Source organism: Harpia harpyja, chromosome 5, assembly GCF_026419915.1.
Source record: "Harpia harpyja isolate bHarHar1 chromosome 5, bHarHar1 primary haplotype, whole genome shotgun sequence".
Lineage (NCBI taxonomy): Eukaryota > Metazoa > Chordata > Aves > Accipitriformes > Accipitridae > Harpia > Harpia harpyja.
This window is the reverse complement of record NC_068944.1, coordinates 4,263,418-4,764,059: the sequence shown is the minus strand read 5'-3', so window position 1 is coordinate 4,764,059 and position 500,642 is coordinate 4,263,418. Positions and strand designations below refer to the sequence as shown.

Genomic DNA, 500,642 nt, shown 5'->3' with positions numbered 1-500,642 from the left:
GCCCGTGGAAAGGACCCACGCTGGAGCAGTTCGTGAAGGACTGCAGCCCGTGGGAAGGATCCATGCTGGAGAAGTTGGTGAAGGACTGCCTCCTGGGGGAGGGACCCCACGGCGGAGCAGGGGCCGAGTGAGGAGGAGTCCTCCTCCCCCTGAGGAGGAAGGAGCGGCAGAGACAAGGGGTGAGGAACTGACCCCAGCCTCCATTCCCCGTCCCCCTGCGCTACGCTGGGGAGAAGGTAGAGAATTTGGGAGTGGAGTTGAGGCTGGGAAGAAGGGAGGGGTGGGGGGATGGTGTTTTAAGATTTGGGTTTAGTTCTCATTATCCTTGTTTCGATTTGACTGGTAGTAAATTAAACTGATTTTGGTTTTTTCCCCAAGTTGAGTCTGGTTTTTGCCCATGACCATAACTGGTGAGTGATCCCTCCCTGTCCTTGTCTTGACCCACGAGCTTTTCTTTATATTTTCTCCTCCTCATCCCACCGGAGGGGGAGGAGTGAGTGAGCGGCTTCATGGTGCTTTGCTGCTGGCTGGGCTTAAACCACGCACCAAGCAAGGTTGCTTAAGCACCGGTGAAAATGGATGTAAAACATATCTTTGCCATAAATGTCCAGTAGGTAGTGCTCAGAGAACGTCTGTCTGTGTTGAAGGAGAATGGAAGCAAAAAACCCTGAGGGCATGCTTCTGAATTCTGTAGGAGTTGTCCATTTAACTTGCTATTTCCAGAACATCTGCTTAGTAGGTTCCTGAACGGGTTAGAACTTAATGAAAAGCAGATGCTGCTCTTCAAATAACAGCCATTTCTCTGAAAAGCAGTGGCATCGTAGCATTGGCTGTGTAGTACACCCCATTTTCAGCAGTAGATCTATTTTCACGGAAGAGTGAACCATCTTAAAGCGGGGTGAGATTGCACAGTTAAAAATGAAATTCCTAATGAAGATCTACTTGGCAGCTTACGTAACAGAAACTTGTCAAGACCTTCATGTTTAGCAGGTTCTGATGCTGCTGTTGGCAGCTGCACTGATGACCATGTTCTTTCTAGGAGCTGCAGTTCTCTGGAAAAGACAATCGTCTTGCAAAGACTTTTGATGTTTCAAAATGAAGTTTTAATTAAAACAGGAAGTGAAACCGTAGGAAAACAGCACAAAGTGAAAATGCAAAAATTTCCCACCAGAAGTGGCAAACTAAAAATGTGTTTTTCCTGAAAACTAAATTTAGAGTTGCTTTTATCTGTCATTGACCAAGTTTCAGAAACTTTTTTTTTTTTCCAAGCTGAATACTGAAGCAATGTTTGTGTTGAACCTATAATTAGCACTTGACTATTCCTCACCAGTTATCCAAAATGTTTGCTGGGAATTGTCACATTCCTATAGGGAAAAAAAATCAGTTAAGCTTCTGAGAGGGGGATTACTACCTATACAAAATTTTTGGTTGTCCCAAGTTTAGAGGATATGGAAGAAAAACCAAAGTCGTCCAGCAGAGAAAAATGTACTGCTGGCATGTTGTGGGGCACACCAGATTAAAATATAAATTTTGTCTTATCGTCAGCAACAGACAAAAGCTGTGGAAGAATGTTTCTTAGTAAGCTTCTTGTTTCCTGCAGCGGAAACTCAGAACTCTCATTGATTCTGCTCTGAGAAGTCCTTTCTGATAAGGAAGATCCTAGGGATTATTCTGGCTCTGTTGATCTTCAGGGTATCTTCTTTGTGTGTCCTTATGATGACTCCATTAGGGGAATGTTCCTGTAAGCTCAGGGAACAGCACCAATGCCAGCCCCAGGCAGTTTTACTGTGTATTGCTATAGTGGCCGTTCACCATGGGGGAGATGCTCTGCATACAGCTTCCTACTTAAATGACAGCCTAAAGCAGATTCTGAGGAAAGAAAGAAGTTTCAAGACTTTACGCTTGCTTTATTCCACCTTGATCATTTTGACCTAGACTAATACTGTGTGGCCAAGTACAGAAAGAGTTTAAATATGCTAGTCTGGAATGTAGTGAGCAGTAAGGAGGAATACCTATGTACTATGAACCAACAAATTCATTCAAGACTACCTTCCCTTTCAGACCAGCCTGGAACAGTAGCTAAAATAAGTTTTTAGGCAAACTGTAAAAAAAACCTAAAAAACAAAAAAAACAACCTAGAAATCAAATATGATTAGTTACGTGTGTTACATGGAGTTACTGGTAAGCAAAGGTTGTAGGCACAGCATACGATTAGTGCAATGGTTGATATGAAATAGTGTAATATGATTGGTTACAGAAATGTGTATTTGAGAAATATGCACAGACTTCAGTAAATAGAGGGATACAAGTGACGTTGTGAGAATTATCTTAAGGCTTGTGTTTAATGTGCACAGTCCTTACTGCTAGTCAATATTATCACTTTCTGATAATGTTAATCAAAGGCTACCTTAGTTTGTAGTTGTGGTACGTTTTTCTCCTTAACAGAACGGTGCTGCTGGGGAAACCAACGTCGTCTTGGAAGCAAAAAGATACTAGATCAGCAAAGCAACAAATAGGCTTTGAACTTTGTAAACGGAAGTTTTTTTGCATAAAGGCATTGCTACCGATCCTATCCTTAGCTTACAAATAGATTTGAAAAAAAATGGATTTGAATATACTGTTTGTTGTAGTAGTTTACCAAGCAGGGAATTTCGAAGTCTACTATATAATTAACATACTTCTTTAATCCAAAAGCTTTTGTAAAATAGGGACTCAGCAGTGACCTTAGAAAATAAAGGTAGTTCCTTTGGTTCAGGAGAAGTGTGGTTTGCAAAACTGGTCTGTCTGCATTGTTAGAACAAACAGTAACTCCCAAGGAAAAGATCCTGACTTGAAGTGAGTTTATCTAATTACTCGCTGCGGTGTGAGAAACTGTATTATCTTTCTAATGTGTACTGTAAATACCTTGGGAGAGATGTGTTGCATTTGCATATATTACAGTTTTATCTCATTGACACTTGATAAATAATAACAATCTCATGATCTTCAGTGTTAGCAAATTGTTTCATCCTGTGAACAGCTGAGTATCCTATACTCATCAGGTGCAATTACTGGCTAACTCTTAAGCCAACAGTATTGGAGAAACTGCTACTTCCAGTGGATTATTTCAGAATTTAGTATGCAGTGCTGTCAGCAGACTTATGCTGATGTAAAGTAAGGCTGTTATTTCTCGGGGAAAGTACCTATATTGATTTGCTTTATCTTAGCAGGAACTTGGAAGACTGTGTTGTCTGATGCGTAATTAACACCTGAAGGTAAAGGTCACTTAAAAGCTTTAGCATTTAACAGATAATGCTGGCATGCAGTTGGGTCATTTTTTATTTCTTGTCTCAAAAAAGAATATTTTTAAAATCTAAACTATGGCTTTCACATACGTAATGGAGCTGGCAGCTGTTCAGTCTACTCTTATACATCTTTTCATATAGACACATATATTCCCTTGGCAGCTGAACATTTCTACCCCAAGTTGTACATTTTTCATAGAAAATGTGACACCGCTGCCAGTTTCATTCTTAAGTCTGTCAAAGAAAGGGTACTTAACTGTTTTCATTGGATTTTCAGCTGTTGCTGTAACTTTTTACTGCTCTGGTTTGTACTGTGTGTCTTGTCTTTGGCCAAAAGAAAGGAAGAGACATAAAGGAGAGAAGACATGAACTGCTTGGTAGGCGTTTTTGAAACAGTATAGGAAAATTTCCTTTTGAGTAGTATACTATCCAGTTACCTTTGGAGAGCTTAGCTGTGTCCTGAGGAAGACAAGGTAGGAATCCAGAGACTATAGATGGCCCTGTAAGGAAAATAAGTCAGAGCAAGATTGTACCCGTCTAAATGTGATTTAGCTGGATTTATAACAAGGAAATATAAAAGACGACATTGACTGCGCATTTATACGTATCCTTGAAGAAAGGTCCGCTTGAGACGAGGAAGGGTGTTCTTCAACCGTTACTTTTCCTAAGCCTGAGCAGAGTCCTAGCCTATGCTTGAGCCTGGCGGTGGGGGAGAAGTTCTTGTGCAGGTAGGTAGTGCTTGAGACGCAGGCTACAGATTTCTGCTTTTGTCTCTAACAGTTAATTTAAGCGGTAGAGAAATTCTGTAGCCACAGAGACCCCAGCCTGTTTGATGACGGGGGTTTAGGGGGAGGGCAGGGATAGAGATATTTGCCTTTTTCCTCAGTCTCTGAATCCAGTTAACATGGAGTTGTCTGATAGTCGCACTGTCAAGGCCAAGCATTCGGGATTGGGACTGAGTTATGGCATTTCTGCGTGTGTCCGTGTGTGCTCTTAGCCCCGGGGCAAATGCAAGGGAAGTTGATTTAATAAAAGGTGTTTCAGCAGAGTTGCCTTACCTTGCATTTTCTCTGGTATTAGAGCATGCCCATCAGCTATTTTTAGTGCTCATAGGACCCATGGTGACTTGGTTGCGTGTCTGAGCCCTAAGGTGTCACCTCTGGAAAAGACAGGGGAAAAATATATTTTGCATGCATAGCGAAGCACAGAAATATAAATGTTTTATGCTGTAACTGTGCATTATAATTTCTGTTTTAACAGTAATAAAGGGGAAAAGTTAAGAAACCACTGGATTTACTTTGTAATAGTTAGATTTTAAAAGTGTAAAACTTAGAAAAGTCAGAATTTTTAAAATACTGTTTGCAATGTTCCCCGTGAAGTCGAAATGCTGTTATTTAGAAACTGTGTGGTGTGCCCTGTGAGACTTGACTTGGAGCTGGTAACATATATCATTTGTGTACAATAATCCTGAGGTCTCAGTAATGCTTTCAGAAAAGACAGATTTCAGCCTTCAGCAAAGGAGTGTCCTGAGGTGCAGAAGAAAGGGGAACCCAATTGAATTATATGTTAAATTGTCTTGGTTTCCTCTTGCCTTGTTATGCTACTGCAAGAGATCTAAGGACAACAGGGATCAGATGTTTGGGGGTTTTTTTTGGCATTCTTTGCAGTGAAATAAGAAAACATTTTTTAAATATCAAGTATGTTTATCCAAAATAATAAAGTAATTTTTTGTATTGGATGAGCAAACAGCTGGAGGGCAGCGTCCAAGGAGTATCATAGCTGTTGTGTATTTGTGCCTGCATTGCAGAGAGGGTAAAGAATTTCTTCAGCTTTAGCTGAAAAATCTGAAGTGATAATTACATCTGTGTGTTTATCAAACATCTGCAAATTTTTCCATTTCGGTGAATGCAGCTAGTGCCTACAACTGGTTATTTGTAATCATCCCTTTGAATCAGTGTAATGAAGAGCGTAGATTTTTAGAGTGTAAGTATGCAGTTTGCTGTCGTCGAGCTAATCGAGTTACATGCTGCCTGACGAAATGTCAGCCAAAAGGTACTTCAGTCCTGCTCTTTCTCTGTGGGGGGAAATCATCCCACAATCACTCCAGAATTTTTTCCCCTTCCTTGGGAGCTTCACTTTTGGTATAAGGAACTGTGTTTTTTGCAATCAGGGTCTTTGTTATTTTGTTTTAACCTATTTACTGGATAGCCTGACTCTTCATTTAGAACAGGTTTTAAAGTGAAGAAGTAGATCAATGCATTTGAAGAAGGATTTGTTCCTAATTTTAAGTTATTGAAGTTGCATCTAGATAATGAAATTTGTGTTGAGATTTTCTATGTAAAGATTTTAGTTCTGAGAAAATTTTATGGGTGAGTTACAAATACCCTTCACTAGAGATTATATAATGGAACTGATAGAAATGGAAAAATGGTAGAAATTCCCCTAATTTATACTTTTGTGTTGTTTTTTTTTCCCCACTATGCTGTAAATTTTCAAAACTTTTATGTCATGAATATGTCTCAAATGTCTTTTCTCTTCCCTCAGCTGATTTGATTTCCATTAGGATGAGCTGTTGAGTGCCAAGCTGCCTGTCATCTAGCTGTGATATAAGTGATCCTTTCACAGTAATTTACCAGCACTGTGTCAGAACAGAACTTAAAAATTCCTTTCCTTCTAAAATGAGGGTCAGCAGCTTTCAGTTTTAAGGAGAGGGAGGAATTCAAGGTGCAATCAATGAATTAAGGGAGTTTTTGGTTAGTGATGAAATTAGTAATTATTGCCTGATGCAAAAAGCTTCAGTGCAGGTTAGCTGCTGTGTAAATGCTGTCTGCAGTATGCTCCAGTCAAAGGCTTGTGGAGCATGGGAGATGAAGCTGGTATGGATTTCTTAAGATGAACCTTGCTCGCGAGGGAAATAAAGCTAGCAAACTATGGTTCTGAGTCCATGAAGTGCAGTAAATCATCAGGCACACAAATAGACTTCTCTCGGCTTCCCTCTTGCTCTGTCTGAAAAATTGTGCGAAAGCAGAACTGTAGCAAATCAAAAAAGTATCCGAAAACATTTCATGCTCCGCTTTTGTGAATGGATTGAATGGATTTTCGAGGAGGTGCTGTGGAAGAAAACCAAATCACTGTTCAGTATGTCTTTCATGAAGAGTTAAACTTGCTCTAGAGATTGGGTTTTTTATACAAGTGCCAAGTATAGTTAAGGTTATACAAATACACTAGATCTATATTCTTATTTAAAGAAATTTTTTCTCTTAGTATAAAAGATGGGTTTTGCCTAATTAGATGCAGTGCAATTACTATTTCATATTGATTTTAAAATGTTCAGTAAAATTTAAATAAGGAATATGCAAGAAGAATTTGAGAGATTTAAGTAACAAAAACCCTAAACAAACAAAACGCTACCACAAACCTCACCATAAAACGTAAGGATGTGAAATTCTGCAAATTTTAGCTGAGTTAGAAATTCCATTGTGGCAGCATCTGTGATACATGGTGAACATATTCCACAGCTGGAATGTTTCATCCGGAATGGATTATCAGATTCCTTAATCTTAAAACTTCAATTTCTTTTACATGAGGACTTGTCAGACGGGAATTTGTATAAAGATTGAAGTAAATAAGTCATCTACCATTTAAGAACAACTTAGCAAGTTTTGAAAGGTTAAAACCAGATAGGAGTCCGTCAATTTAAATACGTTCAGCTCACCAGACAACTTCAGTTTCCCAGAATAGATAGGTGAAGTGAGGTTAATTGCTTTTATACCGTCTTTAAGCCTTGATTTTTCTATACATTGTGAAGGAGGAGGTATATATGAGGGTGGAAATAAGGTTTGATTTTGATAAGGTTTTCTTTGGAATCAATTAAAGCTGATAGATTTAAGAAATACAGAGAGAAACACCCCAAGCCTGTCTACACTTCTAAGAGTCTGTAAGTGCAAGTTAAGTCCTTCATGTGTATTTTGACACTCTGGGCCTAACTGTTTGTTGTGAGGCACAGGCTTTGCATTTTTTGCATAGTTAGCCGCTTTTTTTTTTTTTTCCCCTCGGACTTACGTATGTGACAGCTGAGATGTGGTCTCTCCCTGGTCAAGTGAGCCTTAAGAACCAAAATTTTAAAAAGTCTTCAGAAGTACCTAACTCCAGTGACCATCCGTTTGTACATCCTAGAATTAGACGGGGTTGTGCCTTGGTTCAGTCATGAGAGGCTTTCTGCAGAAACATCTTTGCCTGGGATACGCGATGCAGAGGGCTGTGAGCTAAATGCAGCATGGTGGCCCTTTCGTAACCAACAGGCTGCCCTGTCATCCAGCCTGCTTTTTTGCCTTTGACTGTGGGAGAAAGGATGCAGTAGAGTCACAAGAAATGAAAAAACTCTTCATGCGTACTTTTAGTTTTAGCAGTATGTATTCGTGCGTATAGCTTAATGCAGTTTTCCTAGCTATAGAGTGGCCTCAGCGTGAGCTTGCCTGCATGTAGCTAGTCTTTGATGCCTTGTTGCACATGCATTTGTGTTTGCTAAAATCTTTTATGCAGCAGTAGATCTCAGTTCTGTGAACTTTTAAGCACCTGCAACCGGGGGAGTTCAGTAGCAGCCAGGAGTTTTTAGCATTCAGGAGGTCAAGCCCTCTGTGGCTAGTTCACTGGTGAGGGAAGATGCACAAATGTGTGAACACAGCTTACATATGATGTGAAACTATTTAAGACTTAGGTATTAGTCATATTGTGTATTATTAACATAAGTGTGCAGAGTTAATAGACATACTAATTTGGGGAGCGGAGGCACTGTAACTTCTTATAAAACTTGGGTTTGTTTTTGAGAAAATGTAGGCACAAATCCAGTTTGTTAGGTAAACAGAAGGTTACAAAGAAAATAAGTGAGCATTTTCATAAACCTGAGGTATTTCTTCATTTGGAATGTGGAAAAAATGTGATATTTAACTTATGTAAAGTGTTTGTGACTTTATTCTCTATTCTGAATGCTTCATGATGATCCAATAGGCACTGTGGATGATTTGCTCGTGCTAACATCTCCAGAGTAGATAGGACTCTCAGGGTGATGGTAAGGTTAGGTGGAAGAAGCCTAATGCTTTCAGTTACTAATAAAAAAATTCCCTGCCACAAACAGTGACAATCTAGTGACGCCTTCTAGAAGCTGGTACAGAATGTTCTGATGGAAAATAAATTCACTAGCCAGGGCACACAGACTCTTGCAAATGAATCACCACTGAAAGCATGTGTGTTTAACAGAGTAGCTATCCAAGTTGATGTTAATAGTGAACATCAAGGCCTTTAAAATTCTTAAATCCACTTCAGTGGATATTGATTTGGGTAATAAGAAATATTTCCTTAGGGAAACATTTGATAAAAGAGCTTAAGGCAAGGGGAAGTGATTCTGCACTGCAGTGAATGTGAAGAAAGTGTTTAACCAAAGAGCTATCTCTGTGATCAGCTGTGTTTCTAATTTTTTTTATGCTGCAGCATCTGAAGTGTTTGAGTACCTCCCCTGGAGTCTGCAAGCACTGCTGTCATCAGGGTGATTCTGCCCTTGACAGGAGAAAGGCTGCTGCTGTTTCAGGTGTGACTGCAAATTCAGCTTCCCGAGCTCAGCTGGGAGAAATGGGCAGAGCATGTCAGCCCGCGTATAAACACAAGGCTGTAAGATCTGTTTTTCAGAAAAGGCTCTACCTCTGTGAGCAGGGGCTGCGAGGGCACTGAGAGTGTGGTTCTGCAAGGGAGTGACATGCCCAAAGGCAGAGCTGTGTGCCAGGTTCTTCCAGCACCCCCAGACCTTCGGGTCTGGAGGTCCGGTCTGCCGCTGCTCTGACGATGTGTGGCAAAAATTAGGAATCGTTATGGAGGGACCTTGCCTCAAGTTTAGACTGCCTTTTTCAGCAGACAAGTGATCAGTGACAGATTTTCTTACGAAGAAGAGTGACTTCTCAGTTTATCATGCATGTGTATTTGGACTTGTGTGTTAGTTTGGTCTTAAGATACTTAAATTAGAGCTAAACAAAAGTACATCCTTTTCTGTCAACTCTCACCTTCTATTGCACTGTAGATCTGCTTGATGTTTTTCAGATGCAAGATGAGCGCTGCCCCTGAGGCCTCTTCAGTCCATTTTGTGCAGTTGGAACAAGGCAACGATTTATTTCAGAAGGGTGAGGACAGTGTTACTGAAAGCAGAGATAGAGGTAAACTCAGGAGGAAGCATTTCTTTCGTTCACCCCCTTTCAGTGTTCATTGGCTGTTACTCAGTGGCCTGAGCATGGGCTTTTTTGTTTAACACCCCCCATTTGATTTGCATTCCGAGCCTATTGATCTGCCAGGTGTTGTGATGGCCCCTATTCAGATCAAGATGACTTAAAAGAGTCTGAGTATGTGGGATCTGAGGGAAGGTGGACTGAAGCTTGGTGGGAGCACTGCCCAAGGGTGCAGCAGGGGAGACCTCATGGAGCTGTGACTGAAAGGGGTGAGTAAAATGTCAACGTAGTGGAGTGTAAAAAGATTTCTGCAACATCAGTTTTGGTACGCTTCTGGTGTAACTGGAGAGCCTCAACTGTGTGGTTAAGGCTGGGCATGTTGCAAAAAAATCCCTCTATTATTTGATAATAGAGTTAAGAGATAAAGTGATGTGGCAGCAGTGGCAGGGGGCAATATGTGATTATTTTCAGCATGTCGGCCAGATGAGAGAGAAGTGGAACAGGTGTGGAGATCAGAAAGGAGGAAACAGATACAGAGCAAGAGACAAACTGTGGTGGGTTGACCCTGGCTGGAGGTCAGGTGCCCACCAAACCTGCTCTATCAGTGCCCTCCTCAGCTGGACAGGGGAGGGAAAATAGAACAAAGGGCTTGTGGGTCGAGATAAGGATGGGGAGAGATCACTCACCAATTACTGTCAGGGGCAAAACAGACTTGACTTAGGGAAAATTAACTGAATTTATTGCCAATCAAACCAGAGTAGGGTAATAAGAAATAAAACCAAATCTTAAAACACCTTTCCCCCACCCCTCCCTCCTTCCCCGGCTCAACTCCACTCCCGAATTCTCCACCTCCTCCCCACCAGCAGCACAGGGGGACAGGGAATGGGGGTTGGGGTCAGTTCATCACACGTGTTCTCTGCCGCTCCTTCCCCCTCAGGGGAAGGACTCCTCACTCTTCTCCTGCTCCAGCGTGGGGTCCCTCCCATGGGAGACAGTCCTTCATGAACTCCTCTAACGTCAGTCCTTCCCACGGGTTGCAGTTCTTTACAAAATTCTTCAGCATGGGTCCCTTCCCATGGGCTGCAGTCCTTCAGGCACAGACTGCTCCAGCGTGGGTCCTCCACAGGGTCACAAGTCCTGCCAGCAAACCTGCTCCAGCATGGGCTCCTCTCTCCACGGGGCTGCAGGTCCTGCCAGGAGCCTGCTCCAGCGCGGGCTTCCCACGGGGACACAGCCTCCTTCGGGCATCCCCCTGCTCCGGCGTGGGGTCCTCTCTCCCTGGGCTGCAGGTGGAGATCTGCTCCCCCGTGGACCTCCCTGGGCTGCAGGCGGACAGCCTGCCTCACCATGGTCTTCCTCATGGGCTGCAGGGGAATCTGGAGCACCTCCTCCCCCTCCGTCTTCACTGACCTGGGGGTCTGCAGGGCTGGTTCTCTCACATGTTCTCACTCCTCTCTCCCAGCTGCAGTTTTTGTTGCACAGCAACCTTTTCCCCTTCTTAAATCTGTTCTCCCAGAGGCACTATCACCGTCACTGATGGGCTCAGCCTTGGCCAGCGGTGGGTCCGTCTTGGAGCCGGCTGGCATTGGCTCTGTCAGACACAGGGGAAGCTTCCAGCAGCTTCTCACAGAAGCCACCCCTGTATGCTCCCCCCCCCCAAAAAAAAACCAACAAACCCTTGCCACTCAAACCCAATACACAAATAAAGGATTTAGAAGTGGAAAAATGGAAAAGGGGTGGATTTTGTAATACCAGACCCTTTTTGATTTATCCTTAGAATTTAAGAGCAGAGGCAAAGTTTGTGGGATATTTTATATCCTTCAGAATAAAATGTTTATTTTTTTAAGATGTATGTGAGATGCAGATGTTTTTTGAGTGAAGTGAAATCCAGGTTTTGTATACAGCAAGTTTCAGTGTGGTGAATCTCTAAACTTCAAGGTTCCTGAATTTTTCAGGAGGAGGGTTGAGGAAAGGGGAAGACTGACGCTATGTTTAGAATCAGTTAACTCTGATATGTTTTAAAGAGGGAGAGAAAGAAGAAAAGTCAATAAACTTCAAATAAGAGTCAAGAATTAATAGTTTACAGGATGCATCTAGGGTAGTCATATATGCCAATCTTATTAGGGGAGCAGCTGCCTCGTATCTCTGGCAACAGCATAAACTGACCATCACCTTGCGAAGAAGAACCTGGCTTTTGTAATTCTCTGTTTTATACGGTAGGGAAAAACGGTTTTTTGTTACAGGCTACAGGAGTTAGGACCATCAGGAATGCTTGGCTTTGAGCTTTCTGGAACCAGTATTGAACCTCAAGCAAAAATTGTCATCAGTTGTGGTATCTCTTTGTGTTGTAGTACCAAATACAATATTTAAGTGCATTTCAGTAAGCATAGAGGGCTGGACGCAGCTATGTTGCTGCTGTGAACAGGAGGGGAGGGAAGGTGGTGTAAATCCGTGTAGCAGCTACTGTATCCTATGACTCAGAATATATAAACGTTGCTGATGGGAGAAGGAGGTGTGAGTTTGGGTTAGTCCTTGCCTGCAGGATTGTATCCGCAATAGAGAGTGATTGGTGCTTCAGTGTTCCACTTCAGCACAAGAGGAAGACTTGGATGCCTCGAGGAATGCTATGAGATGGCATTTGATATACTTCTTCAAAGGCAACAGTAGCTTGGGATGGGTAAGGCCTTTGAGGGTTTGTGAGACTGCTCTTTGAGGTCACAGGAGCAGATTGATTTTGTGACCTCATAATAAAAAAATCTGGTATGTACAAAATCTCTGTAATAGAGTTGACAGAAATAGAGATAGTCATGGAAGTAGAATGTAACAGATACAAGGTAAAAAAAAAAAAAAAAAGTCAGTAAGAAAAGATCCAGCCCAAGCAATAGCATTTCTTCCATTCCTAAGGTGGGCATTGTTACCCATTCTTGTGATTGTAATGTCACAGTGGTTGTCGGGGTTTTGGTTTTGGTTTGTTGTTTTTCTTTTTTTAAATATCAGCAGCTGAAAACAAAAAAATAAGGTTTGAGAGTATGCTTGAAAGTGACCTAGGGAACCTAGATAATGGCAGTTGTAAATTGAATCCAGCTTTGGGGTAAGGAATGGAAAATCATTCTACATTAGTTTAATGATGTTTTAAAGCACTTGAAGTTGGCAGTGTGACATACATCTTTGTGTCTGCTGTGTTGGTTACTAAGATTCCTCCAACTTGAATTTAATTTCCATTTCTGCCATTGCCTTGCCAGGTGATGCTGGTGAAACAATTTCATGTGTAGGGTTTGGGGGTTTTTTTCCACCTGCAAAATAGGAATAATGATACTTATCTTGCGTTGCAGTGCTTAATGGCCTACTGATGAAAAGGAGTGTAGGTGTGAGTGGGAGAATGGAATGAGTATTGGTTGTAATTTTTCCACAAGTGTAGAAGTAGCCTGACTTGAATCCCTATTGGTATTGAAAACTCCCTCTGCTTTTGGTAGAACATTATGGTAATATGTATAGTAAATGCCCTGTACCTTTGTAGCAGTTGACTAAGGGGATCTGGGTAATTTAGGCACCTGTGTTAGGTGATGAGCTTCCTCTCTGTATGTTTGTAAATATGCCATGCAATCTACTTTTGCCTTCGCGTTTGATCTATACCCGGGGTAATATGCATAGCGTAATGGCTGCTTCCAGTTGACTACAAAGAGCATCTTCAAGCACAGTTCTGTGTATCTTCCTTTCCCAGGCAGTGATGATAATGAGAATTTACAAGCAACATTACAATTAATAAAATACAGGCATTATAATGAGCAGTCCTTAAATTAATCAGCGTATTTCAATGTGTATATGGCTCATGCTTTTCCATGGATCGGTTAGGCTTTCCTGTGAGAGCAACGTTGCTTCTCTTTGCTTACAGGTTCGCAAGATCTGGCTGTTGCTTGTTTGAGACCTTTCTGAGTCTTAGAGCCCTTTATCTTTCGTCTTGGGTTGTCACCTGATTCTCCAGACATGTCCCTTTTTGATGACAACTTTACAGGGTACCTCTAGTGGTCTGGCTTTTTTTTGTAACTGCTGTTTCCTCTGCAAGTTGTGCTCAGTATTACTTACCTGACTTGGTGGCAGCTCATGGGACTCCAAATTACAGTGACTTGCTTTTCTCTTGCTTGTCTCTCATCTTGAATGTTTGTAGAGCCCTAATGTGTTTCTCACAACACATTCTTATTTCCTGTTGAACAAAATGCCAGCAGCTCCCAATACAAGCATCATTCCTGCTGTTCAGACCTTAGAGGCTGCTTTTTCTGCTGACAGACTTCCTCAGACTTCTTTCCTTTATTTGTTTATTCACCATCTAGGTACGAACGTGTTCTAATCCAGTCTAGAAGTGTTAAAAATGGTACTTGTTCACCTGTGCTATTTACTCGCATGTTTTATCTCACTCTTCTAGTGAGGGTTAGCTCACTATTACAAACCCTACGAACATTTCTTGTGACATCCTTTTCATTGCTCATGTCACTGTTTCTGATACTGCATTGGTTGTGCACTTACCCAATTTAAGCATCCCAGTTGCTTTCAGAGTAAAGTTGTGTTCATCTGTTGCTGCAAAGTTGTCCACGGTTCTCACTGCTATCACAGTCATGTCTTGAAGATTGTCAGAAAATTCCAAGTGCATTAACATGTGTGAGAAGGGTGCTTGTTCTTTGCTAGTGTCTGATTACTATAAATGTATAAAAAAAGCAAACTTTCTGTCACTTTCCTGCTCAGTTCTTTAATACTAAGTGTTTTTTTTCCAAAGCTTCTTACAGTGCTTAACAACTAGAAAAACATTGATGTCACCCAAAAACTTAATTCGGTGTTTTTTGTGATTCACTAATAACTATATGAATTACCTCTTGTCTCTGCAACCATCCTGGTGTGCCTTGCTGTTGACTTTGCTCAAGTTCAAGAAGTTGTCTGTTTATCTGTTTGGTTTCTGTTACTCTCCTGCTTTTGTCCCATACTGTGAGCTAATGAGAGGAGGCTTGACTGACTGACTTTTCCAAATAAAGCTTCTGTGAGGATTTTATCAAAAGCTTTCAGAAACTCCAAATAAATTCTTCTCGATGTCACCTTCAGAAACATCACTCTTGTGTATTTTGTTACATGGTGGATAACTCAGAAGCTGTTTATTCATTTCTTCGCACTTTATTTGAATTAGGGAAGTATTTTATTTAGCCAAAAATTTTGGCATGATCAGGGAAGATTTTGTTTCGACTTTCTCTGAGCAGTTCAACTTAAATGTTCTGGTTTTCTCCTTTTAAAAAAAGAAAAAAATTGCTCGACAAGGAAGTTGCTTACACACATTTATGTAAGGCTGAATTGCCATAAAAATAATGCTCTGTGACACTACTGGCTTCCTCTCAAGGTCAGAATGAGGGACATAGATTATTGTCTTATACATATATTTAAAGAGGTGTGCAAAAGTATTTATTTCTGAGACTTGGCAAATTTGACAGGTGAGGCCTCAATTTTCGGAAACGCTCTCTGTAGGTATTTTTGTACTATTTCTAAAGGTATTTGTGACACTTCTGGAGAGGACTGACAGGTTGATAACTATGTGGCTGTTAAAAAGTGCGTGCATGAGTGCTGTATCTGGTTGTGATGGAAATACCTGTATTGCATGACCATCTTTTTCTATAATATGCTTTGGGTTTACAGTCGTATTTTCCCACTGTCACAATAGCAAAGAGATGTTTCAAGGCTAATTACATTAAATTGATTTGGTCAGAACGTTGCAAGTTTCACTTCTCTCTGTCCTTTGATGGAAAGAAGATACTGAGCTAAAATCAATATTGTTTACTTTCTCAATTATCGTGTGTAAATTTGAGTTAAGTCTGAGTTTTTGCAATTTAACTACAACAACGCTTAGCAAACCACCAACCAAGCATCCATTGAGGTATGCTGATTTTTCTCACATACTTCCCTTTAGTTGAAGGGAAGTGAGAGAATGAACTTCGTGTCTAAATCACGCTTGCCTGAGAGCAGTTGTGAATGTACTGGAAGTGTTGAGACATCTTTAAGCAATTTGTACCTGCAAGTAGAAATGTAACTTCTCTGTTTTCATAGCCACCTTGCAGCTTAATTGATAGATTAAAAACTAAATACAGAACAACAACCATATATTCCTGGAGGCTTTGGAGTATTTCAGGCTGAATAAAGATAACTGGTGGGATGGCAGGTAGTCTGACTTGTGATTAGGGACCGTAGAAATAAATTAGGTTAGAACATGGTGGTTCTTAGAGATTTTCTTTACAATCTACAGTTTCTTTTTTTTAATTACATCTAACTTTCTGGAGAGGAAGATTAACATATTTGCAATGCCGTGACCTGTCTTTTGTTGATCTTATGAAAGAAACAAAGCCTGACATGGGTCAGGTTTTTTTGTGGGCCAAACTTTATTTTTTAAAAAGCTGTCTGCAATGATTTTACCGGTAAGGTGAACCTGCAACTCCGGCATATATCTTTACTAGGTGATGTATTTTCTGACCTTTGTATCCTCTTATGGCCTCTCTTTTGTGGTTCTGGCTGATCAGATCCCATCAGAACTTCTCTGAAGCTGCTTGGGGAGACCTAGAAAACTCTTGGGGACCTCTTTATTTAACTGCAAGCCCCAGAATAATACTCCTGGAGTAATTTGGCTGCCAGCTACTATGCAGCTCTGCGTGTGAAACGGTATAAAAATAAGAAGCTAATACCCTTCTTGCGCTAGTGATAATTTTCTCACACACCACCAGTCATCCCTTTTTATTTAATAGAGTGGATGTAATGCTGGTAAGAGATGTCCTCTTGACAGCACTGTGGAAGATGATTAACTAGAAAAAGTGACTGTCATACATAAATGTGCAAGCATGCCTTTTGGGATGGGGAAGCTGAAGGAATTTTCTTAGGAGCAGTAATTAGTTTAATCTCCATGGTCCATGTAGGTTTGGTCTCTTCTGCTCAGTGTGCTAATTACTGGCAAGTGCAATGATGAGCTAGTTTTGAGACAGATAAAATACATTGCATTCACCTGCCACCACCTGGCCTGAATGGAAATAGAATTTAATCCTGACCAACAGGTTAAAGCACAGACAGTTGGCTCCGAGGTGATTAGCTGTGCCCTTGGGACAATACCAGTAACTTTTCAAAAAACATTGAAATTGTGTAGTTGAACGCTGTGAATGCAAAAGAAAAGGTTACTTGTGTAATCCCTATACAAACACGGATCAACTTGCATAGTCACAGCCCTTAGTTTTAGGAAAACATACCATGTTTTCCGCAATACAGCTGTCCTAGGCTTCTATCACTTGAGCTAACGTAACTATGGTAACAGATCAGGGTTTCTCTCTCGTGTGGGGTGCCTGTAGAGGATGTATCTCTAAACTTTGGCTCTAAGTTTAGGGATTCTGGTAGCCAGCTTATTTCCAAACACTGTATCATGAACAGTAGCTTCGCTTTCTGGCAAGGTGTAGCGTGGTGGCTGGAGCAGTGCTTACACACAGACTTGCAGCATATGCAGGTCTGTAGGCTTGGCTTGTTTGTTCTGAAAGTAATGTGGCAAAAGTAATTAGATTTGAGTCTCATTTGTCTCCAGTATGCCTGGAGTGCCTATGGGCAACATCTCACTTGTCTGAGTGGGAAAATCAGCGAGACACCATTGCAGAGAGAGATACAAGCCCTCCTTCATCTAAGTGCCGTGAGCTGTGCAGAGGCTTTTATACGGGTCTGTAGTGTACACTGGGTAAGAATACAGAGCTTCCTCCCTAGGATGGAGGCAGTTATTTGGGGAGAAAATTTCAAAATTTTCCGAAAAACGGTGTTTTCTTCCATCAAGTGTTATGACTACTGAACCCTGTAAACAAGTACCAATGAGGAGAGAACATCCAGGGTGAGGTCTTAAATGGCGATCTTTCAACTGAAAGTGAGACGCTCCGGCATGTCATTATTGTCGTGACATTATCTCTTTAACTGGTTGTCTCTTGCTTCTCAGAGGCTGAATAGTGTGTTGTGGTGACACATTCTTCTCTGTGCTTTATTTTCTTCTCTGAACCCACATAAGAAAATATTTCTCGCGTATCGTTTGGCAGAAGGTTGAATTCCTGTGGCTTGTCCTGCCTTGGAAAGACATGTATCGTTGTCCTGGAGTGCTGGTCCCATTGCTGGGTTGCCAGTAGTGAACTCCCAAGATTCTTTGCTGTGACCCTGTGACTCCTAAAAGGAAGAGGAAGCTAATGATTTTCTAAACGTCTTTCTCTCCACCACTTAGATGCACTTCCACAAAAAACAATCCCTACAGCCCATTTCATAACCTTTTATAAATTGCAGGATTCAACCATGTTCCCTCTGTGCCAGAGAGATGCGGGGATGGGGGGTGGGAAGGAAAGGGTAGAGTAGACATCTAGGGAAGCAAAGATCCATTCTAGATTTTGCACAGCAATTAGCATAGCTATGAGTAAAGAATCCAACAGGGTGGGCTGAAAGAAAATTGAATATCAGCTCTCCATGGAGTTGGATGGTTGTTAAGCTGTAGGAGCAATTTCTGCACTACAGCCACAAATACCAATACAGGCTGTGAGTGCCTGTAGCAAAAAGGTAGTGAGAATATTACGTGCCTTCTTGTTTTATTGGTTATAGAATGAAAACTTGGCCAAGTGTGGTTTTGTTTTTGGTTTTGTTTTAAAAACACACACAAAACAAAACCCCTGGTATTAGGGCTGCTCAGCTTGAGGAATTAATACATTATAACTGGCATGCATGTTCTTAGCTGCCAGCTAATTTCTGTTCAGTGTGAGCATTTCTGCAGAAAACTGGAAAGCAACAGTGCTGTGGGTGGATGTACTGGCTATTGCTGCACCAGGGCACTGTCACCTTGCAATATCATTTTCTGCTGAAGGAAAGATGTGAAAAATTAAGAGTGATTGCCCTAGGAATCTGAAATACCACCTCTGTAACCCTCTGTAACTCTGTGCGGGAATTGGGTGGTATCCCTCAGCTGTGAGAACTTCCTCTAGCAGCTCTCCAGTCTCCTGGGGAAGCCACCCGATCCCAAAAGAAATAGTATGGGAATGTAACCGGGCCTTGCGTGATCACATACGGGCAGAAAACAGGATCGCTTACAACCGTCTATACACGTGCAGTTTCCTTGTTGCCTTAATCGTCGACGCAACTGAGTTGAGCCTAATGACAGCCCGTGAGGTGTTTTGCGACTACCTCACTTTTATTTATAACGGATGACTAGTTAGGCTGGAGTTTTCCCATTCAAAATTTCCTGCCTCCTACTTGGTATTTTTCTGATATTTGAATTTTAATTTGTTTAGTTGGGTTTTTTATTAGGAAAACTTCCTCTGTACTGTGTGTAAATCTAGATAAGGGTGAGATTTGAATGTCTGCCATTTACATCTCCTTGAAAGTGGTCTGTTCTCATTGTATTTGGAGGCTGTCCCTTGATAAGATATAGATGACTGAATCTGGTGGGCTCTGGGCGTGAAGGTGAACGTGACAGGGTGGTGTGTCTTGTGCTGCTTTGGGGAGCAGGACGGTGGAGGTGCTGAGGAATTCCTCGGCAGTGCACAAGAGGGGGAAGGCTGGAGGTTGGAATGAGCTGCTGGTTTTAACCACCTGTCTTAACTGCTCCTGAACTCTAGCCCAATGTAGCTGGTCTCTCACTAATAGCAAGCACTTTTCTGTTGGGCAGCTTAGCAAGGAGGAGGGAAAGTCATTCACTCTCTAATTCTGTGATTTCTTTGCTACTGTCCATAATACAGACCATCAAGTGCTGGAAAGAATCACTGTACCAGATCACCTGGTAGCTGCTGTAGTAGAGGCATGAGTTTTAGCCGTATATAAGGCACGAGAATTGGGTCTCCGAGCAGATCATTCTCGTACTTGTATCCTGATCGTAATACTGGCTCTTCAAAGAGTTGAGCCAATCCTGTTCAGTGCCTCGGTTTTGTTGCTTTTAAAATAGGTGGGAGTTTATTGAAATATGGAAGATTATAATGGCTTCACACTCAGATGATTGTTATGGCATGCTTGGTTCTCCTGCGTACACTTCAAGAATGACATTGAAAAAGTGGAGAAAGGGTTGCAAAGCATGACTGGAAAACTGTAAGATACATCTTCCAGTGAAGGACTTCCAGAACTCCATTTGTTAACTTTATTGCACAGAGAGGTGACTGGATGAGTGAATTTCACAAGTACTTTAATGAGAAGAAAATGCTGGGCTCTTAAAAGGCCCTTTAATCTTGCAGAGAGAAGCATAACAAGAAGCAAAGGCAGGAATTTAAAGCCAGACAAACTCCGTCTGAGAGAAACGGTTGAATTTGGGAAACAGTGCACGTGTTTTTAACAGGGAGAGTGATTAACTACTGGGATAAACTGACAGGCTCTTGAAGTTTTCAAGAATGGATGTGATGCCCTGTTGCAAGATGTACAATAGCAAAATATAAGTTGTTGGGTTGAAGCAGGCTTGACAGGCTTTTATTGTATAGCAGATTGAAGTAAATGATCTAGTAGTCATTTCTGGTTTTAAAATACAAGAGCTCTATGCACATAACAGGTCCCTTCATCCATATGTATGCATGTAGTAACTTTAAAATAGTAAATATTGAACTATGTGAGTAGGTTATACTTCTACAATAATTAAAATTTTTCCAAAATACAGTATGGAGCAGACACATGCAATTTTTATTGATTTAATTTGCATATGCAGTAAAAATTCACTTTGGGGTATAAAGGTAATTGTCAAAACGGAAATGCGGTATTGCTCAAAACCACCCGTGTTTCCAGCATCTGTAGTTGCTTTCATTGATTTTTTTTTTTTTCCCCGTAATTTTCCTTTCTTGTAACTTAGGTTTCTCATGATAATGTAAAAAACCAAAAACAAGCAAAAAAATAATCACAGGTCAAATCATGTGTTTGAATTTGAAGAAAGGGCAACCTTCCAAGGATCCTTCTAGTGTCTCAAGACTGAGATTCTGAAGGGCACTGTGTTCATTTTGGATTATGTCTGCTTTTTTCCTTTCCATATCAAAACACAATATGAAAGCGTAACAAACAAAAGAATTAGTCACATGAGCCCTGTAGTTTTATGACTTTGAGGAAAATCTTCCTCTGATTCACTTGTGTTTTTAATTGATGTGGCAGTGATTTTACTGTGTTGTCTTTTTTTAAGGGCTCAAGATGGGGCACTCAGAGTTCATTTGTAGATCTTTGGTTTAAGCTGAGAAAATATGAAGATTAGAACTACAATAACCTTGGTTCTATTTTTGTTGTTAATAATATATACTGATAGGAGTGCTTTTACCTATGGCCTGAAGGTTTCCCCGCCAGATCCGCGCTGCAGATGTTCACCACCTTCCTGCCAACAGCCAGCTGACACCCCCCCCCCCCCCCCCCATAGTGAATGCAATATAAATACCCCAACTATTGGAAGTGCACTCTACAGAGCTGCTCTGTTCTTCACCCTGGCTGCATTTCAGGGGAATACCCTGAGCACAGATATTTTTGGACGTCCTGAATGATGCAGACTGCATGTATGGAGTATTTCACAAACACAAACAAGGTCCTTGCATGGATGTTGCTTTGGATGTTTAGAATTTGAGGGAGGATTTTGTGATTATGTGTCATCCAGAATGTGCTAGGTTGTGTGTATCATGAAAAATTTGGGAGGTGGCTGGTACTCTTAACTTTTCATGTCAGCTTTGTTACCTCCTTTATAATAGAAAAATAGCAAAGATCTCTCTCCATTAGCAGCAGCTTGCATGGCAATTGCAAACTAAGACATAAATGTATGGAGGAAAGGGAGAGAGAATTGGCTATGAATAAACAGAAATTGAAGAACTGATGCTTGTATGTGCATGTATGTGCACATGTCCATGCACACACACAGAGTTTAGTACAGTTGACAGCTCCTGCAAAATAATGTTTTGCAATTGCAAAAGCAAAGAATGCTGGCACATGGAAGGAAGCCAGAGGTGAAAACAAAACGTATTTTTCACTGTTAATGCAGAGCATTTTGAAGAATGAGCAGCAGGGAGGGTTTTGGCTTTGCAAGCAGGCATAGAAATGTCTGTCAGCCCATAATGAACCTGCTTTTGCCTTGCTTTCCGCCTGAGTTGTCAGTGTTTGTGTTTCCCTTTTTCCTTCCTAGCTGAACTTCTTTCTTGATCAAAGCTCCTATTTTATTTTTAAAGTTCTTATTCCTGTAAATGATTGGAAGCTTGCCAGCAGAGCTCTGCTAAAGCCAGAGGGGACTGGAAGCAAAGAGCGAGGACAGACCCGAGGACAAATTACAGACAGTGGGGGGACACTCCTTTAAAGCAGCAAGATGCAACTCCCCTTCCTCTCCTTCCATTTTAGCTCTTCCCAGTCCTTTCTAAGGAGCAGAGAATTTCGTCCTACATCCCAATGCAGGAAGAGATGTCAAGGAGACAGGGAAAGACCTTGGCAGGGCAAATAGCTTAGATGTTTTTAAAGGATGTGAATACTTATTTTTGGAAAGTTAAAATAGACCATTCATTCTGAAGTAGGCAGCTGCACGTAAGATTTAGACTGGAATGACAGATTTGAATGCAAAAACATCAGGACTCGGCCAAAGGGCACCATCACCTGAACAGTTTATGCCCAAATAACCGAGGATAGTATCTCAATATTTACCTGGCAAGAAGTAACAGGCAACGGTAGCCTTCCTGCTCTGTGTGACTGGATGCAAAGAAAGGCGATGTGCCCTGTATCAGATTCAGGCCCCTCTTTGCCCTTACCTGTGGCGTGGAGTGTACCAGGCAGGTGGAGAACAGAGTGAGGACACAAGGTGTTTAGGTTGTTCACATTGCTGATGCTGGCCTTGCATGACCTATCTGTCTCAGTTTCTTCCTCTGTGAAAGATCCATGGATGAAGGATGAATGCAATAATGCCATCGCTAGTGATGATGGCGGTAAACTAAGAGAGTCTGTTAACATTACAGCAGCATAAAGGTACTCCCCGGAAAGTTTCTCATTGGCCATATTTAAACAGCAGCTGTATCTCAGTAACTTGATCTCCCTAATCAGTCATATTCTCGCTAGTTCTTAAGCCACTTTTTTTTTTTTAGCAGTTTCCCTGTTGACCTGCTGAACTATCTCCATTTAAAGAATGATATTACCAGTATTACTGCCATTGTATTGGCAAGAGAAGAGGAGACATTCATACTGATGCTAGCTGGAAAGCAGCTCCTTTTCATCATATTAGTGAGATCCGCCTTCAAGGTGTGGTCCAGCTTTTGGATGGCTCTCCATTTCTGTATCAGCTTTGTAAAGGGATCTGATGACCTTCTCAAAGACTACCAAAGTCAAGCTAGTCCTGGTATGAAGGAGAAGTTCATATATTTATAGGAATGTTGAAGTTTATTAGACTGTAGAATTACCTAGTTTTAACTTAAGGAGACATTGTCAGCTTAAATCTCAGCCATCGTTAACATCTTGTATAAATAAGCTGTAAAAAATACTAAGCCTGATAGAGGAAAAAAATCTTCTCATTTTAAAATAAACAAAACATGCAGGCATTTCCCTGGACTGTGTGAAAACCCAAATCCCAAAGCACTGACCTTATGTTGAGAGTAAGTGTAAACAGAAGTGAGATGAATTTTCTGTGTCTGTGCTGAAAGAAATGCAGTTAGTTTAAAAAGAAGAAGAAAAAAAAAAAAAAAAGAAAATACTCCCCTTTGGAGAGTAACAGGCCTTGAACACCACTGCTACCCTGCAGTAGCGTCACTGTCTGGGTGTCAGGGAATGTGGGATATGGCAGCTTATAGAATAAAAACCTGTCTCCTATGAACTGTCCGATCAGTGGTGTAGACCTCTCCCATGCTCCATGTGGTTTGGATGAGCCAGATGCTGTGCATGAGCATCATCATCCCACAGTCAGCCCTGGTCTTGTTTTATCCTGCTGCAAGGTCAACAGCAGCGCGATAGCCCGGCTCTGTGCTAGTTGCTGTTTGATCTATGTTTTGCTGAGCAGCAGTGCCTGGTCATGGGACGAGGAATGGACCACAGGGCAGCAGTAGGACTAGGGAGCAGTCTCTCCACTCCAAGATCCAGGCTTAAGGAAATCCTTTGAGGCTACAATATGTGCCTTAGTCACCACCTGGTAACGTGGCTCTTCTACCATCTTGTGACCTCACACTTACCTGAGGGTCTCTTCCCCTAGCACGTTGTCCCATGTCTTTTAGGTGACTGAAGCTTTGAAAGACATCAAGGCTGTAGTTTCCTGTTTCAAAGAGCTGAGAGATTTGGTAATGGTACTAGATCTATATTGTTACTGCAAGCGATGGCTATTTTGGTATTCTGGTGCTGCTACCCTTTGTTTCATTTCTCCATTCATCAGTGTCTGCCTTCACCCCCAAGTAATACTCTAAAGAAAATCTCTCTTCCTTGACTACAGAGGGGACTAGCCTTGTAACTTTTCTGTCAGCTTTGTGATCCTTCCTTGACATTCCATACATAGAAAAGGACTTCAGGCTTTCCTACCAAGAAACGCACTCCCTCGTGTTGCTGCTCAAATATACATGTAACTCTTGGCTTCATCATGTAGGATATTTGAGCTATGCTATAGGTTCTGTGAATTATTTTCCAACAGTGCTGCTGTTCTTTGGCAAATTGAACGTACTTGGTGTCTTCAGAGCAGGATTGGTGAGTATATCACAGTGTGATCATAAACCAGCCAAGAAGTACTTCCTGAAGGGAAGAATTTGGAGGTTTTGGAGCTCCTCTGTAGCTAGAATGCCTAAGGCTGCTGTTACCTTGACAACTGTAGACAGGACATGATTTGTCCTGGCCTGGATCTGAATCTTATTGTAATTCCTGGCATAGATTGGTCTATCAAATCTACATCAGTGAAACACCTGTTCTTCACTAAGAGTTAGAAAAATGAATGTTCTGGGTTTTCCCTCAACAGGCAAAAGATATTTTTATGCCCACAGTTCAGTTCTCAGCCCTGACACAGACATTTTGTGCATGATCCTGGGCAGATGCTTAGCTATATCTCCTTGCCTGTGAAATACAGATAATGATCCTGTCTGTTGTCCAAAAAGTACTATGGAGCTAAAGCAACTGTAGCTATTCAACAACAAAGCAACATATATAAATTATAAAAACATATACAGCATATATAGTGCGTATATAGATCTGTGTATATATTTCTAGAGAGAGAGCGCAACAGGGCTATTCAACTCTTAAGTAAGAGGTTTCATTTTGCTGCACCCATGACATTTTTGAAGGAAGCAGCCGTTCTTCCAGTGGGAAATGATGCATACTCATACCTGAAAAGTGTATGTAAATACCCCTTATTAAGTAGCTCATCCCTTTGGTTAGCCTAGACCACTGGTGTTGAAAACTAGTGACAGATGGGAATATACTGATATTACTTTACAAAGCTCTCCTTATGCCTTTCACAAGATACAGATCTGTCCTCTCAGTGAACAAGTACAACAGAAGGACGTACAAGGTCTATTCTTTCAGTCCTGATTTGCACATCAGATAAGCTGTTTCCTCAAAAGCCTTGTGGCAGATCACGTTTTAAAATTTAATTTTATTCTTCTCTTCCCAAAATGAGAAGCCCCTGTGACCCATATGCTGGTCAGACAGCTGATGGCCATTTGTGCAGCACTTAGCAAAGCTTGGGGTCAAATTCTAATGGTCCTGTAGGAACCCCACAGCTGCCAACTATGAGACTTGGCAGTGTGGTGTTCAGCAGGGTTTGCCAGCAGACATCTGAGTTCCCTATAGAGATCAAGAAGGAGGAGAAGGTTTTGAAGAGGCCAGGTGGGTTGGCTTCTTAATAGACTCCCAAGAATTTCTTCAGGGTATGTTCCTTGTTGGGCTTCACCATTTTATGTTCAGATCTGTGTGCAAATTCGTTTTTCTCCATTTGAAAGCAATCTTCTCTATTCCCAGCAAACAGCCTGTCCTACGTTGAAAGGGATCAGAGATGCCCAAAGTTCACGGTAAAATACAATCTAAAAATGTGCCCTTTTCCTTACGGATAAGTTCTCATTAGATGAATGACGTATAAATATTGTATGTGGTTGTGTTCCCTAGACATCCCTTGCTGTATGTCTTGGTTTCTAAGTAGGTGATTTAGACAGGAACAAGTCTACTGTTATTTTTCCAGGTTTCCCTTAGGTGCAGACAGTGTAAAATTTGAAAGCTAATGCTGGAATACTTTTGCTGTTGTGTGGTACATGTTCAGAGTGACTACTCCAAGAGGCTTTTTTTTTTTCCCTGTAACTGCAAATTCTTTGAACATCTAATTTGTATATTGTTTTCCTTAAGGGAAACATACGAAAGTGAAATGACTGTATGCTGGCGTTTTCCGTACAGTCACCTTTTATAATGGTTACTTGTGTTTATCACATTCCTTCCTCTTCAAATTTGCTGTTTAAATTATACCATTGCATACTTACTTTCCCTTCCTAGCCTCTTTCTGCTAATGAAGGAGAAGAGAAGCCATCAGGTTGTTCCAGAGAGGATGAGCATGAATTCTAATTTAATTCTAGCATAGCTGGCTTCCTACGTGTCAGTGCGTTTTTATTATTACAGTGTGACCTCTCCCCTCTGAATGCAAGGATTAGAGAAATCGGAGGTATTTTGCCACTCAGGCTGTCTGAGAGCTTCCCGTGCTCTGCAGCAATGTGGAAAAACATGCCAAGAACAGAATTACAGCCAGAAAAGTCAAATGTATATTTTAAATCCTGTATTTTAGCAGAAATAGAAGTAGCCTAGATCTTAACACATTAAAGGTTCATCTCTGAAGGCATGACTGATTTCAGAGTGTCAGTAACATGGAAAGCACAAAACCTTGCTGGGAGGCAAAACCAGAACCATTCTGAACAAGTTTTTGTCTATGCTGTGATTTCTTAAAGTTGCTACGGAAACTGAGCTCAGAATGTACTTCTTCCCCTCTGCCAAAACTATTTCCCATATTCAACAGCAGCTCTTTAAAACCATTTTTTCCTCCTCTTCTAAATAGCACTTTTGGGGTTAAAAAACCCAAACGGACAAAATCTGTATGGCAAAGACGACGAATGCATACTAAACACTGTTGCGTGCTGCAGCCTGAAATGGCTGGTGGATTGCCGCAGTCAGTGTCTGGCTGTTGAATCTGATGGTATAAATTTCTATATTGTCTGCTATTCTGGCAGAAACATGTAGTTGATCCCAAATGACTTCTTTCACAAGTGCAGAGCCTTCAAATTCTTTCTTATTTCCTCTCTCCCACTTCAGTGATGTAGCTGTCACATGTCCATGTACACAAACCTCTGGAAAAATCATACAGCACTTAAATAAGTTGGGTTTTTTGTTGTTGTTTTGTTGTTGTTGTTGCTTGGTTTGTTGTGATTTTTTTAAAAAAAAAAAAAAAAAAGAAGTCCATCACACTACTACCACCTCAGCAAAATAATGTTCTGGAGTTTTTGTCACAGGTTGTTCTTAGTTTCATCCCATTAAGTTCCTAAGTTTATGAACTGGTTCTGCCGTAGTATGTATAATCTGTTCTGCCACTGTAGTGCTAAAATCAAAGATTTCCAGGAACTCCTTGCTTTACCATAGCCTGCCTGTCTAATTCTTCCTTCAGTGCTGAGTTTCATCTCCTTGATGTAAATTCTTTGGGAGCCTATGTGAGCCTACATAATACAGAGTTGTGAGAGCTGGTAATGCCTATGGCATACACCTATACTTTCTCACTACCTACTACACCTTCAGTGCTCTACACTATGGTCCCACACCTCTTCTGGCAACACCACTGGCTTTTTTGGACTTGGCATATGTATCGATGTTGTATCCCTTTAACCCTTACACTTGAAATGCCTTAAATAGCATTTTAACCAGTTTGCTGTGAACAACCAGTGTGAATAAAATGCAGAAACAAGCTAGGCTAGGTAATTTCCTTGTCCTGTGGGAAAGCTGGTGTCGGCTGATTTCTTGTGTCCTTAATGATAATTGTTCTCCTTCAGTTTCTGTCGAGGCTGACATTTTAACATCTTCTAGCAAGGTAGATTGTTTCACTTCCTGTGGTTTTCCTGGTCACATACAGTTTTTTTGGTATCATGCCCTGGACATTTTGCACATATCCTGTTGTTGAGGAGTGATTTTCCCACTGTTGCCTTCACTGTTTGTTATATTTGGCGGAAGGCCCCGGTGGTACTTTATTTCAGCTGAGATTTTTTCCACCTTGTTCATGAAACCTCAGAAGCATAGCACAGACTTGATGACTCGCCTGTCTCAGGCATTTAATGAATTCTCCTTTACCCCTATATTTAATTTTTATGATTTGGTCTGTCCTCTACCAACACATTGAACAGGGTTGGGTTTTTTTTCTGGTTTGCACTGAACCTCTCTGCTTTTGTTTTGAGTAATCATATTTATAGCTTCTAATGATAGCTGGATATTTGTAAGAGATGTAGTTAGTCATGGGAGAAAGTCCTCTCTTTCCATTTCCGTATGCTTTTCTTCTCCCTGGTGATCCCATTGTAAACTGTTGCCAGAAGCCCCCGTAGGTGTACAGCTCTGCATTCCAATTTCTTGCCAGAGTATAATCTGGTAGATAATCATAACCACCTTGCAAGATGAAAGTCAACTGTCTGTATGATAAGCAGGTCAGGGTGTCTGTGTGCTGTGTTTTCTGAGGCTGCTGGTTACAAAAAGGAAATAATTTGTGAGATGGGGTCCATCTGTTTTAATTTTGGCAAGCAGTGTTTCAGCCCCCCGTGTTCTTAAGCATAGCTAGAATTCATGCAGTGACTCTTGTCATGTGCTAGGACAGGGTGTGATGGGTTAACCCTGGCTGGACGCCAGGTGCCCACCAGAGCCGTTCTATCACTCCCCCTCCTTCTCAGCTGGACAGGGGAGAGAAAATATAACAAAGAGCTTGTGGGTCGAGATAAGGACAGGAGAGATCACTCACCAATTACCGTCACGGGCAAAACAGACTCAGTTTGGGGAAAAATTAACTTGATTTATTACAAATCAACCGGAGTAGGGTAATGAGAAATAAAACCAAATCTCAGAACACCTTCCCTCCACCCCTCCCTTCTTCCCGGGCACAACTTCACTCCCGGATTCTCTACCACCCCCCCAGCGGCACAGGGGGACAGGGATGGGGTTTACAGTCAGTTCATCACACGTTATTTTCTGCCGCTTCATCCTCCTCAGGGGGAGGACTCATCACACTCTTCCCCTGCTCCAGCGTGGGGTCCCACCCACAGGAGACAGTCCTCCACTAACTTCTCCAACGTGGGTCCTTCCCACGGGCTGCAGTTCTTCACAAACTGCTCCAGCATGGGTCCTTTCCACAGTGTGCAGTCCTTCAGGCACAGACTGCTCCAGCGTGGGCCCCCCACGGGGTCACAAGTCCTGCCAGAAAACCTGCTCCGTGGGCTCCTCTCTCCACAGATCCGCAGGTCCTGCCAGGAGCCTGCTCCAGCGCGGGGTTCCCACGGGGTCACAGCCTCCTTCGGGCATCCCCCTGCTCCGGCGTGGGGTCCTCTCTCCCCGGGCTGCAGGTGGAGATCTGCTCCCCCGTGGACCTCCATGGACTGCAGGGGGACAGCCTGCCTCACCATGGTCTTCCCCACGGGCTGCAGGGGAATCTCTGCTCCGGCGCCTGGAGCATCTCCTCCCCTCCTTCTTCACTGAGCTTGGTGTCCGCAGGGTTGTTTCTCTTACATGTTCTCACTCCTCTCTCCGGCTGCCGAATACCGCCGTCCCAACTTTTTTCCTTCTTAAAAATGTTATCACAGAGGCGTTACCACTATCGCTGATTGGCTCGGCCTTGGCCGGCGGCGGGTCCGTCTTAGAGCCGGCTGGTATGGGCGCTCTCGAACACAGGGGAAGCTTCCAGCAGCTTCTTACAGAAGCCACCCCTGTAACCCCCCCCCCCGCTACCAAAACCTTGCCACACAAAACCAATACACAGGGACTACTGAACAATTCATTTGTGATGATATGAAAGAGCCAGTGTCGTGAAAAGTGAGGAATTAACTCTCATTTGTCTGATAAAAAATGATCAATGTGAAGTCCCCTTCCCTATGTCATTGTCATTTCTTATGACTGGATGTGCTGCTGCTTTAGGACAGCTTCTTCTATCAGACATCTTGCTTTTTATTTCCCCTCTTCTTCTTTTTTTTTTTTTCTTTCTTCTTTTTTTTTTAACTAGTGAAGAGCTGACAGCAAGAACAGTTTGTGGCCCAAATGATTGAATACAGTTGGGGTCATGAAAGCAGAACTGAAGGTAACCTAGCTGAGGTAGCCATGGGCGATAACTATGTCATTAAACTTTCATTTTTATTTTTCAGCCATGTCATTCTAATTGAATATTTAGCTTGGAAACCTTTTTGAAGTGATTTAAAGAGAGGATTGAGACATGCCAGATAGTAGATTAGAGACAATATCTTTGGAATGACTGAAAAGAACATGGGATAGAAAGAGAAACCCACCCCAGTAGGAAAAAAAACTAGTAAAATTTCTGTAATGAGAAAGTTCTTTCTTAAAACCATAAGACAGATTAAAAAAAGAGAGAGAGAGAGAAATTATAACGGGCCAAAAGTATCCTGTCCCACGTTAGCAAGGAACAAAATCAGCTCAACAATTGTGTGCTTTAATTAAGATACAAAGCAGTGATATTTGACATCAGTTGAAAATGGGGGGGGGGGGGGGGGGGGAATTCAACTGTTCCAAGCAGTGAAGCAGGAGGAAAAGAAACCCCATGCTGAGAGTCATTAAGACCCAAAAGTAATTCATCACAGGCACAACTAGCCTTATTACAGGAAAGTTGCATTGTCTTCGTGGTGCAGGCGTTGATTTCAAGCTAGGAAATGAACATGAAGGCACCTTTAGCAGTAAAAGCAAAAATATTAAATTGCTCCTGAAAATTGTAGCTGTGCTGTTTACTCCATCAAGGAAAGATAATGAGACTGTTTAGGGAAGTCCAGCCAGCCAGCATAAGGAATGTATTCCGTTAAATTTTAATTAAAGACTAATTTCTGCTGAATACTGTCCAAGCAGTGAATTTATTAAAAAGAGGAAGCCCAGGAAAAAAGCAAAAAGCCAAGACATTCCTCTTTAGCTGTTTGGAAGCCACCTGAAATTTTAGTGAGTTACTGTCCAGGTTAACTCTTTAGTTACCATAACTGCTTGCCTACTAGCATGAGAGGGAGCTCTTCATTCTTTCTGCGTGGGCTGTCTGGTTTGTGTGTTAGCTAAGGGCCTCATCCAGCACCATGTATAAGCTAGTGGGTCTTGCTCGAAAACGGAGAAGTTAAGTAGCCTGGGGCAGAGACATCACTGCGGCTTGTGGAGATAGTCCAGGTCTGAGAGGGTCAAACTCTGCTGAATCCAAGCTGGCTTTGTGTACAGCCACTGTAGTGCCCGCACCATGTTTTACAGCACCCGGGCTCTCCAGGTATTTTTGCTATCTTTGATATCCATATACTACTTCCTGAACCGATGCGTAGTAGACTGCAATTGCATGAAAAGATAACCTGAAGTGAGGCAGAACTAGAAACATCATCATTTATCCCAGTTCTGACCGTGAATTGGCAGTTTAGTTCACAAGGAACTTGGCCTTGGTTTGTTAGACCATGGCACGTGTGAACCTACTGGGTAGTTTAAACTAAATTCTTCTGCGGAGAACAGCAGCCATTCCAAGTAAAATCATGACAAATACACAGACAACAGAGCCTCAGCAAACCTTGAGTTGGCTGTGACGTTCCTTTAAAACATAGGTGGAAAAAATACGGGGAACTCTGTGTTGAGATTGGATGGTGAGTATGGAGGAGAATAAGTGAGATTTCCAGATGAACAGAGATGAAGGAGCAGCTCAGGGAGCAAAGGGAGTGTGCTAGGTGCCCTTCAGGATTCTGGTAGATCTAAATAGTTGGGATGCTCTTGTTAAAACTTTATTTGATTCAGAAGGTGAGGGTGGTACAAGTCTGGGATTTCCTTACATACCTAAGTGGAGAGCTCTCCCCTTCTGCCGCAGGCTGAAGTGGTGGGATGAAGTCACTTTGAAAGCCAGTAGGCATGTTAGACATACTGTCCTGGACTGTCTTCTGCAGGGTGAATATGGTTGAACATAGATCCCTAAGCACCCTGCGTGGGATCAGGGGAGAGATCTTGGAGTGCATGTGGCTCCTTCCTTGCTTATGCCACTGAGCTCCTTCTAAGGATGCCAGGGAGCGGGAAGGAAGGATGTGCATCCTGGTCTCATCCTGATGTGCTATGTGGATGTGGGCAGAGAAGGCAGCTGTGGAAGGCAAAAACTGCTGGAAATACCAAAGGAATGCCCCTCTCCCACAATTTAGGGTCAATCATTTAAAAGTCACTGGCAATTCTGCGTGCCTAAAAGCCTGATCTCTAAAGAAGGTGTTTTTGTGGTTGATAAGGTTGAAATGGCTTTGATTAAAGTGGAGGGTTGCATGAGGAGACTGGTATTACTGTGAAGACCTTGAGCCCGCTGCCTATACTGGCATCATTAAGAAATACTGCAGACAAGGGCCTTCTAGCTCAGTGTCAGAGCTCCGACTGCTTCTGGGATACGTAGCAGACTACTTAAAAAGTGTGGGCTTCCTCTGTGTCTAGGGACAGGCCTGCCTGCAATTAGACTCTTTAAAGCCTGGTCAATGGGATATAATTAGGGGAGAAGCGTTTTAATGAAGTGCTAAGACTGGCCTAGTAGCAACTTGCAGATGTTGAGGGAAAGTCTAGGGTCAGGCCTGCTGCTGAATTATCCAAACGTTCCAAGTTTTCATCGGTTGTTCTTTCCTTTGAATAAGAGAGCTGTTTGCTTAACCCTGGGATTCTTTGCATGCAGGTGGGCGTACTGCTTACCATGAATGCTCGCGTGGTGTAATTTAATTTCTGAATGAGGACTATGCATTTTTTCCAAAAGAGTTCCAAAAGAACTTTGGAAGTCAAACTGCCTGGCAGAAAGGTTAGTGCATGACAGACAAGAAAGCTGATAAACAATCACTACACTTGTATAAAGCTGCAAGCAAGTTGGTTGATAAACCGGTCAAAGAAGTTAAGCTGTGTTTTTTCAGCTTGAAAACTGAACAGGATCATCCAGTTCAGTGCTGGAGAAGCACAGATCACAACGGTCAATTCCTTTTCAAAAGCACAGCCCATCAGAGCTGAGAGTTTAAGCAGCTTTCCCTACAGGTAGCTCCCCATTGATGTGGCAGTTTCAGGGACCTAGCGTTGCTTTTGAACTTTGCTCTCCCCAAGCTGGATCTGTTAGAACCAAGGTCCCCTGAGTGTAATAAACGTTCAGAAAATGGGCTTAATCAGATCAAATAGATTTCAGTTAATACCTGCTTACAGAGAATCTTTCACAAGAAGCAGATTTGACCACATCCTTTCCAAAGCTGTGAGAGTGGTGTGGCAGTCCACCTACACATCTTTTGTATTACAGCCTAATTGGCTCGAACACGTACTGAGAGAGTATGTGACCAGGATAAATTACTTCCTCAGCCTGAAGGAGTTTTAACTTTCGTTACTCTCCTACCAGAGTAGAGGAAGCGCTAAGTGGAAGCTGTTTTCCCAGCCTGAATCGGGCTGCCTTCCCTTAAAAATGGCTAGTATACAACTGAGAATATAAGAGTTTGATCAAAACAGGGAGCACAAGGGGAGCGTTACTGTAGTCATTGGGCCATTCAGCTGGGAGAAAAATGCTAAACTCTGTGCTTTGGACTATACTTCTGTTTGCTTCAGTGACTTTACACGAGGTAGAAGCAGAACTTGTGATCACCAGCAAGACTTAACAGGCTGATTAGTGCATGCTCCTCTGCGCTGTGGCCCAGAAAGTTTCCCCCATTTAGCCATACATAGCAAGTGGGTAAGGTATGCCTTGAGGAGGCAGAAAATATAAATTTGAATCCCGCCAGGCTCAGTTAAGCATTGACCTCAGGTCTCCTATTTGCTGGCTTATGGCTTCAAGAAGGAGGTGATTAAAGGTAGCCTACTATGACACATTTCTCTCTTGTTTCTCCAAAGAAGACAGCAAGCCTTGCTCAGTATTCTTTTTTTTTTCTCAGTGTGTAGCTGTATCTCATTTGCAGGAGAGGATTTGCGAGTCTAGATTAAGGAGAGAGATGCTTGCTCACAGCTCTTAATCCTGTTGCCTAATTTTATTCTAATTAATATATTAAATTATATTAACTAATTATTTCAATTAATTACATTTTATTTCTGTTTCCCAAAGGTGTCTTTATTTTTTTTTTTCATAATTATGGGTAAACTAGTTCTTTTTAGCTCTTTGCACAAACTGTAGGATTTGGGGAAGAGGGCTGGTAAATTTGGAAAGCATTGGGGGATGAGGAGGCAGTTGATTTTTGGTGTTGTGGTGGGTTAGCATTGCTGGTAGCCAAATGCCCACCCAGCTGCTCACTCACTGGTTGGAGGAGAAAATAGGATGAGAAAGCCAATGGGATGAGGAGAAAATATAAAGGCAGGCTTGTGGGTCAAGACAAGGACAGGGAGGGATCACTCCCCACTTACAGTCACAGGCAAAAGACAGGCTCAACTTGGGGAAGAAACAAAATCAATTTAATTTACTACCAATCAAATCTAAACAAGGATAATGAGAAGTAAAACCAAATCTTAAAACACCTTCCCCCCACCCCTCCTTCCTTCCTGGCTCAGCTCCGCTCCTGGTTCTCTCCACCTCCTCCCCCTCAGCGGGGCAGGGGGACGGGGAATGGGGGTTGTTCATCACATGTTGTCTCTGCTGATTTATCCTCTTCACTCCTCACTCTTCCTGCTCCAGTGTGGGTTCCCTCCTATGGGCTGCAGTCCTTCAGGCACAGGCTGCTCCAGCGTGGGCTTTCCCATGGAGTCCTGGCCATCCTGGGGGGCCTCTGCTCCCCTCCGTGGGCTGGGGGGACACAGCCTGCTGTCTCACCACGGGCTGCAGGGGCATCCCCTCCTCCCCCTCCTTCCTCACTGACCTCGGTATCTGCAGAGGGGTTCCTCTCACACTCCAATCCCCCTACTCACTGCAGGTTCCCCTTCTTAAATCTACTGCCTTCACTAATGGCCTTGGCCAGTGGTGGGTCCCACTTGGAGCCAGGGAAGCTTCTAGCAGCTTCTCACAGGAGCCAGCCCTGCAGCCCCTTCCCCCACTACCAAAACCCCACCACACAAACCCAAACCAGGTGTTTTCTGCTTTTCCTTAAATATGTTTTCCCAGCACCACACCTGTGGCTGATGGGCTCAGCTTCGGCCAGCAGCGAGGCCAAAATCATGCTACCTACCCCCAATACAGGTGTTCAGACTATGTTGCCATAGAAGTCCTTGTCAGGGCCTTAAGGGCACCACCAGGTGTTAATTACCCTGACCAGCCTCACCTGGGACCTCCACCCAAGAGCTCCATTTAAGCTCAGGCTTGGGCTTTCACTCTTGTATTGAGCTGCGTTGTGGGTATATCTGGCTGTGGACTGGTCTCTGCCTCTTTTTTTTTTTTTTTTTTTTTTTTTTTTTTGCTTTTGGCTGGATCCCTGGACAGACCGTCATCTGGGTTGCTCCTGCACCGTGTCTGGGGCTGTAAGCGGAGCCTGTTCGGTACCTGGCTCTGCCTGTTGTGTTCAGATGCCATCAAACTGTGGCCCTGGTTGGTGAGGATGCTGCCTGAGCTGGGGTCACCCTTAGAGAGCAGTCAGCCTTTGCTGCTCCCTGACACTTCTCTTCTGGTAGGTTTTTGCTTCCTTCCTTCTATCGGTGTAGTCAGTAATATTGATGTTTGGGCAGCAGCGTCGTCTCCCTGTTTGGACTGGAAATCAGATGAGAGGTGGTGGTGGGAATGCATTTTTATGTGACTGTGGTCACAAGTTCACTAATTCTTTCATGAGATGGGGTAGGAATAGTGAAGGCATGACTGTGTAGAGGAGAAGCTCTGGAAGGGTGGTAGAGGGGCAGCCTGTTGTGCAGCATTGTGATCTCAGATTGCTGTAAGTCCATTGTCAAGTTGCGTCCTGCTCTCATTTCCACTTTGGGAGCCAGGGACTAGAAGTTAGAGATTGCAACCTCTAGTCAATGCACACCCAAACCCTTTATCAGATCCGGCCCTCAGACTATTGATGTGTATATCTTTTCTGTATTAGGTTCCAAAATGTTTTTCTCCTTGTCAACATCATCTGTCCTCAGCCAGCACTCTGATTGAGAATCTAATTATGGCCAGCTGAGGGTAAATTTGATCAGAGATGTTGCTGTGCCTCTGAGCCTCCAAAGGTGTGCCTTGCTGCTGGAGCACTGTAAATGCTGTGGTGTTTTTCAGGCCCCCAGGAATCCCTCTGTCTTACAACATTTCTGTGTCTTTGCTAAACAATGTAACACTCTACAGACTCACAATTACTGTCTTGGTCTCATTTGTAGTCATCAGCAATTTGGTTTCGTAGGGATTTTCCAAGTTTCAGGAGGAGATTATCTGATTTATTTCCCTGGCTTGTGCAGCCTCACATTTACTCAGTTTAAGTTCTCTAGGGCTTTTCTTTCCTTTGGCACATCAGAACAACACATTAAAAACAGTCCCTGCAGTTTGCTTTGGAGGACTTGGAGAAGGTACATTGATTGAAAACTCTCTAGTACCCGCTTAATTCAGGTCCTACAGCAATTCCTCAACCGGATCTCATAAAAATCTGCCTAGTCTAAAGAAAAAGTGGACTGGCTTATGTATTGCCTTCATTATACCTGATGTGGCAAAATCTTTGGTTTGTGCTTCTCCTGTCTCTAGCTAAAGTTGCTGCTTCATATTCAGGCCATGAGAGCATGCAAATGACTGAAGAACCCGTGTCTGCTCCAAAAGTGCTTTTGAAAATTTTACTGATAATTTCCTGTTGTTCTAGCTGCCCGACCTGTGTTTGAGCTGTGTAAATCCACCACTCTGTTCACCCTGGCTTGTTTTTATCTGACCTCGCTCAGTCATCATTTGGCTACCAAGCCAGATTCAGTTTTATTTTACTTTCCATAGCTAGGGGGAGTATTTCTGCTGCAATCATTCATTTTTTTAGTGTTAATGTGTCTCTCAATCTAGTAAACACTTTATCTTTTACATCCATCCTGTAGAAAAAAAAAGTTTAAAAAATGTCTACATCATGATTCACATCTGCAGACTTTCCTTGCCAGCCTGTCTAGATAGGCCTTTTGGTTCCTACGTATCAGAACCAAGTAGCATCTGGCACTTTGAGTTTGCTTTGTTTCTTGGGCATTTTTGCATTACAACAACCTTTGTTTTAAGAAACATGTTGTTGCTTAAATACATTTTGAGAGTTTTTTGGTTTTTTTTCCTGTTTGTGAAGACTTTCTGTTTGCTGTTAAAGGAGGTGAGGGTGAACAGCTTAAACTTGCATATCTAACTTTTAATTGGTCACGTGTTTAACTTCTGCTCAGTGTGGGCACCTAAAAAAGATGGGGACAGATAGATCCAACATAAAAGTATTTGAAGTGTAATTGGGAAGCAGAACAAAGCAGAATACTATGAGAAAAGAGAAGTACCACCCCATTGTCTGTTCATTTGCCAACGTGGGGAAAGCGGGTTTTCAAAGTTAATCATGTACGTTTGAGCTGCTTGCTCTCACCTTTTTTTAGAGTAAATGAAAATAAAAGGCAATTTCCAGGGTGAAATTCATCTCAGTCAAAGGCATGTGCCTATTCCCACCCTCCTCCTTAGCAGTCGTGAAGTTTTAACAGGTATGGGTAACATCCTTCTTATGTGGGTGCTCTGGAACCTGATGGAGTTTCCTGACTGGCTGTCAGTGAAATTTAGCCAGCAGCAGAAATAGTGCCTGCTCGAGAGAGTTCTTTTCCTCATAGATACAAGGTGACATTGCTGAAAAAATAGCCCTACTGAAAATAAACAAAAAATAACAATGCTAATTTTCGGTCAGGTCAGCTTCTGGCCACAGACCCTGAAAACTGAAGTGCTGGCACTAGACTGTGGGGGGCACGTGCATCGATCTGGGGTAGGACAGGGCTGCTGCTCCTGGGGCTGCTGTGGTCTCGGATCAGTTTGACTGTTTAGAGTTTATATAAGTTCAATCAGGGTATTTAAAGGTGCTTTGCTCGATGTGAATTGACTTAAAGCCAAAATATTCATGATGTTTTAGAAGGAGCCACGTTTTGAGTGACTTTTTCTAGCAGCTTGATGCCTCCGACATCTACACGCAAACACACTGCATAATTTCTGGAAGCCCTTTCTTGTTATGGGCAGTAGTATGGGGGACTTTGCCCTCGACAACCTTATTTGACACCAGTACTTGTGTTGAGGAAAAACTTTGAAGTGCTGAGAGCACTATCTCCAGTTCTGTCAGTTGCTTTTTCAGAAATATTGGTTTGGTTAATTGTTTTTATTTGCCTTGTTCCATTGATCGCTTCAGAAGCTGTTTAATAAAGTGATGGTAGGAGATTGAATTTCATTTCCTAGTCCCTAAGCCCCTGGCTTTTTTGAGTTTATGAAAGGATAATACTGATGTGTATTGGGGACTAATGTTGGCTGGTTTCAGTAGCTGTTTTGACAGTGCAATTATTGTCAAAGTCATTACAACAAATAGCCATTGTAAACTTTAAAACATGCATGTAGCAGGCTTAAGTTCTCGCGCTGGTTAAGTATTCCAGGAACTTTGCTGCATCACGGAGATCTGCAGAATTTAGCAAGTTAGTTTTAAAAAACCCCACAATCTCTAAATATGTTTTATGGGACTTGAATATTTGAAAGGGTTTACCTTATGTTTTTATTATATAATTGCTTTGGAATGCCAGGACCTAATGAAGCTCGCTATTCTGCCATCAATGAGTATCAACCAGTAGCAATAATCCCTGCTTGAATGGAGAGGTTGATTGCTGCTCTCTTGTACATAAACTACTGTTTTGTGATGGCAGAAAGGGCTTTGTGCAGTGGCAGTCTACATAAAATTGCACCATGAATGGTTGGCGTTTCTGAACTTCTGCCCCTACTTCATAACATGTAGGCTGTCATCTCTCAGATGTATTGTATGGCCTGTCCTTTCACTTTACTAAAAAAATAAATGGATTCTGAGATCAAATAAAGACACGAGAAACCATAATTTTCTCTGTTGCCAGAGCAGGGGGTCACTGGGGATTTGTATGGCACCACAACTGCAAAATGCTGCTTTAAGTGCATATGTAACCAGTGGCAACTACGATTCCAGTGAGTTGCAGAATTTTAAAACTCTCGTGCTGAACGAGCTTGGCTGCTTACAGCTACAAAGAACATCTCTTACTAATGTCAGCTTACGCTGCTGAAAAAACAGTCTCCTCTATAGATTTTTGTGCCTCTCTCCAGCTTTTCTGGGCCTTCACTCTCTTTCAAAAGGTAGCGGCTAGCAGAGGCTTTTTGTATAGGCACTGGCTTGCTGGTCACTGTTGCAGTAAAAGGAAGATGTGGGAGTACAAAGCTCTGTTTTCACATCTCTGTGTTTAGCTATTTAAACGTAGTACTCTCAGGACAAAGTGCTTTTGCATCACTGTAAAAATGCATAGTTAATATTCAGTTGTTGGAGAATATCGTCTGTCTGGTTTGGGTTTTTTGTTTTGTTTTTTAAAGTTCTTATTGCAGCCAGTGGAGAAAGAAAACAGGGAGGAGAGGGGAAGTTTTTAGGAAAAAACAGTCAGTTCTCACTGATTCTTGTAAGTGGGAGCATTTGCTCTTAGTGTGACAGTTTCACAACATTATGCCTAATTTGCTTTAGCTTTTTCAATTTTTTTGTCTTGCATGGATATAGCCATAATAGTTGCAGTGTCCTGCTGTATGCTCTTTGAAGTAGCAATTATAAATTGATCTAGGTGCCTGTGAGCAGACCTGTTGTTCATTGTGTTGTAAAACTACTTCAGCACCTTGAAAGGTAGTGTTATAAATTTTTAACGTGGCCTGTAGGCGACGGAGGAAAAAAAACAGAGGTATCATCATTTTTTCACATGTTCCTCCTAAACCACATCCAATTTAGAGTCTACTCTTTCTGTGGATCCTCTGACTGGGATTTCAAGCTCTCACTACTAGTCAGATTGAGTTCTCAGTCTTGGAGCAGCTTTCGTTTTAGAGCAGATCTGGAGAGCCACTAGACAGAGCACTGACTAGATGCCCTGGGGACTTTGCACAGATTTGTGGTATGACTTTAGACAACTCACTTCATTTTTTGCTGTAAGCATATCAAAATCTCTAACCATTTTCTCTAGGATTATGAAAAAATTTTATACTCACAAACATGTACAAGCTCTGAATCCACATTTTCCAGGCCTCTGTAGCCATGAATTAAGATGCGATTCTCTTGTAATTGTCAGAATACTGAAGCTAGTAGGGAGGGTGGCTTAAAAATACCTGAAAAACATCATGAGAGCTAGCAGTGCTATTTAATCTGCCTTGTTACTTCAGTTCTTTAGCTGAAGAATGGGAATGGTACAGGTAGAAGGTAAGATTTTTCTAGGTAGAGAAAATGTGGTAGACATTGTCAGGACCTGCTTAGTCCCATTAAAACGTTGTGGTAAAATTAGAAATGGTTTGATCTCAAGATTCTCTGTTAGCATCAGATGCCCTGCTTTGTTGCTTTGTTTCTCTGAAATCGAAGTTACTGGATTTTTTTTTTTTTTTTTTTTTTTTTACTCTCAGTTGGGTTGGAGTTGGCAAAGGAAGGTCAGTGCGCTGTTAAGCAGATTTAGTAACATATACTTTGTGTAACTGCTGAATGTGCTGTGGAGGGACAATAAGAAAACAAGTATTCTAAAGGAATTGCATGCAGTACTGATGTACCACATTCTTTACATCTGTTACTGGTTTTGAAATATTTTGAAAGTCATTAAACGATATTGTGAATAAAGAGAAATCATCTTTATAGCAAAGTGCAAGTTAAGGAAATTTTTTTTTTTCTTACAAGTCTTTCCTTTGAGACTAAAGTATGCTTGGACTTGTGCTCTAGTGAATAAGAGTAAATAATCTAGTGATAAGAGTTAAAGAACAGTTTCTCTAACTGTTAAAGTTTCTATTTAAAAGGGCCAGTTATTGCTTGAATGTTTTCAGCTGAGCGTTCTTATTTCTCCTCCTTCCCCTGGACTCTGAAGCACTTTCTGTAAAAATATTTTAAAAGAAACGGCCTTATGAAACTAATTTGCAGCATGATAAAATAAATAGGATTTTCTTTAAGCAACTGGCCACTGTCCTCACAGTGGAGGCCTTGAAGCAGAGTTGGAAAAAAATAGTTAAGGAAATCTTTGAGATGCTGTGAAGTAGCAGCACTTGCAGGAAGAAGCCTTCTGTTCAGGCTCTTTGTTTCTGGGTGGTGCCGCCACTGTCTGATCATTCAGTGGATGTTCTCAGAAGTTCTATGGTTTTCTTTCAGACACTTAGGGTAGTATTCATATCTTCTGACTTCAGATAGCTGTGCAGTACACGTCTGCATCTAAGTGACTGTCTACCCTAGTCTGCATTTACTGTCATTGGAGAGAAACTGGCACCTCCAGAGAGGTGTTCTGATTTGCTTTAGAAACCAGTTTGAGGATGAAATTACTTTCCTTCTTCAGGTGCTTTTTTTGTCTCCTTTGACTGTAAAGGGTGGCTTGGAAAGATCTTTTAGCTGCCTGGGGTAGATGGAGTGAATCCCTCTTTCTGCCTCAGGAGGAGCTGAATTACTCCCCAAATGCGGAGTTGGTGGTTTTTTTTTTCTTCTCCCCCCTCCCCTGAGGGAGCTCACCATTTCCTCCCAGCAAGGGTGGGTTAAGAAAAGGCTTAGCAGAGTGAAGTGCTGTGCTTGTAAAACTCTCACAGCTGTGATGACAACAGAGATAATTCTGATTTGGAACAGCTTGGCTTCTAGATCATAAATTGGGCTGATTTATGTCACAGTGCTGTCTCTGAGTAATGTCATTCTTCATTACTTAATAAACATTAAAAGCCTGTTTCTAACCTCCACAAAACACCAGGAATGGGAAATATGGTGCTCTGGAATTATTCTGCTTTAGCAGCAGAGACCAAACCCAACTTGTGCCATTACTAAGACCCATGTTACAAAGCAGGGCATCTATAGCTAGGGGATAAAATTAACTTCAGTTTGCCAGCACAAAGCAGTCCTTAAAGTACAATGTTACTGCTTTTGTGCTGTGCTGAAAACCCCACTGCTAATGTTCAATCTGAGCTTTGCTTTCAAGAAAAAAGTAAGTGTGTGCTAATCCATTGGATTATTCACTTGTCTTTGTGATTTGGGGGGGGGCTTTGGGGCTAGTTTCTAAACAGGAATTCCTTTCTACGTTTTCTATGTATGATAGTTATCTAAGAAATGAGTCCTGTTTCACTTTGAAAATGCGCGTCTGAGTTGGTTAATAGTTCAGCAGTTTGCACCCAGAACAAGTTGTGTGCCAGAGTAGAGATGCCCAAGATCCTCTGAAGTGTGAAGAGGTGCAATGAAGACACACAGTGGTTGCAAAGCATACTTAAGCAAGGGAATGTCAGTTATGAACAACGTGAAAAACTTAGGGATTATTACTAACATGTTGGTTTAGATGAGTTTAACTTCATGCCTAAATTTATTTGGCTCTTTTTTGTTTGTTTTTGTTTTGGTTTTTTTTTTTTAATATGCGGAATGCTGCAACTTTATTGACAAAAGACATTAGCACTAATAAAAGGAGCTGAATTGATTTGCTTGGAAATCAGTCTTTGCCCAGCCAAGTAGTGATCACATAGATGGAGCTCTGTTTCTGGATGGCAGCAAATCCTCAGAACAGCACGCAGGCTGCATGGGGAATCCGCAGCATGCACGTAGTGTTTGTGACTAAATGGGGACCAATGTGGATTTTGCTTCTGCTATTGCTTGCTCAACTAATTTCTCCATCCTTTTGCCTCTTTTGTTCTAAAACACTGTTCTGATTAAGGCGTGAAAGGGTTTACCATCAGTTTCTCCCCCCCCCCCCTCTATTTTTCATTGTGTGTGAATCCTTTTACACACAAAAGCAATGGTGATTGTATTGGAGCTGGGTGTCTGCTCTCAGTCTTTACTCTGGATTTATTATTGCATTTTCATCAGCTTTTGCCTTGCTTTCCACTTCACTGGTTTTGATGATCTTTAGTGAAATCCATTAGTTTAAGGAGGTGGCTTTCTTAATGACTTATACACCATCTGTTATTTTATTTTCTTTTCACTTTATTGTAGCTGTTATTTATGATTTAGCAAGTTCTGCAGATATCTGCTGCTTTAATTATAGTGAAATATGTACTGCCTTTACAATCATGTCGTCAAACCGGGGGTTGGTTAGTACCCTAAAATATCTTGATTTTTGTCATGTAGTGGTGCACGAGTAAGACTAGAGGATGGTAACAGTCCCTTTCCAACTTCAAAAATCTCTGAATTTCCGTCTGTTGTTTTGTGTTTCAGTTACCTTATAATGCTGCTGCTCATGGATGCTGTATTTTTGTTTACAGCACACTAACACATTAGTTTGAAACACTGCAACATGAAGTACTGCAAACTTAAAATTTTGCAAGTCCTGTTGAGCCACCTGGCTTTTAGAATGTCTTATTGTGCATAAAATACTAGATAGCCTGCATGTGACGAGAGAGATCTAATTAGTGCTTTCTCAAATAATCGTTCTCAAAGTGGAACGTGTATTAAATGTGCAATAACTTTTCTCTCATACTACACACAGGAACAAACAAGTTGTAGACTTTCATTTACTTTCCCTGGCTGTACTGTCATGACGTATGGTAGAAATAATTTTTGCCAGAAACACTTCCCGTGAGATTTGGTTTTGAAGTGGCTTTCCATTTCCCTGATTTGTTTGAGGCTGAATCCCAGAATCACAATGTGTATTTAAGAAGTGTCCATCCTGCCTCCTTTCAGTTGTGTAACATTGCCAGTGACAGAGAGGGCACTGCTTATGCTAACATGAATTATTTAGCTGTTTACCCTGCTGACTTATGAAGGTATTATGCTTAGTGCATAATTGGCAAAAACTTTTAGACTCTAAGATAGAAGCTGTTGAGATGTGCAAGGTATTTATGCAGTTTTGTTTGTTGTATTTTCAGGTGTCACTGACCTCAAGTCTTCTTGAGTCATTCCAGTAAAGAAACATGAACTTGTCTGTCTTGGTTCTCCGCTAGGTTCCTTCAAATGCATCAGTGCACAGCAGTTCAGCTCTTAAAGAGATAATTACCTCAAGCAGAAAATCCCACCTAAATTGAATTTGATCCATTTTTTCTGAACTGAGCTGCCTAATTACTATTTTCTCGCAGGCACAAATCAAACCACTTCTTTTCCACCTGTGATACAGTGAAGGTTCTGAGATATGAAAACCAACCAACCAGACAGAAAGGCCCACCTCTTGCAGCAGACAAGAACTGGATGCTCTTTCTGGCTGGAACTCAGGAAAAAAAAGAGAGTTTATGACATTTGGAAGAAGGCGTAGGCAGCTCGGGAGGACTGCAAAGATGATGTTGAGGTTATGCAGGGAGAAAATTAGAAGGACCAAAGCCCAACTAGAACTTAATCTGGCTAGTGCCATAAAAGACAATAAAAAAAATGTTTCTATAAATACATGAGCAACAAAAGGAGGGCTAAGGAGAATCTCCATCCTTTACTGGATGCAGGGGGGAACACAGTGACAAAGGATGAGCAAAAGGCTGAGGTACTTAATGCCACCTTTGCCTCAGTCTTTAATAGTAAGACCAGTTGTTCTGCAGGTTTCCAGCCCCTTGAGCTGGAAGGCAGGGACGGGGAGCAGAATGAAGCCCCCATAATCCAAGGGGAAATGGTTAGTGACCTGCTACACCACTTGGACATACAGAAGTCTATGGGGCTGGGTGGGATCCACCCAAGGGTACTGAGGGAGCTGGTGGAAGTGCTCACCAAGCCGCTTTCCATCATTTATCAGCGGTCCTGGCTAACAGGGGAGGTCCCAGTTGACTGGAGGTTGGCAAACGTGACGCTCATCTACAAGGAAGGCTGGAAGGAGGATCTGGGCAACTACAGATCTGCCAGTATGACCTTGGTGCCGGGGAAGGTTATGGAGCAGATGGTCTTGAGTGCCGTCACACGGCACGTACAGGACAAGCGTGTGATCGGGCCCAGCCAGCATGGGTTGATGAAAGGCAGGTCCTGCTTGACCAACCTGATCTCCTTCTGTGACAAGGTGACCTGCCTAGTGGATGAGCGAAAGGCTGTGGATGTTACCTGCCTAGATTTTAGTAAGCCTTTGACACCATTTCCCACAGCGTTCTCCTGGAGAAACTGGCTGCTCGTGGCTTGGACGGGTGTACTGGCTGGATGGCCAGACCCAAAGAGTTGTGGCAAATGGAGTTAAATCCAGTTGGTGGCTGGTCACAAGTGGTGTTCCCCAGGGCTCAGTTTTGGGGCCGGTTCTGTTTAATATCTTTATCAATGATCTGGATGAGGGGATTGAGCACACCCTCAGCAAGTTTGCAGGCAACACCAAGTTGGGAGGGAGGGTTGATCTGTGTGAGGGTAGGAAGGCTCTACAGAGGGATCTGGACAGGCTGGATCGATGGGCTGAGGCCAATCGTGTGAAGTTTAACAAGGCCAAGTGCCGGGTCCTGCACTTGGGTCACGGCAACCCCACGCAGCGCTACAGGCTTGGGGAAGAGTGGCTGGAAAGCTGCCCGGCAGAGAAAGACCTGGGGGTGCTGGTTGACAGCCGGCTGAATATGAGCCAGCAGTGTGCCCAGGTGGCCAAGAAGGCCAGCGGCATCCTGGCCTGTATCAGGAACAGTGTGGCCAGCAGGAGCAGGGAGGTGGTTGTTCCCCTGTACTGGGCACTGGTGAGGCCGCACCTCGAGTCCTGTGTTCAGTGTTGGGCCCCTCACTGCAGGAAAGACGTTGAATTGCTGGAGCGTGTCCAGAGAAGGGCAACCAAGTTGGTGAGGGGCCTGGAGCACAAGTCTTATGAGGAGCGGCTGAAGGATCTGGGGTTGTTCAGCCTGGAGAAAAGGAGGCTGAGGGGAGACCTTATCGCTCCCTACAACTACCTGAAAGGGGGTTGTAGTGAGGTGGGTGCTGGTCTCTTCTGTCAGGTGGCTGGTGAAAGGATGAGAAGAAATGGCCTCAAGTTGTGCCAGGGGAGGTTTAGATTGGATGTTAGGAAAAATTTCTTCACCAAAAGGGTTATCAAGCTTTGGAACAGGCTGCCCAGGGAAGTGTTGGGTCACCATCCCTGGAGGTATTTAAAAGGCGTGTAGATGTGCGCTTAGGGACATGGTTTAGCGGTGGACTTAGCAGTGCTAGGTTAATGGTTGGACCTGATGATCTTAAAGGTCTTTTCCAACCTAAATGATTCTATGATTCATTCTTAGCATTTACTGTGTTTGATAAATCGGAGCATCACATGCGTGTTTGGCAAGCCAAGCCTGGACCAGAGGTTGCACGCAGATTTGGATCTTAGGCTATGGATGCCGAGGCTGGTACCTTTCAGAGGCTGTGCTCTTGTGCTAGAAAGGTGACAGCAACGATCTCTGGCTTTTATGCAAGTTCACTGCTGTTTGTGGGCAAGTTGCCAGCGTAGGTCCTTCAGTTGAAGTGGGTTGCCAATAACAGCACCCTTGTTAGAATACGTGGTGAATTGGTTTATTCTAGTCAGTAATGTGCATAATTAGGGTGGAAATGAGAGTAATAAATACACTTAAGTGTTTGGAAATGGTTTGCTTCCTGATGACTTTTCAGAGGGTGAAAACCAGGATTAATTCTAGAGGAGGAGAATTGACCTTAAAAGCCCCATTAGAATTGACCTTAAAGCCACCATTCTTTTCAATAACTGAGAAACGTTTGCTAAAATTTTAATTGAAAAGATCACTGAAACCTGACCCAGGTTATAACAATATTGCTACTGCGTTTTGCTCATGATTTCTCTTCATTTATATCAATGTGTTATACCCAGAACAATGTCACTTCTGTAATGGAGAGTGGTGAAGTCCAAGAGGCCAAATTTGTGTGAAAGATGTGTATTAGTATTTACTGTTTCTTTTTTCCATTTCATATTTCCTTATTTCACTTGTCTAAAAAACTCGGAATGGCATGCTGATTTAGAGGTACAAAGCACAATGAATCCCTTTCCTGTTATGTCAAAATTGTAGGAAGTCCTACTTATGCAGGTTTAGTATTTTTAAGTGCTTTACTACATCTTTTTTTTTTTTTATCAGATCAAATAAGATATCATAATTAGCCTTTGAGTGACTCAAAATCTTGAAAGCTTGTTCATCATACAGCAATTCAAATTAGGTGTAATCTCCTCTTGATGTTGGTAATCTTTTTTTATTGTTTGGATCCCCACTAAACTATGTCCTACGTATCATTTACTTCTTGCACAGGTACTGAAAACCTTTTGCCTTAAGTGTTTCTCATGTAGAAAGTTTCCCTACAGTAAGAAATTTATTAAACAGGATTCAACATAAAACATAATTTAAATCTGTATCCATTTCAGCTGCATTAAAGCTCAGTCTGGCTGTCTTATTTTGGTGCTCTTAGGCATCTACAGCGTAGGAAAATGATGCCTTAAATAATGTCAACTTGTCTTCTCCCATGGCAAAATAAAGGCCAGTGCATGCTTTTGCTGTACAGGTGAACTAAGAATAGCTGAAAACTAGAAGATCCATTGTCAAACCCTATATCCCCAAAAAATCAGAACTGTACTGGGAGAGCAGGGAAGGTTTGTGTGTTGGCCTGTTCTGGTTGAGCAAAATGCTTCCCTTGCTGCAGCCCATTTCTTTCGTTGCCTGAGAAGGCTCTTTCCCAACTTCATCCCCCCAAAAGTATTTTTAAAGTGTACTTTAATTCTAGGTCTGTAACATCACAAGCAGCAGCAGCTGCTGAAACAAGTCTCTGTGCAAGTTCTTTAAGCTTGTTGACTGCTGGAAGCGATGGACTGCGGGCCAGGCTTCCTGCCGGGTCTCCCAGGCTCCACTCTAGGGCTTTTGCTCTGCACCCATTTTGCTGGAAACAGACAGTAATCAGGAAGTTTTGTTAAAGCTGATGTGGTGCCCTTTGCTCGGGATTTCATGTAGAAGTCATAGACTCTTTGGTGTGACAAGAGTTCACACACATGTTTTAGTGGCTTACTACCAGAGACTGTTAACCCCTTGGTTACGAGTGTTAGTTATGGTCCAATATTTATTCTGTTAATAGCAGTGCCAGCTCTGTGTTTCAAAGAGTTGATAATTCTGTCTTTGATAGATTTTTGTAGCTTTTTCCCATTTACAATTTTACAACATATAGATTGCATATGTGTATCTGCCTGTGTATATACTCACACATGCAGGCATGCACCCCAAAATCCAGCAGTGTTTATTCACAGGAATTCATGTCTTGGTTAACAGATGCCTTATCTTTGGAGGAAATAGTAATGTATAGTAGTGTGTAATGTATGGTAATGGATAAAGGCATTTCACAGATAACACTGATACTCAGTTGCTTTCAGAGTACACCATAACAGCTCTTTAACAGCAAACAACAACAGTTAAGGACAGGAAATGAAAAAGGCAGCAAAAGACACTTGAAAATATTGGAGGGTGTATGTGAAGAGGTTGCTAGTTGGTAATTATACTGGAGTCTGGACAAGTCAGCTAGTTGCACTCTCAAGTTTGGGGAAATGGCAGCAAACTCTTCTGTCTGTAATTTTTGAGGTTACAGAAAAGCACTTCAAATGTAAATTTTTCTTCAGTCCTTTATTAAATTCTTCATATACTTTCAGTTTTGCTTAATGGATCTGTGGAAGTACAGTGCTCCTAAACTTAAGTGTTTGTTTTGCTATTCTTCCAGACAGACAGGAAAGGTGGTTTGGGGCTCACATATACAGGAATGAGCATGGGCTCTAGAGTGCAATATATGGCATACAAATTAATCTGTTATAAGCCCTAGTACAGATTCTTCTGGAGTCTGGATAGATGTCCCCAAACTACCTCTGGATGCACCTGGTCTTCTAATATATTCCTCTTTGTGATCTTCCCAGCTTACAGTACAAGCCTTCATAAATGATACTTTGAACAGAATCGGTCCTTAAATTTGGGAGGGTATTACATGGTTGAACTGTCCCAGTTCTGAAACCAGAAATCTCTGTGCGGGCATAGTGGCTTCTAAAATGCCTTTTGTAAATGGATCACTAATACCTAATGGTTTCCCAGTAAAATTTTTTGATCCAAGTCTTGGAAAGGCTTTGCAGAAGGCTGGAGGAGAGTTGTCGTTAATTCAGTGGCTGACAACATTAACTCTAACTCTAAAAGCGTAGGTGAGAGAGCTGCCCAGAGCCTCGCCTGGGGCCCACCAGTTGTCTCTGGAACCACCAAGGGCTCATCTGAAGGAAGCAGGTGCTTGTTGTAAGCAGCCCTGGGAAAAGTGGGGGAAGATTGAGGAGCCCTTGGGGTGAGGGTAGGTGAATGAGGAGAGGGGCTCAGTATCCCAGCCTGCCTGGGGCAGGGAGGAGACTCTGCTTTATGGAGGCTGAAAGGGTAATTGAAGGGAAAGGCATGATGGAAGCCCTTCTGCTTGGCTGAGGGAGGGCACTGCAAGTGGAGGTGTTACAGTTCTGTAAATAAACCGTTCGGTCGGACTTCCTTATTATTTGTAAGACCTAAGTCTTAATTGGCATGGTTTCCTTATTCTTTGTAAGACCTAACTCTTAATTGGCATGGTTTCAGGCACTGCTGCCCTGCAGTGCTGTGGATCAGGAGGTACAGAATGGGCAAAAAATTCAGCAGGCTCTTTGTTTAACCTAGTAAATAATCTTGATGATCCATGCACCAGAAGCGATATATGGTCTCCATCTGCTGCAGTTCCCTCTGTTGTGGCTTAAGGTGCCTTACATTCCACTTGCCGCTTCACCGCTGCCAACAATTGTCATGCAAGGTGGCATGCACTCTGGGAGAAGCTAAGAAACCGGGAGCTGTTCATATCCAGCTACTTCACAGGTTTTGGCCATGCTTGAGAAGAGGTGGTCATAGCGTGGGACTTGGCACTGGGCTTACGCAACTATGCTGTTTTGTCCATTTTTAGAAGCAGCAATAGAAGTGTCAGAAATGTGCTTTGTTGGTATAGTGAGGGACCAGACTGGAATGCCAGCTTAAGATGCTCAGCAAGCTGGCTCTAATTCCAGCTGCTGAAGAACAAGAAGATACTAGCGGTAATAAGTTATCCTAACCCTGCTCAAATCAAACCAAAATTGTTCCCTCTTTGTAAGTTTAAGCTCTGCTGCTTCAGTCTCTGAACTTCAGTGGTATAACATGTAGCCTATCCTCTAACATGCTTTTTCTTCCCTCATTTTTCCCACGAGGGAAGCACAGGCTTCTTTTTTAAAAAAAAAAAAAAAAAGGGGGTATGTTTTCCTGACTGCTGCCAAATCATGATATTCATACTGGTGCAAGCAAAACATAGATAGGAGGGATGCATGTAATGCATGAATAGTAACCTTAACAGTCAGTGTTGCTAAGTCTTCTGTATAGCGTGATGTCCTGTTTGGGACTCTGAGCCCAAAGAAAAACGTGGAGAACTGAGAGCATAACCAGCAAGGGAGACCTGAGAGATTTTGCTTTCAGGAGCAAACTTAGTCAGGAGAAGACTGGAATATGAAAAAGGCGATGAGAAAGAAGAAAAGAACAGTCTGTTTTCTATGGCTGTGGTGGGCAGGGCAAGAAATAATGAGACCATATTGTAGCTTGAGAGATTTGTCTAGGCTTGGGTGAATAAAATAGCCAGAAAGATAGCTCAGTGCTGGATTAGGTTGCCTAGGAAAGCTGTGAGTGCCTCATTGGAGGTTGATAAGAACAGGTGAGACAAATCTGTCATGAATGGTTTGTGTCTAGCTGGTCTTCCCTGAGGCAGGGGGATAGGCTTGGGCAAGGTCCCGGACTTTTTTTTGTGATTCTCTGAATATTCAACAAGTCCTGTGTCGTTCTAATGTCTACTGGGAGAAAAGCAGCTGACAAGCTGTCAGATCAGTAAAAGCAAAGTAGGTTAGAGGATTGATGCATTCATAGCCGGTGGGAGAGATGGGAGCAGGGAGTTCTGATATCGCTGCTGCACAACACTGTCTGCACACCCTTTGTTTCTTTGATTCATGGAACCATGCTGGTATTACATCTGGGGCAGTAGCTCAGCAGCCCTCAACACAGAGAGAGAGAGAGAGAGAGAGAAGGATAGGAAGGGCAATGAGAAGAAGCAAATAAGCTATCGTTTATACTCTGCTGCTTCCTCTGTACCCACAGGCAAATAGACACCAGAAGTAATCAGATGTATGCAAAGCTAATTGTTACAATATTTACCAACTTTGTGTAGCGTGTCCCCAGTTGGTATGGTTCCCTCTCAGGAATAGATTGAAAGATTAAAAAGAAAACAACCAAACAACCCACTAATTCCATTGCTTTTTCTAGTGAAAGCTTCTGTAATTTATATTACTGAGATTAATTTCTGTTAAGTTCCTCCATAAACTGGAATCTGGCAGACTTTGCAAAAATTTCATAATACACGTACTTTTCCCACTGCTCTGTTCCGCTTGATATTGAGTGCATCCGAAAAAACATCTCTGGGAAGTTCTTATCATTTGACAGGGCAAGAGGAGGAGTTGCACAGAAATGGAAGAAAAGGTAATGATAGACCAGAGAAGCTGCTTATTTAAAGCTTGTTCATGTGCAGAAATGGATGTCAGAGTTGTTCAACGGATGAAAGTGTACTAGTGTTGAAGGAACTGAGTGCACTAGCAGATATCACCCCCCTGCAACAATCTTTGGCAAGTCTGTGGTACCTGAAAATACTCCTAATTCTGTCGAGTGAGGCTCTGTTGCAAACATTGTACATAAGGGCAGAGCAACACAATATGTGGATGGGGATTGTAATGGTTCCCTAAATAAATGGAGGTGTGAAGACATAATTTATCAGTTTATTGCCTACTGTAAGCAGTCGTCAGTGCCCTAACATGATTGAAGTTCTGAACTTTCCTGGGATGTGGCTAATGCTTGGGAAGCAGTGCAATATGGATGCACCTGATGTAGCTAAATTGAGTACTTTAATTGCTTAATCAGTTGTGCATGAAGCTCAGCACAGGTGTGTCATCCAAGTCCCTCCCTACCTCCTGAGGTGGGCTTGTAGGATTGTTTTGAGCTCTAGGCCAATCTGGTCGGTGTAAGCTTTCTCAGATACACCATGTGGTATTACTGGCACAATAAGATTGTCAGTGTATTGTAAACCAGTTTATATATCTGTAATGCAAGCTGTCTTTTTTTGAGGTTGATCTGGATCTTAGTACTCTGGGGAATATTACTGCTGTGGGGGGAGATGTTTTTTAGCCACTTTTGGGGATCTTTGAGCACCGAAGCTTTATCCTAAGGTTTTGTGTTTGGAAACAATAAGGACTTAATGACAATTATACTGGAAACTTTTGTTGGCATAGTGTTGGTGACTGTAAGTATTTGAAAACCTTGGACTCAATAGACTGGGCTAGAAATCACAAGATTTTAATAACACCAGGTTCTTTTTATTTGCCTTTTTTGTTTGTTTTGAATGTTGATAATGTATCTTGGTCATGTCTTTGAGCATTTATCAGTATGAGGTTCAGCAATATTTATTTAATTACTTGAAACAGAAGGAAATAAAGCTTCTCTTGTTAATGTGTGAACTTAGAAGTTGTGATTTGGAGCAAGTTAAACCTGGTGTCACAGAGAAGTTGCTGGTTGGTGTCATGCACAGGCATTGCAAAGTGCTTGAGAGGGGCCGAGGGCTGTTGCACGCGCAGGTGATACGCTTCTAATTTAGTGTTCCTGCAATGTCCCAAGAGCAATATGGATCTGGCTTTTTTACTTTCTGTGTGGTGGCTAGACCTAATTAAGAGCAAGACTGCTTTTACATGTTTGTTGATTAAAGAATGACTTTAAAACTTTTGTAGGTGAGGGCATAGGTGTTCCTGTCCTCCTTCAGTTGTGTCCCTTCTCAAGTCTTTAAGGCAGCACTGTGGCTTCTTTCAAGCTCTCCTAAACTTGTGCGGAGTGAGTGTGAGGTTTAGAAAGTTGGGCAGAAATTGCTGTCCTGGGAATGTGGGTAGTGCCAGCACCATAGCAAGTTTAACTGAAGATGAGGGACTTGCCTTACCCCTTGGTGCCGGGAGCTGAACAGCAAGCAGCCATACTGTGAAGTTCATCCTATAGCGACAGAAGCGCAGCTCCAGGTGTCAGGCTGGGTTTGGAGTTCTTCATGCCGGTAGGCTCAGTATCTATACCCTCATTTTAGTAGCCAAGTATCTTACTGTACCCCTTACTGCTTCCCAGGCTGTGGGATTTTTCTTGAAGTGTAGAGGAGGGCAAACCATCCATAGCTGTCATGCCATTTCCTGGAATAGCTGTCATATTTTGTATCTCTATTGATTTTTCTTTTTAAAGGGAGTGATTTGTGTGCAAGCCTTCTACTATCAGCATCAGGAGGCTGTTTTACTTTGTCTATTAGTCTTAACAGATCTTATGTTCTGTCCGAAGTCAAAGGACTTGTTGGCTTAGCTCTCAGGTCACATGAGCCCTTCCACTGTGTGGCCAGTTCTCAAAAGGATTAAAAGAAAAAGAAAAAGTTGATTTTTAAAACAATATATAAATAAATCTCCCCCCTCACCCTCCAAAAGAAGATAACCTTTATCACTATATTTCTACTTCCCTACTGAAACCCAGTCCCTCACTTTGGGACTTGGGTATACTCTGAATATTGTCAGGAAAATCCACCTGGTTTTTAGTTCTATTGACTATTCCAGTATAACCTATTCCTACTCTACCAAGTTTAAGAAAGCTTGCTATAGTAAAATGAATTGCAGGTTCTGCTTCTTCCTGCCTTATCCGTTGACAGGTGTGCCATTAGCACATGTATAACATTGTTGTTTTGGAATCAATTATCAAGGTAATATTAGTACCATTTTTATGATAGCGCTTTGGAATTCAGAGCATCCTAGCTGGAATGTGGGGCTCGGTATATTGGTAATTCATGTATCCAGTGCTAACAGTGGGGCTCAGTGAAAAATAGCAGCACTCTTGGAAAATTTTCCCAGGATTTTTAGAAAACTTTGAACTGATTTTTAATCAGGAAAAATATCTAGAGACAGTCTTGTTTTTTGAGGAGAAAGAAGTGAAAATGGAAGGAGTTAAGCCAAAAAAATTTTGCGCTGGAAATGCTGCTGTGGTGCCTCCTTATTAGCTGGGGTTGCTTATGCTTGTATTAGGCATTGACTAGGCTTCCTGGTGGGGCTAAGCATCCCATGGTGTACCGCAGTCCTGCAGCTTGCTTTCTTGATTTCCTTATTAACTTAACCCATGGAGTGGGTGGACATGGGAACACCCACGGCATCTACTCTGACAATCTCTATGTAGTACAACTTGCATTCAAAGAGCAGCAAAAAAAACTTACTACAGTAAATGACTGTGATTACACAGGTGGTCCCTATGTAGGAGGAGGATAGTTTGCACTGTATTACAGGTATGTAATTTTGTTTTCAAGATTTCTGTGTATGTAAACTCTTGGTGTGAGTATGTTGCATGCTCCTGCGTATGTTTCATCTGCAGAGGTTATGCTGAGAGACTGCTTAGGAAATCTTTCACTAGTTTGTCAACTAGGATAGCGGCAATGGGAGGAATACTTTGTGATAGGCAGGAGGATGGACGTTATCATCATCGGTAGTCCTCTGCGTGTGCATGTGCACCCACATAGCTCTCTTGAGGGGGATTTGAAAAGTCCTAAGGTGCTCTTCAGAAACCAAGCAGTGGCTTTCAGTTCAGCCAGTTGTTTCCAGCAGATGTGATTGCAAGGCTGTGTTGAAAACACGGTCGTTCCAGTCTGTGTGGCTGACAGATGTTGTGGAATGGGTTGTTAAGGTTGTTCTTCGGGGAGCAACTGAAGATGCGTTACAGCCTGGATAAAATACTCAACCAGATTCTCATGACAGGAGGTAATAATGCAATATAAATGCAGGCAAAACCCTCTACCATGAACTGGAATGATGTCAGCTGTCTTATGTCTGCTGTATCATGAATTGTGGTAGTTGCATGCCTTGTTTCCAGATCTGATGTTTTTGAACTAGTACAGGCATGTAACAAAAATTTTAGGAGATAAGAGGTGGTGAATTCCCATTTAAATACAGAGTGGTCAATAGCTGCATTTTTTGGGGAATCTGAGAATAATTGGAGCAGTAGCAAAAATGCTTTCAGGGCTCTTGCGTGGAAGAAGTTTTTCTTTTTTATTTTCAGACCATGTAAGTTCCTTGACTTTAGTCAGAGGGAAAGTGATTCCTGCTTGAGGCTTTGGGTCAGGTGTGATGCTTTTCAATATGTAAAGGTGACTGCCTTTCCTTCCTGCTTTACTTACCATTTAAAGAAAGCTGCAGAATTACACTAAGTTGTGAAGGTTTTTTTGTCCTTGGATTTTTATTTCCAAGGTTGCATGTTCCACCTTTAGAAGTAGGAGGATGCCTGAAGTTCAGAAGAACATCACAGAGCAGCTGAAGGTCAAATAAAAAAGTGGTGTGACAAGATGGTCATATATATATACATACCAGAGCAGTAATCAAGATTTATTTATTTGTTTAGTGCTCTGAGCCACCTAACATTTTTCTAACATTTTTCTCATCTAAATCTGGGGCTATAAGAAGGTACTTAGTACTGTACTTCAGAAACTGCTTTGTCAGCAACATATGGCATCAAGTCATGTATGGCTTACTAAAGCTCAAGAAATGCTTGTAGCTCTCTCTTCCTGACCTCATAGGTAGTGCCACCTGGCAGTCCTGCCTGTGGAGAATACAGAGTGAGGACTCCAGAAAATGTTTGTTAATTGTAATTCTTACTTAATAGTGAAAAAAGTTAAAAGGAAACAATCTGTTCTCTGTTGTGTTGTTCTGTAGTAAGTATGTAAAATGTATTTATTTCAAGTAAGAATTAGCAACTGGCTGACAAGGGAGTGAGAACTCTTGAGTCCTTTTAATCTTTTCTGTCTTTCTGTCCCTTAAAAGCTGTTCTTCTAGATCTGTTTTGAATCCTGATCCCTGCTGTTCTGGGCAAAGCCTCATATGCAATACTTTCATTCTGTTTTGTTTAGTAAGCTAAAGTAAATCAATGAAAAGCCTCATCATTAATAGGATTCATAGTTACAAGAAATATATCAAGTCTGTTTAGGTGACCTCTGAATGCCACTGACTGGTAGAAGGCATGGGGTAGAGGAGGAGAAAGTTATACACTTATGTATTTCTCTTAATTTTTAGAGCACAGAAAAAAGCTGCGAGCTCTTCCAAAAATGTGCAAGCGTTATCTATAAATCAGGTTAACTATTTATCTGTCTTAATCTGAGCATATTGGGTTGTGTGTGTGTGTATGCCTGTAATGACTTTGCTGAGGGAAAAGTAAGGCTGAAAGAAAGATTATTCCTATGGAGACTGAGTGCGGGTAGCTCCTTACCATTTCTTTAGTCTAAAGCCAACTCCATTCTTTCCCTTGTTATCAGCTTCTTTGTGCTCTTGATGTGTGGTTGCTTTGAAGATAGTTACAGATAGTAAGGGTGAGTATCCTCTAAGGTCAGACTAAATCTTGTAGCATAGTATAATATGGTGCTTCCTGAGCAGATTTATGTATTCATGCAGCTCATCGCAGTTCTCTGCAGAGATAACACATGAGGTCTTAGAAGCAATTTGGTGTTGTAAGCACAGCATTACTCTGAGCTAATAAACTTTGCCTCTCGGCAAAGCTAATTGCCTCAGATAAAGCAGCATTTCATGGTCTCTGTTGCCTGGGCAAGCCTGGTCACTGTTAATGTTAGTAGCTGTACTTCTAGTGTAGCGCAGTTAATACAGGAATAACATCTATGCAGGACACTTAACATCTAGCATTCCCTGGTTCTCAGCTGAATAAATACACTTGAGTGCTGAAATGAAAAGCTTAATGGCTCTCTTGTCAAGAGGGTGTTTTGTTTTGTACCCACCAGCGTTTCCTAAAGATGCCTGGTTTTCTTGCTCGCTGTGGCTCCGAAATCCAAGGCGAGAAATGTCTGGCTGAACCTACCGAATGTATTGAGGAGCTCTACAGGCTAAAGAATATTTATTTATATCTATAGATCTGTTTAAATGTGCAGAAGCCCTTTGGAGGTCAAAATGATTCCAGAGCTGCTGATTTGTTTAACAACTGAAGATAATTTATCTTTAGTGCTAGAGTTTGCTATAAAATAGGTTAATTCATTTGCACTGTTAGGAGCAAATATTTGGTCGTGTACTGGTTCTTGTTGTCGTGCAACAACAGGAAAATGATGGTGTTTTGTTTTACTAGGCCTTTTTAGATGGGTGCACTAAGAGTGTTTGTTGCTGTCTCATCTTGCAGTGGCTCACCTGCCTTGACAGCTAGAGATGTTTAGTGGTATCTAGTTTGTAGTTATGCTTTTCCTTAAAAGAACTTCACCAGCTTCAGTGCCCACTGCAGTTTGGGAAGGGTGCTCTGTTGTCAGCTTGTCTCTTGTGCTGTTCTCTGATATATGATTCTAGTCAGTGTGGCCATCCGTATAAAACATCTGACTTGCTTCCTTCAGTGTTTGTAATTTCTGTGGCTTCTTCATGGTGTTTCCTTTTGTTGAGAATGACTCAAGAACCTTTTGATGTTGATTGTCCCTTTGTCTGCTGTGGGATGAGTGAATAGAATCCCCTTTTCCAACCCATTCATCAGTCACGCAAATGTGTTTCAAGTAAATATCACAATTCTCTGATTCAGCAAACAGGAAAGTCCCAATCTTTGTCATTGACCAGCATTTTAACCCATTCTGCTATCTGAATTGAATATCATGCCTCAGGTGCAACAATCAAATTGTGGTAGGGATAACAATATTCATGTTATGCCTTTGCCTGTGCCCACATAGCCCGCTATTTTTTTTGGCCAGCTGTAATGGCCAGGAATAAATGTAATTCATTTTGCATCACCAAATGTCATCTGGTTCTCCTTTATTCACTAATTTATTGATGAGTTTATAGCACTATTATAGACTGATCAAGCGCAACTGTCCTTGTTAGAGGTTGGCCTTGGTTAAATCCCATCTTGCTGTAACCTAACTACGCTAGTGTAAAAGTTGCAGAAGGCATTGGAGAGAGACGTAACCGGATCTTTTTGAATGAGGTGTTTATCTTCCAGGAAGGTCGGTCGGTCTGAGAGGAAGATGCTTAGGCAGAGGAAATTGAAGAGGTTGCTTTTTTAAAAAAAAAAAAAAAAAAAAAAAAAAAAAAATCTATTTTCAGGAATTATTTGTGTCGCTTCCTTTTTTACTTTTAATTACAAGTATTCCATTCTGAAACTTATGACATTTGTTAACTCAGTTTCTGCTCTCCTGGCTAATTGCTGAATGGGGTTTAGGTACAAGTTCTTACTAATCAGACTTGTTTTCTCTGATGGAGAAAAAAGAAGAATATGTTGCTTGATATTTTTTTTTCTTTTTTTTTTTTTTTTCCCCAGAGCCGGTTTGTCCTTGTGATCCATCAAAGAGGATCCAGAAAGATATTAGCAGTGGTAGAGTTCTATCCACTATATGCTGTGATATTCAGATGATTTCAATTTAGATAATAGGGCAAAATTAACTTCCTTCCTCTGACATTTGTAGTTTCACAAGAAAGAATTATTCACGAATCTTCATGAATCCTCATGGATGTTTTTTTTTTCCTCTGTGCTTCATACAGTTGAGAAAACAGTGCTTTCTTTAAAGCTGTATGCATATATTAGTATTTAACTCTTTCCTATTAAATGCATGACTTGTAGCAACCTCTGCTAGCAGTAAATAGTTTTATTTATTTATTTTTTTTTTAAGCAAGGAGAGTAGGAAGTCTTAATTTTCAACTCATTACTACATGTATTAAAAACAATTTACTGGTAATTATATGCCAAATAAAAAAACCTGCTATCAGTCAGCACCTCTAACACTGACTTTCAAGTATTCTGAAACCAAATTGGAGTACAGATAGTATGCTTAAAAAAACCCTATTTGATTTCAATTTGAGGAGTTCCGTCATATTGCTGTGTTCTGAGCACTTGAAGAATATCAAAGGTCTTATTTCTTTGTATATCTTTGTGTGACAGCTTTCAAAGAGAAGCATTTTAAGACCCTGGAATACTACTGAAACAAGTTTTGTGAGGAGCTGGGAACCAACAGCCTCTGGAGCTGTGTGTGCAGAGCTGTGATCTTACTCTATTTTGGAGAGAACCTCAAGAGTCCCGGGTAAGTTTTCATTTTCTTTCTTCCCCACCTTCTTGCTAGTCACTTAGCAGATGAACAGAATCTTTACTATCCCCTCCACATTTTTCCTTGCTGTTTGTTTATCTTTGGGACTAGGCTGAACTTTTTCCTTCTCCCTCGAAGTACTGCCAGGCACTTCTCTCTTTCTTCTGTCTTGCGATGGTTTGAATTTGACCTCCTTCCGTCCTCTGCGTAGGTGGCAAATAGCTTTATAGGCTGTTGTTTCCAAGCCATTTTAGTGGGCCTTCGTATGTTTTTGTGGACATTTGTAGAAACAGCTTGTATGCAAGGCAAACTAGCTATCCCTGAGCAGCTGGGTATTTATGACCCATTAACATGTGCTGAGTTTTGAGGCTTTCTCAAATGATGTTACAGAGCTTGAGTACTGATCATGAGGGAGGTATTTGCTGCCTCGGTGCTTAGCACTTCAATGCAATTTTTATGCTTTGATGTTATATTTAGTGATGAATTGGGAAGTGCTTTGTGCTTTACAGAATCGGGCTCTTTGCTGTGTGTCTTGTGCTGCTATTACTTGTAGTATCTCTGGCTGGAAACACTGTTCTTTGCCTTAGCAGCTTCTCCATCAAAGAAAACTTGAGACTATTTTTTTTTTATGTTTCAGAAAGCTAGCCAATGATAGCTACGTAACTTAGGATAACCGTATGTAACCGGAGCTTTTGACAGCTTGATGTTCTAGTCTGCACTGCTACAAAACAGAGAGGGAGGAAAAAAGGGTACATCAACTGCAGATTGAGAAACTGAAGGGGTAGAGTCGCTCATGCGACTTTTCCAAGGGTAGAAAGCTGATCAATGAAGAGGTGATCTAATGCCAACACAGACATTACCTCTTATCTAAACTGGTAAAGTCAAAATATTATTTTCTTTGGTACTGATGCTTTTCTAAACTTTTTTTGCTTTAACTGACAATTATTCTCTGTGTTACGAGCTCACCTGCAAAGTCACCATGCTTATTTTGTGCTGACCTCCACAGTGTCGATTTTTTTCTTAAAACAAGTATTTAAAAATACTGTTTGGGGTTGAGGAGGTGGGCCGCGGAAGAATGTATTCATCAAACATCTTTCTAATTTTAAGAAAGTAGAATTGCATTTGTTTTAAATGACAGATCTGCAGGATCTCGCTTCTTTCTTTTACCTGTCAAATTTGGATGAATTCTCATTTAGCCAGGGTGCAACTTCTGGCAGACAAAACAGGCTAGTAGTTGGGAGTTATTTAAATTAGGAGCTGAGAAAGGCAGACAGGTGTTGAGGAGCATTTAGGTCAGACAGACACATTAATAAACCAGAGATGCTTTTCAGCCTAGTAAGGAAGAGGACAGGGATACGCAGCTGAACTGGAGGAGGAACAGATGGAGATCATGGAGTTAAAATGTCAGAGCACAAAGGTAAAGTGAGTGTGTCAGACTGGAAGCTAAAAGAAGATGACTGCCATTGTCTGTACACCTGTGTGAGAAGCTAGAAAGCAAGAAGAGATTAACTCCTTTGCCTGTCGCTACTGAGGCATGGCAGAATGACAGGAGTTGACGGGCATCTGAGATTCCTGACCGCTGACCCCACGTAGGACACATTAGGTCGTAGATCTGAGGGGAAGCTGTTCTGTGCTTCTGTAGAACCAGGAACGGAGATGTATGACAGGCATACTGGTCTGACTGCGTTTTGATGCTCTCTCGTATGGTTATTCTGCCTTGTAATGTATGCGTTCAAAGAAGCAGGGTTAAGTTTATAGATCCAGCGTTAGGTTTTGCACCTCTGGAATATTGCAGTGCTGGCTTAATGTTCGGTTAACACAGGACTGCTGTTTTTCAGTGGGATTGTAATAAATGTACTGTGCAGCAGGCTATGTGGGAAAGCCTGAGCAAGAGTGCAGGAATGCAAGATTTTCTGCTCTTGTGTGGGTAATCTGTTCTGTTGTGTAATCAGGTTGCTGACAGTTTTCTTAATCGGTATTTCATTTTTACAGAGAGCTACTCTGCCTCTGCCATGGAGCTTAATAAAGATGTTTTTATTGTGAGACTTTTGTCATCCTAGCAGGACAGTGTTTTCCTTTTACTGGATGAATTTGGAAAAAGTAGTTATGGTGAAAGATACCCCAGGGCAGGAGATGCTAATTGTGCAATTAAGAGGAGATGCTGTCTTGTACAAAGTATTTTTTTCAGAGGCATTGCATATTCCATATTAGAAAATAATACAAAAAGAGTTGATTTATCCTCCTGTTGCATGGGGTGTTCTGTAAGCACTGTTTTCCTCTTTCACAGCAGGTTGAAAACCCTTGCCGTAAGAAACACAGTAAACAGGAAAAAGAATCTGATCCCTCCAGATGCTTGAGAAAACTATATTATGCTGTTTTCCCCTGATACATGAGGCTGGTGGTTTCTTAGTGCTAATTAACATTCATGTCTTCAGTCCTTAAAAACAAACAACAACAAAAAAACTCCAAGTCCCAAAATAACGCTTGGCTGGAACTGTAGATAAGACTGTCCATCGCTGCCTGAGACAGTCCGGTATCCTCTCAGACATCCGAATAGTTTCCAAACACTGTTACTGCACACTGCCGAAAGCCTGTGCTGTGTAATATCACTCCTTGTTTATGTCTCCAAGTATAGTTCAAGTATATTCTGTAGCTAACCTAGCAGCTGTATTTCTAGCATGTTTCTGGCAGAGTGGGGAGGGAAGCCTGACTTTAAATAATTGAAAAGCTGTGGAACCGGAATGGTGCTTGTCAGATAGCTGTTGCCTATTGCTTTCCTAAGACTGAGTGGAAAAATGGGAGTCATGGGATCTAAATCACTGAAGTAGCAGGAGATTACTGGAGCAATTACTTGGTGTCAGTCTTGTAGTGCCACAACTTCCTCACAGTGTGTGACAGGGAAGGACAAGAGTAATTCTTCTGGCAATCAGAAGAAGTGCAAATAAAGGTACAGTGTATTTGGAGGCTGCAGAAAATGCATTATGGCCTATTTAGTTGGGGGAGAGGAGGTTGAGCCTTCACTCCCCATGGATTCCTCAATGAAACAAATTGAAATACAGCAGTGGGAGCAGCAGATGGGGAGGAGAGAAAAGAAAGCAAGAAGTTATTGTCTGTCCCAGGATTATCCATGCCATCTAAGAATATGTATTCTTGGAATTAAAAGCCAAATGGGAATTAGTATGGGATTGTGCTGGGCAGCTCATGAAGAGAACCAGATGCACTTTCAAAGCCCTGTATGTAGAGACAGTGGGTCCTGCAGAGAAGGTTCATGCAAAGCTTGGTACAGCAAAGGTAGCGTGCAGCAGCCTCTTCCTAAACACTCAGTAATAAACAGTAAGAAACACAGGAAAATGTCATTATTGATGCTTGTGTGGTATTTGAGATCTTACTGGCATGAGTTCTGAACTCTGCTGTAAGGTGGTCTTTCCTCCGTGTGCCCATGTGAAAATGGGGCAGCTATACGAGCAGCATACAGCATGCTGGATTCTTTCTTACTCTCTGGAAAATTCAGAGAGAGATGGAGTGTTGATGGCAAAAAAAGAAGCAAAACCAGGTAACCTTTTATTCTTTCATTAGTCATATACACATTAAACAATAAAGGGTAATTTGCTGAACACATAGTCTCGATTTTGGGGTAATGTGTAAGTAGTGCAACAGCTGCAGGCAAGTAGGTTGATGCCTCCAGCTAGCTATTCAAACATGAAATGTTACCTTGAAAGGTTTGGGTTTTTTTAATTGTAATTGAAGCATCATTTTCTAAATAGCTTTTCATTTGAACATGAGCAAGAATGTTTGAAATCAAGTGGGATCTTCTTGGATATTAAGCAGTCCTGGTAGCAATATTAATACTAAATAACACTGAGCAAACTAATCTGTTTTGATGTGTCCATAAGAAAACAAAAGCAGTAATAACTTCTAATTGCTGTTTTTACACAGTGATGATGGTTATAAAACTCATGTAGCTTTAAAGAAAACCTGTTAGGTACTAATGCAGTTTTCCTAGCTTCAAATCCCAGAGAAATCCTTTGCATTGGTAGTGCAAGTGAGGGTATTTTTCATGCATATCCTTGTGCATGACTCTAAATGAATTTTAAAAAAAAGTATAGTATAGTGTTGTTGCAAGTCTGTACAGTATACGGGGCAGTCAGCTCCTGAGATTGTGAAAGGAAATACAGGCAAGAAACTGCCCTTTCTTCTGAAACTGACTGATTTTTGCCACACAGTAAGAGATAATCATGCTTCTGTGGCTACCTGAGAAAAACTTGTGCACAGTGAATTCATGCCTTTGGGAAGGTGGATGTGATGGGTGCCTGTGTGTGAAAGGAAGGAAGGATAATTTTGCGTCGTGTGTAAAGGGTGCAGAATGGATCCTCAAGAGAGGGAAATAGTCCACATTTATCCAAGAAGAAGAGCAAGGAGCAGTATATACATTATGGAAAAGATAGGAGTAGCATGTCACAGGCAGAGCTTGTGTGTTGCTAGGGACCTGTCAGGATAGCAGCCTCAGATCCTGAGGAAAAGCAATGGAAAACTCAGCAGTTTTCATGTATGAGTCATTGCAGCAGGGTCACGCTCTGTTTAAATCAGAGACACATTAAAAGTCTGTTTCATGAAAATCAAGGCAAATGTTAGACTTCCTTGCGGTTTTGGGGGATTTTTTGGTTTTTTTTTTACTAAGAGCCTAGGCAAGTTCAGGGCCAGGACTACCAGTGCTGTCAAAGGAGCAATACTTTGCAACATCAGTTGAGGTTTTCAAGCTGTATGCCCAAGTGAAGTAGAGGAGTAGAGCTAGACAGGGTGAAGTGAAAGTTTCTGGTGAGACCAGTTGAAGAAGACCCAGTTTGGTGGCTAGTAACTAGAATGGGAGCTTTTGGATTCATTTTCCTAGCTGGCAGAAAACAGTACTCTGGGGCCAGCAGTGTGAATCATCAGGTCAGGGAGTTTAAGGGTGATGCGACTGCAAGATGTGAATTTGACTTGCAGAGGTTCAACAGGACAAGGGGTAATGGCTTTAAACGGAGAGAGGCTAGATTTAGATGAGATGTAAGGAAGAAGGTCTTCACCGTGGGGGTGGTGAGGCACTGGCACAGATTGTCCAGAGAGGTTGTGGATGCCCCATCCCTGGCAGTGTTCAAGGCCAGGTTGGATGGGGCTTTGAGCAACCTGGTCTGGCGGAAGGTGTCCCTGCCCATGGCAGGGGGGTTGGAACTAGGTGATCTAAAGATCACTTTAAAAGGTCCCTTCCAACCCAAACCATTCTATGATTCTATGAATAAATCTCCCAAATCTATAGGTAACAAGTTCCTCTGTACACTAACTACTCATAGAATGAATAGCATCAAATTCTTAAAGTTGCTTTATCTTATCTGTGGGGGAGCTAGACCAGATAATTTTTTTTTTTGGGGGGGGGGGGGGGGATGAAGAAATGGGAGTCCCTATATACTATTACTTGTGTCTAGAGTAAATGCACTAGTAGCTTCTCTTTGTAGTTCTATAGAAAAAAATATAGTTAAGATTTTTCTCTAATTGGTCTCATTTTTATTTTCCTGCTGATCTGCAGAGGATTCGGGATTTTTAAATACACTATCAGAAATATTTTTAGGCATTACAACAATGAACAGATGAATTTTCAAGGATCCATGTGTCCTGCAAGAAATCTTGCAGGAAACTTCAGGAACAACAACAACAAAAATCAGAGCATCAGCTTCTTTTTTTCTTGCACTTGCCTTTAATGTTTGCGCTTCATGCATGTCAATGTGTGATATCAGATAATGTAATTTAGTATCTGTTTTAGTGTATCTGTTATTATTCAGAAGTGGACTATTCACTTGAGGATGTTACGAAAGTTCCTGAGGGAGGTTTTTTAAGTAGGCCCTTAAGCAGATCAGTTTTGATTCACATAAATTTTTTGGTAGTCCCAGGCGACCTATACTTGAAAGGAAGGCTCTGTGGCAGGGAGCAAAAAAAGTCTGCCACTAGCAATGCCGTTTCCCCTCTTAAGGCCGGCGCAGGTTAGAAAAAACTCAGAGTGGAAGTCCATTATCTTCCTGTTTCAGTGAACAGCGGACGGACAGCCGCCTCCGGGTGTGCTCTGTTTGGACCAGCGCGGTGACCAAAAGGTTGAAATTAAGCTGTAGTCGTTGTCCTGTTTTCTATACTCTGCCATGGTGTGCGCTCCGCAATTTCTAATCTAACGGAAGAGAGGAGGAGGAAGGGTGTGGGCAGTGCTGATATGTGCCTGCAATTACTTTTGCATGTTAAATCCCATCTGGAATTTGATTAATTTGCCCCTTCTAGTGTGGGGTGCAATGGGGCTTGTTCATAGCGTTATCTTTTCACACTGTTTTTCGTTCACGTGTTGTATCTGACTTGAACAACCGGGATGTTTTAATGACAGATCCCTGAACACATATGCAGAGAGAGGCTATTTCAAATAGAGCGTAGCAAGCATGAAATTAATTTTGAAATTTTATAGCAGAAAACTTTTTTTTTAAATGTGTAGTATAGTGTTTGGGGAGAGGGACTGATGTTGGGTTTGGCGGGGTTTTGTTTGTTTGTTTCCCTTTTTTCTTGGACAGACATATTAGTAGCTTTTTTGTGATATTTGAAGAGACGGGGAACACATTTATGGTCTATAAAGCAGCTTCTAAAATAACTATCACAACTAACAAGAATAACTTTTCCAAGCTAAAATTTTCTTTACTCTTAGGTAAGTATAACCTAACAAAATAAGGGAATTGAAGTGCCCTAATACTTTGATTCAGTGAAGCCTGGTAATATATCCTGTGTTGAATAAATTGGCTGACTGGATTCCACAGGAGAGCATGGTATCAGGATTAGAGTGATTGCCAAAAACTGGCGACTTGAGTTTTGGCTTGAATTGGTGATTAAAGGGAAAAGTTAAGATATTTGGGTAGCCGTGGGAGAGGATAATGCAGGGAAGTCCACAGTGTTCAGAAATGTTGAAATGTGGTTTTGGTAAGTGCCTGAGACTTGAGATATCTGTTTGTGTGTTTAACTGTGCATCTCTTTATTTGATACCTGCCCACCAATAGCTTGTCCTCTGACATTTAGAAATGCATCGCTACAAGAAGAACAAAACTTAAATATTTCTGTTTTCTGTGCAGATGAATTTCTCACTTCCGTGAAATTGTGTACCAGTACCTAGAATGCAATACTTTCCATTTATATAACCATGTGTTTGTGCTTGCTGACTTGTGTTGCCACAGTCATGGTCTCAGGGTTTTATTGTGAGTTAGCTATACTGTTAGCTGCGGGTTCTTGTGGAGAGTTGCCTTCAGTGTATATACTCTCTCCCAGTGTATATTCTCACTCTCTATATTTCCAGATAGTGAAAAGAAATAACCTTGAGCCACACAACACAGCAGTTGCTGAGGGACACTGGCTGTCAGCTAAGCTGGGCAGAGAAGACTCTGCCTGTGTGAGTGTTGCCTGGTGCTCTACAGCGAGTATGACCTGTAGTGGTTTCAGGGGAATAGGACATTAGGTTTTGGTTTTTTCTTTTTTTTTTTTTTCTTTCTGCTCCCCCCACCCCAGGAGGAGGAAGCCCTGAAGCACGCTCACTGCTGCTGTACAACTTTTTCTCTCAGCTGCTCTGCTGTAAATTAACTGTAATCCTGGGCATGAGAGAGCACATTTAATCAACACAAAACGCAAGTTCACTGTTGTTTTCTGTAGCGGGAAGGGAAGATGGATTTTTTTTTTTGTCCAAAATCCTTGTTTAAAAACAAGTTTGGGAGCTGGTATCATCAGAGGCACTCTGATGATTTTTTTTCTTTACTTTTGTTTTTTGGAATCTATGCCTTTCTGTCGATGCTGAATGTACTTTCAAAACTATTTTCTTGATTTTAGCAGCCCTCTAGCTCTCACTATTTGACAGGTTGTTTAAACTGTTTTGCTGCAGTTTATTCTAGGTGTTCCTTAAGTGTAATATAATGTATTCTTCCTGTATATTTGGAGCGTGTGCTTCCTTGGTTGTGAATCTTTTTGCCAGTACTTACTTTATGAGCAATGAAAGCTTTTTGCATCCGGCTCTAGAAGCATGAGAGAACTATAGTGTGAAGGCTAGGCACCGTACTGTTGGAGAGCTTGCATTCAGTTCTGTCTTCAGGCATGAGGCATTCAGACCCGCCACAGATCGATGCCTCCTTGTGATACGTCAGTGTGCAAGTTGTTCAAGGCTATTCAGCGCTTGGTTTAAGATGGTTTTAATGAATATTGTTAAATGCAGAAGTAGTAGCTTTTTCTAGAGAATGCGTTTGGCTCCTTTTGCCTCTCAGCCTCTTGGGTTTCTTTAATCGTGAGTGAGGGCTTCCTCACCCCTTTGTGGGAAGGCAGTTTTGATGTCAGTGCAGTTCGGAGGTGCGCGTGTGTATATTTGAGCAGTGTCGCTAATAGGCTTTTACTGCTTCCATCAGCAGAGGCTGAGGCACTTGACTAACAAACTCGGGGAGATGTGTTAGTTCCTCTGCTGTAGTAGGGCTGTTTGTGTATAGACTTTGTTTTTCAGAGGTGGTTGCCTGTCATTTTCTGAGGGCTGAACTAATGAATTAGTACATTGCCCTTCTTGGACTGTAGCTGGTTGTCAGTTTATGCCCAGGTGCTTTGGGATTGGCAATATGTCTAGAATTGCTGACCTGGTCAGTCTAAATGCAGTTTTTGTTTTAGTGCTTGATTATTAAAAGGACGTTTTCATTCTCTGTCTCCTATTTTGATACCTCAGCTTTCTGGACAATGCCATGAGATTTTATTTTAATCAATAACCACAGATTCTATAAAGGTGCTGCTTGTCAATCGTTTGCCATTCTGGGTGAGAGATACATCAGCAGATGATGCTGATCCCTGTACAGCGGGGCCAGCAAATCAAATTTCTCTTTGAATTTATAACAAAAACCTAAATCTGTAAAGCTATCACGCAGCTGCAATCCTGATGAACTTACTTCACAAGTACTAGCCGAAAATGCTTCCTTGGAGTCTTCAGTGGCTTCTGAGCCTCCTTGCAAACCCAGCTGCCATTTTTTCTCAAGCTGTCAACTTGCCCTAATCTAAGGCGATGCTTAGGTAGCTGGGATCACAACCATAAGTGCAGACCATTGTCGCTGAATGTCAAGAGGGCTTCTCGAGAACATGAGAGTGCTACGGCTTCTAACGGACTACATTCTTGGTTTTGTTCTTAGCAGAAATAAAACATACCGTACCCTGCCCGCCTTGCACAACAAGTGAACTGTTTTGGCTAAAATTTTCTGTTAAAATAAAAATCAGTCTAAGGCAGAACTCTTAGCATGGAAAACTTCAGCTTGAGCAGTTTGACAAAGCTGCAAGTAACTGAAAACAGGGCTTCCTCATGGAAATGCCTGGCAACTTTTATATTTGGCAGCACCGGCAGTCACACCTATTGTAACAGCAATATTGTCAAGTGCTTCCCGATTTATTACGTGCCATTGGGATGATGACCTGTTTAGCCAAACATTTTAATAAATCACTCTTGGGCAACTGACACAGATGACCAGTACTGTGACATTTTTGAACACTTCTGAACAACAGATTTATGGTGAAACAGGGCTGGTGCTTATGTGGGTAATAGAACAGAAAAAGTACATATTGATGGATTGTGTTCAAACCACATTTCAGGGAGTGCTCTTGGGCTCAGCGCTCCAACACATTTTATTTGCTTTGACCTTTGCATAGATCTTAGAAATGTTGACTAACCACCTCGTGCTGACAATGTCATTAGGTATTTTGGGGAGACTTTTGTGCAAATGCAGAGGTATTCTTACAGTATTCAAAATGTCTTAAGTGCTGCAGGCTTTCATGGAATATCAACGTGGTGACCTTTGCTTCGTGGCTCTGATAGCTAAGGAAATCTCATTATAGATGCTGCAGTGTAACTTTGGTTTGACTCGGTGTTGTGTTTCTTACTAAAAAAAAACAAACCAAAAAACAAACACCCCCCCCAAAAAACCCCAACAACAAACCTGCTCAAAATGTAATTCAGCCCATAAGGCTAAGGTGTTTTATCCTATGGTTTAATGATAGTTTTCTTACTGCTGTGTGAAGTGTGTTTCAGAGAATAGTAGAAAGCATTTGTAACAGCTTTTGGAAAGAGGACTAGAAATACTTGCAGTTCCATAAGCATCCTCTGTGTTCCCTGTGTGGTTGGTCATTGCTAACCTAACATAGATGATGCACCAGAAAGCATAATTAGTCACCTTCACTGCCTGCAAAAACCTTCTCAGAAGAAATGATGGGATAGCTTGTTCTGATGTTATGCCCTGGGTCATGGCTGTGCAAGCCATTTAGGAGGGCTTCTGTAGTTGTAAGGGCACTGTTTGAATGAGACATTACATTGACTCCTTATCTGGGTATTTGACCTGCTCTGTAATTTTTCAAAATTATCACCAGCCACGTAAAAATATCTAAGGGTTTCAGTCTCTGGTTTTATTCTGGACTACAATAAAGGATGTTTGATTGCGGAGCTGAAATCTGGGTTCAGTCTGTGAGCACCACCACCGTTTTGGAACAGCTTACTTTTCAGCCACTGAGAATCCTGTAGTGTTGAAGTCTGGACTGAGGAGCTGGCCTGTGGGTTGTGTTGCTTGTAGCCCCAGAACGCGCGGTTGAGATTGTGGCCTCAATTCCTAGCGCTTCCGTCACAGGCCACATCTGAAAAGGCACCGTGGGACATGAGTCACAAGAGTCCCTTCATTTTCTCCCTGTTCTCTTTGACTTTGTGTGCTGCTGGGGGAGAAAAATTGACAGAAATGCAGGAAAACCAAAAATACAGGCTGTCTTTTCCAGCTACCCAACCTTTTTTCTTTGAACCTGAACCAGCACCCAAGTAGAGTGCATTCTGTCCTGTACCCACCACTGCAAGGGCTCTTCTGTTACTGCCCTTTGAAACCTGCTGGGGTGGTTCAGATACTCTGAAATAACAAATACAGCTGGAGCACCAATAGACTATTATTTTGATAATACTTTATCACTTCCCAGTAATTGTTTCATAGTTCACTGCGCCAGCCAAGAGCTGACTTGCTTCTTGCCATAAACATTTGTGTTTTTAAACAATATGCAGCTCTGTCATGACTACAAGAGAGGTGTCTGTTATGCTGGGAAGGAAGGAAGGGACTAACCTGGGAGAGCTGTAAGGATTATTTGGGAGACGGATTAAGAATTAAATGACCTTTTAAGTTAAGATCCCTTTGAATGGATTTGATGCGTTTGACAAAAAAACTTGAACTCTCTAACATTTTGGAAGGCTATTTAGGCATTTGTTATTATTCCCATCCTTGTGTTCTGTTTAGATCACTTGTAATTCTGAGAAAGGACAGCTTGGAAAGCAGTCATACCACGTAGATGTGTCTGGGAGCCAGGTGAAACTCTATTGTCTCACAGACTGACCTGTTACCCTGCTCTCTGAGAGACTTCTGGTTTCCTCTTGTACCCTGAGGTTAAATTCCATTTTGAAATAAATGGATGCAATTTGAATAGGTTGTAAACCGCATTCTGTTTTTCTTGCTTCTCCACAGCAGTCAAGCAGGAATGATAGTCTGCTTCCTGATAGCTGTTGTTGGGAGAGCTACAGGAATTTGCAGCTCTGCAAGGAAGTGTATTTGTTCTGCTGATGTCCCCTATAGCGGGGAGGAATACCTCATGGCCCGCCTCAGAAGTCTGAGGCAGTCCGGAGGAGGAGTATTTGGATTTTTGCAGCTAATTTTTGCCTTTTTGTGGGCAAAGCAAACTGTATGAATACCAGAAAGCCTAATTAGGTGTCTTCATGCCCTTTAGACCTGCTTAAATGAGGAAAAAATGGAATAACTTATTTTAGTAGCTACCACTGAGAGGAATATCTTTTGAAGATGTTTGAAAGTATATGGAGAACTTAGTTTATAAAATGGTTTCCCTTTAACATTTATGTAAGCACTGATTAACAGTTGCTGAGACCAAGCTGAAACTCATCTGTTTTGCTTTGTTTCTTCTCTCTCAGAAAAGACCCGGCAGAACAGGCAGATCTTAAACTCTGCCAGACAGGTCGGTGGATTTTTGGCCTTTGGGTGAATTGGCTAGGAAAAAAACCCAAAACAATTTGAGTGGAGGGAGGGGGGAGATTAGTGCTGAGTTGCAGGAAGCAGCTGCGATGATCACTGTTACTGGCTCATATGGTATGGCCTGACTGCTTTAAAGTCATGTCTCAGGAGCTTTTGGTATCTTGCAAGCTGCTGCTGTTGATTCTTTAACCTGCAAAGAAGATGGGGAGTGACACACTTTTGCTGTCAGGACTGGCAGTGCTCGGATATTTTGTTGTCTTGTCTCAGAAGCCAAATGGCTGCCAACCTGTACTGTGTTACTGCTTAGCTGCTCTGCACCTAAGGGCAATAGGAAGACTTTTGTCCTCTTCCTCCTCGTTTTTCTCATCATAGTAATTTTAGTACCTCCAAGGAGCTATAGATTGATGGTCCTTTACCTCCCTCTTACTCTCGCTGATTGCACTTCTGTGCAGCCCTGACCTACAGAAGTCTTCTCAGAAAAGAAAAATGGCCCTTTTTTCTCTCCGTGTTCAGTTCTTGATCTCTGTGAGCAGAGAACCAAATGAAAAATAGTATTACTTGCTGCAATAACAGTGATCTTGAAGAGAGTTAACAAAGTATTTCTACTGGACTGGCTTAACAGTAAATGACATTTTCAAATTTAGTTCTCTGATACACAGACATTTATGTAGCACCCAGTGAGGGCCCTAAACTACCATTACTGCTTATCCTGAGTTTTGAGCCCATAATTGTGTTTTAATGGAAATAACCTCTCGCTATAAAATAGTGTTTTAAGGGTATTGAAAAAACCTTAGCTCTGAGCACGGAGGTTGTAATCGTGCGGATGTTTTTTTGGATCAAGATGGAGGAGGAGGGTAGTTGGGTATGGTCACCTGTTACTGGCCGTTGGTTCTCCAAAACATTGCCTGAGTGAGTTCTTGTGCAAAGTCAGGGTTATGCATGAGTGTGGGCAGAGGCCAAGGAATGCTGTGAGAAGATACTGTGACACCCTGGGACTCTGGGTGGGCACAACTTAAAATGCGGTTGATATGTGTGAAGCTGTTAATCTGAAATGCTTCTGTGTATACTGCTGGGCTGACAAGTTTGTTAACACATACACACCAAACCAGAGACAATGGGAAGCACTGAACTTTTGCAATTATGTTTTGAGAAACAAAATGGTGAGTAGAACTGGAGGAACTATGTTTTGCCCTCTGTTTTCAGTGAGAGGGACGTAGGAAATACACATTTCTCGGGGAGAATGAAAGAGTAGAGGTGGTAAGAAGGGAATAAAAAGACCCTTGAGAGAGACAAAAAAGGTTGACCTTGCCTGGGGCAGGCAAAGACAACAGGAGGAGACAAGCGAGTTGTTAGAGCAGTGTGGCTGCTTGGCCACACTGTGGAAACCCACCAGGTCAGACAATGTGAATGAGCTGGAAAGACCTCAGGAGACAAATTGTAATCTGCCCAGAGAATCCTGGGCTACAATCAGAAGGGACTTGCCACAAGCCCAGATTTAGCTCCAAATGGGCAAAAAAGTGAGAGAGGTGAATATGCAAGGAATGTATTTTCTTTCTTCTTGACCTGTATTTCTCATGTTAACTGAAGACCAGTCTTAGTTATGGAACTACTGAGTAGAGTCAGCTTGAATAAATACTGATACATAACTCTGTAGGGTTTCGTTGTAGTACAGTGTACCTGGATAATAGAACGTATATATAAGCTGCTAGATGGAAGAGATAGCGCTTGTCTTGCAGGGTCAAGGCAGTTGGGCTTCTCTCCACTCCCCGCCTCCCCAATAGGAAGAAACCAAGTGCCACAGTCTGCGAAGACTTGGAGTAGCTAAAGGGGTCCAAACATTGCAGTCTGACTCATGCTACATGACTGGCTAGGATGTTTTGTTAATCAAAATGTCTCAGCTTTTGTTTTTCATGTAAAAACATTTTTTGGGGAAAAAAAAAAGCCTGAGTACAAAACAGTTAAAAGTTTATTCAAAGAAAATATTTTTTTAAATCCTTCAAGAAAAACGGTATGTCTGTCAAAATGAAGGGAGTAAAAGAGCAAAATACAACTAGTTTCTCCAGGCCAACTGTACATTTTCAAACTCTCAGTTGAGTAATTCTGCATTTTCTGTGTTCAAGATGTCTCTTTATCTGACTGGGCTGAAGGTCTTTGAATTCATTCAGGTAAATGGTAATTTGATAAGTATTGTCATAAACTAGCAGCAGAGCATATTTGACAGTGGAGCTGTTTTATGCTGGAAGCAGATTTGTTTGGAAAATGCAAGTTCATTTAAGCTTACTGTCAGCAGTAAGAGGTTTTTGTAAAGGAGCTTTGTCAGGAAAGTTTCTTCATTCCTGAGTTAAATTTCTTGTCAAAAAAAGTTTTGTGAAAGAGAAAAGGTTTTTCAGAAAGAAAGAGTCTTCTGTTTATAATATTGGAACAGGAATCTGAAAGATGAGTTTTATTTCCAGTTCTGCCACTGACATTCTCTGTGGTCTTGGACAAATCACAAATGCCTTGTTGTTCAGAACTATCCATAAAATCTAAGCAGTTTGATTTTGGGGGGCAGTTGTTTAAGGGTGGTAGACCTGTGCTGTTCAGTGCTTTAAAACTGGATGATTGACCCTAGGTTTCATATGTGAAGTAGTTAAGAGACAAATTAATGGATACTTAAAGCAAATACATAGCCCAATTCATTGCTTGTTTTCTTGCTATGAAATGTGAACAAATGCTGGTTTGGACCTAGAATTAGCAATTTGTGAGAAGTTCTGGGATCTGGAAAGAGAAGCTGAAGTTTGGAACTAAATACAAACTTTAAAAAAATTGAGACTGTAGAAGCTTTGAAATGTTTCATTTTAATCTCTTACACTGTTAATGTTTTACTGGAAAAGGCTTGGCCAATAAGAAAGACTATTTAGGTCCAGCCTAAACATTCTGCCATTTTGCTCTTGCTCTAATGACGGTTCTTGGGGTCTTTTATTAAGTGATAATGTGCGGAGGCAAGTCCAAGAATTCACTTGTCAGGAAGCTTCTCGGTTTCAAAAGAACTGAGGGTTAGGAGAGCAGAACTGGCTTGTAGTCCCTCAGTTGTTCTTGCTTGCAGGAAAAGGATAGATGGCTGCAGCTCTTCCGAACGGATAGCTATGACTGAAGTATCAAATGAACCTGATGTTATTAATGACCTCCACTGAATTACCATCTGTTAGCTCATCACTGCCAAAATGGTACAATACTGGTCTGGCTGAATGTAAGGAGGCAGGACATCAAGTATTTTGTTACAGCATGCAAAGGCTGGTAACACTGACATTGGGAGTGACCCAGCTCGGGTGTATTACTTTGCAGAGTTGTATAGCTTTAATGTTAAAGTGTCTTCTGCTATCAATAGCGCTATTAGATCAGCCCCTATAAGGACTAGTAAGATTTACAGGAATCACTGTGATGTCCCAGTTCTAAAGTTGTTTACACCTTTGCTAATGCAACTGATGAAGTAAGTAGAAAAGTAAATGTTACTCCAGAGAATTAAACAAACAAACATAGCTTAGTTTGTTTCTTCAGCACTGAAAATGAAGGAGTGGGAAATTTACAAGTTTCACAATGCTAGTGCTAACAAGAACTGTAAGTTTCTTTAAATGAAATTCATTGTTCTATAATCTAAATGTGTCTTTCATTTCCCCTATTGGCTGGAGACTTGCTTTCATAATTTTTCTAGGAGTTTCTCTTAACTAGGCTCTTCCCTTTCTTTTCAAGAGAATGGTGCTTCAGGCCAGAAATTAGTTTTGGTAGCCTGTGCCTGCTTCTATGGGAGAAGCTTTTTGTGTGTGGATAGTATGGGCTGGGGTGTCAGTCACCTGAAAGGCTGCCCCTGGCAGGCCAAAAGTTATTCCAGTGGATTACGGTCAAAGTCACAAAAGATTTTACTTGCCTATTTATTCAGTATGGAACAAGTGGAGAGAGCAGGGTGTTGGAGAAATATGCTCTCTCTGTCAAGTGGGGAAACAGCAAAGTTTGCTGTCACCTTGAGTCATCATTATTCCTTGATTCATAGGTAATTCCTTGGTAATTCATAGGTGAATTGATATTAGAGTTACAAAGAAGCATCTCTTTAGATGGTGGTATAGCCTTCTGGCTAGCCAGAGGTGGTCACAGCATGGTCAATTCAGCTCGTTCGTCATGCTCGTGACACTGTAAACTTCAGAGATACCACTCCCCAATTCCTCTCTCAGCCTCTAGCGTCTCCCTGTAAAGCACTTGCCCCCTGGATCCTCTCCTCGATCATTTAATTGCCAAGAGGCAATGGGCATAAGTTGAAACATATGAGCTTCCATCTGATGCAAGATAATACTTTTTTGCTGTGAAGGTTGTGAAAACTGGAACAGGTTGCCCAGAGAGATTGGGCAGTCTCCATTTGTGGAGACATTTAAAACTCAACCAGACATGGTCCTGGGCAACCTGCTGTAGCTGAGCCTGCTCGAGCAGGGGAGTAGGACTAGATGATCTCAAGAGGCCCCTTCCAACATCAACAGTTCTGTGATTCTCTCTCTGACTCAACCACATCCTTCTTGAGAGGAGAACTGCATGCAGTACACAAGATGTGGGCACACAGAGATGTTACAGAGTGGAAGAATATCTTCTTATGTCTTGTTCTCACTGCAGCTTTCTCACCTGCCAGTTTTTTTGTCTGCTCACTTGGTTCTGTGAGCTCCTTTTGAAGTTCCTTGCCATCAGCATAGCATTTGACTGCTTGAAAGTGTTCAGTAGCATGCACAAATTCAGAGGTTTAACTGTTCATTCCCCTCTCTAGGTCACTGATGAAGATATTGAGTAAAACCAGTCTCAACTCTGATTCCCGAAAGATCCCAGTGCTTACTCATCTTCATCCTGAGAAGTGATTGTTAGGCTTGAAGGCTTATCCTTTCCTCCTTATCATTTTAACCATTTTTCGTATGTGAAAGAGCCTTTATTATCAAGTCCTATGGCATCTTAATTTTGTGTGGAAGCTTGCTCAAGGCTTTTTGAAAATCTAGATAAATTTTATCTGCAGAATCCCCTTTATCTGCTTGCTTACTGACACCCCTGTAGAAGTCCAGGCAGTTGATGAAGCAGGACTGCCGTTTGCAGAAGCCGTGGTGACTCTCTGACACAATTTCCCTGCGTGCTCACTGCTGTTCTTGTTTATTATAGACTGTACATATCATACTGCTGCTGGAAACCACTCTCCAGTTGTTCCCACGATGCCCTTTGGAGCCCTTTTTGTAAACGGGAGTCAACTGGCAGTCCTCTGGCATAGCAGCTCTTTGTGGTTATCAGCTGCAAACCTTGGCCGGCGGTTCTGCAGCTCCACATTTGGGTTTCTTCAGAGCTCTCAGGTGAATGCCATCCACGCCTGGTGATGTACTAACCTCCAATTTGTCTAATTGGTTTAATACTTCCTCTGTACTTACTTTAAACTGATCTAGCTCCTCCGAGCTATCTGCTGCGATGAATACGTAAGGTGTGGGATGTCTCCAGTACCTTCTATGATAACAACTGACCAAAAGAGCGCACTGAGCTTCTTGGCTGTGGCCTTATCATTCCTCAGTGCCCATTTTATAACACAGTCATCACGTAGTCCTACCAGCTCCCTTGCTGGCCTCCTACTGTAGTTGAGAGACTTTTTACTGTTTAGTCTTGAGTACTTACAAGGCACTCTTCACGTTCTTTTTCAGCCACTTTATTTTCTGTGATATTTCATGGGCTTTTCTGTTCTCCTAGTTTGGATAAACTTTATATTTTTTTTTGCTTTGTACCTTAATTTGAAATTATGCCCTACAAAAATCTCTTGTTTATTGTTACAATCATGGACAATAAGGTTTGTTGCAATCCTGGGCCACTCAGAATCAGGTGAGATCCTTTTTGGCATTTCCCCAACACATACTTTGTGTTATTATTGCCTTTGATTTGGGTAGCTAAAGTGCCAGTGCTCAGCGTGCCACTTGGGTGCAGCATGTCTGTGCTGGCTCTGGAATGAACAGCTGTTACTGTTGTGGTTGGTTAGAAAATGAGCTTGTTATAATGAAAAGGCTGAAAGCAGTTATGTTCACAGCATACAATAAAAGAGGAATCCCTGGGAGCTGGGAAGCAGAGAAAATCTGAAAGCATAGGATTGAAAAGTATTTCAGATTAATTTTGTGTAAGGCCTGGACATCAAGTTGATGTATCACACCTGCCTTTCACTCTCTTTAGTTTCATGGGCCCAAGTGGGCTAAAAGCACCACCTGGTAAAACTGGAGTCTTTTGTGCGTCAACAGTGATGGCTCCATAAGAAAACTTAGGGTCAGCATATATGTAGAATCATTAAGTGTCCAAATCCTGACTTTTTGAGGGAGCCTTCTGGATTTTATCTGCAGTGGTGAGCCCTGACTTCCCCAGTGTAGTGACTGAGAATGTATGAAGCGAAGATGAAAACTCTGATGTTCTATGGGAGGAAGAAATCTAAATGCGTTGGGTCAGAATCTGTGTGAGAAGAGAGCTGTGATAGAAAGCAAAGCTATGCTTTAAGCAGAATAGCTGTTGACCAAATGGAGGCATTAAGTTAGTCTTCAATTTTTTTCTTTTAGTTTCTAGCTGAGTTTTTTATCTGTGCTCCATTACTTAAACTTACATGTCTAACACTTAGTGTTCTCTTATGTATATGCACTATTTTGAACAGAAATGTTGAGAGTAAAATACATGCGTTGACTCCAGAGGCAGATTAGATCAATTTTTCTGGACAGTAATTCAGCTGGCACAATTGAAGTAGGCTGACTCCTCCCTCACAAGATAGGCCAGGACCTAACCTCACGAGGGGGACTAAACACTGCTGGATGCTTATCTTGAATGCTTAGCATCTCAAGGTGTTCTTGAGGAAATTCAGTATCAAACTAAAGAGTAGTTTTGGATCTGGCTCTGGTTCTGACTTTGTGTGGTAACTAGTGAACTTGCCCCAGTTTTGTGGACCACTGTTGCTATTTGGTGGCATTTTGTAATCCTCCTCGGTTTCAGTGAACAGTTTTTAAAGAAAACCTTGGCTGGATGTGTTGTAGCCCATCCAGATATTCTTCAGTGGTTGAAGCGTACGTGTGTGCCAAGTGTAACTAACTTTGGAGTAGTGCTCAGTGGCAGCAACTCTGGGTGCTGATCGATTAAGCAGTAGCCATCTGGGTCCACCTGAGGTCAATTCCTTCCCACGTTATCTTCCTGAGGAGGTGAGGACTGCATTGATTCACCCGGCATCTTTGCCAGGAAAAACTGACGCTTACAGCCCCTCTTCCAGGGGTACGTAGCCTGTGAGAGATGGGGAGTGGGGTGGAGAAGTTTAAAAACCTTTTTAGACTCTGAAATCCAGTGTGGGTGAGGAGGCAGGGGTTGGCTGGTTGTGGTCTTTTTTTTTTTTTAATCTGCCAGGTGTGTATACATTGCAGAATAAAGCCTGCATCTTTCCTGGACGTGAAATCGGGGAAACAGCTTTTATCAGACCTTACATCTGTTGGTGCCCCAGGACATACAGACAGTAATTAATGCCAGGAAGCCCAGAATGTGACAAAATACTGGCAAACTGTGTTTTATGCAATTTGTTTGTTTGACACTGTGGTAGGAGTATCAATTAACAGAATGACTGTATTCTAGCCAAATGAAGGCAAAATTACGGTAAGCCGATGTCTGCAACTCTCTTTGCTCCTTTGAATGTTTCTGCCCTGCAGTAAGGTGGTATGTCTGTTTAGCATGTAACATTTTAGATCCTTATGCCTGTTCCTTACAGCATGAGGCAGGCATCTGTTTCTCCCCAAATAGCAAATGGAAAAAATACTCTAGGCTGTTGGTACGTAACCGTCACGCGTTGCATAGCCCCCAGTTGTTTCTGAAGAGCTCAGAAACAGCGACGAAGTTGCTCTAAACTTAGGGCTGTGATCTGCTTCACAAAAAAGTGGAACCCTGCATTACGAATATGTCACCCCTCAAAAGGAGTTTTTTCCTGCAAATCCTCTGCTTTGCTACCATGCGTAGGTGGTGTGTGGACTAGTTAGAGGGGAGGGGACTGACCTTTGAGATTTTTTTTTTTTTCATCAAACTTTTGGAACTGGCTGTTTTAGAAACGAAAACATTGTTAAGGATGTAGAAATGCTACTTACAATTCAATTGAAACAGTGCAGAGAGAATCAGGTAGAGAGATGTGCATTGTGGCGGATAAAGCAGTGGGTACTGGACTTAAAGCTTCTTATTCTGAAACAATGAAATAAAATTAACTCCCAAATCCCATTAGTTATTCTGTCTTTATGGCAGCTGAGGAATGTATGGCATGAAAAATTAATGTTGGTTTGGGGTTTTTTTTCATGATATAATAAAATACCTCAGAAGCCTCTTCTATATTTGTTAGTCAAACACTGTTTTTAATAATACTTACTTTTTGCCTGACAGATACATCCCCTCTATCCCAAGATTCCCCTATCTTCACTTTGCTTTCTGGAATGAACAGAAAACTCTTGTACTTGTCGAGTGGGGTATTGAGGTTGACAGCCTCAAGAAAGAGCTTTGAAAAATGGGTATCTTATTCAGAAAGATCTTTGTTACTTGGTATACTCATTACTGCAGTCAAAACTCTTGATCTTGGAATAGGTGTTGTCAGCTAAAGCCAGAATAACTGATTAAGTGTTAAACTTTAAAAAACCAACCCACCCTTGTGGGTTCTAGTTGGGTGGTAACATGCTTTAGCTTTTTATTTGTTAGGGAGTGGTTACTGATTGGTCATTAGCATAAGAGACTGCAGGAAAACACGTGTCCTTTTTCAGTCAACAGAGACAATTATTTTGTCCCCTGACTGAGGGAAGGAAGGAAGGATTCTGCAAAGCTTACCTTGAAGGTTAGGTGAGGGTCTGCAAGAGTGAGGTAGAGGATGCAACAGCCAGCTGTAAGGATTTGGAGGTTTCACAGTTCACCCACATCAGTGATGAAGGAACTGATCTACTTGGGCATTCTAGGAAAAGGAGACATGTATTTGATAGACTTTGTACAAACTCTCTGCTTGATCGCTTTGTGTCACTTTTGGCCATAAAAATGACAGGTAGTTATATCTTCTCTGTAGAGAGTTCAGCTGACCCACCGTTTTATTGTAAAAGACAGAGAAACCTGATTGCATCCCCTAGAAAGGTTAAGGTTTGCCCCTTTTTCTGTCTAAATATTCCTGTTCTGTGAGAGACAAAATCATCTACCTTCTCTCCCATCCTCACTCAAGGGCTGTTGAAGATGAAGACAAGCCTACTACTTTCTCTAGAGTTTTGAGCTGTGTTTTGTTTCCACGCTTTGCCCCCTTTCCCCAGTGGGGGAATGCACAGATGTCATCCTCGCTACTGCAAATCCTGCAGTCAGGTTTCCTGCATTTGGGGACAGTAAGTATAAAGGAAACGGGTCGAGCACAGGTAGGGTATGTGTATCTGTTGCCTGTGACAAGACAGGGTTAGAAAAGCCTAATTATGGACAGCTATCAGATTGTCTTTCTGCCTCTGTAGCACATAGCGTTTTCCTTCCAACTAGGAAAGAGTCATAGCCATGCCCAAGTCTCTTAGCCCTGCTAGCTTCCTCAGCCTTAAAATACAGAAACATCCATATATTTAAAAAAAAAAAAAAAGTGAAGTGCAAGAAAAAACCACTAACCAATAATTACATACCTGCAAAATAATATGGGTGTCACTTGCCAAAGAATGGCCTTGCAGTAGTTAGGGTCAGCCTGTTGTTTCTGGGCTGTTTGTCCTCTGCCAGGACGATGCACGTGGTTTCTTCCTGGCTACCAATGTTTTCAAACGTACAATTTTACCAAAGGTATAACTTGTAGTTCATACACTCCACTTCTGCAAAAAGTCTGACCTACTGCACAGGTGTAGACTAACTGTACAGTGCATGTACTGTGGCTTTTGTGATGGGAACGGAGCTATGTGATCTGCCAAACTGGAAATTTTGGACACTGACCCCTGGAGCAGTTTACCATTCTCACAGCAGAAGCAGCAGTAAGTTCTAGATTGTGTTTCCAGGAGATGGAAGTTCACAGTATTTTTATTTGGGAGTTGCAGGATGTGGTAGCTGTAGCGTAGTAGAGGGACACGGCCAAATACTTAAAAATCGGCAGTGCAGGCATGAAGGTTTAATGTATGTCTTGTCACTTTTCCTGTTAAGTGACAGTAAATGAGAGAAAGTCATCCTCTCTGTGTTGCTTGAGAATCTGAATGGCTTTAGGAGGAAATGGGCATTCAAAAGTTTCACAGCATATTTTAGGATGTGATAATTTAAAACCAGATAAAAATCAATGACTTGTGTAGGAAGGCAAATAGAGCAAAGAAAGACCTTTAGAAAAAGTCATCAGGAAAAGAAGCAGTGCTAGTCATCTTTTAAAATGTATCTGTATATCTATGTGTTTTCTTTCTCATTTTTTGCAGGGTCCCATTTATTATAATAAAACTTCTCCCACGTGAATAGAAAAATCTGGAATTAATGACCATTTAAACATAAAATTAAATTAAAGTTTGTGTTCTCAAAGAGGAGACTAAATTGTCTGCCATCTGTCATTTGAGGAGGGAAAGCAAAGTATTACATTACGGGAAGGGAGTATATCTTTGTTACTTAGATTCTTTTACAAATCTTTTTTTATTGATTTATCCTTTCCTGACAGAGATTTAATGGTAGGACTCCTTATGTTGTAACTGGTGGATATTTAATTGAAGGAATTCTCTAGATAGTTTATGGGCATGGGCATACATTAATCATGCTCTTTTACTTAAAGGTATTTTAATTGTATGTTGTCAAAACATAACTTAGATCAAAGCCCATAGAAAAAGCGTGGTCAGATATGAAGCTTTTGCCTAATGCCAGGAAAAAGAGGAAAGGAATTGATGGGAAAAGATTAAATTTGCTCGGAGCCAAAGCAATCAGTCAGTGTACAAGTTTTCTTCTCTAGTGGCTGGACTAATCTGCTTTTGCCAGAATCATGTTTTCATGTTTTATCTTGAAGAGACTAGTGAAACTGAAAAAAAACCCATGGAAATTCAGTTTAGATGGCTGTTCAGAGTTTGAAGAAGTTACTTGGTCTAGATCAGTCTAGAGAGCGAAGAACTGCTGCTGACAGATTCAGCTGTAGCGGGAGCCTCATTTATATTACAGATGGGTGTTTTCCATGTTTTAGGGCAGGTTAGTCTGTAACTAATGTTAGTGAGAGGCAGGACTTCAGTGTCTGGTGGGAGAGAGACCTCAGTCCAGGAGAGAACCCCAGCATGTCAACGTAGTGGGTCCAGCTATGAGGTGCCCAGTCCTGGACTGGGCTGGGGGTCTCCTCTGCCGTTCCTCAGGTGCTCCTGAGGGTCTCATCTGGACCTCTCCTGCAGTGACTGCAGGCCCCCCCTCGCTTTTGGGGTCAGGTAGCAAATACCCAAGCCTGACTCTTCTAGGTTCCCACGGCACCTGGCCATTGACTGTCGCTATCACTGGTGCTCATCCTCTGCTGCTCTGGAAGGCTCGCTGTAGCGCTGGCGGTGAGGGACAGGCTATTTCCCTGTTCTGGAAACCAGGTCTGTCCTGTCCTCGCTGCCACAGGGTCAATCTCCTTTCATGTTGGCTTGAAACTGGCCCGTGGGTTTGCGGTTTATTGGGCCGAAGGGAGGTGGGTGGGGTGGGAATGACAACAGCCAGCCTGGCTTGCATGGTCGCAAGGAAAGCAATAGTTCTGTTAAATGTCATTTTGACCTTGTGTTATACATTTTCAAATATAAATGTGTTCAGACAATAGGATCCTTTATGGAAAGAGAATGAAAACTGAGTGAATTGAGAGGCAGCTGCTCTTCAGGCACTGTATTTCCTCATGTTCGGTAAATAGTGGTGATGACGATGATGTCTGCTCTTTACGGACAAAGCAATGCTCTAAGCAAGAGGGAAAATTCTTAACAGACCAGCAGGCTGTCATAATTTTTTGATGGTAGCTTATACTAAAAGCCTTATAATTGTATGCTAGGGAACAATCCCAACCAGTGCTGGCCTGCTGAAATTTATCTTCAGGTTCCTATTGGTGATACATTTGTTGTAATGATATTGTCCTTCCACTTCTAATACAAATGCAGGAGGAATGGCACAAAACAGGAATTCTCCAGGTTTTCTCATTGTCCAACCACCACATCACGTCAGTTTTGGGCCCAAAAGCTCTATCTGGTCCACTCTCACACTGGCAGCTAATTAGCTGGGGGCTAGCAATGACTAAAAGTGGGTAGGTGGGTTGATAGGTTTCTCAGAGTTCAAATCCACTCTACTGTGCTGGCTGAGCTTCAAAATGTCTTTGCCCAAAGCAGGTGTGCCCTGGCTGCTGCAGGGAATTTTTACTGAAGATGGCAGCACTTTCTTGTATTTTCCCATTGACACTGTTATTTAAAAAAAAGAATAAAAACTAAAAGGCATTTCCTAAATGTGAACAAAACTGTAATTCTCTTTAAAGTGGTAGAGCACATGTGTAGGCATCTGAGTGACTCTATTGTTTCCCTTGGAAGAGGTAGTATTGCCCAAGGTCTCATTTAAAGTATTATTCTGGGAAACTTGCACCAGAAATAATCTAGTAGCTCCTCTAGTTTTGCGTTCTTTGAAAATCCCACAACTTGAACTCCCACAGAAAAAAAAAAGGAAATCTTGATTCTTTCTCTTCTATATTGCTTTTTCTAAATCCGTATTGAATGTAGGTAGGATTGAGGCCTTGCTTTGAAATTTGCAAGTGGAATTTGTGATGGGAGTTCTTTTGAAGGAGAGGATTTTCAGTAGTGTGTTTTTTTTTTTTTTTTTAAACCTGAAGTCAAATTATTGCAATACTAAATTACTTTGAAGTTTTATCAGTTTAATAATTCTAGTTTTCTGAAAGTGGTATTCAACACATCTAGTGTGCTTTTTCAGCCAATGGCTAACTCTCATGGTTGTCCTTTGAGACAGTCGGATAATCACTGTTATTTATTTCATGGATAGAGAAGAGAAAGCTGAACATCAAAGATTTGCTCTTACAGGTAGTGAACCCATGTCTTTTGGGTTTGTTTGAGGGTTTGGTTTTTTTACACAGACTGCTTGCCAAGCAGGGGCCTTAAGATGCTGCTGTTTTTCCCTGTTGCTTTAATCCAGGACAGTTCTACTTTTTTGAGGCGTAACAACACTTTTTAGAATATGAGAAATTATAGAACGTAAGAAAAACAGCCATTCAGCATCTGAGTGATTTCTCCATTGTTGTATGCTCAATATAAGGTACCTGTGACAAATTGTCTGGATCTTGGGCATGTGGAGTAAGTACTGACGTTTACTCCATCTAGGGTCCTATCATCTGTAGTGGCCAGTATTTGATCGCCACTGGCTTCGTCAGCCAGTGCTGCAGCAGGCAGCTGGAATACACTTCATCTTTCCAACTGCAAAAGGAATAGAAAATTAATCAGTGAGTACCTGGGTAAGTTTTGCATGCAATTGAAATTCAAATAAATTTTGGAGTTCTAGATTTTGATTTTTTTTGCAGTTACAAACATTCATGATTGTGTGTTTTAATGGATGGTGCAGCCAGATGTTTGGGCTTTGTCTTAATGCTGGATGAGCAGATCTAGAATCAGAGATCCCATCTTCTGTTCAGCTCCATCTGTCTTTCTCAGTCTTCTTACTGGATAAGGCCAAGCCAGATGAGTCTTGGCTGGTGAGTTGCTTGCTCAAAGCTCTCTTGGCTTCTGAAACGCTGAGATTTGGGCTAGCCTGTGTTTGAGTTTTTCCAGCTACCTCTTAATTTTCCTGCCAACACTTTTTGTACAGGCAGGTGTTGTGGATGATAGATATTTCACTGACACAGAGGAAGCCTGGCCAGAGCAGCTGCATGTTTGCATGGTGGTGTTGTAGACCTACCCTCTTTTGCTCCGTTGCAAAAACATACAGATTTCTGTCCAGGAAATCTGAAGATAGTCTTACAGTCTAAAGACAGATGATCTGTCTAGTGCTTTGCTATCTTTGCTTGTTCAAATCTGAATTTGCAATTTAATCCTATTACTTATGTCATGGATATAACCAATTGGGTACCGGGAACAGAGGATTCCCTTGCTCTTTGAAGCAGCCATTGATGAACATGAAAAGCATTACTATGTTGTCCAGCAAGGAAAGTTGTCGTCTGCTCCTGTGTAGTAACAGACTGTCTTTAAAACCATTTTCACATCCACACTTCTCTTTCTTGCAAATCTAAGGCATAAATATCTTGTCTCTTGCAGCTGAAAAACTAAAATAAGAAATGCTCAAGGAAGATCTCTTTCACTGACAAAAGTGGGATCTACTGTATTAATTGCGTGACATATCTTTAAGATTAACATTTAAAAGAGTTCAGTAGTAGTTGAATGTTGCATGGTTATATCACCAAATGGGTAGGGGAGGACCATGCATACATGGTCTCTTCCCTTGAGATAATTTTTAAAAGTTTGAGGTGTCTTCTGGAGAAGCAAAGCAGCTGCCACCATTTTCATCTCTGCAGGAATTAAGGTGGGTTTTCTCCCTTTTCTTTTGGAACAGGAACAGTCTTCTCAACTTCAACTTTTTTTTCTTTCAAGATAAGAAAGTCAGTTGTCATTGACTTCATGGTAGTTCCAGTGTGAGGGACAGTATATCTTCCTTGTGAGACTGAACCCTTCTCTGTGATACCAGTAACAAAAGGTTGTATTTTCCTGTGTCTGAAAGAGAGAAAATTTGTAGAGGATCATGAAGTTCTCCTTCAGAGTTATACAGATAAGCACCTCCGTAGTTTCTCTCAGCTTATGGAGAGAAGCGTGTGTCAAGCCTGATTGTATGCACACATCGGTTGTCTGTCTAAATAGGTTTGTGAATCCTGTGACATTGTCCGTGTGTACAGGCAAGTGGCCTGGTGGCCAGGTATATCTCCTAAAGCCAGTAGGAAGCCAATCGCCCTTCTAAACCTAGTGCCGGCTTCCCATAATTAAGGGCTATTGGAAAATGCTTTGCAGTGTTGTGTGAGATGCAATTGATAAAGGTTTTATTGCTGGTTTTATGTATTTCCTGTGTTAAAGCTTTACAGGGTAAAACTAAAACCAAGCATAATGAAAAGCTGAAACAAGCAAAATAAATTACTCCCTTTCCTATACCTCAAGAGGTACGTTTTGTTTGTTTTAGTATATCAGTATTATTGGTCAGTTTTCTATCATGGATATTACAGAAACAGCCTAAGGACATATTTTCTGCTGTTATGTGTTCTGCAACCTCACTGACATCAGTGCAAATGTATATATATTTATCTGAGAATGAATCAGACAGAAATAAGAAGTGAAATTCTTCTAATACATTATTTATTCAGATAATTCACTCTGTGTGAAAGAACCACATATGCAATTTATCTTTGACAGCCCTGAAAAGCCTGCCAAACATCTCTGTATAAATCCCAACAACCTACTATATTTTCATGATATTTATTGAAAAAAACGAGAGAAGGTGTTTCATCTTCTGAATGGGGTATATGGATTAACTCCTGGGAGCAATGAATATTCCAGAGGAAAATATGTGACAAGTGGTTTTGTCTATTTCCACGCAGACCATCTTCATTGTATAGGGGTGCCTTTCTTTGACAAGGACTGAGACAGTGTTGTGAGCCCACAGTAACCTCCAGAACGAATCATGGAAGCCCCATCACTGGTCACAGTTGGGTCAACTGGTAGAAAGTATTTGAGAGCAGATGGTTGAAAGCGCAGCGAGAACTCGGGTCAGAGAAATGTGGTTCCCCAAAAGTGAAATTTGGCCAAGGAAACAATATGAAATGACTGGTTCTGTAAAAGATATGCAGGCTTTTTAAGCTCAGGTAAGCCAAATACCATTCATCCTTCAGAGTCAAAGCATCCAAACCTGAAGGAAGTTCAGGAGTGACTCATAGAAGACACCATCGCCTCCATGTGATCACCAGCTCACCAGTTGGGTCACCTCATTTTCTGAGAGGCCTCTGAGCCAGACCCTGCCTAGCTTGTGACATTTGGCAAAATTTCAGAAGGGACTGTGCTGCATTTTGAAAGGTACAAATGTTCCTGTTAGTGTCGTTTGTGTCCCAAAGAGACACTGGATCTGCTTTTGGATCAAGGGGGTTGCACGCTACAGTGTGGTCTTGCGCCATGGAATTATCTTCTGTTCAACAGGCTTTTCTAGCACTCAAGGTCTTTATCCATACACTTGCTCCTTCCTTGCAATTTGTTTCTTTGCATTCTTCCTCCTCCTTGCAAAGTTGCTCTGCTGTCTCTTTTCTACCTCCTGCTGCTCCTCACACTCACTCATCTCACCAGTGTTTTTATACTGCAGGTATGTTCCCAGCATCTGTCCCATGCTTCCAGTTGGTTTTTGATTTCCCCTGTGGATCAGGGCTTTTTACCCCCTTTAAGTTACTTCTCTAGCCATTCCCACCTGAACTACAAAATCACGTCAAGAAAGGAAAGAATTTAAATGCTCGCTCTCTGTGGTAGGAAATCTTTGTCCTGGCATTATTGGCTTTCTGCTAGGGGCAGAAGATTGTTTGGTTTTGTATTTATTTTTATTTACCATGTTTTTAATGAGAAGGGGAAATAGGCCTTTTCAGAGGAAGTGCAAGGTGATGAAAACCATGCGCTAGCTATTGCTGAACTACACAGAAAAAATCTTGGGGCCACATACCATGTGTGTAACTCTCTTTCTCGCGCTCTCCCCCCAATACAGCATTGAATTCAGATCTACAGCAGATCTGGCTAAAATAATATTGGGGAACTCCCCTTGCTGCCCTCCCCTTTCCTCCTGGTTACACTGAGCAAGTTGAATTCGGTCTGAGGGAGAGAAAAAATAATCCTGTTGCTTTCCTTGTACTGGCTTTTACACATCATCAGATTGAATCCATAACTGATATAATGGAGCACATCGATGACATTACCTGCGTGTATGTTGCCTGCAGTGAATTTGGTTGACAGGTTGTCACTGGACATTTATGACTCAGTAGCACAAGCTGACCAGTAAAGTCAAGCAAAAAAATTGGTATGGAGCTTTGTTGCCAAAAGATGCAGTTTCAAGTCAGCAAAACCACCTATGGATTCTGGTGAAGCTTAGAAACAGTCTCATCTGGAGTCAAAATGATGAGAACAGTAAGGAAATGAGAATGCTTTTTTTTTCCTAAACAATATTTTTTGTAGAAAGAAAGCTGTAGTAAACATAATTTGGGGAAAAGCATTCCCAAAGGAAACAAAGTGTCATGTTTCAACCCAAACCAAAATATTTTCAGTTTGTCAGCTGAAAGTGAAAAACATTTGTTTTGGGTCATCCTGAAACTGATTTCCCTGCCCCACACCCTCTTGTTTCAACTACTGAACCAAGAAGTCAGTTTGTTCTGTAGCTCTAGTTCTGAGTACCCTGAAATACACTTGCTTTGATTAATTCAAGGATTAGACCTTTTAAAACACACTTTTGAAATATTATTGCATGTAGTTTTAGTAAGTGTTCTTTGTGAAAGAACTTCAGATTGTTATAGTACTCTGGCTGGCTAAAATCTTTCTACTGGCACAGAAAAATAAAAGTAAGTTGCTTTTGATTTTTTTTTTTTTTTTTTAGTGAAACCACGTTCAGTTTGTATATACGGAGACTGTTGTAAGCTTGATTGGCTATACATATTTATGAATTTTTGCATGCTCTTGAGACTATTGAATTATGTTCTGGATGTTCAGTGCGTCGGGTCTGCGGTTGGCTTAGAGTGCTAAGATGGCAGTGCGGCGTCTACCCCTAAGACATTACAGACTTGGTGGTATGTCTGCTGGAGCACAGGTCACCCAACACGGTAAAATTACTGACTAGGATGTTTGGGAGTCAAGAACTCTGAGTGTTGTTTGTATCACTAATCTTAATTATACGAACGTCTTCCTGGATAAGAAATAAATCAATGCAGCTTTGTAGTCTTTAAGCGCATGTTTTTGTGAAACAAAGCACCTTGTCTTATTTCTGCTGTTGTAATTGATTCTGAAGAGATCATGACTCCTAACAAGATGATAGAAATCATATCCCTAGGAGTTAGCTTTTTAGACTTCTGTTTAATAAGGGGGGGTGTGTGTGCGTGGGACGGACAGACGGATGACAGACAGACACATATTTTTTGCTTTTTTCAAACCATTTGCTTTTTTTTTTTTTTTGGTGTCAGGAATCAAGCTGACAAAACTCTATGTGTACCACTGAAATCTAGAGTGACAGAATGAGGACATAGGGATACTACTTTCTTAGGAGTATGAGACTGGAGTCGTACAAGTTGCCAAATTAATAAGTGGCTTGTGTAGACTTGATCTGAATCTTGCTGATTTGGTACCTTGTTACTTGAGAGCTACCATGTTTAAATTCACACTGTAGCTTCATCCTTAAACGTTGGTGCTTTAGGTTGTAGCCTTTTGTGCTTAAGCCCTTTGTTAAATAAAGACTATTAAGTTTCTGTTAAAAGAGTTGCTCTGAAAGCTGTAATGAGCAAATGTATTGTCAGTGATCGTCTGTACATATTTTTCTATCTGCTTGGAGCCCCTTGATCCTATGATTTTACAAGGTGCTGGGGTAGAACTGAGTGAAAACCACTGTGTGAAGAATCGTTGCTGGGAGAAGCAATTTCATGGGATTGGTTTATTTTTTTTCCATTTTTCATGGCAAAGGTCACAGCACAAAACAAAACCTCTGCCCTTTGTGAAAATAGCAAGCTCCAAATCACTGCTTGTAGTACCCAGATCAATGTTAACTTTCTTATGCTGGATAGCATTAATATTGATTATAAGAATGAAATATTAATAATTTAAAGCTAGGTTTAAAGCTAATAATAAAACTGTGAAGCCTTGTCTTTGCATCTAGGAAAGGGCAGACAGGCAAGATAAGAAAGGGAACAGTGTAAACAAGAAGAAAGACCTGAGAAAGGGAATGGCAAAGAGCAGGGCCTGGGTAACGAGCTGCCGAAGCGTCAACCATTCCAAGACACGATCGCACATTTCTTCATACTCACGTTTTCAGGGTTGTTGTGAAACATGACCATTCCCCAAGGAGGAACATCAGAGAGGCTTTGTGATTATGGCTGCCTTTGTGAATATGTGTCTTATAAGGCCCCAGTTCATGGAGTAGATGCTGATTGCGTGTTTCTTGATGGACAAATGATTGCTAAAGACCTAATTAACCTTACTCTAGTGCCAGCTGCTTTTCCTGTATGTCTACCTGAGGATATTACTACCGCATGTTCAGCAGTTTTTTATCTTTACTGTTGTATCAGCGTGTGTTTATGGAGGCTTTGCCACGTTTAATACATTCAAGGTAGAAATAATTCTTGAATTTAATATAGCTGTCTAATAGAAGTATCTCGGGTGGTGCATTGCCTATTGTGAAGCCTGTGAAGCACTTTCCATTACGCTACCCTGCATCTTAGTAATATCTTCAAGATGCAGCGAATCCTTTTTTGATTTAGAAGGAATGTGTGGTTGATATTGGTGAGAAGAGCTGGTGGAACATTTCTGCTGTATCCTGTGGTTCAGTGCATAAAATATTGATATTGGCACATTCTGCTGGATTTTTTTTTTTTCTCCTTCTGCAATTAGGATTTCTACTTCTGTAACTGATGGCTTTTATGCTTGTGTACACTTGGCATTTGGACATTGACGGTGGACCGCATATATAATTAGACTCTTTCCAACTAGTCTATATAGTCTTCTTCTGAGTTCTGGTGATTATTTAGCTAATTGTGCAGAGTTTAGATAAAACTTTAGAGATCAAATGAATTTACTCTTCCTCGTACATTTTTTGTACAATGTAAATTTTATGTTCTGGACTGATTCCAATGTGAAGAGTAAGAAGGATAAAATTGATGCTAGCGAGCTCTAGAGGCTTGATTATGCTTCTGACATCCCATGATGCACGGCATAGTGTGATCTCTCTTCTTCCTATAGTACAGAGCAATGCAGTGATATGGAGAAAGGCAGTAAAAATGTTTCCCATGTGCCCGATTCTGGAGTCCACTGAAGGAAGTTGATATAAATACCACAGAAGGATGCTGAGAAACCTATATAAAGTGCCTTTATGAACCTGGGACTGTCACGTTATAAGGCTGCCTGCATGTTTATGTGATGGGGAGGCTACCTTGAGCCTTTTAGCTCTCTGTGGTAATTATGAAAATGGATGTGACTGCGTCATGCTGTCCCCTGAACTGAGGAAATCCTGCTTGGACCAATTATAGTAGCTTCAGGGCACCTTTGCACTAAGAATGCTTCTTCTGCACTTACTGTGCTTTATTGTCTCCATGTATAAAGTCAAACTGGGAAAGGACTTCTAGACTACTGGGAGCAGTGGTGGTCCATTGAGAGTCTTGAGTATTCAGCAGCTTTGATCTTCTTCTAAGTAATGACATGGGGTTGGGGTCTGAAAATAGCTTCTGCTGTTGGATGAAGCTCCAGTCCAAACAAGCTTGAGAACTGCTGGTCTAAAAGCATTTGCTGGATTTCCATATAAAGTAATTTTTTTTTTTTTTTAAGTGTTGTATCAAGTTCTGACTTTTCAGCAGTCTCTGTTCTCAAATTGTTCAATTTTCAAACTGGAAGTACTGAACCTTTTAGGGTTTTGGGTTTTTTGGTTTTTTTTTTTGCCCTGATGCCTGCAGTAATTTTTTTCTCTTCCCTGGTTTTAGGCTATCTCTGCTTGTTGTTACTTTTTATTGCACTTATATGTTATCTCCTTCAATTTTCTTCTATCTCTTTGAAGCATGCTGAATTTTAATGAGTATGCAAATTAACATTAGCCTTCCCCATCTACTTGCTGGCCTGCTGCAGTTCTCCTCATGCCCTCTCGACATTTTAAGCTTTACATCCAGATGGTGCTGACTAGAAAAGAGAATTTCTCTCCCATGCAATTTTCATGGGGAGGAAAATAGTCTCCCTAGCTGGTGGGGGGGGGGGGGGGGTAGGGGTTGGAAGAAGGAATTATTTTGGTACCAAACTGGACCAAATGCTTATAAAAATAATATTTTTAATGTAGTTTAAATATTTGTGAGGAGAAACCCAGTGAAATGGTTCCATTGAAAGAAAAACAATTTTTTGTTTTAAGCTATTCCCTAGGCAGCAGGCTTCCTAGGCGATCAGGGTGTTCAAGGTTACGGCCACTGAGGGAAGCTGGTTTCCAGCTTTGTACACAGCTGGCAGAATGCAGGTTTTCCCCAAATGTTAAGTCAGCTTTACTTACAGTAAATGCATAGTAATGGTTTTGCCTGTTTAAAATAGTGGTGGCTTTAGGGCTCAATGCTCTAAATTACCCATAGATCAGGGTAAAGAATACTGATACAGGAAGAGTTCTGTCAGGAGGCCTGTCCTATTTTTCTGGTAAAACGATGCCCACCCTTAAATTTTCTACCTAACTTTTTTTCTGTACTAGACATACCTGGAGGGTGGCTTAGCTTAGCTCTGTCTTACAAGAGAAAGCTTTGTCTTGCAACAGTGAGGAGACTACCATGAAAATTATGAAGCATCAGTACGCATTTCCTGTGAACAAACTTGCCAAAAAGTTTAATATTATAACTGTAATAATTAATGATTTTATATTTACAAAAGAAAGACATAGCAGGCCCATGAAGTCTCAAATCAAGCAGACAACCTTTTGTTGGGAGGTCAAAGATCCTGCAAACTTCCTGAGAGATACCGAGCATCCCTGCGTGCCACCAAAGCAGATCCTGCCCTTTCCTTTGGTATTTAGCAAACATTGGTACTTTCAAAACTCCTTCATGCCCAGCAATACGGAAGGCTGGCTTTGAAGCGGCTCTTACCGGTGCTGCTAGCAGAGAAACTACAGCAGTACGCTGCTCAGTTGGCAGAACACCTCAAGTCATTTGCACATATGTAGCAAACACCACTAGAGATAACTAGGGGCTGTACCCCACAATATGTGTGTATGCTGAGCTTTGACAGAGCGTATCCTGTGTGTCTAAAAGCTGCAAAAGACTACAGTTATGGTGAATTCCCCTTACAGACTGGAAGTAGTTTGTACTTGCTTTTTTTTTTTTTTTTTCCCTCCAGCAGTCCAGTGAATTCATGAAACAGACTTCATACAGAAAGGAAATTTTACCACTTCTTCACCTGAACACTTTGCCCATGTTGTCTTACGTTTCCTCTATTCGCATATACGGTTATCCTTTTATCCCTTTTTTCCTTGACTTTCTTCTGTGTTTGCACCCTTTTTCCTCACTTTTCCCAGCATTATTCAGGAGTTGGGAACTGAAGGATATGGCTTAGACCAAACATCAAATCGTAAGCTTCCAACAGCCTGCCAGGTTTGGGCAGCATGTATGAGATCCTTATAAATTTAGCAAGCACTAGCTTCACTGCCAGTATGAGTACCTTGACTCTGTTGCAATAATTGTACTGTAGTTTTGTCACAAACATTAAATAAAATTATAAGAACCACTGTGTTAGGCTGTTAGATGACAGCTACTTTCTGCTTATTTATACATAAGGACAAATACTTCTGAAAATATTAAGGTATTTAACCAAATAAGATTTTGTGCACTTTGAAAGCAGCACTTGTTTTCTTCCTCCAAGGTGAATTTAAAAATACTTGTAGAAAATCCTTTTATTGTCAGAGTTGAAAAAAGAAGGGAGTGTGTAGCTACAAACTGATTAAGACCCCAAGTCCAAAGACAAGTTTGGTGTCATTAATTTCTACTAAATGTCTAGATAACTTGGCCATTTCAAAATGTTAGTTCCATGCTGTGAGTGGAATTGTTTTGCTTGCCTTGTTGCAAATGCCAGAGACTTGACTTTACTGACATCATTTAGTAATGTATTAGCAGGCTAACACAAAACATTAAAGCAAAATACCACTAGAAATGCTTTTTATATCTAAATGCTAAGCCCCTTTAGGAAATACTGAACATGGAAGCGTTTTCCTAAAACAAAATAATTTTAGCTACTACAAACTAACTTCATAAATCTTTACCGGTTTTGTTACAGAGTTAAGTCCATTGATGCCTCATCAGTTAACATAATTTTGTGACAAACCTACTGGAAATCTGAAAGAAACAAAAAGTCTGCTGGAGGGAGCTGAATTTCCAAATGTCTAGTGAACCAGAAAGGCTTCCTCCTCTCTAGCGATAACGTGTAACACAACCTGAGACAAGTGTACGAGGCTTTTGATGAGCACAAACCAACTAGTGCATCACTAGAAGTGCCGTTTCAGGATTTTGAGAGTACAAAGCACGCACAACTTGAGGTGAAATCACGGGTTGGGGTGTGCGGTAGTTACTGTCCTCAGTATTCAACAGGGCAATTGGGGACCACAGCATTTTTGGCGAGCGGGTTTCTGCCACAGGCCAGCGTGCTGGGGAGGGCTGCCAAGGCTGCAGGGAGCACTGCGGACCTAGAGACTGACTGGCAGGTGCATTTTTACAGGTGAAGTGTTCGTTTCTGCCTTGTGGGAAGTGAGACTGCTTAATTTTCCACGAGTAGGCACGTTCTGGGGTTTACGGACTAACCTTTTCATCAGATTAAACGTGGATGACGTTTCCCTTTGCTAATGAAACTGGTGTTTGGGGAAAGAATAGTTAATATTTTTGAAGAGAATTTTGACACACGTTAAAGTCTCTTGTCCGTTTCTCTAGATGCTAATGCAAAAATCTGGGGTGCCAGCAGTGGGTGGGTTAAGGTGAAAGAAACCGTGTCCAGAAAGAGGGTTTGCTGCTACAGTGCAGCAGACTTAAACTTAAGACTTCTTTGCTTTCATTTTTAGAGCTGGGCAACAAACACAGAAACATAGGCGCTGCTGTGCAGCGCTGCCGTTGAGGATATGTCCCTGAAAAGCACAGTGGTTAGCAGCTTGATGGATAACAAGCAATTTTATCTCACAAGAATTAATGCGAGAGAGGTGGGCATCCCTGCAAAGACTTAAGAAATGCACAGTTTAAATACACGAACAGAATACGTACAGCATGAAGGATGGATGCGCAGGAGCAGACTGATGAAAATCAGCAGCTGGAAGATATACTAGCTTCTCTGAACAGATATTTGCTCCAAAAGATCTGTCACGCCAGCGATGAGACTGAGCAGCCAAGTGCACTTTGTTAGTGTCAGTTGGTGTGGGTAGTCAGTTAGCATCTTTTTGAATGGTTAAGTTCTTATTGCCAACATAATCTTCTTCAGATTAATCAAGGTCAATGAAGGATGGATGGAAAACCAGGGCAAAGCTGCTGGTTAGTGGAGCACAATATTAAATGTTTGGTGGTATTGCTCCTAAACAGCTCTAGTTAGAGACAGATAAAGAAGCAACGGGCGTTGCTGCCTCTACAATGCTCATGATTTGTCAAGAGCCAAATACGAAGGACCTGTCAACATTTAATCACCAACAGAGAAAGTCGGTGGAAACTTTTCACGTTGCAAATTCCAAAAGGTGGGACTTCTAAAGGGATGTGTTCACTAACGCTGGGGATATCTACAAAGCGCAGGACCAGATGACTACTTTGAAGTCCATTGAAGACAAGGGTCTTATATATGTAGCCTGTTGCTTTGCTGGGGCAGAGAATGATGCTTTCAAATCACTGTGATGCTAGGGCATTGTATTTAGGTGTAGAATAGGTGCACGTTAAACACAGATCATCCTTGTTTATTGCAGCACTTGCTGGAATATGAAAAGGCATGGCAAGCTCTGGGTTTTTTTGGCTTTGTTTTTCCAGGGAGCTCTTTGTCTTTCTGAACTCTCCTTAAGGATCATTGGCATAGCTCTAACTAGTTCTCTGGATCTCCCTGTTCATTTTCTTGCCATCCTAAAGTAGAGTCTGCCTTCAAAGCACTCACCAGCGGAGCATGACAAGCCCTTCCCAGTGGCTGCATTTAGATTTTAGTCTCCAAATAATATCTCACTGCATCTTCAAGTTTTGCCAGTTCATTCTAAAAATATAGATCCCTTTGGAACAGTTCAGTCTCTGAAATTCTTTCTTCTTTCTTAAGAGTCCATATTATTTCCTTTTGTCCTTATAAATTATTATTTTTTAATTATTCTCTAACTTCTAAGTAGTTTCTGGTCCTGTTCAAGATGTAAGTGAACCCTAATGTATTTTTTTATTGTGCTGCACATGGCTTCAACTTTGTTTACAAAAACAAGATAAGGCCGATAGTATTTTGTTGGGAAACTTTCACGTTAGAAGTGCAGGGTTAACAGTGAGGATGAACTTGTGCAAAAGTGAAGTTCCTAGGGCAATCTTTTCTCCACCTGCTTTTATCTGTTATAAAAGTGTTCTTCATTTTGACACTTAAGTAAATGGGGGAGGGGAATATAGCCTATCTTATAATCCAACATAATGTATGAAGGAGAGTTGCTCTGTTTGGCAAGTAGAGGTATATTTTCAGCATCTAATAATCTTTTTAACTTTGCAAAGAATACGATCATATAAAAAAAAAAATCATCAGTCTTTTGCAATGTTTGCTTTTAACAGTAGAGGCTGTTCTTTTGAAAGATGGCACATAAGGCCCACCTGCAAAATATGCGCATATGGCTGGCTCCATGCAGGTGGCTAATTCCCCAAGGGGAATTACGGAGCTTTTCCATGCAAAACCAGAGTTTACCCTGTGTTTGCCAGCATTTCACCAAAGGTATTGAAATTACTGTATAAACTAAGGATTACTGCCAGCTGCCCTGTGGCAGGTGACCAGCCTGGAAAGCTGATCCCACTGGTTGGGTTGTGTTCTTCTCATGTTCCCTGTGGTGAAAAGGAGAACTGCAATTACTTAGGTGCTGCCTTTCATTATCATCTAGCTTCATTTGTCCTACTATACACCACACGCTCCTGTGGAGAGCCAGGCATAACTCTAGCAAGAATATTTACAGTGCTTGCAAATCTTCTGTTCATCTTCACTTTGCATAGCAGAGCCATGGCAGGTTTGTTGATGCTGAGGCTCAGTAATTGCACCTTCAGACTGGGTTCTGTCTGTGTAGGTGCAGCACTGAGCATATTGCTGTGTTGTGAGTGGTTTGCAAAAACACATATACATGTGAAGTTTGAGATTTTCTTTTTTTTTTTTTTTTAAATTCTTTTAAATTCTCTACTTCAGTGTTATTTCATGAGGGGGGCTCATCACTGCAATAAATTACAAAACTATTTAGATAAGTGGTTTGTGATACCGATGAGATACCCTCAATATGCAAATGTTTTCTGTATAAACAAACGTGTGTGTGTGTGTGTGTGTTCAAACTTTTGTTTAGCTGGATATGCAATACACAAGGGGTTATGCCAATTCCTCTCATGAATTGGGAAATAAAAATCTTTGAATATTCTTCTCATCTGGGTTGACTGATAGCTCAGACTGTTATCGTCAATGAATAAATGAAGGAAGCGGTAAGTATGTGAAACTTGTACACGATGGCAGTGAAGTATTCAGTATGTGGATCATTTTGTCATGACTTTGAAGCATGTAATCTGATTGGATAATGTACTAGGTAATGTAGCAAAGTAAAAAACAAAAACAAAAACAAAAAAAACCCCCCAAACCAAACAAAAAACCGCTCTCAAAGAACATTTCCTTCTTCATCCACAGAAAAAGGCAGATGAGGTATAAATGGTGGCACCCTGAGTCTCAAAAGCTGAAGAAATGCAAACAACTGGTGGGTGGTCTGACATCAGCTTGAGGTGAACAACAAAGGAAAATGCTGGAACAGTCAGCCTAGGCTGAGAAATGCAGAGTAAAAATGTCAGAAGTTGTGAAGACATCTGATTCCCACTGTCAAATGCAAGTTTTGGTGAATTTTAATATGCATGGTGCTTCTGAAGTGGAGTTTTGTGACTTTGTCACTTTCTTAAATCCCCTTACTGCTTTTGTGAAGTAGCAGTCTCTCAATAATTAAGGCAGTAGTCAGCTTTTCTTTATGAACTGTTTTTCTTTTTTCTCCCCTCGATGTATAGTGCTCAGAAATGGTTCTGTCAGCTTCAGCTGTAAATCTCAAGTCCATGACAATGGAAGTGATTTTGGGAAACAAATGTTAGTGTGAAAGATATGATGTTGACCATTAAAAAAACCCAAACTGTGGCTAGAGTTCAGGTGTCAGAAATCTTAGTGAATGTAGAAATAGGGAGGAAAAAAAGTCATGCGATATTACCTATGTGTCTTTTATTTTTGGTCTTATAAGTATGTACAAAAATAGTTGTAGGTCTGTGGCAAATACAAGAAGCTGTTGTGTGTTTTGGATACAAACCTTGTTAATACCAAGAGACCTGAATATTTGAAGGTTTCCTGTTGTTCTTTGATAGCTGGGCTTAATTGTATCTGTGGCTGGGTAAACACTGGAATCCTAAAATGGTTCATGCAGAGGCTTCAGTCACAAGGGAGGCTGTTCATTGTAAACAGTAAGAGGGTTGTTGTCATGGTCAAATAGCTAGCAATGGGAAGAAGGTGACTTTTCTAGTATGTTTGTCCTCTCTGTCATTCTCATCTACCCAATAACTTCTAATGGAAGCGTTCCTCTTTACCATCTTTGCTGTTACGTATGAGCTCCTTCCTTGAACTTACCCAGAAGAGCACAATACTTCTATTCCTATTTGCTAACGAGGAGTTGAGAGAAATGTGTCCAGTTTATCTGTTGAACACAGCTTGCTCTGACTGTGTTAAGGAGCTCTGGTCTAGGCAGAAGGAAAGAAATGGGAGAGGTTCCTGCCTTCTGTAGGAGTCTACAGTTAAGACTGGTGAAGTCCTGCATGTGCCGCTGCCGTTCTGGGGAGCTGCAACGCTTGAGAGGCTGTGAGGAGCCTGATGAACTTGGGCAGCATCTGAGTGATAAGTGGGATCAAGCTAATATACAAGTGGCTCTTGAAATTTGGAAGGTTTCTTTCCAGGAGGCAACAGGCGTGCAGATGGAGAATGTCCCCACCCAGCCTCGGAGGTGCGATAATGTCCCCAGGAGGTAATAGATTCCCCAGAAGCAGCGCATTTGTCAGCGGCAAGGGCAGAGACCTTTCTAAAACTTTGGCTTTCTCCCAGTCTGAACAATACTGATCTGTAACTGGAGCACAGGAGGCACTTGCTGCTTACCTCTGCAGCTCTGAGAAGTGGACTGAATTTGTGGCTGTGGACAAAGAACCTAGAGATCTTGGCTTGCCTGCTGCAGTTGAAATATTGCTTTCGGTTTTCCCATTTCCCGTTGTCTTCTTCCTTCTCAGTTCCCACTGAAGTTCTCCTGTGTTTACACTCATCCCTTGGATTCATTCGCTGCCTGTAAGCAGAGAAATACTGCTGATAAGCCCCACCCTGTCTGTACATTTAGGTTTCCAGTTTTCTAGACCAGAGGAAGCTTGAGGCAATGTTTGTCGGTTGAAACGCCTAGAAGATGAACTCGACCGTTCTACTTTATAAGCAGTGCCTGACAGATAAATGTATGTAGGCAAAAAACTCCCCCACCAGCACACACAGAAGTGGTGGTGGTGGGGCAATAATGCAGAAGAATGGAAGTTTGCAACTTCCATTGCAAGGAAGGACCAGGAGGAGGAAGATACTTCCCCTGAAGCCTCAGGTGTCCTTGCAGAACCGCTTCACCGCTCTGCACGCTGAAGAGGAAAGACCCATCACATCGGGAGAGATGCTGGGGCTGAGTAAGGCAGTGCGGATCTCCCCCCTGTATAGCAACCAGTGACACGAAGAAAAGGTGGTGGGTGATAGTGGTAGGCGACTCTCTTCTTCCGAGAGATACGGAGGAACCCATTTACTGACCTGACGCGCTCTCTAGAGAGGTGTGCTGCTTACCGGGGACTCGTATTGGGGATGTCACCAAGACACTACCAAGCCTCGTACAGTCTGCTATTACCTGCTGCTGTTTTTTTCACGTGGGCACCAGTGACACAGCCGGGAGCAGTCTGAGGGGTATCGAGAAGGATTACAGAGCCCTCGGAGCGGCTGTAAGGGACTCTGGAGCACAGGTAGTTTTTTCATCAATCCTTCTGGTCAAAGGCAAGGGGTTTGAAAGGGCCAGTTGAATCTGGTGAATGGACAAACGGTTGATTTTTTGATACAGGACTGGTGCTACAGCCAGGGGTCAGCTACGTAGACCACGGGACTTGCTTTGAGAAACCTGACCGAGCGCCTATGGGTCAGGATTAAAGGAAGGGCAGGGACAAATGACATGCATTTTTGTCACCAATATATAACACTTACTGATCGTGTTTCTTCTCAGTCTGTGTTGGAAGACGGGTTAAGGTAAATGGCAAAAACGAGCAGTTGTGTAGAATCCTATTACAGCATTTCTATACTTTCCAGAATTTGTGTTTTTGTAAAGGTTTTCCTTACCATAACCTTTACTTTCCGGTAGTCTCTTTCGCTTTCTTTTAAAATAATAATTAAAATGTTGTTGTCCCTAATGCTAGAGATATTTGGTTCCACCTTAACTGTTACTTAATGGTTTTATTTTAGTCTGGAGATAAAATGAGTGCGGAAAAACTTTTACTGGATCATTGAAGCTGTCTGGATATTCACAGAGATGATAATAAGATAAGCTTTCTCCTAATTATAACCAAAGGGAAAATCGATGAGTGACCATGGCACATTTTCCTTAGGTAGGGAAAATCAATGAAATATGCAAATACATTTTTCACTAACATGACCTGAAACCATGTGTACAGGAATGTGGGCCTAGAGGACATGCTGAGAAAGTGAAGGGCAAGTTTTTGGACCATATATATTGATAGTTGTCTGTGTTGCAGCAGATGCAATACCAAGGGCATCAACAAAATAACAATAAGGAAAAAAAAAAAAGCAATGAACAGACAAAAGATAGAAATGCAGTTATTGCCAAAGGTTAAACTGTAAATATCACTATAGTTTTTTGAGCAGAAAGAATTAAGGTGGTGCATTAAAAATGTAGTTGTCAAACAACATGCATATACGTACACACAGATGAAGTAGTGCGGTAGCCAGAAAGAAAAGGTTCTTACCAGGAGACTTTCTAGTCCTTTGGGCCTCTCAAATTCACATACACTAGAAATTGTGTAAAAGGTTTGAATTAATTACAACATTCTCTTGGTAAGCTCCTATCGCTATATTCCTCTGGTATGAATGTGCATGATTCCAAATTCTACCCAGATATTTTGTTGATGGAGGCAGACTTTTGCCTCTGGCTTACCTGTGACTGTATACCTAATTAGCAACACCATATTAAATAGTGTTGTTTGGGATGTGTGTATACTGGTATGATTTCCCTTTCTCTAGTGTTCTTTGTCAGAAAATTTCTAGGCAGTTCTGAAATTTCCCGTCAGTTACAAAGAGCTGTGCCTAAATTGACCCCAGTTCTTTTTTGCAAGGTACATAGCATTACCAGTCTCAAGGCTATGAATTTACATATAGCTGCTCAGTGAGGAACAGTTTATATGATGTGAGGTTTCATGCGAGTGTTTTCTTCTGTGAGGTGCTTTCCTATCGCTTGAGGGAAATGCATCTCTCTCCTGTCTGCTGTTACAAGGCAAATCGGATTCTGCTCTCGTTTAGAAACGATGAGATTTTGTGAGTGCAGTTTGTTCAGATACGGATTAAGGATTTATCACCAGATAGAATTTGATTTAGTTCTGTATTTCTAAAAATGGGTTCATTTGGTACAGCTGGTACTCTTACCTGTTGTCAGTGCCTCCACGGTGGTCACGAAGCATTGGAGGTGAGAAGGTATCCTTACAGGGGAAGGAGACAAGTCCTTCCACAGTTTCTTCTTGTTTAGGCAATGCAGTAGACTTTTATTCCTTGCAGTAGCGAGCCTAGCTCAAGCACAGGCTTATCATGGGGCCAGCACAGGGAAGGAAGATCTCTTAACCGCAGTTAATGTGCAGTGACTTAATGTCGGAAGCTTACTTGTGAGCTGTGAAGGGCACGTGTCTTCCAGATTTTCTAGGACAGTAAAACCTCTCCTGAAGTGTTTTTATGGGTGGTTGTTTATGTGCAGCTGCTTTCTGCAGGACTAGCTCGCTTCTCCTGCCTCCGAGGTGGTATATGTTCCTGGACATAGTGGTGCGGAGGTCAGTTTCTGAGGCAGCATAGCATTGCTGGCAGCTGGAAATCAGATTTTCTGGGCATGTATTTCTTGTATCCATGGATCATCATAATGTTTTTTTCACAGACAGGCCTTCACTCATCAGACATGCCTTGCAAAGCAAGCAGAATCCCTATCATCAGTCGTAGGGAGAATCTGCTCAGAAATATTTGTTTTATAAATGGTTTTGAAAATATGACTGGGTTTAAAATGAGCAGTACAAAAATCTGTGACATTTGTAATTAGTTTGAAAGCTGACCTTTTAATGAAAGCTGGGATAAAGGATTTATTTCTAATCTCTGTGTCTGTGACTCCTATTTGCCATTGGATCTAACTACCAGAGAGCTGACTTAAAACTCTCCTTTGATGAGGCAAAAATAAGTACAGCAGGTAAGTGGCAAAACAGGATGGCAAAGGATGGGAGCAGCTGTTTTCAGGAAAAACTTTGCAGAAGAGGCAAGGCTGGCAGGTAGCAAGACTAAAAGAGGGAAGGGGATTTTTTTCAGGTAGGAAGAAAGTCTTTTGGAGCTTCTGCTAATGAAGCTGAGTTAGTGCAGAGACAGCTGCAAGAAGCTAACGTAGGAGGAAATGTGCAATGTTTTTTTCACAGATACATCATAAGACTGTTGATAGCACACCTCAAATTTTGTATTAAAAGATGACTATTCCCTGAGGCATTAAACCGGGAAGTATAGTGTCCTTACTTAAATGCTTTCATAAGTAGAGTGTAAGCATCAGTGGTCTGACCTATTGAAATATGCAAATGGCTCCTTACAGCCAAGGTGATCTGATGTTAGTCTGAAGTGATAACTTCTAATTTTTTTTTTTTCTTTCATTCTAACATCCAGTGGTTCTTGGAAAGGATGCTTCTGCAGGGGTTTGTGTTGCAGTTTCAGCTTGCCTTCTCATGTAAGACATTCACACTGGTGAATTCACTAACTGTTTTCATCCTTAATTGATTTTACAGTGATTTGATGCTGTTCATGAAGTCTAGTGTTCGCTGAGCAGAGTCTTGGGTGCAGCTGTGAGAGCACTAGGGGAATCAAGGTATTTTTGTTTTCCTCAACTGATATTTCTTTTGGCATGGGTGTCCTGCCTTGTAATTGTTTCACATCTAAAATTTTAGTTTAATTATTGTTTTGGCGAAGTGTAGTCATAAGTAAGAGTTTTTTCCTCTAAAAGCTGTTTGTGTTCAGCAAATAGCTTTGTGTCTGAGAAAAATTATCAAGAACTTGTAAAATGTCTTTTCATCTTGCCAGGCTTGTGAAATGAAAAATGTATATGTTTTTCAGCTTTCTGTAAGAGTAAGTGAGGCAGAGACAGAGGGAGAGGTTACCACACTGTAGATTTTCTCTAGACTGCAGAAAGAGCACAGCTGGAATAGGTGCCAGAACAGATTCTCTTTATATAGTTCTGTTGCGTAGTGCAAAGTGGAGAATGAGGATATTATGTTCTTATGTTTAAAGCAAGCATTGCCTTCATCTCAGGTAGAGATGCCTTTATCCATTTAAAAAAAAAACCAAAACAAAGGTCTGTACGTGGGTAAATCGGTTCATGCAGAACAGCCCAACTATGTGTTAATACCTGTCTAAACTTCAGATTATTTTGGTGGCGGGAGTGTGGAATGATTAAAATGGAAGCACCAAAATGCTTTCCTGCATGGGAAATTTTCATAGAAATGAAGAAACTTGTACATACTATGAATACCAATGAAAGGTCTAAGCATTCATCGCCTCATGATGAGTATGTCGAGACTGGCCTCGTTTTAATTCTAAGGGCTAGCAATATCCGAGTAACAATTCTGGCCTTTGGGACTCAGCTGTTATTCCAGAATGCCTGTTGGGAACTAACTGGTTAAGGTCTGAATCAAACCCTATCTGAACATGATCCTTATTTTCATTAAAAAAATATAAAAGTGCAGCTAATCATAGAATCGTAGAATCCCAGGTTGGAAGGGACCTCAAGGATCATCTGGTCCAACCTTTCCTGGCAAAAGCACAGTCTAGACAAGATGGCCCAGCACCTTGTCCAGCCGAATCTTAAAAGTGACCAAAGTTGGGGAATCTACCTCTTCCCTGGGGAGATTATTCCAATAGCTGATTGTTCTCATTGTGAAAAATTTTCCTCTTGTGTCCAATCGGAATCTCCCTATTCCATTACCCCTCGTCTTTTCCGTGTGACTCTTTGTAAAAAAGGAGTCTCCTTTTTCTTTGTAGCCACCCTTTAAGTACTGGAACATGGTGATAAGGTCTCCCCTAAGCTGCCTTTTCCCAAGGCTGAACAAACCCAGTTCTCTCAGCTTTTCCTCCTATGGCAGGCTTCCCAGTCCTTTGATCATCTTTGTGGCCCTTCTCTGGACCCCCTCCAGCCTGCCCACATCTTTCCTGCAAGCCTAATATTTAGGGGTAACCAGAACAGGGCTTCCTTGAGAAGGGGAGATTTAAACCATTACAATAGCATGGGGACATATTAGGAAGTCCCTTTTTCAGAGCTGAATGAGTTCTTTGAGCTAACGCTAGTGTGTTGTGCCCATGGAGCCGAGGACTCTCGCAGGACAGTGGATGTGCTCCGTGGGGAGAGGGAGGTGGGAGGGAGGCTTGAGACTGAAGGGTAGTTTGTACATGAGGACAGGGCATCTGCAGGCTGTCAGCAGCATCTGCCAGGAGGTGACTTTGGAATGGTGTGGCGGGTAATAACGGGCAGAAAAGCAGGACGGGGGAGGAAATCTAAGATACTGTCTCTCAAGTGTCTCATTTTAAAAGCTAACAGCATGTTTTACATTACAGTTAGAATTAAGGCTTATCATTATGGCAGTTCAGTTTTCTCAACGTGATGTATCTCAACAGACTACTCGGTATGGCCCTCATTTCTTGAGCGCCCGGGGTTGTAGTCCCACAGCGTGTTGTTTTGGGTGGCAGACTGGCGTAAATTTTGCCATCCTTCATGGCAGATAGTCTTACCCTTCTGTCTTAAAGTGCCCTTTCAGCTATAGTGTGGCCACGTTGTGAACCTGGAAACTGGTCATTCTTAAAAGCGATCTGTCAGAAGTACAGAGATGTTTTAAAGCCAGATCGGCTCACGACAGAACCGCACAAATGTCATCCACAGGCAGCTAGCTTAGTTGTGGGAATGAGCAACGAGGGGTGGATGGGGGGAAGGATTCTGGCAATACCTGAAGCCAGGATTGTTGCAAGAAGCTTTGTAATGCAATATTGTGGCTGCAGAGAAAGCAGTGTTTTGTATATGGAAACTGAAGCAAAGTGGGGCTAAGGACTCTTGAACACTAGATTTTTTTTGGTGAATAGAACTGTGTTAAAACAGTTTTGTGTCAACAGTCTTGAAGACAGTTTTAATTCAGGAACCATTATAAGCTGTACTACAACCATAAGCTCTAGTATAACTATATCCACACTCGCACATTTATCAAGGTAACTGGAAATCCTCCCTGGCAGCTCACCCCCCTAGCAGCACTGTTTCACACCCACAACCCTTACGGGGAGGGTCCAAACAGGCTGAAGATCAGATAGGAGGGCAGGGAGGGGTTAGGCAGGCACTGACCCTTGCTTTCCAGATTCACAAGAAAGCACTAACCATTGACCTGTTACCCTTAGCTCTTAGGAAAATAATTTGCAAAAAACAGTAATGGAGAGATTTTTTTAAGAGCAAGACCATTGATCACATGTTCAAGCCCATTCAAAGGCTGGGAAAGTTAGGATACAGACTAAATTTAAAGTGCGGTGGCAGTTTTCAAATAACTCCTTATGCAGGAAAGCCTTCTCGGGGTTTTGTGCCTTTGAAAAGTTCTCCTTCAAATCTCAGTGTTTAAAAAGATAAACAACCAAGGAAATTATATATAATTTCTGTCAGCAACATAAATACAGTTAACTTTTCTGTAATCACGGCTTTGTGATTCCAAATATCTAATCTAGGTAAGTTACAGCTATAAAAATTATGAAGCAACACAAGGTTTAGGTAGGATTAAGGTTAAATTAGGCCTGAGTGAAAAACATTCCCCTTGACCAAGGGCAGTCACACTATTCTGTAACCTCTTAACAGTCTCTGACTGCAAGAAACTGCCAGTATTGAAGAAACATATGTTTACTATTAAAGCATATAAAATATAAACAGGAAAGATCTTTTTTGATTGAGCGGCTATAAAAACAGGACAGAAATTAGTGTGTGCGCTCCCTATGTGGGAGACTCTCTTTGTCAGTGTTAAATGGTGTCATTGGATCAACAAGACAGTTGCCAGAAAAACCTGGGGATGGCGGGTATTTTAGCAGCTTTCCTTTGGAGCAGGCCTGGAGTGCAGCGGCTGGAAAGCGGCGCAGGTCCTCGCGAGCCTGCACTCGATCTCTCGGCTGCCTCGTGGTCCCCGCTAGCTCTTACCTGCTCAGACACGGATCACCCTCTTTTCCAGAAAAGTGGTGTGTTGTCAGATCCTTAGCCCAGGCTAACAGAAGCCGTTTAAAAATAGCAGTAGTTAATCAGTTTCGTGGGAAATGAAGTGCCTTTACTGTGAGATGGGTACTTCTTAGCATTTGGACTACATGGAATGGGAGACTAAAATTGAGATGCTTACCGTACTAACAGCTCTGGACCTTGCCTTTTAGCTTCCCTCTATTGTATGTTCGGTGCAAGAAGCTGAGAAAACTCAGGATCTGAATCATGAGCAGCTGCAAAAGAGAATACTGTTTTTATTAAGAGCTCTTCAGTCTATGTTTTAAAGCTAAGAGTGCCTGAGCCTACTTAACTTTTGGTTTGAAAGCTTCAATATATGTTTTTTTGCGTACTGCATTGGTATTAAAATAGATCTAGTGCAGAAATGAGGAACATATGATTATACCCTCACTGTGTTCCTATGAATTCACATAAAATGAACCTGCAATAGAGGCAAAATGGTTTTGAATAGCGTGGGGCAGATGTCTAAACAGCAAATACCCACAGCACGGGTATAGTCTCAGCAAAAAACTTTGAAGACGCTTTTAGTCGTGGATCTTGTGAACCGTGGTCTTGGAGTACACGCACGTGGCTGAATGAAGGTCAGGGAGGAAGAGTTCATAAGGAGAGACAAGTCCTTCACCATTAAGGGATCTAACAAGCTTGCAGGATGGCATAAAAGCAGGCAATGTAATCACGGCTGTTCCAGTCACTGAGCAGGAATGCTGCTGCGCACCGCGCTGGCTGCAGTAGCAGAGAGGCCTGCTGAGCAGTCTGGCCAAAACAGAATTGTAAGAAATGAAAAAGGATAAGCTACTGGGTTTTCACTTTACAAGCAACTCTTCCCATAGTGCCTGTATTATAAGAGCATTTAAAAACCTTTTGAGATATCAAAGTCACTGTGACGGTTCCAAAACTATTGCTGTTGATGATCAATAATCTACATTTTCAAAGCATCTTTATTACCTATTTTTTTAATGCAGCATAGAGGGTAGCGAGGGACAGAACCGGTTGTTGAAAACATATGGTAGATTGCTGGATGTGTATTTGTAACAAGAAAAGTGCGATTTGAATAGTGTAAGAGGAGATAGCTTATCTTACTGAATCCAATCTCTTTAAGTCCCTTTGTGTTAAGAAGGTTAGATGTCACCTCTTCAAAAGTCCTGCATATTCTGTGGGAAGCTTACCTTTGGTACGGTGACCACGGTATCTGTAACATCCAAGAGGAGCTCAGCAGCAGTCTGAAAAACGTATGGCATCATCAGATAAAACATTAAATGGAGGATTGTACTGGAAGAGATATAAAACTAATGTGTAAAAGGGCAGTTTCTCCACTCTTTGCACTGAAATGAAGTCCCACTTCCTTGATCCTTGTCTAAATCTTCAGTAGCCGTCTCCGCCACCAAAAAGAAGTTGAAGTCCTTTGTGAATCATATTGGGTCTGGCTCCCAGCATAGCAAAGTGTAGCTATATCACTCCACTTGTTTTGCATCTAGAATGTTTTCTTCTAAATAAGAGCTAGAAGGATGCTGTTTAATTTATTTAAGTGTATTGGATTTTGTTGCCTAGCTATGCAAGAGAAGAATGGCTATTTGAATTCACTTCGTGGAAAATTCACGAGGTGTCATTTCACATTCCTTTAAAAAGCACACAACTGAGGCAGCACTCACGTTTTGTATTCCAGATCTGAATTTTGCTCAGCGTATGAGTCCAAGTTCAGAATTTCCCTGAGTTCATGGCAATTCATCTAGATTTTAGAATTTTTAAAAGGAATAAAACTTTTCTTTTTTTTCTAGGGTTATACTTGTAAAACCCTTTGTTCCCTTTTTAATGCCCATTTGAGAGAAAAAGCGCAATGATTTGCAAAATGCCGTGTGATCTTTTCTCCATTGCCAAGTGCTTAGGAAAAAAAATGCGTATTAGACAGCTAGGTTTGGATATTGAGCTGATCCTGTAATGCTCCTTCAATGGCATATAGTTTTTTGTTCCAGGATAAAATTAACCCTGCTGCTTTTTTATGAGAGGGGAGGAATAATTACCATGCTTTGTTCTTTCTCATCAGCATGTTGGCCCGCTGCCTTGGCTTTTAGTACCAGGTGCTACAGGCAACAGTAACTTTGTTTTGTTTCCTGCTACCTTGTCCTTCAGCAATCAGTGTTTTGCATGGTCATTTCACCTTGTGTGTTAATGGCCCTGCTTTCTAAAACCCAGCTATCTTACTTCCACTGTGGTGGTGTGTGCTGATGTTATACCATTAATCATTTTCACTTCTCCCGCTAGTTGGGTATTCACCAGACGTCTTGAAGCTTGCTTTATGTTGCTCTTTTCTTTGTGCTGTTTTATCTCCGATTCTTCGAGGACCCTTATACAAATATTAGCAGATTGCTATCAAACCAGTTGCAATGAAATGGTGAGCTTATGCTTTGACCAAGAGAAGTACAAATGTATTCTTTTGCCTTGTGGGACAGCTTAAAATGTTTTTTTTATCAAGTGAAGCGTTCTCGCTTCTGTGTAGTATTAATGCGGTTAAGGTGCAGTGATAGTTACTTTCTGTAGGTAGCCATCATTCCTAAATGCAGAGACATAAAATTCAATGGGCTGATGCAGTGAAATATCATGATGAGATATTGCACTAAATAGAACAGTTCATTCATTTGAACTCATAGAAAATATCTGGGCAGTCCACGTTTTGGCTAGATCTGGCAGGTTCCTACTGGTGGAATTAGTACACGGGTTTTTAAAAAGGATTTAGGGGTTAAGCGTGGCGCTCATGATCAATGTGAGCAGAAGGATGCTAGACTTTTTTTAATTGCTTTATGGGAAATGATTTGACAGCCTCTCTTATATCTGTCAGCTGGCTGGAAAGTAGGCATCAGGATCCCTTCAACTGTCACCCAGCTAAAGAGACCCCCTTTCCCTGCGTAGGAGAGAGAGGAGATAGATATTGGCACATCTTACTAGGATTTCAGCATCGGTCTTTGAAGGAGAGCTCTGTGGGTGTGAAGCTGAGCTCTGGCAAGTGTGTGCTGCCCTGGCACAGATGATCAGAAAGGTTTCTTTCTGGTTTACAACGAGCACAGCTAAACATTTTTACTTGGGGAAACTGCTGCTTGTGGTGACCCTGCCCAGACTGAGTTACGTCTGGTTGTAAAATGGTGATTTATTATTTGAGTTATGGGGCTTTTTGGGAAGGAGTGAAAATTGCAGTAGGATGTGGGGTGGATAACCACAGTGGAACCCACAGGAAAATAGTGGAGACAACACCTCAACGCTCACTACCAGGCCACATTGTTCCTGTTTATATCAAGTAAAGGACCCAGAAAGGGTCTAGCTGTTCAGATGCATGAGCTCTGGCAGGCTGTTGATGGCCGGTGCCAGCCCAGAGCTCCTCATTGCACCATGGCGCTTCAGGCTGGTGCTGAGACACACGTTCCTTTATTCTTCTTGGTCTCTCCAGCCTTCGCAATACCCCCAAAATACCAATGCCTTTAAAATATCGTAAGCACAAAAATATTTTAATGGATTACTAGGAGGTACTGGTCTGGCATGTTACACTGTAGGACTGCCAAAGCAAATGTTGAGAAATATTTTTTTTATTATTATTATTTTTTTAAACAGGGTCTGAGAATGTTGTCTGTCTTCAATTTTTTTTTTTCTTTTGCATGTTTTAGTAAGCTTTCACCACAAAATCCTGATGTATTTCTTTTGATTTATGGTGTGCTGCAGAAGTATATCAAAGGGCTCTATTCCAGTGCAAAAAAAAAAAAAAAACCAAACCAACCCCAAACCGTAACAGCTAGACATGTTTTATGGCTGTAGGCCCTTGATGAAGCATAGGCCTGATTCAGACCTCCCTTCAGCACTGCATCTCACAATGTCCCTTTCCTGAGGTTTAGCCAAACCATGCTCCCTCGCCCAAGACACTGTTACAAGTTAGGCGGTAATCATGATCTATTGCGTAGCTGACTATGGGGCCCAAAATAGAAATCCTGTGATGACCTATCACCCTAAAAGAATCATATTTCTTCTTAATGGGTTGTCCTCTACTGTTCTGCTGAGACGCCTGTCCACAGTCTGGCTCTTAAAATTCATGACCAGCACTGTCAACCTGTTCTGTCCACGGTCTCGCTGTGACTAATTCTGTGTGCCTGTGGCATCTTTATCCTATACAGGACAAGGGGAGGAATCTCGCATTTTGTCTCATCGGGTCAGTGGAGGACCCTGGAGATCTGCTTGCATCATTTTCGTGTTTGAATATCGGTCACTCATGTTTCCTGAACTGAACCAACAGTTTCCCTGTCCGTGTCTGGCTCTCCCCTGAGTATAAACTCCTCTGTAGCTGTTTTGTAGCTCCCAAGTTTGCACATTCCTTTCTATTTTGGTGCCTCTGTGCCTTATTTATTCAGTAAAGTAGCTAATTAAAAAGAAAAATCTCGATTTAATTGTGATTTGATTTTTTTTTTTTCCCTTTTTCTTTCCTTCCTGTATTTTGCTCCAGACCTTGGTTTATGGCCTGAAGCTCAACAGCAAGGAGGGAGCTTGCTGCTTGCATTTGTTGGTGAGCAGGGAGGGGAAGGACCCAGAGCAGCTTTGCAGCTCCAGTGAGACCCATCCCTGGAGAGGGAGGGAAAGGAATAATCTCTGGCGCCTGTGAATGTGTGCAGGGGAGAGAAACTATGTACGTTAGACTACTGCACTCGGTTCAGATACAGTTACGCTGTCAAGGCTGCGGGAATGTATTCCTCCTCGTTGAGGTAGCAGTGCTGTCCTGTGCGTGCTCAGAGTAAGGCATTGAAAAGCAGAATACGACGTGCCCATAACAGCAGAACTGTGAGAGGGTTTTGGTTCCCTAGTTTCCTGTTCTGCGGCTATAATCTTTAGTCGGCACGGGTAAGAGCTTCTTCCTCTGTGGATTTTCTGGTGTCTTAAATAGTACAAGTTTCCATTGCATTGTTTCCCTTGCTTGTAGGGCTTATAGGCTCTTTGTCCTCTATGTGGGTGTCTTTTTTTTTTTTCCCCTTCCTTTTTTTTCCCCTTCCTTTTTTTTCCCCTTCCTTTTTTTTCCCCTTCCTTTTTTTTCCCCTTCCTTTTTTTTCCCCTTCCTTTTTTTTCCCCTTCCTTTTTTTTCCCCTTCCTTTTTTTTCCCCTTCCTTTTTTTTCCCCTTCCTTTTTTTTCCCCTTCCTTTTTTTTCCCCTTCCTTTTTTTTCCCCTTCCTTTTTTTTCCCCTTCCTTTTTTTTCCCCTTCCTTTTTTTTCCCCTTCCTTTTTTTTCCCCTTCCTTTTTTTTCCCCTTCCTTTTTTTTCCCCTTCCTTTTTTTTCCCCTTCCTTTTTTTTCCCCTTCCTTTTTTTTCCCCTTCCTTTTTTTTCCCCTTCCTTTTTTTTCCCCTTCCTTTTTTTTCCCCTTCCTTTTTTTTCCCCTTCCTTTTTTTTCCCCTTCCTTTTTTTTCCCCTTCCTTTTTTTTCCCCTTCCTTTTTTTTCCCCTTCCTTTTTTTTCCCCTTCCTTTTTTTTCCCCTTTTTTCTTTTTTTTAAATGAAATCTGTAGGAACCTCAGAGACCTCTACTGTGCTGAAACCCCTCTTTTAGGTTCAGGAGTTACTGGGGGTAGAGAAAAGAGCAAGGAGAGAAGTAAGAAGCTTAGAAGAAGAGAGACAAAAGCAAAGATTGCATCAGCCTCTTTTCCGTGGCAAGGCAGGTTAAGTGAAGAAAAAAATAGCCGCTCTTGATTTTTTCACCCGGGGTCTGCATCACTGTTAGAAAGAGCTCTTTAATTGTTTTCATGCACCTGTTGTTTCCTCCTTGGAGATTCAGCACCGAGTCTCCGTGGCTTTGAGGGGGCTGGTGGGAAATAGATCTCTTGTGCTGAAGCTCTGGAAGGCAGTGATTGAATCAAGAGGCAGCCTCCAGTGAGGGACTCCTGTTTTTACTTATCAGCAACTAAAAGCATGTGCACTGCAGCTGAGATAACCTTAACTAGTGCCTTCAGAGCCATTCATCTCTTAGTGCCCAGAGCTGAACTGGAACAGCAAACTGCAACTGTGACAGCAGAGAATGAGGGATATGGCTCACGCTAGTACTGAAATGTTGGTTCAATAGCCACTCACAGCTGTGAGAGAAAGGCTGAAGTTAGACGTATTGCCAAGAGATCCGGGGGGTGGGAGTGCCATGCCTAGAAGATATTACTGATTTATCACTCATTGGCTTTCCCAAGTTTATTTTGTTTCCCACTCAGCTCCTTTCTCCTCTGCCTAAAACATGTTTTTGCTTTCTTCCCTTGGAATTGAGGGAGTGTTGCTGGTAAAGACTCTTAATGAAAGTAGGTAATTCTCTCCAGGTGTCTGCATGGGACTCAGACCATCACTGCTCAAATCATAAGAGGAACCCTTAGATATGTGAAATTGGCCCCTCATGCTGCTGACGGCCCTTGGCTAAGAGTTCCTTTTTTATTCTTAGCAAATTCAGCTTACCAAGAAATTTGGAAATTAGTATTTTTAAAACTCGGTGTCTTTCAGTACTGAGAATCAGATAGGTCCCAAACAGCTTTTTCTTTTAGAACTTTCTTTTTAAAGAACGTCATAAATTAGATCCCCAGATTTGCTTCTGCATGGTGAAGTTACATGGTAGATGCCTTACTGCACCTCACTAGCAGCTACTCTCTTGTCTTTGTTTCTAGGGCATGCTTTTTTAATGCTTAGAGGAAATTTTGGTAAAGGAGAAATGGCATTTAGAGAAACTAGGAGGAGGAGGGAGCAATAAATTATCTTCAGCAAAACATGTCAGCAGTGAGAGAAATGATTATCTGTACTCCTTTAAAGGGAAGAGAGGTACATTGGCCTGCTCCATCCCCTATGGCTCTGCTGTGCCTGGGTAAATGCTGGAGCAGACCAGGAGAGCAGAGCACAGTGATTCCAAATGTGGAAGTGCATCTTTGTTTTGTTAGACACAGAAGGGCTTGTGTTGCTTCTGTCACCATTTGAAGGACACATTTCAGGGACTTCAGTAGACACGTCTGGAGCTCAAGTCTGCTGCCCATCCTCTTTTTTTTTTAAGCAGTGCTTTGTTGTTTGTTTTTTTCTTCTGTAGTTCTGCATGTCTGCTGGTGGCAGGGATCTTGTCTCCATACAGTTCCTACTGGCAGGATTTTTCTGTTACAGTGCAACATTCAACCAGCACTAGCATTTCCCTGACGAATGCTGTAGTAAAATCTTTGGACACAACCCAACCTGCATAGGGTATTTGTCATCTTTTGCATGTATTGTTTTGCGGCACATAAAGTGCCAACAGGTGCCATTTAAGATGCTGCTCTCTCTGACAATGCTTTTTTAATGGCTGCAGAATGATCCCTGCTGCCCTCGTACAGCCAAGCCAGCTGTCTGTATCTATCCCAGGGCTGTGACTCCACCAGCAACTTTTAATCTAAAACCCCCAAACTGGTGTAAGTTCACAGAAGGGTAAAGCACTGAGTGTAGGGGCTGCTATCAAGGGGCAAGGTTGGAACACAGGTTTTTGTTTTGGTTTTGGTTTTTTTTTTTTTCAGCCAGTTCCTGAGGGCCTGTTGTTCCTTGGCCAATTTGTTGTTACAGCCTGAGAGCGGGCACCCTGCCATTCTTGCAGATGGACAGAAGAGCAGGCTGGAGAGAGATTGGCATGTCAGATGTTTCTGTTAGTGGATTTTGCAACCTGGGATCTTCAAATAAAAGTTAGCACTTACACCAATGGCCTGTAGTTGTATGCTAGTTATGGTGTAGGTGACCATGTTATGAAAAGCTGAGACAAATGTTTATTCTAATGTGGTACCCAGATTTAATAAACCCTGACATACAGCCAAGATACAGGATGCTCTGAAACTGTATACCAAAGATCTGGGGTTACTGTATTACTGCAGAGAATTTCTCCGATATGAATCTCTTCTCCACACACACTCTTCCTCCTTCAATGCCCCCCCAGGGATAAACTCAAAGGCAAGCAGCACTTAAAAGGCTGTTTAGTTGAGAATTGCATTTGTGAGACACATTTTTATGTGGAGGGCCTATAGCATTTCAGTGAAATAAAATGCCAAGTTAATAAAAGTGTGAAAAGGATGAATCTGCCGTGATTGAAAAAGCTGGGCTATATTTTCTTTAAGTGCACTACAATCCAGAAAATTAGTCTGCTCTGGAATAGATGTTCCTGGCCATAATGAGATTTGGGATGGATTTTTAAGATGTTCAGGTTCCTCTTCTAGCTTTTCACCCTCCTATTGTACAAACCCTGTCACAACTCATGTCCTGGAAGGGCTTCATTATGTTTTCTTCAGCCCCAATTGCTTCACTTACACCCCATTATGGGAGTGGATTGCAGGTCCCTCCAATCAACTCTTTATCTCTCTTAGCATAAAAACAATCTTTGGGGAGGGAGGGGAAAAGTGACCTGTTTTGTTTGCATCAAAGGCCGTTGGGCTGTGTTTGATCCAGCCCTTTGTGCTGTGAATGGCACCAGAACTGTTTGGGTGATGCCGTGTTTTTCTGGCAGAACTTGACCTAACGAGAACAAACACTCTTCTGACTGTAATTTGCCCTTTGTGAACTGATAACTGGGCTGCTTCGCTGAGTCTGCAGAAAAATAGAGATTAGACCTCCCCATGAGTTGTCGATCTTAATTAGGCATTGACTCTGACGCCTAATTTTCTCTGAAATGCTTATTACTTAAAGGCACTATCCTGTAGGTTTGGAGAACTTTGACTAAGTTTTGGTGCAGTACTAAAAAAGTAGCAGACTTTTTTTTAATGATGAGATCAGTCTTCTTACTGTTCCTGCACCTACGACCCCCAGGCCCACCCACCCATTTCCCCAAGGTTCTGGAAGCACAAACCGGCCGTGACACCTAATTAGCCTAATGAGTTCGAGTGCCTGCTTGAAGGCAGGGCAAGGAGAGGCTGAAAGGACACAAACTGAAGCCCCAGGTGTGTGTGCCCACTGGGACTGGACCCCTTGGCTGACTGGACCAACGCTGGATCCAGGACTGGTGAAATCTTTCTCTTCTCTCTTTTTCTCTTTCCTTTTCCATAATCTCTACACCTCATCCCTTTAGACATAAACCATTGACCAAGTCTGGGACTAGGAGCGGATCCAGCCCACTCGGGCTCTTCTCTGAGAAGGATTCTAGAAAGCAAGGGGGTCTGCTCTGAACCTCCTCACCCAACGGCAGGGATCTCCTTATTTTCTTCTCTGAATCAATCCCCAAATAAGCAAGGCCCGTAGTATATGTTTGGTGATGTATGGTTAGCATGCTACACAGTTTACTGATGTAGTTTCATACCAGTTTTTGTTGTGAGCATACCAATTTTTGTGGTGAGCGTGCCAATTCTTGTTGTGAGCAACTAAAAGTTGAGTATTGTGAGTTGAAGGATCCCTGGTGTCGTTTCACCTTAATCCTGACCTGGGAATCGGCAAACCTGAGTCATCGTCCTGAGAAATCGGGACGTGACACCTCTCTGTAGCATTAATTAGATATTTGTGCGGTCGGAACACTGTGGACGTTCCTGCGCTGGGAGCTTTGTGCAGGCTGATCTGAACGAGCTGGCTTTGAAGTGAGAAGCAGGGGGTGGTGGGACAGTACCCGTGTGGATGGTGTTCCACCTGGAACCTGCCCAGTTTAGGGAGTTTTAGGCTTGTGCTGTTTGTATCTTGTGGACGTGTCCTCTGCCACTTCTAGTCTCCGAGCAGCTGCAGAAGAAGCAGCAGCAAGATCTAGGATATCCCGCTGTGGTTTAACCCCAGCCGGCAACTAAGCACCACGCTCACTCACTCGCTCCCCCCTGCAGTGGGATGGGGGAGAGAATCAGAAATGTAAAAGTGAGAAAACTCGTGGGCTGAGATAAAGACAGCTTAATAGGTAAAGCAAAAGCTGCACGTGCAAACAAAGCAAAACCGGGAATTTATTCCCCGCTTCCCGTGGGCAGGCAGGTGTTCAGCCATCTCCAGGACAGCAGGGCTCCATCACGCCTGACGGTGACTTGGGAAGACAAACACCATCACTCTGAACGTCCCCCCTTCCTTCTTCTTCCCCCAGCTTTATATGCTGAGCATTTTCTAGGATATCCCTCGGGTCAGTCGGGATCAGCTGTCCCAGCTGTGTCCCCTCCCGACTCCTTGTGCCCCCCCAGCCGCCTCGCTGGTGGGGTGGGGTGAGAAGAAGAACAGCCCTTGGCTCGGTGTAAGCACTGCCCAGCAGTAACCAAAACATCCCTGTGTTATCAACCCTGTTTTCAGCACAAATCCAAAACACAGCCCCATGCTGGCTACTATGAAGAAAATTAACTCCATCCCAGCCAAAACCAGTGCATTCTCCGCCCCTTATTCCATACCATTTATGTCATGCCCAGTATATAAACTGGGGGGAATTGGCCAGGGGACACTGTGGCTCGGGGATTGGCTGGGCATCAGTCAGCAGGTGGTGAGCAATTGTATGGTGCATCACTTGTTTTATATATTCTTCTATTATTGTTGTTGTTGTTATTATCATTATTATTTTCCCTTCCTTTTCTGTCCTATTAAACTGTCTTTATCTCAAGCCACAGGTTTGACTTTTTTTTCTTTGATTCTCTCCCCCATCCCACCGGCAGTGGGGCAGGGGGGAGCGAGTGGGCAGCTGTGTGGTGCTTAACTGCTGTCCATGACACCCATGTTTTGGGAATGCAAAGAGGTGGGCAGAGTTAAAGTAACCATTTGGGGACCTTTGGGACCAAAGCTCTGGGGATCTTGCCCTGATTATTTGAAGCATCTGCTTATTGGGAATAAGGAGACCAGTTGGCTTGGTCCTTCTTACCATTGCTTCCCTGGTGGCTGTGCTATGCTGTGGGTTTCGGGTTATGGGTTGCCTGGGTGTGTTTCAGATGCCTGTATATGTGACACTGAGAAACATTTATTGCTTCCCAGCGTGAGTTGCAATCTGTGCTCTACGCTGCCCAGATGCTTGTTGGAAAAGCAATGGAATTACGTGCTCCTAGTGCCTGGCAGCACTGCAAGTGTGAATTCCTCAAGTAAGTTTCTTTGTGCCACAGCTGTTGGCAGTCACAGTGTGTGTAGACTGAACATGGGGATGTACCACTCTGGCGTTCCTCGTGGTTCAGTGCTGTGGGTTCGGTATGAGTCCTGGAGGTACAGTCCTGACCAAGCCCTGCTGCAGTTTGACTCTTGTTGAGGTGCGTTCCCCCCATTGCTTCCTAAGAGTCATGTCTCTGTTTAAGTGCCTGGATCTCACTGGTAATTACTGGATGTATATTTGTAAAAGAATGAAATCTCCAAACTGCTTTCTACTCCTTCACTTTTGCCTCTTAAAATGCTGCCTTTACAACAGAGTAATTTAATGGCATTTTGAGGCAATTACAAGTTCAGAAATTGAACTGCTAGAGGTGATCTTTTTTTGACTTTACTATTAAATAGATTTACCAGTGTTATATCCTAGGCTCTGCTGAATAGCTTTGCTGTATAGTCATTTCCCAGAGGAGAAGGTTCCAGCTGAACTTTCACAGGGGTCAGGCAGGGTCCTGGTGGGTCTCAGCACACCAGATGAGCATGTTTGCTGCTCCAAGCCTACATAAACCCTACAATTCTATTTTCCCAGGCTTTCTGCAGATAGCAGTGTATCTCATAACTCCTTTGGTGAATATGCTAGCTCCTGAGTTCAGTACAATGTGGAAGAGGAGACAAAAAAAAGCTCTGTGAAGGTTCCCAAACCATGCAGTTTGTACCTGAGCTACTGCAAGAACTGTGCAGTTGTGCGCAAAGCAATAAAAAACGCTGCCTCAGCCTCCCTTTCATTGAGGAACAGTAACTGACATTAGGCACAAGTTTTACAGGATTCAGATTCCTTTTTGTGTGGCTTCTTGTCTGAATTGCACCTTTGAGTGTCTGCTGACAGCTCCTTTCTTCCTCACCTGCTGTTGTAGGCAAACAGTCGCCTCTCCATTTTTCCCGTGTTGCTCAGCTTTCCGTTGTTCGTTCAAGAATTGGCCCCCTCCCTGCCCCCCCAACTCTTTTAAGCTCTGTGGTCTCCCAACCAGACACCTGAGCCTTTGTTCTGCTTCTGTGGAAATGGGATTCTTTCAGCTCCCTCCAGAGAAGTTAGGGAAAACCAGCTTTATCAAGGACATTGCTACTCTTTTGTTCTCCCCAGATAGGATTGGTTCAGGTACTGATGATCTTTAATAATTAGCCTGTTTTGAGACAGATCTTTCAACACCCTTCCCCCTTCTCCAAAGTACGTGGAGTAGCAGACAGAACACAGTAAAAGGTTTAAGAATAGAAAATGGTTCATAAAATCAAATTGAAATTTGTGCATCATACATAAGTAGATTCCTCAAACTTTCACACACGTTAATTATGGAAAAAAATGGGCATACTTATACACACAGTGTCTCTCCATAAGTAACAAGTTTCCATCATAATGAACTGTTAAAGTTGGTTATATTTCCAGGTATTACTATTCTGATAAAGTTAATAGTCAAAAAAAAAAAAAAATCATTTACAGTTGACTGATCTCAAGACATTTAAAAGGATGCTTTTAATAATGTCATGTAATTTGTTACCCTGTGGTTCCCTAGAGCTATACAATTATGTCTGCGGAAAGAAATATATAGTCTTATTAACAATAGTTAGAAAAAATGAAAATCCTCTATGCTTATTAAGTCTTTTAGCTCAAGACCAAATCTCACAGAAATAAAACCTCAGGAGAGCTGGATTATAATTTGAAATTTTATGCAAATGGAACAACCACAGTTAGAAATGGAAGAAACACAAAAATGCTAAAGCAACAAAAACACATTATATACATGACCAATTGTAATTCAAGTAGAAGTTGCAGAAAAAGAATTAGTCACAACGAATCAGAGCAATGCAAAGAGTAATTAATAACACGGACTATGAAGATTTTTTGGTAAGAAGCGCTTTCCAAAGCTCAAGGTTTGGTTTATTATGCTCTACACCGCGCGTAACTCAAAATGTAGTTGGGAGGGAGACTAATACCCTGAGCCAGGTATATTTCCATGCAAGGGAGCATTCATTTTGTCAGATGAGGAACGGAGCAGAATGGGAAGGCCCCCCTCTTGCAGTTCTCCAAGACACGCAGGTACTAATGTGAGATTTATGTGCAATTCACAAAGTACGTGGCGTTGCCAGCGGTGGGATCTACTGGATGAATAAAAAGTGGTAGAAATCTTGTCGCTGGTTGCGTGCTAGAGCTAGTTTCAGGCCGATAACTGGTGGCAATAATACAGGGGAGCAGTCATGAGTGAGGAGGGAGAATGAGGGAGAAAATTGGACCAAAGGTACCTTTCATTTTTCTAGAATCTGTAATTTTTCAGATAAATAAAGTGATTTTGCAGGTAAACATGGTCACAGAGACTTAGAGAGCAATGGAAAATTAATTCCTGAGGGAGTAGGAAAAAATCAGTAATACAGGTTTTTCAGCTTGAAATACTGATTTTAATGGCAAATTGTTGGATTAGTACGCTGCCATCGTATGTTTCTGGTACTAATCCAAAACTTCTGTGTGTTTGGTGTTATCAATGGTTAACCGACTAAGTCTGAAGCTGGAAGCACCTGGGATAGGTCCATTTTTAAGGAACGCTACGGAGATTAGAAAAGAATCTTTGGCACTTGTCCTCATCCCTCTCTGTGCACATCCCTGGGTCAGTCGCTGCGTACAAACGTCGCTCTTCCTCCTCTCCAGTTCTGTTCTCTGCCTCTCCTCAGAAATCCTTGGCTCACCCTTCAACCTCTTCAGATCCCTCGCTGCTCTGGACCTGGGGAGCTTTCCTGGCTTCCCCCTGGAGCCTGGCTTTGGCTGAGTGCTCCTTCTTTCCTTCCATTAGCTAGACTGGCTGCCCTGGGGGAACCCACAGGGATCATTTCTCTCATCTGTGCTGCCTCGAGGTGCCCCGTAGCACTCCTGACCTCTTGAACTTGGAAAACATTAGGATGGTAAGGATGAGGATTTTTTAATTCAGCTCTGCAAAATGTTAATAGCAGGTCATTTTTTTTCATTGCAACTTAGTCTTCACAAAGCTCAGCCAAAAAGATTTCAATTCTAAAGTGTTGTTGGCTGTGGGGACATAGCGAAGAAGTAAATTCCTAAATCATTTTGGTATGTGCAACTATGGGTTTACACCTTGTGAATGGGGAAGATTATTCTTTCAGCATTTTTTTGTGTGCTTTAGAATAAGCAATGAGAAAAAGCTCCTAGCCGGCGTTTGTGTCGTGCTTCTGAACAGGTTTACTGTTGCTTCATGTTGGGGGTTCGCTCCCATCCTTTCACACTCATTTGTCTCCATTTTGCTCCATGGCTTTGAAATTCCTTTTCAGAAAGGAATCGGTGTTACTGCAGTGGCTCAGTCAGTATATGGGGAGCCCTTTGCCTATGACAGCAAAACAGGTGAAAGGTTGCTTCTCCCTTCCCCCTTCTTTTCTCGCTAGTTATACGGTCTGTTAAGGAGACCTCAGCACTACCCTTCTTTGAAATGAGGGACCAAAGAGCAGACAGTCATGTGGATCCCAGATGTCTCTTCACCAAAGAGACATGGAAGTTGTTACCCTCAGGAGCCATGCTGAGCTTATTCCGGGTCCCATCACCTCTGAAGTGATATTTCATAATAGGGATGTGATCACGTGTATCGCTAGGCAATGTTTTTTTATTTGACAAGTTTTCTGATTGTAAGGGACTCTGAGCTCATTAATAGGGGATTCTGGAGAAACAAAAGGGAAAGGAAGGAGGTTTCTCATAAAGGAATTCAGGCAAATTGCTGTAGGCCTCAGACTTACCAGTGGACTGTCTAGTCAATGTTTTAAAATTTTTAATTTATTATTATTTTTATATAATACTTGCTTTAAAGAAAACCATAGTAGCCATTTCCTTGTCAGCAGCACCAGCCGTATTCACCTTTCCAAAGCCAACAATAGGCAGTCAGACCTACTTTGCTGCTTTTCCTTTTATCACCTCCAGCAGATATCTGTTCTTGAAAACTGCCTACTTTGCCTATGTCTACAGATGACCCTGATCTGAAAGTAGATACACAAATGGTACTGTGTGTACATGCACATGTGTGTGTATGTGAGTGCACACCCACACACCATTTGTGCTCAGAATTTTATGCACACGGGTATGCAGGACCAGGGAATTTGAGAGTCTGCAGTCACAGACCCCACTGTGAATACTGTTCAGATTGATACCCGCTTTTGAAAAGTTAGCTCTTAGGCTTTGGAATTTTACAGGAATATGAAATAATGATTTATGACAGTCCTGGTTTCTGGTGTTCTAGCTTATTTCTTAGACTTACTTAACTCTTGATGCTTATTGCAAAATACAATATTTATTTTCTTTCACAGTTTAATATGTTTTGTTTTCTCAACTTTCAGTAGCAAAAAAATAGCTGTGATTTTCTGGTTTCTCTATAGTTATCCTCTGTTTTTATTTTCTCTTCTATGGCTGTCTTACTACACTGTTTTTACCTGGTAGGGATGCAAAGCCAGGAACCCTGTTAGCCTTTGTTGCCTCAGCAATTAAAAAGCATTAGGTCATGCTCCAGCCTTAGTCCCCTTGGGTCTTCTCTGCAGTGGAGAGTTGTTTCCAAATGTAGTGGATAATCGTCCCGTGTTGAGAGATGGATTCATTGTGACAGCCTTGTGCTTACTTCTTAATAATGAGTAGATTTTAAATAATTCATGGACAAAAACATGCTCCCTTGAAATTTCTGGCTGTACTTGTCTCCTTGACGTCTTAATGAACTTTTGATTACTTGTGGACATGTTAACTGTGAGCCAGGAAACGTTGGAGTGAAAAATCAGGAGGGAGAAAGAGAACAATATTGCATCACTGAATAAGGCATTTAACTGCTTTACTTCTCCCGGTGTCTGCAGGAAGCAAAGCTAGTGTATAGCCTTGTTTGGGGTGTGCATGCAGGGTAAGACAACCCTTTCCTGCTGTTTTGCACCAAATCCTTATCCTGTGCACCTACCTGCAGTGGCAGAAGCAATAGAATTGAATTTTATGGGTTGCTTGCACAAACATTTGCTCTATCTGACAGTCGTGGATCTAAATCCTGTTGTTCCTGCCTGAAAACTCAGACACCTGCATAAACAGATGTTCTTTTGAAAATTTAGTTCTAAAAAGCTCTCTGGGATGACTTTTCCCTGGTATATAAAACTTCTCTAGCATTAAATTCAATTAAAGTCCGCTATACAGTCTCCCTGTTGTGAGACAGTCCCAGGATTGCCTTTATCAGCTCTGTATGATCATACAAGACTGAGAATATCATTACTTTTAGGCATCCACTGTGCTTTTGGTGAATGCCTGACATCCTCTGAGGTTTTCTGGGAGTAGATCACTGGTTGCCTTTTGTGTTGATGGTTTTGCCTTTTTACTGTACCTTCTTGGGAAAGAGAATTTGATACGATTATAGGGAATGTCCTAATGGGACCTACTGGTGAAATAATGAAACGGAGAATGATTTTCTAGAGATGACATCATCAAAAGATGAAAGTTATGTACAGTGTAGATAACTTGCCTTGATAGTGCACAAAGGATATGGTCACAAACTTCTATGCAAATGTCCGGCTAAGTGTTGTCCCACAAACGGGGTTCATTTACGTGGTGTGCACACCAATAACACACAGAATCGAGGTATTTTCAAATTATTTTCATTGATGCGCATGAATGGGTGCCTGTCTCAAAAATCCTCACATTTATACACTTAACTAATACCTATTCATTGTTACTTTCCTTAATGATTGATTCTTTTTTCTTTGCCTCTCATGTAAATTAGTGCTCAGACTCTGTCTTCTTCCTTTATTGTCTTCTTTTGAGTAGGTGGTCAATGAGTTGGTGGTTGCAATGGAATTACCTCTTACCTGCTTCTTCCCTAATCTTGGCAGTTCCAAGTGGTTCTTCAAGGTTTATTGACCAGACCACAATCCATTACCTTTTCTGACATAAAGCCCCATTGTCTAGTAGTTAGTTCCTAAACCTTAAATCATGTCTAGTTATTGTTTCCCTGTTTTAAATATTAACTGATGGGGGCTGTACGCAGGACTTTAGCAGCTCCCTGGTTATTTCAGTCATATTATACATATTAATTGATAACATGTGTCCAAAAATGAGAGATCCACTATAAAAATCAAGAGACATATCTCTCTCAGCAAATCTTTTATTTCTTTTTAGAAACGATCAAGTAGTAGACCTGATGAACCAGCCTGTTCCTGCCAAGTTTCAAGGCTACTCTGCCATGTTAAAGAAATGGAACTTTGACACTTCAGAACTTGTGGGTTTTTTCGCTCTGAGTCAGTCCAAAGTGATTACTTTTCAGAAATTCATGTTTCAAAACTTTTCTTTTGGAAACACCAGCAAATCTGAAATTGTCTGATGGTGTCTGGCTGCTTGAGAAGGCAAGAAGCTTGTAAGGCAAGAAGCTGGTCCCAGTATCAGTTCTCTGAGAAAAGCTATCCAGGATTATACCCCAGGATTTCTGAACTGTGCAGCATGTAGGCTAAGAGGCCTGGTTTGAGCCATAACTTTGGGGCTTTCTTCATTCTGACTTTGGAGTCAGGACTCCCAGAGCTGAAAACTGGTCTGGGACAGTGAAGGTACTGAAACTTTGTCAGATCCACAAAGTCCTGGGAGTTCCCAGGCATTACCTGAACGAAGGAAAATGAGTTGCTAGTGTAATCAAAAGTATTTTGGAATGCCAGCTTCCCTTTCAGGGCATCTTATCATCCACTGAATTTTTCTTTATGACTTTTCCTTATGGCTAAACTAGTATTTTTCTGAAAAAATACTTTGTTGTCAGTTAAGACATGGTTTTTTGTTCCCTTGTGGGAAGGTTGTCATCACCCGAAACATTATAGTAATTTCACTTTTGCTGTTTAGATCTGGTCAGTCAAGAATTCTTGCACTGTGCAGGTATGTTGCAGGGAGATAGAGCAGTCGGCAGACAGAAGCATTACAGTCTGCTCAAGATCTTCTCAAATTCCTCATGGAGACACAGGTCGTTTCAAGCTATCTTTGTCCCCAGAGCTGACCAAGTCACTTGAAGGATATACTTTATTCTTCTTAGTGTCGTTGCTGAATAATGTCAGTGAATTGTATCGTGACCCCATGCTGCCCAGCACGCTTCATGCAGGATTTGGATTTGTTTCTCATTAGTCCTTGGGACAGCCAAGGGTGCTGGTGCTTTCATAAATGTTTGCTGTCATTGGTGACCTGCACAAGTTGGTTTCTTAAATGAGAGACTTGATATTCTTAGAGAAGAGAGAAACGAGCTGGCTTTTCTTTTGTCCACCTTCATGTGAAATGTTTGCAGTGAAAAGCCCAGACCCTGCTCACACAGATGGAGAGATACCAACTTAATGTGCGTTAAGCAATTAAGCTGAGAGTAAGAACCAATATGAGTACTTATACTTGTTTAAATGTTAGCTAGCTCAGCTTAAAGGTCACTTCTTCCCTCCTGTTTTGCTTAACAAGGTGTTAGAGATACACACAGCTTCTTGAAATGGAAAGTAGTGACTCTTTCCTCATTGTGCGCTTCTAATCTATACCGCCCTCAGAGATCTCAGGCTTGCTTTATCTTGATTTCTAGCTCTAAAGTGCAGTTCAGTAGTACAAAGATGAACGAAGAAGCTGCTCACACTCAAGTAAGGAGGTTTTGGGCATTAAGCCTGCGGAGCTTTTAAGAGGAGGGGAAGAAGAAACGCTGGACACCCTTCCTCAGAATGTCTTTCACTAGGGGTTTAAGTATCTCAAAATACATTGCATCTCAAGGCCATGCTCCACGCCAGAGAAGTAAGGCTGTGGTAAGGAGCATGACAGAGAGACTTCAGTTTCTTTCCTTTCAGTCCTCTCTGGTACTGCTTCTGCTAACTTGCCACCTTTCAGGCTGCTGTCTCTAGGGCTTATGTTTGTCAGAGTCTGCCACAACCTACAGCCAGTTGTAGATGTTTTCTTTACACATGTAGACCCAAAAGTTTGTGCCAGAAATGGGAGTGCTTATTTTTCAACTTTAGAATAGCTTTGCCATTTGGTATCAAAATGCAACAGTTCTCTAGAATACCTTCCTTAGGTTTTTTTTTTTCCAGAAACATTGTGATGTCAAGTTGTCTGTATTTGCTCACATGGGATCATTGTTTCACAGCTGACTAAGGTTCTCTTGACCTCAAATGCAGGGTAAAGAAGCCTATAATCCCGCATAGGCTTAGGTGAAGTGTCTTGCCACTTTTTAAATGTAATATGGATCACTCCCAGCCAACTAAATTAGATTCCGGTGAATATCTCTGGTCAATAAAATGGAATACGGAGACGTGAGGTATTTCTGCAAAAACAAGGTGCTAGATGTCTGATTCTCTCAGCTATTTCTGTTGGTGATCTGCAGTATACTTCTGATGACAAAGCCACTCCACTGTTCTTTTTGCAGACTTGTATTCAGCTGTTGTCTTTGAGAAAGAGGGCTGCACTGTATCTTTAGATCCAGTCTCTTTCCCATGGCAGGGAAAGGGTGAGCCCTTAGCACAAGGATATGAACACTAAGGGATGCTGTCTTTAATTATGAAAATGCACATTCTGATTTTCTTTGTAGGAGGTTGGTTTGTACAGGGAGCCATGGGATGGGTGCTGGAGCATCCCAAACTATTATGAACTTAGAGCTTTGAAAAGAAAGGTGTGTCTCTATGTTTTGTGAGTATCTGCCATGTAGACTTTCACGGTGAGTAGCTATTCTACTATAGAAACCAAAAATAACAAACCGTTTTCTCTTTTGAACAGCATCTTTGAGCATACACTGCTTCAGTATCTTGCTAACATTTATTGTCTTCAAAAGCAACAGTATAACATGGGGAGGCAAGTAGATCCTTTTGACATTTTGCGAATGTTACAGGAGTGCAGCAGCAAGGTGATGTTTGCGACATTTTAAAGCCTTATTTGTTCTTCAGTATGTATTTGTCTCGTGCCTTTGAGCAAAGAGGCAATGTCAAGGGAAAAAAAAAAGCCTTTAAATATTTTAAAGTGCCCATTTAGGATTCATTTCTCAGAGAACTGAATCCTAAATGTCAGACAGTGTTTGATAGTTCTCTGTAAAATCATCATTAAGAATTAGCCTCCTTTGACATTTTTAAGCACTTAGACCTATCCAAAGAAAGTCAAGTGAAGAATTATCTAGATTTCATGTTTTGTAAGTTTATCTCTATCTGTAAAAAATGTCAAGTGAAGCATTATGCCATTGCTGAATGCCTTTATGGAGGCTGCACTGAATGTTAGTATAGCCAAAGCACACACAAGCTCTACCTTGACTGCTTTTTTTTGAATGTTTTAGGAAACTTCCCGTTATTATACCATATCACTAAAACTCTGCTGCTGGTCTCAGTAGTGACCAACCAGCCTAAGCAAGTTACTGGTGTCTTAGACCAGGGTATGTCTGCAGTGTGCTATGAGGCATAGAGCAGAGAACCACGTAGGTAAATTTTCTGTCTCTGCTGGGTTCCTGCATCATGGGTTGGCTTTTACAGAGGTGCATTTGGGAAAGTCATCTCCGGCCGTGCCTGTGTGTACAGCAGCGAGACTCAGTTCTCCTTCAAGGCACTGTCCTTGCAGGTGTCTGTGGTCAATACAGGGAATTTGAACAGGAACTTCCAGAGATTAAAAAAGAACACCTACTAACGGTCCCCCCCCAAACCAAAATCCTCCCACCCCCGCCAACTTTCTGCAGCTCAAATAACGAAGCTACATATCCTAGTGTGTGACATTTCACGTGCTCTGGGCATTGTGTACACAAGTGCATTAATTAATTAATACTCTCCTATGGATGGGCTGTGCTGTGTTCAGCTCTGCAGACAATGGATGTAGCACAAAAAATTGGCAAAGGTAGTGCTTGGTCCAGTCACATTGCTCAAGGAACTGTGAGGAGGAGGAGATAATAAAAAAAATTTTGGTCTCTGCCTTTCCTTTTTTTTCCGTTCTCATTTTTAAAACAAGCAGTGTAATTGTGGAGGCACCTGTTTTTGTTGTATTACAGAACAACTTCATTTTGCGCAAGGATTTCATTTCAGAGTGGTTTAAGTCTTCGTGTTATGGTGGTTATGAGTACATGCTGAGATAGGATGACTGGTTAGTGATATTATTGTTTGGTATAACTCTTTCCATCAGAGGTCGTAGACGTGGAGGTGTTTTGTTTGGTTAGTTGGTTTGGAGTTTTGTTTTATTTTAGTCTGTGGTTAGCAGCGGTTTTTAGCAGTGAAGTGTCTTCAAGAGACCCAATTCCTATTTCCTTCTGCAGTGATTAGGAGTAAAAAGATTTGGCAATCTGTCATTGTCCTCTTCTCTGACAGTGGTTTTGTTCCTTGAAGGAAGTGCTTTGCAAATAATATCAACTGTAAATTGAGCGGAGAAGGTCCCTTGGTTCTAGCTCAGTATGATTTTTCGAAATCCTCCATGTGAAAAACTTGTATTACTCTGACAATTTCAGAGAGTAATGAGTAAAGATGGATGTCCCTGGGCAGTTAATCAAATTTATTTTGGCAACTCTCTCTGTCAGTATTCAAGGCTGTCATTTTAGTTATTTCTGAAGCCAGGTGAAGGAGGATCATAGCCATGGACTCCCTTGTGCTAAATGTTGTAAAACTTGGTGACAGTAGTATGTACCCATATGAGAAGAGGTGGACTTTTGAAGTACAGTCAGGGTTTATATCTCCTTCCAGTACCGTGGCTGACAGATGTATAGTGAAGGTGCCTTGTTTGATACTGGCATGTGGTATGTTCTCACTTTGCTCAGAATTAATGCCAAACTGCTGAGGTGGGAGAGGAAAAGGCATCCCTGAGTTCCCAACTTCTTGTTGGATCTAGCTCTGAGGTTTTGTTTTTTTTTTTTTTAACCTGTAAAACATGTCTGTTTTCCTCTTTTAATGGGAATCAGCTTGCTTCCAGCTATGTCAGAACGAGGTTTGCAAATGGCTTCTGCTGGTGCAGAATTGGGTTGTAGTCCAGGTGCAATTGCTAGCTGCAGCTGGAAAAAATGCAGGCTAAGGTAACCATAACCTAAAATTCTCGCTACTTGTGCTCTTCATTTCAGAACACATCTGCACAAGCTCAGTTCTGTGTTTCCACTCTGTATGCCTCCTTGAACATGCAGTAGTCCTGCTGCCCCACTGGCACGAGTGGAGGAGAGAGCTCAAACTTTTGCCTGGCCCTGAACTTGTTTGGATCTTTCTTTTCATTCTTTTAAAGTGGACAGCTGACCTTGGAGGCAGTAACAGAGATCTAAAGCAGTGGTGCAGTAACTCGGCCGGTTCTGCCAGGCAGCTTCCTTCATTAGAAAACCTGACAAATCTTACTGCCAGGATTCAGGATTAGTCTCTGAAAGCTCCTGTCCAGCAGCAGTGCACAAGGGATGCACGCAGCCTTTGCTTTGTATCAAAGCAGGACTGCAAGCAAGCAGGACAGTTCGTGCTCCTCGGTTTTCCTACATGCTACAAGTACCCTGCTGTTCAATTCTATATGCACACGAACACGTGCATGTATATGGGCATGCACGCATATGTATATATATGCTCAGAAAGGAAGAGAGAATTAAAAACTCTCCCGGAGGTGAAGAGCATGACATAGTGAGAATGCCAAGTATCATCTCTGGTACACAGTCATTTAAAACACAGTTTATACTGTACAGCTTTGTATACTTCTTGTGTTTATGCATGCTTGTGTGTGTGGGTGCGTACATATATTTTTATCTATATATGTTGCTTCACTCGCTTCAACTTGAGCTGTGATATTGAAAAATTTATGGCTGAAAATGGCAGAGGAAACGGAAGTATCAAGAGGAAAAAGGCAGCAGATACACAAGCTACAAGAAGCTCTCAGGAAACATGGAAAGGCACAGGCTGCTTCATGGAAGAGGAAGGTAGCTTTCTTTCACCGCTCAGCACCTGATCTGTCCTAATAGCCCAATGCCTATCTGTGTGCTAGCAGTAATCTAGAAATCTGTCTGAAACACTGGGAAATCAGAGTTCTTGCGTTTGTGCTCAGCTATACCCTGCAATCCTGTTAAAATCGATTTGAAGACAGAAGTTAGCCCTAAAAAAAGAGGTGGTAAGAGGCAAATCTGGCTAGGTGGTTTGTTGTGGGATAAAGCATGATTATGCGATTGAACTTCTTTTGTTGTTGGCATTCAGAGCCACATGGGCAGGCATAGATTTTTTCATGAATGTAGTTACCATTCTAAGTGGATTTCACCCTACATGTTCTGGGTGTACGTGTCTCTGATGAGTTATGTTAACTGCATTGCATTGGGTCTGCACCCTGAAAGGAGAATGGGGTAGGTGTCAAGTCAGTATGTTGCTATGTTTAGTTTTTGTTCCCTCCAAATGAAGAAATGCTCTCAGAAACCATTCAAGAGTTCATTTTTAAGGCTTTAATCTTCTCAAGAAAGAGGATTTCAGTGTATAAGCAGAAAAGCAAAACCAAACATTCTCCCTTTTCCAAGATACAAACATTGACACCCTCTTTTTCTTGCAGACTGAATGTTTTTCTTCTGTCACATTTCTTTGGTTCTTTCTTGCTCTTTACATCTAGCAGCTGAGCCCTCAACTTAAGGTTGCAATATCACAGTAAAAATGTTTAACTTCATACACTGAAAGCTTTATGTGTTTTATGGACAACTGAAGCTGACAGAGTAAGTCAGAGAGTGTAAAGTGTGCAACTCCTAACAGGGTCAGAGAAAGCACCAGATGTCTTATCAGACATTTAATCACAGAAGTTTGATTTCACTCATGAAAGAGTCTGGCCAAGAACCTAGTTTCTTTCACTGAACCTTTCTGTCCTGAAGCCAACATGACAGTCCCCAGGCTTTGGACCATGGTGTGGGATGAGCACTTCGCTAATGTCAGTGCATGAAGAGTCAGCGAGGGAAGAAACTTGAAGACAGCTTGGTGCTTGGAAACAGCGAGTCTTTTAGCTGGACCACTTTGAGCTTGAGGCTCTGCCAGCAGATATGTTCCTTCTGCAGCTTGGTGTGATGGTATCTCGCTGGCCTGGGACCAGGGATGCCAAGCGTAGACAGAACTGCAAAGAAGCTGTGATACTGAGCAGTGAATGAAAGCCATTCCAGCAGAGATGCGTGTGATAGATGCCAGAGAGCTGAGTCTCCAGCTTGGGCTAATAGGTAGATATAAGTGATCTGCATTTTGTGTGACTTCCCAAGACTGGACAGATGGTGAAGTGCTTGTGTAATGAAGAGTCATCCGTGACACATTTGTTCAGAAAAGGGGAATAAAAGTTTTCGAGCTAACATTCCTTTGAAAAGCAAACCATTCTCTTTGCAGACTTCAGTTACCTCCTTTATGAGTCTGTCTCTATAACAATTCTTTTCAAGGAATGGACCATACACGGTGGGTGAGCTCTATATCTAAAAGGAAAACCACAATCCTTTAAAAAAACGAACATAAACCAACCCACCACCACCACCAAAAAAGAACTGCAATATCAGTGGAATTAATATAGTAGCAAGGAGAGGAAGCAATCTCTTGAAAATTGAGAGTTGGATAGGTGTGTGTTAAAATAACTATAATGAACTGGATTCATTGCTGCTGTTAAAAGACTGAAAGTTTTTCAAAGTTAGGTTCCACAGACAAAATGTCCTTCAAAGTGCTTGGCTCCAAAGGAAGGGAAGAAGCCTCCAAAGTTTGCAAAGAAGTGTGAAAGAAAAATATTTCCCCTAGTTTGGAATGTAGTTGAAAAGGAATGAACCTTATCACCAAAGGATAAGGAGCAAGTTAAAAAACACCTTCAATCCTTGTCTGCTGCAGATGACCCTGATTGACTTTGAGACAGTAACAAAAGCTTAATCTTGTTTGCAGTATATTGAGAGATGGCTGGGGAAGATTGACTGTGAAAGGGTAGTCTCTGAGCTGAGCTCAGAACGAGGTAAATTGTTTTAAAAGTTCCAAATACCATTACATTTTCCCTTGTAACTTTGCTTAAACCTTTTAAATTCTTGTCTGCCCCACAAAGGCACAAAGCAAATGCTATCACTTTTGCACCCCGAGGAAAATTCCAGGAGTCCCACTGGGTAGATTTATGTGGGTGGGGGAAGGAGTGAAGACTTCAGCCAGAGCGAGCAAGGCTTCTATCATTGATATAATGAAAAAATGGTTAAAAACTAAAAGCACCTACAGACAACAGGTATTTACTGTCATTACCAAGTTGGATCTTAATTGCTAACTAGTCCAGCATCCAAGCTCATTTCTAGAAGAGACTTTTAAGAGATTTGGACAAATTTTGTCAGGCCCAGGGGAGCAGAGAGTGAGGTTTCCTCACCCAAGGAAGAGGTTGTTGGAAGCTGCTGTTAGTTGTCCTTCTGCAAGGGAAGAGAGAAAAGCTAGCTGCGGTGGCTTAGCAGTGTTGCTGCTTAGGATGGGGTTTGTGATCTCCTAACTAACTAAAACACAGGCTTAACGAAAAAGAAAAAAGTGATTCCTCTTTCTTCTGTTGACATTGAATTGCAGCCTTGCAGCTAGGAAGGTAGACACAGCATGGAGTTCAAGGAGCCTGGCCAAAATCTGGCAGACTTGTACTGGTGGTAGCCTATGGTAGAATACTGCTCTTAGCCGAGCTTTGTAGCTGGTCTTACGGCAGTGCTGTGGAAGCTGCAGTCTTGGCCAACTGAGTGAGGACAGATTTTTATGTGTGGAGAGGAGAGTGGGGAAGTGAATACCCAGCAGAGTCATTGCTCTGTCTGATCTGGGACATTGAGTCTATGGCAGATTTACAGGTAGCCTGACAATCTCCACACTACGCTGAGCTGTGTAGGAAAATTTCCTTTTGTACCTTAGGATGTTTACCCCTGCACTCGGTGTCCGTTGTACCTCTATATCTCCAATGTCGCATCTCTCTTTGGGGGAAAAAATCTAACCGTCCTAATCAGTGTCTGCTTTTAGAGTTCCTACTTAACATCCTGCTAACGTGCCTTGCAACAAGGCATAATTATTTCCCTTTAAACTTTTCTTGCAACTTCCCCTCTTTTCTTTTTCAGAGGTGTTTTATTTATCAGAGCATGAATTTGTACATCTGAGATCAGAGTACTTCATGCTTTGCTTCAACGCAGATCCCTAGCAATTAGAAACGATATGAAAGGCAAATATAATTGAATTCTTGTCCTTGCAGTCTGCTAGCTTTGTGGTTCACCCTTTGATTCAGAGCTCCTATATTTTATCTATTCCTTTCACAGTTTTTTAATTTTTCTCTCAGAATTTGTTACTTCTCTTGGAAAGGCAGTACCCCCACCTTTTTTTTTTTTTTTTTTTTTTTTTTTTTTTTTTTTTTTTTTGTAGGGGAAGGTGAGGGAACTGCATGACCTCGTTTCCTTCCCCTTTGCAGCAGGGAGGAAGAGGAAGGATAACACTAAAGGTGGAGGCAGGCACGTGGTTGAAGGAAGGGGCGGCTGATTGTCTGAGCCGCTTGGGAACTGCTGTGAGATTTAGGAGATGTGTGTGTTTGCACACACCCGTGTCTCTCCTTTCCACACGCACACACGCGTGGAAGCGTACACAGACAATCACTGTCCCTCTCACCATCTTCTTCTGTCACAAAGCCCAAGCTGGAGCCCACTGAGGTCACTGGAAAAAGTGACCTCCACTAATGTGAACTGGATACTTCACCGCTATAGCTCACGCAAGTGACCCATTCTGATTTTACTTCGGATTGCACAACAGCCGTGCTGTCACTCTGGGTTGCCAGTTACATCCATCCTCTGGATAGTATTTCAGCATCATTTGCGTTTGCGTTGCAGCTTTCATCTGTGATCTTTCAAAGGTAAAGAGGGAAGTAATATTATCAGTCTGTAGAAAACCTCCAGAGCTTCTGTCGATATTTTAGACTGCGTTACGTTTTTTAAATGGTAGTTTTTGGTGAATGCAGAAGTATTTATTGTGTTGATTTAAACACAGCAAGCAATGTATCTGTTGTTTAGATCTCACTATTCTCTCTTCCATTTAATGCTTATTACAGAACAAGCCTTTTACTATACATTTCATATCTGTGCTAGTTCCCTGCTGCAATCATCTAATACCTTCACTTCTTCAGAAACAAGCAAACCCTTCAGGAATCACATGTTCTGATTCTGGAGAGTGGTTAGGTATGGCTAGGCTTAAAACACTCAAGAAAGCAAGTCAGGGGTTCCAGAGAGCTGATGATTACCAATTTTTTTCACTTGAAGAGTTTTCTTTCCTTTGATTTTTAGGACTAAAATTACAATTGTGTAAATACAGCCCTCGGAAAGTTGCGGTATATAAACTGCATAACCTTGTGAGTATGATCAGGGAAACGTTTTATTTAATGTATGGAGTTTCCTCCTCTTCCCCTTTGTTTATAATTGCTACAAATAATATCCCCCCTTATCTTCTTCCCTGTTGTATGATGACCTCACTGCCCCCAGGCTCCCGTAGGTACGATGCACCATCACCGTTTCCTTCCCATCGCCTTCCTGGGGCCCCCTTCCGTGTGGTTTCCCTGTCTTCCAGTGAGGACTGGCACCTTTGGACAGCTGAGATAAGTTCGCTTCAACAAATTGTTTCTTCGTTCACACGCACGCGCATGCGCACGCTTCGTGTTTTGGGCATGCTGTCACCACCACGCACGTACACGCTTCTCTTTTTGGGGAGTGCTACTTACCTGAGAAATACTGGAGTAGCATGAGACTGAGTGCAGAGCAGTACGGATTTGGGGAGGAGAGGAAAGAAGATGTCTTAAGCGTACAGTGGCCTCAGCTCAGTGTTCCTTTTTTTCAGAACATGGACTTTGTGGATTGTTATGACTAGTGGCATTCTATCAGAAAGGCTAACTTCAAATCCTTGATATTTCAGTGGTTTAAAAACGGCACATCTAGAAAACATTGTCCCTTTGACTTTTCAAAGTACGTTTGGAGCCCAAACTCCAAGCTTAACCATGTTTTTGTTTGAGAATTTTAAAATTCTGTAGTGCATTTCTATACAACAACGCTTTGTTATTGTAGGAACATATGATTTAGACAAGTCTTATGTGTTCACTAGAAATAAATCTTTTTCTTTCTTTCTTTTTTACAATAACACCTACAAATTTAGATACCAAAGGGAAAAACAAATTTAAATTACCAAAGGAGAAAAGAAATTGCTAAGTCATCATGCTACTGGAATCTATATTTTTAAATTATTTTTTAGCAAAAGGCTTCATATTTTTAGGTGTTCGCTAATGCAAAATGATCTGTCAAAGGACCAGCATATCGGTAATAAACTTGTTAAACCTAAATTGCATAGCCTGTCCTTTTTGTTTCAGATTCAGTTAAGTTTGAGGTCCTCAGAAAGTTTTCTAGAAAACCCTCCAGGCAGCTGACTAAATTAAAGAGGGGAATTACTCGCAGGCTTAGAAGACAAGTAGGGACATCAGGAATGAAGGATAAGTGTTAAGCTGTCTCTCTCTGCATAATAATTTTATTGATGTATCATAACGTTGGAGATGTATTACCCAAAGTAAGTAATACAGTGCACCATTGAACACATTATGTTGTAAATAATTAAGATGCGTAATGTTAAAACTTTGGGTAGAATGTAATTACTGTACTCCATGGAAAATCAATGGCTATTCCAGCAACATAAGTAAACATTAAAAACAGTGTTTCACGAACACACACAGTTGGCAACTGTTTTATGAATGTATTTTATAGGCCGTTTTTGGTTTTGGTCAGATGAGATGGAGGAGCTCACGTGCAGAAATTAATTTTCCAAAATTGTCTGCCTTGAAGATTTGCTTTTCGCTTGAGTAATAAGGGATGTTTCCTCCTTCAGTCAGCAGCAGCAGAATGCAGAGATCCACACTAAAGTCAAATGCACAGTGCTTGACAGGACTGAGTGCTTTTGGGTACTTGGCAGGACTGAGCATGCTTTGCAGCCTGCGCCCTATGGCTCTCTTTTGCTAGTTTAAAGCATAAGGTAGGCTTATTCCTGCAATTAAAAAATAGACGTATCTTGCACTTACACTGGTGGGAAGGTATGAGCACAGGTGGGGAATGAATCCCTTACAATTTTTATTCTGCTCTGAAGAACTGGGAGCTCAAGCAAGGAAATCTGCAGATAGCTGTCAAGATCATTCAGTTGAACCAAACAAGGTGATAGAATTGAAATATGAATTTAACGTGTAGTCCTACCTGAATCTTCAGTCAGAGTTATGCTAGGAATTTGCATGACTGCATTACATATAGGCCCTGTCTAGAAATATTTGTAAAAGGCACCTCGCACACATATATCAAACAACAGGTTTGTCAAAGGTGAAATTCTGGCTTTCCAATTACTTTTGATGAGACAAATGTTTCACTTGCAGTTTCCGTAGCGGATCTGTTAGATTTGTCTTTCAAAGAGTTTAAAAACAGAAGAGGCAAGTAGAGCCAACGTGCTGACCTGTACATCAACTTAGCATTTTGCTTGCAAGCACTTCTTGGGTCCCAGGGGAGCGTTCGGAGGACGCAGAAGATAGTGCAGGTAGCTCATCCTTGAACACTACTCTCTGATGTTTCGTCTTTGAAGGAAGTTGTGTGGGCATAGCTCACAAGCTTGTGGCTGAGGCTGAAGAATTCCTTTAGAGTACCATAAAACCTTGAACAGCCCACCAATGCACTGAGAAAATGAAGAATTCCACATGCAGTGCTTCGTGGCGTTCGGGAGAGTTACTCTAGATCCCATGCTGGTATGAGATCAGAACCAGTCGCCTTAGATGACTTGCAGCAGGATGGTCTCTTTTCAAGGCTTCATACTTGGGGAATTGCATTGCCTAGGCAGCCCATCAATGCTTGGTGACAGAGATTTTCAGGACAGGCTGGAAGGCTCTCCTCATCTGCTTGCCATTTGATTCAGATGTTTTACTTTGGTTTTAATTATGTTTTTTTTCCAGCTTTGTTGCTTGCAGATTTACATTACTGTCTTTAATAAAGAGCCATGGCAACAGGTGTTGTAGAGATTAATCAGATAAATAAATGATGTGTTTAGCGTTCATTCTTATGCACAAGTCCATTAAAATGAATAACTCTAATAAGCACTTGGCAGGCATGTTTCAGTGTTTGGGTAATATGCCAGAAGTACAATGTTCTGGTAGAGGGTAGCATATTTCAAGCCCAGGTGATTAATTCTTTTTTTTTCACTCTTTGAAAGAATTAACTGTTGCCCTGCCATTTGTCATTTAAAAGCCTCCGAAAAACAGACTTTAAATGTGGTTTTGCATAAGTTCTTCCGCAGCCTTTCCCGCAATAATTTGAGTACCTTGCAGTTGTCCGTTAAAAGGATGCGACTCAGGGCTGTCAGGGGAGATTCAACCTCTCTTGCACCCAGTTCACTTCAGGAGAAGGAAGTGCACAGTGTGGATTTTGCCTGGGTTTAGATAAATACTTCTTTTTTTAATAGAAGGTATTTTCACAAGAGTGTCCATCTGTGTTGCCAAGGCACGGTGGAAGTAGTGCTTTGCTCTCTAGTAGTTAGGGGTCGAGTTTATGGTCAGATGGTTGCATCAGCTAGCTTCTTCGGATGGTCTCATTGAAGGTGGGCTGCAGGCAGTCCTGATTTGCCTATACAGCTGAGCATTTTTACTTTTTGAGGCTTCAGTATTAAGTCCTCTATTTTTTGTTCTGTCTGCAGACAGGTGATTAACATAGAGTTCTATTTTCCTTAATAAATATTTATTGAAGAAAGAATATCTGTTGCCAACATCCCCATAATAAAAAATATTGTTGTAGCCTCTCTTCTCTATTTTATGCCTGTACTACCATGAGTGGTGTCCCCCTTCTCCCGTTGATACTCATTTTATTTGGCATGGCTAAAGAAATGAGGATTGACATTGATGGTTCTTCATATAATTATTCTGTGATTACTGCAACTCTGAAGGAGGGATGGCAGCTCATGTCAATGTACTTTATAGCTTTATTTCATAGCATATAATACCATAACCTTGATGTTAATATTCAGCCAGCGCTTTGTAGCACCCAAGCTTTCAAGTTGCTCGCAACAGAATTACTTTGATTTCATTTAACAAAGGCAAACATATCTTTCGTTAGCCTTTGAGGTACGTGGGTTTGTGGTCTGTTTTTCTGAAATCATTGAGTTTTGTGACTTTCTGGTCCTTTTATTTTTTATTTATTAATTGTTATTGACATAAAGATTGATTGAGTTTATTTCAAAAAGTTTCTTATTGTGAGTCCTACGCTCACTCTAGAGCAAGGAAGAAACAGTTTTTCTAACATTTGACATTCTGAGGTCATTTGGAAGACATTTGATTCTCAATGTGTGTGTGTATGTGCATGCATGCATCAACACTCCGTTTGAACTGCATTATTAACTGAAATCATCAGTTTATCCTGAACTTAGAAATAAGCTTTTTAGAACATGCAGATCTTGCTCAAGTACAGCATTGTATTTGGGTGCAGAAAAGCTATTTCTTGTATGCTAGGTTCCTGGTAGTGATCTGGTGGTCTGAACCTAAGATTCTTAAGGAGGAAAGAGGAAAATATGACCAGGTTTAAAAAAAAAAAAAAAAAGAAAAAGAAAAAAAGAAAAAGAAAAAAAAGCCTGTGTTGTATTTGTCAGGGATGTGCATCTTTTCATGACAATTTCCTTTCGGTACAGTTAATGTTAATTAGATGTTTCATATAGGTATTTTTGGTAATGTTATGCATTCTACAGAATTTAAGTAGGGTCCTTCTTTCACCCTGACCCCTGAAGCCTGGCAGACTGTGGGGGGGTCTCCTCCTTTGTTTCCCTCCAAAGGGGTAATGGGCAATACGGTCACTGGAGAGAGAAAGGGAACAATATGCTTGCCTGTGGGAAGGAAATACTTCTAAATGGATATCTTCGTGTCTCTTCCCACCTCTTGCCTGTCTTCGCTGTTTAGGATGGGGACTCTTTGAGGAAGAGGCTACTGCCTGTTCTATGTGTGGGTGTCACCTTGCGCAACCAAAGGCTCGTTCCTCATAGCTCCCAGGCACAGATGGGATCTTAATACAGCAAAACTTCATTGCTGTTTTTTCAAGTGTTTGACAAAAATGGGAAGCTATCAAAAGAGACTGTTCAATTCAGTGCTCGCAGCAGACCTGCTGTCTGAAACCATTAAAAAAGAAAAAAAAAGAAAGAAAAAGTTTTTCTGTTTCAGGTGCTCAAACTCTACGATGTGGTTAAAGAATTAATTTTTTGGTAGGGAGGGTAACTAAGCTTTGGAACAAATTGTCATGGGAGATTAAGTTTTAAAGTCAAGACTTGGTATCTGAGTAGAAAATACTTTCATTTTCAGATATTGGTTAAGATGCTGGGTCGGAAATTTGGGAAGAATATGTCGTGGACTGAAGAACTGGCAAGTCACACACAGGCATGCATAGTGCCACTATCAGTACACATGGGTAAAGCTGGTGGTGGTTTGTGGAAGAGGCTTATTTGAGATTTCCACAGCTTGCGCTTCCCACCACACTTTGGCCATAAATCCAAAACGCTCCAATGAAACTCAGAAGTCCCAGGAAGCTTGTGACAGCCATTTAATAAAACAATACTTTTTTAGTTCCTTTTACGCAGGTGCAGCCTGTGGTGCAGTATTTTGTTATGAATAGATCACAACGAAGTGCTCCTTTCTGTAACACTGTGTGAATTTGGGATGAGTTTGGGGTTGGTTTTGTTTCATTTAGTTATTACAGCTGGCAGGGGAGAAGGCTATTCCTGTAGGTCTCTGTAGCCAAGAATGTTATGTGAAATACAGCCTGTTGATAATATTTGTGTTTGGAGAATCTAGCCGTAGGAGGTCACTGAACATAAAAAAATGTTGGTTTTCAGCCCAGTTTGGTAACTTAACCTTTAATACACAGAGCCAAAGACCTACGGGTCAGCCTAACTTAGAGGGGAGTTGCATGTTTCTGTCGGTTCAGATGCTTTTATTCATGCAAGCTAGGGCGGCTTTTGGTACGTTTTGATTGCGTAACTGGAAATGTTTGTAAATAGGCGTGCTGTTGGAGTGAGCGGCTAACGAGGTGAAAATAAATTCTGACCAAATTTTCATGTATTAATTTATTTTCTGCTTGCAGCTAAATGCTCTACATCTATTCCTTATTATTTATAAAACCTACCCATGTCTTAAGCAGCTCAATGAAGAGTAAAGTGCTGTAGAGGCACAGGCTATGCAACTGATAATATAAATTGGCAGAGGATATGTCATATCATGACATGGTTGTTATGGGATACGGGGCTTGACTTAATTTACATAGAAGTCATAAGTATCTACGAATTTGCTGAAGGCTAGGATTAGGGGCTGCAATGTGCCTTAGAGCTGTGGGGATTTGAGAGCTTTTTGGGTAGTGTTAATAAACTGCGTCTCTTGGGGGAGAGTGTTTGAATGCAGTGGAACGCTTTCCTTAATGGTGGCAATTCTGAGCATTACAAGATGTTGGAAAGCCTCATGTCTCTAAGTAAACTGCAAAAGTCATTCCTGTTAAAAGCACGTCTTATTGCTAAGTATAATATATTGTGGAAATGGAAATCTGTATGTGGATTAGACAGCTGATCGGTACAATGCAATGAATCCATTGGAGAATTTAGAGAGGATTTCATGCTCTTTGCAGAATATGAAAGGTATTTGATGGAATTTGGCTCTGATTTCTATAGTTCTTACAATTATTGGTATGTTAAGCACAGTGGTCTTTCTCTAGTGCAATATAACCTGTTTTTTAAATGTTTAGTTGCATATACTTGTATCTCTTGCATATAACTTCCTCTCCTTTCTTGCCTAGCAAAATTAATTCATTTGAACTAAAGGAAATATACTGCAGATTATTCTTCTAGTACATGATTCATGCTATTTTTAAGGGAAACATAATTTTTCTCACACCCTTACAAAAACACTTCAAAATAAAAAAAAAAAGAAAAAGATGGAAAGCACTTCCCAGCCAAGCAGTGACAAGCATTGATTCATTTAGCTGCAGCCAGCCTCTGCAGGTTATATGGTACTATTGATGCCACTTCCAAACTGTATCAGAGGTGAGCTTGGTAACCTGTCTTTCTAGAATATATTTTTAATTGCAAAACCTTTCTGCCTACCAGATACTGTTCAGGCTAAACCTAAGACAGCCAAACATTTTGGCATCTTCTGATATACCCGGATACAGCCATGTGTTGGTGGCGTACCCTTTATAATAGTCATTTGCCAACATTGAACGAGTTAATATGTTGTAGAGCCCTTTTTTGAGGCAGCAAGTAGGCCTCTGAGAAACCAGTTTTCATTGAAACTGGGGAATGCAGAACAAGTGTATTTCAGGAAGAGGAGAGAATTATTTTTTTGGTCTGAATTTGCAGTCAAAAATATGCATTGTAGTGAAGCCCTGGTCAGAGGCATATTGCTGGCTCAAGGGAGTGTTAAGGTTCAAAAATACACACGTTTTCAAATGGCGGTGCTCTTCCCCCACAAATATTAGCAGCCGGGGAGGTAAGAAGATAAAGAAGCTGATTTGTGTTTATTTTTCTGTCAAAAATTGCTAGAAGTCTTCCCTCTATTCTTACAGATCAGGAAAGATTTAGGAGCAGAATTGATATGAAAACTGCATATGTCACCTTCCAACCCCCCCAGCGATTATCTATATCTTCATTATTTTATTTTAAATTGTTTTTGCTGTTTACATAATGCTCCAGTTACTCAATCTTAGGTGCAATAAGTATTTAAAAGCCTGAACCATGAATTCTCAGTGTCTCACGAGCCAGAGTCTTCTAGGGATTTTATAGTGAAACAACCTTGTAGTTACAGCTAAATTGATTAGATCAGAATGGACTTATGGGCAATAGGGTTACAGCAAACTGCTTGCTGAGTCACCCTGTGGTCTCCTTATAAAGGAGACATGGAAAGCATGCTCTAAAGGCGAATAAAAATTGCAGCGAGAACATTGCAAGCACAGAATGAATGACTTCATAAACAGGTTTATAGCGTAACTGGAGTTTCCAGGCCATATAATCAACACTTAGCAAACCTTTTTTGAACTTGTAGATGTGTTTCACTGTGCAAACACCTTAGGTAGAGTATCATGGCATAAAATTATATTTTCTTCTGAAGCTACTCATCCTACAAATCATTTTAGTACCAAAATGAGCAGTCTCCATCAATCTTGCTACCCTTTTTCACAGGATAATTTACTTTCACTGTTCACTTTTCGTTTAGAAGTCCCCAGAGTTGCTCAGTTCCGCTGGCTTGGCTGGTGCTAATGAGATGTACCACAAAGGAAAAGGTAGAAATGAGTTTGTGAAAACTGAATTTAAGGAAATTGTACTGCACAGTGTGGGAAAATGCAGGTAATTTGGCAGTACGATTGCCTTGTTTGTGTCTTATAAGAGCACCTCGCATGCCATCAGCCAGTGCTGTAACTTGTTGAATCCTCTCAGCAGCAATGATGTCAGTAGTAGAACACAGGGGGAAGTATAAATCTTTCTGCAGAGCTTGAGTCCTGTCTCCCTTTTTGAAGGACTTAACTAGAGACAAGGAAAAAAAAGGAAAATTTGTAATTCTGCGATTTTGAGCCGTTTATAATTGGTATGTCAGTGAAGGTATTTGGAGTAGAGCAGAGGATGTGAAGAAGTAAGAACATAACTAGCAATATTTTGATACCTAGCACTGTTAGAGATGTGGCAAGACATTGATGGGTATTATAGTGCTCGGCTACAGAAGTCAAAGAATGGGATTTATTAACATCATACAGCAAGAAATAGTAAGAGCTGGAGCACGGGGTGCACAAGCGAGGACCCTGAGGAAGGAGAGCCATGGAGTAGGCAACGCACAGAAGGGTGACTTGTTGGCGCAAGGGGGAAATGGAAATGGTGAGAAGTTGTTCTTTGAGCCTGAGCTGGGCTGAGGGCTTGAGGGGTGTGTAGATGGGAAGAGGAGGATGGAATGTGAGGCTGAGGGCTGGAAGTTTAGAGACGGGTTTAGCTCTAAGGGAGGTGCAAAAATCGCAAGTAGTGCGAGGAAGACAGATGGTTTAGGAGAAAGATGATGACTGGAAAAGGGCACGGAAGAGTAGCTGCTGAAGGAAATTATGCACTGGTGTTTTTCCTGGCTTTGAGTGGATTTGGCTTGTAAATAGTAGAACTTCTGCCAACCACACTTTTCAGATCTTCCTCCCTATAGGAAGCACAATGCAAAAGTTTGTGACAGACCTGTAGCTTTTGTATCCTTACTTGAAAGTCAGTAACTTTAAAAACCAACCAAACAAAAACCCTCAAAAAAAAAAAAAAACCCAACAAACCCAAGCTTTTAGGTAAAAATCAGTTGCTGCCTTCTAAGACAAAACATAAAACCCGGTAGTGGCCTTTTGAGGAAAAAATACCTCTTATAAATGCAGAGAAGAGACTTGGCTTGTCATGAGGCTGAGTTTTGGTGATTGGTTAGAAACTTGCTGACCCATAAATGGTCAAGTCCAAGCATCTAGCTCAACAGAGTCATGAGAACTAAATTTCCCTCAGTGAGTGCCCTGTTACAAACACATTCAGCATTTTTAATCCCCTTTTTCTAACAGAGGCTCATCATTTCTTGCTTCCCCCAACTAAGAGTAGAATCATTCAGGGAAGGAAAATCTAGTGTCTACTGAACGAAGGAAAATTTATTTATATTATTAAATCTCTGGGACAGTTGAAATGTTTTGATTTGGCTAAGCAGGTCTCATGGAATTTTCTTGGACTCATCTGTCTCATATGGTCTTCCAAATTACTAATGATAATTATCTAAATATCTTCACTTGTTTCTAATGCAGTTACACTACCCTGATGGAGAGATGTTGTACTTGTGCAAGAACAAAATGTTTCATTTTCTTCTAGTTATTTTATTGTTACAGTGCACACAGATAGGATGCTGTTTTCATAGCTTTTGGATTAATTCGCTCTCAAATTCCTGGTGTCATCAGTATAAAGCTGCTTGTAGTGAATAATAATGAATCATTAGATTTGGCTGGCCATATTATCATTTGCAGTGGATCATGGTAATGTTGCATGTTAGGTCTATCACGTAATTGCTTTAGTAACTCTTTGTCACAGGATCAGAAGCATTTGCTATCAATAACAGTGTCAAGTCAGTTGTTTGACTTCAATTAAGAGAGACAACTGATCTCTAGATCTTAGTGATTTGAAAAAGGCTTGATTGCTAGACTGAAGCTTTGGTTACTATTGGGGCTCTTTTATTCATCTGCGGAATCTCTTTCCAAACCCCGGCTTATGGCATGTATGAAAAACAAAGTCCTACTGAGTACTTCTCAGTGATGATTAGACATCCGATCACTTTAAAATTAAATTTAAATGTTTTCAGTAAAGTGTATTTGACGAATAAGGATTCTGTAATTGTTGTTTTGAATATCTCATTTCTAAATTCCTAATTTTGACAGGAATAAGATTAATTAGGTAAAGCAAATTCAAACTTCACTGCCAATATTTTTGTTAGTATTTTGCGCATAGTATGAATCAGTGAAATAAGCTCATAATTGTTGCCATTTCCTATATCTGTTCTTGGCTTCCAAATAAAGATATCTAATAACATTCCTAAGAGGTCCTGGCAAATTATCATTCATGGAGACAGTACTGTGTAGTGTAGTGCGTAGAAGATTTAAGCCAAATTATTTTTACTTTTAACCTGAGTTAATGTTGGTCACTGTAGCATAAGTTAATACCATTAAATTCTAACAGGCTGATTAAGAAATGCCGGTGTTTTACCAATCTAAGCATAAGTTACTGCTAGGGCTTCCGCTATATCAACTGACCTTTCAGAAATTCCCTTTTATGTAGTGTTTGGGAAAGCCCTCTAGTAGAAATGCTGTCCATCAGGATACCTCTAGGAAGATTAATTACTGCACAGCACAGCTATGTTAACGGCAGACATTAATTACTAATAGACAAAATATTAACTCTTTTGCTATTTAAAACATATTAAAATAGTCATCCCAACTTCCTGTATTTTGAGGGTTTTTTTAATATGATGATGAATTCCACCGTCACCATGTGAATAAGCACTAGCTGAATACTCTCAGTTTCTGCTTTTAGAGTAATACACGTTTGAAGCAGAAGTATCTCTTCTTGACATCATCAGAGAACGTCAATTAACAGTAACAAAAGCACTTTTGTGAAGACTTGCAACAAGAAATCCTTGAGAGGTGAAGATGTGTTCACACAGGTGACGATAAAACTCACCCTAAGTATGTATCTACACATCAGTTGCCCGATGTAATGCTACTGTCCCTTTAGCTTCAGTGCTCAGCCAGTACCTGGGACTTCTGAAGATTGTTTCCCTCAGAGAAAAAGTCGTGAGTGCAAGCTAGTCGTCAGCTTAACAGGCATTCTTTTTTGTTTTCTTAATAAGTACTTATTTTTCTCCACCAGGACACAGAAGGGAACAATAGCAGGCAGTCTGCAAGGCCCACGAATCTTATGTTTCTATAGCGGGTGTCTCAATTTTGTCTGAGCATCATGATAGTTCTTCATGGCTCCCTGGTAACTTGGTTTCTGACACAAGTGCAAGCTAGAACAAACTTTCACATCTTGCAGTTAGGTTCCTTATTTCTCACCCGGGTCCACCATGTGGTAGGCACATGTTACGGAGTGGGGGTGGTAACCCCCTTTTCTCCAAGTCACCCAAATGTATGCATTTAAACAATTTTTTGGTTCTTACTCAGTATAACTTCTGAGGATGAGGATCATTTCATCTAACTGCACCTGAGCTGGTCAGTTGGACTGCCTTTTTACAAGCTGTGGAGAGAAGTGCCCGCTTGTCTCCACCGACTACAGAGAGGTTACGCAGCTATGTCAGTAGTTGCCTGTGATGTAGAACTCTAAAACCAGCTGTTGTAGCCTCATCCCCACAATACTGCAAAGGTCTGTGATTATCTTGGCTTAGAGTCACTAGATGGCAGGCATTGCCATCTTCCAACATAACTCCGAGTGCTAAAATCGTGCTGCTCTAGACTCTTTCCTCACTCCTTTCCAGTAGTGACGGCAGCATCCCTATCCCAGGAAGCTCTCTGCCTCTAGCACTGGGTCAAGCTTCACACCAGCCAGCTTCAGTCCTTTCTGATTCTGGATTCTACCAGGGCTGAACCAAACAGTGTCACCTGCTTGTCCCTGCACTGTTTTCAACCTCTTGGCCGCTTCATCAACGTGTGCAGATTCATATGTGTCGGAGGCATTTCCCCTGAATGCTTTTTAAGCTTTGGGTCAATGGAGCATGTTGCTGGTTGCACTTTATGGCTAGGCATAATCCCTAACGCTACATGCTATTTTTTTTTTTTTTAATATTGCCTATGTTGTAAATCAGTGCATTTAGGTCAAAACAGTCAAAAGCTCCAAATGACGTGAATTTCTAGATGCGGATGCCAGTAGCTGCTGATGTAGAGATAAAACATGCGGATCTGGTGCATCTATCTAGCTGTCTAGTATTCAGCATGGTAATAAAACCTTCTTCATATTCATTATCTTCAACCATGACTACCACACAGTCTCAGAGTTGTATTCGTCTCTACTATCTCCCAACCTTTGTGTGCTTGCTTTCTTTTTCATATTCACCACGTCCTGCAATTCTGTTTCTATCATTTCAGCACAGTACTCTTTAGAGAAGTTTTCTAGCAAATCCATCTAACATCATAGTGTTTCAGTAGGTCTTCATCTTTGCGTCTTGCTGACTCACCACGGTATTTGACACAGCTACTGAAAATGTAATTTATCGCATGCCATTGGAGTGGAGCTGATGCAAGACAGGGTGCCATTTTTTCAGACAGAGTACAGTCTAGGCCTTGCCTGGTGATTGAAATACTGTCACAACAAATGTTTTGACTTGTAGACAATATTGATGATCTCAGAGATGTGTGTGTCTTTTGAACAACATTTCTCAAAGAGACAAAAATGTTCAATGCGTATATATTTTCCTATCTAGCCTTTTCCTATTGATGTTTCCTGTGATGTTTTAGTGTGCACCACTTTGGAGAATAGCAAACGCTCCGGGTTGCTAGCAGCTGAGTGCTATGATTGGACTTTTAGCATATAAATGCAACATATACTTGAAGGTCTTTTTTCCTTTGGGGTGCGAGTGAGCAAACTGTATGGAGCTGCAGGTTTTTTGCAGTGTGGGCAGGGTATCACACAACAACCATAGTAGCAAAATACACAAATTTGCGTGCGATGCTAAGCTGACCAACTCCTTGACAGTCTGTCTACATTAGCCCTTCCTAATGTTTGGTCCGTATAGGCAAAATGCTAGACTGGCAAAAATTGCAGCCATATCACCTTCTGAGGTAACCTTAAAACACTTACTTGACAGCCTGCTTTATTATTCATTGAATTCAGATAAGGATTTTATATTTGTGTTGATTGGTAGAAAAGGCCCTAAAGTCTACAGCATTGTTTTTTTGGTTCTTTTGGGGCGCAGGGTGTCGGGCAGGGAATGTGGCTGAAAGGGGTTGGATAGCAGCGTGCTACTTAGTATTTTAGCTCATTTTGGGTAAATGTTTTGCAAAGAGGAAGTTTAAGGTTATTACAATACCAAGCAGGTGGTTGAACGCATCTTATCTGATAGACTGCAGAATTGCGCTGTCTGAGCTGCTGGGTTTGTATTATTCTTGGGAAAAGAGGAGGAGGGATTAGAGGTACTCTGCCTGTACTTTGCAGATGCCATTCTTGCTGCTTCCTTGTGTCTCGTGAAAGAAATGGATCCTAAAACTGCTGGTTTGTTACCAATAACATGACTGATGCACCCTATATTTTCTGCTGTTTTCCTAATCTGTAGCCTGATTGAATGACTAAGCAAAAGGTAGGTTTTTTTCTTTTCATTCATGAGTACTGTAATTTTAGGAGGACCAACGCATTTCTGTGTCAGAAGTGGTGGTGGATCTCAGGTCTCTGGAGGAATAGTATTTCATGGACCATGTGGTTTGCAAAACAGCTGCCAGTAAAGGCCCTGTTGTTTGTATGCGACCCACACATGTAACAGGAGACTCTGTCACACAACATTTTCAGCCCAAACAGATAAAGGACAGGAGAAGAAACAGAGGTACAAAGTGTATTATATGACCAAAATCTTCCGGAGTCTCTGGAAGAGCCATGCCATCTAGGTTCCAGATTATTATCCTGTCTGTGAAATGTTCCTGTAGTTGCAGAAAAATCCTTAGAAAAAAACCAAAAATCTATGTGAGTCACAAACACGACTTGCCTGGCAATTGCAGCTCTTGTTCTGGTACAGAAAAGATAGGATGGCTTGAGTTCAGAAGGAGCTTTGTTGGCAGTGCCCTTTGTGGATTAACCTTAGATGGCTGTGATGCTGTTGTTATAAGTGGGGACCCTGTGTGTGAAGAAGTGATGTCTGCTTTGTATATTGCTTTGTTAAACCCTTGGTGACATCCAAAGGGAAAACAGAAAAGTGATAGAAATGGTAAGGTGCCACCAGTTAAATATAATGCTTCTGTAGCACAATAAAACCATAAGGGAAAGGTGTTAAAATGAGGTGGAATCTCCTGAGGTTATTTCATCCTTATCTCTGAAGCAATCTTCACTATATCATTTCCCTAATTGCTTCTTTTCACGGAAGATGACAGCCTTTGTGTATTCTAGTTCAAGGAGATTTTCTGTCCTCAGTAGGGGTCTAGGTTTTATTTCTTTTCAACTCCACAGACTCCCAAAGGAAAATGAGATTGGACATAATTTTTGCTATCAGCCCTTTGTTATTGGCAAAGAGAAGGAATGGTGTGTTCCAGCACATTATGGTTGGCTGAAGACTGGAAAGGTGAGTAGCTTTTCTCTAGCAGAAATAAAAATGCTCTGTGCCTTGTGTGTTTATGCCAGCAGTAACTGCTGAGTCTGCAAGCATCAGTTCCTCATTGCCAAGCATAACATAATTACCAAACTGAGCAAGAATTAGGTGGTCTGGCCCTTATTGCAGCAAATGATTTTGCAATTTAGTTCGATCCCTTATTTAGGAATTGCTGCTTTTCAAAAATGTAGCATAATTTTATGCAGTTAAGATTCCTTCCAGAGTAGGAAGCTACTGTCTTTGAGAGGACAGCATCCAGTGACTAACCTAAAGGAAGCAACAGTGGTCTCTCGTGAAGTTAGCAGCTGACACCAAAATCGGGGAACGGTTGTGATTGACGATGGGGCTGCCATTCGGAACAAGCCAGACAGGTTGGAGGCTGGTGTGAACCTTACAACATTCAACTAAAACAAATTCAAAGTCCTGCTCCTGGGAAGGAAGAACATCCTGCAACAGCGCAGGCTGGAAGCAGCTCCGATGTCAACAACCTGGGAGTCGTAGGTAGACAGAAAGCTGAGCGTGAGCCAGCAGACTGCCCTAGCAGCCAGGAAGGCCAACAGCATCTGGGGCTGTATGAACAGAAGCATGGCCAGTAGGTTGAAGGAAGGGATTATTCCCCCTTTACTGAGCTCGTTAGGCCACATCTAGATTACCAGTATCCAGCTTTGGGCCCTCCAGCACAAGCAAGATGCTGGCAAACTGGAGGAAGCTCAGCGGAGGACCATCAGAGAGTCAGGGGGCTGGAGGACGTGCACTGTCAGGAGAGGCTCAGTGAATTGGTGGTATTTAGCCTGAAGAAGAGGGCTTTGGGGAGACCTAATAGTAGCCTTCCTCAATATCTAGGAGGAGATGATTGAGAACATGGAGCCTGGCTCTTCTTAGTGGTGCACAGCAGGAGATTGAGAGGCAAGAGAAATAAACTGAAGCAGGAGAGGGTCCAGCTGGATGGAGGGAAATGTTCTTTCATCGTGAGGATGATTAACAGTGGACCAGGCTGCCTGATGAGGTGCACTCTCTACCTTATGAGGTTGTCAAGACCTGACTGGCTAGAGCTCTAAGCAGCCTTGTCTGATCTCATAGCTGGCCCTGCTCGGAGCAGCAGGTTGGACTGAATGACCTCCTTAGGTCCCTTCCAACCTAAATTATTCTGCGATTCCGTTATATATTTCAGCATTGACCTTATTGGAAAAAACTGTCCACGTACTTGAAACATCCTCAACAGGAAATGGAGTCAGGGTTTCTAGCACTGATGAATGGGACATTACTTGGAAAAGAGGAGTGCACAGTACCTTCTGCAGCTGGTTCTCTGAATGTGAATCATCTTGGTGTAAGCTTTTCACTTGAATGGGATCCAAATGGGGTGAAATACTGTTTGGCATTTTTTCTTATTAGGCCTGCTAGGTTTTGAAAACCTACTTGAGAAAAAACAAACCTATTACTAAATATCACATCATCATCTCTAATTTTAAGAAATGAAAAGCTTTTGGGAGAGTGAATGCAAGACTCAGAAATGATTGCTAAAAGGATTCCCATTTGTCATAAAATGAGGTGCGTATTGATAGCAGAACTCCATCAAGCCTGAGAGATAATAGAATGTAACAGAGAAGGTCTAAGTTGATTACACTAGATGATAAGGCTTAATCAGGAAGTGCATGCTGATACCAGCAGGCATGACTAGAGCACATGACAAACTCATATCCAGCTGGAGGGGGAAAAATAATAATAATAAACCCCCCCCCCCCAAACCAACAACAACAACAAAAAACCCAAACAAAACTAGGGGGTACTCATATTCCAACCAACTGGACCTTAGATTTCATGATGTGCAAACGTTTCCTCCGTTATGGAGAAAATTCTTTTCCAAGATTTACATTGGACAGCTGATCGTCTTTGAGGAGAGACAGCTGTACTGAGAGAAACACGATTTGTGTCTTTTCATTTTGGATCTGATTTTAGTCCTGAGAAGAATCGTGTGGATTTCAGGGCAAGGTCAGGAAGTGGGGTAAGTGAACAGAGGCATGTGCAACACTGAGAAAGATACGGTACCTCATGTAATTATCTCAGTATAATATTTGTAATTTTAACATCTTCAAGAATTATTATCTTAATTTAAGCAAATATATGCAATGACTATTCTTCATCCTAACTAGTTTTTAGATGGAGGAAAGTAAGTTTCAAAACATGTTAGCTAGTTTTTGTTACAAGATCAGTACATCCTCTTTTTTTAACAAGATGTTACATGGCTGCTGGGCAAATGCCTTTTTAAAATTCATTTGTGTGACTTCGGAGTCATTAGACTTACTTTATTTGCATTGAAAGTAGAAAAAAAAATGGTTCTTGGAATCCAGAAAGACATAGGGTAGCTAGAGCTGCATTTTAATCATTTTCTTAAGTGCTGGGTTTCAAATGCGTCCTGGATGCATTTAGTTTAGAATAGTTTGACTTTCTCTCAATGCCAGCTGAGTGAGATTTAAATCATTCTATTTTCTATTTATATCCATGGAAACATAGCATAACATGGCAAAAGAGCTTTCCCCAACATGTCCCCTTCCAAGCTAGATGGGAATATTTTGATAAATGGTAGCATGGACGACAGTTCTGTACAGTCTTAGTTTTTGTCTCATCAGTGAGTTCTCACTCTTATCAGGGGAAAAATAGGAAGATACACCACAGCTTTTACACATTTGAAGTTCTCCTCTAAAGCCTGTTGAAGGCATTGATGGACTTTGTGGTAATTTAAATGCCTGTATATCAGACCAAAATTTGTGTTTCTCAGAATGAGGTGTCATAATCTAAGGTAGCTGCATGAAATGGAGTTGTTTGTTGTGTTGAGAAGTTTAATCAACTATTTACTCTCTAAACCAAGAGCGGAGCTGATTGAGAAGTCGGAAGTTTTCCCCAGAAGAAAGTTTGAATGAAAAAGCTGGGTTTCAGGTTTCGCCAGGAAAGCATTGACATGATTCAGCACAGAAACAGTTAATGTCACCTTAAACTGTGAATTCAAAACTGAGGAGCAAAATTAAAATAAAAAAAAGAAGCAGAATGAAGTACAAGTGTTATGGTAACAAGAATTACGTTTTCAGACGGGAAAACTCTTTTTGCAGAAGGATGTGGACAAGTCTGACAAATATACGTGCTTCTGACTTGCCATATTTTGTTACTTAAGAACTAATTAACTAGTAAAAGAAAATATTGATGGTTTAAAATATTTTGTGGCATATCATGGAACTGCCTGTTCTCCTGTAGGTCTGTGGTATGCTGCTGCTGTTACAAGCGGAGCAGTCCTTACGGGCTGAGTTCCAGCAGAGGTGCGCTGTGGTCTGAAAATGGAGCAGGGAAAGAAAGAAAAAGGTTGACCTGTCTGTGACAGGCTGAAAACAGGAGCCAAACCTGCAATTCTGTCTTTGGAGTCACCTCAGGTTCACAGCAGTACTTGTACAGATACTGGTGTATTCACTTATTCACATCGCCTGACATGTTTTAAGCACTGCAGTGCCGGGGACGTAGGCATCAGTGAAACCAGTGTGAACGCACTAACCCGTGACACTTGAGAATAGAGAGAGGGATAGATTAAAGAACTTTCTAACTTTCAGCTATGCTCATCAACAAAAGACCTGAGTGCAAAGGCCAGCTGCCATGAAAGAGCCCGTATCTATGCTGATAAACAGTCTGCTAATATAGATATTCATCTTCATAGGCGCTGCTTATTTAAAACATTGTCTGTGATCCTTTTCTCTCATTCCATTGTGACTATTGACTAAGCTGAATGCTGAGGCCAAATCCTCTGTCATTTCGTACTCCTATTTGTCTGGTTTTAGTTAGGGTTACACCAGGATTTATTTTCTCATAGTGGCGGTAGTTTTCAGGGAAATTTGTTGCATTGTGTTACTGTGTGACAATGCCGTTCAAATAGTGTTGACTTTTATTCAATGCTGCTTCGTCTTCTCTCTCCAACAGTAATGAATTTAAGGGTGGCAGGGATCCCTGTAGGAGAATCGTTAATGTTTATAACTTACAGAGGAAAAATAGGAAGGGACAAAATGAGTCTTCCACAACTGATTAAAGAGATTGTTTTCCTGTGGCTTCCCTGTTTATTCCTTTTCCTATGTTGTGGGCTTTTTTTTTTTTTTTTAATATGAGTTGTTTAATCTGATCAAGTTAGATTCTCTGCATGTTTTGTTTGGAATAATTAAAAGTTACTACCACATTTTTTCCTTAAAAGTACCAGTAATTTAGGAATCTTCTGTCTATGGCCACTGGTAGAGTTTTCTAGCTGCCAAGTGATTTTTTCAGATGCAAGGAATTTTTCTGACCTGGTTCTGCAAGTGAGAAATCACCTTGAAAATACAAGTAGCATAACGAACTGTTTAAGAGATGTGGTTGAAAACGTGTTGATAGCCTGTTATAAATATTAATGGGTACTGAAAATTTAACCACAGATCTAACTTCTGAGGTAAACAGTAAGGGTGGATTTTGTACAAGGTCACTATAATGAATTCCTGTTTGTTTATATGTCCAGTGTTAGATTACATCAGAATAAAATACATAGTAACTCTAAGAAAGCTGAAAGAGTGGAGTGATTTCAGGCTACAGCGGTGTAGCTTTAGAACAGAATTAAGGGTTCCAGGGCATCATTTGAAGCGGCACAGAGCTGGGTGCATTGAGAATTTGGGTGCATAGGTCTAGACCGCCTGAAGCCCCTGTGTGACCTGTTGCAGCTGTGGAAAAGAAAACTCCTGCTGTACTTCTTCCTCCTAAATCATCACCTTTGTCTTCATCTTGCCTGCAGTCTGTGCTTTCAGATTCCGTGAAGCGCAAAGCGACATGCACCCAAGAATATGCCTACGGAAAGGTGATTTACAGCCCCCAAAGAGTTTGAGCGTGTTCCCTGAGCATTGGTGCGTGCATCAGAAGGAGGTTAAGAATCAGGCTAATTGGGTACTCTGCCTCCCCGTCTTCCCACTGATGGGTAGCTCAGTTGTAGCAGTACGAACAAATGAAAAGGCTTTGAATTGTTGCCTTGAGTAGCAGAGGTGGTGTTGGTTACCTGTTCAGTTACAGCTTTAGGAAGAGTCAGACCTTCACCTGGCTAGACACCGAGAGAGTCACAGCCTGGACCCCAAGCCGCATAGGAAAATTTCTGAGCTTTTATTTTCTGAGTACATAATTGTCCCTCCAGCCCTCATAAACTGTCTCAAATTGCTTTTTACTCCCCAGGTCTCAGCAATGTAATCCCTGGAGAACGAGTTACTTGTCTGCTGGAGAGAAATAGTCAGTAGGCTGTGCTGTTAGATGATTTTAGCATATAACTGTGCCAAGCATGGTAAAAAAGAAAAGATGAAGACTGCGCAGGAGTATAGTGCTTTATATGTGGTGTCTCCTCCAGGGAAATCTATCTTTCCGTGCCCATTTTCCTTCATAAACCTGAATTAGATGGATGTAGAACAACACAACTGCATTCCAGACTTCTTCAACTCTATGAATTCTGGGTTGGAAAAAAGGGAGAACAACGCTTCTTAATCATGCTGAATGGTGTTTGGCCTGTTTGTGTCTGTCCTACGTGGGAGTGAAGTCCCACGCCTTTTCACTGGGTATGAAAAGATAACAGCAGTAAGTGGAGGTGGAATCCTCTGCGGAGTGAAGTGGGAGACCACCCGAGGGTGAGCAGAGCAGGGGTGGATGTGCCATCTCCCATAGAAACTGCAAAGGCTTTTTCAGGATAAAGTCTAAAGAGTGTGGGATGGAGACTGTCCCGTGCAACATTTGTCAGCTACCCAGTGTAGAGACCTAACCTTAAAAGCAGCACACGTACCCTAAGAATTAGGGACTTGCTTGACATCAATTTCAGAGAGGATACTGGTCACACTTGGTATGTTTAAACCAGGAGCGTTTCCCAAGTGCGGCTGTTAGTCTTGAACATTCATAAATGCTGAGACAAGAGCTCTGCACACAGCATTTTCTGACGTGCCTGGCTTTTTTTAGGGTTTTTGATACAGACATCTGGAGGACCAAAACCGTGGGACACATTCACAAAAGGATGGGAAAGCAGTTTCCATAGAGGAATGGGATGGGAAAAGGAAAAAGCCTGCCTTTTCAAGGAAAACAACATAGGTATGGGGAGGGATAAAGATTGTTTCTGGAGGAGAATAGACTCTAAGCTCCTTAGAGGGAGGAGCTGGGAATGTGTCAGTCAACCTGAAATGTAAAGAATCTCCAGCTGTGAAACGTACTGCAGTAGGATGCTCTCCAAGAAACCTTTTCTTAGGTTATTTAATCAAATTTGAGAAATGGTAATAAACTAGATGAGAGGAGACAGCCTGCCCTGGTAGGGAGATGTACTGGCAGGTCTTAGCAACGCTTTCTAAATTGAGTCATTCTGCTTTGATGCCTGAAGTAGGAGTTTAGGCTATCCCGTCAGTGGAGCTGGAGTGGTCTGTGTGGTTCAAGGAACCCCCTGTACTGTTAACTGGTAACCCATTTCCCTGTAAGTCTATCAGGATTGACAGCACTGCCTCTGCTACAAGGTACATTCCCCATCTTCAGGATGTTCCTCTTTGTTCCTCCCAAGGATAGGTCCTAGACCCAGGGAGGTAAACCCAGAACGCATGGGGAGGCTGAAGAGGAACTGAAAAGGGACCAGCTGGCTGGGGTGGTAAAAGACAGACAGGAGGAACGGTGCCTCTGATGGAAGCTGGTGGGACTGGGAGTCAGAGGTGGTGTGGAATCAAATAGGTGTTGGAGTGTTAGTTCTGTGAGGATTTAAAGCTTCACGCTGCTGAAAAGTTGTTCACCCAATTTTTTTTCCTATTGGATTTGTCAGTTGTGATTACTAGCCAAAACAGACAGACCTATTCTGAATCCGGTTTCCTTGACCAGAAAGTCTAAATTTATCACCCAGCCACCTAAGCTGGATGTGTGAACATAAACAGTGTGAATTTTCCCTGCAGACAGCGGTAACTGTATAAAGGTGCAAATAGCAACACTTGTAAGAAGTTATATTAGTTGTCTCATCACCCCACCCCTCCAATTTCCCCCCTTGGAGAGCTTTGGCTGAACACTTCCATATGGGAGGTGGATATTACACAAATCCAGCAGGGCTGTTTCCTGTGACCTTTTAAGTGTGAAATGCTGTCTTCAGGCCGTGTCCTAGCTGTGAAATCTAGGTTTCCTCAGTTAGCTGTGGGAATGTCGGCGTCTCTGGTACACAGACGCAGAGAGCTAATAGCAGGCCACATCACAGCCCCTGTGGCGTGGATTTCTCTTAATGAAAATTGGGAACAACCTACACCACAGCGTGCATGGGAGGGGGAGACAAGAGAAACTGCCAAATCTCCCACGCATCTCTGTTCTTTCACGTGCCAAACGTACACATCGTTTTTTGCCTGTGAATGGTAGATATTGAAGTGAAACCACAAGCCTCCTGCAACATCTGTTCTGTCATGCTAATGATTATTATTCATCACCACTCTATCACCACCTCCATCAGCTGTAAGGCCACTAGTATCACTTCCCTTTCTCTTGCTAGCAGGTATGTGACATGGTACTGAGAACCAGCTGCAACATGTTCATTTTGGGCTGCTTACAATATCTGGAAGTTAGGCCAGCTTACTTCTGTGGTGGTACCCACCTTACTGTGTCATCAGGACAAAAAAACTTCCAAGTTTTCTTTTGGTTTTTTGAGTACTGAGCAATTTAAACATGATCCTGACAGCAAATTCAGATAATACAACCTAAAATTTATGCTATTACCTTTCACGTGTTTAGGACTGTTATCCATTTACTTGAAAAACCGTTTCGTTTCCATCAAATGGCCTTACTAAAGAAAAACTAGCATATGGAAAACCTATGGCATTTTACCAGGTTGGAACTGTGCAGGAAAATTAAATCTACTCTTGTAAAACATCTCTTACTTGCGTTTAAAAGAGAAAATGTGCTGAACTGGGTCTAAGAGAAACACTTGGTGCTTAGGTGCTCTTAATCTCAAAGCTAATTTGTTTAAACGTGCAGGATGCTTGCAAAGTAGGCAATACATCCTTTTCATAGGTGAGTATGTTGAGTTTTGCCGAGGTGCAATGAATTGCGTGTTTTGAACTCCTGTGCAGCAGCTGAATTGCTGATTAGATCAGTATTCAGCAGTCTCTGATCTGAGTTTCCTGGCTCTGATCACTAAACGACTTAATTTACTGATTTGTTAGCATGACAGATTCGGAGTTGCAGAGAATAATTTATAAATACCATGTGCTGAACAAGTTTTTGTTTGCCGCACATAATATTAATTAGCTAACGGTTTTGCCAGGAAATACGTTCAGGATAGCATCCATTTATCCTGATATTCATGTCTTCTGACAAACAACAAAGACAGATTCAGCCATCGATGGACTGTGGATGGCAAATATTCTCCAGGATGGTTTGGCTGCCCTGGCTATGACTGAGGGAAGCCAAGGAGTCTTGGAGGGTTTCAAAGACCTAGCACTTTTCGGAAAAGGTCAGGCAAAGGGGAGGCTGTGGTAGAGCCTCACAGGGAGCAGTTTCCAGTGGCTTCAGTGGATGGGGAAGGGCGCAAGGAAGGGTCAGCCTAACTGAGCCTTTGGGTAAAACAGATAAAAACACACTCTTCTGTGGATTCAAAACTTCTCCTGCTCTGTTGGTTGTTGTTATACTAATACATTGTGTTTTATGTGGGATAGTTCATATCAAGACGTAGGATGCCATGCTATGAGAGGCTAGGCTGGTCTAATAGCTCTTAGTCGCCAAGAGAGATGGACCTGATACTTGTTCTTCCCAGCATGCTTCCCTGCCTCACACCAATTGGCAGAAAACTCTCCACTTTTAGTTTTGCATTTGTTCCCTGAGCTCTTTTGACCTCACAGTGAGATGATTCATTGCCAGACCTTGTCCAAGGGAAGGGTGGGGACGTATGACTTGGAATGGGACTGGTCCTTTCCATACTAGCAAGCCACCAGCTCCCGTCAGCCATCCCATGAAACCCGCTGTGATTCCCAGGGCTATTCACCGGCTGAAGCCGTTCAAGGCTGAGGTCAGGCATTCATTCCCAGGCAGTGCCCACAGGGGTTTCTGTCCACGCGAGCTTGCGCTCTTGTTGGACAGCTCAGGTCGTTCGGGCTGAACTGGGTTCTGCAAGGCTGTGCCAGCATGTCAGAGAAGGAAATAACATTTATTAGGAGGAAGAGAAAGCAGGCTAGGGTGGATGATGAAGAGCAGCTGAGTACCGCCTGGGTTTGCTGATGTTATAATCTGAGCTACAACTAGAGGACCACGTTTGAGCACAGCCAACGTCAAGCTGGCTGGTTTTACTTACAGCCGAGTACAAATCGCTCACGTGATTCCTTCTGTTGGCTAAGCAGTCGTGGTAGGAATCTGGTGTAGACAATGATGTGCAGCTGTGAAAAGGATCGATGGAATATGTTTTCAGTCATCACAGCTTGCTCTGGCTTCGCTAGTGGTGCGACCTTTTTACTTAAGGATGGGATTATAAAAACTTATGGTGGAATAATGAAAATTTGGAACACTTTTTAAATTGTTTTCTATTTCATAGCTGTCCTGTGGAAGAACAACAAAAAAGGTATTATTGTAATATTGAGCACTAAATGGGTGCCTACATGTGGAGCCATTTGTATTGTGAGAATGACGATATTGGTCTACACCTATATTTTCCAACCAGACATCTTGCTCATTCCCTGTGGCGTGGATGGAGTACCGTTTGCAATGTGGAGTTCGTAGTTGGCACTGTTTTTCATCTTACACTGGAAAAATATGAATGAATGTCCTGGTTTCAGCTGGGATAGAGTTCATTTTCTTTCTAGTAGCTGGTATACTGTTATGGTTTGGATTTAGTATGAGAATAATGTTTTTTATTATTATTGTCATTTTATTATTATCATTATTATTTTCTTCCTTTCTGTCCTATAAAATTGTCTTTAACTCAACCCATAAGTTTTACTTTTTTTCGATTCTCTCCCCCGTCCCACTGCGGGGGGCAGGGAGTGAGCGAGCTCCTGCGTGGTGCTTAGTTGCTGGCTGGGGTTAAACCACAACAATGAAGGAGTGCTTCTAAGTCAGTCTGTATTTTTTATTACATTGGCGGCTATCTGCTGGCTGCTTGCTTACTTTTACTCTAGCATTTATCTTCCCTGTAAAGAAACTCTATCATACCTTCTAGCGAGAGTTGTAAAAACAAATTCAGATGGTCTTCTTCTCCACTAGACTTCTCACGGCAAGGAGATATGAAAGAACCTCAACCTGTGTCTGTTGCTGAACATGCCAGCTAATTTCCTGAGTAGATGTTAATGTCATGGCTGCCCCTGGAATCAGAGGAGCCAGGAACAGGGAAGCGCAAAATACAAAGCTGAGAACTGATCTTTTCTTTCAGTTTAATTTCTGTTATGGAGGGAATACCCTTATGGAGGCAAGACTTAATTTCTATGTACATCGTCAAGACTTATTAGCAATACTTTCACAAGGCATTGAAGACTACAACCGAATTTCTTTGTAACTGAGGGTTTTTTATCTTCTGCAAGAGTTGGCAGACAGATCTGGTCTACGGCTTCTCAGAAGCTTAGGCAAAATTGTAGGAAACAGCCTGGATTTTCAGTGCTCTGAAGAATAGACAGCTTAGGTACACAGCTCGGCTACAGCCCCCGTGCCACTACTGGCACTTTGCCTGGTTGTGAATCTAGGTTGGCACTAGTCAATAATAAATTAATAAATTTGGTGTTTGTGTTGCCATGCACAATCATCCTGCACCAAAACCAATCATGTACTTTTGGTATAGAATCACGAAATATTAAACAGTTTGGAATTTCCCACCTCCTCTTCCAGGTATGGCCAAATTCTCCACAAATGTAAGATATAAAAAAAGCACTGTTTTATTTTTAAATGAAAGGTACTGTTCCCACTTGATGCTGCTCTCTAGAAGCTGGGTATTAAAACCACCCAAATTCTCAAGACCTGAGACAAAAATCATAAACACCTGGTGGTGGAGTTTGACAAAATATGAAAGAACTGCCAATTTTCATGTCTCATGAGCCACTTCAGGACTTTTGTCGTGTACATCTTACATCACCACTACAGCTGTTAGGGTAGGAGGCAGTGTTTATATCCCACTAGCAGGGTAAATGGGGGGAGGCAGAATAAATCTGAGTGCTTAGTCTGAAACACAGCATGCATTTAGGAAATTCTTAGCTGAGGCTCCTGAAAAATAACATTAAAGTGACACAGTGTTGCAGAGTCTGCAGGTTTTTGGTGAGTGAGGAAGAGAGGAGGCATTTTCCTGGTCTGAAACAAATTCTATTCCTCTGTTTCCAATTAGCATACAGGTGAATCTGATTTTTGATGCTCTTACACTGGCATATGCTAGAGAAGGCTTTCAAATAGGCTATTCTATCTGTATCTCTGGAGCAGAGGGAGTAAAAGAGCAAACTTGAAGGAGTAAAAACATTACAAAACTTCAAGTGGGACTTTTAAAAATCAGTGAAGACTTTCCAAATGTTTGATTTATGCAAACGCTGGTCAGAGAAGGCAAGAGATACTTGGACACAGACTTACTATGTGGCTCAGATTAGCTCAGTCATGGCCTTTCTTTAAGGATGAGACTAAAGTTTTCGTATGCAGATTTATTTGTTCCTTTTTATATTGTCCCCTTTGGAATGAACTGATTGTTTTGTGTGAAAAATTTGAAGGTCTCTTTATTCTGTTTTGGTACAGAAATCTGAATTCCTTTCCAGGAAGAAAGAGTTGGTACTTGGTTCTCTCAATCTTGTTCTTGGAAAAATGCCTAACCAAAAAGTGGACACCATTTTATTTGTTGCCAGTGGGCAGCTATTGCAGTTGTGATGTAGTGCAGGGTTGTCTGGCCATTTAAGGAAGCTGACTTTATACGCTTTTTTTAGCCGTCCTCCTCCTGCAGCCCAATTTCCCCTTCTGCCTGTGCTGCTGTAGTGGTCTTCCCAAATACATAAAAAGGAGTCTGCTGGGTTTGCTGAGAGAAAGGAAGATATTATGGTGTGAAAGTGCAAGTAGAGGAGGAAAAAAAACCCTATTTCTACTTAGTGATGTTATTTGCAAAAGGCTTGGGGAAAATACTGCACCATATGATTTGGAGTGGGACAGGTGAGCCCGTGGAGGAATTAAAAACTTGAAGTTGAATAAGAGTCAGAAAATCATAGAATCATAGAATTGTTTAGGTTGGAAAAGACCTTTAAGATCATCAAGTCCACCACTAAACCATGTCCCTAAGCACCACCTCTACACGTCTTTTAAATACCTCCAGGGATGGTGACTCAACCGCTTCCCTGGGCAGCTTGTTCCAATTCTTGACAACCATTTACATGAAGAAATTTTTCCTAATATACAATCTAAACCTCCCCTGGCACAAGTTGAGGCTGTTTCCTCTTGTCCTATCACTTGTTACTTGGGAGAAGAGACCGACACCTACTTTGCTACAACCTCCTTTCAGGTAGTTGTAGAGAGCGATAAGGTCTCCCTCAGCCTCCTTTTCTCCAGACTAAACAACTCCAGTTCCCTCAGCCGCTCCTCACAGGACTTGTTCTGTAGACCCTTCACCAGCTTTTTTTCCGTGGCAGTGCTAGTTGTAGAAAAACCTAGGAAATAAGAAACTGAGGCAACAGCAAAAACTGGTGTTGAATCACGTAAGATTTATTTTATACAGGATATATTTAACTATGACTTGACCTGCTTTTATTTGAGACCTTGTGATAAGCTAACCTGGTCCTTCTCCATTGTAATCAGTGATCTTGGAAGGAACTGCCACAGAAAGGGTGAATGAACGCCCACAGCCAACCCTATTTGTAGAAATTACATTGATCCATGTTTATTCAGAAAAGCCTCCTCCTTAAATGCAGACACCACCAATTTAAAAAACTGGGTCCTTTTGGAGCTGAGGGATGTAAGTACTTCTGGATTTTACTGGCAGTCTGAATGCAAAGGTTTTGGATTCCAAGTAGAAGTAGAGGGGTGACTGAAATGAAAACAACTTAAAAAATGCTACTTAAGCTGTATCTAGCTGTCTCATTTACAGAAGTTCATAGGTGTGACATATGGAGAAACTGGGAGAAACAAAATGACATACGTACTTTGCTTGGGCCAAAGTCCCAGAAATAAAAGCCTGATATGAGCTGGTTTATGTGATACATGGAAGGCTAGGAATAGAGTTGCCACCTTTGCTGTAACTGTTATCTTCCAAATAACTTTTTTCCATACTTCAAAGTGAAACTAAAGTATCTTAAAATGAATTGCTTTTCCTCTTTTTTTGTGTGGGGATTGACACTGCGGGGAATCTCAGTGTTCCAATGATTAAAGACAGCCATCTGGAAATGACTGAAGCAGCCTGATATAAATACCTAATATATAAATTAAATGAGTTTAATTCATTATGGTCAAATATCATCTGTTTTTTAGAGGACAGAGGATATAAAGATTCCAAGGGGACTGACATTTAAATTATACCCTACATTTATGAGAAGGAACAGTTGTGCTGGTACAGTGAAGAAAGGATATTTTTTGTGCTCTTGACTATTTTGGGTTGTATAGGGGTTTTCACGTTTTCCTTTAAAGTCTGAACAGCAGAAAGATATTGATGGGTGCCATACTAAGTCAGATTAATACTGTAGCAAAAATTCTACTTTTGCATACTTCAAAAACCTGAATTGGATTGTACTGCTTTGTAATGTCTTTCTCCTGAAACTGCTGAATAGTACTCCTTCCACACTTGAATTTCACAGAACTCAAGCTGCCGTTTTAAAATATGTTGTATTATGAAAAATTATTATGTAGGCTTTGTCTGAGGTTACTTGTGCAAAAAATTGAGGAAGGACTTGAACCCGTGAATCCCATTTCTTAGGTTAGAGCTCTAACAACTCATGTTCTGGTTCAATGGCAGTCTTTCATGCCTTACCTCTTCTATGAACTCTCTCTCAAAAAAGCTGTAATCTGGTGGGACGTGGACGGTGTTGAGGAATATCCAGTGAGCTCTGAGATTTGTGACAAGACTGAGCACTCAAGGACTTGGGCAAAAGAATGTCTTGTTTCTCATTTGTGTTGATGCATAAACGATAGTCCAAGATGCTCAGTCTATTTGAAACTTTTTTGATACTTTCATGCATGTGCAGAAATAACTCTCAAGCATCTAAATATTGTCAGGGCTTGCAGAGTTCTTGCGTATCTGCAATCCTGGGTGTCAGCTGAGCAAAGGATTTTAGAATCCCAATTTACTGACTCAGGTCTCTGTAAGTAGAACTGGTGGTGGTCACCAGTGTTGCAATAAGCTTCTGTGCCGTTCCTTTCACGCAAGTGTCTCCACTACAACACCGTGTATGTATAACATGATCATCCACACAAGCAGCAAAACCCCCTCACCAGTCCTATTCTACGTTGTTTCCTCAAAAAATCAGTCTCTGAGGACAGAAAAAAACCCCAAAAAACAAAAAACCAAACTTAATCTTCTGTTGCTGGGCCATGTGTCTTCCTTACCCACACCTTTTTCTTTTTAGATAATTTCTCTAAAGGAACACTATTGTTAACTTTGTGGAAAAAACCTCCAGAAGCTCAGTGAGTTAAACATGAAGGATAGAACACATTCTTGCAGCATTATAGTGAGTGTCCCTCTTTCTTTTTTTTGGCCAGGAATCTTTCCTCTTGGAGATAAAATCAGATCGTGGATCTAATCTGAAGATACCTAGTGCTCTTCAGTAATGAGTTCTAAGTTGTAGGTTTTTTCCTCAAATGTGAAAATGTTTTCCTGAAGTACTGAGGTAGGTAGAGGCGTTGATCAGAACTGGGAAGTGTGTGATTGGGCACAGAGCCTTTCCTGTGCATGTTAAATCAGAACAGGAGTTTCTAGAAAGCAAGGTATAAGCTGTCCAAGTTGTACTGTAAGCCCAAAATAATCTTTGTGTGCCTGCTTGTTTTAGCAATTTTAGGCTTTGGGGGTTTGTTTTTTTCGAAAAACCAGTCTACTGTTGTTGTGTTTTGGAAATACGTGTTATTCAGAAGGAAACTTTGAAATCAAATAATATGTTGTCCCCAGAACTTAGCTAGTTATTTAACCAGCTTTGGGAGAGCAGTGACCCCCAAAATGTTCAGGCAAAACTGTTGTTGAACAATTCCGGTAAGGCTGCTGTTGCAGAGTGTGTGTCTAGAGAATAAAAATTTGACCACGCCTATCTTGCGGTATATCCCAGTTTCTTGAAAGGAAAAGGGCAGCAAAGCAACTGATGTGGAATTAATATAATGTTTCTAAACCAACGTGGAGCCATGGGGCCTGAAACTTTTCTAGTTGCAGGAACCTGCCAGTATTTTACTAAAAGTCTGACTCATCAGAGCCCAAAAGCCAACTGTTCGCCTCGTTAATCGCAGCTTGATCTGTGCATGTTCTAATATTTACATGTACATAAGCGTGGAGGTGAAAAATATTGCATACATGATGCCTGCCCTGTTTTGAAGTGAGAAGAGCCATGCTGGAAAAAGCAGTCCAGCTTTGGCATTTTTTTTGATCATTATTACTTGGGAAGCAGATAGTAGAGATGAGGCCATGGGTTGCATCATACCAAAGAGAGTAGGGATGCAAGCTAGGGGGAAATCAAGCTCTATTTTTTCTTGATACAAGACATTTCTTGTTCTGAACACCAAAACTAGTGACAGTGAAGTGTATGTGAGAGATAAAAAGGATGATTTTCTACATGGCGTTGGGTGAGGAAAACAATTTCAACATCTGGAAGATCAGTATAGGAAGAGTTATTTAAAATAGCAGTTCTGTAGGACATATCTTACTCTGTTTGCAGTCTGGCCAGAAATAATAGAGGACTTCCAATGAAATCCCTGTATTGTTCCTTTAAAAAAAAATACATTTTTGTAATGAAAGAGACATCAGACATTAATCACGAGCTGGTACGATTGCTGTGCATATGACTAGGGGTACTGTTGGTAAAAAAAATTTTTGCAAATATCCTGAAGTGGGAGAAAATAAGGTGCAGCTGTTGTGACATTACAGCAGTTTTGAAGGAGTTGAAGAGAAGCAAAGGGCTACCTGCTGTAACCCAGAAGATTAAATGCTCTCTCTCCCTTTGAAAAGAAATGTATTTGTCCAAGTCGGAAGGGAGGCAAAATGCCAGCAGTATATACAAGGTGGTGAGAGTCATCAGGATTAAGAAACCAGACCTATAAACTGTGGAATAATGCTTTCCCTCAATTCCCAGGAGTAAGGTGTGCCCTCCTCGTTCCTAAGCCTCTATCGTGCTTTAATCCCAGCCAGCAACTAAGCACGACGCAGCCACTCACTCACTCCTCCCCCCACCAAAATGGGATGGGGAGGAGAATCATGAAAAAAAAAAAGTAAAATTTGTGGGTTGAGATAAGAAAAGTTTAATAACTAAAATAAAAATACAATAATAACAATACTACTACTACTACTACTAATAATAATTGTAATGTAAAGGAATATAAGAAAAAGAGAGAAATTAGACCAAAGACAAGTGATGCACAATGCAATTGCTCACCACCCGCTGACCTATGCCCCATCAGTGATCCACCCCTCCTGGCCAACACCCTCCAGTTTATATACTGAGCATGATGTCCTATGGTATGGAATATCCCTTTGGGTAGTTCAGGTCAGCGGTCCTGGCCATGCTCCCTCCCAGCGACTTGTGCATCTGCTCGCTGGCAGAGCATGGGAAACTGAAAAATCCTTACCTTAGGATAAACGCTACTTAGCAACAACTAAAACATCAGTGCGTTATCAACATTATGCTCACCCTAAATCCAAAACACACTTTAGGAATAAAATTATCCCAGCTGAAACCAGGATAGCCTACCAGCAGAGTCTGTGGTATGAAGCAGTGCCTACAGAAGATAGTTTGAGGAGGTGACTGTCGTAGCAGGATAAGGGGAGAGCAGTGATTGCCCTTTACCCTGACCTTAGCAAGGCCCATGACCACGGCATCCAGACGGCTGAGGCGCGGAGAGGAGGAGGGAACTCCCGTATGGCGTGAGGACCGCTGCCTCGTGCTCGGCAGGACAAATCCCACGCGTGGGGAGCTGCTAGGGTCGGTGTGCCTCAGGTCGGTGGTGGGGCTGATGCTAGGGATCGTCTGAAGTACGGGCCTGGGTGGTAGCGGGACAGGCCACCTTCCACAAGGTTGTGGGTGTCCCTTGCCACCCGGGGAAGGCAGCAGCTCGATGGAAGCCAGGCCCTCTCCTCCCCTCTCGCTCGGGGCTCGGTGCGGAAGAGGTGGCAGCTCTTCACGAGGGGCGGTGGTGGGGATGGGGAAGAAGGGCCCAGGCAACCCTTGAGGGCAAAAGAACTGTTTAGTGGTGGGAGATGCTGCAGGTGAGCTTGCGGGAAGTCCGCGGAGTTTGTTTTCAGTTAAACAGGACTTTCCCCTTGTGAGCCTGTGTTGGCTATGACCAATGACTGCATTGTCTCTCAAGTGTTTTTCGGTAACTTCCAGAATGACATCCATAACTTTAGCTGGCACTGAGGTGAGACCGATAGTTTGGAAACGAGAAATTCCTAGGGTTCGGTGCCTTTAATTATGACAATTTTACTCCATTTAGAAGACTAGTATCAATTTTTTGATGTTACAGCCTAAAAAACCCCAGAATGTAAGGCACCGCCAAAGCGCGCGGGTGGGCATGGAAACAGAAAGTTTCCAGAAAGAGCCTCCTACTCAAAGACAGAGAGCGTGAGGTGTGACAGGAGTGCAGACGCAGTTGCCTGAGTGCTAAATAAGAGAGGACACAAGCTTTTTTTACTCTTTTGTTATTGTTTATTGTCGAGTCAAGAAGGTGCAGAGGCTGGGCCGCCAGCAGGGAGCTGGCCGGGTGCTCCTGCGACGGTGTTGGCAGCGTGTGTGGCAAAGGAGCCTGGGTGGCTGGGGTGCAGCCAGGTGACCCCTGTGGCAGGTGCACCCACTGCCTTCGGTGGTTCTCATTGAGGTGGATCCACCTCCATGGGCTCCACGTCGTCCTTTGGTGGGCTGCCACGCCTGGGCCTCCCACCGTGCCTCAGCAGATAGGTACGCCGGGGCCCCATGCTGTTCCCCGACGTGCCCACAGCTGCGCACTGGACGACGATGGTAGCGTGAGCGAGGGCCATCGCTCTCCTGGCACGAGGAGGGATGCTGTTCCTCCTCCTCCTCCGCCGCCTGTCGTCCCTCAGGCTCCTGGGAGGTGCCTTCCTCTCTGACGGTCGCAGGAACCGTCTGCGTGCTGTCCCACGCCGAGGTGGGCAGCCACGCGCCTCGCTGCTCCGGCTCCTCTTCCTTCCAAGCATGCTTGGCGTCTGAGGGCGTGGAAGCTCGGCGATCTGTGGGCCGGCTGCAGGGCCCCTGCTTATATAGGGTCGGCGGCATCGGCAGGCCCTTGTGATGGCAACCGCGGCTGATGCGTGCGGCCAGTTATGACGGGTTTGGGCACGGTGGGCCTGTGGCCCGCAAGACGCCCAAATGTGGGAGGGGGAGGAGGAGGAGGAGGAGGAGGGTGGTGGGGGCTGAGGGCCCCTTCCCTGGGTCTCGCTCCCGCCTGCCATGTTGCTTGCGCAAGAGGAAGGCTGCCCCTTGGGCGCAGGGACCGCTCTGCACCTCCCCTGATGAGCCCTGGGCTCTTCACGAGGGGCGGTGGTGGGCGATGGGCAAGAAGGGCCCAGGCAACCCTTGAGGGCAAAAGAACTGTTTAGTGGTGGGAGATGCCGCAGGCGAGCCTACGGAAAGTCTACGGAGTTTGTCTTCTCGCAGCTAACGCTGGGCGCAGAGGCTGGGCTGCGGATAGGGATCCAGCCAGGCGTTCCCGGGACGCCGTTGCTGCTATCTCACGGAAGGAGCCGGGGTGTGGTGGTGGAGCGCCGGGTCATCCCTGTGTCGTGTGGACCCTCTTCCGTGAGTAGTTGTTCATCCTGAGGTGGACCCACGTCTGTCGGTTCTTTATCGTCTTGAGGTGCCAAGCCTTGCCAGTGAAAAGCCAGCACGCTTCCAGTGCTTTTTATTATTTCTGTGCACGCTTTAGTTTTCTTTCCATGGTGTAGCTATATGTTTGCCCTTTTTTTCATGTTGTAGACCACCTCTTAGTATCTCACAGGCTACTTACCTTCCACAGACCTTGCTTCGCTAGGCGAGTACTTACTACTTAAGACAGGTTTGATCTCTGTCGGGGGTTCTCCAGGGGAGTGTTTAAGGTGGAGGGACGCAAGTGCCTGCATACCTCTGTGCCGGTGGGTAATTCCCATGTACCTCATGCATTATAAATGCTCTTCAGAGCATAACATCAGCTGAAGAGTAAAGGGATGGGTTTCTCTTGCTTCTGTGCGGTGACTGAATTACAATCTGTTAAAAAAGAAGTCTTGCTGGCTGCTGTTGAGACGAGGTGAACCAGGGCTGCTGAGAAGGTGTGAGTGGTGCACCTGCGTTCCCATAGTGTCGGTAGGTCCCCGGGTGCCCCTTTCTCCTGTGTGGCTCCGTTCCTTGCTCTCATGATTCATACTGAAACAGAAGCTAATACCCATTGGTAAGCTGTCCACCGGCCTAATGAGGAAAGGTTTCATTTCTCAGCTATTTAATAGCTTCTTTTCTCTCTATGGCTCATGATTTTTTTTCAAGGTCGCTGTGCAGGCCACATCCTTAGAGGATTTTTTGTCATTTCTTTGGGTTATATTTTGACTGGCTTTTAGGTGACAGAGAGAGAGGTGGGGCGGAGGAGCTGATGAGCACTGTCATCTTCATGCCATGAAAACCATTCTGGATGATGGGGATCTCAGGAAATCTTTTCCATATTCATACCGTACCTCTTGTCATGATGCCACGTGACCAGGAATAAAACATGAGCTAGGTTTAGCTAGCAACGGTCAGAGGGCAGATTGTCTCTAGGACTTTTCCTTGGCGTGATTTGATAGGCAGGTTATCTTTATGAGGAAATGTTCTCCTGTAATTATGCTTGTGAATACTTAGCTTGTTCCAGCTGTGAGTCTCTGGGGAAGATTAACTGAAGGGTGTGCGGTGGGGCTGTCAGCACACTTTTTACGTATCTTGAATTAGATGGCCCGCTGACAGGAGAACGTTCTGTATAAAGGTGAGAGGTGCTGTGTGGTTTCTGTGGCTGGTGCTCCCAAAGTGAGCAGTTAGAAAGATTGTATACTACTTTTTGCTTAATAGAACAGTTGAAATTGCAGAAAAAGTTATTTAGTTTTGCTCAAGAGTTGTGTTGCAGTGTTCTGGGGAAAAAAAATGAAACATTTTTGTAACCAAACTGCTTTCCTATTGAAATAAAGGTCAAGTACAGTGTTGCTGCTGCTGCTGTGGCTAGCAGGGCTGTTATGACTGATTTCATTCATCTTTTTATGGTATTAGAAGCACTGACTGCAATGCAAGAACAAAATGAAAAAGAGAGCAACAAAGATGCAGCACCAGAAGAGAGAAAGCTTCAGCGTGAGAGAGAAAGTAATCAACCCTCAGTTTTGTTGCCTGTTACGGGAAAGTCATTTTACTGCTTGAGAGAGAAGGATTTGTCACAGCCCTGCTTTCAAAAATGAGAATAGAAAGGGGGCAGCCACTGGGACTGTGGGTCTGATGTGTTGTGCAAGGACAGAGCAAGAGTACAAGCCACCTCATTTATGTATCTTATGCCAATGGCTAGGTATCTAGGGGTTGTTACGCTAGATTCCAGGCCTTACGGAGCAGGTAGTTGCCAGAGAGCTGGAACAAAAGAGCCTGAGGTTTTTAAAAGTGCATTGCTGGTTGCTTGTAGAGCTGAGCAGAAGAGAAAGTTAGCCATTTGACAATCCTGTGCTAGCTTCAAAAGAGCACAGAAGGATTACAAACACAAGCTGTGACAGCAGGTTAACTATGGACACAGCTGTAGCTGTAGAAGTATGTTTCCAGGCAAATTATTTGCCAAGTGATTGGTATATCAACAACGCAGCTGGAGGGATTCATGGCGCAAAGAGCAGAAGATGCAAAGTTACAGAAAGGGATCTTTAATTTACAGCATGAGCAGTCCTGTGGTTAATGTAAGTAGCACAATCCATTCCAGGGTGATCTAGCATTAGAGGGAAAAATAACACTGCAGAAGGCAGGCAGCCCTGATTTTTGGCAGCAGCAAGTGCTAGAGAATTCATTAGCCTCTGAGTTAGAGCTGGATTTGGGTTTGCAAGTTTTCTTGGACTAGGCAGGAGCTAACAGATGCTTGCCTCAAAGGAGCTGTCAAGTGTGCTAGCCCTGGGAGGGAGAACCCACTGGAGGCTGGGACGCTGTTTTGCCAAACTGTCTTCATCCTTACGATCTCTGCCTCTGCTGTTTCCCGCAGACCCTCCCTCTCACGCCAGCGGGATGGGGGTAACAGGAGGCGGTAGGGACACCCGGTTCCCGGGTCCCTAATCTTCATTGATGCTCGATTCTGGTACCGCAGTGCCGTGGGAGCACTAAGCGGGCTGTTAGCTTGTCGGTAGGCATTGCAGTTACTGCTGTCCGTCTAGATGCAGTCCGGGGGCAGGAGCCTGCACCTCTTTCTCTTGCTGAGCAGTGGAAAGGGGAGCATGGGAGGAGAAGCTGGTGGAGCGCTGAGCGCATTTTGCATTTTTGCATAGGTGTTTTGGTTGTGTTACGTGGCAAAATTAGTTTATGGACGTTTCCTGCAGATGTAACTACTGGGAATACGTTTTTTATTATTATACTCTTGTAGCTCCAACCCCAATTGTGTTGCATTAATAGAGGTGTTCAGAGAGCAGTAGGAGGCAAAATATTTTGACAGAGTAGTCGGTTCGCTTATATGACTGAAGGAGTGGAAACAGTGCACTGGAAAGAAAATGTCAAAACCCTCCCATTTCTGAGACAAAGTAGCAGCTGGGTTATGTGATACTGTGAACAAAAATGGAAGTTTTTACAGATGAAGTTGGAGATGTGTTGTGAAAACAGAATGGGTCGTCAGTACGAGCCAGGGTGGCGTATGCCCTGCTTTCATGTTCTCAGGGCTTATATCAGAGACGTAGGCAAGAAGTCATGATAAAAATTGCACTCTGATAGTTGGGTAGCAATGAAAAAATGCCACTAGCTCTGAGAAAGAGGGAATAAGTTTTCAAGAACTGAAGCAGTCACAATAGTGGAAAAATAACGAATATGGCTGGGATGGGAGAGGTATTGTTAATGCTTCTACCAGAACAGTGACATTAACAGCTGCAGTGAAACTCTTAAATGCACCTTGTATATCAGAAGAAACTCCATTTCCTGATTTTGTTATGTAGCGGTCCAGATCTATTTGGTAAAGTTTAGGTTTCCATTTTGCACAAGGATTTAGGGCTGATACCTCGTCTGAGTAAGGTCACATTTAATCAACAGCTTTTTCTCTCTCTGCCCCCATTGGGGACGTATCTTTTAAAGAGCTTGGATTCTTATCTCTGGCTTCACTCTTTGCTGAATGTTAGTGACCTTGTGGAGGTTGCTTAATCTTTCCTTTCTTGGTTTCTTTCTGTGGAGACTCTGACAGTACCAAGGATATGTTGATGATTCAGAATCTGACAATATGGATCTTCGTTCTCTGTTTTCCTGCAAAGAAACTAGGAATGTAATAGGTGATATGAAGAGCAAGCTACCTTGATAACATGCCACTGTATTATTATTTCTTCCTGTTGCATAAAGGTCAAACACAACTCTTTTCTGTTGCTGTAGCTAACAGGAGTTCTGACTGATCACTAATCTTTACAATGACCTTTTAAGAGCCTTGATCTAGCCAGCTGCTGCTTGCCTAATAGTGTTGAGGGGCTGATAGTTCCCTGGCTGGATGAAAGATCCAGCAGCAGCTGACCCTAAGAACCGATGTGGCTTTGTAGGGAGAGGTTTTAATGCAACCGTGACATCTTTCTGATAGAAGAGGGAGCAGTGTGTAGCTGAGCGATATAGGTTTAATAGAATAGTAGGGTGGCTGCAATGAGGGATGGGATTTAGATATCAGATTTCAAGTGTAGAGCACATACTTAATAAAAACCTGCAGAAAGTGAGAGGGGGAAGGGAAGAGGTGAGGGGGGTATTGAATATTTCCTAAGATATGCACAGAGAACCAGAGATAAAATGGTACACAGAGGGTATGCTCTCAGCTGTACATCCATCACAGTGTTGGCACTTTTATTTTTATGGAACAACCGTTGTCTCATCACAGGATGAAAATTGCATAGCCCTCATCTTTTCAACACTGGTAGAGTTATGACTCTACCAGTCATGTGGTCTAAGAAAAAAATCACAGCTTTAGTCAGACTAAAGGAGTATTTGACACTGTATAACGTTGAACTCTGTATCACTTGCATTTTCTTTAAGCCCGGATCTGGGAGACCAGTAGATTCTACAGAGACGGTCATCTACTTGCTTACAAGAATTTGTTCTCTGAAAAGGAGAAAATTATGAAAGGAATGGTATTGAGGGATACTGACATCCCAGCAGAAAACTGAGGTGTCTGATTGAGGAACCTTTTTTCTCTTTTTAGAGCATGCTAGTACCTGCAAGGCGTTCTGGGTCTCTTGACCCATTTCTGGTATGTGTCATGGTTTAACCCAGCCAGCAACTAAGTACCACACAGCTGCTTACTCACTCCCCCCCAGTGGGATAGGGGAGAAAATCGGATGAGTAAAAATAAGAAAACTTGTGGGCTGAGATAAAGACAGTTTAATAGGTAAAGCAAAAGCTGCACGTGCAAACAAAGCAAAACCAGGAATTCATTCCCCACTGCCCATGGGCAGGCAGGTGCTCAGCCATCTCCAGGACAGCAGGGCTCCATCACGCCTGACGGTGACTTGGGAAGACAAACACCATCACTCCAAATGTCCCCCCTTCCTTCTTCTTCCCCCAGCTTTATGTGCTGAGCACGATGTCCTATGGTCTGGGATACCCCTTGGGTCAGTCGGGGTCAGCTGTCCCGGCTGTGTCCCCTCCCGACTCCTTGTGCCCCCCCCAGCCTCCTCACTGGTGGGGTGGGGGAGAAGCAGAACAGCCCTTGGCTCTGGGTAAGCACTGCCCAGCAGTAACCAAAACATCCCTGAATTATCAACCCTGTTTTCAGCACAAATCCAAAACATAGCCCCATGCTAGCTACTATGAAGGAAATTAACTCTATCCCAGCCAAAACCAGCACAGTAGATTAGAAATCCTCTATACAAAGGTGGATTTCCAGCAAAGTCATTTTTTAAACATACTTTCTGTGAGCACTCAGAAAGAAAACTTCTGCTTTCCTGTTTTACTGAGGGCTATATGTGACTATCAGTTTGTGTATCACTAAATCCAGAATGTTGTATTTGGGAGGTCAGCCCTGTAAGGGGAGCAGCAGCAGTGCCAGCCTGATGTTTCTATTGGATATGTTGAAATGGGGTAATGCTGAGAGAAATGTACCTGGAGCTTCACTCTCTCTGGGGATCTGATCCTTTTGAGTACATGAACTGCATGAGAATGGACAGGGGAAGACCCAATAGGTCACACACAGAGGGAGAAGAAAAAAGTTTTTAGGGTCCTCCATTGCAAGGGAACAGGAGAAGGGAAACGGGAAGTCTCAATTTAATTGTCTTTTTCGGTGCAACTTTTAAGTTGTGTGTATTTTAGATAACAATAGGTTAGCATGCTATTCAAATTTCAGTCTAAACTATGAACTTATAGTGGATTTGAGGCAAAGTCCATAGGTGTGGAAATAAAGTAAGGCAGAGGAGCATCTATGAATTACTTTACTGCTGTCGTGCTATTACGTGAGAGTCATCATACATGTAGGCCTCTTTAAAGGAAATATAGGTAACAATCATACTGCATTGTAATGTAATAATGCAACATATACTGATGCAGTTGCCAAGCAGATAAAGGTAGAAGTGATTAGTTCCACCCTGTGACAAGTCACATGAAAATAAGCACAGAACGTCTCGGCTTGCTCAGTAGAAACAAAATGGGACACAAATTGACTCGTCAAATGCAGAGAAGCAGAGTAACGATGCTAACACAAAGCACAACGTGTTAGCAGGTCTGCTATTTTATCACACTTTTATGTTCCTGGACTTGGCAGGAGTGAGTGAATGACAGGTATAGATGATCACGGATTGGGTGGGGGATTGGCGTGGAAAGGAGAAGGGGAAAACGCCAAAAAGCTATACCTCTGCCTTTTTTTTTTTAACTTCCTAAATAATCTAATTTATACACAGGTTTTAAAAATTGCCTGGTCATTTACCTCCATGGCATATTTAGGGTATCTTATTCTGTTTGCAAGTTCCCTTGCATCACTGCGGCCCTGGCACTGTTGCCTGGGCTATCGCATGATGCTTGTAAAGTAATGATACTATCTGATCAACATGTGTGATGCCAAGCTGTGCGCACTCTGTTCTGTCAGCCTAGTTCTTTGTACGGCTTTATTGCCCAATAGACACAAAACAAGTGCCGCCTTCTGTGCTAAAAGGAGAGCGTTGAATGTACTAACTAGCCCACAACTCAATTTGTTGCCTAGCCAACTACTTAAATTATTAGTTTCTCCAAGGATTTAATTCCTTTTTTTTTTTTTAATTCACAGAAAACCTCAATATTGTCAACAGTGTCTTGAAAAGCAGCCACTAAAGAACTCTTGCAATGCTATGTAGAAGAAATTGGTCAGTAAATATGAGCAGCACCTGGCTTTTTGGTAGTTAATGCCATTGATTACATTAAAGACTCCAGCCTTCAGTGAATATGCTGAAATAGTTCAGCTTTTTGGAGTCCACATTTTTCTGAAAATAGTGTGTGTATATTCTCTACAGAAAGCAAATGAAATAGATGATCTCCCATGTGCATTCCAGGCTTATTTTGGCATTCTCTCAGCTGATGCCAGGTGGCTAAGACAGGTGTCCAAAAGGAGAGGAATGAGGGAACTGAAGAAAGGGGGCAAGAAAAGGGAGATTGAACTTTTCACTGTCCTAATGTTATTGGGGGCTGTGGGAAGTTCAGCTCTTCACCTCTTTCAACTTTTGTTCTCATTTTCACTTGCAAGAAAACTTGCTAAGCTTCTGAATATTTTCCCAACTGATGCCCCACTGCCCTAAATGCACTGATGCACTGCCCTAAATGAAGATGATGTTTCTGTTATGTGGAGACCCATAGCCGAGGGTGGGTGTGGGTGTTGCTGGAAACGCAGCGTGCTTTCTCCACATCCATTGCAGAAAACAGGTTGCTTGCCTGGGTTGCTTGTGTGACTAAAGTAAGTTCTCAAAATATTTAGATCTAGCAGCCTAGAACCATTACATGTCTGGAGGTTGCTCTTCCCACTAATTTCTCCTATGCTTGTGATACCTGGCTTTTCCCTTACAATAGAATACAATTCTACAGTTCTCTACAATTTTAGCTGTACAAAGTCATTAGTTTGACATTGTTAGGGACTCCTATGTGAATTAAGACCCTGCTTAAACAATTTAGTCACAGTCTGGTCTAGCCCACAAAGAATTTTAAAACAATTAACTACAGGCTGAATTAGAAGGCTTTTATAATTCGTTGCCATATTGCATCTTCAATCTGCACCTCTTAAATTACCTAAACCTTCAGCCAGTCCCACCAGACCACCACCTCTACTCTTCTGGAGTTTTGGGTTTTTTTCTTTCCCCTTGGATTTGATCTGGTCTCTCACTCTGCCACAAATGCTACAGGTAACATCACTATGTAAGAAAACCATTCCCTGGTTTAGCTGCCGTTCATGTGGGTTCTCATCCTTGTGGTTCAGTTTAGACCTGAGCTTTTCTGATACTGTATTCTCTCAAAGCACAATGGAATAAGACATCATAGGATCCCTTCTCTTTCTCATGTCGTACGTGACCATGTCATATCTGAGGGGGGGACTACGGAGGGACACCTGTATGGATATGCCAGTGCGAGGAAGAAGGAGGAGAATGGAAGAGAGATTATTTTTCCTCTAGTTTTCTATGTGGATTTCAAAGCAGCAAGGCTGGTTTAGCGTAGCTAGCAAAAGTTCTTGAAGATTCTGGCTGTAAATGGAGAGAGGAGGAGGGTGGGATTTCCCTCTCTCACTTTTCTGTAAAGCCACCTATGGTTTTAGTTGCAAAAGGGGACAGGTGTGTGAGTGCTCAAACAAATAATTGTTGTGCATGCTCTGAAGAGGCATGGAGTGGGAAAGCAGATAGAACTCCCTTTTCTATTTGTGCGGTGGCCGAGATGACTACTGCTTACCCTCCGTTGTGCTTGAGATTGGAAGGGGTAATATTCTCCTTCTACTTAGCAATGGTGCGTGTGTCAGGCACTTTCCACTTTTTTATTTAATGGAGGAATTGCTGATATAGCTTGATACGGTTGAATTTCTTGCTTACTGATAGTGTAATTATAAAATCCTTTTTTCCAGTCCAATACACTTCTGTCCTCAATGTGGGCTGCTCACAGCTGTTGGGCAGGCAGCACTCTTGTGCTGAAATGTCAGACCAGAGATTTATTCCTGGTCCCTAGGAGGGGCAGATCTGTTCAAAAGTCTGCTATTCAGACTTTCCTCTGCATTTGTCACTTGAGGGAACTCCTGGTCCAGGAATGCTCAACAGCATGGGCTGGAAAACAGATCTGGGTATCCCAGTTCACCTGCTCAGCAATGCAAAGGAAATTCAGAGATCTAATGGGCATGCAAAGATAGGAAGCCAGCCAAACACAGCAGCTATTGCTGAATATATTAACTCTTCCTAGACACACTGACTCCTGAAGCTGTGATCCATCATCTCTTTCACAGCAGATGGTGATAAGCAGCTGATGTACTGTTATTACTGTACGTGCAAAGTTGCAATTAGCTGCAGTGTCCAACTGGCTTGAGAAAGAAAGAAATAAGCAGCCAAAAGGCGTAACAGAAATTTTGCAGTTTTTCCACGGGAAACACTGAAAAATGTGCGTATGAACTCTTTAAAGGAGAAATGTTCTTTGGGATCCCAGCAGCTTTTGACTAAAACAGACAGTTTCTTTGATAATTTCAGTGCTGCTCTTCTCTAAACTCAGGGGTAACACAAGACTGGTACAGCTGTGATGGCAGCAATGAGACTAGGAATTATTCTGAGTTCAGACAGATGCTGCTATCTGGATTCTCAAAACCATTTTTATTTGGAAAAACAACCCCACAGCTCTCTGTATTTACAAAATTAAATTACTATCTTAGTGATTTTTCATATAATTATTTTAGGTTTTGAGGATTTTTGTATTTGCCTTTTAACATTCTTTGGTGACAATTTGATTTTTATTTTAATTCAAAACTGTTGCGGGATGGACGTTTGGTTTATGGAGTGAGCTTTGCTTTCACTGAAGGAACAAACTGACCGTGCTGGTTTATGTGAGTAGTGAAGTGCAAACAACCACGGTCTGGAGAGGCCATTTCGGGAACTGTAGCTGCATCTGAAGGCTCCTTTGTCTCTGCACAAGTGGAGGGAGCACTGTATTTGTAAACACATTTAGTTGTTGTGTAATGAGAAGTGTCTTCGCTTGATAAATACTCCAGTGAGGACATGTGCAGCTGGTACTGTTTGGTTTAATTCCCAGACTGCTGTGCCTTGTGCTCGTGCAGTGGCCAGAGAATTGAGGAGTATAAGCCTGACATTCCAGCATAACTTTTTAGGAAGACAAAGTGTATTATCTAGTGTAAGGTAATAGAAGAAATGTTACAGGATAGTTTTAAGAGGAAAGAACTATATGAGTGGCAGCTTAAAAAATGGGAATAATAACAGTAGACAGCATATGCCCAGTTTAGTTTTAGTTTTGCTAGTAGGAAATGGGATGACTGGAAAATGCTGGAGGAAAGAACGTGAAGAAATGAGGCAAAACTCTCCTTGGACAGAAGTCAGGAATCGAGTCGCAAACCAGCTAATAAATGTATTTGTTACCAGGTAGAAGAACAAAAGTCAATTTATCTACTGCTGACTGTTACCTTACCCAGTTACCCTGTGTAGACTGAGATAACTTTGGTTTAGGGATAATTAAAAAAAAAAAAATCCTGTTCCTCTTGGTAGTGCACTTGTATTCTTACAGAGGTCCCCATCTGCAGGTGTCCTAAAACTTTCTTCAGTTTTAAACTAAAAGTTTAAAATTGAAGAACATGGAGTCTGAATTTAGGAAGACTTCTTTTCCCTTAGCTACCTGCTAGTATTCTTCAAATAAACATTTTTGTTTAAAAATAGAAATCTATTTTCTTCAATACTTTTTTCCCCTCACCTTAAAATCACAAATCTTGTTCATTCAATGTCCCTGTAATACACGAATCTCTTGCATCCTATTTTTTTGCGTTTTTTATTTCATGTATTGTATGCTAAAATTTTAATTGACATTCTCTTTCATCGGTAATGAGAGCCTTGTTTCTGTAGGGCTATTTCATGAACAGTCTGTTCATGTCCCTACTCATATCTGGGGTGAAAAAGGATCCATAATCGACACCACAACCAGATTTGTGCTCTTCTGCTCAGGGTAATTGCACACAACTGGCCCTTTACTTGGTAATTTTCTACCCATCTTGTGACGGGGCGTATCTTTCCAGATTGAGTCAGAGTTACAGTCAGTACAGTCTGTAGAGGGTCTAGGAAGAGAAATGTATGTTCTTATTATGCAGTAGGGTCCTGGTGAGGATACTTTTTTTCCTCGTTAGGGAAGTGGAAGTGGCTCTACCTAACCAGGTAGGGCCCGCTGGACGTCCCCGCTGGTGAGCCGTGGCGTGGGGACTCCTCCTGTGGCCGAGGCAGGCTGTGTAATTCCACAGCAGATCCCTCCGTGTAACTGCAGCTGCCTGCTGTTGCACCTGCCTTTTGTACGGCCTTTTGTTTCTAATTACTTAAGCAGCAAGCGCTGCACTCTTGTGGGAAAGCGTTGTGTCCACTACTCGCAGCGCTACTGCACTGCAAAATGCCGGCGTGCTGTAATCCCCTCCTTCTTCCCTAGTGTTTCAGGTGCTCCCTCTCCAGCGGGCAGCTCTGTATGTCTCTGCGTTTCCCTTGCCCCCAAAACCCACCGCTGTTTCGCCTTCAAGACGGCAGCTTTCTGTGGCTCTGTTGCAAGGTGGGTGCCCTTCATTGTGCGCCTGTAGTTGTGGTCATCTGGTGGGCACCAAGGTCATCCTCCGCTCATATCGCAGGGTGAGACCTAGGTACGCATCACCCCCTCGCGTGGCCATGCTTCTTTCTGAAGCAAAAGTGAGCAGGAGGGAACCCACAGCACACACGGCCGCTGTCCTTAGTGGCAGATTGGCAAAGCAGGCCTGCGAGGCGTGTCCCAAAGCTTGCTTAGCTGCCTTCAGAGTGGACATAACCCTCTGTCTGTCCTCTTTTGTGCGCTGTGGGAGACTGTCTCCTCTGCTAGCTGGTGTCCCCATGACCTGCGTGGGAGGGATGTTGCAGGACACGTGGTGGAGCACAATATACGAGGAAGCTAGTTTGGCTTTGGATGGACTTACTATTAACTGCGAGGTGGCAGATTTCTGCTCCTGTTCTCTACTGCTCCCATTTTCAAGTGACTCCTCAGGCCTGGTGCTGAACGCTCAGCTTCAGATCTCTTACTGTGCTGGCTCCATCTGGAGCAACGGAGTCACTATATGTTCCTGCTCCTTACAACCCTGGGCAGACATGCCTGAGCTAGCTCAGCGTGGAGCTAGTGCGGATCCAGCACGGGTTTTTAACTCTCTACCCCTGTCACGTGGAAGGTGCTATACTGTTTCTCACCAGAGCTGGTTCCAAGAGTAGTGCAGGCATGCTCACGTGGGTGCTGAATTTGGCAGCCAGCAACCTGTCAGACCAAGGCTGGCTTGCGTTGGAGTCCCGGCCGATGGAACGGTGGATATCGGAGAGTTGGTCTGAGTATCGCCACATCAGTTTCTCTGCCATGCTGGCCCGTGGGTGTTAGTGAGAGTATTGGAAAGCTCGCTCTCTAGCTTACTGCCGATGCGATCAGTGCTGCTGCATTTCTAGCCAAATTCAAAGGCTCTGTGCTCACACCTTTTAGTTTTCTGACTAATTTTCCTTGCTGTCGTAAGGGCCTGAAATGAAAGATTTCCCGTCGTATTACAACTGATTGGAGTTGTCATTGAAAGCCCTATCATGTCCCAGAAAGAGAAAAGTTGTCTGTTTAAATAAAATCAGCGTTGGCCTTTGGCGCTACTGAGCACTCCCTTGTTCAGTCCTGCCCTGTGGCTTCTGGGACATATGTAGTAAAATGCCATTCCATTTCAGCTTTGGGTCTCTGAACTCGGGAAGTCGAGGCTCGTGCTTTAATATTCATATTGGAGTCTCAGCCAATGCCCTATGAAGAGGTGAAGCATTAAACACAATGCAACACAATGGGAATGGTGTGCACTAGATAGTTTCTGACTTGAATGTTTACCCTCTAAGAGGCTGGATTGCAAGAGGACAGGACTGAGGGACTATTTGACTGTTCTTGGTTTTATTTCCTTGAGGGCACGCGTCATTTAAGAGAAACAGGAGTGCAGCATAACATGGTGGACTGGGTTTGGGAAGAGTGTTCTTTGTATGTAGGATGGTGCAGAAGAAGCCAGAATGAATGGGCATCGAAGCTGAAAATGTTACCAATACAAAGAATGAACGAGAAATGAGGCCAAAAATGTTTTGTGAAGAGTTTTGAAGGCATGAGTCTTGTATTTGATTCGTATGCACTGGAGAATGTTAATAAGGGTCGGAATACTGGAGAAGGAAATCCAGGGATGTACTTTGCTCTGCTGAAGAGGGATCACATCCAGGGAAAACTTCAGGAAAGAGTAATATTGAAAGCAGAGAAGAGTAATGTTGCAAACAGAAGTTCACATTCTTGTTCACTGCTCCTTAGCGTATCACTGCATTTTAGGATATTGCTGATCTAAGGTGCAGCCACCCCCAGTTTAGGAGAAAAGTTGCTGTGATTTACCTAGGAATAATAAGCCTGCTCTGAGGACCACACAAAATGGCACAACGCCACTGCTGAATATTCTTTAACTGTTCTTTTAGCTCTTTGTTTAATTTGTTAATTACATCTTTTCTGTTCCTTTCCAGTTTTAGAAACACACCTGTGAAAGCTGTGCCTCTCTGCTGCGTTTCAGATAATGGTCAGTGATGCTGAAAGAAATATATGCAGGAGAAAGCAAGCAAGGGCTGCTGAGGTAGGTACATTGAGAATGTGTGTTTATATATACAGAATCTTTTCACTAATTAGTCAAAACAGAAAGCAAAGCGAGGACAGTGCTTGCCTGAACCAGTGCTATCTGCTCCACTTTGAAAGAGTAAGTTATGATTTCTAATGGTAGAGTCTGTCCTTCCACCCCCTGCTTAGATATTGGCATGTTCTCTACCATAATCTGTTTTATCCCTGCATGGGACTGAACTGACTCAGGGTGAGTTTTAACCTATAATAAAGCCTGAAACCCAGAGATTTCTGTTTTATGATGGTTGCGTTTCTTAAGTAGCGGCAGCTTGGGAGGAGAGAAGCACAAAAGGAAATTTTACAAGGCTTTAATCATAACATATTTTGGGGAGGGGAAACCCTGCCTAGGCCAAGCTAGCCACACAGCTGGTTTACTGCTGAAGAGTTACTTATTCTGAGCAGGCACATTGTCCTGCTGCTGACCGTTAGGCTGGGTTCAGCTTGGCGCATCGTAGATCGCATGGGTTTCGGTCAGAGCGAGAGAGTTTTAAAGTTACCGTACAACAAGGATGCCATCTGAGGGCTCTGAGTGAGAGTTTTGAATGGCATAACCTGAGGTAACTGTAGTAGTTCTTGCCTTCAGCTGTCTTTGCTACTCTGGAGAAGTTCCCACTTGCATAGGATGGCTCCTATGGTTGTGAGATTCCTGAGCCTCTGTAGTTCGGGGCTCTGTGGAAGTGAAATGAAACCCAAGCAGGGTTATCTAAATATGCCCAGCTGTAAATTGGTCCTCAGTGACAACACAGGCAGCTTGAGGTGTTCCTTAATGAGAAATGGAAAACTGAGAGAAAGGTGAAATAGGAAGAAGACAAGACCTCTTGCAGCTACCCAACGGTGATTCCCAGTTCTAACTTCCCTCTTGCTCATTTCAATCTGTTTTGTAGGTGTGGGGGTATTTTTTTCCTCGCTACTTGCTTTCCAAGCTAGTTACAGCCCACGAAGTGATTTTGGGTGATTCTGAGCTCAGCTGCAGTAGTGCATATCTAAACTACCTTCCCTAGGACCTGTGGCAACCAGTCCTCCCTGAGGATGACGGGGATATCCAGCATTGTACCATCCTGACATGTTCTTAGGCAATGAGACACATTTCAGATGTGAATTGCAGTGGTAACTTGCTCTGTCCCCTGAGATTCTTCGATGGTAGCGTGCAGTCACTAGAAACTTGCTCCACTGTGCTGGCAGATCTCAGCGTAAGCTGCAGACACCGATTTCTGGGATCTATCTTGCCAGAGGTCTTGGTCTCTAGATTTCCAGCAGGCAAGGGAGCTGCTGCTTTGTCCCAGGTACATAAAAGTCATTGCCAGCTCCAATTGTTTCAACCTGACTAAGCTCGCGGTGATGAATTAGAGATAGCTTACGCGACGAGCATTTCTCTTTCCTTTTTACTGACAGCTGATTTTACTGGGGCTAATATTGTAAGTTCTTATTACCATTTTTAAATTGTTACTGCAATATGAAATTTGTCCCATTACACATATAAATAATATACTTGAGCAGAGACACATTGAGGGGAAAAATGTTGGTTATCTTGGCAGTTCATCCTGTTACAGTCTGTCACTTCAGTTTCACTGGCTAAAGGAAATGTGTGATGGTGGATAATTTGTTACATAGTTTTCAGCTTTGCAAAGTTCCCTGTATGATTGATGTTAGTGTCCATCCTCATTATGGGCCCACCAAAGAAACCAAAGTTTCCTGGAATACTTAGCTTTTAAGAGTATTTTACTTGCCTTTACATGACTATAGATAGTGAATAGATTCTACGACTATTGTAAGTAAATAGTTCCTGTATTCACCTATAGGAAGGCTTGTGTTTAAATAGACCCAAGTCTAAAAAATTTTTGCAAGTGTGGTTTTGATACTAATAACAATTTCTGTCACCAGAGTGAACGGAGAACAACTTGGCAGAAGTTCCTTGCTAGGAGGCATTCTTGAGTCGTATGTCCTCATATAAACTGAGCGTGTCATTAGATTCATGTGGTTTTGGCACCAGGGTAGGGATCCTTTGCATCTTGAGCCAGGCTTAATGTGCATCCTCTGCAACTGCTTTCAATTTTGGCCTCATCACTTTATTAGCTGCTTTCCCATAGTGTTCTTAGTACTTTCTAGAGTGATAATTTTTAGCTCAGTACTCTCAGACAGTTATTGATGGGAACTTTTTAGAGCCCATAAGCCTATTTATTGGCTGTCACATTCCTCTTCCTCAATCTTCCTCTCACTTGTCACATTCCTTTTCCTCAGTCTACCTCTCAGTTTGACCTATTAATTTACTATTTTTTTAAACTTAAATACATAAATGATGAACTGAAGCCAACCGAGGAGTACCCAGAAAAGATTTGAGGAAGGTTTTTGGGGGTTATCTTGCTTTGTTCACATAAGAGTAATTTCTAATACAGCTACTTTTTTATCTGCTGCATCTGTTTCTGGGTGAATTGTTCTTTTACTAACTTGGCAATGCATGGGGAGAAAAAACACATATCAGCTATTTTTCACTTTTTTAATGTGCAGTAGGATTAATCTGTATTTGCCTAGTTGTAATACCTGCTATTTGTGGGAACTCATGGGCCTTAAATTAGGTGTGATAGCTTCTTCTTGCTCCAAAGCTGTAATAGATTTTAATGTTAAACACTGCAAAGAATGAAACAAAGACATCAAGAACAAATAAGAGTGATTTTGAGTTCATAATACCTTCCATATGACTGCCAAATTGCTTGAAGATTAAACTTGAAACTGTCAGCTCAATCCTTCATTACCTTCCTTTTCATTTTGTGAGTTACATGTAATGGAAGTGATGGTAAATTGCTGCCGCTAGCGTAACTGCGTGGGGAATTTTCATCTGGGGCCATGTCTGACCTGCACGAAGTTTCTGGAAATGACAGAGTGCACTGCAGGGTGGAAGAGAACTGGGCATGGTGTGCTCTGTCTTACTGCTGCAGAAAACAAGGGTTTCCAGTTTTTCTCTCCTTACTTTATTTATGCTATTTCTGATGAGATTCATTTTGATCTGTAAAAGGGCCCCAAGATGGAGAAGTGACCACACTTGCCAGAAAGACACTAGAATACTTTAGGGATTTTTTTTCTGGATTGTTTTTAAAATAATTTCTCTTGTGCAGGCAAAATGCAAGTTTTTTTTTTAAAAAGCAGAAGTGGGCTGTTCTCTCTTCTCACAGCTTTTGATAGGGGTGTATGCACTTCTTTGGACACACATTTCTGGGTTGGGATTCAAAGGTTTGGGGAAGGGGTGGTGGTGGTATTTTTGGCAGCTTTCTGTTCTAGAGGAGGTTTCCATGAAACAACAAACAAAAGCTGGACAAGCTGGTGGACTGAGATTGTGTTTTGCCTGCTTGATTTTACTGTTTGTTTTCCCTCCTTAGTCCATTCGCTTTTTATTACTCTCTGCAGTGTGTCCCTTGGGCTCTGTTCCTTATAGTAACTGTGTGGGTTTAGGAGCTGTTATGCTATATTTCCCTGTGGTACCCAGTGTTTCATGAAGGTTATGATTTAGCTCAGTGCTTTGGACACTGGCTCTTTTTCCTGCAGAAATGGAGATGGTCCTGGCAAACCTAAATCACATAGGTTTACTACTGATCCAGTTTTGGGATGGGGGACTTATGCCCTTTTCTTATCTGTCTTTGAACACCAAATTTTCTGACTCCTGGGAGGGAAACATTGGGATGGGAACTAGTCAGCAGATTCTCATAGCAGCTTAAACTTCTGCGGCTGTATAAAACTGTCAGCACAGGAACCGAGTCCTCACAGCTGATGAACTTGCAATGAATCCCACCGCACCTCTAAGGACATGTGGCTAAAAGGATAGAAAAAGCACTTGAACCTGCCAAAGGGAGAAGAAACAGAGAATGAATGGCAGCAGGGGGGGTTGTTAGAGAAGTGAACTCCGGGTCAGGGTGACCAGCGAGCCTGGACAGAGCACAGCAGATATGACTTCAGGGGAAATGACACTGGCAACTCAAAAACTAGCACTGGGATCTGCTAACAGTGTACGTGAGACGTGATGCCAGGAGAAAGGCCACCGTACGACTGTTAGGCCATTCTTTTGGAGTGAACGTTGCAGTGCTGGTGGATTTTAAATGGATGAGAATTTTTGTCTTCTGACCACAGTGCAGCTACAATAGGAGGAAGTGTGTGTGTCTGGAAACTTGCTTCCCATTCCAGTTTCAAAAAACCAGCTAAATAGGAGGGGGAGAAATGGCCAATGGATTAAAATTTCAAGGTTATTTATCAACACTGGCTTAAGCAACAGCTTCTGCATAGGAAGCTGAAATTAAATCTTATTCTGTCATTCTTGTTCTTCACCCTTTCTTAAAAAAAAAAAAAAAAAAAAGAGTGCTCTACTGTTTCTGGATACTTTCACCCAGTTACTTCAAAGCTTTCAATGTTAGAAGCAGATCTGGAATAGCTGTTCCACAGTAGGTTCTTCTGCCTTCTGAAATAAGTATAAAATCACCTAACATTTCCCCAAAACATCATTGGCATTATAAGCCCTTGGGTAATGGTTATCTGGAAGGTATCCAGGGAGGTAAAGCCCACCATTACCCTCAGTTTTTTATTTTGGGATGCTACTGTTGGCTCCTTAGTCTCCCTGCCTTACTCTTCTGGGTAGGTGGTCCACCTCAAAGCATTGTACTTGGTCATCTACCTATTTAAGGTCATTCGGAAAATCAGTCTTTCATCACTTTGCAACCGTTTGAGCAAGTTTCTTTCTGTTCTGTTTTGCTTCTCTCCTCCTTTTTTTCTTTCTTTCTTAGATACAATATACCACCCTTGCCTTTTTGATTTCCTTCTATACCCATACTTCTATGCAGCTATTTACCCCACGAAGTCCCACAGTTACAGCTGTGATTGTGTACAGAATTATTATGCTTTCCTGGGTTATTCACCATGTTCCTGGTATTTGTGTGCAATCTTTAAAGGCTTTCATCAAATTGTCCAATTATTCTCCTGCGTATCTCCTTCACCCTATTGTAGTTTATCTTTCCTCACTCTTACCTCTGATTCCAGTGTTTTATCAGGATCATGTTACCATTTTAACTCCTCTGTAGGCTTTTGTTCCTGACCTCCAACAAATATTCAAGTTAATTCTTTTGCTAATCACAGAGGAAATTGAGGCAACGAATCAAAAAAAGAGTTCCTTTAAGGGTTAACATTTTACTGGGAAAGGAATGGGGTGAAAGTTATACAAGTACATTTCTGGCATAAGTTTCTTAAAATAGAGGGGAACTTGCCAGGGGAAGATGTATACATATTAATGTATAATCAACCAATGGATACAACAAGAATTTTTTTTTCTTTCACTTTCTTGAAAAGCGACCAGCAGACTTCAGCTAGCTAAGACAGCTTGCTTTGATAAATCTTTGGGAATTGCGATATTTTTTTGTCTCAGTTGCTTTCTCTCGCAAGCACACAAAAGAGATGTCCCCTCTAGCACCCAGCAGCTCAGCTTGCATTTTGTATGTGGATACGATTCTCCTTTCTGAATCTGCAAAACCTCTAAAATCTCCATTAAAATGCACTGTAAACCTCCTCTCTTTGGGAGTACTATGGAGCTGTGAAAAGACGACCATGAAAGTGAAGCCAGAATAAATAAACCTTACTCCAAATGCGTGAGCATTGGCAAGCATAAGAATCATTAGTTTTGCCCTAGTGAAAAAGGAGGAAGATGGAAATCCACGGGAGAGAATTAGGTTGGTTCAAGCAATGCACCAGCACTGTAACCCTACTCTAGATCTGTGTGCAATGCACCCGGAGGGAAATAAGGCTCTACAGCATGAAGATTTTATCAACCTGCATTTCTGTGACAGTCGGAGTGCTTGTGAGTGGATGAAGGCAGCAGGAATTACTTGTTTTGTTCCAAACGAGTGTCACTAAGATCTTTCTGCCATACCTATCCAGCCTCTACGTGCTACATACAAAAATGTGTATCTGCGAAAGAGGTGTCTGTATTTTGGTTTTGAAACCTTCCGCTAGCAAAGCTGGACTCCAGAGCACCATGACTCCTGTCACAAGCATTGCAGTGAGAGAAACAAAAATTAAAAGCTAGGTTTGGCTGTTTTCGCCCCACCCATAAAAAGCAAACTGTGTCCATGCTCCTTTCTTACTGTCGGTGCTTGGTCCTGATATGGGTAGGGGAGGCAAAGAGAAGGAGGGGGCTCTTATTAGAACTCCAGGGATCTGTATTTATTGATTTTATTTACTTAGCATTTAACTGAAATACCTGTTCAGTGGGGCTGGAGCAGTGCTGGATGAGAACATGAATTGTTTGGTTTGGAAAGAACTGAGAATCCGGTGGTAAATCAGTGCTATCTGAAGTAAAGTCCCGAGGACTGGTCTGTCAGTAGGCAAGAGACGGCTGCGTGGAGACTTGGACTCCACAGCCTGTCACAAGGGACCCGGTGCTTCTCTACGCTTGCAGCGGCAGCTGAGGGCTGGGCAGGACAGACTACGTTCCCGCAAGGCAGAAAAACCTGTTGGAGTTTCCTGCTCTTCACGCGAGTCCTGCCATTTTTGGTTATGTCTAGTTGGTAGCCAAACAGGTTTATAAATTTCAAATGTGCTCGCTTTTGCAAAGACGATGAGACCTTGAATTAGAAAATCTCAGGACTCTCCTTAACCAAAATCATGTTTTGCTTTTCCCAGGAGAAAGCTGAAAGTTTCTCTCTCCCATTACTCTAAGCTTCCACTCCCACTCTTGAATGAAACTGAAATTCAAGACTGTGGGTGGTTGTAGGTCCAGGAAAAACTGTTTCCTGGTCTTGGCTTCTGGCTAGTGGAGCAGTCTGTTTGCTTGTTTAATCAAATAGGCAGTAGATTTACTGGGAAGATTTGTATTTAGTCAAAAGTTCTTGATAAACGGATCTTCTAATGTGTTTCTGTAGGAGAGCAAGTTGCATTTAGCCTCGTAAGGGACCCAGAATTTCTGCTCTAGCCTTCTCTGTCTCAGATTCAGGTCACTGTAATGTGCATGGCACAGTTAGTCTTTCTCATTCTGAGAGTCAGTTTTTGAAGGGTCTTTATTTATCAGCCTCGAAAAACCAAATCCTGTCTACAGATCACTCTGGGATCTCATCTTCTATACTGCTCAACAGATGACCATAAGCAATACTTGTGTGTGTGCAAAGCAGTGATTAAAGGAGGAGCGAAATTAGAAATGCATTTGGGACTCTGGGGAAGCAGGAGAATCCCTGCATCTGTTTCCTAATGATGTTTCTTTGTTTGACTCTCATTGACTTCAGTGAGATGCTGCTTGTTATTTTTTACAGTCTACAGTCTCTAGTCTGTCTTAAAAATACTGGTGGTATAGTATTTCTTTTCTCATGTGATTTTAAATACATTATTTAAAATTTTTAATAGAACTTTTTTTTGTTCTTAATCCGGTGCAGTTGAGAAATTAAATTCCCCAAGCGTTTCACTTTCTGTATTTTTCTTACAATGATTTTTTTTTTTTTTAACATACCATCTGTAAGGACCAGAAAAAAAAAAAAAAAGAAATGTCCCTTCTCAATTTGAAAACTCTTACTTCTGTTTGGTTTCTGAAAAGCTGTTGTTCCTTAAAAATCCAATCTTTTGCTTTCTGGTATGGTGTGATTAAGTGCTTTGAAGTCTAAAATTAATGAAACAATAATAGATTTTTTCCTAAATTGGTGTTTAATATATAATACAACTTACATATTATTAATAATATTAAATAATTTTTGGTCTGGTTTTTAGCAGGTATGAATCATGTCAGTTGTATTTTATCACCTGTGAAAAAAGCGAGCTGTAGTGGCTTCCCACAGAAATATATGGGAGGGGGAAATATGCATTCAGTCTTCTTTCCTATTGGAAAGCACTCCTCCAAACTTGGCCCCAAGATATGTCTATAGTAGGGCAAAGAACTTGGAAACTGGGGTTTGTGTCGTGCTGAAGAAATAGCCCTCAGACTCAGATACCTATTACAGGCCTTGCCCGTATCTCCGAGATGAAAACTCGTTGGCCGTGTAGTGCGAGGCATCAAGGTTGCCTTGTGTACCTGCTGATAGAGGTGCAGGTTGATGTGCACCTCGCTCTTACCAGGGTGATCAGAAAAGTTGTCTCAGGACACCCATTCTACCAGGAGTTGGGGGGAGGCTTTGCGCAAGCGTGGAAATGCTGTTCGCAACAGGCCGTTAGTCTGACGGGCTAACCGGGAGCACGATTTGCGGATAGTCCTCTCTGACAGCAAGCCCTGATGCCAAAAAATTACTGTTCCTGGCCAGCGCTGAGGAGCACCAAGGTAGTGATTCGCAAAGATGATACTTAAATATGTGCGTAGGGGAAGCTGATGAGCTGAAGCAGAGTCTGCAGACGGTGCCGAGCTCTTTCCTCCCATCTTTTACCAGGTCAGCAATTTCTAGATGTGTATTTTGTTTGAGGCCTAGACCATTTGGCAGTCTTATTTCTGCTTAATTAGCTTCATGATTTAAAACTATTTGTGGCCTCCTAATGAACTGGGAAAAACCCAGCAGTTGTTAGCAGCTGGCTGGGATTTTAACAGCAGCCATGTGCGTTCAGCAGAACAGCAATAAAGTAGTGAGAAGAAATGTCTGGCAGTACTGCCAGGGGTCAGGACACGCGAGGGGTATCCTCAGTCCTGTTAATGATCACCATTAGCACAGTACAGAATTTCAGCTAGACATAAACAGCCTTGTTAAGTGACGGTGACAACGAAGGCTTTGACAGAAGGCTTGGGTTCGCGCAAAGCCCCGTGTCCTGTGAAGGACGATTTGAACTAAGGTGCTGGGCATGGACCAGAGCGGCTGAGGAACGAGGGCATGTTCCCATTGGACTTTCAACAACTTCCCAGCCCTGCCGAGATTTGCCAGGGAAAATCTGCCAAAACCCTTAGGCACTTAGTTGCCCAGCTCTATTACCCAGCCCTGCGGGGCTTCACTGCGAGATGGACGTGACCATTGCTGGGTGGTGGTAAATCTACCGGTTCTGGTTGTGCCTGTGCCTTGGGGCTCAACCCTCTGAGCCTCTTACGCGATCACCAGTTTGATGCTTTCTCAGGCAAAGCAGCTGAGCCTGTATTCTGATTTCCCTGTCACCTGGAGAAGGTGTCCCCCAATCTTTAACAGTATGTGACCATCCAGGTGACAATCTCCCATGACTACAGTCTATTTCTTCCGATATTCCTCCTTCTTACAGTGGTTCTCAGTTATTTCTGTGATGCAGATTTTCACGGAATTATTTTGGCTGTTCCTGAAACCCCAGATCACAAATCTGCTCCACCTCTCGTCCATATTTCCAGCACGACTCTGGACAAAGGATGTAACATATCCTTATAGTTAAGACAGGTATATTGAGATGTAGTCTATAACACTTAACGCTCCATTTTTGCCAGTCTGCAATTTAACAAAACTAAATATGGATCGCAGTCTCAGCATGCATACTCTTCATAGCTGCGTCTCCTGTTTTGATTATATTTTCCTAAGTTTAGAGATAATGGAGAGCAGTTACAATATTGCTGAACTTGCGCTTCAGTGATAACTACTTCAGGAAAAGAAGCAGTACGTATGAAAGAAACTATATGTTGTCTGGTGAAAATGCTGTTCAGATGCATAAAATACTTGGCTAGCTGATGTACCTGTAGGAAGGCTGGCACCAGGGCCTAAAAGCATTCTTTTAGATCATTCCAACCCTTCAAGAAGCCTGCCCCATCTTTGTTCTGGAGAAAGATTTTTTTTTTTTTTTCCTGTTTCACAAACATGATTTCTTTCCTGAGAGTCAGATTACATTTTGGATGTATGTGATAAAATGTAGAGAGTTTCCTTAATGTCTGTCAGTACACCTTTGAGGCCAGCATGAAGTATGGCTGGCTCTGGTTTTAGGTTTTTCAATCCATAAATGATCCTCGCACGTCCTCTTAACCTGTATTTGCGGGACATTTTGGTGCCTTTGAACAAAATTCTCTCTGGAGATCTGTGCACACTTCCTTTTGCTATCTCAGGTGCTAATTATATTATGTGGAGCCGCCTCTCAGGATTAGCTCTGATGTTTTATTTTATGGTTGGATGGATTTCTTCTATTTTGTTTTAATAAGGTTGATATGCACATAATACAGTGACCTTTACTTTACTGCAGTTTTTGTCGAGTGCTCTGAAAAATATGTCTGCAGCCACTAAATAATGCCGTGGTGTGGTTTTGTTATGAAAACGGTACCTAGCGGAAACAGAAATAGCAAAGAGTAACCGCATCACTGTGGGTTAAGTATCTATTCTGGGTAGGGTTTCATAGTTCAGGCCAGGATTTCTTAGATCTGCTTCCTCGAGTTATCTTCCAGGATTTGAGATCAGCAGAGCCCCTTGCTAAACCGAGGAAGGTATCGTAAGAAAACACAGCAGCTGAGAATTTTAGTCGGTCCCTTTGATTTCCTGACAATGTGATTGGGGATGCACCTCCCACCCTGAAGGTCTCTCAGGTGACGGAGATGTAATCTTTTCTGCAAAACTGAGATTGCTTCTTCTGAGCACCTCCTCTTTCCCACCACAGTTTGCTGTTCTTGAAGGATGACAGCCCCCATGACCTCCAGCTGGAACAGCGGCTGCTGCTTTTTTGGTGTGGGAGTCACAGAAGATTTGTATCGTAATATCAAAACTAAGACACTTAGAATCTGCTTTTTCCTCACTGCAACCAGAAATGCTCTTGGCTGAAGTAGTTGCCTATCTTCCATTCATCAGGGTCCTTGAGTCCTGAGAGGCGCTCCAGGAAATCTGCCCTGAAACTCCTAACCTCTTTCAGATGTCCACTTAGTATTGCTAAACAGCCCTGCTAAAAGGCTTGACAAATTCTTCATGTACTTGAGGGTTTTCCTCCTCTTCTGCTGCCACAGTTTGTATCTTTCCCCATTTATTTATCTGGCTGGTTTGGAAACAGACTTCTTTAATGAGGGGAAAACTTCACCGCTAGACGATCTCTGTTTTACTTCTCCACCTTTTATTGCCTGTGGTTTTGTTTTTCTTTTTCCTGCCCTCGCCCACCCCTCATGCTGTACTATACATCTTTCTGACAGTTCTTGACTTGGATATCTACATTTTGAAAGTAAGTTGAACTTTAAGAAATGTCTTTTGGCTTTCAGTGATGATAGTCTAATCGATCTTGGCTGCAGTTTTCGCCATTGTCCCTTCAAGTCCGTCGTGTTGTCTTTATCTTTATATCCATGGTGCGTACTTCTAGTTTTTGCAAAGTGATAGTATTCTTTGCACATCTTCATCCTTTTCAGAATATTGGCATCTGCCAATCAATCTGACCGAGCCACTTCTGGGAGAGACAACAGCAATGGAGAGGATATCTTATGGAAAGGGCTTTTCACAGCCATTTCTGTTGAACTGGGATAAACCATCTAAAGCAAAAGCTTTTTCCTTCTGGAGTCTGAGTGTCTTCCCCACCTCCTTCTGGAGCCCTTCCTTCGTGAAGTGGTTCTTTGGCCTGACTTTGGCCAAAAGTGTAGCCCAACTTCCCCCCCCCCCCCCCACTTTTTTCCTGTGTTTTCCTTCTAGAGAGAACTCTCATATACTGTCACAGATTTCCTTTTTTTTTTATGGAGTGCAAGGCTCCTCAGCTTTCTGTAATGCAGCTTCATAGTCAGTCTCTGAGGAAGCTGAAAACAGTTTTAAAAGCCCTCCTACAAGTGCTGTTGTCAAAAATTACCTTATCTTCAAACAACTCCATGTGTGTGTTTGTATCATCCCTTACAAATCCAAAGTGTCTGTTTTTAAATCCCTGTATTCCCCACTTTGAGAGTATTTCAGCTCTGTTGGGACTTTGAACCACTCTGTTTTTCTTAGTTCACTTTAGTCTTAACTATTTTGTGGCAGTCTGTAATCTCTCAAAGTCTGAGAGAGGCCTGCTGCATTTCTGCACAGTACAGCAGCTAACTCCAACTGGCATTTATGTCAGCCTTCCGAAATACGGATCCTCACAAATGTTACTTTTTGCTCTTTTATTTTTACTTGCCTGACAGTGAAGTCACCCTAACAGCTCTTCTTTCCTGAAAATCACAGATATAAATGAGATTTTTAAACATAGTTAATATCTGTCCTGAGGGTGTCTTTCATCTATTGCCGATAGACATTCCTAGTTGTTAAGGCTGGGGGACCATTGCAGCTCCGGGGTGTGACTTAATAATTCCTATATCAATCTCAATAACTTGTGGTGGGATGCAGATATATTACTGTGGGCCAGCTTAATTCTTTTTGTAACCAGTAGGTGAACTGCTGTCCTTTTTTAATATTCACAAGTATAATGAGCAGTGGATCTTCTTCATTGAACAAAACTGTTGAAACTGTAACAGCTTCCATACAAAGCACAAGCATATGTCATTGCTTGTGAAAATGCATACGCACTTATATTTGTGTGTCTCACCATGAAAAAGAAGCAATTATAACTCCAGACCACTGGAGAGAAAACAAGCAAGAAGTCGAGCAAAACAAGCATTGTGTGAAAACCCTGAGGGATGGATGGGAACTTAACAAAGAGAGGTTTTTGAGTTCAGTGTCAGCTAGGTGGAAGTTGAGCACTGTGAGCAAATAAGCTATCTCCTACTGTGTTTAGGGAAATAGATTTTCGTGTCCGCTCGTTGTAAATAGCAAGACCATGTGAGAGATGTGCATCCTCTGTATCAACTTCTGTTTTAGAATAAAATGACACTTTGACCCTGAATTTCTGCTAACTTCCTGGGTCAGAAAGGAGTAACAGTATTTCTGCTTAAACAATCTGGTCCTGATCTTAAACATATTTACTGCTGGAAAATCTGACACCTTGTAATAAACTGTTCAAATCATTACGTATCCCCACTGTTTAAAAACATGTCCTGTAGTTTTAGAATTTCAAAAGGAATTGGGAATGGCCTGAGGGAAGAGCTGATGAGAAGTCTGTAGTTAGCTGCATTTTGAAATAAATGAAACTTTGGAAGCCTTTTGCTGGTACTGTTTGCCTTTTATGCATGGTTTTTTTTTTTTTTAAGGTTGTAATTTTTTTTTCTTGGAAAACCTCATCTCTTTATTTAACAGGCTGCCCCCTCACCCACCTTCCCCCAAAAGTCAACCAGTTACACTTTCTCCTTCATTCTTACTTGTAGCCAAAAATGTTTGGATTAAGCTTTTGACAGTAGTCAAGAAATTTTGAAGATGGCAGACACTTTCTGTGAAAACAGTTATTTCTGTAAACCTGTTTATTTCAGTCTAAGTCTTGCTGAGTAGTATCAGAATTCATTTTCATCACTGCCAAAATCTAAAGTCTGGAGGTGTCACTAAGCAGATCTCTTATTGCAGTTTTATTTCCATGCTATTTGATTTCTTAAGTTATTCCAAACACATTAAGATGGGGAAAGAACAAGTTGGAAAGGTATAAACAGAGCAAGGAGAGCAAAATCGACAGAGAAGGGAAAAAAATGCTTTCTGTAAAATAGTAGAAACATGGTGAATTGGTTTATCTGCAGAATGATAGATTTGCTTTGGTTTGTGGTTGGTAAAAGGCTACTCCCCCCTTTTTTCATAATGTTTCTCTTTTGTATTTTAAAATTCTTTTCTTGCCACACCTTTTATGCTCATTTGCTTACTTTTCATTCCCTGTCTCTCCTTCTTTCTTGGGAGGTAATTTGCAGTTCTTCACTGCTGGCTTGCCAGACTCTTAGCCCTTTGGCAAGTTCTTCAAAGTCAAATATATGTTTACAGTGAGTAATACAGTGCTGGTGGGGGGGTCGCCGGGTTTTTAGCTTCCAAATTACAGGTGCAGTTTGTGCCTGTACTTTCCAAACTCACAGTTCATTTGTAGTTGTAAATCAGTGTGTATTAGTTGATTTGTGCTGGTAATTACTCTATTCATTCTCCATTCTCTACAGATTTGAAATTGGAAAGAGTTGTCCCCAATTTTCATCTTGGCTAATGGAGTCTCTCATTGCCGATGAATAGCTGAAATGTTCCATGAAAGCTTTAAGTTACATCTTTATGAGAGGACATGCTAATGACTTTATGTGGAGTGGAAGGAGTTCACACATTTTCTAGGCCACGCTCACTATCAGTACCAGGGGTTTCTTTTATTAGTTCTGTTTCCCCTTCTCAGTTCCCCATGTGCTTTTTGCTCATCTTTGTCCCTTCCTCGGGCTCTCTGCCATTCCCCAGTCTGTGCCAGAATCTCTGTGTTATCATGTCATCATGTTTGCTAATCTTTTCTTCTCAGCCATCTGGAAGATGGGGGGTTTTTTGCTGAGTGTCTAAACAAAACAGTCTCCTCCTCCTGCTGTCCCATCAGTGACACATCTCAAGTGAAATCCTTTATTGGTCTGTCTTGGGCCTGATCCTCCAGAGTCTTTTTTTTTTTTTTCATGACTTTGGATAATAGAACAGAAAATGCACTGAAGTTTTTGTGATGGTTTGCTTTATTAAAAAAAAAAAAAAAAAAAAGCAGGGGAGAGCAAACTTTCTTCAAGGGTGGTACGGTCAGAGATTACTCGCCCCTTTCCAGTGAGATCCCAGTTGCAGTACTGTGCTCAGCTTTTCGCAGCACTGTGACAAAGATGTAGATAAATCAGAGGCGGTCCAGAGGGCAACAGTAGGAACGACAAGAGATTTAAAGAAAGTGACCTATGAGGAAAACATGAGGAACTTTTTTTTCCCCCCTCCCCGCCAAAAAAAGAGAAGATGCTCTACACTAATGGCCTCCAGGATAGCAAGGTGTCTTATGAAGAGGGGAAAAACGGCTTGTTCTCCAGGTTCGTTGATCGTAGGGAAAAAATAAGCAGCGAGTCTGTGGCAGAGATTAGGTCCTATAATAGAAAAACTGTATTTAGAAGGGTAGCAAAGTGGTGGAACAGGCTGGCTAGGAAGACTGTGAACCTGTCTCAGGAAGGATGGGTGTAAGACAGGCTTGTCACAGATACCCTAGGCACTGTTTTGCCTGCTTTGTGTCAGGGGACCTCTTCCAGCTCTGCAGTTCTGTGGGGAGGGGAGGGTGGTTACGCTAGAGGCAGCGTGCTAGTGGTTGCCGTCAGCCAGTTCTTTCATCTGCAGGCAATTCCTGTCCTGGCTGAAGCTGATGGCATTACTGACAAGTTGCCCTGAGCTCTGAGCGGCCTCATTTCCCACACCACCATTAACAGGCTGCTGGTCTCTCCTGCCTGGAGTATCTCCTTACATTCTGTGTTGTTCAAATGCGGCCGCGTTACCGCTAAGCAGACAAAGAAGTGCTGTTAGGGTGAAGCGAAGACTTAGTTTTGTTCCCCCTCTAGCAGTTAGTAGTCATCATCATTGTCACAGGACTTGATGTCAACATGTAGCTCAGTCAATGAGGAACACTGAAATACGTTCTGGCCCGGATTCAGATGGGCGAAATGCTACCTTGGTCCCAGAGCCAACCAGTAGGATAGAAGGACAGTGGTGGCATTCAGGCTGTCTGACTCCGTGCTCCTGTGTCTCTGCCAAAGATATTCTGATATCTTGACTTTAGCAAGTATTGTGAAGTCCTAGAATTACTGATTCAGTAAGCTTTCTCTATGAATAAAAATGCCTGTCTCTCCCTAGGGTTCATTTCTTCTAATTATTTTTTCTTTTCCTGTCTCTGCTTGAAGGGTAGGATTGCAGAAAGATTTTCATTGGAAAAAGTGCTGAGTCAAGTACTGCTCTTTCGTAATAAGCAGTGAGTGCTCAGGATTTATACCCTACTGGCGTGGTCTCTCCAGTTATTGAACATTTGCCCTCTGCTCTTTAACACTGCTTTGCTTAGGAATGGTGCTGTTTGGATCCTGTTCCCCCTTGGTTTGCTACTATTAAAACTATGCTTCTAATGAAAGTAAGATTTTGCTATCCGCAGGCCTGAGATGCTAATGTTTTACCTCTTTATTTTTCCCATAGAAGGGATTGATGTGCGTGTTTTAGTCCTTGGCATTCATTACAAAGCCTGTGCCTGTGCTTTTTCCAGCTTCTGCTGCTACACAGTTGGGCAGGATTGCTTTATGGTCCCTTTCCCTCAACGGACCCCACCAACCAGAATGGGAAAGTGTAGGAGAGAGTCCGACACCTTACCTAGGGACCCTTGCGGACCAACAGACAGCCCGCTGGCTACCTACTTGGTATCTACATTACTGTGCCTGTGATCGTATGATCCTGGTTGGCGTGCAGAAGAGCTGATCCGTTTGCCTTATCTGCAGGCAGGAGTGAGATCTTCCCGCAGAGCTGTGAAACCTCGCAGGAGGAACTGCCATCAGCCCTCCCAAAGAGTCCTCCCTGTCACATCGCTCAGTGAGGCGTTTTTCATTGGGAGAAGCAGGGAAAATGTGTCGCCCTGGTTTTGCAGCTGCTGCTTGTAGAGCGTGACTTCCATGATCATCCGTGACTGATGAGCACGAGGAGACAGTCCCAGCCTTGCTTTCCACGTCAGAAACGCAGGTATCAGAGGGAGACAAAGCGAGACTTAAGGTTGGTGGAGAGGAGCAGCAGAGAGGACAAGTGAATTAACAGAGTTGGGGGGAAGTGGTGTAAGCATCTGTGGGAAAGGGAAGGCGGCAGAGATGCTTGTGAGAGAAAGAGAACTAAGAGAAGAACGTGAGGGAAAGCCAGAGAGGTAAGGAGGAAAAAAAAATAGGGGACTGACTGACAGCTAGCAACTGTGTACCTGGTACACTCCCAAATAAATTTAACTATCAATATGTTGTTGAAGTGCTATGTTTCCGATTTGCCTACCCTGATATTTTCTGGGTGTAAACTCAACTTTTAGGAGTTTTCTTCAGGAAAAGGAGTAAAATATGTGACCAACAATTAAGTCATGTTTTCAGAAGGAAAAAATCATCAGCCTTCTATAGCCTCTTTCACAGGTGAAAATATTTAGAAGAAAGCATATTTTTCATTTGTCTTTTTAGATGCCTTGTTCACCTTAGGCTCCTTCTTTGAAAGTGGATTTCCAGCCAAAGGTTACCAGCTTCCCTAGCCTTCTTCCCAGCATTTCCAAGCCCTGGCACTTTTCCAGTTCGTTTCTTGCATTTTAAAAAGTTACTTCTGTTGTTACATATGCAGAAAAGTAATCTTTCTGATACCAAACAGCAAACTGTTTTGAGGGGAGGCTGTTTAACTGCTTAAAAAGCAACAGCCCAAGTTTCACCATCACTTAAAAAAAAAAAAAAGTTTTGTAAGCAGGTCTTCATGGTTGTTATTTTTGGAACAATCTAGAACACGATCATTTGTATATTTGTCTTTCTCTTTGCTGATTCTTTGAGTAGGTATAAAGTTTACAAAACCCACATTAAAAAGTTTAGCTAATGAAATGGTGAAAAAGCAAGACTGCGAGGGTAAAAAGCTGAGCAGGTGAGCTGAGAGGCCAAGAAACTGGCTGGTTTGGCAAAGTAGTTTGATGGCTGGAAATTTCAAGACAAATTTGTAGAAGCTCTGGGATCTAGACATGCAGTCTGTACAGAGTATCTTTGTCTCCTCTTCTCCCACCCCGCAGATGAGTAATCTCTAGTGATGTCAGTGGGCGTTATCCCCATGTCCTGAGGGTAATAGATTGGGCCCCCGTGGTGTAAGTAATGCCTCATTTTCTCTTGAGCTGGAAAATCATCTGAGTTTCCCTTAAATGTTTCACAAGGGAGCTGAGAGGGAGGAAGAGAGGTATAATATTCCTTTCTAGTTGCATCACTTGCATGTTTCGCAGCTGAACTGCGCAGTACAAACCCAGATTTGGAATTGTTTAAATGACAACAGAGTTATTGCTTGGCTTCTCAAATATTTTGGCTGCTCGCATACTCGGTCGAGCTACGGTACTCCCCCCAACAAATGCACTCATGGGAGAGCAAATGGCAAAGAACATGAACAGCCCGAAGTTGAGTGTCAGTGCTTTTGGCGGGGAGGTGCCAGCTGTCATTGGAAACAAGTTCAGAATTTGCTGTGAGGATTTTTCTAAGGAAAGCGAGTCTTCAGAAAGGTTATAAAAGGAATGAAGCCCAGGGCAGCAAGCAATTCAGCGGTGTTTACTAACGATGTTTGTGCTATTTTATATTGTGAAAAAGGTTAGTTCAAAACCTACTTCTGATAAAGAAGTTCGTTGTTCTATATAAAGATACAGACAATTTCGGAGAAAGAAAAGTTGTCCTGATTCTTTAGGTTCATGAGCCTTGAGTGAATTTAATTAAAAAGAAGGAAAAAAACACAGCTTCTGCTCAGAGAACATGAAAGCCTAAACATGTGAAACTTTTATGAGTTATGAACATGGGAGCCGTGCTGTAGGAAACATCCAAGGAATTTCTGTAGCTTTCTAGTGAAAAATCTAGTACAGAGCTATTTCAGATGTTTAAAGGCCTGTCCTCTCTTCAAGGAAATGCTTGCTTTCATTTTAAAAGGAAGAAAGGGCAGGCTGGGAAAGATGGGGAGAAATTACTAGAACAAATGTTGACTTTGCAGATCCCAAGTGGAAGCAACCCAGATAGGGAGTAATTTCAGAGCTGGCTTTTCCAGGAGCTGCCCTGTGCTAGACAGAGAGGCTGAGTGTCAGCCCTGGCACTTGCAGCGTGACGTGCCAGCTGGTAATGAAATTAGGGAGGGCTCAGGGCAGCCCATTGCTCCCCCTTTTTCATTGAATGACCTCTTTCGACAGCAGAAGGCCCCATGTTAAACTTGACTCTGTCCTAACTGTCCTACAGTTTGGGGTTGAGTTTACCAGAGTTGACTCTTAAGTAAGAGTATTTCTCTTCAGTGTGAATAAAGCAGATCCATAGCCCGTGCATACTGAGGTCTAATAAAATACATCCTTTATTCATAACTGTCTTTCCAGCATTGCTGCAGCAGTTCAGATTTAATTTTGGGGTAGGAACGATTTGCATGCAAAGAACAAGTACTTCAAAGTATGTGAAGATAAGGGACTTACGTAAAAACTAAGCAGTCCGCAGGATAACTGTGGTAGCTTTTTCTTCCCGGTCAGAAACTTCAGAGAAGTACCAGAATGAGAGAGCGCTCCAATTGGAACAGCACAAAACAAGTCTTTAATGAAAGCAATTGGAATAACGCTGAATAAACTGTTTTAATGGAGCTCCAAAGAGATATGTAAAAGCTGCTAGTAAAGTCAATTGAAGGCCTGTCACAGTGCCTCAGAAGTCCCTTCACAGCCCTCCTGCTGGCAGCAGTTCAAGTCTCTTCACAGTACATTAGAGGTAAGCCCAGCAGTATTATACCAAGCCCTTTGAAAAACTAATACAAATGTTCTCCCTGTGAGAGAAGCCCACTGCTGCTAGGAGAGGAACTGTGTGCCCTCCGGTCTGGGAGTCATTTGTTTCTTCAGCTGCCACAAAGGAGGGTCTTTAGTAATTTGCAAAGCCGTTGTTAATAGTTGTATTCCCTGCACTTGTCTCCTAGTAGCGAGACAGCCATTAAAATGTGCTGCTCAGAACCAGGTCTAAATAATACAGTTCAGTGCCCCAAAAGTCCTTCTTCAAATTCTGGCCTGCATTGGGTAGATTAAACCGTAGCTTATGCCGTGTAGCAGCACCTTCCTGGGAGACTGTGCTCAGAAGTTCTCATGCAGAACGCCTTTTTGCTTGGGCGATGGTCTCTTGCTCTGTGAGGACGTGAACACGGGTGTAAGCGTACGAGGTGAAGCTCTGGTCCTTTTTTTGTCGGCACCAAACCCGTCCCATAGGAAGGCTTCTATGGAAATGCAACGTGCTGAGACGCAGGGAGCAGTGTCTTTCCTCTATGGTGACGGCTCACCTGGGAGAGCATAGTTTCTGTAGCACCTGTGGACCAGAATTTCTCTTGATGGGTGGCCACCTTAAAAATTAACGGTAGATTGCCCCTGCTAAGGAAACTGCTGTTCTCCCTTGCCATGTGCCGTGGACCTAGACCCGTAGGAAACTTATCCAAGAGGATTTTTGCCAAGGCCCGCAAAACCAACAAAGCAGCATTAAGTCTTCTTTCCCCCAGGTGTACCGGAACCAGGTTCTGTAACTGCAGAGAAGATGACCCCAGAGCAAGTGTGAATTCAAAAGCTGTTAAAAGTGCACCTGTGTACTGAGATTGCGTTATGTATTGTTATGTTGTACATAGAATATGAGAAGATTCATGGTGTCATCATAAGAGAAATTTTGAACTAACAAATAGAGTTTGCACAGAGGACAAAAAGCCCGATTCTGAGACTATCTTAAGTAAATATTCTGAAAAAGGATTTGCTTATTAATTTCATTTTCACTTTATCATGTGTATTTTAAATTTCATTTTGATTTTACTATTCTGACATTTTATAACGCAAAATATTTTTACCTACCATAATAAAGTATTTGATAATTTCCTTCCAAAACCAAAAAGGAATTAATATTTTCTGCTAAATGTTCTAATTCCTATCAGAGCAGCATTTTTTTTGTATGAACTTGTTCAGACAGGAAGATTTCAGGTGGCCTGCTTGACAGTCATTTGGAATGGGGACTTTACCAAAAAGTGAAAGAGCTTTGGAAGAATTATCCCGGTCATCTTAAATAAGGTCCAAAAAATCCTTTATGCCATAGTCACTGCGTTCTGTACGTGTCACGTATTTTAGAAAGAAGTTATTTAAGATACAGTTCAGAGGCTTTTTAGAGAATCATTTTTAAATCCCTCCCTGTAAATCTATGCTCTGCTTAATACCATAAGCATAGCTGCATAACCTTAACAGGAAGGAGGATATTAAACGAGCTGATTCTAAGCTTGTCAAAGTTGAATTATTTTCAACAGAAAAGAAGTTTGAAGATGCTAGACATTAGGCCAAGCTAAAAGCAAGGATACTTGGGTATGTAATGAGATGTGGGGCATGGGAAGTGGACGCTGGTCCGTAATTATTCTGTGTAATGTCTGACCTGTGCCTGATGGCAGGGGATTAGTGCTTGCGATTCCTGTAAAAAGGTTTATCTTCTAGTGGGGAAAGAGAGACAATGAGGTGGCCAAAAGGATGGCAGGCTTTGGAATGCCCAGAGCCCTGCGTGACCACAGAATAATTTTCTCACAGGCACTGGATTAGCAGGATTGTGCTGAGAAGAGTGAAATAATCGGTGCCTACAGTGGGTGCATTCATCTCATGGCTGTTGCTGGTTTTATTCTGAATTTGTATGCACACACGATTCTGTTTAGTTCCAGACAGATGGAGAAAACTTCTAGCTATCATTTTTGCTACATTTTAGACAATCAAAGTATCTCCCTGTGGCCTCTTCTGCTGCACCCAGCCTAGGATATGGATCACTAGTGACACATAAAGATACACGCCTATGCTGCGTGATTCTGTATCTTTGTTTTACTATCTGCCATAAGCAGTAACAAAGAGGTTTGTGCAGATGCCTATCAACAGTTGCTGGAAAGAGAAAGAGAGAGAAGCCCCAAAGTATTAATAAAACCAGTATCTTCCCTAGCAGGCTGGCTGAGTTTGAGCTGCGATCTCTTTTCCTGTTCTCTGAGCGCACAACGCGTAAGCTGATTAACGGAGCGGGTGGCATTGCCATGGCCTCCCAAAGCCTCCACGTTTTATGTTCACAACGGCTCCTCTCGCTAGAAACGGGGGGTAAGAAAGTACTAGTAGACATCTGTTGTTTGTGTTTTGTAATGTCTCGGGTGGGGAAGTCGTGCTCCCTTCGCTTTTGCAGTGATGCATAATCATCCATTTGATTGTATTATGATGTACTGCCGCAGAGAAAAGAGGCACGAGGTATCTGCACATTTGGAAAATGGAGGATTAAATCATGGGAATAGTTTAAGGATCTACACCTACAGACCTGTTGATGCTGCCTACTGCTTTTGGGCTGCATGTGTTGGCATGTCGGGATCTATATTTCATTGTGATCTTAAAAAGGGCAAGAGGACCTTAAAAGCTGTATGTGTTGAAGAAAATGTCCGTAGTAGTGACGCAACAGTTCAGCAAATGCCTCAGATGACTTTTTTTGCCTGTGTTTATCTCAGCATTCGAGATGAAAGCAGGACAGCATTGAGCTAAAAATTGACAGAGGGACTGAGAGCGAGCAGATTTGGACTGGGCTTTGGAGGTCATTCTTCGGTTTTTCGCGGCTGGGGTGTAGGATACTGCCGTTGCGCTGGCTGGCACCTGGTGGTGACGTGTGTCGCAGATGGATACAAGCGCATTACCCTTGTGGTTTGCTAGCAAATGCTAGGTGCCTCTCTGCTGCGCTACTGCAAAAGCCTTGTGCTCTGGCAACCGTTCTTCCATGAGAAATACTTATGAGCTTCTCAGAATAATTGGGTGGGAGGATTACATGTTTAAGATGAACTTGGATTTGTTCCATTTGAACTGTAAATGCAGTGGATATTTAATGGTCCTATGTTGAAAAGGACTTATTACCTTGTAGCTATTGTACAGGCAAGCCCCTACAAGATAAAATACAAGAGAACCGAAGGAAAGCTTAGATGATTCATAGGCTCAGGTGATTAATAAGGTGAATAGTTAAAAACAATATAAATGTTATTTGGAAAACTCATTCTCAAATGCACCCTTTGAATGTCTGATCCTGGCAAAGTAGATGTGAGAGTTATTCTTCCTGCTGTGCTTCCCTTTTCCCTTTGATTTTTCCAGCCTCCCTTTCCTCACGAAGTCTTGACAGGCTAAAGGCTGATGTCCTTCCTGCTTGGCTCTTTTGATGCTGATTTCCCTCACACCATTGCTTTGGTCATTTCAAACTTGAATCGTTCCTAAACAGATGCTAAATGCCATGGAAACAAACTCAGCTCTCATGTAATGGGCTTGACCGCTAGCCTCTTGTCTTAGTGACTTCTCAGCAGAAGGAATTGAGAACTTGAGCCATCCCAAGACAGAAAGGAGGAAAGGACACATACTGAAGGTACTTTTAAATGCTGTTCTGCTGACAATAAACACAATAAAGAATAAAGGAAAAAGGTCTTTATCAGCTCAACTGAGGATATACCAGAAATGCCAGGTTAGTTGAATCCTGCTTGCTGCTTTCAAAACAGTTTTTTCCCCTCGGGAAAGGGTTTTTTTATTCCTCCAGAAATGCTTTTCTTTTCCTTTTTTTTTTTTTCCTTTTACTTTGTCCTGGGCCATCAGATATACATGAGCAGCCACATCAGTTCTCCTGCAATCCCACTGAGTCCCTGTTCACAACTGAGTATAACTGCTCATTTTGGCCCTATAGCAGTGCTGAATTAAACCCTCCAGAACAAAGTTTAAAAACTTATTTACTAGTGTACTGTATGAAAAAAACATGTATGTAGTAAGTATAGTTAAAGCTGTAAGTGCTTGAAGGTTAGTAACAATCATTAAAGAAGGGATTTGGAGAGGAGTCGTATAGTTTGGGGTTTGTGTGGTGGGGTTTTGATAGCAGGGGAGGGGGCTGCAGGGGTGGCTCCTGTGAGAAGTTGCTAGAAGCTTCCCCGGTTCCAAGTCGGACCTGTCTCTAGCCCAGGCCAAGCCCATCAGTGACGGCGGTAGATTTAAGAAGGGGAACCTGCAGTGAGTAATGGGATTGGAATGTGAGAGGAACCCCTGTGCCGTGGTGAGACAGCAGGCTGTCCCCCCCCAGCCCATGGAGGGGAGCTGGGGAGCAGATGCCCCCCAAGATGGCCGGGACTCCATGGGAAAGCCCGCGCTGGAGCGGTCTGTGCCTGAAGGACTGCAGCCCGTGGGAGGGAGCCACGCTGGAGCAGTTCGTGAAGATCTGCAGCCCATGGGAGGGACTTACGTTGGAGAAGTTCATGGAGAACTGTCTCCCGTGGGAGGGACCCCACGCTGGAGCAGGGGAAGAGCGAGGAGGACGGAGCGGCAGAGACAAGGTGTGACGAACTGACCCCAGCCCCCATTCCCCGTCCCCCTGCGCCGCTGTGGAGGGGGTAGGTAGGGAATCCGGGCACAGCTTCACTCCCGGGAAGGAGGGAGGGGTGGGGAGAAGGTGTTTTAAGATTTGGTTTTACTTCCCATTATCCTTGTTTTGATTTGATTGGTAGTAAATTGATTTTGGTTTTTCCCCAAGTTGAGCCTGTCTTTTGCCCATGACCATAAGTGGTCAGTGATCCCTCCCTGTCCTCGTCTCCACCCACAAGTGTTTCTTTATATTTTCTCCTCCTCGTCCCACCGGGGCCAGGCGGGGAGGAGTGAGCAAGTGGCTCCGTGGTGCTTTGTTGCCGGCTGGGCTTAAGCCACAACATATGGGTAACCTAAGGTTTACAATCCATAATAAAGACCACAGATGGTGAATGGGAACTTGCGCTGTAGTATACATACTTAGTTTCTTAGAATACTTGACAGACTTTTGCTAAATTGATCAAGTTGATCGACAAAGACTAGTGCCCTTTTGGATTACAGGTTAGATCATGAATCCATCTTTCAGAAACCAAAGCTCTGTTCTTTGTCTCTGCATAGCTTCCTGCCCCCTTTTTCAGTCTTCACCTGACATTTCTCCTTTTTATGTATATTTCATCTGTGAGTGCATTGCAGGTGCTCTGGTTTTTAACCCCTGTCCTTGTTCTTTGTGCAAGAACAAGAATTTAATCATCTTCTCCCTTCAGGGGAAAAATACTTTGAAGGCAGAAACATCTTCTAGTTCTGCAGGAGTCAAACAAGTCTTGCAAAAGATACTCTCCATCCAGTCCAGAAGTGATTTTCTATCTAAAAACTGATTAAAACAAAGACGTACTGAATTTTCATTAGAAGTGACACACACGTCTCTGTGTACTTCAGATCAGTAGTGCGGTGGAGTAAGTTGTCCTCTAAGTAAACACCTCAAAGGAAAGGAAAGGCCATTGTAGGGCCTGCTTTCACAGCTGCTGTGAAGTCTGTGGGTTGTCTACCTAGATGATTGCCGTGTGGGTTGTCTAAGTAGCCACATACATGTGCATACTTAGTGGGTCACAGAAATAAGCCTCTGTGGTGCAATTCCTTTGTCTTGTTGGACGCTGGATTAATTGGCATCAGTGCATGTTTAACTCTGGAGAGTAGGATGCAGAATCCAACTTTTTGGATCAGGTTATGAGGCTTCAGCCTCTCCCAGGCCCTTATTTCATCCTATTAATGAAACCACAGATTTTGAAGCCACTCTTCTAAATAGCTTTCCTACATCCCAAAGTAGTATCTGATCTAGTCTACAGCATGTGGCCCATATAGCCATGCTGTGTTTTCATCACTGATCCATGATCGCTAAATATTGACTGGCAACTCAGCAGGCAGGATGGTAAGGAACATTTCTTCTATCTCTTGGCAGAACCCCTCGATGCAAAGAGGATATAAAAGCCTGCGTAGTTTACTGCCTGATATGTCTCCTCTGGAAATACTTAAATTTCTAGAGACATGCCGCTCAGGAGTAGAAATCTCTAATTTTGATAATTTAGCATTTTGCTCAGTTATGAGCCACATTTTAATGCAGCGGCTATTGTTTCACATTGTTCTAATAGAAATTTAGCTGAGGAATTCTGTCAGTTGTGACACAGTTAAAATCACTCGTTTGGCTTTTTGCCAACAAGATAAAAAGAATAAGCGTAGGAAATAAGTTTATACACTTAAAAAATTTTATATAAAGCACAAGGGCAACATATCATGTAATGGTTCTACTTTATTGAAATGAATGCTGGTTAAAAATTTTGTATGATAGCAGCAAGTACGTGCATGCCACGCGGGGAATTGATATTTGGAACTTACACAGCATTTTTCACTGGTATCTTATTTCACACTTTTCAACAAATACGGCTTCAACATACAGATGGGAAACAGAGCAATAGAATTGAGGGTTATAACACTTCCTTTAAAGTGTGCCCTGAGAAGAGATACTTTCTTAATAAATACCCTGCGTGAGTACTTTCAGCTTCCACTAGGCACAAATACACAAGTACTCTGCCACTTCACTTTGTCTGTTTTTAGGTTATTTTGATGTGTACCTTAGTGCTCACGTAACTCACTCTTTTAGAGTCCCATCTCATTGCTGTTTGGACTGGGAGCAACTCTTGGTTGTTTTCCTGCACTAAACCTACTGTAGTGGAAATAATGTGATGTGGGAAGATGAGAAGCATGAGCATCCCCTGCTCTCTGTACAGTATACTTGGAGAGGAAAGAGGAACATGTCTGGGAAGGTACAGAATTAAGCAAGACTACAGAGCTGGCAAATGATGTAAAAACCCACCAATTTTTAAATGCATTAAAAATAAGTATTCTTTCATGTAGCATATAATCAAGTCATGGGATTTTCTGTCACAGGATGTTACTGAGGCAAATAGTTAGCAAGATTCAAAAAAAGGATTAGGCATTTGTATAAATAGTAGTAGCACTTGAGGCTTTATTGGTAGACCAAAGAGTTATGACAGTCGTGGCAAGTCTTTCTTTTCAGGGCATAAACTGAGAAGAAAGGATTTTCTGCTTCATTATGTAGCATAGGTTGTAGAGTTAGCCAGAGGCACAGGAATTTGTTCTAGTCCAAAGACCCAATCCTCTGAAGCACCAGCAGAGATCAATGTCACAGACCAGACCATGAACTGGTTGGGCTACTTGCTTGCTTAAGTATACATCATTCCATTTTCCTCTCAGAAGCAGTTTTGTGACAGAGGGCCATGGGATGGATTGAAAGTGTAGGGGCTGGTGGTGGATCAGCCAGAATTTCTGAGAATTTCCGTCATTCGGTATTCTTAAATTGACTGCAGTTTTTACTCAGTATCTTTTTGTTGGTTGTCGGTGATCATCTGAATACCTAGCAAGCAGTAGTTGCTGTGTAAATGAGCTGGGTGAAGATGATCTACTACAAGCATGACATGAACCTAAACTCTCTGTGGTTCTGTTTTGATGTCACGTTCTAGATTGCAGAAACTTCCAAAGTCCTGATCAGATTTGAGCCAGGGTAAATTCATTGTTCCCATCTGACTTTGCTGTTTCACTTTGTGAGGGGAAGCAGAGTGTGTACACATCAGTGAGAGCTTTGAGGCGGATCTATCTGTACCTTTTCTTCAAGGTAAGATCACCAAAGACTATCAAGAAAAAGAGAAACTGGGTCTCTTTAGAATGTCTTTTTTTTAGGAAGAACTTAAAACTTCTAAGAATTTCTCAAACTCAGAGTAACTAAGACAGATGGCGTAGAAATTAGAAACACAATTTCTAAATAACCTTTTCCCCCTGCCCACTGTGGTCTTGCAGCCAGGTCTCAGCTCCCAGCATTTATTTTAGTCAATTCAGTGACTTTTTTGAGTTGCTTCAAAAGATGCCAAGTCCTTTCTGATCCATAGGAAGGTCTTTCCATTGCTTCTGAGGCCTCTTGTCTTCTCTGCTCCTCCCAGCAGTTTCTCGGTCTCCTCTGTAACTGCAGGTTCCCATTTTGGTGCTGCAGCTCTTTCCTCCCCAGTCACCCTGCAGTCTATGGTCTTCTCTCCCCTTCGCACGCTCCGTTAATCATCACAAGGGAAGGAGTAATCCTACTGTCCTTTCAGGGCAGTCCGCTGCTCTTAAGTGAACATAACACTCAAACAGAGGGGGGAAAAAACCCAACAAATTAAACAGATAACAACTTTCATGAACGTGTAGAAGATTCTTAGTTTCTTGCCTTTTTCTCCAAATCACACTGTAGCATTGGTGATCTCTGAGGGCACGTGTCAGTTCTAGGCAGCGAGATACAGAAAAGAGATGCCTGACCTGCATGGTCTTGCCCAGGCTTGGGAGTGGAGATAGAAGAGCTGCATCAGATGGTGGCATAAAGAGCTCAGGCCTTTGCCTTGTTAAGAGGCCAGGCTTGCTAGCTTGAGCGCGGCGCAAAAGCCATTACAAAGTCATCCCAGGTAAGCCAGTATGTCTACGTTGCACCCACCGTACAGACAAACCGGTTCAGCAGCTTTTACTGAGAAGGGGGTTATCTCTATACCCCTGCCTACGGTGGGCTGGGTTAGAAATAAGAATGGATGTACCTTAGTCCAGGTTGCATTTTCAGATGGGTGAAAACGGTGTTGTCTATAGCTCATGTTTGTAGCACGTACGAGGAAGACATGAATTCTTTTTTGGGGGTAGTAAACCGGGCTAGAAATGAAAGTAGTGGCTGGATCATGACCAGCTTGAATTTTCCACAGTAATTCCTAGATTAGCCAACTCTTCATAGCAAGACACCTTGAATCTAGAGGGACCAATGTTCCCTTAGTATATTGCTGTATGTGTAACTCATAGATTTATGGGGAGCTTGAACAAGCAGATTTTAAAGTGGTCTCCAGAAAGAGCCACACATTAACAACCTGATGATAAAATTCAAAATTTTTCATAACAGAATGTTCAGGCCAGCACAGCTCACTTTAGATGCATTTATATTGGCATTCCTTTATTTGAGCAGAGCAGAAACATGAAGCTGGTAAAGTAACGGAGATGAACTCTTTAGAAAGTGTGATCTGGGGTGCACGTGAACAAGGATGGCCAGGTTGTACCTTAACATAGTTTCATGCTTTTATGGCCAAGTTGTACCTTAAGTGGAGTCATATGCCAAAGGTTAGTTTGGCAGTGCCACGCCAAATAAGTGCAAACTAAGCTTAGGTTAGTTGTGACCAGAAACAAACAGAAGAATCTTGGTGTGTTTGTCTGTATGATGGAAATTCCAATTTCACTGCCTCCCCATCTTGTCTCCATCACTTCTTCAAACCTAATTAGGAGTTGTTGGAAAAGAGGGATGAACCATTCTCTGGTTACTTGTTTAGTTTGCTGTAACTTTATGCTTATGAAGAACTAAAGGATTACACCTAAATACGAGCCTGGCTGGTGCACAGCTTTCCTTTGTTTCTCTTTGTATGCAGAGGTGAGCTTGCAGGTGTTGTGAGAAGTTCTGAGATAATGTGCTTGTCTCCTCGAGTGCAGTTACCTACTTCCAGAAGAAGAGTTGAATTACTTGAATATTTGAAGAATTGCTTAACTGCATATTTAAAGCTGACTGTCGGGGTCCTTACGGTATGAGAATCATGTCAACCATTCCTGATAGCAGAGAGCCTTGGGCCTGGCGGACTGGGGAGAATAGCTTGGAAAGGTGGCGAGATACAGTTCAAAGTCACCTCCTCAGACTGCACGTGTAATCTGCTGCAAAGGTGTGGAAATGCAAACATAAATCATTCCCGTTGTTTCTTGTCTCAGAGGAACGTGAGTGCTGTACAAAGAACAAATAACATGCTTGTAAATGAACGCTTTATATTATGTATGCTCTCATCTAATACGTTCACAGTATGCACATTGTGTATTTAACATTATACAGATTTCTATATAATGATTTATGAGAAACCTGTGTCTTTAGAGAACTGCTATTATTTTACTGTGACGTGTTGCCATACATTCAAAACTAAAGTATGATGTATATCATGATGATACTAATTTTGTTGTTGTTCACTTGCAACAACTATTCATTATACAGCTGTGGACACATACGAACTGAAACAAACCCATCTGCAAATTCACAGCAAATTTGAAGCAAATCAGACAAAGCATTTACGTTGTATGAAAAAGCTGTATGGAAGTTTGAAAATTACCTCATTTTTCAGTGTTTCCCTTTCTTTTTGGTTCATTATAACTATGGACTGGCTTGTCCTAGAACTTTAAACTTATTTAATCTGTTGGTTTTGGCAAAGGCTGATGTCTTGACTAGTTGCAGAGGCCTTGTTGGCAGAATTAATTAGCACTAATAGCATTAATAACATGGTTTCTGCATACCTCACGGGCTTCACAGTGCTGATGAATTCCACATGGTCCTAAAAAAGGAATTAAGCACTGGAGCAAATAGAAAGAGGGTATACAGTCTTATTCTTGCTTATCATTGACATACATTCTTGAAAGCCAAAATCATAAACGGTTTTCTAGAGCATAGCTCACTGGGAAATTTCTGCTGACAAAATAGCTTTAATGCATTTAAGGTGGCTATTCAGCTATGGTGAACAAATGAACTGAGCATTAGTGGGACAGGAGCAGAGTCAAGGATGCAGAAACAACCTTAATCGTGTCTCTTCTTGACTCATAGTATTTGAGTTCATGAGTAAGTGTGCGGATGAATGTTTGCTTTTAAGATTGCTACATTTTTCTAAATATTTTCCCTTGAACAATATTTAAATTTTCTGACATTTTAAGTAGCTTTTTCTCTGCATTTATCCACATACAGGTGAAACAGAAGACAGACTAGCTGTTAGAATGATATTTAGTCTCGCTGTGTAACCCAGGGCGTGCCCATTTGCTTTTCTATGCATCTGTTTATTCCTTTCCTAACTTGCTTTACGATTTGGTTGTGAGGATTTATTCACCCACATTTTGATGTTTCTTCAATATTCTGAACACCAGGGTACTGAAGCAGAGCAGCACAATGCAGCTTTTTTAACATATTTCCTTTAGTATTTCTGCGACAGAGCTTTAAGCTAATGCAATTCTACGAAGACCTTAAAAAGGGGAAAGACTAGTTAACGGTGCTGTGCAACTCGGGTAGTAAGTTTGAAGTGTGACATGAGCAATTAGATGGTGCACTAACAAGTAGGGTGTCTCTGGTTTAGCGAAGGGTTATTAAAGGTCTACACAAGGTGCCAGGACAGTTACGTAGATTGGGAATGTCTAAGAACAGCATTAAAAGGAAAAACTGTGAATCAATCTGATAGTCTTGCTAACGACTGGGGCTTGTGCTCAGTATGCACGTGAAGTAACTTCTCAATTAGAAGCTCGTGGTAGAGGATAACTGCTGCGCTATGTGTTGTGTAAGGAACCGATGAAATATTTATAAGGGACAGTAGGAGATGGAAATACTTGAATTCTAGCTGCAGGACCATATAGACCCTACTACATGCAGTTTGACTGCTGGCATGCATGGCTGATCCAGTGTCGAGCCTAGTCGTGTGGCTGAGTGAGCTGACTGAGATTGGTTCCTGAAGGCAAGAGAACAGAAAACAGGCTCTGGAGCAGTCAGTTACGGTGTGTGGATCAGCTGTAATCTGACGTGCCATTACGGGTTAGTGGAAAGGTCAAAGAGAGACCCTGGAAGATGTAGCGAATGATAGGGATTGACAGAACATGTCTAATACATATGTTTTTGCAGTACCATCCAGGTTTGGGTAGAAGTGAGAGAAAGAATGGTCTCCTGATGTGCTTCGATGTGTGTTTCGTGTTAAAGGAAGAAGCATTACTGCCTTTCCTGTAAGTGTCTGGCCAGCTCAGATGCTAACTACTATGTGGGCTAGAAGGGCTAATATTTAAGTTCCAAAAAGGAAATTCTTAAGTTTAATGGGCTACAGAACTGCACTTGTGCAAAATCAGATCTGAAGTAGAAATTCTTTCATTTCACATTAACAAATATCTTGATTTTTCTGATGCTAATTGAGGCGTTTCAGATAGAAGCTTCTAAAGAACCGCACACAAAGTATAATTCGATCCATGCCCAAGAAAGTTTTGCAAGAAGGGGCTTTGCATCTTGTTTTGAGCCCAGGGCCAAATGTAAAACCTGAAATGCCAAGTGTACAATAGTTTGCCTTGACAATCAAACTATCTCTTAATTATGAGATGTGGTGGTGACCTGATGAACTATGGGAAAGAATTTTCACAGAAGACCTCCAGAATATGCTGTTGTAGCCTGTGGGTCACTAAGCTCCAGCTATGCACAGTTGGAGGAAATTAATAGTCGTCTTTACGGAAAGAACTGAAGCCTGTTTATACTATTTATTGTTGCTTCGCAGGGATGCGTGTTTATTATCTGGCAATGATCCTAGCTCTTGCTCAACTCGCTCTACTAATAGTATTTTTCCTACCTGCCCGTGCGGTGAACTCAGTGCTGGAGTCAGACAGTAAAACTGTTGTTTCTACCTCAGGCATCATCCCAAGTAACAAAAGAGAGGGCTTCCAGCAAAGTAAGCTGGTCAAAAGTGTCACCATCTGGGAAGGCGATATACAAAATACATCCACAGCACAAAGTCTCCAATTGTCTAACTATCTCTGCACAAGCATCACAGAAAGAGTATTGGAGAAAAGCAGTGAGGTGGAGAGTGACCTTCTTACACTGGCTGAGAGCTGAGCCCAGTCTTTTTTTGTCATAACGTTGTCAGCAATGCACTTCAGTGCCTTTTATCATGATTGATTAGTCAGGTTCTAAGAAAAATGATGTTAAGCCAGCAGGTTTTTTTTAGTATTGTTATTTTAATCTATGTCCTCTATAGGCTTTCATTGATGAAAACAGCTTTCATATAGTGGTGAAAACATAAGTGTATCATAAGACTATTTGTAGGTATCAAATGAACAGCACGTTTTCTTCTGGCAGCATCCTCAGAAGCTTTTAATCCATGCTGGCTGCTTTTCTGCATATCAGCTGTTACCGAGCGGGAGAGACCAGCTCCTGTTCCAAAGCACTGGGAGCAGTGTCCCCGGCCGTGGCTCTTGCTGGGAGTTCTTGGGCAGTGCTGGAGGTGGAGGCAGTCAGATGGGGCCGTATCCTTCCCATTCAAAGATTATACTTTGTGCAAGTGCACCAAGCTCACGCCGGCATTCCCAGTACTAGTCTGGGGAGCTGGTGAGGGAAGAGTCGACAACGCTCTCTGCTATCCTTGAAAGACCTTCTCTCTGCTTTTTGGCATTTTTATAAAGATGTGTTTCGCAAGGGATAATTAATTATCCTCCTAAGCCACAGATCTGTCACTAAGGTGGGATCTTCCGCTGCTTGTGAAAAAATGGGATGAGACTGGTGGGAATAGAGTAAAAAAGGAGCAAAAATTCAGAGATCTGAATGCAGTCAGACCTTTGCCAGCTGAGGAATGATCTCCTTGAAAAGCTTTTATTTCAACAGGATGACAGATCCGGAGAAGACAAAAGATTTGTTCATTTTTTTCTAAGCAGTTATAGCTGTTTTCCTCTATTTTTCCCATGATTCCCCTCCCTGTCCCCCACCACTGGCCTATATAATTAACCAGGAAATCAGCAAGTCAGGAGATGGGAAATGTGGTATAGTTTCTGTAAATACCACAGATTAGAAGTTGAGGTTGAGGGAGCAGTGTCAGCAAGCTTTTGTGACAACTTACAGCCTTAATGACTGATTTTGGTGGATTTTTTCATTTTCAGGATTAATTGTAAGGATAAAGGCCAGCAACTTTTTATTTTGAAGAAAATAGGGGTTAACGTTTTAATTTTGCCTAAAGTAGGCTGACCCATCACCTGCCAGGCCTCCGTGTTTACCTGTGTGTTTCCATGACTCCATCACCAACAGCCGTGAAGGAACCACTTTTCCTGCTCGAGGATTCCAAAAGTCTGCATGCTATGCTACACTTTGGTCTTCAACTATTACTTCCCTAGCATTAAATGAAAACAAAATGCTTTTAAAATTCAAGATTCCAGTCTTTTTTTTGAAGCCACCAAATGTTGTTTGGTTTGGGTTTTTTTCCCCTTTTTCCCTCATCATAATCTAACAATAAAGCAACAATACAACAGTAAGTAAGGAAGAGTTTCTCTTCCTTCTTGCAGGATTTTCCCCTGGTTTGAGTGCCTAAGGAATTGCTTTCTCCTTCCTGCCCCCCCCAGCAACTTTAGTAGTAAGCGTCATGGATACGCAATCTCTATGCAGAGGTCTTTGCCAAGAGGTCTTTGAAAGACCACCATAGCAAAGGGTGAAAACCGCTTCTTAATTACTTTCTGCCCACTGGCCGATATTGTAAAGTCAAAAAATCGTACCAATCACCATTGCATTTCTTTCATAGGTTTCTTGTACCTTCAGCTGCTGTTCTGCCATTTATATTCACATCTGTAGCAATGCAGATGTTGGATTATTGTGAAAGTAAAATGGGACAATAAGTTTTCTTGCTCAATGTATGTTAAAATACTGTCTGGAATTTGTGAGTGTCTCTGTCTAGATGGTTGTATCAAAAATCAGGGGGAAAAAGAAGTATATTCTCATTCTTGAGCAGTCATTCTATCAGGGGTTATTGTGGTATTTTCACAGATTAGTAGAATAGTCCTGGTTTTACTGTTTCCACCCTTTTGTTACTGACTGTACTTGAATATTTTAGAAAATTGACAGTGGTAGAGTTGGACTGTCAGATCAGAGCTCAGTTCTGCTGTTTATATTCCAGTTCAGATTCAAGAGCTCCTTAACTGAGTTTTGGGTCCGAAGTCGAGTCTAAACCTAGTATCTATGTACATTGCTTAATGTAGCTCTAGTCTGAGTAGATTTATTGATCGTTTCCAGAAAGGAGACATTTATGAGGTGCAGTAGATAAACAGTAGATCATAGCTTTGTAAAATTGTATCTTCTTGGGTTTCAGTGATAGGCAACATGTAACTTCAGACTTGGTTTTGCTCATGTCAAAGTGAGCAGGAATTTTGCCATTGATTTAAATTAGTAAAATCAGGTCAGAAAAAGTAGTTTTGTTGTTGTAAGACCTGTACAGATCAGGGTATTAATTTTCCCACGTGGAACATGGTTAAGTTGCGGACATGGAAATGTAAATAGAAAACATGTCAGTGTGACTGAAATAGTGACACTAACGTCCTTGCTAAATTACTCACATTGGGCTGAAGCCTACTGTTTTCATTTTAATTCATAGCCAAAGGTTTTAAGAAAAATTCACTACTACCCAATTTCTAAATCTTTTTGCTGCATTGCTAATCTATTAACTGCTCAGGTTTATGAAAGTCGTCTGAGCAGAACTGGTGTGTCTCTCTAGGTGGTGAGCAGAAGGTACAGGTACTAGAATTCACATTGGGATGGTACTGTTGTGAGATCTGGGATGGTGTTCTTCTCCTCTTCCCAGACCGATCATGTTCACTAGTGCTAGTGCATGAATCATGTCACTTAACAACTGCGTGCTCTTGGTAGATATCTTGCATCAATTCTTATGCTTTGGGTTATGTTGAATACCAAACATTTATTACTGTATGGTGCACTTGCAATAGCACTAATCCATATGGATATGAAATCCAGAAGAGAAGGTGCTTTCAGAAATGGTATTAATGACTGTAGCATTTATTCTTCATCAGACCCTTGATGTAGTTTGACAAACTGCTCTTGCTTTAATGATGACTCAGTACTGTGCCGGTTTTGTGGCTCCTTGTAGCAGTTGGTGTACCGACTGGCTAAGCATGTGCCCAAAGGCAGCAGAGCACACACAGAGTACACAAGCCTCAGGTCATTTGGGGCCAGGTTTCTAAAGGTTTCCATCAATTTAAATGGGAGCCAGGCACCTAAGGCCTTAGAAAAAAAAATCTAGTCGTTGCTTCTTAGTGTACCAATCACATATAGCAAACATTCATTTTCCCTGAATCCTGAAAGCACAAGACAAGCTCTGTGGATAAAACAATGCTAGTGATGTGCTTGGAAGAAAAATAATTTACAACTGGCATTTAAACCACTGCTGGCAATGACCATCTAATTGAAGGGACCTCATTTGTTACACAAGCCACACAGGAGCTCATTGCCACAGACTGTAAACTAATTGCTACCCTTGTGTAAAAATTAGGGGAATAATTAGGGCTTTGATTTATTTTGGATGCTTCTACTTTTTGTACCCAATTTGAGAGGGACTGCCATGAGAAGGTCAAAATATTGAGGGAGAAGCACAGACTTGGATGGAGCAATCTGCCCTCTAAACTACAGACATGCTGGCGTAAAAGGATCTTGCTGAAGTCTTAGATAATATGAGCAGGAATCCACAGTCGTGTGGTTGAAATTTTTTTTTTTTTCCTGTTGTGCTGAGCACTCTCTGTTGCATTTGAAATATATTATGTCTTCAACAGAACGGTTGGGGTTCCCTGCATGAAAGAACAAAGTGTAGCTAGGTGAGCCTTGTAGATTGCATGTTTTTATGGTTCTTGCCCTAGAACTGAAATTCCATCTCAGGGAAGAGAAGAGTCAGGGCCTGAAACCGCAGCGGTGTGCATTCAAACCAGACCAAAAATAGGGACAGGGGTTCAGCTCCCTCTATCTCATGACAGGTTGCTTGATGCCAGGGTGCCTTGAGGATGATAGCAATTGCCCCTGCTGCCGCATTCATCTTGGACAGTCTCGTGTTTAAACACATTCTAGGCAGTTGTTTTGCTAAAAGGGAGATCTGGGCTTCGTGTCTGGATAAAAACTTGTCGTTCTTCTCCAGGATTCCTTTTTCTGGCTAAATGACATAGGCTGAGGCCCAGCTGGGCAAGCTAGTTGTTTTGCTGAGTAGGTGGGAAGAAGAAGACAACAAACTTCTCTGAGGTACTGGTCGTTATCCAGGAAAAAGGGTGATGCTGCTGCAGGCTGGCTTTTTCACTCAGGCTTTCTCCAGCCCCCTCAGAGTTGGGACCAGCCCAATTCAGCAGTACCACTGTCATTTTGCTTACTACGGCTCAGTGCTGAGGTGCGCCTGACAACTTTTCACATTTGCCCTCTGGAAGGTCTGGTAATGCTCGCTAAGGTGGTGAAAGTTGGTTTCGAGCCTGGGACAGTCCAATTAAAATGGGAAGCCTGTTTCAAATATGTGTTTCTGCTTTTTGTCAGAGTTGCTTTGGTACTGAGGAACTGAAATCCTTCCCCAGTTTAAAAAAAATCAATAAAATTTCCCTTGGAAGTATTTTTCATGGGCACTGCCGTGATTAAATTATTCAGCCATATCCTTTGGTCTGGAATCAGAGAGCTTCTCAGCCCCTTAGCGTTCTGGATACAAGAATAGATGTAGGGAGTGTTGCTCTGTGCTACAGCACAGGTACCCTTGTTACTAATCTGTAATTACATAAGCAACACTTGGCAAAGACAGCTCTTATTTCTGGTCATTACACAGTAATTACACTCAGCTGATTCCAAATAAAAAAATTTTAATTGTTCTTTGCAACACTAATGAAAAAGTTAATAGTAATATTCTGTAATTTACTCGTGATGAGAGTGTACACTGAGGGTCAGTTAGTGCTGCTGCTCACTTGGGTTTTGGCTCATAAAATGAAATGATATGACTATATTAAGTCTCATCTGGCTTTTAGGATTCATTGCGCTGGAATCTGGTTTCGTTTCTCTTAAAATAATTACTGGGGATTACACAGAGTGATGGCGTTAGGATTTATGCTGATGTAACTGAGATCAGTTTCAGGCTCAAAGGTTTGCAATTACAGTGGGAAAGGATGTAGAAATATTTGTGGGCTGATTACTTACTACACGGTTTGTTGTTGGCCTCTCCTTGTAGGCTGACAGTGACAGATTGCACTGTCAGACACAAGCTTGAGACTGAGTGAGTCAAAGAGCCTGGGCTTGCAGTGCTGGATTTCTCAAGCAAAAGGCTGGGTGGTAATGGTAAGGTTGCTGAGCACTATTTCAATATACATTCCGATCAGGGAGGAGAGGCCAAGAGACACTAACTGAAATACAAACCACATTAAATACATGAAGTTTCCTTGACTGTAACGCTGGCTAATTTTGCATATGATGGAACATTTTGAGGACACTTTTTGTTTGCTTTACAACTGGTGAGAGCTTTGGCAGGAATTATATTCTCCTTGTGTATACTTCTAAGCAAAGATATGGCAGAATGTCAGCATCCCAACGGGATACTGTCTGAACACAACAGAAAAGCAGTGTCTGGAAGGGACTGGGAGGAGAAAAAGAGGCTGAATGCAATTAAATTATAATAAGATGGTGATTAAAATTCCCCTGGCTTCTGAAATGGGTATATAACTTGGTCTTAACCGAAGGCATGTGTCCATCTTTTAAGACGGTAGCTTTTTAAGACAGCTGAGTGAAAATGGCCATTCATATCTCTGACTAGCCTTGCAGACGTGTATACCTGTGAGTGCTAGTGAATCTTCTGTCACGTTCCCATTTAGAAAAAAAACATAAAAACAACAATACCAAAATACCACCTGTATTATCAGTTCAGAGGTTCATTGTTCTCTTTTTACTCTGGTATAAATCTGTAAAGTAGAAATAAGTATGGTTGTCAACATAAAAAAGAGAAATCTAACTCTCTGCAGAAGGATTAAGCTGTAAGACACAACAGGAGATTGTATGTCTGACAATACAGTAGACCTGCATTTCTTCTCCAATACATTCTTTTATATTAATTTTGTTGGGGAAAAAAATAAATTTTAGTTAAAAATAAGGCATTCTATTTCATGCAGTAAAGCAAGTGAGAAAAGGTTTCGCAGTGCTACAGCAATTTCTGATTTAGAGCCCATAATACTGTGAGACATCTGGATACTTTTTTTCTCTAAATAGGTTGACCCTTCTGCATTTCTCTTGAGTGAAATCCTGGCTTCATTAAAATCAAAAGCAAAGTTCTTATTGACTTCTGTGGGCCAGGATTTTGTCTTGGCACACTTTCTATAAGAACCTTTCCTCTTTCAGACCATGGCTCAGTGGAGCACTTAAACATATGGTTACCTCTCAGAATGTCTATTTGTTAGCAAAAAAATGCTCTTGAAAATATGTTCATCATCAAGATAGGTAATACTAGCACCACTCAGAGACATCAGCTGAGAGAAAATACATTTTGGAAGAAATGTGCCAGTTTTATTCATTTTATCCTGTGAACGTTTAGCCTGCTTGTAAGAATCCAATGGGTGCACTTTTCCTTAGATTTGCCTAGTAACTTTTCATCCCTGGCTTCCATAGAAGCTTTGATGAATATTGCTGTGGAGATAATTAATTCCAGTATTTCACGAACTGTATATTAAAAGTAGAAGAAAGAAGGGAGGCTAAAGAATCAGAAAGTGGAGTAGCCAGTTTAAAAGCACGTGGCTCGTAAAAAGGTTGTGCTGTTCCTGTTGTTCTTCCCAGGAAGAATTTAATTAGTTGCCTGTTTGCTACTTGCCTTTTTATGCTGTTCAGGTTTATAAGACAAAAAAGGTGAAAATATTTCTATTTGGTTATACTTTGAACATTCTGCCAAAAAAAGGAACACTTAGGTCAAAGTGTATTGTTCTGCGGAAGAAAGGGAATTGCAAAACGCTGGGAGCATCTCATTAGCATCAGTATCTGCTTCTCTGAATGAGTGGCAATACGTGGATGTCACGGCTGAAGAACAAATGAGATCATACTGCACCTCAAATGAATTGTCCCAAATATCGCCTTCCCTGGCTGCAGCTTTTTACCTCTGGTTAAAACCCAGTGGCTAGTGATTTCTGGAACTTTCTGACAACTTGCAGGCCATTGCTTTGCAGCCCTTGCAAAGGGATGTTCAAGGAGAATTCAACATGATGCAAAACCAAGGGCAGTCACAGGCCTTGCTACTAGAGACGCAGAGATCGCTAGACACTGCTCAGCTCTGTAAGTGGTTGGGAAAAAATTGTCAGTGGCACGTACCTGGCTGGGGAATACAGTTAGAGTTGACCCCAGGGAGCTGCTGTGGAGAAAGCCACTTAATACCATCAAAGATCTACCACTTGTCACTAAGTTTTTAATTAAAAGATATGTATATGTGAGTATAGTCAAAGTCACAAGCAAAATTTGCATTGTGCATCTCTTGGAAGAAACGTGAATATTTTTTTTAAACCAACAAAATCTGCAGCTCCCATTTGGAAACAACTCCACATATCCCTTCTGCACATGCAGGCCTTTGCATTGAGAAGGCTGTGGTAGAAGGAATGGCTGCTGTAATTTGCATTCATCTCATTAGTTTGTTTATAGAATGCCCTAAAGAGAGACTTTTTTGTGTGAGTCAGTATGAGCAGATGGAAATAAGAGACCTAGTAATAAAATGTGTGCTTAAGAAAGGCATAAAACTTTACATGAAGGCAGAGCAAATTGAACATGGATCCCAGGCACTTTTAAGACAGGAACAGTTGTACCAGCGTGAACAAGGGAAGAATTTGGCCCGGTGGATATTGCTAATTTGGTTTTATGTACAAATACAGAGATGCTGGAGCGTACAGTATTGATATAATTAGGGCTTCAGGGTACTGGATATACTACATACCTCCTTAGAGCTATGGAGTGCTGTATTGGGTTTGTGCGGCAAGGTTTTGGTAGCTGGGGGCTACAGGGTTGGCTTCTGTGAGAAGCTGCTAGAAACTTCCCCTATGCCCCATGGAGCCAATGCCAGCCGGCTCCAAGACGGACCCACCACTGGCCAAGGCTGAGCCCATCAGCGATGGTGGTAGTGCCTCTGGGAGAACAGATTTAAGAAGGGAAAAAAGTTGCTGTGGAACAGCAACTGCAGCTGGGAGAGAGGAGTGAGAACATGTGAGAGAACCGGCACCGGAGCAGAGATTCCCCTGCAGCCCGTGGGGAAGACCACGGTGAGGCAGGCTGTCCCCCTGCAGCCCAGGGAGGTCCACGGGGGAGCAGATCTCCACCTGCAGCCCAGGGAGAGAGGACCCCACGCCGGAGCAGGGGGATGCCCGAAGGAGGCTGTGATTCCATGGGAAGCCCGCGCTGGAGCAGGCTCCTGGCAGGACCTGCGGCCCCGTGGAGAGAGGAGCCCACGCTGGAGCAGGTTTGCTGGCAGGACTGGTGACCCTGTGGGGGACCCACGCTGGAGCAGTCTGTGCCTGAAGGACTGCAGCCCATGGGAAGGGACCCATGCTGGAGAAGTTTGTGAAGAACTGCAGCCCGTGGGAAGGACCGACGTTAGAGGAGTTCATGAAGGACTGTCTCCCATGGGAGGGACCCCACGCTGGAGCAGGAGAAGAGTGAGGAGTCCTCCCCCGAGGGGGAAGGAGCGGCAGAGACAAGGTGTGATGAACTGACCCCAACCCCCATTCCCTGTCCCCCTGCACCGCCGGAGTGGGTAGGTAGAGAATTCGGGAGTGAAGCTGTGCCCAAGAAGAAAGGAGGGACGAGGGGAAGGTGTTTTGAGATTTGGTTTTATTTCTCATTACCCTACTCTGGTCAATTGGTAATAAATTAAGTTAATTTTCCCCAAGTCAAGTCTGGTTTTGCCCCTGACAGTAATTGGTTGAGTGATGTCTCCCTGTCCTTATCTCAACACACGAGCCTTTTGTTCTATTTTCTCTCCCCTGTCCAGCTGAGGAGGGGAGTGATAGAGAGGTCTTGGTGGGCATCTGGTGCCCAGCCAGGGTCAACCGACCACAAATGCATACATGTTGCAACCAAAAATTAAAACAATACAAGCAGTGAGAAAATATATGCAATCTTTTTTTTTCCCCAATTTCCTGTAATAACATGCCATTTAAATTCTAAGAAGACACTCCCCTGATATTTCCATTAACTGAACCCAGAGTCCCAGGAGATGAAAGGGAGGAGAATGGGTGTTCACTTTTCCTGTCTACAAGTGAAGCATTTTCTCATACCTATGACTAAGGAGGGAATTTTGCAGCTGAGGCTGTTTTTCATTTCTGTCTGCTACGTTTCTTAATACAGTGATAGGAGAAAACAGTGCTTAACTTTGGTCACTTGACCGGGGAGAAAAGGGGGAAGGAAAGCTGTGCATGTTGACCCAGTGCCTGGTGCAGGTGTGACGGGCAAACTTATGACCCTGCAAAATTTGCCCAGGGAGACTCAACCTGGTTTGGGGTCCTTCTGTATTCACTCTGACTTTTAACTTCCTTTCAGAGCAGTGATTGTGCAAGAACTTTGTTGTATCTTGGTCTCCCGCTCATCCTTTTCCTGTGGTCCTGAGTTAGCGCAGTCTGTGGCAACCGGCTGCTGGTTATTTCAGTGCCTCCTTGGCTGCTGCACTTCTCCTAGACCTGTCCTGGGATCTTCCCGAGTCTTTCCTACTGCCTGTACTCCCCGTACCTGCATGCAGAGCCCTGATAGAATGAGTATGGGCCCCTCAAATGCTCAACTGCTTTTGAGAAGCTCTTTGCACCGGTTGAAGGGACCTGTCTCGGATCTTCCCTGATGCCAGAAGTAATGGACCTCTCAGTCTCAAGCCAGTGTAGTGCTCAGATTGTCTTGGTCGATCCTAATGGTGGCATAGTAACTCTAGTGAACTCTACATCGGATATAGGCTGTTTGAACACAAACTTGAAGGATGTGTCTGTATAAGAAGACAAACAGAAGAAAGCAAGCTTTTGAAATGTGGCAAACCTTAAACATTGCCACTTACAGGCCTCAGACTGTATTTAGATCTTGAGCTTTTGAATCTGAACTGGGACAGGTTGCCCAGCATGGCGAAGTATCTGCCCTTTGGTATAAGCAGATTAGCTATTATACAGCCCGATATAAAAAGAGGTAACATAGTCTGTTCTTAGTGATGGCATCACCTTTAAGAGTAAGAAAAATCCTTAACGGTTCATAAGCAACCAAACAAGATTTGCTTACATGTGCAAGATTTGCTTACGTGTGGCTCACAGCGCAGCTCATATCTTAATAGACGAATTGTGTCCTGGAGACTTCACAACCCATTCAAGATTATTTATATCCTCTCCCACATGAGATTACAACATTTCCCTGATGGCAATTACAGCAATGGCCTACCTGGAATAGCAGTATGAAAGAGTCTCTGATCTTTCAATTCACAGGCAGCAGCCACAGACAAAGAGCAGAGCCAGCTAGCTGGTCCAAGGGATCTGTCTCCACTTGGTCCACAGAGCCTGCTTTGAGAGGTTCTGTTTCGCACAGTGGTCTCCTGAACTGTGCACACAAGCGTGAGGGAGGCAAACCTGTTTGCTGTCACACTTGCAGCACAGGGAAATAGGCAGACTTGAAAGAAATTGTACCTTCTGGTGAGTTTAAGAAAGATAAATATTGCATAAACCTGCTGGCTACCTTCGTTACTTACGAACTCACAGAAGAGTTTAGTTCCTGAAGCAGGAAGGACTCAAACCTCAAAGCTTTCCATACCTGAGCCCTGTCACTTAAGGTCATTGAATAATTGACATATAGATATTTTCCTTTGACTGCAGAACATACATGCAAAATTCTGGAAGTCTTATCAGGGAGGACTTGTAGATATGGTGTATGTGACTGGGTATTAAGCACACTTATAAATACTGCTGGTGTCAGGCAAGCTTGTTTATATCAATTGTAGTTTAATGTCAGCTACAAATTTTGTCTGAACAAATAAGAATGATACTCAGGTTCTGACTACTTTATGTAATGGCCAAACTATAAATGTGCCCTTTAGGTCATTAAAACTGTTTTGAACTCTCGGCTTCCTGAGACATTTCAGAACTGGGAATTTTACATTGTCTGCTCCAGCTATGGTTAGTCTTGAAGAAAAAAATGTCTTCTAAGGGCCTGTAACTCAGAGTCAGAAATGGTGAAGCAGGCAAAGTAAAATTATTTGAAAATCTACCAAGAACCATTTCAGGCATAAAACTGAATGTCACATTCAAGAATCTTGTTTAACCAAAAGACCAGCTCTTCCATATGTTTTAAATAATTCTGAAAAGTCCTTTTTAGAAACTAACTTCAGACTATTCTGCTTACTCTCTGGAATTCTTCATACAAAATTCGTTTCAAAAATATTGCTGTTTACAGAGAGAACCATATGGAAAGAGTTTCACATAATTTTTTTCTGTATCATAGCTGGGATTGATTAGTGTGGCTCAGGTTCTCAAAAAAAAAAACCCAAAACCCCAGGCAAAAAACCCAGCTCCTTTACAGTAGTAGTTGCTTCCAAATGAATGGATCTGATTTCCTTTCTAATATTTGCAGGGCAAGAAATGACTGTTCAGTTTGTTTTAAGAATCTTCCCTCCTGTTGAAGTTTATTAGGTTTTGTCATTCCAAAAATAGTGTTTCTAGTTCCTTGAGTTACAACTCCTTATTGAACTTTTTAGTAGGGGTAATAGATTTTTATTCTGCTTTCCACATTGTGCTTTTATCAGCTCTCAGTTCGGAGCTGTAACTTCTGTTCTGCGAGGTCTTGCCCTTTTATTAGCCTTCAAGGAGGCACGAGGAGCAGGAGCATGACCATCTAAACCCTCAGCTTATGTCTCACAGTATTGTAACACATGACTTCGTTATTCTTTCATATGTATACACTGCTGTTATCAGAGCTTGACCTCAGGCTGACTTTCAAGTTTACAGTATTTATATCTAAAGAAAGCTGAATCAAAGTAGGATCGAAGCATAAAAGTAGACAAGCTGCCGTAACCTAGAAGGACTTCTAAATACGCTGACTTACTAAGCACCCCATTAAGAACAACTGAGTAGATTTTTGTTGTTCTTGAGTCTGCCTTAGAAAACCTTTTCAGAGGTTGTTTTCCTTAAATTCTGTCTTCACAGTCAAGCTCTGTACTGTAGTGACTTAAAAAAAGACCCAACCTTCAAACTTGGCCAGAAGAGATATAAAGTTATCCCTTTTCTCTCCTTAAAATACAAAGCTTTGGAATATAATAAGCCAAACATTTTAAGCCAGCAAGCAATACCACTTGTAAAGTACACTAAATTTAGACTTTATAATAAAGCTGTTCATAAAAGCAAATAAAAAAAATTTTTAAAATAAACACACCCCACCCCCCAAACCCCAAATCACTCTACCAGTGTATATATCAGGAGTTCCTCAACTGTTGCCCCCATCCTGCTAGTCTGAGAAGTGCTTTTGTTGTGGTGTGGGAATTGCTGGGCTGGTCCCTGTGCAAAACTTTGTGACTTTCTCTAGCATCCGTCTTTGCTCCGCCGCAATGGCTGCACGGAGCCATTGGTGCAGAATCCTAATGGAGATGCCCGGCATTGACTTGTTCACACGCACCAGTCCAGACCTTATTAAGCGGCTCACTGGTTTGGGTCATTTGTTTTCAGTGCATTGCTTTTGCGAAGCAAAGATGTAGGAGGTGAGGGTAAGCTGAATGACAAAGAAACCCGGTAATGGCAGCCTTAGTTTAGAAAGTTTAGCTATTTATTGTTGCCACGTTCCTGAGTTGTCCTTTAAGGAACATTTTGTGGCAGCAGGTAGCAGACCTTCACTGCAGTCAAAGGTTCAATTAGGAATGGGGAAGTCTGAGCTTAATGTAACTCTCAGCCTATCTATTTCTATTAGCTGAGCAGTTTTTAAGTCTCATTATTACATTGTGCATTTAGACAGATTTCCTGGATCTTGGTGAGATTTCATACTTCAATTTAGATGGTGCAGGAGATGTCTGAGATGTAACTACTGAACTCGTGAGAAAACAGTTTTTAAAATTGAAAGCATTTAAGTCAAACAGAGTTAGTGATATGATAAGTGAAAGGCAGTATGTTGCCAAAACCGTATCAGTGACTGAGGATTTCAACCGCTGTTTAAAAATTATAGTCCTGGTGCTTACACTGTAAGTGTATATTATAGACATGCCCTGTATAGAGTAATATATACTTAGAAGCAGGATGTAAGTACTTCAGTAATGTAGAATGAAAATGTGCCAGTTGAAACTGCTTCACTTGTCATCCCTGGGCTGATGTATGCCTCTGTAATAAAAACTGCATACAAAGAGGTTCAGCATACAGCTTGCCTTGTAGTCCAAGCTTGGCAGCTGACAGCAGATTAGATTTTTCAGAAAACTAGAGGAAAAGTTGGGTTTAGGCAAAGGAATATCAGGAGATATCTAACTCATGAGTATGACTTAGAACTCTTTGGTCAGCAGCAGAGGAGGAGAACGGTTCAGAAGGAAATTCAAAATGAATGAGCAGCCGAACTGGTGAGGGAGGCTAAGGAGGGAAGCAATTTAAATAGATCAGGAGGATTATGTCAAAGCGAGGAAGGTATCCTTTAGACAGCAAACCCTTTTTTTCCCCCCCATTAGTCTTCTGCATTATGGTATCCATTGTCAACTAGTGAGGGAAGGAGGAGGTGGTAATAAGAATAGCTATTTCAGATTTTTTTTTCTCTTTAGGTTTTTGATTCCTGTAGCATTGCCTGGCTCATGGAAGTTGGTACTGAAAGGCTGAGCAACACTGAGGGAACAGGAGTTAATCTCTTGACTGACCTCTTAACTCAGGCATTGCCAATATAGACATTAATTAGAGGTCTTTCAAGTAATTGAGATCCATTACTATTACTTAATAGACCACAGTGCACAGAAATCCTTCATTCTTTCTTGAACTAATAAAGTATGTGTTCCTATGAATCATTTATAAGGCACCATAAAGAATCACTTATATGGCACCATAAATACAAGCTCCACGTGCCAAACGGCTCTGGCTCAGGTGCCAGCGGTGTTCTCCCAGGGAGGTGGGAGCCTGCAGGGACCCGGCGGAGGCGATGGGAGCTGCCCTCCTGCCTGCGGGCAGCGTGGCACTGGGGAGGCATGGCTTTCGGTAAAGGACTGCCTACGTAGCCATAAAAAAGCAGTAGGTATGGGATGCGACCCTGCCTTTGACTACGTTAGCTAGCCACGGCAGTTGCCCCTGCGTAACTGCCCCTGAGGCTAGTGTGCTGGAAGACAGGCATTGCAAGCTGCCTCCTCCTGCGTGTGTGTTTTCTGCCTTGGAGATTTTAGCAACTGTATAAATGACGATGTTTAACAGTTAGACAGCACTTTCTACCCTCCAAGCTTTGTATGAACGTTAAGTAGTAAACATGTTACCATAAACATGACAAATGGAGATGGAAATAGCACAGTTTGGGTGAAATTGATAAGTGACTCAGCTAGAAACTTTCGTGAGCGGGGAGATGATCCGAGCTCAAGCTGTGCTGACTGAGAAAGACGCAAAATGGGATCTGTAAGAAAGAGCAGACTGCTACTCTGCCGTTGGATGGTTTCTAATTCAGTGTCAAACTTTGCTCTCGAACGTGCCACCGGTAGCTGGGGAGGACGGGATGGGAATTTAGCTCTTGGTCCTTGCTCATTAAGTGCTTGAGGACAACAGTGTTAGCAGATCACTCTTGCTCCTTGTTATGTCAATGTGGGACTTCCACCACTATGGAGTGTGCCCCAGTAGGAAATCTGTGATTCTTCACCAATTTTTGGTAGGAGTAAGCTGTTGGAGACAAGAACTGTATTTGCAGTCAGTATAACTGCAGCACAGTGCCCACTGACGTGAGCTGTGATCTGGAAGCAGTGTCCCTGTGGCACCGTAGAGCTTCAAAGGAGCTGCAAACTCACTGGGGAAGCTCTGCGAATAATCGAATGGTCAGCCCAGGCTGTGGCTGGACTTCTGTCAGCACCTACACTAGCGGGTTTAAAGTGGGCTCTGAAATGTTTGCGTTGCATTGCATTCCCATCTCAGGGAAGTGTTTCATAGCAGACCTGGAGAATTTGATGAAGGTGGTTGTAAATGCCCAGAGCTTCCACGGGTTTCAAGTGAACTTGGTGAATACTTGAAAGACTATTCCACTTTAAACCTTTTGGGGATTAAAAAGTAGACAGACCACATTAGGTTCAGGAAATCTGCTGAACTAGTAAGAGCTGAAAGCTGGGAAAACACTCAAGGAAAAGGAGCGTATATGCCTATCCCGGTCTTTTCCTTCCCTTGGTGGCCACCTGTGGCCATAAGTGTCAGAGTTAGGATGCTGGGTTAAACGGACTCTTGGCCTGTACTCTTATGGCCATTCTTTTGCTTTGGTGTCAAGGGAAGCCCCTAGCAGTGAAATTACCTGTCAGAGGGCCTGGCTAGTCGTAAAGTGTCAGCAACGGAGCTATTTGGGGCTTTTCAGCCATTTTCAATTGCCAAAGGTGAGGAATGAGAATTCCGCGTCTCCCCAAACCTAGCAACCTTTCTTTTTTTTACCCCAAGGACTCCTCCTTTCCAAAGGAGCATTAGAGATGTTGTTTTCAAATAATTTGCAAAGCCTTTGTCTATTACTGGCTTCTGTACGTGTCTGGCACGATTGCTTATGTGCCTCTCGAGCAATTAAACTGTAAGCCAGAAGGGTGAGATTCAGAAAGATAATATATTTCCAGAAGAGACAGCGATGCACCTGAGGGACCAGAACCGGGGTGTTTGTGTTAGTTCCAGCTTTCAAGGGTTTGCCTAAAATACCGACTGTCTCCCTAAGATTTCAGAGGGGATCCAGTAGCTGGCTGTTCTGGCAATGATTCGGTGGCTGTTAACAAGTGGTGTACAGCCAGATTTGGGGGTTTGTTTGGGTTTTTTTCCACAGATAGCACTCCCATGTTTCTCCAGATCATTCATAAAACACATTAAAAAACATACATCCAAGAGCGAAGCTGTGCAGAATCCCCTCTGACATGGCTCTGGCTCATGGTTCTGTTTCCAGCTGGCTCTTGAGAACTTTACTTAGTCAGGCTTTAATCAAAGTAGCATGTTAATTTTTCTGGTTTGTCCTTCAGTGTGCTTAACTCAGCTATCAAACTTACTGATAAAAGACCATTAGGACTGGATTTATCAGATCTTAGGGTTTATCACTGGCATCCTGGAGTTTAGGAAGTTTACCTTGGGAAGGTAGACATTTTTGGTTCAAAGCCATATTTTGCCATAGGCGAAGTAGATTTATATTTGTTTCCCATCTCTTAATAGCAAGTCCTTAATAATCAGGAAATAAGTACTTCAAGACTTCCTTCCTTCAGTCTCTATTGATGGAGCTGGTCCGGGCTGTTTTGCCTTGTATGAAATTTCTAAATAGTCACGGAGACAGAAAGCAACGGAGTAGGGATGGCTTTGTAGCCTGGAGTTGAGACATTCCCTTGAGTAAGAAAGGATGTGGGTTGAAGCTCTCCATAGCAAAGGGGAGATATCCCCAAACAGTTGATATGTTAGAAAAGAGATAAGGAGAACAATTAATAAATTAATATCACCGGAAAAATCTTTCTCTCAAGATTGAAAGTATTTGGCAGTGTCAACCCAAATGCATAATTTTGAAACAGCTTTTTTTTCCCCAGCAAATTTTCTAGGTTCAGGTTTTTTGCTTTTTTTGCATGGTTCTAATGTGCAAATTGATGTAGATGCTGAGTGAGTGGGAAGTTCTTGTTACTACCATTAGCATTTGATTTGTACATTTCTAAATAAGTACTGCACTCTTACAACTGATTCAGACTAATTAGCAGACAGGGAGTTTGAAAAGCAGATGTTATTTACAAAAGGCGATAGACAGGAACTTATGGAGAATAGTTTGGAGCAGAAGAATAGAAGCAGAGACCAGCAAACAATCTGGGGTTTTTTATTTCTCCTCCTACTAAATTTAGAAGGCAAAGCTGCATTTTTTCCAGTGCTGTCAAAAGTGAAGTGCCTTATAAAATGGAAGAGATTTAAAGTAACTCACAAATAAATAGCTGCTGTAGCTAGAGGGAAGGAATAGCTTAGAAAAGGAAGAAAAAGAAATCCTCCAGTCTGAAAGAGACTTAGCTGAGTCTAAATATGAACTTTAATGTCACTGAGACTTTTTTTCCCTGAAATTGTACATCTGACCCTGTGGAAGCCAGAAAAGGGAAATTCACTCCAAATCCACAATGTAGTGAAGGTGTTCCTTTAGCATTTTAATTGAATCTTGATCATCATCAGTAGCAAATCAAGTTCAGTAAATCAGTCTTCTGCTATGAACAGAAGTGTTGAGTGATATGCTTCAATCTTTCTCATTAAAAATTAAAACATCTTTGAAAGATCTTTGCAGGAAAGCATGTAGACTGGATTTCAGAGTTGCCATTTCCTTATCTGCCACAAGCATTGAAATCATTATTCTTTATTTAGGTATTTTTTAATCATGGAATTTTAAACTGTGACTTTTATTCCCCACATCTTTCAAGGTCTCAAAATTAGGAAGATGCAAGGCTAGCAGAGTAGTCATTATCACGGATGCATCTGCCATAACAAAGCCAGGGACAGAACCAAAAAGATATGAGGCTTTCTGAGCAAGGAAGTGTGCAGATGCCTGATGAGAAAGGGCTTGACTAGCTTAGAATTCGCCAGGCAGGAGAAAAAACATAGCTCTTGCAGTGGACCAAAACAGATTATCCCAAAAATGAGGGTTTTCCTTATGCTATGAAAAAGCATCGCTCAAGTTTTACAGCGCCGTGAAAATCCCCTTGACCCATTGAAATTACGTTTCTTTCTGTCTTTCCACAGAATTCAAAGTTTAAACTTAATAAGGTGGAAGCGAGCCTGCATTTTCCCCTGTTGATTGAAATGGGAGTATGAGTGGACCTTCACTTTGCAGTTCAGACAAGTGTGGACTAATTGAAGCTACAGACATACCCATTTATAGCAAAGGTCAGAGGCTGAATTGTTAATACTCACCCATAATTAAAGAATCTGAGTTAAATTTGGCAAGGAAATCTCATCTCCTACCTTGCTGCAGGAGCTAAGCTTTGTTGAAAAGCCTGATGTATTTTATACCGTTACTGAGAATTATAGCTTGAAGTTTTGATTCAGGTCTCGAGCTTAGTTTGAAATTGTCAATCCTTACATAATGTACTGCAAATCTTTCTAATAAACCCACAGAGTTTGTTTTTTGTTGAAAACATTGGGTTGATAGAAGGCTGTTTCCCTCGATGCTAGCGCTTTTACAAGCTGCGTATGCCGTAAAAATGTTGTTAATGTGACAAAATTGTTTACTCGCTCATTAAGGAACCGCACACTAATGACTGGGAGAACCAGCGGTGTTAGAGTTGAGTCAACAACAGGGCCCAGAATGTGAAAGCGGTTGGTTTACAGTACATCAGGCTAAAGAAAGGCTGCTTTCATGGATTTCTGTAGTGAGTGGGTAGTTAAGATAAAAAGAGGTGAGTACGACAGAGCACTACTGGTGCTGGCTTGTAGGTCCATACCAAGCTACTGGAAGGAGAGGCGTTCTGTAATTTTACGGCTCTTCTAAAGGCAAATTGAAGTACAAACAGGCTGGCTGAGAACATGCCTGAGTGGAAGACCTGAGAATTTTTGTAGGGCCCCAGCTCCTTCCCTCTGTAAGAAGAAGGAAAGCTTGTTCAGGCACTGATATCTACCATGGTGGGGATTACAATTTCTGCTGACTTCTTAAGAGAACCTGTGCGTCTGTCCCACGTCCCTGCCTGTCTGTGGCAGGAGAGTTTTCCTCTCAGATTGCAGAAGCAGCATTGTGAAATTGGGTTTGATATCAGGGTTGTACCCTTGAAACCTCATCTCCTATCTTCAGCTACATCACTGTCTAGTAAGGTACTACCTCTCCTTGCAAACCTTCCTTCTGTGAAATCCAGGTCATAGTCATTATCCTGATAACACTGAAGGGAGAAAGGCTCCAGTGAGCAAATTATCAGAAAGACAAAATCTGTTTTGGCAAGTCTCCCTTGAAATTTGTGGATTCCTTAAACTGGCTCTGGCAAGAGTATTTGAAGCAAATACTATCCAAGCAAAAAAATATTTTACCTCCAATTTATCATTCTGTAATAATTCCAATCGACTTCAGTGACAGCATAATAGTGAAAGTGATTAACGTTTCACTCTCTACCAAACAAAAACATAAATTCCTCTGACTGGCAGGAAAGAATAGTACTATTAATAGCTGGGAAAATGGATCTGGTGCAGTTGTAGGATTTTAGGTGGCCTGAAAACTGCACACTGTGTGTACTAGGGTAACCACGCAAAGGTATCAGAAAAGGGCCATTTCCTGGGCCCCTGAAAACAAAAGGACCTTTTGCAGTCACCGACATTTGGTCAAAGTGGACTGACTCACCATTCTGCTTTTGTAGTGTTTCCTACCAGTTTTACACTTTTGCAGGTCCTCAGCTTAAGGAAGCCTTTTTTTTCCCAGTGATTTGCCCTACTGCTTTTACTTCAGACCCTACCAGGAAAGAAAGTGGGAAGTTCTCATGTGTGCCCCTGGCACTAGGGGACAGTTATACCAACATGTTGTTTGTCCTGGATGGATGCCTGCTCAAGCCACAGAGACACCAGCTGACCAAGTAGTTGGCCTGTGAATGAAGTGCATAGGATATAACACTACAGATAGCACAATCCAGATGTTTGGTCGCTTAATGCCACTCAGCTATGCTTTGATAACAGGAGTGTGTCAGAAATAACAATAACACGTGGAGAACGAACAGGGTTTCTGTCACCTCATGAAGTGGATCTCCATGAAGCTTGATGTGCTATAGGTTTGTGTCCTGAGTATCATACAACCCTCTGCCCCCCAGAGTAACCTCTGCTCACCCTTGGGGCTTCATGGCCATCTCTCACTGCTACAGTTTGTAGCCTTCAGAGTCCTGAATGCCACTTTCCGCAATACCCCTTTTTTCCATCTTACCCATTAATCTCTTTTCCTCCAGACCTTCTGTGCAGGTACACGTGCAAACAGTAGTCCTTTCCCACGTTCCCTACATGTTTTACTGTATGAATCTGTGTATGTTGATTAATTCTGTAAAGTGCTGAATTTTGCCAGTCTTTTACTTATTAGGGACAGAAATACCTCTGAGTTTCACAGAACTTGCAGAGTTTTCACATCTTCAGGAACTTGCTTGTCTTTCCAATCTGACTGATATTGACCAGTGGGCTAAAAAAATTGTTAGGACAAGGGGCTTACAAACAAGGTGACTGAAGAAACTTTTTTCCTCAGGAAAGCAGGCTAAAAAGCAGATAGACAAAAGGTTTTGAGATGGCTCTTGAGTAACAAAGGTGCACACAGCATTCTGGGATAGTCAGCCAAAAAAGCGTAAGGACCGTCTGATAGTTTTCACTAAGTATCGAAAATGAACTTATGAAATAAATATGAAAAAACATTAGAAGACATCCTCATTTTCCATTTACCTGTCAACTTTGTGAGCAGGGAGTGCTGGCAAGACCCTGCAGCCCTGACTGCACCTGTGTGGTTTGAATAGTATCAGTTACAACCTGGATCTTAAAAATATAGGGTTGTGTGCATTTGTAGATTGATGGACCTGAGAGTAGGGGACTGTGGGATGTTGGGCTTGGGGATTTTTTTCACCCCGTATGAGTTTATGTTTTAAGTTTAAGCTTGGGAATGAAGAGGAAGGGAGGAAAGAAAGATAAGCCAAGCCTTTCAAAGCAGCAAAGCCTCAGCTATATCAAAAAATGAATAACAGTCTATGTGCTCCTGGAAGAACTTCCCACCACTGGGGATGGATGGAGTGAACCACAAAAGCTAGGAGGAATTTCATGAGAGCTGAGGACCAAGCATTCCCTGTCAGCAAGCCTCCAGAGGTGGTGAGGCACATTGATTTTGATGTCCATCGCAACAAAAAAATACTTGTTTCATCCATTTTGGGGAAACAGTATAAAACTCACACACAGAAACAACATTAGTAAGGCTTTATTATGCAGTGGAGGTGAAAGCCTGGCATAGTGAAGAAACAGTACGTATTAGGTAAGGTGAAAAATGGAGTCACACCTCCAAGAAGCCCCAGGTTCTTATGTGGTCTTTAAGCTTTTTTCATGTCAAAGGGAGAAATGAAGCTTTTTAAAATTATTTTTGCTCTGTAAGTTTCAGTTTTCATGAAGCCAAATTGAGATAAATCTGAAAATTTATATAACTTTAAAAGAGCACTTTACTAAAATGTTCCTGTCATTCACAGTAATATAGAGTGAGTCAATTTGTTCCACACAGTGACCTTAACTTTTTTCATATTCCAGCAAATTTTGTACAATCCCGTGAGTGTAGGTGCAGTTCTGTGTATCGTTGTCGTTCTTCCCCACCACTCCGATTTCTGGCAAAGTAATACTTTCTGAATACTGTGTCTGCTAATTCTTTCTTTGTGTAAGAGGTAGACGCATGTATTGTCTAGTTTGTTGCAGAAAATCAGTGAAGTATAGTTTTATTTGTACTTTCAGAGACAACAAAATCAAAGAAGATAGCAGCTTGGTGACTCCAGCTGAGATAGTAATTGTCCTGGTTTCAGCTGGGATAGAGTTAACTGTCTTCCTAGTAGCTGGTACAGTGCTATGTTTTGAGTTCAGAGCGAAGAATGTTGATAACACTGATGTTTTCAGTTGTTGCTCAGTAGTGTTTAGACTAATGTCAAGGATTTTTCAGCTTCTCATGCCCAGCCAGTGAGAAAGCTGGAGGGGCACAAGAAGTTGGCACAGGACACAGCCAGGGCACCTGACCCAAACTGGCCAACGGTGTATTCCATACCATGGGACGTCCCATCCAGTATAGGAACGGGGAAGTGGGGGCGGGGAATCGCCGCTCGGGGACTGGCTGGGTGTCGGTCGGCGGGTGGTGAGCAATTGCACTGCGCATCATTTGTACATTCCAATCCTTTCATTATTGCTGTTGTCATTTTATTAGTGTTATCATTATCATTATTAGTTTCTTCTTTTCTGTTCTATTAAACCGTTCTTATCTCAACCCACGGGTTTTGCTTCTTCTCCCGATTTTCTCCCCCATCCCACTGGGTGGGGGGGAGTGAGTGAGCGGCTGCGTGGTGTTTAGTTGCTGGCTGGGGTTAAACCACGACAGATAAAACAGTGATGTTTCTAGCATATTTTAAGAAGCCTGGAGGAATTAGCATAACTTGCAGGAAACTCTGGGCTGGAAAGAGATATTCTTTAAGAGTTAACATGAAAATACTGTCTTTTTACAAAGTATGATGGAGAGCTGATATGTCTCTCTTGTGTTTGGGTAGGTAAGTGGGGTGGGTGAGTTAAGAGGAGCTGCAAATAGAGTTTGCAGGGCAGCTGGGAAATGAATGAGATCATTTAATCTCTTTTCCAAACAAGCATTTTTAAAAATCTCGTATTTCTGTTGTTATTCAAAATTTTTAACACATCCCTTTATTTTAACTAGTTCAGATTTATGGATAGCAGCTAACTATAAAAAGAAGTAATAGCCTGAAGTGTCCTTGGAGCCATTAACTGTACCTTTCTGTCTATTCCCTAAGAAGATGCCCTGGATTTAAAGACGATGTGTATTAAAGCAAGTAAGAGAAGAAACAGCTTCTTTTCTGACGCTTGCACCCTCCCTTCCTTCAGCTTGTGCAGAAGGCTGACAGCCTATCTCATTCCCACCAGTGGTATCCCACCAGCTTCCCTAGAAGTGGAGCACTGTATTTGGCCTTATTCTACTGGTCTTCCTGAGCCCCTCATTTCTGAGCTGCGAAACCACCATCCACGAGAAGTCAGGTAGGAGCTGAAGGCATTTGACATTGCTAAGTATCGAGCCTCGGTTGTCAGTTCTAGCCATTTGTCCTCCAGGTGTTTGTTTTGCTGGATGATGGTTTAATTTGGGGGTTTGTAATATGGGCTTGGTAGAGGTTATATTAAGCTGCCAGTGGAATAGTAGAAAAGTAGGTACCCTCCTTCCTGCAGAGAAGCTGTGCTGGTTTTAGCTGATGTTTGCATATTTTAGCTATCACTCTGTGGTTGTTAATCAGCGGTATGGGGCATTTTGAGATTCTCACGCTCACACATGAGCTGAGCCTTCTGCGAGCGGATCCAAATTAGGGGCCAAGCTGTGCCTTTTTTATTACCTAGAATGTGCTATTTGTGCATCTCGTATGTATTTTGTCCATTAACCGACCTCTTACATTGTGTCACCCCGTTAACACCAGCTGTAGTACCCAGCACCACCTCGGGGCTGCATGGAAAACTGACAGAAGGGAGCGGAGCTGCTGAGGAACAGGCATTTTGTGGCTAAGAAGCAATTTCCTTGTTATTTGAAAAAGCCTGCTTGAAATGGCTATGGGAGAGCTTACAGCCAAAACGGTTGTGCCCTGTGATAATTGCTGCCGAGGAGGCCTTGGGGTCAGTGATTTGCTTTCCTCCTGCCCACACGGTTGTTTCACAGGCAGGCTGTGGGAAGTCCACAGAAACATGCCCCAGCAGCACGTTAAGCCTCTGGGTGCTGTCAGCTACGTGATACTGGAAACGTTCTGGAGGGCAGTGCCTGAAGGGTCTTGTTGCAGGCTCATTAGATGGGAAGAGCGATGTCTGGTTTCAGACCAGAGAGATACAAGACACAATTGGCGGGTTAATTCCCTCCCGCTATCCCCCTCCCCACCCCTTACCCCCAGTTTGATACCAGTTTGACCCAGAGGAGTGAAAGTGAGTGTAAAAAGCTGCACCAAAATGTTTTATTTGACAAGATGAATAAATTGTGAGATTGCAGAAGAAACACAGTACCTCATCAACAGGGCCCAAGGACACGGCATCCATTACTGTAGCTGCTGCAAGTCTGATTCCCGAGTCTCGCCGAAGAAATGTTTGCTCAAAGGGTGGATGGGTTACTGTTACTGGAAGTTACACTTTCTGGTCTGGATCGTGTATTTGTACCTCTGAGGTCTCACTGGGCAATCAGGTGTGAAAAGCCACTGATGCATGAGCAACAGTAGGAAATCACGGGATCGCAAAACTCTGACCCATTTAGAGAAAATGAACTGCTTATAGCTAAAATAGGCCACCCTGAAAACAAAATGTGAGACTAAACCACCAGAATAAACGGTATGCCTCAAACTAATTATTCAGACTCTTCTAGCAAGTCGCTCCAGCTCCCGTTCATGTTAGCTTGCCCCTAATATGATTCTTATAGTCCTTCGCTCTCTACAGCTTCCCGAGGAGGGGAAGTGGAGAGGGAGGTGTTGATCTCTTCTCCCTGGGATCCAGCGATAGGATGCGTGGGAATGGTTCAAAGCTGCACCAGGGGAGGTTTAGACTGGACATCAGGAAGCCTTTCTTTACCGAGAGGGTGGTCAAACACTGGAACAGGCTTCCTACGGAGGTGGCCGGTGCGCCAAGCCTGTTGGTGTCTAAGAGGCATTTGGACAACGCCCTTAATAACATGCTTTAACTTTTGGTCAGCCCTGAATTGGTCAGGCAGTAGGACTAGATGATCACTGTAGGTCCCTTCCACCTGAATATTCTATTCTGTTCTGTTCTATTCTATTCTACTCTATTCTGTTCTTTGTCTGTTAGCAGTAACACAGTTTTATGTGGAAAATGGGCATGAACCAGAATTTTAGACATATTGTTGGGTTGTTAGATCATTCAGAAGAGATGTGGAAAACATTTCCCTGCTTATCCCAGCCTCTCATCTTCATAATAGACGGCATCAAGTCCCTTTGGCTTTGAGCACTCTGATGTAAGAGTTGATGTAGGCCTACGATCTGGACTTTGTGACCTATTCAAGAGTAGTCAGGGGTGTGAGAAACTACATAAATCAGAGCAAGGGAGCATCCTTGTATTTAAGTGGCAGCTGAGCAGTACCATTTGCCCAGTGAGCAAAGGGTCTTCTGAGGTGATGAAAATCTTTGGCAGCCCAACTTTCCAGTTGAAAGCATCCACTCCCCAGGAAGCTTGTAGTGAGATGTTGAATATCGTTCGTCGTTATCTGAAATGTGGTCTGCAACCATCCAGAGCCCTGGAACAGGGCAGCAGGAATACTGAAGGAGTTGTGATGAAGTCTCAGAAGTACTGAGAAGAGGCTAAGTCAGCCAGAGCTGCAAACCTCTAGGGACTGGAGTGGAGAGGAGTGGCAGCAATAAGAAAATCATGACGACAACCCCTGAAGCACGCTGCAGCACAGAGAGGCTGTGTCAGAGAGGCTGTTGCCATGACATTTCTTTGGATAAACATCTGGAGTCCTTGGACTTACGGAGGTGGTGCTGCTCCAAGAGCCAAAAACTCCGTCGCTACTTTAATTGAAACCCTATTGCTTCAAGAGCATTTAGCACCATCTCAGCTGTGAAACTACTGAGTGTAGTGTCTCCAAGAGGAGACATGCTTCTATGAGATACAGTTACGTGTAGAAAAGAAACATGGTCTCGTGGCTTAATCCGAAATGAGGATCCTTGCCCTTGGCTTCTAGAGACTGTAATTTTGTCCTCTGGCAGGTCACTTTGGAACAAGCTGATTTTAGTGGCACATAACCAAAACAACTGCCTTGGCCCCCAGGCTGTGGGTGTGGGTAAGAAGCAGAACATGTTATGCAGGACACAGAGGGAAGAACACAAGATTACCTTTCTCTGCTGGGGACTCCATGAACCTGCCTTTTATTTTGCTTTGCACCCTAGGTTAAAAAACAAACAAACAAAACAAAACAACAAAACAAAGCGTCCGTTGATTTCAGCTCCAGCCTGCAGGAGCATATGACCTGTTTTTCTGGGTCGTTTAGCTCTCAGAACACCAGCTCTAAAATGACCTGTGCCAACTTTGCAAGTGCTTGACATCCCTGAAAACTGTGTTCTGGGGATCTGGAGTCAAATAGTGATGCGGATTTGAGAGGAGGCACCTAATCTTGGGCTTAAAGGGTGTTATGAGGCTGAATTAAATGCTGCTAGTTAGAGCCCATTAATATCCTTAGTGGTGTGTACCATACAAGTATTAATAGGGCTTTCTGGGAAGCGCACGGCGCTCTCAGTGCCACATGTGAACTGCAATTCAGAGCTGCTTGTAGTTTTGTGCCATTGGTGTTCAAAGAAGAGGAGAGCTTTGTGTGTGCTCTAAGTGGATTTAATGCAGGTGTATTGAAGAAAAAGCTGAAGAGTAGAAAAGACCATCCACTGTTAGGAGAGCAGTTTATCTTTTTCCTGAAATGCCTTCTTTATTCAAAAGTACTTTCACACAAAGGGTTCTGTGTTTCCATTACACCTTTGGTATGTGTCTTTGATTTTATCAGCTTGCCTCTAATTTCTCTGTCAGGGTTTTGGTAAACTGTGGACTGTTCATTTAACTCAGCAGCTTTGAAAATCATTTTGACTATTGTGTATGAGTCACTGTACCGAAGGGAAAAGGATGAAAAGGAGCGAGTGTGGAAGAGAAAAAACAGAGTTGTTAAATGTGAAAGGGGAGGCGGACGCACCCATATACGTGCAGCAACCCAGGGGCTCCTGGGACAGGACACCAGTGCTCAGGGTGTCTGCAAAAATAGAGGCCAGTAGAGTCCGCTTTGTCATCTCCGGGTCCAACAAGGTCACTTATGGGAGCATCTGGACTTGGCAGAAGGCTTCTTGTCACTAAAGAAAATTGGTCTGATCCCTGACTTGACTTTCAAGAAAAGGAAGAAGGCAGCTTCCCTGACAGCCAGCAAGTCTTGCTCACAGGCTCCCACAACCGCAGTGTTCAGAAACTGGGGAACCCAGTAGGGCCAGCTGGAGCTTATCAGGGTTCATGCTCATATCCCTGCGAGAAGATAAACCAGAGTACTCCAAATTCCCTTTTCCTAGGGCAAAGCCTGCTCTAAAGTTCCTAGTGAGGGTTTCCTCATCTTTGAAGAAGATGTAGTGTATTTTGTCCGAAGTTGGGTAACCACTGCACGTTGCCGGCTATCTTGCATGCTGACCAATGTGGCCGAAGTGTGTCTCTGCCTTTCTAGCCTACTACACGTCCCCTTGTTCATGCTTTGATTAACCTCCTCCAGCTCCCTTCCTTCCGGCCTCACCACCAAAATTTTTGTCGTCTTTAACCGAAAGGATTTTTTTATATGCATCCACCGGTCAGCCATGTTCTTCTCTTTGCAATGCTGGCTCTCTCCAGATTCTGCCTCTTTCCTTCCAGCCTTTTCATTTTCATTTTGCTGTGCTACTGGATGTACATAAGGCGTGTTTATCTTCTATAATACCCACATTGCTGTAAGCCGCCCCTTTACTCTAGGGGGCAAAGTTTGTGGGCTAGAAGGGAGCATCCTGCAGGGCAGTTTTCTGGATCTATCCCAACCCAAACATGGATTCAGAAGTAAACTCAGGCAGCAGAAAGCAGCCCAGCTTGTGCTGCAAGGGAGTTAAATCAGCTGATCACAGTGGCCCTTTCTGGTTCTTTTAGCCTCTTAGATTTCACGTATCTGTACAAGGTGTATCAATGTGTTTTTCCAGTTGCAAAATGTCTCCGATCTCCCAGCCTGATAAAAAATTCCACTCTAACTTCTAAGCTCATAAGTAAAGAATTTTTCTTAGTTACGGTAAAGAGACGGATACTGCTACCACACAAGAAGTATTAACGTGTGTCTGAGGCAGAAGGATTGCACTTGTTTCCGTGGACCTCTAGGTACAAGAGAGATCAATGGGAAAAGGAAGTTTAAAGACAGATGATGTGACTAAAGAAAAGCTAATTGCCTGAAGCAGTTAAACAAGGTTAAAGAAGTCCGTTGTTGAAATTCTCATCCCAAGGAGATTTTACCCAAGGGAAACCTTTGTCCTTAGTACGCTGTTAAGAAGGGGAGAAATCTCAAGGGAGGAGTTCACAGAACAACTTGGGAATCTTAATTCTAGTGAACTGCCAGGACCAGATGGTGTTCATCTCAAGCTGTGCGAGATCTCAGCTCCAAAACTGGAAAGCTTCTGACAAACATGCAATATATCCCTTAAAATAGGAGTTCTTCCTGGTTGCTGTAAAAGTGTCACCAGGGAGTGCCACTTCCAAAACGCAACGAAGAGTGACCTTGGGAGTTGCAGGTGAATGCGCAATATCCTACATAGAGGGGAAGCATTTCACAGTAGTCAGAATGGAAACATATACTTAGAAAAACAGAATTACATCATCTGAGCAACAGCACAGTTTCTGCTTAAAGTCCTCAGCTGGTCTTTGAAGTTATTTGAAGACTTTTATTTAAACTATTGGGAAGGAAAATCTGGCATCTATCATCCAGGTTTTTAAGAGGTTTTGATGATGTTTGTAAGAAAAAGGGACTTTATGATATGCTAGACAGGTAAATTTTTGTCCCTAATTAAATACTGGCTATGCATCAAATATTTTAAGTACTGGCTGTTTTTCAAATTGTAAGTGACCTAACAGTGGCATGCAAAGATCTGTGCTGGGATTGCTCTTGTACAGTTTTGTTGGTGATTTTAAGACTGAGTTGAAGATGTGGTCATTACATATCACTATCCATGTTAGGAAAAACTAGAGGAGCACACAAAATCTAGAAAGACTTACTTCAGTGAACCAAATCGTAGGTACAATTTAACTTGTATACACACAGACTCATGTACAATAGGAAGAAAAATCTATTCTTTTCACAGAGGGTAATGAATCTAAACAAGGAAATTTTCCTTCAGAAGCAGAGATCTAGGAGTGGTTATTGACAGCAGTTCAGCCTGCTTCATCCAGGCAAACAGAGCAATGAGAAAGTCCTGCTTTCGGTTCCAAGAAGATGAAAGCTATAGTCACAGCAATTTAAATATCCTTAAAATAAATGAAAGGAAATAATTCTGCAGAATTCAGTGCTAACAGCATGTCATAAAAAGTAAAGTTTGCAAGATCTAAAGGATTAGATCATTCTGCTACCATTAACAGCTTTACAGCAGACAAATTATATGACTAATATCAAACATCAAATTCTGGGTTATAAACTTCACTTCTGGGAAGGAAAATGAAGAAAAATACCTTCCATGCAACTGTACAATAAGAGAGGCGTAATTTTAGTTGGACGGAGGTTACCTTCCTCTTACACAGAAGAGTGACCTGAACTGGTGAATTAATATGCAACTTTGCTGTTGAATTCTGATGACCCATCTTAGGCTTTCATATTTCTGAGGGAGAGAATGCCTGTCTGTGGATTTGCATCAATTGCATGTGTTTCCTCAGTAGACATTAGTATTTTATGGAGAATGGAAGTTCAAATGAAGTCAAACAAAATTGTTGGCAATTTGAAATGTTGGCCACCTCCTTTGCCCTTTTTATATTATGTAATGTGGTAAAGAAAAAAAAAAAAAGGAAATTGTATTTTATGCTTTATAGCAATTATTTCCAAAGTAAATGTAGCCCGCTCTGCTAAGTGTTTTCATTGAAGTCCCTAAAGTCAGGTGTAGTTACTTTAGAGTCTGAAGGTCAACCTCAGTCTCATAGTTACAAAATTTTCCAAGACACTGAATAATATATTGATATGTAATAAAAAAGTAAAAGTATAGAAAATGTTTTTAAAATGAAACTGGGGGAAAAAAGAGAATAATTTGTTTCAACCACAAAGTCATTGATGTAACTGCTATTTGCTGTTGGGAGTCTGATTGCCCTTTTACTCAGTGTATTCCCACTAGATTTGAAGAAATAGGTCTTTTCTTCTCTTTCCTTCTTTTTTTTTCTTTTTTGCCTTCTTTTTTTTTTTTCTTTTCTTTTATTCCTTGAGGGAGAATTATAAGACATTTCACAGCAGAATAGACTATTGATGTAATAACACATGTAGTGCTTAGTTAACACACATTTACAGACATGCAGCAATTACTAACATTTTTCTGGTATGAAGTTATAACTGCGGAAATCTGATAAAGCCCTACCGAAGCCAAATCTTTAGACACCAGATAAAATTACTGAAAGCACTTAAGGGGTTTATAAACATGTGATGTATCATTCTTCAAATGTTGTTTGGCATTTAGCCTTAGTTTGAAGTCACCTTTAAGAACTCAGACTTGGGCTAAAATTTTCAGATGCAGCAACATCTCTGTGTGTTTATATATACGTGTGTGTATGCCTATTGTATATACATATATATACACGTATATGTATGTGGCAAATATACATTGTAAATACCACTGCACATGGTTTAAAGAAGGGACTAGCAGGGGAGCTTAGCTTTGGGATTTTAGTCAGATTTTTGAAGGAGGAATTCAAGGAAAATTCCTTGCATCAGCGACATGTATATTCCGAACCTATACATCCAGTCTCTTCTCTCTCTCAGGAAGTGTCATTTCCCCATAAAAACTGTGGAAGACAAAAAAGTCCACGACAAACTTGCAAACCATTATTTACAAATTAGGTGATTATACATGAACAGCTCCTGAATTGTTCTGTCTGGATAGGTAGGAACACAGTGGTACTAGGCAGCAGGAGTCCCTGATATGATCGTATATTAGCAGAAATCTCTTGATGCCTGGGTAGAATAGCAAAGTAGTGAACAGAGACTTGATTGTCACCGATTTCCCCCCCCCCCCCCCCCCCAAAGCTTTACCTTCTAGAAATTAAAATTGCTTTCTCTAGGCTGGCCTATCACTGTAAGATATCCTTGATATTCAGTCTCAGTAACTAACTTGTCTCAGTGGCTAAATTAGAAAGCACTGCAAATAAATCATGCACTATGTTTAAAGCACTTCTGTCTGTCATGATCAAAAGCGTTGTGATAAAGGTAATGGATTACTCCTCTTCACTCAGCGTAATCACTGCGAGCATCAGCAGCCGCAGCCCCTGATGCGACCAGCAGAAATGCGAGGCCTGATGTAATCAGTCGTGACTCTGCGAGGCTGGTTTTCAGGCTGTGAGGAACAGTCTGCGTGGAGCAGTTGGTCCGAGATCCTTGCTGTGTTTTGAAATTCACTCCGAAGCCCTCAGCATAGCTGACAAACCAGCTCATTTTCTGGGTGTGGTTTCCCCGGGTTTGGGAAGGAGAACTGCAAAGTTCTCGGGGAAAGCGTTTTTAGTGCGCTGAATATCGATGAGCTGGTAAATTGTTTTGACTAGTTTGTTGGTGCCGAGGGTGCTTTTGAATGATGCGCAGCCATAGTCGAGAAAGAACTCTCTTGCCATGAATGAGAATGCCGTGAGTGGTTTTTGTCCAAGATTTGCTCTGGGAGTCAGTGGGGCATTATTGCTCCACTTTACCCTTCCCTCTGGATCTCCGTCAGTTGTGGGGAGAGAAGCAGCAAAAAAAAAAAAAGAGAAAGGACAAGCAGGAATCCAAGAAACCAGTCAGGTAGTTAAAACACAACCAAGTTTACACCAGGAAAAGGGAGAGAGCCAAGACACATACGTACGGCTCTGGATTCCTTCCAGAGGTTTCTGAAGACCAGGAATGCTGTTGCTGTTCACCGACACAGCTGACCTGGGCCTCTGCCAGGGAAGGGGGCAGGCAGAGGAGGGGGGCTGTATGTTTGTCTTTCCCTCCTCAGCATGAAATACGTTGTCTTTCCTCTGCCATTGGCACTGCCTGCGACCGTGGCTGTTTGCAAAATCGCCGTCTCCCCTGTGGAATGATGAGGTTGTCCGAATCCCAAGTTTGAAGGGATGGGCTGCAGCGTAACATTTATTTTTGGTTTGCTTTGCGTTTTGTTAAGGTTTTGCTTTTCGGTACCTATGAGGAAGTGTTCTAAGTACGTCTTTTGTTTCTGTAATGGCAATGTCTGAAACGTCCCCTTCTGATTTTCATTTGTGTATGGCTATAGAGTATTTTCAATTTCCTCTATTTGGTAGCTTTTAGCTGGGTCTGATTTGCACTAGGGGACTAAAAACCTTTTGAAAATGTTGTGTCATCCTACAAATAGTCCCTAGTAGGTCTAGTACCTATTTAAAACAAAATGGTTTACAGTACGTTTAATAACTTATGAAAAGTAACTGGTTCATTTTGAACTGATTTACCGCTGTTATGGCCACAGACAGGATTTATAAGGACAGGTTAAATGTGTGTGTGTATACATATATATAATATCTAGATACAAATATACATGCTTCTGTATTAATTTTAAAGCACTGAAAGCATTTAAAGCATTTGGAAAAAAACCAGGCTTTTTGATGGACGAAGCCTTCTTCAGACAAGCCGATACTGGTGAAATTACCTTTTCACTGCTCCCCGGGGCTCTTTCAGTCCTCTTGGAGTTCAGGGCACAGGGACAGTGGCCCACAAACGGTGAGACACAGGCAGGGAAGCCTTGTTTCAATGAGCGCTTGCGTGTCACACCTTACGCCAAATCCGCTGGCGAAGGGACAATTTTTTGCTTCTAACAGTTCGCCGCGCGCAGCTCGAAACGGCGCGGCTTCCACTGCCGTCCCGTGCAAGGCGAGCTCGAACGTAGCCGGTGCCAGACCTCGCCTCTAACTCACGTATATGTTCTTCTCATCACTCGTCACCCGTGGGCTGGATTAAGCCACCTAAGGACAGGCGTGGACAGGCAGCGGTGTGGTGGCTGGCTGGGCTCCAGGGACCGTTGTTCCTCGGAGGGAGCAGGGCTTCGTCAGGCTCTCCTCTGCCTCTCGGGAACACGCGTGTTGGGGAGTGTTGTTGAGTCTGGTTCCGTCTCCGGTCCCAGTCCCCTCTGTGACTCTGTGCCGTGAGGAAGAAGGCAGGACGTACCTTCTGCCTTGCCTTCTGCCTCTTCTCAGGTACCAACCCAATGCTCAGAAAACAGGAGCAAATACTTCTATTAATATCACTGTGGAACTGCATCGTCCCTTGGGCAGAACCGCCTCACTTACAGTACGGGCTAGCGAAGCCCAGAATAGGTTCAAGGTTGCCTAGGAATACACAATTTCAGGGGAACCGGACTCGGTGAACTACGTTGACGCTTTGCGGTGGCCAAAAAGGGAATTTGGATCTGTCTGCACGGTATCTCTTTGTGAGAAAATCATTCCGGGTGAAGTAGCATTATTGCTCTCGCCCAGACCCAGTCAGCAGGGCTCAGAAAGGCCGGCTTGCTGCTTTTCTCCCTATTACACCCGGTAAGAAGAACCACTTTCTTCTTCAATAGCAGTTATCTGTAAGGGTGGTGCACACAGCGTTCCTTACTCGTTCCTATCTGTTTAGCTAACGAGGAGGAGCAGTCCGTCTCTGAATGGTCTTAATACACACACACTAGGAGCAAAAACAAAGCTAATGCTAGTGACAACGCTACGTTGAATGGAGATCTAAGCTGCTGTAGGTCACTCGATCGAAAGCAAGCTGAACTTCGTGCATTGAAATGTGCCTGAAAAGCTCTGCAGAGACCCTTCTAGAGTCTTTGTTTTAGCAAATGGGGGAGAGATGGCTTAGATTACTAATGCCACTAGTGCCAGCAAAATTTTTCTGGCCAGACTGCACCACAGAAACTGTTGTCCCACTCGTTGCTGCTCAAGTAACTGATTTGACATTCAGCAGTTCTTTGCAAGGAGGCGAGCTTAGAAGTGTCGATTCCTAACGTGAGCTAAGCAGGATGATGAACGGCGCTACCAGATATGTGAAAATCACCAGGAGAATTGTTTTCATGACTATTTAGACCTCTGAGAAGGACTCCCATAGACGCGCTCTGTTCCACGTGCTGACCTTGCTAGAAGCTCTATTGGAGGCACACCTGGTTCCATCAGCTCCATGGCATGGGCCCAGCTGTGACTTGGAAGCACTGTTCTTCTGTGAGCAGGGACAGCTGCTTCTGCTATCAGCTACACCTGGTCATTAGTGAGCATTTTTGTAGCTGTAACCATAAGGCACTGAAATTTATTTAGTGACAGCAACGTTTAATTTCATGGAGGATTGCTTCAGAGTTGGAAGTTCAGCGGCACTGGCGGGAACAGGGGTGATACAGGTATTCTTGTGTTTCCAGAGAGGAGCGCCCAGTGTGACACTAGAGTGTTAAAGGCGTAGAAGAAAGGGGAATTAGGAGAGGAGAGAATTGGGAGGAAGAAAAGCACTTTGAGTTTATTCCCTGTATTACAGGCAACGTTCATAAAATATCCAGCACTTGAACTCTGAGTATGTGGTCAGAATTTCCTCTCACTTCTGAATGACCTACTCCGCAAACATTGACTTGTTGACATATAATAGCTGCCTTCAAACAGGATATTATTCAGCACTCTAAAATAATCTAAAACTCATTTGAAATAGCCAGGTTAATCCCTGTCACCTGTGAGTGAGGAATAAAAAATAAATTATTCACAACCCATTACTTCCCTAGTAAAGTGCCACAGATTTTTGCAACTGTTAATGTGGTTGGGATCAATTAAACTGCTGTGCCATTCTTTGAGAGTCTTAAAGTATTTAACTTTTCAGTTTGGGCTTAAACATGGACAGTGGCATACTTTTTCCAGTATGAATTCACAGCACTGTGAGGGCTGTGTTTTAAGGTGGTTTGGACCAATAAAGACTTGTCTAGAAAATAAACCCATTAAAAGCAGAAAGGAAAAAATATTTCCATTTAAAGAAGAGGGCTTGGTTACCTGGGGTTTGATTTTGGCTTAAATAGTACCAAGTGAGCTGGTATGAACGATGAGATGTGGATAGATGCACAAAGCTTACTGGAAAGAAACAATTGCATGCGGTTACTTTATATGAGATAAAAGCAAGATAGTCATACTTGTACAATACCAAAATCCTTCTGACGTGAAGCTATATTAATTGGACCTATTTCAGTTAAAAATTTAATTCTTTACCTTTAAAGAAATGGCAAACAGAAATGTGTTACTGAGCAAAACAGCCACACCTGGTATTCCCCCTGCACTGTCACGGGGCCAGGTCACCCACAGCCAGGTTTTCCACCTGCCAACAATTAAGTGCCTCTTCTTGTAAACTGCATAAAGCCTTTGGAAAGACATGTCCTCATAACCTGTTTTTCAGCTTTTTTTGGTGTGTGTTGGAGGGAGGTAGGAGACAGGGGTGTGCTAGGAAAACATCTGCCTGAATAGGGAGGGCTGAAGGGTCAGTCGTTTCTCCAAAAGAGCAGGGGGGAACAGTTTTTGCTTTGTAGTTAGAGGCAACAGAAGTTCACGCAATTTTTTTCTTTGAGATTTTCCCTCCTCTTTGGAGGTGACTGCGCAAGCTAACTGACCTCTCTGGCATGACACGTGCTGGAGAACAGGCATACTTAGCAGTTTCAAGCCTTCTCTTGGGCACGTTCACGAGCAAGGTGGACTTCATGGTTACCGAGAAGGTCTCTGCTAAACCATCCTTTTGTCATGAGAGGAAAATACTTCACAGGCAGCCCTCTGAGGCTTCTAGGTCTACTACTGGCATTTCTCCACCATTCCTGACCTCCCTGCTTCCATCTGTTCTCCAAAATGTGCTTTTGAGAGGTGAAAGGGGATACTTTTGTCTGTGTATTTTGCTGTCAGTGATCACAATAACAGCTTAATCCCACAGCATTTAAAACATGATGATGCCAGTTGTACATTTAACAGCCTTCAAAGCCACTATTAGGACATTTCTTTTGCCAACGAAAAGAATATAAATGTTTGTCAGACAGCTTTGGAGTCAGGTGTGTAACGTGCTGGATCTGAAATGAAAGCGTTTCATTATCAGCCCTGTCAGCCAACAAAGCCCTGCTGAGCTTTTCCAGTCCTTCATAACCCAGAAGGGTATTACACAGAGCTAGCGACTGGCCTTGGAGAAGGCAGGAGTGAAACCCAAGAGCAGAGACTGACACTTTGCACGACCCTGGCTCAAGGGAGCGGCTGGCACGCATCACCTCTGCCAACAGCTGCAAATGGGTTCCTCCGGAGCCAGCCTCTTTTTTCATGTATCACATAAAGTTATAACCATAACTAAACTAAACTTCAACAAGTTAGGATTTTTGGAAACGCTTTTGATTCTTTCTTTTAACCTACAAAACCCTATTGCTGTTACTGCTGGAGAGAATCCAGCAGTTGTCCGAGCGAGAGTTCTTGCTCGTTTTCTAATTTATCCCTCATCAGCTTGGTTTCCTTCAGTTTGTTTTGAGAGGGGAGAGGAAAGTAATGCCCACAGGCATCAAAGCACCTCAGTTTCTGGAGGGCCAAATCATTTCCATGACTCCTGTTACTCCTCTTGGAGGAGCACGAACGAGGAGGATTTCTGTGGGGAGAGAGGTTCTGGCCAGGTAGCCCATGTGCTACCAGAATAGACAGCGGACAGCAAAAGGGCAAGAGAGAGCAGTGGGCAGCTGTCCTCAACGTTGGCCTTCTATGAGGGAGAGTGGTGAGTGGACTGAAAGGGAAGAGCAGCGTGGTTTGTGGCGGTGGGAGAGGGAGGATACAGATGAACTTAGATGTGGGAGCTTGGGGTAAGCAAGGGAAAGGAATGGGAGGCAGGATCGTCCGGTCAAGAAAAGGTGGCTTTCATTGGAGTTCTTTGTCTTTCAGTGCTGTTAGAGCCAAGTCACTTTAGTCGGTTTTCTCCTCAAAATTTCAAACCTTCTCCGTTACAGTTCCCCAAGAAAGCTATCTCACAGAGACACCAAGGCTTCCTGAGTAGTGACACTCACCTGCCAGAACTCCTACCTTCTGTAGGCTTTCACTCAGTGTGCTGGTCCGCTTATCCTGTGGTCCTTACTTCAGAAAGTCTTGAGCCTTTTGAAAGCGTCAAGCAAACACTTGTAGATTTGGTAATCAGTTATTGATCCCCCCAAATTCGTATTGTTCACACGTTTTTTCTGTAATGCATTGCGGTGTTGCCCATAATATAAAACTGAAAAAGCGGGTGTTGGTCTCTCAAGGTCTTGGCTCAGTCACTTTGCCCCGAATAGTCCTTCTCGCATTAGTCCGTGCTGATGGCTTCCATGCAGGGCAAGTCCCTTCATCAAATACAGCGAGTGCAGAAGCTGGGCGTTAGCTCCTGTCTCTCGCTAACGGACCACGGCTAGAAGAAGGGCACAGAGTGTTGGGTCTGTGCGCAGCGGAGCTATAAGCAGTGTAAATGATAAGTCATGCAGATAGATTAAAGTGATGTTTGCCCTCATCTTATGGTGCAGCGCTCAAACACGGCGTAGCTAGATCATGGGCTGCCTGCCTGGGTTCTCACAGCTTCTGCTTCAGGGTCCTCCAGCACCTCAGCCCTGTTTGTACCGCTTCTGCCTGGGCTTTATAAACAAAACTGTTCCGTGACCTCTTCGGTTTTGGCACCTTTTTGAAAATTTCTTTTAACTTTACATTCCTAACAGATTAGTGTTGCCATTGTTTTTAACCGTACTTCCTGAAGGTAAAAATTCTGCTTTTATTAGGGCAAATGCCAGGACGACAACATCTTGACAACTTGAAAGCTCATCCGTTTGTTACGGGTTCTCGTAGCACAAAGTCGTTTTAACGAGGGGGGAGGCTGGCGAGAATAGCTGTCTCTAATTTTCTGTCAGCTGCAGAATCCCATTGCAAAGATGTGGTAACAGATAAGGGCAACAAGGGAGGGAAGTCCTGGGTAGGGTTTTAACTGTTTCCAGACACCGTATAACTGGCAATTCCAGATACTGTTCGCAGCGACTGCTTAGAGTGACAGCTACGATGCCACCATGGTGAATGAAAGCAGATGCATCTAATCATAAAGCCGCTATGTCTGCTCCAGGAGGGTGACCACAAACAGTAGGACTTCTTTCTAAGCATGGTATACTAGTCACAGACATTTAATAAGTTTTTTTTACTTAATTCAAAACCAGGCATTATCAGTTAACAGCCATTTTACGAGATTTGTTTTAAGGGGTTTTTTATTTCAACATGTTCTTCCTATGCCTATGTAGCTGAAGAGGAGAATGTAATGGACTTGACTTTCTAGCATATTTTAGACTGAAAAACACAGTGGGTGGAAGAAGCATGTGTACGTGCTTGTACCTGGAAACTAGAGAGGCCATTTCTCAGCTGGATCTGGTTAATAACTAAACCCAATAAAATGTTAGGGACAGGGGTATATTGTGAACAACCTCCTCCTGACTGGAGGTCGCTTTTTCTGCTCCGTATACGTTCATCAATGAAGTCACGTTGCACATTGAAAGACCTGTGTTTGTGTGAGTTTGGGGAGGTCAACGCTGGCGTGGATTACAGATTTTTAAACACAGCCATCCCTACAAATAAGCAAACTGAAAATTTTATTTAGAGACAACTCACTTGATGATAGGTATGGTACCAAATCTCTGTTATAAGGACGCTGAAATTCATTCACATGATCAACAAGTAAGGAATCTTGTTTAAATGAATAAAATAAGCATGTTTTTAAAACTACACACAAGGTGCTTCTGAATGCTGCCACTAAGACTACAGACTGTGAGTCAGGCAACCTCTGATTGTTCATTAAAATGTCAAGAAAGGAAGAAGAGGGATGGTAAGACAAGAAAAAGCTGGTCCACGGTTGCTTTGCTTAGCCCTTGGGATGCAAACTCTTTAGTGTGTTGTTCTGAAAAAGCTTTCAAGGGAAGAGTTGACCTCATTTGTGACCTCTGTGACCCTCAGTGATAGTCACAGGGGTCTGTTCCTTCAGTCCGCTTAAAGGGTAGCAAAGGCTTGTTGTTGTAAGAGCCCAGGACAAAAACTTTTTTTTTTTTTTTTTTCTGCAAAACAACACAAATGGTGATGTGTCGCTCTGTGGAGGATGAGGTGTTGATACAAACACCTATCTACATCACTGGGTGGTGGAGTGGTAAGAGAGTTGAGATCATATTCTCATGTTTAAAACAGGAACTTGGTCTTACGCGGAGCCAAAAACATACATTTTGCCTTCCATAGTTCTTTGGTCTTAAAATTAAGCATGGCTTGCAATTTATAATTTATGGCCGTGTGCCAGTGAACAGTTTGCATTATTTAATCTAAAAAAAGGCATTAACAAGAATATTAAAAGGGAGGAGGGAGGCTTATAATTATTATTGCAGTGTTAGCTTTCATTATAGTAACACAGCTAGAGTTACGGTGCTAACAATAATAAAACAGGTAAGCAATCAGAAAAAAAATCATGCCAGCATTGCCTGTCCTGGGGTTATAGATATGTATGTTTCTGGTGGGTTGACCTTAATTCTACTTTTGACCTTTTACAAACTCAAAAATTTGCTCATCCAGATATCCCCCAAAGGCCAGGATTTCCAAAAAGTTAAAGCTACAGTCTCTCTGAGTGACTGCAGCTGACCCTATCTTCGTTATGGGAAAAAGCGATCAATAGCCAAACACCTACAGAGCAAGCTCCATGAGCTGAGAGAAGGCTTTACGGCGTCAAAACCACTCTTTCAGGAGCTCGTATTCTGGAGGGTGCTCTCACTATCATATTCAGAATGACAGTGATAACCAACACATCTGCTCCCTAGGCTGACCTCTGTAGAGCTAAGATTTTATAAACCTTTATTAAAGTGAGCGCATCATTCTGAACGTGGTGTCCCCCTCTTTTGCTTTTACTCCGTTGCAGTTATGTGGGTGAGACTTGGCTACTGTAAACTGCAGGTTGCTTCCCATAGTCTGAGGACAATTTAGTCATTTACTGGTGTAACGGAGCTTAAACAGAGAATTCAGTCTTTTAAAGTTGAAGCTTGGTAGCACTGAGCACTTTCATTTCCTCCTTTCAAACATACAATCACTGCTCAAAAGCACTTTGTGGGAAATTCTTCATCCCTTTTTATGGGACCCTAGTAAGAAGATCCTGGCCTGAGTCTATCATCAAGTTAATATATGAGAGATGTGATTTCACCTACAGAATTTGTGTGCCTGCAAGAAGTCGTTTTCCTAGGAGTACCAGAGGCAGTTCTAGGCAGCCATACCTTAAGGCCTGTGCTTTCTAAAGATAAAGAAAAAAGGCAGTTGGTGGCACGTTGTGCCTTAAAGCTTGTACTTCAAAGGACAGACAGAAACCTTTAGTGTCCTAAGTCTCTCAGGACTCATCCCTTTGTGTAATATCATGTGTTTGTTCTTGAAATACATTTTACTTTGTAGGTATAAATATATGTAAGTTTGTACACGTATATTTGCACCAAAGGAAGGTCTGTGGACTTCAGATAATGAAACTGTAAAGAGACCATAATACCTAGCATTCACATTATCACCACCTCAAAGTCAAAAATATGTTAAGGAAAACAAACCAAAAAAGCTGCAAATTTCTCTTAGTCTTAGCTCAAAAACTAGCTCTGGAGTTTTTCAGAGGCTTCTATTAATAAAAAGTTTATGTAGCTTTTTCTTCTTCTAGTAAGTTCTCATTTCTTAATGGTGTTATCTTAAGAGGTAACTCTTAGAGAGCCTCCACCACCCTCATCCTCTGGGAAAAGACATCACCGCAACCTGAACTTCCAGCCTCATATTGTTACCAACCGCTAGGCGTTGTGAAATGAGCCGAGTGCCTTTACGGAGCTCTTGAAGGGTGCGCAAATAGAAACGAAATAGCTGAGCGATTTCAGAGAAACAGCCCTGCTAAAGCGAACCCCTGCCCCAGTCTTGATACAGTCCTGCTGGCACGTGGGGCTGGAACAAGGGGAGCCTGGGCTGGGCAGGACCCCATCACCGCATGAGGTTGTTGCTGCTCTTCTGCGGCAAAAGCACTCCAGTCTCCCTTTCGCAGTAAGCGTAACGCACGGATTAGCCTTAACCTACCCAGCTTAGTATTTGCAGCAATCCAGCCGTTCAGACCTTGGCTGCCAGAGCTCCATGAGGAATTAGCTAGGTTGGGTGTGATGCTTGAGCTGGCTTGCTTGCCTGTGACCCATATAAACTGCAGTCTCAGCATTCCTGCAGCACACAAAGCTAGAAATCACTGTATCTGCTTCTAATGAATATAGGCTCTGTCCACAGTTGGCAGGTTTCTTCAGCTCGGCCGGTTAGACTAATAAAAGATACTATCTCTCTCTATGAGTTTTACCTTCCTTATATCTTGAGATTATCCCAGCTCTGCCACTTGGAGGTCGGACGGAGTAACTCTGTGAGATTAGGTAAAGCTGTGGTGATACCAGAAACAACAACTTGAGAATTATGCTCTTAAGCCAGTTCAAAGTTTAAGACCAGGGAGCGGGCAGTTGACGGGGCTTTGCAGTCCCCAAGCGTGCTCCGTTTTCATTTCGTGACACGACGCGCTGCCAGAGGTTTCCTACCAGTGAACTCCTTTGGCATCACGCCACGCGGTGTTTCTTCTTGGGGTGCGTGCTCTGCCCGGGCTTGGGCAGGGGCACTCGCTGCTTTTACAAAAACCTGCCTATTTTTGCTGGACTTTGAAGCAAGCCGGTCTTCTTAGAACGATACCAGCATGAGCTCTTGAAAGCAATTCTGTGGACTGAGTGGGATTTTGAAAGCTATTGTGTGCGTTCGTTGCATGGATTTTACCACTCTCCACTTCTTACTTCCTAAATCATAACAAATCGAGGATTGTGTTTCATACTCTTTACTGCCTCGGTCATATTTTCAAAAGCTATTTATTTTTAGTATAAACAAATGAAACAACCTGCCTTGCCTTTTCATATCTACAAACCCCCTTCCCCCCGCTCCCCATGTTTGCAAAACACTGCAGCAGCCTAACAAAATACAGTGTGTGGTGTTTCCTGCTGTGACCCGAAATACTCACTCACGCGCTCTAGCCCAGCCGTGACACTTTGCTGCTTTTGGCTATGAGCGGTGGATGCTTTATGGCAGTTAACTATTATATTCCACATACACACATTAGCCTATCCACATTCCCTGCCAAGGCAGTTTCCTCTTGCAAAACTTCCTTCATCATTTTCCCACATCTTTTCCATGGTTTTTTTTTTTGTTGTTTCCTCTTATCCAGCACCATTATCCGGTGTTTTGAAAAGCAAAAACAACCCATTGCTTGTAAACCTTTCTTTCTTTTTCTCTTCTGGTGCACCTCTGTTGGATTTAATATTTGTAAGTCCTCATTTCCTATGTTTTATTTGCCATATTTCATTTCTGAAATACCCATGGTTCATGTCTCTTCCAGATGCCATGTGCTATTTGTCTTATTTTTACATTGCAGTCTCGTTCAATACATCTTCCACTTCTGTCTTTGTCCACTTGATCTTTAGTAAGAGACAGTGGTTTGCAAGCATTACAGTAAAGATTCAGCTAAATGCCTGGTATTATCTGACTAAGAAATGGTTGGATTTCCAGGCATTGTCTTCCATTAGGCAGTATGTCTCAATATTCTGGTAAAAGTCTTTATAGTACAATACGTCATATAAATGGCGTGCTGCTTTTCCATTCCATGCTCGTATTTGTTGTCCATTAAAAAGAAACAAAAACAACAACACAAAAAACTCCAAAGGAAATCAAAACCAGCTCTCAGTGAGTTTAATGCAAGGGAGCAGTAGTCGAACCTCATACGGTGCAACAACTTGTAATGTCTGCTGTAGGATATGAAGTTTTTTGCAGGAGTGCTTTCCTTTGAATTGAGTTAGGCAAGAAAAAGGGATTTGGTGGCTGAAATCATTGGCCCTGTTATGGTGAGTTGCAGAGGTCTAAGCCATGTTCAGCATCCTCTGCATGGGGAAGGGTGCGGGAGGACTGTCCATACTGGACTGGGAGTTGCCAAAGTGGAGTGGCACGCTCTCTTGGGGTAGTCAGACATCAGGTTTCATTGGTGTCTCTCCAATCCTCTCCATTTCTTTACGTTCATTGATATAGTTCTTTGAGTTACCAGAACAAAACCCATGCCTCAAACTTTTTATATGTGTTACAAAGATGCTGGAGTATGCAGAGTCTATCAAGCATGCATAATAAGTAAGGGGAGGGGGAGAGAAGAAAAGGGAGGGATGTGTCATCACAAATTCAATCTAACTTTGTCCATTAATACAGACAATATTTTGAGAGGGTTGCAATAAGTGTGCAGATAGAAAAGTCAAATCGACTCATTAGAAAAACTTTGGAATATTTTGTAAAATATTTATGAGCTTGAGTTTGTAAGTTGTAGGAAAGTTAATTTCATACCAGCTTGCAATTGATTGCAGAGCAATGGTGTTACAAAGTCTGTAGATGTAAGTCAACAGGAATAATATGGACGTTGCACTTGCCAGAACTCTTTTACTAACGAATTGTGAGCAGAAAACAGATCGTTTTGTAACACACAAGCCCTCTGCAACTTTAGTTAAGCAGTAAAACCAGAGGTCAGCGAAAGGAATGACTGAGTCCCAGCTACCTTGCATCCTGCGTCATTTGCACTGGTGCTAAACCAGAATGAAAATGTCACAGTTTGGATTATCTGTCCACTTCTCAGGGCTGCAGCAGCTAACACAGGGTGTGATACACCGGCAGTTTCGACACCAGACATTCAGATTCATTACATGTTGCCTGTGAACTGTGCTTAATCTTGGAAATGGGATCCCTGATTCTGGATCCCTATTTCCAGAGAGGTGAGGTGCCCTGGGAAATAAAATTAGAGTTCCCTGTTCATCAGCTTTGTCCCATTCAGTTATGGGGACCAAGAGAAGGCAAAGTGAAGTGGTTCTCTTTTGGTTTATGCTGTATAGCCCAACCAGACGTGCAAGGAGATCGAAGCCCCGCCACTAGCAAAACCCTTGCTGGCCTTACTGGCAGAAGGGGCAGAAGAGAGGCACGCCGTGCAAGCGGCATCGCACCGACCTCAGCGAGACCTGGGGTCGCTGGAGAAATTTGCAGAACAAGGCTGAAAGTCAGCACATCCTCCCCCCCCACCGTACTGTGGGGCTTCTGGGGGGGGGTGACGGTGGCTATATGTACAGGCTGATACGCTAAGTTTTCTTGCCAGGTATCTAAGGTTTTTGTAAAACTTCAAGGCTTCTGGGTTTCCTTCCAAATTACCTTTCGCGTATCTCAGGGCACAATTTGCATTTATCGACAGGCTTTTCTTGGGAGAGCTGAGCAGAAACTGGAAGTGACTCACGAGGACAAGAGCAGTTTCTCCTTGCCAGAGCCCAGGTCACGGCCAAGGCAGCGGGAGACGCAAGGGGCCGCAGTCCGAGCGGTCCTGCCCGCTCCCGAGCGACCAGGCAGCCGGCCTCCGGCTCTGTCCCGGCGGCTCTTTCCTCCTTCATCACGCCGCGCTTCCACGGAAAAATAATTTCATACAAATTTTAGAGGGACATCCAGTTAATCAAAACACAGCAGGCTGCCAGCGCAGCCTGAGCAGAACGGTGCTATCACACACCATGGCACTTTCAATTCTGCTGCTTCATTCTCTTGACAGAGATATTAACAAAAAGAGGAAACGGGCTATTACCGTGACAAAGGCTTTGACAGCACAGGGAAAATGGCACGTTAACTCGTCATCGGGCAGGCTGAAGCTGGCTGGTAATAACTATGCTCCCAGCTCTGTACAACTCACGGCACTTGAAACCTTCCTCACCATTGCGTGGGTTTGTCTGCTGTGGAGCAGGGCACGTTTTTCCGTGCAGCGATACCCACCTGAGTACTTAGGCATCGCAGCCAAGAGCCCCGCTTTTAATAGCACAGGCTATTAAAAGATCATCTTCGGTCTGTTTTGTTTCAGATCTCAAACCCTCCAAGTTACATCCACTGTTGTACATATCAAGCAAGTGAAAAGTTACACTCTATTTAATGGACAGGGGAGTGCTTTTATTTTAACGGGGAGTCAGCTTGCACTGTACGTGTCGAAGCACTGTCATCTGCTTTTATTGCGAGCAGATGTCGGAGCGTGTTTGACTCGGAAAAACCCACGAGATTCGGAATTAGCTACATTAATAGAGGTCATTTGGTAAACTGGGTATATTTTAGTTATTTCAAGATCCAATTCAGATTGCGACAAATAAGGATCGGTTTTCCCTGGGGCTCTAAGCAAGCTCTGGAAGAATGGCCATTCCTCTGTTCATTTCTCCCTGTTTGAGACCCACTAACGATCGGTGTTTGGGAGGCCGCTGTGTTCGGGCTCTGCCATTTCCATGCCGTGGGTCGTGTGCTGTCGCAGTAGCACGCCATAGCTAGCCCTGACGTAGTGCGTTTAGCTAAAGGTGCCCTGGGCAGCACCTCTCCGCCCGTGATCCGTCTGTCGAACCTCTATCGTTAAACTAGCCAAAAGATGAGCAATTACAGCTTTGGATGGTACTCTGGCCGTTTTTTACTTATGGCTTTAATTGCTGTTGCTGTTCTCTGGAGTTTGATATCCAGAATAATTTTCCTGACCTCCTCTCTCCCAGTCTATTTAGGTCCTGAATCCCTTAAGCCAGGAACTGCCTTTCAGCCCATGGGCATAACCGGGCTCGCCGTGTTCTTCATCAGTGTGAATAGTAACACAGAGACCACTTTTATATGAAGGTGTAGCATCTTCTGTTGCATCAGGTGATGCGAATGGAAAAGGTAGACAAGCCTTGGGATGTTTATCTGGTTTGACAAAGCAACAGCAAGAAAACCCCAGAAGGTTTGTAAGTTCATGTTCATGGGAGGGTGTCCGGCTACCCCATCTTTTTAAGTGATTTTTCTGGAGAACAGAATAAATGTGAGCAACCGGTAAGTCTCTTTTTTATTCTTTTCCCTTAGTAATTGAAGTTGGTTTGATTAAGTCAATCCAAGCCCAGGCTGCTGGCCAGGCCCTCTTCCCCCCCACCTCGTATTCCTGCTTCCTCTGCTGTGCAGGCACTGGTGCAGAGACAGAAATCCTGAGACCTGCTTCAAGGAGCTGATCTCTCTCGAAACAAATCACCGGCCCCCAGCTGCTTGTTCCTGACCCCAGGCTAGCCCCGTGCTAATGCTAGCAGAAGTACTTCAGTGGCCATCCAGCGGACCCAGTTGGGAAACCGATCCAGCTGAAAAATAACCAGGAAAACATACTGCGTTTTTCTCCCAGCTGAACCGGTTTCCAAATCTGATGCGCCGAGCTGCTGCGAAAATACAGTGACAGGCAGAACGCGGCGCGGGGGCAAGAACGAGATCACTGGAGAAGAGGACAAAGTGAATGTGAAGGCATGCGGGTTGAGCTGCGTCCTTGGAGCTAGAAGCAGATCTAGGCCAGGGGAGAAAGTAGGGCATTGCGACAGCTCTGGCTCATCCCGGGACGAGAGGGGACTCTCCCGCAGCAGCTCTGCGAGCAGACGCAGATCTCGTTGGGAAACCCAATAATAGCTACGCGTTCGGACGCGAGGTCTTCTTAGCAGCTGTGGATACGAAGGGAGAGGCGGCGATCGCAATTAGGGTCTCTAAATAACATCTCCTTGTCTCCGCCTGGGACTCGCAGCTGTGGGCTGGGGGAATTAGATGTATTAGGACTCCTGCGAGGGAGGAGGCCGTGCCGTGGCTCCCGGCCGTGGCCGGCCAGCGGCTTTTTTGCTGGGGAGCTGCTGTTTCTTGCTGGGGCACGCAGCTTGTTGGTTTCGGTGTGTTTTCTTAGGCTGCGAAACAGGAGAGAGGGGGAAGATGGTCAGAGAAAGGGTTTGAAAATGTAAGGAAGGAATAGGAACGGCCTTTGCTACAGGTGGGAGCAAACGCTTCCACCTGGGGAGGAGTTTGTCTCTGGCCTTAAGGTCTGATGGGGTGCCACCTCCCCTCTGCCCCCAGTGCTCTGCCAGTGCTGGCTGCCAGTGTCGTCCTCTTAATATCACCCTACCCCAACCCGGCACAACATCCAACCCAATAATCAGGAAGCTCCAGCTCCATGTTTTGTAAAAAAAAAAAAAAAACCCCAAAATCAACAGAAAAGATAGAGCTAAGGCTTGGCTTTTAAAGTTTTTTTTTAATGTCACTCCCAAGAAGAAGAGGAAGTTTAACTCAGAGGTAGATAATGATTGTACAATTACATGAATAACAAAGCAGGAGCCCGTAAGATGTATTATAATGTGAGTGTTTATCTGGAAAGTATGTCAGGATCTTACAGGAAATCTGTCTATGACAGAGTATTTTCCCAGACTGGTAAAATTCAAGAGATAACTAATAGCGTTTTCTTTTTGTCTGGTGTTTACTTATACTATGAAAATAAAATATAGCACAGACACTATTGACCGTTCAGAAATATAGCTACAGCCATCAATATAGGAAGAAAGATGCATCGGAAACTTCTCCTTTCTTCAGTGTGAGCTTTGAGTGGCTGCAAAATATTTAACGATGTTGACACTCAGATGGTCACAGTGAAGCTTCAGCGTGAATGTCTTCTGGAGATGAATGAAGCTGTTTATGATTCAGAAATATTATTTCAGCATATGATGGGTGCTGTTTTCAGACACCACATCAATTACACCCTTTCTCACGATAAAGATTTTCCTCACAAGCAAAAGCATAAAGACTACAGAAACCATCAACCAAAAAAACCATCCTTATATTCCAAAAAAGAAATAACAGTGTCAAATGAAGGGGGAAAAAAAAAAAAGTTTACTGAGGAGTTTTATTTTACTCTGGGTGAAAGTTTTGGTTAGCTATAATAAATGCCCTGCTAGCAAGTATATTCTCTCTGCTTTCCTGCTGACACTGTCTCCCCTATTTTACTTCTCTGACCCTCAACCTAAAACTTTGTCTGTACGCTTTTGCCTTGTTCTGTAGCTTCTCCAGGTTGTTGCAGAAACCGTGTGTCTGCCTGTTTCTGGTTAGTAATCCTGTGCCGTCTGGAGCACGTTCACTGTTTATATTTTGCATTTCTTATTGTCCGTTTCTTTATAAAAAACAATTTACAAGTTAGTCATACAAAACATAAACTTATGTGAAGCTGTTGAAGGAAACTGCCCTGACAGCAGCCAGTATGCATCGTCCTGCCCCACTGACTCAGGGCTGCTCACCAGCGCAGGAGGGTGTGAGGTTCTGGGAAGAAAAGGTGACCTCCACCCCAGCAGCCACCGCCGGAGGGTTTCGAGATGCTCGTTCCAGGCCTGTGGAGGAAAGTTAGACTCCTAATGGCTATGAGACACTGTAAACGTGGCGCGAATATGGCCGCGTCGCAATGGGAAAGTATCTCTCCTTAGGATAGTTTGCCAAGGAGGAAAGCGGTGTACAGCGTTGCCGGAGCTGGCGTCCACAAGAAATGTCTCTTCGAGGTATGCCATGAAAACCTGAACTGAGCAGCTAGCCCGTCTGCATATCAGAGAATAAGCAATTAAGGTGCGTTTTGTTTTGATTTGTCTTTTTCTGGATATTCTGTTTGGGGTTGTTTTACGCAATCGGTGCATCTACAAGGGATTGTATGCTGATGGTCGATGAAGCTGTATTTACGTGATTACTGAAATTACGTATTCAACAGGAAGGCGACCTAACCAATTCATCATTGTTTAAATTTTAATTCAGTGAAAACGTAACCTCAGGAAAACACTGTTCGCATCTATAATTAATAGGTTGTTATGCAGTGTAGTCTACAATTTTATATACTTTCCTCAAACTCTGTGAAGAAGTGTTTCACGTGGTCTCTTTCTGAATTCACAACAGACGAAAATGGCCTGCTTGGTTTCGTACAAGGAGGTTCATTTGCAGGGAGATGCAGATCCAGTTTGCTGTTTGCTGTCTAATACAATTCAGGCAGAGCGGCGCAGCGCTCCCTTTTTCTCCTGACAGTGATTCTCCCTCCAAAATGAGGTTCTGGCAGTCTGCTTTCGTACAAAGTAGACACAAATGTAATTATGCTGCTATGACAACTTAGTCTTATAACACTCACAGTCCTCTTTCTTCTCATCTCTGTAGTGCTGCTATGGGTAGAAACCGATTCTGTTTTTTCTTTGTCCAGTATAAATAGGAATGCACGTCAATGAATTCTAAGTTGTACTGGTATAAGGTCACAGTCAACCCTGGTATATTAAACAGTTCTCTCAAAAACAAGGGACTGAAAAGAAGGAAAAAACGTAAGGTGCTCAGTCCCCCAGCCCTCACTTACTGCGAGCTGTGTTAACCACCCCTATCCACCCATCTGCATGGGGAAGGAAACCTTCTCTGTTTGAATCTCCACGCTCACGTAGGAAGAGAGCAGCCGTGGCCACATCTCTCCCCTCCTCGCCATTACGTCAGGAATAAGCCGCGTCATTTCTTCAGAGCCCCTCCGCGCAGCGTTTAGTCCTTGCCAAGGGGTCCCGCGCCCGCTCTCGCCCAGGCTGCTCCTGGGGCTGGGGTGGCTCGAGGCACGAGAGCGAGTTATTGCCGTGCCCGTGTTGAAGGAAAACAAAACCCGAACGAACTTTTCTGGCCGCCGCACGCTGCTTCTGAAGGAAGGCAGACCGAGGGGCTGGCTTCATACGGGACGAGCCGGTGAGGGGAATCTGGCTGGAAGGACTGTGCTGGTCACCCAGCTTGCTGGAGGGGTTAGCTGCTCCGGTGGGAGAACATGACGGGAAACGTTCGATAGCTGAGGAGTGTTTTATGCAGAATGGGAACCAGCTTTCTGTTGCCTACTGCCTGTGCCTAGTCCTTGGATGGGGTCTGAGCCTGCTGTCTCCTGCTATAAAAGCAGAACCCCTGTTGCAACAGGTTTAACTTCCCCTTGGATCTTCTCGTCCAGCCTTTGAGGCAGGCAGTAGAAAGTGACTTTCGAGGGGCACTTCAAAATTCGGAACCTGGTGCAGGCATGCTAACAGAGAACGCCTAGGGCCAGCCTTGCGGGAACATGCGGTTTTGTCATCAAGACGTCTCTGTTAATTGCTACCAAAGCCAGAGGTTTTCCGTGTGTTTACCTTTGATGAGTTATGTTCAGCAAAAAATTGTAAGCGTAGCCAACATAACTTAATTCGCAGTGACACCCAGGGAGCTGTGGAGAGGTGCCAGAGGTGTGATAGAGAGCATTTTAGTTTCACGTGGCTTCCTGAAGCTCCCCAGAGCACACTGAAAAGAGTCCTGCCATTTTTTTAAATTTTTTTTTTAGGCAAAAAATATTCCCTTTCCAGCTGTGAAAGCAACTGCATAGGCCAGAACAGAAGGTGTTTGCGGTAAAACGACACACAGGCTTAGCCAGACTATTTTGATCTTTTTTTTTTTTTTTCCTTCCTGAATTCTCCAGGGAGGAGAGGAGCCGGCATCAGATGGCAGGGGAAAGACCCAGGGCTCCTACTGTCCTACTGGACTTCTTCTGACACCCTCCCCTACCCCGAGGGCTTGATTCTGGGTGATGCTGGGTGCTGCAGCCCCTGTGCCTCCTTTCCCTGGCTTCACCCTTCGGCAAGGTCTGTCGGCGTGAGCATCACCGACAGCCAAGGGTGGCCCGGAGCCCTGTGAGTCTGGTAACACCGGACACGAAAAAGCCGCTTTCAAAATGGCATCTGGCAACCCCTTCTGTTCCCCTCTGCCCCTGCCTCAGAAACAGAGAACAGACACCGCTGCGGGTGTTTTCCCTGCGTCGCTTTGACGTCTTTGAAGCGGCAGCCTCAGAGAGGGGTCTTTTCTGTGAAGAAACACCTCCTTTTCCGCTTGCTCCTTGACATCTCCGTGGATGAACTCAGAAGTTTACTTTAATCAAGTAATGCAGATTTCAGGTACAGGCTGGTCACCCTGGAGCTCACTACGGCGTATGAGAGATTTCTTGTCTGAAACAGAGACCTAAACCCGGCGCTGACTTCCCAAACGCTGTTTCAGTCTCAAGCCCCACGTTCGCTTGCGCTCGTGTTTCTGGCCAGCCGTGATGCCGCCTGCTGAGCACCTCCCGGCCGAGACCTCACGTTTTCTCTGGTGGGGGGCTCTGCCGCCGTCTTGCTGGGTAGACTTCTTGTGTCCTGCAGACGAAGAGTTTGTCTGAGACTCTCACGAAAGCCGAGGCAGATCCCTGGCAAAGTAATGGGATCTGGGGGATCCCCGTGGTGGGACTTGTCTGTAGCTGAGTGAGATGAAACTGGAAGGGGAACTTGCTGTGTTTCCATTGACCTACTGGTAAGACGGTTGCCAGCTGCGGCCTTCCTGCCGTAGAGGTTCCTGAGGGACTTTTCCTGGGGGAAAGTCTTAATGCATCTCCATGTGCGTGGCAGCTGTTCTCCTCTAGGCAATCGGAGTGTTCCTGAGCTAATTTTCTATCGTGTCCACATTCCACCCAACCCCTCTCCCCTCTGGCACATACTGCTCCCGACACATCCCCATTCCCAAAGGACGGCCTGCCGAACACCAGCCCGCTTTACCGCTCATCCAGTTTGTCCTCAGCTCTGAAGGGTGCTTGTCCTGTTGCGCACTAGGTCTCCCAACTCGGGATCCGTGTTCTCCTCCGGTTCTTTCCTCAGAAGTCAAAACCCCGCTCCTGCTTCTGTCTGATCTCCGAATACCTGAGCATGTTCATTACTAAAAGTAAGCCACGTTCGCAAGAAAAAAAGGCGTATAAAAGCTTTATGTTCTCACGGTCTTGATTCTTCCGCAGTAAACTGTCTCGTACCATCAATCATATCCCTGCAGAGAGTGCAAAGCAATGCCCAGTGCTGTCTCTTGTGTTTGCTTTGTGAAGATGTTAATGACTGTGGGACCAAAATGAAGTGGGTCTTCCCTGAGGAGATAATACCAGTTTGTTCTGAGAGGCAGGTCATAACAGATGGGATGTATGCGCACTTACTTTCTTTTGTGTGCTTCTCCTTTCTTCTTTCCTGTTTTCTTACAGAAGCGAAGTTAAGAGTCACTCACGCCAATTGATTGTTGTCGGCAAGACAAATATTCTCTGTTTTGAGGGTTTCGTAAGAGAAGAAATGGGAATCGCACTCTTCCCTTCCTCTCTGTAGCTCACATCACAGCCTCTCAAGAAGTGGTGGCTGTCTCCCAGGTGACGCTTATACTTAATCTTAACAATAGCAATTTGTGATCGATAAATTAGAAGTCGAGTGATTCGGCACCATAAAAAAAGCTTGGAGCTCATTGGGATCCTTGTTTCCTTTCCTTTGTTGGCTTATATAGTAGTTGGACAAACAACGTTTCCTGGTTCTGATTCTGTATTAGATTCCGTGGCTCTGTATTTCACAGCTACCATAAAAGCAGGTACAGCAGTGATGGGAGCCGTGTAAGTACCTAGATAGATGATAAAAATATTGTCGCTGAGGCCTTCAGGGAGTGCTTTGTGAGAGAACACACTTAATCTAAAGGATAAGGGATTGTTAACTTTTATTATATAGCATATGCAATACTAGAATTTATTAGTCTATTGTTCAATACGGTAACTGATGTGCTGTTGAAGTGGGGTTTTTTAAAATCTGTGAGATAAAAGAAGTTCCCAAGCTTCCTGCCTCACTTTTCCTGTTTGCAATATGTGAATGCTGGTGATACTAAGTGAAAGTGCAGTAAATTAAACACCAGCGTACATACGTAGCACACGGGTGGAGCATGATTCACATGTGTCCTTGAAAGGGTTTGGTTTTTCCCTGGGTCAATAAAGGATTGATTTCTGGTTTAGCTACAGCAACATAACTGCGTACAGCGGACACCATTTACAACACTCGATGCTTGCTGCATTTGAGAGCGTGCAGGAGAGCTGGTCAGGGTTATAGGCACTGTGGCACTCTTCAAGCTGTCTGTAACAAATAGTTAATAAAACACTGTTGTGTGGGTGTCCAGAGCTGTCCCCAACAAAATAACCCGCATGAAGGATTAACACAATCTTTTTTTGGGTTTACACCGGCCCTCAGGCAGGCTAGACCTCGTGCACTGCCAGGTGTTGTCGCTGCCGCGGGGAGCTCGCTGCTGCGTGTACAGTGCAATGATGAGGGGCAACAAATAGAAAAAAAAAGATAAAGAAAAGAAGCATAAAGGAAAGAAGGTGGTGCTACCACAAAGACGATTCAGCAATGCAGTCTCAGAGAGCTGTGCATTCCTTATTTGCCATATATAATAGTAATTAGTAGAAAGTATTGCCAACCTTTTTTTTTCGTGTATGTCATCCAGCACATTTTTGTATTTTTGCATTTACATTCCGTTTCTTTTTCAAACTGAGTACGAATTGGCAGGTTTAGCCCATAGCTGCTTTCAGCACGCTGGGAGGGGAGAGTGCCATTTCTTTACCTTTCTGCCATTTGAGGGAAAAGCAGTCATTCTTTATGCAAAATCTACATCAGTGGCAGTTTTTAAAGACTTCCTTGCTTGCTGTTTGAATTTAGTTTTAAAAATTTTGAAGTGCCAGCTTTTTCTGCATAAAAGCTGCTTATCCCTCAATTGCAAGAACTTCAAACAGTTTGCTGACAGCATCTAGACAGCCCCAACTGAAATAACGTGAGATGGTTACAGCTTCTCTTGGCAAGCGGGGAAGATTAAGAGCAAAATCCTACGGTGACGAAGATCGTTACGCTGAAGTCTCTCTCCGCTGTCGATCTCCACACATCTTCAGGCACGATCGCCACTTTCCACGTTTCCCTGCCTTGCGGTAAGCGTACGTTGCCGCTGTGCAGATCCATCTGCAGGAGCAGCCTGTCCCTCTGTGCTCTCTTGACGTTGGGCCTCGGCTCTGCCAAGAGCCAGCGTGTGCTCCGCAGTGGTGCTTGCACGTGGCTGGTGGGTGTCTCACGCTGCTTCACGCTAGATTGCAAAGCCAAAGCGGCTACTTCACCCGTTTCAGTGTCTGACATCGATTCATCCCTCCTCCATGCCTCCAGAGTAGTAGAGGAGCACAGTGCATTTATGCTTTGTTAGGTCTGCACGACAGGCAGTGAGATGCATTTCAATTATTTTCACCTGGATACGTGCAGCATAGAGGGACAGTGGATCGATTTTTCTGTTTATTTTCCCATCTCTGAATGAATAAATATTTTTCTCTCAGCAGCTGCAGGCTCACCGATATTTGTTCTTTCAGTTGACTCTTCCCTCCAGCTTCCACTTACCTGTTGCACACCTTGGAGATCTACCTTTACACGGCACTCAGAGACGTAAAATTAAGATATACGTTGATACCAGCCCCCTGTTTGCTGGGGTCTGAAAGGAGAAAGCTACTACAGGAATAGGGGCCCCCAGCAGTGAGGAAGCTGACCCCTGTGACCGCAGCATGTACAAAATGCCCGAGTGCCTTTGGGAATATGAACCTGGTGTCTGTTTGAATGGTCTGCTGCAATACCAGTACCAGGGTCTACGGCATCTCTGCCTGTCCATCCGTGCCCAGTTTTTACTGGAATAAGCAGAGGCTACACAGGTCAGTGGATCTGGGCAAGGAATTTTTCACCGAGGGCTTTTGGAGGCAGCTTTTGGATGCAGAGCTCCACATATTAGAAGAGAACAGGGCCTGAACTGACGTAACACAATTTCAAGCCGCAGGTGCCGTGATCCTTCTGCGTCTTACCGTCCTTTTGGCGGCTCAACTCCACATGCACGCACAGGCAGTGGGTATCAAACAAACATTGCGGGCTCCTGGCGAGCTGTCCCCTTTTCAACATAGTGCAAGCACTGTATGTCTAAGGAAATAGAAACTCCTTTCCAGTAACTGTTTCAGTCTAAAAATGCTGTTCGTACAGATCCCCATTTTAGGAACCGTATTTTCACCTGGCTCGCAGGGAGGGCTGCTTTACCACTGCAGGTGGAATCAAGACAGGCAGCTTCACAAACATCACGAAATTTTACTTAGCAGGCAGACCAAGGCTATCACTGAACACAGAAAATATTTTTCTGAAAGGAGTAAAAACATATCTTCTGGTTTTTGTGCTCAAGATGATAGTCTAGGCTGAGACTAGCTGATGACTCCTGCAGCCTTGCTGCAAGCTGTTGCTTTAAACCTGGAGAAAACGAGCACCTGCAGCCTTTTGGGGCTTATTTGTAACAGCTGCTGTTTACTGGGGCTCTTGCTCTTCCAACTTGCAAGTGTTCCTTTCCTTTTTTCCCCCCTGAGGTTACTTTGAACTCCTTTCTTCCTCTCTTTTCATGCCCTCTGCAATTTAAAAGAACTGGTCATGAGAAAAGTTGGGTGGAAGACTCCAGCAACTTTCTTCCCAGCACCTCTTTGTGTGGCAGCATCCTGGGAAACCTTTGTGAAGCCCTTTAGCCCTGTCGGGAGGTAAAGATTCGTAAAGCACCAAATCCTACCGTGCTCCTCTGCCTTATCTTCCTCCGCCCTACGCCTGCCACGGGGCCATCGGTACGAAGGTTGGCCCACGAGCAAAACCTCCTTCCCCTTCCCAGCTCTCTGCCGGCAGCCCCACGTGCAGACATCCCCAGGCACGGCCGTGCCAGTGCCACCGCAGGGGAAATCTCTGCGCTGGCAGAAGATGCTTCAGCAGCGGCTTTCCTTGCCAAGCCCCTAAGCGTGCCAGTCACCGGTGGAAGCGAGGTTTTGATTTGCTTTTTCCTCTCTTTCTGCCAACTCAACGTACGAGATGGTGGTACTTTTTGTGATATTTTCGTAGTTAACAAACATTATGTGCGTGCTGTGAGAAAAATCCTACACTGCCGTGAGATAGTGTGTAAAGTATGCCTGCCTTTACAGTACCTTTTAAATGATTTTTCTTTTTTTAAGAAGCCTGTGGGGCTGGAGCATAACAGAGGAAGACGGGACGAGCTGAGAAAAAACAACAGAGAGGAAAATCTTGGAGTTTCTGGCCATCAGAGCAAAAAGGTAGGAGTGCATCTGTGCGGTTGTTAATCTTCCACCCGCTTGCGCTGGTTGTAAGGTAGCTGTCGGCTCAGTTTTTGCCGCTGCCTGTATACTGTCGTTGGACCCTCACTTTCTAAAGGTGGAAAGGGACATCAGGGAGATGGGAGCTAGATTAAGGCAGACTTTAGCAGGCTTGTATTGCAAATGGCTTGGCTCCAGGGTTGTACCGCTCCGCGTATGAGTTGGCCCTCACAGCCCCTTTCCCCCAGCCCAAAGTGTCACTGCCTCTTTGAGACCAGCCCAATTTCACCACCGCCTCACATACAAACACATGAAAAAGAGCGAACCCTGGGTTTATTTGCTGAAGCAGCTACCTGCTTAGTGTTTAAAACTGTGGTTTCATTTCCATAACATTATATGGCAGCATCATAACCTTTAACAGCCCATGAATCAAAAGTTGTCAGCTTTTCCCCTTTTGCCATGAACCTTGTGATTCCTGCCGCGTGCTTTAGTTTCTCGTGGTTAGCTGAAGCTGGCTTGCAAATTTTTCCGGTTTAGAAAAGTCCATCGTTTCCTGCGCTCTTTATCAACAGAGGAATGCCAGCCAAGGCAGGCAGCCTTTCCGCGCAGCTCCTCGCTCGTACGCACCGAGGGTGCTCTCGGTAAACGGGGTCACTGCCTCTCCCTGCCTTGCAGCAGACCGCAGCGAGGCTCCGCTTTTTGCCTTTCTCCTGGCGGGAGCGGGGATTGGGAGACTAGAGGGGAAAACTGGCCGGAAAATGTCAAAACCCAAACCGCTGAAGAGAACCCCACAACTGTTTCACCGGTCGTTGAAAAAAAGCCTTATATGCTTATGTGGAAATTTTCCTATTATTGTTATTATTTCAGCTTGTAGTTGGCCATGGGAACGTTTCCAAAGAAACCAGTAGTCTGGGAAATCTTTTGTTTTCCAGAAAGGCTGTTACTCAAAAGCAATTAACATAAAAACATTAAAACGGTCTAACTTCAGAGGCAGAAGAACGGAGGAAGGAAACGGGAGAGCGTGTGTGTGTGCACGCAGGAGGGAATACTGGGGTCTGGGGTATCGTAAGAGGCAGAAGGGGGAGAGCAGGGGGCTCGGGTGGGCGCGCGGACGGGCGCGATTGCCGAGGAGGGTCGGGATGGGGAGACCACGTCCGTGGGGAATGCAGGAGCAGGGAGGACGACTGGGGAATGCTGTCACCTTGGAGGGTAGGACGAGCCAAGGAGAGGCGGTGGGTCCAGGGCAGTGGGAGTCCCAGGAGCGAGGGTGGAGATGCCCAAGTGTCTCTCCGTTCTTCAGGCTGGGGACGAAATTTGCGTTCTGTGCTTTGGCAGCTCTGAGTGCCCGTCGTGATGAGGTGCGGCTGTGGTTTCGAGACCAGGCTCGTGCTCTGGGAGCCCGGGGCAATGCTCTCGAATCGTCTCGCTTCCCACCGTCAGCGCTGGGCGAGGGCACCGGCAGCTGCTACGGCGTTGGCGGTTTTATTTTACATAGGTACGGTGCAAGTTTTCCCCGCCGTTTCTCCAGTGGGTTTTGAACCAGCTGGCTGATTTCAGTCTCGCTAGAGAGGGCAGAGGGTCGCTAGATATTAAGGTACTGCCTAGTTGTGTGGAAATGGAGGTCGACCAGAGGGAGTTTCCAGCCGCCCCGAGGCAGATCTCTCTGCCTTTCTCGAAAGAGCACAGCTGCTTTAAAGTCTGAACTGCACCGTATGCAGCCTAAAGTAAGGCACTTTGTTTTGCAAGGGGGGTGCAACAGCTATAAATTTACAGATTATCTCTTTAGGCCTCTCGACCTTTCTATCTGTCTTTCCTCCCTGATTTTTCTCTTACCCTGCTCGCGTCCACACGCATCGCCCTCAGCCAGCCAGAAATGTGGAAGAGAGCTCGGTCCTCCTCGGTGGGGGGGGACCTGGGGACTTGGGAGGCAGCCAGAGGTAATGTTGCAGGCAGGAGACCCATGGAAAGGAGAAGTGGCAGTGAATACTGTGACGGCTGAGATCACCGGGGACGGGAGAGATGAACTGGAGTCACTGGGGTGGCAGGGAGGGACGCAGAAGTTGACTAAGTATCCCAAACCAGCCAGGATTCCCAAGATCAGCGACACTTGGAAGAACCTACCCGTGTCCCAGAAGCTTGTTTGAAACAGAACTCCACAAAGACCTTTGCTTAAATAAAAGCCTGAAACGCGAAAGCTTGTTCTAAACTAGACAGTGGTCTCGCGCTCCGAAAAAGCCGAGAAACGGAGCAAGAAGCATTGCATAAAAAGACAAAAGGTGTGTGAACAGCAGGGCCGGCAGAGCTGAAAGCAGCTCCAAAAAGGTTCGGGGGAGCACAGCGTGCCAGTGGCGTGGGAGGGGGGGTCTGGGACTGTTCTGCTGCTGCTGCAGAAGGAGGCTTTGCAGGTTTTTGGGGCAGTGTTTCTGTGCTGGTGTTCTCCTGCAAGCCTTCCCTTCCGTTCAAAGTGCAGCGTAAACTTTTAATAGATCATCAGTAGCTGGTACCACAGGGTCCCCCCCACTTCCATCCTTCTGTCTTTTTTCAAGATCAAATTTTAATTGAAACAAGATGTGGCAGACAGGATGGGTTTCTACAAATAGGTTCTAAAATGTCATCTTAAGAGGAATGTACGTGACCCGGTTCAAACACCAATATGAAGGAAAAAAGTGTTAAACACATAGCCCCATTAGACACAGGAAGGTCTCCTTGTAAATTGTTTTATTCTTTGGCAGATATTTATTTGGGCTGGTTCCAGTAAATGATAACATATTTTCTGCTTTGGTGCCCAGTAAACATATTTTGCTAATAGTTTCCATTCATATTACACTTCGTATTGTCATTGAATTTGTTGCACAGATAATGTGCAGTCTTACTAGTTTCTTCTTTCACAACTTTTAAAGAGTTTAATTTATGTAATCTATTACCCGATATGCAGAAGCGATTTTGTTTGGGTTTTTAACCAAATCCTTATTTAAAATGTGTAATTTTTCATGATACAATATTCTAGGATGTCCATATGATTTATCTGAGAAACAATTTAGAACATTGCAGAGGTTGTGATGGAGGGTTTGAAACCCACGTAGGTTATTTAAACTTCCAGTTGCGTTTCTGTAACACAGTATTTAAGTCATCTGAGCCCCCCCCAGCAGAAGATTACCTGTATAAGTAGCAGAGGCAGCCAGGATTCAGCTTTTGTTATTCAATCTCTTTTCAACATATGAAGTTCTCTCAAACAGCTGGTTACGTAAGTCGAGGTTTGGCGAGGTTATGTTTTTCAGTACTTGACTCTGCGCTGCGTATTTTCTCATTTGTTTTTCATTTGCCTCGCTTTCTGAGGGGTTGCATGTATCATCCTTATTGCTGAAGTGCTGCAGCAGCACGTACGTTTTGAGGGAAATATACATTAGAAGTGTAAATGTGTTTTCACTATAAAAAATATAAAGCTAAGAGTGGCTAAAATAAGAGCCCAATATACATTTCTTAAGCATGCTTATGCAAGTTTAAAGAAATGAAACATAGACTTTTAAACATTATCTGTACTCACTGAGCTTGACACAGTATTACTGTAGATAGTCAGCACTCAGAGCCAACTACCATTTAAAGACCAGTAACAACAGTACTGTGTTTCTAGGGGTTATATTAAAATGAACCGCTCCTTATCTGTTCCGTGAAGTTAACGAAAACTTTACCCAATATAGCAGTGCTCGCTGTTTATGTACATGCTGCAGAACTTTTCAAGTATTTTGAAACCTGTGTTATATCTCTGTGAAAGCCAAATGGTTATATTACATCAAGGTTAAGAAACAACGCATTCACCAGTCATAAATGCAGAGGGCAGGCCTTAACATTCAAAAGACAGGTGCTTTTTTTTCTTCTTTTTTTCTTTTCTTTTTTTTTTTTTTAAGTTGACTGGTGGATTTGGACATAACACTTATACTAATGGAAGCTGTGCGTTTAAATATCCTAGGCAGTCTCTAGCATGAGAAGTCACAGAGCTTATATTACAAAATGAAATATAAAGTTGCCTCAAGCCACAGGCAGCAAGCAGTTTGTTTTGATAAGGTTTTGGGGGCGGGCTGACAGTTTAGTTCATTGACATTGCTATTGCTTGAATCTGGGCATTAATCTTGCTATCTAGTGGATACAGCTTAAAACGTGGTTTAAAACTTGTTAGCCTGAGTACCAGGGTGTACAAAAGCAGCATAAGGGGTTGTGGCCGTAGAGGAGAAAAAGAGAGGTTCTCTGCCTAAAAGCACATGGTATGTCTCCTCTCCCTCGAGCATTAAACACACGTTCTTCAGTAGCAAAACACCGAGGACAGAAACCTCAGGAGAAAACAGCGTGCCTGGCACAGGTCCCCTGTTTGGCTTTCTCACCAGTTTGGAGACTTCTCCCTGGGCACAACATCAGAGGCCCTCGATCGCTTCCATCTCGTCGTGGCTCTTTCTGGTGGCAAAAAGTGGGTGATGGAGGAGGACTTCTAGGGAGGTGAGGCCTGAAGTTCCCAGGAACCTAGAAGATCCACAGGCTCCTGGACCCTCTTGTGCCCTTTACACACTGGAGCGCTGTACTGAACCGCGACATAAAGCAGACGTGACCCATTCGTAGAACCAGTACGTATGTGAAATAATACGAGGTACGTGCCGTATGAAAGTAAGCATCTCTGTGAACCTTCAAGTTGGCATTTAGATTTGAAAGCGGTAAACTGAGCCAAACCGAGACCTGTCCGCACCTTTTGCAATAAAAAACTCAAAGCATACGTGCGCAAGGCAGGGCTTGGAGTAGACGTGCTGAGTAAAACACCATCTAGACAGGTATATGTGCAAGTGGAGAAAGAACGCGGGTATTTTAAAGTCTGAACTGCACATGTACAGCCTAATAGTAGGTACTTTCTTTTGGAAGAGGGAAAATATGGCTGAATTTTCTAAATTTGCCTCTCTCCCTATATCCCCTTTCAATGCCGCCTTGATTTTTTCCAGATAGTCCTGGCCTCTGTAAGAATCTGGTTAGGGAATAGAAACCGTATTGTTTAACGTGGGTGACCAGTCACACAGCATATTTGAATCCTGAACAAAAATGCTTGGAGATAGTGGTACCGTTCAGCAACCCATAGGCAAAAATTGCTTTTCTTGAACCTCTTCACTACGTGGTTATAAGAAAAGACTGTAAAAAAATGTTATCCATTTGTGCTCAGAAGAAGTATCAAGTACAACAAATTACTCTTACTGAATACTTCAGTAACTGTACTTGGCAGTGAATTTGCTTTAACTCCAAAAGAGCACTGCAGATGAAATCTTTAGCAGAGATGCGAACCAATTGTGCAATACTGGGCTTTCCGTTCCTCACGCCGTAGTCCTGCTCCCAGTCCCAGATTCACTATGCTAACCAAGAAATATATTCTATTGAGGCAGCAGAAAATTTAAGCAGCTCCTAACTGCAGAAGCCAGCATAGCAGCTGAGCTATTTGGGATGAAAGCACCACGAGACAACTGCGGTTCCAGCAGGATTTGGCTCAGGGATCGTGTGGGAAGCCTTTCCACCGCCAGACCAGTGATGAAAAAGAGAGGGGGTGAGGAGGACACGAGCTCCAAGTTGTGAATCACCACTCGTGTTGGCCAAGGAGTCCGCAGACGGAAAGGGGAGGGAAGCGACCGCTGAAGCTGAGCTCTGCACCCTCACCTCCCCTGCTCCCTGCTAGGAAGAACTGCGTTTTTTTGTTGCCCTCTCTGAGGTACGCCTTCTCATACGGCGTTCGCCATCGTTAATTGGAGCATCTCCCTCCTGCATCCTAATCAAACGGTGCTGTCACGGCAGAGTCAGTGTTAAGAGCGACGTGCTGGCCAAGTCGGCCAGTGGATTGCTTGCCTCGGGCCTGGCGGGTAGAGGTCTACATCTAATTTTATTCAGGATAAAACGATTAACGGTAATGAAGCGTGTGTAGGCTGTCCAGAAAAGGAGCCCCTATCATTGAGAGAGAGCTTGACTCTTGGTCTTTCTTTTTCCTTCAAGTATATTTAAAATATTGACCCTTTCCCCCACTGGAGCAAAACACCCCCAGGTAAAAGACGGCAGCAAACACATTAAAATGGCTGTTACAGCAAAAATCAACAAGAGGTGAAAAAAACAGCGGAGGAAGAGGAGTTTAAAAATCAAAACTGCGCACAACCCGAGGTGTCCCTTATCCTAGCGAGTGCATCTTTTGGCCAGCTACTTCGGAAGCGACTTCCTACAGCAGAGGACAGGTACCCGTCCAGCTCTGCACCAAACCCAAAGGTCCCGCAACTGGAGTTGGCCGGGAGTGGGATTTTGGCCAAGCCTGCGGTGGAAACGCATGTCAGCCGCAAAGCGGCTTCCAAGTCTGGGTCGTAATTTTTCCCCAAATAGGGTACAGAAGTGAGATTTTCGCAACTCTCCCCGTTGTCGGGGCCTGGGCTGATTTATCAAGAAATGCCACGGTGCTGCGCAGGTACTCACGGAGTGAACTTTAATATAATTGAATTCCAGCCAGGGGCCTGCTTTTCATCCCGTTTCCTGGTCCCTAGGGAAAGAACGAGGGGAAAGCAGGACCCTTTGCAGCAGGCTTGACCCCTGTGTCGCAAAAGATGGAGCCACCTGTGTCCGTGTCCCCGTGCCCTCGTCCAAATCAAACAGCTCGTTTCCTGGAGTCCCGGCCGGAGGGGAATGTCGCGGTGCGTCACGGCTTGGAGCGGAAAGCGGAGAACGCCGTGGAGAGCGCACGCTGCGACCGGCTCGGATGTAGGCATTGCTCCTAATGGCAGCAGATGGCTCGTTCCTTGACTTGATGGGAGGAGAGAGAGGCATGGAAGCGTGGGGGGGGGGGGACACACACGACAACACAGGTTGGTTTTTTTTTTTTTCCCGGAAACCTATGCGTCTGGCAGATATCAAGCCCAGCATCTGTGCGCCCTGGGAAGATGTGTTACACCGCTGATTCGGCCCCTGGGCTCCCCAGCTGCTTGGCTTGGGGTGAGTTTGGCGGAAAGTTCTGCGTGAGCCTGTTGCAAAAGTTAAAAAGTTATTTTCTCAGCTCTTCCCCCTTCCCCACCCCCCTGCCGAGGCACCAAACCTCTGGTTCCTTTCTCAGAAACTAACTAAAGCTTTGCGCCACTAAAACTTGGCCTCCACGGGGAAAAAAGGTACAAAAATATAACGGTTGATATAATAAAATGCATTTTCTCTATAGAAATATGTTGCGGATTGGATGACAGTCACCCTTTTTTCCTTTTTCTATATTTCTCCTTCTTAGCAGCGCGCACACATTTCCTCTGGGGGGGGGTTCCATCACTCGCAGTTTTAGGCAACCTCCGTCACGCAGCACTGGGCTGGGACAGCCGGCAGCAGATGAGCTCTCTGGGACAGGAGCTGGCCTTTGTATTCCCCCTGTATGGAGAGGAAGAGGGACGACGTGCCTTTCTACTTTAAATCAGCATATGGGTGGTGATAGATAGTGATAAGGCACGCAGAAGAAGCGTGTAAGCCTTTTCATCCAAGATCACCGCTATGGCGTGTGCGAAATACTGGCTTTAAGGAGCTACGCTGGCTCTGGGTGCGAGGGAGAAGGTTTTGCAGTACTTCTGCCTACCTTCTCTTCACCCAGCCTGGCTCCCTGCAGGATAACTTGTTTTCAAGGTGTGTGAACGGAGATGCCACCTCCTTCCTCCACAGCTCAGTAGCTGGCCGATTGGTTTTTTTAGCGCGAGTGTTCGGAAAAACATTCTTAAACCGTGGTGTCTCCAGAGGTTTGTGGTAAGAAAACAATGTTAATTTGCCCAGTCTAGAAGCAGAAAGATGAAAAAAGAGTAAAATACACTGTGTTCTTTGTTCCAAATACCTGGAATTAGCGTCCTTGTTGGAGACAAGTGCCATAAATGGCTTTAATGTTTGGGGTTTTTTTTTTTCCTCTTGTTTATCGAGCAATGCAGTACTGCTGCCACAGCACTGGTGCGCTGTACAGCACAATCCACCTATTTTCACTTTTTAAGGAGCAGTGACTCTAATTACTGTAGATATTGCATTGGGTGTGCACCCATGCTTTATTGCATTGTCCGGAGGGGAGTGTGTCATATCAGCTTCTAGAAAAGTTCAGGATAGCTGCCTGGGTCATGGAAAAATAAGACTTGATTAACAGAGGGTGTAGGAAGCCAAAGTAAATACTAGAAATGTGTAAAGCAGTTAAGGTGGTGTACATTAGTACATATGCAGGGATGTGTAAATCCGAGCGCTTGACATGATTGATTTTACATCGAAAGGGAAGGCATTGTGTTACTATGTTTTTAGTTGGCGGTCCCTGCTGACGGCAGCGGAGCTATTTCAATGTCCCGCTCAACTCAACATCTCAAATACCGTGAGGAGTTGGGCCTGCATTCAGAGCTTTCCTGACTCACAAATATGCAAGAACAAGCAACGAGAGAGGAACAATGAAACTTTAAAAAGCGTGCCTGTCGGCAAAAAGCGCTGGCGTGCGTACGCGGTTTAAAAAACAATCCCTCCGCGCGAAAGGTAGAGGTGACGGTAGCTGGGTAACGGGACCATCTGAAAGGCAGGAGGAGCGCTTTGCAAGCCTTTGAGTCTTGCCTCAGAGCTGCTCTTACCCCTTTTTGTGTTGCCGAGACGCACAGCTGCGATAAACATATTGCAGACAAAGCAGCAGGTGAAAAGCTGCGGTTATTTAAATCGGTCGCTGAGACACATCCAGTTAATTTGGTTATGCAGAGAGCACGAATTACCATAATCTTACCCCGTCATTTAAAGACAAATGTTTTACGGCACAAACCCCATCATTATGTGTACATATTAAAAAAAAAAGTGGTGGTGGGGGGGGTTGTTTGGGGGTTTTTTTACAGCAATCATAAGACTTTTAGACTTGCTAAGAGGTGGGTCCAACTTGTGGTTAAATCCTGCAGACGATAGTCTTGCTGATCTCAGGATTTTCCAAAGATTAAAATGCAGATGTCTGGATTTCTCAAAACCCCACGAAAACTTCAAAAACATTAGACCCACTTCACTCTTCCCCAGATACCCGAGATGACCGTAAACCACTTGAGCGTCGTGGCAAGATTTCCTGTAACAGACAATCTGTTGAATAGCTCTTAGTGGCTTATTAACAATTTTAGGTTTTCTATTTTAGCAAACAAAATCAAAGTTACCCCTTAGCTTTTGCTTAACTACGATAAATGATTTATAAGGTGCACCCCCGTGTGTATGCAGGTGCAATAGTTTTTCCAGTCGTGCTGTTTTTATAACAGAGTACCATTCAAAACAGGCATGGCGGGGGGTGGTGGTGTTCTGTATAGAGATGTATATAAAGTCTGAGCCAAGAGAAATAAAGAAATGACCCAGTGAGCCCTGGCACTCCTGTGTCGGTGATCACCGTGCCATCCCCAGCACTGCTTCCCACGGGAGCCCGAGGCTGAGGTCGGTACCTGCCGGCCGCGCGGCCCTGGACGTGGCCTCGTCTAGATGCGATTTTGTGTTAGCTGAATCAAATGGAAGCCATTACCCAGAGATAAGCCTGAAGTTCTCACGCGCTCTAAGTTCCTGGCAAAATCTTTCCCATGCATATATTTATTTTAAGGGTTCGTACATATATTTACACTCAGGGTTTGTAGCTAGAGTTCCAGTGTGACAAATAGCCCTAATCTAGACAAGTTGGCAGGAAAGAGACAGTATTAAGAACAGAAGTGCCCGCATGCCTGCTTGAGTGAAATCTGGAAGGTCTCAGTGTGTGCGTGTGTCTTTTTCATTTACTTAAGTTGCTTCAAGTTTCTTAAGCGGTAACCGCGAGCCTTGGGTAGCCATACGGTTCGAGAAACAGAAATACGCTCGCTGATGAAAAACGCTTTCTATATTACGATAGCTGGCTGGCTCCATGGCAAGCCATTTTTGATTTTCTGGTGAACTCATTCCATTTTAAGCTTCGCTTCAATGGCCCTTTTGACAGAAGGACTGCTGTAGAGGATGCTTCTGGCTTTGGCCCACCCTGGCATTTTGATTATCCTTTGCAGAAGGCTGCCTTTTTGGCACCATGGGCTGTTAGCTTTCCTCTTGTGGTTTCGGCTTTTTGTCTTGCTTTTCCACTTGGGATTTTTTTTTCTAGTGCTTCTTTTCTGTTCTCAGTAAGCGGTTTCTGCAGCTGAATTCTACTGATTTTATAGAAACACCTTCCTTTTATTAACTTGGTCATTTATTTTTCAGTCCTCATTTTTAAGATGAATGTCACCGGGCTCTGGTGGTTTGAGGCGTTTGGGTTGGTTGGCTCTTGGGTTTTTTGGAGCAGGGAAGGGAAGTGGGAGGTGGAGGGAATCACATCTCCCAGGGAAGGTGCTGTTACTAATTATACCTTGGAGATTATTTCTTAGTGGCTCAGATATAATTACTGCTTGATCAAACTTGTATGTGCTCTTTAGGACAAAATAAAGCCTCTCTTTCTGTATGACCCAAACCCTAAGCTGCTACTTCAAATATTCATTTTCAGGGGGTCAGAAAGCTGCATCAGCCCCCGAACCTCCTCCCACAGAGGCCACCCCTGCAGCCCCCCCTCCTGCCGAAACGTTGCCACGTATCGCGATACAGAGGTGCAAAGGAGGACTTTTAGGACACCTATTACCGCTGGATTCTGGTTATGTCTTTTGAGAACTGCTTAGAAATGTATGTTGTAGGACAGGATTTTTTAACCTTGTCCGGTGTCTTTTCCAAGTTTGGTAAAGCTGGTAGTGCTAAATAGGTCACGAAGGTTGTAGAGAAGTGGCCTGAAAGGCAGAGAAGTTTTGGGAGAACAACAAGAGGGCCCCTGTCTGCCCTTGATCATTTTTTTTTTTCCTCCTCTAAATGCTCATGCTTTCACCACTTGAGATCCAGTACTGGGAGCACCAGCAGGTACTTCTGGTGACAAGAAGCGCGTGCTATGTGAGCCGGCCAGAAAATAATGGGTGTTGAGTCAAAATCCACCCAGTTGGTAAGACTCATTCCCAAGTCTCCAGAGAGAAGCAGATCCCCAAAAGGGATCTGGACTGAGCTTAGACCATCTATGCCCAAAACCTGCGGTCCTCTCTATCCTCAACACAGCTGCTGACGGGATCCTGGATGGTTACGCAGACATCTGAGGCTCTGCCTTTGAACGTGCTCAGAGACACGTCAGCCTCAACAAAGCCGAGCAGCTCGGTGCCAGCCTCCTGCCCACGTTCCGTCCTGCAGCAGCAGATGCAGTGCTCTTCCAGATCACGCTCTGCAAAAAGGCTATTGTAAAGGCTATTGCCTTTTTCTGAAATACAGCCAGTACGGGGATGCTGCTGCGGTTCCTGCTCTCCTTATCCAGCCGCCCGGGGTGAAGATGCTTCCCCCGCGGCTCTTTGATACGGGCTCGGTCTCCTCCTTCACCTAAACAGTTTCAAAGCACCTCTCCCATTCTCTGGAGAGCGTCTGAGCTATCAGGGCTGTATAACTGTTTTGCAGTGGGTGCGATCCCATGGTTGGTAGAGTTGGAGGGATTAATCGAGAGACTGTTAAGCGCAGCGAGCAGAGCGCGTGTGTGTGAAAGGTGGAAGAGCAGGATTCCGCTGCTTTTTCCGAAAAATCATCCACGTGGCTTATGCGTATTTTTTATGAAAGATATAAACGGATCTTGGGGCGAGAGTCACTGCCCAAAGGCTCTGGAGAGGTCTGCGTGTCCCAGTGGCACTTTATACATTAAACGTAGGGGAAGAATGGCTTTTGCGCTCTCTGTCCCAGTGTGATCCTTCAGAAGGACATCTCAAGGTCCACGGAGAATTTGGCTTCCAATTCAGTATTGGGGAAATTATAAGAACGTGGTGACAGCTGCTGAAACAAACCGTTTGCACGGGGGGGGTTTCACGGTGGGGTTCGACGTGCCGTTTCCCAAGGGTTCAGGAAACGGGGCCAACCCAGGGTACTGACACGGAACGTCTCGTACTTCGCTAAAATGGTGGTAATAATTCTCAATTTACAAAGCTCGTGGGAAGGGCTCACATAACACTGGGGAGGAGTTGCTGGTACTTGTTTCTTAGCTCTCTGATTTTGTACAGCCTGGTACAAGACATGAAGCGTGACAAACAAATTCTTGGTTGTTAGAGGCCAAAAATATTTGGTTGATCGTGCTTCGCCATCAGCTTCAGTAACAAAAGCCCGTTTAATATGAGGAGAACAAGGCTTGTGCCTATTAGCTGCTGTCACTGGTACACACGAGACTGATGGCAGCTATTGACTCCGCATCACCCGCTATGACATACCTTCCAGAAAGGCACAATTTGAAGTAGTGAGTTATGCTCTATTTATGTTCTTTATTCCAAATACAAAACCACCGTAATGCTATATGTGTTATTTCAGAGGACTAAGAATCACCCACGGAGTGTTTTATAAATGACTTCTCTTCAGCATCGCCTTATATTGTCAGGGCAATTGCTTCTGCGGTCCCGCTTCCAGTCCTCTCACCTTAGTCTAAGCCCAGCTCTTGTTGAAATTCCTGAGATTGCCTCTTATATTAAGGTTATTATCAGAGCCCGCACTGCCTCTGCTGTCCCCCATGCAAGAACTGCTATTCAGGCACACTCTCAGAGGCTGCTGGCTTTTTCCAGTTGTTCGAAAGCGGGTGCCTGTATTTTGGACCTGAGCTGGAGGGCAGATTCCCACCATGAGATTGCCTGCGCGTGTTCGTCCCCACCGTGTTCGCCTAGCCAGCTGGTGAAGGATGCAGCTGTAGACACAGGAGAGGGGAGGCACACACTGTACAGCCAGCCCTCCACCGTCAGCTGTATGAAATGATCCTTAATTCTGTCCCCTCTATGTCGTCTTGATGCATTAGGCATGAAACTAATGACCTGACAGAGTATGTGGGCAATGTGTGTGTTCGTGGTGTCCTTTTAGAGGTATCTCCTCCTTCTAGAAGAGAACCAAGAGAAGCTGTCTTGTAAATCTGCTGTCCCTCGGGATTATAAACGGGATCACAGCCAAAATTCAAACATTCCCTATTACCCTTGCTTACCCACTGCCCGACACCCACCAAGTATTGACCAGGCAGACCAGGCCTGCATCTTTGCTCATAAGGGTTTATTTAAGTAGATTTATCAGATCTATACAGAGGCACTGAATGTGCACAGATACCAATTTATTTTGATAGCATGAGGCAGGAAACATTTTCTTCCCGTGCATGGGTAGGCAGCTGTCTTCAGAAATTCCAAAACCTGATGCTGAGAACTTGCTTGTGTGTGACCTGTGTTGAAACAGAAGTACGCACTCGAGGGGCACCTATTTATTCTCCTTGAACACAAACTGTGCTTTGGATTCAAGACTCGCAGAGAAAAGGGACGCTGGTCACATGTGCTGTGTGTGGTTAGCGGCTTGTAAACGATTTCTTCACTTGAGAGAAGGGAAATTTTTGCATCCCAAATTTGGGACATTGGAGAAGACTTGAGACAGTCCGTGAACCAGATGTGGTTTTCTGGGGTGCTGTGCTGGGCGTACGGGAGCCAAGTAACAGAGCCACAGCAGTCAGCATGCAAGCAGCTGACGGGAGCTCTTGCCCAGAGGAGAACACGCTGGCAAACAGTAACCACAGCCAGTCCCCAAACCAACTTACTGTCTAGTCCACTGGTACTACGGATTTTGTGTAGAGATTATTGATTTTAGGCTACGGCGTCAGAGAAAGCGATGTTCTGTACTTAACACGTGTGATCTCCTAGGTCGTAAACTGTGTGCAATTACACAAGCACTACTTACCAGCAGTTTAAACAGTGTTTGTTAGTTGTTGTTATTACCTCTCCCAAGAGATTACTGCTATTGCTCTCTGTAGGTTGTGATACACACCAGCGTAGCCATCTGAAAAGACGGGATTTGTTAAGCTTCTCAGATAATACGAAACCAAGTCAAGCAATACTTCGAGATACCAAATGGACTTAAACAACATGTTTTTCTTACCTGAAGATGTATTATTTTATTATGTCCCACCCATCCACTCTCCAACGGGCAAAGTGGTTTTTCACTGGGGACGTGTACAAAACCAAGCAAAATATGAAGGGATTTCTGTGAATTCTAATATTAGTGGTATCATCATCTTAGTGTGACTGAAGCGTTCAGTAACAATACAGATACTGCTTGGCCCCTCTTGTTTAAAAAAGCACCAAGTCAGGGTTTTTTTTTTCCCAGAACCTGACATCAGGTCTGTGGAAGTCTTCTTCCCTGAAGCGATTCAGAAGGAAAAACTGTGTGCTATTTTGTCTCGAGTATGTAAAGCACATACATTGTTAGAGATTGTAAGAGGCCCAGGCCTTCCAGGGCAAGCAGATCCACCCAAAGCAAGGGGTAAATACAAGCTACTGCAGTCTTAAAAAAAAAAACCCAAACCCAAAACAACCAGACCCCCCCCCCCAAGAAGCTGGAGGTGACCCCCCCACCTCCAGCGTTTGCTGGAGCAGTGTGCGAGGCAGGTCGCTGCACGGGAAAACAGGAGCTCGGCCTCCGGTGCGCATCCTCGTTCTTTCTGAGGGATAGGACAAACGAGGCAAGGAAAATACGCTTTCCACCCGTCAAAAAGACTAAGGGTAAAGCTTTGCCAGTTGGACTGTACCTCGCGAGCTGCTGGACAAGCTCACTTCCCATTCTCGTCAGTGGGATTTGTGGGGGAGCTCAGCAACGGGTGTGCTGTAAGCCGTTACAGGGGTGACGGAGGGGGATGACGGGAGAACATATTAATGCAAATGCATGGGAAGCTGAAGCCATCCGTGGTCTGTATTAATTAACGCATTCAGGTGATACCTCACTGATAGCAACGGTTGTACTTGAACAAATTAGTCCTCTCCCTGACTGCTGGCTTTCTGCTTTACAGATGTCTATTAGTCAAAACACATTCTCCCCAAGTCTGAAATGGTATTCGTTGCTGCTTCTTTTTTTCAAATGCCTTTCTTTTGTCCTCTTTTCAATTTAAATTCAACTAGTTTACGTTTATCTAGATAACGTCCCATCAGTGCTTTTAAATATAAATGTACTTGTCAATTTTCACTTTTTCTAAAGCTGTCAGTAAAACGTACTTTAAAACTACTCCGTGGCACAGATGAGCTCTTCGCTCACCCGCATTTTCTCTTATATACAGCAAGGGAGGTATTGCTCAGTTCTGTCATAGAAGGCGCTGATGAGAGCAGCAGGTCCACATGCTGTTCCCAAAAAGAACCTAGCCAGACTGAACAATGTCGTACGTGTTGGCCGCTAGATCTTTCCTGTCCTCAGCTTCCTGCTAAAACAAATTCGTTTTGATTGTTCCACATAGTAAACCGTTGTTGATCAGTGTGAGGCTGAATGGTGCTGGTGGCTGACTCATCACTCTTGGCTTGCCTACTGCACAGCCTAATGAGTAGAAGTGAGGTACTACCGACTAAGAAAAAAGGGCCAGCAGCTAACAAAGGAAGAAACAAGGAAGGAAAGAAAAGGGAACCTAGCAGCCATCATATCGATTGAGAGAAGGGTCACTAACATTTTTGCCAAATCTAAGCTGTACTTACTTTTCTGATGCCGGTTTATTCAGTAAGACACTTAGGTTTTGAAAATGGAATGCGTAAACGCTGCGCAGGAGAAATGAGCTGAGAAGCAACACCTTAATATACAGCGCAGGAGTGCGTGGAGCACTTCTGATGGTGAGGGAGCCTGGGTTCCTAAACAGTCATTCCCAAAGAATATCAGAAATATTTGTGGGAGAGAACAAGCTGGTGAAATACGATTTTCTGAGCTGCTGTCTGCTTATTTAAAGCATAAATGGCCTTACAGCAGTTCTATGTGTTTTCTTTTCATATCAATGTTAAGCTTATCTTATAAACACATCTTCAGTACATAAAGTAAGTTGAAAACATCCATTCTAAAACTCGGATGCAAAGAGAATGTGGCTTGGATGCTTACTGGCATGAAGAGAGATATCCTGTCTTACTCTTTTTTGTTCTGTGATACAGTTGTAGCATTATCTGGTATCCAGGGCTTTGAAGGATCTATTGTAAGCATGTCAAAGACTTTTTAAATTACTTTGGTTTTGTAAATATTAGATCACAAAAACTGAGGAATGAGTCCCACAGACTTTCATTAAACAATGTGAACCATTACCGGTTTTCCTGTTTTGGAGTTGAAATTAAATGAGCATTAGTAACACTCTGTATATTTATTCCTTCAATGAAGGAAAAAAAAAAACCAAACCTGTTCTAATAATTACCATGTCTATAGAAATGTGCATTCGAGGTGCAGCTTAGACACTAACTAATAACCACTGTGTGCTGCTTGTGCAGTCAGAGAGAAGAGGTGCCTTGCACAAGATCCCAGTGTCCACGATGGAGCTTGGGTGAGACAGGACTGCCGTCCCGTGATCCGTGTCTCACCTCCTTAGCGAGTCCTGGGCAGTCCAGGACTAAAAAGCTATGGGACAAGTCTTCCAGTTGGCAGTTTTGCCCACGGGAAGAGAGCATTCCCACAGCAAGTGGTAAGTCGCCCAGCCGCCTTTCTGTCTAACGCCCACTGGATCAGAGAGATAAGGGAGGGAAGTGCCACAGCTCCAGGGCAGCTGGTGCAGCATGGGCGCGCAGGCTGTGTGGTTGGAGGCTAGGAATGGCTGAGCCTGAACTTGGAGTCCAGATTAAAACTTGACAAGAGTCTAAGGCTAGGATAAACATGCAGAAGGGGGAAGACGACAAATCAGCAGCTTGTCAGAAGAGGACAAAAAGAAAGAATAGGCAGAAAACCCTCTGCCCCCTTGCCCCTAGACTTAAATTTCAGGAAATCATGGCCATTCCGACCATTGGCATGTACTCGTCAGCACCCTCCCCCAGCAAGAGTCCAAACTCTCCTTCTGTCTCCTTCCTCTAAAGGGTGACAACGTTCAGTTGCTATCGGTTATTCTTCTGGTACCTCATGGTGCAAGGGTCAGTGTCCTGACACAGGAGGCCTCACCTTGCTGAAGTGACACCATCTGGGTGTCAGAACGCCACTGGACAGTGGAATTCCTGCTTTTTTTAGCATCGTTTTTAAAAAGTCTAGGAAATTACTACTTTTTTGTACTAATTGGTACTAATATTGTACTAACTAGGAAAGGTAGAAGAATAGTCAGGTTGCGAAATGAAACGCTCAAAAACTACAAAGTGTCACGATTAAGAGCTACCTGGTGATTTGATTGGATCCTGGTATGTATATTCATTGGGATATTTTAAAAACAAGTTTGAGTCCAACTTTATTTATGCTGACAGTTCTTCATTGCAAATATTTGTGTGAGGCTGTTGCAAATATTTGTGTGAGGCTGTTCATTTCCACAGTGCTCAGTACCATAAAGAGTCATCACAACAGCAGCACTTGCTAGGTATTTTAGCTTCATTTTATAGATGGGACAAACTTCTTCATAGCCAAGTGGCAAGCGCATCTGGCAAGGCAGGTTTAGAAGCTGGGATATCTTGGTACCTTTTCCTTAATTCAAATGACTGTTTCTGCTGAGCCAGAGCAGTACATAAAATATACAGGGTGGAGATGAAATCCTGTCTCTAGAGAAATTAATATAACTCAGACATTATGGTACAGATACATATCCTTAAGGTCTAAGTTATTCTGTTCACCAAATCAAATTGCTTACAAATTGGCAAACTAACAAATATCAGCATTTATCAAAATTAAATCCGTATGTTCTTCAAATCCATGTATCATCAACTACTTCCAGATGTAAAAATCCATGGATAGTTTTAAGGAACCTCAGTCCCGCAGTCAGTTTCCACCATGATTCTCAAAATTAGCACTGTTCACAAGTGGTGTACAACAATATTTGGTCTCTTCAGGAAACAATACTTGTTGCTTTCCTTAGAGCTAGGTATCCTGTAACCACATCTGAAGGGAGCATCCGAATATAGGCAAATTCTTCAATAGTACTAAATCTTAGCTTGCTCTGAGGATCTGTGTAATTTGCCTGAAAAAGAAACAAAGGCAGAGACACTATTAAAATAAAATCTCGAAAGAGAATGTTAAAAAAAGTGTCTAATTACAAGACCACAAAATAGTGAGATTCTTTTCCCAGCAGCAGCACTGCTGTGCTACCATGTGACCAAAAGTTTATACTTTTTTCCTTCTCCTTGAGTCAGAACTTATGAGAAGTTAACAGACCCCTATAAAATCACATTAGAAATGCATTAAACATAACAGAGGGCTGAAATAGTTTCGTACAAAACACAGTGCAAAAGAAATTCCTCAACTCTCTAAACTCACCCTAGCAACTCTGTGCCTTGTGCAGTCTCTCTCAAGGCAGCTCTCCAAAGAGTCAGGCTGCTGCCAATAAATTACCCACAAACAGGCTGAATTATGGGTGCTCTGATAGCTTTGGACTGATTTTCTCTTCCTGCATACAACTTAGCTTTTAATTTACTTTAAAGTGGTTGTTAAAGCAAGGGAGTCTCAGCTTATGGTTCTGTGACTGAACTGATAAGAAATTTGAACTCAGCGTTGTGCTCTGCTACAGATGCCTGCTTTCAGGATAGCAGCCTGGCCAGCTAACCCTGGGCTACGCTTGTATCCTCTGCTATATTTGGACCCTGGGTGCCTGGGAGCGGTGCCAGTTTCTTTCCATCCTCTCCCCTTCCCTGTTGCTACAGAAACCTTGAGCTCGGATGAGCTCGGGGGATCGCCTCTCCACCTTCAGCCTCCAGGACAGTCAGTGCCTGTTCAGCGCTGAATTACCAGCTGCCTGCCAAGGCTCTGAAAGCGTCTTCTCTACCTTTCTTTATCAGGAGATGGTGGCAGGCTGCGAGGCACAGGCAGCTGAGGTCCCTTAAGACATTGCTGCTAAAAAAAAAAAAAGGCCAGGAAGAGCTGGAGCATTCCCCCCATCCACACTGTCAAAGCGCAGAGCCCTCTACCATTTTTGTGTTGGAAAGGATCTGTTGGCCATGGTAACAATGCAGTTAATCGTCTGGCCTGGTAAGACTTAGCAGAAAATTAAGTGTTATCTGTGGCTTGTTTCTTTACAAAGAAATGCCACGAGGTTAATTAAATGTAGTCAGCTAACAGTCAAGCCATCAATTCATGTTCAAACAAATGGCAAAGTTATGACACTAGGTGTAAATTTATCCCTGGTAGTAACTTTGCGGTTAGAGCAGGTATGCATTTATTTTTATTTCACGCTTTAAATCTGGCCTCATGTAAGAAAAAGCTAACCAAGTAGACTGCTTTCCAAATACGCATGATTCTGTAATAAACTAGCCAAGCAATATCTGCAATTTGTATTGCGCACCAATCCAGGTTGAAAATATTATGGCAGTTCTTCACCCTTCTGATACTCCGTGTTGGGCTGTACTCTTTGCACACACTAATGTATGGTAGCTAGTCATTTATGCCATGACTTCAGTCTGAAAACAAACTTAACCACTACTTCAGCAATAATTTAAACAGATTAGAAAAGTGAAGTCAGGTGATTTTGCAAAGAAAAAGTTCTGTCATGTTTAGAAACTAAATCAAAGGCCACAAATACATGCTCTTCAAATACAATAAATTAGTTACCTCAATCTGTTTTTATAGTAGCAAGGCTGATCCATTTTCAGAAGAGAAATAAAAACATTTGAAGGTTTGGGGTTTTTTTTAATCTGCTTTACAATAAATTACTCTGTTTTGCATGTTAAAATATCTAAATACTCATCTCTCAAGTTTGGAAATAATAGTTTCATTTTGCAGTGTCAATATAGTAGATAATAGCTTTTGAATTCTAGGCTGCCTTACCAATATAAATAGGCTGCTCTGCTTAGACCATTGGTAAATTTAATTCCATTTGTGTGAAAAAGAACAGGATCAGTAGAATTTAATTGTGGCTTTTAATAAAATTGCAGGTATACTGATGAGAGTGGTTTAATGTACTTCTCTTTTTTTGTACCTGCTAGACCATTTAATTCGTCCCTAAATGGGTAATGCTAAGGAATTTGTTTTACTTTTTTTTTTTTTTTTTTCCCCATGGGGAATCCAGCATTCCCATAGAAAATATACTCTTACACAAATGCTTTCAGATTTTACACAGAAAATACAGGGACATTTTTCTTATACTAGATTTCTAAAATATTCTATTACCCCACATACCTTCCTACTAGGAAATGATCTTGAAAATATATTTAGTGCTTCTTATGAAACATTTCTAGCTTAGCAATTTAAAGGACACGCCGTCTCCGTCACCTTAATAAAAAAGATTTTTTTAAACATGGTATTTTTATCATAGTCTGGAGAAACCTTGCAGGCCAGGTAAAATAGGAAACCTGACTCACAATGCAATTAGAGGATGGAAAATTAAGAAAAAGAAAAAAAGTGGAAAGAGAAAAAAGGGAAACAAAAGCAGCACTGAATGGATTCATACAGAAAGGAGAGTATTTATACTGAGCTAGAATAGTTAAAGTACATAAATCACTGATGGAAAGGAGGAGCTGGTAAAGAAGAACCGAGAGGAAGACCCTTACTTGCTATGGCTAAACTGACCCTTAGCTGGTAGGGACACGGTCTTCACTCACATCTATAACCTGCATCATCATCCCACTACAGGTGCAACAACTGACCAGATTTGAAATGCACCAAAGGCCAGTGCTGGAAAGCATTATTTGCTTCCTTGGAGACGGGGCAGTGAAAGGGACTTATGCCCTTATGCCTTCTGCCCCACGTAAGCCCCTCGCAGGTCAGAGATGTGGCAGCAGTGCTAATAACACCTGGTGTGAATGCTACTAATACTTGCAAAGTAACTCTAAGGGGAGAGGAAAGGAAACGGATGAACACCATTAAGCGACCCAGTAGAGAATTTTTGCTATTTTGGTGAAACCTACGCATTATTATATCACGTGTCCACCTATCCCCCCTCCCTCCATCCACTGCTGCTTTATATAGACTAGAGGCACTTATGCAAAGTTCCTTATTCAACTGGCCCCTGCTCCTTGTCTGAAAACAAGCTGCTATTATATCGAGTACAAGACTGTAAGTCTGCCTGGCTGGAGGGAATTATTTTCCCTGGGTTTGTGAGCAGTCTCTTCCATTTGCTGTCTGCCAGTTCATCTGCGAGGGAGATGTTGCTTTCCCATTCCCTCTTGAACACCAAGGGTTACCAGCCTCGATCCGAGCAACCCACTCCATTTCCAAATCATGCTCAAAGGCACAGGCTGGAAACATGCCACCTCCTAGGTGCCTTATTTAAATGTGTTACTTCTTAAAAAATAAAAAAGTCAGGGAAAACATACACTACCAAATCAAGAACTCAGACGTTAGGATGTGCAGGATTACAGTTGGCGCTACAGCTATTCTTTGATGCCTTGCACTGTGTATCCACTATAAGGCAGTCCTTAATTAAGTGCTCACCCATTTTTTTTTCCCAATGGGGACTTTCACTTAATTCAGCGTACAGAATCCAAGGTGCTGTGTTAACCTGCATCAAGATAACAAATGTGTATATTTACAGGCATCTCTGTGAGGTGATACCGAGCCTGTGAGGTGGGCTAGGGTCCTATCGGTGAGAAACAGGTTAAACTGGGGGAAGGGACCCAGAAATTCTGTCTAAGGCTATTTGACGTTACAAAGTTTTCATTATTGTAGTTATTTAGTGTAACCATTACTTAACCCTTTTTATAATCCGAAATACAACATTCCCATTCATTTCAGCTGTAATAAATGCATAGGCTTCTGCAAAATAAATCACGGGTGAAAAGATATGCTGTTACTAACACCTGTTTTGTTTTAAGTAAAATTATTCATGTCACATAAGAACAGTGTCAGCAGCAGATACAAAATTTTTGTTGGGCAGAATTCAATGACTCTACTCCTGGTTTGTGCCTACAGAATCTTTGGGGAATTCAGGTGCCAAACTGTAACTACCGAGACTTTTTGGAGCATGTGCAAACCGTATCTAAGTCAGATGTGGGAGGTTTTTTTCCCTTTTCTTTTTCTTTTTTCTTTAACAAAACCATGTAAAAGAGCCCATCTGTGACACACAGGCTATACATCTGCCAAACTCCAAGTTCCAGCTCTGAAGCATGGGGGTATTTGAAATTCTCAAAAGTCCATGCCAAGTGTCTGTCTCAGGCTGATTTGTTGGAGGGAAAGTTTGAGAGCAATGATAACAAGTTAGGTTTTTTAACCTGGGCCAATCAATATAATTTTGCCTAATCTCATTCTCGGAAATTGCTGAGCCATCTTTTTAAAAATTTCTCTAAAAGATATAATGAAATAAATCAGCCTCAGGCAAACAGTCAGCATGGAAAGTTTCAGTCTGTGTGGTTAAAGCTTGGCAAAGTTAGCAGTCATGGAGACTGTGGGCTACCAGCTCCCACTGTAACAATCTAAAGAATCAGAAATGATGGGGACCAATGCAGACTCCGCAGCTGGGAAAGCGGTGTGATAGGAGCCACCTGGCAGAACCAGGCATTTAATCTGTCCTGACATATATTAACAACCTAAGGATTTTGTGGGGTAGCAACAGTATTTGGGGTTTGGCCCTAAATCACTGGACAACTATTAAGCACAAGGCTGAATAGGAACCTCAGCAAGTACATCTTTTACAAAAGCATGCACCAGCTTTATTTCATTGTGGAAAGTGAGATGCCAATTCTGAAGAGAAAAAATAAAATACTTACCGGAAGTCCTGAAATGTCCGAATATTTCTTGGCAGGCTTAAAGGAAGGAGGAGCATCAATACTAAAATCTAGAGATAAACAAAGGGATAAATTCAGTGTGCTATACACCCAAAATGTAAATAGGTAACAATACTTCTTTAAAGCACTGCCTTGAGTTTCTGAGGTCTCTATTAACTAGCAACACTAATGCAAAGAAATAAGAAGCAGAACTACCTCTGAAAACATTTAGCCTGTTAGCACTGTAAACAACAGCCTGATTCTGCTCACCTCTCTCATACGAGTTCAGTAAGCAGAACTGCCCTCCCCAAAAGGAAAAATGTTAGAGCTATTTGAAATGTGTTGATTTCTTCCAAGTCTTAATGAATTCCCTTGCAGTCAGTTATTTGCAAAGAATAGCCATTATCATACGCATGCTGTATGTTAAGACCACAAAACGTTGCTCAAGATTGCAGCTCTGAAATACTGTAATCCAGAAAAGCAAAGTAATCTTTTAAATCAGTTAAATCTTTAAGCATGTACCACTTTAAGCCCAGTCAATGACCTAGAAAATTGTCTGAATGTTTAAATTAAATGACGGAAATTGCTGTTCTTTAGTGCCCTTTGGATAGCAACTCTGATTCATAAACATTTTTAAGATACGGTTGGTAAGTTTAAGTAGTTAAATCCCCAATTTTGGATGTTTACAAAAATATCTTGTACCTGACTCATTTCTTTCCTCCTTCCTGATCTCCCTTGCACCTCATTCAGACACTATGACCAATTCAAATGCTCCATCCATATCAAATTTCTAACTCACCACCTCTTAATTCAAAAGACACTAATGCCACAGACAGCTGGTTTTAAATATGCAACTGAATTTCTTTTCCCACCTTCTTAAAATAATCCAGTAAATTTACAGTTGCAAACAGAACGTAATAGAAATAGCAACATCAGCAGATTGTCAGTTACAATAGCCAGGAACACACAGTAGTCTGCATTTTTCTCTAACAGTTGCGTCTAAAACACTTCAAAAAATGGCAAGCTATTTTTGGATAAAGCACCAAGTCTGACAAAAAGGATATGCATATGCTCAATTCTGCAATGCCTCCACTTGCTTAAGTAAAATCTGAGGATCACATTCTGCCTCCAGCTACGCTCAATAGTATCCTACTTTACGAGTAGACTTGAAGTATATCTAGATTAAGACCACGGCTGTAACTCTGCTCTTGTAGATGTACACCAGCTAGGACTGCTAATCAGGACTGCTAATAGTGAGGGTAGTTTCAGCTGTGCTGATTTAAATAGAGGATGTAGGATTTAAGTCTCCCAAGAATCTAGGATAAGGAGCTGGATAGGAAGCTTGGGCTGAGGTCTAAGCTACTGCAGGCAGGTGGCTTAGCAGAATCTATCTGAAAATCGTTCAAATGTAGCTAATCAAGCAGCAGCCACCCATCAGAAGACATTTGGGCTGTATGCAGAGGAGGAGGCTCCTCAGCAGTGCAGAGGTGACAAAAACCTGGTGGGAATAAGGAGTTTCTGACCTGGTTTGGATAAATACATTTCCTTTACTAAACTCTCTCCCCACATGTATTTGAACTTCATCACGATACTCCAAATTATTTGCTTCCCCTTACTTTCCACTTAGGGCTGGCGAGTGTGATTGGACTAGTCTTAAATGGCCTACTGGACCCTGTTCAAGCAGGATACTGCATGCACTGATGAAATAATTTAGGTTTGTTTTAAAGAAAGTTATTTGTGTGGATTTTATTATTTATAAATACATGCAAAGCGTCTAAGCAGCTTACAGCTAGGATCGTTTAGTTGCCATGGCAATGCCCTTTCAGAAGCAAGAATTTGTTTTAGGTTCTTCCAAGTTCTGTTCTTCTTGCCAGCTGCTGCTCCACCAATGCCGGAGTGCTAGAATTAAAAACATGGTGTTTAGAGAAAAAATAAAGAAAGAATACTATTTCAGAGCGTGACACTTCTATTTCATAGTCTTTCTGATACGTCTCATCTTGTCATGAACCATTCGTTATCCTCACTTATTTCATCAGCAGACTAATATACTGTACGCTTTAATCTTGGCTGCAAGAAAAACAAAGCTTTTTGAGCACTGTCAAAGCTACTATGTTTACGATTAACTGAAGGAAATGAAAATCTGCTTTTTACATGGAAATAGAAAATCAGTGTGGTTAGGTTTAGCCTGCGATTACAGGATTCTGTATGTATTTCCCATCGTATTAGAACTTATTACTATGAAATTGTGTCTAAAATTGTGATTACACGGCTAAATTTTCTCTCTCCTTTATATGGCATATTACAGGTGCAGCTCTAGCTCTTCTACAAATTATCCATGACTGTAGAAAACACAACTGATCCTGCAAAATGTAATGAATACTATGAGAAACTTTCTGGAAATTTTATTTTTCTTTCAAAGGATAGAAGACAGAAGAATAGAAAAAGAGTAATAAATACAATGTTGGCTGCCAACAAAATTTTGCATTTTGAAAGGTACACTAATGGAAGGCTTGCCACAGGTATTATAATGGTAGTTTCAGTTATCAAACGTGATTGCTGCAGAGTAATTTATTTATGTCCCTCCAGAGACAGAAGCTGCACAACATACAATACTACTTCTAAATGATCAAAGGACACAGATTTACAGCTTTACTTCAGAAAAGAAAATGTTCTTACAATTGGGGAGGCGGTGTTATTTCTGTTAATAATTACTACCTGCCACATCAGTCTCATCAAAACTCAGCAAAGTTCTGCAAACACACTTCTGTTGTGATTGGTTTATAAATTAGCCTGTTAAATTGCTGAGAATGATAGGAGGAAGGATTCAGTGAGAAAGCTTTTTTTCTGTAGACATAAGATATATTCAGAAAAGATGCTCATGAACTGATGATGTATCGGGTTTTGGCAATGGATATCCAATACAGAAAGTACATGCATATGTTTGCTCTGAGGATAACACCTTAGGAATCTAGAGATCATTGTAAAATAGAGACTGCTGGAATATGAGATGAAATTAGATGTACTACCACATTACTAATTCAAATTCATTACACGAATTTTCCCCCAAATCATTGCATAATGATATTTTTTTCAGTAATCTGGTTTCTCAGAAGCAACTATTGGGTTTATATGAACTTATGTCTCCTAGGAATGGGGCTGAGTATCACCTCACATACCTACAATCAAAAGGCAATGACTGCCAAGTGCAAATGAACCAAGCTGCCTCTGCACTAGTGAAGTTCAGGGAAAGCTGGAGCTGGGACAGATGGAACTATTCATTGCTTTACACAACTGTCAGAAGGTCGTCTTCCCCTTCCCCATTGCCAAGGAATGCAAATTCCTTTTAGGAAGTTTAGAAAAAGGTAATTTCTTCCTTCTTGTCTGCTTTTAAGTCTATCCTCTGCAGTGAGCTAATGGTTCAAACTTGGGCATATTTATGAGAGATAGACTTATTTTCTTCCTTTTACGGCAAATTAGGCTGTAAATTAGGATCTAAAAAGTATCCAAATTGTTACTACCAGTTCATACCGACAAACAGCTAGTTAAAACTCAATACATTTCTTCTCAAATTAGTTACTGTATTGGGGAGGACAATTTCATCTTTTTATTGTAACTGCCTATTATCTCTGCAGCAGTTGCCAAAGGCCCTGTACGTTCATTATCATTTCAAGCATGCAGACGTTAGTATTGCCTCTCTGGAAATGGTGATGTCCCTCTAAGAACTGAAGGATCAGCACACGGCCTCGTGGCTACTTAAATCCTACATGGAAGCTACACGGCATGCCTCTGGGCGCAAATGGAGCTTTTCCAATAAGCCCCATTTCTCAAACAGGCTGGTGGTCACTGGAGGATTAGCGTGAGCAACATAGACCGTCGTTTGAATGCCCCTCTCGTGACAGAAGTCGCCTGCAAAGCAGGCATAGAGCAACTCGCAAGTCAGAGATGAATTTTATGCCCCCTGCCAAACCTACACTTAGCGAGCTGTGCGATGCCCGATTACTCAGGTTTTATGCTGTGGGATATTTTATCTTATTCCTACAGAATGAAATCTGGGATGAAATCCTTCTTTCTAGGTACTGGCTTAGCACCAGCAGTCTGAGAAGTTTGCTTGTCTAGAAAGCATTTGTACAGTGTGCCAACGAGTTGGCCCTGGCATAGCAAGATAAAAAGATATTAAAACCAAACCCAGCAGTGAGAACATTACTAGCTGTAGTCTTCCTTCACCTTCTCGCCCCATATAAACCTCAGAATGTTTTAGCAGCCTGTGTTTCGTCAGCTGCCAGAGTTTACGCGACTTCTGACTGCTGGCAGGCCAGCCTTCTGGGGAGCACGGCGCGTTTGCTTCTACATCTAGCAATTACTGGAAGAACAGACACCACAGGTCTGTGAAGAGTTTCAGGGACCGGGAGAGGAGCAAAATGCCACTTGCTAATGACTCTCTGGCTGATTTCTATTTCAATTGCTTTGCAGCCTGCCTTGGCTAGGAAGTGGGAGATGGGGTTCCTACGTTCGCAGCGGTATTAATTGTTCCTCTCTAGCTGTAGTAGTTTGTGAGATAGCACACCGTAAAACTTCTGCACTTACCTTGATCAAGCAGGTTTTCTGACTCTGTTCCAGAATTTAATATAATAGTTCTGCCTCTGGACCAGTGCCATTTTCATGCCATAATATAGCGTGCACTTTGGACCATAGTGTGGCATGGACTTGAGGTGAATTTCTTAAAAATTGCCGACCTTTTATTTGGCTGTTAAGCTGACTTTCTTAATATTTACCTTAGCAGTATGGTTAAAAAGAATCCTAGTTAATGTTTTATTTGAAGAGTTTAGAATTTCAAATTGTTAAAATAATACACTTACGATGAAGTTTGGATCTTTAAATGGTAACGGTTTGACGGTTGTTTCCACTGATCCTGTGCTGGAGTCTGTGTTCAGAAATTTGTTTTCATTCATGGCCTCTCCACCTGCACCCTGAAGAAAAAAATACAATTTTACTGCTTGTTACTCTGAGCAAGTTTAACCAGAGACAGAGCCGTCTGCCATATTACCTACCTGTTGCCTTTTTAGCCTTCCTATCTCTTTTGAATCTTTAATGATGTTGCATGCCAGCAGTGGGGAAGCATGAAACAGAATATTTGTCAAGCAATTTACAACTGACACATAAAGGGGAGGAGGGGAATAGAGTGGCCAAAGCCTACTGAGTAAACACAGCATCAGGTTTATTTCGGTATTAATGAAAGCCATCTCTATAAAGTGCAAGACAGCATGTGAAACCCAAAACAGCAGAAATGTACGTTGGGTCTATTTCAGAATGTTCCATATTAGAGCATTAACAGGAATATATAAAATTTATAAAAAGGGGGTTTTTTCAAGGTTCTAAAGAAAAATTGATTAATCAGTTTATTCTCCACCCTTGGCTTCAATCATGCCTGAGTGAGGACTGAGAGAAAAAAGTATTTTATTATCTATACTATCTTTATATGCAAGCCTCACAAAATCTACATGGGTACTAGTTGGTGTTTTCTAGGCTTTTCTTTATGGTTTATTTATTTAGCAGGAAGAGCAGTTGGAGAAGGGGTGTGTGATTGGAAAGCTAAAAAAGTTGTGTGGCAGTGCAACCAATTTCTGATAGTTCTGCATGGCTGAGTTTATGTTGTTTTTTATTTTGTGAGTGCCCTGTAAGTCTCCACACTACCAGAACTAGCCTATGCTACATACATAAATGTTCCTCGTGAAATCCTGATCTATACTGAAGCCAATGAGAATTTTGCCATTGAGTTTGGGAGGTCAGTCAATAGGATTTCATACCTTGATGCTTTTTTTCCTGAAGAACAAAAAGCTTGGTTAAAAGCTAAATCAATATTTACTGAACGGGTGGTTAAAATGTTTCTTTACCTTCAGACAGATAATACTTAGAACAAAAAAATACTTTGCTGTGAAAACCTGCATGGCAAAACCTTCTGTGTTGATACAATACTCTTTTAAGTAGGAGAAAAAAGGATCATTATTATTAGTGAGTTATGAGAGTACCTCTATAACCTGAGACTATATAGCAAAGGCCATGATTCAGCATATCCTTCTCCATGTGATTACAAGGGAAGTGTTTGCATTCTTAACTACATGCATAAGTAATTACAGGATTAGGACCTAGGCAAGTTGAACTCTTCTTTGGGGAAATACATCAGTTATTCAACAGTGCCTGTTCTTAACATAGTAAAGAGAGGTCTTAAATATTCAAAGTATGGTATAAAGGAGCATTCAAGTAAAATAGTCATGTTTCTAATGTCTTATTAAAATAAAATATATGAATAGAGATGATCTATTTTCGAAACAACAGTCTGTCCTCTGCAAGCTCCTAGTAGAGGGGACACTGCCATAGTAACATCAGTGAAAGCAACACTGAATTCTGTAGCTTAAACTTAATTCTCCCCTTGCTGAGGACAGCATTAAAAGGCAGTGACTGTCAGAGAAACAGAAGAAATGCAGATGGATGTTTAGAAACATGTGCATTATGTGACAGCAAGCAGAGAAAACATCTTCAGCAATCCTGAGTAAAGTGGCTTTATACAATGATTTGCTGGGTTTCAAACTATATTGTTGCACATGCACGCTTCCAGCACTTTGGGTTTCAGCAGCAAACATTAAAGTCCATCTTGAGAAAGACAAGGCTTGAGATACAAAATTATTTTTGATGAATAAATTATCTCTGATACTGCTCATTATCAGTGTAAATTCTCTAAGTGGAGGGATCAGCATTCACGGTTATTCTTCAAAGCGTTCTTGCCTTTTATTTGGTACCTTTTGGTCGGTTTTAAATCCAGTCCTACAGTTTTTTATTAATTACTTTATCACTTTTGCCCCTTCAGTGATCTTCTCCTAAGTATTCTGTTGCTTATGAAACAGGTTTTGAGTAGCATTTCAACAATATCTCAAAACAGTATCTAGTATTTTGAGGCGGAGCAAATAAAAATGGTTAAGCAGTAAAGGGGAAGAAGCTTCCTTATACATATAGTCCTTAATTTCTGCAGCTGGGTACACTTACATATTACACTCACTGTCTTCCGTGGGTTTTTCTGTGTGGATTCGGTGCTCATCTTGCTGGCACATTGGGAAGGAAAGTAAGGAACTGTTCCTGGCGGGACAATTCCTGAATGTAAATTCTACACATCGTTTCTTTTCCGGACCAAGCCTTAAGGGATTTCAGGTACAACCGCTGCTAAGAGTCAGGATAACTCGTGTTACAGGCCAGATGTTAATTTTGGTTGTGCCGGTATCCCTTGCACAGTGGCAGAGGCAGCAGGATCTGGAGGAGCAGCAGCTGCTGCTTTTCTGGGCCACGTGGACACCCAAGTCATCCTCCAAGTCCCACGGAGACGCAGTGCCAGCAGCAGCTTCTGGGTCTGTCACGGACAATTTGAGAGCAGTGGTTTCCTCTCCGAGGCAAAGGGTGCAGGCTGGCGTGCAGGACTGTAAAGCAGCTTGCGTACCATAGTGGTGTGCAATTGACAGCATGATTTCAGAGACCTGTGATAAGACTGGGAAGCAAATAAGGCGCAGTACTATGATCCCAGTTAAATGCTGGGAACTGAGATAAAGACATACTATAGAGGCATGCCAGTTCCCTCACTCAGCGTTGCTTGTATGAAAACTGATTTTTTTAGCAGTAGCACTATGGAAGAGAGATACTCAGCTAATGTGCTTTTCTTCCTGGAAAAACATTAAAGACTTGAGTAGAAGCACTGCTTCCAGAATAATGTGCTACTGCACAGAGGAGTGAACTCCAGCAAGTACAGCGCTTTGAAATGCTCTTTCCGTGCAGCCTGCAGAAGTCTCAGCTGATATCCCCTGCAGTTTTATAGCCACAAACCGAAAGTGTCTCAACAATCTACAAATCTATCCAGCCTATGTTTTAAAATGCCAGGATTTAAAGCGTAAGAAACGTCATTTAATGTTTCACATTTGTTTTTTGAGAGGTTTCTTAAAGGCGGGGGGGGAGATGCTAAATGAATTTTAACCAATACCGATCTACCTTTGTACTGCAAAACCCGTGTTTCCTGAAAGTGAATAATACAGTGATAATGCAAAACAATATTTACAGCCTGAAAGAAGATTCCTCGGTGAACAATTCACGTACAGGAAAGGTAATCCTTTACTTTTAACATTAGTTAAACTAATCTCTCCCAAACGCGCTGGTTTGCTTGGTCGCTTAGTTTGGAAGACAGTTCATTCCTCACTGTCACGTGTTGGGTCAAACGCGCAGGAACGACTTCAAATCCCCTTTGTAGCCCCGCGAAGCGATGGCGGTCTCGCGAGCAGAGCGAGGCAGTGCCTGTCCCCAGGGACGGCATACTGCTCCACGCGTGCTGTAACCCCCCGTGACGCGTGGGGAAACTTCGCCTTCCTGCCCGAGTCACCACCAGTGCCCAGCACGTTTTTTTGCCCAGCCAGTCTCTTAGCTAACTCCCTCACCCCCAGCATCCTGGGATAATCCCAGATGCTTTGCTGTAGGGCTAGAAAGAAAGTGTAACCATGGGCTGAAACTCTCCATCAGCTTCTTTAAAGCTTCTTTCTAACTGATCTTGTAATGTAAACATCCTTTATGGGGAGCTCAGTATGCGCTTCAAGGAGAGCGACAGCGAAGCAGCTTTTAACGTGCACTTTATAACTAAATTGTGCCTTTTAAATGGTGGTTTATGTAACTCGGGCGACAGGGAATTTGTGCTACAATAGTCACGACGCAGCATACGTTTTTCTCCATAGGCTGTTGAAGATTATAACCACAAAGACTTCGGGGTGGCTTTACGTTTACAGGGTACATCTGCGCCGGCAAATGAAGGTGTGATTTCAGTACAGCTGAACACGCTTACGCTAGTTTTATCGCAAATAACAATAAAACCACTACAGTAAAGACTGCAGCTAAGCCATCAGTAACTATGTTCATCCTTTCCCATCAACTCTTCCTCTGGCTCTTAACCTCCACAGAAGTCCATGCTGCCACCGCTTCTCTTGTTACCTCCCTCTCTTCTCCTCCTCCCAGTATCCAGCCACAGTAGAGCAACCTTGACTGGAACCGCACGTTTTAAAAGTTGTAGACGGGGGTCAAAGGCTTCGTATAGGACCACTTGTGCAATTTAATTCCCTCTATAAAGTCGTGTTTATGTGCTTTAGCTGAATTTTAACTACAACCACAGCGTGACAGGTTGGCAACCTCTATCCCTCCCGGGACAGACGGGAGCAAGAGTGAGGGGTGCTGCTTCTTTTTTGCATTTCTTTTCACGAGACCATGTATCGAGCATTCAGTGCATCCCAGCGGGGTGGGACGCTGTCCCCCCTGTTACGGACTAGGACTGGGTGACAGTCGCCAAGGGAGGAAGCTGGCTGAGGACTTCCCTTGGTCAGGAGACGGCACAAATTCGAGAGCGAGCGACGACCTGCAGCAAACACTTGGGAGTCCTAAGAGGTTTGTTGTAAGAGCGGCCAAGTCTGGGGAAGAGACCTGAGCTAAGCTTTGCTACCTTAACACTGGTTTCTTTTGAATAAAGCCAAACCCCAGGAATGAGCCTAGTTTGGACCCTACTGTATATGCTGTCTGTACTGGGAGAAAACACACGCTGGGAGGCTGCCTATTCGCATACTACTCTCAATCTTAGGTTTTGGTAGATCTATTAATTTTTTCAATATATTCTGTTCCAAATTCCCTACCGCAGATGTATTGGTTTTCGCATGATTTCCAAAGATTGCTCCATCTGTCTGGTTTTATTTAGGGAGAAGACAAGCAAAACTTGTAGACCATGGAAGCTGAATTCTTTATTTTGGCTATTTCCAGGTGGAATCAGCATTGTGGGGTTTGGGATGGGTGTCTGTGATGGGACTAAATACGAGGTGGAATTAGCTTATTATGAAAGTGCTTGTCTGAATCATCATTCCTTTTCTTTTCTTTTTTTTTTTTTTTCCCCCAGCAAGGATTAAAACTGCATAACAGAATAACTGATATATGCTGAAGTATCATTTCTTACCTATTTATTCTTGGATTATATTCTATAATATTTCTTCATTATTTTAGACTAACATGATTTTACAAAGTATAAAAAATATTAAAAATTATGAAGCATAAAAGTCAAAGACATAAATTTGTGCATTTCTGGCATCCTATCACTGCATACCATGCATGTCACGGCTTAGAAAAAAAATGGACTGGCACATCACTGAAGGTACACTACAGTCGTCAGTGACCACTTCTGCTAGATGTTACAATTTTACATGGTAAAACAGAACTTAAAAATAGAAGGTAAACTGAATGGTGTGTTGGTAGAGCGAAACTTAAATGCATAAATAAATTCCCTAAGAACAGGAGAGGGAGTTTCCAGTTTAAGGGAGCAAAAACAATACTGTAAACATTGATTTTTCTCAGTTTTGTTTTCTGCAAATGATTCATTTGTTAGTCTTAACACTATATTGAGTACAGCAATTGTAGATGAAGGTGATTGCATATGTAGTTTTTTGGGTTGGTTTTGCTTCTGCGTTCAGTATTTCTGATACTCTGGCTTTGTCTTACAGCGATGACTAGGGGATTGTATGTCACTACTGAAAAATAAGGAATAAGAGGGGTCTGGTTCTAAATCAAGCCCTCACACTTGGCGATAACTTTGCCCCAAGCACCCAGTTTGGCATGATGAGGAACCCACTTGTCTCCAACCTTTGTATGTGAAGTTCAATAAATAGTTTAAATTATTTTTACTTACTTTTGGCAGTTGATTTTCATAATCACAATAATACTACAATGACATTCTTAATTCCATTGACACAGTTGTTTTAACTCAACCTCTATAATGGAATGTGTCTAATTATTCCTGTAGTAGGTTACTTCTAAAGCAGCAATATCCAACTTGTAGCAACTTACTCAGCTTTTAGCTGGGTCTAAGTTCTGTGACATCCTGACGAAGCTGTGGCATGCAGCCAGGGAAGAAAACGGTAATTTATAAAATAGATGGATAATACCTGTATTTTCACTAGCAGCCAATTACAGTGAGTGAGAATGCCAGGTGGAAACAGAGCACGAATGTCACTAGATGACAGCAGCAATGATAGAAGCAGACTTTTCAAAATTGGGAGTAGACTTTGAGTGTCAGCTATTTAACAGAGTCCCTAGTAATACTGCTCATACTGGAACATATCTTAAGCTGTTTGATTAATATATTAGCTCTCACTGTATAACAAGCCTGGCACAGGCTCTTGCACATTCTGAATATTTAATTCATTTAACTTTGCACGATGACATGACAGGAGCCATTAAAACTTGAACACGTACACTCTGGCAGACAAAAATACAGCTCTTTACATTGCTGGGAACAATTCACAGAGAAAGGTGTCAGAATTAGACGTGCTTAAGCTCAAGTTAAAATGATGGCTAAAAAATTTCTCATCACCAACTTTATTAGCATAGTGTATTTCTGAAAGCAAACTCACTGAAGACTCAATAAGAATGTAAGACTGAAGAAATAGCACTCCCTTGAACAAGATTAACTCTCTCCATGTCTGTGACAGAAAAGTTTGCTGTCAGGGAACAGCAAGGGAAGACTTATTCAGTAACATGTATAAACATGTCTTCCCCATCTGGTTGCATTTTACTACTTCTTGGATTCAGCAGGAAAAACTTTCCCTCTTCCTTTCCACTCACTAAAATGAAGCCCAATACAATTTCCCCAGCCTTTTGTCTCTCAGCACTCTGGTACATGGTAGCATTTTAGGAACATTCTCCCTTTACAGAAGGTCCTACCTTATTTTGGGGTAGGACAAAAAATATTTCAGCTTGAAAATGTTCAAATGCCAGGAAGGAAAAAAACCTAATCTTGCATATTCACAGCAAATTTTGTTCCACAGGGTACTGAAAAATTCAATGTAGTAAACAAAAAACCCGAGTAGTAGCCAGCTGAAAACAGGTATTAAGTACAGTGCGGATCAATGCCCTTGATTTTCAAGCAGCAAGTAGGCTGGGCAAGACATTCGTGCATACAGTGTAAATTGGGAGTAAATCCATTTAAGTCAATGGGTTTCATCATTGCTAACCCGTCTTAAAAGACAAGGTTCCTGGTACAGGTTTCTGCTTCCATTGACACCAAAAGTAAATCTCTCAAATGCCCGGCAACAAAAATATTTTTGTTTAAATTACAACATTGTCCTCAGATGCTGCTGCTGCTTTCACTTACAAAGAAAGCTGAGGGGGGGTTGTTAAAAACAAACATAACACAAAGCTTGAAATTAGATTGTTGAATTATTATAATAATAGTTTATAATTCGAAGTACGTGTCACTAAATGTACTTCAGCTCCTTCTAAGCATCCCCCAGAGGACTTCTGGGTCACGTGTCAAACTACTTTTCTGTGTGAGACTTACAAAATCTGCCCTTCCTAAAGCAGCAGTTCTTTAACTTGCTGAGTATTTCTGCTGAGCATGCAGAGTTAATCAACTATGCAAATTAACTCCAAACATATGACTGAAATTTAGAAATAAGCTCGCCTGTTGGGTGTATGGGGGTGAGGGGAAGGTGTCTGAAGCAGGACATGGAAAACGTTTCAGTTGCAATCTAAATAAATAAAGATAATACATAAAGACGCATATGCTGTCCAGAAAGCAATCTGTACATGATGCTTTCAAACTTTTACACTGCTGTTCTGAGGTGAGTTAAAACATCTTGCATTCCAACTGCCTTAGAAAGGCTGAATAAAATTTTACTCATGCGCTAAAAGATTGGACTGTCACAAAGTGACGGATGGCTTTTCTATGTTCTCTGTAGGGCATTTCAATACCATAGACTCCAAGTGCTCTTGATTAAAAGGCGACATTCTCATTTAGGATCCCGTCACTGCCTGAGCTTCAAACCATTATCATTCACCTGCACTGGTGCTTCCAGTGACAAAATACTTACCAAAATGTATAAAATACTAATTACTTTAGTCACTTTGATAGAGGTATAAAGCACCCTAAAGCAAAGCTCTATTACGCTGTGTGAGGGTTTGAATTCCAAATTAAAAATGCCGCCAAAGGGAGAATAAGATTTTAATTACATTCCCCACCTCTCAAACATTTCTTGAAAACCTAAGGGAAAAAGACCTAGCAATTTTATGACACAAGAACTCCATTCTTACTGGTACTGCTCACTCAAGGAAAAAAAAAAAAAATCCAGAAAAATTCAAGTTTACTTTGTTCTCTTCAAAATTACTAAACTTTCAAACACAGAAAGAGACTAACAAGCTTCAATAAAAAGCTTTGATTTCTTCTCAGGAGATTTCAGATGCCAAACATGTTTTTCCATTTAAAAACTTTCAAGCACTATGATAGACAAAGTTTTATAACTTACAGATATTTCAAGGAAAAAAAAAATTACTATTTTCTATGGGGAAAAGCCTCAAATAAAATGTAATTGGGACGCAACTGTGAATAGCTTCACACTATCCCAGAAAAGCTTGGTTTAATTTGCATTTGCCACAAAGCTCCCTTCGGCTTAAATAATTGCAAAGGATCTCTCACTTTTAGATTTCATTTGGTGGATTGGGACTATTCCTTGTTTATAACATCTGACAGTTTTCTTTACTAAGAAAATTGTAACTTGGACAAATTCATGAGCTGAATGGCATGCTGAAGCAGCTCTAGAGCTAAAAATTTCAGTATATATGGAATGAAAAAGCACGTGTTAGTTCCTACTTCCACCAAGGGTGAAACTGAGCCCAGCTAACAGAATATTTTGATTCCCCAGGAGAAAAAAAGTCTTCTAAACTTATGGGCCTTAAGACTGAAAATGGATGGAAGCATACTAGCAAAAAAGACTAGAGTAAATCACAATTGAATTTTTATAAAAACTGCCAGTACGTTCCTTTCTCTATCAGAAAAATTCAGTTCAGTCAAGGACTTTGGCTAAACGGCTTCTTAAAGTTTAAAATACATCATTTGATATAGAACAGTTAAGGTCAAAGTATTTCTGGAGAAAAGACTGGAGGATTACAATATGCTCATGTGCTGTTAACACTGTAAGGCTGCTCAGGGAGCATATCAAAATCCCTCTGTCAAATAACAGGCTTCAGCCAAGGTAGAAGGATCCAAGTCCATTCATCTGCATGTGACTGAACCAGGGGCAAGGAAAGTGAAAAGATAGCGGCTCCTATGGCTGATGGGAAAGCAATTCCATTCTGCAAAAAATACTCAGTTTCCTGATTCTAGTTTATTCTGTGAAACATTACCCATTTTGACAGGAAACAATGCTTGAGTAACAAACAAAAACAAGACAACATTTCTTCAAGGAAAGGCAATTAATTAGTTTTGAGTAAAGACAGGGTGTGTTTTTCTTCCAGAGCTCCTATTCTACCTCTTTTTCTTAGGAAAAATAGACCTGAATTAGAATAGCCAAATTTTACATTCAGATGTTATGGACTAACTGGTAAACCGATACAGAAAACAAAACTTTACTTTTGCATCTTCCCTATTTTTTGCACATTTTAGCATTTCCTTCTGTCTTGTCACTTTAAGTAGATAAAAATTCTATTTCTATTACGTTTCTGCTAACTACACCTACTGCTGCCATGATGCATTAGTAAATACTAGCAGTTGTACTGCAAAGGCTTAGCACTGCAGTCTAAAGTTACACAGAAGAAGGTTTTTCCATTTGTGTACAGGTACTTAAGACTGTCATACCCAAACACAATGTCAGAAAGACAAACGTTAGGTACACCTACGTATGGAACATTCCACTTCTACAGCAACTGAGAATAAAAATATCTTTCTACAAACCTTCAAAAAGTTATCAAAGGCATAACGTATCAGAGAGCAGTAACTGTATCAGATGCTCCAAAGGTCTTTAAAAGATGACAAGAAAAGAAACTATACCTTAGTTTTTAAAAATCTTCAGACCACAAATGTCATCTTTATTGTCTGTCTCATATTATAGGACAAAAAAATATCTGGCTGTACATGCCCTGAATACTACATCCACTTTCCTTCATCTAGCAAACTCAACACCAATCATTCCTGCTTTGAATAGCACACCAGGTCTCCTGTACTCAGCAAAATTGTAGGTGCATTATGCTATGGATACCTACATTTAACTGGATAATGAAAAGAACCTGATGACTGAACCAAAATAAACATACGGCAAATTCTAATTTAGATGAAAATAAGGTAATAGAAGTATCTATTGTCGACTATTTTTAGGCTGCTCAGGAGGAAAAGGGAGGAGAGAGTTGTATAGTGATGCTAATTTCAAGGCAAATTTCTGAAATATTTCTGCAGAAACATTTGTACACGTAGGCGGTTGTTTACTCAACTATGTAAGTTCTGTGGCCATACACTTCACCCTGATACTATATATTGAAATTGAGGAACTGCAGCACATCTGAAAAGTGCCAGACAGTTCAGTGTTTTGCATATAAACTTGTATCCCGACTGCCTTTTCTGCTGGACTTGAAACAGAACAGAACTATTAAAAGACTTGACTTTTCCACTGCATTAGAATTAGTGAAGTTTTGGTATCACATCCACAATCAAATGTGAGAGGGAAACATAGTATTTAATATTTTGTGATGGGTTTAACAGGATATTTTAAGAAGTTTCCCACAATGAATGATTTAGCAAATAAAAAAATACCTTTTGGACAGATGGAAAAGAGGAGGATAAAAAGGGCAATTCTGTGGCTGCAACAAAAGGCAATTCTGGCTGCAACAAATAGGTTTAACAAAAATTAAGGAGAAAATGCAATTTTTTACTTGAGAAAATTTAAGGTTGTTAATGTGAGACTCAAGTAGCATTGCTAGTTCTAGACTATGTAAAAAGAGATAATCAACTTAAGGAGTAAGGACTTTCCAGCTAACTACTTTGGTTCGAGAAGCCTGAACACACTGTGCATATGTCAAGGAAAAATGGCCTTCTATTCCAGTTTGTTGATTTTAAGAGTTAATTTTGCTGTAAGAACACTGTGCTGTTCCTCCCAGGGAAAAGCAGTTCTACTATAACATAACCGTTGTTACAGTGTGGGGATAATTAATACTGTCTAAACGTAGTCACTGAGTTTTGGGCTTCATTAATACACCATGGGGAAAAGTATCCAGCTGAGGTAGCCCGACCTGCCTATGGAAGGAGCGTACGACTGCTCGTCAGGACGCGCTCATCTTAATCACATAACTCAGACATCTGAAATGAGACATGGTAACACCGAGTCACTGAGGCTGGAAGGGGTCTCGGGAGGCCACTGGCCCACCTCCTGCTCAAGGCAGGGCCAAAACTGACCTTGGACCAGGCTGCTTTGGGCTCTGTCCCAGCAGGTCTTGAACACCTCCAAGGACAGAGATTGCACAGCTCTCTGGGCAACTCTCCATCTCCCTAGTAAGAAATCAATATCCTATAAAATAGAAAATACTGGGTTTATTAACAAAAAGCTCTTTTGGTCACGAGCAGTCACATAACTCACGTTAATTACTGCCCTAATTTCTACATGTTCCATTTCAGCAGTATTTTGCTGTAGTCCTGATGGTTTCAGGGCATAAATGTAACAAAGTTTCTAGGCAGAGTGGTCATCTTTTATTAAATGTACCTGTTTATCTGGAAAATTAAGACAAGCTTCTGGATGGACTGCATACCAATACACCACTGACTCAATAGGAAGACTGTTTTTATGGCACATAACTTTCACGCCGTTTCCTACAGGGTTTTAACTCCCTCCTCCTCTCTCCTGGATGATGAGCATTTTATTTTCATAATACTCTCTCCCTTCCCTGATTAACATCCCTTGTACTCCTGGGATGCCACTAACCTTTTCTTCAAAGATGGCCTGCTTGATACATACCTAAACAAACTCTAAGCAGTTGTTCTGTATTTAGCTTGGGAAGTTGCTGTTTCAGTTTCAGATTTGAAATAAGACTTGTATGCTTGAAAGCTTATTTGCCTTTTCCAGCTGTACCACTTAAGTGACACTATCCATACCTTGTCTAATTTATGCAGAAACTATCATAGGCGTCTCAGCCTTTTCTGCCCTTCTTCTCACTCTTTCGCTAACTCAGAAAAGCATAAATCTGAGGAAGCAGTAAATAAGGCTGTCGTGATAAGCACATTGCATCCTTATGAACACAGGGGTAAGTAGTGCTACAAGCATGCCAAAACTGTAAGGGCAGAAAAGTAAAAAAGTTAACTTGCTTAAAACTACGTAGAAGGTTTCACCTCTACGCCTGTGGATGTTTGCAAAATGAGGTATCTTTTTAAACTATGTCAGATTTTATGTAATTCACATATTAGGCAGGTTGTGCACAGAAGCATATGGAAGTGCGATATTTTGTCCGTTTAATGAAAATTAAGGACATATGATATACAACAAATCATTTTTCTCTGTTTAATAAATGATAAAAGGACAGATACGATACCCGAAGTCTCTCTTCATGTGGTAAATCCTAGCAATGGCCTGCAATGCTTTACAGAAGGATTTTTCTTTTAATTCCGAAAAATGTTCCTTATCCACAGCAGGGTCTTATAATCAGCAAGGACAATTTTTCTTCCTGAGTCAGCCAGCACTTACATCCTGGGGCAGGATGATTACAAACCATGTAACTACCGATATTCACCCCTCCCAGAATGATGGACTCTGCTACGGTTTAATTACATATTACTCACAAAATAGTTTCCTTCTACCCATTTCAAATTTGTTTCTTGAATTAACAGTGATGCATTTTTATTACAACATAAACGCCTGTTATTAGACGGCATGACTATGCAGCTTTTTGGCTAGAGTTTTGGAAGGAAAAGATTTCTGATCCCTGTTTGCACAACTGTGTATTTTGCATTAAAATTATCATTAGACAAAACATGTAACAGAAACAAATACCTGAAATGCATAAGCAGACCTATTCTGACAACTGTGTTCAATACCAGACTACGGAGTCGTTCTCTTTGGAACAGACAGAACCTCTATCCTCGGCTGTAGGGGAGAAAACATTTCCACGCTCCCCTCCCACCACACCAGACTGGCTTTCCAGCCTGGTGGTTAGGGGGTGCGTGGGGAAAAGGAGGGTTTGAATCCCCTCCGGCAGTTGCAGGAACAGGACTAGCTTCAAGTGGAGGACACAGCAAGCACTTGTAAGGACACATGATATAAAAAGCAAGTATCGGTGCTGTAAGTGTGACTTCTGTTCTACTTTTGAAAGAAAGGATTTAATATCTGCTTTCACAAAGGCAGATGTTCATGGTTCTGAATCCCAAGTAGAAAGAGTTGCCTAAATCTTCAGGGAGAAGTAGAATTAGGACTAGTCCACAGTATTTCCTGCTAGCTTGTTTTGGTGGCATCTCACAGAGCTTGCTGGAGTTTGTAGAATCAGTTAAGGAACTTAAGAGCCTGACAGACAAGCAGTATGACAGATGAAGCTGTTACTCTCCAGGTCTTCCCCCAGGCAGGGACACTGGATCTACTCACGAATCAAACCTCCCTGTGAACCAGTCCCGTTCACCAATGCAGCAGGAGACAACGCAGCGTCCTGGGAGAGGGGGAAGGTTCGGTCAGTTTGTCTTCTGACTGCTGACCTCTGTCAGAGGGTGAGCAGGTCTGGTGGGTACCAAAGGTGGCGAGATGCAGGCAGCAGGAGCATGCAGCTGGGACGTGTGGAGGTGGGTAAGAGTGAAGAAGATAGGAGGAGACGGGGACTCCTTCCTTTTTGATCATGAGAAGCTAAGAGAGAGCCTAAAGGAGCCTCTTGAATTGCAGGTGTGCTTTGCAGTAAGACATGCTGTTCATGGATATGAATTCTGCGGTGAGGGCCAGGTATATTTCACAACACGGAGCGTCACAACTTTTTATGGCTTTCTGCAGGGCTAAATAAATAGCCAATGTCTCCATTCTGTTTTCTTGGAATGCTTAAAAAATATGTTCAAAACCCTCCCAGGCTACCAAATCAATATTTCTATTAGCCTTTCTAAATACAACTACTAATGCCTTGCTAAAGCAAGAACCGAAGTTATTACCTAACAAAAGCATTGCACTTTACAAAAATGTGAAAAACAGTCTGACACCTCTTCAGATCTGCCATATCTAGGCAGTTAAGTTATTCCAAGTTTTCTTTTGTTAATCTGAACCTTTTAATGCACTAACTGGATTCTGAGATCGCTTTTTAGGAGCACTACCTCTCAGACAAAATGTCACGCTGAAGTGCATGCATGCAGTGTTTTAGATTGCTCTTTCTCCTTCAAAAAATAACCCATCCTATTTCACCTCCTTATGATAGAAGCAGTGAACCATCTTTATTATCTCTCCTCAGTTTCTTGCATGTTTATTATGCATCCTGAAGTTAAGTGTGATCGTAGTAAGACTCTCCATTTTCTGTTAGCTAAAGGAAAAATGAAAATTCTCTACTAGGATAAGGGGAGAAGGGTAAAAAAACCCATGACACCAGCATACTGACGCCCATAGTAAAAGTCAATACGCATATGCTTTTGCTTTTCTACAACATAACACATCTGTGTTTACTCTAAATCTAAAATCTAATCACATTTGGTTGGGGGGTTGGTAATTCTCTGAGACTGGCACAGTCTGGTTTGGAAATTCACATACTTATATGATTACAGATCATCTAAAGCCTTCAATATGTGATAAATGTCAAGCAAAGTCAATTCTTAGCTCTCAGTTTTGACAGTTTCCCTTTTAATCTAGATTGCTCTATAAAAGCAAATTCCCTGGTTTTTAATAAAGCTAAACTTAAAACACACATAACTTTTGCCAGATTTCCCTAGAAAATCTGCTAATTGTCTTTTAATTATCATTTTTCCCCATCAGGGACTGAAGGGATTCTGATTCTTTAACAGATTCGACTTCAAATGTGCAAGTGACAAAAACTGGTACCTCAGGATAATCCTGCCTCTCATTAGTGGACTGCCTGAAAATAAGCTGGTTTTGGGGAAGAGTACAAAAACCCCACGGGAGAAGAGATGCGTAATATTTCAGCTGTTCACTGTCTGCTTTGTTGCAGAAAGTATCTTTATGGTCACATGTTTGAAAGGATTAGGAGGTGTAAGCAGTGACCCTCCGAGTGCTTCAGACAGAGAACTGCAAATCTGGGGGATTTTCAGTGCTCTGTGGTCTGGTGACATGCAGTGTGATGCCAGAGTATGCTACCTCTCTGTGGGATAGCTATCCCAATTTAAAAGCTACCTGCTAAAACTCTTGTTAAGACATGGCAATTTGTTTTAAACTGGCTGCTAGTTTTGTAAGAGCCAAGACTCTTGGGTAGGGTTGTGAATAAGTGTGCAAGTGGCTGAACTTGAAGAGCTCACCTCAGCAGTTCCTATCAGTAACTAACAATCGACTGCACCGTTATCGTGATATCTATACTTTATCCAATGAAAGTGTCATTTAAGTCAATTTAATTAGGTTTGAGTTAACATCTCCTGGGAGCACATTACATCTTTTAAAGATATCATTCCAGGCAAGCAGTAGCTTTAGACTGGCACTGCTTCATTGGTTAAATTCATGTATTTTCAGTTACTGTCATAACCGTAAGGGCTGAGAGTTGGTTAAAAAAAAAAAAGTGTAGTCTAGAGCATAATGACGTGATAGCTTTTTAATAAACTGGCAAATACATACGTACTAACCTCGCCCTACTATCTTGCTGTATCAGGGTCCTGCTGTCTCTTTCAGGGCAGGTGGATTGGTGAGAAATGCAACTTGTTTATTAAATTTTCATTCTGTAACATCTTTCTGTTACAGAAAGTCTTATATGGAATACTGTTATAATAATTAGAATAAGTTTAGTGTTTTACTGATTGGAGTAAACAAGGTCTGAATTCTTAAGTAGGTAATTTTTAATTTCAGATCAGAAAGTTATGATACTGTGACACGCTAGAGGAGGTACTTGTCCCAGAACATGGTGAGAGCAACAGTTCAGCTCACTAGTTGCAGTGGTACTCACCAATTCTGTGGTTAAACTCATTCTCCTGAACCTCATTTTTCAGGAAATTACAGCCAGATCAAACGGGCTCTTTAAAGCAAAGTTATTTTAAAATGGATTTGATGGTTCCCTAATTACAGTGATAGCCTTGGTAAAATAGCGTAATGGGAGAATTGATTAAATTTACTGATGGTTTAGAGTCCAGTTCCATGCTATTTATGTACTAGGGTAAGCTCTCTGTCTAGTGGACAGCTTCTGAGTACGTAACAGTAACCATGTTAACATGTAAGTCTCCTTGTTGAACTTAGAGCTGTCTGTCAGAACTCTTAATCTGATGATCTTCAGTTTACAATACAAAACATCATTGTTCAGTCACATCTAAAATAAAAACGGAGTTCTAAGCGTATGTTAGAGTCGCTCCTTTTATTTTCATGTTGTGCATGAGAGGAGCTTATTTGAGAGGATGATAACTTTAAACTGTTTTGACTTTGTTTTCTAATATTGTTGTATAGCTTCTGGTTTTAAGCATAGAACAAGAAATACAGGAAGTGTTAAGTATACATATGAGACTAGTTACATAAAAGGAAGGTTGCCAGTAGTACTGCTGCAATATTCACAGTTAGAGATAAAATCAATATATTTAATAATTTAACTCTTAAATACCATTGCAGAAAAGGAAGTTCAGTCTTTATTTTCTAAATGGTACCAGGACCTGCTGTTGCTACAGCAATGGAGAGGAAGGAAGCAAAAAGCATTCTTTGTTTATTTCTGTAGTTTACAGGGCAGTTTACATCAATTCAAAATGTAAGATGAAACATGTCATTCTCGAAGTAAGGCATTTACTATACTTCATCACATAAGTCTGAAGTTGTTTCACAAATAATGTAAGCAAATATACATTTACCGTAACATTTAGCATATTTTCTCTCTGTAAGTGTCCTCTGACAAAATCAGAGACTTTTTTTTTCCAAATCATTCTCCTATCTCACTGCAAATTTTATCTTTAAAGCTTGCTAGCTGTCATAGGCACGCGTTTTGTTTCATCAATAACATCTTGATGTAAAATATACTCTTTTAAAAGCTTCCTGTTGCTGTATAATCTATAAAAATAATGGTGTGAACATTAAGATAGAGGAACTGGTGGCATTTTAAGATCAGTGTCAAAGATTCTATCCCAGGTTAAGTGATAGTAATTAAAAAGACGGGAGACCTGGAGCCAAGTCTGCACAAAAGCCAGCGATGGAGCTGAACCAGCACAGCAGCTATTGGGAATCATTGGGCAAGGACATCTAACTGAACGGTGCTATGTAAACCGCTAAACAGCATTGGTTTTGACACATGCATGTTACCATTTAATATGCATAATAATCCTCAACATTTAAAATCTCCTGCTGCAGCGAAGACCCATGTATTTTTCAGTGGTACAACTGCATGGGAGGAATAATTGTGTAATGCTAATGAAAGTGATGTAATCAATTTGCAGTCATGCTTTCCTGTAAACTCGCTTTTAATTTCACATTTGGTAAATACAGGCATTATATCCAAAAAGCATGTGTCTCCTTCTGTAGACATGACTGACAAGCCCTACGTGCAATGTGCTTCCAAAACAAACATGACTCAATACCTTTGGGTCGGTAACTCATACAAACGATGAAGAATGTTTTTTGGTAATGTTCCTAAAGTCTATCTTAGCGAAAGTAGCAATTCATATGTTGGAGAAACATAATGAAAATTGGGTTTATAAAAATCTGTATGCTGTGTGATAATTGTCCCTTCTTGTAGGACACACACAGTTACTCAAACTAGTTGATTACATTGCTATACTTAAGGAAATTTGTTATATAAAAAAATAAACACATTTTTGAAATCTACGGTTTTACCAGACCAGCGTGTCTTTCAGCGCGAGCACTGTGATAGCTACTTGTGACATAAAGCACACGAAAGAAAAACAAACTATGTGATTTGGGGAACTTGCAAAAACCCATTTTTTGTTTAATTGCACAGTGATGGAATCACAGATGTGGGTAAGTAAGTTCCCAGTTGGCACAGTGTGAAGTGAATTTTCATGTACGCCAGGCACGAGGCTCTCAGCAGAAGTTACCAGTTAATATCATGGGCAGTCCCCAGATCCTAAGCTGACCCCTGCAAGTAGTTACAAACCTCTCAGTTGGGATCCTCTTACCTATAGTTTGCTAGTTAACCAAGGAAATAATTCACTATTTCTCTATCTCTTTCACAATGTCAGTTTACTTAAAATAGAAACCGTTTCGTGCTGAGCTATGGCACAATGTATTTGGCTTCTGAAAGGCTGAAAAGGCTGTTAGAAAATATCAAAGGGGTTAATTAGGAAAGTGAACAGTCAGAGGAGTAACAAGCGCTACCTCCAAACCCGTGCTGAAAGTGATGTTTATTAAAGGTGTGTACCTATCAAGACTGCCAGATGAATGTTACTTGTTTGGAGTTAAAAAATTAAAATAAAAATCCCACAATGATTGGGTACTCGGTATAGAATATATTCAGAAAAAGTATTTAAAATTCATGGATGATCTAGTCCCTGATTGGCTGAGCCACTTAAAGATTGGATAAGTTGTAAAATAGAGCGTTCAGTGCTTGTTGACTGGCTGTATTCTGAATAGCTCAGCAGACTAGAATTATTGTTTCATTGTGTCACAGGTTTCCTTATCCAGAAAACATACATTACTCAACAATTAACTAAGGACTTTATAAGGACTTCTGGAGATTAAGATTAAATAAGGTACTGCAGAAGAAAGTGTCCAATGATCAATGTTTCTAAGTCAAAAAAATGCAAAGCCCCCATTTCATTTCTGTTTGAACTGGCTTGCTCCAGAGCTAGTCAGCAACATTTAATGTGATTGCTAGAAGATCAACGAGCTGTTTCTTGTCCCATTCCTGAGGTTACATATTTTCTGAGACTCATTTTTTTCTTTTCCTTATGGGATTGATCTGCACTGCTGAAGTCAGTGAACGCGTACGCCGACTTGGACATAATGTTGAGAAATTACTCCTTTCTCCACTGAAATCACTTGTGAGAAGAATTGCAAAAACTGTTTATCACACACTATCGAAACACAGTTTGAGTAAGAAATCACGGATTGTCTCATAATACTGGAAGATGTCCACAGGCTTAAGTTTGGCGTGAACTTCAGAAAACAGTTTTAGAGGCTGAAGGGTTGGGGGAAGTTTTTTAATAGAAAAGATTTTATATGCATTTAAATTATATGTAAGTATATAATGTTTTATATCTGCATACACACGCACGTGCACACATGCACAGAGCAGTCCTCTCCATGCTGGAAAATCCAGACTGTTATCTCTAGCAGACCTTGAAAAAGTTGTCAAACGTTATCATGCCAGGCAGTAATTTTTCACAGTTGCAGTGCAGTTTGTTAGCTACATTAAGCACCATGGTTCCTACTCCCTCTCCTAGGGATAATCCCATCAGAAAAGGAAAAGAAACTACGTAACTGCCACAAGGTGAAACCAAGCATTACAAGAGCACCCCTCAGAATGAGGAAGGGTTTGTGTCTGTGCTCTGGTGTGCACGATGGCTTTTAATTGTCTGGAGAGAAGATCTGCTGAAAAATGCAGAAACGTTCCCTTGATCTGACGGCTCATGTGAAAATAAGCAACCTAACTGGCAGTAGGGCGTACTTTGTAGCTATGCTACTGCTACAGTTCATGAAATACTACTGAGAAGAATCATTTTGGGGAGGGGGGGGAAGACAACCATTTTTTCCAAGCCTTTTTTGACCACCTTAGCTACTGAGATCTTTCTAAAAGAAGTAATCCAAGACATACCGCATCTGCGGTCTCTACACAGACGTCATATACAGACTGACTCTGAACCTCTTCCGGGACTTAGTTTTGGAGCATGAGACGCTACCTCATGGTCAAGGGGCAGACGTCATCAGCTGGGGATGGTTCGGTGGAGCTGCATGACGCAGAAACAGAGGCCGCCCTACCCGCTGTGACTGGGGGTAGGAGGTTAGGAGGAACTCACATCAGCAGCCCTTCTCCCTCTCCTGACCCTGTTCCCCAAGACTCTGAGGTTACACCTTCATTTCACATTTAACTCTTAGGTCCACTTAGCTCAACCGAGAATGCCGTAAGGCAAAATTGTATTTGAGCTGCACCCACCAGAACTAGGAGCTGTTAAACTGTGCTCGTTCGAGCGCTAGTCCCTCCTCCGTGACAGACCAACTACCTCAAATTAAAATCATCATCACGCGCGATCAGAGGTTTGTTTATGTAGGTGTACCTAGAGAGCTCAGGTATGGCATAACGTCAGGTACAAAGCTACTGAAGGCAAGCACGGAAAGAAACGAACGACGGCAAGACGGTTTGATCAGAAAGCGTCACCACACACAACGCCGACAGCAAAGTGATAACTAAAGGCCTGAAACTCGGGGTTCCAACGCCTGGAAAGAAACCGCCAGCCCGGGGGGGGCCACGGAACCCCCCCGGCCCAGCGGCAGCAAGCACCCGGCGGCCAGTCCTTCCCCGGGGCTCGGCGGCTTCCACGGGCGGGAGTGGCGAGGAGGAGGAGGAAGGGGGGCCGGGGGAAGCCAGGCGAGGCGAGGGGAGGCAGGAGCCGGCCCCGGGGCCGCCGGGGGACACAGAGAGAGACAACGGTCCCCGCCGGGGGAGACGAGACTCCCGCCGAGCCCGCCTGAGGTAACGGCGGCCACGCCCCGCCCGCCTCACCGCGAGCATGCGCGGAAGGGAGGGCGGGGGGGAAGAACGGCCACCGCGCATGCGCGCTGCCCGCCCGGCCCCCTCCATTACCTGCGAGCCGCCCGGCGCCGTCGTTTTCTTTTTCTTGGCGGGACCGCTGCCGGTACCGGGGCTCGCCGGGCGCTTCTTGCTACGGGATGGAGCGCCGGCGGGAGAAGAGGCCGCCGCGGGGATCAGACTCGCCATTTCTTCACACGCACGCACACCCCCCCCCTCCCCTTCCCTTCGTGACCGGGCTGAGCACGTCGGTGGGGCGGAACCGGGAGAGCGCGCCCCCCCCCCACCCGGGCGCGAGGTAGCGCCGCGCACGCGCAGTGGCGGCGCGGGCCGGCCGGCGTCGCTGTGGCGCGGCGGGGCATGCGCAGTAGCAGCGGCGCGGCTTCCCGCCTTCCCCGTCTGTCTCCCCCCCCCCCCCCCCCCGCGCCGGGCGCTGTGAGGTGAAGGTCATGGCGGTTTGATCTCCGCTTGTGAGGGTTTCCACAGCGGGCGAGCCAGCCCCCGGTGCTTTAGCAGCTGGGGTGAACCTTGTAGGAAGCAGCCTGCCTCCTTATGGCTTCCCCCTCCGCCTCCCGGGCCTGCGGTAGCCCGGGCCCCTTCGCGGAAGCCTGGCTGTGGCGGTAGAGCCGCCCCCCCCCCCCCCCATCCCCGGGGAGCTCACCTCATTTCGCCTGGCTGCGCGGGCCCGGGCTCGGCCTGGCGCCTGATGTGCGTGGGAGGTGACAAAATGTGGCAAGTTTGGGGGTTGCTAACCGTAGGAGGTTGTAAGTGTGCAAGGGTGGAAAGGGCGCTCGCTGCCGCACAGTCCCGTATATCGCAGAGGCCTGCAGCGTGCAGTCGTTTGCAAAGAGTAAAATAAAAAGCTGTGTAAGACTCGGCTGAATACAAGCTGTAGTTTGGGAGATGGGGGACCTAGCCCGTTGCACAGCGTGAGCACTGGAGTACAGTGCTGGGTATGCTGGCAATTGCTGTCTTAAGCCTGCCCAAAGTGAGGTAAAGTTTATGCAAAATGCTTTCAGACCAGTGAAGGGGCTGTGAGTCACTAAATGCATCAGCTTTTTCCAGTTGCCTTGATAAAACATGCAGCAGGTTTTAATTGTTCCCTTCAGCTCTAAGATCATGAGCTCCGAGAAGCCTGCCAATAAGTGTTCTATGTTATTGTCCACACTTAAACTGTATAATCTTTTTAAATGTAAGTTGCAAGTAATTACGGTTGTCATTAAAGATTTCAAAATATGACTACAGAGAGCTGATAGTGAATGTCTTTCTGGGTAGTTCGTACAGTTACAGATTTGGTTGCTTCTGCCCTGTTTTGACATGGTTAGTGAGCCGGTCCAGCAATTTTTCCTCTTGTTGGAATCTGGAGTAATTTTGCACCAGAGCAATGTACCAGAATAGATTTCCAGTGATTCGGACTGTGCTCCAAAGTCTTTTCACAGTCCTCTTGCTGTCTGTGCTGTTTCATACCCTGTCCCAGAGAACTGGCTGGTGATAATATGGGGTTGCAGACAGTTCTCAAGCTGCTTGATGGCTGATAAAACTGTTTTTAGCTTCTTTATGCTTGCATGCAGCTGCATTCAACATACTGGTCAACTTACTACCATATTTGTTTCAGCTGACTCTATGCAATGCCTGACTACTAGGTTTCTAGGTGCAGCTGTATGAGACCCTGACCCAGTGCATGCCTTGGGGAGAGTCAGAGGTCCAAGAAGTTGATATTCAGGCATAAAAATTGGGTCACGTTTATAGATGGTACTGTAATGAGGACTGAGCTTGGTCACAGTAGGGGTGCCAGGCAGTGCTATGTAAAACAAAAGCTTTGAAGGTGGCCTGAAAGAGAGTTGAAGACAAAAGCCTGGACTTCCAGGCTTCGTTCCAGGCACCTGTGTATGTAGCAGAAAAGCAGGACGAGATTTGCTTTCCAGGGGCATAAGTGAGGCCTTGCACAAACATCCAAGCCCCATCTTCTTCCCAACTGTAGTTGCTGTTGTTCTGTCTGAGCGTGCAGGCTGCCAGCAGCACTGCAGAGCAGGCTGATAAACACGACCGCGTTTGCCCTTAGTGATTGTTTTAGGCTGATGTGTGCTATGCAGTATGTGTTTCTTCTCGCTTCAGATGACAGCCTCCCGTTGCACACTCAAGATGGTGACCTGAGTTTGAAATTAGCAGGGGCACTGGGAATTGCAGGGAAGTCGTGTCCCCTGACAAAGCCAAATCTGCTTTGCTGTATGCTCAAAGCGTTGATCTTGTCTTAGTCAGCCTTTTTTCGTTCCCAGGGCTGGGTCCCATCTCTTTCCCACGCACATGCTGTGTGCTCAGCTCCCAGGCATGCCCAATTAAAGAGAAAGCATACCTTATCATAGGAATGCTTTTACTGAGAGGAGCATCTTTAATGCTGCTGCAGAGTGGATGTTGCATGTGAATCATGCAGAGAATTAACGTGCTGCATCAATGAAAGTTTTTAAATAGCACTTAGCCAGGCATTTTCTTATCTGTACCCATTTTTATCAATCGGTTTACTAAAAACAAAATCACAAGGCCCATGTGTATTGCAGCAATATTAAGTACAGTGCGATTTTACACGGTACCAAATGCTTTACAATCCCAGAAGGCCTACAACTCCTTGGAAAATAGCAATAATGGCAATGTAAACGGCAGGAGTGTCTGCAGGGGATGAGTAATAGAATTAAGGATGTGGGAAGGGCTGTGGAGTTGCAAGGCTGCCTTCTCCCCACTCCTTGAGTGGCTGTCCACACCCAGCCCTGCTGCAAATTAAGAGATGGTGTTCTGGTGAATAAGTGCAATATCTGTCTTGCTAGGTTCCCGTTACACACTTAAAGGGGCGGTTGCTTTGTGATACGGACAAGGGCTCGCCTGAAGAAGTGCAAATTGCAGTTGCTAGTCTGGCTTCGTGTGACATGGCTCTTCCTGCTGTTCATTTTGGACGTGGCTCGAGGTGAACACAGTTTCCCTCGCTAGTACTGCAAGGTCTATTTTTTATATGCTGCCTCGCTAATAAGAAAATTAAATACAGCTCAGCAATAACCCTGCATGCTCTTTGATGTGAGCAGTCACCCACCTGCCTGTTAGTAACAGTGAACTGGAAAGGCTCCTAGTACTTTTCTACCTCCTGAATTAGGGAAGAAGATCTCAGGCTCCTATCCCAGGTTTATGAAGAGGTATTTTGGTTTTGTTGTTTGGGGTTTTTTTCCCCACCCTTTGACTGGGTGAAAATTGAACACTAACGATAGTTTTCTCATCATGCAGAGGGGATTACTCCAGTGTGAAGCTGTTGAGGGATATGAAGGGTGGTGGGTACCTCATGATTAGGATAATTTAAGATTTTTTTTTTTTTCCTTAATGAAGGCAGAAAGCGACGAGAGAAGAAAATGTTTGGAAAACCAGCAGAAGGATCTTTAGCATGAGTTAGGATAAAGCAGAGTAGAGAGAGCGAGGCCCCCGGCAGCCACGCTCTGCCCCTGCACAGGCTGCGTCCGTGAGCCGCGGGGGTCGTGGGAGAGCTCTGCCGTGCAGGTGGCTCTGCTGTGGGCTGCGAGGTGTGACGTCAGCCGCCGGGACAGCAAGGACCGACCTGAAATGGAGAAGGATGGCCTACCGTCACGAACGTCAGTCATGTGGAGGTGCAGGGACAGCTGATGGAGAAGATCCATAGGCAGAAACGGTTGGGGCAGCATACGCTTTGTCAGATGTGCTCCCTGCCCCAGCCCCAGGAGTGGCTTCCTAGCGAGTAGAGAGTTGTGCCAGCTCCCTTCCTACTGGTACTGGTGAACTGGCCCAGCGGAGTGGCTGGCTGTGGTGGGACGGCCTCCGACTGCCACGTCCAGGGTGTGTGGGAGCAAATGCCTTGGACGCTTTCGGACCAAATGGACTGGTACTCTTCTGCTCCATCAGAAGGAAAAGGCCAGTCTCTGCGACTGTGAATTTATTCTGTTCCAAGCTTTGTCGTTAAATCTCTCTCAGTATCTAATTTACATCCCACCTGGCTGTTTAGCTTTTAATATTCCTACTATTCTTACTTCTGTACTACCAGAAAAATGGGCGGGTTAAAAACGAAATTTTCTGTGGCTTCGGTCATTGGCCATATTGCAGTTTATAGGATTATTAGGTGTCTAAAATGGTGCGCGAGAATATGCATAATCCCTCTGTATACCATGGAATTAAAATGAAGGTTTTTAAATTCTTACATAACCTCTTTCTGCATTTTTTTCGTAGGTACAAAGCAGGGATAACTTTTTACTAGATGGTAGGTTGAACTCAATGTAGGAAGTTGTGGCAGTTGAGAAGTATCTCCTAGCAATGGTTACATAGTAATTTGTACCATTACAATTTCCAGGCAATACAGACAATTTTCCTGTTAATTTATCCATCTTTAGCAGCATTGCACAGATGCAATTTGTGCTATAATTTGTAAGTTTGTAACTCTTTAAAAAGACTTAAGTTTTACTTAAAAAAAAAAAGCAGCTTTTTTTTTTTTCTTTTTAGTAGTGTATGTGTCTACTGGGTGTCATTTGCATTTTTATAGAGGCTTTGGAAAAAGAAAGGATTGAAGTTCTTAGCTTCACCGCTCTATCAGGTAAAAAGCAATGGTTTCCTGCAGGGTAGCTTGTGAGGTCTGGTGGCATTTTGTACATTATTCTTTAAAAGTACTTGGAGGCTTTGATGACTTTTCAGAGCCTGCAGTGTGAACTCTTGTGATTTGCATTTGTTCCCTGCAATTTGCAGCTGCAGGCACTGCACTAGCTTTGTTTAAATATAATGCCGAATGCCTTTAAAATAGGTATTTGAACTTTGGATTAAGGAGACTACTTTTGTAATATTAAAGGCCTTTTTACTGCACACATCAAATATCTAACTTGCAATGCAATCTTCCTGTTAGAAGTTTTGAAAAAGCCATTTCTATGTTCTTAGTAACACAAAAAGAGAAGCAGGGTCTTTAGAAATGCCTTTTGTGCCATTTTCCTAGTAGCCTCTCCTTCTCGAAGTTTATTTTAAAATGTGATGAATTTGACACATCAGAAATGAGCAGTAGGAGAAGAGTCAAAGTGCTATTCTGTTGGCAGTTTAGTTGTGCTTTATTTGAATTTTTTGCTACTAACTCAGTAAAGTTATGTTGACAGCACACTTGCCATTTATCAGTGTTGTTACCCAAAGTGTGGACTTCTGACCAAAAATTGTATGCATGCTGTGTCTGAAAGGTTTAACCAAAATACTGTGTAGGCAAGAGAAATCTAACCCAAAAGCTTATGTTAAATGCAGATTTCGCTACGGTAAAATAGAGTTCTACACGGGAAAAAAAATTGACATGTAGTATTTGACTTTGATTTTAAACATTATTCTGTTATTCATAGTTTGTGAAAGAAACTGGCCACTGTGCAGTTAATGGAACCCTGTATTCTCTATATCCTGGATAATTATTTATTATGCAATACTTAACATATTTACCCACTGTCTCAAAAGATTTATGAATTAATTTATCATATCAGATTTAATCTTATCTTTTTGAAAATGAAAATGGGTTAAGAATTTCCTTATTTAGTTTGCATTCAGATTCTGATGAATGTTTTCTGCAGTTATTCATGTGAACAAGTTCTTGATTTCTGAAATGCTCAGCTGAGAAAGATAAAAATGTCATGGTACTCATTTGCATAATCTTTAATGCAGTAACCACCTTGAAAATGCTGTAGATTTGTAGACTGAAAAAAATGTGGATTAGCTGAGTAAGTAATCTGATTTATGAAGATAAGATCTTGGTGGGCTGGGAAATAGTTTGCAAGCAATCTGGAGACTGAGCATGGTCATATAATTAATTTATTAATAATTCTAAATAAAGAATAAATTCACAGAAATAAAAACGTCCCATTGAATTCATTAACAGAACAGGGGTTGAAGTCACTGAATAAATTGCTCACAGGGATTATTAGCTCATGCATCTCTGCTTGTTAGAACAAGTCTTCTAGCGCTATAGCACTTTTAGTTCTATTGTAATTTTGCATTTGCCTGTAGATTAAGGCTGTGATATTTTTATTGCAATTAGGATATAAATTTGAGTAAGTTAATACTGCCAACAGTATCTCTAAGTGTTAGTGGGCCATCTGTGAATGTTATCTGCTTTGCTCACTATTATTTTCTTGATGCAAAAACCCCAAAAGACGTAGATGCAGAGTGCAACCAATACCTGTCATCTGCTTGATAACATCTTGACTTTGGTGGTTATTTGTCAGTCGCACTTTTTTTTTTTTCAAATGCAAACTAGGAATTCAAGTGCTAGATAAACTACTCCGGTGGGTGCTGAGCTAGTCAGACTCCACCCAGTGTCTTAGCCAAGGTCTCTGCTCTGCTGAGTTGCTACTGTGCAAACCAGATGATGGGATAGACAAAAAAAATACCAAAAAACCCTGACTAAATTTGCAGATGATACCAAGCCAAGAGGAGACTGTAGTTGGAGCATAAGATTAGAATATAGAGAAAAGGTTTGTTTGTTTGTGTTTTTTAAAAAAAAGTGTGTATAAATAAACCACCACAGACAAGCACAAATTCATACTTTATTTCTACAGCCAGTGATTTTTAAGAGTCTTGTCTGCTGATCCTGGGAAATCCCTAGAGTCCATGTGAGGTGACCAAGAGAAGCAAATCGATACTGCTCAGCATCAGTGTAATTTTTGTGACATTTCTAAAAAAGATCATCTCTTGTTGAATAAAAAGTGTTCTACAAGAGAGAAAAAACTGAAAACAATTGGAACTACATAAGTCACGGGCTGGGGTAAAAATGAGTAGATAACAGTTGCAGTAGAAGGCATCGCAGAGCCTGGGTGAATTACGAGGTGGGTGTGAATCAGCGGTATTGCAGCGTGTGCCTTGAAACGTCCACGTCACAGAAGCAGGAAGCCTGCAAGGCACACGCTGCAATCCTTTCACTTGTCAAAGTTTTGGTTAAGCTCAATTTGAATGCTATGTCTGGCTTTGGGCATTACACTTCTGGACTCTCTCCAAATCTTTCTTGTCTTTCTTGAAGAGAATAAGAGGATGCTCTGAGGTCTAGGAAGCGTCATCTGTGAAGAGCGATTGAGAATTTGGGTTATATGTGTGGCATAAGGAGGAGAAGGGGGCTGGAGGCGATTTCTGCAGAAAAGGAAGAACTGTTCTCTGTGCCCATTGTAGATGGACTCAATTTACGGAGCAATATAGGCCATTCTTTATACACTAACCATACTCCACACGTTTGGGGGTTTTTTTGTGCTAGTAATGATCCTACTAGAAGAATCTGTTTTGTTACTTTCTGTGATGCGCTCAAGTGGGTAATATGTAGAGGAATTTTGGTATTTGGGGGTTGGTGTTTGTCTTTTTTCTTTCAATGATTACTTGACTACAATTTGAGAGGACTTGGGTTTTCTTTCTAGGTTTTGGTACATGAGTCCAAGGATACGAAAGGCCACTGCAAGGCGGGAGGGACCATCTCTGCGTCTGTAACAATGAAGAAATAAAGGGATTAACTTTGCAGCAAGGAAGATTCGGGTTATATTACAAAGGGCTTTTTTCAGAGAAGGCCAGCTTTGCACTAGAATAGCTTGCTTTTGAAGGTTTTTGAAAAACAGGTTAGACATCTGCCACAAAAAGTCACGCACAACTGATTCTACCAAGAGACAGGAGAGTAGATTAGATGACCTCTCAAGAATTTTTCCAGTTCTGTGTTCTCTGATTCTGTCAATTCCATCATTATTCATAAAAGGCATGTGCTTTCACACAGAGAAGCGAGAATGTGAGGCTGGCCGTACGGGGTCAGACTGTTTAACCCAGTACACCATCCTCAGTGGGAGCTGAAAGCAAATGCGCGGGGAAGACTGTACAAACGGGGCAACTGCACAGGACGATACTTGTCCTGTAGATGGTTTCTGTGTATTTAGTAGCTCTTGGTAAATTCCAGTTCTATGAATTTGTCCAGTGCAGCTTGAACAAGCCTGAGCTGCTAGTGTTCATGGTATCCCACAACCAGAAGTACTTGCCGCTGAATCACGTGTGTGAAGACCCACCTCTTTCTCTTGGTTTTTAACCTGACTCTCTTCTAGCTTCATTTGGTGCTTTTTGGCTGTTGGTTTTTGGAGAAACATTAAACACCCACCCTCTCCATTGCCACTAAAGACTTTATAGACCTTGACCTTATTCAGTCTTAAACATTTCTGTTTCTAGAATCAAGAGTTCTAGCTTATTTAGCTATTTCTTATATGGAAGATGATGCTTGGATTCTCCTTGTTGCCTTGTTTGGAACATCTTCAGCTCTACAACCTTTCAGATGGAGGGGAAAAAACTGCATACAGTATTTAAGATGCAGGTTCTCTATAGGTAGCAAAGAGATGTTCTCTGTTTTATTCTCAATTCCTTTTCGAATAAGTGATTTTCTTTTTTTGACTGTTGTTGAACCCTAAGCTTATGTTTCCATAAGCTGTCTGTCCTGACCTCAAGGTCTCTCTTCCGGAGTAATACTGGTCGACTCATTGTGTATTTGAAATTTGGACAGCTTTATTCTCCTGTGTATCTTTTTATGTTTATCTATATTGAATTTCCTGTGCTGGTTTATTGCCTAATTACTAAGTCACATAAGGTCTGTATGTAGTTCTTTATTATGAGCCCTCACCTTCACTACCCTAAATAATGAAGTAGCATCAGCAACTTTTGCCACCTTGCTACACACCTTTTCTAGCTTGCTTATAAATAAAATGAGTAACACAAGTCCTAGGACAGATCTCTGTGAGGACTATTTACTTCCTTAACTCTTTTAGGTGATCATATTCTATTTTTTGACAAGTTCTCTGTCTGTGCAAGAACCTTCTTTTTTTTTTTTTTTTTCATAGGTGCTTGGGTTCCTTAAGCCTTCTGGAAATCCAGAGAGATTGTATCAACTGGATTTCCACTGTCCATGTGCTTGTGGGCATAAAAATACAACAGTAGTGGCAAACAGTGTGATTCTCTTTTACATGAGAAACTATTCTTTTCACCAAATACAAATTTGTTAGTTAAGTCACGCTATTACATTCCTAGTTCTGACGCATAGACTTGCTGTGCTTTTTAATGCTCAGAATACAATGATTTCATCATCTGTGTCTTCATTTTTTGAATACTGGAATTATAAATGGCTGCATTTTACCGCTTGAAGAAAGATTGTGATGAAGAACATTGTTAACTGTGTGCTGTTGAGTCTGTCATGTTACACAGTAAAAAATTTGCAAATCCATTTGAATCTTTTCAATAGGCATGATTAGTATATAAACAAACTAGATTTTTTTCCAGCACTTTTTAATGTTCTGTTATTGCTGAGATTATTGACAAAAAATAGGTGTGTCAGCCTGTTGTAGTGTCTTTTTTATTTCCTAGTTTGTAGCTGAATATGGCTCAGCAAACTTGAGTGAGAGGAAAAAGAAAAAGTAGCTTCAAGTCAAGGTTATGCTCTCCTGGTCACATCCGTTGCTCTGAGTTTGGCGAAAGGGCTGAGTTTACTTGCTTGCATTAGACGGATATATACAGCCCTTTGCAAATGAGGAACTTTTGCTAATTATTTCATTGTATGAGCAAGCTAAGATCTCTGCTCCTTTAATGGAGAGGAGCCCATCATTAAAAATGTAATGCACGTTTTCGAGTAATTAAAAATGGTGCATCTGAATACTTTTCAAGGTTTTTCCCTTCCCCCAATTCCTTCCTTCCTCCAACACGCTTCTGGCGTGGGGGTGTGTTGTTTCCTGTAGCAAATATTAAGGGCTGATATGAATAGAAGATATTGTCTTGATCACCTTTCATCTTTTATGATTGAAAGCAAATGTTTTCTGCATGATTTTGAATTTAAAAAAAACCCTGCAACTATCATTCAAATTCCTCTCTTGAAAGGTTCCAAGGAATCTGTCTTCTCCAGCTAAAGATCTGAGAATGCATATAATTATACCTAATAATTTCACCACTGTCAGATTAGATTGATTTTTAGTCACTTTTGTGCAGATTAGATTCAACTCAGGTGCTCAAAGAGAAAGAAGGTGCGTTAATCTGCAGTGACATTCTGTCTCTCCCAATTAGCGAGTTCTAAGAGATGTTAGGTACTGCAAGTTTGATGGTGTGAAGCATTTTTGTTCTCCCATGGATTTAGTAAAGTTAAGGAGGTTTAGGCCTTCAAATACAACCATCAGCAACTTAAGGGTTGGGCCTACAAAAAAAAAAAAGCGTGAAAAATTAATGGAAATAAAGAATATTCCAGACAGATTTAAAGGCTGGGGACAAACGATGGTGGTTAAACTGAGATTTTGAGGGAGACTTCTTAAAAAATTATATCTCTGTAATGTGAGCCTCTAGTGTACACATCTTTGTGCAATCAAAATCTGTCTTTCAAAATTTTGGTTAGCATATTGACATTTATAATGTGTGTAAGTCTGCATGTAGTGGTTTCTCTAATGCTGCATAACCTTGTTATCTGGCATGTATGTGTTTCTGTGTAGTGTTGAAGGTCACGCACTAATTTCTTCGAACTGCATGTGGTCAGACCGTAATTTTAATTATTTTCAAAGCAGTAGTACATTAGCATTACAGAAGTGAATGGTGAAGGACAAAGTACTGAAAAATGAAGTGCAAATAAATGACATTGCAATGTGTGCATCTCTTCTGATTTGGCAGAATTAATGCTGGCAAGGCTTTGCTGTATCTCAAAGTATATGTTTATTGCTTAATTATCTCAGTTACTGAATATGCTCATTGCATAATCTGGGGAAGCAGTAATTGAGTCCATTACTGTAGATAAACAATTGCCAATTTATAGTACTTCAGAAAAAAAATCTTGACTGTAAACAGATGTTACAAAATCTAAAATATTGATGCTATCTTACTTTTACCATGATGAAATTGTAAGTGATTTTCTTAATGTGCATTCTGCCAATGCTTGTTGAAAATTGCCAATATTTTCTTTTTATTTCTTGGAGAAAGGAGTCTACTCCAATTATATTAAAATATTTTTTTCCTTTTCACACTTGCCTTAATTTTTGGATGAGCTATTCTTTTGTTTGTTTGTTTGTTTGTTTAATGTTGGTATTAGCTAATGTCAAGAAGCCAGTTCTTTTTAATAACTTAAGAAGATTGGCTTTTGATTAAATGAGAGCAATATGGGATGTAATTGTAACTGATGGAGCAATGATGATCTCGTAGGCGTGTAGGCAGTTTTCAGTCTCCTACTTAAAAAAGATATAATAAGTTCATCCTATTTCAGGAATGTTTGCATAAATCCCAATTTAGTGTTAAAACAAACGAAAAGCCCAACCTGGTAGGAACTCAGTATCAGAAACTAGTTTGAACGGTATGGTGAGATGTAGGGTTTTTCCTGCAGATCATAATCCCTTGTAATTTTTAGGTTTAATTCCTTATATCTTGCCAGATAATCCAAAGCAGTGGTCAATATCCGGTTTCCCACTTTCATAAAACTCTGATTGTTTAAAATTGTACCATAGGTTGGAAAGAGGGAATTTTGCTACACCTGAAACAATCCATATAAGAAATAGGTTTGGTTGGGTGTGGCTGGTTTTTTGTTTTGTTTTGTTTGGGTTTTTTCCTTTGGTGATTATGAATTATCCGGTGCTTTAAAATACGTAACTACAAGACGCAACTCCTGCATCGGCAGGGACTCCATAGTCTTTTCTGAATGATTTCTGTTCGGATGAAGCAAGGCCTGGGCTGATTCCTCTTGGAAGCAGAGGAAAACTCTCCATTGACCATAGCAGGAGCTAGGATTCCTCCAGAAAGAGGAGTTACTTCATATACTCAAGAAGATTATGTGACTCTAAAATTGGAATTGGGACCTCTAATGTCTTATGAGAATGAAGTTGCAACCTGTATGAAAGACTTTCTGTCTTCTAACCGCCCCATTGCTTTGTTAGCTTACGTATTCTCATATTACAATATATGCTATACAGCAGTGATAGATTGGTTTTTAATATATATAAAAATATAGAGAGATTTTAGTATTTATTTATGTAACTGGAAGTCACATACGCAGACAGGCATATATATATATAAAGATAAAACTTCTATATACATACATAGAAGTGTGCGTGTGTGAGTGAGTGTATGTAAAAAGCACTTCAGAGGGCTCTCCTACTATCATTAAAGTTTTGCCATTGAGTATAGTAAGAGCAAGTACATGCCTCCTGTTATGCAGAATTATTCTCCCAGTCTCGGGGGGCAATTTTGTATCTTATGTCTGCAAAATGAAACTGATCTCACAAATACTTAGCCCAGAAGTGTTCATTTAATTTTGGCAGTAGTCCCACTGAATTTAATGAGCCCTTAGATGGTAAATTCTTTGGGGCTTTTATTTTCCTTTGTGCCTTATTCAGTGGTAAGCACAATCTCCATTAGCTTTTACATTAACAGCTACTGTTACTTACAGCAAAATGCTTTTAGGTTTTGGCTTGAAAATGCTAATTCAAACACACAGGCACAAAAACTCTGAGGCGAAAGACAACAATTAAATTAGAATTATTCCAAAATTACATTTGAAGAATCTGAGTTGCCTTTGTGAAATTTCAAAAGCTACATTTTTGAGTGCTGCTGCAGGGGTCGTCTGATTTGGCCTTAATTGGAAAAAGAGTCTCACAGCCATTGGGATTTTCGAGAGGGGAAGGATTGTAGACCTCGGTTGGTAAACACTCCAACCTGCTGATGAACGCTGATAGTCAAGGTAACTCTGGCTTCTATGGAGCTGGGAGTAAGTGTAGAAAACCACAGCTTTTGTTAACTCCGATGCTGACAGCCAAAGGTATCCAACTGTTACCCATTGGGGTCCTCTGAAATCCATCCCAGTTAACAGCATTCTTCCAACTGTCTGCACCGGCTCTGGATGAGCCTTCTCTTCTGCATGCTTCCCAAATCACATGCCTAAAATAAGCTTCCTGCAGGCTGGATTTGCTCAGTGGAATTGATGTGGTCTGACTATATATTTATTAATAAGCCATACGTAAAGCACAAGCTCATTTTAGATAATTGACACATCTTTTTTTTTTTTTTTTTCCCCATCCCAGATGGTTTCAATCTTCAGTTTCAGAGCAGAGGATAATTTAACCTTGCCAGCAGAGAATTTCTAAACTTTGTAAGTTTATAAACTTTGCAAGCTTTTTGATTTAGTTAGAACATAATTTCTGTTCTGGTGGTGTAAAACAATGTCCCACACTGACCAGAGCTCAGTATGAGGCTTACACTGCATGACTGTATTCCTTTAGCAGCATGCTTTGAAAGCATTCATGGGAAATTGTCCATGGTTTCTTAGGTATTTTTATCTTGAGGGTTACTCTGCTAGCATCTGTTTATTTTCTCTCTTGAGAAAAGAGGGGGGTAGGAAGTGGGAGGAAGAGGGAGCAGTAATAAATACAAATGTAGGCAATAAAACCGAACTAGTCTGTCATTGCTATGAGAAAATTAGGTGAGATGAGTCGACTTGTGTATTGGTTTTCTTTTTAAAACTGTTTGAAAGGCACATTATCTACTGCATTGGTTTTCATGTTAAAAAATGGTATTCTCGCTCAGCAGTGCTGTCAAGAAGTACAATGTGTCCCACCTCATTAAGTACTATCTTTTTCCTCTCCATCTGTCTAGAACAGCAGGAAAACTAGTTTTCAAATAGAAAAATAATCAGGTTAGTACATTTCTTTTCTTTACCTCTGTATCTGTATTCATCTAAAAATTCAATCAAATTTCCAGGGAAGTGCCTTGGGAACAACAATCCTAATAAAGGCGCCATTCAGAACATCAGGGTTAGTTGTTTGGGACGTAGCAAGGTGAGCAACTAAGAGAGCCCAAACAAAAAAAAATACATTGGACACATGAGGGAAGGAAAATCTGCCTATTTAATAGAAATATAAACTGTGGTTGATTGACAGCATAGCTAGAAGAAATTTAGAAAGGGAGACATTTCCTCCTCTGTTTGAATATGTGACCAAGAGTTCATCGCTGTTTGGGCGTTAGCAGCAGCACAGCACTTCGTGCCTAAAACCCATGAGTTTTATGGAAGTAAATAACTGTGCCGTATACAAGAGAGATGCCCTGGAGGTTATTTGATTCATTACAGACAGTAGTGTTCACATTAAGGGCCTGAGCCACCATAACAAAAGTGCAAGACTTGCCACTTGCTTAGCTGAGTAGACAGCAGCAAACTGCAGATGCTGGCTTTACTGCTGGAACTAAGAGAAAAACAACTCCAAAAGTCGGGAAGAAAAGGCAACAGCAAAAACAGTTTTCAGGTAATTGCTTTCATCGCCATTCAGCTTTTGGGACTTCCAGCATTCTTCAGGTTAAAGTGGTTCTCCTCGTGGGACTCGTATCAATGCCGTCTCTCCTTATTCTTCACAGCAGCCGCTCGGAGGTCCTGCAAGAAATCAATTTTAAGCCTGCATTGTCTTTCTGAAGAATACTCCCAAAGACCGAATGAGGGGCTCTGATTAAACCTTTTGCTTTCAGAGCCCTCAGATCATACTAGTACTGTTCAACTAGTTGGAGAAGTGATACTGAACGAATAAAACAGTGTTAGCTTCAAAAAGTCACTCCTTTGCAAAGTCAGAGAGCGTGGCTACGGGCAGTAGTTGGCTGCACGCAAGGCTGAAGTCCCACATCAAAGGTTGGGTAGAAAATTGTATTTTGCAGCTGAGGTAATACCAGAGGATGTGTAACTGTGTGAATGAGTATTGTTTGCAATACAAAAAGCCGGTTTTAAAAGGTAAATAAATACAGGTTTAGAAAAAAGCAAATAGTCTAGCATAATTTATTCCCTGGATCCTAAAATATTTACATGTTTAGTTCTGTTGTAGACACAAAAGGTAAGGGACCCCAGCGTGTAACAAAAGAAATAAGCATGCAAATCAATTTCAGACAACAGCTATCAGTTACCAATTTGTCATTATGTGATGTTTAACAATCTGAGAGTAATGAAAGGAATTTTCTGGGAGAATAATTTACTGTGTTCTGGGCTATGCATGTGCTAAGGATGATGTCATACCCTGAAAGAATAACTATGCAGACCATAAATAGTCTTTCAGCTAGAGAGATTTAACACGTACTTTGCAAGACAGGAGTGTATCTTCGAAGAAATCCCTTTTCTCCTTATCCGAAGCCTTCTCTTTATCCAAAGAAGGATATTTCAAATCATAAAGCCCGTTTTACTGTTAAAACTGCGCTAAACAGTGATATGCTGTAGTGAAGAGTGAGATGCGTGTAAGCAAATAGGAGCATGACTTACTTAATAACGGAGCACAGGAATGGGAGGGGAGGTAGGACCTTGAATCCTTTTGGCATTATGTCATTGACTTGCTTTGCAACCTGAGGCAAGACCCCACTTTGCCTCCCAAAAAGCAGCGGTAACCTTACTTGCATTACGGGGTCACGTGAAGTTTAGTTAGGATTCAGCGCGCTGTCTCCTGGCCTCGGTGTAAATCTTTTTGTCTAACGAGAATGGGACAGACAGTTGCATCAGCAAAAGCTGTGAGAACCTCAGGTTAACAACGCGGTGGATGTACAACACGTTCACTCGCCTAAGACTTGCGCTAACCGAAGTGCCGGTGTTCCCAATATTTAATAATACTCAGCTCTGGCGTACGCTCAGGTGAGTAGACAAAAAGCAAGACTTTGTTTAGATGCAAAGGTGCAACTTGAAAACAGTGTTTTGGAAATGAGGATATTGTGCTCACTCTTGACTCTGAGGGAAGCGATTAGCTCCAGAATTAGTACAGGGCAAGTGGAATGCCGTTTACAACCCCGAGCAGGTACTATATTACCTTCCATGCCCACTGCCACGCGCTGCATCTTGCTGTTGCCTTCATCAGACTGACAGGTTCACAGAAAGGTTCTCAGACTTTGGGAGGGTTGGAAAAGGAAACGTCACATTCCTGCACTGTCTTTGACTTTCTTCCATTGTCTCTTTTCCATAGCAAGCTTCAAGATCCCACAGGGACTTGTGGTATTTGGGCATTGTATTAAGCACTTTATCTAAGCTCTCTGGAAATACCTACTTACTGAGCTCTACTCACACGCATCTGCTGCTCGCTTACACTGGAAAGCTCGTAGACTTTTCCTTTTTGCATTATGGGAAACCATCTCAGAAATGGCACTCTGGAGAGTTAAACCTTTTTTTAGAAAAGACTGGAGGAAGTGAAAGCTATGAAAATAGATTCATATAAAATTAAATACATTAATTTAATGCTGCTGTGCTGGTTCTAGACTATATGCACCATCTTTTTCTCATCTCCTCCTAAGTGTACAGCTCATTGCTTGCACAGTCTCTGTGCTTGTTATGTTTGATGAAGTAATCTTTCCGTACTATCCACCTGTGCTAGGATTTCTGAGCATATATCCAAAAAATAATGATGTGGCTTATTTTTCATTTAAAAACATAATATTTGGGTGGGGCTGGGGGAAAGGGAGGGGAGGTTTCTGTGGCTGTATTGCGTAATAGGGATGAAAACATCGTCTTTCTCCTGCATCCACAAGATTACTCTCCAGGTAGAATTATTTGCACTGCGTAAAGGAGGAGTTAAAAAATGCAGGCAAGCCCCAAGGTGGGAGGGAGAAGTAGAGCAACAGTTCAGGCAGGTCTGCCTTATTTTGTCCATTCCAAGCAGTGCTGCTTTGGCTCTGGCAGCTGCTGTAGCTCTAGGGCTGAAACAGCAGCTGCCAAGTACCACCTTGAGGTGCTGGATTGTTTTTTTTCTCTAATCCCTCCATGCTGGGCTCCTGCTCAGCCGCGGTGTGCTCGGTTGTGGTGCAGGATTTAGGAATCAGGCAGTAAGCATTAAAACAGCTCCACGCGGAGTGATTTTTATCCACCTTGTCTAAAATCAGTGCAACCCTGGAAGGAAGGCAGTGTATGTCCTAGCATCAAAGATCATTGCCACACAGCAAGACAAAAGAAAACCTGTTAGAATGCCCTTATTACTCAAATGTATCCTGAATAAAATATTTTATACTTGCATATACTTTGAGATTGTGGGGTAGAAGGATTTAAGAACAAGAACGGAGCTGTAAGAATGTTAGACGATTTCCTAATACTTGAAAACTGTTAACAAAGAAGTCTGAGTGATGGATTATTCATTGGTTTTACAGAAAAGCCTCTTTATACTTTGGATAAATTATCTGACCCCACACACATGTCATCCACTGATTCCAGAAATCAAAACCCTAGGGGAAGTATGTGAATTCCTATGGTGTGGGCCAGATCATAAGGAAGAAACTGAATTAAGACACAGAGGTGATACCACCTTTTGCTTTTGCCAGCAGCTCACATGTCTACAAAGCTCACCTGCAGCAATTAAGTATTGCCAGTACATTTCAATTAAGCACTTACTTCAGGGGAGACCTAGCTGAGGATGATCTTCAGGATTATTGCCTCTGCAGACTTCAGCAAGCTGTAGAAAATAAGTGAACTGCAAATCACCTTTGTATTGAAAAGAGAAACTAAAGCCAAGTTCAGCTGGAAGCTGGGGAGGTGCCACCCTTGTAATCTTTTCCTGGGTACACACTTTGTGGGGTGTCAGAGGATATAAAGCTAGACAGAGACAGACCTTTGCTCTGACCCAAACCGTCTATTCCTGCAGGGGTAGCTCATTTGCAATGTCATTTAGGTAAATGTAAATGTAATTTAAAAATTGAATTGCAGTGGGTATTGGCCATTTTAAAACCTTAATTGGGCAATAAAACTGTAATCTAGATTATGGGTGGAGTCCTTTGACTGGAAATAACGTGTTGGAATGCTAATCAACACACACTTTAGGGTAGAAACACCAGACTAATGGGAAAACCTACCAAATACTTATTAAGGACTTGTTCTACCTGAAAAGTGAGGGCTAAGTAGTGTATTTTTATCACATCAGTCTACTTCCTTTACCTGCCAGTAATTTCTTCTGACGCTTGTAACTAAAAAGAAATGTTCCCGCTTTCTTCTGCTGCTTGTGCTTTCACAAGCCATATATATAACAAATAGTGCTTTTCTAGCACAACTGTTTATTAAGTTCCAATCGTCGCCTCCACTAGAAACCTGCTGAAGGCAAATGGACTATTCAGTTGTCACTGAAGGCATAATTTAATGATGCAGCGTATCTCTACACTGATGAATTTGGCCTTTTTATTCTGGTTAATCTATGATGTGTGGAGCAGACGGTACCTTCGTTTTGCAGACCTGTCTGTGGGAAGCCCTCTTCCACTCCTTTGCTCTTCTGTCTATGATAAACAGAGCCTATTTATCGGAGAAGCTATCGAGGTACAAAGTTGAAGCCCTCGGGTGCCACTTTTACGGTCCCTTTTCAGAAGGTACGTCCTCCTTCAAGCAATTGCTTTCCACGTGGCCTCCAGCATCCCCTACAAAATTGCCTGGTTTCACATTTGGCAAAAAAAGTGAGGTTGCTGACCCGCTGTGTTAACAGGGATGGTAAATAGTGAAGGATAGATGGAAGCATTTGGGTGAGAAATCTGTGACAGGCTTTTATGTGAAAACATTTAGTATCTGTTCTCGCGTTAATCACTTATTGTTTTTAAGTCAGTGACAAAAACATCCTGCTGAAATAGGAACGCTGGGATCCCATCTGCAGGGAGAACAAATGGTGTTAAACAGTATATCAGGCAAACATATTAGTTGCTAGTTTTACTGTTGTTTTTAAGACTGCTTGAGAAAAGTTGCCCTAACCAGGCTTATGAACTTTCAAATGGCTACATAAAATTATATCTTGTCTTTGTTTATCCATAACATAGAGCTACTCTGGTAAAAATAAAATAGAGACTTCATCTTTTACAGGTTTACTACACCTTTATGTTGCCCTCAGGCTGCTTCTATTTTTCTTGGGAGAAGGCTCATTCATATTTCTTCCAGAATAGGACCAGTCACTTTCACTTTGTAAAGGCTAGAGCTGTTCATGATAAATCCTCGGTCCTTTCGGTCACATGTATATTTGAAAGAAGCATAATAGTTGTTGGGGTTTTTTTTTTTCTTTTGTGGTTTAAACAGCCACATTTTGTAGCTGTGGACATTCTCGCTGGATTAAGCATTTTGTAATATATTAAAACACGTCATTGCTGTGACAGAAATATCCCAGAAACACAGCACTCTTCTTTTTTCCTGTAAGAGAACTTAGAAATAAGTATCAAAACAAATTAAGACATATGGAATAACAACAGGCTGTGTAAGAATGATGAATATGCTCCAGGTTTAATGTAGATGGAAATGGAAGTACTTTCATACCTGCCAAAACCTTTTAACAACATTTTGAAAAGGGGTGTTTACATTCTTTGATATGTTTGTATCTAGAAGCAACCTCCTTCTTTGGCAAACTTGGTTTAAAGTTATCTTGGACCTCTGACAACCAAACTGACGAATATACCGATATGCTCTGATATTGTCCTAAAGCTTGGTTTCAATAGCAGAGTTAAGAGAAGTAAAATATAAGGACTGGAATTTGAGAAACTAGCTCCCGACGAGGAACTAACACTCTGAAAATGTTAGCCTCCGGTGGTTTGCTCCAGTAGGTCCAATAGGAAAAGTGTAGCATCAGTCAAGATGAATTTTACGACTATTGAAGAAAAAAGACAGTGCAAGAGTTGCCAACAACATTCTCTTTTATCAGTCACTTTCCGTAATGATTCATGGTCTCCTGCAACTCCTGACCCTTCTGTGCTACAATATTGCAGCACAGATGGCAGTAGCACAACGTGGCTGCTATTCAGGTTGCGCGTCGTACCAAATGATTCAATAATTATTAGGTTGTCAAACTCACATGATAGCTGTAGGGTTAGGCTTACCCAGTCCAGTTTCGCCGGTCCAGTCTCGCTGTTTTTCTGTCCTTAACCTTCTCCTCAGACAGAGGACAGCGTCCCTAGTTCCAGTCGAGTGCAGGGGAAGGAATAGGGTGAAGGAGACCCGTTCTCCCTCTTACTCCTCCCCAGCAAAGCGGACGAGAGCTGCGCACTCATGGGCTCCGGGAGCACCCAAGGGAGGTGAGAGCGCTGGGACCCCTTGTACCTGGGAGATGAGAAGGTGGTCTACCCTCGCCTCTGGGGGACCAGCACAGATCCCAGCCGTTCCCTCCTCCCACCTTTGCAAGTGAGGTGAGATTCCTGAAAGACAGACGAGTTCTCGTGGCGCTCTCTCTTTCTTACTTGCCATTTGCCCCAAAGGGTATTTTTATCGTTATCAAGAAAAATTCACCCAGTACAGCTGCGGCTCTCTTGGAGCAGACCAGTGGCATAGGCAAGGAGCACAGTGATTACCTGCTCCTCTTTGCTCAGTCCGAGCAAAGGAGCTGTACCCACCTCCATTCATTGCATGTCACCGGAAAAAATGGAGGATGTAAAGCGCTTTGTTCTTGCCCAGGCTGGAGGGAAAAAAAGAAGTTGCATTTAATAGACAGAAGTCTTGCACTCTGGAGTACAAATTGTGCATGACTACCTCTCAGATGACACTTCAATTCAGGAAAAGCGGGGAAAGGACATCTGTTGGCAAATTGCCTTTTTGGGTTATTGAGAGCAGCAAGTTGAAAACCAGAAGAGATGAGGATACGTGGGATCCCAGCTGACCATAAGAAATCAAATTGCACTCTTTAAAAGAAAACTGATTACCAGACATATTAAGCTTTAATCTTATTTGCAGTTAGTAGCCCCAAAGAGAATGCTTTGTTGGAGACCTTCCAAGAACAGCTATTGCAGACAGCTTGTAAAACAAAGATAATGCGATGGAAATAATGCAAATACAGTTCAACATTTGCTATAATAAAGTTAGTTTATGACGCCCTTTGTAACAACCTCAACAATAAACGCCGATTTCTTCATTGGCAATTAGCTCTGGTGGGACAAACACTTCCCCAAAGTTGACGCGAAGACAGTATTTACATATTTCTTTCTTTTTACAAAGCGGATTGTACCTGGCATGTAAATATACTTTTTATTTCTAAGGTTTTCTTTTAAAAACACCATTTAAATGCTGCATGAGTGCAAAATGACCTCCATTAAGGTACCGCTCGTTTGCATTCAGTTCAAATGGGATGCTGCTGCTTCAGATTCCTATGTAGCAAACTGCCAAACGCTGACACAGTGACCTGCTTCAGCTGGGGAACGTTTTAATCCCGGTTCTGTGAGGATTCTTTGGCAAGGCTGCTCCTGGCTGTCATCCTCACGACGATAAGCCGTGCTGCTGACATGAATTACGGTTACACATGCCCTCTCTGTGGGATCTGGCCCCTGGTGTCCCTGTTTACCTTGGAGGTAGCCTGAACTTCAGTTCCTCATCTGCCCTGAGCCTGGCAGCTTTGGCATTTGCTTTGGTCAATTCACCTCTCTGCAGCCGCGTAGGACGGACACTTACGCAGGCAACTGTGCCCATGAGTGCCTGCTGCTGTACAGATGACACAGGGGGTTCCCCTCCGCAGTGTACTAGCTGTTTTCCCCAGACCTGGCATTTTTGTGGGGTTCTGGGCACATCAGAGGAGTGGCACAGCTTGGACAAACATGTAACCAAAGCAAGAAAAGTCTTTTTTTTTTTTTTTTTTTTTCCCTTCCTCCCCTCCAGGCATCCTGCAGGATGTACGTTAGAGTAACTTGGGAGTCTCATGAAATCAGAAGGATGGCATTGACTATAATTACAAAGCATCGCAAAGATTTTTAAAATCTATTTATTTGTTCTCATGACTTGGAGATGTACGTATTTGAAAAGATCCCTCCAATAATAATTTTACAAAGCTGACTTAGTAGTGCTCCACAATCCATAAACCTGAATCTCAATATACTTCTCTTAATACAAACGCCATAAACTTAGTCCTTAAATTATAGACTACATTTCTGAATGCACACTTACTCCAAAATTACATCTTTTTATCTACACGGTTTAGTGAATTCATATCACTTCTTAAAGTGTCTTTGGCTGTATCTAGACGTCTCATGCTGGCTTCTTCTTTTCATGAAATTGATACCATTTTTGCTAAGTGAGTTTCCTGGACTCGGTTGCAATGCAATAGAGTAGATAATCGAGGTGTCCTAAAGACATTCCACCAGAGGGATCATCAATCACAAAGGAACAAGTGTTAAGCTGCTTGCATACGGTAAACTGCCTGCATACAATAGATGTTTCTTGCTAAAACTTTTCAGCGTAAATTGAAAACACGCATTTTTGGCGTAGGAAAGCCTGATACTTCTTATATTATCTGCCCGTGTATAAACACACACATATTCAATCCCCAGCCTATAAATGCTAAATGAAGGCAGCTCTATAGTTCTTGCAGTGGTGTGCATTACCTCTCACGGGGAAGCTGCCTGTCGTAGTACACAGTCCCTGATGAACGTATCAGCTGAGCAGTACAGCAAAGCTCAAACATTTAAGTTGTTTAAGCACACAAGGAATCCCATTCAGCTCACGAAGGTGAACACATGTGCGAGTCCTGCGCTGGGCGAAGAATACCTCCTTGTCCGACTGTTTATGCATTGGCTACCTTGGTATTTTTACATGTACGTTTACTCTGTCACCTGACTAGAATTTTAAGCATTTTTCAGAATTTTTTTTTTATTTAAACAATTTCAGCCAACATTAGTCAAAGCCACTTTTAGTCTAATCCTCAGCTTACCCTGGCTAGATGTCTCCTCTCCTCAGAAATCCGTCGTCCACTTTTGACTCTCCCCAGGGAGGGGAGAACAGGCAGATGGAGTCCAAGCGCAACCGCCGTGCTGCTGCCTGTCCTCTCCTGCTTAAAGAGGCTGGGCCTGAAATATCTTTAACGCTTGCAAAAGTAGGCAAGTATACGGCTGTCAGAATGTGCATGCATCAAAACATTCGGAGAAACAGGATGCTGTATGCTCCCTATCTGGCAAACTAAGCGCTCAACGGATCTGCAGGGGCACAGAAGGATTCTGAACTCACTGGTTTTGTCTGAGGAAAAAAGTATCCCCCGTGAATGGCTGGGAAACCTAAGTGCCTTTAAAAAAGGCCTAGGTTGCTTTTGAGGGAGGCAAGAGCAAGTAGCACCTGCCTATGTGGCAAAGAGAGTAAAAAAATCAATCTTACGGTTAGACAAAATAAAAATACCATAGGGCTAGTGGCAGCTGCAAGCGTGTGCTGGGTAAAGGCCTAGAACCAGCGAGTCTCTGAACAGAAAGATCTTTAAAGGGAGAAATGAATGGAAGCACCAGCAAAACTCCCCACAAAATTGTGGGGCATCAGTACGGCAGCGTTCGGCACTCGCCTAACTTTGTCTGCACACCTTCTTTCTTTTTTTTTTTTTCCTTTCCCTGTTCAAATTCTCTTTAGAATATAGCGTTTCTGCCAAGGAACTTGTTAAATACGTTTATAATGAGCACAGCATGGGTTTCGGGTTCTGTAAACAAATACCTCTTTCGAGTTATACATCATTTCAGAGACTTCAGATTCACTCGTCGAGGAAACCCGGTGTCTTCTTCACCGAAACTTTGCTAGTTAGACTTTTTAAAGAGGGCACACCAACTTTGATCTATAAACTTTAAAAAGCCGCATTTAAGAGTGGGCAAAGATAAAACACTTCCGAGAATCCAAGCGTCAAAACAGATCTTGGGGGCGGGGGGTTTGGAGTAATTTTAAATAACCTTAGCACACCAACATTGTCACGGGGCACGCGTCTAACATTCTGACGCCACAGCGGGACCTCGCTTGGCGGGGGGGGGGAAGGTTTGTCACAGCCCAACGACTCAACTGTGGGTCCCGTCCGTGGGTCCCGTCCGTGGGTCCTGGCCGCGTTGGCGGCACGCGAGCTACGCCAAGGCCGGCCATCCCGCGGCCTAGCGAAGGAGCCGGGGACCGCCATTGCCCCCCCCATCGCCCCTCAGAAAGCGCGGGAAGGGCGGTTGGTCCAGTCACGCAGTTCTTCCACGCCTCCTCACGGACCAGGCCCCGCGCGACTGTGGGCGCAGCAGGCGGGAGGACCGCGGGAGACCACCGCACCTCCTCCCTTACTGCGAGACCCTTCCCCCGTGCTAGAGCGCCGGCCAAGCCGGTGAACGACCCGCAGGACCCCCACGGGACGCGCACCCCACGCGTGTCCCACCACAACGCCCTCAAACCCCCACAGGCCGCGCAGCCAGGAACATCCGGGCGAGCGGCGGGGCGGGGCGACGCGCTTAGGCTCCGCCCAGGGGGTGGGGCGCGGGGGGGGACGTGCCCGCGCGCTGGGCCGGTTACCGCCCCCTTCCCCTCCCCTCCCCTCCCCTCAGCGCTGCCGCCGGTGATGGAGCCGCGGCGCTGAGGCGGGCTCGGGCGGGAAGGAGAGGAGCCGGCGGCGGCAACGGAGGACGGGGCATGCGGGGCGGGCGCCCGGCGGTGGGTCCTGAGGCGCTGAGGGAGGCGGCGGTTCCTCCGCGGCGCTCCCTGTGACCCCCGGAGCGCGGCTGCCGGCAGCCGCAAAGGAAGAGAGGGGCCCCGAGGCGGCGGCGGTGGTGGCGGCGGCGGCGCGGAGCTCCTTCCCCCGGCGGCGGAGCGAGGCGCCGGTTCCCCGCAGGCTGTAACGGCAGCGGCCGCCCGGCTGCGCAACGGCAACGGCGGCCGCGCCTCAGAGTCGGTGCGAGGCAGCGGCCGCCGCGGCGAGCGGGCGGTGTGCGCGGATCGTCCTCCTCCTCCTCCTCCTCCTCCTCCTCGCCGCCGCCGCCCGGAGGATTTACCCTGCGGGACTCTCCTCCCCGGGAGACCGGTGACAGGCGGGGCCGGCGGCGCCCGTTGCCTCCCCGCTACGGCCGCCTGCCTGCCCTCCCCGCGGCGACAGAGAGGGCCGAGGTGAGTGCGGGGCTCCGGGAGCCTCGGGTTCCGCTTCCCCCCCCCCCCCGCCCCGTCCTTCGCTTCTAGCTCCCCGGTCGGGGAAAGGGAAGCGCCAAGTTGAGGCAGCGCCGGGCTTCTCCCTTCTCGCCGGGGGAGACGCCGCCTTGGCCCGTCGCCGCTTCCTCCCCGCCGGGCGGCCGGAGAAGCGGAGCCGGGGGGGGGGGGCGGGTGGGAGGACGGACGACACGGGGAAGACGATAAGTTGCTCCTTGCCGGGGATAAGGGGGGGGGCTGGGGACGTCCTGCTGCTTCTTCCAGGGGTCGGGGGGCTGCTCGGGGTCGGGGGGCTGCGGGAGAGCCTGGGGAAGGGGGGGGGGTACCGGGGCGGCATCCCCGGCTCTACCTCCGCACCGCTGTCACGGCCAGTTCTATCGGTTAATGTTCATTGCGTAACGCGCGACTAATATTTTAGACTTATCTGCTGGAAGCCGGATCAGCCTTGTTTTATTTCCTTTTAATTCATAAAGCTGGAGAGGGTCGGGGAAACTCACGGCTCTCGTTCCAAGCAGTTGCCTAGAGCAACTTAGTTTTCATGTGACTTTACCCGTGTTACCAGAGGGTTACTACCTCCTTCCACTCCAAGAAAGCAGAAGTGTGTGTTGTCGTCCTGTTCCCCCCCCCCCCCCCGCCCCCGTTTATTATTAAGTACGGCCAAGTTTCCTTAGGTCCTACTTGGTTTTAGCAGTCTCTAGAACCTGCCACTCTGTAAACTTACAGGGCGAGACACTGAAATAGAAACTGGTTTTTGTGCGGCAGCTGCTGAGAGAAATAACTTTTATGGCGGTGAACAGGAGTGAAACAGCCTCTTCTGTTTATATAAATGATGTTGGCACTACATGAACTGTAAATGAACATAGCCAACAGCTGTGCAAACCAAAACTATGTAAGTAACCATGTATTTCTGTACGCTGCTACTCTCGACTTCGCTCCTTTGCAAAGGCAGTGGAGATCATGCTACTCTGAATGCTCGGAACACCACAGAACTCGTTTTTCTTGTAAATACAAAGGATTGCTTATATTGGAGAAAGCATTTCGCTTTCTAGCGCCAGCTTCATCGTTTTCTGTGACTTGGAATTTTGTCCATGTCCTCCTGGGACGGTGGCCTTTCTTAAGTGGTATTGCTAGCACTTTGAATTTGAATTTGCTGCATTTTCTCGGGCTTGCCTTATCTGTAAAACGCGAATGCATATCGGAGAGGAATATTCCTCAAATGGTTGTCCATAGGGAGACCGTGGCAGCATGGTCATCTTCAGAAAAATGATACAAATGGTACCTGGCAAGGATACCACATGCAAGCCACCCTTGAGATCAAGGTGATAATGGTAACAATTGGACTATTATTGGATGCTGCCTGGCGTTTCAGAACTGTAAGCTGCGTGAATGAGGATACCTTATTCCTCATACACCTTGTTCCTGTAGGAATAGGGCAATTCAAAGGCACTAATGAAAGCCATGGAAATGTTTTAAAAATACCACATGATAGTCATTGCATAGCCTAGTGGCGAGGTGGTACTGTTTCACTTTTATACAAAGATTTATTCCTCCCCCCTCATCATCCCAAACTAGATTTGTTCAAACGAGTTCAGGAATAAGCTCTACAGAGAAAGAATGGAGGTAATTTAGAATAAATTTCAATGCCAAATTGCTGCTTTAGCGAAATAGTACCCTGCTGTCCTTTCTTTGTTGCATACGTGTTGGTAAACTATACGTTAGCTGTAAACTTGTTAAATATTTTTTTCTTCTAGCACAGAAAGAGTGTGATGTTTGTCTTTGGGATGAGAACAAAAAGTAGCTCCAGGGACACTCATGTAAAAATAGGGTACTTCCAAATACTTAAAACATTGGAATGCGATTTACATTATGTTTAGTTCAAGGGACGAGATTCTTGACAGATTTTGCATTTTATATTTTTAGGGATTTTTTTTTCTTTTTTTTTTTTTTTTTTAGCGCACATGGTAAGTCTCAGACTATTCCACCTGTCACAAAAGTTTGATTCGCAGGACCAGAATGGTATGTCATGGTCTTTGGCTCTGCAGGCCTCCCTAGTCTGTTTCTTTAAATGTCTTCTATGTGGAAGTGCAGGAACCATCAGATGCAAGTTGGCCTGTATTGGGAGCCATCAGTGCTTAGAAGGAAAAGGACTGGCCTACAAATTGAAATAGAGCTTTGCTTTTTTTTTTTTTTATAAGATGCATTAAAACACCTTTTAGCAGTTGGAGTGGTGCTTTTGAGAATGGCACTGTTTCATGCTTATAAACCAATCACTTTAGCAAGAATTTTGGAGTTCTTTTGTTTGTCTTAAATTATTAATCAAAATCTGGAAGTCTGTGGTGCTGCCCTTTAGGCCAAGTTATAGTCTATGTTTTGCATTCCGGTGTTGCTCTTCAGGGTCTTGATTTTTAAAGTTTGTTTGGAAGGTGGTGGTTTTGGTGCCCACCCCCCCGATTCCTTGCAGGGCCAACTTGGTGATTTTAGCATTGGAATTGTGGCAGTGGAGTTTATTTGGAGTTCATCTAGATGAATAGCTTGTGGCAGATCCAAGAAGTGTGAGAGGAGACAGGTGTTGAATACTGCTGTTATAGTATGGGTCTTACAGCAATACTTAATAGAAGTAGACCGTCCTTAAACGCGATGTTCCTCATCCCAGTCCAGTTTTCTGTCCATCTTTGACTATTGGTAGATTCTTTACTATAAAGCACTTGCCACTGCTGCTTTTGAGTCCTGATACTTTTAATTTTCAACAGCTCTTTTCTCGTATTGAACAGAGATCTTCCTTGAGTTCTGTAGGGATGCTTGTAATCCTCTTGTTTATACTAGGTCTACTTAATTTGGAAGGTTGCTGACCATACTAATAATTCTGTCTTTGACTTTCAGTGAAGCTTCTTCTGCATCTGTTAACATTGACTTTTATCTGCCACTATGTTACCTGTACATCATGGTTGATTAGTTCCTAGCTGGTTACGGTTTTGGTCTTCTGTACTTGACTAAGCTACGTAACTGTTAACTTTTCTACTTTCTTTTCCAGGTCGTTAATTAGTGCCTTTAAACATTGCTTGCTTTATGGATCCTTCAAGCATCCTGCTGTTAACCTTTCACCGTGTTGAAGTTGGACTGCGTATTCATAGTCCAAGCTTCCTGTTTCTTAGCTAGGAATAAAACAAAATATTTAAAGCAAAATATAACTGAAATCTGCAAAATATATCTGCAGTGTTGTAATCATGGCTTCTACTCAACTTTTAGCACCAAATCTATTCTTGATGGTAGTATTCTAAATTTAACATCCCCAAATAAAATGTTTTAACTGTGTGCTTGTCGTAAAAGCATTTTGACACCGTCTTCCACTAATTCTGGTGAAGCATTTTTTCCCTTTTATAGTCTTTCTAGCGAGCTTAATCCATTATGTGAAATCAGCCCATCATAAAAATCAATGGAATTGATATACTTTTAGCTAATGTATTAAAGAGCTGGCTAACTGCTCTATTATTCACTTTTTGATCACTTAAATATGGTTTTACACTATGAAATATGAAGATTCTTAAGGGGCATTTACTTTCGGCTAAATTAGAAGCTTGTGACTTTGAGCACCGCATAAATATCTTGTGCATGTACTGTTGTAGCAACTCCCAACTCATTGAGGCGTTCTTACTGTCGGGTTCACATAAAGGTCTGGTTATAATCCACTGAAGAAAATTAACTGGAATTCTAAAGCCCCGGACTATGCAGGTTACCGAGTGGTGGTTTGTAGTTTCTTGTAGGAAATACGACTTTGATTCCTTGTGCCTTTGTTAGAAGGGCCAATGGAACTGAGCAGTCAACATAGAAAGGTGTGTTTAGCTGATAACCTCAGTTGTCACTGAAAACAAATGTGCTTGGAGACTTGGTCAGTTAAGAAAAAGTACCCTTGGCAAGGTGGTCTCCCTAGATTGTCTCTTGATATCACTTACCACGCTTGCTTCTGTGATCCAGGGCTTTATTTTCAATTATTTAAAAAAAACCCCACAACTTTTTTTTAAATTTTTTTTTTTATTTTCCTCTTCTGCCCTTAAGTGATAGGTAACTATGGTGTGGAACTTGATTGTGAAGTGGCTTCAAAACTTTATTTTTTTTTTTTTTTTTTTGCTAAGGTATTTGGTTTTGGTATTGGAGTGGTCAGCTTCATTTCTGTGGAATCAAAAAGTTATCCTCAATAGTCAGAGCTTTGTAATGGTGTCTTTTCACTGGAATCAGGGTTTAATGACCCCCATAACTCTCATTGATAGTTTCAGCTCATGTATTTTTCCTTTATTATCAGATCTTTTCCAGCATTTGAGAGAGAGATACAGGTAGGGATATTGAGCACTATTTGTGTTGTAGGCTGCTATTCTGCATAATCTGATGGTCCTTGAGACATTTGTGTTTGCTTTCCTGTGAGAAGTTACTGCTAGTGAAGAACAGTATAAAGCAGCAGCAGTTTGCTGCTGTAGAAGTTCAGACTGTGGGACCAGCTGATGTACAGCTGCTGTGAAATTAATTCCTAGTTAAGGAGGGAAGTGTTTTCATATTCTTCTTTTTTTTTTTTTTTTTTCCTCTTGTGCGGTGCTGGTATCAACTTTCAGAAACTTTACTCTGTTAGAAAACTTATCCAAACGATAAGCCAGTTCAGTGTTGTGCTGTCTAGCTGAAAGAGCTTTAGCATCCTTTGGAGGCAGAACGTGTGAACTGCTCTTTTGTTCCATAATGCTCGTCTTGCTTTTTAAAACTTTGTGCTGTAAATTGCAGGCCAGTGTAATATTGTAAATGTTTTGGAAAGTCTACTTTATTTTCGCTACTGCTAATATTAGTTAAGCTGTGCAAGTGGTAGAATCTCTGGGAATTTTTTTGGTGGGATTTCTTACTGTAGATAAACTCTTAGCATTTTTTGTGCAAATAGTATTTCTTTGTAATGGGGTGTAGTACCATTTTCATGTTGAGTTCCAATATTTCTTCATGTAAGAGATTTCCTGATGTCTAAGTGAAGTCATATGACAAAATTTGTCATCCCGGTTATATGGAACAATTGAATCAGGATGATATTTAACAGCCAAGTTGCCTGTGAAAACTTTTTACAGGCAAGTGAGAAGGTATGTCGTGTTCTTTGACTTTTTTTTTACAGTGCATCAGAATAGAGTCCAGAGCTTCAGCTGGTGCTTCCCATCGGCCACAGGAATTATGGTAATATCATAGTGCATGAATATCTCATGTTAAGTAGTTCTATAGGAGACAGGAATACTAGCCTCGTTTTACAGGCACGATATGATGGTGGCCAACAGAGCCTGAAGAACTTGAATCCGAATCTGTTTGCTTTTCTATAGCCAGGGGTCATCGTTATCTTATCTTTTTCCATGCTGTTTAAGCCTGCACTCTGTATGCTAGCAATGCTTTAGTGCAAATTGTGAATGATGACCAGAATTACACTGAAAATTAAAAGGGAAGTGATAATGCCAGGATTCTTCCAAGGAGAGGGAAACAAGTTTTGGGGTTTGGTGTTTTTTTTTTTTTGGAGGGTTCTGTGAGGAACAAACCAGGGGGTGGAAATATTGGTAATGGATTGGAGTCAATTGTCAGTGTGTAGAGAGGTTCGGAATCACTCACTACATATCAGAATGAAGAAGCTGACTGAAAAGCAGAATGAAAAATCAATCAAATGACCATGGACCTCTATAAAGAGAAAGAGGTATCTAATACTGGTCTTAATCAGATGTCTCCACAACAGTGTTCTGAAATGAGTTTAACTAGAGTGGCCAGGATGAGCAAGGACTAAGACCAAGCATAAAGCTGTCTCTCACCCCAGCCAGACGTGAGTGACAAGTGGATGTAATTTCATGGTCAGTTCTTAACTTTGGTAGGTGATTATTTTTTTTGAAAAAAACCAAACCAAAACAAAAAAACCCCCAACAAACCCACAAAAACCCACACAAATACAATAGGCTTCTGAATCTTCAGGTGGTCCAAGTGCAAATTAGTTGTAAGTGAAAAAATAGGATTGGTCAGGGTTGTGCTTTTACTCTGTGTGACATTCATCAGTTTGGTTACCGTTATGAGTAATTTAGCATTAAGAACAAGCTGGGCTCTTATGTGCATATCCTGTTCATGATGTTTCTGCATTAAATACGCTGAAGAGAGAACATTCACTGATGGGACATTCTTTAAGTATCTTTAAGGACTCATTTAAGTTAAAATTAAACTAATGGATTTATTTAATTTTCCATTCATTGTGTACTCAGGGTAATTGGGATTGATACACTTTTTCAGACACAGCAGCTGAATCCTAATTCTAGATGCAAAACTCAGCTTTGACTATTGTCTCCAGACAGTACTTCTGTAAGAAATTACTTCAATTTCTGCTGATTGGAATACTACTTTGAAAGTCCAGTTTGTGAGTTAGTGACTGTCATAAAGAAGTTAAGGATGCCTTTCCACAGAACTTCTTTTTTTTTTTTTTTTTTAAGACCACTTTGTGGTTTTAAAATCTACTGTCTATAGTATCATGTGAATGAAATGAATGTCTGCTATCTTTGAAAAATGGTTGAAGACAGCATACCAGAGCTGTCCTGTTCCAAAGAGATACTTGGAATAATAGGTATACTTAGAATAGCCAAAAAACCCCCACCCCTGCAAGCAGTACGTGACTTTTTTCACCCTTTCCCAATACACTCTTGCAATTTTTTTTCTTCAGGGCTCACTGATGAGAAGTTTAAGAGATATAGGTACTTAAATGAGTAATTGTTCAGTAAACCTATTTTGTTTTCAGTTTTCAAATTCTGGAGATAGTGCGGACATGTACACATCATACTACAAATATTAAGCTTCCTAAAGTGCACCGGAGGTACTACAATTTAAATACGTTTATTTGAAACGTATATTTCAAGAAAAATGAAACTCTCCCCTTAAGGCCCTCTGCCTACAAAGAGAGGTTATAAAATTGAAATCCTTTTTCAGGCTGACATTTTTAAATATTTGATTTTGTGGTTTATTTTCCTGACCTGAAAGTCTCAGAAACAGCATGAAAAGTACAAAGTCGTTCAGTTCAGTAGTTTTAGGGAGTAAGAAAGCGCAGTACCACCTTCAGGAGCCTTAATGCAGATTAAAAATTATCCACTCTTTGTACCTTCTCACAAACTTTGAAACTTATTGTGACTTACTCCTTGCTCCAATGCTGTTTGTGTATAAAAAGGGTTACAGATAGGATAGGAAAGTCCAGTAAGTTAAACTTGCATTTGCTTGAGACAGCTGTAATCTAAGTATCTGGCCTCTTTAAAGAACAGACTGGTAATGTTTTGGAAATGTGGTCCAAGATAGCTGTGGGAAAACAACTCCAAGCTGCTCCGTGGTCCCTTTTCTTCAACTTCTACTGTGGTTTATTTGGGCACTGAAGTGAATAGGGAGAGTAATGTGACAGGAAGGATGCACAGGAATTCTTTATTCTTTGCAAAAGCTCAAGTTCCCTGCTAAAGCAGAACAGAATGGGGCAGCTGCTGATATGTTAGATGGCATACTCATCAAAAATGCATTTGGGTTTGGTTTTTTTTTCAGCTTCAAATTGGTTTTAACGTATGGCATCACAGGTTTTATGAACATCGGACTAAAATATTTTCAAAGTGTATAGATCAACATCAGCCTTAAGGACTGCTTCAGCTGTGCAGAATTCCAGAAGTAAATGGTCAATAATCTAGCCTTCAGAATAACTGTAATGTGCTGAGAGCTTAAAAAGTATTGGTAGTACAGCTTTAGAAAAAATAGTGTTCATTATAGGTTTTACATGCTCTAAAATCTGTATTTGATGTTCGGCTGTGAATAGATTCATGGAATTGCTGGGAGCTGCATGACTATTTCATCAAGTCTAAAATAATTTGTATGTTTGTAGTTGAAAGACCATTGTATTGTACAAAATGTTAAAGAATGAGGCAAAATTTGGTACCGTGACTGTCCAGTAACACTAACAGACTCCTGTAGAAAATATTAAGCAATCCATCGACTCTTGTAAAAGTGAAGTTGGAAGAAAGAGACCTAAATGCAGTACAGCAGAATCAGAGTTACTCTGACAAAAGCATCTGAAAAAAATCTTAACTTAGATATTCAAAAGGCATATGGTACAGTTGTTAAAAGTCGAAGGCTATTTTTTTTTTTTTATATTACAAATTCAAGTACTATTTCATAATATTCACATTAATCTGCTATGGTGTCATCTCATCAAATGAAAAAGGGTGTTTAAAAAATGTGAACAATTCTAGGAGTCTAGTGAGTAACCAGAACTGGTTAAAACAACTTTAAAGCAACATTCACCTTGTGTATGCAGACCCAGCACAAAACTTTTTTCTCTGTCAAAACATGCTTGTCAGGCTATATATCTAATTTTGCACTGCAGTTCTAAATCATAAAAACTTTATATCTGCAGTAGTTAATTTTTAAAAAAGGTAACCAATGCCCAAAAGAAACAACATAATCTAGTATATTGAATTTGTTAAATCTTTAAAAAAGAAACCCTGTAAAAACCAGAAAACCAAGCCCCTTGTTTCTGCCAGTTATTAATTTTCCTTTCTTCCTCGTGTTTCTTTCTTGTAGTTCCTTTTGGATTTTGCAGAGTTGTCAGATCACATCTTTTATTTTGTCTTTCCATGTCCAGGAAAACTAATTGCTTTTCTGCAACCAGTTAATGCTTGAAATCTGCTGTGTACAAGAAACCAATTGTCCCAGTGTCAGCTGTGATCTGATTCACAGAAGTACAATAATATGTAATTTTCTTGCTTTGGATTATATCAAAGCTTTCTTATGCAGTTTTAGACTATCATGACTATTCCCCCCCCCCCCCCCCCCCCCAAATTGTGCTTTCTCAAACACAGTAAGAACTTCTTAGAGCTGAAACAATGGTTTCTCTATATTTCATGAGAGTTATGTATATTTGAAAGACATCTAAGGAGTCTTTTCAACCACATTTTCCTCTTTGTTGAAAACTTCATAAAACATCTCAGCTTCTGCCAGGAAAACAATGCCTTGTATTTTTTTATAGCATACCTCATGTTATTTGCAGTAGAGTTCAATAGCACTGAGTTGCGGTCACTAGTTTGCACTAATCCACTAGTTTGGATCGCTAGTGTTTTTGAACAAAGAATCCACAATGGGATGGGTTTTAAAATGAGCAGGCTTTCTTTATTGTCACTTCAATGCAGAAGAGCCCAGACTTAAATAGCATGCAAGTCAGGCACTGATTTCCAAATCAAATGTTTGACCTTGGGATCCTCATAGCTAAATTTTCAACTCCGAGGCTGTAAAAATATTTGATACCAACTTTCTTATAATCAAACCATCTTTTGTTGTGGAGGCTAATGAAATTATGATTCACTACCGCTTCCGTCCGCAGGGATGAGCTGTACAGTCTATTTCTATGGGGCAGAAACAAGAACAATTTCTTGTTATTCTAAGAGGCTGTGTTTGCTTCTGTATCTGTCACTTGTAAAATGATGGCTAACTGTTAGTTTAAAGCAGCTCTTATCAAATAGTGTTAAACACACCAGCTTAACAGTTTTCCATAATTTGGGATTTCTCCATTTCTTCCATTTGTTTGGGTGTGTAATGAGTGGTTGGGTGTATCATTAATTTTTATTCGGAAGGATGTTGTAATGATTCAAGAATAGGAGCGGAGAAACGTATCTGAAAGAAGTCAAAATAATAGAAATTAGTGGTAACTTGGGTTTTTTGATATCTAATTTGACATGTCTTAGAGACCTGCCTGTCTGAAAGTGAAGCTCAACCTTTTTCAGAAAAATTATCACTTTTTTTAGTGTAACTCAAGTATTTCAGGGGAAAAAAGAAAATTACCTCAAAGCCAACTTACTGAGAATGTTCATTTTACTGTACTGGTGCTTGGAGAGTATTCAGAAAAGGCGTGAGGCCTTGTATTTTCCTTTGCGTGCGAGTTCTTGACATAATTAAATTTACTAGAGATATATCAATGTATTTTAAATAACTTAATGAGTTCCTTTGTGTTTTAACAATGTATTAAATTGTTACATAAAAGGTAAACTGGGATATGTCAGGAGAGAGAGAGACAGTACTTCTCTAAGAGAAAAGTGATGACTGGCATCTTTGAAGTAAATTGAAATCTGTTTACAGCCAGGCATATTGAAGAGGAGGTGAACACCGTGGCCCAAGGGACAAATGCTGTGTTTAAGATTTCCAAATCTGAGTCTTGCGGTTTGGAGGAGAGGGGATTCGTTTGGATCTTTGGTGGCAGCTAGAGCTGCTATTGCTTTGGCATCATGAAACTTGTCGTAGGCTGAGCAGTCACTTTCAGACACAAGAAGGAGAAAGTTTATCTGGTCTTAGCAAACAGTTGTTGAAGAATTATCTTCATTTTCTAAAAGGGATTCATTTCAGATGGAGTAAAAAGAAAAAAAAGTATTTATTTATAAAAGCTTGAACGCTTATGGAGGAACATTACTGAAAAACCTCCAAGCTTATGAAATCAACTGTATATAGACTAGGGAAATTTTAAGGGACTTCTATCTTAATACTGTGTATATGTCTGAAAATCTTGGTGTCTACTGTAACTGAAGGTTTATGGAAGAAATACTGTTTTCTGTTCAGCTTCAAAAAGAAAGCTTAATAGAGTTCTAAATAAACTTTTTGTTACATGGCTCTTTCAGGAGAGAGGAAAGTTAAAGACAAAACTTTAATACACAAAAAGTTCGAAGGACATTTGGAAGAACTTGAAGGCACTTGCTTTGGCTGCATTTGTATGGGTCAGATGTCCAGTCTTGAAGTGACGGGAAGGGCATTTCCCTGGCTGCGCCAGCGCCGGCTGGGCTTCTGTTCCCTGCCTGCAGCTGGTCTGTTTTCTCATCCTATGTCAAATATGGGAACGTCGTGCCCTGTGGGGCACGTAGTCCTTCTTGTAAAAGCTAGTAGTGTTTTTAGACAAACGCTTGCACCAGCCAGTCAACAAAAATCACTTTGGCAGGAGAGGAAGAGTCGCTTTTCGAGACAGTTTGATCTCCTGCTCTGTTCACCTTCAGCCCTCCATCGTTCTTCCCCCGCACCTTCTCCCTCCCCAACTTGTAGGCCGCTTTTAGTCGTACTCGATGGGCAAAAGTCCCCAATTGGTACAGGTTTGGAGAAGATTGATGCTGAGGAGGAAGAAAGACAACTCAACAGCTCAACAGTTGCCTGTTCTTTTCTAGCCTGCCAGTTCACCAGCGAGCCATGGTTTCGACGGACCAGATGGCATACCTAAATTTTGGAACAAACCCTAGCATGTGATGCCTCTTGCTGATTTGGTAATTAAGAGAAATAGGGAAGATGTAATAGTATCATATGGGGAATGGATGTTTTGGGGGTGGAGGAGTAAAGGAGAGCTGGAAAGGGGCAGCAGCAAGGTGCTGAGGTTATTGCTGGTCACTGAATTCTATGGGAGATAGGCCACAAGTTCTGCTTTCCACAAGGAAGGATAACTTGCTTTAGCAAGCGCTGCTTGCAGGTAGACTGTAATTTATTTCTGAGCATCGATGTTCCATCAGATATTTTTCAGTGTGCTGCTGCTCCTGCCGCAGCTGGTTCTTTTAAATTATAAAAAAGTAGCCAGCTGCTGCTACAGGGTAGTTTTTCTAGAAGAACATAGTGGTAAAAGTTAAACCACTTTGCTTGCATTAATGAGTAGTTGGTCGTGTTTCTTCTCCCCGACACAAAGTTTCCACAGTTGGCTTATGAACTTTTCAATCTGATTTTACTGAATATATAAATTTTTTTTTTTTTTTGAATGGGAGTAGTTTGAGATCTGCTCATAGAAGAGATAATTAGCTTATAAAGTGGCTATTTTGTAAGTATACCATCTCCTGTTCTCCTCTTGAAAAACCAAAGAGGACAACAGGAGAGCAGACTTCAGACAAGATGAGATTAATGTATTGTTCATACATGTAAAGTACATAAGCTGATGTAATTAGGGAGATCGATAACCTAGTTTATTTACTTTCCGAATACCATGAGGAGAAGGAATGAAAGAACCTCAATTCACTGTCTTCGTGCTAATATTTTCTCCACTAAAATTAATCTGGATACCTTACCGCATTGGAAAAAACAAGGCTTATTTCTTAACTGTGACAGCTACACACAGAAGGGTGATATGAGAAAATAAAGCAACCGTCTGCTCAGACTTTCTTTAAATTCAGTTGTTGGATATTTAGTTATGACCTAGTTTCTTTGGTGGACGTGTGTTCTATACCGTAATGTCACAGAATCTATTAGGAAAGACTCCTTATACTACAAATAATAGTATAACTGTTTATAATAATATTCTCTCACTTTCCTGAATGAATGCTACTAAATGATAGGATTTGAAGGACTTGACTGTCACTAAGAAGTAAAATGTTGATATAAGTGTGGACATATTTTTAACGTTATTGTCACCTATACTTTCACTCCAGTTTTTACCTGAACCACCTGTTTTTTCTACGTGTAATATGTAACATTATAACAACTTTCTTGGCATAAAAAAAGATAATCATCAAAAGAGTTGGTTGCTTCAAGCCTTGAAATGAATAAATCCTAAGAAAAAGCATAGGTTGTCTTAAGGTGTGTTGTAACCATTTTTTCACTTATTGCTAATAGTATCTGAATTACGTCTTTATGTTGATCTGCTTAACAGGGATTGCTCTGTCTTTTTTTTTTTTTTCCCGTCTCCCTTTTAGCATATTAACAAAAATTTGCAAATTACATGTAATATAATACTTTCTGTTATGCTCAGACTTCCCTTCATTCTGGTAATGTTCATGGGTCATTGGCATTCTTTTCAAAGAATTATAAGTAAATCACTGGGTCACAATATTGAAATACTGTACTGTTGGCTCCTCAGCTTGTGATTATTTCAGTAAGTGTGTAAGTTGTGAATGGTCAAAGGCTAGACTTCTGCTTAATAAAATAAAATCTGATAATGAGACATTGCTTTGTTGAAGGCTCTTTCAAAAGAAGTAGATTGCTTCAAAGAGCAAACGTTTGAGGAGAATTTGGATTGGGTGGTGCAAGTGATCTTACCGAGTATCTTTTAACGATTAAAAGTAGTTGGGGGTGGGTCAGAATTAGAGGCTTTGATAGCATCTGAACAGCTTTTAAATAAGAACTCTGGTACAAGATCCTGTTGATGAGACTGAAGCTGTGATCTCCAGCCTTTCCTGGACAACTGCACTGAGCAATGTGAAGGAAGTAATGACATTCCCCCTTTCAACTTTTTAATTTACTGCAGCTACAAACAGCATTGGAGAGTCTCCTAGTCAATGCTTTGCCTAAAGGCATGCATTGGGGGCTCCAAGTATAGGCAGACAGAAACTGGGCAACAGAAAACCAGTAAGAGAAGGGAACAGGGGAGTTGGCAAGAGAGAATAAATTGTAAATATCTTCCTCTGGAAGATAACAAAAATATTTAAGTGGCTACATAGTATCTTACTATTTCTTTTATCAAACAGTGACAGTTTTGGTTGTGTAGCAAGCTGAGTAAAAGAGTTTGCAAATCTGGAACTCTTATGAGAATGTAGAAGTGTTGATTGGGGACAATCTACCGATTGGCAGGTGAAAGTCTTGACTAGTGTGATTAGCCTGTCTAGCCAATTTCAGGTAGGAAAAAATCAGTTTGACCTTCTTCCTTCCCGCCCCGCTTGACTGACAAGAGTGAAATTTACTCTTGACATAAGACTTAGTTTCCTTTTCGTGCTTGCTTGTGCTTTCTGGAAATGGAAGCATAAAAATGGAGGAAAAAAAATGCTTTAAATGCTAAAGATGTTGATATAATGCAGGCAAAAGAGGGTAAGCTATAATTAGCGGGAAAATATCAGTGGGATCTTTGCGAGAAATGGGAAGGGTTTATAAATGCCAGTAAAATGGAAAATAGGCATACTGTCTGCTTTCATTTTCAGCATAGGGCACACTGTTATAGCCCTGGGGTATGTTGGAATAATTGTTGAGGAAGTAGACAAGACAGTTGATGTATTTGGATAATACGTGATGTCTCTTGAGCAAAAAATTACATAGTAGTCCAAACCAGGCAGACAAGATAGTTATATAAGAAGTTAAATTTACATGCTCTCTAAAGTCTTGTAGTTTTCTTCTGCATACATATGTGTGCTGAAGATAGCGGTTGAACTTTGTGTCTCTTACAAACTTTTTTGCCGTGTTCATTCTTGATGAGTAAGCAGAATATTGTTGTTATGGTATGGAAAATTAAGTTGAAATTTCCATTTTGCATATAATTTTTCCATGAATATAGAAGGTCGATAAGGCTTTTGCTGAAAGAATCATATTTAAGACATAATCTTTTTATTTAGAGTTTATTTAGAACTTAGTTTCTGGAAGTGTGGAACGCTTTTTCGTGCAAATATTTAGAACTTAGTTTCTGGAAGTGTGGAACGCTTTTTTGTGCAAATCTAAGCGCAATGCTGACAAATCAGTGGTTTGAGCATACTTGGTCTGTAGAACACTTCAGCTTGCAAAGCAAATAACTGTTCTCAGCATTTGCTACTCTTTTGAAGCTGATGAAGCACTTGAGCTGCTACTTATAAGTTGGTTCTTATTAATTTTATATCAAAGTAATTTGAAGCTAAATGTTCATGTATCATACCGTGGAAATCCAGCTTAGGTAATTTTGACAAATGGATGCTCTGTGTTTTGGTGGGAGCCTCACAGGGAGGTAATTGCAAGCCCCAAGTTTTCAGTTGCAAAGGAAGGTCTTAAAAATGCTTTTGCAGCTGGCACTGCTTCTCTAGTTTAGTTACTAATGATGAATTGGATTTGAGTCTTTAAAAAACATAGTACATTTCCTAACGTATATAGAAAAGTTAGTTGATACTTTCCGCATGAGCCAATGTTAAGAAGTGGTTTGCTTAAGGGTATGACTTTGTCAAACAGTTGAGCTGAAAGCTGAATGAGTTGGGAGGCTTTGTTTTGGCCTATCATGAGATGTGCAAAAGTGTTGAGAGCTTCCTGCTTGCTTTTCTTGATGTCAAGTCAAACATTTTGGGATAAGTGGTTTAAGGCAGTATTGTACTTCCAAAGATTTTTCCCATCTTCCTAAAGGAATAAGAATAATTCAGTGTTGATTGAACAAAAGTAGTACATTCGTATTTAACCGTATTTTTAAAAGGTGCCTTCTTTCATTTTGGTGCTTGCTGAAATGTTCTGTAGTATAGCATTCCTGCTATCAAGTAAAATGTTCAGATTTTATTCTTCTGTAAGTCATAGTCTCTCTATATCCTGACATTCCTTTCAAAATAGCAAGTACCTAGCTTGCTTGTTACACTATTTTACCTTTAGTAACTTTTTTTAGGGGTTCATTAGAAACTTAAACATTCTGAATGTTTTTGTATTGCTACCTAACTTTCGATGTACGCTGGGATGAGCTTCTGTATGGAAGATTCCTGTTACATCCCTTTCTAGAATATTCAAACAAGAAATACTCTTCAACCCTGAACCAGCCAGGTGTTGCAGGGAAGCAAAAGTTTATGCAACTGATGTCTTTCCAGTTACTGAAAATGCTAAATGGTTGAATTTATATCTGAATAGCTGATGGAGATTTCCAGTAGTCGAAGTTTCTCAGACCCTGAAGCATTCTGCTCGCTATCAGATTAATAATCCTTCCCGCACGATGTTATGATGTAATTCACAATGTTCCTGGTCCAGCTGCTGAAGAGGTGCTTAAATTGAGATGGGAAACAGATACAGAATAACTGAAAAACAAACAACTGGAGAAAATAGAAGACATAATTATCATGTAGCAGGCCTGTTGAGATTTAGTGTAACAGCAATGGCAAGTCTCAAAATTTAAGAATTAGGTTGTTAGCTTCATGAGCATGCCAGTCTGCTACTGCTGCTGAAGTAAACAGTCTTTTCCTGGCCATTCTTTCCCTTCCTTAGGCATGTATTGTGAAAGAGATTGCAAAATTTTCTGGATTGCAGTACATTTCTGTGCTAAATTAGCTCTAACCTGTACCCAAATGTGATGTTGTCAGAAAGGAGTGTGTGGATAGAAGCAAATGCTTAGGGATTAGGGGACATTATTATGCATTCCTTGAGCTGCAGTGCTGATTTTCAGTATTCTTGATTTTTTTTTTTTAACGTGATTTTAGGCATGATGTATATGTAAACCGCATACCTTGTTTCCTGCATACCGAAGTATCTTCTGGGTTTGTGCTTGTAAAAAGAAAGGCACTGCAAACAGCTGACTGACTCAGCAATTAGTAAACCAAGTGAAACAGGGTATTTCTAGGAAGAAACCTTAAGGTTTGCAGCATGATTTGGGAAACTGTATGCCAGATTGCTGCATTGTCAAAGGCTGCATTAAAACAGCAGTGCTTTTTTTAGAAAAGCTAATTCATTGGTTTATTGTCGCAGTTTCCTCATCCTTGTTATGACAGTGTTAATAGCTCTCAGTATTCTGTTTCCACTACCTGTTACTGATTATACAGAAAGGGACAAGAAAGAAGTTAGGATCCCTATTACTAACTGATCCATTGTTTTGGAAACTTGATAACGTAACATTTCCTGTGTTCCTTCATGGTAAACAAAATTTCCTGAAACAGGGACCGTTATCTCACCTGAAGCCAGAAAATGTTTGCCTGCCTGTTTCTACTTAGAAGAATGGAAGAAATTTTTTTGTTTAAAGCGATCTTCCTACTCTTGCAAATGAGAAATGATAGTCATTTGTCAGCTCAGCCAAATTTCAGATACTGTTGCAAGCAGCAGAGCTTTGCCTGGAGGCAGATGAAGATACACGAAACTAGAATTTCTGTGGGAGGGTTAGTATTTGTGTATGAAGACATATGCTCAGTCAAGCAGTTTGTTGTTTTAGAGTACGTATTCTCCTGTTGACACTGACAGACAGTCTTGCTGAAATGCTTTAAATCTGGCAGAAGGTAGCAAACCATTCCCTCTTCATTTCCATTTATTTTCCTCACCGCAAAATTTCTGTTTTAAATAGAGCATTAATATTTCTAAAGAACTGAGTCCCCAGGCCAGACTTTTTTCCTAGGGGAGGTTCTACAATATTACTTCTGTGCTCTAGGCTAAGTTTTTTCTAGAGGTTTACTTTTATGTGCTGTAAACTTACTGTTCCCTGAATTGAACTCCTCCTAATAAGCAGTGTGTTATTTTGGACTTTACTGGGGGACTAATGTTGTAATGTGTGATAATATAGGGCTTTGTAAAAGCTTGTGGACAAGAATACAATTTTCTCATTTTCTTCTTTGACTAACAAGTGCTAATTTCATCTTGCAAGATAATACTTCCTATTTGATTTGTGAGGGGTTTTTTATGGTTACATTTGGTTCCTAAGTTAGTAAATATACAAACAGCCTTTTTTAGCTCTGTATACAGCCATAAATTACTTGGTTTAGAGTAAGGACTCTAATATTTGTATTTCTTTCGCAATGAAGGTGTACAGCTGAATAGACACTAGACTGTCTCTTATGCCAGAGTGCTGGAAGAAATAATTTCTCAGTGTCTAAACAGACATAATTAGATGTGTGGAGCAGTGGTTTTACTTTGAGGACATTCTACCCCTTCGCACTTTATTATCTTCATGAGAAAATATCGTATCATTGAGATCCTTTGTAAATGTTGAAAAGCATTGCGTAAATTTGACATTTGCTTTTAAAATGTACCAGTTGATTTATTTCAAGTACTGCCTGTTGTGAATGGCAGGTCTTAGGATCTTGCTTAGATACCCCTCCCCACCACTTTTCTTGCTTTAAGTAATATGCTATAGTGCATGCTATAATACTGTATGTGTGGGAGATCTCCAAAAAAGCTAAGCCTTTGGTTAGAAGTAGAACAATTCTGTAGTTCTCTTTCTCTACGTATAGGACAGAGTCGCCGTAATTTTATTTTCCCACAGTTGCCTGTTGCCACTTGCAAACTGATTTTTTGGCCCATGGAAGGCTGAGGTTGTGATCTTTTAAGCACCATTAAAGCAGCATATTTGAATGTCCATAATTTTGCATCCCTCTGATCATCTCTGAGGTAATGGGAAATATTTGTAGTTATCTCACTCACTGTAGTTCCATTAAAAATTATCAGTGGTAATGGAGAAACTGGGTATAACAATAACTCAGGTACTTTTTTTTTTTTTCTCCCTAAACTCTGTTCTCCCACACCCTTCCCCTGTAAGCTTTCCTACTGTTTGTTTTTTTTGCATAGATGAGAAAACAAGAGGTTACAGATTATTCAGTTGAGTCTTGTAGCTGAGAATAGAGCAGGTAGCTTTCCTGAAGCTCTCTGCTCACTATTGAAGAAAGCATTGATCATCATAGGGCATGCAATTTTACTGAATGTTTATGAGGGCAGTTGTGATTGATTTTAGTGTAGTTACGTATTTAACTATTTTGTATTCATAATTAAATAGGATTTTTTTCCTCAGTAGGTCTGGGTACTTTTTCCTAATGAGTCAGGGAAGACTAGAAAAGGTTAAACAGAAAGCATTGTCTTTCTCAGTTGAAGGGATCCTATGTTTGTTTGCCAGCATTAATGTCACTTACACTTTTTGTAGCAAGGAACAGTACTCTGAACGCGGAAGTCGAGCCACATTCGTGAAAATTAAATGAAGTCATCCACTTCTGTACATACCTATGCACATGTACACATCTGTATAGGTACCTGGGGTTAATGCCAGTTGGCATACTGGAGGGGCTTGATAGTTCTGCCTAGTTGCTGCTGCTTGCTTTAAGGCTGGTGCCGTGCTCGCGTTTTTTGAGGAAGATGCCTGCTTGAGCTGTTAGGGTAAGGATAATGATCTGAGGTCTCCTGAGCTTCATGTGACTTGTGGTGAAGAGTTGTCCGTGAGGTCCAAAGTCAGCGCTCTGTGCACAGGGAATGTGTTGTCTGTAATGTCAGGGTTGTCCATCTGCTCCTGCTCCCACCTGAGCTCTCGCGAGCAGGGGGAGAGAAAAGACTGGAGCCAAAACTACTGTGGAATAGGGTGGGAAGGTGGAGATTTTGAGAGGGAAGTACAGCTCGGTGTTTAAGTTCTCAATAGCCCATTACAATAGAAATATTACCGGAAAACTAAATTACCCACTCTTTATAAACAAACAAAACAAACAGAAAACTTGTAGTTGGCACTAAATCTTATTTTTTTGGCTTCTGAGTTCCTTCATAGTGAATGCTTTGTCAACTGAAGGAGCTGAGAGGTGTCTAATGCATTTTGCGCTGTGGCTCACATCCTCCATATGAATCTGTGCCGGTTGCTTTGCATACTTGGGAAACAATGAGGGTAGTGTTTCCTGGTGGCTAAAGAGAAGGTGCAGAGGGTGTCTGCCAGCTCGCAGCAGCAACACACAACTCTTTGTTGACAGTCCCACCGCAGGCAAGCATGCCCGGACCATTGATGCTCCGTGCTCGTACTTAAGGCCGATGTACGTTAATGCTGTCAAAGTAAATGGGTTTTGCCGATCGCTTTACTAATGTTTTTGAGTCATGATGGTTCAGAAGGACTCCCGTCATCTTTACAGACCTGTTGTAGTGCTGCTCCTGATTTGCAAATAATTTGTTTCTTGTCTTTCTGGAGAGCAGTTGTGAGGTTATGAAACACAGCTTTTTTCTTTTTCAGGTTGTGCAATTCTGTGTAGGTACTGTTTGAATTATGAAAGAGGTATTTCTTACAGTCCAAAGAGATTTAGTAATGATGCTGAATATGACAGTAGACGCTTTACTATTGAGAGCAGTAGATTGTCTTGTATTTTTATTTTTTTCTTGTGCTTTCCAGCAGCGTAGTACTCTCAAGCAAAGTGAAAATGAGCTTTGCTGTACTCTTGATTTGGGGGCGGGGAGGGGTGCATTTTACAGTTGACTTCTAAAAATAAGATTTACTTAAAAAACCCCCCATGGGTTCAATCACTCGTGGTCCCTTTCATACAGCACTAGCGTTGGCTTGTACTGCTTTGAGTCAGTGCCCCCAGAAGGCAGCAGGCGGCCCGTCAGAGGAGGGTGCTGCTGCGTGGTTTGCACGGCTGTGCTTGCTAGAATCTTTGCTTGGTCGGTGAACAGCCTATGGTGAAGGCCAAGAAAAGTAAGGGCATACGCTTTAGATGTCAGCCTGATTGAAATAACTGTTACCTTGACAATTTTGTACAAGTTTGGGGGAGGTAGTATGATAGCAGTGTGTACTTTACACCTGTTAAACACATACCTGTGTTTATGGTTTTGCTGGTTGTATTATAAATGATGCCTACGAATCTTTTTTTTTTTTCTTCTGACAAAGTGCATGCAGGAAATAAATCTTCGGATTGCTTTCATTAAGAAAGATTTATTCAAATGATTATTTCCCTTCTGTCTTTCTGTATAAGATGATAAAGCCATGGAGATGTATGGAATAAAACCGTGGTGGTTTTGTTGTATGCTCTGGGGTTTTTTTATGTATTGTTGGTCACTTCAAGACCAACGGGTAGAAGATGTAGTTTTCTCAGTTTTATAAATCTGTTTTCTCTGGAGTTTCATGGCAAACTAATAATTTTCTCTCCTCTTCATGCTTTCCTGTTCGCTCCCTGATTCTGATGTTTCTGACGACGTGCAGGGTCATACCACTGGACTGAGCTGGTAGAAAAATAAGTTGATGAAATGGAGTTGGCTACATACTTTATGGCAGCTCTATGATTTGGGGAGGTAAGGGGGGGGAAGGTGTGTCACTGAATAAACACAAATTGACTGTACAGACTGGGAAGATAATGCATGACTAAAAAAATCATACTGTCAATCCATATTGTATTTAGGAAGAGGTGAAAGTGGTAAGGGGGATAAAGAGTGACAATTAGGAATAGATATTTCATTGTGCATAGGTAGCTCTGCGTGATTGTTGCTGTTATTAACATTATATGTGTCAGAAGGAAGTTCTCTGAATAATGGTAATGCAAATATTGAGACTGTTCAGTATAGACTCTTGAATAGGAGACAGTTATGTTTTGCACTCTACAAACATTGTGGCTGTGAATCTGGTCAGCATATCAGAGTGGCTGGCTAAAATCTGTTTAGGTTTAAATAAAAGCTCAGAGTATTGAATTCCCCTGAAAAGTCAATTTTCAAAAAAACCTTTCGTCATTGTTAGGTGCCATTTACAAAAGCTAAGGTGCACCCACTGTGCAGAGGGTCTGGTGCTTGTGATGACAGAACATTTAGCTGGTGGTAATGGAGTATAAAACAGGGCAGTAAAAATTATTGGCAAGGGAGATCTCTGCCTAGAATCATCCTCATCTAACTTTCATCCTGTGAAATACTTGGTGTTGATGTGAGACCTTCTTATTAACAGAAGCTGCTTGGATTCCAAATTCCAAAATCCCAGCTCCAACAATTTCATTTGAAGTCTGTAGGCTATTTGTATGCACAGTTTAAAGCAGAAGTAGCCTTCAGTTTAAATTGTGTAGCAGTGTAACGTGTTATGGAGCATTGAAAGCTAATGGCTACTGGTAGCTTTAATCTAAGTACTCATAACTGCTATTGCAGCAGATGCTTTCTTGTTTTTATTCACCTGTGTATTCTGCTATTGGTGTCCAGGTCTCCTAACCCACTTGCCTGTCTACATCAGCAGTGGGTGTAGGTTACTTTTTTTCTGGGTTACTTTGGATTTACATCAAGAAAATGAAAGGGCACAGTGCATCTTCTTCGCCTTGGTTTCTTTTGCCTGTTTCTGGCTAAAATGGCTTTTGTTTTGAGTTGGAACCATGAAATCACCAGCCAGTTCTGTGTGCTTACTGTGCCTTGATTTTTGTCCTTGCCAGGATATAATGGAAAATCCAGCTAGAGTAGAAACATGCCGAAGAGATGTAGTTACAGGTAAGACAGTCCTCTCTTTGAACATACAGTTTAGGGAAGCAAATTTGGAAGCCTTATTGTGAAGATCAGAAATGCATAATCAAGCCAATCTAACATCCTCTGCAACAGGAAGCTTGTGGACTGGAGAAAGCCACATGTGATACTCTTACAGAGCAAGCTAAGGAAACATGGCCTAGATAAAAAAAGCTATTTTAGGATGTGTGTAAAATCATTAGGTTAACGGTAGCCAGAATTTTATTTTTCAGTAGTTCACTTTCTGCAAGGGAAAGCATATTGTATGGGATTTTGCATAGTTGTTTCAGCTTATTGTTCTTGTTCATGAACTGGGTAATGAAATGGTTATGAAATCTGAAGACAAGATGTGGTTTGGGAATAAATGCAGATACACGAAGCTGGGATGGCAGTTCAGAAGAATCTTGAATGTTGGAAAGATGGGCTGAAAGAATAGGATGTGATTTAGAAGAATAAGTGAAATGCTTTATATTTAGGTCAAAATAACATAAAAATAAAAGATGGAGAACAACTGTATAAGTTGTTGCTGCTACCCCATTCCCCACCCCGATCTAGGACAAGCCGTGGATTACAAAATGAGAGTTAACAATGCAGCATTGTTCAGAAAGAAGAGGTGTGTGTATGTATTGGCATGAATAAACAGTGGTATAATCTGGAGGACATGTAGAGTTGAACCTTCTGCTCTGTTCGGTATTGTAAGGTTAAAGTACTGTATCAGTTTTGGCCATTGTACTTCAAGAAAGATGTAGGCACAGTTAATTTGCCTCTGGAGGGTAATGGTAATGACTGGTGATTTAGAAAAGATGGTATGTGCGGAAAGAATGATTGAATTGGCATTTTTGTAACCCAAAGAAAAGATCAAGGGATGTTATAAGCCTTTAAGTGTGTGGAAGTTCACTACAAAAAAGAGAACATCTGCCCTTGGTAGATGTGCCTTGCTTACTAATGGCAACATGGACCATTCTCTGTGTGTCCTGCTCTCATTGTTCGCTTTTTGTTTGTGTGTTTTATAAGAGCTATTTCTGTCCAGTGTCTGGACAGCACTGAACAAAGAGCCTGTGGTCTTAGGATCCTTTGAAGAAATACATAAATTAGCAAAATCATTAAAATATGGATCTTCATCTAACCGGATAGATATAAAGATAGATATGTCAGTTAAAACTCTTGAGCAGATAGAAGAAAACTTGCTCCCAGATTTGCCAGCTGCTTAGCCAGTGATGGAGTAGTTTCCCCATCTGTAAAAATGGATCATATTCTCCACTTCTGTGAGGCACTTGAGTTTTACTGAAAAAAAGTGATATAAAAAAAGCTAACGTAACAGAAGCAACACTGACTTTTTGGGGGTGTGTGTGTATTGCATGTTACAGTGCAATGTGTAGAGCCTAGTCAGATATATCATAGAAGTCTGTGTGTTTAACATTCTTGAAGGCTGAGAGTGATTTGCTTTGATAAAGGCAGTTGGGTCTCTTCAGAATTATGTCATGATCTCTTAATATTTAACACTCTCAGAAAGGTAACAATCATGTGATTTATGCTAGATGTTCTGCTGGGTATGTCTTGGATCATCTTGTGAATCTGTATTTTTCTGGCCCTTTGAAACTTCCCTATTTTTTCCAGAGTTGGTAAAAATTGATACTATTTCCAGGAGATCCTTAGCCAGTTCTTTTAAAATTCAGACTGTAAGCTGCTTCTGTGGATATAAAACTGCTTACTATTCCCATTCTGTCAGTATGCTTTATCAGTATTTTGGTAATCTATCCTCAAATGGAGAACAAAATTAGGAGTTGAGATGTTTTCCCTTTCTACTTTGATATGCAAAAAAAAAAAAAAAAAAAAAAGGGAAACTGCCAAGTATTGTACTTACTTCACCTGCCTCAGTACTGGGGTAATAATTTTGTTTCAGAATAAGCAGTAGACAAACATCTTTTCTATCACTGCCAATCTTAGCTTTCCTTACCATGTATTTCTTCCATACTGTCATGTTATCATAGTGTCAACGTCTTATTTTTTTTCTCACTTGTACATAATTTTTCATGTGGATAAGCAATACGTAAAGCTAACAGTTTAAACAGGTAGAGCAGTAAACTTGAATAACTTAGTAGGCTCATATATAATACGGCAAATGTAACACATAAGCTCATAATATATGGCAAATATTACTTGAGTGTAAGCAAGCTACAATTGCACTAAATTGAAAAAATCTGCTTTCTTGTCTCTTAAGATACTTTGTTTACTTTTCAGCTGCTTAGAATTTTCTTCAGACATTGCTGTATTAACTGGGTGAAGGAAGAGATTTGAAGGAATTCATTCAATATTGCTAAAATTTTAACAGATAACACTTGGAAAGGCTCAGGCTTCGTTTTTCAGGTGTCACTTTTAGAAGTGAAAAAACATTACTTCTTAAGCATCAGATCTGTGTTAGTTTAATAACACCTTTTTTTTTTACAAAAGCTGTCATTATAAATGCTAATGTTTAACTTGTGGGCGAGAGATGAAAGAATGTAAAAAACTCTACATCTATAAACTAGAATATGTATGGGAAAATGTAGTCCGAAAGAATGATCATCTGGGGAGCTGCTCATGTGAATGTGTGCCATTGAGGAGGCTGTTTTCTAGCCTTATCAAGAACAATTCATAGTTTGTTGTGCTAAGTGTTCATGATTGGATAGAGGACGACATATATAGAACTCAAAAATAGATAACTGCTTATTTGGGAGGACAGGCAGTCCTCCCACTTAAATCATATCATCTGAAAGGCTAAAAAATTTTGATGACTTGTTCCACCTCTCCACACTACCCTGCATATGTTGTTTTCCTCACAGGCTCAGTTCCCTGCCTCTTTTAGAAGCAGTCTTTTGGCTCCTTCTCCCTTGCATAGGATTTTGGATTTTGAAGTCTTAAATACTGGGAAACTTTCCTGCCCTTCCCCTTCCATCTCAAGCTCTGCCAGAATTGAGTCTGGAACTTATTTGAATCTCTGTTCTTCTTCTAGGACAGCCTTAAGACCTTGTGGATGGAAGACCTCTTTTGCTTCTACATTCATGTCAGAATGGCCTAGGCCACTCTTGCTCCATGGTTCCTACCACAGGCTCTCTACAGCGATGCATCGGGATTTTGGCACCAGTGCTAGTGGACCATCCAGATGGCTGTAAACCTGCAGAGGAGGTTAGTACAAAATGCGATCCAGGAATTTTTGGCACTTTGGTCAGGTCTGTCTGCTTTGGATTATCTTAGAGCAAAGGGAGTGCTTAGAGACTGCATGTATGCTACCACTTTGTCATTGCATTGTATTGGGTTTGTGTGACAAGGTTTTGGTAGCAGGTGGGTTCCAGGGGTGAATTCTGTGCGAAGCTGCTTAGAAGCTTCCCCTATGTCCCATGGAGCCGATGCCAGCCGGCTCCAAGATGGACCCACTGCTGGCCAAGGCTGAGCCCATCAGCGACGGTGGTAGTGCCTCTGGGAGAACAGATTTAAGAAGGGGAAAAAGTTGCTGTGGAACAGCAACTGCAGCTGGGAGAGAGGAGTGAGAACATGTGAGAGAACCAGCCCTGCAGACCCCCAGGTCAGTGCAGAAGGAGGGGAGGAGATGCTCCAGGCGCCGGAGCAGAGATTCCCCTGCAGCCCGTGGGGAAGACCATGGTGAGGCAGGCTGTCCCCCTGCAGCCCAGGGAGGTCCACAGTGGAGCAGGGGGATGCCCGAAGGAGGCTGTGATTCCGTGGGAAGCCCGCGCTGGAGCAGGCTCCTGGCAGGACCTGCGGCCCTGTGGAGAGAGGAGCCCACGCTGGAGCAGGTTTGCTGGCAGGACTTGTGACCCCGCGGGGGACCCACGCTGGAGCGGTCTGTGCCTGAAGGACTGCAGCCCGGGGGAAGGGACCACGCTGGAGCAGTTCGTGAAGAACTGCAGCCTGTGGGAGGGACCCCACGCTGGAGCAGGGGAAGAGTGAGGAGTCCTCCTCCCCCTGAGGAGGAAGGAGCGGCAGAGACAACATGTGATGAACTGACCCCAGCCCCCATTCCCTGTCCCCCTGTGCCACTGTGGAGGGGGTAGGTAGGGAATTCAGGAGTGAAGCTGTGCCTGGGAAGAAGGGAGGGGTGGGGGAAAGGTGTTTTGAGATTTGGTTTTATTTCTCGTTACCTTACTGTGATTTGATTTGTAATAAATTAAACTAATTTCTCTGAGTTGAGTCTGTTTTGCCCCTGACGGTAATTGGTGAGTGATCTCTCCCTATCCTTATCTCGACCCACAAGCCTTTCGTTATGTTTTCTCTCCTCTGTCCAGCTGAGGAGGGCACTGATAGAGCGGCTTTGGTAGGCACCTGGCATCTAGCCAGGGTCAAACCACCACATACATATTCCATATTTTTCTGTTCTGTTTCATATTCCATATTTTCCTGGTGGACCAGTTCAGTTGTCTGCAGCTGTTAAACAGGTGTCCATAAGAATTCCTTTAGATATTAGCAGAAGCCTAATTTATCTGTTACTGTGGTTTTCTCTGGGTATTGGAAAGTACAATATCCAAGTGGGTAAAGCACCCCATTTTCAGTTCTCCTAAACTTACCTTTACTCTCAGTATATCATCTTGAAAAGAATCATCTAGGCCAGTGAGCTGGTATTCAGATCAATTTTCCATCCAGCTGAACTAAGCAAGCCTGTTTTTTATTTTCTGTGTTTCTACAGCAAACAGTTCCCTTAAAGCATCCTTGTCAGAGAAGAGATGACTTATTAAACTACCACTGTGCAGTCACTGGCTGCCCAACGAGGTGTTTAACAACTAAGTTCTTATCAAGCCTTCTCTCTGTGTGCATCTCCCGCTTGCTACTGTTCTTTTTTTAAGCTTGACTGAAATAAGATGGAGAACCAAAGTTTAACAGGACAGACGAGCAAAGATGTGGTGTGACAAGTCCATTTCCTTTGGCAGAAAAGATTAACCAGTTCAGTTGTATTTAGTGTGTTAAATGTTGTCCTCCACTTGATATCCTTGGTATTGACATCTTGTGCTTGATTTTTTTCTTTCCTGCAAACCTGTTAGCACCTTTCATAGGGCTGGTTTCACAGACTGAGTTCTGAAGAACTCATTGGGGCTAACTTTGAAGTTCAGGTTCAGTGGGGTGAAAAGGAAAAAAGCCTGTTTCAGGTCTAAGTGGATCCCTTTCCAGTCAACTTCAAAAGATTGTAATCTGGCACGTAGTCTTAAATTCAGTGCTTAAAAAGTATAGCTTGAACAAGCATCAGTTTAGGGGAGAGGGAAAAATATATCCAGAATTGCTACCGAATACTGTTAAATAATAGTAGAGGCTATTCAGAATAAAAAAATTCAGGGTAAAAAGAAAAAAAAAAAAAGGCAAATTTTTATTTCTGGATTTACTGCTTATGACCTCTCAAGGTATAGCTCCGCTATTCTTTCTTTCGCTGTAGCCCAGCCACCTCTTCTGTGGTTGTTGACTCTAATTGCGAGTTTAAAGAGGTAACAGGTTGGAGTGGAAATAACTGCTGTTGCGGGGAGGGGGATACCTGATTGGTCTGCATTCTTTGATCTGGGTCTGCACCGGGAGACTGATGTGGCTGAAAAAACACAGTTCTTGGTTATTTTTCAGTTGTATCAGCTCCCTGATTGAGTTTCTTCATTGCTGTGTAAATTTTTGCTGGCAAAGCAGAAGGCTGGCATGTTAGAATGAGAGAGAAGATGGGGTAGCAACTACTTATGCAGTAGTGTGTTGGTGAATCTTTAACCACGGTCTAACCATGCGGCGTGGCTTCTTGGGCATGTCTACTCCCTCTTGTTGTAAAGGTTCTAGTATTTTCAGAGAAGTTGAAAATATTTCAGAAAAGTTACTGAAAAGTAATTGTAAATGAATTGGAGCACTGAATTTTAAAAGAGGCTTTAAAAAGTGTCTGATTTAATTTAAATTTTAAAAAGTGATTGTATCACTCAAATACTGTGGTCTCCAATTAATGTATAGCTGAATTTGCAAAACAGTTCCATCATATTCCCTTTTTCAATCTTTTTTTTGACAGATTAACCTTTCTTATGGTGACCTGTTTCTCTCTTGGCTTCTAGTCAGGTATGAATTTTGAATTGTAAAAAAGCTTAAGTTGCTACCAGCTTTATACCTTCAAAAATGATGTGTCAAATTAAATACATTAGCCGGTTTTTACAAAGTACCTGACAACTTCTGGAAAAAATTGGCAAAGTAGTAAGCACCTAAGGATTTGAAGAAACTTAAGTAATATAGTGAAGTCGAACACATCTGTGGCGTACCTAATGTTCTACTGGTTGTTTTCTCTATGCAACTATGCAGAAAATTGTTAGCATCAATCTTATAGGTATCTGGGGAAAAAAAAGTGAACTCTTTCAAGAAATAATCTTTCTGCCTTAAATTACATATCACACTTCAGATTTCTCTGGACTGCTGCACAGTGCAACCAATAACAAATTCTAAATTTTATTTACTTTTTTTCCCTCACTGATGCAATGCAATCTTGATATGGCTATTTTATTTAAGTTTGCCAACCCTTTTTCATATTAGGATGAAAACTTATAAGTTAAGCCAGATGGAAGACATTTTTTTGGAATCACTAGCTGTAAGAGTATAGTCTTGAAATTTAATATGTGAATCTGCCATTTTTCTTTGAGTATTAAGAAATAAAATCCAGCAACATTTGAAGTGCATTTATTACAGAATGCTGCAAGTGTAGCATTTTGTTGTGAAAATTACTTTGTTTAAATACTTTCCATGATCTAAGTGAAAACTAATTTTTTGCAGTTTTATTGATTATTTTGTTGTTGTTGTTGTTGTTCTAGCATTTTCTTTCCCAAATAAGCTCAGAACATGATAGACTTGTTCTTGTTTAAAGAAAGTACAGATTTTTGAAGCTGTTAAAACAGGATTTTTTTTCTGTAGAACTCAACTTATTTTTTCCATACTACTGCTTTTGGTCAAATGTGAACTTGAATGTCAGTTTTTTTATTTTTTAATGACGTTGAAAGTTGGGAAGAGTGCTCAGTGGTTCTGTTTAACCTTTGGAAATCCAAACTGTGCATCCAATCCTGCACAAATGCTGTGATTACAGTGATTTGATAGGGCTACCCAAGAGCTTCTTTAAATTTATATCCACCTGTTTGATGTAGACCTTTTTCCTTCTTGTTACATTTTCTCTCATTAATAATGGTATACTTTTTATAATGGTACGTCCAGAGTGCAGAAGAAAGTTAATTCTGAAAAACTATAAAAGCAACACATTCTTTGTCACACTTGACTCGATTTAAATGCAACATGCTCTTGGTCTCAGTGTTCATACTTTATATTTTTAAGTTTCAGCAAACCAAGTTTAACTAGTGGATTTTTTTTTTCCTTAATTGTTTGGAAGTACTACCCTAGTGAATATGAAGAGGTTTAAAATATTAACTGTAGTATTGGAGATGAATCTAAGAAAAGTCTTCAATGTAGCCAGTGCTTAGTTTGTCTGGAAATACTGGCAAATGAAGTCTTGGTTTCTAAATTTTTTTTTTTTATAAGGATATCGAATATATCTGGTTTGGGGCAGGGGGGAGAGGACAAAGCTGTTCACAATGAAATTAATAGACTGGATTTCTTGTCCTTTTTAGTCTTTGGATTTCTTGTCCTTTTTAGTCTTTGGATTTCTTGTCCTTTTTAGTCTTTGGATTTCTTGTCCTTTTTTGTCTTTGGATTTCTTGTCCTTTTTTGTCTTTGGATTTCTTGTCCTTTTTTGTCTTTGGATTTCTTGTCCTTTTTTGTCTTTGGATTTCTTGTCCTTTTTTGTCTTTGGTTGTTGTTTTTTTTTTTTCTATATAGTCTCAGTATTCTGCAATTAAAAGTAAGTAATTTTATTCTGCTGGCTGGCCATATATTGTCTTTTTTTTTGTTTGGCATCGAACTTCTGCCAATCTTTCATGACTATTCAGTTGGGCTTTTTGTTTTGTTTGTCTGCCAATCTAGCTTTTTCACGTATTCATATTTGTAGAGACTGCTAATGTGTAAACGCGGTTTCATTTATTTGCATTAGGACTGGTGTATGACCTGGGGGGATCAAACTGAGTTCTCTCCCTTCCAGTTAATGGAATATGGAAGCTCTGCGAGCTGATAACTTATAATGAGCTAGGCATATGTGCATGGTCAATTACAATTTCTATACTTAGGTCCATTTTTATAATTGCCTACTTTTACAGTTAGAGAAAGACATTTGGTGGATAGGTGAATACTGTGTGCTTCAGGTTTTTTGAATCATATGGGCAGCTGTATATTTCTTGGACAGGTGGGATCTTAACTTCTCATCCTCCTCCTTTCTCCTCCTTTTGTTATATAGTCTTGATTCCAGCAGCAACAGAAGATCACTTTTTCATCCTGTCTCTGCTTCACCTGTTATCTTAATTTTTGTTTGTATGGTACCAACCTAGAAGATGTAGATGTAAGAGCAATGGGGGAAGGAGAGTGCATCTGCTTGCACAGAAGAGAATTGGGCAGAGCTGCTGGGTGCCTGAGAGTTAAGGATAGTTTACATGCTTGTATATCAAAGGGGAAAATGCAGTGGAAAGGAAAGGGAGAGTAGGCTTCTGTTGTGAAAATGTGCCAAAATGTGAAACTAGCCTTTGCAGCAGTTCAAAATGGACAGTACTGATACTTCTGTAAATCCTCTTGTACTGTCAGGCATCACAGGTGCTTCAGCTTATAAACCTCTGTAGCTCACCTGAAGTCTGAATTACAGAGTTTAAGCTCTGGTCCTGTGGAAATATCAGTACCAGTGCTGAAGACCAAGATGCCATGGGGACAAAGAAAGTATCCAAGGACTCTAGTCCTGAAGAAGAGCCATTGCTATATGGGGCTGTTTGCAAACTATTCTAGCAACTTCTCCCTTTCAGTTCCTTCTTTCCTTGTCCAGTCTTGCAGATGGTCCCAGGGTCTAAAGGATTTCCAGAACTCTGCTTTAGTATTCTGCCTGTTTGGCTTTTTATCTGACAGTTCTTTTCTTTTCTTCTTGTTTAGCTATTCAAAGTAGAACTCAAAATACAAACATTGTCTGCTTTAGAAGTAGACTTTAAATGGACAAATTTATGGGTCCTTGAAGAAAATCTCATGGTTCTTCTTTTTATACCATGTGTACATTCACATGGATTGACAGTGAAAATAAAGAACTTAAAAGCATAGTATTTCTCAAGCTTTTGTTGTCAGAGATCTTTGGGAAGACAGAATTGAGAAAAACTAAATCTAAAGCAAGTGAGTATAAGTAAGAGGGAAAGTGAAGGATGAATATGAAGAATCTTATCCTTGGTGCAATGCTGTGTGTGTTAATTAAGTACAAAACAGTTGTTAGCAGCAGAAGTTACCTGCTGAGCACACAGCTTTATGATGTGAAAACAGACTTCATGTGTGAATGTATGCTTAAGGAGCTATATGGCTTGTCTGTATAAATAACAGCCATTTGCTTTCTACGTAGAATTTATATTTGCATATGGATATAGCAAAGGGGCACAAGTTTTAGTGAGTAACATTGCAATAATTTCATGAATGTATCACGAAATTGAACAATGCTAGCTTTTCTTTTTTCTCCATATCTGATCAGGTTTTTCTTTCTAGAGAAAGAGAAACAAGCATGTGTTCTGATTTTTTTGGGGGGGTGGTGTGGTGGTGGTGCTAGGTGTTTTGGTTGGAGATCTGATGTTTTCTGTATATTTAGAAAAGTGTTTAGCCCTGCAAAACTGCTGAGTTATTTTTGCTTAGAATTTTGGTGTTTCCCTAGATGTGGTGGGGTGTGTGTAGTATTTTTAACTTTTTTTTTTTTTAAACCATCTGCAGTGTCACTGTGAAAGGGGTGGGAAGTAGAACTTGTAAAGAATTCAAAGGTTTTGTTAACCATTCTTCATTTTACTTGAAATAATATAACCCACCATGTGTTAAATGATTGTCACCCTTATTTTGTCAAATTATATTTCCTAATTCTTCAAGTCTTTATGTTTAGTCACTTACATTATCCCATTCTGCAGTTTTTAACTTGATATCTGCCTGTATTTGATTTTTCAGCAAGTTCTGCTGTTACTCTAGGCAGAATTCGGCCAGCTTCTCTAGGATAAACACCCTATGGCCCTAGCATGTGACATCAATTTTTCTTTACCTGTATTGTTTTCAAAGCTTTTCTTCTAGAACACTTATAATTTTTAAACTATTTTCCACATATATTGAAGGCAGAGAAAAAAATGTTCTTCGAATGTATTTGGTATTTCTTCAAGTGTCCCTTCTGGATTTTTAATCTGCAATAGAAAGTTTTCAGGATTAGAGGTTTCTGCAGTTACTAACATAAGGATGGCTGAATCTGTTCTCTGTGCGATTTACCCTATGTTTCCAGAAATCTCCTTTATAATCTTTTTCTAATTAGTTGACTCTGCTTTTCTTTAGTTCAAATTCTTGCCCATTAGTGATTCATCCTTAATGATGACTATTTGCCTATGTAATTTTCTGCCGTCTTCAAAAGTGTTTGAAGAATTAATGAACAATTTTATTCCACTCTAGCTTTTGGCTTTGATTCATATCTAAAGAATAATCAGAAGCTTTATGGAGGTTGGATATTATAGAACATTTGAGACTTAGCTTGCAAGATTTAACAATTTCTCCTAACGTATGACAAAGGTTTCAAGGATGTCTTGTAAAAGATTTATTCACTTGATTGTTTGTAGTGTGCTTAGGTCTTTGTCTATGAAAAATGTGCAACTAGCTCGGTGACGGTGAATTCTTCTGACCTTTAAGTAGTCAAAGATTTCTCCTTGAAATTTGTGATTCTTTAATACTGACATCTGAGTTGCTAGTTTTCCTCACTTCTAACTTCTATCTTAATAGCAGAATAGAGAGTAAATTTCAACCCCTTTTGTTTGTGGTCTTCGGTGTTTTCAAGAAGAATCTGCTTACTTCCTCAAAATACTTCAAAAGCAAATGCTGCCTGGCATTTGTAAGTGTTGACATGTGCAAACTGAAGAAAGTATCATCTGCAGAAAATCCTATTGAGTATTTGACACATCTGTATGAAGAGTGATCTACTGATAAGGATAGTATTCATTTTAGTTCAGTCTCAGCTGGTAAAAACTTGAGTTTGCAGTTTGACATTTTAATGTAGAACTTCTAAAAAATTTTGGAAGTAAATTTCATTTTCTGGACTATGCAGAAACATTATAAAGGAAAATATGAGCATTGAGAATATGGAACAGCTTGCTGTGTTTTTACTTCCACGTAGTCTAGTCTAGTGCATATGATTTCTTAAAGATTGCTCGCAATAGTAAATCTAATTCTTTTCAGCAGGAATTTTAACTTTAAAAGAAGTCTCGTCAGCTAGCCTGTTCTACTTATAGCTCATCTTGCACCTACCAGATAATTTAAAATAGTCTTTGGAATGTGTGACTTCTTGATTATTAGAAATTCTTGACTGCTTACGTGCATTTGGTCTTAGTGAACGTATGTATTGTAAGGCCAAGTGATGCTGCTTTTGGCTAGAAGCCTTCATGCTGTGTTACATCATGTCACAAGCCTGAGTATCTAAAATATGTGGAGGTGTTTAGAGGTTTTTGTTGCAGACAGCAAATAGTATACTAATAGGCTAATCTCTGTGACACTATCCTGTTGTAATATAAATTTTGGGTAGTTCAGCCTTTTATTTCTTACAAGAGCCTTGCAACCAGCATTGAGCTCTGATAGGGAAGCTAAAATTAGTTAGTTTTAAAAAGCTGTTTCTTCTGAGTAGTGGTGAACTTACAAGGTCTGTAGCTCAGATGACAAAATTGTTTTTCTTGAGGAATTGGAGGTCTTCACCTAGAACACCTGTGCTGGTGTGACCTGGATTTTCCTCTTCCAGTCCTGTAGCGCTGGGGTTGGAAGACCAGCTAGCACAGCTCTTCGGGGATTTATGAAAGATTGGAGTCAGTTTATAGCTCTGGGATGCTGATTGGCAGGAGTGTTGTGGTACTGAAAAAGCTAAGTGCTGGGTCACCAACTGTGAATCTTCCAAGAAGAAAAACCAAAGAAAATCCCACCTCAGCTTTCTAGGTCTCTGTGAAGGGTAGCAGAAGGCTCGAATAGGTCTTACTGATGCATCTTCAGCCATTAATTATTGTACGTTGGGGATTTATGAGCTTGGTGCATTGCTAGCACTGCCATTAAAATCCTCTCTTGCTGCTGTTAATAACAAAAGCTTTTCACTCATGAATAGCTCATTGTCTTCATGCTGCCTGTGATACTCACTGATGAAAATACTGTCTGTATTCTCTAGCTGGCTGTTACTCTAAGTCAAGCACACTCAGTAGCCCTCCCAGAGTGTATATGTGAAGTAGCTATGGCTTTGAAGGGGAATATTTGCTCTCTGTCAGCATCTGAGGTGTCAGTAGCCCAATTTAAGACTGCAGTTACTTCAGGAAAAGAAATAACTGTCTGTCGGCTTATAAATCTGCTTTCCTAAAAGGATTGCCTGTTCTGTAGCTGTCAGGAGAGGCATATCTGCTGTTCACTGTAAGAAGGAAGAGATTTGAATAATGTGGTTTGAACTTACCTGCCAGTACTGTAATACCCAATAACTTAATGCCTATGCAAAAACTTACTGCTATTGGCTTCAAGGTACTGTATATCTGTGTATTCATTTTGTTATGTGTTGTAATTAAATTGAACTAATGATGTACTCCTAATGTTTGAAGCAGTACTGCAAAAAGATGTGTAGGGGTTTTTTGTATAGGACTGGCAATATTAAGTAACGTACACTGATTGTTCACTGGGCATAATAGAAGTATATTTTAAATCTCAAAGCAGTTGAGAGAATGGAAGTGTCTGAAGGATCCCTGAATAAGTCTGTCTATTTTTAGATAATTTTCATTCAACCTGGAGAGCAGACAGAAAAATGAAATTGTTGCCTCAGTCATTTGAAAGCTACTTTAAAGTCATGGAATAGGAGTCTAGTGTATCTCAGCTGTTTATATGACAGCAGTAGTCTTTGTACTTTTATTGTATTCTTGGTTTCCAAATTTTAGCTATCCTCTTGAGCTCTTATAATATTTACAGTGATACTCTGGTAGGGAATATTTTGTCTTCCTCCTGGATCAATTTATTCTTGTATAGCAAAAAATTATTGTAAAAAAGAATGCAAATCCAGAAGCTGTGGATTAAATTGATTTTGAACTTTTATTATTTGATTAAAATATTGTTTATCTGGTCCTCTGAAACCTTGCCCATTGCAGTTTTGTCCTGCAAGCAAGATAGGGCTTTCTTAAAATCAGTCTAAAAAGTATTGGCTATGGCTGGGGAAAAAAAAAAAAACTTAAGAAAGCCTTTCAAATACTTTCATTTGAAGAGTTCTGTAAACAATCTTTTATTTTATTCTCAAAAAGAATCTATTGGGAGAATCGGGCATTAGCGGAATCCATGAGTGTGGATATTTGGTTTTGGTTGGTTTTTTTTTTTCTTCTGAAAGACCAACTTAAAAACAAAACAACGCCCCCACACCCCACCCCAAACACTGAGCTGGTGTGGAGTTTTATGACAAAAGATCTGGAAGCAATTACTTCAGGCCTTTTCATTTGTGTTCATTACTCTTCTATGAATTCCAGGCTGGAAGAGTGGGAGTGGAAAGGACCGCGTGGATCACCGTGTCCAGTCCCTTGCAGTGGTCTCTTATAAATCCGCAGGGCTCTGCTTTGAAACATCTTCTTTGCCGAATATATAGCTCTCCCTGTGCCCTTCCCTTGTGGGATACTGGTGCACCATGCAATGGTTTCTGGTTTTATATCTAAGGAGAATACTGAAATGATGCATCCAAAAATCTGTTTGCCCTTTTTTCCATGACTGGGTGACAGTGGCAGCTCACAGTGTCACCCTTACGAGCCTTTGCTTTATTGAAACTCTTCAGCTGATAGCAAAGTTACATACGCCAATGCATACTACTGAACATATTTTATTAAATGTCATCTTGATTCTGTTATTCCAGTCCACAAACCCATCTTTCTTCCTACCTTATCACTCGTTCCTTTTTAACGGCAACGGGTCTTGAGATCACCCATCTAGATCTAGCACCAAGACTACTAAAGAAAATAGTTGCCGGCTTATTGAAGGTGCAGTCTCATCAGCCTACTAAGGTTTTTTTATAAGCCTTTACAGTCTTTCTTGTAATCATCTTGTTTATCCACTTTATTTTTTGTATTAATCCTGATTTTTCTCACCTTAAGTAACAATTTTCTTTGTGGGAGCTATATTTAAAATGTTTGCAGTAGCTGACAGCAGTAACTTTGAAGTCAGTTATAGATTGAATTAAATTTACGCTGTTCTAATTTCATCAAAATTGTATTGCTTTTTATTCAACTTCTGATCTACTTATATCCCTGATCATTCACTCAGTCTGTTCTAGAAACATTTGTGGTTTTTATATACTATATTAATTACTCCATTAATGTATACCATGTTAATGCAGTGTTAATATACTTTATTATATTGAACTAACCATACATGTCTGAACAATTTGCTGTCCTTCTGAATATCCTTACATTTATGCCTGTTTCAAGTAGTATGTGTAGTAAATTACCAGACTTTCCTGCTATCGCACTTTGAAATTTCACATGGCAATTCTTTCTGGGCCCTACAGAAGGGATTATACAGGCCATCCTGTTTTTACCAGAGTAGGTAATCTCAGATGTTTTTATTTCATCTTGGGTTTGATCATTTCCATGTCCTTGTCCCTGTTGCAATTAATTTTCACATATTTCATCTTTATTAAAGGGAGGTAAACTATATTTCTAGTATAATTAATATTTGGGCCGTACTAGCCCGTTATTAATCTGCAAATGATTGTTTTTATTTGAATAGTACTGATTAGGAAGAGAATCAGGAAGGACTGTGTAGTAGTGGAAACTGCTTGACACTGTTGACCAAATGCTTACTTGATTTCTTGGAAAATCTGGGGGAGATTTGGACTTGATGATCCTTGGTCCCTTCCAACTCGAGATAGTCTATGATTCTATGCTGCTTTCAAAATCATTTGAGAAACCATTAAGCACTAATTTGCAAAATGATAAACTGTTTTCAGAAGCTAAATCATTATAGTTAGGATGTTTCTGAAAAGCGTAGGTACCAAAATAGCAATGTCTTTTAAATTAATTTTCTTGCAGTAACTGAAAGAAGAGCTTGGTTTTTAAAGTGTTTCTACTCAGCTTAGAAATGTTATTTACTTACTATGTATCCGTAGAAGTAATTGGAACTAATCATAGAAGTTTAGAGGTTAAGTAAACACCGCTTAGCTAAGAAGGTCCCTTCCAACCCAAACTATTCTATGATTTTAAATCAGGAGAATCAGAGGTTTAAGTGCACAGTGACTTAGTTCCATGCAGTTATAAACAGTTTGACAAAATTGTGGACGGAGGACATACCTGTTGTTCCATTTCTGGCATAGCTTTTCTATGTGATGAGCCATATTTTCATCTCGCAAGAGCTTCTACTTTTATAAGCATATTTATGCAGTCTACTTTATCTGTAGGAAAGCCTTTATGGACCAATAACTTCTGCCTTTGTGTATGAAGTTCATCCTTGTTTTTCAAGTGTGGTCAGCTACTCCTATGTTTCTGTTTTATTCTTCATCCCAAGGCCTACCGGTTTTAGAAACATAATTGATAGTTTTTTCAAATGGTCAATTTAAAAAATTGACTTCTGAATTGAAAATTCACTTCTGATGAATTAAAAGTGTAGTCTTCCTACACAGAGCAAGAAGAATAGAAATTGATTTTACTGACCTACATTTCTCAGATTTTTCTGAAGAGTAGGTTTGCTTTTAATGAATTGTTCTCATACTGCTCAGACTAGTATGATCCGTTTTCTCTCATCACTTCTTCAGAACTTACTGTTGCTGAATTTTACTGAACAGATGACTCGTGAATACTAAAACACTTCAAAATCCATCAAACCAGTGTAGCCCAATGAAGAGTACTTCTCTTGTGTTAACTTCTGAGCAGAAGAGAGTACTGGTGTCCTTGAGCTCCTGAATATCCTTTTTGCCTGATGAAATGTACCAGATGTGTTTTGTGTTTTTGTGAAGATGACACAGAATACGCCTGTTTTCCACAGGTGGTGGGTTGACCCTCTGATTTGAATGGGTTTTTTCCATTTGCTTTTATAGCATTGAAACTAGGTAATGCCTTGTTTGTCCTCAAACTGACCTATTTACTGATGAGCTGATGGTAATGAGCTCTCTGCAAACAAGCACTAAAATAAATTTAACAGAGCATGGGCCAGTAAAAAGAAAAAAAAAATATATCAGCACAGTAGCAAAAGTAGTTCTGAAACCCGAGGCTAGTGTTGGCATCACTTCTGTTTTCAAATATAGACATACTCAGCTAGATAGGCACCATAAATAGTTCAGATACATGGAGTTTTAGACAATGCTCATATGACAGTTTGCTTTTGCTTAATTTTTTAGAAGTTTGCTCAAAAATCCATACGTATGCCTAATATGTTACTCTAGAGCATGCCAGTTGTTTCTCCCTCGTTACTAAATAGATTGAGAAGCTGAAAATTTTGTGCAGGCCATCAATCTTTCCTTAGATGCTGTTCAGTTAATCACTTTCCATTTGGTTTAAATTGATATTAATAGCTTAGAAATAGCAAATGTTGTGTCAGGATTTTGATGAGCCCTTACTTTGTGCCAGCTTCTGTTTATTCATATCTGAAAGTTTGAAAAACACACTTTACATCAGCTTTGTCTGTTTAGGTGTCACATCCAGTGTAGTAACCTATTTAGTTAAATAATGGCAATGAAGTCCTTTGTCAAGTCTGTTACAAAGTCGTATTGAGAACTGATCGCTAGTATAAACAAATATGAAGTTGGTCCAAACATAAAAATGGCTAAATAGTCACGTGTCGTACTGAAAAGAGTAAGCGTTCTTTCCCATGACAGCTGTGTTGGTAAAAGAGGTGGTAAAGTGAAACAATGCACTTTATATGAGCAGTAATTTTAAAGATGACCTTTTTCTTTAGTGTCAAGTGTATAATGGACTTTGTCAGAGGAGGGGGGGAAGTCACTTGACCACCAGAAGTAACAAGACTTGAACATACCCATTTTTTTTCCTCCTTTCACTTTATTCTTGATAAGTTACAGCCTCTGCTTCTACTCTTTCCAGGGTGTGTTTAATACTCCTTTTACTTCCATGGTGTAACGGTTTTGTTGTCTATTATCCAGTATTCTGAAGGGAGGAAAACTATCTGGTTTTGCAAAAACCTTCAGTTTTATTACATTACTCAGTAGCAAAGGCAATTATTAAACCTATTCATTTTGGGATTATTGCTGTGGTTACCAGACTTGTTTATAGGTGCAGTTGACTTTCTTTGCTGTAAGGACACACTACTGATTCATGTTAAAGTTCCTATCAGGGTCCAAAGGTTTCTTTCTGCAGAGCAGCTTTCTAGCCTGTTGACACCCAGTCTATATGGATGATAAGGTTATTCCATGCTGGGTACAGGGACTTTGTACTTGCATTTATTGAACTTCTCGAGGTTTTCAACCTGCCACCCAGGGCCATCCCAGGGAATTGTCTGCCTGCTCCACTCCCCTGTTGGGTGTCACCAGCAACCTTGCTGTGTGCATTTGGTCCCATGCCCTGGTTCTCAGTAAAGATACTAACCAGCATCAGCTCCAGTTTTGACCTCTGAAGGACACCACTGGTGAACATCTGTCAGCTGGACTTTGTACTGCTAGTCAAAACCCATAGAGCCTGGTGGTCCAACTAGCAATCCACCCACCTGGTAGCCCACTTCTTCAGGTCATGTCTGTCTCGGGTCTGACAAAGTACTCTGGAAGACTGTCACAGTCCCTGTTAAAGTCAAGGTAAACAGCATTTACTGCTCTTTCCTTGCCCACCAAACCAGTCCTCTCCTTAAGGCAAGCTGCCAGGTTGGTCAAGTATGATGTGCCCTTGGTGAATCTGGACTGTCTGTTCCCAGTTGCGCTTTTGTGGTGTTTTGGGGTTTTTTTGTTTGGGTTTTTTTTTTTTGTTGTTGTTGTTTGGGGTTTTTTTGGGGGGTGTGTGGATGTAGGTTCCAGGAGGATTTATTCCATAATCTTCGCAGGGACTGAAGTGAGACTGACTAGCAGATGGTTCTCCAGATCCTCCTTTTCCTTCTTGATGATAGCTTTTTTCCTAATCCTGAGGTGACTCTCTGGATCACCATGACCTTTCAGAGATGATAGAGAGTGACCTACAATAAAATCTATCTGAAGCAGAAGGATATACACCCTTCAGTCTTGTACGTGTGGAAGGCTTCAGGCTTCTATGTTGCGATGCCATCTAAACCTCTGCCACTTCAGTGTATAGGGATGCTTGGAGACATGAATGTCTCTGCTGCCAATAAGAAGAAATAAGCTGTGTTTAGAAGAGGGATGTCATAGTATTTTCTCTCAAGAAGGGGGGGCCAGGAATCAAATTATGACAATGAAATAGTAAAGGAAGGGTAGTCTTAATGGTACAGGGTTTTTCTGAGCTTTTTGCATAATCATGTTTTATGGTTAAAGTTCTCCTTTCCAATAAATTCTTCAGTTTAGGCTGAAAGCATGTAATGAATCTGTATGTATGTCAATTTTAAAATTCTATTGTGTTTTTGAAGAGTCTTATTATCCGTTTATTTTATAAGTTAAGAATTTCTGCAATTCTGGTTTTAACTAGTAAGCTATTGCCACTGGGAAATACTTTGGGAGTACTTTGTGTTGAAATACATAAGCATTGGTGGGGAACCTGTTGGTAAAAAAAAAAAAAAAGGAAAAAAAAAAGAAAAAAAAAATCATACTTTACTGTAAGTGAACAAGCTCAAAGCTGTTGATTCTGCCCTACCCAATTGTCAGTCATGGAAATAAGCAGTCCTTGTAACAAAATTTGCTTGTAATTTGAGTGGGACAAAAGAGAATTTCAAAGGTTGGCATTCTGAAATTTTGGTGTATACATGTTGAAAAATGTATAAAAGATTACTCTATAATCAAGCATTAAACTATTACAGTCACTTTAAGCATCAACTTTATTAGTTAATACCTCTAGTTTTGAATGGCTAGTAAGTGATTGCAGTGGCTGGTGGGTACTTTCTTCACTTTGCCTACTGTTTAACTTTACCAAAAGGGATGTTTATTTTTGGTTTGCTGAAAGCAAAGCATTTGGTTTTGGGATGATGGTGTAATGTGCCATTAGACTTCATGTAAAATACAGGCATTTGTAGACTAGCATTCCTAGTGATGGGCCCAGAAAGTCAGCATGTACTACACGGGAGGAGCATGAGGAATATTAGCCATGGGCTTCACACAGCACGTATTGATACTCTGCTTCCTGAGATGTTCCTGATTTTCATTCATTTCGCTTGTTCTGATTTCCAGAGGATCCACATACTTCCTTTTAATTTCATTAGATGTGCCTACCCTCTTCTCCAGTGGCTCAGCAGATGTTTTGGTCACTCATTTTAGTGTTTCGGGTGATGAATGTTAACATAGTAAAGGACTGGAGTAGTGCTGCTTTAATTGACCCCATTCCCTTAATCTCATTGGAGTGCATAGAGCATTCATTTTGATACATACAGCATTTGGTAATTAAATTGTTACCTTTAAAATGTAGTTAAAATTTCTGCTTTTAGCTGCTGCCCTCAGGTAACTTTTTGTGACTTTTTTCTTTTTTTTTCTTTTTTTTTTTCCAGATATAGAACGTGGTCTCTCAAACTGGATTAAAGCAACCTGTTGATATTTTTATTTATACTTTTTTATTTTTGTATTTGACTTAAAGTGCCATGAAAAAATTTGCATATTGCAAGGTGGTCCTTGCCACCTCTTTGGTTTGGGTCCTTCTGGATATGTTTCTATTGCTGTACTTCAGTGAATGCAACAAATGTGATGAGAAAAAAGAAAGAGGCCTGCCTGCTGGAGATGGTAAGTTTTTTTGCCTGAGTAATCTTTAAATTATGCTCGTTTAAAATTGTACTTCTTTTAAACATTTGCTCTTTTTTTGCCCCAACAATATAGTATTGCATCAGCATTTAGGTGTTGCAGAATGTTCAATGTTTCTTTGAATGACTAGGAAATAAGCACATTGCCTGAGACTCTTGCCTGATCTATGTTGCAGACTTAAATGCTTAAGATGTAGAATTTGAAGCACTAGTGTATATGGAAAAATAATAAAACTATGCAACAAGCAGTTCAGGAATGCAAGCTATGTTAATATAGTCTAAAGCATGTCCTAAATTTCCACCAGTGAGGAAGCAAAGGCACTGTTAACTTCAGTAGACTTGGTAGTAAAACAAACCAAATCAACAACCAAGCTTACTTGTCCCCCTACTCCAAAAAAAAAAAAAAACCCAAACAAAAAAAACCCCAAAAACAAACCAAAAAAATCCCCCACAAAACCCCCCCAACCAAACACCCCGCCCACCCCCCCAAACAAAAAAACCCCAAACAAACAAACAAAAAAACCCAAAACATAAAAACCAAAACGTTCCCCCCAACTGCTCAGCCCCCAACTAAGCCAAAATTTGGCCAGTTACTATAGCAATAAGGGACAGTGAATGTTGTAATGAAAATAAATTTGTGAAAATAACTAGAATAAACTTGGATGTAAAAGTGGCAAATGAGAGTGTGTGTGTATGTGTACGTATGCACACACATATGCACATGCTTATGTGTGTAACTTTTTCTTTGAAGTGACAGCTGTATTATTCAATACTAAAGGTCTTCAGATAAGCTTTCAGTTTTGTTACTGCCCTCTTAGTTTTCGGGTACCGGTTAATGAGCTGACCGTTTTTTTTGAAAGCCAGTACCATTCATGTTGAAAACTTTATTTTAGGGAGGTCATCATAGTTGATCTCATGGCAGAAAGGGTTGGTGCAGGGTGAATTCTCATGCCTGCAATGTCTCAGCACAGGCATTTAGAACTGCAGGCAGCTGCTGCCTCCAGTTCATTTGTGAAACATCTAATTTTGTAGCATGGTCTCTCCCCCACCAGAAAGGCTGTGTCTGTATGTTTTACTGCTGCTATAGGAAACTTATGCAGTGATGGTCAATGTTGAGTCCGATCAGCCAACTGTACTCAAGATTAATGAATGGATTCCATCACAAAAAACGTTTTGACCTGTTGACACCTAGTATGGGCAACTTTGATCTCCCTGGGAAATTTTTTGAAATGTTTTAAGAACAATGTCGCGCAGTTACAGAATAACACTGGGGAGATGTTTAGGAAATGCTACTTTTGTTTTGTTTCCCCCATGATAAAAACAGGCCAATAAATCTCCACCGAGAATAACAATGTATAGGAATGTAGAATTTCTGTGCCTAGTACCTCTGAACTGTTTTTTCCACAACTGCATGCAAACATTTTAGAGAGGTTATAGTTCACCCGAGTTCTGCAGAAGAGACTTAAACTTTCAGTTGCTTGTATTTCATATTTTGGGTTTCTTTTTCAGTAAGCAGAAAAGAAAGCGACAAGAAACTGAACTAGGGTTATGTAGAAAGTATGTCACTATAAGAATTCAGTCTTTTTGTCTTTTTTTTTTTTTTTTTTTTCTTCTCTCGGAAGTTGGGAAATTTTCTTGAGGATAAGACAATGACTGATATTGTGTTGTTAAGGGATGGATCCACTTTTTGGATTCCCACAAAGTTTTTACAAGATGCTAAGCAAATAACTCATGCTAGGCTTCTTTGGAGCTGTCTTGGAAACAATATTTTTTTTGCTGTTGGCAAACAGCAATGGAAGTCAATATATATCAAACTTGGTTTGATGTATTGATGATGTTGAAAATTCAGATGACTTTACACATAAAGTCATTGGGGGATCCTTCAGGTGAGGGGAAAATACGCAGTTTTTGAAGATTAGTATTATGACTTTCCCTATGCAACATTAGTTTCACCTAGTTGAGTACAGTCTTCATTCCGGCCTTTCCCTAACCTGTGTGTGCTAAAATCACTGATATCTTTTTGATGTCTTGTAGTTGGCTTGTAAACAAACAAACCAACCCCCAAACCAACCAAAACTTTGTGTGTAGTTTTGTACATTTTTCTTGTGTTTTTTTTTTAAGCAGCTGACTTGTTGTAAGGTATGTGCAGAAATAGGTCTGCTAAAAACCATGGTTGTTGTTGACACCGTGACACTTCCTTTTAACCTAGTTGCATACCTGATCTTAGATATTCTTACTTGTTCCAGTAGTTTACTGATTTGGAGTCTGTAGTGGATTTATTCCTACTCAGACTGTCTAGAATCTCCTCAGATAACATTGAGGCTATTTTTTTCTGTGAAGCTTTTATCAAAATCTGCTTTTTCACTTCACTTTTTTCCCCCTATTCATTTCCATAATTGATTTAGCTTTCTTGATTCAGCACAAATTATGTAAGTGTTCTGAATTTAATAGTCTCTTTGTCCATGTCACTCTGGTATATAGCTTCTCTTTGCAATCACGGAAGAATTCCATGGCATTTAATGAGCCTACTTGACATACGAGTAAGTTTTTCTGAAGAGTTTGTAAGTTTATTTTAGGCTGTGTTTGCCTAGTTGGAAAAATTAGTCTTCAGATACTTCAGCAGGAGCAAAGGATTTTGAGGATAATTTTGGACAGTTCAGGCTTTCATGAAGTTAGGATGTTTTCCTTAGGTTTTTAATGCAAAAAGTGGGGGGAGTTTCTTTTTCAGAGTCAGACTTAGAGCCATGGTCTAAATTGCCTTTGGGAAAAATCTTTCTCCTTGATGGCATAAGATACTAGCATCTTAAATCACGATCTTTGGGTTGTGTGTCTAATATTTGATTGTATGTATACCGCTGTTATATTTTACAAATTGCTTAAAATAAGAAATAGTAAAGGAATATGAATGTGGAAAAAAATCTCTGTACACGATTATGGGGAACTGTAAGATGAGTGGGATAAAGGTCTTTGTGTCCGCCATCGTAGAGGTTTGAGGGTTGGTAGTTGAAATGATGCGAGTGTGGAGATGAGGGGGCAAAAGATGAAGTGGAAAAGGGACAGGCACTTACCAGGCTGTGAGTAAGAGAGCTGAGGTGGAGATGTTTTGGGGAAAAGGGGGCCTGGCGTGGGGTCTGGGTAGCATGGGACTGAGGAACTGAAGTGATGCCAGAGGAGGGAGAGTTGGAATCTAGTGACTGTAATTGTGTGGGATGGTTTGGTCGTAGGCTTAGGCTTCTGTCCCCCTCTCCACCAGACTACGGCAGTAGTAGGTAGCTTCGAAGTGGGACCAGAACTCCTAGCAGTGCCGATGGCAGCGTCGACCTGCGGGAGCCTGTGCTTGTCCTGGCTGCTGCTGCTGCTCGCTCGTCTCCCCACCGTGACTCCTCCGGAGAGGTGGGAGTAGGTCGGGGGAAGTTCTCTCCAGTACTCAGCCCTGCGGTCGTCTCGCCCTTCCCGAGCTAACCGGGATGGCGTACGCCCCTTACCCAGGCTGTCGCGGGTGCTCTCTCTATTCTTCTGGACGGGTTCTGGTTTTGTAATTCCTGGTGGTTCATCAGTCAAATTCACAAGGAGGAACTGTTGTGGATGGAAGGCTGTTGCTGTAATTCTAAAGGTTGTTACCAAGTTGGAAAAAAAAATCACTGAGCCTTAGTAAGTGTCATTCAAGTTACTTTGTAGTTTTTTCCAAACCTGAAATTCATAGGATGCCTAGTTGAGCATTATCATTTACAGATGGGGATTTGGCATTACAATTTAGATTTCACAGCCTGGAATAGAACTTAGTGATAAGTGTAAACAAGTTCTAGACTTAAAGAAAGGGTTCAAGCTGTTCTCTAACAATACAAAAAGGGACCATTCCTGTAAACAAAAAATGCCCAGGTAGTACTGTGGTTTTACTAATAAAGATTTTTTTTTTTGTGTGTGTGTAGCTCCATCTTATTTCTGTAAGAATTCTCTATGTCAGCTCTGAGGTCTTGACTTAAATGATGATCAAATGAGTCCTTCCTTACCCCCAGTTATAGGCTTCTTAAAGATATGACTGCAAAGGAACTTCCAGCTTTGGCACTTGATGTAGTTTTTAAATAAACTTCCAAACCCATCCTTCCCCGCCCCCCCCCCTTTTTTTTCCCCCTCAAGGGGCATTCCACTTGTGTAATGATTAGAAGCCCACCAAAAAAGAAAACCAAACCAAAAATTCAGACCTAGGATTGGTATTGCAAGAGTCCTGTGATCTCAGCTACTTGCTATTTACACACTTTTCTGGGGGCAATGACAAATTCAAACTAGGACCAGCCATTTTTGTCAAGTGCCAATCAAGGCCTTGTGTTCTGAATTTTGAGCTCTTCGGTAAAGATGGAATCTCCGAGTTGTGATGGAATCTCCAAGTTGTGACTTGGTTCAGAATATTCTCGTCTGCATAAAAAATTCCTGAGAAGAAAAGTGAGCAGCTTCAAGATACAAAACACAGATTTAATATTTGAAAATAGGAACTGTTCATCATAAATCAGTCTTGTTCTGTTAAGGCTGAGGTGTGTGTAAGAGACAAAACTTCTCTGAGCTTCCACCTGTCCAAACAGCTTTCTTGTAATTGGTGGTTCCTCCAAAGGTGACTGGACTTTGTTTTGGTCAGTTTACCATTGTTGTGGCCCCTAAAGACATGTCATGGAAGAATCCATCCCTTTTTCAGGCTTTAGATGGTCATAGATTTTGAAGTATCTGTTTTTCATCAGGCATATTGCCTGGTAAAAAGAAATTTGTAGTCCATAGACACAAAGAGTTCCTGATTTTTAATGAAGATCTGGAAGAGATCAAGCTCTCTGAAACCAATGGTTTGTTTACTGATACAAATGAGAAATGTCTGGAAAAACATTACTAGATTTTCAGTTGGATCAGGTGATAAATTATTCATTTAGCTCCAAAACTTGTAGCTGTAAATTAAATTTCTGTTTGTTAGAAGTATGTCATCAGTACATGTCTACAGTCCTTCAAAGGAAATACTTTTTTCATAGTTAACAGACAAAAGAGCACTGCAGTTTGCATTTTTAACAATGTGTATTAGTCATTTTGGGAGAATGTTGTTGGTTTGTGTTTATATGAAAACTACATGGTTTTGTGGGAAAACAGATTACCATAAATATAGAAATCTGAGAGAAGATGGGTTAACTTTTCTTAGAAAGTCATCTCTCCGCCTGCACTCCAAGCTTGCCTGTCTTTGCATTTAGTGAGTTCCGTAAAGTATCTGTGGATCTAGTTAGCTGTTGCTGGATTTTTCTGCAGGAGAAGGGAGTACTTTATTTAGGTAAAATGTGTAATCAAGTAGTATATATTTGCTAAGGAGATTTAAAAATTCAACTGATGAATTTGTGGAATTTGTACACCTGAACCCAACTCACTGATGTGCTAAACTAGCATCTAACAGCAAGATCTGCAAATGTGAAAGATGAGTTTTCAGTTAATTTAGCTAATTAGTTTAACTGGTATAGTCAAAGTTAAGAAACAACTGGAAGTGTAATGAAACAGGAAATTTTTTTTTTTTCCCCTAAATGGCAAATATGGTAGGATAAGACATTCACTCTTCAGAATGCAGAAGAACGTGGTGAATATAACTATGTTCTGATAGCTTTTGTTTTAATCATTTTAGGTATGTTGAACATTCATTTAATCATTTTTCTGACCAAGTGAAGCTATATACTAATTGCTATACACTTAATAAAATTGTTATGATAGCCCACGTAATAATAACAAGCTGAATATATAAAATTAAGCCCAAATAATTGCCTTATTGTATGCCATGGTTTTATGTTAATTACCCCCCAAAAGGCACAAATTCTAGTTTAAAAGGTTATGCAATTGCAAATCAGCAAGTTTTGAACCGTACTTTCTTAGGAGGCAAAGATGCAAAGCAAACTGCTTGCTCATTTTAGCCCATGCTTAAAACAAGTGCCTAAACCAATTTGCTCAGGATCTGCTCAGACATACTTTTTCTATCAATTTTCAGTGTATGAGTGGCTCGGTGGCAACTTCTAGAATTATATAGCTCAACTGGCAGTCAGGGGGAGTTTGGTAAAAAGAAAGCATCACTGTAGTGGGAGGGAGGGTTTTCTCTGCTAAACGTTACTGCATTAATGCAACTAGTGCAATTGCTTCAGGTACTTGAAAATGAAAGTTTCTCAAGGAGCACATTGTGCTTGTAACTGATTAATGCTAAATGCAAACTAGCAAAACGTTTCAGTTATTAGTAAGTATATATTTCAAGTCAGTGTTTCAGCAAGGATGGAAGGCTTGGGCTTTTTATTTATTTATTTGTTTAATTTTAGTTTATTCTTTACATGGCTATTTGCTCTTGGCATAAGCTTTAATTACACTGTGCTGTCCTGATGCAAATTAAGCTAGGCTTATTACTGAGGGCGCTGGTGCCTTTACTTTAAAATACTTCCTGTTCCTCCATATAGATCTTAAATTAGTATTTTTTGAAATTAAAATTTGTACTGAATTTGTAAAGTAGTAATATATTTCAAATCAGCATTTAAAACATTTCAGTTCAGGAGAAAAGTAAAGAGGTATTTGTAAAGAAAACGTAACTTTTTTTTAAAATGTTTTGGTTTTTTACTTCTTTTGTTTAAAAACCTAAATAATTCAAGAGTCTGAATTCCTTTTCTCCTCCCTCTTTCCCTCATTAGTTTGATCAGATATTTGATATTTAAGATTTCTTTGGTTCAAACATGTCAAGTGTTACTGTTTCTGTTTCGAGTACTAACGTTAAACTCCAAAATGCAATTATGTTGACTAAAAATAACGTTAGAAAAAACAAGAGAAATTATTTCTAAATTGTAAATGCCAAAGTTATTCTGTCAAAATAAAAATGTGGAAATAAATGTAAAGTTACAATTTTACTTTAATCTTTACTAAAATCCCTGTAAAGGAAAATTCAACTTTTCCTGAAAAGCTTGTGTGTGCAAGAACAGTCTGGGATATAAATGTCTGTTGTTCCAGAACTTTTAACAGTAAAGTCAATTAGAACATGATGATGGATAGATATAAACCCTTACTGTTTTTTCAAATGATTTGTGGTGTCTAAGAGTAGCACTTAACTACTTCTGTTAAACTCCCAAATATGAAGATTTGTTTTCACTTCCAAAACCCGGTGGGTTTAGAACTCTATTTTAAACAGGAACACTCCTACAGTGTATAACAAAGTATAAACAAACAAAAGCAAGGATAAAAGTAGTTACCAACATTTTATTTATTCTTAGTTCCAGAACCCATACAAAAACCACATGAAGGACCTGGAGAGATGGGGAAGCCTGTGGTCATTCCGAAAGAGGAGCAAGAAAAAATGAAAGAAATGTTTAAAATAAATCAGTTTAATTTAATGGCAAGTGAAATGATTGCACTCAACAGATCTTTACCTGACGTCAGGTTAGAAGGGTAAGTGCTTTATGTTGTATTAAAAATGTACTGTATTTAAATGAAGTATCTGCAAAGAGTGATCCAAAACAAGAGTTCAGTTCTGTAAGATATTACTGTTGAAGTGAAAAGTAGGAGGATTTCCTGTATATATGGTACTTATTTGTAAAATAAACAGCAGAAACCAGTTTTCTTCAGTGTTATTTAGCTTTGAATCTGATTACAAATAGGAAGCCTGTTTGGGGAATAGAAATTAATTTGGTTGAAGGAAAACAAAGTTAACTTAAGACTTGGTGTTTCAGGAAAAAATTACATATTTGAAAAATTCATGCACTACTTGTAATGAGGCAGACTGAAATTCTGCATTATATGAAATAGAAATACTTTAAAAATTTCTTACCTAATGAAATGTGCAAAGCCTCATTTAGATTGCATTATAATGTTTTCTAATATCCGTCTGGTTTGTTTTTGATCTTGCCTCTGAAATATTGATCCTCGCAGAGCTGTTTGAGTCATAAGAAATTAAAAAGAAAATTGCAGCCTTGTTTTAAGTAAAACTAAGATTGCTTTACTCTCCTGGGGCTCCTCTGGCAGGGTAGCTGATGAGTTCCCCCAACCCCTCTTGTTTATGAAAGGGACTCTCAAGTTAGACAAAGCTCATGAAACAAGATTTTCCCAATCAATTATCTGCATTCCTTTGCGAGAATCAGATGCTATAGAAACCCCATTTCTTCAGAAGCTCTGCTGTTGCTTCTGCGTACACGAGGCCTAGCTGCTGGATTAATTTGTTTTCATTTCCTACCTCAGGAGACAGTATTAGAAGAATGAGATGAAGCTCTGACTGCTTTTCATTTTTAATGAGTGATAAAGAGCTGGTTTGTAGGTACCTTCATCTATTGTAATGAATGTGATTCTATGTAGCGTGTGAGTTCCTGGTAGAGCTGGTGTTCTTAATAACTGAGCCATATAGTTTTCAAAATATGATTTCATAAGTTTGAATTAATGTTACTTTTCAATTGATTGTCAGATATATTATTAGTCAGATTTTATGGTCACTACTTGCCTGTTTCTCAGTATAGTGCAAGAATGCAAATCATGAACTTGCAGGGTTTGCTTTCAAAACTGACGTGTTTTGGGGGGGGTTATATCCTTTTCTCTCATGCTATTGCTCTGATCGTGGCTGTAATTTGGCAGTGGGATCTCTTGGCATTCATGCAGATTCATGTGTAGTGTCTGCCCCTTTTGTCACTCTCTATAGGATAAGAAATTGCCTCGCTGTAAAGTGGTGTCCTGGTTTCAGCTGGGACAGAGTAAATTGTCTTCCTATTAGCTGGTATAGTGCTGCGTTTTGGGTTCAGTATGAGAAGAATGTTGATAACACACTGATGTTTTCAGTTGTTGCTAAGTAGTGCTTAGACTAAGTCAAGGATTTTTCAACTTCTCATGCCCAGCCAGCAAGAAGGCTGGAAGGGCACAAGGAGTTGGGAGGGGACACAGCCAGGGCAGCTGACCCAAACTGGCCAAAGGGATATTCCATAGCATGTGACGTCATGCCCAGTATGTAAACTGGGGGGAGTTGGCCTGGAAGGGATCGCTGCTCGGGAACTAACTGGGCATCGGTCGGTGGGTGGTGAGCAGTTGCATTGTGCATCACTTGTATATTCCAATCCTTTTATTATCATTGTCATTATTATCATTAGTAGTTTCTTCCTTTCTGTTCTACTAAACTGTTCTTATTTCAACCCACGAGTTTTACCTTTTTCCTTCCGATTCTCTCCCCCATCCCACTTTGGGGGGGGGGGGGGGGCGGTGAGCGAGCTGCTGCGTGGTGCTTAGTTACTGGCTGGGGTTAAACCACGACAAGTGGTGACTACCACTGGTTAAGAACTTGTAGTTAGCATTCTCAACTTGTTTTAGCTGCAAGGAAAATCATTAGTTTCTTCAGAGACTTTTGTCAAAGCTGAGATGCTAATTTGGGGTGATTTCTGTACGTTTTTTCTGGAAGAGCTGAATTGAAGGAATTAACAAAAGTTTGGGGAAATAATAGTTACAACAGTTGGTTATTGGGACGGTACACAGGAGTAATTTTTCATTATGACCCTGGAAGTATGGAGGAAGCTAAATGACATAATCTGTTTATCAGCATTCATATTGGAAAACTTGCATGTATATATTCTACCATTTTTATAGTGTAAGTACAAAGATAAGAAAATAAATTTGTGGATCTAAAAAGTTGACTTAACCATAAGCTTTGTGAAGTCTAGACTTTTGAATTAACCAAAAATGGAAAGAGAAATTGTTATAAACCATTAAAAATTTGTTACCTAAGCATCACTCAAGCTTTTGCAGACAAATGAAATAACAATTTTAAAATCAAGTTGAGCTATAGGAATTTTTTGTCTTACACACTCGGCCATGCTCTGCAGTTATTGTGTTTCACAGTAAGATATGCGTTATAAATTTAGTGATGTTGCATTTGCTTCTCTTTTCCGTTTGTGTGGACACAAATACCATCACAATACTATGTGTGTGAAAATGGAGTCTTAGAATAAAATTTGAGGTAAGGTCTCAGGGCAGAGTTGGATTTTCTGTTTTTGTAAATTACTGCCAACAATTTTAACATTTATTTGCTGTGTGCATTTTTAGTAGATTTTGAGAGAAAAATGGTCCCCCAAAAGCTCCTCCTTTTGTCTTCTTTTCAGTATGTACTCTATCAGGTCGCACTAATTAAAAGTTGGGGCGCATGTTAACATTTCCCCAGCAAATTTGAGAATAATACTGTGTTTACAAGGCAACGGTATCTTAGTCTGTGTGTGTGGATTAATGTTACTTCCCAAGAATGCTGTATCCATTTTCAGGATTGTGAAAACTATAAATATGCCTCAGTGTTGTCTGTATGTCTTATGCAAGTATTTATCTGATTAGTCAAAACACTCACATGGTCAGAACCTTCTGCTGCATTAGTGGAGTTGCTTCTGCTATAACTTGTTCTATCCATATATCCCTGATAATATGGAAATAGTTTTGGGAGAAGGTGAATGGGTAATTTCTAATCATTCCTTACCACATTTTTGTGGTAAGCTGCCAGTAGCACTTTCAATCAAGGTTTTAAAAAAGTGGGATATGTTCAAAGGCACACTTAGCTGTTCAACCATGTAATTATTTTCTTCACAGGTTTTGTGGGTTGCTTCCTTTAATGTGGTATGGGGAGAAGATTATTTCAAGTCCTATATGTCAGTTCTTCTGAAATACAGAAGTCTGTAGAAGTTGTGCCTAACAGTTAATCATTCAAAAGCTGGTGGAATTAAGTGTGCCAGGACCAATTTGCCGCATGTATTTAATGGGGATGGCGTAACCCGTCAGCTGGAGAGCAGCTTTCAAAGTAGTCTGCATTATCCTTCATATTAATTTTTGGTTCTGCCAAAACCTCGTCACCTGTGCGAAGGCAGGCACATTTGTGTACCTGCTCGGTCCTCGAGGCCGCGAGTACCTTCATGGGTTACGTGTTCTGTCTCGCATGTCTGCTTCCTTGTGCTCGTATGTTCATCTCTATAGATGACCCACTCATCGTGTGGCATCATCTTTGTTTTGGCCAAGAAATTTTGTTTCCTTACTAGAAGAAAAAAAAGGTGAGCTCTTTTAATAACTTCTAGGCACTTCTCCAGCTCAGGGAGCTCCTCAGTAAGAGACACCTACAGAAGTTGAAATTTGTGTTCTGTTGAGCTCTGCCCCAGTTGTATTAACAGGTTTATATTTATTTTTATTATTTACAAAATAAAATTACAAAGTTACCGAGGCACAGAGCTGCCTTTAAAATCACCGACATATGCCTGAATTGCTAGTCATTTTGTGTCTGTAATCGGGAACGTTATTCTGCTTACTCTTCTCGTTATCCCAACTCAATGATTTGCTTAACAAAAAACTGAACCAAAAGTAATTTGCTTAGCCTGGATACTTCCCCGAATCTGGACTGGGGCATGTTAGTGTAACTAACTCATGTAACTGACAGTGCTGCAACCTCTAGAGGGTTGTTTCTGTGGGGGAACAAGCAGCTGGGGACAGCAGATTGGTTTTAAGTTGTTAATAGAATGATTCTTGTAAGCACGTCTTATTCTGGTCTGTGAATCAGTCATCAGAGTGGGAGTTGATTCACAGTTGCCAGGAAAATACGCAGCTGTGGGCTTGACATGACAGCAAAGAGTAAAAGATGGGTGATTAGGAACGCTAGAGTCTTGCCTTCATTTTGCTGAAGTTGAGGGAGGCAGGGAATAAAATAGGTGTCAGTGACTAAAATAGGTGTTCAGCTGTGCCTATGTGTCTTAGACCGGTATTCAGGCTGGAAAGTGGTGTGGTTAAATGCGTGAAATTTGTATGTATCATATGACTTGGTTTTGCTCTCAGTGCTGTTTGAGGTGACTTTGGAAGCTGCTTTGTAAAATGAAGAATGAGTACTGTGTTCTAAGGCTGAGCTTTCCAGCCTGTAGTCATTACTTAATAATTTGTGGAATATATAAAACATTTAAGGAGGCATTTGGGTCCCTGGTGTGAGAGTTTAAACCCAATTCTGACTTTTTTACACTAGAAAAGAGCATCTTAAAACGCTCTTCTTTTCCAGGCACAAGTGGTCAAGGCTGGAAACAATGGAGGCATAGCTGGGACAGAATAACGTTGTTCACGTAAGCTCAGGTCCCCACTGGAGCTTATGATGCAGCGCTAGAAGGGTGTCATATTTTGCAGGTTGAGATTTCTTGGAAAGGTGATGGGCTTCCCCAAGGAGACCTGCAGCAAGGAGGAGTGTGGATAGCTTTGGGATACTTCAGCAACCCTTTCTCCAAGGCTGCAGGTTCTGTAGAACTTGGCATAAAAGATCTGTCTTGTCATTTTGTTCCTTAGTTGGTATAATTTTGCCAGAATTAAGGGTATCGGACATCTTATTATACCTCAGTTAGTTCTGCATAACATCTGGGATCTTTTAACTGTCCTTTTTGCAAACTGTCTGTATTCATGAAGTAGGTATGTTGGGGTTTGAGTGGTATAGATAGCGTTAGGGCATAATGAGAGTTTTTAGCCAGATGGCCCTACATATTTGAGTGAACTGGGTCTAAATTCATACAAACTATGACTTCAGCCACTTAATCGAAAAATAAGATGCAGATCTCTAACTAAGACCTTAATATTCAACTAGTGCAGTAATGTGGTCAGTTTAAGTTATTATTTAAGGCTTTTTTGCTGAATCAAGTTACCCTGCTCAGTTCCTGCTGCTAAGCCTACTTTCACAATAGGGAGGAAGTAGACAATTTTTTTTCTGGGGTTAAAAGCCATTCTTCTACATCTAACTTATGTGAATGTTGTGGAGTTTATAGCAATTATGCTGGGCTCCTTTCTGAGTAAGTCCTTCATGTGACTAATTCTGTCATTTCTTTGCTTAGAAAGAACCATGTTTAAATTTAGGCTTTAGATTTAGGCACTGTTAATTATATGATACAATATAATGCTTTTCAGTTACGGGACTGCAATCTGGTTCTCATATGTGTGCTTTAAAAATGTATTGTTGATTTTAAGCCTGAAATATACATGTGAGAATACACTGGAATTTGGATTTTTAACTTCTCAAAACAAATTGATTTGCTGTATACTTTAAGATACTACAGTTGAATCATAATGTGACACATTCCTAAAATTTACACAATCTCTGTGTGAGGAAAATAGTTTGAGTAAACCTATTCATGGTGAAACTAGTAAAGGCACACAGGCAAGAGCATGCTCTTGTCACACGTTTGCGTTCCATTTTACGTGGTTTTTTTAAATGGCAGCACTTGAAGTATTTACTTCCATGTGAGGGTTGTGAAGGTGTGCTCTCTTTTTTCAAGTATTTTAATTCAGGAGAAGAGCTAAGGGGATAGTTTTATACTACATATAATCTGGTGTAAATGTGGACTGCAACCAAAAGAAGTCTTCTCACTGCTTCTGTTGATACTGATCTGACAATTGTGTGGCCTTGGCATTCACTGACTGGGTGGAGGATTGCACAACAAAAAGGGGAAAAAAGTATATTTTGTTGAATCAGCAAACTGAAGCAACATACCCAGCAGCTGTATGATTACCAGATCTGGCGCAAAGAAGGGGATGGGACAAAACTGTAATGGTGAAAAGTGGAATTACTGCTTTTGGCAGCAGCCCACAGTTGCACCAGTTTAGGTGGAATGTGGGGGGGGCAGGGGGGAACTTTCTTGCAGAAAGTGTGTGTTGAAATCCCCATGAGGTCATGGGGATTTAAATAGCTCCATAAATTGTGATATGCTTTGTGAACTTTTGGTATTCATTTAGCTCAGGTCATAGTGATGTAAAAGATAATAAAAAAAGAGAAAAGTTGTCAACACAGGTGGGGGGAAGACTACAGAAGTTTATTCAACGTTTTGCTACAAGCTAGAAATCCAGGCTGTTAATTATCCTGGCATCTGTAAAGGAAATCTGCTGATCTGGTGACCAGCAATGTAACTTTCAGCAGTGTCATGCTGGAAGTCTGAAAGTCTGTGAGGTATTAAAGACTTCACAATTCTTTCAAGTAAGGAATATTTTTTTCATCTGGCTTTTGTGGTGCATATAGCTTGTCACTGGCCCACTGTAGAATCAACATTTGGAAATGTTCTTGTTCATGTTGACTTAATGAGTTAGGTGGAAGAAATTACCTATAAATCTTTTTTCCTAGAGAAAGTTTAGAGGGGAAAAAGTCATTTCAAAAATAAGCTTCCTTCCTGTAAACTGTTTTTTGAGAGAGAGAGAGAGATGTATGTATGCAAAGATATATACATGTGTGTGTCTGTACACACACACAAACACTTGGCAATCTCATTCGTAGTTATGAGTGTCTTGCATTTTGGATAAGCAGCCAAATCCTGAACTTTATTCAAATTGATAGGTCAAGTATGGAAAATAATTTGGCTAGAGAACTTAAGGCTCAATTTCAGTCTTTGAGGACAGAATTGGTTTTGCTTCTGTCAAGAGATGCTTTCCTGTGATCACTTTCAGGATAAGGAAAATTGTCAATTGCACCTAATTATTTTTGTGAAATTCTGCTTGAATTCTGTAACCACAATGGTTTTAAGGACCATTTTGGATTTTGTTTCCAGGGTCTAAAGAAGATTTCTACTTGACTCATGAGATAATGCGACCTTTCTTATATCCAAATCTTTGAGATCAGAAGAAAGGAAAATTTCATACTCTTGATGTCAGGTAAATTACATAATACTATTGAAGGCAGACATTAAGCAGGCTGGATGGAAATGTTTAAATAAGAATAAGGGATTTGCCTGCATTCAGGTCACCTGTTCAGAAGGATTAATTGGAGTTGTGATATGAATTATAGAAATGAAGACCTCTTTCGAAACTGGATTGTTCAGATTTCATTGGAAGCAGCAGCTTCAGGGGTAGCGTGAAGTTGTGTTGCGACCTTATCTGCAGTGCTTTCTCTCTGTGCGGCCACAAGTTAAAACTGTGGTTGTATGCAAAGCCTGTGTAGTGAAAAGTGGTTTGGCATGTTACGACAGTCAGTGATTCCATCTTTCTCAGAAGTCTTGCTTTTAGCCCTTTTAGCTGGGTTGTTTCTGTGTGAAAATTAGATCTTTATCCAGCTCAATTGTCTTCAATTTGAGGGCTTGGGGTATTCTTAAAATATATGTCAGAAGCAGATTTATTAACACCCTTATTCATAATGATATGAGGCTGTTGCTCATATCCAGGAAAGACTAAGTCCGTGTTTACCAGAAACACACCACTTGACTTGAGTGTTGGTGGTTCTTGCTGGAGTGTTTTGACACTTTCTCTGCCACCCCTGCTACAGGGCGTTATTCTCTGATGGAAATGTAGGTCAGTCTCTGCAGCTTCAGGGTGACTCTCAAGAGTCTTATTTTGAAAGTGTTTTCATCCGTGATTTAAGCAGAGAGAAGTTTTTGCGTTGGGCATGGCTGTGCCTCAGCTTTGTTACGTTAACTTTATTGCAGGCTATAACTTATGGCAAATAGACAGGTAAACAATGGAGTACTGACATATTTTATGGCACTGCAGCAATATTCATCAGATATCAGTAATTAAAGCCTGAGGTTTCATGAGAGGAGTTCAGATTTTCTGATTTTCCTCTCTATTGATCTGGCATTAAATTTGGTAATCTCAATAGAAAATAAATGTGTATTTTCAAGTCTAAGGATACTGATGCTTACTTCCCAGAGACTCCAATATATTTTAACACCGAAGAGTATGCTGTTTGTACTGCATCAGTAACATTAAACAGATTTATTACAGGGGCTGTGCTGTGTAACATTTCCTCAAAACTTCAGCTCTGACCTGATTTTCAGCAAGACTTGGATTATTCCTTTGTCCAATTTAAGTTCTGGGATGCAGCTTATTTATAACTGCAGCTTTTATTTATAACTGTTGTTTGTAGTATGCAAGATAAAAGATTGTACTGAATTTGTAAGATGACTAAATATGTTTCCCTCCCTGCCCCAATCTGTTGCTAGTACAGCTTTCAAAAATGCATTGGCACCGCATTATCATACTGCACATATGAGCTCGGGTCTGAGCTCCACTGGGGTTTCCCAACGGAGCTGCTTAGTGCACAGGAGACGCTTTTGCTTGTGTTCCATCTCTGTCCTTTATCAGTGTGTGCTGGGCTGTGTGCACTGGGCTAGAAAACAAGGATGGCATACGTGGTTTTTTGCTGTTAAATGTTTTTGAGCCACTGGAAATTATTGGTCATGCCTTGTTCCTGTGAAAGGCTGGTGGAATCTGGGAGTAAGATTGGTGTCAGGTGTAGCAAATCATGGCTCAGCTAGTGTCTGAGTCTATTGATTATTGTGATTAGGTAAGCATGAGTGGCCTCCTCTTGAAAATTCCATATTTAAAAAAAAAAAAAAGTTCCTATGTTACTTGCCCTCTCGTTGCTCCTCTGTGGAGAATAACCTGTTGGCAGCATCAGAAGGGGGACAGATCTGCCCTGTAGTATTTAGAAATTTAGCATTTATTTCTAATGCAGAATCTAATTATGACATCATCTTTCTAGAAAATGACCTGAATTTTTTTTTTTCCATGTTTTGCCTCAGTGAATGAGGTTTTCCTCACTACATAAATGTCATGGTAGTGTATAACTGATTTCCTACAAGATCTCTACCCTGTTTGTGGCTTTTTTGGGGGGGGGTGACTCTTCAGCCTATGAAAGAAAAGTATTTAAGAGCTGTCAGGATATTAAATCCCATTTTATTACATTACTTTCAGAAATGATTTAGCATGACTTTGAAGGGTATGCAAACAGATCACTTGTTAACATTGTAAATATTTGTCTTTCAAGACACGACAATATTACACATGTAGCAGTCAATCTTGGGTTTTAGGAATAATTTCTAAGTAAATTGATCCATGAATGCGATTTCATAGTATTGATAAAATGCCAAGTGCTAATCTGTAATGAGATGGCTGCACAGCTGCATTTTTGTAAGGTAATATTTAAAGTGTTTGTGAAAGTCCCAAGGGTAAACTGAACGAGGTGGCATTAGCATCGTGACGGGTGGTGTCCCGAGACGCGGAGATGCCAGGAACTCAGGTGCCGATGGCTAGAGTGGGTAAGCTTTACTGATCTTGGAGTCGGGCACTGAGCAGAGCAGATTAGGTATCAGAAGAACTTCACCTTCTGAGGAATTCAAATGAAGGATCCTGTAAGATTGCCGGGTAGATTTCTTCTGTCCCCGAAGTGGTGAAGTATGTTTTTTCTCATTCATTCACTGGTGTGAGAGAAGAGACTTCCAGGTCTGGCAGATGTGGAGGAGAGCTGGAGAGCATATGGTTGTGGTGGTGTAGGAAGCACAAAATGAAGAGTTGTCTTCTTTCTGTGCAAGACTGTGCTGAAGCAGCAATTAAACTCTGAGACTTAATGGCTTAATTTTATTTGGACGGAATTGCCTTACTTCATGTCTCCTCTGGTTATTTTTGTAATGTCTCCTGTGGATTATTTGTACCCTGGGCTGAAAGAGAAAGTAGGAAAGCACTTTATTCATAGGCTCTTTAGGTGCATTTGAAGTAGAATCAGGTAGTTTTCAAGTGGCTATACATAATCCACTGAATAAAATTCTCTTTGACATTTTTTTTTTTCTGAACATCTCCCTATCTAAAATGTACAGAGCATCTATATAAGATCCAATTAACACCTTCACAAAAAGTCACGATAATGGAGAAGTGTAACACAACTCATAGTTGCTTTTGGCCTTCCGTTTTAAAAACTTTTGTAATGGATTTCAAACTTTGAAATCAGGCTACAGGGTGTTAGGGACAACAACTTGTATTTGTTTTGCTATCACTGTTCATCTCTAGTGATGCTATACACACACATTAGGATCTGTCATCCTTCCTTTGCATTTAGTCCATTAAACTTAAACTCAGGTTACGAAGGATTTGGACCTGTTACACTGCCTTGTGCTCTTGAGGAGATATGGACCTAGGAGTAACCATGTAGTTATAAGGAACTGGGCCAAAGTATTCTGAATATATGATGCAAAATTGCAAAAAGGTGAAATTCTGTGAAGAATGTGTATGAGCATCTTACAAAGGTCGGAGCAGAGTCATATCTTTATAGTCCTGTGGCTCCTTTGTGAAGCAACTTTTAAAAGTGTAACTTGTAAACTTAATTTTTTTTCTCAAATCTGATTTTGATGGGGCATTAAAGATCACAGATAACTTTAATTTTATTTTGTAATTAATTTTCCATTTTATTTCCTAATTACATGAAAGCAAGAAATCAAATATTAGGGAAGAGTACAAGGCTAATGCAGCATTCAGTGCATGAGACGGGGACTTGCTATGAAATAAAGAACATTACTGTTTTGAGCATTGGAATGTGTACATCAAGAAACGTAGACTAATTAGGCTTTTTGTCTTGATCATATTTTAACAATCTGGCCTATTCTTTTTCTGTGTCTTTAGGTAATAGGGCAGTAAGTCTCTGCTTGCATTTAAAATGTCTGACATTTTGGGGGAGTTTCCACAATCTAAATAATATATGGAGTCACATTAGCCGAGAGTTTGCATGGTGAATGCCATAGATTAAGGAAAGGATGATGCATTCCATGTGAAGTAGCCATTCTCAGCTGCCGTTTGGAGACTTCATTAAATTACTGGAGACGGTATGCCTTCCTAATATTATGCACTCAATTTTAAAACTGTTTGAGGCATGATCCAACAAAAGGAACATAATGTATTAGTAGTTAATTAAAATTCAAATTGTCCTTAATTCATACCCTATGTGTCATAGCCCTCATGGTTATATTCTGCTACTGACGTTGCATAACTGTTGGTTGAAACTAATGCTTTATTTTAAATTCTATAGTAATCCCTTTCTGGCGTAATTTGTTTTCAAATGAAAGACAAAAAGGGCTATTAATTTAAATGTTTGTTAATAAGGATAAAACATGAGGTTTACATAGAAGGCTGATGCTCTAATCACAGGCGTCAACTGTTCTATTTTATTTGTCGTATGTTCTGCGGCAATATGTTCCTGGGGGGAAGGAGTGTATGTCAGTGTTTTCAAAAGTAAAAACAGGGGAGGTTATTTGTATATATTCACAAAAATGTGTACAAATATAGCTAAAAGGTATATATGGAAAGGCAGGTGAAAGCAGTATTAAAAATCAGATGTCGTACTGTTAATTCTTTCCTTTATCCTGCCTGCGTCAACGAATCTTCCCAGAATAACTTCACACCAAACACTTTATTAAGAATAGCATGCAAAAATTGCAAGCCAATTCTGTTATGAAACACCCTTGTGTTTCACATGGCAGCCTTTTACGTATTGGTAAACAAGCCAGGGTAGAGTTGCTCTTAAATTGTTATCCCAGAAAGGGTTGATCTCTGGGGGTGAGAATAGGCAAGTCTCGTTACGGAAAGGAGGATGTTCACCTTCTGCAGAACAGGACAGTGGGAATGCTTTGCAGGGGGTAAGGTTGTCCTGAAAAATTCCTGTAAGCCTTCCTCTTAGTGCTAAAAAGTTCCTCTTCAAAGACAGATCTTAAATGTTTTGATACATTCATACTTCAGACAGTGTAATGATTTATAAACATGGTAGTCCCTGATCGCTTGGCTGACTTTTATTGTAACAATTCATTAATTTGAGCTCAGTAAAATAAAATCTTCTGTAAAACCATAAAGAAAGGCAAGGCTGGAGATGAGAGATTTCATATTACAATAGTAGATCCTGTGGCCACCCCAGCAAGATATTCCTGGTGAAATAACATGTTGTTACTGCTTTTCACAGAAAACTGCTAACGGGCTTCTCTCAACTTTTTTACAAATATTCTGCCAAAAAGTAGAGGAACAATTGCTGGATTTGTATTACTACTGTAGCTGAAGGTCTACAATCAGACAATTATTTTCTGGTCTAGGGTGCAGTGCAGCAGCAGGAATAAAACATCAAGAATTTGGTTTTAAAGTAGCAAAATAGTCTGAACAAGTGACAAACACAGGTGAAAAATTATTTGGCTGATTGAATTTTTCATCTGAAATTCACAGCATTTTTGTGAAAAGCTATTTTTCAAGTGTTATCACAGAAATAACTTTATCAGTTGGCATGCTTTGCAAGTTTTTTTTTTTTCCACGTGAATTAAATGGGAAAACGTAGGGATATATGGCTGCTTTCCCTATGATGTTCACTTCAGTGTGGTGAACAATTAAATTTGGCCATAATTGCGTAAGTAAGGAAGTATAATATTGAAGACAGATAGTGTCTGATCCTACTGCTGCAATTCTCAAATGAAACACGATTCCACAGAAGCTCTGCCAGATATTTCTTGAATTGTACCTGGACTTACTGATCTTTTCTGGGATCTCTGTGCACACTGGGCTTTTGTCACCACCTCAGAGCTGAAATGCCTATGTGCAATGAGAGCTGCTCTCACTTAGAAGAGCTCTGGCTAACCAAATTATCCAGCAGATAAAACATTCATGTTGGGAACCCAGTTTTGGCTGACGTACCTGGTATCACTGGTTACGTGGGATTAGATGCTGACACCACGGTCTTGTATTGGCAGGCTGTTCTTTCAGTGTTGTTTTTATACGTTTAGGGTAAAGTTTATGCACTATGTGTGTTTCAAGCCCTCAGACAGCACTGCTGTTAAAGATGATTGATAGTCACGAATACTTGTTAACATATTTTAATAGCATTTAGATCAGGTTACATTACAGTGAATCGACTCAATAATTAGGGATCTAATAAAAGCTTTTTTGTTGGAATGAAGCTCCATTGAATATATTTCTTTTTCTGCTTCAATATTTTCCTTGTGCTTGAGGTCTGCATATATCTTTACCTTTTGATTCTTAAAGGATTTAGTACCGTCAAATCTTATGTAAGTTTTTGTGTGTCATTTTGAATGTGCAGGAGGAACAGATCTGTGCAGAGAACACTTAAATTTGCATGGTTATTTTTTAGAGCTGAATTGTATTTTCAGAATTGTTAAGAGTACTTTATGTACAGCGTATTGATTTTTCTAGGAGATACTGGAAATATCACTTGTTTTAAAATAGTATTGCGGAGTGTAAAATATTTGCTGCATGTGGGGTTACTTGGTGTGTATGTCATATTTTGTATAAATGTCCTCTGTGCGCCGTTAGGAGAGCTAAACCTATGGTCTTCCATGGAAACTTCTGTAATGTGAATATAATTCTCTTTAACTTGATGAACCAAACGCGTATACAATGAGGAGAAAAAAAAAAAAAACCTCTTCGTGTAATATAAAGACATTAAATTATGAAATATACTTAACTCACCGGTATTATGGGTAGCATGCTTGTAGTCTTGGCTTTTTCCAAACATCAACTGTGCCAGAATTTTTTACCTCTTTAGTTATTATTTGGTTTTGTTCATTATGTACTTTTTCTTGCATTTACTTCCTAGTTTAAGTTTACCATTTCTTATCTTGCGTGTATCTTTCCATTCCCCCTCTGCCCCCATTACAGTATTAGGGTTTCCCCCTTGCCCTCTGAGGGAGTGCAAGCCTAAATTAGGGGCTTCGATTAGTGTATCTGGACATGCCACTCTTCACAAAACAGTGGTAGTGGAAATAAAATAATCTGTTGCCATCTCTGTGTGTGAGCCGTATGGATGTCGCTTTCATTTCTAGAATTGGTTATTGAATTGAGCTTCTCCTTTCTTAGTGGTAGGATGGAATCAGAGAGGTATACATAAAAATCAGGGTGGTTTTTAGGTAAAAATATAAATCTGTGCACCATTTGCTCCTTTGTCATTCTTTGCATACAATTGATATATCATGAATGTTAGTATTGATACTCAGAAATAAACCTCAAAATTGCAGTTCTAACTGAAGCCTTGACCTTTACAAATATATGCCTTATTTTTGTTTATAGGTGTAAAACGAAGGTGTATGTAGACAACCTTCCCACGACAAGTGTTGTCATTGTTTTTCACAATGAGGCTTGGAGCACACTTCTACGAACTGTTCATAGTGTGATAAACCGATCACCACGACACATGCTGGAAGAAATCGTCCTCGTCGATGATGCCAGTGAAAGAGGTAATGATAACATCAATGCCTTAGCTTGCTGCTTGCTCTTTTTGCTTCAAAAATTGAGACCGTAGAAAGTCAGTCTTAGCTCTCCTCAGCAAAACACGGTAGCTGGGGCAGGGGAAGGCAGTGAGCAATGCCCATTTTGAAATACAGGTGGGTCATTCTCCGCTGAAAACTAGTATAAGTTTATCTGTTTACTTTTCTGCTGACAGCGTAGAGTTCGTGTTTGCTAGTGGAATTTGCAGGAATTCCCATGCTTTAGTTATGAAAGGGTTTTACACCCACCATGCTGACATCTCTGCCTGATGCTTCTGATTCAAGTGATGCAAAAATCCATATTCTCCTGTTCATGGTAATTCCAACTCCAGAGTAAGACGGCTGACTGTTGTGCAGACAACAAGATCTATGTATGAAGAGGGACACTGGATTTCAGATCATATGGTCTAAGTAGCATTATGGTGCGTGGATTACAATGTTTAACAGGAGTTTTTGTAGCTGAAGACCTTTAGGAGTGGATTTTTGCACTTCATGTCTAACACGGTAGAAAGTATAATGAGTTTTTTTCTTCAGATTGCATGTGTGTATGATGCCTTAGCATGTTAACTGACTTATTCCAAACTATGCAGGTCTAGAGTACAGCTGGTTGTGGGGTAGCTGAGTAGGCTAAAGAAAGATCGTATCAGCGAACTGAGCTCTGACCAACCCATTTTCCTAAGGAAGCATAGCTCATGCACTCAGGTTGTGTTTGCACTTGTATCAGTCTGTGTTCCATTCCTCTCTCGGGCACCCTCACTTGCTTTTGCTTTCTTACCTGATGTTAACTTCAGCCGCTTCAGCCAATTTTGGTGCAATTTGGAAGAAGGGACAGAGATCTTAAATACAATTACGCTCTGGCAGCAGAGCAGGAGTGCCCATGCAAAGGGCAAGGCTACCACAGGAATGTATTCCAGATCAGATGAGAGAGATGGGATTAGTTTTTGCTTTTAGAAAGACAAAAGATCAAATTTTCACTGTTTTGACCTGTGGGGAATTTATAATTACACCCCTAAATCTCTTGCAGTTTTTCAACCTTTCTAAAAAATTCCACATTTCTTTGGTTCTAGTGCATGTGAAACCGCTCCCCTCTCTTGGAGTTGTTCCCAGGGAACAATCCTCTTTTTATCACGGATGTTGATATTTGGATTTTGAGTACCTATACTAAGTTATTGGTCCAGGTATATGCTTCCTTAATGGAACAGAGGTAGTATGTTTGTTCTGGTTGGTTAGCTTTTGTGCACAGACTCTTGCTAGGAAAACAAAGTTTTATCGCAAGTGTGCTCCGTTTCATTTGTCAAAACAAGTCCTTGGCACTAATTCAAATCAGTGCTAGTGATTAATTGTGACAAGTCAGCTTTCAATATGATCTAGAAATAAAGAGCAAGCTAATATTAAAATAATGTAGACATAATATTTCTTAGGTCTTGCCTCTTCAATTTCTGTTTTAGAAAAAAATCAATTTTAACATAGCAATAGCCATGTCCTCATTATGAAGTAGAATTATAGTCCAGTTAAAAAAGCATGTGGCTTTCTCTAGATAACTTTTCTGTTCCTGGGTTTTGAGTTGGGTAATAAAAGCAAGGGAACTTAATTCCAGGCTGAAAGATACAGCATTTCAGACTTTTTGGGTGTTGTTATTGAACCTGTTCCAATATTTAGTTTTGAAATCTGTGATCTTCATTTCAGATCACTCAGGCATCTTCTGTTTGTAGTTATTTTCAACAATTACTGAAAGTTGTTTTTTTTTTATTTTGTTTTCCAAAAGCTTGTTATGGTTCCAGCAAGCATGCTTTTACATTTAAACAAAACGGGAAGGGTATGATCCCTGAAAATTTGAAGGGTTTAGCATATGCTACTTAAGCATTCTGTTTGTGTTGAACTAAAACAGCAGACTTTTCCAGAAAAAGAAAATGTTCAGCCGGAGTAGTGTATTTTGAATTCTAGCATCAGAGTCAATTTAATTGGAATAAAGTAAGCATTCAGTCTGCCTGAAGCACACTTTGTACCTGCTACTGTCATGCTCTTAGAAGAATGAATTTGCATAATATCACGCACTTATTTACACTGAAAAGGAGAGCTTTGGAGAAACAAGACGTATCTGTAACATTGTTCTTGAGTTACTGATCAGAATTGCATGTTTAGTTTTTAAGTATTGATCTTTGGTAACTTTAAAAAAAAAAAAGTTACCAGGAGAAATCAGGATTAGTCAGTACTTAAATACTAGGTCAGCACTGAATGGCCAAGTGTGGTAGGCAGATTGCATCAGGATAGAAAACACTAACAGGAGTAGTTATACAGATACAGATCAAAGCAATGTAACCAAAACTAAATTCTAGCCAATAGTATCTTATAAAAGATTCACATTTCTTAAAACTGTTTGCATGCTTGTATGTGATAAATCTGTGGTTTATTGTAGTTTAATAAAAAAAAGTTTGAAATTTAATTTTGCATTTATATTCATATAAATGTGACTCAGTAATAGAATTGGCCAGGTATTTTTCAACTTACTTGACTTGAACTGAATGTATTTGCTCTTTTGGCTTGCTTAGTTGTGCTACTGCCACAGAAGATGCTCTTTAAACTGTCCATAGTCCTAGGTAAAATTATGCACCCTTTTGATACAGAAAAAGTTTGAAAGGAATATCCAGCAGAAAGACTTACATGAAACTAAAGTTATACCTCTGAAAATACCTGAATTATTATTGTTTCCAAGTAGAAGTATTTGTGGGGTTTTTGTTTGGGTTTTTGGGTGGGTTTGTTTGGGTTTTTTCTTAATATTACCAAACCTCACTCTGTTTGAAGTGTATGAGGCAATGCTAAAAATTTACTCAGCTGTCATCCTGGGTCACTTGTAAATAGCTGACTCTGTGATGCATAAAACTTTTCATTTGAGTGTTTAATATAGGATTTAGTATAAATATGACCAATAGGTTTGTATAGAAAATCATCTCTACAGCTTGATTCTGGCTTTTCTTGTAGGCCAAAATGTATTTCATGCATTAAATAGACTATTCAAATACTCTTTTTAAAAGAAAAAAGCAGTTCTCAGCTTGAGAGACTTCTTTCTTGCCAAGAAACTATTACCAGTTTCTGGGTGTATGACTAGTCCAAAACCCTAGACTCTTGCTACTTGAACTAAGGGAGGGATGTGTATTGCTCTAAGAGACAGTGCTCTGGAGGGAAAATAGCTGCTTGGATTTGAGCATTTAGCCCTAGCTGCTGGTTAGCAGAGGAACACCAGAAATCTTGATGCCTGAGTTATTTCCATGCCTTTTGTAGGGCTGAGACATCAAGCTTTACCTTTTTGCTTATTTTGCTGAAATTCTAGTAATATTTTAAGGGCACAGTTACTGAATGTCTGGCACAATGTTTTGTTTCTGGGAATACTCCCTTCTGAAGTTTTGAACAAGGTGGTAGTTCATACGAGTATTTTTATGGACATGGTTAAACATGGAGAAGGACTGTTCTTAACCCTGTTCCCTCCGTAGTGAAAACACTGCACACATCTATGATTGTTTCTTAGAGAAAAAAAATTTTAAAAGAACTTGAAAAGATAAATTGAAATTTGAAATACTTTACAGAGAAAATGTAGGTAGGACTTAAGATTTTTATATGCAATATGTTGACCGTGACTTTCTGTAATATAACCTTCTGGTTTACGCTTGTTCTTGACCGGCTACACTTTATACTATTGAAATCTTTCTCTTTTCCTCCTGGCAGTATTTTACCGTTTTGTTAATGTAACTGTGCATTCAAGGACCAATGTCACAGCCCACATTAATTCCAGCTTTAAGTGGTTAGAACTACTTTTAAAGCTTATCAGTACTACACCTGAAATGTGCAGAGGAACATGCTGATTTGTGTGACTTGCTCATGAGATGGTTAGCATAGAAAGAAATGCTTCACTGTTTTATTCTCTTTGTGTATATTGTAGAAGCCATATACATTAAAAATATAAACATTACCGTGATACTAGTTATTTTAAATTAGTGGCTTTGGAAAGCTACACTGTAAAAGAGGTGAGATTATATTTGCTACAGACTCAGTCAGCCAAATGATCCCTATGCTCAACGCAAAAGGCCTGCAAAATGTTCAGACATGTACACTTGGTTTGTACTAATAAACATGTATTCATGTGAGTCTCTGTTAATATGCAAAAATAAGAGTTAACTTGCTTTGAGTTTCTCTGGAGACAATTATTTAAGATCTATCAACCTCTTAGGCTCTTTTAGCACAGTTCAGCTTTCAAGATGTGTCAGAACTTATTTCTGTGGGTTTTAGTGACAGTCCAACAATGCACAGAAAAAAAATGAGGAGTCAATTAGAACTTATTCATCCAGAGCAGTGGTAAGGAATGGTAATCACCCTCAGGTCAACTCTGCCTCTTGAGATTTACAAAACAGCCACTAAGAGTTCATGCCGTGCCTTTTTTCCCCTCCAGTGTCACACTTACTCTTGTATGAGGTACTTACTATCTTATGCTAAATCCTACTGCAGGCTTTGTGCTGTTGTAGTACAACTCCCATGTGCTTTGAGTGTATAATCTAATATATTCCGTAGCTGTGTTATAAGACTATTTTGCCTTTTTTACAGATTTGAAATCTGCAAGTTATTGCAGAGGTCTGTTTCTGTGACTGTCAATTGCATTCTCCCTCAATTCTTTGTTCTTCCTTTGGCATCATCCATCATAGTCCAATTTTTCGTGATGGACAAAAACTGTGCCTGGCAATGGGAAATTTGTTAATTTGGCAGCTCTTTGTAATGCAAGTAATTTTTAGTCTCTAGGCATATGGTAGTCAGTTATGCCTGTTCTATTTTGAATAATTTGTTCCTCAGCTAAGCAGAGGTTTGTTGGTGTTACAGATATTCGTTTATGATTTTGTCTTTATTTTTGGTTTTAGGTGTTACAGTGATAATGTAATAGAAAAAAATATTAGCCAGAAAAATCTAGAGAAAGCACAATTGAAAAATGAGTTTGATCATGATTTAAACTGCTTGCAAAGAAGTTATCTGTAAGTTACATTCCTGTAGGGGATAATTCATTATGTTCAGCTAGTTGGATCATTTTCTGTATTTTCTTGGTAGTGAAGTGCTATGTCCAAGAGCACTTATGCATACGTTTTTGAAAGTAAGTCACATCTACTCCATAATAAAAACTTGCCCATCCCGTCTTGTTTCTGTGTAAGCATTCTACACTCTCTTCATTTTTGTGTTTTCCATAGTGAAGAAATGAAGAGGAGGAAGAACTTCCTGCTCTAGCAAGTGAAACACATGGAGATTTGAAAGAGCATATTGTGAAGTGTAGAATAAGCAGCAGAGGAAACTGAGAAAGTAGGAAAAGGATAGAAAAGAAATGAGGAAATGTCTCTTAATTCAAGTCTCTTCATCAAAAAAAAAAAAAAAAAAGCTGAACTATGTAACTGACAGTTTCCACGGTTTTCATCATTCTTTGCAGACTTCTTGAAAAGACCGCTGGAGAATTATGTGAAAAAATTAAAAGTACCTGTTCATGTGATTCGAATGGAACAGCGTTCTGGATTGATTAGAGCCAGATTAAAGGGGGCTGCTGCTTCTAAAGGCCAGGTCATCACCTTCTTAGATGCTCATTGTGAATGTACAGTAGGCTGGCTTGAACCTCTGCTGGCAAGGATCAAAGCTGACAGGTAATTATCCATCTGTTGGTCCACGTTGGTTTTTTGGGTTATTAAGAAATGCTCCAAGTGTTACAATAGAGCCTACAAGCAAATATCTACTTTCTGAAGGGCTGGATAAATTCTTATTGGTGTAAGGATAAAAGGCTAATTCAGTACAATTTCTAAAAAAGAAAACTTGGTTTAAAGTGAAGCTTATATTGGGATGCATGGGATAATGTGTTAAATAGCAGAGGACCTGAGCATGAGTGGATTTGAGAAAGCAGTGGAATTTGAGGTCTTCCATCTGCAGCCTGGCCCATTCCTTCATGAATTTGGGAAGATATTCTTGAGGAAGAGATGGAGCCCTGATCTCACGTAACACCAACACTGTGAGCAAGAGCTGTCAGGCTTACTGTTTTAAGGTTCTCATTGTGGTTTCTTTATTTCGTAATGTATTTGTATTGTGGAAACTTGTGCTGTGACTTGGACTTCTGGGGTGTATTTTCTAAAGTTAGAATAGTTACTGGAATCATACTGATCTACACTGCAGTAACATAGCTTTGTATTTCTATCATAAGTCAATACTCGCAACACTTAAATCCATGATAGTGGGATGGAAATTGTATGGGGGGGAAGTGAAAGAATGGTCTGCTCTATAAAACATTCATACATCTGAGCAGTAACTCTGTAGTTGCGCACTAGGCTGTTAGTAAACAGCATATTAAATAGACTAGATATTAAGTTACAGATATCTGGTTTGTTCTTATGGTTATAGATAAAAATCACTTTTAACATTACAAAATCATAGAATCAGAGTGGTTTGGGTTGGAAAGGACCTAAAGATCACCTAGTTCCAACCCCCCTGCCATGGGCAGGGACACCTTCCACTAGACCAGGTTGCTCAAAGCCCCATCCAACCTGGCCTTGAACACTGCCAGGGATGGGGCAGCCACAACTTCTCCGGGCAACCTGTGCCAGTGCCTCCCCACCCTCACGGTGAAGAACTTATTCCTTGCATCTAATCTAAATCTACCCTCTTTCAGTTTAAAGCCATTACCCCTTGTCTTATCACTCCATGCCCTTGTAAAAAGTCCGTCCCCATCTTTCCTGTAGGCCCCCTTTAGGTACTGGCAGGCTGCTATAAGGTCTCCCCAGAGCCTTCTCTTCTCCAGGCTGAACAACCCCAACTCTCTCAGCTTGTTTTCATAGGAGAGGTGCTCCAGCCCTCTGATCATTTTTGGGGCCCTCCTCTGGACTCGCCTCAACAGGTCCATGTCCTCCTTATTTTGAGGGCCCCAGAGCTGAACACAGTACTACAGGTGGGGTCTCACCAGAGTGGAGTAGAGGGGCAGAATCACCTCCCTCGACCTGCTGGTTACACTTGTTTTGATGCAGCCCAGAATATGCCTTCTGGGCTGCAAATGCACATTGCCGAATCATGCTGAGCTTCTTGTCAACCAGTATCCCCAAGTCCTCCTCCGCAGGGCTGCTCTCAATCCACTCATCGCCCAGCCTGTATTTGTGCTTGGAATTGCCCCCACTCATGTGCAGGACCTTGCACTTGGCCTTGTTGAACTTCATGAGGTTTGCACGGGCCCACCTCTCAAACCTGCCCGGGTTCCTCTGGATGGCATCCCTTCCCTCCAGCATTTCGACCGCACCACACAGCTTAATGTCATCAGCAAACTTGCTGAGGGTGCTCTCAATCCCACTGTCCGTGTCGCCAACAAAGACGTTAAGCAGCGCTGGTTCCAGTACCGACCCCTGAGGAATGCCACTTGTCACTGCTCTCCTCTTGGACATGGAACCATCTCTTTGAGTGCAACCATCCAGCCAATTCCTTATCCACAGAGTGGTCCATCCTTCAAATCCATGTCTCTCCAATTTAGACACAAGGATGTCACGCGGGTCAGTGTCAAACGCTTTGCACAAGTCCAGGTCGATGACACCAGTTGCTCTTCCCTTATCTACCAATGCTGTAACCCCGTTGTAGAAGGCCACCAGATTTGTCAGGCGTGATTTGGCTTCAGTGAAGCCACGTTGGCTGTCACAAATCACCTTCTTATTTTCCATGTGCCTTAGCGTAGTTTCTGGGAGGATCTGCTCCATGATCTTGCTGGTCACAGAGGTGAGACTGACTGGCTTGTATATAGCATTACATGATAAAAAAGCTATGAGTAATAAAGAATCTTTGTTCAGCACTGTGCTAAGACATAATACTAACCTTTAAGTTATCATTAATACACTTTTGTGAGACTACGATACATAAATTGTTACAGGTTGTGCGAATGGCTCTACTAAAGTCCTTTAAATTTAGTTGCAACCCTTGAATCTTTTTACAGAGCTTTCAGTGAGAGGCAGCCTGCTCGAGGGCGGTTACTTAAGTGTCTTTAAGATGATTAGAATTAGTTTCTGTGAATATATGTCTTAATTATGTCAGGACAGTGGACAAGGAGGCCTCTTTCTGTCAACTTTGATGCAGTAGTTATACTTAGTTAACAATGACTATCATTTCTTAGTCCTGAGGGCTTATAAGAATACTTCCCAGAGCTAATGACCAAGTTTTAATTTCAAAACATGCAAGTCACTTCAACCATGTAACTAGAAACAGAAACCTCTTGTTTTCTGTACGATCACTGTGTAGCACTGAGAAAGCTGTGATCAATTTTTCCATCTGCAGAGGGATGAATATAAGTACTCGTAATAATGCAAATACTATTTAAAAAAAGAGCTAGTATTGCCAAGTTGTGTCAGAAAAACACATTTTCCTTTAGATGAATTAACTCTAATACGCAAGACAGAATTTGAGTATGTTTCATGGTAATAATTTATTGACTACTGTTGTTGAAGAGATGGCATTATGAAAATTTAAACTGTATGTGTTAAAATTTTAAAAAAACCAAACACACACCTTTTTTGACACTTTAATTATTAGGCTTTGGTTCTTTCCTTTTTCTAGGAGAACAGTAGTGTGTCCCATCATTGACGTAATTAGCGATGACACCTTCGAATATATGGCAGGTTCTGACATGACCTATGGTGGATTCAACTGGAAGTTGAATTTTCGTTGGTATCCTGTTCCTCAGAGAGAGATGGATCGACGGAAAGGAGATCGAACCCTTCCTGTTAGGTAATAAGAAATTACTAAACTGGTTGAAATGTTCACCTGATGTTTACTCATATCCTTTTTAGGTTAATCTTGTAAGTACTTAATGAATTGTGTTGTAGCATCATTTTTGTCTGGTTGAAGGAACAGCATAAAAGTTTTTACATGGATTGGTTGTTGGGGACTTTTGGTAGCAATGAAGGAAGCAATCAGCTTGTCACTTTAGAAATATTTTTATGTCAATTACTGGTGAATTACTAGCTTTTAGCTAGTTTTTATACTGATGCACGGGTTTTTATTGAAGCTTATTTTTATCTTTTATTCTAACAAAGTAAACAATACTTTGAAAAGATGCATTGATTTTTGGCATATATGTATGTGTATATATATTTGTGTGTGTGCGCATACATATATAAATTTAATGTCTTCAAAGAGCATGAATGGGAGGTGAATTTATATTTGCATGTCATGTAGATGTTACGACAAAGGTAAGGAGAAAGACGGATAACCTGTGAGTAATGTGTATGTTTTAACAATTGCAAGCTTACATTTTCTGGCCTTACTGTTCAGGAAAGTAGGCAATATTTACTTACCATAAAGTTGAGGATATGGCCTTTACTGGTTTTTGTTTGTTTTTCATTTAAGAAATCCAGAGGTCTTCTCAGGATATGGCTAATTGTATTCCCACCCCCACCCCAGTTTCCTTTTTAAGGGAAAAAAGCCACATAAATTTTTAGTTAGATTGTGACCTAGCTTATATTTTATGTGTCTTTCAGAAGGAGCCCAAAGTGTTTCAGGAAAATGATTAGTGATAGAAAAACATTTAGGCTAAAAGTGGAAATAATTTGTATACTTGAAGTACAAAGTTGTATTGTCAGCCTAATATATAATTTGCTTATTGTGTATTTGTTGACTAAAAAATGGAAATCTGGGAGATGTTGCTAAAGTTAGGAGAAACTAGCACAGTTTTATATTTTCTACCAATAAGGAATTTGTAAAGAAAATCTGGATGTAACCCTGACTGTACAATTTTCTTGTATGAAGCGATAATAGTGAAAGCAAGCAGGCCACTTCATGGCCTCCTGTAACTTTTTCAAGAACAGCTGCTAGAAGTATAAATTTCTTGTAAGAAACTCTTTTATGAGTTACGAGCACTGGAGGCAGAAGTCTTTCTCGGGAATGGCAGCAGCTTTCTAGGGGCTGTTTCTCTATCCAGACTCCAATTTGAAGTAAGAAAATAAGGAGAGCTGTCACTAACTGGTTCCAGCTCTGGAAAATGTTGAGCTAGTAACTACATCAGTGGTAACTGAATTTGGGTGGAAGCCTGCTGAGAAGGAACATGTTAGGAACTTGGGAAATAAAAAGCCATTTTGTCAGTGTAAGTGTGAAATATATTTAACTATCTGTTTTCATAGTGACTGACGCTTATTTTTTGTCTTCTCCCACCCCCAGGACACCTACAATGGCAGGAGGTCTTTTTTCAATAGACAGAGATTACTTCCAAGAAATTGGAACATATGATGCTGGAATGGATATTTGGGGTGGAGAAAACTTAGAAATTTCTTTCAGGGTAAGTAAAACTCTTCTTTCAGCGTTTTGTTACTCAGGACGGTGCATCTTGAGTTCTGTAAAACACGGATCTGCCGCCTGCATCAGTGTCTTCTCCTGTTGTAGTTAGCACTTGCTTCCCGTCAGGTTCCTAGTCTGAGGAATGAATGCGTATGTGTTAAGAGGAGTTCAGTTAGAAAAGCTAATTGGGGAGCATAAGTTAAGGGTGATGTCCTCAGCGCGTGGTTTAACGTGTCAGTGAGATGTGAGCACCTTTGTTACAAACTCTCTCTTCTTGCTGTTTTCTAACATAATGATTGCATGCGTTCATTTGGATGTGGACTTAACCGGTGTTGTTCTTGCTTTTGTTCCTACCAAACAGCACTATTTCCTTTTGTTTTTACTTACCAGCTCAGAGTATGTGGGTGGATACTTCTGAAAAAGTTCAGCTTTCTGAATCCGCCATTTTCAGAGGTCCAAAATAAAAAATATTTTCAGAAACTTTACTTGGGAAGTGTACGTGTGGGGTTTTGTTGTTTGTTTTGGTTTGGGGGTTTTTGTTTTGTTTTTTACATAGAGATTCTATTTTATAATAGAGTTTTTTGGACAGATCACACCTGTTACTTCCCTGTGATTCATGTGAGCCTTTTCCTTCACTCTCAGCTTGCCTAGTTCTCTGAATTAGTCTCCTGCTGATGCATTACTGCTATGAGGCCTGATGTACTCTTTCTTACGCTACCTTACTGGGGCTTGTAAGCATCTTTATCTGTTGAGCAGGAAACAGGCATACATGTCTCTTCCATGCAGTATGTATTTGTTCTAGACCTCAACTAATGTTGTTTCTCCAGTTTGAACAGAAGCAAGTGATCAACACTTTTAAACTTTTTTTTTAACGACTTGAAGCTATGCAATAATTGTTCTGTCACTTTCAGATCTGGCAGTGTGGTGGCACTTTGGAAATTGTAACTTGTTCACATGTTGGGCATGTGTTCAGAAAAGCAACACCATACACTTTTCCAGGAGGTACAGGGCAGATAATCAACAAAAATAACAGGCGGCTTGCAGAAGTCTGGATGGATGAATTTAAAAACTTCTTTTACATCATTTCCCCAGGTGAGCAGGTCTTTGGTTATGAGAAATACCTATTAAGAATTAAAATGTTATTAATACTAGGAAGGAACATGAGTATTTAAATAAAAATGTTATTGCTTTGAAGTTCGTAAGACAAGGCCCAGGTAAGATGTACAAAAAGGAAGGTCGTAATTGAAAAATAATTTTGTTAGCCAGAGATGTACCCTGATGTCTTTCTTTCCTCTTTCCTCTTTCCTCTTTCCTCTTTCCTCTTTCCTCTTTCCTCTTTCCTCTTTCCTCTTTCCTCTTTCCTCTTTCCTCTTTCCTCTTTCCTCTTTCCTCTTTCCTCTTTCCTCTTTCCTCTTTCCTCTTTCCTCTTTCCTCTTTCCTCTTTCCTCTTTTCTTTCTCTCTTTTCTCTTTTCTTTCTCTTTTTTCTTTTTTTTTAAACGCACACATGATTTATGAATGAGCTTCCTGTACGATAGAATTAAAGCTCAGTGGAATGTCAGAGCTCAACAGTAGTGCTGAAAACTAGCCATCCAAATACATCTCATAACGTGCTGGAGTTTGGCCTCTGGCTTCTGTGTTGTAGGCATTCCAGGTTGAATGGATCAGAAGTGATTTAAGTGAAACCCTGTAGCAGGAGTGGCAAAAGTTAACATCTTCAGACTTGGTAGAGTCTGCACTTCACTATCCAGAGTATAGGGGCAAGTTGCCAATATACTTGACGGCGATGGTATTTATTATGTTTCTTAAAATGGATGTTAACAAAACGAGGATGTAAAATATGAGAGCAAATTTCCTATGAACTCAAACTTTCTGAAAAAAATTTTCTGGAAAAAAAAGGAAGCCTGGGAAATACTGAATTATTACTTTCCACTACAGGATATTTTTGTTGTTGTTGTTTAAAAAGACAAACAGAGACAAACTTTGGGTAGCAACGGACATCCTTTCTAAATACTTAAGACATTAGAGACATTCGACTTTAAATACTAAGTGGTAGTTCTATATGCCATGTCTGCTTTTCCAAAGATGTATCTTTAAACCTAGTATTTCCTTATGACTTGCTTATTAAACCTGCATTAGTATTGAAATTTAAAAGCTGTAATACAATGTAGTATTAGTCTGAACAGTGTCAAATTTTAGATTACAGGTTTTAAGAATACTTGTGAGAACAAGTGACTGCAGATTTGTGGTCGTTTTTGTCTTAAGAGAATGCATTACTCAAGACTAAGATTTTAATTAAGAAAAAAATTCTTGATACTACTCAAAGCTTTTTAGGTGAAATCAGAGCTAACAGTTTGTTGTTACAGCCCTGTGTTGTTATTAATGAAGCATTATGAATTCAAACAAGACGTGTATAGATATTCAGAAAAGTTGTATATAAATAGGTGCGATTGTTTTTGGTTAAGATTGCTTTTATGCATCCGTGTCAAGCTAGATCTTAAAATCTACTAAGTAGCTGGGACACCTAAGTATAAAAATAACCAAATTTGTAAAAACAAATGTAAATTACTGAACACCATGGTAAGGCTCCTGTTACCTTATTTGTAATCTCTGTAGTCCTTCTGTTTCATGTGGTAAGTGTAAGCTACAAAGGGAGTTATACTGTTTGAATTTTGCAAGATTGTTATTTTGATAGGTCTGTCCTTCATGGCTTTGCAGTGTTGTGGAATATGAATGCATTCTCCTGTTGGAGAAAAGGAATGAAAGAATTTAAAATAGAATACGGTAAAAATTTTGAAATGGTGGAAGTAACTTAAGCAATTATCTATAACTGCACTGTATATTTTCTTTCCTTTCAAAAGATGCATATCTGCATAGTTTGTGTGCTTATAGCCTGAATGATTGTTGGATAGGGACGTGTTCTTGCCAAGCTCCTCTTAGAGCATCTGCACCTGCCGACTGGCACACGATCTCATTTGTGTACCCAAATCTGTATTGGCACTGCACTGAAGTTTGATACTAGAATTTCCAAGTGTTTCAAGAATAGGGTTATACGGTACCTAAATAAGCTGGGTTATTCTGAAATTGGTTTGTTGCCTGGGGCTGTGAAGAGAGTGGTTAGTACTGTGGATCATTCCTAGCTATGATGTAATACCTATTGTTCAGAGAATAAACCCATAAACATATTTGGTGCCACTTATGCCTCTCACCCCCCAAATCCATGTAAATTGTGAGAGCCAGTAGGTATTAACTAGAAAGGATTACTATTTTGGGAAGTTCACAGACACCTTACTGTTGTTATTCCGGGTATCTCCAATCTTACGTGAGTGTTGCAGACCCTGGTTTTACCTGTTGACGGCAAATAACATCGGTGTAGATTTCAGTAAGTCCTTCTGGACAATAGTTGTCTTAGGAACTCAGTGAATCTCTGCTACATTGGCTCATTTAGCCATACTCTGCTTTTCCAGGTATCTTTCTAATATAAAAATTTAAATGTTTAATTCTTGCAGAATGATGGTGTAGTGATCCTCTGACAGTACAATATGCAGCCTGTGAAAGACTTTGCTAGTACAATGTGTACTTTCAATATTGCTGTGACAGTGCCACGTGTTCTTGCAAGGAGTGAGGTGAGGATTTTTAAGCTGATGCTGGTTTGCAAGCCTGGGTGCAGATGAGTGAGGAAAACAGGCAATCCTCTGTGCACCCAGGTTTTTTCTCGTTAGTTGACATGGATGAGAAAATTGGATTTTGAAGGAGGGTAATATACTGACAGGCATCATTGAGCCTAGCTAACAAGAAATTGTTTCCTCCTTTATATCCTTTCTCTTCTGCTCCCCTAAGATAGTGAATTGCAGAAGGATTGATCCAGGAAAGCAAACCTAAGATTCTCAGGTAGCTTTCCCACTTCATGTAATCTGTGTTGTCTGGGGGGAAAAAAAAAAAAAAAGGCTTACTGCTTGAATGATAGGAACTCAAGAGACTTTTTACTATTGATGTAATGTAGTTAAATGGAAAGCTGCCCTCTTGAAAAGTAAGCCTGTAATCCTTTTTTCTTTGGTAAGTACAGCCTAGTAGAAATTACTTGTCTGTTTTAAGCTTTCATGCATTTTAGAAGCCATCTCTCTGCTTAGAAGTGGTTAGGTACAGATGGAAGTTGGACAGGAAAGTGTTGCAGCAGCTGCTGCTCAGCCAAAATGAAGCCTGTCTCATTGCAAGAAACAGCTATTCTCCACGGCAGTAATGGCACTAGCTGTAGTGGTTTCTCATTAGTTGACAGTTTTCCTCACAGTTATGAGTTACATCAGGGCACTGTTTCCCAGACCGTTTTCTTTTAGGCTCTGAGAAAACAGATCCAGCGTGTGCAGGTGAATAGTCTGATTCCTGGCTCCGGTCGTTCTGTTCTGCGGACTCTGCCACTTCTTTATTTCTAGTGATGGCTTTTCATTGCTTTCTCCAGTTTAAAATACTAGGACTGGATTGTCCAAGGTGAGGCTTCACGAGATGGCAAAGTCAGCCTAACAGCTTGCTGTGAGGAGAGTGCCTTGCTTTTCATGGCAGGTGGTAGCACTTCACCTCCCTTCATCTGTTGATTGTTCATCTGTGTCAACTGATTTGACGTGCTGAACTTGTCAGGATTATTTGTCCTGGGGGCTGGCTCTCTGCTGGTTACGTTAGCACCTGTGTCACACTGGAGGTGCAGCAGGAATCTGAAGCTGAGCAAGAGAAAGCTGCCCCTTTCTGCAGCAGCAGCTGCAAAGCATTAGGCTGGCTTACTGCAGCTACCTCCCCCTAACCTTCTCCTCATTACTAATTAACGATAAACTGACAGTGGCAGAATTTGTTGGTATCCTTAATCTAAAGGTGAAGCATGGATACTTTCAGACTGTGTGGTTTCCCCGTGCTGCCTGCGAGTCTGGGTTCCTGCTCCGTGTCCAGCGTGCATCCTTGTCGTTCAGCAGCCTCTCGCATCCCAGCTGGTGAGCGGCACGCATCCCGAAAAGCAGCTCCAATGAGCTTGGGTAGAGCCTCGTCTAGCTTGTAGGGAAACTAATTTTATTGTTGATCAAAAGTTTGCCCCAGAAGGTATCTTCCGTTGCACTGGGGCTAAGTGAACAGGCAGAAGGCATGAAAAGACAGCACTGCAGAACTACCTGAGACATAGATGTGTTATCCTGAAAACTGGATCAGTAGATCTAGTTTCTAATCGTTGCCTGCCTTGGTCTCTAGCCAAGAATGGTAAGTTAAGGTTCAGTATGTACAGACTGGAAATGGATAACGTTTTTATTTATGGTTGATGGGGAGGACAGAGAAGGGACTGAGTCCACATCTTGCAATGTAGCTATGCCTATGTTCTAAATATGTACTGAGCGATTCCGTGTTTTCTTCTTTTCAGCTAGTATTCCCTATTAGCATTAATTGGGAATGCAAATAACGTAGCTATTCAAATTGGTTTTAAATGATTATTGCTTATTGAGTTTCATAATACTAAATGCAAACAAGTTCTATGATTTTTAACAGAAGACTAGTTTTAGATGAAACAGTTTTCATACTGTGCTTTTGAAAATGATTGAGCAATTTATAATCATGATGAAAACATCATGCTGCTTTTTTTTTTTTTAAAGCAGTTTAGCATAAATACATTGCCACACATTGAACTTGGCAAGCAAATCTTCAGCTCTGTTGAAATTTTGAGGATGGCAGAGCTGTTGCAACACTGCTGATGGGAAGCTTAAATATAAAGTGGCAAAGAAAATTAAACTGAAGGAGGAGTATTCTACTGATAGACATTATTATATGTATGTTTTTGTAAAGGTATAAGGGAAGACCATTATATATTACTAATCAGACTAGTCTAGTACTGCATACCAAACTTCAAGAATAGTGACAGCACAAGCAAGTGCTGAGAAATCTTACATTAGTACAAAAGAACTGGTGATGGTGTGATTGGATGATTTGATGTGTGATTTTTTTTTTTTTTTTTCCTTATCAATATTTATTTTTCAGTACATCTTTAAGCGTATGTGTGAAAAAAAGCATGTGATTGTCTGGCAGCAAACCGCAAGCTGTGTGACAAATACAATCATCAGGGAGGTCCAGGCTTTTAATGTAATTAGGGTTTGAGGCAGGGGGTGCGGAAATAAAAAATATATTGAATGGTCAAGTGAAGACAACAGTAGCAAGTACTGTTAAATACTATTTCTGGGGTTTTTTCTTTTTTTGTTTTTGTTTTTTATGAACCAAACCCAAATATTTGAAAGAACAACTAGCAGACGTGATTGTCTTCCTCATGGTGCACATACCTGTAGAGTCTGGCATAGTTGTCTCCTGGGAGGAAGATTTGATCTAATTCTTGTTTTGTGGTTTGGTTTTTGTTTGGGTTTTTTTTTTAGCTGAGCCTTTAAAAACAAGTACAAAAACACTGGAAGGCATATGTCACTGTTGTGTGGATATAGGTTTTACCAGTCTGTGGAGGAAATAATGATTTAGACATGTACTTAATCTTTTATATGCTTTATACTTTTCAGTTTGCCTAGTTTGCTTCCATTTCCCCCCACCCACCCCACAAAGAACTGTTACCCATAAGTTACTGCCGCTGCACTGTATAGTGCAAATGTGTAGGAACACTCAAGCTAGTTTTGAGTAATATAGGTAAGGTACCAGAAACCTTGGAAACAGAGTAATTCAGCCTTGTTTGAGGACACCCCTAAGGCAACTCTACCAGTTCTGCTATTTAGTCCAACTGCTAACCTGATGCTAACTGTAGTCTATGTGCCAGTATACAGTTTGGTGCAGACCTAACTTCAGAGAGGATTTTTTAAAAATCTTTCAGACTAAAAATGGTTAAATGGAATATAATACCCACCTTTTATTTCATTGTAACAGAGAGAAAATCAGCTGGCACTTTTCTTTCTACATGGTGACATTTAAAACTACTTTAAAAACCAGCATGCTTGTATGCTATTAAGTATCACTTTGCATTTAATTCTTTATGGTTGTGACTTTAATACTTACTGCTGTTCGGTGATGTGACAAAGTGTTAACAGTGTTGTTTTCTGAAGGTCAGTGTAGCAAACTCTGATGAATGAGTTTTGAGTATCATAAGGTTGTGGTGAGGATGGCATGATAACTGTTTCATCCATCAGCTGCTTTTTCATCACTGAAAAATGAAGAACTCTATACTTAGCTGTGGTTGGTACAGCCTTTCTCTTCTTACTTCATCATCTTTTGAGAGTGCTCCTTTTGGTGTAGAGCAAATATTTGGTTTGGTGAAGAAAGGGCAGTGTTTGGGGGTTTTTTTGTTTGTCTTCTGTTTTGGGGGGTTTGGGATTTCTTTGGTGACTGGAAAGCCCAGACTGAAGTTTTCTGGGATTCTATTCCAAGAGATTTTTAAATTTCATTCACACTATTCAAAATTTCATGAAGAAACAAGCTTTCCTTTGCTTTCATTCCCTTACCAGTATAGTTCTCTGGTATCTTTGTTAAAAAGTCTTTAGCTCTGGAAAAAAAGGAGAAAAAAAAAAAAAGCCTAAAACCCTGGCTAGCATTTTCTCTTTCTGGAATATTGAAATTACTAATGTTTTTATTGATATTTACAAACATTTAGCTGAAATTATGCAGTTAGCTGTCTTAATTGAGTAGAAATACACCATCTGCTGGCAGGTCGATTTAATAACGCAGTGTGCCAGCTTAGAAATGTCTCAAACTCAGTTTCAAAAGGTCAAAAATTTTAGAGGTATTCACAGTCCTCTAAGTGGAAGGATTTCTGAAAAATGTATGCAGCTGGAGATCTATAGTGTGGTGGCCAGTTGAGCCATATTTGTGGTGTGTGAGGGGAATTTAAATTGCTACGACTTGTTTTTGTTCTTTTTTGGTTTGGGTTTTCATTTGGTTTGGGTTTTTTTGTAGTGTATTACTTTTGGCCTGTGTGGTATGGAGTGTAGTGTGGAAAATACAAAAAGAATGTGATGCCTGAAAACTAGGAATTATCCTACCCTTAATTAATATTATTGGAATATTAATGACAGTAGTGCTTAATTTTGGTGAGGCAAAAATATCTACTGATCATGCGCAACTTCCTCAACCCATCTGCAGATGGTACTTGCACAAATTAATTTTCAGAAGGAATTAAAACAACCATAAAGGAGTGGGAAGATACAGGAGGAATAAGCACTTTGATAAATGAGGAGCAAAGGAGAAAAAAGGCAAGCAAAATACCACAAAAAAATAACAGTCCTAATGGTGAACGTACTTCCTGCGAATGCTGCAGTTATATTGAACAAATACTGAATTATTAAAGGATTAGTTCCCTGTATGAAGGCTGCTTTCTGACTGTTTCTTTGTGCAGTTAGATGATGAAGGGCCCAGCAGGTGGTACCTGGCTTACAGAATTAAATTAAAATGGAATTCTCCTTGCTCCGAAGGAGGAGACTGCTATGTTATGCTGCATAGATATGCGCCCCAGTTGCCATTGGGGATAGAATGGCATTAGTGACCATAACGGTTTCAGCCTTTCTCCTCTGATAACTTAGTAAGCAACTGCATTCAAATTGTTCCACAAACCACAGGTAAGAAATTGTCACGTGTAGCACAGATGTAGTGATTCCGTCTTTTGTACAATTATCTGGAAAAAGAAGTCACAGGTAGTGACTGACATGTACTCTCTGAGAATATAAACAGCATAATGCTATATTAAAAAAAAAAAAATTTCTTTGTGTAGAGGTGACTTTCTAAAGAGAAAGTCTTTCATGCAAGCACTGTATTATACTACTGATTTTTGTATTAAGTGGAATTAGGTAACATTTATTAGTAGCCATTGAATAAAACTTCGTTTCTACAGGAGTTACTAAAGTTGATTATGGGGACATATCGTCACGACTTGGACTAAGACGCAAGCTCCAGTGCAAGCCTTTCTCCTGGTACCTGGAGAATGTTTATCCTGATTCCCAAATTCCACGCCATTACTTTTCTCTGGGAGAGGTAAGATTTTATCCTACGTGTTTATCTACCCTATGTAAAATACGTTGCACAGTAAGTTGTTTGTATTCTGGACTGAGTACTCCAAACAAGTTATTGCCAGCAAAGTTCAAATACCTTGCACCTGTGTTCCTGTCATCTGTAAAATGATACATCTGGCTTCTCAGTGGGGCAGAAAACTGAACTTTGGTATACAGTACTGTAATTTGAATGTTTTCCCTTTTTTACTGCAGTACTAAATGTCACGTAGATGGGCTTTAGAAATATTCCTTTAGAAATGCCTAGTTATGGATAACTTTTTGTATAATGTTCTCTATGTAGAATATGAACAGAGTTTTGCTTAAAAAAAACTAGACCAGGTCAAGCAAGGGCTTTGCCTAAAAACTGCTCTGAACTTTACCCCCAGAACCGTCGTCAGTGACCAGCAAATTTCAGTGATCCCTAAGCCTTGCTGGGCATTTCTCTGGTTTTCATTTGAAGGTTTTGAAGCGACTGTAGAGGTAGTACAGATGATGCTGTCCTAAACAAGTAGGCACCTACTCTCCCCTGCAAGTCCTGTTGAGCCAAATATCGAGCCTGTTATAAGGTGATTTTGTACTGTTTGTTTTTAAAAGAAATGCTTTTAATAAAGTGGAGCAGGCATTCGTGCTGCTGCATGACTATCAGGAGACTTGGTACTCATGCCTGCTTACTATATAGTAATACAGGGATTAAGGCTGTAACTCAAGAAGTGAGGAAATTGAACCCAGTCACTCGTGATTTCACAGGGAATTAAAGCCACCGTGCCTAGGAGAGTCCTTCAAAACTTCTGAACGTTTTGGGCTGGAGACTCAATTGTGTCCATTCTGTTGTAGCTGAGTCTTTGAGCAAAAAGAGTCCCCAAGATGGAAAGATCCCCAAAAGAAAGCAAAGAAACAAACATGGATCTGTAACCTGGTAGCGTGGACATTTGCTTGGGAGTTTAAGTCTCAGGCAGCAGTGTCTCATTGTAGTACAGCTCTATATTTTACATTTCATTCACATAACCTCTGGTGTATAGCGGAGAGAACTGATGCCGGTGTGGTTTGATACGGACCTAGTTCTCTTCTAAAAATAACAACCTTTGACGATGTGTTCTTTTTCACTCCCAGATAAGAAATGTGGAGACAAATCAATGCCTGGATAACATGGCAAGAAAAGAAAACGAGAAAGTTGGAATCTTTAACTGCCATGGAATGGGTGGCAACCAGGTGATAATTTTTTTAAAAAATGATCTTAATGTATTTAATTATTTGGAACACTACTTCTCATTGAACAATTCTTTGATTCTTTCAGTAGTTACCTTTAAAATATACTTGAGTTGTAAAGTTTAGGAAACCCTCATTGAAGATGATGCCTGTAAGAGGAAGTGCATGAGAATTTGTTGGTGGTTTGTCATTTGTAGGTTTTTGAGGCCTGATTGCAGTAGATTTTTAGGTCAACTTTCAGGTCAAAAATGAAATGAGAGGAGGAGGAGACTGCTATAGACTAGACTTCACCTCCTGTAGGTTCTCTGGAACTGTCTTCTGATTAGACCTCCTGATTGGCATTGTTACTGAAAAAAACAACCCACATGCCTGTACCTGACATGCTGTTTTGAATGTATGTTTTTCTGGGTGTCAGTTCTGGAATTTATTTTACATCTATTTTTTTGTTCTACTTTGGAAAACAACTCATCAATAATTATTGACAATGTACAGAGATTACCTGTGTTGGGGATTCTCCTGTTTCTAAGCAGGAAGCAGTCTGCAATTAAAAAAAAATGTCAATTTTGACTGGAGAGCTTGTTCATATAGTGTTTACAGTTATTCCTGCCTCCACCCCCCCACCCCCACCCCCAAAATCTTTCCATACATGCTGAAGGGAAAAGAAAAAAAATTCAGTGGATATTAATGAAGTAATGCACAAATGTTCCCTCTTCACCCCCCACCCCCAGGAATCTTTTAGTTGAACTGTTTTTTTCAGTTCCTCTCATTCTTTTTCTGTCTAGGTTTTCTCATATACTGCCAACAAAGAAATTCGAACAGATGATTTGTGTTTAGATGTATCCAAACTTAATGGCCCAGTAACGATGCTCAAGTGCCACCATCTAAAAGGAAATCAGCTTTGGGAATATGATCCAGTGGTATGTCTTCTAATGACTTGTGACATTAAAATGTGATAACTTGATTTTTTTATATGAGCCTACAGAGCAACATATTCCAGTGTAAGACACTGTTTGGCAGTCAAAACAGGAAACAAAGTCAGGATTATGTTCCATCTGTTATTAATTCATGGTGTAGTCACTCAATGGGCATCTGTATTGATTTAACTACCTGGTGAGTTTTGGGGTTGCTTTTAGAAGAATATTTCAATGGGCTTCTGGGTCCTCTGGAGAAAGGTAGTCTGCTAGTGTAGTGTTGTGTTACGACGAGATCAACAATGGAAAAGTATTCCAGGTATCTACTGGACCAGGAAAAGATAATGCTAACAATCTTGTGACAAATTCAGCACCTGGTGTCTTATCTTGCACAAGTTTAAAAGGAAATACTTTTTCTAATTAAAAAATCAGCATCCCCAAATTATAAGGAAGATTTTACATTTCTAATCGTGGTATGTTTAAGGTAGAGATGCTTTTATTTTCATCATTCTCTTTCTTGTACATAAGGTTCATATTTGTTTTGAAGTTCATATGTTGAACTGCCAGATCTAGAAATCATTGACTGTTGATCCATTCATCATTAATTTGATTTGCAAGCTCTAAAAAGAATTTTGTCATTGAGTAGTGCAGTCAAGAACTCTGACTTATGTCATGGCTAGTTAGAAGAAAATAGTTCTCAAGCTTGTTAATTTAAAATCAGTTATTGTGAAAGACAGTTGCGAGACAATTTGGGGAAGAAGAATCTTGCCAGCATAATCGTGATGACTATTTTATGAAGAGAACATGTAGATATTTAGCTACTAAAAAGTCATTTCACTGATTAAAAAAAAAAAAAGAAAAAAGGGGTATTTCTAACTAAATAGACTTGCTATAGATTTTAGTAGCTGAGGTGTTAATGAAACCTACAACCGTTAAGACTAAAAGGAAATATGTATGAATGATGATTTTTTGATTAGGCTGGCAGTTAACGTGGAACATGGTGAATCTCTACTGGGATTTCTGCACATTGCTAGGAGACTGAAGAAAGCTGCTGAAGGCTTTCAGGACTAAATGTTAATTGAAATGATTGAGTTTGAGTCTTGGGAACCATTCGTTCTTGTTTTTAATGTAGTTAGTTTACCTGACTTAAGTAAATTAAGATGAGTAATACTACTACATGCAGTGATTCACCAAACACAAGTGCTTTTTATTTTGTTTCTATCTTATCGATGGTAAGAACACTGCATCTTTAGACACCTAATTGCAACAGTCTGTCTTGCAATGATTGCCACAGACTGTAAAACAGGCTTCCCCTGTGCCGATCCTTAGCCGTAAATTTGGCTGTATGTGTTTTTTCTCATTGTTCTGTCAGAGGAAAATCTAGGTATAATCTTCAGAGCTTTACTGAAAGCTGGCTAATAAAGCAAAAAAATAAGTTAGAGAATACTTAGCAAGAACTCCTGCCCACAGAGTTGGGTGATTTTCCCGTAGTTTTTTTTTCCTTCTGCCTCTGTCCAGGAGGCATGTAAGAAGCCCCCTTTCCTTTAATGTCTACTGGGAAGAAGAAGAAAGGAGGGGGTGGGTGGGGGGAAGCTTTGTGTTAGTTATTTGTCTACTTACGTCTGTTCCAACTCCCTTCTTCATTCTTCAGCTGCTGTATGAGTGCAGGAGGTTGATGTGCTCAGGTTTTTGCTTGGGTTTTTTTTTTGTTTTTTTTTACCCTTTGCTGCTTGTACACATAAGGCCTGCCTGTTCTGCCACTGTTCAATCAGTCCGGTGTCCTGGCTGTGCTGCTGAGTGAGAGAAAAAAATACCGATAGTAATGCCTGTCAGTACCATAGACTGCTTAGACCCAAGTTGATGCACTGATGAGTATCCATAGTACAGTGGCAGGGAATGCAACTTCCAAAGATCTCTTCTCCGTGAGGATAGCGCTGAGGTAGGCAGAGTGGTGTATGGTTGCATAAGTAAGATTATTAGGTATTGGCAAAGATATATATGTATGTGAATTTGTACACATCTGTTTTTTAAAAAAGAACATACTTTTTTTAAAAGAACATAGTATTGAAAAAAACATAGTCTAAGGTTAGGTTTTTGTCTCCAGCTGAGAAAAAAGAGTACTTTTGAATACATATTCAATGTGTTCATTCTAATCTGATCAAAACTATGATTATAACTAATAACTGCAGTTGTATATCTTACAAAACTTTAATTTCTAACTCCTCAAGATCCTTACGTGTATAGTGCTATTTAAAGAATGGTGGATATTGCTTAATAAAGAACGTAATTTAAAAGTTTGCACCGTTCTGTTTTTCATGAAGCCATGTTTTTAGTGTCTACAACATGAAATAGCATACTTAAGTGTTCTTTAGGATTGGGATCTGGAGTCAGTAACCAAGGGGTCTTGTCTAGTTCCTACGTACCTATGGAAGAATTTTAATGGCCGCTAGAAACGGCCATTGGTTAGCTTGGTTAGCTTATGCCTGGTGATTTTTGTAAAACTAATTTCTTTTTATTTTGTCTTCAAGAAATTAACCCTGTTGCATGTGAACAGTAACCAGTGCCTGGACAAAGCCACCGAAGAGGACAGCCAGGTACCCAGCATCAGAGACTGCAACGGCAGCCGCTCGCAGCAGTGGCTGCTTCGCAATGTCACCCTTCCAGAAATATTCTGAGAGGTTCTAAAGAAAAGCAAGGATTGACTGGGCTACCTCGGCTGATACTTTGGCTACGCTGTTAAGTAGCAACAGAAGAAACTTCTGCTCAGCAGAATCCACAGTTTGTCAGCTGTTAGAACTCCTGCAGCTTCTCAGTAGCTGTGAACCAGCCTTGCTGTGTAAGGATGTGAAACTACCACACATACTAGTGAAACTGCGCCCACTGATGTTTACAAGATCGAAAGAGTTTCTTCCGGCAAATAATTTAGAGAACGTTTGGACAGTGGAAACATAATCAATGAAATTAGTCTCCGAAGAGCTGCATATCGTTGTAGTTGCTTGCACATCAGTAACCTCTGCTGAAAGTGCTGTTGTAATGAAGAAAGTTCCAAGAATTTTTTTTCCTGGTTAGCGGTGGTAACCAGACTACTATAGATCCACAAATGAGAGAGCGCGAGCTGGAAACCAGATTCAGTAACATGAAATAAGAATTCTGTGGTTTAAAAAACAAAAATTAAACAGGGTTTAATGGAAACTAAATCGGAACTATGAAAAGTACAATTTGTTATAGTGAAGTATCAAATTTATATGTAGATTTTATACCTCAGTGGGGGAAAATAACCAAGTCAAAAGGCAATTGTTTCTCTTTTTCAATTGTGCGATAGTCCATAAATACTTTTCTTTTTTTCTGGTGAGTCTAAAATTGTTTTGGGCGCAAACAAAACGAGCATAAGAATAAACTTAGCTCTTGAATGTCAGATCAACTTTTTTCTTTTTTTTTTATTTTATTTTAATTTCTTGGCTGTTGGAATTGTATCTTTTTATTACTGTCTGAAAACTGGAGGTTAACATGCTGTCTAACTTTTTTTTTTTTTTTTTTTTTGTCCAGGCCTGCCGTTTCAGTTTCTACTTGGGTCAGGCAGCTTATGGACTTTCATGGCCAAACAAAAGATTTAAGTACACTTTGAAATTAAGTTAACTTGATGGAATACACTTAGCGCCCAAGACTCATGCTACTGTACTACGGTTTTGTTTTCATAGCAATAAATCTTCTGTTCCTTGTTTGATTTCAGTCATCAGAAAGCCAGAAAAAAAAGATACATCAATTGGGTAGCAGGAGATTGGCAAAACTGAAGGTTTTCTGGAATCCTTTTCATATTCAGATGTGCTTCATTGTCAAGTGCATATTTAGATTAGACTCTGAATTGTAATGTTGATCTGCTGCTTTTTTCTAATAAAACCTAAAGAAAAATAGCTAAATTGGCATGGTTTTTAAAGTTAACATAGCCAAAAGCAATATGACTATGTCATTACATTGGTCTGCATTTTTTAACTGAATTGCTTTGTTTTGTTGAGAAAAATCTGTGTGGGCTGATCTTGAAAATGAGCCACTGAACGCTCAGAGTATACATTGAATTTTCTTTTGGGAAGAAAAATGAGATTTGCTTAATGGAGAGGATATTTTTATGATAAATGTCATTGTTTGGCCAACTGTCCTGTAAAGCAAATTAAACCTAGACTCATGCAAAAGTTGTGTGGAATTATATTTGGCTGTTATGGCCATTTCAGATTTGCTCTTCCAGGTTGCTTTAGCCAGTGTTATCTCTGTTATTTCTGCAGCACTATACAAGAATGGTCATATACAAAGCGGGGGAAATGTTAACAAATTGCTGTATTATGTTGCTACTTTAAAAATACGTAGGATGAGATGGTGTGGGATTAATATCAGATGAAGCATCTAAATATGTAACTATCTTTCATTGACCCCTCTTTTTGGATAGCCTTGCAAACCTGATGAGGTCAAAGTAGATTTATGAAAGTAATGGTATGGTACATTTATCAGAAAGATATTGAAGTGTGCCAAGATGACTTTAAAAAAAAAAAACAAAAACAAAACAAACCTGCCTTAGTGGTTATGTGAGAAGACTTATTCCTTTTGTACGGTCAGTGAAGAGGATGGGATGGGTGACAGTGTCATCATTTGTAAGTGATAGATTTTCTTGCTTCTTAGATACTCTGTGGTCCTTCCTGCTTTTATACTGTTTCTGAGGTACAGTTTGTGGTTGTCTGATACTGCATATTAGCCACCAAAATATTGTTTCCAGTTTTCTGCTGTGTACCAGTGAATGATGGTTCAGGTCATGTTTGAATTTTAGTTTAGTTTATCTTAGCAAACTAGCACTTCTTGGGGGGGGGGGGGGGGTGGTGTGTAAAAATGAGGGTATGTATTGGTTGAGAAACAATTTCCCAAACTCAAAATACATCCCTTTAAAAACATTGCCAGCAAAGAGGCTCTAATCAGAGGTGGGTAACCTTTTGTGGAATGAGAAGCAGGAGCATCAGAAGTGCAGTGCAAAAAGTCCTGTAAGTTTTCAAAGTTTCTTAATTTAGTGTTTCAGATTTCATAATTATGTGGCACATCACTGAACGCAAAAACAAATACATTTTCACTTTATATTTTTAACTCCTACGGTTACTGTTGTGATATCCTGTTAACAAAGCTGAAGTGCTGTGGCTTGTAATGTAACTAAACCTGTAGGCAGGCCTCAGGGTTACTATGATTTTACCCTTGTTAATTCAACAAGTCATTTTATATCACATAAACCTGCAGTAAAAATCCTTGCACAACTAAAAATGCACGTAACAGGTTGTCAGCTTCAGAAGCAGCAATCTGATTTCCAGCCTATACCTTCCCGCTCCTTACCTGCAAAGGCAGCCCTCTTCCCTGCTCAATACGGGGAGGGGAAGCAGCAGACTGGAGAGTGCCTGCAGCCCCCAGGTGTTTGGCTCAAAACCCATTAGCTCAGCCAGTCCCGTGGTGGGGTGACTGGTGCTGGTTGACCGGCAGCGGGCTGCGCTTCGCTTGCCCGTCTCGCCACGGCACACGCTCGGCGGTCGGACTGGGTCGGTGGACAACACCGGGCTTCTGCAAAGATTCCCTCTCCCTCTAGTAACGTGCATTTCAAATACTCGGTTCTATTAAGCACTTCTCAAACACGGCCAGGGAATAGCTTCCCCCACGGAGTTTTCTTCTAGCTTCTCTTACCACAAATGCGGTGGCTGTTGTCAGAGCTCCAAGCTGAAAGTGAGCTTCCTTCGTGACTGTTGAGCTGTAGTCTCCCAGTGGTGCTTCTCCACTTACAGGCATAGTACTTCTGTGTCCCAGCTTTGAATAGGAGTATTAGTTGACGCTATCAGAGTTGCAGGCATACTTAATTTCTTTCCATCTAATCTGTCTTCTCATGCTGAAGTCTTCAGGTGGAATTTTTAGAACCTCTGTAGCTATTTTCATTTAACCTGTTCTGAAAAAAACCCAACCCATTGTGTTTTTTCTTAGTGTGTAACATACCTGTGTTATTAGGCATATGAATAATTTCTAGCAGAAATGCCACTCTGCTCTCCAGTGCCTCTGCATTTATGGCTGCTTTGTTCAGATCAGATGTGGGAGGGGGAAAAAAAAACAAACCCAAAAAAACGACCACTGCTGTCTTATTTGACATCGATAGCAAATACACACAGGGTAAGTGGAAAAAAAAATCAGTAGTTGTGTGTTGAAGAGAATTGGTAAACTCTTTTTATCCTTCTTCGGTCCTGTGCTCAGTGTGTTTAGCATAAATTTCCTGTGCATGCTCTGAAGACAGCGTTCTGTTCTCCATCTCTTCTCATTTGCCTGTGCAAAGATATTTATTGAGAAACACCAGCGCCTTTTAACTGAGTTGAAGTGTATTACATATTATGGTCCAAACTTTGGGTAACTACACTGTGCCAGGTCTGATTAGGTCATCTTCAGTCTGTTTAGATACTGAAAGTCTCAAAACAGTTGTATCTGTGTGTACATACAACTGTGAATGTTTTTGTTTCAATCTGCCAGTTTGTTTTATCAGTGTGAAATCAAGTTGTATTTTAGTAGCTTTATTTTTATGGTAGTACTATACAAAAGGGCTTAGCAGTCACTTTTCATTTTATCACAGCAGTGGTCCTAACCTGAGATATGTATTGTAAGCAAAAGAGAGAATCTATGCTACAAGCTAGCAGCAAAAGTAAGATAATCTAATTTTTACTCTGCAGAATGCCTCTTAATTGCTCTATTTGTTCAAGTAATATAATGCATTCAGAGAGATGAGCAAAACCTTGGCAAATTTATTCTGCTACATTTCCCCTTCAAGGTAAGTAAGGAGATGCAAGTATGCTTTAGAAAATTGACTGAGAAATAGTTACTCAAAGTGTTCCTTTGCTACTTTTAACAGTTCCTCCATGCTTTCAAAAGAAGAAATGTGGGAAAAATTAAGCGTTACAGAATAGATTTTAATAGCTTTAGGAGCCTTGCATCTTATCTGAACTGAATTGTAGCAGTAGAGATTTAGGGTAAGGCAGGAATATGTCAATGTAAAACGATCAAACTTGCACAATGTCAGAGTGCTGTTTGCTCTCGGATCTATAAGAATATTTCTTACCATCTTAAAGCAAATAGTTCCCAAGTTTGTGTCTTACTCTAAACACTCTAATAATTGAGAATTGTTAAACTAAACATAGTTGTGATGTCACGTGAAGGTGATGCATATGGTGTGCGGTACTTTGAATAACAAAATAGTACTTTTTGCGTAATAAAAGTTTTTAAGGTAGAAAACAAAATTGGCATATAGCTAATAGGTTATCTAGAGACTAGAATTTGTGATATTGGGATGAAAACTAACTCGCTACATTGTTTGCTTCTTTTCTTTTTGAATCTTGGAGATTGCATTTGTAGCATTCTGCTTGCATTTCATGCAGTGTCAACTGATCCTTACCGTGCTGAGCCATTCAGCCAGGTGATGCTACTCCGTATCAAAACCAAACTCCGAGATGAAAGCAAGCTGCTAGTTCTGACAGACAGTAAACTAAGTAATTGCCATAGCACCGGTTCAGGGCATAGATAGTAACCTTCCTCTGAAATGATCGTTACTGGTTTCCTTGCCTCTGCCTCTGAAGCAACTAGTAAGACATGCAGAACAACTTCCTTTTGTTCAGTTTTAAATGCATTACCTTTCTTTCAGAAGATGGATGTCTCTAGGAGTTCCCAGATAACCTTGATATTATGCATGCTTTGTATGGGTATTCTTCAAAAAAGCTTTTTATCTCACCTCTTGCAGAGTTCTGCCTCATTTATCACCTTTCTCTGAGTTGTCTTTTTTTTTTTAATCCTTGCAAAGATTGGATTATGGTCTTTAAGGTACTGATGAGTTCATATATTGCCATTAGAGATGTGCATTATTTCTGTGTTAGCCATTATGCATTCTAATAGTGCATTAAGTAAATGTTTTCGTGAAGTGATCCTCAGTGGCATTTTAGTCTTCTGAACATTTAGCTTATAACACAGGACTATAGAATTAATTTTTCATTCCATTTTGCATTAAGTTGAATTTATAGATTTTTTCATTTCTTTCCTTGTATGCTGTTTAATCACCTAGCTTTGGTTATTTTGGTATCTCCAATAACTTGGACTTCTTTCTCAGTACTTAACGATTCTGGTTCAGTCACAAGCTTCTGACATTCCCACTTTTGCTTTCCTCTTGGGTTGGAACAGACCTCTGCAGGTCATCTGGTCCAAACCCCTGCAAAAGCAGGGCTGACTTCAAAGTTAGCTCAGGTTGCTCAGAGCCTTGTCCACTCAAGTTCTCGGTATCCTGAAGGATACAATCTTCTGGCCCGCTTGTTTGTGTGTGACGCCTCTCATGGTGAAGGCTTACACACGCACATCCCAGTAACTAATGGGAACTTCCTTTCCTGCAACTTGTCTGTCGCCTCTCATCCTTTCGCTGTGCATTTCAAAGTTGGTCATAAATCTTTACTGTTCAGATACTCTGCTATGTCACTTCCCTGTTTCTGGGACTATAACCAGTTGGCCATGGGTAGCTTATATACTGAAACTTAACTGCTAATAGAAAGGAGGTTAAACCAGTGTTTTAAGAGACCTCACCACCGCTTCCTCTAAATTCTAGAAACATGCCTTCCCTACAAACTTGACTTTGGCAAAGGGAGGCACCTATCCTGTTAAGTGGTCCAAGAAAAACTGTTGGGTCCGTGTCCAGCCCACAGGAAGCGGGAAAGGAGCCCAGCCTTCATTGCTGCGGCGACTTCAGCATTAGAAATATTCAGACCAAAGAATTTGAGAAGAAGTTTTGTAGTTGCCTTGGCTGCACGATGAGGAGATCTGGATTGTTTCAGAGCAGAAGCGTTGTTTCGAGTTCAGTGAAAACGGGAAGAATTTTCTAGCTGCTGTTTTCTGTCATGGGTTTGATGTACGTGAATGGATTGATCAGGGTATCCAGGTCTCTAGTGGATCTTTTTGGTCTGAAAATGTTTTCAGGTAGCTAACCAGATTAGCAAAAGTGGTAGTTTCGGATCTATGCCACTTAGATGGACACAGCTCAGATGACCAATTCTGATGGTAGGTATTCGAGGGTCTTGGGATATAACAGCTGTCACTATAGTGATTGCTGTAATATGGTAAGTGATGGCCTGTTGAATGCCAATGAACCCTTCGCTTGCAATTTCTCCTGTAGTCTTTTAAGTCAGGGAAGTGCTGGGAGTGGAAAGTGTCATTTCCATTACCAGGGTAAAGAACCTCTCCCGATGTGAAATGAAAAACGAAAAGTATCCTTGAGGCAGTGAGATCAAGTTGCACATGTAATTCCATTCAGATGTGGCTGTGCTAATATGGTGAATAAACTGGAGAGAAATCTCAAACCCCAAAACCTTCTCTCATTCCCAGATGCTGAAAACCACGGGAAACAACTCTGTATTACCCATATTTATGGCTTGCTTGAATGTAGTAGCTCTCAAAATTACCCTTTGTAGTCAAAGCCAATCATTCTTCTGATCTGGCCTGAATTTTTCGTGATCTTGAATGCGAATTGCTAAAAGAAAAAGCACAGAATTATTTAATTACAGATTGTGCATATATGCGTATTTATGTGAAGTGGTTTAGACAAAGCACATTAAACCACTTCAACCAGTTGTAACTGAAGTTCAGCCCCACAGCAGGAGTGTGCCCACGCTATCACTTGAGAGACTTTCTTCTGTATTATCTGTTGTAGGCATGCTTAGCCCTGCCTGTCGCGTTTGGTACAGGAGATGTAGGCGGTGCCATCTCAAGCCTGTTCGGTCAGGTCCCTGGTGCAATGAAATTCTTCATTCATTGTTCTTGTTCCTTTTCATGGTTCTGGACTGCTGGGAGGCATTGTGTGCCATTTCCACTTTTCTGCGTCGTACTCTTGTCTTGAAAAATGCGTTTCGGCCCCATGCAACCGTGCTGAAACATGTCTTGAAGGAAATTGTATCTTCTTCTGAGTCATGGGTTTTGTAGAAACCAGACCCCAAAGGTCTGGGTTTTTTCTGGCTGAGGACTTGCCAGCACTGGGTCTCTTGAATGTGTCGAGATCAGTCCCCTAAGACATGCTGTGTTTCTCCGATGCTTCAGTCCAATTGGATCGGTGATCTTCCAGCCTCATGAAAGCTTCAGAGGCCACTTGAGTACAATTCATTAACTCGGTTCCTGCAGTCAGATTTACGACAAATGTCAGAGTGGTCTTAAGTAATCACTGACATCGCTAAAAAGAAATTAATTATTTTCTTCAGGTTCCCCAAAATCCCACCCTCCCTTCACCTAATCCCGCAACAGGTACCTGAAGATTGCAGACCTGGCTTGCAACCGCTTGGATGGATGGATGGATGGTTTCATTTCGAAGGTCGCGAACTACAGACTGAAATGTTTTCTTTTTTGATGGTTGAACTGATTTGATACTCAGTAAGGTGGCAGCCTCTGTCCCATTTTTTTTGCCTCAATAGCTAGTTAAAAGTGCTTCCGTATAAAGCATTTGCTTAGAGGAGAACCAGCTTGTTGGCTCCTAAAGGGAGGAGGAGGCCACATTATTCTGAACAGTGAAGGGGCGATGCCTTTTCCGTGGTGTTTCATCGGTATCTGCTGGGATGTTACGTGCAGCTGACAACATGGTGTAACCAGCTGGTATAATATCCACAACACAGCAAAATGTTGTGTTTTGGTGTAGAAGCAGTTGACCGCTGATATATTGGTGCACTGAGCCGCAGATCTGCTTGTGGCTCATGTACTGCTTACTCTGAATATTGCGGTGCGCAGGCTGAACTGGTTCGAGTTCCCATATTTTGTGTACGAAATGTCAAAGGAATGTGTAATGGACTTTCTTCCAGACATGGGGCCATTTGAGTCTGCCTGTTAATCGTGTGTTCGACTTGGACATCAACAAGACACGTTAATTGTTCTCATCCTGTCAGTGATGTGTGGGAAATTAAAAAAGAGGTCCATTAGATGGGGTTCTGGCTCTAGGACCGGAAAGGCTGATGCACAAGTTTCCCTCATTTTTCAAAGAGGTGACAGAACTAGACCAGTAGTAATGGCAATATGGTAAGAACCAATGTGGTTTGGTGGGGACCAGAGCGGTAGTGGGAATGTCTTTATCGCTCTCTCGGAGCTCTTCGGTGATGCTGTCCCTTCTCCCAGATCTCCTGAGGGAGAACTGTGGAGCACTGTGCCCAACAATTCTCCTGTGAGTTGGATGTGAGACAGCTCTTTTAGGAGCGTACATCTCTTCTGCCTTGCAAGATATTCTCATCTGCGTCAAAAAGGATTACACGGTGTATACCTATGTATGATTCTCAGACTTGTTCTTACAGTCCTTAATATTGCTTGTTAGAGCAGTGGGAACTGGAGGAAACTGGTTTGTCCTTCAGTTTTGCAGACACCATGTTGTAAAGGGTTTTGGTTTGCGGGTTTGGGGTTTTTCTGTTTACTGTCCTTTGCTGTGTTCACTATTCCCTAATATTACAGCTCCATAAGGAAGTTAGATGAATCCTATCCGTCCCCTGATGGAACTTATCTGTGAAGATGCCTGCAAGAAGGACAAATTCTGCCAGAAATACAGAGAAGACAAAAGCACTTATGGATAATAACTCCCCTACCCTGCACCAACCTTTACCCAAGCTTTTTTGAGAACGGTAGTTCAGCTTAAATTTCTTCCTGTAGAAATCTGGGGTCCACTTTAATCGTGATATAAAGGTACCTGGGTTTTTCATTAAACTGCTCGCCTCAAAAGCTGTGCTTCACAGTATTCCCACAGACAGTTTTGCCTTTGCCAACGGTATTGAGGTTCTTTAGACGAGCCCACTCAAGGTTGTCTGTAGTATTAGTTGACAAAGCCAGGGGAATGGTCACTTCTGTGTATACACCGTGTCCTTCTCCTTTGCAGAGTATTTCACTACAGTTGGGCTTATATTAAGTGTTTTCCTGCCACTTCTCAAGTGGATGATGTGAGCACCTAGGGCTAAGGGGGTGTCGGTAAGGTGTTTGTGAAGTTGCTGTTTGCGAGAAGAAACCCTCTGACAAGTAGTTATCGATGTGTCGGGCCCTTCGTGTTAACACTATAGGTGACTCCATGCATCTTTCTTTTGATAACAGAATAGTTAAAAACCCACAACTGGAATTAATTCACGTGTGTGTGCTCATTTTCCTCCCTCCTTTCCATAAGAGTCCTTACAGTTTGTGGCCATCAGTCAAGTGGCTGAGAAGGAACTTAGATGGTGCTGAGCACATCTGTACCCCAAATATGAAGAGTAGAAGAGTTACTTTCCCCGCTATGGATACTACAGATAAAGAATTGTGGTATATGTATAACCAAGATGCAAATAGGCAAGTAGACTGCAACTTGGAGAACTCCAGTTAGAGGTAATCTCGCTTTTATGCAAACTTGTGCGTGATTTTTTTTTTAAACCGATGAAGTGAGCCTTGACATCTGACTGTCTTGATCATTCAGAGCATGAAGCTCATTGAAAACTAAGCTGTTGCAAAAGGCTAATGAAGTGATTGTTCCTGTTTCCTGTGGATGTAGCTTGATGACTCTGAATTTCAGCTTAGTGTTTTTAGGATGTGCCTGGACTAGGAATGTTAACTAGCTAAAATAGATTTAATACAGCTCTATATAATCAAGGAGAGAAGGAATAGGAGTTTATATTCTACCTGATGGGGTTTGGATTAAAAGGTGATGGGGTGAATGTGATTTGGAACAGACTTGTTCCTTGCTGGCAATCAAAAAATAAATAAAAAAAAAAAACCAGCCAAAAAAAGCCAGCCCTGCTAGTGACCATACTATGCTTTAATAATTTTTCACAGTTAGGGGGATAGTAAAAAACCCCTAATGAACAATTGAATACGTTACTTCTCTGATTAATTTCTCAAAGATTAATTTCTACTGCTTCTGAAAGCAGGATTTTTTTCCTTTAAAGTCCAAGGTAGTGTGTCTTCTTAACCAGTTTCTGCTGCGTATGCAACCACTCTAAATGGGAAATGGTTAGGGTCAGCACAGGGGCAAGTTATGCTTTCCCGGGAGTCATTCTGTTGGTTCAAGTAACTTAGAATAAATACATATAGCTGAGTCCTAGGAAAAACAAATTATTTTTCTTTTAAGTTAGGAGAGCCAAAAATGGTATCTGGATCACTACTGGAAAAAAAGAGATGTCTCCACAAGTTTTAGCTAAACTTAAACCTCTTATTTTATGATCCTTTCTCTGAAACGGGTGACTGAGCTCGTATGCTTCTTATGGGCAGGTAACTAATGCCTGTCACCTCCATGAGAAAGGCCAGCTCTGCACGTTGCCACCGCAGAGATGTGCGGGGCATTTTTGCTTCGGGCTGCAGCTCCTGAGCAAAGCCCGGGGATCTGGGCTCCAGGGTGTCGTGGTAGGCACCGAGGCACGTTATTGAGAGGTCTGTTAAAACATGATGAAAACTGGAAACAAAGATGAAACGCCGTGAACCGAAGAAGCATCCCGCTGAAGATTGGCTCGTCGTGACTTCTTGTCGCTCTCGTGGCGTCGCTTGGGTCTGCTTCACAGGAGGGATTTCTGGATGTCCTGAAAGAGGTGGGCATGCCGAGGGATTTCTGGATGTCCTGAAAGAGGTGGGCATGCCGAGGGATTTCTGGATGTCCTGAAAGAGGTGGGCATGCCGAGGGATTTCTGGATGTCCTGAAAGAGGTGGGCATGCCGAGGGATTTCTGGATATCCTGAAAGAGGTGGGCATGCCGAGGGATTTCTGGATATCCTGAAAGGGGTGGGCATGCCGAGGCTGGGGAAGTGTCTTTCTAAGGGTCAAAGCAGCACCAGCCCCAGGACTGGAATTTTGGTAAGAGGGGCTTTCTCTGAAGCGCAACAGTGGTGGTTGTGTCAGGATGGCCATCGTAGTCGCTCCACACCCTGTTCGATTTTCATTCCCAAAAGGGATAACCCGCAAAAGCGATCCTTCACTTCTCATGGAAAACAGTGCTCGTCTTTCTCTCCCCTTTTCCCCCCTCATGCGTAGAATAGGTTAGTTTTCAAAGAAAAGAAAGCTTTGCTTAACAGTCAAAGGAAAAACAACGGTTAGATTCCCTTTTTGTGGGGAGGGAGGGTGCAGGTACAGGGAAGTAGAGAATCTAAGACACTGCGTTTAGTCTTAAATGTCTCCACTGAATTGCACAGAAAGCCTAGCTAGGCAGGATTCTGCAGCTGTCAGCCTGAGTAGTTCACAGGAAGAAAAAAATAATACATAAAGCAATTTTTTAAAGAAAAAACAAAACAAAACACTTCCATAGCTGAATATTTTGAAATGTTTACCCTTAAAGAATACGCAACACATTGCGTTGCAAAGAATTGGTGAAATATTTGGAAGGTGATGACAGCTAAAAGAGCTCACTTTTTCCTTTTTGGGTCTACTCCCATTTTCTGGCACGGCAACACGTCTTTTCACTCTTCCTTCCCCCCTTGAATACCAAAAATGTAACTCTGTAGTTACACCAGAGGCTTAATCTTGGGGCAGAGCAGAAGGTAAGCAGGTGTGGCGTGTTGCTGCCCTTCCATCGCTCTGCGCTTTCCTCGGTTGTAATTATTCTTGCAATTCTGCCTCCCGCTGTTTACGCTGTTACGGGGAGTTGCTTCATGTGGTTTTTCTCTCACCAAATCAGAGCAACCACCCACCCTTCTCTTTCTGATCTCGAACCAGGGACCAAAGGCACCATTAAATTTCAAAACCTTCCCCACGCTGGGTATATCTCTCTGACATTATCTCCCCTCTGCTCTCCCTCCCCATTGCGAAAGTATCGTATATCTAAAGCCAGAGCCCCGTTCAGAGGGGAGATCCGTATTCGTGGTTTCGTTTGACTGCCTTTTCGTCCGAATCGCTGGGGCAGACACAGCTAAACCGGTACTAACACCGGCCCCGGCTCCTGCCGTCCTCGCCGTCTCCCACGAGGGACCTAAATGGCTTCTGCTCCACCTACCCGTAACCTGCAATCCTTTTCAAAGTGACAGCTTAAAGCTGGTGGCAAAGACGAAATAGGTTGATGCCAGCGCTGGTTTCAGGCGGCATATAAAGTACCTGGGAGCATTTTGATTTTGACAATGTTTTAAAGGTGAAAAAAAAAAGAAAAAAAAATAAGTGCTCGTTTGGTTTGGTGCTATGAAGGATGCTAGTGATTTTGCTGGTGGCTGTTAGCCATCAGCATGGGTTTTGTCCAGCTAGTAGTACCTGTGAAGAGCAAACCTGGACCAGGACTCTTGCTTTAGCAATCTCCTCGCTTGCGCGTTGCATTGTGAGTTTCTCCCGAGATGTGCAGGTTTTTTTCACCTGTGTAATGAAAGCCTTTCCAAAAACTTCTGGGCATTGCAAGCATAATCTTTTGCATAGCAGCAGGTGATCAAATCTTAGAGAAAACCATTTTACAATTGTTTTTAAACAGATTTGAAGTGTTTGTATTGGGCCGAGTTTTGGCACCCCTTTTTTTGCTGTTAAAGCCAGGAGCATCAGTTACTATGAGTATAACTGTGCAAGGCCAGAGGCAGCCATAAAATCATATGAAAGAAATAAAAAACCTCTTCCCTGTGCCTAATAATGTTGCAAGTTCTGTGATCTGAAATTTTAGTGTCCTGTAGGGTTAGCAGTAATTACCAGCTGTCCTGTCAGGCTTTGTCATAGCTGGCTTAAAGTGCTGGAGTAAGCACAGAATTAGCCCCATCCAAAGTACTCGGCTCCAGTCCCTTTCCAAGAAAACAGAGTAATATAAAGAATGAGAAAGCAACTCTTTTGAGCTCATATCAAACAGCTTTCTACATGACACTGAAACTGTTCCCAGCTGGTCACGTAAAACCAACCTGCAACTGGCACCACATCTTGATGCAGAGCACGATGGTTAAAATTTTCAAGACGGTTCTCCGTGACTTCTATCTAGGTTGCAGATTTTGCTTTGACAGGCAGAAAGTGCCCTAATTTAAAGAGTTAGAAGTGGCTCCAGTTATTAATTTGCACTGCTCATAAATGGTCTCTCCTGTGCTTGTCTGGGTAAGTAAATTGAAAGTATCTGTGACGGTCTTTTTAATTTTTTTTATTTTTGGGTGGGAGGGGAGGAATGCAAGAACTACTACTTCTTTGTGATTTTAAAAAAGTCATTTGCTTCTTTGCTTTTCTGTTTTGCTACATAGAGCTGAACTTCAGTCCTGTACAATATTGCAGTTTGTCTCGGTTGTTCTAAAACTAAATAAGAAATTTACAGAATCTTATGTAATTTCCACCCTGCTTTTCAGGATGAAAATAGTAGTCATTCCTGGGAATTTATATTTTACTGTACATCAAGAACTGGCCTAGAACTGACTTGATCTTTCATATTGCTCAGCTGAAGAAGGCAAGTAAGTTTTCAATTACTTCCAATAAACTAAGAATGCTGAAGAGAGAGAGAGAGGAGTCGGAGAGGATTTGAATAAAATAACATGGTCTGCTTTTAACTTAGAAATAATAATACTGCTCTGAACCTGTAAGCTAAGACTAAAAGCCCTCGGAGGAGAACATTGGTTTTCCACTATGACACAGTAGGGCTCCTTTTCTGATGCACAGCTCTACTGGAAAAGTTTCTCTGGGCTATAAATGTCATCCTCTGACAACTCCGCCATGCGCCAGAGAGTTACTGTGGGGAAGCTGTTTCAGACCGCGAGTGTGACTTTTTTTAAAGTTAGATCAGGCTTTTGTCGCAGAAAGCTCCCGAGCTGCGTTTTGGGTGAGACCAGAGTTCAAAGGGGAAAAGCGAGGGGGAAGGAGCAGAGCGGGCGCCGTGCCGTCAGCCTCCGGCGCGTCCGACGTGGTGTTGAGAAGCGCGAGCCTTCGGTCCTTCCGCTTTCTTAACTGCCCACGTGTGCGTTTAGCGTGCTAGCTATTATTTAAGTAGGTTGTTGAAAATAATTACGTTTCGGAGACCACTACTCAGTATTTTTTACTCTTGTTTGCTTCACGTAATGATCATCATCTGTTTGAAATTAAGGCTTCATATGGAAATAATGTAGAGTGCAATTGCTGTGTTCTTATTTGGATGTGTTTCTGTTTCGGTTTGTTGTTGTGGGGGGTTTTTTTAATATTATACATCTATTTCTGACTAAAAAGAAAGAGAGAGGGATTAAGGGAATATTTGGGGCATTCAGTCTCAAGAGCCACTCACAGAGTAGCTAACTTCCCAGTAAAAGCCTGACCACCAGCTACCAAATAAACTTGCATTATTGTTCTTCTGAGCAGCGCTTTCGGTGAACTTTTCCTTCACCTATTTGCATTATGCTGATACCAGCAGTTTGCTCCCTGTGAGCCTCCTGAGCTCCGTCAGGCAATGTTTCCAACCCACGGCGGATGGTTTCGCATGAGGGGTTTGGCGGGGACTATATCAGTATTGTCTCCTTCTAATAGGCAGGCTGCGTTAGCTGACCCTTTTCTCCTTCCTTGCCCTCTCTTGTGTGTTTTCTTATAAGGAAGAAAATATCGTACAATGCAAAGGTAAGGTGTAAGCCAAATTGTTATCTCGGGGCTTTGAAGGAGGGGTGGGCAGGCTCCTGAGGACAGTGGTCCCCACAGCACACCCATCTTTTCCCAGTAAACCCGACGTCGCAGACTGCTGCGGTACGACACAAGCTCCTGAGCTTGCCTCTGGGTTTACTCCTGGTGTTCGCGTAAGTCGTGAGCTGCTTCGCGTGGCTGCCTGGGCTTGCAACTGAAACATCCTTATCTGTTTATTATAAGCACTCTTCTGACCTGAGGCACTTGTTTAATCTGCTTTGGCTGTTGCCCAAGGCCTTCCAGGGCAGCAGGAGTCACGTCCTCCGCTTCTCCTGGCATCCTTCTGCCCCGACACCGGGGCTGGCGTTGCCTCTTGTCTCCCAACGCGCGTTCCTGTCTGAAGTCACCGATGTCCCCAGCAGACGTGGGTTTGTGCTGCAGAAAGTGGAGGTGAGACCTAGAGTCATAAATCAGAGCGCTTTCTATGAAGTTTTATCTACTTCTTACGTATCCATAAAACCCCATCTCCTCTCATACCAGCTTTCAGCATCACAGCTACCCCCTTCTTGATACAAAACCACTTTGTTAACCAGAAAACCGTGTTATATTGTAGGTCTGCTCTAAATTTACCTGTGCTAGACACGGTCCAGCCTAACATCCATTATCAGTCACTGCTTCGTTATTTAATACAGTTCCTGTTATATGAAACTTGCCTTGGTTTGTGTTTGCTCTGGCTTTTTCCTGAGGTGCCGCTCATCACTGTTTATGCTTCCTGATGTTTTTAACCAAATCAAGTGGTCATCCTAGGAAGAAAGTATTTGGAGGGTGAAGCTTTGTAGGATGTAATTTTGTAGTTGTCTTAACCAGGCCTTCAGGGTTTATATTCTTAAACACTTGGAATTCTGCTTCTGTGCTGCAGCTATGAGCAAGTATTCCCATCCTTTATCCAGTAAAGGTAAGGTACTGTTTTCCTGAGCACTGCTGGAAATATTTTTTTCTTCCTTAATATCGATGGTGGGTCACTCACCAGCATGTCAAGTTTTCTTTCTCCTCTTACAGGACAGACTCCTCACAACAAATCCTGGGACTCCCTGACAAGTTTTCAGTCCTTGCAACTTCTTTTTCCGTTTAATATTGTTGTTCTGGCAACTGACTTGTAACTATGTAATAGCATCCAATTGAAAGTTAATAATCTCATTTGCTTTTCAGAGTGCTTTGCAGCAGGCTATGGATGGATTGTCAGTTAGCTAGCAGTGCTCGAGGTGATCGTTTCTGTCCACAGTGTGTTTGCCAAAAATGAGGCAATCCATTGCATGCCTCTTTTTTTCTTCCGTGTGGTACTACTGTCTTGACCTGTGGAGCTCACCCCAGCTTGCTTGACTGGTTTTAAGCTCAGCATGACTTTCTGTTGCAGGATTTTGGAGGCAGACGGTCCTGACTGCAACGTCATTTTAGGGTGCGTGCAACCTGCGGAAATTGAATTGAGTTATCCAAGGGTAAGTACAGGTCTCCCGGTAGTCTCTCTAGGGCTGCTGCTTTGGGTGCCCACTGCAGTCTGATTTCTTTTCAGGCCCTGACAGTGTCAGGGAGGCTGGTCAAGATCAGCAACAAACTCAAAACAGCGGCGTAGTGCCCATCTCATCGGGGACCCTTGCTATTATCGTCCTCTGCCTGGCTCATCCGACAGCTGCGAAACGTACCGTGTTACATCACTTTGCCAAATGGGGTCTTCCTCATTGTTGCCAGCAAATTCACACTTCATTCGGGGTGAAACGCTGCTTAAATATTTCCATTCCAGAGGGACTCTATATACTCAATACCGTGGCATTCAACTCTTTCGCTCTTCCAGGTGTGCGTAAACCCAGACTATTCTTAACAGCAGTTCTTCTTAGGGTCTGACGTTTGAGAACTGCACTGGCCAGAAGGTGCTTGGAAACATGTCTTCAGTGCCCAGCGAGCAGGTCCCAGGGCACCCAAGTACCAGAAAGTGCATTTCTGCCTGCCGGGCAGGGGTTCAGCTGCTGCTTTCTGACAGGAATTGGTTCGTTCTATGAATACGGTGGAAACGTGATTTATTTTGCAAGTTCCAAAATTGTTTTTGTGTGCGATAAAGCCTAACGAGTAGTTATGGCGGCAAATGGTTGGAGAACGCTTTTTTAGTATAAGCTTCTATGTGCATATTAAATATGCCTATATGCGCATATACAAATAATGAAAATATTTTAATGTGTGGCTATATGGTATTTTTGGTGGGGTATTTTACAGAGGGATTAGGGTCACGTGGACCATGTTTTCCATTTAGAAAAAGAAAATTGAATCACTGCCCATATTTATTGATTGTATGCTTGTAAGGAAAGTTATTTTAAGGGATGTAGATAAACGGCCTGCAAAATGAAGTATATCCAAATAGGCAAACTGCTGTGTATTCACTGAATGCATTTGACGTGTTTAGTTGCGGTCTTTATTAGTCCACTTGTATATGTTACGCTGATTAAATGGGCACCTTCATGTTCGGCTGCTGCTCCACACGCATGCACGCAAGCAGATCGAGCGTAATCTTTTTGTCATTTACTTTGCTCTTTTACTGTTCATCAATGCTCCGTGCGTAGTTGATTCATCTGTAGATTTTAGCAGTGACATTTTATGCGTTTGGCACTGTGAGGTGCGTTGTTTTGAAGAGCCAGCTGTCCTCTGTGGCTAGCTGGCCTGGCTTGTGACCAGCAGCTGGGTGCTGCAGAGTCTAACTGGGCACCACTGGGGCAGCCAGGCCAGGGAGCAAACAGCCCTCTGCCTGCGGTCTGGGCTGCTTTGCTGGTCAACTGGTATCTTCCAGCAGCTGAAACTCACCCATCACAGACCTTTATCTCCAGGAGTGTATTTACCCACCAAATTTGATAGTATTTTTTTTTTTGTCTGTGCAGATAGAGCTAAGATTTTTCAAGAAGATAAGGGATTTATAAATTTTGGGTTGCTGTACCTGAGGAATAGAAAGCAGGAATGTAATTTCTCAAAGTTTGAGGCAGTGTGATATCAGCAGTGAGCTCTGAAAGACCGTCGCTGTTTGGAAAGGAAACCCGCTCCTGTATTTCACACAGAGACACTAAGGAGAAAAAAAGGTGGGGGAGCTTGACGGGTCTTCTGGTGTTTAGCAACAATAAAGGATTTTATAGATGAACAGACCTATTTGCAGCGCTGGATTCCTATTTGTGTTCCCTGAGCTTCGTTTTAGGTTGTGTGCAACTTGCAGTAAATGAGTTGCCTTGCCAAGGGATAACTATGGGTGCCCCTGGCATTTACAGCTGCTACCATGCAATCGGTTTGTTGGTGGGATATAAGGAGCCAGGAGGTGAGAGCACCCCGGAGCGAAGGCAGAGGGATGGCCTGCAGGCTTAACATTTTGCTCGTCTTGGACCTTGTAACGCTTCTTGTTTTCTCTGTTTTGCGGAACAAATGCCGAGTCAGGAATGGCGTTATAACTTTGTCAGAAATATAAATGGTCCTTAAAAAATCAGAAAAGCAAAATCCTGGGTTAAATGAGGTTTGTTTGGATATTAGTTTCTCAGTGTTTGTTCTCTTTGTCTACGTGTTTAAGTTCAGATGTTTACTGGTTTGAACTGAAATCAGGTCTTTCCCTTGCCACCTTTCCTGACCGATTACATCAATATCACAACCTCAGAAGATATGCTGCCTACTGGACGTAGGCACTGGACCTGGATGGCCTTTTCTTCCATGTTGTGGCCCGGAGCCCCACTTGCTTCTTCTGGTTATGTCCCAGAGACAAGCCCACGTGTCGTATATCGCGTTGCCATTATTAAGGTGGTGTTCAGGGCTCAGCAGAAAGGCTTCCAGCTCAAGGTGCAGTTGTTGAAAGCTACTGGGGACAAAATTAAAATGAGAGAATCACCTGGTGTCTTCAATATTGTGTGACTGCAGAAACGTGGAAAGAGGAAGGATCCTTAATTAGATGCTTTCCAAAGTCTTAATGAAATCAGATGTCTAATCATGGAGGTAGAGCTTCTTTTAACTAGATAAGGCATATTGGCCTCATGTGAAGAGAAGGAACTCCATTGAAAATCAGCTCTGGTTTCATATTAAATGAAAGTCTGCAGAGATGGCAAGCGTTTTGAATAATACCAACAACAGGCAAAGTTATCAATAGTGTTTTCAAAGTGCAGTTGTATTATTAAAATGCAGTTTGTATTACATTGCCTCTGTCAAGGCAAGGTCCACGAGTAGGAGTATATGCATGTCAATACATGTCAACAGGTGAAGCGGGTGGTTGCCTCAAATGCGCATCATCTGCTTCGTGCAGACCGTAGGTATGAACGTATGTGACCATCAATGTGCATTTCTTTTAGCTAACGTGCAGCCCCCACATTTTCTTTCCTTTCCTCCTCCCCAAACAGCCTCCATGAATCTTATTTTTGTTCTTTGAATGTTGGCAACAGCGAGTTACAGGGGAAAAACTTCCTTTCTTTGTCTGTTTTTCATTTTGTCCTCCTTTCTCAGACCTTAATCTGCAATTTGCAGATTCTTCACCCTGCCTGGGTGCTCCTTCACTTGACTGGAAGTGCACATGGGTGTAGCCTGCCAAGTACTGGGGCAAGTCCTTCAGAGGGCAAGAGGCGTAAAAGGAGAAAGGAAGCTTAACAAACAGGGGAAAAAGTGCTTGTAGGAATAGAAAAAAGGGTGGATATATCGGGAGCAGGTATAGTGATAGACTCTGAGTTCTGTTTTGTTTAAACAGGCCAGTCTTTAAGTTCATGTTTTCTGAACCAGTACTGTGCAGCACACTGGAAATAATATAGTATCTATATATCACATGGATATCTGTGCCAGCCAATATGGCACTCATGTTTATGGATAAAAGTGACCATTGTCATACATGGGTGGGATTAGTGCATCCTAGCTTTTTTTTGGCTGAAGTAGTTCAGAACTTGGTTTGGAAGGATCCCATTTCTCCAGAGGGCGTGGGTGGTGGCAGAGCACAGGAGAACACAGAGGAACAGTGACACGTTGTGCATCTTTCGTGTCTGTATTCTACTGATTAGCTGTTGTTAAAAACAAAGCAAAACAAACTCATGAAGTCAGGAGCAGTGTTGGCTTGTGTGTGTGCAGCTCCCTTGCTTCTTGCCTTCAGCTCTTAGAGGCTATTCCTTTCGTCCACTATGTTTCTCCATTTATGCCCCTATTTTGTAAGCGGTGTCTGAAGGCGCAGGCTCTATCTGTGGAAATAGTGATCGGAAAGAGAGACTCGGAGTTCATGCGGACAAAATTGCATTAAGAGAATATATAACACCTAACTTCCCTGGTACGGTGTGATGGAGAGGCAGAAAGTTTCATAAAGTTTGAAGTTTGCTCAGTTTCGTGCTGGAATAAGATGTGCTCCAGAGCTGACCTTCAGCCAGGCACCTCCGAGGGCACGGAGGCATACGGGATCTCTTCTCTCAGCAAGAAGGGAGCGGAGGTTAGAAGCGAACACCAGACATGAGCTCATATTTTTGTAAATGAAGTGGAGAGGAATAATCAAAAAGCTGGGAGGAGCTGATGTTGCAACACAGGCTTCTAAAAAGCGGTTGTTCATCAGAGCCAATCTGTTCAAGGAAGTAAAAATTATGAAAAGACTCTTGGCTTGCGGATGGAAAATGTCTGTTACCACAGATGTAACTCTTTTTTAATTTAGCAATTCACACTCTTTCGCCCCCACCCCTCACCCCCAACAAAACCCATGGATCCAAATTTCCATCAAAGGAATAGAAAGTTGCGGCTCAGCCTCGCTGCTTCTGAGGCTTTGAAATAGGGAGTGAGTGTTCAGGATGCTGCAATGCGCAACCACATCAAAAAGCCATGATGACACGATATGATCCTTTCTATCTAGGTTTCTAGGTAAGTACGTACACCAGGGTTTATCTAGGATGGCACTGGGCAGCAGCTTGTTTTGACCTGTTCCTTCATTCATCTCCGAAGAAATTCCTCAGAAAGTATCTTGGCTGCTGAGTAAAGGGAGAGTTTGTGTAATTTGAACTTTAAAGAGGAATGATAATATTGCTCCCACACAAATGCATCATTGTGGTAAGGCGGTGAGGTGGTTTTTAGCCAATCATTAACACTAACTTATGCAAAAAAAATTGTTGGAATGAAGCAAACGATTTTGTTGGGGTGGCTTGGGGTTTTTTTGTGGTGTTTTTTTTTTTTTTTTTTTTTTTTAGAAGTCACAAGTTCATGTTGAGTAAAAGGTGTCTGTGTGTCTTGCTAAAAGGTTACTGCTTCTGGAGCTAAATGTCAGTACAATTCTATGTGTACCCAGTACCTGTGATGAGTGTTTCACATAGCTGAGAACTAACTATTGCTATCTCTAACTCTCAAAACTAAAGTTAATCTCTAGGAATCTAAACAGACTTGGTGGTACAAGATGTTAACTGGGACACACCACTCAATTTAGCAGAATCACAGGGGTGATTACTTGTGTTGCAATGAGAAACAGGCTTTGTAAGTGGATTAAGCGTATAATTTTAGCTCTGATTTTTGAGATGTAATGCTCATGTACATTCCTTCAAGCCTCCTCTCAGCTCTACTTACCAACATATGTTGGTGGCAAGTTGAAGGCTGGCACACATAAATTAGACCCAGAAAATTCCTGCAACTCTCACAGTCTCTGGGATAGCAAACCAAAAACCAGCAGTTTCCAGTCAACCTACCTGAATTATAGAAGACTCAGAGTTGCCTACTAAGTGTCTGAGACTGAGACACCTTAGTGAGCAGAGCGTAACGTGCCGTGGCCCTTAGGTATGGGGTTACCAAGAAGTTCTTGGAGGTTTTACCTGCGGTGTTTCTCGGTGTCCTTTAGCTGCCAGACATCCCTTTTCCCTTCAGTAACCTGGGACTTCTGTCTCACCAGTAGTTGCAAGGGTCAGTGTTTCCCTCGTGTGTTATCTTTGACATTATCAGCTGACATACAGGGCATGATTTAGGCTCTTTACTGCGACCATTATTACCATTCCAACTGAAAACTGGCGTAGGAGAGATTTAGTAAACTATCATAAATGGCCCCTTCCTTCAGTTTTGCTCATTCTCTGTGACAGGCTCAACTCAAACCAGATGAATAAGCTATCGCATGACTTGGAATTTTGCGGGAAGAGCTGAGTGTGCAGGGTTTTTTGTTGTAGTCTGGATTTCCCACTTTTAAAAATATGTGATAGAAAGGCAGAGAGGTTAGGGGTTATTTTGCAGATACTTATAAATGGGAACATTGCTCTCGAGAGTGTCCTTATGGTACACTCTCAAACGATCCTCTAAATCAAGAAAACAAAAAGCTCAGATAAACCTTGATGCAGCCCAACGAATCCCAGATTGTTCATGGCTCTGTCACAGATGATGAGTTGTTTTGTCTGTGGCCTAAAATTTGAAGGTCAAGACACTGTATCTTTAGGATGTCGACAGAAAGATGTGCGGCTCCGCAGCATTCAATTACAACGAAGTGCGTTGTGGAGTGTTAACAACATATTTCTTGTATTTTGGTAAGCAATATGTAGTAATGTTTGCATTTGTATTTTGCTTAAGATCTGATGAGGTCCACTCTGTGCCGTGTATGATGGAACTGGATTATCCAGTCAAAATTGTAGAAGTCCTCTGAAGTTTCTGAGCCTGAGAGTGATCCTCCTTACCAAGCAGACTTTAATCCATCACGGCCTTTAGCTACTGGGTTACCAACAAGTCCCATTCATGATATATGGGAGCTTACGCTGGTTCTGTGGTATACTGGCCTTATTTGAAGATGATTGCAAAATTTACCTAGATTTTAATGGCAACAGGAGGGGCTGTTTAAGGAGATTATGCAAGCCCTGGCATGTGTGTTGGTCCATGCCCTTTGTAGTTCTCCAACATCCACAATCAGTGTCATAAAATTTATACAGAATACAGCTTTCCCCAGTCCTTTCAGAAACCATTTATATATCGTCTGTGAATTTGTTTAATTCCTTTTTTAACTGTCTGATACTATTGACATCCACAGTCTCCTGTGGCAGCAAGTCCCAGAAGTTCACTACCTTCTATATAAGGAATTGTTTTCTTTTAACTTTTTTTAAGCTGGTTGCCAGCCAGTTTCCTGGTCCTCTAGTTCCTGCAATATGAGATCTGGTGAACAACAGTTTGCCATTCAGCATGGCCACCAGCTTTGATATTATGTCATTATATTGATATTTCATTGTATGATACCCCTCATCTTTGTCCTGTGCAAGTTGAAGAGTCCCAGTCCCTTACAATCTCTCCTTGTTGGGCAACCGCACTGTCCCCTTAATCGCTTTAGTTACCCTTCTCTGTACTTTCTTTAATTTCACTATGTCCTTGAGATGCAGAGAGCCAGGCCACACACCATTGTCAAGACGTACGCCGTCAGCTTCTTACTCGGTGTCAAAGTGTTCCTTTCTGTCTTGTTCTCATTACCCTTCCTGATGATGCCTAACATATGTTGGCGTTTTCTTCCCTTCTGCTCCTGTATGCCGAGTTAGAAATTGCTGAGAGCTGTCAATGATCACTCCAAGATGCCTTTTCTTCCAGGCTTCACATCGTGTAGGTGCAGGTAGGCTATTTTTCCCTAAGCGCATTTCCTCGCTTACATTGGTACCAAAGCTCGCCTGCCACCTTTCTGCCTGCTCAGCTCTCTTCAGCTCCTTCTGAAATCCTTTGCCATTGACATACAAAAAAAGAGCTCAGCATCATGCAAAAACCACATTTGACTGTCCACTCCCATCTGGGAGAGGATGGCTAGAAACAGTCTCAGCACTGATTCCTGGGAGACCTTTCTGCTGACTTTTCTCCGTCTTCAAAACTGACCGCTAAGGCCTGCTGTTTCCTTCCCACCTCTTCATCTACTTTTAGCCCAGAGCCTTTTTTTCCTAATCACGAGTGAGCTCTCTTTCTTTAGTAACCTTTGATACGGACCATCGCCTTTGGAAATGTGCGCTGGTTGGGTTCTCTGGATCTTCCCTGCTAAGGGAGAGAGGGAGAGACGTGGTCGGCACCGCCGTCTGCAAGGAGCCCGGGGACCCCCTTCTGGAAAGGGAACCCCTTCGAGCACCCGAACAGCAATACTGCTTTTTGTTCTGCCGAGCTGAAATGCGGTCACCGCAGCCGGCCGGCGTTCAAAACGGCACCAGCAGAACAACCCGGGGTGAGAAATGCGCAGCAGAAAACTTGCCTGACTTGACTGATCGGAGTTTGTAAACACAAGGAACTCTGCCGATGAAGTGCGTAGATAAAGGAATTGCAAAATGTTAGTACTGGATGTTGAGAAACATGCCACACGTGTCCGTGCGTGAGCTGCGCTTGAGAAACAAGTGGCCTGTAAAGGACCCCAGCCCTGATGGCTGGATATCGCACCCGGATTTGTCACAGAGGTCAAGCGTAAATAACCCTGGCCAGTAGATAGGAGAGCTGGGATCCAAAGCCAAGACGTACAAGAGGTGCCGGGCCTCATCCAGCCCGCCAGCCGTGAGATTAACCGGCTTCATATAATGTAGTTTTAGGAAATTAAAATGATTTTTTTTTTTTAAATAATTGGCCTAAACGCCCTTGCAATAAATCTGCAGGTCTACCTGCTTCTTAAGCTTGGCCTGTTAGGGCTGCACCATTAATTTCAGAGCTAGCTGTAAACTAATGAGGTAAATTATCCAGTAGGTCTCGTGACTGCAGGGACCACCCTGACACAGTAGCCGGCTTTCTTACTTTCCCTAGTACCTATACAATAGCAGAGCTGGAAAGTCTGGCTTGGGTATCTTTACATTGCACACAGTCTGCAGTATGATGCTGTGTATATTGATGTGTATTCAGAAAGCAGATTGTAATTGTGATTTATGTGCTAAGTCATACAAAATCAAATTATGCAATATGTTAGAAATTGTATACTGTTTAAAGAAAAACGTTTAGCTTATATTGTGATTTGGGAGGTGTACGTGTTGTCTCTACATAGGCGTTGTAATGCCGGGTGCTACAACGTACTAGTGTATGAGAATCCCTTTAAACTGTGTGTTACTCAACAAATAGCAGGCGATTAGGCAAGACAGGTGATATGTAAAGAAGAATAAAGCTTTTGCTTGCAGTTGCTTATAACGCTGAGAATCGCAGGCTTGGCTGTGACTAGAAGAACATACTGACACCAGAATGAGATTTTTCATTGCCAAAACTTAAAATCGGTATCGTTGCACATAAAAAGCTTGTGTCTTTAAAAGAGAGTTGAAATCTCTAACTGTAAACTCTCTTTATAAATGAAGCTTTAGAGGGCGTTCTGGGAACCACAGGGCAGTGAGTCTGACTCCCAGCAGTGGTAGGATGATAGAGCCGATATTAAGGAATAAGAGCATTGGGCAGGTAGATATAAACACAGGCTGTGGGAAGCAGTCCGCGTGGCTTTTTTCAAAGGAAACCCTACCCGACTTGCCTCCTGGGTCCCGTGGGGGTGTCACTAAGTATGTGGATAAGAAGGGCTCGGGAGAGGGGATGTATGTGGATTTCCAAACAGCACTAGGCAAGGGTCCACACCGGAGGTTACTAAAGAAACCAAGTTGCTGTGGGACTGGAGGAAAGACTTGTTTAATTTATTTATTTATTTTTTAATGGACAGAAAGCTGGTGAGAGGATGAGATGCTCTGATATGCACTCCATTCAAATTTCAGATGCTTTGAAAATGGAATGGAGCCTGTCCACAATGAAAATTCACATTTTTAGCTTCCCTGTGAGACAAAATACTTAATGAACATTGTATGGAACAGGCTTCTGGGTGAGCAACCACTGTGTTCAACGTCATTGCTAATGAGTCTGTGGCCTCTTCCTTCCAGGACTTAAAAGGACACGTATAGTCAGAAGAAAATTGACGGCCCGTGGGCGTGCAGAAGCCAAGCGCGTAAAAAGAATGGGTTTAGGTTGTTGGCCCCTCACAACCAATGCTGATGAGGCCACCCATCTCAGCCCACCTGTGAAACACAGGGAAGAGACACTTGGAACTGAGCTACCAGTTAAAAAGAAGATGTAAGGAGGAGAACAGTACGATTTCCTTCCTTTTATTCCTTCTTCCTCTGTATCTTCAAAAAGACTGCCTGACCATTATTCAGACTCTCCTTCCTGCAAATAACATTAATAAAAATATTTCTGAGGTAGAAAAAGGTGTGAAACTTCAGCCCTGAGGAAAGACATTACATGCAAGCGGAAATTACTTTTTGCACTGGAAATGTTTATTCAGCCTTAATGGTATTCACTGGTCCCATGAAACAAAGCAGGGAGAAAGAGCAAAGCTGAGCGAATCCAATGCAACGTTTGCCTATAGGGTCTTTTTTTTCCTTTACTCAGAGTTGAATTTGATCCATTTTCTTTTATTTGTTCTGGAATAACAATGATCCTTCTCTCCCCCAGCAGTAAACATTGCAGCCTGTGAACATCAGGCTTCAGCAAGCAAACTTTCAAAAATCCCTTTGCAGGGTAAATGTCAGGCTGTTGTTCAATTAATTATTTTTAAAAGTGAATTCACATGCAGCGGTGACCTTTAGCTGTGCTGCACGCACACTGCTGCTTTTCATGATCTTATTTGGTGTTTCATGTCCTGGCCTAATACGAGGGACTGGTGGTGTGAACAGCAGCAGAAGAGAAGCCTGTGGGGTTTTTTGGGGGGGGGAAGAGATGCTTCCTTTGCCCCTCTGGTTTGGGGGACAGGGAAGGGAGGTTGGTGAGAGCTTGAGACTTCAGGGATCTGCTCTCCCTCATCACCTGAGACCTGCCGGGGCCACCTTGGTCTTCGTCAGAGTCACCTGGGTTTGGGGAGGGGGGTGAAATAGTTGATCCCAGCTGGCATCTTGCCCCCGCTTCTCACTGCTGGCATCCTCTGTCACCAGCAAACGAGACACAGCTGGGACTCGTACAGCGAAAGGAGGCAAAAAACCTGATGCGGTTTGGAGTCCTGTAAATGAGACTGTGCCGTCTTGATCTCTCCATCTGGTGTATTTTGTTGTCTCACCTGGTGTTGCTTCAACATTCAAATGAGAAAATAACAATTCCTCTTCACAGGTGGACTGAGAACAGCTTTGTTGATGGGAGGCATACACGTGCATCCCAAGGGAGCAAGCAGCCAGCTGAGGAGCACCGCACTTCTCTGAGGCTTCTCGCAAAGGTGCGGGTTTGCAGGTCCTGAGAAAATGCACCCAGCAGCAACGAGAACATTTACCTGAAAAAAATTCTGATGGACTGAAATTAATGTAGAACAACAGCGATGGGGTCTGAAGTAATTGCAGAGATGTTTAGGGCTCTTGCTTGCTCTGCAAGAGCAGAAACTTAAAGAAAATCGTACCTCATTGGAAGGAGCAAAATAATTTTTATTTTTTTTTAACTCCTGCAGCTGCTTCAACAGGTGATAACATTAAAAACACTTTGATATCCTCTCAGAGATGCATGGAAGACCACCAACCAGCAAGAGAGAGTGAATCAGGGCAGGGAACTGGAGTGCCCGAGTCAGGAGAGCCCCGTTACACGCGCAGGCTCTGTGCTGCTGCCGCGCGCTGGCTGGAGACCCGGCAGCTTTATATTATTTAAGTCCACTTGAGTTTCACCCAACTCAAACCCTTACTTGGTTGTTTGAACTGCCCAGCAGCTACCAGCTTCGCGTTTTGGTTTTCTTTTGCCACCAGACAGCGTTTTTTGTCTAGGTACCGTGCTTCAGAAAATAGTGTTTAATGTTGTGAAAAAACTTACCTTCTGTTTTCTGGAGGATTATTATGTTTTCTAAGAAAAGTTCAAATGTGAGGTTTGATATCAAACAATTTCTATTTGTCTTCCCCGCTTTCCTTTCTGTAATTCCCATGCTTTATGTTGTTTATATTATAGACACAGATCCTAGTACTTACTGTGCGAGAAAAAACAGTTAGAGGAAGCACATCCAGATGCATATATGCCCTTTGATCTGTATTTAGCCCAAGTGCTCAGCTGTTCCTTGCTTGTGGCATGTATATTCTGATATTGCTTAATCCACTTAAAAAAACCACCACCAAAACAGTGTAAATATTTGAAACTGTAATTAGCCTATTTCTTGCCGCTTGCACTGAAGAGAAAAAGAAAAACCAAATACACGTGCTCTAGCTGAAAAATCGGATTCTTTCTTCCTTCCCTTCCCATTTTAGTGAAAAAAGCAAAACTTACAGCCGGAGAACGGTTGGAAAAGGTCTTCCAGTTGTTGATCAGCTACACGTTGTATGTATGCATATATATGTCCCAGATACAGTAACTCTATTTGTGATTTTGAAGCATCCTCAGTATAGGATCCTTCAGTGTTCACTTGTAAGTTATTCCCTTTTAAGACTGGGGTAACTTAGTTCGGATTCAGGCTTGCTACTATGCTTAACGATAGGCTAAAAAGGCAATGGTTTCATTTATATTAGACTTGTACCCAAATTTGTGCGTGGTGGCTCAGGACTTGGGTCTGCTCTCCTCCGGAGTAAGAGCAGACCCGCATATATTAGCGGCATGACCATAATTTTGGCTCCCAAGTTAGGTTCTCTTCACTGTAATAACTACTGGTTTTCTTGCAGGTGACTGTAATGGAGCTAAGGACCTCAAAGCAGATGTCCGCGAGAAAACTTCAAGCTTGCGTGCACGGTCGTTTCCGACTTACTGCACCTGATGACAGCATCCACTCTTCTACTGCTTTTGCGGTCGTGCAACATCGCCAGTGGGTCAAAGCAGCTGTTTTACCAGCTATTAAGGATGGTGGTGGAGAAGGTTTGTGACCAGTAACTCCTCTGAATATTATTTAATTGAAGAGCAGGGAAGATCCTTGCAGTAAGAGATACTTAATATGCAAAGCATCGGTGCCTGGGTCCATCTCCTGTCATTAGCCTTCCTGGAAGCACTTTCCGTGACTAATGTGGCCCTTTTATACAGAGTGGGGTTACGCAGTTTGTACCCCCGCCGTAGAAGCACCCGGTTTCTGAAGCGATGCCTCAGCAGCTGCCGCCAGCATGACGAAGGGATGTGGAGCCCACCTCCCCAGCGGTCTGGCAGGAGGGGAGAAAACGCTCGTCAGTAGTGACGACAAGCCGGCTGGCTTATGGAAAACGCCCAGTTTATATCCATCTTTGCGGGAACGGGACTCATTTCCTAGAAGCCGATACCAACGGGAAGCCAAAATGCATCTCAACCTCAAAGGGAAGATCTGGCTCCCCCCTCATCCCTGCAGGTGTGTTCCTCTGGGTATCTGGCTGCTGAAGCATGCTAGCAAGAAAAAACAAGCTCCTGTCGTCTGCCACGTGTTTAACCTAGAGATCAGTACAGTATTTTGGTTTTCTGTGGTCTCAATGTGACATTCAAAGCCTAGGGAGAGTACGCAGACCCTGAGTTAGCACCCCAATGCACCTTTTCCTGGTGTTTTGGTACTGCAGAACCCCAAACACATAGTACGTTGTAATCCTTAGCCTAAGTTTTCTCCTGAATTGGACCACTCCTCGGTCTCCCGTCAGAAACATTGTTAAGGTCATTCATTTAAACGCAAAAAGACGATTCTCCCTTTTTTTGCTTGTTGAAGCTAACAGAGAAGCATGGCTCTGCCACTGATACATAGGCTTGAAAGACAAAGGTCCTGTGTCCAGGTTACTCGTCTTGGGTGCTACAGGTGAATTGCTGGAGTGCCGCTGGTTGTTCATCTAAGTCTTTCAGTTGGTGCCAGTAAAAGCACTTTTCTTCAGGTCATAACACATTAAAACTAAAATTCAGCTTCCTTAGCTGGTCATTGGGGTTGTGCTTATGCATAAAGATTAAATACTGATGTGTATGAGGAAAACCAGAGACTCTGGACGGAATAAAGCTAATCGTAGAGCAAAGACTGAATGTCTACGGTGCCTTGCTTGCCCTGTGATGTTTTTCTTAAAACTGTCCTGAGCGAAGAGGCTCTGAAAATGCCAGCTCAGCCTGGAAGCAGGGAGTGATACTGGTTTTGGTTAACCATGCAGACTTGGAAAAGAAAGACAAGAAGCCAGACGTGACATCATGATAAACTGAATGTAATAAGGGTTTCCAGTGGTATTAATATTAGATGATAATGTCCGAGTGCAGCTGGTAATTAGACAGGACAGCTGCCGAGGCCAGTCATTAGTAATGCTGATCTATTCACTCGAAAACCAGCAAAAAGTATTGCAGATGTTTCTCTGTCACTCCTGTTTTGGCTGTAATGGACACAATAGCTTTTCTCCTCCGTTGCAGGTAAAAAGGTCACCCCCTTGCACAACAGGCTTGGATTGTTTGAGTTGCTACAGGATGTCCTTATGTCTTACTTGTTGTGTTTGGCCTAAGGCTGTAAATCACAAATACCAGGCTGTGTAATTCTGACTTTTATTACGTTAATGTATTTTAAGAGCAGGAAATCTATAGGCTCTTGGCTCAGTGCAGCAGAAGCAAAGCACAGTGGGGACTCTGTGGTCAGGAATGTTCTCAGAAATATGCCTCTTGCTGCAAAGGTGACCTTAGGATAAACTTTGCTCAGCTTTCGGGCTGGGGAAGGAAGGACATCTCAACCTCTCAGCTCAGATGTGAGCTGGGACAGGGGTTCTGGGTGTAGGAGTTTGTTCCTTGAGTGTAGCGAGGGAGGGAAGAGTGAAAAAAACGGTGTTAACCTCAGTGCTGAGACCAGCTCGTGGATGCAGAGGTGAGGCTATGAGGGACAATACCCTGGGAGGCTCTTCCCCAGTGTCCCTTACTAATGATATAAGACGAAGGGACTATGTGTGGAGGTAATATCCATCTCTGTTTCCTCGATCTCTTTCTAGGCATTAAGCTATCTTAAATAAGCCTCAGGTGTTTCAGGAAGCTCCCCTCCAGCCCCACTGAGTGTCAATGGTGTCACAGCGTGCAAAATTGATCTTCACGTGCGGTGGGAAAATCCTTCAGCCTTGTGGCTGGCTACCACCAAAACGTGTGTTCAGCAGGTATAACTGTGGGTGAACTCGCTAACGATCACAAGCTTCTCTGCGTGTGTGTCGTTTTCCACTCTGCTTTTGCCCAGCTATTTTCATTTGGAGGGAGGGAGAGGAGGGAAGCCAGATGGATAAGCACTTGGTCTGCAGAGCCAGGACTGCACCATCCATTTAGGATGGCCTCTGGGCTAACAAACTCTATATTGCTCCACCTGGGGAAAAAAGCTTCCCCGTGTGGATAGCCTAACCTGAGAGAGGACTGTCAGTGGTGTTCAATGGGCTGTGTTATATCCATGAAGTTGCCGCTGAGTACAAATATTTGCAGGAGGGATGTTCAACAAGCATCCATCTTTTCAAAGGCGTAAAAGATGGATTGCTCCTTTTTGATTGTTTCTGAATGTCCTACCTTGAATGTACTGCTCTCCTTCAGCTGTGAAAGTGTGCTGGAGAGTCTTGAACGTAGCACAGTCATGTTACGGCTCTTGATCCTTCTCGTTCGCAAGTGCCCTGCCTGCTCAGGAATGCCTCAGGTAAGTAGTGCTGAACTGCTGGGGCAATTATATCACTAGGATCTGCTTTAGCCTTTCTTTTAGCTATCGTATGCTGGGAGAATTACGCTAAATGAGGTCATAATAGAAATGTTGTGAAATGGAAGTTGATATAAGAGAAACCTGCTTTGGTAAAAGCAAAAGCGGAGAGGGAGGCATGCGAGAGAGAGGGAGATTTGAACTCCATCTCCAGGTTCAGCCTCTAAAGAGGAGAGATAGTGGAAGCTAATGCAGTGAAATGAGCTGTTACAAAGCCACGCCAGGAATTATTCAGCTGTTCACAAGAATTTTAGAAGAACTGTAATTGGGAAATGATGTGAATATTAAACAAAATGTCACTTGACTGGAAGCTTTGCAAAGAGGGCGAAATAAAAGAAAATTATGAAAAAACCCTGCGTTACATGTCACCTTCTTAGACACACTCGGAGAGCTCCCCGCTCCCCACTTAGACCCTTTGGCACGCTATTGTGTAACATTGTGTGTTTCCGTGTGGGGTGCTTCTCCTTGAAAGAAATTAAAATGATGGGAAAGCTGGCTTGTCACATTAAATAACATCACATGCTTTTTTGTTGGGGAGGGGAAAAAAAAAAAAAAAAAAAAAAGAAAGAAATACTCTGCTGAGTTCCAAGAAAATAACTGCTGAGGAAACGAGTGCAGCGGCTCAGGTCCCGTCCCTGGAAAGTAACAGCCATGCCAGCATGGGGAAACACGCTCTGTGTCCTGGCAGGGCTCGTAGATAGGCTTGAATTTCTTCTGCATGCTGTTTGCTGGTGACCTGCGGACTTGATTGTCCACGTCCAGCTGTCCATTAATGATTTCCCAGTTCAAATGTTGGGGTTTTTTTTTCTGAAATTTGAAATGTTGACCACCATTTCTGCTGTTGTTTACTAATATCCGCTTTTTTCCCCCTCCCGATTCCCTGTCTGCCATTCTTCTCTGGAAATAAGTCATCCTGAAAGCACCTCATCACTCTCTGCACGTAGGAACATAAGGACCACAGGAGCCATTGAGCCCACCGTATGTTTGGGGAGGGGAGGACGACTGGGACAAGATTTGCTTTGAGGTTTACCCGAGTGAAAAAATCCTCCTTTCTCTTGAAAGGAGAAGATGACAGCTCTGTGGAGGAATCACTCATCAAGACGACAAGAAAAGCACTCTGATTTCAATTAGGTGGAATTTCTCAGTGGCCTCACTGTGCTCCTTCTCAGCTCAGATATGCTGCAACCAGGAACTTAAAAAAGAGGGTAATATGGGTTTTGCTTGGTTGAGTTGCTGGGGCTATATGGAGGAAAAGGTGTCTCAAGACACTGCAGTAAGACAGTGAGTTGTCAGAAATATCGATATATATATAATGTATATATAGTATCATATTATACATATAATCTCAAATACATTATGTATATATTAGTAATAGATACTATATTTTAATAACAATCTAAACACTGTTATGCACCTGTCATGATGTTTAGGGGATTTTTATAGGGAACTCTTCAGCTGAGCAAACGTCTTTAAAGGCCTGATAAAACAGATATGCCCATTTCTATCCATAAACTGTAGTGATTTTGATGGAAATTTCCCAACTTGTTTCTTAAAATAATTCTTCATATACAGTAACCATAAGAAAAATCCTACCCTGGAGCATCACAGCTAAACAACAAAACGCTAAGCCCTCTTGTGTTTTTTCCCTCACCTCCACGTCTTCGCTAGAGAGCTGGGAGACACTTGCCAGCTTTAAAAGAAGAAAAAAAAGTAAAGCCACCCTCTTGCTGCTAATTCTAGAGAATGAGGTCCTATAGTAAGATGTTAAGATTTCTGGCTGATATCTCCTGATTCTGTTTTTGACTGTATATTTGATTTTTTTTTTTTTTTTTTGTTTGGTGCTGTTCCTAGTCAGCGAACTATGATCTCTAAAGGCATCCCCCCCATCGGGTCGTGTCGGGGCACAGTTCCTATAAAATGCGTGTACAAGCGCAGGACCACAGGCGGGTGAGGCTCCGTTCTCAGCTGCTGCTGAGTTAGTTTACGTAGCAGCCAGAGTATCTCTACAGCCTCGAAGCAAGGCTGGTAGAACACTTGGCTTGGTTGAGCCCAGGCTGTCATTCCCAGCTGCCGTGTCAAAGCGGGGCCGGGCAGGGGTCCCTGCAGCCCGCCACGTGCCCCTCGAGCACAGAAGGAGGGTGGAAAGGTTATGGGAGGTGATTTGGGCTGTTGTCACTGGGGGCCCTTTGCTCCCGAAGGCAGAAACCCAGTCAAAGGGTGCTGAAGAATAAATTCAGGCGTAAAAGACCCAGAGACGTAATTTATTCAGGGAAGCTGGTACTGCAAAAAGAAAGCGATGGGGCAGGTCAGCATTAACAGCCAGCTTCACGCATCTTCTTAGCAGAAGGTTTTGGCATCCGCGTGTTTCTCCCAGACCTCTCTCCCATTCAGAAGGAAGCACGAAGCAGATGATTCGTGGCCTGTTCTTATTCCTGCTACAGAGAATGAGTGTCGCTTTGGAGTTTTGAGCAGGTCTCGTGTCTCCTTCATATCTGAGTAGGTCTGTATCTCCTTCAGCCACATAATTCTCTGTCTCTGTTGTTTTTCTCCCCCCACTTAAGGACCCCACAGAGGCAGACCCCAGGTGTATTTGTGCTTTTATCCTCGGTCTCAATTATTAATGGGTCTAATAGTTAACATTCGTTTGGATGAGACCTTATTAAACAAAGGCTGCCTGCTGTAGTAAAGGCCTAATGGTATTTTACAGCTCTTTTCCCTAGAGCAGAGCTTTGTCTGTGAACGGTTAACCAAAGTTTTCCCTGGGCTCTCTAGCGTGTCGCTAAGCTCTGTTACTTTCCCTTGCAGGGATGGCTGCTTTTTGGCTGATCTGAGATGCAAAGGGCGAAATCAAACTAAAATACCTGCTCCGGGTTTAAGTTAAATAACGGCGCTGCGGCTATTCTGAATTCAGTAGCGTTCCCTGGAATAATTTCCTGGGAAAGCGTTTGGCAGAATTTACTTTCCGACTCACACAAATATGAGCTGTTCTTGCTGTTTCAAAGCGACTGAACGGAGGAGTTTGCACGCTGTGGTGTGCTTTTGATTTCCTTTTTATTTTATCCTTGCATCTTTCTTTTTTTTGCCCAAAACATTATGAATTCACTTGAAAAGCACTGTGGGGTTTTTTTTCCCTGTTACACAGAGTCATACCATCAAATATTACCCTGCAGTGGGACTCTTTCTTAGCTGGCTGCGTGGCAATACAATCGAGGGCTTGGCGACCGATAGCAAGTAACCCTTGATGTCGCTGTAATGTTTGGAAGAGGGGAAAAAACCAAAAAAATGGTGCATGACCAAACTGTTCCCGATAGCTTTGTTCTTGTGAGCATCATGTCTGCTGGGGATAGAAACTGGTCCGTTTTAAGTGCTACTGTACTGGCTCCCTCTAGCCATACACTATAAGCTATTACAAACCAAAAAGCAGAGTTCATACTTGCGCATTGAAGCTTCGCGCGGTCCCGGTAATTAATTCAGCTTAATATTCTTGTCGAAACAGCTGGTGTGTGTGGGGGGGGAGCCCGGGGCGGCGGGTTCCACCTGCGGAGGAGGGTGGGAAGCCTGTTTTGGGGAGAGCAGGGGTGGTGGTCTGGGCTCGGGGGGGGTGATGGGGAGCCGCAAGGTGCCGATGGTGGGTGCAGCAGGCTGCCGTTGGCATCTGGGTGGCTTCGCTCCGCTGGTGTCTTGGAGAAGGAAACCTGCAAGCAGGGGGTGGAGGGGGGATCTTCGTGCAGTTTGCGCCCCATCTTCTGCTGCGGGGTCCTGGGAAGGAAAGAAGTGGGCTTGTATTTGTGTTATGGTGTCTTCTCCTGCCCTTTGCTCTTTCTGGTAATCTGAAAACCAGCCTCTTTCCAGTACCGGCACGGTCGGACGCCGTTCTACGTTACACCGTTTTGCCGTAAGAGAGAAAGACGTGCCCGTGAACGGCCGTAGAAAGACGCTGAAAGTAGCTGGAAGCGTCCCAGGACAAACAGATGAAGTGAATGTGCAGACACGGGGAAAATATTAAAAGAGGATTGAGTGCATTTATCCAAGGTATGAAAAGAGCCATTATTCCCAAACAAAGAGGTAACCTGAGGAAGCTGCGGCCGACAAGGAGCAGCAAATCGAACGGACTCTCCCTTTATTTATGTCGTGCCAAAATGTGCCAGGGGCTTTGCGGGCAAATAGAAGGTAAAGCCCTGATGCGAATAGCTAACAGTTTAAGGCTAGACCAAACACTCTGTGTTTGCAGGTAGCAGTCTGCAGGTTAAGGAAAGGGGAGAGGAGATTAGAGAGGAGATAATCTGCACTCCCCAGGCAGTAGGCACGCAGACTAGCCGGATCAGATAGTTCAGCTACGGCAAGAAATCTGTCTGCCGGCTATCTGGGTTAACGTGTGCGTTTTTGGGATAGGTACAGCCTTTGCTGCTGGAGCAATCTGACCCTTGAGCACCTCTGCTTACAGGGTGAGGCACCTCTGTGTGCTTCTCTGAGATTCCTGATGAGAAAATACTGTAGACCCTGCCCCTGCGGGAGCCTGGAGCGGTGCAGAAAGCTTTAAGGTCTCAGCCCTGAGTCTCTGATCTAGAAGTACTTCCCATCACCTCATTTTTGGAAGAACGTTTGCACTAAACCCAAGTTCACGTTAACCCCATTTCACCTTGTTTATCGAGGAAGCCAAAGCAATGGTGCCGAAGCTGCAAAATATAATTTATTTACAAACGCACCAGCATCTCTTCAGCCATGATCTTTGCCTGGGTTGTACCCCTATTTCCACCTATTAGCTTTTTTTCCCTGTGGTTTTTTTTTAATGATTTTTGATTGCAATGTTTGGTCTTGCAGCTGAGACCTATCTTGTGGTTTTAGCTAGGATTTCAAGTGATCCATGAAGATGGGTCATCCGGGCGGATCACGGGTAGGACAATGTTGTCTGCGTTCAGCTGATCTGATGTAATGATATGAACACTAACCTGTAATGCACGTTCAATATCCTGCGGCAGAGAGATTCGTATGCTAGTGCAGTTAAATCAATAAACTTGGTAAGTTAGGCTGGTACAGATATTTTTAATTGCAGTCCCCACAGTTAGCCGCACAGGTCCAACGTCTAATCAGAACTACAAACTATTCGGAGGAGTTTTTTCTTTGCAAATAGGGTTATGCGTAATCAATAGGTTGGTGTATGTGTGTGTGCACAAATACTCATTTAGTAATTCTGGCCTGTGAACGCATTCATTAACCTGACCGCCTGATGTTACCCCAGCCTCCCTCCCCTCTTCACAAACAGGAAAAAGGAATGCATTCATTGATTACACTGCTTTAATTTATTTGCCTAGCTCTAATCTCTGCGCGAGACAAGACTGCTGAGAATTGTCAAATTGGATGCTTTGGAGAACTGAAAAGGCCATTTCCTCTCTATTTCCTACGTTATACGATAATGCAAGATACGTGGTAGCATTCTCCCTCTCCCCACAAAGCATCGGTTAATGGGTATAGCTTTTAGTGCCTCTCTTTTGTGCTAGTATGACCCATAATTTATGCGCAGCGAAATTAAATAAATATTTTATACTGGTGGAACACAATTGAACTCAGAGTAACCTAACAGAGTGAATTACCTACCAGCCCATCTCTTTGGGAAAGGCTGGCTCTGATTTAATAAAAACATACTGGCCCTGTTTGATGTATGTCATTTTGATGTTGGAGGTTTATTTAATTACAGTGTTTTTAATTCTGTCTCCTGTTAGTTATTGCTGTATTCCCCCCCACGCACCCTCCTTAGCCCAATGTTGCCTCTCAATGACAGATTGCGCTCCGCTTGATGTGCCTGTTGCTTACTTGTGAAGAGCAGGAAAATGTCTGCAGCAAAACTGTCCTTCAGCTGGTCCCTGTTACCAAATACTACAGGAACGGTTGGTTAAGCAGCTGCTGGCTTTCACCTGAAGCAGGGTTTGCTTTTATTTCAGCAGCGGGAAAGGGAGCCAGCGCTGTTAGGGCTGCGGGCGCTGAGCTGTAGGCAAGTGTTGGTCGAGTAATTTGCTTGGCTTCCACGCTGGAGTGCGGTGTGGTGCCCTTTCTAGGGAAGATGGCACTGCCAGGCCAACCCAAGGCTGATACTATAGAGGATAAACTACAGGGAAGGAGACAAGGTGCGAGAGAGAAAGAGAAATGTCAGCAGAGAGGAGGGGAGGCAGAGATGGGAACGTGCTGGGGGAGAGAGGAACAAGCAGCAGCGAAGGCAGCAGGTAGGGAAGGAGGAATAATCCTCCACGCCCTCGATGCTCCCAACAGCACGGATTACACCGGGACACCGACCCTGGCACCCACGTGGACTTGGCCACGGATGGGCAAAGCCCCTCACCTCCCCTGAAGCTGGGTCCTTCCTAAGGCAGGGCTGAAGGGGAGCCCCAGGGGGTCCTAGTCCACGTCTGTGCGGGGCTTGGTGCACGGTGGGGTCACAACACTGTTCCCCAAACTGCTTTTCTGTCCGCTTTTTGTAGATGCCTCCCATCGTTAGCCTTGGGTTTTTTTGCTCACGAGGATCTGAAAGGCAGGGGATGGGCCGGAGAGAGGATTCTCCTTTTCCTCTGAGATAGTTCATACGCAACCCAGCTTGGGTCAGTCACGAATGTAAACGCTGTCGTGTTTCTTCTTTGGAAACAACGGTGGGGCTGGCTCTTTCCGAAGGGGTGGAACGGCACTGCACATCGTGCTGGCGGGACCTGGGAGCCTTTCATCTGGGGGGGTCCATCTGGAGAGTTAATGGGAGATCCTGCTTAACCTTGCACCCCAGGGAAGAGACTTTCTGCACTGAACCGGTGAGGAAAAAGGGTGAGGAACCTGAAATACCCGCAGGACATTTTGCCTTATCCCCCTGGGTCATGAACCGCACAGGGCTTGGACAAGTCGTGGGGTTTTGTTCCTGATTGACTTCAGTGCTTGGATAAGAGCACCTACATGGAGAGAAGTGCTAAGCTGCTGTGATTTGGGGGATTTATTTGTCAAAGGTCTGCGTCCTGGGTATTTTTCATCAACTCTGTAGTTGCATCAACAGCCCTAAAGTTATTGTGGGGGGTTTTTTTTAAGGTGTGTGTGGGGGAAAGCAAAGCAGAAATAATGTCTCCCTGCCAGCACCTGCTGTGTTCAGCCCAGGTGCCTGATTTTGAATATAGTGATGTGTATGGTATGTGACATTTTCTCGTATCCTCAGAATGGCTGTGTGCACTGGGGAAACACAGCTTCCTCCTGAACACGGGCAGAAAGGAAGGGGGAAGGAGAGGGGGGGTGTTGCAAACACCGTTTACATATCTGGGGGATGAGCTCGTCCTCTTCTGGGCAAATGGGAACTGAGAGGATTCATTAAAAAAAATAATTCATTTAGTCTCTAGGTAGAGAAAGTGCTGCTCTCTCCTGGTAATGGGCTTGGAGGAGGAGGAGGCTGCACTGCTAATACTCCGCAAGCGTGTAAACATCTCTCTGCTTTGTAAATGCTGTTTCTTCCTTTAAAGCAAAACTTTCAAAATTCCCATATTGCTGATTTTCTAGCCTCCTGGCCCAGGTGTATGACTTCTGGTCAGCAATTTCTGCTGCCAGCTAAATGATAGATACCACCTGCATTTGGGAACCAGCACCACCCCCCATCACCTAGGCACTTACCTAAGGAAGGAAAATATTTAGTCTATGAAGTAGCCCCACTATTTCCCTCTAATTACAGCAACTCTATGTTGGACAGATGGCCAACTTTCTGCATCATGTCAGGGAAGCTCTGCTAATTTGTCTGTGCAGCAAACTTTATTACAGCATTTCCAGACACGTTTATTTTAAGTTAACTTAGACTGCTCTGGAGCTGCATCAGAATAAGACGCATCTTCATAGCAGCACCTTCTGCTCACTTGCCCCGTCGGGAAAAACCTTCCTTCTGCTCCTCAAGCAGACTTTGCTTGATGTTTTACTCCCATCTAGTGCTTTTTATTAAAACTGCTGCTGCTCTGCTTCTGACGCAGGACTAGGCTGGGCTGGGCAAACATCACTTTGTCTCTGACCCAGGCGTTCACCAAATTTCTTTCCATCTAGCTATGAAAACCCCCAGCTCTGACCCTCCCTCCTCCTGGGGAGGTGCAGGAAGGAGGGAGATCCCTGCAGAATTTTGCTCCTGTCTCTCGCGGACAAGACACTTCTTTCATGACGGTTTTCTTGTTAGAGGAAACTTGAGAGTTATGCTTGTTTGAAGTGGGCTTCTTAAATACATTCTTGTTGCTATTGATGGGAATGGGAAGGCTGCTATATGAAATACAGCTTTTTTGTCTGACGTTCAGGTGCAGAGCTGTGATGTGCCTGCTCAGTGTATGCAAATCCTGATTAAAAACTAGTGACAAAAAGTAATTTATGAGGTAAGCAGGTAAAACTCGCCTTCTTCCTGGCCCCATATCACTTGCAAAATCCCAGCCAGGTTCTTCCCAGCCCTCAGGGCCATGCAGCCCAAAACGGGGGTCAGGGGTCTCAGTGTTGTGAGACCATCAGTGTTATCAGCATTTGAAATTCCCGATGAAATACAATGAGTTCCCCCCCGCTGTCCTGGGGAAGCCCTGAGACCGGTCGGCCCTGGAAGACGGCGGGATGCTCCTAGGACGGCTGGTGCAACGTGAAGAAGCGTTCAGAGGCTGAGGTGGAGCTGCAGACCCACTTGACCCTGGTAGATGCTCCACGTGCCTGCACGGCCCCGCGCTGAGTGGGGTTGGCCGTGAACTCCACCGCGGCTGCTGGGCCCTGGGGAAGCTAGTCAGTCTGCACGTGCGTCTTAGCGCAGCACTTACGTATATAAAAAAAACCCTCCAAACTCCTCCTGGGACTACCCGTTGGCCAAAGATGGGTCTTCCTCCTTGGGTCGGCGTGCCGGGCTCAGGTTTTCCTGGGCAGAAGCGCAACTGTGCCAACAACGGTAGCACCCCGATGCCTCCCTGGGGAGGTGCAGAAGGGAGGTGAGCGTCCCAGGGCAGCGAGGCACTAGCACGGTCCCAGTTGTGGGTCAGTGGAGATGAGCCCTCCTTTCCTCCTCTCCCACCCTACACGGGTGGGGAAGGGAGAGGCTCAGCGTGGGGACCTGGCTCTGCTGCCCTGCTCCTCCTTTGGATGCCGGTCTCCTGCCTCCCAGTCACGCAGGACTTTACACCTAACTGGGCAAGGTCAAAAGCGTCCATCAGTGACCTGCGGCGATGCTTCGCCACCTTCCCCCAGTTTGCAGAGCGCACGCGTTTTGCGCGGGAGGTGCAAAATTCTGTTTAAACCTACTGCCTTTCCTTAGGTACCTTTCACAGCCCCCCCCCCCCCCCCAGAACTCACCTCTTGCGCACCTGTAGCAGCCAGACTGGCGATGGGTGCCCGCAGCACGCGTCCCCGCTGATAAACTCTCTCCATAAGAGCAGCCCCTCGCCAGTCTCTCTGGATTTCAAAGCAAGGGCACCATTGCTCTGCGCATGGTGAGTGGTGTCACTGAGGAAGACTGTGGTCTAGCGGGACCAGCTCCCACAGATTTACAATGAAACTCGGCTTCCCGAATTTGTCAATGGTTAAGGAACCATAGACATTTCCGAAAGTTTGATCCCGTGACTTTCTTTTCCCTTTCCTGTTGCGTTGCTGCCAGGCTGTGGGGGTTTTGTTTTCTGGGGGGTTTTTTGTTGTTGTTTTTTTTGTTTGTTTTGGTTTTTTTTTTTTTACCATTGACTTGATGCCTCTCTATTCCTTCTAATTTAAATTCCGACCCAGCTGTCTCTTAAAACTAATTTATATGATGAACGTTTGAGAAGCGTGATGAGGAAGTGTGGGGAATCCTATGCTTGTGATTGAATATTTACAGGTGTTATACAGGTTTCAAGCCAGCTTTGAGTGTTCGACAGCCCATGCCTGACTGAGGAAATAAGAGCTCAGGTAAGATGACTGACTCTCATAAAAATTCAGTGATGGTCATTAGTTTGCTTTTGCCTTGTGAATTTTCTATGGGTGGCATATGACCCAGAATGGTACGATGAAATTCTAGTGCATGGGTTTTGGAGGTGTGCAAAGCAGGCAAATGGGCTATTTGGTCCTTACCCTAACTGTAGTTTGCTCTCTTGATACAACTGTTAGCACATTAACTAAAGGGATATTAGAGGAGGTGATCAGGTGGTGGGAAAACCGGCAATTAAGCCAGACTCCTCAGATGGAGGTGCTGCGTTTCGAAGCAAAGCAGCTTTCTGTGGGTTAGGGCTGATCTGGTGGGGATCCTGCACAAATCCCATCTCGGCTGTGCTGCCGAAGTATTGACATCTGTCTGGCCTGGATCCCTCTCTACTCTGTCCTCTCCCACCATTTCTTTTCATCTCCAGCGGGACTTGATGGAGCAGGCTGAATGAACATGGAATAGCGTGGTGTCTCCACATTTCTCTGACATCTCTACTTGTGGCCACTGATAAATCTGCTCCCCTCATTGCTGAGGTTTCGGTCATGCTGAGCATAAATGGTTCCTCATTTGACACCCACCATGGAACCTCACTGAGACATTTTGTTTTTCCTCCCAAGTTTCTGCAGTCTGTCTCTCTCTCTGTCCCCTGTGCTGCTCGCACCACCAATTGTTCCAGCTTGGATTGATCCAAGCACTATGTTTCTTGCTTAGTTGGCATTTATTGCCCAAAACACTGGTCTTTGCTCAATGCTTTGGCAACATCTGGCACCATCGAGGACCCCTGCTGCTACCTAAAATTCAAGCTCACTTCCACTTCTCTGTGTTCCCACTCCGCTGTCTCTAGCTTTTCTCCTCATCTTTCTTCTGCTGCTGCTTCACAAGTAAATTCTACTTCCCTAAATGATCCATATTTTCCTTCGCCACATCCTTCCTGAATTCCCTTTTCTTTTGCCCTCCAGCGGGATGCACCCTGCTGGTTTTTTCGCCCTTTTCTCCCGGTGAATATCTAGACAAAACTGTTTTGCTCTCCCCACACTATGACATGGCTTGCTTTCTTTTGCTTTTACCCTTCTTTCTCTCTCTTCATGGTCAGTTTAACCACATCGATGAAACCTCAACTGTATTCCATCTAGGAGCAGACACCATATTGCTTAAAAGCTATAAAGCCCTGTGTTTGTTTAGTAGTAGCAAAGATAATTTTTGCAAGAAAGTGATGAGACTGCAGAATCAGAGTTCTTCCAACAGCAGAAAATGCACAAAGACAGGCAAAATGTTAAGCAATGTTTATAGGCAGATAAATATCAAATACAATGCACTGATTAATATTCTAGTGGGATGGACTTTGATAAACTGGCATGCCATTCTGCAGGTTTTATTTTTAACAGATGGGAAAGAAAAACAACATTTGGTCTAGAGCCTCTGTCTGTCTGAATGAGGTTTTGCTCATTTGGGGGACTGCAGCTATTCTAAACATGGCAACCTGTTTTAATTAGCTGACTAGGATCCTGCTTTGTCAGTGGCTTTTTTTGTTGTCGTTTTGTTGGGGGTTTTTGTTGATTTTTTTTTTTTGTGCCTAAATGCACTCTAGCAAAACTGACAGTACTTACAGCTCCCAGACTGCTCTGGCCAAGTTTCCATCTGAAATGTGCAAACAGAATATCTGATGAAATAATAGACGTGTTCATGCTGGAAACTCTTCTCTTTCCCTTTTCAGGGCAAATTGAATATCTATTGATTCATCGTTTCTACCAGATGGGGAGCACAGCAGTAATTCCTCTGTGTTTTCGAAAGCGGTAGCTTTCACAGAGTTTGCTTTGGTTGATAAGTTATTTTCCCTCTGATTTGAATCTGTTTCTAATGTGTGCTTTTGGGCTATTGATTGCACCAACAGACAAGCTCTTATTATGGTCCTTGCATGGCTGCCAAGGTCCTGCAATGTGCAGGGAGACTGTGTTACTCTGCTCCCCTTGAAAGCCCAGGACTTCTTAAGGATGGGATAACAAGCATGAGGTCCATTAAGCAAAGAAGCAAATCCTGATGCCTAGGAGAGATGCAAAGGCAGTCAGACTAGACAGCAATGCTATGTCCTTTGTGCATATTTAAATGGGGCATCATAAAAGGACCTGTGCCAATTCCATCCGAAATGTTTGAGGACCGCCTCGTTGAAAAAGGTCTGTTGTCCTAAATTGAGTTACAATTACAGCACAAATCCAACATTATGGGTTTTCGTTTTCAAGCGTGTTGTGCTGAGCTAAGCTTATAGGAGAGGAGAAAAGGGAATTAACCTGGGTTTATTAATTTTATATGACATTAATAGTTGCAATATAAGAATCTCCCCAACTACGCCACGTGGATACCCACATACGGTGTTGAACTGAAGGAACGGTTCAGGGAACTCAGCTGGCCAGTTCTCCCAAGGCTTATGTGATACGTGTCCCTGACCAACTGTCCTTTCTGTTGGGCGGTTTCAATCTCATTTGAAAGGGACATAAATGTCCCCCCAAAGCAAAGTCCCTGTTGATGTTCTAGGGGCAGCCAACGGGAAAAGACAAGAAGGTGTCAGATCTTATTCAATCTCCTTGTCAGCAACTGGCAGTGCCTCAGTGTGCGTGTTTGCTGGCCAACCTACTTACAGGTGTTTTCAAATTGGCTGCCACAGATGTTTCCCTTTCTTGGTGCTATCAAAGGCAAACAAGAGTAAGCAGTAAGAGTTATTGCACCTAGGAGGAGAAGAAAGTTTATGGGACACATCACAAATCCATGGGAAATAAAGTTTAATTAGTTCTGCTGCTCACAGAACAGTTCAGGTATTTAGTTGCTTTTTTCTTTTACAAAAATTCTGAATTGTTCTCTCTGTTTGTTTGTTTGTTTTCTGGTTAATTTAGTAGTTAGAAAAGACAATCAAAGCAGGAGAATTTTTTTCACCCGTTTTCCCTTCTGCATATTCCAGATAGCACCCCTCTCCCATAGAAGTGTTCACAATAGGGAAACCAAGCCAACAGGTTGATGGCTGAAGAACAGGTCTTCTGCAGGGATTGGAGCCATGTATGTGAACAACAGTGAGAGCTACAACAGTGCTGAACCTGGAGAGAGGGTCACAGCAGTCCCGGGGCCATGTGGTTTTAATTTACTACATGTGGTAGTAATTTAAGATGCAGCCGTGCTGCCCAGCACTGCAGTTTTTTAATACACTTGAAAATTATCATTGCATCTATTTAGATATATTTACACATATACATAAGCATATGCCTTGTTTCCTGAACACGAGGGCATTTCTTGCCTGGACTCATGTGCTTGACAGCAAATGCATCTGAATCCGCTGCCAACATCTGCGTGTGGGTGATTTCCTTCTCTTTATACACCACGTAATACACTCAGTGTCAAGCGGTGGAGGTACCTACCCCCTTAGCTCCGGTACAAAACCCTTTCTATGCAGAGCAGCTTCGTGCAGGTTGAGGGGTCATGCACGTGCCAATACGTTTCTGCATAGCCAGACTCCTGGTTTTCTGTCTTTTTAAAAACCTGAGGATCTCCTCCTACTTGTGCACAAACGAGGATGGGAAGAATGCTTTGGGCTCAAATATTAACTCCCGGGAGTTAGGACAGAGCAATATAATATAACTTGGTCCTTTGTATGCACAGTAATGTAGACTTTAATTAAAATATCATGTTCTGTTATTTTTTCTGCAGATGGCTGCCTCAGTAGGTGCCCAGGAGAACAGCAGAAGCAGCTAATGAAACAGAGCAGGACAGTGTAGTGAAGGCATTTGTTGTCTGGAGGACTCTGGCTTTGCTTGCTGGAGAAGTCTGGAAATGCATAATGAATGAGGCAGGATACTGCAGAAAGTCATAAAAGGGTCTCAGAGGGGAGGCTCGACGCCTTTGTGGAGAACTAGCTTCTGTATCTTGCTCAGCCACAACCTTGGTTTCTATCTCTTAAACTGAAAACTTGACCACAAAGTGCATGCTTCTTGTTTTCTGCATGTCCAAGGTAAGGCAGATGGGACTTTTTTTTTTTTTTCTTTTTTTTTAGAGAGGAGCTTACTGCAGAGGCAGTTGGTGGCAGCTTTGTCTAGATGATGAGCTATAAGAAAGCTCAATACTATGGAAAATGACGGTCTCGGCCTCGTTATTCAAAATTTGGAGATGCTTTTGATAGGCCTATACTTAAGTTTCCCCATCTCTTGGTCCTCTGTTGGTAAAATGAGGAAAGTAATTCCTAGGTATCCTAACCACACTGTAAGGAATCCTTAGTATTTGTGGAGTATAAGATGCTGCAGTGGGAACAGCTGGGAGGAAAACACCAATTTTGTTTGAGGCAGGGTTCGGATGATGTGAAGTAAATAAGGGTAAGGAATGCATATTATAGTAGCAGGGTAAAAATAAATAGAAATATTTAGCCACTCACTGAGGAAGACAGGGGCTTTGTATAAAAATATAGTCCGCAATCATGTAATTAAAGGCTGTATTTTAACTTGAAGCTGAAGTGAGGAAGCTGTGTGGGTGGTTTTAGCTCTGATATTTCTTAGTCACTGAGTTTCTGCTTTAATAAGTAGCTTTTCAGACATAGTTGTATAATGTAATGGCGTGGTAGTAACTTCCATAAAATAAGCTTAAGATCGCATTAAAAGCACAGATCCTACTTTAAAACAGACACAGCTCACTGAACAAAATCGTGCCCTTCTCTTCCCGACACTCGTCTCCTCTCTACCCCCATTTCTCTTGTTGTCACCTCTGTGCTCTCTGGGACAGCACATGTGGGCCAGCGTCGTGGATTTGCCGCAGGTTTATCCGACACCAGTGACCCGGCACTTGAGGGTCCTCTCCCCTGCCTTTGGATGGGCGCAGGTCCCCGAGCAGGCTGCAGCGTAGATGGCAGCCAGCAGTTTCATAGCTGATGCTTTGGTTGCCAGCCTTGCGCTCTCCCCAGCTTTTGAAACCTCCGTGATACCCAGGGATTTCACTGGAGCGTGTTTGCTGACCATGAAACCTATCGAGTCAGCACGGAGTGAAGGCATTGATTTTGATTTTTTTTTTTTTTTTTTTTTGGCCTTACCTCATGTTCCTGGGTTCTCCTGTTTAATCCCACTTGTGTTGGGGGTTTTGTTTATTTTGTGTAGTTTTCTCTATATGCGTTGCCTTTGTCCAGCTGTGGTTTGTTACAATGATATGTTATTTCTCTTTCTTTCTCTTGCAGGGAATAAGGGGTGATGAGAAAGCAATGCTGACCCCCCCCCTTTCTCCCCTCCCCGTACTTTTCAAGGCCGCTGAGTTGTGTGCATCTGCAGAAAGGAGTGATGCTGAATATAGGAAACCTGAAGCCAGGATATATTTTACAGCATGGCAGTTATAATGCAGGATCGTAAGAAATGTTTGCGTTTTGAAATGTTTTATCTTATGTTTAAAGGATAGTGTTTCTGGCAGGGAAAAAAACATGTAAGGGCATTGAATGGCTTTCTTTGCAGGCAATTAAACAATGAAGCCAGTCTGAGGCATTTAAATAATTGTAACAGATGTTTATTGCCTAGTGCAGTTTACTGCATCCTATTATTCCCTTTACATACAGGAGAGAAGAACACATGGCAAACTATACCGTAAAAGAAATTCCTTACTGCCTTGTGAGTAATGTGGCTGCTTCTCTGACTTCTTAATTGAATCACCTTGGGAACGAGTCAGTAATAAATAGTGTTTGGAGAGCAGACAAGTGACTAACTGCCTGAAGGAGCAGCAGCAACTGGTGTGCAAAGACGTGGGGCTGGCGGTAAATACCTTTGAGCAAACAAACAGCAGTGGGATAGCTCTAAGAGCGATGCTTGGCTCACTCTCATTAAGGATTTTGGTGCCTCCTGAGGGTTGTGTGTTTCTGGAGACTCTTCTTTCCTGAAATCCATTTCGTGTGCTGCTTTGAGAGAGGAAAGATAACGTGGGTCCTTGGGTAGGCTTTGGACAGGACATTTGTAATCCAGTTTACCACAGATTTGCTGTGTGGCCTTATTTCTCGCGCCTCATCTCAGCGAGGTAGGGTAGCGGTTCGTTCCGGTCTGCTGAAGATGTTGCGTACGACGTCAGGGTGGATGTCCTGGGTCAGGCCAAAGGTGCAAGGAGCCCCGTCTCCCGCGATGACCTCTGGCAATGGCCTCAGCTGGATGACGAGGCAACGGCGAAGGGCAGGCATATGTAGTATTTCCCCCAAATATCTCCAACCATTTTTGTCGTAGTGCCAGATGTGTTTTCTGTGTCTTTAATAATGTATTTATTAGACCATGTATTTAATTCTGTGTATTTAATAACGATTTTTTTTTTCATTCATTCTCCCCTTGAATTCATGCAGATATTTAGTGTTCAGAGCGGCCTGTGTAAGGCTCTAGGATAGCAAATGTCCCAGAGGAACTCATAAGCTCTTCACCACCTAGTTTAAAAAAAAAACCAAAAACAAAACCTCAAAAAGATAAAGCATCTGCTTTCTCTAAACAAACAAAAAACCCCCAACAAGATCTTCCCTCCCAATACCAAATCCCCAGACAAAGCCCTGCAGAATTTTAAACTCTTGTCTAGTATCTCGCCAGTTGTCTTATCCTTAGCTTTGACTAAAATGTGAGGTTTTTTCAGTGACCATTTCTTTTCTATTTTTTGGCTCAGTTCAGCCAAAGCTGCTTTGTGAATTTGGGTCAGACTTGGCAAAATTTGAGGCTTTTGCAAGGGTCTAAAGACGTTTATATTTTTTTGCAGAAAAGTTTCAATGTTTTTAGCTTACGTAGCATTTGGACACCAAGTTTTGATGACGTAAATCGTGAGAGAAACAAAACATTTATTTGCCCAGTGCATGGGGCAAAGTTACGTGGTGCCAAGGCACGCCCACAGCTACGCTTGTACTGTAATCGCTGCAGCTGTTACTCTAAACTCAAGACTTCTTTTTGCTTGTTTCTCTTTCCCTCCTCACACTATAGCTTTCTAAAGCTCAAGCTGCCAGTGAAGTGCTGCGCGGGATATTTTTGGTGCGTGGGCTTGGTGGGTCTGTCTTTCTCAGCTACCTTCCCTCCCTGTGAGGACCACGTCTAGGATGTGATTCTTGCTCCTTCTTGTTACACTCTAATAATTTTTGTGGATGAAAAGCAAATACACCTTGTAGAGAAAGACAAGAGTTTATTATTAGCGTAATTGAAATCTGAACAGTCTAATGCAAGAATTATTATTAGTGCTGATCTAGTTACAGAAAAAGAAAGAATACTTCTATACAGAGAAAGTCTCAGTAATAACAATGATACAGTTAAAGTTGTTATTTACATACCTTCTTAATTTCTACACCTTTTTCTTGGTGTTATGCTTATTCTTCAACTCCCCTCTGGGTCCCAGGTTGGTAGCTCCATTCTGGTCGTGGTGGAGGGGGTGTCAGGGCCACTCATGGGCATCTGGAGTCCTTCACGAGGAGGAACGTGGTGCCGATGGTTTCTTCTTCCTCGCTCCTCTTTCCTTCCTTCTTTCTCTCCCCCCACATTTGATTTGTCCTTTTGACTCTACACCCTTTTAGACCTTGCTCTTTTCTCATTGCCTGCAGCTCCACGTTACATTGAAATTTACTATTTATGCTGCCTTTTATGTCTGTTAGATACCGTGGCTTTGTTCTCTGCCTTACCCCTAGAACCAGTTTTGTCCAGCTCCAGGTCTGCACTTCTTTAACTGGCCGTTGGTGAGTTTTTTATAGCCGTGGGGTCTCCAGGGCCAGCCTGTGCCCCTTGCGCTATCACGCCATGCCTGTGCTCCTCTACACCACCTCCCGTGTCTCCACCTCTCAAGTCCTCTTTAGTGCATCATTATGTTAGAGTTGTAAATATCCCATTCTTTACAGAAAAACTGCTTGTTACTGCGATCTATATAAAATTAGTCTTGTATCACGCAAAGATGAACAAACGTAAAGCAAATTAACCATAGCCACCTGGTCGTCAGGAAAATTGCCATTACAGCTGAACCGAGCTTTGATGATGTTTCTGAATTGCTTTGGTCTGGTTGTACCTGCCCTTTCCCGGTGCAGCGTTTCATCCTCAGGTAAATTGCTATTATATGCGTGACCTTCACAAGGGTCTGGAGGAAAAATACAGCCGGGTGGAAGGTGGCTCGGGCAAGGAGGAGGGGGAGCGGACAAGAATCGGTCAACCCCAGCTGCGGGACGCGGATCAGTTCCTCTGCTTCTCAATGTAATCGGGAGCTTTTATGAAAAGTTTGTCAGAAACCCTTTAGCAGGTTTTGATCGACCGCTTGTCCAGGCGATGGAAGAGTGTAGCGGATGACAGCTGAACTGGGAGTGTTTGAAATTTCTCTCTTCTCTCTCCTGATTATTCAAAGAAGCCTTCACTGGAGAGGCTGCGTCGCTTCCCAGACACGTTAGGAAAGACCATGTACTTTTCTTAAAGCTAAAGAAATCCCGGTGTAATTTCTCAGCTCCAGTTTGGGGTCGCTCCTGGGTGTGCCGCTGGGCTTCCTTCAGGAACAGAAACCGCCCCACACAAATCGGGATGACAGAAACAGGCCTGAGCAAACAAGGACGGCACGTAACTGACTGAATAATTTAGAGAAGAGACCTGTGTTTAAGGACAAGGACGCACTGAAAGGCCTCCCATCAGAGGTTGCCATACCTCTGGAGCATCCCCACAGGCAGCAAGACACCACAGAGAGAGTCGAGTGATGTGTGCAGGTATCGGCTCTGCTGAAATCAGGGCAAACTGTTTTGCAGTGGTGGGACCCGGAGCCTTGCTCAGAGCAACGGGGCCAGCCCTGGTCTCATCTCGGCTGACCAAGCTCCGTGGTGGCATCCTGGGGACCAGAGGGTGAAGGAGTCATCTTGGCCCTTAGCTTTCTCATCTCCACTTTTCCCATAACTTGTTAAAACCAGCTTTCTGACATTTCTTTCCTAAGTGAGACCCTTAGCAACAACCTTTTTGTATGTTAGAAAGCAATAATCAAATCAGTCTGCCTTCTCGCTGAAGCAGAACAAATCCGTGGCTGTGTTCCCAGCTGTAAACAAAGGTAAACAGATGTGGGACTGTGGTCATCTCCTTCCCAGCAGGAGGGATTATCAGAAAAACTCCATAAATAATGAAAATGCAAATGGGGCATAAAATGCATTTTTAGGCGAAACTGGAAGTCCTTTGCGTGCCACTTTTCCAGTTTAGGTGGAGAGCAATCCCTGTCTCACCTTATAAAATTAGAGTGATTTTCTTCTCGGTGAATATTTTAAAACTTTGAACTCTCCACAAATCCCCTCTCATGTTTGATTGTTTGTTTTCCCCTTGCTGTGTTTGCCGGCTACTTAAAATGGAGAGGTTTTCTTTCCTAGCCATTCCCTTTTTCCCCTTCCTTTTTTTTTCTCCACCCCCCCCCCCCGCCATTTAGACCTCTTCTTACTCTGCCAGATGTCTCAGCTGCACACTATCACCTTTCCCAGATTCTGTTCCAACCTTTTGGGCATCAACTCATGTGCTTGATTATTAGTTTTCACAAACAGTATCAGAGTAGCAGTCAAGAGGGAAGTTGAAAATAATATAAATTTGAGGCAAATACAGTGCATTCTCAGTTCATGTCTCGTCACCGGGCATAGAAAATGGTATGTATTACTATTCCCTACGTACGTCATCGTTATCCTTGCCATTTGCAGATCATTTTAGAGACTGTTCTTAGGAAAAAAAGCAAAGCAGAACAACCCACCCTCCTGTTATACCTCCAGTCCTGACACAAAATCAGTTGTAGTGGATTTCATATTAAAATAACATCTGCCTTGAAAACAAGGAGCGGCTGGGCAGGAGTGGCACTGGGTCCAGTTGCCTGAGAGGAGACAGAGGCTCCAGATCCTCTCTGGAAACTGTGGGTCCCCTCTGGAGATTAGGAGGCCTGGGAGCTGGGTTTTCCCCATCTGCACAAATGCTCTGCCTCTGGTTTGGGGTGGGGAGGCTGCCTGAGCACCTATTCCTGTGCCTTAGCTGAAAATCATGTCAAATTGGGGATGCTCCTGCGACATGTCAACAGAGTAGTGGATTTTTTTTTTTTTTCGAAAATGGGATCAGGGAGCTCCGGGTGACTGAAGACAGATCCCAGAAGATCCCAGGCTGGCCTTCAGGAGGAACCTCTGCTGGAAGCCAAGGGCTGGGCAAGTGGCTAATGCGCTTTAAAAAGCGAGCCCTCGAAAAGCATTTAGGCTGCGTTCAGTGATGCCGTAGCACAGGGTCCTAGCTTTTTGCGGAGGGAGAAAGTATAACTGCACAGCAAGGCTTGGTAAAAGGGTTTAGAGCTGAGGCTGCTGTTGAGTTTGTTGAAACTTCTTGGGTTTTGGCATTTTGGGGGGAGATAATGAAATAGCAACCAGGCGATAGCCCCATTGTACGGCTCCTTTTTAAAATAAGCCTTACAGCAAGGCTTCTTCTTTCACGTGAACGGTGTGGGCTTCCACTAGCGCGGGAGGGCCAGCAGTGGGGAGAACTCCTTGCAGGCTTCGTTCCCGTGGGACGCGTGAAGCTGCCATCGTACGGCCGCACTTTGCCGCGGGGCCGGCAGCCAGCACGGGAATTCATGGAGACGATTTCCCACCTCCCAGAGGCACGTCCTTCTTGTCAGAGGGTGCAGATCCACGCTTGCACAGCACTCTGCCCGGTCCACAGGCATCGCTCCCAGCCGTCCGTCTGCCCCGAGAGCGTTCCCCCTCGCCCCGGCAGTGAGAGCGTATCATAATCTGCGAGGTGAAGAGCATTAGTGGCACATTTCTATTAGAGCATTATGCATTATAGCAGTCCTGCCTCTTGGGAAATAGTTTAAAATTTCTTCTGTTTCAAAATGGAAAGAAAAGTAGAAAGTTGTGACTATTTCTGTGGAATGCAAATTAAAGAAAAAACAGTTCAGAAACACTCATGAGTTCTAAGTACGAGGCGCATCCTGAGCATCCCTTGGCAAAAGCAAGGCAAATGCAGCCAATGCTGGGTTTGGGCACATCTTGCGGGCTGTTGTGGATTATGGTTGCCTGTTAGCCCACATAACCGAATGTGAAGTCACCTCCTCTGGTGCTTGGAGCGCTTGGAGAACCCAGTTTAACCTCACCTTCCATGGGAGGTCATTTGCACCCTCGTGTCCCTGGAGACTCCCCTAGCAAGCACCATGAATCAGGCAGTATCATGGGATGGAGAAATGCCATCTCTCCTGTTAATGGTTTCCAGGATCTATAAAGCAGTTTAATGTTTATTGGAACGAAGTCTGGAACATAAGGGTTTCTCCTCTGAGCTGAGTGCCCTGACCAGATGACAACTGATCTGGCTCATTGAATGTTTTAGACTTTGTGGAAATTGTATCAATTCCAACAGGAGGAGAAAATGAGGAAAATTTACCCCTGAGTGCCCAGAACTGTGCTGGTGATGTTGCTCTCCTGAAAAGCTGTGAATCCTGGTCCAGGTTCCCTCCCCTAGTCTGGCAGACCCGAAGCCACGTTTGGAGTCACCCAAGCATCTTCAATCTCACTTCACGGTGCTCCTAGGGGCCAGTATGGGAGCGGGGCAAAGGGGTCCCCAGTGTTTTTAAGGGAGAAGCAGGAGATTTTAAATGTTGTAATACTAGCAAATATTTGGTCTACATGCAGTCCGCAGTGGTTTCTCCTGCCCTTGGAGACAGAGACCCAATGCAACTCTGACTGTGGTCTACTGGTCCTAACCTCTTTCCCTCAGTGTTTTTGCATTGGCTAACACCTGGCTAGGTCAATCTCTGCAGTCGCTTCAAGTAGCACGATGAAGAGGATCATAGAATAAGATTTGGTGCCAGAGAGAAAAAACAGGGAGACGCTGATTTAAGGTCCCAGCCCCTCTCGTTTCAGGTCACAGGAGAGAAAGCGGAGAGGAGAGCTGCAGCTCGGGGATGCAGAGCCACGGTGCTGGTGCCGGAGGAGAGCTGCTCACTGGAACGAGACTGATGGCTAATGACTGGTATAAGGGGCTGAAGTTATCAGTCAGCGGTGCTCGGTACACACTGATAAAATTCCAGGGAGGTGACCTGCCTTGTCCTGTGCCATTTCTGTAGTTTGTGTCTTGTGAGATCTGGGGGGAGAGGGATGAATGATTTGTTTGTATTAATAAAAGCTTATTACAGCACTGTGGATTTACATGCTGCTTTGCAAACTTAGCTGTGTTCCTTACCCCAAAGAGTTTATAACTCTTAAGTCTTTCATAGAAAATCCATTGAATAAACTCAATTAATTATTTGGAGGCGAACAGTGGTGAGATGGGAATCATTTAACTCTGTCCTTAGAAGTGAATTTACACTTGCATGAGGTGAATTTGAAGCATTATATTGGCTTACTTGCTTGAGTGCCTGGCTAAAAAGCTGACTTTTTTGTTTGCTTTCTTACTTTTGTCATGATTTGTGCTTTGTGCCAGAAACATGCAAAACGGCACTGTTTCCTGGAGATGACCCCTGCTGTGTCTGACCAGCAGATCAGACAGGTAATTTCTTTTCAGCGCACAGAAATGCCTTTTCTTGTCTGCATCCTTGTTATTAGTACCTCAACAGAGGGAAACATCTGCTGCTTGCTCAGTTTCCCACTTGGACTCAGACCTCCTTCTCGTTCTGATCCAGACTAAGAGCAACCTGAAGAAGAGGAACAACTCCAACACCTCTGTGTGTCCAGCCCTTGGACGTTGCCTGCCTGTGGGCTTCTGGTGGTGGAGGGAAGTTCAGGGAGATGAGGTGGACCTCGGCTTTCCCCCACGGCATTGCTGGCCGTGCATCCTCCGGGATGCGGAGGCTGCTGGATGGGAAAGTGTGGTGAGCAGGAGCTCGTCCAGTCTCCAGCCCTCGTCCCCTGCTCTCCAACCTGCTGCTCGGTTGCAAGGAATTACTGATCATCCTCCTTCCTCCCCTGCTTAGCCAGCAGAGCTGAAGGTGGTAAGTTTTGGCTACGCACCACGACAAACCGTTGCTGGGGCCAAGCAGGGAGGAGGGGACGTAGCAGACGTACTCTCGCGGGACTGAATTTCGCCATCCTCAAGGACCTGGAAAAACAAAGAGCTGGTATTGACTGAGCTTAAGGCAGTGATTTTTTTCAGCCTTTGTCAGGCTGCTGCCCTAGGCTACCTCCTGCTTGGATTATGCCAAGGGAAGGGTCCGTACGTGCTCTTTAGAGACCTTTATTGAATACTAAGGTCCTCAGCAACATCGAGCTAGCGAGATCCCTGGGTCTGACTGCAGAGCAGTCATGCTGTAATGAACCTGGACTTGGCTTCCCTGCTTGTAAAGACCTTTCCTCTCCCTCGAATAGAGAGGAAGGGATTTGTGTCCAGTTAGGTGAAAGGCATGTTAGCTTGGGCCCATCTTTGTAACAAGCTGCTCCCAAATTTGAGTCACGTTCAGATCCAGAGGCTAACTTTGTAGCTGGAGCCCACCTGTAGCATTAATGGAAGCGTTTCATTTAAAGCAGCATGGAGCTGGCTGACAATGCTTGCAAGAAGCATCTCGTGCTGTTAGCAGGCACTGGTCCTGCTGGGAAGGGGGTAAATGAATTCTGCTGGCTCTGGGAGGCAGGGAGCTCATTACTTTCCTGGAGTAGCAAAGTAATAGTGGCAGCGAGAGAGAGGGGAAAAAAAAAAAAAAAAAAAAAGTCTTGTATGTGGACTCCCAGCTGCTCTTGACTTAGCGGTGCGGATGCAGGGATGGGAGGGTCGGGGTGGGTGCTGAACGGGGCTGGGTATACGCAGGCAAGCAGAGCCCCCGCCACCCACAGCCAGCATTTGGGCTACGTGTCCAGAGCTGATGCTGGAAAGATGGCTCGAGTCTAGAGTGTACTCAGCTAGCACAAATAGTTGCCCAGGTGTGGGTGAGCTCTGTGGGACCCCCGGGCTGGGCTTGTACCTGCTCACCCAATGGGCCGTGTTACCAGGCTTGCCTAGTCCTGATGCTGATGTGAGCCGTGATGCGATGGCATGAGCGGCAGTAGCAAAAGCTCCACTCTTCTCCTGGTGTGGCCCTTGACTTGAGTTTGAACCAAAAGTGCTGCACGGGCCTGGAGGTTTTTTTTTTTGGTTTTTTTTTTTTTTTTAATTCTGTCACTCTAAAAGATTTTATATCACTGTGATTTATATCAGCTGGGACGTACAGCTTCCTGGCATTCTTTCTTTTCTGTCTTAATGGCTTTTTAGAGCTGCATTACAGCCAAAAAGAAAGAAGAGACAGGTGTTAAATTAGGAGAAAAGGAGGTCACCAGAAAACCTGACTGTACATCTACCAGGTGCCTTTTCTGTGTCCAGGGAGTTCCTGCAACCAACGGAGCAACTAAAGCAAGTTTGCCCGTAGCTGCTGCTTGTTTGCTTATGAAAAACGGGAGCCAACTCCAGAGCTGTGCAGCGGGAGCTCCAAAATGCCGAGCATTTCCCCGGGGTGGGCTGTCGCAATGGGTACGTGCTACTCGGTGAATTTTCCCTCCTGAGCTCCGTGAACGTCAGCTCCGAACCCTGCGAGGGTCTGTCCGAACGCTGCCCTGTGTGCAAGGGGTGCTGATGAACCAAATAGCCCCTGAGTGACGGTGGCAAAATTTGCTCGGGTGGTTGGGTCTGTCACACATTTTGTTCGTAACCTCTTTGAGTTTGATTCCTTGAACTTGTGAGAGCAAAGAGGGACTGTGCTTCCAAAATGACTCGAGAGGCTCCCCATAGTCTAATGCTGGACTTTCTGTCTCTCTCGTTGGCAAAGAGGTTACCCTTGCTATGCAGTCAAAAATTGATCCGGAGGGAAACATTTACCCCTCTTTGACTGTTCAGTATTTGGTCCCTAGACGATATGATTGATATACAGTGTGCTGTATATTTTATTAGGTGAAAAAGTACCCACTGAGGCATAGTATCATTTCCAAGGGTGACCTTGTGACAGCGGGCGGCAGCAGAGCACATAAAAATGATAAAAGCCTGGCTAAAATCCCTGGCTGCATAGGTTGAAGAGATGGCTCAGAAACTGTTGATAGATGGGCTAGATTAACAGATACGCATAGGCTCAGAGGTTGACTTTTTTTAAAAAAGGCAAATCAGGGAAAGAAATGAATGCAGACGAGCGCACGGAGAATCAAGAGAAAGGCAAATGCAACGGGAGAGAGGAGGACGAGGGGAGAAAGGTTTGGTTTTTTGAAAGAAAGCACTCTTCATGACGAAATATGGCCAGACTGAGGTGTTGGTGTGTTGGTTTGCGCTGCAGAGGGAAACGGGAGCGTAGACTGTACTAAACTGCATATGGGTTTCTCTATCCCTGTTAAGTTCTCTCTCTGTCTTTTCTTCGCTTGGTTACGCGTGGCGTGTGTTTGTAGTGAGTGTTCTGGCAGCGTAGATAAATTATCACATTGATTTTTCTTTCTCACTTTTTTGATGGGGCAATGGGGAAGGATTTTGTGTATTATATAGAAAGCAGAGTGGCTGTTAACAACCTGCTGGGTTTAGTCTCCCACCGCATAGGAGAGGTGCCTGAACCAGAACTTGGAAACAAAATCCCTTCAGCTGCAGGGGAGCTGGGGGTCTGCATCTGAAGTTGCCACTCAGGACCACCTCTAGTACCCAGTACAGCAACAAACTACCCTGGCTCCCCAGGACTGTATATATTGCAGCTCAAGACAAGGAATATCATAAATTGACAAAATCAGTGACTGATGTGCTCATGGTCAATGTAACAGATCTGATTGTTTTTTGAGCTGTCATTGCAGCTGGAGTAAAGAAGTAATGCTTTCTGTTCAGCACCGTTTGGGTTTTCATGCCCTACTCTGGCAAGACAGAGATATTAAAGGTGAACAGCTAAGAAAAGGGCTTGAAGCAGTCAAGGGAAGAGAGAAGAGATTAATATTTCTGCCCAGAAGCTGGAGATGAAAAGGGAGAGTTGTGCCCGTGACAAACATTACCTTGAGTCACTCACCACTGACAAATGGGTTTGCTGGCCAGAGCGCCTCATTTCTCACCAGGGAAGTGTGGCTCAGACCAGAAACTGGTGACCAGGAGTTTGTTACCCGAATTTCCCTGAGTTACCTTTCAAGGCAGTGGAATCTGCTAACACGTTGGGAAACACACAAACTTAACCTTCAGTTCCCCAACCTGTAAAATGTCCCTTAGAGGATGCAGAAAATAGTGGAAGAGAAGTGATCCTCACTGGAAGTGGTTAGTTATTATTAGCATTTGCCAACTTTCCACATCTAATCGTTCCCTCCGAGTTCGTTGGTGGCAATAATGCGACTCCTACGCAATCTCGGTTGCCTTTTCATACCCTAGTGCGCTCTGAGGAGCAAAAGTGCTGCCTGTAGCCAAAGTGTTAATGCAAAAAGTAGTATCAGTGCATTGTGCTGCTCATCACATCTCCCTGTGGCTGTGCCATGTTGGTTCATTGCGGTTTTGCTGGCTTCAGCTTCCGTTGCACTCCTGCATCTGCTTGTGTTTTCACTTCTCTCATCTGGGGTGTTGGATATCCATACGTACCATCTTATAACGTGGGGTTATACATGCCAATGTTTAAGGTCAATCTTAATAGCATCAGCAGGTGAGTCTGGGGAGTAAAGTTGGGATTTCAGGGGGCAGGGAAGGGAAAGGTCCGGGGATGGCATGACAGTCAAGCCCAGCTGTCAGGTTAGCTAGAGTAATGATGTGATCCTCTGAATATTTACTTCCAACTATTTATAGGGCCATGTGTCAGATGTTCCTTATGGTTATTTTAGTAGAATTAATGCTTAGAGGATATTGTCAATGAAAAATGTTTCCCATGAGTGAGTCAAATCAAATAAATAAATTTGCTGCTTACCATAAAATAGCAAAGGTACACTTAATTTTCCTGCTAGGATGACATCATTTCCGTGGAGACGCTAGCAAAATATCTCGAGTGCATACAGTGCTTTGAAACGAAAATAACTAGGATATAAGGTATTTTGAGTGCAATGCAAAAATGGCTGTGAAGGCTGAAAAGAAGCATGTATGTTTTGGCTTTGACTTTTACTTCAGTTGTGGAATTGGCTGGATTATATACAGCCACCTCAGTCAAAACTGGTGCAGAGTAAGTAACATTTCTACCTACATATGCCAACAAGGTTGAGGACAATAAGTATTCAGATACTGAAATGAAAGCCATCCCTTAAGAAAACATAGGTTCGTTACTTGGTACAATTGGTACTACTGCAGAAAAAAATGAACTGTTAAATGAATGTTCGTTATGGATAAGGAAATGTGCTTTAGCATACATTTGTAAGTCACAGTGATACTGAAATTCCATTTTGAAAGCAGGTAATGAAAATGCTAGAGAGCCATTGCTATCATTGAATATCTTAAAACTTAACATGACCAAGTAACTCACACCCAGGAGTTCAGAAAAGATTTAGCCAAGAAGAGTGCACATTGGTTGTGAGCAAACTGTGAAGGACACGTCAGAGAAGGGTGTGTGCACATACATGAACTTGAGAGGCATTGGGATTGCATAAAATCATACTAATTTTTTAAAAAGATACTTTGAAACCACAGGTAACTAAAGGCGGATTTGCCTAGCATTAAATTTGGTCCAAAAAGAGAGAGACATAATCAGAAGAGAAGAGAAACAGGAAGACAACTGATGCCTTTCAACATTGTTTTGTGGAAAACATGTCTTGTGGAATTTAGACAGCTTTTTGATGGGATTACAAATTTGGGTCGTGATGGTAAACGTTCACGTGATGTACTTCTCTAAGGTGTTGGACTTGGTGCCACAGAAAATTCTAATTAAAGGTTAGCAGTGGGTAAACTAAATGTAGCACACAAATGGATTAAAACTGGCTTACGGATAAATCTCCAATAGTAATTGTAAATGAGGAATCATCTTGCAAAAGAAGCGTATCCCACAAGGGTCCCCCAGGGATCTCCTCTTGCTCAATTCCTTTCGTCTTTCCCCAGTCTTTTGGAAGAACGTATAAAATCATTGCTAATAAAGTTTGTGGATGACATAAAGGTGAAAAATAATAAGGACAGTTTAGTTCTACTGGCTGAACCGAATTACTTGATAAGGCTGGACTTTTCTGAGCGAAATCCTTTTTGATGCGGCCAGACTCAAGGTCACGCATCCAGAAGCGGAGCATTTCGGTCACGCTTACAGGATTAGGGGCTGCTTCCTGATAGATAGTAACTGCAAAGAAGACATGTGGTAGATAACCCACCGGCCCCTGTTGGGAACTTGTTGCTGAAAGCTGCTTTTGAATATGTACTGAGAAAATTAAGAGCCCTATTCCCTGTTTCTAGTGCCATGTGTGGAACTGGCGAGACCGTTTGTAGAGGTCTGTGAACAGCAATGTTTCCAGGAAAATTCTGAGGAAACAGGAGGCATTTACAAAGAAAAAAGTAAAAGATGGGCTTAAAGCTTGAATTATACCCAGTTATTGTTTTTCTTTTGTTAGTTCATATTTTTGCTCCACATATTTAATGTAACTCTTGGGCAGAGGAGGAGGATGGAAATTAATCTTGGGTTTCACATTGCTAGCTGCTTTATTGTTCAGCAGTGGATAAATACAGTCCCTATCTCTAATTCTAAGTAAGCCTGCATGACTGTACACGCAATTATTCTTTTTATCTCCAGACTCTGTCTGTAATACCTACTTTCCTCCTCTTTTCTAAGACTGGGCCCAGATGTCGCTAACTGCTACAGACTAGCGGAAAGTCCAAACCCTCCCAAATAACCGGCAGGAGTTTCAGGGCCTGTCACAACCTGCTGAAGAGGTTTGCTTCGCAAAGTCTCTACTAGAACATAAGAACTAGAGGCAGGACAGAAAGAGAAACGATGCACCAACCAGCTGAGCAGCGGAGACCTCCGTGGGTTGTAGCTATCTTCTGAATGTTGTGACTGTACAGTGGGAACTACACAATTATTTTCACTTCGGTGCTTTTGTTATATATGGCCTGAACCCGGAGTAGTCTAGGAATAAGCCAGGAAAAACCAGAGCTGCAGCTAGACCTGGGCATCCTCATAACCCACAGACGACTTGTGATGCTGTCTCGACAGGGAGAGGTCTGGTATAGCAGCTTTGTAACCAGTATAGCACCAGTATAACTGGTGATACTAAGTCCCGGATAAGTTTGCTCTGTATGTTACGCTGAAGTGCAGAGCAAGAGAAGGAATGGCATTTACGGTGACCTAAGGGCGTGGGGGAATTGGCACAAACGGGACAGGGTCTGTATATGTCCCTTAGGAAGAAGATGAATAAAAGGGTATTTATTAAAAGTATAATATAATAAAGGATGGCCCAGATGTAAGACAGGGTAGCACTTCTGTTTTCCCTGTTTCATGAAGTAAGAATGATAAGACTAAGGAGGGGGAATTCAGTACAGAAAAAATAAAATATTTTCTTTCTTTTCCTGCTTATAATTAAACTACAGAGCAGATTGCCACAGGCTGATACTGAAATACTTTATTAAGCCTGTGTGTTTGAATTATATTATGGTAATTACTGTAGCTCGCGCTGCATTCTCTTGATATCCTTATGTCTGCCTATCAAGAATACCCAGAGTGGTCAGAAGGACCATTGTTAAAAATATTGAGGGGTGGACAGATCTCCTAAGCCTCTCGCTTCGGGGCTTAAACTAATCTTCAGCTACCAGAGATCCGTTGGGGACAGGACATGGCTCGGAGGAAAGCCGTGGTGGGGTAAGGTGCAGGCCACGGCCAGAGCCGAGGCATGGGACCATTTCACCTTGGTTCTGGTTTAGTGTCCTCAGTTCTTAGTTCTGGACTTGCCTTGCTGGTTTTTTGCTTCTTCACGTGGTGTAAAGCGGCACAGTGCTTTTGGTTTCAGCGGCATGCTACTGATTTATGCCGTGCTTTGCCTAGACCTGAATGCATCAATATGGTGATAATCCCTGCTGCATCAGTCAAACGTACAGACCTTTTTCCCCTGATACCCTGGTAGAGTTTGCATTTGGGGGAATCTCTTATTTTTTCCATCTACAAGAAAAAAATCTTCAACCTGAGAAGGAGGAAAAAGGTGTTTGTTTCTGGTTGGGTGCTTTTTCCAGCTGAGATTGAACAGACATTCTGTGAGCAACCAGGTGGAGAATTTTGGTCCTGCTTAGCGAGTCTCACTCTTCAGGTGCTCACTTGCAATTTGCAAGCACTTCTGAATATCTTCTGGCATGTGAGCTCTCCATTCTCTGGATGATGTTTTTTCGATTCCTTGTATTGTGCAAATATTCTCGCAGGTGGCAGGCATGCTGCAGATAAACCTTTTGATCCTTCAGAATCACCAACCTCTTGTAATCTTGTTTTCCAGCTTTGTAAATGTTACCCCCACACGTACAGCTTCTTGTTATGCTCAGATCTTCGCTGTTACTTCTTCATTTCAAACAGCATCATCTTCCCTGTCTCTCAATGTGCTGCATCACGTTTCCCCAAGAAAAAGAGAGATTTCTCGAAATGGTCACTAGATGGCTACACGACCGCACAGGATTTCACAGCTCTGCTTTTCCAGACCTTCAAGCCATTTCTCACGGCCCTCTAGTTTGTAATATCTTTGGTCTGAATTGCATTTCAGCCACAAAATGCAATTTCCATATCTTCAATTTTCTTCTCAGCATGTTGCAATATAATTCCACACCATTCAAGTTCGTTGTACAAAGAAGTCGCTGGGGCTTAAACGGCATCTAACCTCTGAAGCATCTGGTATTGTCCACCGTTGGAGACAGGATCCTGGACTGCATGCCCCATTGGGTTGATCCAATAGAGCAACTCCTGTCTTTCTGGAGCCTCTGAAGAAAACCTTTGGAGTCAATTGGGCACGACCTGGTGTGTCTATTGACCCGGCTCTGGCTGAGCAGCTCTGAAAGCCCCGAGACTGGGGACAGGTGTCGGTCCGCGATTCAAACCTTCGCCAGCCACCGCTGCTGTTTTACAGGGATTGAAGGGGATTTCTGAAGGAGGGGAAAAAAAAAAAAATCCGTCTATTTGCCTATTGTAAGCTAGAGCAGACTTTAGGAACAAGAAGCGGCAAATACCAGAGACGCGTTTGCCTTCCTCACTACCTTGTTTCTGTCTCTCATTCAAATCAAAGGCTAATGCAAACGTTAAACTTTCCAACAGAAATGATTTCTTGCAATAGTTGGCAGGAGGGACCTAAAAAAGGCACGCGAGGATTAATTTTTGCCATATATGTTGTGTTCGGATCCACGCAGAATAGAAATGCATTCCTCCGCCGCCGAAAGCCCCTCTTTGTGGCCTTACACAAATCCTCCCACGTTCTTGTGAGTAGTTACAATAATGACATTTATGTAATATCGCTAGGTGTTTACAGCTGCGTAGTCTGAACGTGAATCTGGATATAAATAATACGATCGTCGTCTCCGGCGAGCTAGAGAAATGTTATCTGTGTTTTACAGATGAGGGAATCGAGGTAAATGGGGGGAAGCGAAGTGAAAAACTGCTCTCACCTGCAAGCTGTGGCACCCTGCTATATTCATGGGCAGCGCGAGGATGCGGGCGGGCGGTCAGACCTGGGATGCCAGCCGCCGGGAAGAGGGCGAGCACTGGGATGGTGCCGGCGGCTATGCTGGCGTGGGGGCAGGAAAATAAGGGAGGGAACATTCCGCAGAAGGGGACGGTCCGGTGAAAAGACCCGTTTGGAGTGAAAGAAAGCAGCCGGCTGAGGAATAAGGTGTATGGGGTGCGGTGGCACCATCCCAAGTTTTCCCAGGTTGGGTTTTTCAAGTTGGTTGTCCGCTGGCGGTTCTGGGAACGTGATGTGAAGAGCAGGGCTATGGATAGGTCCGTCTTGGTATATTTTCAAACGGGAGTCCACAAAGGAGGAAAAACATCAGAAAAGGAGAACTAACAGAGCACACAGGCTGCGTCTTTCTGCCACATGGCCATTTGGAGCCGGGGAGGGTGGCATGTGGTCCCCCCCGCAGGCTGCCCTGGCTGCAGTGGTGGCCGCTCACCAGTAGCCCTGTGGGCAACCAGTTGCTTCCAAGCGACGAAAAAACCCTGGATGGTTTGCCTGTGAATTCCCCATGGGAAATAAAGCTCCCCGTGTTGCAGACATTCAGCCTGTTGTAAAAGGGAAACTCAAAAAGCAAAATCCCTCCATAAATGCAGATGAGCTCTGAACCGCGGGTTCCAAAAGAGCATCCCAGTTGTTCGCTCTGGGCAGACTGGAGCCAGGGATGCACTTTCTTTGGCTCTAAAAGGTATTTCGGCCATTTTGGAGGCAAGATAAGTTGGAAGAACAGCTTCAAGCTGGCGTGGGCTGATTTGCTCACAAAGCTTCAGAAAAATATTAAAAAATGGTATGGTTGGTGTAATTGTCAGACATACAAATGTGTACATGAGAGTTCCTAGGGAGCATTGCGTGTTTGACTGCCAGGCAAAACCAGTATTAATTTCAGATAGTCATCTATAGTGACAACAGGTTTTTTTTCAGGGAACTGCTTTGCAGTCTGTGCTATTGAAATTTAGAGGCAAAGGAAGGTATTGATGGGAGCCAATATCTCCAATGTGGCCATCTCAGCAAAACTCCAAATATGATGATCAACATCGCAGCGATCGTTTTATTTTGTCAGCACAAAGCTGTGAATCAGCAGTGGCTAATGAGAAACACCAGTTAATAATGGGATTGCAGCAGAATTGTCCGGACCGTTTTAGGCAGCGACGTGTAATTTTGTAAACGGAGCTGGCACTTGTTCGAAGGGGAAGGGTTTAAAGGCAAAGCAGTTCCTTCCGAATCCTCCACTAACCTGTCATAGAAATACTGATGCATTGGCGGCAAGGATGGCTGCTTAGCTTTCACCTCTTCTTGAAGTTTCTGCTACGATCCCATATCATCTGTCAGGATGCTCAGTGAATAGATTACATTAAAATCCTACGCACCATTATGCAAGTAACTAGAATCCCTAATGACTTGACGGGTGCTGTGTGGCTTTCCCAAGAGGCTGGCGGCTACGGAGGTTCTCGCTTCTTGCACAAAGGAGGTGGCAAGCACAAGCAAAGCCCTGGGATTGCTAAGGCAGCTTATACAGCCCCGTCCTCTGCTCCCCAGGAAGATTTTCTTAGGGACAAGTGGATGAATAGTTTTGGCTTTATCCAAGAGCAGAGGAGAATATAATCTGGGCTAGGAGTGTGGCCCAAGGCTTTAATAACCCCTTGCTGCCCTCTGGGACTGCTCTACATTGAGTTTTTCCCAGCAATTGTGCCCTTTCGCAGTTCACATGATATGCCCCAGCTCATGAACCATTTTGCTGAGAGGTCAAAGCCAGCTGTGGACCACAAAAGGAGGAGGCAATCATCTAGGCAGGAATACACTTGTCCCTGCGGCTCTAAAATTGACCTTCCCTCCTGGAACGAACAGCTCCAAGGAGGAGAACGGGCACCCTTGCCCCTGCTATGTGGCAGACCCTGTTCCAGCTCAGGAGCTGGGCAATGCTCCAAAAATCTTGGGGGAAAAAAAAAAAAAAATTAGTTTATATTCTCTGTTCCACCCCAGATCTGCCTGTGGATTTCTTACAGCAGCAACCTGGCCTCAAAAACTGCCAATGCGTAACACAGCGTTTCATGTACTGCACACTAGACAATTATTGTGAGAAGGCTGTTTCATTTTAGAAGAGTTGCAGAAATGTTGCCTCAGCAGTCAGCTTTCTAGCCAGAAATGGATGCCTTCCTCGTTCCTGTGCTAGACTTTTCCATCCAAATCTCAGGGCCTTGTTTCATTGGGGATTAACTTTATTCAGCCTCCATTTTGAGATTAACAGGGAAGTTACTGACAAGATGAAATAATTTTCCCTTTTTTTTTTTTTTTTTCCCCCCAAACTCATAGATGAAACAGGCACTGACTGAATTCGGTGTTCACAAACATAAGATGCAGACTTTCCCATGATTGTGCTTAAACCCTACTTGAAAGAGAGACTTTTTGGAACCATAAAATACTTTTATCTGCAGGATTGAAATTGGGTTAGCAATTTCCTCAAAGAACAGAAGAAAACTGACTGCTCTGGGTCATGCAGTGTGCTTGCATGCCTTTGAAGTAGTCTTTTTAAAATTAATGTCCCAATGCACAGTTAAACTTGCTGCTTTTTTTTTTTTATTTTATTTTTTTTTTTTGCTGACACTGTGAGGTCTTTGGAGTCAATAAGGTTATTTTTCATCTCGTTGGATAACCAGAGGATGGTGATGGGAGCTGGGAAGTGCACAGATCTCCACCAGCACCAGGCAGCAAGTTTCAGAGGAACAGTCCCAAACGCTCATTCAGACTTTGATTAATCGTGAGCTGTTCCTGATTCTGGCCACAGTCACTGTCACTGCCGTAGATTTATGTTGTTGTTCTTTCTCTGCTCATTACAATTTTTCAAGAGGAAAAGGCATTCATCAGCTCTGACATCAGACAAAAACTAATGAGTTGTGTTACCCGAGCCTATTCAGCAATGAGAGCCCCGAGAAAAGTGTCGCAGCTCACTCTGCCCACGTGGACCGTGATAATGCGTAAAGAAGCACGAGGCTTGGAGTAATTGTGAGCAGAAAATAATTACCGAGCCCCAGTGTCCGAGAGGGAGTGTGGTTGAATGATTTTAACCCTGAACCGGTCGGCAGGACCCACAGATCAGTGCTCGGTGCTGCTAATGGCTGTGGGCAAGTAATTTAAATCTGTATTTTGATATCTCTGCGAAGGGCATGTGACAGTTGTGGTTTCTGGAGAGAACGGGTACTGTATAAATGTAGGCCCTGATCTCTCTGGCTTATTGGAGGTGTACTCTAGTAAATGACAGCAGAGGATGAGCCTTTGAGTATGGCAAATAATTCCGGAGGGAACCTAGAATTGAAAAATACTAAAAATCAAATGGGTTTAGGAATAGCTGTAGATAACGGTTAGTGGCAGAGATACATCATCTGGACCAGAGCAACTTCTTTGAGAGCAACTGCTTTCCTCCTCGGGCCCATTTAAGAAATTGCTTAAACCTTGCTTTGATGTTTGTGATGCTCAGGAATCCCACAGGCAGCAAATATTCTGGTGCTACTTAGTGTTTAGGTCCACGCTATCTTACTGCAGTATTGCACTCCACCATCTCTTTTATGTTCACCTGTTGTTTGCCCTCTAATATTTGTATTTCAAACCCTGTGGGTCAAAGGCGGCTTGTGTTACGCCGATGTGCAGTACCTACTACTGTGAATTGAGGTTATACCGTACTGTCATGTAGTTAATAATTGGTTTTCTGGTCCATGCTCTGGCAGACGACTCTGGACTGCCTGGTCCTATTTGGGCTGCCGATAGTCTGATGTGGCATTCCTTTGCTTTTCTCATTTTCACCTGCACCGCGGTCCAAGTAAGCTGTTAAGTACAACTGCGATAGAGCAGGGGATATCATTGTCTTCCTCTGAATACACAGATGCATTCTGACGCCTCCTAATCCTCAAGGCTGGGTTGTCAATAAAAATTGGAAACACTGCGGTATCATCATATCTCACCTTCAGTATAATCCTAACACAGGGTCTGTGGCCTTGGATATGTGACGGATGAGTTTTTATGACTGTGTTCACTTGCTTTATAATGGCATATGATGATTGTGCTGTCAATAACTAGCTATAACCTCTGCCTGCTTTACGGGTTGTTCTGCTCCCTTAACTGTGGCTCTACAGCCTTGAGCCCTAAATTTTAAATCTGTACAGGAAATAACGTGCATCTTCGAAATTAAGACTTATATTCCCCTCATTATTAATCAGCCCTTCCCTGGCAGGTCCTGATTGTGCTCCATGCTGTATTAGCATCACTGCAATGCTTGAGATCCATCCCCCCTCTCGTCCTTTTCTTTCTCTGATTCTTTTTCTACCTTTTAGGCTAAGAAGGGCCATTCAGTCAGAAGGTGGCAGGTGTGAAGTGGTGGAGTTTAACAGAAGAAAAAAAAGAATCAGCGAACAATGCATTTGTTAGACTGTTTCATGTTAAGAGGGAAGGAAGGGGTTTTCAGAGAATGGAGAAGAAAAATTAGAGAGCAGCGTGACTAGATCTGAATTCAGTTTGAGGTTAGGTAACTTCAGAGAGTTTCTTTGGGTTTGGGTTTTTTTTTTTTTTCCTGACTCAGGACAGCCCTTGAAGAAAAGTCAACAGATAAAAGAGAAATAGGCCTAAACCTAAATCCTGGTCTTAATTTACTGAAACCCTGGGGACTCCAGATTTTGCTTCGTGCCCAAGCTTTGCACTTCATGGCCAGGGCAGAGCCAGTTTGGATTCCCCCCCCCCCCAGTTTTCTCCAGCGAAAGCAACAAAAGGAAACACTATGAGTCATGCTAATGAGCTGGATCATAACATCATTTCATGATCTCACCTTGGGTGAGATGCCAGGCGCCCTGAGGGCACTAATTAGGTCATGGTGGCCCCGGGGCAGCCTGGCTGGGGACCACCACCTCCCTCTGTACGTGCCTGGGGGCTCCAGCTCAGGTCAGGGTGCCCCATCCAGCGCTGCCCTACATCAGACCCTCACCGTGGGCACCTTGTCTCCAGCCTGTTCTTGGACCATTTCTCCTGGATGGACATTGGACCACGCTGCTGGAGGCTCCAACTCCAACCCCACCTCCTGCTGCTCCTAGCTGGACCCAGCTCATCCCCGGCTGTGTTGGGGCTGTCGCCGAAGCCCATCGCCTGCCCCCAGCTCTGCCCACCCGGCTCAGACCCCAGGGAATAGCACCCCACGATGGGGTCACCGCGGCTCAGCCTCCCCCGTCCCAGAGCAGCCCCGCTGGCACTGCGCCCTGGCACAAAAGTAAAAATAATCAGGTGAGAATGGTGCTGCTAACATAAAGCTGCGGCTAACCGGAGATCTTGCATCAGACATTTTTGGACTCTCTGGTAGTTAAAAATTATTGTAAAATCTGTTGTTAGAAATAGTAGAAAATGGAAAGAAAAAAAAAGCTGCAATTTTTTAGCGGAGGTCATTCATTCTGCAAGTTCAAAAAGAAAGACAGTTTGATCGTATCACTGTTTCACAAGTATATTTATCACAAGTTTTCAAGTGGAAACTTCAACTACAACTTTTTCCTGATTTCTCCATTCTTTCTTCTTTCGTTTTCCTTGGGGGGGGAGAACCAACCAACCAAAAAAACCCAAACCTCAAAAACCAAGGAAAGGGGACATTATGATGACAAGGAAACTGGTTTGGGTTGGGAAGGGAGTGGGAGAGCTTAACTACTGCTATTGTTTTGCTGTATCTTTTCTAAACCAGAATTTTTATCTGGAAAATGGCCACCCCCTACACCTGCCCAAAAAAGAATCCGGATTATTTTAAAACATACGTTTTGCAAAAGCTTTAATTTTAAGCAGCTCATTTATTGAAAGATGGAGCCTGCTGGTATAAGCCTACCTTCTGATATGATAGGCTTGAAATAGGGATCGAAAGAGGTATTATTGTTTGATAAATTAAAATCTTCCAGATGGAATAATGATGCCTGTGTAGAAGCCATGAGGGTCTTAGAGAATGGTAAGAATTTAGCTATTCTAACCTATAGCTTGAGAGAGTTTTTGTTAGTCCAAAGCTGGGGATAAAAATGCTGTTTTCAAGGGTGGTTTGTTTGCTGCATGCATGATGGCTAGTTCTGTCTTTTTTGGGTTATTAGACTTTATGGAGGCTCTTGGCATTTTTTTAGGTTTTCATTTTCCTTGGAATCCTTCCTCTTTTTATTCTGCTAGCAATAGACGTATTCTCTTTAGTGTGATGTAGTGTTTGTTATTAGGCAGTCGTATTATTTTTTATATGACAATATTATTGGTATGACATTAGCTGCTATAAAATTTAGGTGTGAGGTTTCCTAGCTCAAGCTCCCGCGAGCGTGAACACGTAGAGGATGGGGTGCTCGTGCAAAGAGTCCATGATCTGGACAGGCAGGAGAGGGGAAGGGGCAGCCCAGAGAGGTGAAGCCCTTGGTCGGAGCGAGCACAGTGGCTCAGCATCAGCAGCTGAACTCACCTTGGGCCGTGCCGTTTGAGCCTGGCATTTATCATCCCGTGGGGCTTGCCCCGCAGCCAGAACTGCCCAGTGACTAGATGAAACCTGAACTGACTGAAATGAAGGAAAAGTACTTTTCCCCACGGAATACAAAATATATGTTTTAAGATAAAATTTCTGCTACTTCTCATGCATGGGATAGCATTCACTTTGATGCCTCTGGGTCATACCTGTATTGTATGTTGGAGGATAATGGTGCGAGCTAGCTTGAAATGAGCTTTCTTCGAGTGTGGGTGCAGTCAGCCTTGGTAATTTGAAGCTCTGAGGACAGGTCTCTGTGCTGAGATGGGAACACTTTACTGCAGGATGGGCACACTCCAGACGTCTTCAAGGGCTTGTGGAGGATTTACCTAAAATCTAAGCCGTTCCAGCTCCCGAGCAGGTAAAAATGACATTCATAGAATGGTTTTGGTTGGAAGGGACCTTAAAGATCACCTAGTTCCGACCCCCCTGCCATGGGCAGGGACACCTTCCACCAGACCAGGTTGCTCAAAGCCCCATCCAACCTGGCCTTGAACACTGCCAGGGATGGGGCATCCACAACTTCTCTGGGCAACCTGTGCCAGTGCCTCACCACCCTCACGGTGAAGAACTTATTCCTTGCATCTAATCTAAATCTACCCTCTTTCAGTTTAAAGCCATTACCCCTTGTCCTATCACTCCATGCCCTTGTAAAAAGTCCCTCCCCATCTTTCCTGTAGGCCCCTTTAGGTACTGGCAGGCTGCTATAAGGTCTCCCCGGAGCCTTCTCTTCTCCAGGCTGAACAACCCCAACTCTCTCAGCCTGTCTTCGTAGGAGAGGTGCTCCAGCCCTCTGATCATCTTCGTGGCCTTCCTGGACTCACCTCAACAGGTCCATGTGTTTCTTATGTTGGGGGCCCCTTAATGTCATCAGCAAACTCGCTGAGGGTGCACTCAATCCCACTGTCCATGTCGCCAACAAAGACGTTAAGTAGCGCTGGTTCCAATACTGACCCCTGAGGAATGCCACTCGTCACTGCTCTCCTCTTGGACATGGAACCATCTCTTTGAGTGCGACCATCCAGCCAATTCCTTATCCACAGAGTGGTCCATCCGTCAAATCTATGTCTCTCCAATGTAGAGAGAAGGATGTCGTGCGGGTCAGTGTCAAATGCTTTGCACAAGTCCAGGTAGATGACACCAGTTGCTCTTCCCTTATCCACCAACACTGTAACCCCGTTGTAGAAGGCCACCAAATTTGTCAGGCGTGATTTCCCCTTAGTGAAGCCATGTTGGCTGTCACCAATCACCTCCTTATTTTCTATGTGCCTCAGTGTAGTTTCCAGGAGAATCCCCTCCATGATTTTGCTGAGCACAGAGGTAAGACTGACTGGCCTGTAGTCCCCTTGTTCTTCCTTTTTTCCCTTTTCAAAAATGGGGGTTATGTTTCCCCTTTTCCAGTCAGTGGGAACTTCACTGGAGTGCCACAACTTCTCAAATATGATGGATAGTGGCTTAGCCACTTCATCCGCTATCTCATCATGTCCCATGGACTTGTGCACCTTCAGGTTCCTTAGATGGTCTTGAACCCGATCTTCTCCTACAGTGGGTGGCTATTCATTCTCGCAGTCCCTGCCCTTGCCTTCTGCAACTTGGGCAGTGTGGCTGGAGCGCTTGCCGGTGAAGACTGAGGCAAAAAAGTAGTTGAAAACCTCAGCCTTCTCCATGTCCCAGGTAACCAGGTCTCCCATTTCCTTCTGGAGAGGCATACATTTTCCCTAGTCTTCCTTTTATCACCAACGTACCTATAGAAGCTTTTCTTGTTGCCCTTGATGTCCCTGGCCAGATTTAATTCTATCAGGGCTCTAGCTTTCCTAACCTGATCGCTGGCTGCTCAGACAATTTCTCTGTATTCCTCCCAGGCTACCTGTCCTTGCTTCCACCCTCTGTAGGCTTTCTTTTTGTGTTTGAGTTTATCCAGGAGCTCCTTGCTCATCCACGCAGGCCTCCTGGCCTTTTTGCCTGACTTCTTCGTTGAGATGCATTGCTTCTGACCTTGGAGGAGGTGATCCTTGAATATTAGCCAGCTTTCTCGGGCCCCTCTTCCCTCCAGGGCTTTATCCCATGGTACACTACCAAGCAGATCCCCGAAGAGGCCAAAGTCTGCTCTCCTGAAGCCCAAGGCAGTGAGCTTGCTGTGCACCCTCCTCGCTGCCCTAAGGATCTTGAACTCTGCCATTTCATGGTCACTGCAGCCAAGGCTGCCCTTGAGCTTCACATGCCCCACCAGCCCCTCCTTGTTGGTGAGAACAAGGTCCAGCATAGCACCTCTCCTCCTTGGCTCCTCTACCACTTGGAGAAGGAAGTTATCACCAAGGCATTCCAGGAACCTCCTGAATTGCTTATGCCCTGCTGTGTTGTCCCTCCAGCAGATATCAGGGTGGTTGAAGTCCCCCATGAGGACCAGGGCTTGTGAACATAAGGCTGCTCCTATCTGTCTGTAAAGGGCCTCATCTGCTCGGTCTTCGTGGTCAGGTGGCCTGTAGCAGACCTCCACTATAATGTCACTTGTCCCTGCCCTTGCTTTAATCCTGACCCATAGGCTCTCGCTCAGCTCCTCCTCCATCCCCAGGCGGAGCTCCATGCCCTCCAGCTGGTCATTGACATGGAGGGTGACACCCCCTCCTCGTCTCCCCCTCCTGTCCTTCCTAAAGAGCCTGTATCCTTCCATTCCAACCCTCCAGTCATAGCAGCCATCCCACCACGTCTCCGTGACACCAATAAGATCGTACCCCTGCAGGCGTACACGCGTCTCAACTCCTCTTGTTTATTCCCCATGCTACGTGTGTTTGCACAGAGGCATTTAAGTTGTTCCAGCAAGGATTATCAGTTAAACTCTAAGTGGCTTCTTGCGCATCACTTTGTTATTTTGAGACATCAGGTCAAGAGGAACGATCAGGTGTGATGAGGGAATAATCCATTTGCTTCTGCTGAAATATGCCTAACAGAGCAAAAGGGA

The 500,642-nt window shown here is 42.1% G+C and overlaps 2 protein-coding genes and 1 long non-coding RNA gene across 5 annotated transcripts; 2 read left to right on the top strand and 1 right to left on the bottom strand.

The window, feature by feature from the left end:
• Positions 1-180,030: 180,030 nt before the first annotated feature.
• Positions 180,031-310,768, top strand: LOC128142009 (uncharacterized). Its single transcript, XR_008235245.1, has 3 exons — positions 180,031-180,137; positions 267,357-267,455; positions 309,868-310,768. It is a non-coding gene; the product is annotated as an uncharacterized LOC128142009 (long non-coding RNA).
• On the bottom strand, positions 284,669-315,988 carry INO80C (INO80 complex subunit C). The gene is made up of 5 exons (XM_052787560.1): positions 315,785-315,988; positions 294,934-295,044; positions 291,865-291,976; positions 290,081-290,148; positions 284,669-285,405 (listed from the first exon to the last, which is right to left on the bottom strand). Exons 1-5 carry the CDS (start codon positions 315,917-315,919, stop codon positions 285,274-285,276), a joined length of 558 nt encoding a protein of 185 aa, XP_052643520.1. The 5' UTR covers positions 315,920-315,988; the 3' UTR covers positions 284,669-285,273.
• Positions 315,989-340,058: 24,070 nt separating this feature from the next.
• Positions 340,059-429,935, top strand: GALNT1 (polypeptide N-acetylgalactosaminyltransferase 1). 3 transcript variants are annotated; one of them, XM_052787710.1, is made up of 14 exons: positions 340,059-340,523; positions 365,383-365,555; positions 368,407-368,453; positions 382,083-382,311; positions 389,582-389,756; positions 404,136-404,302; positions 409,788-409,995; positions 412,925-413,095; positions 414,524-414,641; positions 415,552-415,732; positions 423,475-423,614; positions 424,742-424,840; positions 425,620-425,754; positions 428,277-429,935. In XM_052787710.1, the coding sequence occupies exons 4-14, from the start codon at positions 382,173-382,175 to the stop codon at positions 428,421-428,423; spliced, it is 1,680 nt and encodes a 559-aa protein (XP_052643670.1). In that variant the 5' UTR covers positions 340,059-340,523; positions 365,383-365,555; positions 368,407-368,453; positions 382,083-382,172; the 3' UTR covers positions 428,424-429,935. The 3 variants fall into 3 exon arrangements, with proteins under 3 accessions (XP_052643670.1, XP_052643671.1, XP_052643669.1); XM_052787711.1 differs by lacking the exon at positions 368,407-368,453 and having other exon boundaries at positions 340,060-340,523; positions 365,388-365,555; XM_052787709.1 differs by lacking the exon at positions 368,407-368,453 and having other exon boundaries at positions 340,060-340,523.
• Positions 429,936-500,642: the final 70,707 nt, after the last annotated feature.

Coding starts and splice junctions, on each gene's coding strand:
- INO80C (XM_052787560.1), bottom strand. CDS start 315,919: ATGGCGAGTCTGATCCCCGCGGCGGCCTCTTCTCCCGCCGGCGCTCCA. Junction 295,045..315,784: donor CGGCGCCGGGCGGCTCGCAG/GTAATGGAGGGG, acceptor TTTTTTCTTCAG/GGTGCAGGTGGAGAGGCCAT. Junction 290,149..291,864: donor GCAACTAAACGATCCTAGCT/GTAAGCTGCTTA, acceptor GTTTATCTCTAG/ATTTTAGTATTGATGCTCCT.
- GALNT1 (XM_052787710.1), top strand. CDS start 382,173: ATGAAAAAATTTGCATATTGCAAGGTGGTCCTTGCCACCTCTTTGGTT. Junction 414,642..415,551: donor ACTTAGAAATTTCTTTCAGG/GTAAGTAAAACT, acceptor TGTCACTTTCAG/ATCTGGCAGTGTGGTGGCAC. Junction 424,841..425,619: donor ATGGAATGGGTGGCAACCAG/GTGATAATTTTT, acceptor TTTTCTGTCTAG/GTTTTCTCATATACTGCCAA.